This window comes from Sparus aurata, chromosome 14, assembly GCF_900880675.1.
Source record: "Sparus aurata chromosome 14, fSpaAur1.1, whole genome shotgun sequence".
Classification (NCBI taxonomy): domain Eukaryota; kingdom Metazoa; phylum Chordata; class Actinopteri; order Spariformes; family Sparidae; genus Sparus; species Sparus aurata.
Window position 1 is genome coordinate 8867694 of NC_044200.1, and position 490132 is coordinate 9357825.

At 42.0% G+C, this 490132-nt stretch overlaps 13 protein-coding genes, 1 long non-coding RNA gene and 7 other non-coding genes across 39 annotated transcripts; 11 read left to right on the forward strand and 10 right to left on the reverse strand.

The window, feature by feature from the left end:
* Positions 1-5262: 5262 nt before the first annotated feature.
* Positions 5263-128886, forward strand: syn3 (synapsin III). 2 transcript variants are annotated; one of them, XM_030439203.1, is made up of 14 exons: positions 5263-5424; positions 20491-20975; positions 31172-31229; positions 45275-45366; positions 60909-61065; positions 62875-62964; positions 107209-107271; positions 112228-112370; positions 114245-114319; positions 114496-114598; positions 120918-121049; positions 122068-122086; positions 122191-122347; positions 123242-128886. In XM_030439203.1, the coding sequence occupies exons 2-14, from the start codon at positions 20551-20553 to the stop codon at positions 123363-123365; spliced, it is 1638 nt and encodes a 545-aa protein (XP_030295063.1). In that variant the 5' UTR covers positions 5263-5424; positions 20491-20550; the 3' UTR covers positions 123366-128886. The 2 variants fall into 2 exon arrangements, with proteins under 2 accessions (XP_030295063.1, XP_030295064.1); XM_030439204.1 differs by lacking the exon at positions 122068-122086 and having other exon boundaries at positions 123242-123378.
* LOC115595100 (metalloproteinase inhibitor 3) lies at positions 63052-82502 on the reverse strand. Its single transcript, XM_030439205.1, has 5 exons — positions 82010-82502; positions 72992-73074; positions 70800-70911; positions 68191-68312; positions 63052-65985 (listed from the first exon to the last, which is right to left on the reverse strand). The coding sequence occupies exons 1-5, from the start codon at positions 82485-82487 to the stop codon at positions 65788-65790; spliced, it is 993 nt and encodes a 330-aa protein (XP_030295065.1). The 5' UTR covers positions 82488-82502; the 3' UTR covers positions 63052-65787.
* An 11784-nt stretch (positions 128887-140670) lies between the features above and the next one.
* Positions 140671-187321, reverse strand: rerg (RAS-like, estrogen-regulated, growth inhibitor). 2 transcript variants are annotated; one of them, XM_030440814.1, is made up of 6 exons: positions 186982-187321; positions 183150-183249; positions 177998-178154; positions 152247-152303; positions 144485-144558; positions 140671-142048 (listed from the first exon to the last, which is right to left on the reverse strand). In XM_030440814.1, exons 3-6 carry the CDS (start codon positions 178056-178058, stop codon positions 141638-141640), a joined length of 603 nt encoding a protein of 200 aa, XP_030296674.1. In that variant the 5' UTR covers positions 178059-178154; positions 183150-183249; positions 186982-187321; the 3' UTR covers positions 140671-141637. The 2 variants fall into 2 exon arrangements, with proteins under 2 accessions (XP_030296674.1, XP_030296673.1); XM_030440813.1 differs by lacking the exon at positions 183150-183249.
* Positions 187322-188868: 1547 nt separating this feature from the next.
* On the forward strand, positions 188869-188940 carry trnaq-uug (transfer RNA glutamine (anticodon UUG)). The gene has a single exon. It is a non-coding gene; the product is annotated as a tRNA-Gln (tRNA).
* Positions 188941-190408: 1468 nt separating this feature from the next.
* Positions 190409-190480, reverse strand: trnaq-uug (transfer RNA glutamine (anticodon UUG)). The gene has a single exon. It is a non-coding gene; the product is annotated as a tRNA-Gln (tRNA).
* A 3485-nt stretch (positions 190481-193965) lies between these two features.
* LOC115595218 (uncharacterized) lies at positions 193966-202449 on the reverse strand. Of its 5 annotated transcripts, none has more exons than XR_003986662.1 (6): positions 198839-202449; positions 198009-198482; positions 196665-196734; positions 196038-196212; positions 194881-195046; positions 193966-194778 (listed from the first exon to the last, which is right to left on the reverse strand). XR_003986662.1 is itself a non-coding variant. In XM_030439410.1 (6 exons), the coding sequence occupies exons 1-5, from the start codon at positions 198842-198844 to the stop codon at positions 194887-194889; spliced, it is 885 nt and encodes a 294-aa protein (XP_030295270.1). In that variant the 5' UTR covers positions 198845-202436; the 3' UTR covers positions 193966-194778; positions 194881-194886. The 5 variants fall into 5 exon arrangements, 3 of the variants coding, with proteins under 3 accessions (XP_030295270.1, XP_030295269.1, XP_030295267.1); XR_003986661.1 differs by adding an exon at positions 197069-197117 and having other exon boundaries at positions 198009-202449; XM_030439410.1 differs by having other exon boundaries at positions 198839-202436.
* Positions 202450-203201: 752 nt separating this feature from the next.
* trnaq-cug (transfer RNA glutamine (anticodon CUG)) lies at positions 203202-203273 on the forward strand. Its single transcript has one exon. It is a non-coding gene; the product is annotated as a tRNA-Gln (tRNA).
* Positions 203274-204599: 1326 nt separating this feature from the next.
* On the forward strand, positions 204600-204682 carry trnal-cag (transfer RNA leucine (anticodon CAG)). Its single transcript has one exon. It is a non-coding gene; the product is annotated as a tRNA-Leu (tRNA).
* Positions 204683-207180: 2498 nt separating this feature from the next.
* On the forward strand, positions 207181-279681 carry LOC115595931 (proton myo-inositol cotransporter). 2 transcript variants are annotated; one of them, XM_030440779.1, is made up of 11 exons: positions 207181-207249; positions 210245-211209; positions 222413-222572; positions 224041-224243; positions 251605-251713; positions 270728-270891; positions 270985-271105; positions 273840-273965; positions 274129-274247; positions 275288-275440; positions 276329-279681. In XM_030440779.1, exons 2-11 carry the CDS (start codon positions 210630-210632, stop codon positions 276553-276555), a joined length of 1962 nt encoding a protein of 653 aa, XP_030296639.1. In that variant the 5' UTR covers positions 207181-207249; positions 210245-210629; the 3' UTR covers positions 276556-279681. The 2 variants fall into 2 exon arrangements, with proteins under 2 accessions (XP_030296639.1, XP_030296640.1); XM_030440780.1 differs by lacking the exon at positions 207181-207249 and having other exon boundaries at positions 210233-211209.
* On the forward strand, positions 207440-207511 carry trnaq-cug (transfer RNA glutamine (anticodon CUG)). The gene has a single exon. It is a non-coding gene; the product is annotated as a tRNA-Gln (tRNA).
* Position 279682: 1 nt separating the features above from the next.
* redic1 (regulator of DNA class I crossover intermediates 1) lies at positions 279683-284989 on the reverse strand. 4 transcript variants are annotated; one of them, XM_030440777.1, is made up of 16 exons: positions 284564-284961; positions 284411-284450; positions 284156-284303; positions 283695-283827; positions 283407-283464; positions 283174-283288; positions 282919-283025; positions 282662-282789; positions 282412-282575; positions 282266-282338; positions 282121-282154; positions 281812-281839; positions 281619-281713; positions 280347-280832; positions 280177-280223; positions 279683-280058 (listed from the first exon to the last, which is right to left on the reverse strand). In XM_030440777.1, the coding sequence occupies exons 1-16, from the start codon at positions 284584-284586 to the stop codon at positions 279884-279886; spliced, it is 1854 nt and encodes a 617-aa protein (XP_030296637.1). In that variant the 5' UTR covers positions 284587-284961; the 3' UTR covers positions 279683-279883. The 4 variants fall into 4 exon arrangements, with proteins under 4 accessions (XP_030296637.1, XP_030296638.1, XP_030296636.1 ...); XM_030440778.1 differs by having other exon boundaries at positions 279683-280049; positions 284564-284960; XM_030440776.1 differs by having other exon boundaries at positions 279683-280049; positions 280177-280832; positions 284564-284989.
* Positions 284990-285052: 63 nt separating this feature from the next.
* abcd2 (ATP-binding cassette, sub-family D (ALD), member 2) lies at positions 285053-304925 on the forward strand. Its single transcript, XM_030440774.1, has 10 exons — positions 285053-286351; positions 287272-287452; positions 288037-288158; positions 292793-292952; positions 293585-293679; positions 295739-295884; positions 297277-297422; positions 298468-298552; positions 299180-299305; positions 299470-304925. The coding sequence occupies exons 1-10, from the start codon at positions 285407-285409 to the stop codon at positions 299672-299674; spliced, it is 2211 nt and encodes a 736-aa protein (XP_030296634.1). The 5' UTR covers positions 285053-285406; the 3' UTR covers positions 299675-304925.
* A 1824-nt stretch (positions 304926-306749) lies between these two features.
* On the forward strand, positions 306750-346237 carry LOC115595535 (kinesin-like protein KIF21A). 4 transcript variants are annotated; one of them, XM_030440146.1, is made up of 37 exons: positions 306750-307288; positions 323587-323809; positions 325485-325667; positions 326171-326320; positions 326810-326944; positions 327077-327241; positions 327653-327768; positions 328398-328593; positions 328701-328890; positions 330062-330125; positions 330340-330543; positions 331206-331256; positions 331929-331992; positions 332993-333101; positions 333200-333388; positions 333474-333673; positions 333765-333872; positions 334138-334206; positions 334303-334448; positions 334532-334676; positions 334912-335106; positions 335805-335906; positions 336395-336560; positions 336849-336869; positions 338271-338328; positions 339290-339344; positions 339559-339773; positions 339940-340113; positions 340311-340343; positions 340444-340580; positions 340672-340756; positions 340867-340956; positions 341688-341846; positions 341940-342057; positions 342150-342320; positions 342442-342638; positions 342786-346237. In XM_030440146.1, exons 1-37 carry the CDS (start codon positions 307242-307244, stop codon positions 342841-342843), a joined length of 4788 nt encoding a protein of 1595 aa, XP_030296006.1. In that variant the 5' UTR covers positions 306750-307241; the 3' UTR covers positions 342844-346237. The 4 variants fall into 4 exon arrangements, with proteins under 4 accessions (XP_030296006.1, XP_030296005.1, XP_030296007.1 ...); XM_030440145.1 differs by having other exon boundaries at positions 306751-307288; positions 342439-342638; XM_030440147.1 differs by lacking the exon at positions 336849-336869 and having other exon boundaries at positions 306752-307288; positions 342439-342638.
* On the reverse strand, positions 315892-315964 carry trnar-acg (transfer RNA arginine (anticodon ACG)). Its single transcript has one exon. It is a non-coding gene; the product is annotated as a tRNA-Arg (tRNA).
* trnar-acg (transfer RNA arginine (anticodon ACG)) lies at positions 316886-316958 on the reverse strand. Its single transcript has one exon. It is a non-coding gene; the product is annotated as a tRNA-Arg (tRNA).
* An 8117-nt stretch (positions 346238-354354) lies between the features above and the next one.
* LOC115595517 (copine-8) lies at positions 354355-454255 on the forward strand. 2 transcript variants are annotated; one of them, XM_030440110.1, is made up of 20 exons: positions 354721-354888; positions 380102-380142; positions 382698-382744; positions 384091-384194; positions 390038-390077; positions 394200-394276; positions 412419-412482; positions 413131-413234; positions 413831-413935; positions 419548-419589; positions 422321-422396; positions 424935-424988; positions 425213-425274; positions 437776-437822; positions 438988-439169; positions 440679-440806; positions 444046-444148; positions 445740-445797; positions 446533-446606; positions 450872-454255. In XM_030440110.1, the coding sequence occupies exons 1-20, from the start codon at positions 354791-354793 to the stop codon at positions 451058-451060; spliced, it is 1695 nt and encodes a 564-aa protein (XP_030295970.1). In that variant the 5' UTR covers positions 354721-354790; the 3' UTR covers positions 451061-454255. The 2 variants fall into 2 exon arrangements, with proteins under 2 accessions (XP_030295969.1, XP_030295970.1); XM_030440109.1 differs by lacking the exons at positions 412419-412482; positions 413131-413234; positions 413831-413935; ... (9 more) ...; positions 446533-446606; positions 450872-454255 and adding an exon at positions 409432-409573 and having other exon boundaries at positions 354355-354888.
* A 6460-nt stretch (positions 454256-460715) lies between these two features.
* On the reverse strand, positions 460716-466061 carry LOC115595649 (uncharacterized). The gene is made up of 2 exons (XR_003986741.1): positions 465930-466061; positions 460716-461986 (listed from the first exon to the last, which is right to left on the reverse strand). It is a non-coding gene; the product is annotated as an uncharacterized LOC115595649 (long non-coding RNA).
* A 7097-nt stretch (positions 466062-473158) lies between these two features.
* Positions 473159-477624, reverse strand: alg10 (ALG10 alpha-1,2-mannosyltransferase). The gene is made up of 3 exons (XM_030439850.1): positions 477261-477624; positions 476189-476386; positions 473159-476105 (listed from the first exon to the last, which is right to left on the reverse strand). Exons 1-3 carry the CDS (start codon positions 477423-477425, stop codon positions 475044-475046), a joined length of 1425 nt encoding a protein of 474 aa, XP_030295710.1. The 5' UTR covers positions 477426-477624; the 3' UTR covers positions 473159-475043.
* Positions 477625-477793: 169 nt separating this feature from the next.
* On the forward strand, positions 477794-480402 carry tprkb (Tp53rk binding protein). Of its 2 annotated transcripts, XR_003986695.1 has the most exons (5): positions 477794-478047; positions 478210-478332; positions 479067-479243; positions 479545-479743; positions 479782-480402. XR_003986695.1 is itself a non-coding variant. In XM_030439857.1 (4 exons), the coding sequence occupies exons 1-4, from the start codon at positions 477907-477909 to the stop codon at positions 479629-479631; spliced, it is 528 nt and encodes a 175-aa protein (XP_030295717.1). In that variant the 5' UTR covers positions 477794-477906; the 3' UTR covers positions 479632-480398. The 2 variants fall into 2 exon arrangements, 1 of the variants encoding a protein (XP_030295717.1); XM_030439857.1 differs by having other exon boundaries at positions 479545-480398.
* Positions 479844-485208, reverse strand: LOC115595413 (L-threonine dehydratase catabolic TdcB-like). Of its 4 annotated transcripts, none has more exons than XM_030439856.1 (7): positions 485077-485208; positions 481751-481928; positions 481488-481669; positions 481280-481410; positions 480997-481145; positions 480815-480904; positions 479844-480668 (listed from the first exon to the last, which is right to left on the reverse strand). In XM_030439856.1, exons 2-7 carry the CDS (start codon positions 481926-481928, stop codon positions 480427-480429), a joined length of 972 nt encoding a protein of 323 aa, XP_030295716.1. In that variant the 5' UTR covers positions 485077-485208; the 3' UTR covers positions 479844-480426. The 4 variants fall into 4 exon arrangements, with proteins under 4 accessions (XP_030295716.1, XP_030295713.1, XP_030295714.1 ...); XM_030439853.1 differs by lacking the exon at positions 485077-485208 and adding an exon at positions 484701-484831; XM_030439854.1 differs by lacking the exon at positions 485077-485208 and adding an exon at positions 484642-484755.
* On the forward strand, positions 484771-488932 carry trmu (tRNA 5-methylaminomethyl-2-thiouridylate methyltransferase). Its single transcript, XM_030439852.1, has 11 exons — positions 484771-484979; positions 485166-485331; positions 485416-485522; positions 485655-485777; positions 485900-486072; positions 486209-486262; positions 486389-486455; positions 486677-486777; positions 487028-487172; positions 487284-487366; positions 487471-488932. The coding sequence occupies exons 1-11, from the start codon at positions 484898-484900 to the stop codon at positions 487618-487620; spliced, it is 1251 nt and encodes a 416-aa protein (XP_030295712.1). The 5' UTR covers positions 484771-484897; the 3' UTR covers positions 487621-488932.
* The last annotated feature ends 1200 nt before the right edge of the window (positions 488933-490132 follow it).

Here is a 490132-nt window from a genome sequence, read left to right on the forward strand (position 1 = left end):
AGCAGCCGCCTCCTGTTGTGTTTCCTGACAAACTGCAGCATGAATGTGAATGTGTTTGCATTTTAAGATGAGATTTGACTCTACTCACACTCCCTTTTTGTTATTAAGTCACTTCACACGCAAAACATTCCATTGATTTACACAAAGGGGGGCACTGATTCTCACGAGATCTGTGACTACTTATGTTGCGCCATCTCCGATGTTGGGACTTGTAATGATTTACAACACGAATACGAAGACATGAATTTGTTCGGAAGGATAAGACATTGCTCCATCTTGTGTTGAGATGTATACATACAACCTACTCTAGACGAAACCATGGGAATTCCTTGTGGAATGTGACTACAGTAGCATGGAAAATAGCCACATGGGACTGATTTAATGGCAGGGAATACGGTACGAGGGTTATTTACGGCGGCTCTGACCAAGACTCTGACTCCATGGACAAGGCACGTTTAAGGCGGGTCGGTGTCGGGTTCTGAACCCGGCAAGAAAACCACCTGTGTACTGTGTTCCCTGTTGTCAAACTGACCTTATTAGGTGTTTGTACTTCATGCAATCAAGTATCCTTTCAAAATAAGTGTGTTGTTGTTTGAGATTTATTACTGGTCACCTAATATGACACAAGAACCGGTGGATTCTTGGTCAGGCTGTGTCCTCGAGCAAGGATCTTAAGTCCCAAACCGCTTCAGTGCTCAGCGGCCGGCACATCAGGCTAATTTACTGAGCAGCTTCCAGGTGTGGATGTGTAACTGTTTGAATGTGCTCAGGGTCGCTCGCAGTGAAACCCTCCTGGATTAAACGAGAACAATTACTTCCCGTTGATGTAGCTGTGCAGGGGAAAAAAAAACCCCAGCCCTGATGGTACAGTAGATTACCAAAAGACAATTCCCAGGGAGAAAATGGATTGGGTTGTCACTACTGCTGCATCCATTTCCCTACCCTCGCGCTTCATTATGCGCATGCTGCCCATTAAGACGGAGCTGTCCTATGGGAGATGCAGCTGTGCTCTGTAGGATGCAACAGCCCACTCTGTGACAGTAATCCACTGACATTAACCAGCCTGGCAGCCACTTCCTGTTTGATGTGTGCCAGGGGTGGCTGCTGTGTCCTGCCTTGGTTCTTGTTTCCTGGTAGACTGAACAGATCCACCAGATCCGCTCAGCGAGGGGAGGGGGGGGCTTCCAGTTCTTAGCATATTGGAAAAAATTCTGGTTTTCCTTCGTTGCAAGGGGCTCATGAATTAAATATGACCCTTCTCCCTTTGTTTGTGCTCACCCCTCTTGGTGTTCGTGGCGTTTATGTTTCTGCTGAGTCACGGTGGTTTAGCTCCAACTGTTGGAGGAATGCTATAGTGGCAGAACCCCGGGGCGGGTGGAAGTGAGTCAGAGATTTATTTTGGCTGATAGCAGAAGTTTTTGTTGAGTTTTCTGAAAATGTTTCACTTGAATAACGGCTGCAATCAGCAGATCTGCTGCACAGTGTGCGCAGCCTCGATGGATCAGTACTGCGCCTGGTGATCAGCTAATTATCAAAGGTGTGGTAAATCTGCCCCGGCCTGTCCTCAAAGGTGCCCCATGCAGCATGTCAACCTCACTTTTTACACGAATTTTCCATCGGGGTTACAGGATGGGAATGCGCTGAACAGCTTAGCGAAACAGGAGGAGTTACTTGTAATTACTTGTGTATGGCTGTATTAGGGAATTAGCCTGTTGATGTTGTTTTGGCCTGTCCAGGAGTAGCATTGTCAGTCAGGCCACCACTACGGTTCAGACCGAAATATCTCAACCTGGAGCCTATAGATCTGAAAAAAAGGAAGCTGATGCAGAGGTTTCTTAAACCTGCATTCTTTCTAATGGCCAGCAGGGGGCAATTTCACTGGTTTCAAAAAGAAATCCGATTGCATGTGATCGTATGAGCAAATAGCTCTACCTCTCGCTCAATTCCTTACCTCAGTAAACAGGTTCCTGATGAGTTGATGGTCTCAACCACTGGTTTCGAGTCTTCTTCAGTACTGGATGGTGTTTATTCTGGCCATTATGGCCCCCCTCAAGTTACAAATTGACAAGACAGATGTGTCAGTGCTTTGCTACCGTGCTCAAGTTCAAGCAAATGTCAAATGAAGCATGCTAACAAACTAAATTAATGGAGGTGAAGATGGGAAACTTTTTTAACCTAAACATCAGCATGTCAGCATTGTCATTGTGAGCACACTATACTCTAAAGTTCTGCGTGTCTTGTATACTGCCTGGGAGGGTAAATGAGTCATCAGGGTGCCTTTCCTTGTGTTGCTTTTGCACTTTTTCGTGTTTTTTTTATTTTTAGTGCAGTCTTTTAAAGATCCTACTATGACTTCTACTATTATATATTGTACCTCTTGTGATAAAATATGCCATTTAAGTAAAAGCATCCTGTCTTGAGTTCCCTGAATCAGCACAGGAAACGACTAGGATAATGGGAAATATGGCCTTAATGTAATATGGCTAAATATGAGCTGTAACCTCATCTTAGTTTCTATTTTGGAGGCAGCTGCTCCATCCAGATGTGTCTTGCCATGAAGGGATAACAACATTTGTACTGCACTTTTGGGTGCAGCCTGTTCTTCTGTTCATATCTCTCTTTTTTTTTTAACACGAAGCCTGAACTCAAACCATGCAGCTACTATGGTTGCCTCTGCTTCATATATTTGCCCATGAATATCCAACTTAATGCTGATGAAGGTGTATACTGTTGGGTTACATTTAATTTCGGAATTAATTAGTCGCCGTCACGGCATCTGTGAATGTGCCGCTTGCCTCCATAGGGCTGGAAGCTGGACCACAGCTTTTCATTACAGTGTAATTAGCTCCGACACAGTCCTGGGATTTGTTCATTCAGTCACACAGTTATCCACAAATTAATTAAAGTTTTCTTAATCCAGCTTTGTGCTTATGATCCTGTTGTCCAATGCATTGGCTGGAGACTGCAGTGTCATAATTAGGCTTTGCGTGTTTTCATTATTATTCAGACATAAGACACCGACTGAACTCCTGAAATGAAACATATCATACATTTTATTTATTTTTTTTTTTCATATAAATGACCCAAATGATCTGCACCTTTACGATATCAGAGTAGTGTTTTTTCGGGCACCAACTCTCAGCAAACAGATAGGAACAACTCAGCGTCTGCGGACTAAAAGAGATTAATGGTGTTGTTATTACATCAGTGACAGCTGTGGGTTGACATGTTCCCCCTCGCGCCAGAGTGCCATCATCAAATATTTATCCCCGCTGTTATGATACATATATCTCAATCATAAAACCTTCCCGCAATGTTTTGTTCGTTAATTATTTTGTCATAAAAGTAGCTGTGGATCATGGTGGAAGGCGAGGACCAAAGGGATACTCAGATGCCATTTGAAGTCACTTGGGGGTCAATGTGGCAGAATTAATCGCAAACCATTTCTTTTTAACAGACATGGAGCAACATTAGCTTTTTAGAATTAAGCTGAAGAACATAGGTCCATTCTCTTTTTAGCTCTTGTTTGGTTTCCAACTACTCCAGACAGAAACATCTGGTTCTTCAGTAGCTAAATGCCCCATTATGTTCACCAGCTAGTTGCTAACTAGCTGTTTGGCCAAACAGTGTTTGATTTAGAGCCTTTTATCTACAAGCAACCTGATATTTTCTCATTTTTTTATTTAATTATGAGAATTGTATGTTTTTTCCACCTGTTCCAAATTTGTATAAGATACAAAAGAAATATACCTAAGACAAAGGAATGGGTAACAGGTAATTGTTTTCCAGTGGTAAAATTAAAGTCGTGGGATCATTATTGTGGCAATTTGCTAATCTTTTTTTAAATAAAAGGTACAATATGTATACATTTTAGTTGAAAACATTCAAAATTATAAATATGACACATAATAGTTTTGACATTATGACATCTCGGGCTGTGGAGATACATTAGCTGAAGTTAGCATGCCAACCAGCTAGCACCGACCTGTCCAAAGCTCCCTTGCTATTAGGGCTGGGTATCACCAGGTACCTCGTGATACGATACTATCTTGATATTTTGTCCACGATAATGATAATATCATGATACAGCGATTCTGCGATAATCGATAAATTGCAAGAAATTTCATCCACGATACATCACGATATCTGTGTCACTGAAGAAATTCTGAATTTATTGACTGCACTGAATCCATTTCACAGGAATTACAAAACATTGTCAATCAATTTCACATGAATGACAGCCAAGTAAAGTGTATACTGCACAGTGGCTCTTCTTAACACACACACTGACCGCAACTTAAATATGATTAAATATCGATATTTGGCACCAGTGGATCAATGATGTACCTCAAGACGAAATATTTCGATATATCGTAGTATCGATATTTTGGTACACCCCCACTTCCTATCGGCCTGAAAACCAACATTTCCCCGCTGCTCTGAGCTCACAGTCAGCACCGCTAGCTGTACTGCTAACTGAGCTGAATAGCTAATGGCGGCTAAACTTAGCAGCAGTTAGCTGTTACTCTTGTGATTTGCTGCCCTCGGTTTGTTTTGAGTCTGAGTTCGGCACTTTTACATAAATAATGAAACAGCATTATAAAAGGCGACACGGTGAACGTGTTAGCAAACAGTTCCCAAACAGGAAGACCAACGTTGACATTCATCTTGTGTCGTTTATTGGCCGCCAGATGACTGTTCAATATTCAACTTTGGTCAAGTCATAAGGGAAACAGCTGGCTCATTAGCTGCTCAATGCTTCGTTATATTCACCAGCTAGTTGCTATTATCTGTCAGTTGTGTAGTGCTGGGGGGGGGGTAGCAGGGTCTCATGGATTTGCATTTTAGTTGTGTCGCATACTAATCTAAATGACTAAAATTGCATCATTTATAAGAATAATTGCCAAAAACATTCTTGAAATATACTGTATATTTTAAACACACATGCATGTGAGATAATTATATATAATCTATATATATATATATATATATATATATAAATATATATATATATATATATATAAATATATATATATATATATATATATATATATATAATCTCAAATTTCAGATTATTGTGATGTTTTACTCTTTTTTTCTGCTTCACATGCTTCCTCAATTTCCCTCACGGCCAATGAGATTCATGGACAGACTGCAGTAATGAATTCGCTACACCCCTCACGTTCCCGGCATGCATTGTGGAAAAAGAGAGAGAGAGAGAGAGAGAGAGAGAGAGAGAGAGAGAGAGAGGGGTGGGGGGCTTGGCTGGGAGGCTGAGGAGGACCGTGGACCTGAGCAGCAGAAGAAGAAGAAGAGGAGGAGGAAGAAGAAGAAGAAGAAGCAGCATCATCACAAGAAGAAGAAAAAGAAGAAGAAGAGAAAGAGTCATCTTCCGACACTTGCTCATCACTGACAGCCGCTCAGGTAAATGAATGTGCGCATTTTCTTCTCCCCCAGCATCATTCCCACGTTTTGTCTCCAGCATTTGCCTCCGTGTGTGGGTTTCCTGCTGCCGGCTGTGCTCATTGGACAAATCAGCTGCTTAACACAACGAGGCGAATCTTTTTCCGGGTTTTTTTTTTTTTTTTTCGTGATTATTGCATCCCGGATAAGACGAGGGTTTGAACTGTGAGCGCAGTCAGTGTTTGTGTATTGGTTTTCTCTGTGTGTGTGGCTGATGTGAATGGTTTGACAGCTCGGTATTGTACGTTACTCCAGTGGGCTTGTGCAGGGATTCCCTCAGCCATGTCTCTGCAGCCTCCAGTCCAGTCACTCCTCCGCTCAGCGTTTCAGCAGGGGAGGGAGGAGGTGGTGTTGGTGGGGGGGTGGGGGCGGGGTCCATTTCATGATTGTGACGGGGGGTGGGGGGTATGTGATCATAAAGTCAGTTTACTCGCATTATAAGGTGTGTGTGTTTCCCATTTAGAAATGGGAGTGATGCACAAAAGCCCCTTTAGCCTTCATTAAGCTAATATTATGTCTCTGGACTCTTGAGTGCTTTGCCTGTGAGATCATTTCCAGTTTATATGATTTCCCCTATTTTACAAATTGCCCCCAAACAGAACAACTCATTTTGAATATTTTACATATATAAGATGTGTTCTGTGTATTTAATGGCGCCACCACATGCTGTGAAGATTAAAGTGACAAATTATCACTTTTCAAATGGATATTAGCCACGTTAGTTGACATTTGCCTGTTTCAACACCTAGCTTACTGAGAGAAACATTATTCATTTGGAGTCATGTTTCTGCCCACCTGGCAAATGTGAACACAACATTTTGAACATGCTCAGAACTCTCTTTTGCTATTCAGCAAGAAAGAAAGTTCCATAGAAAAATATCTGGCTATTTAACTTCTAAATGCGCCATTATGTTTGCTAGCTACTTGCTGACTTTGTCTGTTGCTCGCTGCTTTTAGAGCTTTTCCCGCCAAAAAATGCAACCGTGGCTGCCGAAAGCAAAACACTGCGAGAGGTGAATGTGAACGCAAAAGATTAAACTTGCAGCTTGGAACCTCTGAGCAGTCTCCATTTTTTTATGCTAATGTTAGCCACTGTTGCTCTCTGTTAGCGGAGCGGAGAGAGGCAGTGAAATGGAGCTATCGAGAACGTGCATCCTGTTCATCCTGTAGGACTGTTATGGAAAATCCGGCCCGACTCCCTGACAAGGAAATACATAGTCCTGTAGCGTAAAAGGTGGACTATGTAGGAATTGGCATCCTGTTGAATTCATACTCTAAACAAATAGAGGGCAGTATTGCTGCAAATTGTAGCTGCTGTTAGCCTAGCTAGCAGTTTAGAGCGGGAGCTTGGATCACCGAGTAAGTGTTGGTGTTTCCATTGCTAGCACAGGATATTTGGAGCAGGACGGGCTGAAGCTCACTGATTAACATGGTATTTTCAGTATATATCTTTGCAACACAATACATAGTCTATGTATTAAAATTGCATCTTTCATCTAACCCTAACCCTAACAATCGTCTACAGGCTACCGAGAAAGATGGGGACAGTCTAATTTTTCACGTCATCCACTCACGTATGTCAAATACATTTTTTCTAAAGTTGCTATAGCATTCTACAGAGTTCAGGACAGCTGCAGAGTCAAGTGATAATCTCCCTGGATGTGTCACTATGAGCTATTTCTTCAAATATGCTAGGCCTTCAAGTCATTGTTCGACCCATTGTAAACGTAGCGATACTGATTGCAGCCACTTATTTTTACAAGATGGTTGTAAAATTGCCACTTAAAGGTCCAGTGTGTTGGCTCTTAGGGTTGAGGTTGCAGAATGCAACCAACACTAAACCCTTTGCCACATCCTTCCCTGCGGTTATGACGCTAAAAACATGGCGGTGCAACATGGCGGACTCAGTGGAAAAGGACCTGCTCCCACTTAAGATATAAAGGCTCGTCTTATGGTAATAAAACACAACTATTCTTAATTACAATTAACTATACACCAATGAAATCATGATTTTTACTTTTATATTCAGTTTCTGCAAGTAGAGCAACCTAAATCCCACACATTGAAATCCAGTCACCTCTCTGTTAGTGATGGGGTCCTACTTGAAAGTTTACACAGAGTTAGGACAGTTTTTGCTTTTTCATTTTAGAGCCTGCCATTTATCTTTGTTTCTCTGTGCTCTCCTTACTGGATTTAAAGTGAATAGGCTCAGTTGAACAAAGATGATATCTCATTTTTGTTTCACCAACCGAATTTAGTAATATTGGAATCAGAATAGCATGGTTTTGGGGTTCAGCTGAAGTTCCTGAGTGCCTTTTTCAACTCTGACTCTGATTGTTATATATTCATTCATGCCCATTTATGGTCATAGAGAGAAACTTAAACACATGAAACATGGACTTCAATTGTTGTGCACAAACATAGATATTCATTCTATTATCAATTTTTGCTCAAAAATGACCATACCTCCGTATTAAATGGATGCATGTTACCTCTCAGCTCTGAATATTGATGATAATGACGGCATACTGTCAAACAAACACTATGAAATATTTATCAGGCAATCAGGAGGCAGACACAAGTGTTCCCTCCATAACCAGTTATCTGTTTTGTCTCCCAACAGATGCTCCCCAGCATGAAAGGCTGCCTGCAGCCACTAATGATCCCCTCTTTTTTTCTGGTGAAATGATAAATTGCTAAATAACAGTGACCTTTCCGTCCTTAATTAGCCGGCTCGCTGCACCAGACTTTCACTGAGAGGAGTGTCTAGTTTGTTATGGGGAGGGGAGACTCGGATGCAGAAACAGCTGTAGTTATGTCGGGGCTGGTTTGTTTTGAATGGAGCTTTCAATCAATATGCTGCTGATGCTGTTTATATGGAAATGATTCATCAGCTGTCTGTTAGTCATAACTCTGACATGAATGGATGATGTATTGTGTAAAGGAGGGCAATAGTTTTGTTTTGACTTGCTTGAACGCCAACATTGCGTCGTTCAGTTGCTATTTTTCTGGTTTGCGGCGCTTCAGTCCAGTGAAATGTCTGGTTATTTGGCCGGAACAATGAATAACGCTCAGGTGTTTCCTGAGCTGAGACGAGTCGCTCTTGACCCGAAGGTTTCTTGACTTTCGTTTTCGAGTAAACCTAATCTAATCTAGAGAGCAAGAGAAAAGAAAGGCCAGAGTTTGGTTCTCCCTCCTCCCTCCCCGCCTCATCGTCTGTGTGTGGATATTAATGTGGTGTCTGCAGTGAGAAGGGCGGTGAGGTCACTGCGTGGTGACTCGGCTGTGACTCCTCGCCTCACCAGCTCGGTGTCGCTTGCTGCAGACTTTCTCACAGTGAGCTGCGACTGCGGTGTCGCTGAGAGCATCCTGTCACCGCGGTCGTCACAGTTCACAGTTCGGGGGTGACTTTCTCATTCCTGGTGTGTTCTCGGGCAAAGTGCTGAAAGCGGCGAGAGTCTCAGTTTAAGCTCCATTGTTTTTGTAAGTTGATCTGTGTGTGGCCAAGTATTGCAATCAAACTTACTTTACGTCCCCGCCATCCTCTTAATGTCTCGTCTGGCTGCACTTTTCTTGTTTGAAAAGCCCTGTGAAGTAGGGTTTTAAAATAGATGCATTGCTGAAAACATTTCACAGCATGTTTTCGGGCACTGAAATCAACAGCTTAAGTCTAATAGTGTCTCCCAAGCTGGCATTTTACAGGTTTCATGATGGCTGATTAAAACAAGCAGCAGGCCACCACCCACACCAACCCGGCGCCATCTTTGCTGTAGACGTCTCGTCACAGCAGCGGCGACAACACGCGTAAAGGTCAAGACTTGGCTTTGAATCGAAACCAGTAATAACGATTACAAGGTATTGTTCTGTGAGTGCAGTCCACCTCTGAGTAAGATGTGTTTCTCGCTGATTGCATTTGTGGTGAAACCGTTTGGAGAACTGATGCAGAAAAACTCCCTTTCACATTTTCCTTGTTTTATTGTAATGTTTCCCATACCTCCCTGACCAGTTGTGGTGTATTTAAAAATCCTTTCGGTGTGTGTGTGTTATCCAAGCCTGTGTTTAGGTAGCCGGTCTGGCTGCATGTGCACGTTATTCCTGTGAAATTGTAGGCCCACCTTGCGTTTGTAGAGACAAACACCTCCCAAGCAGCACTGTAAAAGTGAGATATATTCACCAGAATATTTTGGCATTTAATTGAAACCATCAAACTTTAATGTCCTAAAGCTCATTGTACCTGATGCTAGCATTAGCAGGATAGCTTACATTACCGTATTTTCCAGACTATAAGTCGCACTTTTTTTCATAGTTTGGCAGGTCCTGCGACTTAATTTAGCATATGTAGCCTCCCAGGTATGTTCTTTATGCTATTGTGTAGCTGAATAACTGTTAATGTGTTACGTTGATATTCCGGACACCTATTAAGCCTGTTGTTCTCTGTGCTATTGTGTAGTTGAATAACTTGCCTTTCCAGATTAAATGTCTGTTCTTGATCTTGGACTTTGTGAAATAAATTTCTAAATATATGCGACTTTTTTATGTTTTTTTCCTTTTCATGATGCATTTTTTGGCTGATGCGACTTGTACTCCGGAGCGACTTATAGAAAATACCTTTCTTGGCTTTAGGTCACTCAGCTGATTGAAGAACACTCCTTACCAAGTGTAAAACGTTACTCGTGTACAGCTGGAAATACAGAGTGTATAGAATAATTTTGCTTCTGAATTAAGGGTGAATTCCAACCAAACCAGAGCTGGTGGTAGTTGGAACGGTGGAAAGACTAGCCAAGATGGGGTCGGTGTGTTGTTGCTGTCGCGTTCCAATGACGTATGTTTTCCAATCAGCTGCAAGGTAAAATTGTTGCGTTTTTCAATGGAGTCTGGTGGCTTTCGGGGGAGCAATATAAAGAGCCGAAGTCACACCCCCTTTTGGAGGACCCCATTGGACCTTGTGTTGGAAAAAAATATGTATGGTAATGAATGGAGAGAGACAAATCATTTTTCGATCTGTTTGAATTGTGGCGTGAACTAAATGGAGATAATTTTCAAGAAAATTGCAGTTTATCATTAAACTAATAAAATGTAAAACTGTAACTGAAACCTTGTAGATCCCGTATATTAGCAGCTCACAAAACTGACAAACTCAGATAAGTCCAAAATAAATATCATTGATTATGAACACGTAATGTTGACTATCAGGTATTTTTTCTAGAGAAATCCCACAGATGGGTTGCTCTATAGAGGAAATAAATAGAAAAAATGACCTAAACACAGTGTGTCACGATCTCTTCCATTTAATGGCACGTGTTGAATATAACTTGGTACACATGTTTAACAAAATGCACACCAGCCTACACTGTACTCGCTGTCCTTTATTTATTTAAGCAGGAGCCTTAATGTTGAGATAAGTAATATATGATGACATGGTGTTGGAACAAAGCTTTTTTTAATGGGATGTTTAGCCTCTTCGTGCACTCCTAGTAGCAACACTAAGGAGGTGGCAGAGTGCTAGACACACCACGATGAGTCATGATGTTACCACCACTGTGCCCTGCAAAGTAAGAGCAGAGTGTTACCGAGTTTGCCTCCTGCACCACATGCACTGTGGGATTATAAGTAAAATAAGGACCGGGTTGCTAAGCGACTGCAGAAACACTGTAGCTAATCTGATGCTGTAAAGCAGACCGTTTTATTGCAAAGTGCAATGAACGTATAGGAATTTGTAGAATGCAGATGCTGGCACCCACTGGAGATGAACAGCAGGAGCGAGGGACAGTGCATAACATCCAACTATCAGCAACATGCACAGCTCTACATGCAGTGTAACAGGAAAGGATTTAACTGGTTTATGCATTCGTGTCAGTGTGTGTCCTGTAAGCCTACAACAGAAATACCAGCGAATAGGAATCCAGGTGGACAAGATACAAAAACTGTACACTAAATATTAAAGATTTGGTTCATATTAATATTTGGAAAAATACTGTAACTTTACAGGAAGTCAGTGCTAAACTAACCAGAAAGTCTAGTATTAGCCAAGTCAAACTCAGAGATTAAAGCACAGTGGTGCCTCGAGCTAAATGCTAACATCAGCAAGCTCACATGTTCACAATGACACAGTATTTACATGCCGATGTTAAGCAGTTTACCGCGTTCCCCATCTTAGTTTAGTGTATTAGCATGCTAACAAGCTAAAGATGATAAAAATGATTTTTTGCCAGTTGGTTGTCAAACACCCTACTATTGGACAACGTTGAAATGAATAGTCAATCAGTCAGTTATTACAGTTCATCCTCAGGGGAGCATAAACCAAATCTCCTAGCATTTCATGGCATATTTTTACCCCAAATCCCCAAATGTCAAATTGGTGAAAAGGTCAGGTAAAATGAGAGGAAAAACCATTAAAAAAAGTCCTCCTGTTGACTATGAATATGCAAAATTTCATTGCTGTCCTTTTCAGTAGTGATCCAGAGGTAGTTAACAGTTGAGACATTTCTTGGAAAAGTGGTCAACTGACAGTCTGACATCATCACCATCCCTGGAGCTGCAACCATGGCCCAAAAACTGTGAAGAAAGTACAGAAAACGTGAGCTTACTCCTGACCACAGCGCAAAAGGAGAAAAACATAATCATTCAGCTTAGATGCATATTTACAAAAATAAGCTCATAGACCGTCAAGGAGGCCTAAACATTACTTAAAGCAATGCAATGAAAGTAATGTCATTAGTTGATTTAAAATCTCGGTAGGCGGATGAATAATTGGCATAATCTCAGATGCTGTGAAGGTGTATCATAGCGAAGTTACAGGAAGGCAAAAGGAAAGACACAACCCAAGGCAGGCGAAACGCAAACACTGTGAAGATTTCATCATTCTCAGAGCCTGCAGCGGGGACGGAGTTACTAAAGAGGCCATGGAAAAAAACAATTTTAGAAAAGGGTCTGAAGAGTGTAGACAGGCGCTGTAAGCCTGTGGCAGTCTACCTGTTAGTTTGTGTTGAGTTATTTTCCGTGGGGATGTTGTTGAGTGAAAAGTGAGATGGTTGTGGAGCGTTTATAGTCAAAGCAAATGGTATAGCAAAAGTAGCTTTCGAGGGGCCTCCACAGCCTGATGGTGCTGCTTAAGGGAGGGATCTGAAGTTATATGTAAGGGCATCATCCCCAGGGGACTACGAATGTTTGTGTCAAATGAAGGGAATCACCAGTTAACCAGCCTGACATCGGTATCGGCCGATATTCACCTCGTTGACTGGCATTAGCTTATAGGCAAGAAGGCTTTCACTGGTCAGCTGTTGTTTTATAAAGAGGATTTCTTTGTTTCCTTGACACTCAAGGGGAATACATTACAACCAATCAAAAATGTAAAAAAAATGATCTAATTTATTGGCCAAATTGTTTTAAACATCAGTATTGGCCTAGAATTCCAATATCGGTGCGTTCCTCATCAAACGTCATTCCAATCTGGTTAAGATATGTCACTCTGGACCTTTTAATTGTTGGACAGACAGATGGACCAACACCCGTGACAGCAGCTCTGACCTGGAGGATTTAACTGTAGCGTGTCGAGAAAGTGATGACCTGTCATGAGCATCCATCGAGTGGAGGGTCCCGCGTGTTCATTACAGTCCCCCAGAATGCCTCAGGGCAGGTTAAACGCCACCTTCCAGCCCACAGTGCGGTCCCTCCGCTCCCCCACCTCTCTTTAAATTAATTCTCCTCACTTCGGCTCCAGACCCTCGGCTCTAACCGGTTACACCCCCGGCCCCCCCAGCTCAGACTGTCATGAATAATAAAGGCCATGTTTGAGTGCTCGTGGTGACACACTGCACAGCAGACACACACTGATCCCTTTAAGCTCATTACAGTTCACCAGTGGTGGACAATCACTGTGTGTGTTATTGTCTCCATGTGGGGTGTGAGGAGGGTTCTTGTAGGAGCCTGGCCAAGGAAGCTGAAGCCAATTATCGTTTTTAGATTAACACAGAAAGGTCATTAAATACTAAACACATGACTGTAAATGGTGTGGAAATGTGTGAGAAAAGGGTTTTTAAAGGGTTTTAGTGAGTAAAATCTCTATTATTCTGTCATAGATTTGAGGTGCTGCTACATTTCAGAGTGTTTTCCGTCTGTGTACCGCCTTCATTTTGCTTTTAATTCAAGTTCCAAGTTGTTTTTGTCTTATATTTGTCATATTGTCACAATGGTAACAGTGTGGCAGTCGTTGGCAAAGAAATTCACGTTCCGAGGCCTCCAGCAATACTCATATATTGTGGGAAATAAAGAAAAATGAAATAAAGAAGGCAGTTCAAGACACTTGACATAAAATAGTGCCTGGTTACACATTTGGGATTGATTTATCATTCATATGAGATTGAGCTACAAAAATGTGTATATATCTAGTTGATTGAAAAAATAATAATTCGCCAACTATTTTATCACATCATCATTTCTGCCATTTGTGGACAAAATGTCAAACATCCGCTTGTTCCAGCTTCATGAATTTGAGAATTTGCTGCATTTTTTTGGTCATTTATCGTAAAAAGGAAAAAAAAAATCTGTGGACTGTTGGTTGGGCAATAAGACAACCTGGTGATGTCAATTTTGGCCCTGGGAAAAATCAGATTTATTGGAAGACTGGTGTACAGTAGAGATCAAATAAATAAACTGCAATGTAGGGCAGGTGTTGGGCATTGATATACTACGTCATGGTTTAACAGCTCGTATGCAGTAGTAAAACAAACAATTAGGCACACTGCGATGTGTGCAAAGCGATATTAACATTCATTAAAGTTGCGTAGAGGTAAAGAGTACAGTAACGAGCTTGAGACTTGAGCAGATTTACCGCCTGCAGGATGAAGCGGTCCCTGAGCCGGGTGGTGCGGGAACACCTGCCAGACGACAGCAGTTGGAACAGTTTGTGCCGCTGGGTGTGGAGGTTCTGCACGGATGGCAGCTCGGCCCCGGTGATGCGTCGGGAAGTTTTCACCGCCCTATGTAGAGCCCTGCAACTGAGGGCGGTGCACCTGCCATATCAGGCAGTGATGCAGCCACTCAGGATACTGTCAATGATGCACCTGTAGGAGCGGCAGAGTGTCTCGGGCTTTCCATTTCGAGCCTGCTCTGTTTGAAGGAAGGAAGAATGTGTCAGAAAATGGCGACTGTTATTTGTTTACTGTCACAAAAGACTTAAGAAAGGAGAATATCATTTGGAGCTAATCACTTTTCGGTACATTGTAAACGACTGATCGATTTAAAGTAGCGATAACAACCCATGCATTGACATCGTGCATTTTGTCTTTTATATTTTCATCATTTTGATCATTGTGACTTTCTAAAGGTTAAGGGATGCCTTCCTGTCTTTTGTTTTGTCCAATCAAAAGTCCAAAACCCAACGACACTCAGCTCACTGTGACATAAGACAAAGAAAATCAGCTGGATCTGCTCCGTTTAATTTAATTAGTTGTCGAAACAGTTTTCTGTCAAATCAATCAACAATTAACTGACAAATGCTTTAAACTTTAATGGGGCTTAATATAACAAAATGCGACAATTTACATGTATTAATCACTTTTTTATTGGCCATATGTGAGCGGATTGTAACGTGACATGAAAAATGAGACCCTCCCCGTCTCTGTCTGCTGCATGCACAGGCCTGTGGACGATCTGTTGGAGTCGTTTAACGCTGCTTGACCGTGGATTTCTTTGTGAGGGACTTTTTCACAGCAGTCCAAACGATGTGACTTTATTGTCATTCTTGAGTGCCTCGTCTCGCTGCCTCCCTCCGCTCCGCTAACAAAAGGCAACAGTAGGGAACATTAGTTTATACTTGGAGTCCGCTAACCATCGGCTTCCTTCGGCTTTAACCTGAACATACACTGAACGATACCTGTTACGGGCTAAGCAAGCCACATGAAAAGAACTGAGTGACCGAGCAAGCCTCAACAAAGACACAATGGACCTAACTAATGACACAACGTAGAGCTATACAGTGACAGGACAAACAACTGAACAGACAGAAGGGTTGAACAAAACATGATAACTTATTCATTAGATAGACATTTAGCGTAATACTCACTGTTATATATATATATAAATATAAACCAAACAACTCTAATTGAAATGTACTAATTACATGGATTTAAATGCAACGTATAAATTACAGATCTTAAAGGATAAATTCACCCGAAAATGAAAATTCTGTTATTACCTTCTCACCCCCAAGTCTGATAGTCCACAAAACATTTCTGGAGCTTCACAGCAAAACAGCATTCTCTTAACAACTGAAGTAGATGGGGACTTGTTTTAAACCATATGTCCGGAAGTTCTCAGATCCCAAATTGATTTGAAAAGACCTGTTTTAAAGCCGTAATGATCAGTTTAGCAGCTGAAGCTAAAATTGTGCGCACAGTGTTTGGGGATGCACAAGCTTGACCATGCATCGAGGGTGTAGGTCTCCATCTGCTTCAGTTGTTTAGGAGAATGCTACAGCGCTGTTTTGCCGATGACCAAACTTCACCCAATTTTCCACCTATTTTTGGGTGAACTTATCCTGTAACACTTGACGATACAACATGCACTAAATGTGCCCATGTTCTCTCGAAATCATGCATGTCAAACATTGATGCAAATAAACCGAAAGTGCTGGTTGTCAGATCATACGAGCATTGCCCGAGTGCCTTTTTTCTTCACATGGTCCACATCTACCACAGCTCCTTGTAAGAATCCAGACAGCAGTGCCACAGTGGTCATCCCCCACTGTGTACCTTCAATATTCCACACCTCCAAAAATAGACACACATGGTCTACATTTTTTACGCAAGCTGTGAGAGGCTGAAACTTTAGGATTACGCAGAAACGCATCTTTCCTCGGGGAGCAATCCCTCGATGTACCTCACACCACTCATCTCATCGCCAGTGTAATCTGGCGCGTTCGCTTTTATTAAAACCGTGTATTAGTCACGATTGCAAAATTTCAAACACTTAAGGTAGCAAACAGGGAGACGGAATAACATGACTGCACGTCCTGATCTAATTAGTCAACAGTTCTAACAGGCTCTGGGTGAGCAAATTCACAGAACAGCCAGGATATGTGATAGATTTGACAGTTTCACAGTCAGGATGCGAAACGCGGAACAACTTGAGAGCAGCCCGAAGGAAGCGCATCTCCGTCTACGACAAGATTTTTAAATATAGAATAAGTAACGCAGACAACACACACCGTGCAGCAGCGGGGGTCCCACAGTCTGCTGTGGTATTATCCTGCTCCTCTCCATCATTACAGAGCAAAGCCTGTGATTACCGCTGGGCGCCACTGTCCTGCTTGACGGCTTCTCTAATATTTCCCCCATGTGCTGCTTGCTGTACCATTCATCAGCCACATCCTCTCTAAGATCCTAAATATGTGGATGACCCAACGGTGTTATTTTTGTGTGTCTCTTTCTATCACTCTTTCTCAAGAAGCTCTCATCAGCCGCGTTTGCCACCAGGTCAGCAGTAACAGAGCAGTGGGATCCCGTGGTTTTCCTCCCAGTGTGGATACATGACGCAGAGAACTGAGAGGCGAAGCCCTTTAAGGATTTAATGGCATCAGATGTGCTCCGGCACAGAGAGAAAGCAGCTTATAGGGTGTTGAGAAAGCGGGGACTGTGCCAGCGGTGTAAAGATAGTGATTTCCAGCAGACGGCTCCTTATCTGTCCAATGAGATCATGTCGTTACAAAGAGGGCTGAGCCGGCAGTCAGCGGCCCTGTGACTGTAATTGCCCCTGCTCGATGTTTGCGTATATTCTGCCTGTTTTCTAGCAATTTTCTGTAATTTGACTTAAGCCCTGCTAGTTTGCTCTTTAAGTGCTTTGTTGTGGTTGACGCATAAGCATGATTCCCAGGGGGAAGCCGCTCCGCTCTGTGATAGGATGGGCTGCTCACCCGCTGGAAGGCATGTTACATCTCCCAGCCTCGTGTTATTCCTCTTGACAACAAGCATCTGCTGTGCTGAAATGCCCCTGGGCAAAATAGCCCAAACTCGAGCATTAACAGTTTTTTTGGGGATAATATTCTTTGTTTTTGTCATCAACAAGTCCATGTAATGATCCTAAATAACAATGAATTGATCCCACTAACAAGTACTGCCTGTGTAGCAAGGCTGATATCATCTTCTGCTTTGACACAGAGCTCCACTGGTGTCCAGAAATTATTAAAACACATTCAGGAGCCAATCTGTGCACTGTGTGAGATATTCCATTATTATCGTTAACATGTACTGTACACTGTTAGTGACGACACACTCAGTAGAGCACCAAATGTTCGTTAATGCACCATATGCCGACAGAATAGGCCCTGATAAATGCATTAATCATTGCTGTTTTAGGGATGTTTGCTAAAACCTACAGTGCCCAGCTGTATAAGGAAATTACTTTTTTTCATAAAATACAGCTATATATTGGTACAGTTTTAAATAAAGCTGCAGAGATTAGTCAAGACAGTCCATATTAGCGATCAGCTGGCAAACAATGTGGAGTTTTTAGCAGGAGTTGGTGGAAACCAAGACAGAGCACAATGTCACAGAGTCAATATTTGACTTAGATTTGCAAAAAGCATGATTGCAAATGATGCTAATGTTGTCTCACTTTATTTAGAATATGGATCAACGTTTTTTTTTTTTTTTTTTTCTCCAGAGCTGATCCCGATTATTAGTAACCGAGTAAACTGATAACTGTAATCGGAGTGGATATACAGTACACTTGCAGTAAAATTAAAAATCTTAGTGTCAAAATTAGGAGGTAGAAAATAGAAACAAAATAAAAATGTAATTACAGTCACTTTGAAGACTCGGATTATTCAGTGTTGACTGGCTCTTACTTGTGACGTGTAACTAATCAGACAGTGTTGTGGGCGGGGCATAGAGTGAGAGCACAGAGCGGTGACCACAGACAGAGAGGGGACGCTGCATCAGAGCAAAAGCAGTGCCGATTTAAATACATTTATTTTATCTGAACACAAAAATCCCCAACACTGATGTTCGGAAAGATGCTGTACATCGATTCTAATATTTTGTCCACCCTCGCTGATGTTTACTATGGGGTCTCTCAAGGGCGGCAGGAGAAAAGGGAATTCCCCCTGTGGCTATCGCAGTACCGCGTTTGGATAAAGAATCGTTATGACACTGCTGCTACAACAGTTTGATGGTGCTTCGGTCTCTGTAGAGCTCGGAGGTCGGGGCTCACACATCTGAGCGCCTCGTCTGCAGATGCTCAGGCAGAAGCTACAACTTTCGCTCTCTAGAAGACTTCCTGATGGGGATTTGTTTGACTACATTAACTTGTCAAGATGAAACATTTGCCCCACATCCTTTTCCTCCTGCCGCGGGGCTTGTTAGACCCTTCCCCCCCCCTTTTAACTACGAGAACACCGCCGCAAACACCGGGCACATCCGCCTGAGACGTGACGCCTCACTAACAAATGCACTTTCATCTCATCCGAGCTCCATTTGCTATGAGAGCGGCCTAATTTTAATCAGGTTTAAGGGTTTCTTCCCCCCTCTGCTGAGGATGCTTGCTTCGTTGCAGTTTGATAGCTAATCTGTTTGAATGTCTTTTCTCTGCCACGCTGGGTTCCATGTGTTATGTAACCGATTCCTTTCTCCCGGGGAGCTCGATCTGCTTCACAAAGAAATGAGCGGTGAATCACTGCTCCCAACTTTGCATCATCACTGCTGTGTCACTGAATTATTTGCCAGCGGTTTCTGTCCCACCGTGCACGGGTAACTTAATCCTATGCAAATCAGGTTTAGCGGATTCATACCCTCGCTGTAGCACCTTTTAATGCAAGCTGTCAATATAACAGCATAGCAGCTTTTGTGGGGCATGAAAGTTTAGAATTCTCTGGGTGTTTGCTTATTAGTGTGAAGCTCAGAACGCAGGAAAACGTGATTGTTTAACAATTTCCATCTCAACGACATTTTTCTAAGATCCTGAAAAATACTGCAGCTCACTGAGCGCTCGTAATGGATTTCTGTGGTTGCTTATGCTATGCTCAGATTATTCCACTCACTTGAGAATCTGTCACAAACAGAGTATTGAGAGATCCATGCATTAATTCGATGTTGGGTCATTAAAGGGACAGAAAAACTGGAGCTGGAAAAAGCTGTGTGGTGCGACTGCAAACAAGGTTGATAAGAGCTGTGAGAGTGGACCAAAAGTCACAGGGCTGAAAATCACAGCAACGAGCTGAAAGAGGCTAAAACGCTCCACAGGCAGTGTTTCCCACACATATGTTTCACTCAGGTTAGGGTTAGGTCTTATCATTTTGTATGCTACTATTATTTGTTTTTTTTTTATCCGTCTGAGAGATAAAACCACATCTGATTAACGAGTGTACTTTTATTGTCCATTTTCAGATTAACTGGAATATTTGAAAAAATATTAATAAAGAAAAATCACCAAACAGTGATTTGGCAGCACCTGTGCAGTAACTCTGAGGACCCCCCACTTCGAAGACCCGTATCAAAATGTATCTAATATTAAATGTAGTGAATCAACTTAAGTCATTTACATGCAACAAATGTACTTAAGCATCAACAGTATAAGTAAAAGTAAAGAATACATGTATTTAAATGTATGTTTACTATATACGATGATTCGACAGATTTTCTGACTGGCCTATGAGATTTGTTATATAGCCTTTGTCTTGTTATCAGTGTTTTATTTAAATCCAGTTACTGATAAAATAAATGTTTTAAAATGTTGCCGCTTTGCTTTGATCCTGCACGTAATAGGAAAAATAACTAGTAACTAAAATTAATAAATAGATGAAGTAGAATATAAAAAGTACAAGATTTGCCTCCAAAATGGAGTGGAGTGGAAGCACAAGTACCTCAAAATTGTATCAGGTAAAGTTCTTGAGTAAATGTATTTAGTTACATTGCATCAATGATAAAAATGATGATGCATGCAGCAGTAAGGTGACTTTTGTTATCATTAAAATAAGCATTGTAAGTCTGGTTGTGAACAGGTCTGTTCTCCCTTCCTCTGCCTCCCTTGCAGGATTTCAGGCATCTGTCCCCCTCACCTCCTCTGGCCTGACTGACCCACCAGCCCACCACCATGAACTACCTCCGCCGGCGCCTGTCAGACAGCAGCTTCGTGGCCAACCTCCCCAACGGCTACATGATGGATCTGCAGAGGCCGACCCCTCCAGGTTCATCCACCTCCTCTCCTGCCTCCCCGGCCACAGAGAGGCGGCAGCCCCCGAGCATCCCGATTCCGACCCAGGGCTCAGGCCCTGGCCCGGCCGCCGGCCCGACTCCTGGCCCGACTCCAGCCCCGACTTCAGGCGCAGGGAGCTTCCTCAGCTCCTTCTCCAGCGTGGTGAAGAGCGCCCAGATGGCCCAGAACGTCGCTGCCGCTGCACACGCCAAGGCGGCCGCGGCAGCTGCCGAGGGGGCCTCAACAGGAAGCAGTCAGCCACCTAAACCTGTCGTACGCAAGCCCAAGATCCTGCTGGTCATCGATGATCAACACACAGACTGGTGAGTGCAAGTTACAAAAACATGTATCTTCACATTTTGCCGCATGTCTTCTCGGGTCTTTCAAATTCCAATTTTACTTTTTGAGCATTGAAGTGACTGATTTGTCTCAAAAAAAGTTCTCAGTCCAGCAGATAACGAAATGAACTGTGAATTATTTGCTTTCCACTGTCTCAGTGCCGAAATTGTTCCAGTTCATTTAGAGTTTAGCTCCCTTGACAAATCCACAGTGAATCATGAAAACCAATGAGCATCTTAGCTCAGTTGCTATCTTTACTGACTGGAAGTAACAACGCTTCAGTTCTGCTACATGAAGCGGAGTATTATCTGGAGAATTCGAGATGACAGCTCGACCTTTGTTTAAGTATGTTTAAACTGCGTAAGCGAACACTTCTTAACATGCCTTATCCCTCGGCTTTGCTCCAGCTCAACCTGTGCGGAATCTTAATTGCATGCAGGAGTAGTCAGTGTGTTGTGTGTTTTTTAATTTCAAGTCATAGAATGAGTAGTTTGTGAGGGACATCAGGTAGTTTACATGCTGTGAGTTTGATCAGGAGATTGATAACCCTGTTGTGTGTGTGTGTGTGTGTGTGTGGAGCTTGAGACAGGCGGCTGTCAGCTTAACATAAAGATATGGAAGCATGGAAAGAAAAGCCTGTTAACACTTTAAAAGATCACTGGGTAACACATTCTCTATTTAAGCCAAACACAAACAGAAACTCACATTTTTGTGGGGAGTGAGGCGCTTATATATCCCTGATGAAATGCTGCATTCACCTAAACACAAGTGTTAGAGGTGGCAGGTTGTTGTTCATCGTGTAGTTTACAGCCAAGCGGCAACCTCCAGGGAAAAAACTGAGTGAATACCTACAGACCTCCATATTTAAAAAGCCATAATTTACAAAAGAAATAAGCATGTTTCAAGCCTGTTACGAAAAAATGGTTTTGAGCTCGATGGCTAATTTCTCTGTTTATGACAACTGTGTAAGGGATGAATGTCGATATAGATCCCCTGCTTAAATCATCAATCAAGTTCATGTTACGCATACATTAAGCTAGGGTTGGTTAATTATACTGGATGCATTTCAATCAATAATTCAAATGCTCTGGAAAAAAAAAAAAAAAAAATCCACTGACTGTGGCTGTTGCAGGTCGCTAATGAGACAAAGTTTTCTATCAACGTTTTAACTTGAGAGTGGCACACATGAGCGGCAGAAACTGTTGAATGTAGCAAACTAGCCGCTAACGCGTCTCCCTGTGGCCCGGCGAGAGCTACGAGGAAGTCGTGTCGCATAGCCTGGAAGTGTGCGCTCGTGTGTCTTAAGAGGAGTGCCTCTGGAACGAATCACCGAAAAAGAGAAGAGCAGGTGGGATTCTTTCGGTTTAAATTCTTCTCAAAATTTAGCTCCCTCCTCCTTTTTGTTTCTACTATCTTGTCAGCCCCAGCTTTAAGGGCATGGGCACTTTGATTGACAGCTTGCCACCAGGCTTCATTCAGACTGCTTAGCTCTGACACGTTCCAGCTTCTTTTGGCCATTTATTGATGAGCCAGGAGTTGTTTGGAGCCGGGCACTGCCAAGAAGAGGTTCAAAATTAAACCTGTGGGTGATATCACAGAGACTAGGTCCATGTTTTATAGGGTAAATCCCCCTACGACCTTGAATAGCTGTTTTTTTTACTTTTCTGTTAATGTATTCTTTAACTTTCGATGGAGCCAGACTGGCTGTTAGCCTTGTTTTCAGCCTTTCTGCTTAGTTTAGCTAACCACCTCCGTGCTCCAGCTCCATGCCCGTGGTATCCATCTTCTCCTGCAGAAAGCATGTTGGTTAATTTCCAACATAATTTGGGGGTAAATAATCAGTGTCAGTAAGCTAGTAGCATTTAAAATCTCCTGGCATTTTAAGAAAAAATTGTGGCTTAGGTGGGAAAAGTATGTTCTTCGCCAACCTTTTACCTTAAATCAAAAACATTCCTCCACTTCAGTTTTGAAAGGAGTGAGACATGTTATTGTCTCTTACGTCCTTGGCGCATGCAGGATGATACCATGTCTTTCTGCGTGGGAATAAAAATAGTCATGGTAACAAGAGGAAGGTCCTTTGCTCCGGAGATGACAGACAAACAAATTACCTTTAATAAGGAGAGATGGGTTCATCTTTCAGCGGCGGCACATACGTGCACGTCAGCGGCCGTCCTCTGCTGCAAAGCGTGGAGGAATCGATTACCAGAGCTGCAGTCAAGAACGCGCAGCAGCCAGTTCATCATGTTTGTCTGACTGAATCAATAAGACACTCTTCCATTTCATAGACTGTTATTCTGCTGCCCCGAAATCCGCTCGTAAATCAGCCCCAGTGAAGCCGTTATTAGCTATTTTCAGCCCTTTGAATTCATCTACACAATTAGCTGGGATCATTATGTGCCAAAGCCTGTATCTGAGGCTCGGCGGGGAAAATCACGGCGGGGTCCAAAAAATGATCACTAAATTAAAGCGCCCCGCTGACAGCCCTGTCAAAAGCACCGGGATTGAGCTCAATATTCCGAGAAGGCGGGCGGCCTCTTTTTTTTTTCTTTAATCCGGCTGGTTTAAATCCCAAAAGGGCCCGCTCCTCTTCACACCCCGGTGTTTCTGAAATGAGTCGTCAGAGGATCATCCGCCCTCTGAGGGGTCCAGGCTCAGTCTGACTCTCTGAGGGACCACGCTCACTCTTGAGAGGACAGCAGGGGATTCTGTTCACCTAAACAAGCTCAGTTACTTCATTATAACTTATGACTTTATTGTCATCTCAAAGGCTAACGTTTGTGGTACCAAACCTGTAATGTGCTTTATATTTTCTTGTCATCCTGTAGTATCTAGGAGAATTACTTTTTTTTCCTTTTAATGTGGATGCACAGTTGTAGATGTGCGACATCCCAGCATGCACTTGGTCGATTTTACGTCTCAGCCATCAGAGACATAACCCTCTGTTTTTCATCTAAGACAGGATTCTAGAAAACACCCGCCTCCCCACTCTGTTTATAGTCATTACATATTTCTTTCTTTCCAGTACTTGTTTACAACCTACAGAACACTCGACAGGAATATAGAGGTGTTATTCACGCGTGATCGTTGCTTTTGCGCTGAATAGATTTCATATACTCCGTTTGTTCAGCTTCGTTGTCCTTGTTTCTTAGCTGTAATGTCTGCAGCGCATTGACAGCAATGAACACACATCTGTACACATACTTAGTCAGTAAACAGCTGATTCTTAAAGCCTACAAACCTTCTAAACGGATGATATGAATGTAGATTTTTCTGAATGCAAATCAAATGACAGGTGACAGATTTTTTCAATAGATGTGACCACTGAGTGACCAAATTCACAGGAGCTTTAAAAACCTGCGATTAAAGGAACAATACACATGAAATCATCCTTGCAGCATGTATTTTTTCTGCCTTTATTGAACAGTAGATGTATAATTGTATAATTTAGTGCCTTACTCCAAGAAAGCTATATTATATGTTAGTATCTATACACATTTTTTTTTTTTAATTTCTTTGATTCATAACGCAGCCTGTTACTTTCCGGCCACCGTGCGGCACTGTGATTTAACTCCCTCCTGCTCCACAGTGGAACGCTCGTCAGTTCCCCCCCCCCCTTGCTATGATATTTCTTTTTGGAGTGAAGGGCTTTGGCCAGCAGAGGGTGATGTGTGATAGCCTCTGAGGTTCATATCAAACACTCTGCCTCTGCTGCTGGAACAGTCAACGCTGTAAACAAAAGCAGCTCTACAGTCGATCTCACACCAGGCTGATACAAGGTTTCCCTTTGTAACGAGGCCCCCCCGGGGAGTTGGAGAGACAGGTGAATGCCAGTTTCCTTCTAATAACAATGTGAAGTTAGTCACTGTAGTTTGACTCACACACCAACAGGATCAGTAGCGGCGTCAGTGGCTCAGCTAATGCAGTTGAGGTACTTCAACCTCCTCTGAGTCATGATCCAGTCAAATCTGAACACACTTGACACGAGACACATACTTGTGGACACGTTCTGTAATCGTAATCACGTATAGATATCCATTCATCTTGTTATAAGTAATAGAATCTTCTTTTTCAGTAGAGAACTTGCCCGGCACGATGTAAACAAATATATACGGGCAAAGTTGTCTCAATTTTGCCTTCCAGCATCTCCACAAGTGGAAAGATGAGCGAGCAGCAATCATCACAGCTGACTGTGTCGATGAGGCAAACACTCTCTAGAAACATGCTACGTCACCGACAACATTAGAGGAAACTCGCCGTCTCTTTACTGCCGCACAGAGAACAGGTTTGGTTTGAGTAAACGGAGGAACACGTCAAACACTTAAAGTAAATGTCTCCTTGCAGCAGCGTAAAAGAAGCCTGTTTGTTCTGCCTTATCCCCCAGATCTGCTCCTCTCTGCGCTGGATTGTATCCAAAGTATCCACTGATAAATAATAACTGTGACTGTGTGCTGTTCAAATATAAGAGAGCAACGGCTCTGAAGTCAGAATTCTTCATTTCTGCGCTCCTTTTCAGAAAGCGACTCTAAATCGGAAGACCTTTCTCTGGGTTTTCGTTAGAGGCTTACAGTAGACATGTCATCGAGTGTCGGAGGCCACTTCAGAAGCAGCAGCTCAACAGTTAAACCACGACCCCCCCCCCCCCCCCCCCCCGAGACAAGTACACCTCGTAAAAGCAACCAAATATTTGCCCGCTGCTTTGGCAACGTGTCGGTGTCACGGTGTTGGCTTTTTCTGTCACACTGTTTGCTTTAAGGACAATTGGGAAACCTGTTTTTAGCGTCCTGTTGTTGATTTGTACAACACGAGGAAACAGGAATAATGTGTGCCGCCTTGCTCTCGAAATCTCTGTGCTGTCAAGATAAAACGCTACGACCACACCGGCCAGATTTCTAATTTACTCCGACGGCCCCGCGGCGATTCCAGATGTAATCTTGTTTTTATTTTTCAAGGCACCATGTGGTGTTCCTCGAGTCTCCCGGCAGCCTCCCTCTAAATATATGCGTTTTGATTTTCATGCATTTCCACAAAATCGGCGCCGATCTTATCCCAGACGTGGTCACTGGTTTAACTGGGGGCCAGCAGAACTGTTTTATCTGGAGGAGGAACTGAGACAGACGGCGGATTAACGAACTGGTTCTGGTTCTATTATGATTGTCGGTCTGCAGGTTGGTTTGTTGTTTCTTGGCCAAAGATGAATTGTCGCTGTATGAATAAACTATGGCTGTTTCCAGTGCCTTGGAAAACAAAATTAGTTTGGGTGCTGTGATGCAGGACACGTTACTCGTCAGATACTCGCGCAGTCTTTTTGAACCGTCCTGACTTGAAGGTACCACAGTGGAAGGCCAGGGGTGTCCGTCCATCCATCGCTCCCTGCCTCGGGGGTTGAATTTCCTCTTGGGCATTCCAGCGGAGAGGCTGAGGTCTCTGAGGAAACGCTGCTCCGTCCTGACAGGCTTGGCCTCCAGCAATGACTGATGCACAATAGCAGTACACAACACCGAGGCAAAGTCTCCGAGAGCATCACCGCCACCACCGACAATCCCTCCTTTTCTTTCCCCCGTGCCCCTCTCCCTCTCTCTCTCTCCATCTCTCTCTCTCTCAGGCTGACACGTAAGACATTTTGCCAAGAAGCTGTCGGTCTGTTTGCACTGTGCTCTGAACGATATGAGCATCTGATTGCTCAATTGAGCCCACTCTGGAGAAACTGTTTACCGCTTCGTGTACGTAGCAGGGTACTATGAGATCCTCTTTTTTTTTTTTTTTTTTCCTTTCGCTCGGAGCAATATGACAAGGGTTTTTTAAATTCATCACTTGTCTGAAGAGAAAGCAGGGAGCCCACACACCGCCGAACATCTCGGAGAGTGAAAAGAAGCAAAACATGTTCTCGGGGCTTTTGTCAGTTGATGCTGTACTGTTTGAAAAAGTGCTTACAAGTTAAAGGCAGTAATGTACCTCGCCCCATTATCTCTAGTCTGACATCCCAGACATTCATTGCACTGCTGCAACGTTGACCTGAAAGGTAGATGCAGATGTTGCGTTGTTCCAGGAGTTAAACGTTTCCTAATTGACTACATGCAAAAACAATAACCTATCGCTGAAAACTTACACTCGCCCTGTATTATGGCCCTTGCCATTTCTGACTCCATCGTCGAGGTAGGGAGAGCATAGAAGGTCAAGCGCCGTTATCCATACACATTGTTACAAGCTGGAACTTTTCAACAGACCAGGTGGGTATGAAGGCGTCAGTATGCACAAAAATGGAGAATCTAACAGAGACTGGAAACCCCTTTCTGGTGTCAGAGTGGAAGCAGCAATTGGATGTGTGACATGCAACACAGGTCCCTGGCTGGAACTGAACCACAGAATTGTGGTTATGAACCCTGGTAAACCCGCTGCACACCACCTGCCCAGCACCAGACACTTGACAGACACAGGTTGTGGTTGGATTCTTACTCGTACCAGATGATTTAGCAGCTAAAGAGAAAAATATCTTCCTCCGGAGTTGGTAGACCCAAAAAAACGGAGCACAGGACTTAAATTTGCCAGGTCGATACGAATAATATTGATGCTCAGCGATCTTGACGGACTGTAACTACACTTCTGGTCATATTATGATGGACTTTATCTGGGAACCGCGTGTCCTTCGCCGGGGAAAACATGAGCTAAACCAACACACAGGGAATTTGATCTTCATGTAAAAATATGTGTCCAGCATCGAGAATCTCCATTGTAAACACAGCAGTATTAGCTCAACATCAAGTTTAGCGGAGTGAGTACAAATAGAAGCGGGGATAACCGTACAAACACCCTGGAGGGGCGATCGGTTTTATCCGTGCACATGACTCATACGCTTCCTATTAGTGGTACACAAAAGAAGGAACATATTCTCATGGTAAAAAAAGGAATTCGGCTCCACGGTGTTTATATAGTGGGCGTGTGCACGACTGGGAGTAGGAAAGCCCAGACCTCTTTTGACGGGCTGAATGTTTACGTTTGAACGTGTATAAAGCGGCCGTTCAAACCAAAGAGCCCAGTAAATCCAATTGATCACTTGGAGTGACGACGTGTTTTGCAATACCTTGAAACACATACCAGTCATTTTTAGACGCTGAGCCCTGAGGTCCTCGCTCGTGCTCCGTGATGGTGGTGGTCCGAGGGTGACGGGGGGGCAGCGCCTGTCTAGTATGTAGGTCAGTCACGCTGAAGATTCACGGCTTCCAAAATTACAGAGAATGAGACGGCGAGGGACCCGAAACTTTCAAGTCCAACAGCTGGGAGACGTTAAGAACAAGATCCCCCCTCGGTCTCAGTGGCCATAATGAACGTTAACGAACGGACCCAGAAGGACAGATGTAGGGAGATGAAAAACAAGAGGCGGACATGGAGAAGACAAGTGGCGGAGGCCCTGTTGGTGAGAGGCTCTGAGTAGGCCGAGTGGCACGCTAAATCCCCAACAGCCTGTCCCAGTAACTGGAGGCCTCCAGCATGTAGCCTAGATCCTCGGCTACGCACAGTTCAGGCCTGAGGCCCTCGACAGATTGTTAGCTGTCCCACGCCTGCGAGGGGTGAGAGTTCAACGCTGAGACCCAAAGAGCAGTGGGACACAGCATGGCTTTAAATAACACAATGGATGAAAATGTGCGTGAGAGGATCAGCAATCCACAAGCTGATAGGGCTCTGCATTTCTTTGTCAAACACATTAAGCAAATAAGAGAGAGTAGGTTTGTTTAGTTGTCGTGCTTCTTCAACTAAAGACATAATTTCTCAGAAAAGCTGGCAGTTTCAGCGCAGCTTGCACTGTTAGAAGTGAGATTTGTGCTGTGGGCCGCTACCTGACCACAAGAAACCAATCTGGTTCGGCAAAAAAAGCTGAATACTGATTTCATAACTTCATAAATGATTCCTGCAGTAGTGACCGTAATCACTTTGCGAGGCAGCTGGTTTTGCAAAATCGCCTGAGCGTGTGATCGGGAAAAATCATCTTTGCCAGGTTTCAAACAAGTCGATCACAGTGGTTAAACCAGTCAGCAGCCTGTGAGGAACTACTGGCAGTTACCGGCGTGGGAGGCTTCTCTCGACCTCGGCAAGAGTTTTGGTGACCACCTGCCTCCGCTGCTCTGCTATTGTTGGTTGAAGCTAGTCTACGGTAGACGGTGATGGATGGTTTGTCCAGTCACCTGCTTAGTTCTTTTTAACTAAGCAGGTGACTTCCTAAATGTGTCATCTTTCTCAGTATCTCGCACAACAACAGGATAGCCATTTTGCTCTGATTTCACAAGTCCTCATCACCCTCTTGGATACTCTATCTGCATGCTCCGTGTTCTCATCAGCTAGTCAACATGAGGGAAAAAGCCAAAGCTGTGAGAGTTTGGAAAAGTTTGAGAGATTCTTTTGGTTGAAGTAGGGCGACATTGTCAACACAAAATGGTGTGTTGCGCCACAAAAGTTGGGAACACCTGCTGTCAAGCAATTTAGTTTGGCCTGGATCCCACAAAGGCCACAATTGCAGGCTGAATGTGTCATAATGAGCTGGAAAGGACGGTGCGGTTTAGAGGAGTGCTCAAACAACTTTTTACCTTTGGAATGGTTTTTGGGAGCATCCCATAACCCGCTGTGCACCTGTCCATTGTATGTTGTGTGTAAAGTCGGGACTCTCCACTGTTCATACTTTTTGCCATAGCAAACTAGACATGTTCATATTAAGGTACATAGAGTGGTGCTGCTTGGTAGAAAAAACAGCTGTGTAACACCATCTCTGGATTGAGGTTAAGTCATCCATAATTGGGCTTGAAGACGACATATTTGTAACAGAAATCCTGTACTGCAAACCAGAATACATCTGAAGGCAAAATGCGCTACTGAGATGTATCATGGGAAATGTAGGATCTAATGTATTTGGAAGTAGCCTCACAAAGAACAAAAGTCTGGATATCTCTGCATCTGAAGTTCGATTGTTTGTCAAGAGATATGTTAAACAGTTAAATAGAGTATCTATTTAACTGTTAAAACATCAGAGAAGAAGAAGTGTGTATAACAGAGGATTGTGTCTGGATGACATTACGAGCATTTGAAGTTTAATTGTGCAACATGGTTGTAATGAACCAAATGTGAACACGAACCACGTCAACCTTCCACAGTGGTTTTCTGTATACAAACTCCGGCTCTAAATAGCACTGATTCACATACCTCTACATCAGTCAAAACACAGCAGGTCTGATGGTAAGGGAGATAAATCTTTTCAGCTTCCAACAGCAAAAAAAAAAAAAAAAAAAAAGCCAGTGCATCAGTGCTGGATGATTCCTGTATATGAGTAGAGAAGTGCTTATAGAGTGACCGTGTGCAGTGTATTGTGTGTTTGGGCTGACCACAGATATGTTGAAACGTCGCATCTTTTTATATTCAGTTTCCAATCTTACACCGTGCTCATGTTATGGTTAGGTTGACTCACTTAAATCAGGTAGGGTTAGGAAAAGAATGCCAGGAAGTCGCTGTTTCATCAAAATAAACTTGATATAATACACAGGAAAAAACATACATGTTTTACTCCACGGCTTGCAGGACTGTACCTTACATCTCTGGTGACTGGACTGCCTCAGCTTAGCATGTGCTAAGCTACACCTTGACCACAAACTGCAGCCACACACACACACACACACTCACACACACACACACACACTCTCACACACTCACACACACACACACTCACACACACAAACACACACACACACAGACAAGGATTACCCTTCCATCAGCGTGCTCTCTTTATTAAAAGCACTGTAGTTCACTAGTTACTCTTTGCCAAGAGATTCTGTTTACTTGAAGCTCCACAAGGTCAGCTTCTGTAATTATGGAAAATATGAGTCATTATTTTGCCCGCTCACAAGGTATTTTGGAAGGTCTGTTGAAATTTCAGCTCTCCTTTGATCAAATAAACAAAGGATATTTTAAGGTTGTTTTGACTGTTGGGAGCCGGTACTGTTGGTGCGGCCGGGTTGTTGAAGTACACATGAAATAAAGACCGAATCAATCCTCGCTGTACGGTAACTTATACAATTTGATTGGTCTCCGTTGTAGCGATGTCATATCTGGAGGTTATGAATTACATAAAAGGCTCTAACTGTATATAAAAAAGCAAACTTCTTGTCAGTTCCCTGACAGCTTGTCTTGTGTTTCTTTGCAGGGCGAAGTATTTTCGAGGGAAGAAGCTGAATGGAGAGTATGAGATCCGGGTGGAGCAGGTATGGTGGATTCAGCATCACTTCTGCCTACTTAAATACATCATGAGATGTATCATACTCTTACTCAGACTCATGGGAATTTAAATATTGCCATTCCCTCAAACTTTACTTTGAAGGAATAAAGAAACCATTCTAGTAAAGTATCATGAATATACATTTAGAAAAATAGGCTCATTGACTTTCTATCCAAGATTTAGATGAGAAGTTTGATTTTACCACTCATGTCTGTTGACTGAGCATGTTGGTCATAGTCTGGAGACGATTAGCTTAGCTTAGTATAAAGACTGAGAGAAGGGGAAAAAGGCTAGCTAGCTTAACCGAGGGTTTGAAAATCTGCCCACTAGCATTGCTAAAGTTCACTTCTTAAAGCTATTTCCCCTTGTTTTCAATCTTAATGATAAACCTGTCAAAGCTAATCACTTTCTTGCTCCAGCTCCAGACGGATATGTTTCAATCTTCTCATTTAACTCTTAGGAAGTTGCCAAAGAAGCAGATATTACCAAATGTTGAACTAATCTCATAAAACCACCTAACGCCTAACATTAGATTAAGTATGCACAGAAATATGCATATGAGTCTAGACATACAGTATTTACAGTGCGTAGATAACATCTAATTTACCTCAAATAACTTCTGCGATACATCTGCAACCCATTGTTGAGACCGGAGCTGTCTTTGAAATGGAGTGGTGAGTTTTTATGAGAGAAGGAAAAAGGCGACCACAAAAAGCTGGACCGGTGATTTTATAGCCTGTTTGCTCAGCGCTCTACTGTTGTGGTCACATCCTCTTTCTGGGGCGGGGTGGGGTTGGAATAAGAGTCCAGATTTTTCTATGGAATGTATATTCGCATTGATTTAAAACAGTAATTTAATAATAGTACATTTTTGCCGTTACAGATATTGAACCCCAATAAAAATGTGGCGCCGTTAATTAGGCCCCTTCAGTGCATAGTAAAAGGGGACCACACGACCAAAGCTCAGCTACAGCTCCAGCTGACCTACTTAGATCTTGTTGGACCCTCCACTCTTTCCCAGAAGCCCTCCGCATCGACGATAACAAGTCAGTCGCTAATTGCCTTCAGCAGCCAGACTCTTCATAGGCTCTTGCTGCACCTCGCTGAGAGCCTTAGGACGATGGAAACCCAATCTCTGTGTGAAAAGTTAGCGACACGCTGAGATGAACCCTTTTAGGGGACGACAATAAAAGTAGAGAGACGAACTGCACTTTCTCCCTTACACTTCAATCGCACTTCCTCCTTGGATTTACATAGCAAACATCTCAGCAAACACTGACTTTTTATCAACGGTCTGCAGAAACACTGAAACAAACTTGTTCAAAACTATCCAAGTTTACCCACTGTAGTGAATATCTTCCTCTCAGGGCTGTTTTGGTACTTTTTTAAACAAAAAATGATCATATATGCTAATTTTCATCTTATTTAGATGGACATCGACCTTAAAACATATATGTCTCATGCCATCTTTCGTATTCATGCTGTTAGAGCTCTGTGAATCTGTGCTCACAAGCCCAAAACTAATGGAACTCCTCTCTGGCTTACTTGCTGCCATATAAGGTACCATCTTCAGACTCCAGCACGGACTCACCGCAGCATGTGATGCTGCAGTGGGGAGGCATGATGCCAAACTGTAAGAAAAAAGAAAGAGAGCGCCACTCCCGGCTTTGATTTTTTTTAGATGTAATATCAGTCATTAAGGCTGCCCTGCCACCTGTACCTTCCCCAGACGCTGCCCCACAGCACATTTGTGATCCCATAGTTGTGGATCATTCCCTCTCATTTACATGACCTGCTTTGAAGTCACATTTGGCAGGCGCCCGAGGTCCTGTGTCCAGCGGGTAACTCTTTTTATCCACTAAACAGATGCTCATGAGACTGCCAGTGGTGGTTCTTCGTGCTCCTGGGTGTCTAATAAATAACAGACTTGAAGCCACTGCTCTTTTGCTAAATGATAAAACATGCTCTGTAGTAGTTCTTGTTGCTCTGAGTGCCAAAACACACCAAGTGATCCTCTCAGTCAGATTAATATAGCGGTGAAACTTCTTTTTCCAAATGAAAACACAGCGAGAAATGTAAGGAGATTGTCTCACTTGACACGTAACGTCGGAGCCAAATACAAAAAGTTCTCTGTTGCTTCACGTGAAGAGAGCTGGGAGTTGTATATTAACTTTTTCAATCTCCCTCTCACTCTCAGTTAATCCCTTGTGGTTTAAAGGGGGAGTTAATGTGGAGTTCAATTAGGTCAGTGCTCATATATCATGAGCCTGTGACTCACTTAAACCACGAGAGCCACAAAAACAACACTAAGGTAAAAACCAAATTACTATCATACAGTTTTCTCTCTAGTATGAACCTCTTCTTCTTCTTCTTCTTCTTCTTCTTCTTCTTCTTCTTCTTCTTCTTCTTCTTCTTCATCTTCTTCTTCATCTTCTTCTTCTTCTTCTTCTTTTTAACCACAATGTCTTAATCTGAGGTCAGGGAATGTCATGATATACCACATGATTTACCCATTTTCATGTAAATTTAAATGCTTCTGTGATCAGTGATCCATCACTTATAAATGGAAGCTTATCCATTAGCTGTTTCCTGCGGGACAGAAAGAAAAGTGTTTTGCAGTGTTGGGAACCAGTTAGGTTAGCCGATAGCAGGGAGTGTACGGGCTGACAGGCAAACAACAGGAGTCCTAGCTCAGTAAGGACACATGGTTTAACCAAATCGTAACCATACTGGCGATATATTTATTTATGTTGTGTTAATAATGCACATATGATTATGTTGCGTAAATAATCTGATGCCTTTTAAGCCATTTCCATTTTGTTCCATTCTCACTTTTACATAGTAGGTACCTGTAATGGACATTATCATTGGCTGCCACCAGCCGTAAAACAGATGATGGACTAACTAGCTAGCTCGTGAAGAGACTCAGTCTAATGTGCGGGTAGACACCGCAATAATATTGTTATACAGTGTTCTTTGGGCCATGATTGTTTAGTGAAAATCGGATAAGGTGACAAGTGTAACTGCGATTAGTCCAAATATGTGCAAAGAGGCGGAGCTTCTTAGAGCTGAAGCAAGCGGAATGAAGCCTGGTTGCTATGCTAGCTGCCAGCCGTCACTCAAAGCACCCATGTGCTTAAAGCAAGTTCACTGAAGCGAGCAAGGGTGTATGTTATTGCTTGAGTATTCAGCTTTTTATTTATAAGATGAGAACTCAGATCATTTTTTCTGTCAAAAGTTACATCTCACTCTAAAGTTGACCTGAGTTTTTGACCCACTTATTTTCTGAATAGATGTTTCCTTGGGGAGTTTTATCTCGCAGTAGGTCACAAGAGATAATTCAGCCCACTGTCTCAACCGCTGATTTGTTATCTAGACACATATGCTCGCCACTTTGCACTTGAACCCAGAGATTATGTGCGTTCATTGAAAGTCGTGGTGCGTTCCAGAGATCTTCGGAGATTAGGGGTTTGGGTACTGCCTATTGTACGGAGACTTTTGTAGTCCTTTTTAAAGTACATGTGTGTAGCGGGTAGTGCAGGTCGGCTAGTGATCGGAAGGTCGCTGTTTCAAATCCCAGCCCTCGGCCGAGCTGAGCTGAGCTGAGCTGCATGTCAAAGTGTCCTTGAGCAAGATACTGAACCCCAAATTGCTCCTGATGTGCAGTTGGCACCTTGAGGGCCCTGCGATGAGCTGGCGACTTGTCCAGGGTGTACCCTGCCCTCGCCCGGAGACAGCTGGGATTGGCTCCAGCAACAACCCCCATGACCCCATAAAAGGAATAACGCGGTTACAGACAATGGATGGATATTGTGAAAAATGTCCAATTGGACGATCAACTGCTGCTACCAAAGTTAATCACAGCGATGATGACACCCGACAGAAGGCAAGCCTAACAGACTGCCTGTTTGCTACCCACAAGCCTTGCGAAAGTCATAAACACGGCAATTTACACAATTGGACAAATTAGGTAGTTAAATTTGAAGGGCTCTGTTGTTTGTGAAAGAACAAGGGGAGGTTCTTCAGCCTGGCCGGACCGTGTGTGGTTTGGGTCGGGCAGGGCAACATCTGCTCAGCAGGCATATGACCTCAGTGCTGTCCACGCTCCTTTCTGCTGCAGTCATGGCAGCTCACAGGCAGTTGGCTGTATGTTATCCGTACTCTTTTTTGGCTGGTATTTGCACATGACATGGGGCATCTGGGTAGAACTTGCTCAAGACAGATGATTTGGATTGGTACTTGCTGCAGACATCTGACCGACCCAGCTGCCCCCACGCCTTCTGTTGCCCTGTGGCATTTAGCATCTGTCTTGGATTTCAACATTTAGTGCCTCAATGGATTATTTCACTGCTGTACAAGGTGGTAGTGATTAGCAGCAAATGCCTCTCTGTGGTGCACATGAATGGTCCACTGTACTTCAGACCTCTCAATTGCATCAGTATGTGATTCAACCGAGCTTATCGAGAGGTTACTTAAATTCAGAGGCAGTCAACATAGTCTGCCCTCCAACTGCAAATCAAATCACTACAGTCTTCTCTCATAGAATTAGTACACAAGACTAAGCTAACAAACTACTTGATTAGGTTTAGGAAAAGATGATGGTGTGTGTTTAAATAAGTAAGCTTGAGTAAGATCAAAACGAAACGTTAGGTTAACGACATTTAAAGTATGTCACTTCAAATAAAAGCAGCGACTTTTGGCTTTGTAGGAATTAAAACCTGGATACAGTGTTAGAGATGGCACCCTGTTGATTCCTACAAAATCTGCTGTGTGGCGCATGAAGACAAAAAAGCTCGACTTCGCGGGTATAAAAAATACCCAGATCCTCAATGTTGTGGGGCTCACTGAGTGTGTGAACAACAGTCTTCTGCCGACAGATAAATCCAGTCTTGTACCCAGCAAACTTGAAGAAAGGTCAAATGGTTTAATTGCACAGCTCTTCTTGACTTTCTAAATGGACCAAATGGCTCAAATTATGACAGTCAAACGAGTCATTACGTGGGGGTTGTGATATTCAAAAAAATTTACCCACTTTTTTACAGCTGCTTTTTTCACAATTTAAACTACTTAAAAAAGTAATGTTGGCAAGAACCACAAAAATACGCACATGAACGGTAGGGGCAGTATATTGCCCATATGGAGGTGTGACAGGATCAGGGGGCAGTAAGCATGTCAGCAGTGCCAGGGACAACAATGGTGGAAAGTTTTGAAGACAAGCTAAGCTGTGCCTTCTAGTATGTGAGCAACTTAGTTCAAGATTGCCAAGTGAATGCGTTGTTAAAAAGCAAGTCTATCTCTGCCCTAATACCCTGTTGCCTGATTTCGTCCTCTGCTAAACCATGTCCATACAACATTCTCTATAGGTTTTGGCTGCTCAAGGTCTTCATCATTGAAACCGAAGAGGTGAAGCAATAAAAGAGGCACTTTGTGTCACAGCAAAAAACATCTATTTTCAGATATAAAGGAAACCACACAATAAGAGGCGGCATCTGGGTGTTCTGATTTTATCAGCAGTCCGCTCACTCGGGACCAGAGAAAAAAAAAAACCAAAACAACTAGAACGAGGTCAGTGTTAAAAGGAATATAATAGTCATTTATAAAGAAGACAAATGAAAGTTCAGTGAGGTTAATTATGCCTTAGATCAGCATAAACAGTCCATTTTCATCTATTGGCTGCTTGAAATACCTGCTCCTATAATTATAAAGCATAATACATTTAATTAAAACTTCAGTTATACCTTGGGTAATGTATACTTTGTTCTTACTATTGAATCTTTTATCAGAGATTTTTTGTAATGTTTTCTACAATTTATGTGTACACGATCTCTTCCATACACTGGGATCTTTCTAATTTTAAATAAAAATAAAAATTGCTTTCATCTCTTACAGTTCAAATGATGCCTCCTCATTCACCAATTATTTAAACCACTTTAATGGATTAGACATTGACTGACATCTTAGCTGCTTCTCATTCTATGGCTGACATTTCAAGTGCTCTCAGTATCTTTGTGTTAATTGTCATTTGAACGGAATTCTCGCTCTTTAGCTGACGGATGAGCTCCCGAATTTGACATTTCAGCTGTTGCCACTTCACATTTAACATTGCACACACGTCAGCTGTCTCCAGTGCTTAAACTGTTATTACAAGTGCTTTCACCGTTTACAGTTCAACTGACACTTTTATTTGTAATTCTTGTAATGACCGTTCAACTTACACTTCACCTGGTGATTTCAGTGATTACGTTAAAATTTCAGTGGTTTTAATGGCTCAGATGTGGACTGGAACCTCAGCTGCTATTTATAAGATAAGAAGTCATAATTATGAGATAAAAAGTTAAACATTTAACTTATGATTATGACTTACCATCAAGTTTTTATCAATTTCTTTTCGTTAACTGGAAGAAATGGGCTTCAGTATGTTTACCTTTAGCTCGTCATCCACCATTAAGTTCCAGTTTTGGCCCTCTAAGGGATAAAGTGTGGACACCCATTATTTAAGTATTTAAACTTAAACTGACCTTCAGCTCAAGCTACAATTTTTTACGTTCACAGCACAAGTAAGCACTTCAATTTTCCTCCTAACATTTATCCTTTAATTTATTGTGTTGCCCAGAAAGAGTCTTCAGCTTCAGTGGTCCCTCTCAGTTGTTTGTGCCAAAGGACAAAAGGTCCTGTTTACAGTTTGACTCATGACCAAACAAAAGGCACCTTAACCACCTGAACCTCAGTGACACGGGTTAGTCCGAATCTAAAAATACCCACCAAGATTCCGGATGAGCGACTGTCAAATGGTGTTTACTGTACTGTCCGCAGGTTCACATGGCTTGGCAGTCAGGGACTGAGTGCGTGTAGCAATGCAGGGATAAAAGAGGCTTGCCTGTAAATTTCTTTGGCTAAGCTAAACCGGTGCCATGCTCCCCAGTACCTTTTGTAAAATACGAGTATTATTAATACAAGGCCGAGATTGTGTTGATTTAAGTTCCATTTTCATTTAAATCAAAATGCTCCTGTGATCAGTGATCCAGCACTTATCAATGGAAGCTTATCCATTAGCTGTTTCCTGTGGGAGAGAAAGAAAAGTGTTTTGTAGTTTAGGGAACCAGTTAGGTTAGCCGATAGCAGTGAGTGAATCTGGCTGACAGGCAAACAACAGAAGACCTAGCTCAGTATGGAGACATGGTTTAACCAAATCGCAACCATACTGTCCTCTGTAATTCGGTTTCCTCTAACAGGTTGGCTGAAACTGTTCTTGAGATGAGAAGAATCAGCTCTGGGAGCAGTTGTCCCATGCATCACTTCCTGTTTTCCTTTCCCAGGGCAAGAGCTGCTTCTAGACAAGTGTCTGAATGTATTACCATGATGGTAACCATGGCGCTGTGAAAAGGCCTCCTGTCCTGGCTTCTGGGCCTGTGCCCCACACCAGCCACTCCATCCATTACTGCCCAATGACAGAGGTTGTTAACACTCCTCTTGCCCAGAACCGGCCAATCAGAGGTGCCGTGGAATGCTCGGCCTTTGCCAAAATGTTGCCCGCTCTCTTGATTTATCTGGTCGCAGCAAAAGTCAACGTATGCCCCAGTGTTTGGGATGGGATGTGTTTGGGAGATGCAGCGATGACGGAGGATGTGTAGTTGTGTTAAAGTGTGCATTCGGGTGTCATGCCTTTTAAGAGTCTTTTCTAGAAAGGCATGTTGCTGCTGAGCGCACAGATGTTTCTTTCAGAAGTGGGGATCAGTAGAGAAGAGCTGAGAAAAGGAAGGGAGCCAAGTGCATGTCCTTGAGGCACATAGAGTATGAGTGGCGCCTCGCTGTCCCCTAAATAAGATTACGGCATTTACTCGCCCCCTGCTCTTCCTCTGAGAGTGCAACACAATAAATAAAAGAGGCGGGTGTTTTTTTTTTTCTCTTGGCAAAAAAAAAAAACCCAGTATCGAAACGCTGGCACATTCTTTTCCAAACAACTCACTCCCCCATAAAGAGTTTACATAGGCCACAGCGCTGGATGAGAGGGAAATTTATCTCTGAGAGAATATTGCTGATAATATTTCCTTTTCATGTAGATGAAAGCCCATGTAAAGAAGGCTTAAAGTCTCAAATGATGATCACAGTAGGAGAATGTGTAGATGGCAATTGACTTAACATGCTATGTAAATTGGCAGGAGCTGGGTTGAGTGCCGGGTCAGCCGGAGGATTTGCTTCCATCCCCATAAATGTTGCCATTTCCGAAGGCTGATCTATATAAGACGTGTGGCACTGCCTGTCCCATAAAGCAGAGCAGCTTGCTGCAGGTTTGTGTTGTTGTGAGACTATCACAGCATCAGCTGTCTGACATTCAAACAGCTGCTTTTTATTGTGTTAGCTATGTTTCCAGTGTAGTTCTAAATTGCTGCCTTTTAAGACTGTTTTAAGACAGGGAAAACAAGCTCCAATAGCTCGACAAGTTCATATGCTAACATGTTTGTAGACAGTTGACAGGGAGCAACATTAGCATTTAAATGCGGTTTTGTTTCCACTGAGATGACAAATGCAAATCTAATATCCACTCAGCTTTATGCTCTGTTTTTGGTGTCCACCGCTGACATATACAAAGATGGACGCACGTCTCCACCTTCTCCAACTTTACAATAACAGAGCCAAAATACGCTGCCATCTTGCCCTGGTGAAAACTCATGGAGTCAGAGTCTGTGCAGCAGTTATCAGGCAGTGAAGCCGGGGTATTGAGTTCAGCCCATACACCCAACCAACTCAATCGGGAGTATGGCTCAACTGTCAATCATCACGTTTCACCCCCTTTTTACAGCATCAAAATAACTAATTTAAACCAAACTTATTAGAAAAACAGTTCTTATGTGATAGGAATGACCTCAGATGGCAGACACCATATTTGTCCAAACCATGCTTTTCCCATCTGGAGGGTCAGGATTTATGACTTGCACTGCGGCCAGCCACAGGGGAGGGTTTGTGATGGTTTGGCTTCACTTTTGGGGAGCTGTCGTGGCGCCCATCTTTATATACAGTCAGTGGTCTCTACCAGCTCCAGAGGCAAATATCTGGCTCTTAAGCTGCAAAATGCTCTGTTATTTTCACAAGCTAGTTGCTCACTTTGGCTGTCCGTCATTTGGTGCCCGCTGGTGCAGGGCAGGTAGTCTGCTGATGCTGGAAATCAGGCTAGGGAGACCGGACCAGTAAAGACTGAACCAAAACAGTAAAACTGCTGGCTGTAAAACCAAACCATGAGCTGAAAGAGCAGAGTGATGATCCTCTCTTGTTACCTCACTACTAGTGACGCCTCTCACATTACTCTTGTAATAAAGAAACATTGATTAGAGCAAGCTTGAGGTTTGATATTGAGCTTCTTACAATCAATCAGAGGAGATCTTATTCAAAGTTCTTGAGTCTTAAATGCTTCATGCAAATGATAGAAATGTAAAGCAGTAACATGCTGCACAATCAAGCTGTTACTTATTTATTTATGTAGCCAGGCCAGAAGATCATCCATCGACCCTCCAGCCACAAACCGACTTCTTTCATTATCTGACTCCCATGCGGAAAAGCCATGTGCTGTACATGTGCAGGCTACACTCCAAAATGCAATACATCCTCTGTAGAAGGAATCTGCGCACTTGGTGTTGGTGAGGAATATTTGACTTGCATCAATTATTCCCATATAGCCAAAATAAACTACACATCTTAATAGAATCACTTCCTAATACTAAAAAGCTATATAGATTAAAATGTGCTATAGAGGTGTATTAATATGGTAATGAGATCTTTAGATGTAGTCTGTTGAATATGATGAAGTTGATGCATTTACAATAAACTTGAGCTCTACAGCCAAAAGCAGTGTTGACACACAATGTGATTGTGTTTTCTCTGTGTTCTCACTGGCACCATGCTGTGGCCTCAGTTTGTCACATCTATGGATGTCATTTCCAATTGATTTGTTTTTCCTTTGAGTAACATTTCATTGTTAATCACAGCCGTCCTTTTATGCAGTGTTAAGAGGGAGTGAAGGATTGAATCTGGTCCATTGCTGACTCAGGTTCAGAGTACTCAGACGGATGAAATGCAGCCATGTTCTCTTTGTAGCGGTGTGTTTGGTAGTTGACCACGTCATGTCAAATTCAATTTTTGTCTTTCCACAGAGAGTCAGCAGGCTGCTTGTTTGGAGCGCATTAAATCCCCTGCATCAGTGTCACTCCTCATACTTGGAAGTGATGTGAAGACTAACAAATGGCAGCGATTCATGTCTGAGGTCAACTGGCAGCTGTTTAGTGTCCCTCCGGGGCTTTCTGTACCTGGAGTTTACGATGATGCGGCCTTGAGGCTGGACCCTGTCAGGAAACATGGGATATATGTGATACTGTGATACAACAGGACAGTTGGACTGACTGAAAACACGTCTATATGGATGTATATATATATCTATATGTGTATAGATATATATATAAATATATAGAGAGAGATAGAGAGATAGATAGATAGATATACATTATAACTTATCCATCCAAACATCCAACTAATATTATTGATGGATAATTCATACTGTGACTGAACATGGTCTTAAAATATTCTGATTCATTGCATGTCCTTTAATTTATTCGCCGAGGCTACATTTACAGTAGGTTACAGGTTAGCATCTCTATTGGCTATCTGATGCATCTGTAGGCTAGTTCACTATTTTTCTCATTCTCTTAGCTTATTACAGTTCTCACCTTTCCACCTCCTTGCCTGATCATCCTCTGCCTTTCTTGCTGCAACAAATGATTACTTGGACTGATGCAGCCTCTTACCACTAAGTTGCATCTTTCCTGTGATCCATTCAATTGCCGTTCTCAAAATAGACCTGCAATCACGTCGCGACCGCGTGTACTTTCGGTTTTAATGAAACGAAACTTAAGGAAAAAAATACCGAGGACATGACCGGTGTCCTCCATGGTGGCTACGGCCCTGCCAGCTCGCGCGTTAACTTACAGGGCTGAACAGACCATTTGACTGGAACTACTTAGTAGGTGTCCATATATCAGGGATTAATGGACACCCTGCAGCCAATCAGAATAGAGTATTCCCCCAGACCATGGTATAAATATATATATATATGGTTCTCAGAGGAGTCTGACTCTGAAATATTGTGAGGTGAGTTGTTACAGTTGTCGCCTCTTTTAGATTGTTGGTACTGTGTTTCATTTCTTTATTCACATCCGTTAAAACCATGTACAACATACTCTTTTAAATCTGTAATAATCTTATGTGAAATGGGACACCCTAGGAAGCTTAAAAAGCTTATTAAGAGGGGCCCAGGCTCAAAGTAAATACAGATACGATTAAACATAACATAAAAGGCCCCCCCTCCCCCCCAAAGAAAAAAATTTAAAAAACAAAATAAAATAATGATTATACTAATAATAATAATAATAATAACAATAACAATAATAATAATAATAATAATAATAATAATAATAATAATAATAAAATACATATTCATGTAAATCATAGTCAGAATCATTACGCAGGGTATCCTTCCAATGCGGTTACTTATGATTGACAAGTCACCCCCATGCCTTACTACCATCAGGATATCATCCGCAGCTCCACCTTCACGTTCAAAAATGGTCCCTTCTGGTTCAAAAAGACCAACAATGTCAAACTTGAGGCTTCACAGTTGTTGACCTAAAACCAATGGGTGACGCCTAAAGGTGGGTTTATTGTGTTAGCATGCTACCAATTGCTAATTTGCACTAAACACAAATTACATTCCCATCAATAAAGAGGCTGATGGGTATATCATGAGTTTTGCAGGTATTTGTTGATAAAAACAAGGTCAATTTGATTACAAGTACAAGTGTCTTCTGATGCACCTGTAACCAAAACCCTCTGCATAATGTTTCCGCTGCTGCTTGGCTTCTCTTTAAAGGTCCCATATCATAAAAAACACGTTTTCTCTGGTCTCTACATATATAAGCTGGTCCTCCCTGAGCCTGCCAACTCCCAGAATGAGGAAAACAAGCGAGTCCTGCATGGTCTCTGCAGCCCACCCACTGGTAAAACGGAGCTCCTACAGGCTGTTTAGATTCTGCTCCTTTCGTTACGTAACGAAAGCAGTCATTATCATAGGCCGACCTCCTCTGCGCGGTGATAGGAGATATCTGAGAGGGGGGCGTTCATCCCTGAGGTGAAGTTCGATGTGTCCAGCGGAGAGACAGCAGTGTTTCGCAACGTTGTTGCTCAGAGCTAGACACGCAATTGCTCTGTTGTTGGTTGTATAAATCAACATAAGTGCCTATATTCTGTCCGAGCTACAGAACAACAGAAGAGACCGTGGTTGTGTTTCATTTTTAACGACAACATGCCGGCTGCGGTTCGTGTTAGCTTGTATGTGTGTGCTAACCACTTACATCGGACTGCTTCAGTAACGATGGTCAGTACAAACTGGCTTTGCCTCGACACTGACCCTCGTTAAAGAATCAGTCTCAACCATACCGGACCCAGCAACTGCACCCGAGCCACCGATAAGTGTCGCCGCGGTTTGATAGTAACGTTAGTTGCCGACGAGTATGATGAAGTCATCTGGAAATTGGCTAACAAGTTAGCTCCACTTTGGTCCGCTATGCAATGGCGTTTGAAGCGGGTTTGATGTTAATAATATTATGATGGAGCTTGGTTGTCACAGTAGAAAGTCTGGAAACATGTGCAGACTGGAGACAGAGACGATGCGAACAGTGTATAATAGTTTGGAGACTGTGTTGGAGAAAAACACAGCTTTCGCTAGCTGTTAGCCATTAGCTACATGGTAACGTTAGTAACTGTAACAACACATACAAACAAACTAACATTATTTAGACACACTACCCATTCTGAAACGTCCTGCTGCAGCCACAGAGTCTGTACTACTTCAGGAGCCTCTCCTTCTGGGTCAAACTGGCCCGTGAGCCATAGTGTTGCATCCACCGTAAACATTAGCACATGCTACCGTTAGCATAAGGGGCTTCCTCTCCCTGAGAGTGACGTAGCAGGCAAGGCTCCCCAAATAGGCGTTGACAGACTGAGCTCATTAGCATTTAAAGGTGCAGGCACAGAAACAGATTGCTGTGAACAGACCTCAGCAGAGCGACTTTTAGACAGCTGGAGTTCAGGACCATGGATGTGTTTGGGGCAATGCATATTGAATATAGAGTTGTTGGACCTCTGACAGCTGTGTGAAATTGATGAAAAACAGTATAATATGGGACCTTTAAACTATATTTTGAGCTAAAGTAACTGTATTCTGACAATGTGGATTCCAACACAAGACATTAGAATGAGTGGAATTTAAATGCACTTATTTCTCACACTGAAATCTTTTAATAAGATGTTTTTTGTCATCATTAACGTGACAGTAACAGTTCAGGCCAGGAGCACATCAATAGATATCTTGACTGTGGTGACAGTCATTAGCAGGAAAATTGAATTGTCCTTCTGGTTCTTGTCCTTCTAGAAAGTCCATTCCCAGAAGTCTGCTTTCGCCCCTCCTTTTCGAGTATTTTTGGGAGTTTGACTGAGTCATTAGGTAGCCGGGCTACAGCCTTTCACAAGACTCTCACTGTCCTGGAGGCCACAGACTGGGGATAACTCAATTTGGCTTCTCTCACCAACTCTGTCTGTCTCTGTGACTCTTGTCTTTTTCTCCCTGCTGTGCCAGTGCAGAAATGTAAAATGAAGTCAAGCTGAAAAAATCTATTGTCCGTCCTGTCTCGGTAGTCAGAGATACTTTTCTTGTCTTTGTTTTTTTTTTTTTCTTTTTTTATAGGAAAGATGTTAAATAAAAGAACATCTGCATCTGCAGCTCAATCAAATGACTTTCATGAGTCCAGGGCATGAAAACAAGAGAACATTTTTTACTTTCACTTTACAAAATGAATATATTCATGTCAGAAAAGACCTTTTGTTCATCCGAGCTCTGAGTCAGGGAGTCAATAACTGAGGACAAACTTGACCTTATTCTGTATGTTGTTGTGGAATGCACCATCTGACGTCGGGTTGTGCTTTTTGCAGGCGGAGTTCTCGGAGATCAACCTGGCTTCCTACGTGAACACGGGGTGTATGGTGGACATGCAGGTCAACAAAGGTGGCACCAGAGTGGTCAGGTAAGATGCTCGAGGGGGGGAAAGGAGCTCGAGCCCCTTTGACGCATTTGCCCACGCAATCTGTAATCTGCCTCAGTGAGCCTGCACAAAGACTCCTGTTCTTTTCTCTCGGTGGCACTGAGCATGACTGTGTATATATAACATTGCTTGCACTCAGAGAAATCAAGGCTGTAACGTGATTATGCCATGGGAAGACAAAACAAAGAGACTTCTTACCCTACTTCAACCTTGGTGGGAAATTTGTGTGACATTGTTATAAAAAAGATGGATTCAAAATGTTTCATCTTGTCAACTCGTGATTATACGCAAGTCCTCCCTGTCACCGTAATGTTATTCCTTATTGCAAAATGCATGTTGTGCAGGAGCCTGATGTCTGTTGGTGCTCGGACAATACCGATAATTCCTGTCATGCCATTGGTTGCATTTTCAGCTCTTGGAGCTAGTTGGAAACTAGTTAAGCTCGTCTCTGCACACGTATTTCTGATCAATGTGTAGAAAGGAGATTACCTTTGAGTCATATAGCCTTTCATTACAGCTGTTGTGGGCTGGCAATGCTGACAGCTACTCGCACCATATACATCAGCTTCATGCCTATAATCACAGCAAAAAATAAACAGAAAACACATGAGTCATTTTTATGCTATTCTTGGCTAGCTGCTGAGCACTTGGGTCATTTGGGTGCATCTGAAGTACAAAAAAAAACCCTATTCATCGTGCAGTGGCAGAGGTGGCCTCTGGCCAGTGAGCGGCTCCTGTAGCAGCGGCAGTTAGACAAGTAAGCTGGGTATGTAAATAGACTGCTCTGTTATGTGAAGTCGGCACTCCAGGCGATCACTAACAATCAGCTGATCTCGGAAGCAAAGATGACTTCATGCGCCTGCTCAGCTGACATATGAATACCATCAGAGCTTTAAAGAAAAAGTGAGTGTGATTATATTGTATTATAAAAGGGTTAGTTAATAGTGATTATCAACTCTGACTCTGCAGTTCTAATCAGCTGAACATAACGTTTAGCTTCTTTTAGCCCATTGTTTTGGTTTTGTAGCCCAAACTGTTTTGGTTCAGTTTCATCACTCTTATCAGCATCATCTACAGACTCAGCAGCAGCTGTTTTCAGCAAAAACAACTTAAAACCTGCCTGCACACTATCTGCCCAGCACCAAAGCAAAAACAAACAAAGTTAGCGACTCACTGGTGAACATAGTGGAACGTTTAAAGCTAGATTTTTACCCTCAGGAGTTGTTGGAGACAAAAACCAAGCTAAAGGAGAGCAAACACTGCAGTTAGTTCAGGTGGACAGAAACATGAGTCTGAGAAATATGCTAACATTAGCATTAGCATGCTCCTATATGCTGGACATGTGAATAAGCAAAAGCGAACAAATTCGCAATATATAGTTAGAAGGCGATGATATGTCAGTGTTGTGTTTACAGCTGCAGTAAAATCTGGTCAGTATTCAGAGCAGGCTCGGGATCCACAGAACAACAGAGTAAATAACAGTTCAAAGCAACCGTTCAGCCTATCAAAATTCAGAAATCAAAACAATCTGAGCAAGTCAACAATATCAAGCAGGCACGACGCTCCGCTACACAAAACAAAATTGCATCGCACAGACGAGGTCGTAAAGACGTGCCTGGTCAAATCGAGGTGTAACCCCGCTGCTCTTCCTACTGTGACAAATCTAATGTCTACTGAGAATAAAGCATACTTTTTGGGCATTTTAGCAGACGCTTTGTCCAAAGCATTTTCCTTTAAGCACATAATTTAAGTCAATGTTTTTTTTTGGTTGGTTTGATTTTATAGATTTGACTAAATCAGATAATTGACCTCCAGTTATCCTCTAACATTATAGGGGGCTCTACATTTAAGATACAAAATGTGCTTAAAGGGGCACTGTGTAGTTTTGGAGAAGAAATTCAAACTCAGAATTTTAATGTTTACAATATTAATGAGGTAATTATACAAACTGAGACATATTTATCTTTTCCATAAACTGAATAAACAAGCTGTATTTAGAGGAAGATAAGGTCCCCAGAACACTGTTTGAAGCTAGAAAGGTGGCAGGGTCCGCCTCATATAAACAACATATTAAGAGTATGAAATTGTGTTGTCCTTTAAGGTCAGTTTGTTTGTTTAGTATCAGTCCCTGTAGATCTTTCTCTTCTGATTACACATTCTTCCCCAAAGCTTCACGGTGCACCCTCAACCCACAGACAATTTCTCAGCTGTCTTTATTCTTTTATCTGGTTGTTTTATTTCCCTCCTGCTTCCTCCCCTCTCCTTGACACCCAACATTGCATCACCTGTCATTGCTAATCCACAAACCCCTCGACCGTCCTCTGCTTCTTATTCTCCAGGCCTCTCCAGGTTTCTGCATCCTCATTGCTCCATTGCATCAGCTAACCGAGTGAGTGCCACCAGCGCTCTCTCTCTCTAGCCTTCTCTGGGAATAATCAGCCAGCCTGTGTTTTGGACTTGACTTTTTGCAAAATAACTTTCTTATCTTAACTTCTTTGAAAGTGGCGTTAGTAATGTAAATGGCCTCTGCGCACAGAGGAGTGTTAAATCAAGCGAGGATAATCGCAGCAACGAGGCTGATGCTACAATGCAACCTGTTGTCGGAGTGGACACGGAGGTTATTGTGTGGGTTGAATATGTTTAGGTGATATTGATGTAATGACAGAGTAGCAAAATAGGCAGCAGATGGTCTGGCTGCTGCTGCGTTCACACAACACTGTTATTCACTGCCAAACTGCTGTGGTTTGGCTCGTTGTTTATGACTCTGAACTAGACTACAAATAGTATAATGGTTCTTTCTGGCTGGCGGTCTGATTAGTTGATGACTAATAAAGCACGGTGGTTTTCGAAACACGATCCTGTAACTGCAAAGTTCAAACCCGCGGGGGTTGATATCTTTCATTGAGGGAGACACTGAAAGTTTGTGTGGATCAGAGATCAGCCAAAAAAAACGTCAATGAAAGCTACATATTTCTTTGATTGCAGTGTGTTTCATTCTCAGCCAGAGGAGTGAATGTGGAGATGCATCAACAGATGCACACGGCAGATGAAACAAGTTTCCCAAACACAGAAAAAAATGCACTCTGATGTCAGAACAGCCAGCGGGTAAGCCATCACTGTTATTCAAGAAGCAAGTTGTAGTTAGCCACGGCAAGTCCAGAGCAAACCCAACTCAAAACAGAAAACGGTACAAGTGCTGTAAAGCCACATTCGGCCAACGAGGAAGATGAATAAGAGAAAATGGAAGGAACGCTAACTAAAACATCTGAAAGACTAGAGCACTCGTCGCTCCAAAGTCTTAAAGATACGATATGTAGGAATTCTGAATTAAAGTGTCGAACGACGTCATTGTTATGTATTTTGTTAAGTTGTTTACAAGTTTACTCAAGCTAACGGTGCTTTTCACGAGGACGCTGCTTCCGGGATAGGGAAGTCGGCGAACAAGACTAAACTCAGGGTGAAAAAAATGTTAAAACATTACATGTAACATCTTTAAATATTTGTGCCCGGGTCATGTCAGATCAGCAGTGGCGGTCATTTAATAGTGTGTTCGCCACCAGCAAAAACGATTTAAATCGTGCACATTTAAGGGCGGTAATATTGACTTAATATACTTTAATACGTGTACGGTTATTGTCATTAGTGAAAAACCAAGTGGCTGCAATTCGATGTTGATAAGTGAGCTACTGTAACGTTAAGAGCTAGGGTTAACGTCAAGCTAGCAAGCCTTTTACCTCAGAGCACAGCTGATGTGGGCTAGCTAGCTTGCACATTGATTATTTAACGTTGAAATAGTAAAAATTAATCAGGTTGCAGGTAGAGACAGCCGTATGAAGTGAGGTGTATCCAAAATTAGTTTTATTTCGTCCTCATCATCTCCATAAAAACCACAGACTGTTTGTGTAAAGCATTATTGCCCCACACAAAAGAAAGCCTGAGGCCGTGTCCACAGAGGTATTGTAGGTATTCTAGTATTGTATCCACGTTTAAAATTCTGGATGCTTCAGGCCCCCTGCTTTTCCATGTGTTGTTGTGCTCACAACGCTCTGACCTTTGACCTCTGCCCTCCATCCACAGACGTGCCCTGCTGTCCACACCTCTGCTCCGCTGGCTCCATGCAGCAGCACGCTCTCTCACAGCTCTGTGGTTTCAGGGTTGTTTACGCCGTTACGTTTCTCTCACTTCTGTCATGTTTGCTATGCAAAAATATCCATCCAGTGTACGGTTGAATGTATTCAATGGACCGGAAACCATCAGCGTTACGTGATAAGCTCTCTTAACTGAGGGAACGGGTCGTATAAATCGTGCGCGAATCAGGTTCTTGTTTCTCTTGTTTTGCACACTGATGAATGTCGAGAAATAGCGATGAGGTCGTGAAAAAAAATTTAGATTTCACACTGTGTGCTGGTTTCAGCAGTAGGTGTGAGTTTAATGACACCAGGGGCCGGACGTCTCGTTGACGCACAACAAACACGCGTATACTATTTCCTAAAGAAAAAACGGCTATTCAGAAAGTCGGAATGTGCGTTAACACCGTCTGAAGAGACTGACGAATGAGGGTGCAGGTTTGTCTTTTTATTCTGCAAGTCTACGCCTCAACAACATTTTATTACACTGCGCTACTTAGCGTGAAAGATAGCAGTTTAAAGTGGATTGGTAATGTGCGAGCGCCCTCTAATGGACAGAACGGAGACGTTGGCTTTACATAAGCCTATACAGTTTATAGGTGCATAGTGAGTATTGATAATAGGTTAAATTTGAGCATTAAAAGGGCCCTCAAGCTTCTGTGTTGGACTGGACTTCTGTGGGGTTTTTTTTTTACGTTAACGTCATTTCTAAGCTAACGTCAGCTACTGTTTCTCTCTGTTGGGGGAGTGTAGAGAGGCACAGGGACGTATAAAGTCACATCATTTTAGCTGTTGCAGAGAATCCGATCCGAGTCCAACATTATACAACTTATACAAATCGTCCACAGGCTTGAATAGACACCTGAGAAAGACGGAGGAGGTCTTATATTTCAGATTACGTTACAATCCGCTCACATGTGGCAGATATAAAAGTGATTAGGACTCTAAATCACTAGAAAGTGTTGCACAGAGCCCCTTTAAAAATGACAGAGAAAGACTGACAGGACCAAGTCTCACAATGAGATCCCTGAGTATGCACTATGTGTGTATGTCGGTCATCAGTTTTGCCGCATTGTTTTGATGGATGTGTATTTTGGCTTCATGCTACCATCATACTTTTGCTCTCATGACAAATTCGTCTCGGCGAGCAGCAAATGGCCTGAATGCCGGTTTCGGCTCCCAGGCCGTAAAAAAGTCGAGCTTACATGCAACCCGCACTCCCACGATGCGCGACGTGCAACGTGGCACGCACTGCGCGGCCCTACAGTACAGCACAGTGACACGCCACAAGGTACAGTAGTTGCGGCGTGTCGTTCCCTGCATGCACTGCTGTAGTCAGCCCTTTGGCTTTCCCGCTCTCTGCTGCCAAAACCTCTGGCGAGCTGCTCGGCTCCAAGTGGGAACGCTGGTCTGGCTGCAAGACGGATCGCAGCAGCCAAAGAATGATAAGCCACAGAGGGACGTTTCTCTCCTCCACCGTCCTTACAGGGCTAATAAAACCCCTTGATTAATTAGTGGTAATTAACGTCGGAGAGTGTGTGTGTGTGTGTGTGTTGGTGATTGAGGAGTTTATTACGCTTGTTTTACTGTTGCACTTGCTGGAAGCAGTTCTTGGGTCGCAGCATCAGCTAGATGGCCTAAAATGTGGATGTAAAAGTAAATGTGAGGTTTTAAACCGTTGGGAGTTCGGTATAATAAACTTCAGAATACAATGAAAACACATTAATTGCCCTTTGAGGGTCTAATTAACACTAGCAGCTCACATTATGTCACCCATGAGGACTCTGATACGTCTACTTCTGCTGAATTTCAAAGAAACAACCTTCATTCAAGCCAGGGAAGTTTTTTTTTGTTGTTTCTTTATACACATCAGAGTTTGCATTATTATGCTGCATTATGCTTTAACACACTCATTAGCCCTCTGGTATAACATAATTTTCCAAGGATGTAGATTTTTTTTTAAAAAAAGGTAAAACTATGGATACAGATAACAGGCAATCTTTCATCACCTCATTTGCTAGCAGTGTTGGTGCGCGCCGTTGTGATGCCACCACGGCAGGGACGATTAGCCAGCACATTTTGACAATAATGGCTGGAGATATGCTCCAATAAAAGAAAAGGTTTCCCCAAAAATGAAAATTCAGAATTTTCTTATCACCTCCATGCCCAAGAAAACATTTCTGGAGCTTCACGGCTAAAACAGCGTTGAAGCATTCCCCTGAACAACTGAAGCAGATGGGGACTCGTTTCAAAACATAGAAACAAAAATACATAAAGAGATCCCAAATTAAATTGTAAAGATGTTTTTTTACACTTTCGACATTCAGTCAATCTTGAGATTTTAGAAGAGTGTAGTTCAAGAGAGTGTGAATGAAGTGTTTTCAAATAGATTTAGCTGTCACTTTCTCCAAAAATCAAGGTCGAACTAATTTGAAATGACACCCAATTAACATTACTGCTAGCTTAATTGACCGAGATCAATAGGGCTGTAGGTCAAGCTGACGCTAAAGTTTCCGAGCACCATCTGCCCGCTGGATCACAAGGCAAACTACAACCAACGGGCCTAATGCTCTTACAGACTGTACATTTCAAACAGCCCGGGGATGAACTCTTCACCCCACGTTCTAACGAATGTTCGGATGTCTAATAAAAAAAAAAGTGACAGCAGTCAGTTTGGCTTATGCTCACTGAAAGCCGCCGCGGCAGGACGTCCTTTATTAATCGGCACCAGGAGTCAGATTTGGCAAAGACGACCAGAGGTAATGGAATCACATTCACCTCTTATTAGTGTTGATGTTATTACGCGCAACTTTCAGTCTCACCTGTCACCAATTCAATTCAGTTATTTCTGTAAATATCTGACAAATATTTGACATTAGCTGACTGGATTTGAGAAAGTTCTCCGGGGTTGTCTCAACAGTAGGCGGAAGGACACGCTCAGATGGGCATTTTTTTTTTTCTTTCTGCCGTGTGTGGCTCCCGACCTTCCCATGGCCCAACAGCCTTGTCACATTCCTCGCCATTGTCGGCCCCACAGATGGAGGGAGGGAGGCAGCGGGATTACATTAGCAGATCCTTGTCTGATTTCTTTTCTTTTTTTTTTTTCCCCCCCCCCTCCCCTTCTATTTAATTTTCTGTCCCGAAAGCTACCGGGACTCAACCAGACAGGGCCACCCCCTCCTTCAAATCCCCTCCTCTCCGCCTTTGGTTACCTCAGGTGACGATTTACTGCCGAGACCACACAGAGATGATTCACACACACACACACACACACACAAACACACACAAGAACAATTCTTAAGCCCCTCTTCACTTGACCCCTGTGAAAACCCATTTTAATCAGTGAAGGGACTGTCTGCTTGGAGGCAGCCTCAACACCTAATACCTCAGACAGGTTCATCTTGTTACCGAGCAAATAAATCCCGCTCGCAGACACGCTGGGTTCAGACATGGCTTTAAGAGGCCTGAGGGCGGTTTCCTTTAGGAGCTCGCTGACTGTAATGAAAGCATACAGCGGCTGTGAGGCCCACTCCACCGCTGCTGCTTTTGTAATATAGCCATGAATACAAATGGCCCTGCTAATTCACTCAAACTCCTAACAACACTCATTTCCCCTCCTGCCAGAGGTCATTTGGTGCTCTATCGCTCTCGCAGCTCCTTTCCTCATTACATCTGCCTCCTGTGGGACTCTCCCCCAAATCCTCAACACAATCACTATTAAACAACTAAACATTCTCTAATTTGTTTTGCTAGTAGACATGCTGGTGTTACACCCTCTCCTGTTTGGACTTCAGAGGTGTAATTCAAATGAATCTAATCTGGTCTTTGTTGTTTTAGTTGCTGGCGTGCGTCTTTTGTTTTCTACGTGACCTTTGCCGCGTTCACTTTGGTGTGGAGATGAGTCCCGGAGCGCGAGAGAACTTGGGAGCGATCCAGAGCTTTGGCAGCCCTGACCGGGCCACCGCCCCGGGGTCTGAGCCACTGCCAGGTCGCTCTGGTGCCACCGGGCCTGGAGCCACAGCCGCAACCACAGGGAGTCCTCCAGTCAGGCCAGGGGACCGCAGCTTGATGCTGCAGGCAGTCAGTGTACACAGGAAGAATGGAGGGTTCTCCAGGGTTCTTTGGGCACTGTTGGTGCAGTTCTAGATAAAAAAGCTTAATCTAGAAATAGTCTGATTTGTTTGAGTAAAACTTCATGAATTTCATATCTGGACTCAAACATTTCAATTTGTTTCCTACAGTGAGCCAACTGACTCTCAATCCACCAATTAAGATAAACAAAAATGTTGGTTTTTCGCACGATTTGACAAGGTGGACAGAGGCGGGTGTGGAAAACCCCTCTCCAGTTGTTTCTGATTGATGATGTTTATCATTTGATAAAAGCGTACAAAGTTTTCGTTAGCAGAGCGCCAGTGTAAGCAATACAGTAAACCCCAGAGCTAACATCTTTGTTTAAAGTATGACGAGGCTTCACATTTTGATACATAAAATAGGAGTGCGCCGCTACACTGCTGCCAACAGGCAATGCTTCTCAGCTGTAAACGATCAACTTAATTGCTTTGGATTAGCAACAGCTTTTATTCTGTTTAAATTGCACAGGTCAAGATTCAAGTTCATTAATACAGCAGGTTTGTTGGCCAAAAAGACAAAGCGAGGTTGCGACAGAGAAGAAAGTGAGAGAGATAACTCATTTCAATAGTTTTTGGTAATATTGCCTACTTTATAGAGTTAGATGATAAGTGTGATACCCCTCTCATGCACTTGTGTTGATCTAGAGCCAGAAGTTGATTAAGACTAGGATTGCACTTGTAGAACGTGGAAACAGCTAGTATGTTTTTGTCCAATATTGAAAAAAACCAAACGTCCAACTAGCAAACGTTAAGCTTACTCACAACTTGTATCTTGTTTGTTTAATCCGTACACAAACAGAAATTTGATATAGACATTTAGAGACATTTGGAGAGAGTTATGTGGTGTATCTAGTTCTTGAGAAACCATATCTTATCTATCAGCAAAGATGGTTTCACCAATCAGCCCGCCTTGTATTCACATCACTTGAATTGCTTAAAGTAGCTACTTTTGGGATGTTGAATTCACAAAATGCCAGTATTTTCCGCTCGTTGCTCATTACTATTGTTTAAGGGAGACCTGTTGTGTTTTTTTGTTTTGTTTTTTTCCCATTCCTTGAATATATATAGGTTCTTGTACATTGAGAGTTAAAAAGCCCTAAGTCCACGCCAATGGGAGCTCCTCTCTCCCTCAGAAAACACTGCTCCTGAAGTGGCTGAAATGCCACGTCAGTAGTTCTACCTTTAATGTTGTGACTGTGTGCATCACACTACATCACCATGTCACACATTAGCATAATTTATGCCTAAATTCACGGTAGAAGTGAAGCTAACGTGGAGACAAAAGAGCTAAGATATAGCATTTCAGAAAGCGGGAAATATGTCTGCACTAAATTTGATTATCTGAATGTGGCATTGTTATGTACAGCGGGTCTGTTAAGTTGCTGCACCTGGCTTAGCATAAAAAATGGTGGGAAAGGTGAAACCCTAAGTTGCCGTTTTTTACATGACTATACTGTAAAATGTTCATTTGGGGTTACTGGACAATTATTTGCCCAGTAACACCACTTGCAAGTTTCCACTTGCTTCCAGTCTGTATGCTATGCTAGCAACTCACCTCCCAGCCACAGCTCCATACTTGACTCTCAGGAATGAGATTGGCAGCGAGCACCTCATACCCCAAAGAGAGACAGAAGAAATAAGTGTAATTGACAAAATCTGGAACTTTTCTTTTTTTACACCATCTGTTTTGTTAAGTGTACACAACAATTGTGTAGCACTGTGGAGAGGGTTTTATTCTGTGGTGTCTCTTTCGTAACAGGAAAGCAGATTTTTCTCTCCAAGGTGCATTTCCCTCCGATGACGGAGAGCCTGTTCAGCACAATGCACCATTGTGAACAAGTACTGCGCCGATCCTCGGTATGTACTGTTTGACATTTGTGGCATTCCCGCCGAGTTCTACCCCGATTATCCTTATCACTGAGAGACAGGCTGATGGGAGGAAGATAAGGCCCTCACCAGCCTTTGAGCCAGGCACAGGGCCGTTATGAAGACAAACGTTCACTGCAATTCAGACATCCCTGTGGAGCCTATTAGAAGGTCAGAGATTCTGTATGATAAATAGATCTGGAGAACAAAATGGCAGCATATTTTCTTAGGTTTGAATAGTTTTCTGCTCTCGAAATGCTGATGAAAACATCCTGTTGGCATTGTTGGACAATATATTATATAATTGTCAGGCTACCCAACAGATTTAAAGGTTGATGGTGTTTGTTATGTCTATTATTGGTGGTTTGAGCATTGCCTGCTTTTTTACTATCACTCTTCATCACTGGCAAAACATTTTCTGACTATAAGATGACATCTGATCTTGTGTTTTTGGTCATCTGTTCAATTTGATTATCATTTCGCAACCTGGATTAAACCACAGAATGATAATTGTTTTCCCATTAAGATACTCATATTAACGAATAATGGAGGATTTAATGATAAATCATAAAAAGGTGTTCAGGATGATTTGATGAGTCTCACAGACTGAGGAAAGAAGCTGCCCTGTAGTCTGGTGGTACAGCAGCAGATACTTCTGTATCTCTTGTCAGATGGCAGCAGAGAGAACAAACTGTGGCTTAGGTGGGTTTCGTCTTGTAGTACCCTTTGGATTTGGACATCTCACTTCACCAATATCACTGATGCTTGGTAAATGTGTACCAATGATGTTGTACGCTCTGTTTTGGTCTCCACCTACCCCTGAGGGAAGCATCAGGCTTTTTAGCGGCTAAATGCTCCACCACCAGTTCACCAGCTAGTCACTAACTTTGTCTGTTAGTGCTGGGCAGGTACCATAAATTGGGTTTATCAGAGCTTTTTCACTGCAAACAAGTGGCTAATGTGCCCAGAAATGATGCTGGTGAGAGCTGTGAGATTTTAAAAGTGCAGTCCTTAAAAACGAAACAATGAACTGAAAGATGCTAAAACATGCTGTTGAGTAGAGGGAAACTGAAGAGTCTCCATGGGCTCATCACTGCGAGGGACCACTCTTACATATAATCAAGTACCAAAATAAAAGTGGAATGGTAAGCTTGTAGAAGCTTTACGTATTTTAATGTTTCCAAGGCTACAATTCCTTCTACACAACCATGATTCACATGTGTATAAAGCACAGCTGTCTATATTAACAGATTTTTTTAGACAAATCAAAAAGTCATCAAATTATATCAAATTGTAGGATAAAGTGTATCGGTTGATTGTATGTCTAGAAAAAAGTGAATTTCAGCATCAAGTAAGGCATACATATGTGACTGTTCTGAGGCAGTTTGGTCTACATGATGTTATCCTTTCCATGGGTTTATTTGACTTAACTTCAATGATGGCATTTAATATTTTCTCCAGCACTTCTGTACCTATTGTGCTCAATTTTCCATTCAAGTGTTGAGTGGGCTCATGATTCCACGCGGATCCATTCCCTCCTCATGTCCTAATCTATAACCCTGCCATCCCCTATCAGTGCCTGTTATGAGCCTTTATTGCACCGCTGATAACCCATTCAAAGGGCGCATTAGCATATCGTCCGTGAAGTGATGACTGTAGGGCCCGAGCGATTTGGATCGTAAAGCCTAGATGTGCCGCTTTAGTGTAATCCACGACCCGCAGGGAGCCCTGCTTCTGCACAACGAGTCCGAGCGAAGAGACGGAAAAACAAAGTTAATGGGTGACAAACCTCAGTAAAGCTCCGCTGCTATAGGGCACTGGCTCCATTAGCCGTAGCCCGGTGAAAGCCATCCCGCTGAGCTGAATGTCTTCGGCATCTGGCCTTTGTGTGGTAATGAGGTAGCACAAAGGTAAATTCTATCTGGTATTATGCAGGCACGCTGTCCGACAGTGGAAGTGGTAAGTAGTAAACAGATCATAACAGATAAAAACATGGGACAAAAGGTTGTCCGTACTAATGTACATCTGCATTGTGAATATATCATGTACGTGTTAGAGTATCGAGTGTTGCGAGGCTGTGGATGCATTAAAGATTGATCATCAATCCCTAAAAATGAATGAATCCATTTAATTTTTCAGTCATCAAGAGTGAAGCTATTTCTAAACATGCTTGCCTGTGTCTGACCTACAGTAATCTGGTGAGCATGACACCACAACTGAAGGTTAGAGAGGTAAATTTTTTGCAGCTGTGTTAATGCATAGAACTTGCTTATGGACTGAGTTGTTGATTAATCAATCCACTGTGAGGAAATCAATCTGCAAAAATGATCAAATGTAATCTACCCTTAAGCTTCCTGGGGATGTCGCTGGAGAGGTTACATCTGGTGCGACACAGAGCTTGCGTAAGTAACAAAGTATCACAATAACTTACGCTAACCGGGTAACTTTCAAGGCTTTAGAAGCGTTAGCTAAGCAGGATAAGCCATTATGGTGTTAGTAGTATTCACTTGTCAAAGCTGCCTCATCATCTTGAATTAATGATACGTCGTACCAATCGCCCCGAGAACAAGGATAAGCATCCCTGTTACCATGGAACATAGAGATAGCAGATACCAGTTATGTGACTGGTGGAGCCATAATTTGCACCCAAATTTTGCGCGAGGTATCAGGCTGCTAGGAATATGGTGGATTGGAACCTTGCACATGGGCATGAGTGGTCAGCACGAGTTAAAGATGGAATACGTTTGTCCTTGTTCGTGAATCCTAGAGAACACATTTCATAACAAATTAGAGAAGCGATGTTTGACAGGAAATGAACACGAGAAGGCTGTTTTATGCAAGTTATGTAAAAGCCTTTCAGGAAATTGCGTGACTGAAAACAGGGTAATGTCTGCACACTTTTAGAAGTTGAATGGAGACAACCTGGGACCTGGCCCGACTTGGACCATGTTGTGATTATGTGGTTAGTGTCTTTAAACTCAAATCCATCCACCAGAATGCCTAGGCAACAATTTTCATAATTCATTAATAGTTTAAGTCATCTTTAAGGCAAAATGCTCCAATTCCATCATCCCCAGATTCTCGAATGAGAACACCTGCAGGTTTTCTTCATCTTCTATAATAGTCAATTTTGTTTAAGGCTCATCAGACAGGTGCACTTTAAATCATCGTCTCGCCTCATGCAGCGTTCAACTTACCGTTTACACTTTTAAGCGGCCTGTTGTCCTTCCTTAGCTCTGGGTGTTTGCTAGGATCAGCACGATACACAAAAATCGGCTTGTGTTTACCACAAACTTGTGTTTCACATGAACTGTTGAATCTGGTTTCGGTTCTGGAGCCTCAATAAACAGCTCCATCCAGTATAAATAGCGAGAGCCTTTGGTCTGCTGCCACTGCGGCTGAGTGCAGCAGCAGGGAGGAACAGCTGTAGTCGCTCTGTCGCCGAAGACCAGATCACTCCTCAGTCGTCCTGCCAGTCCTGTCTTACATAAGCAGCACTTGAGGACCCAGGGCCTTTTTTTGAGGGCCTGTCTTTAATTTCATCCTCTGACCTGCAGCCAATGACCTTCTCTGTGTGTGTATGTGCAAGTGTGCGTATGTATTTTCATTGTGCATGTTCATGTATTTGCGAGAAGACAGAGGTAATCACTCAGGAGTTTTGTGAAGCTGCTGGTCACATGAATGGCAACTAGAATGGCGCTCAGCATAGAGCGCACGTCTCTGCCAAGGCCCAGCAGTCCCCCCTTTTGTACTCACTTACAGATATCAGCCATCTGAATATGCCTTTTTCATGAATTCCCTGAGATAAGGAAAATATTAGAAACACGCTCTATACCTAAAAGGTGCACTACGTAGTTTAGCGGAAGAGATGTTAATCAGAAGAGAAAGGTCTTCGTTGTCTGATTGTTTTTAAAAAGCTTGCAGTTGTCACCATTTCTGATTGGTAGCGTACTCGCAGCGTTTTATTTATGCACCAGTTTCTCTGCAGCCACCAGCCAGGTTGGGTTTTGTTCAATATGCTTCAACATGTCAACATGGAATTCCAGAAGAAAGCATACAACAGATAGACTGATGACCTTCCCAGTCCTTGAAGAGTACATCCAAACTAAAAGTGGTGGTTACTGTTCATAGGAATGTGGCTCAGCTATGTTAGTGATAGACAACACTTACTAACATGAACGTTTTTAAGTGCAGGAATCTGAGGCATGCCGCACAAAGCCTGAATCAAATCTGGAAGCATTGATAGATAAAACATGGCTGCAGTCAAAGTGAATTTCCTTTGTTACTGTGAAATGTGGGCTGCTTGAAATGAGGCCTCCAGGTGCTTGATGGGTTGCTTGGCCCTGCTCCCAGAACAGTTTGTAAAGGAAGGATTAGGCTGTGTTAATTGGATAGATGGTCCAAAAAGATTAGGTGCTCCGAGGAGCATTTCTTCACCCCTTCAGCCCGACGCAGCCGCTGAATAATGGAGCCCTTGACTGTAAACACAAGGCCCAGATACAGTGTGTTAATGTGCTGACAGTGCTGAGGGCCCCGGAGGAGCCGGCGGGTAGAGAGCGCAGTCAGGTCAGAGGTCACAAATGAAAGAGGGATTCTTTGAGAAAAGTTTTTCTGACATTTATCGATTTGAAATGTTCCTGTCAGCATGAAAATTGCTTTGTAAACGATGTTCAGAACATTTTGATACATGTAAAGTACCTCATCACCTGTCATAAAGCATACCGTCACATAAATGTCAGCTCTTCATGATGACTGACAGATGTTCGGATGGTTGACAGACCATTTGAGTGGAAGCAGAAGGCGAGACTATGGGTACTTTAATTTCATGGACGATCTTGTGATTTTAAAAGATTTACAGATGTCAGGAAATTCGACAAAAGACTAAAGCTTGGGAAAATGAGTGGCTAATCTTGGATGATTAATATTCCTCACCCTTTTTCCGTCCAACATGAACTCGCCACAACTTGATTAGCCTTGGTCTCGAAGTGACAGATTCCCCCACAAAGTCTACAGCCAACATTAGCAACATTAGCATGCTACATGCCCTCTAAAAAAGGGAATCATGCTGATGTTATTTTTCCATGATTTCCATTTAAGTTTAGCATGTTAGCATGCTAACAATTGCTGAATAGACCTGAAAACCTTTTAGCTGACTGGAATGTTGTTAGTTTTGCAGGTATTTGGTCGTTAATTAATGCCAAATTCTGACCTGATAACGGCACTAGATGAAAAGTCAGGGGTCATGAAAGTTTTTAAAAGTTGTCCTGAGGGCGGCAAGAATGTCGGTGCCAAATTTCCCACCAATCTGTCCAATACTTCAGTCTCGACCAAACCAATCGGGTCTGCCGGACATCATCATTCTATCTGTTGATTTTGATTTCCATTTTCTGTCCTTCTCCAGGTCCTTCAAGCCAGACTTCGTTCTGATCCGCCAGCACGCCTACAGCATGGTCCCCGGTGAGGACTTCCGGAACCTCGTGATCGGCCTTCACTTCGGTGCTGTCGCGAGCATCAACTCTCTCTTCTCCATCTACAACTTCTGCAGCAAGCCTTGGGTGGTAAGCAGTCTTTTACTGCTCTGTTTGCTCCACTTTAACCCACACAAAGGCGTCGTGAGTCCCTCCCTCGGCGGCTGATTTATTTGGGCTATTAAAGGGAGCTGTAACACCTGTCTCTGGAGTCGGCGGAGCGAGTGGCCTCCACCACCACAACCACCACACATTATTACTCACTCTGTACTCAGAGAAAACACGATACAAGGCTGCAGTGGAAAGGGTGTGAAGGCTTGGCTCTGCATAGCTTCATAATTGCAGTCTTGTCAGCTACAATAAGTTAAAAGGAGCAAAGTGTGTACAACAGAAGACGAAGCATAGACTTCCATAATTTACTTTCTTCATGTTGCAGCTCATTCATCACACCTTCACAGCTCTGTTATCTGTTGATACTGCAAAGCATAGGCCTAACATAAGCTTGATCGTGTGATCAATCAGTGTGACTTAAAAAATTATTCACTTTGCCCAAACCACGCAAGTCTGTACACAAAAGACACAAAGCTCTCTGGCTATCTTGACCATTAAAGAGGTCTTATTATGCTTATTTCCAGGTGAACATATCTTAACGGGCAGCATGTAGCCAGTGAGACCATGAGAGTATGGCGGGTCATGCCAAGCAAGGAAGTGTTAGCCATTGTGCTAACTGTGTTACCACACAGCACCGATGTCACTATGATAACTGTGCAGGCAGGTGTGTTATTCATTGTGACGGTCGTGCAGATTGGCGACCGTATCTGCAGCAACGTTTATACTGTATCGTCGATACAAGTCGATTTTAAAAATTTTTGCATCCCAGAATAAACTCGAATCAGCGGATGAAGAATAGGGTCATCAAATCCGGAGCCCCTGTACCATCGTTACATTGTGATTGTCCCCTCAGAGTTGTTGGCGTTTATGACAATCTGAGAGAGGGTTTGTTGCCGCTCCGTGTCCCGTTTATCTTTTTCTAATCACAGCCACTCAGTAAGGTGAACCCAGGATGGTCGGATACATTAGTGGCAGCGGTGTTTATTTGTGAACATCGTCATATGCCAATTTGGAAGAAATCCACCCTGCTGCAGAGTACAAATCCAATAAAAACAGTCAGGCTCATGTCTAGAAAATGGTAGGAATCAGTACATTAGTGCATTTCTTAATCAAGTTGATGAGGCTTAAACATTTCAATGGTCTGTGGTGATGTATTCTGCATTGGTGTTTGTATTAGAGATCGATATACTTGTATGACTCTGAACAGTAAATGTCAGAGAGAGCGTTTCTTTTGCCGAGCCTCCATTCCTACAATCACACGGGGAAATAACTCCCGTTATAAAAGAGGCAGAGAAGCATTTCTGCACCCACTGTAGCAGAAAAATTGCCCAGAATACTGTGCAGCTACAATGTCAAGCTAAGCTCACTGTTATGTTAACCCACAGCTGGACGCAACAAGTTCAACACGATTAACTTAAGTAGGCGAGGCATGTGAGAGGAAGCAGGTCCACCAGAAAAGGAACATTACAACACCTCGACATTAAATAACTCCTGAAATGCAAAGCTCCTGCGGCTCTGAAAATAACTTTTTTTTTTTCCCTTCTAGGGCAATGGGTGTTCAGACTCCCACAGTCAAGAGTTGGGTCTGACTGTACCAGGCCACATTTTTATAAGAACCTGAAAGGGCAAGGCAGCTCCATGCCGACTCAATCCCATATTGAATTCTAGATTAGTTATCATGCAACTTGCCCTCTGGTTTTGGACACAGGTGTAACTTCTCTCTAGCCTCTCCCGTCCTCTGCTGCTTAAATAACGATGTCTGACCGTCACGCTTGTTTCTGCTTGCAGTTTTCTCAGATGATTAAACTCTACCACTCCCTCGGTCCTGAGAAGTTCCCCCTGAACGAGCAAACTTTCTATGCCAACCACACGCAGATGGTGAGTGTTCCGCCTTCATTTACACAACACTAAAAAACACACACACACACACACACACACACACAAATAATCACAGACTTCTTGTGGCCAGTTTTTCATTAAATCTTTATTATAAAAATATAAAACACAGAAATTAAGTCAAACATTTCTATAACCCCTACAAGGAAACATCCCCCCCCCCCACACACACACACTTCAGGAATCAGTGTTTTTACACACAGACTGTACACAGCTTCCTTGATTGGGTTTTTTTTCTTTCTTTTTTTAAGGATCAGATTTGACCAAGTGTTTCTGTGTTAAGCAGAATATTTACACAAACATGAAACCACAGAAATAGTGACACAGAAACGCCACGGCCGGATAAAGAGCCTCGTCATCACATATAAATACAAGAAAGGATGATGTTTTGTACACCGACGTGGATTTGTTTGCTCTACACAACGTGTTTTCCCTCAAAGGTCGCTAGTTATTAACTTTTCTTGCAACGTCTTACATGAAAAGTACACCTAGTCGTGACTCTCTGTGTTGCATACTGAAGCCAAAGAATCGTTATCAAGAGGAGGCTGATGACTATTCAGAAGTTCACTTAAAAAAAGCCAAACTTTAGTTAATAAAGGTGGATCAAGAGATGTTTTGTTGGAATTACTTGTGTTGCAGAATTAAAGGGTAGATGAACATCACTTGAACCAGATAATTTAATCGTAATTTAGATCAGCTTTTCAGGCCAATATTGCCATTTTACCGAGTATCAGATTCAAGCCATCGCTGTCTTCCTCCTCTGATATGATCAGACTGTAGCGGAAAGTTCTAGTGTCTAAGTGCTGTTTACACGCGAAGGAAGCTCACGGAAAACAGCACTTTGGAATGGAGATGAATGGATTTAAAGATACTGTTTGACATTTTGTCCAGTGAGCTGATTTGCTTTCTTGCTGATATTTAGACAAGAAGTTTTCTCGACCGCTCTCACGCCTGCCCGTTTTAATATGAAGCTACAGTCGCAAGATGGTTACATTTAACTCGACGCGCCAGATGGTTTGTTACACCGAACCATCTGGAAAGCAGCCGCTAGAAACTGTTTGGAAAAGGGCACTCACTTTCAAAAAAAAAATAAAAAATTACTTGGCAGGTGATTGGACGAACCATCTGTCCATCAACCTTTATCATGGGCCAAATCAGATCAGCAGTAGGAGAATTGTTGACCCTTACTGATGTCAGACTCAAGAAGAAAACTTAGTTTCTACAGAGAAAAGCCTTCAGTAGCGTTCTATGCTCTTCTTTCAATTAAATAAACCTCAAAGGACACTGATTGGTTAAACCACTGTGTGTTCTGATGCAGGCTGTCGCTTCTCATTTAGCGTCCGTGACAAAAGCGGCGCGCAAGAAAGCAAATGAGGATATTCTACAAAAAATGTCAAACAACTCTGAAGTGCTGCCTGCGTGTAATGTTAGTGATGAAGGGGCCGTTACTCCCTATGAGGCAAATCTGTGTCTGTAACTGGAATGGACTGAAGGTACAGCACTGGGAAGAATATAAGAAAAAAAAACAGGTGAAGGGAACAGGTGGAGAAGAACCGATTTAGTGACAATATGTTACTTTATATATATAATGTCCATTTGAAATAGTTAAATACAAAAAGATTGAATATACACTTACAAAATATCTCATTTTCTGAAACCTCTGCTTATACTTGACTTTCATTGGATTGGTGGAGAGTACCAGTCGGGGGGGAGAGGGACTAGGATCACGCTAACAACAAAGTACCATTCCATTGGAGACGCTGGTCCTTCATTCTGGACGGTTGCACAGGCTGTGATGGTTGTCACAATGTAGTTCTGACCTGTTTTTGTATTTTTTTCTTCTTTTTTTCTTCTTTTTTTTTTGCAGATATACCACATGGTTACAGAGTAATCCAATAAACATATAAATAAATGTATTACAGAGGTTTCAGCTGAGTTGATAGTTCATTTCTTTAGCTTATGTTATATACAGCAAAAAATAAAATATCACCATCTCTGCAAGAAGTGAGCTCTTCCCTGCGTTGGCACTGTAACACACTTCTTTTTTTTTCGTTTCTTTTTTTTTTTTTCAGCGTATCTGATACTCGTCGGTGCTCAACAGAAAGGGCATTTTTGTTTGTGATATAACTGCAAAATGAGTTACATTGCAAACGTTCCGGTAAGCAGAGATACTACCATCCATAAAGACACATGTTACAGTCAGAACTGAACATAATCGATGTATACTTCACTGTAAAACAATACCATTTTCTAAACGTTTTTTTTTTCCCGGAGCCGAAATGACAGGTACAACTTTCAGAGAGCATACCTCACACTGGCTCTCAATCTGTATGGTTGGAAAGATTCTTAGCTCTGCTCTGTATCGCTAATTAATGCCAATGACAATTATTGATACTTCTTGGGGAATAGTTCTTCAATTTTGAGGAACACAAAAAAATGTGATGATCGAGGTTTTACATTTCTTGTTGGTCAGTCTTTGTCACCTTTTTAACCGGACTGAACCCTGGAGAGACAGCTGGTTGCAAGGACTGTTTGATTTTGCGGTATGGGGAAATGGTAATACAGTTCAACAGGGCGATCTGCAAAACAAAAAAAGGTATTGTTTTCTATCAGAAGTGCTACGAAACAGGCACTGTAATGGATTTGATATTTTCTCTTTTTTGTTTGTTGCCCATTTAAAGAGGCAGCTGTCACCCAGGCCGGTGAGCTTTAAGAGTCCTGTAATACTCTAGAAGTGATCGGGATGGGACGGAGTCGAGGAGGCGGCAGGGGATTTCAGGCAGGGTTGCTCTGGGGGGGGGGAGTTCAGGGGTCGGTGGTGTTGATGGTGGTTTTGTCGCGTGCGGTCATGCCCCGGTACCAGCTGCAGTACCCCTCCTTCTGCTGGATGCAGGCGTAGTGCCGGGACTGGTAGCCGGGATAGCCGAAGTGGGACAGCATGTCCGTCCATAGGCACTCATTCTTTGAGGTCACGAAGCAGGGCAGGTAGTGGCAGGGCTTAATCTACAGAGACAGAAGCGAAACTAAAGATGTAGCCATGAAGCAAGAAACATAACTGCATACTAGCAACTAGTGTAGACTCACTGTGTTTTTCAGGTAAATAGTAGTTCAGTCAATGGCAAGGTAAACTTTGATGTTTTCTTAGCAAGAGTTCAATAAGAAGACTGACACCACTCTCATGCCTGCATGACAAATATGAAGCTCGAGCCAGAGTATCATATTGGAAACAAGGGGAAACAGGGTCTTTACAGTTAACAGGGTTCCAAAATCGTTTAAAGTACCTTTAAACTTTACAAGTTTAATTTTGGTGGATGAGCATGTTATGTCTTCTGGTAGTTGGCTTTTTTAAACTTTGAATCGAGCCAAGCTAGCCATTTGCCTAGCTTACAGTGTTTAAGCTAAAGCTAATATCCTCTGCCTCTAGCTTCAACCTTAGCATGAGAGTTGTATCAGTATCTTCACCTGAACTATGACAAGAAAGCAAATATGTAAATATAAAATATAATATAAATATTTTTCCCAAAATAAAAGACATTCTTTTAATGTTTCTTACCAGCGTATTATGTTTTCTTAAGGAAGCTAACCGTGATCAGCAGCAGCATGAAACTTCAACAACAGTGAGTCTACAGTCTAGAAGTCTGTGCAAAGGCCAAAGTAGAGTCAGCTTAATGAGCCATTAACATCTGAAAATGTTCACAATTCTACAAGAGAAATAAGCATGGATAATCAAAAGACAGGAAGTCAGTGTACGATTTGGTTGAAATATAAAGGGGTGAACATGCGGTTTGTGAAGCATCCAGAACATCTCGTCTGTGCTCTACAGCCTTTCAGCTTTTGCTCGCAGTCACTTACTGCAGCAGATGCATAGTTGAGGTGTGTAAAGGCAGCTTTTGAGAAGATAACGAAAGTGCGAAACCAATAAGCGTACCCTGGCATTCGTACGCTTTGTGCTGTGGGATGCTAAATCAACGTCAGCCATCTTCCTGAAGCGGTGATGTTTTTGTAGTTCCCTAATGATTCAGTTGGATTTCATTGAGCCTCCTCCGTGCGTCACACCTCCAGGTGCTCGCACAATAAAGCAGCTTCACAGATGAATATACAGCGTGAATTGACAGGAAGATTCGCACAACTGCTCCGAGGTGATGAACGGAAAAGCGGTGTCAAGTGACAGCGAAACTCAGTCATCAGCCGCACTTATCTGAATCTGAATGAGCCGGCAAATTCAATCAGCGAGTTAGAGGGCGTGTTCCCCATTTTGGGTGTTTTTGTTAGTCAAGCCTGGAGAGTTTGTCCTCCACGGTTCAGAGATGTTCGACATAACTTCCTGGTTTGAGTGGTTTTAATGATGTGTGGGGAATAATTTTCCACCCGGTACGCCACGCTTCCTGCTTTCCAGTGCAGTAAATCATCATTTGGGGAGAAATGTGGAGGACGGCGTAAGTAAGTTTAAAAAGTGCGACGATGTTTACGCCTGCCTGTGCTTACGGACTCTTAGCCAGGAGTCTCAGCTGATCGATGGCCTTCTCCGGATGCCTCTGGGCTGCTGCCATGTACGCACTGAGCACAGTTTACAACGCTGGCCCGCACTGGGAACAAATACGTCTCTCTGCTAATCCACTTATACTGATAGGGGCCGATGGTGTAAGCAGATGTCCAGGACACTGCTGTACAGTAGGACGTTTACGAGGCGGGTCAACAGCTGCACAGCAGCAGGCTACATGTTTGAGTCACATAAAACTGGGAATGAGGAGATGAACTGATTCCAAGACTGTTATTAAATAACTCCCAATAGTGGTCGTAAAACTTGTTTTCTCTCTATTTCTGTCCGTGCTGAACATCCATGCTGTGTAATAGTGGGACCGAAGCTTATAATTCAGGCTCTCTATCAACAGTGCTGTACAAGAGCTATGTAACCATGAAGGTCACTTTAAGTAAATTATTTTTGCTCTGTTGAACAGTAGCATTAATGAGCCTGAATTGGTCTGACCTTTCACATAGCCTACAAAGGCACCTCTTTCCTCCTATAATCATTAATAAGCACTCTAGACTTTACAAAAGCAGTCAACCGGTTGCAGTTATATTATAGTAAGTGAAATAAAGGAGCTGTAAGATCTAGCTCCTTCTTCTCTTGATCCTCCTCCTCCTCCCTCCTCCTCTCCCCTCATCTTCCTTGTTCTTGCCAGGCAGAGGTTGCTGGTTTCCACTCACCCTGCAGTTGCAGCCCAGCTGGTAGCGATGGTTGATGCCTTTCTTCTGGGCCAATGAGAGGCGCTCCCACCGCTCGTTGAAGTTGCACAGCCCCGTGTAGACCTTGTCGTCATACACTCGACCTGAGGAAGGAATGAATGGAGGGGACTGGTTAACGCTTTGAGTCACCAGTTGAATCTTTACCTCAATTTCCTTTATTTTGTGGAAGTGTGCGATTCCACTTTTATTCAACACCTGAGTCCAGCTTATCAGGTGTTGTGGATAGAACTCTCATTTGCAGACGCAAGTGGAGAAAGATGTGGAACAACTGATTGACGGGTGCTGTTTTGAAAGGTGCAGCTATGATACCGTTTTTGCAGTTTGCTAAATGCTAATGACGATGCCAACGCGCACATGTTTAGCAGGTGAAATGTTTACCATGTTCACCATGTTATCTTAACGTGTTGGCATGCTGACGTTTGCCAAATAGTGCTAAACACACAGCGCAGTTGAGGCTGATGGGAATGTTATGTTGGTCTGAAAGAAAAGTTAAGGGATCACCAAAGTTATTCTAAATTATCCTAAGGGGGAAATTAAAGGGGAAATGAGGAAAAGTGCAGACCATCTATCAAATAGTCAAGAAATGCCACTCAGAACCTTAAATCTCAGTCTGCTCTTGGCGCTAGAGGTAATGTCAGGGGATCACCGACATTATTAGTATTCATCATTTGGGAACGCGTAAACATATGTGCAAAATTTCATGGTGATCTTTCCAAAAGTTGTCATGATATTACCAGTCTGGACCAGGTGCAACGAAGCTAGTAACTTTAAATCTGATTGGCGGTCACTTAATCAAAGTTGGCATCATGCAGTAGTTCACTTTGGGGAAATTGTTTTGTTCTGGAGCCATGAGGCAGCGAATGCTTTACGTCTAATTTCTAAATTCCCCCCCTGCGTAACTTAGGATAACACAAACAAACCGCTCAAGCAATCCAACTTGTTTATGTATGGTAAGACAATCTCATACAGTAATCGCATATTAAACCAGCACCCCTATTTCTGAATATCCAAAGGTCAGCAGACATCTATTTTTAGCGCCGGACCGTTTGCGGCTTAAGGACTCCTGAGACAGGTGCACCGCGGCGGCCTGCGAGCGCTCGGGAACATCATGATTTGTCACCATCTGTCTCCTTTGCCGTGTTGTCACCACGCTGGAACTTGACAGCTCACAAATATGTGCTTCTTCAACTCCCCTGAGCCTCCCGCTCTCCCCGCATCCCTGCACTGGGATTACTGGAGTCACTCTCGGGCTTATTACATAGTGTTGAGTGTGTGACATGCTCCTAAAATACTAATCAGGGCCGGAGCACTCGGGGCTCGATCAAAGGAGAGCCGAGCAGCTCGTCTCACATGCCCTGGTGCCTTTTAAATTGCGCGTAACAAAGTCTTCATCATATGCACGACTTATTATAGACGCCTTGAGAGAAGCGAAAGACGTCGGTGATGTCACTCGCGCCCAGGATGGGTAAACATAGCCATCGCTGCCTAGCAACGCCGGCTCATTCACTTGCACTGTGGGGTGTAGTTACAGTATTTACAGGTCGGGACTTAGCTATTTACGCCAAGCACAGCAGGGTCCAAAGTAAACTGCACCTCTGTTTGGAAATAGGAAGTCATAAAAGGCTTCTGCTGGAAAACGCCAGTCGCTTCCTGCTAGCTGTTAATTACAAGTTGCGAGGGGGAGAAGACGGCCTTCTGCTGTTTCTGGCCTGAGAATATGAGGGAAATGAGTGCAAGAATGTAAAAAGAGAGAAAAAAAGTGACCCTGCTTTGCCTGCTTGCACAGTGGCAAATGACAGGTTATAAATAGGGGGAAAGTTTGTGTCACAGGACAAATGAAGAAGTCCTTGGAGAGGAGAGGGCTGAGGGAGTTCGTTGGGCCAAACAAACTCGCACCGCCGCTAGCAAAACTCTGAGGAGGCCTGAGAGAAGGAGCGAGTGTTTATTGGCAGCAGTAACACGACTGAAATGTTTTCAGCATCTCTCCGGCTGAGACGGATTCAGTTTGGAGGTTTGCGCCGTGTCACAAACTTGGCAAATAAGTTCAATGAGAACTGAAAGAAAGATCTGAAATACTGGAACATTTTTTTGCAAACAGAATATCTTAGCATCTGCTGCTTTGATTTCGAGCATGCTGTTTTTAATCTGACTTTACTCCCTCATATGGTTCAAGCACCAAAAACATTGGATTCCACCCTATCGCAATGCAACAAACATTTTTAGTAACACCCTCCAAATATCATTTTCATAATTATGTTTTCATTAGTGTAAAAGCACCTTAAACTAAACATTTTTCAAGTCCACTATGTCTACTGTAGCCATGATGAGACAAACCAAAAACAGGCTCTAGTGAGGGCCACATTTGTTTGTTTTTTTTGGCAAGTAGTTGAGAGTGAGGCGAGGGGTGTTCAGTTGGTCTGTAATCTCACCGCTAGATCTTTTTTGTTTTGATAGCCAAGTAGTACTTTTTGAGACTAGTAAATAGACCTCAACAGGAAAAAAACTTATTGGACTGTCCCCTTCAATAAAAATCCAGCTGCATACTGACCATAGTCAGACAGTGAGCTTACCTGTGATCAGGTACTGGTACTTGTTGATGTCGAACTTAACGCCGCACAAACTCTCTGAGGCATCTGTGTAGATGTGCTGCACGTGCTGGACTTTCTCGAATCCTTTGTACATCTGCAAGACATGAATTTGTTCAATTGCAAGTTAAAAACCAGAATTTAAAATGTACAATATTGTGCACCCCTCACACTGGCACTACACCCCTGACTCCACCTCCACCCAGAAATAAATCTGGAATGAAAACCCCACGCCAGCTTTATCAGATGACATTCCTTAAAGAATGCCTCACGGGAGAGGGAGTATTAGGCTGTGCCCTTAACTCAATCATAGATAACATAATTACGTTGTGTAATGTGCCTCGACTTTGATGCCGTTTTGGCAAGGTCACTGCTAAACCCTGGAACCCAGCTCCTTCTATTCAGCTCAGGTATGCGGAGCTAACAGTCAGTGTTTGCCCTGAGAACTGTTGGGATCTTTTTCAGTGTAATTTATTTGTCTGGGAACAACAGGAAATCCCTGTTTATACGTGTCGCTCCCAGAAAAAGCAGAACAAACTGTTACTTAAGCCCGAAACTGTGGAGGTTTGGAAAAAGCCAAAGGCATTTGTCTCATAGGATTTGTTGAAACTTGGAGAGAATTGTACACTATTATAGCCCACAAGGAAAACCACTGTTTGCAGTATAAACCAGCAGACTGTAATACAAATAAATAACCCAAGAGGTGCAAAGGTCACATCTAATTCCTGAGGATAATCCTTACAGTGATGATTGGTGTGCTTCAGTATCAAGAGGCCACTTAATGCTTTTGTACAAACTGGGATTGTACTGATGCAGCGCATGACTCTGTTGAAATGTTTACACTCTGAGTGAGGAGTTTGGTTGAGCTGTAATGCCTGTAAGCTCGCTAATCCTCCGGCCTGGCTCCTGTCTGAGCAGCAGGCCGATGTCAGCATCTGTCAGAAATATGCAGGGTTATGTAAGAATACAGAGGAAGTGAAGAACAGGCTTTCAGGCTAAGTATCCCAAACTGCTTTTCAGCTATCACACAGCAGCTGAGGGGGCGGAGAGACAGCCTTGTAACTGAAGGGGTTCCTGCCACATCTAGCGGATGACATTTTATGTGCCAGCGCTTTTAAATGCGAGATCAAAGAGCATTCTTAAATGGTAGAATAATAGGTCTGTTCTTATTTCATGGTGATAACACTCTTACTGCAATGGCCCTGTGGTGACAATAAGAATGGGTTATATAAAGAGAAGAAGAGTTAGTCACATGGTTTCATTGAGCACTGAGCAGGCCCACAACATAACCTATTAAATACATGTGAGGGGCAAAATTAAAAATAAATGATCATAATGTTAAAGTCAGATAAGGACATTGACACCAAAGCCAATTATTTAAAATAGTCTTAGTTAAGCATTATGCTGTTTTAGCTGACATCCAATAGACAAACACATTTAGTCCTACAATAATAATGATAGTGTGTTTCTTGAACAGGTTTGATTAATGAAAAACAGACATCCCATTTATCTGTCTTGATCCTTAACAGAGCCCAGCATAAAAGAACATGGCATCCCAAATGGCTAATTGGCTGTGAATATGATGCATGTGCTTCATCGTTCCTTACCAACATTACAGTGAAAGGAATAGTTCAACATTATGTGAAATGCATTACCTTACCTCCTTGTCCCAACCAACAGCCATGGGACAATTAGCTAAGCTAAAGAAGCAGGGGGAAATGGCTAGCCTGGCTCTGTCCAAAGATGAACAAAATGCACCTGATTGTTTAATCCATGCACAGAAATGTGCTGAGGACACAGTGTGTTGTTTATGAGATAGTGTGCCAATTGCAAATGACTAGCTTTAGAGGTGTTGATAGGCTAGCTGTTTCCCAGCACTTCCAGTCTGCTGTTAAACTAAGCCGTGTAAGCTGAATATGAAGCTAGAGCCAGTAGTGTTAGCTTAGCTTAGCCCACCATAAAAACTAAACGCAGGGGCAAACAGCTAGCTGTGTTGTGTCCAAGTCAAAAAACAGTTAAGTTGCATCCTGTTTGTTGTATGTTAAGCCAGGCTAACTGTACTTGCACTAGCGCTTCATACTCAGCTCAGTTTGCCAATGTATCTACTATTCCTTTAAAGTTGAGAGAGATTCAGTGTCTTGCTCAGCAGCTCGTCAGCAGAGGATCAACGCTCTCACCTTCATTTGCTTGACAGTGTAGCGCATCGTTCCAAACGGGCCATCTCTCAGGAGCTTCTTGCCGACCACTTTAGCTCGAATCACTGTGAAGAGAGGAGACAGACTGGTGAATGATCAGAGGAGACTGTCACATTCCTCTAACATATATAACTTTGAGCCTTCCACTCCAATCCATTAAAATAACACACTGCCCCGGCCGGTAGGAGGCATTAGCAAACCCATTAGAAATACCATTTCGGGACGAGGTTGGCACCACAGTTAATCCGTTTATCCGATTTTCTGCATTGCTGCTGTGTGCCAAGGGAGGCCAATGGGAAAAAACACTACTGGGACTTCTGAGTTTGATACAGGAATTAGAGGGAAAGAGGCCTCGTCCATATATCAAGGCTTCATTCTCACTGCTGGTGTTGTATCTGAAATGGAACTTTGCAGGAAAACCTGACTCTAATTATTTTTTTGCTGGTTTAAAAACACCAGAAGAGAGTCCTGTGAGGGGAAACAGCGTAGTGACTCTCCTCTGTTGAAACAGGTTTCCTTCTATATTGGGATCAGGGCTTGAAAAAGATCTAATCTGTGTGCAAGACCCTCACGTAAACGTCTGAGAGGTGAAAACGCTCAGCGGCGACCTTGATTTGTTTGCTTTCACTCATGTCGGAGTAAGGGGGCTTATTGTGGAAGGCAAACGGGGCGGGGGCGTAGAAATGAGCGATAACATAAGCCGATGAATAGAGTTTATCCAGAGCTGCGGGCCCTGCATAAGCAGTCAATCGTCTGTGAAGTTCACCTGCTGCCCACAGCCGACCGGCCGCAGACACAACTAACACTGGCTATGTTTGTTATCTTCTCCCGGTGGAATTTCCTTGACACATTCTTTTGGGGCGCACATTCCCCAGAAAAGGAAAAAAACGAGAAGCCTTTCATTCTTTTTCGGATAGAGAAGCAAATTAGGCATGTGGCATCTTCTATTCGGCCTGTATTGCTTTAGCTGTGCCACTTCCAGGCAAATGGAAATGGACATAAAAATAAAACTCAAACAGGAAGCAGTTACAGCACGGCCACCCAAAAGTGGTGACCGCACATTTATTTTGGACATGAGGACCCCAACTTGAACCAAGCGTTTATTTGAATAACCCTAAAACAAACTTATTTTGAGCCAGTAAGACCAAATTAAAGGAACACGGCTGGTTCTTTTACAGGCTGTGCTTAGGTGCTTTGCGGTAATGCTAACCTTAGCTTGCTAACATGCATATATTGAGAATACGAATATTCTGATGTTTAGTAAGCAATGTTTAACATGTTCATTGTCTTAGTTTAGCATGCAAACATTAGCTAAGTTACATTGCACACAAAGTAAAGCTGAGGCTAAGTATTGGGCAAAGGACACATTTTGAGCTGAAAATGCTTGATGAAAAGTCAGGAGATCAAAATCAGAAACATTAATCCTCTGGAGACCACGAATGTCTGTATAAAACATTATTGACCTATGGAGTAGGTGTTGATATGTTCTGCTGAAAAACAAAATTGTCAACCTCATGGTGGCACTAGGCATCAACAAAGTCCGGAGGGTTCATCCTCAGGGCACCACAAGTATCTGTTCAAACTGTTATTAAAATAAATCCAATAGTTGTTGAGAGACAAACTTGGCCCATAATCCTATTGGCTGAAGTTGCGTACTCCACAAAATGTCTTGAGCTTCAGAGGAAAACAATGTTGCAGTATTCTCCAAAACAACTGAAGTAGAGGGGGAATTTAAAATGTAAAAAATACTAATGAAAACAAAATGTAAATCCAAAACTGATTTGTAAGTTTTCGATTTACACCCTTTTTAAAGCCAAAATCTTGACTAAAAGCTTTAAGAGCACACCTCGTCTGAAGTGGGCTACTGGTGACTTGGACTATGCTGGACAAGCTGTATGGAGCCATGCTATGGGAGAACCAGCCCCCCTATCTACTTGAGTCGTTTACGAGAATGCTGCTGTTCCGTTTTGCTGCGAAGCTCCAGAAACGTTTTATCGGCTACAAAGTTTTATCTGACTTTCCATCAGCAGGAGGGTGATTATATAATGACTGAATTTTCACATTCCCAAAACATGCAGCACCACAGAGCTGCAAAATGGAAAAAAAATCTTTTAAAGTGCATGTGAGGACACACTCTGCCATCATTGTGTCACAATAAATCACACAACCGAGTCAAATTAATGTAACTTCAGACCTTTTGGTATTAATGTGCAAACCCCCTGCCTGCCTTCCGCCGTTTGACCTTTCACGACAACTTGCTGCAGAGCATTTGATCCATTAATCTGTCAACTCTTTCTGATATGAACTAAAGAGCGCCATTGCCTGATGGGCCTCTGCTAAATGTACCCAAACGATGTTTGACAGACGTATGCCGCTGCGATTACAGAGGAACCGGGGCACAATTACAGAGGAATGTGCGGATACACGAGGATACTTTTGCCTCTGTTAAATACACTGCTGCTGTTATTTTAAGTGTCACCCCAAAACCTAGTTTCCTACTCCGGCCTGACCTCAAAACCAACCCCCAGGAGAGACAAATGTTCGCGTTTGAAGGGGCCACAGGTCAGCTGATTTCACTGAAGTACATCCAGATAGGACCCCTCTTGTTAGACGGCAGCCACTAATTGGCCGGTGATGGTGCCATCGCCCAGAGGAATGTGTGGAGGGCCTCAGCTGCTGCGGAGACAGAGGATTTGTGTCATTCCCCTGCAGTGACCCCTTGACCTCCTCTACATTTTGGCAGTTATATTTATGTACAAACACAGGGCCGCCTTCTCGCGTCAAAAAGGCTGTGTTACGAGTGTTTATCTAACCCAGTTTCATAAAGGTGATCTCACAGAATCCATGGAGGAACTGTGTAGATAAAAGTCTTGTTTCTCTCCACCTTTCTCTTCTACTCCACCTTGTGAATGCCTGTTTTTATGTACGTACTGTACGTCTAAATGCTTAATCCAGCGATCATTTTCTAGATTAATTGACTAACCGTTTTTTGTCTTTAAAATGTCAGTCAAAAACGCTTGTTTCAATTGCTGCTTTTGTCCACCCAACAGTCTCAAACCTTAAGATTCTTCATGTGCCATCATTGATGACAAAGATTGTAATCCTAATCCTTACATTTAAGAGCCTGGAACCACCAAATGACTGATCTTTCTCGCTTGACAAACGACTGAAATGATAAAATAGATTATCTAAATAGTTTAAATTTGTACATTAATTTGCACGACTAGGTTAATATGGTGATTACAGCAGGACATCGGGCAGTTCAAGTGCTTATAGTTGTAACCGCATTTGTCGTCATGATTCCTAAAGATCCTAAAATTTAAACTTGAATACTGTTTGCGTTGGTAAACACAATGCAACTGCAGCCATTGTGCACAGTTTTCAGTTCTGACATGCTGTCAACCTCCATAGTGGGCGCCTCATACTGTACAACCCACTCCAGTTGGTACAAGGCTTTATTTTAGAAAGTTAATAACCCTGTAGTTAATATAGTTTGGTTGAATAACCAGCGTTTCTGTCCTTCTTACTTTGCTAAACATGAGGAATTACAGGGCAAGCGCTGTGACGCACAAGTATTCATCTTCTGCAGAGGATCTGACACACATTTTCAAGAGTGGGAGGCTTTTCGTGATAGGAGAGGTAACCAGGGTCTGACAGAGAAACAAGAAGTAGAATCCATTTTTTCGTTCAGTATCTCTCGCCTAAAGCAGGGGATTACACAAGCACGAATGCAAATGCTCAATCTTAAGGTGAGCATGTAATCTAGTTAAACATTTATTTCAGCCTACGTACAATGTGGCAAACTGCAGGCATGACAAGAATAAGGTTACTCATTTATGTGTGCGAGTGCGTGAGGGAGAGAAAAGAAAGCAAGGCGCAGGGCGAGTGACGCTGGTTTGAGTATGCAGAAAGTGGTCCAAGTTTATGGAGGTGAGTGGGAGGAAGAGGAATTCTCAGGACGACACACTACCACGCTCAAAAATAAACACTGAAACTGACACGCTGGAGCAGAAAGCCTGGAACGTCCACTCACTGGTTGGCAAAATGCTCAGACAGCATGCGAAGCAGGGACGGAGTTTTAAATCACTGCCTACGGTGGTCTGTTCATGTCACAACAGGGATGGTTTTAAGTCCAGCGATAATAATTTCACAGATTCTTCAAATTGACCTCATTTACCTTACACTTGGTCTAATTCATGCAACGTGCAACAAAAACATTCTCAGCAAATGTAATAATAATGTCACTTGGGCTACACACTACTTGAAAAGAGAGACACAACCTACACTTGTCAGCCAGCCTGGAGTTATCTGTGTTATTGTTGGAGCCTACTTTTCATATCTCCCTCTTTATCTTTGTCATTGACTTGCTTGCCGTGTGCCTCTCTCATAGGCTGCCTCTCACGTTCTCTTTCAGACCTTTTGGTCCAATGATTACATAACTGTTGGTCAAATGTCAACATTAAATTACATTTCTGTTTGTAGTTTGATCTCCTCTTGGATTGAATAGTGTGACTTTACTATTTTCCGCAGTAACCTGCCACCATAGCTAAAGGGAAATTGTATTACAAGGTCGATAGGGGTGGAATAACTCTATGCTGCCTTTAAAGTATAGCTGATTTATAGCTGAAGCTGATTGAACCATTGATTTGTGGTGCAATGGCCCATGTATCGTCACGTGTAGTGTGTGCTGGGCTGATGCCCATTGCCCCCTGTGCTGGCCTCCTGTTTTAAAAACACCAAGCCCTTGATGGACTGTGTGGTCAACAGAGAAGGGAGGGACGCACTGGAGATTTGATATGCCCGGCTCAGTGGATGAACATCCCAAGCTTGTACGGAATCCAGGACCTCTGACATCTCATCGTATTTTAACTCACTTTTGGGAAAACTGTGGATATCTGATCCAAGCTTATATAATGCCTCTCAAAGCAGGACTCCTGGCTTCGCTCAGGTTATCATCCGTCACCTGTTGACCTGCAGGATGGGGGGGTGGGTTGGGATGACTGACAGAGGGAGTAGTGATTTAACTAAATGCTACATAATTCATTGGTAGAAGGAGGAGGATGTAGTGGTACCAGGAGAGAGCTGTCACAAAGCCCAAGGCTGTGTATCACTTTTAAACCTGCTACGCTGCACTTGTTTGACAGACCTCCTCTGTGCGCAACAAAATACCCGCAGCAGGATGGGATCCGTTTCTCTCAATGGCCCGGTCCTAAACTGAGCACACACACGATGCTAATCCTCAGCAACTGACCTGGTTCATGGCGCAAGCATGTAAAGGTTTTCTCCTGTCACCCAGAGCGCTTGGGAACCCGTCGTTGCGAAGCGATATTAAATCTCAGGGTCAAAGTTTACCACCGGGCCTCTAATCTTGCTCTCGGAGGGCTTTGGAAAAACAAGCGCTGCTCATTTCCCCTTGTGAATAGGCTGCTTTAACCCGGCTGCCTAATAGCAGCCAACTAGGTCTCTGCACAAGAAAGCAGCCAGGTCATCGCCTGGTGCCCAGGTATGTTAGCAGGGGAACCTGACAGGCTGTCTCGTCCAAAGACACTTCCCACTTGTAGGTCTCTGAATGCAAACCCCAAACCTGACACTTTATCAGCAAGTACTCAAAAGGCTGCCAAGAAAGTGATACCACCATCAAAATGAAGGGGAAAGCCAGACACTAATACAGTTTGAAACTACTACTTGGAGCTACTTCATGCTCTCCAATATTTCAATTTAAAACTTGTCAAATAAAGTAAGACAGCCTCCAATAACCCAATTTCCAAACCTAGCCTAATTGTGATTCATCCAGTGGAGTGCCTGTGGGTGATTATGGGTCAGGGCCAAGAAAACAAGAGCAAAACGCTTTGAACTCAAGTACGGGTCTTAAATTGGGAAGATTCAGGCCTGTCGCCTTTGATGTCGACGGTGAGAATTACAGGGTTTCTCCCTCGCCACATTAGCATTTCAACCCCATGCTTTTTTTTTGTTTTTGTTTTTTGTTTTCCACGTCTCAGCGTTTCAACTCGGCTCGGTGACACAAGCAGAACTTGAACAGAAAGGTTTTAGTTTGAGGTCATCGAAATTGGCAATAAATGAAAGACCGAACCAGAACAGGAGGATCACGCTGTGGCATTTGATGATGTGTTCCGCTCACATCCACGTTGTACCTTTTTAAACTGATGCAATGTAGTGCTGAACATGATGTTTGCTCTGACACTAGCCTGGGGATGAAACCCGTACTTTAAGCCAAAACTGGAAGAATTACTAAATATTCAGAGGCTGGATCACTTCAAACCATCCAGGCTTCCTACACACATCGTGAACGAATCTCAGTAAAGGAAGTCCAGGAAAAAGTAAAAGTTTGACTGAACATGTAAGTAAATTTGACCCAGATTAATGACTGTTACTAGCGCTGACCCTTGTGATCTACATCCAAACGATGATTCAGGAGGGTTTCCCTTAGAGGACCGAAGTTTAAGAGGAACTGTGGGCATTCAAAGCACACCTCGAGGTAAGCCGGGACCTTGGAAACAGGATTTGTGGGGCTCACGACTGATCAGTGCGCCCATTGAAGTCAGTCCCACATTCTACACCAGCAAATCTCAGCGGGTGCCAACACCGTGAGCTATCTGAAGGACTGCAAAAGGCATCGCATAAGTGTTTGTTGAAGCTGCATGTTCACTCACTCCAACCAGGTCACTTGGCTGAAGACGCTCCCACAGACCTTGTGATCAGGGGTTACCCGAGAGCAAGAGACTGACTGACCATTTTGGATCCAGTGTGTTAAAATATCAGGCTAGTAGGCCAAACCTGCACCTCCTCTCCCACAAGACTCTGCAGAGGATTCACCAAAGCATCATTGTGAGTTCCCGCCCACGTCGGAACTATAAGAAGAGACCTTCGCCTACAAAAAAATGCTGGTTGTGTGCTGAAAATCCAAGCAGAAGCCTCATGTTTTGCAGGAGTGTTTTTGTAAAAGGAAAGCCATGCAGTGCAGCGATGCATTGAGTTAATAGGACACCGCTAATGAAACTGCATTTTAACAGCATGTTATGTCCTGTGTAATGTGAGGTGTTTCTTGTTGCAGTGGGATCATTCAGAACCACAGGAGATCAGTTCAGGCAGTTTTCTCTGATGGGAGGATTGATAGGGGAAATAACTATTATTATTGGCTATAAAGGATTTTTATATTTTCACATTTTCAGACAGAATGAGGTTATAATTGAAAAGAGTAGTTGACTAGTTTGGAGAAAATGACTTTTTTGTTTCTCGCTGAGAGTTAGATGAGATGACTGATACCACTCTCATCATTGTATGTTGACTTTAAAGCTACAGCTAGCAGCTGGTTAGCTTAGCTTAGCATACAGGCTGGGAACGGGGAAACCGCTAGCCTTGCTAGTTAACATTATCTCACCGTCACTCAAAAGCTCAAGAGTTATCATGTTACATCATCTTTATTTCATTTCTACAAATACCAGTGTAAAAGCTAAATTATATTAGCCTAGCTTACATCTTGCTAAGCTAAGCAGTACCTAATGGACGTGAGTGTTGCATACATTTTCCCCTCACAATTAAAGCAGTTATGCATATCTCCTAAAATCTCAAACTACCCCTTTACTGACAAAATAAAAGAATTACAAAAAACCCCAAAAAACAATAAAATGTAATTTTGGTGCATTTGAAATGTTAAAAAAAGTTTGTTTTGGTTTATTGTGATGCTAAAGCATCATTAAGAGATTTCTAATTTGTCATTATCAGCCTCTACTGGCGACTGGTTGTAAGTTCAACATCATAAAAAGTTACATCTGTGTGTGCGTGTGTGCGTGTGTGTAGGGGCGTCTGCTGTAGAAACTAGGACTTCCCTCTCAACGTGTTTGCAGACGCTAGGCGATAGGGTAAACACATGGTCTATACACATGGCTGCAATTCTGTGTGTGTGTGCTCAGTTTAAACTGAGAGATTATTGTTTGATTGTGTGTCACGGTTTCAGAGAGCCTCATGGTGGTTTTTGGGTCAAATAATATTGAAGCAAAATTATCAACTGCCCTAAAAAAAAAAGCCCTCAGCATCTGCCTTTGTGAGTGTGATCGTACATGTGTGGCAGGTTATCAGTCCAAAAAAAATCATCCTCGCAAGAAATCGGCTGCCCTCCTGTCCCATCTCAAACATTTCACCCCCCCCCCATATCGACCCAACAACACGCTCCCCTCTCTCCCCGCAGGGCCAGATCAGATAATCCCAGAGCGTTTAACCAGTGTTATCCAAAAACAGAGGCCAGGTTGGACCAGCGTTCCAGGCTAAGTCAGATCCTAAGTTCATATTATCCTGGGGAGTCAGAGAAAGCATAACCAGGCGGTAAAACAAGCTATGCAAGCCCTTCTCCGTCCAGTTGTTTGTGGAGCAGAGGCCGGACATATATCTTACTTACAGCCAGGTGGATGCCTGACAAGGAAATACCAGAGTGTGCACATAAACAAGCTGGATTTGAAACATCAGAAGTGACTGTGGGTCAGTTTGTTAACCACACACACACACGCACGCACACACACACACATTACTTTCTTGAGTAGATGGAGGGAATATGATAACGGAAAAATCAAGTTTGGGATGAAAACCAAATAAATGTTAGTGGATCTCTGCCTGAGTTTGGCATCTTCTGTTTATGTCTATCAACTAACCAAAGCCAGAAGTTGTTATATTTCAGCCTAACAGTGGAAACAGGACCTGACTCTGAGAAGTTACATGGTGGAGAGAGCCTTAATGTGATGTTCTGGTGTTGACACTTGACTGAAAGCATAGAAATTTGATGAAAAATGACCCCATACATCTCAACTCCAACTTGTGTATCTGCTGGAAGAATGCACGCTGTGAACTGACTGCAGATCAGTTCTCCCTCGTGTATCTACTCTTATCCCAACGTGCTCTCAGAGAAATAATGATAATAAAATAGAAAATAAAGAAATAAAACACAATCGTTTATGGCAGTAAATCGGTCGATGCGAGCCGTGCACATACCTATGTCGGAGTTGCAGAAGGCGTCTTGCGGGTGCGTCAGAGCGCACGAGCAGCCCTCCGTCAGCTGGTGAAGGTGCAGGCTGCTGAAGACAAACAGCAGGCTGATCAGGTGCTGGTACACTGACTGCATTTCTCCAAACTTTTTTTTTTTCCCCCCGCTCCTCTCTGCTGCTGCTGCTGCTGATGGAATAAAGTGTAGTATGGAGTCCGTGTGGATCCGCTGCGCGCACCGGCTGCTGTAGCGCTGGAGTGAACGGCTGCGGGGTAAATGTCCAAGTCTCTGCTGTGTGTCTGTCTGTCTGTCTGTCTCTGGCTCGTCGTCGCTGGTGCTTCTCTTCTCGCCTCGCTGGAGCGTTTCTCCCCTGATCCCGGAGAGGCGCGCACAGCCGTACATATAGCGCGCCGGAGAGACGGTCACGCCCCTCTCCACCTCTGCAGCTCGCGGGAGGGGCGGCCAATCAGCGGCCGGTGATGCCATTAGGACTCACAGACGCGATGACATACTGGAACTTTAGTCTTATTTTCCCAGACTGACAAGAAAAAAAAAAAAAAAAGCTGGTCGAGGTACATCATGTTTTCAGAGATGTACAGACATATCAAAGTATGATGTTTATGCATACTTGGACTTCACCAGACGCAGGGAGAGTGAAAGATGTGAGAATAGTTGGAAGATGCTGAGAGGAAAAAGACAAAGCTTTACTGGACTGTAATGTTTCCCATGCTGCAGTATAACTAACATAAAAACATGTGATTATCCAATATAAAGAATACACTTTACAGTACGCAGACTTATATTAAAATGGACATTAAACCAGTATAAATATATAAATAGCCACACACAGGTTCACATGATCTTCAGTTTCTCCATAGATAGATAGATAGATAGATAGATAGATAGATAGATAGATAGATGTCATAAAGATTACATAAAAACTACTGCACAGATCTCCACAAAATTTGCATGGAGGATGCGGATTAGGTTTGATGGAGTTAAAGGTGACTGTTGGCGGAGGTATGCAGTCTACCGAACGTCTCAACGTTTTGAATATATCAATCATTTTCATTACCAAGTAAATACAGTATTTTCTTGATTGATTGTTTGGCCCATAAAATGGTGGAAAGTTGTGACAGACTCGAACTTGACTCGAAAAATTGATCGATTATCAAAATATCTGCGCTTTCATTTTCTGATCATCAACTAATTAGCCAGCTGACTCTTCCTGTCATCACCTCTAAAAGGTTTTCAAACCTGGTAACACACTCAGCCTCCTTAATATAAACAAGATAATACAGAAGATGTGCATGGTTTGCTTTTTCTTTTCTTTTCTTTTTCTGTTGAAGCACTTTCCTCGTGCTCACTTCTCCTGTGTCTCACTTAGTCATCCCGCCCACCCACTGGCGCCCACTTAATTAGTAATACCAACAAAGTAGTGAATACAGGATGCAGCCAGTTTCCTTCAGTCTGCAGCAGCCACGGAGGAATCCAGGTGACAGTTTATCTCCAAGCAGTAGCTGTGAGGGCGAACCAAGGCTCTGGTTGTCTTTTGATTTCTCTTGTCGGTGCAACCTGTGGCTGCGCCCAGGCACGACCCACAGCCCTCATTTAGTCCGATTGTGTTCCGACTTCACTCAGGTTACTCGCAGGGCACGATGACTCAAATTAGCCAATTAAGCCCCTCTCTCTCTCTCCTGCATTCATGGACCTGAGTGGAGCTGCGTTATCGCCGCAGAGGCTTATCGGCGGAGACTGGGGGAGCTATGTTAAGGGTTGACGCTACACACAGTTATATAACCGAGCCAGAAATAATCAGGTCGGGGAACTCTGACCCTTTATGTGCCTTCATTAACAGTTATCTCAGTTTAAAGAACCTTGTGTGGCCAGATAGTGACTTTATTTCATGCTCAGCGTGGCCTCGATGCGCTTGTTCCTCAAATATCCGTCTTAAAGGTAACTTTCATTTAAAAAAAAAAGAAAAAAAGAAGTTGGAAAAGGTGACTGTAGCCGTGCATCGGTGACCTTATGAGACTATTTTGTCCTTGCTCAGCGGATAAAACAATTAAAGACAAAACGGGATAGATTTAGACGATAGCAAAACACAGGAATTGTCGTGAATGGTTTCACAGTTTCAACTCACCTTTCACCCATGACTCAGAAGCTGCATCAAGAGTTTGTTATTCATTATGTGTTTGTACTTTCACTATTACCCGGGAAGTGTTTGTTCAGCGGTCCGTTCAGGTAATGGTACATCAACACATTTCTGGTTTGGCCCATCAGAAAGGGAAAAAAACAGGACATTTACCATCTGTGGAAATTTAACATCATGTTTAATCACGGTCTCATCTGCAGGGTCCAGAGCAGGTTGGATGACTCCAACGGCTCCAGCACACATTAGAGGAAACGTGTCAGCTGCGTTGCTGTTGTTAACCATTGATAATGAGCCAGTCGGGTATTATTTCAGCCTCCAACCTGAGGTCTGAACCAACAGATTTGTGACATTCCTTAGTTATACACTGTGTTGGCATGTGTGACAGGTGGACGCACATTTTGCACGCCCAAATAAGGTGATGGAAACAGAAAAGCTCAGATTCACAAGAAGTCATCGGGAAACTGGGAAAAGGAGGCATTCACTTGTGCAATATTACATACTGCGTGACTTCACTCATAGATCTAGAGATATAACAGCTCTGCATTCCTAAAATCTCAGAGATAACAGCTTTAATCAGGCCATGTCCTGATAAAGGATAATGTCGATGAATCAGAAGTTAAATAAAAGTAAACTCTTAAAGGCTTTTTGAATTAAGGAAATGCATTTATTGTTAAAGCCAGTAGCTAGTAAGCTTGGCTTAGCATAAAGACTGAAAACAAGGAAACAGCTAGCCTAGCTCCGTCCAAAGGTCACAAAATCCACCTACCAACACCTCAAAAGCTAGTATAGCAGTGTGATTACTTTTCATTCACATACAACGTGAATTTCAGTAGTAACATCACAATTATCCACTTCAGTAACTTTTTGTTATGTTGATCATTAGCTTGTTCGTTGTTGACCAGGAGTGTAATGGAGGTTTGATATCAGTTGTGTTTCCGTGTGTTCAGAGGAGAGATCAGTTTTTTGTCAGTCTATCAAACGAGGAGAATTGTGACTCCAAAGTTGTCTTATTTACATGTAGTGTGTTCTTAGCTGGCGTGTCAACATTAGCAACAATTAAGTTCACATTTAGGAATCACCTGTTTTTGGTTTCTTAGGAGTGAGGGCCGTGTGAACAGGACTTCTGGAGCATTGTTCACCAGAGGCTAGTGTAATGCTAGCGCTTGATTATTCAATACCATCCAAAACCTTTTAGACAATACCTCTTTGCAAAACTATGCTTTTACTTTCTCATTGTTGTTTGTGCTGTGTGGCGTTACATGTGAGTTGTCCTCATGCTGAAAACGTGACTTGTCGCTTACGTGACATCACTGAGACGCAAGAAGAAAGCAAAAATATATATTATTACTGAGGAAAATGACAAAAATAATAGTAACGCACAGTGACTTGAATAAGTAACTTTAATCTGATTACTGGTTTGGAAATATTAACGCGTTAGATTACTTGTTACTGAAAAAAATGGTCAGATTAGAGTGGTTACTAAGTTACTAAGTAACATGTTACCGGCATCACTGATTGTGTAGCTTAGGTGCAACATGGAGCTTGAAGTTGTAAAGAAAAAAAGAAAACCAGGAGAATTAACTTTGAGCAAGTTTGGAGGAAAGTCGGAGGTATGGAACCATTTTAAACAAGTAGTGGGCAGTGACAACATAATGTGACGGCTTTGTCGAGTGCATTAAGTGCGGCGCTTGTTGCATTATTCATTAAGATAATTCTAAACAGATTTCTGTAGTTCAAACAACTCAGAATTGTAGTTGAGAACGTCAGTTATAACAGCTGACGTGTTAAAAAATTGTTGGGTTTAAATCGGGCTCGGGCTCATAATTACAGTCAATGTGTCAGGTCGGGTGGGCTCGGTCGGGTTGGGCTTGATTTTTGGGGCCCGATCTAAGCTCTACCGCAGAAGAAGTGACATGAGTGTGCTGGATTTGAAACTGTCCTGAGGCACTTTCAACAGAGCTGATGACGAGTAACGAAAGTGACGCGCCATCCCAAACAAAACCACGCTGACACAAGTGCGGTATCAATCTGCTCATGTTACTCTCAGCTGCAAACGTGAACTGTGTGTTTTTCCCAAGGATTCGCACACTTCATTGAACAGATTTTGCTTACTGTAAGTCTTTGCTGACAGGTTTCTTTCAATGAATCATATCTAGTATCAATGATACCTTCTAAAACTCACCACCTTAAGCTGCAAATCTCAGTACCCATTCCATAATATTGAAGAGAAATGGCTTTTGTCTTGAGCTGCTGGTTTTCACAGATAGTTAACTACCCTACAGGGGAAAATTCTTCACATTATGGAGCAATCTGTACATTCACAACAGGAGAGGATAGGCCACAAGCCAGTGAAGCAATATGTGTTTCATTGCGAGATGTGCTTTTGGATGCTGTATCACATCATTTTGCTCCGTGACTCCATGTTTAGTCCTTGGAGTCCACTGTAGGCACGCCGGTGATGAAAAATGAGAAAGAGCTATAAATGAACCTGAACTCGCGCCACCTTCTTCCAGCTTGTCTGTTAATACTCTCTCTAATCTGAACAGAAAGCAACAAGTCCAACCTGGTCCTCTGGTTTCTGTCTCCAGCCTTTCCTGAAAACGTAGAAAGATGCAAAACCGAAGTTTTACGTCAGGTCGATGGAAAGTGGCTTCAAAATAAAGGCAAACTGAAGTGCAACACATCATCACAAAATAGTTCTTGGAATGCAGCAGAGTATCATAGTGATTTATTGTGTGTAAGAGTATATGAGTGTGAATTTTCCTTTAAGAGTGAACAGTTGAGTAGGGACTGCTGCTCACCATATGTGTGTGGGATCAATGTGTCGTCTTGGCTCGCAGCTGTCCTCAAAGACCACAATAAGATAAATGAAGCCCTCTCTTATGTCTCAGCCAAACAAAAAGGTTGTTATGTTTGAATACTGTAGCTATATCAATAAAATCGTTGGCAACTTAAATGCATTTCCGCTTGCTCTACTTTAACTTTACAGTCAGAAATGGGACAAGATGAAGGAGTGTCCAGAATGTTCTGGTTATGTGTCTGTCTCACAGCTTGGAGCTTTGATTTGATCTACACAACAAAAAAAAATAAAGAAAACTACTCAGGACCCCCTGGAAATGATGCTGCCAAACTAGGCCAACATACTGTAAGCATAACGCAGAGCAAAGTGCATTTCATCTGAAAAAGTCCAATTATAGTAAATGGCTGGTTTTGAGGCCGGCTGGCTGCCGGGGGGGATCAGACAACAGCATTGTGTACCGGAGGTCTTAAAGGCCTGCGTGGTTCTGGCTTGACAAAAGAGGACAGAGCGGTGACTCAGAGGAAATACCTTTTATCCGACTGATGAGCCGCTAAAGAGACACAGGAAGAGGCGAAACTTTCACAAGATAGCACCGCCGGGAGCAACGGTCAGCGAGGGACAGCGTCCAGCCCTGACTCACTGGGCCCTGTTGCACAGTCCACATGCCATTTCAGTTAAGTGGGACAGACAGGACGACCCCCGCTCTGCGGCTCTGTGCTGGGAGGACGACGGGTAGTGGAAGTCGTGTCACAGGAGAAAAAAACAGTAATTGGATGTTTCCGAGTTTGTGAAGCGTTGGCCTCAGTCCTCGGGTCATGAGGACGATTTGGGATCTTGTGGTTTGAGGATGGATCTATCTCCAACTTCTTGGGTGGCTGATTTGACAGAGAGGAAGCACGTGCAGTCCACTCAAAGGAGTACTGACTATGGCGATTAATGTCTGACAGTGTGCATAGTGATTATGGGATTTTCACAGAGTTCAGAATCAGGTTGAATCTTACGTAATTAAAGTGTTTTATCACCGTTATCAGTGTATGAAGCTTCCATGCTGATATGTGTATAAAAGAACAAGTAAGACTAAAAATGAAGCCAGTTTCTCATGATCTGAAAGTATTGTTTGGCCTGAATTTCATATAGAAAAAGTTGAATGTAAAGCAACATCAATTACCTTTTTGTTCAGTTATTTGCTTTTTTGGCCTCTTGGGGGCAGCGCAACAAGCTTTAAACACACATACTTATGTAACAACATTAGCATTGATTTAGCATTTTAAGTCAAATAGTTATTCTCGCTGTAGCTTGTGTTTTGGCCTCCACCAACTCCTGAGTGAAAAATCTGGCTTTTTAGCTGCAAAATGCTCCACTTTGTCGCCAGCTAGTTGCTAACTTGGCTGCCTACTGTCAAGTGCTGTGAGAATTGTGTGTACTGTTTTTTTTCTGAGCTGTCTGATGCTGTAATTAAATCTGCAAAGTTTAACTATGATTCTGCATTTGCCTTTTAAGGTTCACTGAGACAGATTAATAAGAAATGAAAGGCATTTTTCAGGTTCCTTTAATAAGCATAATTGTGTCGTCATGTATTTATACAGCCAACAGCAGTGGCACTGGCCTCAGTGCTGTGATTTCAGAAAATGCGGCATTCAACTCAGTTTGACCCACCAACTTAAATTTAAAACGAAAGTATAGGTGGTGCAAGACTAGGATCTTGCTTCCCAATTCATCAGTGTCTAGTAGAGGGAAATACGAGACTGTTAACTTCAGAGGTCTCCTCTCTTAACATCTTTAGTAAAGTAGATGAACCACAAAACACCCAATTAAGACAAAATTCATCTGATAGCCGTAGTTATCACAGTTGCTTTCATCTGATCAATGGAGGCTGAATTGTTGGAAATGAGCTCAAAGCTCAGTATTCGAGAGCAGGCACTACAGTGAGATAGTGGTCGTTTGAGTGGCGTTCTCATCTCCACCATCCCAGTTGAATGGGAAGCTATATTGCTGCCCGATGGCGGCTTGGTAAGTGGCTCAATCGTCCATTCTTCTGAGCATTTCAACAGATGCTCACCAGTTTTCAGCTCCAGCACGTCTGTCATCTGATGTGGAGTTAAGACATCAGAGACGGAAACACAAACATGGCCCTGACCCGTGATCCCGCTCACAATGGGACTCCCCCCCTGCAATAAGATATGATGAACGGTCAGTAACTTCCTACTCAGGCGGGCCAGATGCAACCGCAGCGCTCGCTGCTCAGACGCAGGGTCCCCCGTTGTACTCCAGTGTACATATTTGGTGTGTGCGTGGTCAGGAAACCCCACAAAATGACTATGTTGTATCACAGCAAGAGACACCAGGCCTGACCATAAACACGGACATATGACAGCATGGAAATAGCTTTGAGGAATTCCTTAAGGTTGAGGGAATGCCTAAAACTGAGTCTGATGCTGAGTGCACGAAAAACAAAATGGCTGTGAACTTTTAGGGTTAGGGTTAAACAGAAAAATATGAAACAAATAATTTATTTTACCGTTACAAGTGACAATGTGGAAGTGTTTTAGCTTTGACTCGCAAATAAGTGCTATCAGCTGGATTCTGTGGAATAAAGCTAAATTTTTTACTGCAATATGTATCAACCATGTAATTTTGAGGACTTAAACGCAGTACTATTCAAAATGTATAGATTGCAATGCCTGTAATTGCTAATGAGCAGTGTGACTAGTAGTGAGAAAAACATAAAAATCACCCGATTCTGCTCCTCCTCTTAGCTCTACTGAGCTTTTTATCTCATCTTTCAGCTCATTGTTTTGGTTGATTTAACTGTTTTGGTACACTATCAGTCGTCTCATCAACCCCTTTCTCTGGCAGCTGATTTTTTCCGTTTGTTTGAAACTATACTTGTCAAGTGGACAAAAATATGACACTGAATGAATGCTAACATAGTCCTGTGTTGTGTTAGCATGTTACATTGCCTCCAGTTAGAGGTTAGAGAGCCACTACTGAGAAAATGTCACTATTTTGCTTTTAGACGTGTTCAAACTGTTAAAAGCTGTCACTATGAATACTGTGTTGTGACACCACAGTGCTAGCTAGCCACACCCAATTGTAAACCCACTGTGATGTCACCTGTTGGTTTGTAAACCAACGTTACGCATTATGGCCAGTCCAATCTTTATTTTGCTGTGACCATATTTGGACAGGAGGATGTAGCTGGGGAGGATATGCATTTTGTATCTGATGGACATGTCATGGTAGCAAGCAACAATTCACACCCCAAAGCCAGCTTTATCGTCTATTTTACTTTATGCTGACCATAATTTACTAAATGAACATCATACTAAATTGGACAAGATTTGAAGCTAGCAACTGGAAACATAAACCCATTAGAAATATGTTTACTGAGGTAAAAAATTAAGTGAATATTTGCATGATTTTCCCATAAGCTTACATACAGTCAGCCTTCTGTTTTGTGACTACTGGAGAAGCCCCCTGCCGGCTGTGAGAAAGAATTAAGCTTAAGGCACTTACACATTGTAGTAACGTTTCAGACCCAGGAGTTGCATCCCATATTTCATACAGTTAGTAGCTGGATCCTTCCAGCTAGCACAAGAAGCCTGCTTCGTTAGATGCAAACTAACTTTGTGTCGGACAAACCTGGGCTTGAGAAAGTACGCCATGAGCAGAGACACCAAAGGGAGTCAACATTTACATTGCTGCCGGCAAGGTTTGATTGACAGCTGATCACAAGCAATGCAGTATGAGCTTCGGGCTCTTAGAAAAAAGTAAAACTGAGACTGAAAGTAAAACTTGTGTCTCGGATAACCACTTAGACTGTTTTGAGAAAGGAGTGCAAACCAAGAAGATTGTTTAGACATACTGCTCCTCTATAAACCAGTCTGTTATTCCTTCCTGGTTTCGTACCGTGCCCCTATTAATTTGCCTCGAGTAGAGTTCATTTGGAAAGCACCCTAATTCATACCAGTGTTTCCTCTGCTGTGAAGGCTGTAAAAATTCAGTGTTTCCCAGAAAATTAGGCAGCAGAGGAAAGGTGTGTGTGTGGGAGGAGGAGAGGGAGAGTTAATTTAGGGAAGACGGATCGAGAGAGAACCAGTGAGTCATCAGCAGGTCGGAGGTCAAGGGTGTCAGCAGGGTCCACGGGGTGCTGACGTCACACGATGGGAGTGAGGAGGGACTCGGGGCAGGGTTAAATTTAGAATTCACATCACATTGTCAGAGCGGCCTGTCAAGCTTTTCCACTTGACCAAGCCATATGTGCGCTTTCATTTCGAAACCATTAAAGATGTTATCTACCCGCAATGCTCAACAGGATGCTGAGGGGATAAATGAGTTACCGTTTTGGGAATGAGTCATCTGACCTTTGCTTGAAGAAGAGCTATTATTTTAAGAATGGTATTATTTCAGTATCTCTGTGGGAAGGGGGGAAAATGCCAAAGGGATGAGTGTTTATTGTGCAACAGTTTAACAAAAGCCAAAAGTGTCCTGGGAGACGTGCAGATTATCACTTGATCTAAGCAATATTTGTAAGCCATATTCTATTCAAGCTCATACATTACATACATTCAATCAGCAGTAGGTTACGATCGCAGACGAGACACTATGCTCAACCAGTCTTCTTGAGCTGCATTATTGTCATCTACTTTGGTCATTTCCTCTAAAGCTACACTCACTACATATTTCATATCAACAATTGGTCAAATGACCATGTTTAACGTTAAAGGTGTCACAAATCGTAGATATTGTAGTTACTCCTCAGTTCTAAGGAGTTTTGGTGTCTTTTGGTTTTTACTGGTTTGGTTCGGTCATTGTATAAGAAACTTTTCTGTAAAAACAGACAAAGTTAGCAATTAGTTGGTGAACATAATGTTGGTCAGAAATACGACTCCAAATGTACCCTGATGTTTACCGGATGTAAAATAGGCAGTAGCATGTTAGCCGTAGCAGCTTTATGGTGTGATTATTGGATGAAAAGCAGAGTTAGGTGTTTACAGCTTGTACTGCCGCCCCCTGGGAGGCTGAAAAACAATTTTTGATTCCGTTTGTGAAATGGAAGAATGTCCACTTGGGATCCTTCTTTATTTGAATAATTCGAAGGCCTGCGAGGATTTATGTTCTTTTTGCTTTTAGAGTATTACAAGAAAAACAAAGGCAAACTCAAGGAAAACACAAAAAAGTATTCTTTATGTTTGCCTTTCCTATCCTTTTGATTATTTTCTGACCTGTTAGATTTATCTTGGGATCCTTTTGGGGGGATCTTGACCCCTCAGGTTAGAAAATTACTGTTTCAGATCAGCATTTCTGATAGATGAATATCTTAACATGACATCATCACAGATCTGCATTGGTTCACATGAAGAATAAAAATAGAATGCACCAATCTCATGGAGGGATCCCACTCCCCGACTTAACCAATATTTGTTTGTAGCTATGATAAACTGTTGTTGGGAGTTTTCCCCCTGCTTAAAAGCTCTTCTTTAAGATGGCTCATTGTTTCCATGTGTTGGTGATGAACCTTCCCCTAACTGAGACCAGAGGGCGTGGGCTTTGTTGACCGTAGGCTACCATGATTTTGCTGGACAAACCGCAGCGTGAGGTAAGTCATCCCACATTTATTTTTACGGCTGGAATCCCCCAATAAGCAGACGGGAGACTCTACACAAATATTTAAGGAACAGCGCGGAGGCCCAGTCACATGACGCAATTATTTGTCTTACTGTAAAGAAGTTCATAATGCTGTTTATGTAGCTTGCAACAACAGTGTCTCTGTTAAACTGAGGAGGGACCTCCCCACCTCTCCCCTTTATCCAAGTCGCTTATTTGTTTCACCCGAAAGTTCATTCAATTAGAAATCAAATGGTCGAACCAATGCAAAAGGCCCCAAAAATGTCATTTATCTTGAAATCTCACAATCTGTTGTCTGTTTGGCATAATGTCGTGGTTACATGATGTCAGCACTCTTGTAGCGCAGTGGTTCCCAGCACGAGGGTGTGGACCCGCAGAATGAGTCTCACAATGAATCTGAGAAATTGCGCAACACAAACTTCCTTACTTGCGCATTGCTGAATGGCTTAATTCTGTATAGTTCAGGCCTCGGTGTCAAATGTGCACATTTAAAGAAACAATTTTAGTAAAAAAAAAAAAAAATGGGAAAAATAATTATTTCATTTAATCCTTTCCAATTCACAGTCATCAAACCTAAGATAAGAATAGCTGCTCTTGGGTTTAATAACATCTTTAGGACCTGGCTGTTTTAGCCACACTCATTCTAGTTATTTTAGTTAGCCACAAGTCTTTTTTTTACTGCCAGAATATTTAACATAAACACAGTGTTGCTAACTTGGCAACTTTGTCGCTAGACATGACACGACTGAGAGTGAGTTACTGTGGTTATAGGGATGCTCCATGTTTCTGTTGCTAAAAAACCTTCTCATGATTCCCAATCATTTATTTCTGTTTTGATATTTATACTGCACTGACCAGAGAAGAACTGCAATTTCATTGTATACTTGATGTGCAATGACAATAAAGTTTCTATTCTATTCTATTCCAATACCAGGTTTAGAGGGTTGAAATGTCTATGCAAAATCATAAATGTAATTGTACTTTAATAATATAATTTTACGTTTTTGGTTAAAATTGTACAGGGTTGCCAACCCAAGCAAATCCCACTGCATATAAGCCTGAAAGTTACTTCTTAATGAAGAAAGTAATTATATATGTTAAGTAGGCTCTCTGTTTCTCTAGGAAAACAATCGATCACAAGGCTGTTTCCAGAGTTTAGGGTTGTACAGTTTAAATTGACACACATATGACTCACCAAAATCAAGTTTTCATCAGGAGGCACAGACACAAAACCTCTCTGGATTTCTTGGTTCAAGACAATTCTTTCAGTATATGAACATTTCTAGCACACGTTGCCAAATTGATTTTTTTGCAATAGTATAGGTTCACAGAAATAAACACTCACAAATTGCTATGGATTTTAATCAGTCTTGTTTTTTGAAGAACTTTCCCCTAATTTCCAAATTATGCCACGCGTATCCTGTTCAGCGTAGTGCATTTAGTCCACGAGGACACCTCGGCACATATTTACAAGCGACCCTGCAAACATTGATGGCACTTCATCCAATTATTGCACCTCAGCAACTTGACGCATTTAAGCAAAACTCTGTGATTGTGTGTGTCTTTTTGCCATCCTGGTATTAGTTATCCAAAAATGGATGCCTTCAGCCAAACATTGATTTTCACCATGTGTATGTAAATCCAAATGGGGATTAAAAATTGCTGAAATGTTTCTCTTCTTGAAATACATTCAGAAGACTGTACAGCCTGATTGCTTTCTATTTTTGTTAACAAAGTGTATGACAGTCCTTGCCTTCACATTGCTGTTATGTATTACAGAGCAGCACCTATCCCTGCTGCTTGCACAGCTGCTGTAAATACAGTCTAGGTCTGCCACATCCAGCTGTTCTAAAACATCTTCCTCCTTGATGTCTCTGCTCTCTCCTCTCTTTGTGCCGTGACTTAATTGAAAACAGTGGCAGTGCTGACATTTGGGCTGCGCTCTGGTATGCTCTCTCCCGATACCCGCCTTTCCTTCCTCCGCTGTCAAAAAGTTGCTGACGCTCATGTGTCCTTTCAATTCACTGTGTCTTATCAGCGACAGAGAGCAGGAAACAGTTCTTAATATGTCCTAAATTTGTGTTATGACATTTGAGCAAATGTGTCATTTTTATCTGTGTGAGCCATGCCTTTTTGAGGCATGAAATCTAGAGCGTATCTTCTGTGTTCAACCTGTCGCACTTTTTCTGGTTTAATGTGCGTTGTCCTCTAAACCCAGGAGGTTTGAAAGCCTGACGCTGTGCCCTCCTACTCCCCAAACTACTTTATGTCTAAAAAATGATTGACCATAATACTTTGGGAGATGTGAAAAGGAAGTTTGATGTTGCTCTGGAGTCAGTTAGCTTCTGGCTACATATTAAATCCCATTTCTTCGGCCTACACTGTTTTCATTTAAGCTAATTGGCACCATTTAAAAGTGAGCTTTTAGTGAAGCTATAAGCAGTTCCTGTTTGTTGTGTACCCATGGATGTACAGACAGCTATCCCTGTGTTACTTAAAATGGATGATTCTCAGTTGATTTCCATGACATTACTTGACTGAATAGGTTGATTGGCAGTAAGTCCCAAAAGGGAACCAGTGACAGGCAGCATAACTTGTCGACACTACTTGGTTAGATTAAGGGGGGAAAAGTATATTGTTTACATAAAAGATACTTCCCTTAGCAAAAAGTAGTATACTTGAAGTTCATTTTATTAAGTATGCTTGAGTATAAGTATAGCAAGTATACTATGTACTTGTAGCGTACTAGAAAGTATACTAATTTAATACTTCTTCGGACTTAATTGGAACATTTTAAGTTTATAAAAGTATACTTTAAGTATACTTTATAAGGTCATTTTAAGTTTACAGAAGCACACTTTTAAGTATACAACAAGTACACTCATGTATATACTACTAGTGTACTAAGTATATACTTCTAGTCCACATTTTAGTTTATTAACATGTAAGTTTATAACAGGGGTAATACCTCAATGCAAATGTGAAAAACATTTTTATTCTGTTATAACTATAACTATAATGTAAGCACAAGTCAATGACTTCACCTTAATCTGCATTTAGATCAAGACATACTAAGTATTAGTACTTGTAATTTGACAAGTTCTAGCCAGAAATTTGCCATTTATTACCACACATACTGATAGCTTAACAGACGGGAAGTCTCTCCCAGAAAACACCCCTTCACTCACGGTGCCAACATTTTTATCATCTTTGTTAACTTGACACAATTTAACCACAGAACAAGGATGAGAATTAACCCACAACCGTCTTACACATCATCTTATTCACAACCACATTCACGAACCATAATTACACCAACAACAACAGAATACCCAAGAGTCTTTGCGCCACAGTCCACAAAGGGCTTTCCAGTATACTAAAGTATAAGTATAAGCTTTAGTATTAAAGTATAAGTGTAAGTCTAAGTATTAATGTACTTAGTCTTAGACTATTCTTTATACTTTTCAGTATAAGCCAAGTATACTTCACTATACTTTTCTTAAGTATATAAAATATAGTATATAAAAAGTACACTTCAAGTATACTGCCTCAGTTTTAGTATAAAATAAGTATACTTGTTGTACACTTGAATAAACTACTTTTTGCTAAGGGTTGGCATACCAAAGCTCCACCTTTCCTTTGCCACTGTCAAACTCACAATTCACCCCCGGTATGTCTCCTCCCAGCTGTTTGATAACATCTTCTCAAAAAGCTCAGCCATTTTCAAAACACTTTCTTCTTGTCCTGTGGTCGTCTCTCGCTTGAACTGTAGTCTACCCACTGCCTCACAGCCACCGGAGGTCCTGTCGCCTTGGTCCGTACCTGAAAGCTTTCAGAAAACATTCAGAAAAACGGACAAAATGAACGCAGAGTGCTTTGTCTGATGGCAATTAATGTCCTCCGGGAGTGTGAGTTGCACTGAATCTGACAAGAGAAGGAGAACAGGCATTTTTACCTCTAATTGTGACAGCGGGGTCTGAAGTACCATCCATTCTCATAACTCACGGTGTCTTTGCCTCACATGACTTCTCTCCCTCCACAACCTCCCTTAAACGCCTCACAGCTAAAGACCTGCTGTAGACATATAAACACCATTTAAATATCCGTGGCCGTGGTTTTAGCATTCAAAATGTATGAGCTCTGAAGAGAAAGGATGGTTTGAACCAGTGAGTCTAGATCACATGGTCCACAGGTGTCGGAGTTTATGAGTTCACTGTTGAAACATTCGAAACCTTTAACTTCCCACTCTGCCCTTTGCTGCCTTTGAGAATAACTTGACGCTAACTTTGTGGGTTCTTAATTCATGCTTTGGCGAGCTGTAATTTTCTCGACAATGTTGCATGAAACTGTGGCAAACCACCGAGTAAAGCCCAATGTAACGGTAGTTAAAGCACTCCGTCCGCGCCATCAACTCCAGACGCCAACATCTGCTCTGTATCCTGAGTGTTACAATGAAGCCGCATATTTAGACATCCAGCTTCCCTCGTTTAATGTATTTGTCGATGGAAACAGGATATCGGAGTGGGATGTGGTGCTGGAAGGGAATTATTCAAGGAAAGACTGGACGGACGCTTTCTCGGTAAACAGGTGGTGACAGAGGAGCGACTGGGTTGTTGTGCGGCAGCTGGGCAGCTTTCATGCCATGAAGGCACCGCCAGTGATGTGTGACCCCGACCTCTGACCTCTGTGTAAGTGAATATGTGTGTACAGAAATCGGCTGGAGAAAAGAAAAAGTATCGCAAAAAATAAACTTGACCTTCTTAAGCTTGTTTTGGGGACGCTTTTTACGCACAGACTCAGGTTTGGACCCATGATTGTTTTCGCCAGCATCGCTGAGCTGAGGCCATTGAGTGAATGATTCCATTCAGGCCGTGGATCATGGGACAGGGGAGCCAAACTGCGCACAGTCACCTCATTTCTGCTCAGCCTTTTCCGAGACCTAATACTTCAGGAGCTCCTGGAAAATGGGAAAGAAACATCACTTTTCCTCTTAGACTGAGAGGAATGTGGCACAGCGTTGATGGTTTTTGCAGGACTGGCTCGGCCCGCGGCCCGTCTGTCCTTTTTTCTTCTGAAGCAGGAATGTAGGTTAGTGAATTGATTAGTGCTAATAAGGCCTGTCCAGGTCCTTATTACAGCACGACCGCAGAGAAGCTGGACTGAAATAGCTCTGCTCTGGTAACAGTCTGGACATGTACTTAACACTGACTTTCAAACAAATCTGTGTTTATTCTAAAATGAATGGACTGGACTCAAGAAGTGTTCTGTCATTAAATGCTATTGGTTAACCATCTGCAATATTTACCACCTGGGAGATCGCTGAGATATTACGACGAGCTCTCAGAGTGCGGTTTTCGATAGAATAATCATGAAGACAGCATAAAGGGGAGGTTTATTTGTACATTTACAGGAAAAGTGATGGTGTAGATTTCGGAAATGACACACGTGGCCACATAGCTACACCACTCGCTAAGGCAAAGCTGATGTGTGCTTCCTCGAAAATGTTACTACACAGTGGGCATACGACGGCTATGGAGATACCACACGAGGACAAGAACTCTGATTGGTCTGCTTGTGCTTCCTGTGTTTTCTCCTTTTCATGTTGAAGAAAATGTACAAAGGAATTTGTAGTAGGAATTAGACAACATAAACATACCGACTAGACGGCAGTAGACTCCTTTTTACAGTTAGCCATTGACTGGGTCCATCCAGGCCAATAAATTGACTGATTCGTCTGGCATCGCGACATGAAACTGTGGCTTCTCGTCTTAAAAAAGTAGACAATCCGGTAAGCGCCGCCGGCAGAAAAAGAAAAAGACGAACGCTGTTGTCAAGAATTATTAAACTGCGCGCCGGAACCAATGAGGAGCAATGACGACCGCTATAGACAAGATAGATGCTGCTATCATCGCCGTCTGTGTCATTCAATATCTCCAGACATCAGGGGTTGTTTCTACTTCACTTCGCATCAGTGTTGAATTAATATGAAGTTGGATCTCTGATGATCTGTTAGGGAAAGACAAAACCTGATTTCCCACAGAAATGGGTCGGAGTGGAGGCGTTTTCAGACTGAGGATGGACACAGAGTTGAAAGAGTTGACAGTCCAATCTGATATCAGGCACAGTACAATGCTATCATGTTCGCCCTCTTTGTGTTGGCATGTGTGTGTGTGTGTGAGTGTGTGTGTGTTAGTAACACTTGCTAGTTAGCACTTAACACAAAGTACGGCTGTGGCTGATGTTATAATTAATAATCTGATGATGTTTGGTCTTAAACCAAATTACTGCTGATATAAAGTGTTTTGTCCAGATGTTGGCTCTAAATGAAAAGTCTAAGGATCTCCAAAGTGATTGAACTGTATGACTGTCATGCAATCGGTCCAATAGTTGCAAAGATATGTCACTGAAAACAACAAATATCAGCCTTCGGGTAGTATTCCAGGCAAAGTCAGTGAGTTTTTTCCTCTGGGAAACATGAATGTCTGCACAGTATTTCATTGCAATCCATGTAAAAACTGTTGACATATTTCACTTTGATCCAGAGTGACCAGACCACTGACCAACGCTGCGATCCACACTACTGCCCTGGCTGCACAATAATAACGACTTAATTATTGCACGGGAAAAACAAGCAGCCCTGTCTGGGCACAGCATCAAAAACCGACCTAATATCTTATATTTATGCAGTATATTAAAGTTCTTGGTAGTGTGCGCTGATATTTGTTGACTTTGATTTAATGAGTAGACACTGCCAGCATTTTTTAAACACTCTCGACCTGAATGAAACCTCCAGAGTGAGGCAGGAAGTCGTGGAAACCAAAAATCTACAGTATTCACGTTCTTGACTTTTGGAGTCACCTTTAATGATGTTACAGGTGTTGATTTGATGATTCGACGCTGACTCAGCTTGTGATAGAAAACATACACTTCCCAACACAGATGGAGCGTTATTCCAGAAATTGCTGCCGTTTTATTTTCCCTGAAAGCAAAGGCCCATTAGTCAGTGTTAATCACATGAGAGTGACTTCTGTGTGGCTTGAGTAAAGTTGTAGCCGTCTTTGGTAAAGACAGCTTCATTCTTTACTGTGCAGTTTTTCTTCCCAGCGTGCTGTAATGATAAAGCAGGTGGCTTGACCACCAGAAGACACCACCAGCCATCTCCGTCACTTCTCCATCAGCACCTCAGGGTGTCTGCTCTGGAAACTTCCTTCCCCAGAAAAATAAGTTGTGTTTTCCAGACAGCTGTCTCCCTCATGGAAGTACACCAGGACGGACCCTAATGGAAGCCAGATGAGCTTAAATTCCACAACAATTATTACCATGCCCCATTAGACGGTCTTTACTGTATGCGCTTTAACATTTGCATTTTTGGGCAGATGTTTGCCCAAGGGGGGGGGGGGGGTTACCATGACAACTTGTAAATGCCTGTTATGGGAGTGTATCCAGGAACTACTGTATGTGTTATGCTCATGTCACTCTTTGTTTGGGAACATGTGTAAAATGTGTTTTGAAGGGTAACTGTCCAAGCACTTCAGCCCGCTACTGTTTGACTGACGAAACTCATTTCAGTTTTTCTCACACACAAATTCAGGCTCAAAACTCATCTGTTCTCCATGCTGAGCTGGAGTGCCCATCGTCAAAATATAAAGTAAATAAGTAAGGATATTTGTTGTAATAAATCTTATATTCCAAAGCCCACCCATCTACTTTGTATTGGATCAAAGTGAGGGTTAAACTCTCGTTCAAAGAGAACTGAATCCACTCCTGTCAGGTGTATGAATTCAGCCGGTAACTTAGCTGGGTCTTGCATGATAAACATTATTGCTCCCTTGAGGCTCACTTAATCCGCAGGCAGGAGTTTGATGTGGGCAGGCTGTCTTTGGTCCCGCTGCGGTCGGACTCTTGAAAAGGATTCTGGGTCAGGGTCCCCTGCTCATGCGTCTGCCCAAACCATCGCGCCTCATGTCTTCTCCTTGATGTGGCAGGTCTGATTGGCCATAATAAAAATTAAGAGATCATAAATGCAGGATGGATGCACCATGTGTTTTGTTGGATAATGCATGCGCCCCCAAAGAACAGTTCAGCTCCTCCTGCCTACAGTAGCTGGAGCACCGCACTGCTCTCTACACACTTTCATCGGATAAGGTGTGTGTGAGAGACCCATTTTTGCCTGTGTTTACTTGAGAGGAGTGGAGTTTTACAGTATTCTACTTTACTTTATCAAATAATTTGGAAATGTATATCGTTCTAAGGTCTTTAATCTGAAGGGAGTGATAGGGTTGCTGATTAAATGTCAAATATGCCCTATTTGTGACAGTCGACTACATCCAAGTCACTAACAGGCTATAGTCATTCAATGTAGCAGAGGAAGTTATGGTCGGCTGCAATTCCTACCAGTTAGAAATTAAAGGTCACGGAGGCATGAATCAAAATCACTGTTTTTCTTTCCCATACATCTCGCTCCGTGTCTCACTGATACACCAGTATCAAGCCCAATAATGTCAAAAGATGCCTCTTTGTAAGTATAGTGAATGGTATTCTAGAGTTTGCAACTTCCTGGAAACTCGTTAAAAATGTTGATGACTCACCGTGCACTCGGAGTTAATAGTGCAGTTAATGTTAATAGTTTGTCCAAAAAAGGCTTTCTTTATTCATTCTATTTTATGATGCTGCCATTGATATACAAAAAGAGGAATGCTTTGCACTTTCTCTCAGCTCTGCTTAGCGTTTTAGAGTTTTTCAGCTCTTCGTTTTGGTTTTACAGCCTACAACTTCATTATTTTTGGTCACTTTTGTCACTCGTTTCCAGAGCCAGCAGGCGACTGTAATAAACCCAACATGCTACCTCCCTATCACCAAACAGAAGGGTTGAGTTTGCTGAACTTGCTGGTAAACATACTGGAGCATTTAGCAGCTGATAATACGATATTTCCCTCAGTAGTTGGTGGAGACCAAATCCAAGCTAAAAGGAGACTAAATATTGAGCTATCATTTACCAGGTGACCAAAAACGTGACTAAGATGTGATTCTATATGAATGTTAAAGATTCTCCGAGTCTGCTGGACATGTAAGTAGGTAATTGTTTGCTAACGTGTTTGCTATGATAAGGCTATAGTGTGATAACATCCACAGCTGTGGTCATAGTTTGTCCTGCTGGTCCCAAACAACCAGAAAAAAAATCAATAAATGCTGCATTAAAGCCACAATTATCTTAACCTTAATCTTATCTGATGTTGTTTGCGATAACGGCTTTGAAAGACACTTAAAAAAATCCCAAAGCTAAGTGTTCCCCTTATTCTTTGCTTTGGCAGATAAATAGCTCCATATCTCCGTTGGAGTATTAGCTTTATCTTGGATACATTTACAAACCTATTATTAAAAGATGTCAAACATTTTCACCGAGTTCATAATATCACAGATCTGAGTTAGACTTAGCTGTGGTTTGACCTTGGAAACAGTTGACTTTTGAGCATATCACATGCTCTTTCAACAGAAGTATTACAAATGTCCAAATTTGAAATGTTTCTGAATACTTTGAGGTTTTGCCTTATCTGCCATGAAAAATGTATGATACGACTATAAGGTCCAAAAAAAGGCCATAAAAGGAAATGTTAAGTTAGCCAGTAGGGATGTTTCGCGTTGTGATTGATTCCAATACATGAAGAGGTGAAAGAAATGCACTCTGGAGCCTACAGTTAAGTCAATTATGGATGCGGTCCTTCTATCAAGGTCCCCGTATGTTCAACATGTGAAAAGCGGGATCTGGAAACTTCCAGTCCAGCACGGATGAAAGTTTTTTGGATCGGAATGTCACGCCGAGGTGTTTTTTAACTTAGGGCAGCATGAATCACCTCCGACACCGACCTGAGCGACAAACTTGTGTGACTTACTCACAACAAGCTTTGCATATACAGTCAGAGGGATGGGGATGTGTGTGGGAGTGGATGGGCTTCCCTTAAGTATTTCCATCGCACGCCAGGCCTGGTCGTCTGGCACATTTACTGTAAATGAAGAGAGCGTGTGTGTTATGAAATGAAGCCTAGACTGGTGAAATCACCCACCATATAATTAGCTTTTTTAGCATGTGACTTCTTAACATCTCTACCACGCCGGATGCCTTTTACAGATTTTCTGCTGGGAACAAAAGGCCGAGTGGCGCGCATGCAGCTCGGATGAAACAGAAAGCCGGAGTTTGAAACCAAAATTTCCACATCTTAGAGCCCACTCGCGCTAATGGCCACTTAAGGCTTTTTTAAGTACGGAAACTAGTTTTGTTGAACAATCTTGTAAAGAATATCAATCACTGTAAAGTAAAAGACACGTCCCGTAAAATGGCCTCCCTTATGTCTGAGGGAAAGGTTCCAGCCACGGTTCACACCACTGACACACAACGTTTTCTGACTCTGCTCTATTTTATAGCTGGGGGCTTCAACAGAGAAATATACAGAGAAGAGGAGGGGAAAGTTTTTCAATTGTAGACTCCAAATAGGCATTACTCAATGTTTCACGAAGAATACAAAAATCCTTATTTATAAGAATAAATCAAAATGGATAAGACCGAGGCAAGACTCATGAAATAGGGGTCCAAAGTGTGATTTAACAATATTACATGAAACAAATTATGTTTAAAAATATGATGATGAAACTCCAACATGCCAGACAGACTTTGCAGAGAGGTCACCTGATGTGATTGGGCGCCCTCCGCAGTTTCTGAGAGCAACTGATCTGTAAATTCAGATCACAGTAAGTTAGTCCGATGTGATGTAGGTGCTAACTAGAAACAATTTTGTCATGTCATGCCATCGTCCGTAACCGCTTATCCCTTTCCATGGGGTCGCGGGGTGTTGATGCTGGAGCCAGTCCCAGCCTCGTCTCAGGGCGAGGGGGCAGGGTACTCCCTGGACAAGTCGCCAGCTCATCGCAGGGCCCTCACTGATGAGCAAGTATCTCGCTCAAGGACACTTCGACATGCAGCTCAGCCCAGCCCGGAGCCGGGATTTGAACCAGCCACCTTCCGATCACTAGTCGACCTGCTCTACCCGCTGAGCTATGGCCGCCCCTAGAAACAATTTTATGTATTAAAAAACTTTTATCTTGAAGTAAACATGTACGAGACAATGTGATCCTACCCGCTCACTGAAGTTATATGTTTTTAAGTGTTACAGCAAGTGATGGGGCATTTTATAATTTAAAATGCATGTAATTGGTCTGTGAGTTTCCTTGGTTGCTAGTGCCGTAAAGGCTAGAAAAGCTGATAGCTATCAATAATTTACTGGTTATAGGTCTGGTCCGGATAGGATTGTGTCCAGGTCCAGACCCCAACCACATTACACTTAGTGGTGACCTCGGTTGAGAGGTTGGACAAGGGATGCATTTTGCTAATTTTAGTACTGAGGGTGATGATGTCGCCCCTCTACCTACTGTTTACACTGGCTGTGCCGCTTTCTGGTGTGATCAGACTTTAAACAGTGAATATTCAGACTGTGAAACTGCCGGAGTGAATCAAGACAATCTGGCTCATATGGCGTCCAGATGTCAGGGATTACTTTATGGCTACATACCAATGCATATGTTTTTGATCCGCGGCAGTCTTATGCATATGTTCTGTTCCCCCGACACTGTAATACCAGTGACCGTGCATTTCTGTGGTCTGCAGACCATCAGAAAACAACAGTGAGCGCACGTCTCCGTCAGACACTCAAGTTTCATCAGGGGCGGAGGATGTGGTCGTCTCTCCCCAACATGTTCCGCGTCTGCCGTCATTGCCATACTGATGGGAATGACTGGAAGGAACATGTGCAGACAGACAGAGTGGGTGGCTACTGCCCCGTCCACCCAAAACACTCCTCTCCAGCAGACAGACATCTGCATTGTGCTGCTGGTGTGCTCTTCTCAGATACGTGCCAAATCTCAGTCATCTTGTCGTCATGTGACGCACTCACTAAACAGCAGTACTGACTGGACTCATAAAGCCAAAAGACACCCATATGTTAAGATTTCATTTTGTTGTAACCCGTTAAACGCATTTCATTCCTCCATATGATAAGGTTTAAACAAGTTTATACTCTTGTCATGAAATCTTTGTCTCTGCTGCTTCAATTTTGATATGTTTTTTTATATGGAAATATGCTGAGGCTTTTTATTCAGAGACTTCGTGACTAGATTCTCGTGCTCAATTTGACTGAGGATGCAAACCGACTGCCTGCCGATACACAGTGTTGCCCATCCATAGCGTTCACTTCACAACAAGGCTGTTGTTCGAATCATCTGCCCCCTCATGTGGCTACAACTGGCTAATGTTAAGGTTGCTAATTCTCATCAAACCCAACTCAACAAATCCTGATGCACAGGGATGGTGGCCGACCCATCCTACAATCCCAAAGCATCAGTATTTGATGATTTGATGAAGTTTGGACCTGAAAACATTTTTTTTATTATTAGTTCATGATCATAATGTTGTTTTTAAGGGAAAAAATTGACTTTTATTCTGCACCTTTTTACAAGCTCTGTAGATTCATTATTATTTACAAAAATGTGTCTACATAAAAATGGTATCAATAAGACTTTTAAAGGGTAAGCCTACCCATTTTGCACCGTAAGTATGTTTTTAGGTCTTGGGGAGTACGACTGCATGTGTGAAAAAAAGAGAGAACGTTTTTTGTGGCTCCAGAGGAAGATGCATGTATTTTGAAGTATTCCCTCCAGTAAATTGTAGGAGTGCAGTGCTAGACTAGTGAACTGCCGAAACTACAAATATCTCAATAAAGGTCTTGTTTGTATTAGTTGTCAGACTTGAATCAAAGTTAGAAGGAGCTGTATTCTTACAATTGGCGTTTCCTACACTTTGGTAAATGCCTCATACATACAGTTCATCAGTTGAAATTTGATTACCAAGTGGACTTGTCCTACCTCCCCTTCAGTAATCTGGCACTTGTGAAGTGATAATGGAGACAATTAGAGTACACTTTATCTTGGCAGCGTGTTAGCCAGGCCTGTACTGTCAAAGCCTGTCAACGTAAGCAGCGCTCACGCCCTCAAGCAGCTTGATGTCTGTTCAAGGCTCTGCACAAAACAAGCTGACAGCAACATTAGGATGTGCAGCTGTTTAGGCGTTCCCTTCCTCCTTGCAGGTCTGAGCTTATGTCTCCACGCACGATCTGGCCTCATGCCTCCGGCCCGAACATCCTCTGTTACTGTATTTATTTAATTGTGGGTTTGAGCTGTAGGTGCCTGCAGAGATAATCGCTTAAACTTTGGGTTTTGGATTCTTAATCCACATGCCTTTTTTGTGAAAATGCAACATGCGTGAGAAGATTCTGGATTTTGGACGACACTGAAGGGTAACTGGCTTTTAGCAAGCATCACATCTGTCTAAAAGTGTAGCCATGTTTGGATGGTTTTGCATTGAGGTGCATGTGCAGTGTTTCTCTTTAAACATCAATAAAAGATAACCAAAGTACAGTTTAGCTCCCTTTACATAAACTGGCATTGCTGCCTCAGAGCTATTAGGGGAAAGTGCTTTTGAAACTGGAAAAGTCCCTTCCAGATTACATCCCATTTACAATCATATCAGTGGATTTATCAAGGGGCGTTTAAACCACAGGGAGGTTTGAAGTAATCTGTTGATGTTTCACCCACTTCAGTTCTACAAACTATGAGAAATAGCGTGTTTGAGGCTCGCCTGGTTTGTCCAAACCCATCCCAGTGAGCTGTGGTCGTCCACCCAGCTTCCCAGAACCTCACTCCGTTTTGTGCAATAGACCAACATTCTTCCGACTCCACATTACGCTTCCTAAACTGGGCAGCTTTATGTTCAGCAGGATGTCATGAGAGCCAGTGTATTTCTTTACAAGGCCACGGTTCTGGACACTTCATGTACACATCCAGATCTGTTGCAAAAGGAAATAGTTTCCCGCTCTCGGTAGTGTCTCAGTGTGGTGTTTACCACATGTCTGTCTCGCTGTATATTTAGAGCACCAAGTACAGTTCTGAATGTCCCTACTTAGTGGGACATCATTTTCCAAACAGTTGACACCAGCAATCCCTGGGCTTCAAACTTTTATTCTGCAGGTTATAATCTTGAGGTTAAAGCAGACTGGAAGCACATTTTAATCCATTTTTTTTTCCTGATATTAACATTTTATTTAAAGCTGCAATAATTAATGTTGGCATATTAAAAGTGTCAAAAAGTGTAACTGGTGCCAGCCCACAGAGATCACCCAACTCTGCATTCCCACCACACATGGAGCATTTCAGCCTCCTTCAGCTTATTGTTTTGATTGTTTAGCTTGCTTTTTTGATTCAGTCACAGCTCTATTTGACTTTTAAAAATATTTTTAATTTTTTTACAAACAGTAGATTGCTTTCAGAGCTATACACACACATACTGTCGACCACATGTACACTAACATAACAAATATTAAGCATTCAGAAATTGGCCTCTTTAAAGCCAGATATTTACCGAAAAGAAACCAGAGGCTAAAAGAAGCACTGAAGAAAAAGAATTGACCTACAACCCTGTTGGTGGCCAAGAAAGCAAATACAAACCTCATTATGCCCACCCAGCTTTTGAAAGACTGAGGTAAATATACCAGCTTACAATCTGATGTTGTTTCTGTCCACAGGTTACATCTCCTTCCTACCCTGTGGTGGTCAAGATGGGGCACGCTCACGCTGGTATGGGAAAGGTGAGTTTTTGAAATATACAGTACATACAAAAACACACACACACTTCGATTTGCTCTTATATCTTTGTTGCAACCAAAAGTTTGAACCCTGGACTTAAGAAATGAACCCTTAACTTTGAAGCCACCCCTTATACCTTGCATAGAACCACATGACATTTGTTTTTGTCCTTTGCCCATGTTAGAAATTCAACTTTGAATCCGGAGGTTTCATTTTGAAGGACTCGTTTTTACCTAATTACATTTCTTGGTGAGATTTGGATGGGAAAATATACCTCTTTCATGTCTGTATAAAAAATGTTATATGTGTTAGGCTACAGCCGGGACATTGTTATCTTTTAACCCAAACTGGAAACAAGTGGGGACAGCTTGTTTGGCTCTGTACAATGGTAGCAAAAATAAATTCATTAATCAATAATTGGTAAGCTCAAGAAGAGACAGATATAAATGTCTTACTATTTGATTTATTCTATTTATTCTATTTAATCTTGGAAGACGTAAGACTTTAAAAGTCCAAACTTATCATCAAAGGCATGGGGCTAGAACAGAGACTTTTAAGTTTTGGCATCAAAATCAACTTGGCATTGAAAATAAAACCTCAACTGAAAAGGGAAACGTTAGCATCGGAACACTTTGTATTCATGTAAAGGTTGTATTGTCACTGAAAATAGTGCCACACACATGTTCTTGTATTCTGACCATGACAATCTTCTGATTTCTTCTTCATGTCTGCACTTCTTCAATGATAGTCTGATTTGGAGAGGGGGTGAGGGAAGGGCAAAGCGAGCACAATTTACATATGATATGCACGTCACTGCTTTGGACTACAGGTCCAACCAAAAGCCTCTGACATGACCACACACCTAGCTTACGGCAGCTGTTTCAGACAAGGTTGGGTTTTAAATTGTTTACAATGTTTGTAGTGACTGGTAAAACCCTGAGGAAAGAGTCTGTGTCAAACTTGCAACAATTGCCTTTTGCAGACAAGCACGCAAGTTCAGATTTTGAGCAACTAACATTTCAGGTTCACTCTCAGAATTGTCTGGTTCCAGTCATGCAGCTCAAACATGTGATATTATCACCACAGCTTTGACTGGTCTGAGGTTCAGACAGGAGGCAACAGATTGGAAACCTAGCCCCAAGTCTGTTCTAGTTTGTACACACCAGTGTTGTCTCTCCATGATCTTTGAAGTCATCCATGAAGGCCAAATCACATTTAAAATCGGGGCTGTAAAATAAATACTGTGTTCCTGCTTTACTATCGCTATATTGTTACAGTGGCAGCAGAGCACACAGACAAACACACCACTGATATGGTCTGAGTGCACTCCACAAGTTTCACTTTTGATGCAGACTTTGAGATCTTTGTACAGATATAACTGTAGACTGATGTCTGTCATCTGTGTTGATGACATACTGTCAATGAAAAAGTGTTTCTTTGAAAACAGACTCAGCTTTGTTTATTTGAAGACATGGAGTTCGAAAATGTATGTAACATACTCTCTCTCTCTCCCGCCAGTAGCAGTATTTGGATTCACAGGGGGAGACACTTCCTATATGTCTTGTGCCCTCGTCTGTCTGGATGGGCTTGGTTTCCTGTTCGGGAACCAGACATGCTATAGAATTTCCCATAAGGCTGGAGGGGAACTTGGCAGGCCCTTGTAGAGCAGGACCTTGTTTAACCCCTCAGACATGCGAACAGGAACATGTGGGATTTTGGTCATTGCTGTTTTGTTTGCTTTTGACAGAAACCTTAAATGCTTCTGGAAGGGGATACCATATTTACCCATTATTGATATCAACCACCACTTAAAAATCCTACATGAGCTCTTAAGTCTAAATTAATGGCACATTCTGCGTAATTTTGTGTAATTACCGTTATTACTTTAAACATAATTGAGAGAACTGTCAAACACTCCTTGGTATTTTCCCTTGTAAGACAGAGGATTGTCTTGGAAGGAAATCTGTAGAATGTTTTTAAAGCACAACACAGGAAGAGACTGCTGTTCTTTCAAAGCAAAGTTAAGTTTATTGGTCTGGTATGACAAGTGTAAGTGCACATAATCAACACTGCTGTATAAATGGCATTCCTGAGTAGGTTCAGTAACTTCATCTTTTCTCAACTGGTTTGCTGTTACACTTCACATCACTTTACCACTAAATGTGGTATTCCATCTCCTCCCTACCATTCCTTTGACATAACAACATCAATCGGTTGCCAGTTTGTTTTAGCTAACATTGCTAATGCTAACTAAATAACATCGCAAATGTTAACGTTGCTTACACTAAGGTCGTAACGATAACGTCACTAATGCTTACTTCACTAACGTTAACGTTGCTAACTCTAGCTAGCTAACATTTGTTCAGTGCATTATGCTGGGTGCATTCTGAACAAATCAGCCATTTTTTTTTTTTTCCCACAAACTGGCAACTACCAAGATGCTTGGCGCTGACAAAACACGGATACCACTTGATACCACCAGCATTATGCTTTTGTTATATACCATAATGAAATCTTGCAATGTTTAAAGAATTTAAAAAGAAATTGTACATCCATCCCTATCCATTCAGTAGTTTTGGTGTAATCCTGCTGACAAACTAACCAGCCAACAAATGGATGTGGGTGAAACCATAACCTTCTTTCTTTACGGAATCCTACACATTGCTCCTTTTAAATATGGCTACTCATTTAGCATTTTGACAAATATAATTGGTATTTCAGTAGCAAAGTGGAGCTTTAATCCCAATTTTCCCATTTCCTGCTTTTATACCAGTCAGGCTTTGTATTTGAGCTGGTCTGTTATTTAGTCTGGACATTTCACCATCATGACATTAGTTGCTCCACCAGACGCCATTCTTCATCTCTATGCCAGTTTTTCACCTTCTCCGGCTTACCGTTTTTACTTTCTGTTTGCATCATTACCGTTTGCTTAGTTTCTCAGAGGAATTGCGTAATACTCTGGATGCATTTGCATGCTTACAGCTCAGAGCTGGACATGCCACTGGCTATCAGGTTCTGCCTCTGGTGCCATGATGTGAACGGTGGGTCACTTCCCCTCATTCACTTGAATATGTTGCTTCAACCTTTTGCCCACTTGCCTCAATGCTTCAGTCACTCTGTTAGCAGCATTTAAAATAAATGTGTAACATAGTGAATGATATATGGACCAGCAACTGGTAGAAGGATTCAAAGATAAATCCCTTGTTTCTGTCTCTGCTCCCTTTTATTTAAGGTTCTCCAATATGGAATCCCAAATTGTGTGTTGTATTACTGCTGTACTCTTGGCTTCAACTTCAAGATTAAAGTAAAATAGTTCTCTGACATGAACTTTATTGGCTTCAAGAATGATAAGATATACTTGCTTATCTGCTTTCTGGCCTCATTTGAGAAACAAATGGATTTATTTGCAGTAGAACAGCTTTTGATGTGGGTTCCAACAAGCATTTTAAGTTTTATTGGCCATCAAAGTAACAACATTGTTTATTGGACCGCATTAACCATCAAAGTTTTCCATTCTTCTTCTAAACATTTGAATCTACTTTTACTGTTTCTGTGCCATTCTAACTCTCATTGACTTTATTAGTTTTCCCACTACTGCCTCTGTTGTTAATTTTTTGGTGAGGGTTGCATCATTTTTAAAAGCTCCCTGGGATTTCTTTGTTCCACCCGGACAATTTGTATTTCTTTTTCAGTGTTTTTTTTAGGATTTGTTTGTGTGTGAAAGTGCAGTTAACCCTTATCCTAACCCCTATTAACACAACATTAATCCTAAAACCTCACATAGTGTTGATGTGTCTTTTCCACACAATACTCCATATTGATCACTATGACGTCAATATACTTGACTACAGTGGTTTTTAAATCATCCACTCTGTTGTTACGTATATGTTGATCTAGAACTAAAGTAGTACAACTTTTTTGTTCCCCATGTTAAAAAAAATCAGACATTGTGTCATGGAACTTCCATGAAGCTACCCTATGATATTGACATAATCTGAGGCAGAACTAGTGTACCCTACGTGTTGAGAAATGTTATGACGCCTAGTTTAAAACATCAGTCTGCAATCACATATCCGTACGACTTTATGGTGAGTTGATGACTTTTACACCCACTAAGATCACTTAATCCTACACTTACACCCATCTTCAGAAGAGTAAGACCGTGTGATGAGTTGAGACCCCTGAGGAACAACCAGGGCTTCCTGGATTCTCTATCTGGTTTGTGGTTTTTCACCCACTGTGTAGAACTGTGATGATATCAGTGAGAGGGGCGGTGATGAGTGAGTGGAAGCTCTGGACTGAATCATTTTGCATCTCAGACACTGAGCTCTGTCAGTTTGCCGTACATCTTAGCCGCCGATTAATGGGTTCGGTTGCCAAGCCCCCCCGTTTCCCATGACCTGAGAGAATACCCCTCATGTATATTACACAAGTTAAATAAGACTTAGAAAAAGAGAACCACCTTCAGTAACATCATCCACAGAGAATCCAAAGATGAAGACATCTGATTAAGGCAGTTTTAATACCAGGGAATTGTGGCGAAGAGGTCAATGAGAGCTTTTGTATCCAAAATACAGTGTAGACAGAAAGAAAGGAGGGCCTTGCAGACAACCACTGAGGGGCAACTAGTTGTTTTCTTTCTATTTTACAATGTCACACCTCATCGTTACCTCATTATCAAAAAATTATAGTGAAAACTGAGTTTTATGTAAGAGCCATGTTCTGTGTTGACGGGTTCCCATTGCGTCATTTCCCTCCGTCTGTAGTCTAATCGCTGTAGACTGAGGTGTGGTGACGTGGTTCAAAGCCGCCCCTGGCAATGTTTCCACCCAGGGACCCTTCATTATCCCGCCTGTGTACAAGTGTGAAATTCCTGTGGGACTCTAAGCGGCCACTGCCAGCTTTGACGGCGCGCTTTTTAATTAGCAGCTCACTAACGAGTGGCGTCTCTCCCGCAGATCAAAGTTGAAAACCAACAGGACTTCCAGGACATCACCAGCGTGGTGGCTCTGGCTGGGACCTACGCCACCACCGAGCCCTTCGTCCAGTCCAAGTACGACATCCGCATCCAGAAGATCGGCAACAACTACAAGGCTTACATGTAAGATGTCTCGCGTCACCAACATCATACATTTGACAGCAGGGGGCCAACAAGTGCAAATAGCGTAATGTGTAGACTTCAGTCAATACATTTAACGGCTAACACCATTACAGATGGACTGAAGCTGCCTGTAAAGGGATTATATTGGACCAGTTCCTTCAGTTTTGACCACTTTCACATCAGAAATCAATTTTCTATAGTTGAAAGTAGTTTCAAACTGCATTTTAAACTATCATTAGACAGTACATAGTAAGTAGTTTCCGGAACTATGGAGACACAGGAACTAAACATGAACTATTCTGTACATTTATGTTTGCATCTTCCATATTAGTACCATCGAGACCATACTAGGCCGGCGTTTCAGGTGTGATTTTCACACATCAAGCGATCAGAAAGTACAACCCACAGAGCAGGGACTTTATTGGTACCAGAAATCTTGACTGCTAAATAAAGTTGCTCGGTGAACTGATCAAAGACAAATGGCTTTAAAGATCGTCTAGAGGGCTGCAGACAAAAATGAGCAGAAACTCTCAGTCGTGCTGTGTGATTAGCTCTATTAAATCTTATTAGCTCTTATAGCTCCATAATCCAAACATACTGCAGGCCTCTGCTGCCTATTGACCGCTAACAGCTAACTCATTCTTCTGCTGACTTTAACATATTTTTTCGTACACATTTCAGCATTATCATGGAAAAAACAGGGCGCGTGTCCCCCTATTGAGTGAGTTTACTGCTTCCTTTTGGATTTCAGAGGTGCAATATGTAATGCACAGCATATCAAATCACTAACTGCTGCTATCCATTTCTATTTCTTACTTTTTTATTGTATTGTTTATTCTTGTACTATTATTATTGTTTATTACAATACCACTGTCCTTTGGCTGCTGTGATGAAGAAATGTCCCAGTTTGCGGGACAAATATAGGAAATTCTGATTCTGGTTCTGATAACTGTAGCTAGTTAGCTTAGTTAACCATGTAGCTAGTGGTCCGGACAGTTGGTGTTTACACAACTGGCGTAGGAGCTTTGGACTTGGACGGCTAGCTTTTTAGCATGCTAATTTCATTTGATATCTCCAGCAACATGAAACAGCCAGCGAAAGTAAATATATAGAAAGCATGAGAAGACGTGCTTCATTGTCATCAGTGCTCGGTTCGCTCATTTTAATCGATAGTTACACATACATACAAAAATCCTGGAGGCATCCTGTCTGTTCATCCCAAACACATTTTCTCATTCTTTCATCACAGAAGATATGTCACATAATCAGAAGTGAATGCTCTGCAAAGCAGACGCATTGGCACATTGAAGATATACTTAACAAGTAATAAGTGTTCATTTATGAAATCACCCCCAAGAAATGATTGAATATTAATCATATACTCTATTAAACTTTTCTCTAAGTGCTTCATAGATAAAACAAAATTAGGAATTGCCATTCTGGACTCCAGGCAGTTTACAGCAACAGTATCTGCGCTTTCACAAAGTCACAGTCCCATTCCTCCCTCAAACCCACACACCCTTCCGGAAGCAAGAGACCTCGTTCTGTAAATTCATCCGAGCGTATAGCAACAAAGAGTGTGAGTCAACACTCTCAGACTGTAATCTCAACACACTAACCAATAACCTTATCTCATCTTGTTTTCCTGCCGGGCTCACCACAAAATCACGTCTTTAAATCGCCCTGACACCAACATACAGTAATGTAGGTGTGGATGGAAACCATTATCGCTGATGAATCGATGGTAGCTTCTCCCATTAGCTTTTCTATTAGGCAAGACTTGTGAGTGACTAAATATTGCTGGGGCGTCTAAAACAGCCATCTTCTTAACCGGAGGCTGGTTGATTCATTTGTGTTTTTTCTGTGTTTTTCAGGAGAACGTCCATCTCCGGGAACTGGAAAGCTAACACAGGCTCGGCCATGTTGGAACAGATTGCGATGACTGACAGGTGAGCTGAATCAGAGATACACTGGAATCGTGACCTGTTGAAATAATTGACTTCCTTTTGTGTATTTCAGACCTTCAAAGAAAAATCTGTCTTTTTACTAAACCTCACATATATTTCCTCCTCTACTGGGTCTTTAATTGTTGGTTTTATCAGTTTTTGGTGTCACTGTGTTCCAGATATCGGATGTGGGTGGACTCCTGCTCGGAGATGTTTGGTGGCCTCGATATCTGTGCAGTGAAGGCCGTCCATGGAAAGGACGGCAACGACTATATCATCGAGGTCAGTTTGTTTTCCAAATAACCTCCGGCTTCAGTCTGAGATAAAGCGCTTGTGTGATGTGAAAGTTCATCAAAAATGTAGATTTTTACAAAGACCTCATCTTTTGAGTAACAGGTGGTTCCTCCTTCCCAGCATTTGCTTCAGTCTTGGCAATCTAGTCTTGCTCGACCCACACTAGTCATCTGAAGAGCAGTTTTTTTGCAGGATCACATGGTTAAACACCGAATCCAGTGTGAACTTTCCCTTGGATGCAGTCGCCATTCCCTGCTGATAAAACCTTTCATATCACGAGGAGAAAGCCAACAGGGAGGGGTGCAGCCAGACTTGATGGTACGTGATCATCAGAGCCTTGAAAGAATGATTAGTCTCTAGACCAAACACAGGCAGGAGAAGGAAAACAACATCAGGAGTCAGCGGTTGACTCACTGGGTCTACCAACACAGCCTGTTTATTTAAAGTCCTCTGGTGAAGTATGGCATTCCACGTGCAGTTTAAAGTTTTCAGAGAGATAAAATGGCTGTAGCATGGCCTGACACGACCGATGCAGTGGAGCTTTTCTTCCAAAGTGACATCACGTTTTTCGAGTTCCATTCTCCAATGTGGAAGATTCTAGTATTCGAGAGCTGCAGCCCTAACAGATTGTCACAGAGTGCAGCTCAGTCCGCATTACTCTGACCAAAGAGAGTAGTAACCCAGCCTGACACGAACTGGACAGGCACTATTGTAACCTGAAGCACTGAGTGTGTGTGTGTGACCGTGTCATGCAGCTATTACCATGGTTACAGACATGTACAGTGTAGATGATCGTGAAAAGGCGTTGCTCTACACGCATGGACACAAACTTACAATCGATGTGACAAAACCTGGACATCATTTCTAAACTTTTGTTAAAACTCGGCCCGGCCCGTCGGATCCGGACAGGTGCACGTTGGGTATCGATGCTCCAGCCACACGCACGACTCCAAATGAAGGCTTACGTTGCCTTGTCTCTGCTCAATGTTTAAATAGCCTTTCTCTAACAGGTTCGCGAACAAGGTGTTAATGTCACTTTTGTGTTTACAGCTCGCGAGACATGATATGTCCAGATATATTTAACCTTAGCTTCTCCTCTCGGCCCCGCCCTCTCTGGTTATGAAGGCATTGTTCCTCAGAGAGAAAAGCAACCATTTTTCCGCAGTTGTCATTTCCCTTTCTACCCCCATACGAGCTGAAAATAGACCAGAATGCGATTCAGCAACTAGACAGTCGAGATGTAAGTAAAGGTCACGACTCGCCTTCTCTCAGATGGAAGACATCTCAGTCTGCTATCAGTGTTGTTGTCACTTTCTCCTCTGGTGCATGAAAAAAAAGTGAAAATGCTCAGACAGGTTTAGTCATGTTGTTCGGGCGGGGAGGGGGGGGTCAGCTCTAAAACAGGATGCCAGTAGCTGAAGTGGAAGCAGACGAGGCAGGTTGAGAGAATAGTAAAGGGGTGAATTGTAACACTGCCTTTGAAAAGTCACCACGCAGGAATGACTGCTAATACGCTGTGTGAGAGGATGACATGCAGGGGGAATTTTCCTCTGAGGATTGTGCCCAGGAGAGGAACAAGAGAGAAATAGCTGTATCATTTGTAATCAGTTGTGTTTTCAGAACAGTCTCCTATGCCTTCAAATCAGAGGAAACAGGCCTGTCCGGGACGTCTGATGTGCCCATATTTATTTTGAGACCATGTCATCATGCCTTTCTCTATCTGTACGCCGGGTGAGGTCAGCAGTGAGAAAAATAAGCTGTTTTTTTCAATCTTAACTATCTCAGGAAATATCTACCCGCTCCCCAGAGATATGTAGAGGCCGGACTGTTTGGTGGTCACAGAAACTGGTGACACAGTCGAGTAGCAATGTTCTCTGATAAGGACCAACACTTCTCCTCCCCGTCTGCTCTGTGGAGCTGTCTCTCTCTCTCTCTCTCTCACCCGTCAGCGAGATGGGATTTAATTAACCGCGACAGGGATGAGCTGTCGCTCCATCACAGTGGGAATCTGTTTTTTGTTCCAGACAAAGACATCAGCCCCGACACCTCTCCCTAATGGAAAGTAATGAGCTGCTCAAAGGCACTTCATTAACAGCTCACCACAGCTGGCATTAAACTCCAGAGTGTCCCGAGAAAGGGCGATGCTGCGACGCGAGGTGACAGAAGGTGACAGGAGGTGACACGGCATATCCCACAGCATCGTGGCACAGCTCAGCCCAGATGTGTGTCAAATTACACGGCATGCTTGCGACGGGACCTCGCCACCTCGGAGACGCGAGCGCCGAATGGCACCGGCGCTCGTATCCGTGATGTTTTTGCCACATTTTTGTACAGAGGGAGGAAGTGAGGATGTGTCGTCCATCTTTATATACCTGTGCGTGAATGATGAACACCCATACAAGACAGGACACTTAACGATATTGATCACACGATAGCAGATGACACAATAGCATTTTGACACTTTGCAGAAAGAAAAATAGCAGGCTTTTGATGACGTGTCACATGAAAAATTGCATTTCTTGGCCTTCATTTGGCTCGTGATATAAACAGAAAGTGACAACATGGAAAAGGCATTGTTTTATATTTCGTGTGTGGTTTAAAAATGTGACTTCCCACTCCAGACAAATGATGCAAACGAAACAACGAACACATGACACGACACGATTTGACTCAATACCATTACTGACATTCAGTCATGACACAGCGTATCATGACTCAGTGACGTGACTTAAGAAACAGTATTTGATACAGACAGAGATAGAGAGAAACAGAAATGAGATCCAGTGAATAGAGTTCAAAGACACAGCCCGCTGAGTCAGATAAATTCAGATAAACTATCCGTGGCCTTTTGTTATCTCCGTCAAATCAAAAAAATCGTTAATCACGCAAGAGGGAGGGACACAAACCAGAAATGTTTTCTCGGTAGAGAACATTGCACTGCGCCCATCCCTGTGCCGCGACTGCACCACAATTCTGAATGAGCACATTTCGCATGTCGTGCTCCGTGAACTTTCCTGTGCAAGCCGGATATATTGTCCAGACGGAACACTGTGCAGCTCAATAAAAGTGCAGAATAACACCTCTATGTTCCAGTGCTGAAAAGGCCAGTGGCAGCTCCAGTCTTCTGCTAGATGACTCTGTATCCTAATAAATCAGCAGGGTGGATCCCAGCTCTGCTTGCCACCGCACGCCGTTTGAAGTGGGGCCCGGTGGTCGCTTGCCAGGCCTCTGCTCAGTCCCCTGCGGTAATGACTCAACTGGCCAAAAACACCGTGCCACGCCCCACCTCGCCGCCAAGCCCTGGCCAAGAAGCTGCGCACACAGAAAAGGAAGGGCTTTAAAGGGTTCTCTGGTATGGATCGTGGTTCTGGGGTAGAACCCAAATGGTTCGATCTGATGCTTCTCTGAAAAACAAAACTCTGTCACATAAAAAAAACACGGTTTGCGTGTTTTTCTGGATTCATTTCATTCAAAAAATGCATGGGAAAGTCGGGTCCCATTTAAGATTTAAAATTTTACTCTGTGGTTTGACGTGTTTCCACATGAAACATGAGGATGTAACATTAGGAAGGGCTTAACTACAGGGACCTGATCGAGGGGGGCTGGGCTGGGTCTGACCGAAATCTATGTGGTGTTTTATTTGATGGGACGTTCATATATTTCAGCAGATTCTATGAAAAACGTTTACATAGCAAGAAGAGAGGGATTTTCACATCGTGTGTGTAACTAGATAGAATATCAGGTGGAATTTCACCTGACGCCAGCCGAGCTTTCCGTTCTCCCACAGCACATGTGAAATTCACAATGACTTGGGCAGATTTTACTATAAAATTAAGCCATTATCGAGACAATGGGTGTCCAGACACAGTTAGACAAAAGCAGCTTGCTACTAGCTATTTAGCTACCAACTGATTCTGCCAACTAAGATACTAACTCCTGTTATTAGCTAAAGGCTAAGGCTGACAGAATACTGAATCCTATTTTCAAGCAGTACGTTTTCACGTTCAAGCAGGCAAGAGGAAAGTCCTTGAAGATGAGGACCGGCTATAGTTAGCCAGACGTGCTAACATTAGCAGCTTACATCAGATAAGGACAACTCTTGATGCAGACAGCCACTCTTGCCACAGCTCCAACAGGTTGGAAATTCAGTGTTGCTGTGTGTAGATATGGTTGCTAAGCTATGACTGGACAATTGCTGTTTGGAGGCGGAATTTCGCAAACTATAGTTTGTGCATTATACTTTAGTAGATGTTGTGTACAATTGGTTTTAGAGTTTTAAGACTATTAATGAAACAAAGCATCTGTGGTGCCAATAGGGAGGATTTGAAATCAAAGGGTTCCTTTTAAACGTTCCAACAGGAATTCTCTCACTCAGGCTGTCTGAAACATGCTCAAGTACCTCTTTTCTCCACGTCTCTGTCCGTCTCTTGCTCACTGAGGAGGACAAGGGCACAGTAGCACGGTAGATTACAGCGCCAGAAACAGGTTGCGATGAACACGAGGGAAACGGGCGTGAAGATTTGTCATAAATGAGGGGAAAACACAGGATCATTTTGTGGAAGGAAACCAGGAGAGGGCAGTGAAAAATGGGAACCTCCTAGAAAAATCAGAAGGGTTGGCCAGTTTGCCTTTGGCTGGCAGTGAGCAGCTGTTTCAACAGTCCATTCTTACAGACTAAAACATTGATGAAGTGAAATAAAGAATGACACATTAGTCAATCAAATATATAACTGTTAGCGTTGCGCTGGTAGTGTACGTTCTGCATGGTTGTGTAGATGCCCATGTTATAGATATATGGATAGGCTTCTTCTAACAGTCTCACATTAGCAACAACAGGTCTCTGGGGCTGTATAGTCTTCAGCAGTGGTGTCTTCTGCCATCATAGGTGGTGTGATTTCATCAGAGGAAACACCACACTACATGATTTGTATGTAATTATGTTTCTTAACCAGCTCTGCCCCCCGAGGGACAAAAGTATTTAGAATTTAATTGACTTGATGCCACTAATCTAATAAAATCACCTCCGGCCAGAGGACCGGGAGGCCCCGGCGGTGAGACGAGCTGATGCAGCCGGTGTTTGTTTGGAGCGGGATCCCTGCCTGCTCTCTGCAGCACGTGGTCTGCCTCTGCTTGGCGCACACTGCGTACAAGAGGATGAGCACATGCATGCCCGCCGCTTGTGTTTACAGCCTGTGGCCGGGGCGCGGTGCGGCAGCCTCATCCACGCCACGCCAGGCATCTGCATCCAAGCCGGCAGTGCCAGCAGCCGCCCTCCTCCGCTCCTGTTTGTTTTGGTCCTTTTTCGGGGAGGAGGAGGGCGGCGGCGGGTCTTCCGAGCCCCATGTGCTCCGCGGTTCCGCTGCACACGTGTACGTGCATGTGAGCCCAGGCGGTGGGAAAGTTGTTTTTCTTTTTTCTTTCTTTTTTTTTCTTTTTCTTCTTCTTCGAGGTTAATTATTTGTGTACAGCAGTGGATGTGGTCTGTGCCCTTCCAAGTCATGCCCGGGGCAACATAATATTTATAAAACAGGAGCAGTCACGTTTTATCTGCTGCTGTTTGCTGGAAATTGTCTAAGTTTGGCTCATGTTTGCCCGTCTGAGGGTGGCACAGGAAAATAGCAGTTAGTTTGAAAGATGAGATTTTGTGTTTTCCAAAATATACCCATTCAGTTTATCTACCGTGGGCCAGGAGCTCTCAACGTTTTCATCTCCCGAGCCCCTTAAAATGAAGCAATTCATCATCTCAGACTGCTCAAAAGTGTCTCTTGCTACTTTGGTTTGTGTGGTTTAAGGGGGGGCTGAGGGGCTTACCATTTTATTTATTTAATGAGGATTTTTAAAAAAAAAGCAACATTCAAGATCTATTACACACTGTTTTGTCCATTTGGCGCCCTTCTGCAGGGTCTCAGTGCTCTTATTAAAAACTGCTGAACTACACAGAGGATGTAGAGAGGAGACCCAGGACAGGGGGCCTTCTGAGGAGTGTGAGTGCATGGGAACAAGAAGAAAAGTCAGTGTCATGCTCAGTGCATCCGGCAATAAATGATCTTTAAGGCCAGCAGAGTTGTTTATATATAGAGCTTGTATTGTCTGAGATCTCTGTAAAATGACTCATCATCGCTGGCACAAACCCCACAGGGTCCATCATCCCTGACATCATGTGGGGGCCGACTGTGTCTAACCTCTCACGGTAAGAGGTGTGATGCTGCCATCTAGCGGAGGAGCTTTACAGTTTCAACTCCCTGCGCTTTCTTTCAAAGCAACCACTCAGGAAGCTGATTGGCTCGGTATTTTCCCGCCTGTGCAGGTGATGGACAGCTCCATGCCGCTGATCGGCGAGCACGTGGAGGAGGATAAACAGCTGATCACAGAGCTGGTCATCAACAAGATGGCCCAAGTGCTGCTGGGAGTCTCCACACCCCAGCCTTCCTCCGTCAAGGTACGTCACCGCATCATATCTGCTTTATCCTTGATGCTCCACTTAAACCCTGCACTGCTCTCTGCTTATTCTCCCATTGTGCTTTATACGTCTTACTTTCTGTTTTATTTATGGTTTGAATAACTTTTATTCGTCATGTAGTGTCTGCACGTTTTGTTGTAAAGCACTTTGTATGCTTGTTTTGCAAAAAGCCGTACAAATCGACACCATCATTAGTATTAGCAGTAGTGCTGTGGTCAATACTATTACTGTACCAATAGTGTAACTATAATAATCCTAATACTGATGCTAATACTTGTATCATTAGTAGCTAATATAGTAAAATGACCACCATTCGTGTACTACTATAAAAGCCACCGCATCACTACCATTATTAACATCAGTGATGTTACTACTGTTACTTTTACTTTGCCTGTAACCACCAATATTACTGGACCTGTTTGCAGTATGTCATAACGCATAAAGTCTCGGCTGTCGACCACCTCAGCTAGACACTAGTACTCAAACTCCCATACGTGCATCCATACGGCCCTCCCCACACTTGTGAATGTTTTTTTTTTAAATCTCACCACTCTGAAAGAACAGTTAGATCCTCCCCATTACCAGGACCGGATTAAATAGATAAAAAAAGAAATGATGATTGAAAAATATAATTGAACAGCTGAACTAATTAAATCACATCTGAGCGGCCGCTCGTACTTTGCCATGACCATCACTTCAAATGCTCTAATTGAAACGACGACAGTGTGGAGCCTTATGTGAGGCAGACCGACGACAGGAACGAGCAGGTTTGTTTGTCTCACTGGAGAGAGAAGACTCGAGTTGTAATGTGATTGAAGTCCATATCATGTTTTATCGTTTGTTTCATGGTGATTTCAGTACCGCAGTCTCTAGTCATATGTTCAGCATTTTTGCCGGATAGATGAATGAACCTGGAGCTGTGTTTTGTTTGGTGCTTGGAGTCTATGAGGGATGAGCACTGTCACTCAATAATGACTCTGTGTCTCCTCATCCACAGACTACACAGCCCAGACGAGGTAGGAGACACTTTTTTGTCTTTTCATTACTGCAGCAGAGAGCAGCAGTGTCGTGGTGCAGTGAAATAACTAACCTACGTGTTTTCGGTGTGTACCTCCTGCAGGTGGACAGCGCTCTGCCTCCGCCTCTCCCTCCCAGTCGGCCCAGGGTTCACCCCAGCGAGCCCGATCGGCCACCACCTCTCCCAGCCAGGCCTTCCAGCCTGGTCCCATCCCTGCCGCCACCGGGCCCGGATCTCAGAAACAGTCACCACAGCTGAAGTAAGTCGCTGGCGTCTGGCTAATAGCACACCAATATGATCAATGATACTGTGAGTATATGATTAATGAGCCAAATAGTTACTTTGAATGTGTCTTTTTCAAACATTAAGTGTTTACTCATGACTTTGGTTTGGTTCATGAGCTTTTAAGTCATAATGTAGAAGCAGCATGGACGCAGCAAAGGAGCAGTGTTGTGTTTTATTGCTCAGAGCCTTTAATCAAAATGTTGACAGCTGTTAGGAGTCTGAAGCGTTATATATTCCAAAGTGATTTTGTCCCCAACTTTTTGCGACACCAGTTCCCTGATTTACCTGACATGTTAAGAGGGTTAATGCTAACAAGTAACTTTTTTGTCGAAAGAAAATTAAGAATTTTATGTGAGCAAAAAAATGACATGTAACAGATGATTTAATAAATCAACCACTGATTAGATGATAGTGAAGTCAGCAAGTCGTGTATCTAAAATTTTTCAACGTTCTGAGTCTTTGTACCACCTTAAGGAGGCAATCATGTACATTTTCCCTAGTTGGGAACTCATTTTTCCAAATTTTACGACATCACATGAATGCACCATACAATTTGTAGTGTAGAAGTGTCATAATGTACTAAATAAAGCAATAGAACATGCTAGAATTATGTTTTTCTTCACTCCCAAACACAGTGCAGCTGCGTCTCTGTTGGAAGACCGAGCGGATCAAAGTTTGAAGTTACACCGAAATTTACTTCCTTTTCAATTTTAGGTGAAACAGAGCGAGAAACATCCACTTTTGGTTGAAAACTGACCCGCAACCTTGGCATCTGGTTGAAGGTCACTTTTGTAATGATGGGGTTTTCCTCGCACCTGAACTCTTTTCTTCTCTCGCTAATTAAATGACTGTTCTCTCTACTGCACAGCAAATCCCAGTCGCTGACCAACACCTTCACGGAGACGTTACGAGGAAATGTGACCGACGACGAGGCCAAGGCCGAGACCATCCGCAGCCTCCGACAGTCCTTCGCCAGCCTCTTCTCTGACTAAAACCCGCCCCCCCAGAAGCCCCCTTCCCTGTCAGTTGTCAGGTTCGATAAAAAAGAAAAGAAAAGAGAAAAAAAAAATACAAAATCCTGACTGGTTAATCTGTTATGGGCTCTCGTTCCTTCCGAGAGCCTCAGCTTCCTGTTCCTTCTCTTTCCTTCTCACTGTTTGTGAAGTTTAACACCCGGTGCAACCCGCTGTCGTCGGATCTGCGATTCATTTATCACTAAAAAAGGCCAAAAGTTACATGAAGGTGTCGACTGGAGGCATCCGATTTTAGACATCATCACATAGTTTTCTTTATAAGAGATCTTCAGAGCTGAAGGGTGTCAGTGCAGGCATAGCATCAAACTAGATCCCATTCAAATTTCTATTCATTTTACTTGTCCTAATGATATGTTCTGTTTCGTCTGTGCCTGATTAAGACATGGCTCAGTATACAGTAAGTATCACTCCAGCCATAATTTTGTCCATCCCTACATGCTACTGCAACTGTCTCCTTATACCCATAACCCTTTGTGTTTTTATAGAAACAGCACTGCAGCAATCATGTCACAGGACTGGGACATTTTCAGGCGTTTTGATGGTGTAATTTAGCGTCTTTAAAGTTGAATCAAAGTTGAAAAGTATCAATAAAAGATGTGAATGCACCCTGGAATTTAGATCAGCGGTCAGCTGATGGCAGTTTTGCCTTTTCTAGTGGTAAATGATGACAGCTCACACTGCTTGGTATATAGTTGTAACTCCGCATACTGTTTGTTCAACCAGTGAAACTGTGCATTATTGGGTCATGTCCGATTTGTTTATATATATTTATATATGTATTTATTGATTTATTTATTTAAATTACTTTAAATTACTTTAATTGACTCGCAGCTTCCAAGCGGTTTGCAGACGTCTACGGCAATATTCTTTCATGAGATATAAACTGAATCCTCACGGTTCACCAGCGATTTTCAAGCATCTTGCCAGCAGCCACATTTCTCAGACATCCTCGTGCTGTAGACACATATTGGCTTACATAGTGACTCCTCTAACTAACATTACCAAAGTGCTTTTCAATAAAACGTCCCCCCTGCACTGGGTCAAGAAAAAGAAAAACAATCACACAGCGAACCAAACTTTGAGCTTGTGATTTCGCAAGGTGCAAACGCTGTACTGGCTTACAGCCATCGTCTTCCATCACAGGCCAGATCCTCCCCTGCAGTTTCCTCTTTTTCTTAATGTTTTGTGCTTTGTGAATTGCACTGTGTTGTGTGTGTTTTTTTTCCCTGTGGGGGATTTGTATCATAACTACAACTGCTGTGTGTTTAATGGCGAACAGTGAGGATGTAACATTTTGAGACTTCTAATGTGCTTAAATATACACTGAACAGGTTAAGTCATACACCATCTCACATCTTTATTTCCCTTCATCATCTGCAGTCAGTGTCGGCTTGGATTGTAGATAAATCATCGACAAAATTATTTTAGTTTTTGGGTAAAATGTTGTATATGCAACATCTGCAGTGGTAGCAAGGCAGACGTCTTCTTCCAGTTCACCCTGCTTTGGAGCTGCATGTTAATGTATAGTGATTGTGTTACGTGGAGTCCAATCAGTACTGTATTTTCTAACAGAAAACCAACACAAGCTCGTGATGATAAGTATTCTGTATCCCTTGATGGGATGTGTCAGGTTAAATGACTAAAAACAGTGACAAAGATCCATTTTAACTGATGTAAATATTCATATGTTTGACGGAAACCCGACTGTGTGCTGTCATTTTCATTCAAGCTAGCGTTTTTTTTGGAATTATTTGATTGTTAAGTGTGCAAACTGAATGCTGTCTCAATTTTCCCTATAATCAGCAGCAACTACAACCTTTACGGGAAACATTCTAATATTCTTCTATTCAAACCAAATTATTCGGATCTTACAATAGTCAATAATTAGCATGGTTATTTTTTCCCCATAGTAATTACCGGGTGCGACCCCTCTGCAACAGTTTGTTGGATCAAGCTTGCAGAAGGGAACAGTATATTTGGCTTTCCATGCAGAGAACAATCACAACTAATAACCTATAAATTGCTCCTTTTGCAGTAAATTACCAAGCTGTCTTGTATTTGGCTCCATAATTATCCGTGCCACAAACTTCATTAGCTTAGATAGCTGTGTTTTTTTCCCCTTCTATTTCATTAAGGGGACAACAAAGAAAATTATTAAACATATTCCATCCTATTTTTTAATAGTACAACAAACAGAAATATAAATGTGGCTGTAGTGTTTTTACAAATAAGACATTTGATTATCTGTGGGCAGTATGCAGTATTTTGAATGGACCTGTCATGATCCCAAAGTTTTTATTGTTCTTTTGATGATAATAATGAAAATAATAATAATAGTAATAATTATTATAATAATACTAATACCTATTTTAAGATAAAAATCTAATCAAATGCATGAAGATGTATAACATTTATGGTGGTGTGTGTGGGTGTGTATGTGTGTGTAAAGCTGTAAATTTGCCATTATGAAAAATAATGATACCACGAAAAAAAAACTGCCCATTTTTGCAATAATTCTTTTAATAATAAGTTTGACGCCGTTGTGGTTTAAAACTTGCTCTTATCATTAACAGAGTCTCACCGTCAGAAACACGAGAAGCTGATGTTGTTTGTTCATGGCGCTAAAAAAAATGGCCAACGTGCGTTTGCTTGACAAAATATACACTAAAGTGCTCATAACCATCAACCATATTAAGCGGTGATGGGGATTGTAGTTTTACTTTTACAAACAGTTGCTCTGGAGATAAAATGATCTCAGTGGTTGCATCTGTCCTCAGTGGGTGGAGCCTATTGCTTGATGGCTATATAGCTACATGAAATTGTGCTAAAAAAAAAAAAAAAAAAGGGGAGGCTAAAGCTAGCAGATCCCAGGCTCAGAGGCAGCATTCTCACAAGTCCCCGGTATGCTAGTTAGCCAGACATGCTAATGTTGGCTGCTTATGTAGGTGAATCGATGGTATAGTTTTGATTGAGGCATTCAGGGGAGAGGTTTGCTGATTGGTAAACATTAGGAAATCTGTGCTAGTGTTATCTTTTCTTCCTTTGTTGCACTTAAGTTTAACAAAGTTCAACGCCTTGTTTTTTCGCTCCAAACGGTCATTGTTGGCAAAAGTTCTGCCCCTGAAGACTGTTTGTAAAAGTAAAACTGATCTGCAGTCAGCTTCATCCTCGATTAAACGCTGTGTCTTGTCATTTAGCACTTTCGCAAGCCTCTCATCGCCTTTAGCACTGTGTCAAAATGGACCAAATTAGCATTCCATTGCGAGACCGCTCGAAGGTTTTAAATCATATTGCTTTTGTCTTTATTGTAAATATGCCTACCACTTAGTATGTAATACTGCAGTGTGATAAGCCATAACCAAACCATGAGGATTTACTATCCCTTATGTGCCACGCAATAATGGCTGTGACGTCGCGGATAAACTGACATGTAAACGTAAATCACTGTGTCTGTTAACTTCGAAAGACATAAAGGCGCCTGTCCTGCCCGGCAGAGGCACACAGCAGTAACTGATTTCAAGTTAAAAATCGAGAGAAACCATACCACGCAGCTTAATTATGTGTTATACTTCTATCAGGATGAAAGATAAACTTTGATGTCACTTTGCTCAGTTTAATTCCAGTTTAGGTGAAATCCAGTTGATGTCATACATATACCCATCCATACAGTTCAAATAATAATTTATGAACAGTTGGTCATAAGTTGGTCACCAGCGTAAATTTACCTTTTTTCTTTTAGTTTCGGGCCAGATAAAGTCTCTCACTCAGCTGCTTCAGCTAAATACGCCTCCTATTTTCGATTTGTCTCAATTCAGACTGAACTGCAAAGTTTACTACCTCAAGTTCAGCAGTGCTCTGCAGAAACTGACTATAGAATGGTAGTACTGGAGAAGATTTTGTGAAATGAGTCAGTGTTTCAGGCCACAATGAAGAGTATATTTATGCAAAGAAGGGAGAGGAAATTGCCTCTCATTCGGAAGGGATTAGTTTGATACATGGATTGTAGCAAAACAACAATGTAGCGTCGGTGACATCAACTGGGGAGCGTCTCGATTTCTTTCACACACAGCGGGATGAAGTACTCCCCAAACTCCTTCTTTAAACAGCCTCTGATAAATTCAAAGGATTTGCAGAAACATATATTGCCAGAATGTATTCTGGTGAGTTGGTTTAATTCTTAATATCCCCGTAATGGAACTATAATGCATATTACTTAACATTTAGACTTTCGGGGGATTTGGTTTGTAAATGAATAATATGTACAAAATGTTTACATTGCAACCATTGCAGCCTGTGTCGTGGTTGCCAGCTGAGGTGATCTATGCATGATTCCAAAGCTTTTTGTACTCATTAGTCATTTACATACTGAATTAATTAAACATAGGGCCCATGTTTAAAAATACTACAATTTCCTTTCAGCTCAGTTTGATTAACAAACTTAATTTATTGATGTTTCTTTTTCTTTTTAACAAATTGATGGTTGTCGTTTGTACCTTTAGTGCTGTACCAGTGAGGTAAACACATAAACAGACAGGGGGGCCAATTGGGGCCCATAGCTCATTTTTTTATTCCCTGAGGCCTTCGAGTAAGTTGATCCGGCCCTGGTCCTTATTTTTCTTTCTTTCTTTTTCTGTACCAGCCTGCAGATTTAATTCGAGGAACAAATCTGAAAGAATTGTTCGTATCAGGAAGATATTAAAGCTTACAGAAAGGTGTATTTGAAGGACTTTTGCTTGATTGAAAGCGAAAACGTCAGATCATACTATAAAAAGCCTCTCGTTGATGTCACGGATGCTGCCTCCATGGTCCTCAACAGTGTGTGCAGGGCTTGTGCTCATTTCACAAAATCTTGTCAGACGTAGTCGCCTCACATCCATCGTTTATTTCATCAGGGGTTCAGTTAAACATGGCGTATAATTTGGAGAAAAAGGCAATACTCTGCCATGTTCGTCGTCTCTTCTTCTCTCAGTTACGGTTGAGTCACAGGTTTAACTTTAGGTGTGTCGAACTGACACATAGCCTAACACTGGATTGAATATGCAGTCGCAGAGACTTGCCGTTGAGTCCAGCTAATACTTAAAGGAAAAAAATCAAGTTCACTTTAAGTGTGCCGTTTGTAAAATGAGAGATTTAATGTCAATGCACGGGTTTATTTGCCAACCTCTGAGTCCACTGTGTCCCTTCCTCTCTGCTGAATGGTGGACGGTATCGTGTGGTATTTTAAGTGTAATTAACGTTCCGTATTTTGGTGTAAGTGTGGCATGAAAAAAACCGACCCCTCTCGTGTGCCTCAGGTGTGTAAAATTTGGTCGTCACGTGATCTTTAATGTCTGGCTGCATATTTGTGAGAAGTGCGATGCATCTCATGTGTTTCTGTAATTAACTGGTATCAAGATTATTTTTTGCTCTCTGTACTTTTTGTTCTTTTTGTCTGAAAAATTCCAGATTTCTGTTATTAAAGGTAACAACTTTTATTATACCTGTGGTCGTGCATTCCAGTTTCTATCAGTCATCATCGGGGCTCCACATGAGGGGGTTTGAATGTTCTTTCTCCATTTATGGTCACTGTAGCAGAAGTCCTGGCTCTTACTGTACTTTTAAAAAGTCCTCTTTGGAACACGCAACTCTCAGAATATGCGGTGATAATCCCGAAATCCCTTCATCTTGGATTACTAAGGTTTTTTTTATTCCCTTTTGGCACCGCGATCGGGGTGTTAAAAGTTGACTGGCAGCGCGAGGCCGCAAGCGAGGGGAAACCTGCCGGAGTCCAGCGCTTGCCTTTCATCTGCTGCCCACTTCACGTCGAGCCCCTCAGATTAATTGTGTTAGGCACTTATGTTACGGAGGTAATATGAAACACATTCAGTCATGAATATGTCACTGCACACACATTATTGCTTTTTCAAACAATGGCATCATCACGCAGATATTTTTCTGAGACGGCTTCATGTCTGAGTGCTCCCGTCAAACGGAGAATGAGTACAGTTATTACCAAAAAGTTAGCACCACTTTAAGGAAAAGGGTATTCGCAGAGATTTATATTTTACAGCTGTCAGTATCTTTACCGTGTGTTATTGTTGAATCATTTTCTGAATAAACGGAATTTTTGTGCACTTGGGAGCAACGACAAAAGGTACGTCCAGCAGATAACAGAGTTGTGTTTCCTGCCCCCTGCTGGACTGTCCAATATTTCCTCTCTTCATAGCTTTGGTTTGGTCTCCACCAACTTCTGAAATATCTGGCGCTTTAGCTTAAATGTTCCTCTATGTTCACTAGCTGGTCACTAACTTTGTCTCTTTGCCATTTGGCACTGGACGGGTACAGAAGTCTGCTCACCAAAACAGTTAAGCTGGGAGCCATAGAGCCAAAACAGTGAGCTGAAAGACACTAAAATGCTTCAAAGAGATGATAAGAACTGCTCCGCCTGGTGATAATTCACTATAAGTTTACCACTTTGAACAACACCGGTCACATAACACACAGTCATTCAATCAATTTCAATTTCAAATTCAATTTTCTTTATGACAGAAATAGTGTGAAATCTTCAAACAGCTGAAGACCACCATTGTAAATTAGGAAGTAGAGAAGTTAAGTGGTATTGGAATATTGATCAAACATTAGTATTGGCCAGAAATGTTGGAGTTCGGTAATAGTATGCTATTTTCAACCAACTCGTTCTTTGTACCCATGTAGTGCTAAGTAACGTCTGTGTGCACACAAACACACCAGCCTGTTGTCATCTCTCATGAACACTTCGAACTCACATTCACATTGTTGAGTTGTTCCTTATCTGTTATAAAGCCTGGTATGCAGAAAAACATTGGCGCGGGACTCAACCTCTGTGGTGTGCGGGCTAGGAAATAACATCCAGAGTAGCTGGTGAGACAGATCGTGATCGCTGCAGGGTGTCGTTCGGAATAAACGTAAATGTGACTGCACAGAGTCGTTATTTTCCAAGAACCATTTCATTTCCCCATTTTTCATGCAGCCGTGTGGCTCTGTAATGGAAATAATACAGAAAAGTAATGAAATCTCTAACACTGCATCACAAGAAAAGACATTGTACTCTACAGAAAAGAAGGAAATCTGATTGTCCTAAATGCTTAATACAGTATCCCACCTCTGATAGATGAAGCGCGTCACTACAAAAGGTGCACTTGCATTTAATCAACTTGCACATAAGCAGACGTGCTGCTAATTTTAAGACAAATCCAGCCAAAACCTCCCTTAAAGGTGCAATATGTAAGAGTTCTGGTTGAAAATATCAAAGACTTAACTCAAAGAATGAGTTCAGCTAAATGGAGGTTTGGAGAATGCTGCAGCACCGTTTACCAGAAATGTGGGCAGCAAGACTTCCATCGTCGTGAGGCAGAGTGGATAGTGACCGGATCTTTAGAATGTGAAGAAATAGCAGTTTTGATCTTATGCATGCTTACCAGCTAGCCAGCTAGCAGTGTAAACACAAACAATAGCTTCGCGGCTAACTGAGATAACTAGATAACGACAGCTACAGTTAGCAGCAGTTAGCAGTTCTTCTGGTAATATACTGATTTTTGACAGGTGGCCAATTCTTACATATTGTACCTTTTTTGAATAATGAACAGTGTTTGGGGTAACACATTGCAAAAGTAACGCAGTACAGCAGTAATAATATTTGGGTAAAATATTACTAGAGTGATGTTGTGTAATGCGTTATAATCTGCGTTACCGTCCGAAGTGAAGCGCTTACTGTTGTTTAAAGAATCCATCCACCCTGTGCTCGAACATATTGATATATGCTCTGTGTGTGTTTAATATAGTTGAGCCTATAAATTCTTTAAGTCTCTGTGTGACTGAAATGTAGACCTTATGATGAAGCCTGATCCTCCCAGCGCACTTACAATTTACATTCTTGAAAATCATATGCCCATGCAGTCCTTGTTCTGTGGACTAAAATAAAAAAATATATATATAAAAAAAAAATATTTGTGTCATTCATTGGCTACATTATAGAAGGTATATCTCAAAATATATCAGACTGTAAAGATCCAGGTTGTTTATTGTTCTATATCGGTTACTTCGGTATTTTGTTTAAAGTTACCATTAGTTTAATAAGTAATGTATTACTCTATGCAGACAGGAATACTGTAACGTAATATATGACTTTCAAATGGAGATAACTAGTAATATGTAATATATATCATTTAGAAAGGAACTTGCCCAACACTGATAATCCACATATACGTCTTGATTCATCTCTTCAGAGGATTGTGTGCAAACAAAAGTAAAGATCACGTCCGGTGGAGTTGTAAGCCGTCACAGTGAACCTCATGTTAAGTGGCTTTAACTCTAAACAAGTCAGTGAATTAAAGCCTGATATCATTTGCTGTCCTCACAGCTGCTCTCAGTCTCTTCAAGAATAATAGAGTGAGGACACGTTCACGATAAAGGAGCGTTTTGTTAAGTCTACAAAAGACTGCAGACCACCCTCGCTCCAATCAAAAGCACTGGAGGTACCAGATGGTTCAGGGATAAAACATTAAAAGCATTAGACAGCATTACATTACGCTCCTCCTGGAAATGATCTTCAGCTGCCATGCTCAGTAAGAATGTTTGATCTTAATCGACTTTAAAGATATTACGGTTTGCTAATGTTCTTCTAAACCTCAGATTAGTCGACCTCTGATCTCCGGTGCCCCGCACCCTGAAACGTCCTCACAGTTTGTCCCGTGCTTCACATTTTTCCCCAATCTGAGACACGTGTTGCATACCAGACCACTGGCAGCCTGATGCTAATCTGCTGCCAGTGGGATTTTCGTGCGTGCTTAAGGTGGAACGTCGAATCTCTCATCTGCCGCAGGTCTCTGCCTGCCTGCGGCCGCCACGCCTGTGAGCACACCTGCTCACCGATAGCCCGTCGCCACAACACTGCTTTTACTGTAAGTATTTGGAAATATTCTCATGAATTCTGTGACCTTTTTTTTTTTTTTTTTTTAACAAACAAGCTGTATTTGGATAGAAATCACAAGTGTAGAGCAGAAGGGGTGAAGAATAGATCCAGAAGGGGGCGTTGTCCTCCTAAACAAACCCATCTTCCCTCATATCCATCCTCATTCTCTCTCTCTCTCGACTGTGGACATTTAATCAGTTGTATTCTTGAGGCAGAAATGTGTCTGCACACTCTTCGATTAAATGAAAAGGACGCCTTTAGCCGTACTAAAGCTGGTTTGTTACATCGGGTAGTTTTCCCGTGAAAGTAATTTACCGGCACAAAGAAAACAGGTTCATAAGACTAAAGTGTCTTTAAAGAAACTTGTATTCCATTTTCCTTCAACTATTCCAGTCACACTGTTTACCTTCACACTGCCTATATGTGACACAGTTTGTGTCACTCTTACACGACAGTTAAGAGAATAGCTGTGTCTCCACAAGACCAGCGCCCGTCCTCCTCAGTGTGTCTGACAGAAGGCGTACGTCTCCATCAAACACTCCTGGTAAATCCACTGTTTATTGTTAGCAGCTAGCTGGTGAAGCAAGTCAAACGTCCAGTCGAGTTAAAGGCCCAGATATGTTCTCCAGCGCTGGCCGGGAATGATCCAGGGCGGACAGAGACAACATGTTTGCTCATTGCATAAAAAGTCAGTTTCACAAGGCAACAAAACAACGTGTCATGTTTCTCAGGACAATAATTGATGAGATATGCTATGCTACGACAGGCAGCCATGCAACGCCGTTCCTAAATAATCATCAGCGTGAACAAATGTCCACTTTAACAGCAGTTCTGCGTGCGGTCTGTCCGACTGGGGGTTGCGCCCCCAGCTGTCCAAGATGGCAGACGTACTCATGCATGCACTACTCAGATTGAGCAGCTAGTCATATTGGGTAGTGGCCCGAATGAACAGGTAAATGTGAACAGGAAGTTGACTGTTGATCTGTGTGAAACCAAAAAATCTGCAGCAACTCTGAAGGTTGCGCTTAAGACGGAGGGAGGTACAAAGCTGCCACCTGATGGTCTGAGGTCATTGCACCAACAACTCCACTGATTGTGTGTAGTGTAGTACTACAGGAGTTTCAGAGGAGCAGCCTGGGAACCCGACGGTCTTTTGTACTCTATAAAAAGCATTCGCCGTTGTTTGGAAATGTCCCAGTTCCCTCTGATGACGGTGAATCTCATTCTCTCCTGAGCACTGATGTTTCAGCCCCGCCGCTGCAGGTGGAAGCGTGTAACTATCCAGCCCGCAGGAAAGAGAGCATTGATTTTAAAGGCTGGAGTGGCGCCTCTATATTTAACCTCCCCTCTGTTTTATTCGGCTCAATTTATATGTCAGGCCCTGAAGGTCTCAGCATGCATCACAGCCTTCATCACATCATTTTAACCACTGTGGGTGGGTTTGTGTGTCTGTACCTGTAAGTGCACTTTATGAGAGCGCTTGCGATTGCGTGCGTGCTTGTGTGTGTGAGTGTGTGTTTGTGTGTGTGTGTAAGAAACCCTTGATCCCCCTCTCAGACCTTCCCACAGTACAACAAACGTCCTGGTCACCATAGTGAGTGTCTTTAAAAACAAGGGAAAGGCCTTGGTTGTCATGGCAACTGCAATGCTTCATCGAGCACAGGATGAAGAGAGAAACGGAGAGGTGGAAGTCCTCTACTTCGGTCTCCACAGTTTATTTCACTTATACTGCTGACATATTTCAGTGTTTGTGGGCACACATGGAGAGTTTCAGAGATCCAAGGATGAAGAGACACGTGGACGGGAGGCGCCGGGGAGAGACCGACCCACGACGCGATCGTCGGACATCCCGCTCCACCTCTTGTCTCAAGTTAAACTCCCGTCTGATGCCTTTGCTGTGATGTGGCAACAGGTCGGGAGGAAGTGGGATTTCTGAAATGCAAAAACAAATATTTTCTCGCATGCTCTTTGTATTCAGACGGATATAGTTTTAGGTTTTCATGAAGCAACGTTTGCACACAATGGTGGGCAATGCAAATGGATTCTAGGTGGCCAAAGAATCACAAAAACATGTCTGCTTGGAAGCAGTTCCTCGGTTGGTGAGGATTAAAGCATCTCGGATGGAAACTCTCCATTCCATTCATGTCCATGCCGCTGAGCCGACGGCGGGTGTCTCAAAGATAGATATCCCCAAAGATAGATAAAATGTCCGCACGTAAATCCAAAACTATCTGCATGGCGCGATGCCATCGTGAGTAAATTACGCAGCACACTGAGAGCGCTGAATGTAGATTTAAGGGGAGATTCTCCGCATGGTATGTTTATCATGAGAAATAGCTTATAACATATGGTAAAACTGCCGCTTCTCCCACTATAAATATGACTGGCATGTACGGTATGAGCTGCGGGTTATATTTCAGTCCATACATGGTTTGTATGCTGCACTACACATGACTTTATTAGAGATACATTTCAGCCGGTCCTCATCAGGAAAACCACCATATATGTTGACAGTGAATGCAGCTTCTTATGACCCATATGGCAATTCTTGTTAGGTGGCGACCTCCAGTGGTCGTAGAAATGATTACAGCAGCAAAGGAGGAAGTAAGGTTTAGAATATAGTTTTGCCAAACCATAGAAGAATGAGTTATTTAAATGTTCCAATATAGTGAAATTACGACTCATACATGTAATGCCTTCAGTTTTGCACATGATTCACCCATGTCCGTAACAGAACTACAGAAGCAACTTTAACCTAAACCATGATGTTTTCCTGAACCTAACCAAGTGGTTTTATTGCCTGAGCGAAAACAAAGGTTGGGTTGCTTTTTGGAAATCATAGTGTACGTCGTTTAGGGAGTAACTGGTAATTGACATTGAGTCATTCAGGGATTAGGATGTGTTGGGCAAAGTCCATTGAAGACATCGTTCAATAACTTTTTTTAACAAAACTACCAGTGAAAGAATTTGGGCTCCTTGAAGGAAAGGTTCCATTTATAAAACAGGCTTTACTGCTCTCATGCCGAGTTAGATGAGGTCCATTAGATATGAAGCTATAGCCAGGAGATGGTTAGCTTAGCATAAATATTGGGAGCTGCTGGCTTTATATTAATACATTGTTCCTACATGGCGATTATCTGCAAGAAAGCAAATGAGTGTGCCTTCCAAAAAAGTCAAGGTATTTGTTTAAAATCAAAACACTTTTCCCATTTGGGAGCAGGAATGCGCTTTTCAAATTTCATTTAATTTTTTCATGGGTCTCCTGTTTCCAATTTGTTTTCTTATAATATAAAGTGACTACTAAGTGTTTATGAAACAGTCTTGTGATTCCTCTGATGAATTCTAAATGATCTGTAACAGCAAACAAGACCGTCTGCGAGAAGACTGCTATTTTTATTTGAGTTATTTCGTATGCCTGTGCTCGGGTCTGATCACACGTCACATTTGTATACTGACAGATATGCAAATAAACACCTAACCCTAACCCTTAAAAAATGCTTTTTGATAAGTAGATAATCAATTGACATTTACATGGGTTCAGACTGAGCTTTTATTTCATGTACATTTCTTTTTACCCTGTAATTAGCGACACATCTAATTGTTTTGTGCCACGGGGCAAAATTACATCAGTCATGACCATTAAAAAGCACCACATCTTAATTTTAAGGCAATTTCTAGATCGACGGAGCTTTCATGATTTATTATGCTTTTGTTGGTGAATATGACAGTTACTGGGAAGAGACAGTGTGAAGCTGACGTAACGCCAACACTTCCACAGACGACTGGATGATGCAGAACATGTAAAAGTCACCGTATGATAAACCTGAGGCGGTGATGTTTTTTTTCTCCCCAAAAAAGCGGATGTACTGTATGGCACTTTGGAAATAAACTCTTGGAAGTTGAACTTAAACAGCCTGTCAGTGTATCTCCAGCCCACTCGGGGAAGAAGTATGTGTTGTTTGTAGGGGATTGGGCTGAAGAGGGGAGAAGAGCTGTGGAGGGTCGGCCTGTTTACAGAGGGAACGTTACCCCTCTCTGTAGGCCTTTCATTTCCTCTGCTATGAAGCTCTGATGCGCTCCTCCTCTGTTTTTCCCCCGCTCGGCCTTAAAATGGAAAAATTTCATTAAGTGTCTCGAGGACTCATCTGCTTCCAAACGAGATAATAAAAAATAAACATGTGAACATCCAAAATTCACTTATTGACTGGCTTATCTCGGTTTGCTGGCTATTAATTATCTGCTGCCGCGTCTTAATCTCCGTCATTCATCCTGTCAGCTCTCCTATGGTTATTTTTGTGTACGAGTGCACCAAAATCACTGTAGAGCTCATTTTCCCCATGATTGCATATCAAAACAGGATGTATGGGGATATCGGCCTCTGTGAGGATATGGGAATTATTTTCCGCTCTGGAGACGTGTGTTTCCCTCCGGAGATGTTCGCCGCCTCACCGGAGAGATGGTACGTGCTTTCCTCTCTGGGCACAATGCGAAAGTCTATGAATGCGTCCGCCATTTCGGTCCAAGGACAGCCGAACAACGCAAAGCTGCATCTGAAAAAACTTGTCGCGCTGGCAATTCAAACTGGCAGGGACACGGGCCGTGGTTTGGAGGAAAAAAAAAAAAGGGAAAATGCTCGACATAAACGTTTTTTTTTTTTTTTTTGTGGCATATTTTTTTCTCGTGCGCCGTTTCCAAGCTCACAACTGAACCCTGAAGCTCGATTTTCAGGCCGGCAAGAACATGAAGTCCTCGAAACGCTCGAGGAAAATAAACTGGAAGAGTGAAAGACGGCACATCCAAAACACTCAACAAATCAGCCGATGGAGATCACGTGACCGGAGCGACTACTAAATGGACCTTGAGATGAGATTGGCGGTTGTTCTCGCCCACTGAGAGGGAAACAGTCCTGGATGGTTTCCCTCACAGTGGATGAGCTGAAAGCGTTCTTAGAATATCATCCAAGGTTTCTTCTTCTTTGCTAATCGAGTTTGAACATTCCGGCCACGTGTCTGAACAACAGCGCTACACAGGAAGCTAAATCTCATCCGGTGTGGAAACATTTCTCCACAGGCCGGGCGCGAACTTTCACCAGGCGTTGGACTCTCGTCGCGGAGATCTTCGTCTCCTTCTCTGGTCGAGAAGTGTTTTCGTCCTTCCTTCTGTTTCCACTGTTGCTCCCACCATTTGGTCTCTGACTGCCCCCTCCTCCTCCCGGCTACCTCGTATCGATGTCGGGGATGAGAGCAGTGTGAAGTCAGACCCGCGGCAAGCGGCAGTCACGCGTCTCGGTGCCCGTCAGCGCCTGCGTCACCTCTACGCAGAAGCGGAGACCCTGCTGGAGATGAGACGTGTGTGTGATCAATCCTCTGTGCTTCCCCATGTCACCCCCCCACAGTGATTTCCTTATTTATCCCCACTAGATAGATAGCTTCATTTAACCCATCGCAGATGGTCCCGAAGCCACCGTTACCCAGACACAGAATTTGGTGATGAAGTCACAAAACATGGATGTGGGTGTGAAGGAAATGGACAAAACGTGATTAGGTGCCCTCTACAGTGCCCATCCAGTGGACAGAACCCTTTCTGTTCCGGTGCCCTTTTTAATCTTTCCACTTTCCACTGCTGTTTTTGTGTCAAACTAACCAGATTTTGTGTCTTTTTATCAGGTCGATGGAGATCAATAGGTCGGCCCACGGTGTCTTTAACTTCCAATCCTACTTCGTGCCGACGTTCAGAGCATCGACAGCACGACAGGAAATGAAGAGGACCTAACCCCTACTTTCTGGGGCGTCTTAAACACATTCCTTTTCAATTTTAGCAGGACAGTGTGACCACTGGAGGCCACACACACACTCATAGAGCTAATATTGTATTAACTTTTTTTTTTTTAATTACTATTATTATGGATCAAATGACTTTTGTAATGTGAAAGGGTTTGCTTGTAGCGGTGACTCCAGCTGGCTCTGCACTTTTCTCATGTTCCAGCGTCTTTTGAACACTGTCACACCTCACTCATCAGTCTCATTCCTGAGTGCTGTTTTCAGCTGAAATGTTCCAGTATAAACCCCCCTATTCACTGCCTGGCTAGTTAACATCGAGCTGTCCAACACAGTGGAGCATCTGGCAGCTGGGGAGCCAGATGTTTCTCTTAGGAATCGGTAGCGAGCTCGAAACGGACGCGTGTCCAACAGGTGACCGGAAAAATGACGCCAAATGAACGCTCGTGTTCCATTTTCCAAACTTAATCAAGGACAAAAACAGAATAGTCTGGGAATGCAGTGATCACATTATGTCAAGTACAGAAAAACGCTTTCAGAGATATTTTTTCCTATTGCTCTGAAGAAGCGACGTGCGCGTCACTGGGTGCCTGTGTGAGACTTCTGGCCGCCCGGGGCGTCAAATCTGCAGGATGAGCCTTTGGTCCGAGAGTCAAAGCCCCAGTGGGATTCAGAGCTGCTGGAGGCTGACGGGAGCTGAGCGACCTGCTGTCAGACGTGAAAAATAAGACAAATTCCTCACTCATCTTTACGTTGTGTGTGACACATTTGACACACACACTCTCACCCCCTGATGACCTTCACGAATCCAAAGTTTTTCTCCGTGTAGTTTGTAACCAACAAGGAGTGCACTCAGAATTCATATTGAGGTGATGAGAAAGCTCTGGAATAGTCCTTTACAGTTACCGACCAGTCAGGATGAGGAGGAGCACTGTGGCTCCTTCCCCTGGTTATTATGGGATTTTTGCCTCTAGTAATTATCTGCCAGATAGCTGGGCCACTCCTTTCTGCTTCACCCGGACTAAAGAAAGCCGTTCTTGTTTTTGTGTCCCCTCCCTGAGTCAGCGGGCTATTTGCAGTAACAGGGAGTATTCGGTGGGACGTTTCCTCTTTTTAATACAGCGTCACAGTTGGTAACACGTTTGATTTTCTTGGCTATCAAGGTGAAAAGTATGCCAAGGCGGTAGAGACGAACATTTGAAGTGAGGTGTGCCGGACTGCTGTAATAGTGAGCTGCAGAAGAATACACCCAGCATTGTACCACAGCACTGAGTGTAACATGATAAAGAAAGAAACCACTTCTCTGAGGTGTGTGTGTGTGTGTGTGTGTGTGTGTGTGTGTGTGAGAGAGAGAGAGAGAGAGAGAGAGCAAATATCTGTATGTGTATAGATCACATTTGAATCGGTGTACATATGGTAGGAGTACAGTATGTACAGTATATTTTGTCGTATTACATAAAAAGAATGATTAATAGAAGTTAGAAATCGTTTAGCTCTACTACATTCGCTTAGTAATTAGTCATTTGAAAGTGTTTGACAGCTCTTCTTAATATAGTAGTATGTGATAAGTTTCCTTAGTTACCCAGCATTAGAACTTCAGAGGTAAGGTAAGGTTGGGAAACAGGTTATTTAATATTTGTATAATAATCCGCCCACGCTGAAGTTGGGTATATTGCTCAGCCGAAGAATGATTTTCACTTTTCATTTTCGCTCCCCATGCTTTTATTTTGGAAGTCTCCTCGAAAATGTTTACACGCCTTAATGTTCCAAAACACTATCTTTCCCGTGCTGTCCATTGCCGCACCACCTCTATTCATCCTAGGCCTGAACACTCTCGTTTTGGTCCCTGTCTCTTTAAGGCCCTCCTCCCCAAAAAAAGCTCAGTCTGCTCTGATTGGTCAGCTCTCACAGGCCTGAGCAGGCACCGCCCACTGTGTTTCTGCATCAGTTTTTGCATCCCTGGTCATGCTTTGGGGGCGTGGCTTAGGGCGGGAACTTGATAGTTGTGACATCACAGCCTTACAGGGGCCCTGATGGCTGGTTAAAGGCAGTTTCTGAATACATTCTGACACTTTCATAGTATTTATATAGCAGCTAGACGGTCTTTATAATGACGTGGGTGTCTCAATCTGCAGTATGGGCCCTTTAACTACCCCATGTCAACAAGTCATGGAGTACCCGAAGTGTTCTTTTTACTGTCAGCTTCTAGCCTTGTGTTGCCTGCCTTCTCATTAAAGCTGAAAAAGGCTGTAAAACCTGACAGAATATTTTACAGTCTTCTTTTATTGTTGGTGCAATTTTTGTATGATGTGCAAAATGGAGGTTGCTGAGATTTAAACTGACACAATACGCTGCCGATGAAAGCCACATGAACCCCTGCCTGCAAATGAGCTTCGCAAGCACGATCTTAAACTGCACGGAGACAATCTCCAGATGGCCGGAGTGTCCGCCACTATGTAAATCTGACATTTGATGGTCCGCCTGAGGGCGTCCATGTCCATCACAATGGTTATTATTCAAACCCTGCACCAAACATATTGACTCATTAAGAGAAAACTGTCGGGATATATCTTGGTTTTTAATTACAAGTGCACAGCTGGTCACATACATAAAGAAAAAAAAAACATTACATTTCAACAAATGCAGTATCTTCTACTGTAGATGCCTTTGGGATCTGTACCGTATCATACACACTGTAGTATACTGTTCTCAAATTACAGCCATGAGGAACATGCCCGCACTGTGACATGTCAGGATGGACCTTTTGGTGTAGGTGTAGAGAAAATGGGCCAAAAATATTCACTTCTACTCTTTGAAATGTTCTGAACCTGTGCTTTGGTTCCCATGAGGGGGAGATCTTGAAGAAAACATCCTGGACTAACACTACAGAACATTTAATGTCAACAGAACACCGTGGACTCCATTACAGGGCTCGTTTGACGGACAGCCGTTGACGACTGTGGAGATTTTCCTTGGGTAGCGATGTGAGAAGTACAGTGTGTTATCTTTGATCTAATAGTAGCTCTCTGATCTTATTTTTCTCTGACCACCGCTGGCAGAACAGTTACACAACACAATATCCCCCTACAGACAGAGAGGAACGGAGAGGAAACTACGATTCTTCGCGTTCGACATCAATAAATTGCTCGGATTCTTCGCATGCTAAACAGGACAGCTTGCATGCATCGTTGTCAGACTGCCATCTGGCTTATTTATTAAATCAAAGCGAGTTAGGGGAGAGGATAAGCGAGAACCTCACCAGTTTAATGATTCATCATCTCACCAGTGTCCAGGATTATTTTTGATCGAATGTTTGGGTGAGAAATCCTCCTTTAAGGCTCCCATGCTGAAGTGACAACATCGTGAACCTCTCCCAGAGCGTCCTTTTTAATGGAAAATGACCAGAGAATAAGTAAAGAGTACGTTCCACACTACATCTGTCACATTTCGTCCATTTCAGAGCCGACAATTTACATGAGAAAAATTACATTTCCTGTGTCATCCGGCGGTGGCGCGGCTCTTCCCTAGCTGCTGATCTTGGTCAGCATCTTGTTGATGGCCTGTTTGACGTGCGTGGTGGAGCTGCGGCGTCGGGCCTTGCCCTGCACGGCCTTGCGGCGCCTCACCTCGCGGCACAGCTCGTGGAAGGCCTCGGCGACGGCGCCGCCCTCGTTGGCGCACGCCGAACATTCGTAGAAAGCGCACGCCATTTCGGCCGCCAGGCGCTCCCCTTCCTCTGTGCCGACCTGCCGGATGTGGTCCAGATCGGACTTGTTGCCCACGAGGACGAGGGGCACGTTTTTGGGCTTCTTCACCTCCTCTAGGAGGCTTCGGAGCGGCCCCACCTCCTCAAAGCTTCCCCGGTCTGTGATGTCGTACACGATGACGAATCCGTCGCCCCAGCGCATGTGGCCCTCCTTCTGCTGGACGTCCTCCTGAGGTGGAGACACAAAATTTGGTGATGAAGTCACAAAACGTGGATGTGGGTGTGAAGGAAATGGACAAAACGTGATTAAGTGCCCTCTACAGTGCCCATCCAGTGGACAGAACCCTTTCTGTTCCGGTGCCCTTTTTAATCTTTCCACTTTCCACTGCTGTTTTTGTGTCAAACTAACCAGATCTTGACCACATTATTGCTGCTGTATAAAAGAAAATGCATTTATTCAGTTAGAACAGTAAAGAATCGACTCGTAGTTTTGTTGATCTACAGTTACTACCGAGCATTGACCCAGTACCAATCTCAACATCCAGCTGCATCAGAACTTATTATGTTCTGTGTTGGCCGTTTGCAGTATATACAGCACATCTAGTTTCTTTATGAAGAGGCATTTGTGTCTCCGGACTCTTTGTCTCTGCTCTCTCCCACACCTTCTTCAACCAGCCATTTAATCCTGCAGCCATCTGAGGAAAGTAAACACTCAAGCATGTGCCCCTAATTCGATCATGCCGAAGCAGAAACAGTCTGCTCAGTCAAGAAAGGACATAACTGGTCGTGTGGCAGACTTTAAATCTCAACCTGTCTGCAGGGAGGCACACAGATCCTCATCTCATAGTTATTGATAGAGGGAGGCTTAAAAAAAAAGCCAGAAAGTTAGACGTTTGTTTACCTGGCCAACTTTTGAACCTGGGATTTATGAGCCACGGAGACGACTCCACCTCCACAAATCACGATAGCGTCGGCACAATGATTCGGTGGAGTCGGAATCAGGAGGGGCCGTGTCTGCACGGACCTCATCCTGATGCCAGCTGAAAATAGACTACAAAGTAATGAGAGAGACATGACTTGGCTCAAGTGTCGCTGGGGAAATCAGCCGCCGGCAGAACACCTACGCAGCACTGCAGCGTATTTATCTTCAGCCAGAGGTCTTACGCAAGCTCTCCCTCATGACCAGGACCCTGCAAAGCTCCTGTCAGATTGCAAATAATCAGCAGAAAGTGCCATTCAGTTGGTACTGTATGTACTCCCGCTAAAGAGGGTCTTTCCAAAATAACTGTCAGATACCTCCTGGAAAAGGCAGCGAGGTGATACGTGAGCATTCAGTTTCAACTGCCATAAAAAGTGGATTCAGCTCTTTAACTGTAAATGCTGAAGTCTATCAAACGCGCAGTGTGTCATTTCTGCTGCTATGAAAACAAAATACACGAGTAGGGCGGGATCATGGGAATTGTTGTTTTCATTGTTTAACAACCATCGTTGCTCATGAAAACTGCCATCGTGGTTACGACGAGGAGATGTTTCGAAGATGTATCCACGTTACTTGTTCACCAACACCCTTCCTGAGTTACAGCGACCAAACAAAATACAGTGTCAGCTTGAGTAAAAGGACACATTTCTCTGGGTTTGAACATTGGTATTCTTTTTACTGGGATCAACTGAATACTTTTAAATCTTACACATAAATATAAATTATTAGAAATAAGCACACGAGGTGTTGTTATAGGTGTTTTTTGCTCTTGGTTTTGTAAACACTTCCCATGTTTGATGTGATGATCCCGACTTCTTTGGGATGCACCAAACGTTTGGTGGAAAAACTATTCAATAAGAAATTACTCCACTGATTTAGCATTTCATCGTGACTCTGTTGGCCAGTTTAAGAAAGGACGCAGCAGACATCACCTTCTTTTATTTTACACTTTTATTTTCCTCAAGGGCGCCTACGTTACCCACAATGCAGGAGATTGGGGTTTTAAAGGCTAATGTGGGTTATTTTCATTTTCAGGTTGCAGTCTACAGCCGTAACTGACGATGAGTCAAGTGACAACCCATGTCAGAAAAACAGACACCTGTCACACTAGATTCTCCTCACTGGAATTAAGCAGAGCTACAGGCAAATGATCAAACTCAGTTTTTCACGTAACCACACAGTGCATCAGGCAAATAAATGTGCCACAACTTTGCACACAAGTTGCCATTTGAAAAGTCTTTATCTGTAATACATTGTGTGGAAATATGAAGATTTGCGAAAAGTAATTTCACACACAGAGGACGGTCACTCTGAGTGTTACTCAGCTGGCGTGTTTTGAGGCTCTGGTGGGAGCGTTCTGTTTCCTGAGTCAGAATCAGCTGACTCAGACGGTCTGCATTACAAACCAGCGGGCATAGAGTTTGAATCACAGGCATTTAGCAGACAGGGGTCCCCTCTAACTGTTCTGTGAGCTCATTTTAATTCACCCCATCACATTTCTCTGGAGGCACCGGATTTAAGCATCAGTTATGTTTGCAGACACTTCAGTTTGTTCATACACTTACAGTCCTCTAATGGTAGAAATGAAACCCCTTGTCAAATGAAGGAGGTGAGTTGAAGACAGTGGTAAGGAGCTCGGATCTTTATGTTTCTGTTTGAGTCCTCAAATGAAAACGTTTGTCTCACCTGCCCTGCAGTGTCCAGAATCTCCATGGTGACAACCTCATCGTCAATGTTGGCTTGATGGCGGTATGTTGATTCTGTGCGACACAAAAGACAAGAGTTCATTCGTTTCTTTAAAAAAAAATTCTTTGCACGAATGAAGCGTCTCATCGCTTCACTCGCAGTTTCTTTACTATTGACCAGAGGAGAAGGATAAAAATATGTCTTTGTTCTCTGACGGGCAAAGCCTTTGTGTTAGCTAATAGCTACGGGCCCTGATGTCAAGGAATAAAACTATTTATTGCACATGGAGTTGTATCTAACTCTGCTCTTTGAGGCGGCACTTTGGAAGGATACAGAGATTGTTGTAAGTATTTATGAACATTAAATCTCTGCAAGTCGACAATAAAAGAAATTGACTAAAAGTCGAAAGTAGCTGGTAATGGTGTTTCATCATCTTCAAGTACCACATAAGAGAAGGCTGATGACATCGAGATAAACACAGCAATCTTAACTTCACAAAAAGGTTTCTAAGCTCCTTTAAGTGATTTTTTGCCATTATCTAAATGTAAATGCGCTTCACGGGAGAGGGAAATACGTTTTCGGACTGAGCTCGGACATAGCGAGCAATTAAACTCCTTGAATGATCAGCTGTTTCCACTCCAAGGAAAGTAGAAGATGAAGAAGCAGTTTTCTTTTTTCCTACAGCTGACAAACAACTGTTTTTTTTCCCCACTTCATGACCTTTACTTTTTCTGCTCTTCGTCTTGTTTATTACAGTCATGCATACTACAGCCTTCAACTTTTGATGAAACTACGCTTTGTGTTTTGTTAATTCACGACAAACCAGCTGATGGAAATGTGCCTTCATTCAGCACAATTTCCAAAGTTAACTTAAAGTTTGTTTAATGCGCTGTAAAATGTAAAAAGTTGACATTCCTTTTTTTTTTTTTTTTAAGTCAGCAAACAGACTACCTCAGAATTACCAAATAAGTCAACCCAAAAGTCACTTTGTCAGGCTTTACAGTGCAGACTGATGGAAACAGCTTGTAGGGCTTCAATGTAAGACAGTAGGATCCATTAATGTGATTGGATATTACTAATCAGCTGGTAGATTATACATCAATAAACTGAGCAGCTAAAGTAAGTATGACTTGTTTAAATTCACAGTTATTGGGGCACCCCAGTAGTTCTGTTGACGGGGCATGTGCAACATGTACCGAGGCTGTGTCCTCGCCACAATGATCCAGGTCTGCATATCAGCATCCGCACTCTCTTTCTGTCATCCTGTTTCCTGTCACTTTTACTATTAAATAAACCATGAAAGGACAAAAAAATGATTTCCAAAAGTTCAGTTTGTTCACAATAAATAAACAATGAGAATCAAATTTGTGACCACGCTGCAATTTTCTAGACCTTTCTAGGTCGGCTGCACCGCCGCCTTGTCCATTAAGTACTGCTGCCTGGTTTGATACAGTGACCTGTCAAAGAAGCATTTTCAAAAACAAGGAGACATGCTGGCTTCTCCTTGGCTCAGACAGGCGTTTTTAAAAAGGACATCATGTTTCACTTTTCCTGACTTCCTTTTCCATTCGATCATCACCTACCAGCGCTTCAGGTTATTTCAGCAGGTTTTTGGACCAGGAAGGATCTGCCTTTGTGATGGCTGACTCCCGCACTGACCTAAGCCTCACCTCTAGCTAGTCTGAAAAGCTTCTAATTCCTGGCACAGGAACACAGGTGTGAACTGTGACCGTGACCTTTCATTCCACCGGCACAGGAGTTATCTGCCTGAATTGCCCCCCCCCCCTTGTAAAAACCCCATCTGTGTAAACACCTTGCAGAGAGCACTGAAGCCTCTGAAACCCTCCTTGTAGAGAGAGATCCTGCTGGATTTTGCAGTTATCTCAACCAAAGAGCTTCAGCCAGCGCTGGCTCAAAGCTTTTTGGCTTTGTGACTATAGCCATACAATTTCTCTGAGGTAGTGACTCATGCCTTGTCTACTCGAAAATGTCTTGATGCATCGTTCTCTCATGAAGGTGGGACATAAGAAAGCTTAGTAAGTCAAGAAATCAATATTTCAAAAGAATCACCAGACACCAGAATTTCTACATCCCTTTTACCTTTCTCTGCCCAGCATATATTTAAAAATTCATGCTGAGGGGGTTTTACACATTGTATGCAGAGTGAAATTATCAGGATTAACTATTAATACTAATCCTACTTCTACTTCTTTATGACTCTATAACAAAATAGAGCTTTGAGGGTAACATTGCCTCCATAGATCTGGACGTCTATGATTTTAGCGTTTTTATCTAACCGGGAACTGATTCTGTTTCGAGACAAAGTAAACTTATTAGCAAGCTAACTATCGTAAAGTGAGACGACATCTTTGTTTTGTTGACACATATATAGATAGGGTTGGTCAATTATTCCAGAAGCATCTTTTGTTATATTTGTATAACACTCAAACAGCAATCAATAAATCAAATGCTCTGACAAATAAATCCAATTACTATGGCTGGCGCTACAGGCTAGGCAGACAGCTATTAGTGAGCCGGTGGCACAAGAATGGCAAAGAAGTGCAGCCCATATGTGGAGGGCCATGGCAGCCACAACAGCCTCTCTTAGCGGCTCACGTTAGCACAAAGCAAACAGCCCTTGAGCCAAAGAAAAGAGCCATGGCAGCCACAACAGCCTCCCTTAGCGGCTAACGTTAGCACAAAGGAAACAGCCCTTGAGCCAAAGAAAAGAGCCATGGCAGCCTCAATAGCCTCCCTTAGTGGCTAACGTTAGCACAAAGCAAACAGGCCTTGAGCCAAAGAACATAACCACGGCAGCCACAACAGCCTCGTTCAGCAACTTAAGTTGGCACAAAGCACACAACCCCTGATCCAAGCTAACCCAGCTAGCACAAAGCACACATCTATAGCAGTAAAACTGTCACACCTTTTTAGCCTTTTTGGAACGAGGTACATTTATGATGGCTCTCTTGCTTGTGTTTACATGATTGTGGTAATCTGGCATTCGACCAAGTTGTTTGTCGTTAGATTAAAGATGCGAAGAGAGCTCTATGAATTTAGCAAACTAGCCACTCACACATCTTCCTGCTGGCCAATGAAATATCACACTTGGCTTTTGCAATATTTATGTTATAAGGCCACCATCAAAACACAAAGTTTTAAGTTTAAATCTTCAAAATGAGCATGTGTGATCAAACTAAATGGGCTAATGACAAACTCTGCATTCATCTGAAAACTTTGACTTACTTTTTATTAAAATTGTACGACTGGTACCAGCTGTGTGCAAATAGCTTAGTGAGAAGTTCAAAAACTCAACCCACAAACAATGACGCTAAAGACCTGTCAGAAAGATGTTCAGATTGTCACTGACAAGAGCTTGTTGCTCCTTGTCTCTCCAAATCCACCCAGCTGTGTCCCAGGTGCGCTCGGCTGTCCGGGGGGATATACTGCGTCCTGTGACGTAAAAGAAATGTCACAGAGAGCCAGAGGCAGAAGTCAACCTGTGATTTATAGCAGCTTGGCTGGAGGCATGAGGAGCATCTGTGGGGGGGGACCAGAGTCTCACACAGCAGCCCTTGGGACAGCCTATTTCAGGAGTCATCACTCTGTCAGCTGCAAACAGCAGCCGATCAGTCCACGTCCACCCCTCTGTGTATTAGTTGCTAAATGCACTGACGGGGGGCAGGGCCGGGATGATTTAAAGAGCCCCACCATCCCATCTAAAAGTCTTGGAGGGAAACAAAAGCAGTAATTTTCGTGGCAGCGAGCAATTCATCCCTCATAATTCAAACCCCCTCAGTGCCTGAAGGCTGCTTTGGCGGAAAGTAGACAGAGAAAGTGTCACGCCTAGCAGAACTCAATACATGCAGCCCTACACCGCCCTTGCAACCAGAAGAAAACTGTTAACAGCGCTTATTTTTTCCAAAACATTCATACCAGAAACTCCCTCTGCGCTATGTAGCACAATATCAAGCACAGTTGCTATTGTGATGCCAGTAGAAGCAGCTCAGAGTTGAAAGGAAATGAGATGCTGTGCTGAATGGTGCAGGGACGGAAAAAGTAATAATGTCATATTGAGGCTATCTACATTGTGAGCAGCTGCTGTGCCTCACGGAGCTGGAACCGGTCACATCTCGTGATTGTGCGCACACGGGCAGCATCCGCCAGTACCGGCCCGAAACACGCACGTAGAAAGTCGGCAGATGATTTAGTACCGTGTAACCGTGACTCATCCATTGTCATGTCTTTTTTGCATCATTCATCATGATGCAGGAACACAGCATGATGCCACGGTTTGGTGATTCACGCCAAATGGGTTAGACTTCAGAGAGTGCAACAAACAAGTTGAATCACAGCGTTTACCACATCGTCTCCCTTTTTCTGCTGACGGCATCAGTGAAGTGAACCACAGGTGTCTGATGGCTGTGTTCTCATGTGGACGAGCTCCCGTCACTGGAGCCACGACATTTCAATTTAGTCTCTGAGGCGCCTGTTAATTCTACCCTCTGTAACCTGACAAACTGCATCGTGGAAGTCCAGGCTCCGAACCAGCTCCCTCGAATTGAGCTGTGACAAACCAGAAATCATCGTCATGGGTCCCTCTCCAAAACTCTCGGTCTACAACCGAAGCATCATCTTCCAACGAACCCTCTGCTTCCGTCAACATGTCAAGCACATCACCACAACAGCCTTCTTTTCCACCTCAAAAACATCGCCCGTCTCCGTCCATCTGTCTTCTTGTTAGTGGTAAACTCTCATCCACAGATTCATTACTTTCAGACTGGAGTGACCTCTCTGGTACATCCTCCAGAATCCTCAAGAAACTCAAACATCTGTTTTGGTTTTTTTTTTTATTTCTGTCTGTCTGGCCACTCACTGTTTTCTATTTAAGAAAAGATCCAAATCCAAGTACGTCACCAATCAGCAAGTGGTTGTGCACAGTGCATTCTGGTTGTTGTTGGTTTTCTACCATTTGAGCAAAATGGAATGCTACTCCCCCTTTTCTCAGTTTTCCATTTACCAATTTGAAAAATATTTGTTTCTTTCAGCTGCATAGACAGCCCAAATTTATGGAAAGACCCTCTTTCTAAAGGTAAAATAATACTTTAAGTACTCTAACACACAATCTAGATGTAACAGGTGTTTTTAATGAAAGCAGTGTTTCTCACAAATAGACTTTACTTGTCCCAAATCATTAAGGTGTGTTTAAAGAACAGTTCTGGCCATGTCAATGACTGCAGGTCAGGTTTTTTGAGTTGAATGGAAGTTTTAAAAGTTAACTTTACTTTTAAAATGTAAGAAAAAGATTTCCTCAAAGTAAAGCAGACTATCACATTTAAATTTGAATTACATTAAACATTATTTGTAAAATTTACTTCCTCGATTTTGAATGACTGTCAGATTTTCTATATATCCACCTTGCTTTTTTTGTGAAGCAGCAGCAGCAGCAGCGTCCATGTTCTTCATTGTTCTTCATTGTTTTCCTTCAGCAATCCAGGAGGAACTTCACCTTTACTTGAGCAAGCTGATGTGCTTGTGTATGCTTGTCATAGGCAGTGTACAAAACACATCTGCTCAGGCACACGCAGGACAAGCTGGAGCAATGGTGTGCAAAGCACAGCTGGAAATGTGCAGACCAGCTAAATCTGGCATGTACTTTTGTCGAAATGAAATTCTGCATATCCATGCACTCAAAGGACTACACTTCCCTGCAGGGCCTGGGGACACCAGCGATTCCTCATGGTAGAAAAGAACATCTGAGCTCTTTTATGACCCTGGTCAAAGTAAATAGGCAGATACTCGATGGAGATGAACGGCGAGCCGTAGACGCTGGAAGGCATAATGAGATAGATGAAGTGCCGCCCACGTTCGGGCAATAATCCTCTGTTTCTAAGACCAACGCACTGCACACACACCACCCACCTGTGTGATGTGCCCATAATAGGGTCATAATAACTTGCCAACCACTTCACGGGTAATTTCAGCCGGGCAGCCTGATTGGTCACAGACACCATCCAACAGCACCGTTATTCCCATTATGCACCTCAAGCTGTGCTTTGTTGGTTGTGATGCTGACTCTTGTGGTAACCAAAGAGGCCGTTATTGCTCTTTTTCGGCTTTCTGCTTCTTTTTTTAAGCTAAATCAAGTAATACTTGAGGTTTGTCCTGCACACGTGTTGAATGAAGCTGGTACACACGATAACAATGTGCTACAAAGCTGTCCAGGGTGTAAGTGTTCTGCTAATAGCAGGTCTTGCCCTTATATATTCATCTATGCCAAACCAAAACAAGCAATTCAATACCCGGGATAAAAGAAAATGTTGCCGCCCTCGCAGCTACAAGTAGGACAACAATCTCCCAGTGATGTGGAAAAAGAGGACATAATGACTTTATGATCATGAAGAGGTGATTTATTAAAAAGAATAGGTGGTGGTCTATATGTTGCCAGTGATTGCACTCTGCTGAGCTGCTGCGCCTCATATCACCAAATATAAGACATGGTGAGAGAGAGAAAGCACTATGTGGGCAATCTAGATGCACTGATCAGCCGTGTACAGCCAGGAAATGAAAAGCACTATATCGAGAAGAAGTGATGTCTTTACGCCTCATAATTACAGTGCAGGGAATTGGCCAATTCTGTGGTATGCACCGATGATGGCAGGGGAACAAAGTCTTATGCTTTCATTCTGGTTGCATCACATTGACTTCTGTTTTGAAGGGACCAAAGGTCGTGAATTCACTGCACGAATAAAGGCTTAATTTCTCATTAGTAAGATTGATCTTTTCGTTGCAATAAAATGTTCTGCTAGGAAGCTTTTGTGTCCTGAGAATGATGTGGACTCCACTTGACTCACCTACACAAACACATTTGCAGAAGGGGGGGGGGGGGGGTACTTGGTCTGGTCACATGTGTATACTAAGTATTAAGCCTATATGCTAGCCTGTGGTTAGCTTACCTTTGCATGAAACTTGAAGCAAGGGAAAACAGCTTGCCTGGTGCTATCCAGTGGTTAAAGAAAAAAAAAAGCCTCCATTTAAAGGCTCAAGAATCTTAATCTTTGCTTTACGAATGTGTAATAAACTTAAATGTGAAGCTTGATGAGGAATTGTGTGCTTAAACATTAGCACCAAAGCAGGGACTTTACGCTGCCTGTAAATTCCTGAGTTCCATGTCAATCACGTGACGATCAGCATCAGCAGCTGAGGTTTAGTGGTGGCATCGAGGGACGGAACCGGATGTTCGGCGCCTCAACAGGAGGTTAGCTTAGCTGATTTAGCATCTGTTATGAGAACTGGAGAGTGTAATTCATAAAGAACAAAGTTTGGCACTGAATGCTTTTATCAATAAAAAAGATGTTTTCACTCTGTCACGAACAAACCATCTGTGTGAAGGTCATATTGATAGCATTTTACGTAGATAAATGATCATTTGAAAAAAACTTTATCTTCAGAGCTTGTAGAAAGGTGCAGAATAATAATGATGATCTATTTTCCTAAAAAACATTATTATGTTTTTACGTTGCATAAGCTTCATGTAGTGTACGGGAACAAAAGTGGTATCTATCCTCTTGTCTCACTCTTGGCAAACAATTATTTCCCAAAATGTCAAACCAAAACTTCGCCTTTGACAAGGCTCTGAAAATGTTGCCCCGAAAAATGAATAATTGTGGTAGCAGTAGTGCAGTAGTTATAGAAAAGGAGGCAGTAGTGATGGTAATACCTGTAGTCATTCTGACAGTAGGAATCAAAACAGATATCTTACCAAGTGTTGGGTCGTACTCCCAGATGAAGCGTCTGGTCAGAAATCTCACCACCAAAGCTGAAGAGGACAACAGAAAAACAACACATTCAGAATCTGAGAACAGCACCAGAACAACCGAGCATGTTAGACGTCATAGTTCAAAGAATATACTGAACAGAATTTATTTAGAGATCCGGGCTTTTGTTCCACGGCATATTATTTGTGCCTTGAGTCAGTACATGAAGAGTGAAACTGAAGTGCACAGCCGTCAGTTAATAATGCTGCTGACTGTATCAGCCTGCAGGCCTGATATTCACCTCCACTGGCAACATGTCTACTTCAACAGCTCATCATCTGTGGATAACCATCAAGAGACCAAAAGAACCCAACCACCTTAGTACACTTCTCATCTAAATGCTAATAAAGACTTTGAACAGCCTTCAGGATGAAACATCTGCTCCTGCAGTTCATCATTAGCCGCTTCTATTATATGGGATAGTGAGTCCGCTCTTTACAGCTGTAGCCTTCATCACAACCAAAAGAAAGGAAAAACAAACATCCCCAGCAGGCCAGTGACTCACTCTCTTAATGGTTTACCATCAACAAGTAATCTGCTGCACGGAAATGTTGATCTCCATCATTCAGGCAGAATTAGGAGGCCATTACCTGTTTATCACGCAGAGCTACAAGCCAAACAGTCTGTGTGCTGGCTGTCAGAGTAAAAGCCCCTGAGAACACCAATTTGAAATGTGATGCAGGGGGTTTTTGAGGAAGGGCTGGAAACTTCAAAAATCCATTCGCCGATCATAGTGCGACACAAATCTGTGCTCGTACTTGGCTGTCTTTCCCGGCAGCTCTCAGCCTGTTTCATCCAGGCGCCAAGATCCAATCGTCTTTCTCATTCACTTTATCAGCAGGGCCACGCAAACCCTTCTCTGCTGCTTATTAAAATATTATCGCCCGCTGGTACTTCACATCTGAGCCCTACAGTGTCATCCAATTAAGACACTGAGCGTTTTGCTCCCCTTCACCCCCCGGGAAAGTCACTGCAGGGGGAGCGTGTCTCAGTTCTGCAGCCGTTTATCTGAACACTGCAGCCTTTTCTCCCTTTAGTCGGGTTAATGGGAACACACGATGGCACTGAGACTTAGAAGTCCTTCCAAAAGGATCAGGGAACAACCCTAATATTGAAACAGATGCAGCTATTTATTCATGTGTCTCCACATGTTGTAAATGTGAAGGGACAGCTCCACATTTGGGGAAATAAATGATTTCTTGCAAACGTGAGATGAGGATATTGACGCCGCTCCGGTGTCGTTGGAGCTAAATCTTGGAGGAAATTAGCTTAGCTTAGCATAAAGAATGAAAGTCAAGGGAAACGGCTAGCCTGGCTCTGCTGAAATTTAAAAAACTAGTGCATTGCCCGTAGGAAGCATGTATTCCTATAGAAAAGTGGGAGGTTAAGTAGCTTTTTCATGGATGGCCAAATGAGGCTGTGTTTGAAGGTGGGACGTCAGGGATATAATTGGCTGTTTTTGACTACTTTTGATTATACCATTATATGTCACCTTAAAAACTATTTACCTTGCCTTACTTGGTGTAATTATTTTTAGCAAAACCTCACATGTGTGACTGTACAGTTATTTTTTCATTTTAAGGTACTATATTAACACTATGGACCTAAAATCACAAAATAACATAAAATCAGAGTAGAAAAAGTTTGTTTTTTTACTGTGAAAACCACAAATACGTTTAATGAACCAATTGCATTAGTTATAATGCAAATATAAATTGTTGTTTACTAAACTGGTGCATAAGTTTTTGAAATTTACAAAGTTATGTGTAACTTTTTACATTTAAATGCAGGCAATGCCTCAGGCTCCTCAGCTCATTCCTGCCTGTTCCACATTCAGCCGTCTCCTCCTTGGTTTGCCTCACAACACGACTCCACTACTCACTAAACACACCACACCAAATACGACATAACACACTAACTATACACTCCAAACACGCTATATGTCACAAATCTCTCAACTCTCAAAACTCGCTATCTCTGTCGCCGTCTCCAACACATCACTGCTGCTGTCAATCATCCGCCGATGTCCCTCCCACATCTTCCTGTTCCTCAACAACCAAACGTGCTGCTTGGACACTTTTGTGACAAAAGCACATTTTTACTGTTTCTTCTTGCACCAGACATAAAGCAAACGTAACGGCAATGTTCGCGAAAAAGCGTGTTGGACATTATTTACCCTAAATCCAGTTTTGGACGTGCCGGTGCGCCCGCTCCGTCAACTCGGGAGGTGGGCCATGTGGGTCGGTTAGCGGCTAGCTTGTAGCTACACACAAACATCCACAGATTCCGATCCCACTTTGTTGACCGCACGTCTCCGGATCTCCTCAGACCCGAACAGACTCGGTCTGGACTTGTTTAATCTCATTACAATCCACAACAGTCAGTTTAGATGAACAGTACAGAATGGGACCGAACCGCCGGCAAAATCCAGGTCCAGCTCGCGCCGCTGCAGGTATAAATCCGCTTGTGACAAAAGCACATTTTTACTGTTTCTTCCTGCACCAGACATAAAGCAAACGTAACGGCAATGTTCGCGAAAAAGCGTGTTGGACATTATTTACCCTAAATCCGGTTTTGGACGTGCCAGTGCGTCCGCTCCGTCGACTCGGGCGGTGGGCCGTGTAGCTAGCGGCTGCTACACGGCTAGCGCTAGCTACACATGAACATCCACAGATTCCGATCCCACTTTGTTGTCCGCGCGTCTCCGGATCTCCTCAGACCCGAACAGACTTGGACTTGTTTAATCTCATTAATCCACAACAGTCAGTTTAGATGCACAGAACGGAACGGAACCGCCGACAAAATCCCGGTCCAGCTCGCGCCGCTGCAGGTATAAATCCGCTTGTTTTTTAAGGTATGTCGTGGGCTTGAGCTCTGCAGTGATTGGCTCTGGTGCGCACGTGGCCACGGTGTGCAGTGGTTGGCTCTGGTGCGCACGTGACTGTGGTGGCTCCGGTGGACAATGCTTGCAGAATTTGTAAAGCATTTATGAAATAATTTATTCACGCTATCATTGCAGTCCAAGCAAATGCTTAGTTGCACACCACTGAACCACGCAGCAGCCATGTTGAAAGTCTCGGGTCAGTCTGATCCTGATCCGCAGAGATATTTGAGGAACACACACACACACACACACACAGACAGACAGACAGACAGACAGACAGAGATTTCTTGCTTTTATAGAGAGATATGGCTATCGTCGTTATATTGTTTTTTCTCTACATAATGACAAAACAGGCTGAAACATACTGAAACAGCTGAGATGTTGGTAGGCAGATTTCCCCATATTTCCAAGGCTTATGCTAAGCTAGGCTAACTGCCTCTTTGGCTTTAGCTGCATAGATAGAGCACAGTGATATTCATATTATTTCACTCTCCAAATACATTTCTATGTCCGTGATCTGAAAAGAACACAGGTCTATCTAAAGTTTGCTGTCATTAGCCACTAAAGATTGTCTTGATTCAACAAGTTTGTCAGTAACGTTGCCTGAGAACATCGTGAATAAAAGGTATTTTCTGCATTTTAAGTGACATTGTTTAAATATGGGGTTAACGGACACACCCCTACACCTTTCCATGTGCAGATTTCGGAAAGGTGTAGAGGTAGGATGTTCCACCACCTGACGAGCATTTCTAAAGAATACTGGCCCTTTAAGCTACTGGTCCTAAAAGACCAAGTAAGGCTGCAGCAGCAAAAACTGCCCCAAATAAGGAAACCGTTGAATTTCTCATGAATTCAACATTAAATTTGTAAGAGGAAGAATTTGACACAGTCTCACTTCAACTTCCCAAAAGGCAAATGGGACACTGCGCCATCTGTAGACCTGAAGACTGCAAACAGAAGACTTCAACTGCTCTTTTTCTCCTCCTCTCCGTCGCGTTTTTGCCCTCACTTTTCAAACCTTAATTGAATAAAACACATTTTCCAGATATTTGCGGACCAGTGAGGGGAAACACTCTCTTTGCCTTTTATTAATTGCTTGCCAACAAAAAAACCAATAAGCCACGGCTTACTCTCGGCCGGCTTCACCGCGGGAGCTGTCATGTGCCTGAGTGACTCCCAATGGGCCTGAGCGGTCCACTTGAGTCCAGGCGCGTATCTGTGTCCCTGTGTCATCTTAGCGAGCCGCAGCCGTAGCAGAGACACTATGAGGAAACAGCTCTGCCTTTGAACCAGGAGAAAGAATAAAAAAAAAAACACATCCGTCTCGGGCCAGGCCTGTTTTCCGCTCATAATTGGCCACGACAAGGAGAGGAGAAAAAAAAACAACCTGATATGTTGGCCAGAGTGTCGCTGGCACGTCTCATTATGCTCCTAAAGGACTCAGGTCCAGCCTCAGGGCAGTGTTTGATGATGACTGAGCGCCTGCTGCTCAAATGCTTCAATTTGTCGTAAGATTCAAACATTTATTTGAATTTGCATCACTTTCTCTGTTTATCAGCACAAACCCGGCGAACAGATTCAATACAGCGTGTTCAGAGAGGGAGGTGCGGGTCGTTTGGTGTTGCCGCTCTATGAAAATGGCCTGCTGTAACCCTGTTTTGTTGATTCTGCTCCTCAGTAAATCACACATGCCTTTCAAACCCCTTAACACACTTAACGTGTTTTCAGGCAAAGGACGAGTCTGTCACGCAGCTTTCAATTACTCCCGGACTGCAGTTAAAAGCGGAGCGGCGGCTTATCATTTGTCATGCCGTTGGAGAAGGCAGACTGATGCGCGTGTCTCTTCTCCGGGGCCCATTCGCCGCTCCCGTCCTGCCTTGAATTTCCCACTGAGGTTATTTAGTGGCCTGGATTCCAGGTAGACAGAGCGACCAATGGGGTGTGAAGTCCGTTCCTCATTAGAGGTAACTGTATCTGCTGCTTTTCACTGCCACTCGAAGTAATGTACACACGGAAGAGAGGGGCCTTTGTTAATGTGCGTCAATATGGACATTGTGGCCCAGATTCACTAAAGGTTTGCTGAGGGAATAATGCGCGCCGTATCGCCCGAGCTGACCACACCACAAAGGCGGCCGATTCACTGGCTGTGTGCAGTGAGAGGAAAACTGATAACAGCGCTGGCTTAAAAAAAAACAACACAGTCTCACAGTCATGCATATTGCTGCTGTAGAAAACTCAAAGTTCAGTTTGTGATGTTGTCCTTTTATCAATTTAAACGGCCTCTGTGGAACTTCTGCGTTGTGCCGGATAACCACTGTTAAGTGCGCTGCTTAGCAAATTTTTCACCTCACGTTACAATCCACTCATGTGTAGATGACTAATTTGTCCTATAATTGGATTTGCATACATTGCTTGATGGTTAAGAACAAACCCAATGCCAAAGTCACTGAATCACAAAAGCTTCACTGAGCACCCTGCACAACTGTCTCTCTATAGTGCAAATGTCTCATTTGGATAGTTTGGCCTGGTACACAATGCCAATATTGTCAAAAGCTACATTATAAAGCGCACATGTAGAATATTTTTTGCAGCTACACAAAACTGCACTTTTGTGGCCACTTGGGTGCAACAAGCACACAACATTAACATAAAATCATGTTGTAGAGTTGTTATAGTGAACATGTTAGCACGCAGTTGCCTACGAACGCATCGGGCAAGTATGGAGAAACATTAGCATTTATGTGGAGTCATGCTTTCTGGCAACCCGCTGAATGTAAGTCTCAAATTGACTCTCCTGCTTTGGTCTCCACCACCTCCTCTGGGAAATATCTGTCTAAATGTTTCGTTCACCAGCGTGTCTCTCACATTGTCTGTCTGCCACTTGGCTCTAGGCAGGTAGTGTAGAATGGGTTCATCAGAGCTTTATAGCTCAAAACCTGAGGCTGATGAGAAGATTGTTCGGCTAAAACTAAAACAATGTGCTGAAAGAAGCTAAAAGTTTTATATTTGTACATATGTAGGGCATTTAGCAGACGCTTTTGTCCAAAGCAACTTACAGTAATTCATACAATCATAAACTGATTGCGGTGGCTGCCAACTTTCCGTTTGTAAAAGGAGAGATGTCTCGTTTCTCTTCTTTGTAAAGTTGTAGTCTCCCCCTTGCCCTCAAGTCCCCTTCCATGTGATTGTAAGTTTGACATGCTCGGTAGCATCTCGAACATTTTCAGATTTGGATGCGCCACGGCACCCCTGCATCTTTGCGGATACACTTCAGTGTTTAGGGAGCAGGTGTCAGTAGAGTATCGTCAAGGGGGCTGAGGAGAGACACTTCGACAAGCTGTACTGACAGGTCTCCTGTGACAACATGCACAAAGAATAGATTCACCTTGTCGTTATGACCAGTGGCGACATGGGCATAGCACGCTGGAGGAATGATGACATTATGGCGTCTTTCTGACAGAAAACATAATTTTTGTCGCGTGTTAAGGTTAAAGCTGAGGAGGAGCCTCGTGTGACTCCCCCAACGCGGCGGTGTTGTCTCCGATGCATTCAGCCTGCTACTTACGGCTATTTGAAAATTCCCCTGCCATGTTAACTGAAGCTGTCGCCCTGGAATATCTGGTATCTGGCCTGCTGACAAAATCAATAACCTGTCCCTGGAGATGGGCTTTTGTGTTTCTCACGTTCTCCAGTTAGAAGCTGTCTTTTCACAACTTCCCAACAAATACTGCAGATGACTAGAATAAATCGATCCGAGCAACGCCTTGTAGCGGAATGGCCACAGCGCACAACTTCGACTCCAGCTGGACGACCTCTGTCGTGCCCCTCTCTCTCCCGCCATTTCCTGTCTGCCCCTTTGCCTTACTCTGTCCAATAAAGGGAAGAAATGTCTTTAAAGAATGAAGAATGAATCTGACTTTCTAAAATTTCTCCGGCCCAGACTCTGATGCCAATCTGAGCGGATGGATGGAGGAGTTCAGGGTTTTTAGATTTATGTCAAACACATCAACCACAGGAGGTGTTTGCCAAAAGCCGCTTTTGTCCAAAGTGACCTAATCACATTAGCAGCAGAATGTTGGACTAATTGCAAACAAAGCAAGAGCAATTAGTGGTGCCCATGGCCCTGTTCTGAGCCGGCGCCGTGTTGCTCATTGAACAGTCTCTATTGATTCCCCACGGCCATCAGACGGACACCCACGGCTCTTTAGTTCCCTTCGGCCAAAAAAACACCTCTTTGCTGACGAGTGGAGCTCTCTCAGTGCTGTGCAGCTGCAGTCAAGTTTTGTAACTATTGTGTTCATGTCATGTCCACTCATGTCACATGGGCCAGCTGTGCAGATGAGACTGGACAGGAGAAGGTTAGACAGGGTCTGAGTGAAAAATCAGACAGCGGCAAGCGAGCAAAAGCATTTAATTGGGAAAAATACAGTTGATCTTTTCTGCCATACAAAAGCAAAACACAGTGGCAAAATATACGCTGTGTCAAAAACAAAAAGGACAGCGTTTTCAATTTGTAGTAATTATAAACCCAAACTAAGCTGGAGAGCTAGCTACATCCTACATCCAGCCTTTGCAAAAAAACAACATTTACATATAGATTATTTTAAGTTTTTATAAGTAATTGGAAAATACCAATTCTGATGAACTAACATGCCGATTTGTTTTAAAATTCCGGATGAATAAATTAAACCCAAGCTCCAGTCATGAAGCAGAATGTAACCTCAGCTAAACTCCTGCTAAAGCTAACATAGCTAGTTAGCAGATCTCAGTAGCTGCTACGTCAGTTTTTAACTTTGATTTGGTGTGGCAATAAGCCTTCTTTAAAGGTATGCTATGGAATAGTAGTTCAAAACATTCAAAATTAACTAAAAATGATCAACATGGAAGAAAAACAGTTTTGGTGGTAAGTCAAAGGCCTCAAGTTATAGTGTTGAAGAGGTTGTTGGCATGGAAGTTGGCATGATAACTAGCTAGCCCCAGGCCTGAAAAACCTATTTTTCTCTCAGCAATTCAAAGCTCCTGTGCAAGCAGTGTAAACACCAATGCTCCTCTGGTAGTCTGGCTAGCTGCACGGCTAACTGAGCTAACAAGCTAACAGTAGCTACAGTCATGAGTTATTAAAAAGAGTCAGCAGCAGTAGCAGCAGCTACTCTGGGTATATGCTGCCCCTGATGTTTGGAGTATGAATTCAAGGTAGCCAATTCTTACTGATTGCATCTTTAAACTCATATATATATCTAAGCAAAAATGTAAATATTAATTTAAATATAAAGACTAATTGTAGTTTAACAAACAGACAACTAGCAAATACACAGATACATAAGAAGACATTCTGTTTGTCTAGCCTCAACTATTATTAAGATATTGTTTTAGATTATGTTGTATAATAATAAACCTAAAAGGGCACAAATTAAGACAAACTGCATCAATAATAGGCACTTATCACAAACTGGGTCGTTTGAAAGTAAAATGAGTTCATTTCAAAATGAACAGGTAAAACATTCAAAATACTGCTATACTTAATACTTAAAATATGTTTTGTCTTTCTGTTAACGTTATTTGTTATCAGCTGCGAGCTGATCTCGAACTGGGCTGACTTTAAATGAATCAGAGGTCAAATGAAAGGCTCAAAAAAACACTACAGGCGAAAATAATTGGTGAGAGAAGTGCTGCTGTAATTGCTGCTCCCTGCCTTTTTTAGGGCAGTATTGACAAAAGACGGCATTTATTATGCAGCATACATGCATTCGATGCTCGCTCCATATTTGTTATCATATATTATTAATGTATCACTGAACGTTCCCTGACTTCATGATGAACTTCAACTCTATTAGGCTCATGAGAGCTCAGAATTATTAGGAATGCAAGAGATTTTAATAATTCATCACCGACATAAAAATCTCCTGGAAGACCTGATGAAAATAATCAGGAAAGATCCACTTCAGCGGGCCCTACGCAGAATTCAACCTTCTCTCCCATTTAGACCGACTGTGGTTTTGGCTCGTGCTGATTGATGTCATCAGACTTTGTTGTAACTCTGGCAGGAAAACACTGTTGTTCTCGTGTTTTAATGCGAATAGAGGAGAGGTGAATCATTAGCCAGACGGGCTGTTTCTGGGGTTTTTATTGCCTCTTTGACGCAGACACTCACCGGCCTGCTGCTGTGTTGGCGGAGGGGAAGCTTCAACTCACACACAAAGGACTGAGACCTTGAAATACGACGTTAACGGGAATCTTCCGCCATTACACCTATCATGCGCGCTGCAAAACAAAGTTGACATTCTTCTTCCGATAATATCAAGAAGTGCGACACTGCAAGACTCATTCCTAGTTTATGAAATACTATTTTTGTAGCAGGCCCTCATCACCCTAATCAATTTCCTCCACCCACTTATTACCGGAGATGTTGAGAGCAGGCTGCAAGCTTGCACCACTTTGAGCAGTGATTATTGATCTGTGATTTCCTGCTGGTCCACTCAGCTGTTAAAAGGGGAAACTGAGAAAATTAAGCCGACATTTCAGCCCTGTGGCTTTGCGGAGACGCTAAGCGTTAACCCTGAACATCAGCAGGGCTTAAAGTAACTCGCCTCCGCTGAGGGATAAGATGAGAATCAACGTGATGCGAGGGAATTAATAGACAAAAGGAAAGAAAAAAAGTCGAAGGAGTGCAGAAACTTCAAGGGAAAAGGATGAAAAATGGGACTGCTGTTTGCTGCTTTCCAGAGTTCACAAAGATTTATTTGACTTTTTAATAAAGTGGCAGACACAGAGCTGATTTAAAGTGCTCAGATGAGTCTGTTTTTACATTTTTCGCGGGTTATATCTTGCAAGATGAAGCAGACGGAAACTTGCTTCTCTTCTGTGCCGGTTCTTCACAGCAGAGAGGAGTGACAGCCCTGATGACAGAAACAGGCAAACAAATAAGCTACAAAAACACCCAAACCACTTCCTGAACAGGGGGTCAGGCCACTGTTCCCAGTCTCACAACCTTTCCCAGAGTTCCTTTTCACCACCAGTCTCTCTCTGGGGCACGTCTGCATCCCAAACCACTGACAGCAAGCCCCTTAAAAATATGTAACGGCAGTCGCAAAACTGTATTTCTTACTATAATGAAATGCGCGTGTCTGTCAAAAACGGACTTCTGGGAGTTCCTGCAGTGCCAGGGGAAATATTCAATCTCTGCCTCCTGCCAAGTATAAATGAGATCAAGTCAGACATCTTATCATCTCAGCCCCGTTCCAGATCAGATTACAGCTCGACAATCAGGCTCCTTGCATATTTATTCTAGGACTGAACCAATGCCCTATAAGAAAGGGATGTGGGAAGCCAGGAGTGAGCGGAGTAACAATAACACACAAGGCAACAGTAAACATGTCATCTCCCGTGAGTGATGGCCTCACCATCTGGGCCAATTGGGAACAAATATTTCACTTTGTGCTAGGGGGGCGTCAGGGAAATTCAGTGGTTTTGAGACCAAAAGTGGTTTTGAACAGTGAGATAAAGCAGACAAAGCAGTTCTGGCAAAAAAATAAATAAACATTTAACAAACCTTTGAATTGACCCCTTGGGTAGCGGACCATTTTTAGGAGCAGCATGTCATCATAGCTTAGCAATGGTAGCATTAGCAGAATTTTTCTTTTTTTTTTTTTTTTTGGGGGGCCATTCGAAAATCAAATCTCGACGGTAACGGGCTGGCTTCATGGAACACGTAACGTATGCGGACCATTTCACGAGCATATTATGAGCCTACACCGTTAGCAGTTAGCAGTCCTGTACAAGACTAGTAGCCTGCACATAGTATTTCCCCGGTGTGTGTAGAGTCTTGGATTTAAGGTAACATTAGCGGTTCTGATGCGCTGCGCTTCGGTAAACCCCAGCCAGTGCTACTCGAGATAGCATTATGTTTGCCGTCAGCATCAGGTAGTCGCCTACCTAAACTCCCTTTCTCTTGTAACATTAAAAGCCATAACATACTGTTTGAAAGTGTTAATGTACATTATTACATCATACTTGGACTACAATACCAGAACATGTATTCTTCATGCATAATCGGCTGGTGAGACTTTTAGCCTGGGACCTGCAGCCTTGGCCTAGCCTAACATCTTGCATGTAGCCATCAAGTGCATACTCAAGAATGGACTTAAGAGGGAGGTGGTCAAATGAGCCATCAGCTATTGTACTTTGTTGTGATTCTACAGCTCAGCTTCCAACCGATCGCACGTGATGTGAGTAATGGGCAACCTTGACGAACAATAACTTCTCTCGAGATATGAAACCAGCAACGCTTGAAGAAATCTCATGATGCCTCTCGTTCTCCAGATCAGCTCACAGCTGGCCAATTACCAGCCGCATGACTCATCATCGCTTCTCTTCTCCAATGCGCCTAAACTCATTAGTTACCGAGGTCTGCAGATTTCTGGTTATCATACACCATTTAAATTAATGGGACTGCTCCTCTGAGAATACCATCCATGCGTTTCATTTCCAGCCGAGCTATGGGGTAATTAATAAGTAGGCCTATTTATATAAACCATATGTAAATTACATGAGCAGCGAAGGGTTTTGTGTGAGCCATTTTCGAATCCCGCACTCGCTACACCTGAGCTGTGGTATGATGTCAACATAATGGATTGGCAGATTCCTTTCTGTGACTCTCCGGTGTCGCCCAGGAGAACACCAGCAGTGAAAATGAACACCTCTCTCTAAACATCAGTGTGCGCTGCCTTTATTCTGTGACTGGCACGCGGCCTGCCGTTTTAAATCTGTTGTGCAGTGAACACGTTCCCTGTGTCACAAGATGGCATTCTGGCAGCATGATGGGTTTCGCAGCCTGAAGCCAAGTTCTCATAATAAATCAAACCAGAATTAAACCATCAGGCGCAGTGTTTTACTCTCCTGAGCCACCCAATTGTTTCCTCTATAAATCTCTAATGCAGAAGGGATTTGCTGCAATCACGAGAGGTGTAATTATGTCGGTGGCGTTGTTAAGACAAAGAAAGATTATCTTTGCATCGTGCTGACAGATTGGTAGACATTTAACAGAGCCCTGTTATAGGAATTCAGACTGCCCTCTACATTAACAATGCATCTATAATTATAAAGACACCCAGCTCTGCAATTCCTCTCGGCTCTACGGAGTGTTTTAGCATCTTTCAGCTCATTGTTTTGGCTTTACAAACAATAACTTGACTGTTTCGGTTTATTCTTATTGCTCTGATAAATCTTCTAGAGAAGTCGGCTCTTTCAGGCAATGAACATTATGTATATTGGAGCGTTGTACAATTCCTGCAGAAGAGTTATTTTCTAACTAGTCGGTGGAGAAAAACGGAACGCTATAAAAGAGAAATGGACTTGAGACGCGACCAGAGACATGATTCAAAATGAGTGCTTGAAGAACAGGAAGTGGAGAGATGACAGGAAACAAGGGGAGGGAGAGGTGCAACAAATGCCCCTTGGCCCGGACCCCGAGTCGAGGTTAGCGGCCTGCATCTTTAAAGAGGAACTCTCTGATTTAGACGCACGTGTGATAAAAGGTGCATAAAGCGGTGTCAATTGAGTCAGCGTTTTTGGCTGAAGTGTGAAATGAAAATATCAGTATAACAAAAACATTTTCAATACCACAGGGAAAAACTGATACAACATTGCCTGATAGCTCTGAGGAGGGTTATCCTAGCTTCGAGAATTACAAATGGCTGTTAAGCAGACAACAGAACAGCACACAATGAATCGAGACGAAATGTGTGAAATAAAAAAAGGACCATTTCTCTGGTTCTGCTGCTGCAAATTCTTGTTTCTCAACTGTCCATCGTCCACGGAGACACATCACATCTGATCAACATGCCAATGAGTGGTCCTCCCACAACAGAGCTTACTACAATTCATCTTATCAAAAATCGTTTTCAACATTGAGGATTTCACTTCATTTGAATTAGATGGCCTACTGTCTTCGGAGTCTGGTACCGTAGGTCCTCACATTTATTTAATAACTAGGCTGAGGTTCACTGAGAAGTGACTCCACAAATGGAATTATTTCTGTCTTCAGCGCGGCTCCATCTCTGGGAAATGGCCACAGGGGAAGGAATAGATAACATAATGTTTGACATATTATGGAAAAAAAGATTTCATTCTCAAGTAACTTAATTACAGTGATGCATTCTTACGCCGAGGGATGTAAGGAATTGGCATTTTTCAGGCGATTTGTACTTTTTTGAGTTTGAGTTTTAAAACCAATATGAGACGATGAGCTGGAAAAATAACAAATGAATATGATCACAAGAGGTAGGCCAGATTACTACAATAGAAGTATCTCAAATTCAAACACTGAAAATGTTGCTTTTCATACTAAAGAAAATGGACAAATCCACAAAAATCTGAGTTCTTGAAATATTTGTTTTTGTCTTGAAACATCTCAAAATATTTTCAATGCAAATAAAATGCATTTTGCGTGTTCTGCATTTGCAGTGAGGTCAACTCAAATCATTTCCTCACAAAAACAGTAAGTCAGTACCAGTAACAGTGATTCCCATACGTTAAAGCCTGACCACAGATGTAATAAAGTAACCTCTGGCAATGTAACTCATTTGAATACACGTTGTTGTCAAATGTGATCCAGGCTGGCGCACAGGTGGTCGAGTGGTTACAGCGCATGCAATAAACGCAGCCGACCCCGGTTCGATTCCAGCCGGAGGTCCTTTGCTGCATGTCACATCCCCCTCTCTCCCATATTTCCTATCTGTCTACTGCTTAATAAAGGTGTCTATGCCAAAAAATCTTTAAAAAAAAAAAAATGTGATCCAGGCTGATAATAGGTACTCATTTTTGGTAATCTGATTACATTATCCCAATTACAAGTAATCCATTACTACCCAACCCTGATGAACAACATATGTCATACATAGACAAACTGCATGTAATTCGATGACCAATAAAATCACAGCTGAGGTTAACCATGAGAGCTGTGACAGATTGTAGTGGAGCTTGATAAATTCTGATAACTGTCACGCTACAAGATCTTGCATGGCTGATTCACTTACTCCACGCTCAAAGTTTCATTCGTCCACCCTCTGAGAAGCATTAATCTTACTTATGTAATACTTCAACTTTTCAGCTGCCCTGTGCTTGAATACACTTTGCCTCCGTTCTATGAAGATGGATGCCCTCTTTGTGTGAACACAACAAGTCGCGGTATGTATCAAGTTCGGTTTGACTGACAGCGAAGGTCGCACCAACTCCCCTCCGCTCCACTTTGGACGAGCTCCACCAGCGCACAATGGCAGGGAGAGAGAGAGAGGCAGCCATTCTCCTCAGGGCCTTGTGGCTCTGTAAAATGGGACACCGGAGAGGCTTTGATTTCACGTCTCCCAAGATGCGAAAGGACAGGAAGCTCACAGTTGTGGGGTTAGAAACAGGGAAGGGCGTGAGGACTCTAACACCACATTCATGGCCTTAAATGTAGTCCCTAACAATAGCACCGCAGCGCTATTCATCAAGAGCCGTGTGTGAGGCAAGATGAGGGCGGCCACACCTTATAGGGCGATCTGAACTGTGATTACACACAGAAAGGTGAAGCACTGAGTACAAAGAGGAGCTGGGAAAAAGAGAAGCACCCATTTTCACCATGAAGACTGGGTATGGACCTGGGTATTATAGCTTTCACACAATGGTCTTGTCAACGGTGAAGCTACCATAAGGAAACTTACGCGTCATCACCATGGACATTCTGTCAGCTTTTTCCACTCTTACACTTTGAGGAAAATATTGTAAACTTTTCTGCTGATTGTACTCTTTCCACGACATCTGGACGCCGCAGTTAAAATATGATCAGAGAGCCCAGAACAAACTAAACCCAGATTGGATGGTGAAAACTGAAAAAATAAAATAAAATTAAAATACATTTTCAACTAATAACCTCACCATGAAACTTCTCCAGCTCATGTAAAGGCAATTATTATTTTTTGTGTTTTACAAGTTCTCTGAATTGTTATGTTTAAATATGCAAATCGGGGCGATGGAATTAAATATGTACTCATTTGCATCCATTGCATCCAAGAACATAAGTCTGGCCGAAAAATAAACACCTATATATGCATTTTGGACATTTTCTCTCCATTAGCCTAAAACATTTTATGGAAGCAATATATCCATTTAAGTTTAATATTATATTATATTATAATAATATATATTATATATTATATATTAAAACCTTTGGTGTCTCCTCTTAAAGACAGATAATGGTACAGTTAAGGTGTACCGTTTAAAATGTGATCTATCTGAGGCTGATTTCAACCTAGGAGACACAATGGGGAGTCAGAGCCTTTATATTACTGTTCTGTGATCTGCTATCACTATGGTTAATATTTAGATTTGGGCACAAAACTACTGGTTATGGTTTGTTATAGGCTAGTTATATAAACATTATTTTTATTATTAAGTTAGGAAAAGATTGTGGTCATGGCTAAAAGGAAAAACAATTAACAGGAAGAAAATCAGTGGTCTACCATGTGAAATACACACATCCCTAACCCTAACCCTCAAACTGTTTAAACCTTCCACAAGGGGTTAACAGAGTTCCACATCGGAAAATATAGTGTGGTTTTTGGCACTGCCGTCTCAAATTGAAGTCAGTCAATTGAACGAGATCTTTGGTTAGATGCCTGAAGAAAGTTGCGCAGTTTGCACAAGCTTAAGAGATGTTCAAGTTTTGATGTCATGCGGCTGCGGTGTAGGTAGTTCAGCCTAACGTTAGCTGATTACCTCTGGCGATTCCATTCACGCTTCAAAAATCAAGAACGTGGTGAAGATTATCTCAACAACACTTGTAAGTATCATAAAGTTGTCTTTACCACCTCTGCAAGAATCTAATATGCATTTGGAAAAACTCGTTTTGGCTGAGGGGAACCAGCACGGCGCTAACTTCTGGGCTAGATTAGCCCGCAGTAGCTTCACCGAAGGCCCAAGAGTAGATACAGTCACATGTCTAGCATCCGCTTAATGCACAATTAAAGAATGCTTCATGAGTGCTACTGTCCTTTCTTGTGTGGGGACTGATCCTGGATTTAGCTAGTTTTTATGTGGGCATTAAAGTCAGTCACGTAGGTTGTGACGATGTACCTCTACTCGGTGATACCAAAAGGTTGCTTGAGGGAAATCAGACAACTCTCCAATGTCATCAGAACCATGAAGCTTTAAATGAACAGGAAAGTGTTACATAAGAGATCTACAGAGAAGGTGGGAGGGAACGGTGTTAAATAAATGAGATACCGCTGAAAGTGGCCCTGAATATTAAACATTGAGCTGAACCCTGTCTGATAGCACGCATTCAAAAGAATAAAACGTAATGGATCTATGATGAAAATTCAAAAAGCGTTGCTAATCTCCACAGAGAAAGTTGTTAAAAGCAGGAAGGGAAATAACCAGCAATGACTCACACGCTGGCCAAGGACAGAGAGTATACAGGTGGAGAGCGGACAATATGTGGAGGTGGAGGAGAGACAGAGGCACGCTCTAAAAATAATTCAACAGTACAAATAGGCACGACCACTACAGGAAACCCACCTTCCTGTGACACAGTCATTTCCTTTGATAGGTCCGCCAAATGTTTGTGTGTGTCCACACAGGCAGGCTGATTAATTTCCAGATATTTATACCGACTCAAGGCGCCGAACACTGGCTACCAGGGACACCGCAACAGAGAGCCATCCTTTCTATAGCCTAACCTGTGCATGCAGTGCGAAGGAGTGACTAGGGGAATAGAAATGGAGAGAGGTTTCAATACCGAAATTGGCAGAGAGCTCAAGCAGATAAACTGAATGGAAGGGAGGACAAAAGGAAGCTCTGGGCAGCAGATAATGCATTCAAGAGAGGAGAAAAGGAGGATGATGGAGAAAGACGAGCAGATCGCAGCATGCCAGGAGGAGTTCAGGTTCTCTGTCAGCAGGAAGCTGTAAGGACTGACTGCCTGCCTGCTGCCCAAAGAATGCTTCTCAGTATGACTATGTACTGTATGTTGTAGGTGAAATTAAAAAAAAATGCACAAAGGCATTTGTTCACGTATGACATCTGTCTCTCAAAATATAAATATTCATGCACTAAAACAAGACTAACTGTCTTCACACAGCACGCTAGGTGAAATTTAGATGGGCCGTGATTGCATTTAAGCTGAGTGGAAAGACAACGGGGGACCTGAAAGTGTTTTCAACACACCAGATGAAAATGTTTTAACGTTCTCGCCTAAGGCTCGAAAGGAAAAAAGATTTAGACTGGGGGGAAAAAAACAACAGGAAACAAAGTTTCTGATTTCTGAGTTCAATTGGCTCAGTTGGCTTGAAAACTCACGTCTGCACATCTGGTACATTGCATTTGCTGTTATTGGTGGGTGAGCAGAGATTACACAAATGGTCTGATAGTTAAATTTGCACACATTTTGCAAAGTGAAAACCTCCCCTGCTTTCAGTCTGAACTCACCTGTGTTCACATTGATACCAACTTTCTTCGAGCAGTTACAGAATTGACCTCAATTTCTTATTTAGACAGGTTGAATATAAATCGGCAGCTTTACCTAACCTGTCTCAGCTGCCTCAGGACCTGCAACCACCCGATGAGTTCTCATTTAAGCGCTCATTTTCAAGACCAGACGAATGTGCTTAAGAAGCCGCCCGCCTTTTGACCTGTAATGAGCGCATTACCGTAAGAAAGATCACGGAGACATGACCCAGCTGATGAACTGATACAGCTGAGCTGCATTAAAGCATTCAGAGCATTCAGTACTCATACAGCTGTATTTATCAGGATCCAAACAATTTCCTCTTAATCGAATTCGTTGTTTTCTGTGATTGGTTTACATAACCTGATCAAAAGGGAAGGACACTGGCAGCTTCATCATCCATTTGTCCCCACTGGCTTCTGCTCAAAGACTCCCTGTGGCTACATGGAAACGTAATCCAAGGTTAAAAGAAACCATACCTGAAGCTGACGTCCTCGACGTGTCTTTCCTGTGCCAGTTTCCTGTCTTACTGTACGGGCAGCTTGGATAAAACTGTGAATACATGTGTGAGGAACGAACGCCTCGCAACTTCTTGGGTGTCGCTTCAGCAGTTTTTCTGTCTTTTGCTAATCCAATCCTGAAAAAATACCTCACCAAAGCATTCTTCTTTTTTTATATCTGTCCGAAACACACATCCCACAAAACAACCCTGAAATTCCTTCTTATTTATTTTTTTTGTCTCGCTGTACTGTTGCCAAGGCCTGCTTGTCTTTTCACCCGAACGGGAGCAAGATGCCACAACTGGCCATTAAAAGAAGAAAAAAATAAATGCCTTAAAGTCTTACGTAACACATTCAAGTACATAAAAGTTACTTCGCATTCTGTACAGCAGACGCACATCGTTGGAACATTCACATCGCTCCGGGTGCTCTGAAAGCCACTTACGAGCCTTTTCATATCTCTTATCTAAAAAGACTAAAATCTGCCTTTGACACGCTGATTAGAGCACTTGTGCCACTGCATAATGCATTCAGTGAGTCATACCTTGTGGCGGCTCAGCGGGTCCGGCGCACACAATGCAATCACGGGTGACAAGCAGCCAGCCAGCCTCGCAGCTGTTGGCTCTCTCTGCTGTCAAAGGCCAAAGATGTGCCTGGAAACCAAAGCGGCAGGATAAGCGACTGCCCTGTGCCGCTGCATCCTGTTAATCGCTCGGCGCAGTGTAGAGCGAGGAGCTATGCACAGAAAGCCCTGATGGATGTTGTTTAATGACTTTTCAGGACTTTCATTTCCTCCAGCAGCGCATCGCAGGAAGTTGATTTTGGAAGCGCCGCGTTCGCTGCAACAGTCATTTGAGCGTAAAAGGGCGGTCGTGCCATCCTTCATCGGGAAGCCTATTTCAAAGTCATTAACGTGCTCAAAATGGAATATTATCAAAACCCTTTGGGACATGCTGTTATCTTGTACATTGTCTTTCAGCTCAGAATTCATCACTATCTAACCTATGAAAGTGATTGAAAGTCTTTGCATTTTTAGGCCGCCATCAAGAAAAGAGACGAGAGGTATTCGCACGCCGGCAGTAGTAGATACAGACAGGAGGATGCCATATCCACTGCCCTGTACTCGGTCTCCTCAGACCTTGACAACAAGGACAGCTGCGACAGGATGCAGTTTCTTGACTTCAGCTCAGAATACAACACAATCTCAATGCGAAACTGTTTGCTATACCTCCACATACTGCAGGCTCCTCAGGCAGAAAAATCTTTACACAAATATTCTAAAGCATTTCCATAACAATAAATCTCTGGTTCTTTATTCAATACAGCAGTGACTTATCAACGGGAAAAATGGAAATAAATTGTGCAAAGGTGACATGAAAGTAAAGTGTCTCCCCTTGCAGCAAAGCACTAGACAGAGCAGACACGAAGAGAAGCTTTAACGTGATGAACAGGACTGGAAGGCAGATGGAGCCTGTGCTTCTGTCACTTGCTGCTGTCGTGGTGAAGGAACGTGATCTTGACTTTATTTTGGATCACTTTAATTAAATTTCAGGAAGACATAAGCTGACACAGTTTGTTTGACAAGTTACGAGTGAGAAGCGGAGTGCAGAGGAACCACAGTAATAGTCAACAGCTAAGACGAAAGCTATAAAAAGAGACGAAAACATTGGCCGTCGGTCCGTCCAGCCCTGTGTTTGTTTTTGTCGCTGCGTCTGGCCCGGCTGCCCTCTGTATGACTGTTTACATCATGCTCCAGACCCACATATCATCGGGCTGATTCCCTCCCCGGCGCTGGAGGTGGAGAACAGTAGTATTTCTGAGGCAGACACCGCTGGCTCGCACCTTTGTTATTGTTCTGCTTTCTGGCCGTCAGACGAGCTGAGGAGAAGAGGGGAGGCGGAATGTTTTGAGGAGCGACAAGATGTTTTACGAGCCGGCGCTTCACACCCCATAAAGTTAATTTCCCAAAAGGCCACGCGGCCGTCTTTCGAAGCACACTATTCGCCGTATGTGAATGTGTAGGTGTGCCGGTGTTCTTAGTCGTAAACCGGCAGATTTTACCAGAATTATTTGATGATAGGTAGTCACTCATACGTTTTTATTAGTAATTTTTAACTTGTACTTTTTAAAATTATATCCGAAAAGAGAAAGAAAGGTCACCACTACATTTTGGGACCAGCTTTTGAGGATGTAAGCTTTGTTTAAAGCTCATACATTCCTTTGGGATTGTAACTTTAAAGGTACACAGTGCAGTTTTTGACCACTAGTGGCGCTATAGAGCAATGTTTTTATGAGTGGGTCCTAGTATTGCGCATTCATGATGGAATACACCTTCCCTTGTTCACCGCTGGTTTCATGTTGTTCCACTGATCATTAGCTAGTGGCAGCAACACACATGAAACGCAGCAACGCACCAACAAAGAAGACAAAGAATGCAAGCAAAGAACGCTATGAATATTCCAAATGTCAGCCATTTGCAAGACCTCCGGGGAACACTCGATGCGTTTTGGTGAACATTACACAGCTTTGTTTAACAGAAAATTCAGGGTACTTAAACACCTGGTCAACATTGAGCAACATTAGCATTAAATCGGAGTCGTGTCCAAAGTCCAGTTCTCGGTCTGTTTTTAGCTCTGTTTTGGTCTCAACCAACTCCAAAACAGTTAAGTTATGGGCTGTCAAACCCCCAAATTATCAGCTCATAGTTGAGGCTAAAACGAGCAGAGGCGACTGCAGAGTTGGCCAATAATTCTCTCCAGGTTTGTCATTGCGCACCATTATTCTCATTCCACATATTCCTTTGATCCGGTGCTAAAACAAAATTATACATCAGTTCATTCGTCAGCTTTGAATTTCAACGCCAGCAGCTTTAATGACAGCACATCTACAGTATTCCTATCAGGTTTCGTAATGTTTACATGGACGTGCAAACTTTTCCATTTCTGGACAAACAACTGCGGTATTAAAACTGATCTTTCCGCAAGAATAACATTAGAAAAACTCGGGTAATAAAACAGCCAGAACACTCATCATTATTGTAAACTTTCAAACACTCAAAGGTGCTGTAAACAACAGAGGGAAGCAGCAGCTCCAAGCTCTTACACAGATTCTGCATCTTTACAGTGCAGCATAACTATTACATTATTATAGATACAGTCATGGAACATAGTAAATACTCAACCTTGCCACTGAGTATTTTAGTTTATGGGATCAACCCATCGTGTGTGTTTGTGCGTTTAGCAGGGACCAAGTTGGGGGTACAGTAATTGGACAAATGTATCTTATTTCCTAACCCCAGTTTCCCTCCGCTGAGTCAATAAACCAAAGTGCCAGAACAGCCACACTTAAGTTAATACACTCTGCTCTTCATTAGGGCCGGATCGCTCTGCAGGAGTCCAGGTCAGACGGGGCATAAAACCCCAACAACTCCAAGACACCCAGCGGGTCCGCTCCTGCTTGTTGGGAACACGTTTTTTTTTTTTTCCACCTAGCAGGGGAACAAACAGCTTCTGGATGTGGAGGATCGCGAAAGCACAAATGAAGGAGCATCGCACGAACACTAAAGTGCTGCTGTCCAAAGTCAAGATGGAAAAAGTGATGGGTGAGGATGAGATTTTTTTTTTTTCTTCCTGAAACTAACCATGTGTGATGGAGACAGATGTGGGCAAGAGGACACTAAAAGAGCACAGAGAGATAGCACTGTGGCTCTGTCGAATGATCCGACACTTTAGCCAAGAGTGAAATAACTCATAATCACAGACAGCAATTAACAGTTCATACACTTTTGATACTAATCACACGCCTTCCCCAAAACAAGCCCACTTGTACATAATGTTATGGTGACTAAGGAAGACAATGCACCATAGCAGATCAAAAATGAACAGAACATTTTATCGAGATGGTGGATATTTTAGCACCGATGTGGTGGAGAAATAAAAACTAAATATCAATATATTGAACAAGTAGAAATCATGAGGGTAAACAATGATTTGCCAAACTGCTACAAATATCTTTACACATAAATGTTGATAGTGTTGGCCATTTTATTAATTGGCCTGTTCATAAAATAGTCTGAGTAAATTTGATGTACCCCCTAATAAGCAGCTACGCAGTGTATACCTGTATGTCTGAGGCTTTTATTGTGAAAAGTACAAGTGAGGAGTCGTCTCTTTGAGGTGCAGTGAGTGGAATAAAAGTTTGCCGTCTCGTTTCCAAATACAGACCCTTATAGTATTATTTTGTTTGCTTCATAAGCATAGACGCAATTATTACCCTCAAATACACTATTACTTGGGAACAGTAAATTGTATGTTTTGGTTACTTTCTGTAACCCATTCAACATATGAACTAATGGCAGACTGATTATCGATATGGCTGATTATCGGGGACGATATCCAGTATTTTTGTCTTTTTCTGTCTGTCTGGCAATAAAACAACATTAAAGAATTGCTCTGACGCGCATCATTTCTCTGTTAGTGGTCACCACTCTGTTTTCCTAAGCATCCACAACAGTATCTGATGTCGCTTCTAATAGTTGATCAGCACCGAATCATCCGAATTTGCAAAGTAACTAGTAACTAGAGTAATCAAATAAATGGAGTAAAGTGAAAGTATTGAGTAGCTGAAAATGGAAACAATGAAGCAAAGTACCTCAAAATTATTGTTTGTAAAAAAAAAAAACCATACTTGAGTAAATAGTAGTTACAATCCATCACTGATTATTCTGTAACTGTATATCGTATATATTGGATATTACTGGTTATCCGTCCCCTGGATTACTAATAATGGATATCAGTATCATCCCTGAAAAAACGTATCAGTCAACCCTGATTTGATCCCTGCACAAACCATATTTGCATATTTGTACTTCCTCCATCTTCCTAAACAACACAAGATTGTCTTCAAACTGTTTTTTAGTATAACCAGTGGTGCAAAGCCACAAGATTTATATTTACAGTAAAAGAAGACAGACAAAAGCAGAACAATCTCAGACTTAGAAGCTAAAAGTAGCATTTTTTATGTGATGAGATTATAACCAGTGTTGTTGATTTACGTCATGCCATCTGACCGCCTGATTTCATCAACTAATCCTCTTAGCACTGTCTAGGTCTGTTAGATAAAATGTAATTAGATTTTATTTATCACAATAAAACACTTTAACACCTCCCGCTTTAAGAGGGTCAGAGTTCAAAAATATAGAAATAGCAGGAATTAAATATCTTGCTCAAGGACACTTGAGTTCTGCATGAAGCCCGGTCTCTGAATGTTTAGATGCAAGGAATATAACCTCTTTAGCTTGAATGGACGAACAGTAAAAACAGATTCATGGACTGCCAGACAGTGATCACTCCAACACACCACACGGTTCAAAGCAGCTTGTAAAATCTGTCAAACGTCATTGCTGAATTGTTCTTCTGCGTCAGATTGTGCTTGAAGTGGGAGTTATGGCCCGAGTCCCCAATGTTTTCGCCCATTGAGGAGAAAGCTGATTAATTAGCATGTGTGGGTTTTTCCACTGAAGGGCTATGTTTAGATGAGAACCGCTCATTGTTGAAAGGATGACCGGGTCTACATGTAGCTTCAGATGTGACAACAGTGACGACAATCCTGCTGTGTGTCTGGTTCTTGCCTGGTGTCCACGTGACAATCAAACGTCCACGTGTAAAGGGAGGCAGCTAGTGTTGAAGAGATTTCCTTCAGGCAGTAAATGACTAGTTTATCACGAGAATTAGACCACGAGAAGGCTGAAAACTAAAATATGGACATTCTCAATTGACTTCTGTCTATCCCCAGACATTAGGTCAGGAAATTTGACAGAACTTTCTGGAACTAAAGATGCCTCCTTGTATTTTGTTAATAAGCAAATGATATCCATTTTAGTGCGTGTCTCTTTAAATGGGCACTATGTAGTTTTGATGAAGCAATGTAAAGCCAGAATCTTAACATTTACATTACTAATGAGGTTATAACACAAACTCAAATATTCATTTTTTTCCCCAATGGGATAAACAAGCTGTTCTTAGAGGACAATAAGGTACACTGTTTGAAGTTGGTGGCAGGGTCCGCAAAATATAAACAAAGTGAAACAGTATGAAATTGTGCTGTCCTTTAAGGTCAGTGTGTTTAGTCAGTATATTCAGTCATTAAAAATTAGTCGATAAAATTTCTTCCCCACAACTACATACTGCACCTTTAACATTTCTTCAAACCACTGCTGAGTTACAGGCGAGAAGGCCGGCAAGCCAGTGACCACAGTCCAAGACTGGGTTCCAACATTTGTAAGCGTGACACCAACAGATATGTTCAAGAAGACCTCGGGACAATTTCAAGCCGTGCTCCCGATGACGAAAAGCTGATGTTTTGGACATCACGTCAGGACTTTTCCAGCTGTGTAACATGTTTTCCTAACCCTAACCGAGTGGTACTAGTGCCTAAACAAAACTGGACCACAAGCACAGTTGTTGTTATAACATTAAATAGAAAACTGAACACAAAAGAACATAAAGACATTTCAAGTTTCAACATATCTGTGGTTTGCAGAAACATACATTGCCAACATTTATTGGCTGAATCGTCCACGTATTCAGTGCTGAGGTAACAGGGGAGGCTGTACCAGCTCATGACCTGTATTTATACCTGCAAAGTATCATGCAATACGGTTTACTTTCAACTGGTTATCTGTTCTTTGCCAAAAATCCTCAGCACTGATTGCTTTAGTGGTTCTGCTGCTGCGGAAAAACATCTTCTTTGCAATTGCTCAAATTCAATAACGATTATTAAGATGCTATCTTTAAAGGAAAATCCGAAGTGACATACAATAACGCCCGAAGCCTGGGCAATAATCTTATTTCTAGTAATTTCGATGGAGAACATGAGGTCAGCAGCCACAGAGCAGGACGTTACAGTAAAAACTAGGGGAGGGAAAGAAGAAATGACGGCAGTGGTAAAAGATCAGTGGAGATGATTATCAAGATGATTGACAGGTTCTGGAGAAACAAACTTGACTGAGCGGGGAGGAGATGCGCGGGGCTAACAGCGCGCTTCTTACTTCAAGGAAAGAAGCTGCCGACTGGAGGTTCAAGGTCGGATTCAGACGAGCATGTCAGACACCGTCAGCCTCACAGCCGTGTTTTACAACCGCACTCCTTTCAGCTGAGGGTTACAACCTCCTCGGTCGTTATACTTTCCAGTACAGTACTTGAGCTGACCTCCTCAGGCATTTTAATGGCCTCCTTCGACATGGAAGCATCTTATCCAACAGCTGATTGCGACGCAGAAGCGCTTGCGTCTTGATTTGCAGCCGACAGGAAACATATGGTCTGCGTTACTGCGTCGGCTACCGGAGAAAAACATACAAGGGCGCCGGCTGAGGCCAAGCCGCTGCAGCTTATAGAGGAATGCTGAAACCAAGCGATAATGACTCAACTGAGCTATCTGTGGGAGTGGAGGTATTTAAGCCAGACCAAAAAACAACCTCCTGCTGTAGTGTTGACTGCGCAAACAAAGCGAGAGCGGGGAAGAAATTACTGCAAGTGTAAAAATACTGACAGGACGGTGGCGGCAGCGTTAAATGAGGCGGAAAGAGGTCCATGAGACCTGCAGACACCGTGCTACAATGTGGGCTGGAAATGGAAACGAGCAGAAATCCGATGAATCAGCTTGTTTTCCAACTTACTTTAAGGTTTCCTGTTTTTGTTTTTGAGAGACAGAAACTGAATTTAAGTGACAGTAACCACAATATCTGAAGACTTTATCAAGCCATTGAGTGAAGCCGCTGTAAGAACTTGACTGTGATGGATACACACACACACACACACACACACAGTTTACCTGACTTGCCCACCCCCGCTCTGCCGAAGACGGCCAGCTTCACCTCCGGGCTCTTGGCCATGACAGCAGCTGCGGCAAAAGGCGAAGATCAGCGAACCAATCAGCGAGCTCCGAGGTCAGCCATCCATCCTCACGTCCACGCAGGAGGAAGCAGCGTCTGAGGAGAAAGTTTATTTGTTACATAATTACCGTTACTGGTACATTCATTCTAAATTCTGTATTTCCTTTCAGTGCTGTCTCCCGAGGTATTTCTACCTCTTGCTCAGCAAAGGACACATGAGTCACACAGTGACTTCTCAGCACGCCGTAGGAGTTAAATAAGCAGATATGTCAGTGAATTGTTGTACATTCAGTCAGGACAGAGGAACCCCAGCTCCTGGAAAATAAGTCTACAAATGAGTTTTCCAGTTCAGCAGGAGGCATGATTCTGGCCTGGCTCTGTTCACTGGCTACATATATTTCTAAGAGAAGGAAGTGCTGTGGACTCGCAGGACTTTGACATTTCAGCCCCTAAAATAACATGACCTGAAGGGAAGGCCGTTTTAAAGTTTTGTGCTGCCGTCTGTATTGAGGCTTTTATATGTTGACATTAATGTGGGACCGAGTAACCTTTCTTTGCGAAGAAAAAAATACCACTTCAAGAAAGATCCACTTAATTTTCTTTAAAAAAAAAGGCGCCCACACTGTGTTTCAACTGTGCTGCACTTTGAAATGCAAGCTGCGTTTCCATCAAAGTGTTTTTTATGTGCGTTTTGAAGTATCGCATTAGAGAAGGTTAATGGAAACGGCAAAATAAAATTAAAATACACAAATGCTCACTTGAGGTGATTTTTGACTTGTTTTTTTTAAGTGTAGTTAATGTGCTTAATGTGCCAGACAGGTGTGGTGCCAGCTGTATAGAAGTCAATGGGAGATGCATGGAGAAACACACTAAAACCCAATATATGTACATCGTATGACTTCTGATGAAGACACGCCTCCAGAAAATGACAGACAAAACTCCAGACAGTAGAGTGAACCGCTGATTTTCCTCCCAAATGATTGGCAGGGCTAATTTTATTGTTGCCAAATGAGGCTGGCCTGTATATATATTGCCGATGAGATGCGAACAGGAACTCTTCCCGAACGACGTGGAGGGACAAACAAAGCAGTTTTTACCTTACTCTCTAAGTGTGTTTAGTGTGTTTGTCCCCACATCTCCCATAGACTTCAATACATCTGGCACCATAGTCTGGCACCAAATCCAATTAAGTGACATACCCATCCGTTTTTTTTTTTACGTTCCTTGGTTGTCTGCCATCTTTTATACATTGCCCTATTAAAATGCTGGGTAAAATTCTTGCTGAGTGACCACGTTGTATCCGTGTCTAACTAATACATGCATAAAAACAACTGGTTTTGTTTCCAGTTTGCAACCTTCTCCTGTAGTCTTTATTACATTTAGAAAAGTTTGATTTCAGTCCTCTTGGCAGTTAGACGGTAACACAACCAAATACAGGCGGTATCCTCGCTGCCGGCTGCAGATTTAATCGGCTGCCTGTTCGTCCACAGCAGAGAAGACACCGAAAAATAACAACTCCCCTGTTTTAAAACACGTAAAATGAGCAGTACAGCAGACGGCCTGTTTTCGGGGAGTTGTTGACCTCCTAAGTGGTGGAGTTTTTGGTGCAGTTGTGTGAGAGATGTGAAAGAAAGATGGTGCGGAGGGACAGAGAGAGAGCGGCGGAGCGTGGAGTAAAGCACAAACAGAGCTAAAGTCAGCGGTTCGAAAGGAAAAACACGACTGCAGCCCATTAAAACAACCAAGCACAGGTCTGTTTGATGAGAAAACAACCCGCGTCGAAGTTATCTCAAAAGGGTAATTGATTCTAAACTCGCGCCCCACACACACTCTTGTTTTTCTCCCGGCCGCTCTTCCAACTTTTCTGCCAAAAAGCAAACAGACAACAGCGAGAATTTAATTGAAATCTTTGGCTTAATGATTCCAGATGAATCCTGGGAGACGCCGGCTCAAGGAGGGTCCACGTCCGATTAGCAGCAGCGCTGACTGAGATAATGCGACAATAAACACGGCAGGCCGAGGCGCATGTTTTTGGTTGAACTCGTCCAGTGGAGCCAGCAGCCTCATAGGGTGAACGTTTGGAGCTGGTCATGGTTGTGAACCATTTCGAGCACAAATGTGTTAAATTCTGTGTGAGCACTTTGCCAACAGAAGTCTTGAAACTTTTTCTTCAACTACAAATGTGAACATATACAGAAGTTTTGCCTTTGAGTTTTTTGCTAAGTGCAAAAAACTCTCACAGCTACGTAAAATATAAATATAAAGCTATGTCCAACAGACAGTTATCTGATTTAAGCATACTGACAGGATAAAAAGTTGGACTTTCTCAACTTCGGATAGAGCCAGGCCAGCTGTTTCCCACCGCCATCTCTGATGCTTCAATCCATTGCAAGTTGTAAGTTGATATTACCAAGTCAGTATTCCAATTTTAAAGCGTCCCAGTACATTTGCTTGCAAAAACATGGACGCCCGCAGCAAACGGATGTTTGTATGGCATGGAAATAAACTTATCAAGCACCTGTTTCTGATTTCGAATGACCGTTCCATTTCAGTTTTCCATGTCAGGGGTTGTTTTTGGGGTTTTTTTTAAATGTTTTTTTGAGTTCAGTCTTTTTGAGTGCAGCGGAACAACAATTCTTGTTTGCTTCATTTGTTATTTTCATCGGCTGTATGTGTCCCGGACTCAACTTCCTGGTGGCGCCGCGGGTTGTCAAGCCGCCTCAATGTGACAGCAATGATTTATGGGGACTTGCATTCTGATTGGCGTTAGAGGTAGCACCCTGAATGTCGCAGAGTCTGTGGAATCACTTATTTTGAAAGGATGCACAGATGAACTTCGCTGTGCCACCTTCTGCAGTGACGGTCCACCTTGGGGCACGCTACAAGACACTTAATGAAGAGAAGAGGGATAAATGCCAACTGCTACAGAAACGTCTTCAGTGTATCAGGTAGCATTTAATGGTCTCCAGTGTCAAAGGTGGCACTTGCTGTAAACGTAACATCACAGAGTAAAATACTCGCCTGTGGGTTGAGTAAAGACTTCGGACTTGCCTAAAAAAACTTAAAAGCCAACCCTGATTAAATGTTAATTAGCATGACAGGCAGGACGAATGCTGTTTACCTGTTTTCTACTGGCTCAAACTGTTTCTTGAATACGTAATAGATATTAACGCATCTTTCAGATTCCCCTCGTCAAACAACTCCGCAGCAAAGAAATGTCTGATATAATCAAGGGCTCCGAAACAATATCAGGCTATCAAAACTTACAGTACTGCCAAAATGGTTTAATGTATTGCGTTACACACAATGATGAAACACTCAGTGATGTCAGTGATCAACGGTGACAGAAAACTGGCGGTTGTGTGGGCCGACCTACAGAGTAGCCCCCTGAAACATGTCAGCCATGTTTGCGAGATGATCCGTCATCAGCGGCTGTTAATGAAAATCTAACCGTGCGCTCATCCATCTGTTAATGGCTGAAAGGAGATATGGCAAGGAAAATTGGTGAGGACTGGAAACAGATGTTCGGTACCCCCCTGTCTGGATAAATAAAAGCAGAAAAATGTGTTTGCGTGTGTGTGTCAGTGCCAAAAAACATGTTTGCCAGCTTCACTCTGGTTGAAGTTATGAAGTGGCAAACTTCCAGCGCTTTCCTTCCTTTGCTACAGCAGCACACACACACACACACACACACACACAGTTTTAGGCTAACCTTTTCCCTTTTGTGCCAACGCACACGTGTCCATATATGGTGTGGCTGTGTTGCCGCTTGGTGTGGCTCAAAGTGGAGGTCGATCGTCCATCTCTGTCTCTCTCTCAGCAAGGGTCATCATGGCAGCCGTCAGCGTCTTTAAATATTTTCTTTATAATCATTATTAATGTGGACTCCGCCGACCAGACAGCCCAGTTAAAACAGTGGGTGATATTGTAGTCATGTTGCAATGGTAATAACTGTAACATTTTGTTCCCGTCTACCTAGTCTGAGGTGTTTTGAGTATTTATGAGATGGTTTGATAGTGTTTTACCACCTGTAGTGAAATAACTGTCAATCTGGGGGCGTAGGACACAACTAAAGCAAGCGTTTTGAAGCCTTTTCCTCCCCCCAAGAAAGAAACAGAGACTAGGTATTTGCGTTCAATTGACAAAACCCCCCAGCTTACGTAAAAAAATACTGAACTATAATGTGCTTTGCCTCATCACCATGTATCCTGCATACAGCTATTCAAAAAGGGAGTATTCACTTAGAAAACAAATGCAAGCGCTATCCAGATGAACATCTGTACCACAGGAGGCGGTGGTGCTCACACTGCTTTTGTCCACAGGGGGCGCCAGAATCCACAAACCTAAACTTCCTTGTAGGTGCTTTAACTTATTCCTTTTTTTAGCCTCAGTCTAGTAGTTTTAGTGCCTAAACCTTACCGAACATTAACCATCGTATTGTTATATTATAAACTGAACTATTTTTTGATTGTGATTTATGACTCTTTTATACTGTATGTGTCATTCTATAGGCAAGATAAAAGCAAGCATTTTTCGTCGATCGCATAACAATATATGAGGGTGTTTTTGTACCTTTTGTATCACACCCCCTGTTTCCCGCCTTTATGCTAGGCTAAGCTACCCGGCTGCTGGTTGCGGCTGCTTGTTCTTTTTGTATGCAAACTTGAAAGTGGTATGAATATTATCATCTCACTTATGGCATGAAAGCGAATATGCATTTTTCCCAAAAATGTTGAACCATCCTTTCACAAAAAAACATCCAAGAGTCTGCTAACTGATCGTCGAACTGTGGGTGCCCACTTCTTCTCCCTGCGGAGGAAGCTTTCCCGGTGTACCTGCTGCTCAGATTCCGCCTTCAAAGTACAATACACCTTAACCAATGACAGCAAATACTGATAAGAAATGAACAAGAACGCCTGCTAACTGTCAAGATATACCCGATGTAATTTTAAAAAAAATATCTATACACCACAATCAAACTATAACTATAAAAATGCACGTCCATGCAATTTTCTGCATTAGTCAAGCTTTCAGCAGCTTGTGTGCGCAGGGAGAAATGTTGCAGATGCCTGAATCTCTTTTCATGTTTACCTTTAATATCAGCTGGTCCACGCAAAGTGTTTGCACAGAGCCGCAAGGGTATGCCACAACAGCAGTGTAAGAGAGAGATGGAGTTTGAGGCTGACTCACCCTATAGGACAGAAAGGCATTATTGGAATATGTTGAGTGGAAAGTAAACAGAATATGAATAATATAGCATTAGTTCCCAAACGCCTTGTACGGCTGCCTTGTTTTCTCATTTATTAACCACATGTCCTTGCTTCCTATCTGTTTTCTACCTCGCACATATTGCCGTACCGCACACACACACACACACACACACACACACACACTCTCCACTGCAGTGTTCCCCTCGCTCGCCCACGCAGCCGCAGGGAAACACCAGAGAGAGAGAGAGGGAGGAAGAAGAGGAGCGCGCAGCAGTGTCTCCCCGTCGACACGGTCGCTCTTCTCCACATTTCACCATTTATGGCCTCCACCCACTCCATCCACCATCCTGACTCTCTCTCTCTCTCATGCACACACCTCAGTCATGTAATGAAGTCACAGGACGAATAGCTCCAGTCAGGCTGAAGCGGCTGATTAACTCATCACATCTGGAACTTTGTGCTTGAGGACGGAGTTCGACCGGCTGCAAGACCCCGAGACAGTTGAGACACGAGAACACCGTGAACATGAATAAATAAACTTTCCACATTGCCCCAGTATCAGCCACACAAAACTACACCGTGCTAGGTATATTGTGAGGGGAAGAAAACGTTAAAGATGCATGAAAAAGTGACGGGTCGTGTATTTATATGGGCAGTTTGACATTTTGGTAAACAATGATCATCATCGCCTTCATCTCGTCTGCATCCAGCGCAGAGATAGACACGCCGCGACGGGTTTCACCAAGCTGAGCACAAGGACTGGAATGAGGGAGAAACTGTTGGCGTGGCTCTGTCCAACAGCAAAAAAACAAACACCTCCAGACAGCAACTCCAATGCACGGACTTACGTGCTGTTTCTTGTCTCGACACGTAACTGCTTCTAAAAAAAACACGATCAAACTGATATTGATCTCAGCTGACTCTAGAGCTACAACTTGGCTCACGACCAGCTAGCCGCTAACGGTGTCTGTCTGCTGTCCGGTAGTGTGGAGCGGGGGTTTTTTGAGTTTTTTTCCTGAAAACAGCTGCGTTGTGTGGCTGGAAAACAAGTTGAGAGTCATGAGACTGAATCGACACAGTCAGGTTTTAGGCTGTAGAACCAAAACAAAGAACTGAAAGATGCTAAAACGCTCAGTGGAGCTGTGGATCACGTGATAACTCTCTGTTGGTTCTTCACCAGAGAGGCCAAAAATGCATACGCCCTAATATGAAAATATCAATTTCAGCAGCTTCAAGGTCTTCAACGAGTTCTCCGGTGAAAGGAGAGATTCAAGTGCAATGCTTCATTTTTTTTTGCCACACAGGCTGCCTGTCTCTCTTTATCTCTCTCTCTCTGCACATTATTAACTATTATCATGAGTCAGACGATTCAAAACGAGTAGCCTGATCCGCAAGAAAGAATTTGATATGCGTGCACGCCCGCTCATTTTGCCACGAAAACACATATACAAAACAACGTACACACTACGTTGGCGCGAGATGAATCAGAGCTAACGTGTACAGTGTGACAAAAAGAAGCAAAAGACAAACGTATGGAGAAAAAGACAGGAGAAAAACAAGTTTCAACTGTGTCAAGTAGTAGTTAACTTGTTATATGACACCTAAAGTAACAGTACTTTTGGGAGTGAAGCCAAAAAAATAATGAATTATCCTGATAACTCCAGTGTTTCTTGAAATACATGAGACTGACAGTCATTTTTCCAGATCACTGACACAAATGAACCCTAATGCCCTCTACGTAGAATCCTCTGCAGCCCTCGGCTCTCTAAGGGACCCCATCCAAACTGTCAAACTGGGCACGTGTATGTTTTTTTCCGCCGTGTGCCCAGCTGGCTTTTGTGTCATTTCTTACCCTGAGAAACATATCTGGGTAGTGGTGCTGCGGTGCAGGGAGATTACAGACCTCTGAGCTCCAAACCATGGGAGGAGACCTGCTGCACCACAGGCTATAGAAAGACTGCAAACCGCAGGCCTGTCATCAAAATACATCTAGTCAGCTGGTGCACTGCCTCTGGAGGGAAAACCAGTGAAACCAGTGGGAAAAACACTACTAAGCTGACCTACTGAAACAGAACAGAGGAGGTCTCGGTAACAAAAAAAATAAAAAAGTTAAACTACCTGGCCTTGAAGAAAAAAATAGGAAAGTTTAAAAATCATTTCTGGGTAAAAGTGTGGGCTAGATCTGACTTGAATTGCGTTTCCAGGAGCTGTTAAATGAAACGTTCGTAATTTACAGCGGAAAAAAATATATTTTCCCTTTCTCTTTAGCTGGAAACACTGCTGGTGTTTTTGTCCAGAGGTGACATGTCTCTGTCAGACAGCCCTCATGACTGATAGACTCTGGACCAGTTTGGCCCTGTTTGATCAGATTTTTTTTTTTTTTTTTTCGAGGGGTTGTGTCTTCCTCTACTGTCTAAGGGAACAAAACAAGCTCTTAAATGACTCATCCGAGGTGAGAGAAGTATTCAACCACTGGCAATAGACAGGTTTTTTTTTTTTTTTTTTGCTTCACGGTATCACCATGAAGGAAAAAGGGTGTCTGCACATTGTAATGGCTGTAAAGTAATGACGCCATCAGTTTCGCTGTGGAATATTGTCCATCACCGGGCACATCTCCTGGCACCATTTCTATCTGCTTTCATGTTTCCCTTTATAGACTAAGGAATGAATATACCCGTGTTTTGTCCTGTGTTGTTGGTAGTCGCTAATGGGAAATAACCTGTCTCTGCAGCAGTGGTGCAAACAATAAAACCCCTCGGAAACACTCGGGAGGTTTGTTTTTTTTATACCATGTATTTAAATGTCAACAGTATTTCAATGCTGTTTAGTTTATCTATGAAACGGCATCATATTTTTTAAGATCTTGTATTAAGCAGCACTTAATGGCAAGAACAACTACCACAGAATTGTACACTTGATTAGATGTACTTTATCACCAATGTGAGTCATTAGCATTGCACTTAATTGGGACCAATAGACTAAATGCACTTCATCTCGACGCGTGCATCAGCTGAGGGTTAAAAGTTTCTCGGCTCTTTTGCTTCTGTTGCCGATTTCACGTCCAAGGAACTGACATCCAACCCATCTTCATTCGAGCGTGTCCGGGGGCCACTGGGAGTCTCCTTGACCCCCTTGGCAGGCACCCATGTAGGATGTGCTGCTGACCGACCCCAGATCCCTTTGAGATGTCTGCTATTATGCAACACTTGGAGCTGCTCGTGAATGCCAATTACGTCCTCGAATCCAACAGGGGGAGGATGGAGGGAGATCAGGCGGCAGAGTGAGATGCAACTGGAGATGCACCGCTGTGACTGCATAGCAGAGAACTCTGTGAGTGTGCTTTAACTATCTTATTTCCCATTTGACTGACTTTTTTTTTTTTTTTTTTTTTTTAAATGTGCTGTTCATCTTACAAAAAAGCTGCAGCATGTGACATTTGATTGAACAGCAGAGCAAGACCACGTCCATTCAAAGTCACATGAAAACCAAAAACACACACGGGAACCTGGTTTTATACATGATGAGAGACTGCTCCGCCTCAGAGGACACTGTCTGTACATGACCTTCCTCGAAGGTTTCACTCTGTTCGTTAAATACCAGACCTGCCTGCAGCCTGACCACAGGTTTGATCACCCCCACACCTCCGTGTTGCGGTGCTGTCTCCGGAGGGGGACGCACCTCGCATGAAAACAAACACCGGCGGCAACACTCACCAGCGACGGCTCAAGGCAGGAATAACCCTCCCGGTGATGAAACGCCAAAAACAAAAGAAAAAAAAAATCAGGGAGAGGATAGATGATTAAAAAGGAGCTAAAGTTGTCAGGTCCGCTGATCAGAAAACGATGTGTCTGACCTTCCCTGGCGCAGATGCCGGGACGGACGAATGGAGGGATGGTGTGGACAGATCCAGTCCGGACAGACCCGAGCAGCAGCTCTGACCGAGATGAATGAATCCCTGAAGCGGAGGGTCAGTGGAAATATACGGAGCGGAGCAGCTGGAGTTCCCGACACTCTGCTGCCTCTGACCGGACTGCTGCCGCTGCTGCATGCCGCTGCACCTCCGCACTGAAGGGCCCGCAGCGACCCCTGGCGGCAGGAAGAGGCAACGCAGGGCCCGAGTTCAGAGGAAATCCGCCCTTTTTAACATCACAATGCACGTTCAAATCTGACACAGTGATTTTTTTTTTTTTTTTTTCAAGAATGAGGCTACGAAGATGTCACCATTTAATTCAATAACACTTTAAAAGTATAATCCTGATTTAGAAAACTACATTTAAAACTACTTAAATCCTGTGTGCTCCATCTATGGATATTTTTGTCAATATGATGTAATTTTATTTTTTTTTTTAACCTAAAATCCTGTTTTCTTTTTAGGGGTATCAGCTCTTTCCCTCTATGAGACGTGATCCTGGATAGCGTTCCTTTAAACGAAGGCTTAACTGCAGTAATGAAATGGCACCAGCTCCTTCAGTACCTCTACGCTCAAATTTACCAAGCTCACACTTTTGTCACTCTCCAGCACAGTCAGAAACCAGTCAGTGGGTTGAGACAGTGGAGATTAAGGCATCAGCACCGTAACCCACGTCACTGATTTATGCTAATCAGACCGAGTGGGAGTTCCCATTTTAAAAACCTGGGAAAGAACCAGAGGGAGCGTGACAGCTGCTCAGTGGCACATGTAGCCAAAAAAAACAAGTGTGACTTCCCACGACAAAACTGCTGTTTAAATGCGTTTTAACAAACTGAACTCACCCAGTCGGGATGATGGAAACGGGGCAATTGTTATACCAGGTGTGATCTGACATACTCGGAGCTGTCCACTTGTGATTGGATCGCCAGGTGTAAACAGGGCCTTTAGGTTTGCCCTGCTTGTGTGAGGATCTAAGGCTCATTTGCATCAAGCAAAGTTCAGTTCACTTCCTTACACATGAGAACGGTTGTTTTTTTGAGTTTCAGTTTCCAAAAGTTGTTTTTCATTCCGTGCCATCCTTGTTACTCCTCTGCAGAGGTACTAATGCTGGAATCCATCGGAAACCCAGGCAAGATCCACCAAGCCTGGCTTCTCCAGCGCAAACACAGACGACATCACAGCAGATTAGCACCGCACATCGTGAACAATTACCCTTTATCTTTTCATCACGTTTCACTTTGTCATTTAAATCAGATTTAATCTGTTAAATCACAAAAGAGTGTTGCAATGGACGTTAACAATGGCTCCATTCCATTAAGGCTCCCAGAAAGCCCCCAAGTCCCCCCCCCCCCAGTCTCCCCTTTTGTTTCCTGACTGCTGGAAAAGTCAAAGGTACTCTACATTTAAGAGTACTGTCCCTAGGTAAAATGACAAAAACGATATAACGTGTGGGTACAATTACCACGACCACATACCAGTTCAAAGTGTACTATACCAAAGTTGCTTCCTCTTCGACATAATGGGTCACTGGAGCTGACTAGAGGCTGTCTGGGAGGGAACACCTTTACCTACTAAAGAAGCTTTTCATGCACCCGCCTCCTCCGCCTGTTGTCCTCACTGATTGTATGCTATCCATTATATGGTCAGTGTAACCTACATAATGATATCATGTGAGACTTCCCTATGTAACGGTTCCATGGTGTAATGGTTAGCACTCTGGACTTTGAATCCAGTGATCCGAGTTCAAATCTCGGTGGAACCTGCTTTAGGACCAGTGATTCATGAAAGACCTTACAATGATAAAATAGAATGCTGATAGTCTTACATTATAGCCTATTAGAAGCCAGAGTGGGAGGTTTAATTGTAAATTTATCAACGGTTAGGGTATGTGCTGCGCCAAAGCAAGAACCTGTTTAGTGTGTCTGTATATTGGTTAAAGCTGCATAAATCAATTTCGAGCCACTAGAGGGCACAAGAACTCCAAAACACAGTGACAAACATTCAGCTCCTGCTTTAAACATTGTTAATAAACCAAGCAGGTAACACAGTTCTACAACAGACAGCATTTCTTTAACAAGCTTCAAATCAGGTTCCACAGAGACTGGATTTCAGATCACTGGATTTGCTGTTTTACCTGTCTTTTGCCTTTTTTTTTGTGGTAGCAATACATCCAGCTATACTGACCAGACGGCCTTTGTCAGGCAAAACGATCCTAGAATTTGGAAATGCAAGTTAATGCCAGGTATGAACAGGGTCTTAGAGTTTTTCCTGCTGTTGTGAGGATCTTTGGTGTGGTAGAGGATCCTGGTGCTCGGGCTGTGACAAGGAAATGCCTCTTCGCTGGAACTGACTAGAGCCTGTTAGCCTCAGTTGTGCCTGACCTGCAGTGCTGGCTGAAGTTCTTTAGACATAAGCATGGCTGGAGGCAGTGCAGTGTCCTGGAGCAGCACATGCAGCTCCCGCCGCCTCCGCCTGTTGTGCTGTTGGATGATGAGTTCTGGTTCACTTCTACCAGCATAGTCTCTTTTCCCTGCATCATCAGGGAGCTGCCAACAACACACTGGCTGATCTTATGATAATACCTCAGAGTACGGACTACCTGGACAACCTCGAACCAAAACCAGATGTAATGGTGGTGGCACCGGGAGTCGGAGAGGCTATGCTATATGTCTTATGTTGAGCCGATGTCATGTTTGATCAAGTTCTGTGCAGGTTTCACGGTGCAATGGTTAGCACTCTGGACTTCGGTGGAACCTGCGTCAGATCCTGATTATTTGTCTCTGTATAAATCTGCCATAGTGTTGTGACATACCTGTCACTGTATCCTGGGCTTTGTGATGTCCAAGATTAATGTGATTTGTTTGAAGGAACAGGCAAAGAACATTTTTTTTTTATTTTTCCCCATGCGCAACCAGGCCTCTTTTCAACGTCCCAAAAACATAAGTCTTGTTATGCGAACTATTTTGTGATTCTTTCTGTTCAAAAATGAATATGTTGGTTAAAGCTGCATTAATGGATTTTTGGCCACCAGGGGGCGGAAGAATAAAAAACAAAAAGACTTTCCTTCAGGATTAATAAAGTACGAGCTTAGCAAAGAGCCACGCTGCTGCTTGAAACATAGTTAATACATCTAACAGCTGAAACTGTTCTCCAAGACTGGAATGACAGACAGCATTAAGACAACTGTTGACAGTGTGAGAACAATTTCATCACCATTCTTGATTTAAATTAGGTTCCACCGAGATTTGAACTCGGATCACTGGATTCAAAGTCCAGAGTGCTAACCATTACACCATGGAACCTGTACTGGAATGGATGAATAAACAGTAAAAGTAAACACATGGTCAACTGATAGGCTGTATACACTATACCACAGACTGCTAAAATTAAGTCATGAAGATACCAAGGCTGGCGACTGGATGAAGCAATCCAAGGATGAAAAGGCACCAATGTTTCCGTAACAACACATTTTTACACCACTCGTTGTTACAGTCAGTAAATGTGTGTTTGTTTTTGTAACTTTATTACCCGTTTTAACTGATGCTGTAAAGACGCTGGTTACAGTGCTGCTGACCTGACGCCAGTTGGACTGACTGATTAAAATATACACTTACGAAAATATTTGATCAACCAGGGCTGTCGATATTTTTTCTTAGATTTAATACTTATTTCATGTCATACACACGATACCGAGAGACTGTCATAAAGGTGAGTCGATTTTAAGACTTCGTTTGTGTCTAACGTGACACCAGCCATGGTTCTGAATTATTTACGGATATCTGACTCGTCACAAAAGTCTAGCCAGTCCAACTCTGCCAGTGGGTGAGCTACCTTGGAACATACATCCATTTCAGTTTTCATAGTTTATCAGTTTATGGTGTGGGGGGATGACTCTCTGTCCGTATTTAAAACATCACTGGTATTGAGCTGTTATTGTATTTAGGTAGGTTCGTAGTTGGTTTGCTTTTGCAGCACCCCCCATCATCAGCTGACAGAAGTGACAAAGTAATACTTTGTTTCACTGATCGCAGCTTTGGATAAGTGTCATTTAAAGTCAGTTTATTCATTCAGTTTATTCAGACGTGAACACAAAGAGAGTTTGTTTATTTAGTTTGTTTGTTAAGAGGAAAATCCGCCAATGAATTCAAAATGTGAAGATATACTCTTTGAAATAACGTATAAAGAAAAAATGCCATCGAGTTATTGTAAACAGCAACAACCATGGTCATTGTCGCCATAGCAACAGCAAGAAGAACATCAAAGCAGGAAATCAAAGCCATGGTGATGTCATCCATTCTAGAGTGTTGAAAGTCTATAGATAGATAGATAGATAGATAGATAGATAGAATTACTTTAATGATCCCAGACTGGGAAATTATTTTGTTACAGCAGTATTGGGTCCGCAAATAAAACACTTTGTACATAACATATAGTGTATATATACAGTGCACAGTGTGCTATAAACAATAAACAATAATAATATATACAACAAAACAAAATATGCAAAATATACTATAACAATAATAATATATACAACAAAACAGTAGAGAGACCAGAGTTCTCTGTCAGGCAGAGGTGAGAGAGTTGTTGTATAAAGTGATGGATTGTGGCAGGAAAGACTTCCTGTATCTATTGCTACGACAGCGAAGCTGAAGCAGCCTTCTGGAGAAGGTGGTCCGCTGTCTGACCAGTGTGAGTTGGAGAGGGTGGAGAGGATTATTCATGATGGATAACAGTTTTTTCAGTGTCCTCCTCTCCACCACAGCCTCCAGAGTGTCCTGTTTGCAGCAGAGCCAGCCTTCCTGATCAGTTTGTTGAGTCTGTTGGTGTTGCTAGCTCCGATGCTGCTTCCCCAACAAACCACAGCAAAGAAAAGTACACTGGCCACCACAGACTGATAAAAGATCTCCAACATCTTGCTGCACACGTTGAATGATCTCAGCTTCCTCAGGAAGTAAAGTCTGCTCATCCCCTTCTTGTAAACAGCTTCAGTGTTAGATCTCCAGTCCAGTCTGTGGTTGATGGTAACACCCAGGTACTTGTAATCCTCCACCGCCTCCCCATCCTTTCCCAGAATGCGCAGTGGTTGGAAAGCCATCTTCCTCTTCTTCCTGAAATCTATCACCATCTCTCTGGTCTTGCTGATGTTCAGCCGCAGGTGATTCTGTCCAGTCCACTCCACAAAGTTGTCTACCAGTGCCCTGTACTCCTCCTCCTGTCCCTCACTTATACACCCAACAACAGCCGAGTCGTCAGAAAACTTCTGCAGGTGACACGACCCGGTGTTGTACTGAAAGTCAGTGGTGTATAAGGTGAACAGGAAAGGAGACAGTACAGTCCCGTGGAGCTCCTGTATCACTAACAACCGCATCAGACAGAACACTGCCCATACGGACAAACTGTGGCCTGCCTGGTAGTCAGGTAGTCAGTAATCCAGGAGATCATTGTGTCGTGGATCATATGAGTTCCTTATTACATCAAACGGCTATGATGAAATAAGATTGTGTGGAAGGCATTCAGCCAGAGCTCCAACCTCGTCACCCGCAGCTGTAAACACAAGGACGACCAGCCCCACCACCGTCCTCGCTGCCTCAAAGGCTTCCAGCACAAAGTGGAGTATTCTATTAAAGTATTCTCTACATTAATCATTCAAAATATATTCCAACATTCTTTCAGCCTGGAACTATACCACCCACTTACATATACGTAATAGTTGTGTATATTTTTTACCTGTCTTTGATCAGCTTTGTTGTCCTTTTCCTGAGCTGTATGTCTATTTCTATCTTGTTCTTTGAACCTCATGAAACACTGAAAGCACCAAAAAAATAAATAAATAAGTCTGATTTCCTGTATGTGTTCACATACTTGTCCAAATAAAGCATGTTTAGATTCTAAAAAACATTCTCAAAGAACAAAGATGAATACAAAAATAACACGTTCATTTATATTTACATTGTTATCACGAATAAAAAAAAATCTGCTATGTAGTGGAGGGTACTAGAAATGTTGCCCCCCCTTCCACCCTCAGTGCTGGGTACGGCCATGCCACAGTTGGCTTATGGGTTTAAGTTGCTGGTGTCCATTCGACCTAAAACATAAAAGATGTGTATTATAACACTATAAACATAGCAGTTACTTATATAACTATATAACCAAACTTGATTTATTTCAGAGCCTGTATCCGACTTTCTCACTTTTACAAAGAATAATTGCTTCTACTTTTTTTTCGTTAGTCATATTTTACACCACTGCTTGTACTTCTACTTCTACATTTGTATCCTATTTGTCACTTCTGCTTATTTTCAAAAACATACACTGTAACAAAATTGCCTTAAAATTTACAGTAACTTACTGGCAACAATTAGCCAGCAAGTTACTGTGAATTCTTTTTACAGTAAAGGTACAGTAATTCCATTCACAGTATTTTATATATTCACTGTAAAATAAAAAACAATTAAACACTGTGATTTCAGTTGTTTTTACAATATTGTTTTATTTAACTGTAGAAAAAATATCAATTAAATACTGTGATTTCAACTCTTTTTACAGTGCTGGTTAATTTACTGTAAAAAGAAAACAGTTAAGCACTGTTTTTGTGTGGTATTGTATATGGCAATACAGTATTATTAACAGTAGGTAAAAGTTAATCACTGTTAATTCAGTTTCTCACTGTACAATTTAAATACTGTATCACTATGATTTAATATAAGCCATCATTACTAGAATTACCCATATTCTAAAATATTTCAATTAACTGCAGAAAACAAGAAAATTGTTAACACAATTATTTATTTAAGACATTTGGTGAACAGGAATATGATGAAACAGGTTATCAAACATTTTATGATGTGACAATGCAATTTTAACGGTTTGGTTAAGTTCAGGCACAAAAAAACTTTTGGCTCAGGGATTTAGGTTTGGGCTACAATAAGTACCCTGTTAAAAGGTTAGGCAAGCATCATGTTTGGGTTAAAAATGAATGATTTGTTAAGGTTAGAAATCCTTCACAGTAGAACAATGGAACATGAACACAGTCTCCCGTGTTAAATGCGCAGTATGAACATTTCTGCCACTGTCAATCAAAAAAAAAAACAAGGACTTAAGTAGCGGGCAACCACCAATGCCAATGAAAAGTGCACAGCTCAATAAAATACATAACAAAGGTCCTGTTTTTAGACACTTAAATCAGAAAATGCACATGTTATATCTTTAAAGTCTGTTTTCTTTGAGTAATTGTACCATTTTAATGTAAATGTATCAGATTTTACTAGATGATGAAACAGGTTATCAAACTTTTCAGACTAAGTACCAGTACCAAACCAATTTTCCAAGTACTACTTCAGATACCAACAATATAACAATTATTTTCTTTTAATTTTTCAATCATACACAATAAATCAAAAACAAAAATGCCAGTCTGGCCCACAAGCTCAAAATATTAACAGACACGCTTCACAATCTTGCACGTCCAGCTGGGAGCAGGCACCGGAGAAGACCTTGGACTAGGTGAAGGGATTACTGGGAACGCCTCGGGATCCCCCAGTCAGAGCTGGTCAATGTGGCCCGGAAAAGAGAAGTTTGGGGCCTCCTGCTGAAGCTGCTAACCCCAACAACCCAATAACAGATAAGCGGATGAGGATGGGTGGATCTTTAAATAAACCATCTTGAACTTTCAATGCAAAAGCTATTATCAGAACCTCACCTGCAACTAGTCAGTTAGCCAACTGAACTCAGTGAAGTCCCTGATGAAGGAGATTACATGCGGGTTCATGTATGAAGTCTTCCGCTTCACCACTCTCCCAGTCTTCCGGCTCGTCTGCTCCTTGGCACTGCACTTGGTGGAGTCAGGATTGATCCTGACTAAAAACCTATGAAAAGAGTACAGGAGATAGGGGGTGGGACAATATGTACATGTTAACAAATAACTGGTTAGCAAATCACAACTGGACATAAACCACTCTCCTTTGGTAACCGTTTGCAGAAATCTGCTATGCAACGTTAATTTTGACAGCCGTTTTAATTTTAGTCTTAGTCGTACACATATGCCAATACAGGTAGACTGAGACGGAGATAAAAATGCTAACATTTAGTGCTCATGCATGCATGCTACCGCAACCGGTGTGAGCTTGTATATCAGCTATGTTCATTGTGCATATCCAGTGTATGACACAGTATAAATGACGCTGTAGGCGTGGTGGCACAGTATGTGCTTCCTACACCAGATGCACACATTCTCAACCCAGCAAGTCATTGTTTGCCAGTCTTTTTTGGCACGAGGAAGTATGTTGAATAGAACCCCCTGGAGTGCGACAGCCTCTATAGCGCCCTTGTCCAGGAGGTAGTAGAATAATTTGATTAGTGAGAAATCAAGCTACACGGCTGCACCCAAACTGGGTTATGTGATCTACTAGTCATTTGATTGCTGCGAAGGCGTGGCCTGATGAACTTAATGGGCCACGTCATATTTGTACTAAAATAGTTAAAATCCACCCTCAGAAGTTATCATGCAAGAGATGCAAATTAAGCACAGATTAAGGAGAAAAAACATCTGTTGATTGAATTGTTTGTTTTTTCAGGGCAAATCCTATTCCCCAACCATCTACGCATTGCATCCACTCAATTTCTCCAAAGGCTTTTACGTAAAAAGGAATATAGTGTATACATGCCCTTAGCCCAACAGCCCTTCTGTTCTCTAATAAAAGCATCCAAGTTTTAAGGAGGCCTCAACCTACGCTATTTAGATTCTCAAGACCAATAACATTTTAAAGGAAGAAGGTGATTTTGAACAGCTTTTCAATTGTCAAATTGGTTTTACATTTTAATCTATCTTTCAATCAAGCTATTTAAGATAATAAATACCTCTGAACAAACTCCAGTGTTGTGCTGGCTTCCACCTGATACTCCAGGTTGAATACATAGCAACAGGCGAGAGCTGCCAAGGCAGTGGTGAAGTCAGCCAGGCGAGCAGCAGGTGGGATTACGACCCTCCCCTCGATCGACAGCATCCATTTGTTTGCAGTCAGGATTGTCTCTCCTTAGTAAAGAGTCATTACAAAAATTATATGTCATAGCATTCTATAAATGATTTGTGCCACATATATCTGCACTCTGAATGTGGCTTAACCCAGAGGTGGGTGTGATTTAGGAAAAATGTCGCTAAAGGCATCTGAAACGTCTAGCGACAAAGTTGCTAAATTGGCAACACTGGTCTGCACTTCACCAGAGACGCTCAGCCAATGGAATAAACACATGCAGGATTAAGAGGTATGAAGTAAAATGCATGAACTACAGTTTTTGTATTCCACATAACTTTCTTCAGTTTTAAAAGTGACTGCTGTCCCTGTATTACAAGTTGGAAATCTTGACTGGTGCAGAGGCAGTGAATCACATGACACAAACTGCATTCACTAGCGTTTCCAGACTAGACTTTCTTTGCTTGTGCCCTCTATGTGCAAAGGATTTGTTAACACTGAATGTGAAACTTACCAAGCATGATGATCCTTGGAGTGATGGGGAGAGACAGCTGGGCCTCTGCATCTGCGGGTGTGGTAGTCACCTATGAATGCCAGCAGAGATAAGAGTTACTTGAAATAAACTAGACGTTATCTCTAGGAAAGAAAAAGCTTTCTGAAATTTGTTGATAAAGAAGCAATGTGCCATATTTTTTGTTGCTCCAATGGTTTGTGCATGTTTACACCCTTTGGAAATAAAAAAAAATAACTGCACCATGTGTGTTATAGTGTGAGGTGAGGTATATCAATGAAAAAGTACTCAATCACCAATAACATAAAGGTGCCCTCAAAAAAATATACCTGACCTGAAACCCATTGCGTCAACTATCAACAAAAAAACTCCAAACACCTAGGAAGACAGGATTGCCAGACGCAAACCTGCATTTACTTGAACCCAAGTGCAAGATGCCATCGGAGGCTTGCCAACCTGCAATACAATTTGGGGGGTGTAAAATGTATCACTCTAATCAGGGGAAATGATTTTGCTGCAATAAATGTGACAATTAAAGGGATAGTTCGGGTTTTTTGAAGTTGGGTCATATAAAATACACATCTATAGTCAATCTGTTTCCTACCGTAATCACCGATCAGCGCAGCCTCAGTTTGGAGTAGAGTAGTAGAGAGCCGCTCCAGCCCAGACGCTCAGCTTTGTACTGCAGTGAACGGGGTTCAGCAAAAAAGCGAAATTAACCACCTAAAACGAGGCTCACGTAATTTTTTTTTACACCAGTTCAAGTGTACGTTGTATAGGTAAAATTCACACCGCTTTACATCACTGTCAGACCGTGCTTTCTTTTGGCACTACATTTTCTCAACCACAGAACCTTCGTATCACTACGCATTAGCGTAACTGGGCAACAGCTGATCTGCGAGCGGCGGCTGGACGAGAGGTTTACTTTCGATAAAAACGAAACTTAACTCTCCATATCCTTCCGCATTAGCGCTCATGTGTAGGGATACGGGGGGTCTGCGGTTGAGAAAATGTAGTGCCAAAAGAAAGCGCGGTCTGACAGCAAGGAAAGCGGTGTGAATTTTACCTATACAACGTACACTTGACCTGATATAGATTTTTTTAGGTGAGCCTTGTTTTAGGTGGTTAATTTCGCTTTTTTGCTGAACCCCGTTCACTGCAGTACAAAGCTGAACGTCTGGGCTGGAGCGGCTCTCTACTTCTCCAAACTGAGGCTGCGCTGATCGGTGATTACGGTAGGAAACAGATCGACTATAGATATGTACTTTATATGACCCCACTTCAAAAAACCCTAACTATCCCTTTAATTGTTGAAAAGTAAAAGATTTAAGAAATTAAGGAGCTTACATCAGCAAGGAGAAAAGGTGACTCCTCTTGCTCTTCGAAGTGTGCCACGATCACAAGTATTGCTGCTAGGCCATGAGTTCCTTCTTGGTCCATCTTTAGGGCTTCCTTCAGAACAGCTCTTACTTGCTTTCTCCACCTTGTAATCTGACTACTGAAGAAATCTAGGAGTCTTTTACCCTTTTTGTCCAAATCTTCGTTCAGTCTTGTGTATAGTTCAACATCGGTCAGAGTGGCGAAGTGTGACAATAAAAACTTCTGTGAAAAGAGAAATGGCCACTCCCTACCCACGTCCACAATGCTTGGGGAAGGGTTTGCTTTGATGTATTCCGGCTGTTTGGCATAAGTGATTGCCATGAGGTCTTCTACCGTTCCTCTCTCAGCGCCCTTGAGTCCCTCTCGGCTGAATATATCCAACATCTCAAGCTTCTTTTCCTCTAATGATGCTGACGTTTCCCCATCTGGATAGTCCTCTGGCTGCCAACGGACACACCCATAACTGTCGACTCTTACACATGTAGCTACTGCTCGCTGGTCATCACCACCATCCTCATCATCTCTCTGGGTGCGCTTGGGCTTCCTCAGACGGGAAAGAGTGTTGCCTCGATTCAAATATTCTACTCTGGTCTTGAGCTGATTTATAACACTGAAATACCCACATCCAATTAGCTGCCCCACTTCATTTTTGTCTAAAAAGCTATTTGGATGTTTTTGAGTGATAGCTATTGCCACTACCACGCACTCTCTGCGAGTAGGGTTCAAGGAATGCTCTCTCATCGCATCAACGGTGACTCTAATCAAGTGTCTGCGGTCGTCCGGAGCTGGCCTCTCACCAGCATGTACTGCTCTTCTAAGAGTGGGCCTCACTTTGTTCCATGGCACCTAAAAACTGAGTGATATGGGGCATGTGCTGGAAGAGGCAACTGGCAGTGGCTCAGGCGATGAAGGGCTCTGCTGGGGATTGGCAGGTACCTGCATTACACACATATGAGTGAAAGCACAGAATAGGTTGTGACCAGTTTTATACCACAAAATAATGTCCTCCAGATTTTCTATATAACCCCATATTCTGGAGGTAGTTACTTTTGATTAATCTGTAAATCATTATATGGAAAAGACTTACCTTCTCTGGCATTAAAGTCACAAATGAATAAGCAAAAAAAACAAACAAAATTGCAGGAAAACAGTTTAATATGCTCTGACATTATGAAGTCATAAATCTGTGATGAAAAACTGTCATCTTAATAAGCTGAAATCAGATCATTTAAACGTGTTTTTCTTTACAAAATGATGATTGAATGATTAATTTAATTATTAATCGTTGCAGCTCAACTAATATGTTAATTAAAGCAACTGTAATCTCACCTCCTTTCAAGGAATGAAGAATCTTTCTGAACTGAACTGGTGTGAGCAGGTGTTTGATGTCATCTTCTTGAATGAACTGCAGATGATCTGGGCCTTCATCACCTACTTTGGTCACCAACTCATTGACCAAAGTTTCAAGTTTTGCTTCATCTAACTGTGGTACCACGGTCTGTATTGCCTTCTCAATGGAGTCCATTACTCAGTGCCTTTGAAAGTGACAGAGGGTGTTTTCTGGGCGGAGACCCTTGAGACTGACAGCTCTCTGAATGCCAGTCTCGTACAGTTGGTCATCAAATTTACTTGTTTGGCCCATTTGCAGAGTTGGTGGAAATAAGCTACCAGCATGTAAATATGCTTGTAGCAACTGGTGTCTTTCTGCTAAGGTACTGCAGAGGTTTTTAAAGTTACGCAGTTTCATTGCACACTGCTTAAACTATGAGTGCTTGCTTTCGAAATGCAATGTCCACAACCTAATGAGGGGACCAAACTGAAGAATGAGTTCTGGGTAATGGACAAGATAGTGGTGTTTAGGTTTTAGTGTCTTTTCTGGGAATGTGGCAGTTCTTAGCTGGATGTATTCCTCAATGAGAATCTTCAGGTATGCTACTTGGTTGGTATGGATCTTGGGAGCACATATCAAATCCACAATTTCTCTGAGCTTTAAACACAACTGCCACACCTCGTCATCAAGTGGATCTTTGATTCTGTCTCCAACCAGAATGGGAAAGAGACCTAAGAGGCACCAGTTTTGAGCAGCATGCCCTCCCAGCTTCTCCCCATCAGTTTTGACCTCACATGGCTTGTTATTTGCATCACTGCCTAGGTATGTGAACTGTGATATAGTCCGATTCAGTTGACCATAGGTAAAATGTTTGCCTACCGTCACCAAGTGCTTAATGTACATAGCAAGATCAATTGAAACAACCCCTTCAAACAGGTCATGGCCAAGGCATGGAGGGAGTCCTGGCTGGCAAACATGATAATATTTCAACTGATTGAAAACTGAGTCAAACTTTATTCCTCTGGTCATTTCCTGGTTTAGGGCTATCGTTGCCACACTGTTTTTGTAACTCTCTATGATTTGGTGGGATCTGTTTGAAAAGACTCTCTGTCTATGACACAGTAACGGCAAAAATGTGTGCTTTTACTGAAGTTTTCAGTAATCCCGCCAATACTGTGTGACCCCAGATTATCTCCAGTAATGGCAATCACAGAGCCTTTTACCTTCTCCTCATCACCACATTCAATTCCATTTTCCTCCATTTGTTTTAAGTCACTGACTAAAGTGGAGAACAATTTTTGTTGTCCAAAAAATTGGAAATTCTCCTCTCTGCACAACAGAACAAGTTGCATTGGATCAATGGAAGACCTGTTGTGTGGCGATATCTCTGCAAGTGTCATGTACATAGTCGGTATTTTGTGTTTTTTTCTGCCTAAGCCCAGTGGGTTCGCAACTTCAAATGAATCCTGATAGAAGATGACAGACAATCTTTAAAGTTTCTACCGTCTCTCACAACTTCCAGAACATCAGGAGTTGTTTCTGTGTCAGCTTTAGCTCGGGCATACTGCTCTTTAACAGAGTTTTGAGTGAGGAGGGATTTTATTGTATTCTTGATGGGCACATACTGATAGAACCTCTCTTTGCCTTTAGCATCAATGCCCAAATAAGTCTTAACTTGCTCAACATAGCTAAATCTGCTCTTAAAGAAGGTTTTACGGGTTTGATCTGTTCTAAACACTCCTTCGTTGCACATTTTCAGAAGGTTATCTTTTGAAAGATCATCAAGGAGGCTCTTAATATCCCTTTCAGGCACATTCAAGTTTGTTAACCCTTTGTGCATCCTAGACAAAAGATGAGTCAAGCCAGTGTTGTGCACCTCTTGTATTTCCTCTATTAAGGTCTGAATTGTACTGGCTGGTAACAACATTTTAGCCTGCATTCTGAGATAAAACATGGCCAAATTGTTCATAAAATCATCTGTGTCCACTTCATCATTTGTGTGATTATTACCATCGTCAAAGATTGTCTCAAAAGTGTGACCTATGTCAAGGTCTGCTGACGTATTCATGCAGGCACTTGTGACGTTAGTAGCACTGGTAGAAGTTTGGCTACATGGAGAACTGGAGATCTTTTTGTGTTTCCGGTTCAAGTGTGAGGCAAAGGATGAACGGACACGAAAATATTTTGAACAGTTAGTATAGGGGCATGACACTTTTTTGCCATCTTTAATATGCCAATGAAGATGTTCACGTAAGGTTGAAAAATTTGCTGACACAAAGCTACAACCTTCAACAGTGCAAGCCAAATCAACTCCATCAATTTGCCTTACAAGTCCTGGTTTAGCAGTCTTCTTGTGAAAGCAGTACATATGGCTTTGCACTGAGCCACGTGTCACAAAAGTGGCAAAGCATTCTGCTACACCACATGGAAATCTAAAGTTAGCTAGATTTCTGTGTATCCTCAAATGACGAACAAATGCAGGAATTGAAGCTGTGGTGAAATTACAACAATTGCATAAGTAATTCATTTTGATGCCAAGCTAACTGGTAGCTAACTCCCAGCTGGAAACCTGTGGTTCACCACAGCCTGACATTGGAGTCACAGAGTGAAAACATTTATTTTCGCTCTTTTGCACTAAGTGATGGTTACTTACCGATTTTAACTCCCAACAAGTATTTAGTGGTGGATACCCGATTCCAGGATGGACACTGGACCAGACGAAGAGTGAAAAAACATACTCTCCTGGCGCAGCCAAACTCCACAATGAAAACGACAGGCACAACTCTCCAAGTGCTGTGTTCGCAGTTTTTCCTGTTTGCGATGACTTGACTGGCCCATTCAAAGCGTGACCGTTGAACTCTCCTGATCCTCAACAGTCACCGCCCACTTTTCCGAACGGCTCCGGTTCCGAAAGTGAATTTGCCATTCATTCACTCCATTGACGTTTTATAAAATCCTTTTAAGCCTGGAACCAAGCCAATACACTACGAGATGAATCGTGACCATAAACATTTAATTTGGCGCAAATTTTTTTTTTGAAAAACTGAGAAAAAAGCAAAGGTACAAGACTGTGTACATAATTATCTTAAGAGTAAAGGAACTACTCATCCCATAAACCACTGCGAATGTAACAGCGACGTGTCTGATTGGTTGCCATGGAAATGTTTATCGAACACGTAAATTTCATGTTCGGGTGAACCATTTCGACACTCTTCTCCTCATCTCTAAAAAAACGCAGTAGGTCAGAAAGTGAAATCATGATAGCTCTAGATACATTTATGAAGCCCATTTCCGCCTGTGAAAGAAAAAAAAAGATAAAACTTAGGTTGATAAAAAATAATAGTAAAAATAATAGTTCTGAAAATAAACATAGAAAATAAAAAACAAGAAATTAGAGAAATTCAATTTCCATTTTTTTGTTTTGCTCCGTGTGTGTGCGTGTGTGTGTGGGTGTGTGTGTGTGTGTGTGAGATAGATAAAAATGGAAAATTAAGTACTTTACTTTACTATCTACAATACTGTACTGGCTATTGTGATATTTTTTACAATACTGCTGTGACTACTGTGTTTTCTACAGTAATACTAAGACTACTGTGATTTTGTCATGTAGACAATGTTTTATTGTAAAATTTACAACATTCTACTGTAAAACCATACACAGTACTGTTACTGTGTTTAATACAGTACATAACTACAATTACAGTGTAAGAAAGCAAAGCATGTGTTGGATCTATGGTTACATGCTGTCTATATTAGTACGTCACCAAATAAGTAATCACAGCGTTCTGAAATGACGTCAGTTTTCGCAGACGTGTGACTGGTGTTGATGTGGTTCTATGGTGTAATGGTTAGCACTCTGGACTCTGAATCCAGCGATCCGAGTTCAAATCTCGGTAGGACCTGATTTTGTGCTGTTCAACTCCAACATACACCAGCGTGATTTCACTCTCCCGAAGTGTTAACTAAGTACGATGAGCTTGCTTAGTCATTTTAACTGCTTTGTTTCCATACTATCGCCTGAAAGAAGCCACATTTCCTGCGAAACGAGTGTGTGTCTACTGCAAAAAAACACGATATATCCCAAAATAACATCGTCGTGGGATTAATTTGAGTGATCGCAGGCTGATCCAATGAGGTTTCATACACCGAATCAGTCAGGATGGCCGAGCGGTCTAAGGCGCTGCGTTCAAGCTGTTTACAGCAATATTTGCAATATCCAAAATGAAAAACTATTCCAGATATCCAGAATGTAATTTTGAATACCCAAAAATACATTGTGGCTAGTAAAAATGTCATTATGGACATCCACAATATATATACAGATGTCCACAATTGAATTTTTACTAGGCATAATACGAATTGTGGATATCCGTAATGACATTTTGACTAGTCACAATGTATTTTTGGATATTTAAAATTACATAGTTATTCATTTTGGATATCTGAAATGAAAATTATGACTAGCAACAATTGGATTGAAGATATCTGAAATGGCAGTTTTTCCTAGTAAGAATTCAATTGCAGATATCCAGAATGTAATTGTGGATATCTGAAATTGAAAGCCCAATACACATGAATGGCAAAAGCGATGTCATTTGTCCTATGAAGAATGTCATTGTGGATAGCTGAAATGACAATTGTGGATAGGAAGAATGCCATTGTGGATATCTGAAATGTTCTTTTTGACTAAGAAGAATTGAATTACAGATATCTGCAATACATATCCAGTCTAGCTATTAAATGTTAAAACGGCCACTTATACTTTTTATTTTTATTTATATCTTAAATTCAGTTTTGACTAGTACAATCAAAGTTGTAGATATCTTAAAATAACATTTCTACTAGTAAGAACGTTATTGTGGATATCTTTAATTACCATTCTGACTAGTAAGAATACAATTTTGACTAGGAGAAATGCTATTATGACTATCTAAAATCCAATTACAGATAGGAGTGTGGTTCGATTAAATATTAAAACAGCTTTATCCATGGTGTAATGGTTAGCACTCTGGACTCTGTAGGACCTGGTTTTGGATTCTTTCTTTACAACAACATATTGTAGCAGATTAAACAATAAAATGGAATCATAATCGCAACCAGAAGCATATCATTATAGTACTACAATAACATGGTAGGATATATTCCATATACCTTTGTTATCTTAAAGATCGCCGTAATATCGCTTTCTTACTAATATAGCATTCAAGGCAAGTACTGTATTGCTATCAGTCAGGATGGCCGAGCGGTCTAAGGCGCTGCGTTCAGGTCGCAGTCTCCTCTGGAGGCGTGGGTTCGAATCCCACTTCTGACAGTAACTTTTTCCGTTATGGAAGGACCTTGTTCTGCCATGCAGTCAGGAGGCACACCAGCTGCTACCAACGCAACTGCATTCATTGTGCCTGGGAATGTCTCAGACATAAAACCTGAAAACCATTTAGTTAATGAACACATACTCAGAAAATCTTCCAGAGGGCGGAAGAGACCAGTTCGTGTACGGAAGACTTTTTACTGTGAGTTTGTCTTCAATTAATGAAAATGTTTGTTGTGCCTTAAGAAGATGGTTTACATGTTCATTAAATCATGTACGTAGTAATGTAACTCTGCAAAGATTGTTATAGTTGATAATCATTTGAATAAAGTAATTATGTTTTATATCTTTTCTGTAACTGTTATCAATAACATTGTTTAATATATTGAATATACCTTTAATATTGTTTTTATTTTTATCTAATGCATTGCCATACTATTCCTTCCCACTAATTATTGTGGGTGCTCATAAGACAAGCTGTATTGGGCCGGTTCGTTTGAGGTGAGTTCTTTAACAGAAGCAGTCAGGATGGCCGAGCGGTCTAAGGCAGAATACAATATACTGTATACAGTGAATATACTCACACCATCTGATAGAGGGCATACCACTTCTTTTTCCTGGGAGCTGGCCTGTTTCCTTCATCTGCAGGCCAGACGCCAGTGCTGGCAAACTTCCTCAGGCGGGTCATCCACTCGGAGTCCGCCATCGCCTTGTGGGACTTGGAAGATGTTGCCTTTGGTCACATAAATGCATGAAAGTTTTTTTTAAATGAATCAAAAAACAACGTGAATACTGGAACATGAACGCTAGACCATGACAACCAAAGCCAACTAGGCTCTGATTGCATCTGTGTTTGTAACTTAGCTGTAGAATTAACCTGATTTATATTATAAATATGTATTCTTATAGTATGTTGCGGGAAATATAATGAATTAGAAAGTGATTGCCTTTACAGTTTGAATAATCTTATTAAAACAGAATGAAGTTTTAACGAGTCAGCTTCTCAGAAGTGTTAAAAATCGCACGACACTGTGAGTTCAGGATACCACTAACGTTAGGACCCCCCACCCCCACCCTCACAGTGAACTTTCCTTGACAAACAATGTTTGACTTTGATTGTGTAACACTAAATGGACACAGTTAAAGTATATCTCCAGCGATGAAAACGAGCGTTTATCACATGTAAAACTCTAGAATGAGTCTTGTGAATTGGCTTAAGAGGCAAATTCAAGCTAGCAAAGCTAACATTCATAGGTAACATGAATGTCAGCAGACGCGACAAAAAGCAAAATATCAGTCATATAATTAAACACAACAGATGAAATAACTTTTCTATGTAAAGTTTTAATGTATACAGCAGTGTGATAAATGTGTTAATACTCGCCATTTCACTTGTTGTCCGACTTCTGTTGTCACTCCGCTTCGAAAGCGACGAAGGTTACCGCAAATCCTCTCGGCTTCGCTCGGATTTCGCTCGGCTCCGTCCAACATTTCTCCGTCGTGATTGGTCAAATGTTGGAGGTGGGCGAAGGCGATTGGTGGGCGAATGTATGAGCCACGATGGACGGTCGCTCCGGCGGCTGGAGGCGTCGGTTCGAATCCCACTTCTGACAGCAAAACGTTTCCCTACGACTTGGTGCAAAGGCGCATCAGCTGCAAGCTGTGAAGTTTTATTCATGATGCTTGGCAATCCTTCAGACGTAAAACCTCCCATAACAAGCTATTTAGCAGTCATGTACACAGAAATTCAACCAGCGGCTGAACAAACGAGTACGTTAGTATTTTTACCGTGAGTGTTTTGTTATGTACATGTGTACTGCGCAATAGCAATAACATAATAATTGGAAAAAAAACCGATACATGTATGATTGGTAGAAGGAACCTCAGAGGCTTAGTTGCTCCACCAGATGGAGCTCTTGAGCCGAGAGTGTTTTCTCATTAGTTGAAGAGAGAATGTATTCTAACTGTAAAGTCCAAAAGTTTTCAAATGTACAGAGTAAGGAAAAGTTAGAAAACGTGTCATATATCACCTCCATTTAAAAACATATAAGGTACTTTACTAGCGTTGAACACACGTGAAAAAATGGATAAGAAGCCTCTTTCCTTTGAGAGGGAAGCAATATGTAAGGAGGAATAATTGCCGAAGTGTAATTAAGAGTTGATCAGAATAATAATAATAGTTAATAGTAGGTCATTGAAAAGAATAATGTCTTCTTCTTGTTTCTTCTTCGTGTCGTTTTCTTTCCTCTCTCTGAAACACAAATGGCAGACAAGGGAGGCTACAGTTAATAATCAACTCCAGCACCCAGAAGAGCTGTTCATCTGTCAGGTTGAACTCGTGAGAAAATAGATACAAATGTATAGCCTACTTGTGTTTTTTAAAAGGAGGGGGCTCACAATCGTCTGATCAGCACTCCCTATTTCTTAGAGACAAATGGCAGCCGAGGGAGAAAACGGTAGACAAACAAACTTGAGGCAAATTTCAAAGCGGCCCCGTTCCAGCAGACACAAACGAGCCGCGCTGCGTTCACAAACCAGGAAGGCAGCAACCACAAGGGACAACTGAAACGGTGCGTAGACTGCGGGGAAATCACCTAACTCTCTGGAGTCACCGATCCGAGTTTGTATTTTTTTTTTTCAACCGCTTTGAGCGGCGTAAAAAGCGCACAAGAAGCATGCTGTTTATATCAATATAGACATGAGGCATGGCGATGTGATATTTTGTAATGTGACGCACACAGATCTGACGATGAACACGGCGGTTCTATGGTGTAATGGTTAGCACTCTGGACTCTGAATCCAGCGATCCGAGTTCAAATCTCGGTAGGACCTGGTTTTGGATTCCTTCTTAACAGCAACATATTGTAGCAGATTGTCAGTGCTTGAACAATAAAATGGAATCATTATCGACAACCAGAAGCGTATCATTAAAGAACTACAATAACGTGGTAGGATATATTCCATATACCTTTTTTTTTTATCTTAAAGATCGCTGTAATATCGCTTTCCTACTAATTCTTGTAGAAATGACTGTGACTGTACAACACGTTCTCATTCCCAACGACGTGTTGGACTGTACGTATGGGAGCTAAAAGATTCGAGGCGAGTACCGTATTGCTATCAGTCAGGATGGCCGAGCGGTCCAAGCCGCTGGCGTGGGTTCGAATCCCACTTCTGACAGTAACTTTTTCCATTATGGAAGGACCTTGTTCTGCAATGTAGTCTGGAGGCACACCAGCTGCTAACAATGTAGCTTCATTCATTGTGCCTGGGAATGTCTCAGACTTAAAACCTGAAAACCATTTAGTTAATGAACACGTACTCGGAAGAGACCAGTTCGTGTACGGAAGACTTTTTTACTGTGAGTTTGTCTTCAATGAATGAAAATGTTTGTTGTGCCTTAAGAAGATGGTTTATATGCTCAATAATTTTATATACTATTTTAATCCCAAATTGGGAAATTCTTTTTTTTCACCCACATTACACACAGGTGCGCACACACAAATACACACATGCAGTGTAGAGGAGATGAGTGAAGGGGCTGCCACACATGCCACGGCGCCCAACAAGCAGTGTTAGGGGTCGGTACCTTTAGCTCAAGGGCACCTCAGCAATGCCCAGGATGTGAACCAGCATTGTTGTTCTTTTTTGGTCCGGGTAGGATTTGAATAGGCGACCTTCAAGTCCCAAAGCCAAGTCCAAGCCAACTGTTTTGGTGAAAGCGCAGCAACACTGCTGAGAAACCAGCCAGGCAAAATAAATGTTTTCTCCTCAGCATAAAATGTGCTCACCAAATTAATGAAAGATAATCACTAATCTGGAGGCACAGGGTTAATTTTCCCGAGAAGTGACATCATAGGTTTTAGACCATGAAACCATATGCACTACTGTGTGCTGGAACCGCGTCCCATTATTGCCCTGCCGCTCTAATGGGCTCAATCATGAGCCATTAGCAGGCTGAACTCATTCTCCATTTCGTGTGACACCACTGTCCACATATTGATCCTACTCCACACATGAATGAATTTAGAATCACGTCAGCCCCCCCCCCCCAGGCTGCAACCATGCAGCACGCACACTCGGATGACTTTTTCTGGGTTTTATGCTTGATCAATAAGAAAGAAAGCAGATAATGATTATGGATCAATGCGTGGAGATCATGAACATGAGAACACGAGAGAAGGTTTTCAAGGAAGACATTTTTGATCAGTCTTCAGATTCAAACAGAGAGTTTGGTGTTAGGATTGAGTTTAGATGAGAGCAGATATTCAGACGTTTGAGCATTGTTAAGACTTTTTTCAAGCTGCTTTGAACTAGATTTAACGATGCAAAACCTATTAGAAACACGTTATATTACCCTGCTACTGCTTAAAGTAATACATTGCTGTAATGCAATACTTTTGCAGCCCCAACACTGAGTATGATACAGAATAAATTATGTAAACAACTAGAGTAATGTCTGTCAGGCTATTTCGGCTTAACTCCTTTAAGGTCACCCACTGAACCTCCAGCATACAAAAAGACAGTGGACATTATTTGAAATTTAAAAATGACTGATATATACTATGTCTATTCAGTTCTTTTGATATCACCCACATGTTTAGAATTGCTATCGAGCACAACAAATGTAGACCTCCAGTACGACCATCAGGGGGCGTGACGTCCCCTTACTTCGTGTGTGCATTGTCTCAACAAATTGTTTTACAGCAGGGCCACCCAAACTTTGGCACACAGGCCAATAATATAAAAATAACAATAATAATAATAATAACAATAATAATAATAATAATAAAAACCCCAGTATAAATCACTGTTCATGGTTAAAGAAAAAAAAAGAAAAAAAAAAAGAAGTTAGATCTTTTGGATAATTTATTCGTAATCTTCGCAAGGCAGGAATTTATCACCCTGTGATAAAAATACCCCTTGAAAGGCCCTCTTCCGGACCAGTGCTTGGCTTGACCACTCTTGGCTACTGTAGAAACATGGCGATGCAAAACGGTCGACCCCTTGTGTAGGTAAACTGCTCAATCTCAAAAACGTGATCATTAGTTTCAGGTGATGATACGATCATAATTCTTTTTGTCAATTAGCACCAATAGATCCTCCTAACACACTGGACCTCTGAATAATAATTTAATAGCTTTAAGATAAGTGTTGCTTGTGGCACATGGCCTACCATTAAGTTTTGGGGGCCCGCAAAGGAAAAAGTTTGTTTGTTTACTCTACAGGAACCTGGGCGTGTAATAGCAGAGCCAGTCCTGCAGGGGGCAGCCACTTCCTGTGATGCCACAGGCAACCTGTTGTACTGTAACAGGTGAAACAAGCCTAATTGAAGTGTGTTTCATTATTAAGTATCTGTTTATACAGACACACTGTAGTCTCAGATGAGGGTTTTATGAACCTACATTTACAAGGATGTAATCATTAATGCTTTAACAAGACTTTGTTACGAACTTTGATTTGACATGAACCCAAACACAGAAATCTTTATGCGACATTATCAGCGGACAGTAAGCGCGGGCTCATGAAATGTCAACAGTGATTTTTATTGATCTTCTTCCTCAGTGTTCCCAGTGAGCTGTGGCAGACTAAATCCTCACTCCAGCGTCGCCTTTCCCAAACAATTGCGTCATGCCGACGCTGGTGGTGACGAGCCGCCCCACTACACTCCTCCTACCTCACCTTTCCTCCCCACTCTCCTCCAACTCTCCCATCAGGACCACAGGGATGTGAGACGCTGACGCGCACCAGGCTGGAGAACAACTTCACCCAGCGGCCAGGCAGCGTGCTGTTTCTTCTGGGAGAGGTTGTGGACGCTCACCGCGGCTCCAAGCTGAGGGAGGGGGGGTCACTGAGTTGAGTGTGTGAGAGTGTGTTTTTTGTTTTCTTTCTGTTTATTTATTTTTTTTAAATACAACTCAGCAGCCCTGTCCTGTGCTGTGTTTGCCATATGTCGCGAAAGCAGGTCGACCATGACTACAACCTCCGTAGTATGAGCAACCTGATGGGCGAGCGGTGGAAGAAAGTGAACGACGGAGGAGAGCGGAGTCTCATCAAGGCTCCCTCCAGCGCCAGCATCAGCAGCCAGGGCGCCTCCGCCTCCACCGCCGCCGCCTCCTCCAGCGCCGGTGCCCCAGCAGCGCCCCCCTCCTCCACGGGGGACCTGGAGAGGGCTGCCCGCAAGCAGTTTCAGCAGGATGTCACGCCCGGTTTCGTCTACGTCCTGGCCGCCTTCTCCGCCCTGGGGGGCTTCCTGTTCGGCTACGACACCGGGGTGATCTCCGGGGCGATGCTCCTGCTGAAGAGGGAGCTGGACCTGAGCGCCCTGTGGCAGGAGGTGCTCATATCAAGTACTGTGGCCGCGGCCGCCCTGTCCGCCCTGCTGGGCGGCTTCCTCAACGGGCTCTTCGGGCGCAGGGTGTGCATACTGCTGGCCAGCTTCTTCTTCACCGTCGGCGGGATCGTGCTGAGCACCGCCCCGGGCAAGGAGGTGCTCCTGACGGGGAGGCTCATCGTCGGAGTGGGGCTTGGTAAGACGTGTTCACCATGCCCTCTGTCCCTCCTGTCTGACATCCAGCTACACACTTGTTTGAGCGTTTCACTCACTTTATTTCAGCTTTAAATGCACTTTAAACTCTTTAGATAAGGTTTTTTAATCTTCCTGAAAGCAAAACAAAAATCAGAGGCAATCACACATAGAGCTATCGAATCGATTAGTTTTAAGACTTTGAAGAGCTCCAGAGCCACAGGAGACACTATCCTACAGTTCCTACAGACTGGATACAACTACATCACATCACAGCTGCAAAGATTCATTTATTAGTGTTTAACTTTTAAGTTAGCCAACTGGCCCGCTAGTTTGATCCTCCATCGATCAATCAGGTTTTGATTACATTTTTTTAAAAGGTGTATTATATAAAAATCGTAGTGTAAGAAAAAAGTGAACCTAAATCATCATCAGCAAATGAAGGACCAACAGTTTTGATGTTGTGATGCCCTCAGTCTGAACCGTTAGATGCACAGCTAACTGAGCTAACTGAGCTAACTAGCTAACGGCAGCCACAGTTTGCAGCTTTTAGCTTCAGTAACTCTGGTGATGTGCTGCCCCCTGTTTGTTTCAAGAATAAATTCAACAGGTGGCCAACTCTGACCAGTTTTACCTTCAAAAAAGAATATCAGAAAATATTTAATTCCAGCTTTTAAAGCATATTTTCTGGTTTCCTTACTCCTGATGACGGTAAACTCAATATTTGAGAACTGAATATTTAAAAAATCAGAAGCTCTCCAGCTACAAGAACATTTTTCAAAAATATAAATATATGGAGTAGCTCGGTCTCCTTTGCAATCTGAAGTATTCTTTTCGCATTTTCCAAGAGCACCCGACACAATTTTAAATCTAAACTACATTGCGTAGTGCAGCCAGGCATCTCATGTCTCAGTAAACTATTTGGATTGTGGAAGAAACAAGACATTTGCGGACGTCGGAGGTGGGCTTTAGGAAAGAGTGCTTAAAGTAACATCATCGTCGAAAATCCGATCCAAGTTTTCACGCCATGATACAATCCGCTCACATATGACTAGTACAAAAGTGATACAAGTTAATGCTGGTATAAGCTTGTTGTAAGTAACTTCCTGTCTGTTTTGCAGTTAGGTTCCCATCCCTCCTTTTTACGTCACCGCATGAACACGTTATCTGTCCTGATTGGATAAAGCGGGCAGGGAGGCCAGGAAATTTCTTTTCTCTTTTACTGCATGAGCAGGAGAGGCACGGGTTTATGACCAAACACTCTATGACAGTGATTAATATTGGAATAAAGAGCTATTTGATGCGTATTTTAAAAAATAGATAGTTACAGAGGCTTTTATTGCTAGGAATTGTTACACAGAGCCCCTTTGAACGCTTCAGGTCCAACGTCAACCCGCAGTGTCAGCATTTGATGAATGGGAATCAACAATCAGCTATATTTCTCGAGGATCACATAAAAAAGTGACATATTCCTGCTTTAAAGCTGTCACAGAGGTGAAGACAAAGTGAACCTTAACTGGAAGCCAGTCAAATAATCTGCCCCCAGCGGCAGCACTGATGTTAAGGTGATGCTTTATTGATTTCTGCGTTAACATTTTCCCTGCACTTGGTCTTTCCATCACAGAGGTCAGAGGTCAGAATCAGCTTAAGTGCATCTTGAGGTCTTAAAGACCCCTAGAGACACACACACACCCACACACACACACACACAAACCAAGTGTCTTTGGTTTTCTCCCCCTCTCTGCCTCAGGCCTCACATTTGCAATTAGTCACAGCTTCTAATTACACGGCGCGGCCCTCTGCTTGTTCGGGCTGCACGCCACTGGCTGCGAGACAACTCGCTGTCTTTGCTATTATCATCATTAGGATGATTATTACATTCGGTCGGGCACCATCGAGTGATGAGGGGGAACTCTTAAGAAGAGGCGGATGTCGTCACAGCGCGCCCCGAGAGGAAGCCGAGATGAGCCCGCAAAGCACAGAGGGGACCTCTCGGAGTCAATAAGGTCGCCCTCACTGATGTCAGAGTCGCATTTATCTGATTGGCTGGCCTGTCCCTGCTCTCTAACCCCCTTTTCCACATTCCCTTTCTACCACTTCCTTCCCCTACGTGTATATTTTTCATGCTCTGCTTCCTTTTCACATGCAATGCGCCTTTTGATCACAAGTCAATGTGCCCCAAATTATTAATAGTGGCTGCCGTTACTCATGAGTCACATCCTCTGTGGAGAGGGCTGTTTAAACACGGCTTTCCAGGCTGAGCGCTGATGGCACCCGCCTCCTTTGAGAGCACTAAGCCCCCCCCCCCTTTATGGCGATACACGGAGGAATCACAGACCATTATCACTCCTTAGTCAACCACTGGGACGGGAGAGGAGGCTTAATTCTTCAATAAACATCTCTGACCGCAGCGAAGAGCTCTGTGTTAAATCTTCTCCGAGACAAATCCCTTTATTTGCCGTCAGACCCCTTTAGTGCAGTTTCTTCAGATAAATGGCTGTAATTAGTTTTTTCTTTGTGTGATGTAGAAATCAACCTCGGCATGATTAACATGTAATTATCTAGGAATGTGCATCATGAATGTTTCTTGGCTGATTTTCCACGAGATGGGGAGGTGTGAGGGCATCGCTGCTGGATGAATGGCTGGTAGAGGCAGGCGATAATGATGTAAGGAAAACACCAGGACTGCTAATTGCATGGTGGATTTTTACTCTTAGCTTTCAAAGAGATCAAACGTAAGAAAGCTGTGACGTGACAGTGAAGTTTGTTACCGTTTTTAGGAGCTCCTCTCTCTTTTCCTACCCGGGATCAGGTGATTGACAGGAAGCGCAGACATAAAAAAACAGAACAAAAACAAAAAAACGCTCTTTGGCTCAATGTTGACGGAAAAACTAAATTAAAGCTTCATGTTTCCTGTGATGGATTATAGAGCAGTCTGCGGAAAACGCTGGCCTAGATTTGACAAGGCTTGTGAAGGGTCACTTACAAAATCTTGCATTTAGCTTTTCCTGATGCTAAAAACAGCAGCGAAGGCTAGCTGTTTAAAGACGACTATTATGGCTGTACCCTTTTCTCTCATTTCACCTTGTATTGTGATTAACTGTATTCTCTGCGAAAATCAATTAGAGTAATTACGGGGAATTTGACAAAAGCAAGCTTGACTCCTGGAATAGAGAGGGTTCAGTTAGTCACAACAAATTACTGCAATTTTTTTTTTTAGCATGAATATAACCTATAATGGGACGCGTCGCTTTGAGTCGTCATCATAGTAAATTAGACCGGTGGTGCTGTCTAATTATACCACTTTTCTAAAAGCTAAATACACAAAAGTGAACGTAAAAGAATCTGTCCCATGTTTCATTCTGCTCAGCCGCCACGAAACTTTAATCAGGACCAGTCTGCTTGTCTACTTGGGAGAGCTGCTCAGCATGTGAAACTGTTGAATAATGTCTGTTGTGGCTGTATAAAGAAAAATACATTAATGTCATCGGCATTATCTTGGGCTTTGAAGAGGACAATATCGCATCAAAAAGCCTGTGTTACAAACTGTGGGATAAGAGTCAAGCTAAGATAAGATGCGTTGTGGGATTTTATGGGTCCACCTGTTGCATGCCAACATTTAATAATTACCCAAAGCAGTGCTGGACAAAAATATACTTGCTACAGAAGAAAAACAGTTACGGTGGAGAGCAGCGTAAGGAGTGAAGCTGCTCTGTAGTCTGTTGGTATACTGTATCTGGATACTCCTGTATCTTTTGCCAGACGGCAGCAGGGTGAACAGTTCTTAGTTTCCTCAATGTGAATATTTTCTGGTTTCTGTACTCCCCTATGTCAGAAGACTGAATATCTTTCCGTTGTGGACCAAACAGGACATTTGAAGATGTCTTTTACGCCATATTTCTCTATTTTCTGACGTTTTATAGACCAAACAACTAATCAATCAATTGAAAAAATGATCACCAGATGAAAATAATTGTTAGTTGAAGCCCTAGCCATCTTTGTGGGGTTAGATACCTGTTGCTGGTGGAAATAAACAGACATTTTTTCCTACTGCTAAGTTTCCCGAAATCAGTCACTTTGAATATTTTGATTTTTAAAATGGAAAGTCATCAACCACCAATAATTAAAATTTGTGCGGAAAAAATATGAATAATACTTGAAATGTGGAAATTATAAAGAATAGTAGGTCAGCAAATAATACGTTTTCCCAAATGAACATGTGAAACAAAGATTAAAAATGCAGCGGCTTCACAAACACAGGCTCTGATTGTTAATGGGAACTAATCACTCGGTCATCTCAGCTCTTACATTATAGGTATCCCCCTCCCCCCTCTGCCGTCACAATCTTTTCCCATACAGTCTTCATTAAACAAAATGTGCTCGAGCTGGCCTCAGAGAGATAATGAAACACATTCTGGCATCCCAATTAACCCATGGAGACGCTAATATGGCAACATTTTTCATACCGTGCAATTATTCCGACCGCGCCTGTCACCTGCACACTCGCATTAACATGACCACCGGTTCTCAGGAAAAGACTTTGCATGTCTGAACTGAACTCGCCAGAAAGGTCATCGTGGCCGTTTGTCGATCCGGGAAAGGCCAGGCCCTGCCAATCCCTACCTCCGTTTATTTCTACACAGAAGCCTCCGGTTCGCCTGCTCCCGGCCGGTTATTGCTGATCTGACCTTTGCCTCGTCACATGGACTGCTATGCGATACGAGGCCATTGTTAGTCCGAGCAAACAGACCAGACTGTCAGGACTGACAAGGAATTATTCCTCAACTTGGAAATTACAATGAAATTAAGAGGTTTTCTTGCTGCACTGGATATTTGCAGGAAGATGTCCTAATCTCCCTGTCGGGCGTGTCTTATTTACATTTCAAACATTTAAAAGTGTCCTTGTCTTGAAACAAAGTAAGCTTACTAGCTGAGGAAGCTAAGCTAAGAAAACGCAAATAACAAAGGCAAAACTGAAAGAAAAACACAAAAAAGCAACACCACCGCTCGCTGATGTGACAGAGAGTCTCGGTTTCACCTGACTGAGCTGGTTTTACAATGCTAGAGGGTTTAGTGGGTTAGGGTTAGGGTTAGGTCAGTGGCCATCAGTGATCTATAATGGCATCGCCCAACCCTCTGGTGGTCGGGCACTCCTTGTTCTTTCATTATCCTGATGAATGTATGTCCAGTACTGACTCACGCACACAATATTCACAGAACATTCTGAGAATTTTTTATGGTATTTATTTCACTGAAAAGATGTGGTTTGAAACAACACTATGAGAGCGAGAGAGAGTAAAACTGAACCAAGCTGCAGGCTGTAAACCCAAAACAGAGCCCTAAAAGGCTTGAGAGTCGGATGAATTTTCTCGGTGATTTCATCACTGGGAGCAACTCCATTCACATACAACCCGGCATGTGATCAATTGTTAATATAGAAATATTGAATGTTGGGGTAGTGGGAGTCTTCTGCTGGGACTCATACATTAAATACAGCATTCTCGAGGGCAGCTGAACTATGACTGTTGTCACTGTTTGCTGTTTCCATCTTCAATCTATGTGACACCTTTCCCTGCAGATCTCAGTGGCGCCTCAAGAGTCTCCCCTCTAAAATGTTGTTTTTTTTGTGCGCTCTCGTAGCCGACAGTCAGATTCAACGGCTCAAAAAGGGAACCATCAAAATGTTTTCGGTAAAATAAATCTGCCCTGATGCCTTCAGCCTCAGTTAGTCATGATCCGTTTCCTCACACACAGACACGCGAATGCACGAACGCGCACACAGACGCCCTTCTGAGTGTTTGTATAATCGTGTGTTCTGGCTAAATCATCCAGCGGTGAGGAAATGTCGAATTTTATTTTGTCCTCGGAAACAGTAGATGAATGGACTGCGCAAAAAAAAGTGCATTTAATTACATTGTGATAACGTTTAATTACTACCCGGAGGCTTGATAATTAATTGGTTGGTTTATGTAATTAAGTCACATTTCTCCTCCTAATTAGGTGGAAGCTGTGTGTACACTTAATGAGGAGTTTGTTTTTTCTTTTTGTGCGCATTATTGTTGTAACGCGGCAATCACATCACTAAAATGTCATGTTTTCAGAAAGTTTGCTGTTTTTGGCTTGACATTTGTGCGTTTTGATTTAATTACGAGGCGCCACAGCGTCGACTGGTAACGCTGTCAGTGTGCGAGTCTCTGCTTGTGTGTCGTCAAGGCAAAAAGCGCTCCTGGAGACGGCTTTAGTGGCGGGGAACCGCCGGATATTCACACTCACGTTTAAAATATGGAAACATCGAATGAATATAAGATAACTTAATTGTATGAAAATGACCTTTTCGCCTATTTTTAGTGATTGTCATAATGTGAAGAAATGATGTATAAGATTTGTGTGTGCGCTGCCTTTATAGCTTTGGGTATTCAGCATTTAGGTTTTTATGTCTGCATGTGGACAGATTTTGATGGCGTGGAGGATACAGTCACGGAAGTACAGTTGTGTAGTTGAGATCAAAATGATGATGATGGATGTTGTCCGATGAAGGGGGCAAGAACTAGAGAGGCAGGAAGTAGGAAAGGGGCTGTTTACTCCCCTGGCCCAAATTTTGTTTTGTTTCAAGTTGAGGATCGCTGTAACTCAGTTCCAATCGTCTGTCCACTCTATTGTAGGCTGGTATTGCTTTCAGATGGCGAAACAACCAACCAAGATGCAGTCATGAAACTCTCATAGGTGTGTAGTTGAGATCAAAATGAAGGCAGAGTTCGAGACATGTACCATCGTACCATTGCACATAGTCTTACTTGTGCCAAGGATAAGATGACTCCCAAAGGCCCCCAGCTGAATTCTAAAGGGTCAGAGGCCCTTTTTTTGTCCTCTTCATGACTCAGGACGCGAGATAAATGACCTGGTGTGATCACACTGCAAGATGATCATGAAATCAGTGATGCAATGCTTTTATGAGAACATGAGGTAATGGAATTGTAAAGTTTCATGGTATATTACGCTTTCGCTTGCCTTTAAACAAACAAATCTGTCTTGGCTACGTCCAATATAAAATTAGGCACACTTAACTGAATTTAATTAACGAAGGGGACAACTTGTCCTGCTTTTTTTTTTACGCTGAATGTAATCGCCACTCACAGCACTTACCCATTTGGAAGTAAACAACAGCTTTATCTGGGGGACTTTTCTCTTTTCCTCACTGCATTTTCAATCCTCTAATTAGCTTCCTCCATCAAAACCAGCTCCCTTCGTGCCAGTCCTGCCAGTCCCTGCGCCGAAACACAGTGACGGAGGGTCTAGGGAAGTATCTCCCTCGTACTCTGATCGAGCGAGTCAGGCCCGAGCTTTGTACTACGTGCCTAGAGGCTGCCTTCACAAGTCCAGACAGATCCTTTGTTCAAGTGTGCTGCGCCCGCTTTGAGGCTGAGACTGACCAGACGATGACTTTAGATAGTGTGTGCGTGTGCGCGTGTGTTGAAGGAAGTACTGAGAGCTGTCCCTTGTGCTGAAAGGAGAGCTCATTAACGAGAGAGAGAACACACTGCGGCTGTGTTTGCGAAGGATTCATATTCAAGCAGGAGGTTAAAATCGGGGCCGTGGTGGAGGTGAGGCTGTTTCAGTTCAAGTGAGAACTTCAGAGGGACACGAATTCTTCAGATACGCATATCAAAATAATGTCACTTGATCAAGATACGTCCTGTATGCAATGGTGCTTCGGATACGTCACAAGAGCTACTCAATTAAAACCCGGTTTGTGTGTCTACGCTCTCACCGCCAAGCAGGTGTTTCTTATGCAAATTCAGACAGAAGCACACAGAAAGTTCAACATTGCACCTTTAGGTTTGTCTTGTCACAATTGTCAGCATTAGATGCCATGACAACATTTTAGACAATTTAGGTCTTTTTTCTATAGTTGTTATCACTCTGAGTATGGGAGATGTGAGTAATGCGTGCAGCAAAACATTTAGATTAATCATTTCAGAAACTTCCCTTTGTTACCCAAGGAAAACAGACAGGCATCGCAGCAGATAAGGATCTTCAGGACTTTATCTGTGATCATTTCCATGCAGTTTTTCTGTCTGTGCGTGCATCTGCATAATGAAGATGCAAACCTTCAGTGCCGACACGCGCAGACGCTGTCAGATAGAAAGAGTTAAAAAAAACTGATTTCATGGCTTTTGGTGTTTGCGGCTCCGTGTACCTTTAATCCTGACATTTAAACGTCATACTTATTCTAAGGCAGTATATGCCTTACCTGAGGAGCTTGCTTAGTTGCCAAGATGGTCAGATAATAACAGTTGTACCAACTACCTGTTATTCACCCCCCAAAAAGGGGAACAACAGGTATTTACAGAAATGAAGGACTACGCTTCCAGAGTAGGCCAGAGCAGCTGCAGGGTTAATACCTCGCTGCCATGCAGAAGCACACAACCCCACAAACATTCGACATATGTCAGAACGTTGAGGTTGCCAAGGGTTGGCACAGCTTTGTGGACCAATGTGCAGCAAATGGTTCGTAGATTAGTGAACCGAACTCTGGTTAAGTCTAACGATCCCTCCCACAAGTTTTTATGTCATGAGTCATGAAAGGGGACCTGGCAAAATGGTTCGAGTGTGTGTGTGCTAGCCCCGATACCACGCCCGCTTTTTGCAACTTGCCGTGAACAGTCAACCAACATTTTGGCTCATGACCAACCTTTCCACAAAACCTCGGGCAAGTCTATTCGTTTGAAAGTTATGCATCTATTTGTGATATGCCCCTCCCATTGCCACGCTCCCTTTTGGTCAAATGGCATAAACACAGACACACACACACACACACACATCTTCACACACACAAACTCGACCTCTATTTCATCCTCCTAGTACCAACAGACCGACCAACAGAGTCACCTATAGAGATACTGGTCAAAGAAAAAAAAGAGAACATGTAGATGGAGGCTGAAGTTGAACTTTGGTAAGATTGTCATCGACACACTGACCATGTCTTGCTTTAGTAAAAAGGTCAGCTTTTTCCAGTGTCTCTCTTTCAGCACCATCCCTCTGAAGCCTATGAATGGATTTCGATCAAATTGGCCCGAGCAGACAGACCCCATGCCAAAGAGCAGTTGATTAGATTTGGGCAGTGATCTGGATCTTCGGATTTCCGGCATCAGATGATAATCCCTTTCTAAGCCATAACTAAGATAAAGACTTGTCTCTAACTCCTCGGGGTATGTTTGCACGGTCAAGAAATCAATTTGTATCAAAACGTCAGCAGAGACGGGCCTGATGTCTCTGGGTGTAACAGCCGGCTGAAGAACCGAACAGCCTAGTGACAGTCTGTAAGTGCCTCGACTGCGCTCCTTAAACGCTGAGCGGGAGGCCGGGCTGAGACTTGAGCACAGGACTTCGAACCATAAATGTTAACTTTTTTCCCGTAGTAGCTACAGAAGTGTGTTGTGATGTCGTTCTGCTCCTCCGAGAAATCTAGCAGTCCTTTGAAATGTTGATGATCGTTGTTTCCTTTCCCAGAGCACCCCGCTCTGCTCTGTGTAGTTTCTTGTAAAAAAAAGAAGAAAATCCTCCCTGTTATTGATTTTCCTTCCCCAGAGTTGCCACAGTGTGGTGCCCGCTCGGAGATAGCGCGGCTGCCTTTCCCGGCAAGTGGTTGCCATAGCAACAGGTAGCCATAGCGGCCATCGAGGGCAGGGTGGTGGCCGTCGGGAGGGGTGGGGGGTGGGGTAGGGGTAGAGAGAAAGCAGTGGTGGACTATTAATAGAGCTTATCAGGAGCCAGCTGCAGAAAGCTGCAGTCTAATGGCACCTCGTCAGATACATCATGGACACACACACACACACACACACACAGAGTTCTGTGTATATGTGACTACTGAGGTGTGCATGTGACTGTGTGTGTGTTATTTTGAAAAATGTATACAGTGGCTGTGGGTGCGTGAATGGATGTTTTTTTCAGATCAGAGTAGTGCAGAGTCCATTACTGAGATGGACTACAGTATTTGGTTGTGTCTCCTGAGTTCACCCACATCCACATGACGTCAGTGTTACCATTGTTGACGTCAGGGTCGAATGTCACAATCATTTGAAATGAGTAGTTTGTCACTGACAACAGCAATGATTGAAATAATTGTCTGTTGTTTTGAAACTCACTCATTTCGTAAAACAAACTTTGAAATTCAGATTTTAAAGCTCCAATGTAGAATTGATTTCTTTTGAAATTCTTCTCTGACAACATGATAAGTTTTGCCAGGTGAATTCGATTGTAATGATATATTTTCAAACTGCACATTTTCTAAAAAAAATCCTAAAACCCTAAGTCTGAGACTTTTAGCTCTGTTTTGGTCTCCACCAACTCCCGGAGAAAATATCTGGCTCTCAGGCAGCCAAACGCTCAACTAGAGGCTAACTGTGAGTCATTTGGAGCTGGGCAGGCAGTATACAGTCAGTTTGTCAGAGGTTTTTTTTCCTTGAAAATAGTTGGCTGCTTGCCGAACAGTAAAGTTGTACGGCGTAAAATCAAAACTATGAGCCAAAAGATGCTAAAACACTAAGAGCTTAGTGGAACTTAAGAGTCAGTTGGTAACTGTTTGAAGTAAGTTGTTTGAATTATGAAAAATGCCTAATTTAAAAGGTTTATATTGTATGTTACAATACATGTTTAGCTCTCCTGGAGTCCAGACTGATGTACCGCTAATGTAACTACCAGCAAAACCATTGACATTAGCACCATTTTCTGTTGTATTTAGTGCTAATTAACAAATGCTAGCATGCTAACACACTAAGAAGATCGACATCGTAACTATTGTACGTCAGCGTGTCAGCATTGTCATCGAGCATTAACGGCTGATGTTCCTTGCACTTCACAGAGCTGATGGTGTAGCTGTATCAGTAAATATTAAATTGTTGTGACGGACATTTTGTGAAATTTAAGAATGAGATTTTGGGGACAAATTTGGGTAATTTGTTATACTTTAGTTCAGGTTTAGGTCAGTTAATGTTTGTGTAAGGTTTTGGTCATAGTTTAGCTTTAAAAAAAACAAAACATCTATGGTTGATCATATGCTGTGTGCCAAATACTGCCAACTCGCTCTCTTAAAAACCTGCAATTTCCTTTGAGAACGAGCAACATCTGCTGTAGGCTTAAGTGCCATTTCCTGAGCAGCGCCTCCCGCTAACCGTCTCCTCTCCCTCTCTCTCCCTCCCGCTGCGCAGGTATCGCCTCTATGACAGTTCCGGTGTACATCGCCGAGGCCTCTCCGCCCCACCTCAGGGGGCAGCTGGTGACGGTTAACACCCTCTTCATCACCGCCGGACAGTTCACTGCCAGCCTCATCGACGGCGCCTTCAGCTACTTGCAGCGCGATGGCTGGAGGTCAGGCACAGAGACACACACACACACACACAGAGGATGCGTTCAGTTAGAATTCAGACAAATAAAGCAAAAACGGCATGATTCATGTCTGCATAAATACACTGTCAAGCTGAAGGAAGGCCTATCTGCCCATGTGATGATAGATGATCATATAGTCAAATATGATATTAGCATCTTTTCTTTAGGTTCTTGTATCAAAAAGTCGGACTGGCTCAGACCGTCACTCCAAATGTCAGCTCATGCAGAGGTCAGCCCATAACGTTTGCTGGGAGCAGCCGTCCTGTACGTTTGAAACATACATTATGCCTCTTTCTCTGTCCTTCTGTTCTTTTATCTGTCTCCATCTTTTCTCTCCTTCGCTTCTGTTTGCATCCTTTTCCTGCCGTCACACTGAACGCAGGTTCACAGTCCCCAGAGTGTTGGGATGTCGAGCTGTGAAGCACTGCAGATTAAATCAGCCGTTTTGCAGGGATTTTCTCCAACCACGGTTCCGATGGAGATGGCGGAGATAGTTTAGAAGCAGCTTGATTGGTGTGATTCATACGTGATAATGGATTTTCCGGAGAGACTGTATGAATGTTGCCTGATTGACGTCTTTGCCTGTGCAGCAGAAGCATGGATTTTTTTTGAAGTTGTATGAAACAATGAACTGCTGTGTCACCTCTTCCTCTACCTCTCAAGAAAACCGTCTCCAATATTTCATCATCATCACAGTCTCTTCCTCGCTCTCTCTCCTCTCTTGTGCCTTTTTATTCTTTGCCTTCCTACCACACAGCTCTTTCACAAGACTGTGCTGAACCCTGATTGTGTGCATGAGTTGACACAAAGAGAAGAGAAAGCTATTTTTCTCTCAGTATGATAGCATAGCGTTGGTTTCATTCTTTTTTTTTTTTAGCTGTCAAATGCAGAAGTTAAACAAAATGTGTGTTTGTGTGAGCAATAATTACTTTTTTCCCACAAATTAAGAGAAAAACTCTGTGTTAACCATATTAACACTGGGTGCCCCCTTGTTTGAGATAACGCTGTGAAAGTGCCCTCCTGACCGCCCCGTTGGTAGATTAAACGTGATAAAGTGCCCTCTGGGTTTTCCTTCCAGTGGACAAAGCGTGGTGAAGTGCCCTTTTCTATAGATATAGCACAACTTTCTGAGCGTTGGTGCCCCCCCTCATGTATGTGGTGCCCTTTGTATTTTTTTTTCGCCCCTGCCCTCAAACACCCTGTGCTCACCACTGCTTATTAGTATAAGTAATGAGGTTATTTGAAGCTAAAGAATGTGAATAAATCCATGACTTTTTCCCTAAATAAACATACATTTAATGCAGGGGCAACCTTACTGCAGACTATTTCTGTATGTTGAATGAATTCACCCTCAGCCCACAAAAAACTGAACAAAAAAACTGAACAAACACCACCTAGTTATGTAGTTCTATAATTAGATTCCTCACTCCTTCCCTCCCGCTGTCTCCAGGTACATGTTGGGCCTGTCGGTAGTTCCCGCTGTGCTCCAGTTCGTCGGATTCCTGTTCCTGCCGGAGAGCCCCCGCTGGTTAATCCAGCGCGGGCTGACCCAGAAGGCCCGTCGCGTTCTCAGTCAAATCCGAGGCAACCAGAACATCGACGAGGAGTACGACAGCATCAAGAACAGCCTCGACGAGGAGGAGGGCGGAGGAGGTAAGGCGGGGGATTGTGGCAAGAGAGCAGTTTTAAACCAACTTGTTCCTTAAATTTATGTCTAACAACTGTACTAACAGTGGCAGAGATATCTATTAAGGATATTTGTTCGGTGTCAATACCCACAAAGTAGTTTGGTGAGATGGTTTATGAGAAAACACCGTATGGTATTTTGAATACTTGAATGTCAGACCTGCGACATTTGAAATCCTGAAAGCAAGGGGCAATTATTGAAGGATTTTTGCAGCCTGATACTGAAAATGTCGTCAAATTTCAATTATCTGTTGGTCTTAACAGCTACAGAACGGAACAAGACATGTCACATTCACCCGTTCGCACGCATGATGGCACGGCGTCATGGCCGAGGAAGGTGCCAACGATATTTCAATGCTTAGTCATTCACAACGCACTCGCACACCGGTGGAACAGCCATCGAAGGAATTTGGGGTTCACTTTCTTGCCCAAGGGTTTGGAGCCAGATGGTCCGGGGATTAAACCACCAGCCCTCCAAGAAAATATAAACCAAGTTGTTGGTTGTCTAAATTAAAAGCGCACAGTGTGCACGCTCAGCCTAGAGAGAGGTGGGAGTCAGGGGAAGATTGCAAACATGTTTTAGAAGAGACGGCTAATGCTTGGGCTCACATTATTAACACCTCACAGCTGACGGAGTCACGACCGCCTCGAGGGCAGCAGCCTCCCTTTCAGTCTTTTTGATGTCCATCTCTTGGAGACTGATTAGACAGTTCATGCTCCCCCCGCTGCCTGATTCCTATTGAAACAACAATAAGTCCATCAGTAGCTCTGTGCTTTCCCTCAGCTTCAAGGGCCATGATGGTGACCTGCCAGTCAAACGGCACAAGGATCCTTTCTCTTCATTTTCTGGTGATATGGTTCCCACATGGAGCTGTTTTGTCCGTCTCAGGATGACTCTGCAGTTCTTTTGTTCACTCAGAAAATAACCTGCCGCCTCCAGAAACATTCGGCGCATCATTTTCCTGCATGACGGTGAATGTTTCCCCGTGCAGGCAGGTGTTAGGGGCTTTGTTGAATCCTGTAAATCTTTTCAGTTTTGACTCACGGGGGGTTAGGGGTAACCCTTCCTCACGCTGAAGTTGCTTTGACCAACGTGGCTCCAGCTTTCAGCGCTACTCGTAGAAAGGCAACCAAAAAGAAGGCGGAGAAGGTAAATGTGGCAAGTAAATAGAAGACACTACTTCATGGTCAATTACTGTGTGAGCTGACCTTTGCTTGACCACACGGAGGCTGTTGTTTGTTATGAGGCTCCGCCAGCAGACAGTATTGAACGAGGTTGGCAGGCGGACGGCTGACTGAGCTTTACGAGCTAATATCATGGCTTCATAACATCGCTTTTGACAATTATGAAATGCTCTCTTCTTCAAAGGTGCACTCCGGTCCGATCCGGCAGCTCGTTACCTTTCCCTCTAATCTCTTTTCAGTCCTCGCTCAAACCAGTCAAAGACGGCATTCCGTCAAAGATGCGAGCACACATGCACACCCTCGTATTCATCCACATTTTATCATGCTCTTTATGCGCCATCTGCTTGTGCTCGCGCGCGTGTGTGTGTGTGAGCGAGAGAGCAAAAGCGAAGTTCGGTTAAATCCACAAAAGAGAGACATTATGCACATGCACACACGCGCCGAGCATATGGTGTCGTAATCACCGCAGTGATGTGAATTTGAATCCAATCCCCAAATCTGCCTTCGTGCTGCTCCCACACCTTGCAACATCTGTTTCTCTCAGGAACCATGGAACGTTAACCCAATCGGTAGAAGAAATGTTGGCAATGTACGTTTCTGGCAAATGTTGAAACTTTACATTTTCTTTATGTTGCAACAATAAGTTTTTTTCAACATTGTGCCTATGCTCTGGTAAGGTTTAGGCATAAAAAAACACTTGGTTAGGGTTAGGAAAAAAGTGCTAAAAGGAGTATGGCGACCGACATGGTGAGAAATATTCGGAGGTGAGTTTTTTTTTTTTGGTCTTTCCAATACCTGAAACACAGGAGCACAAATTTAAGGGACAGAAATTAATTGATTGATCGATCAGTTTTGGTGTTAGCTGCAAATGTTAGCATATGCATGTAGTCGGTACAAGTTACAAGATTAATGCATTTGTCAGTTTTTACAATGCTAGGGTTTCAAAAAACAAACAAACTAGGTACTAGTAGCAACCTAATCAAATGTTATTTGTAATGTATATGTATTGTATTTATTGTTTGCATTTAAGCTTGATGTCAAATTGAGCATTATTCAATCTTGTTTTGGATTAATATAATATTGGTCCTCACCTTAAAAGCTTTCATCGTTTTTAAAATAAAAAGTATTTCTAAGTTAAGCAGCCAGACAGGCTATGTGTGAATGAACCCTCTGCTACAGATGTTTTCCTCACTTATGTGTGGCTATCCAGCATGTTGCTTCTGTGTCTCCTACATGGATCATCAAAGGGTTAAGGATGGTCACTTTCTGCCTCTAGGACCTGTTTGCTTCAGCCTCTGTCTTTAAGCACAATATCACCAATGCATGGAGTCATCACAAAACAAAAAGTAGTTTTAGTCACAGCAAGCAGACCTTGTTTTCTGAAGCAGAGTCATGACTTAGATGAAGTTGGATGGTGTTTCTAAAAAAAAATGTGAATATATTCCAAATATTCTTATTTCATAACGTCGTATAAATTCTGAAAGTGCTGATTGGCAGTGACTTCCATGCCTGCGGAGCGTAAACACCGAGTGCGACGCTTGCTCGCTGGTGTTTTTTTTGTTTGTGTAACTTTTCTGTGCAGGGCTTATTGTTAGTCTGAGCCGGTGTGCAATCAGCAGAGAGAGCCGGGAGAGTGACGGCGGGGACGAGAGTGGAGATAGGAGAGTTGATTAACAGGCAGGAGAGGACAATTGGGCAAAAGACTGGAAGAACAGTGAACAGAGGAAGAGGAGGATGAGGAAACAGGAGCGGGAGGAGAGGAGAGTAAATTGGATTCATCCTGCGGCTAATCAACCTTGACAACAGAGAACGCCGTGTCTCTGGTCGGAGTGGCATCGCAGATCCCCCGGGTCCAAGTGGCCTGCGGTGACGAGAAGCACACATTATAAGAACGCACGGCACATAAAAAAAACACAAGAACAAACAGCGGAGTGTCCCTTTTGTCGGACTCAGTATGTGTCCCACTCTTTCCCTTTCATTTGACAGTAACTTGTCCCTGCAGTCATCATCAGTTACTGTGCGAGAGCAGAAGCACAGCAGGACGGTTCCTCACACTGCCGGCTTGTTATATAGTAGCCAGTGGTTAGCACTTTGATACGGCGTGTGGTTTGAGGACTGGAGTCCGTATACAGATTCTAGGAATGTTGTTGTTTTGCTTGAGTTTGTTGTAGAGTTTGTCTTCTCTATGAAAAATGGAAAAATGAAAAATTCTCTAGGCATGTCGCCATTATGCTGCATACAGTGCATCTGTCATTGGGTTTTGGTCGGGATGCTGATGGAGGATTGAATATCCCAGGGTGCTATAATCGAAAACTTACCAAATGAGTTCCACATTGACAGCCGCTTTCTACTGAACTGACCGCCAAGCCACTCCACACTAAACCCTCACACTTGGCCGGCTGTTTCTGTCAATGAAATGTCTTGCGCACCCTGCAGCCATGTTGCCACACGTTAATGCTGCTTGATCTTCGAGAGTCACGCGATGCAGAGTTAAGGACTGACTGCTCGATAAATAGGGCAAGATTCATGGGACGTTTCCCCACCTCTTTTTTTAGAATGGCTGATTTTGTCCCCAACACTTTTTGGGAATATGAGAAAATAGTACATAGAACATAATGTGACGGTGACTTGCAGTGCCTACGGAACTACTTGTTAAAGACGTTTCTACTATCTCCTTCCTTTTGCCTCCGCTGTTAATTAGGCTACTGCACTTCAAAACAATGTTTAGCTTTCTACTGCACTTTTCTAGGCTTGAGTCACGATTGGTTGAACCTGACTCATCAATAGTAAACTCTTTTTTCCTCTAATGTTAAAAATCTCTCTTATTACATTGCCTAAACTACCCTGCATGTGTTGAAGCTTGTTTAATGTCCCCACCACTTGGTGACACAAAGTGACGCCCTTGCTATCTCGACGATCTCAAGCCAAATCCAAATCAACATGTGCAACATGTGTTACCCCTCATGAGACCCATTATCTGGTTTCAAGAGGGTCCTGACAAATTCTTCTATTTTACCAAATATTGGATAGTATGTACATTGAAACAAGCACAGAAACACGGAGGGAAACATTTGACAAAAAAGAAAGACAATAAGTCATCAGAACCAGAATCAGAATTCCTTTATTGGTCCTGCAAACAGGGAAATTTCTGTGTCACAGCAGCCAAAGGACAGGTCAATTTAGCAAAAAATAGTAAAAAATAAATGATATGATAGAAAGGTAAGAAATACAAATAGTCTTGTATATATAGAAATAGACTTGTATATACAAGCTATATCATTGCTATTAACAAAATGATTACAAAAGTCAACAGTGAGCTGTAGCTCAGTGGTTAGAGCTGAGGACTAGTGACCGGAAGGTCGCTGGTTCGAATCCCTGGCTCCCCGGGGTGGGACCTTGAGCAAGATGCTGAACCCCAACAACAACAGCTCCCGATGTGCAAGCTGTCTATGAGCTGACTCAGCCTGAGCTTTATTATCTAATACCGCTTTTCCACCAAAATTCGCTTTTTTTTAACCATTCCAACTTCTCTTGTAAATAACACCTGAAGGTATAATAATTGATTTGGTATTAAATCAGCACAGATATTGTATTATTTCAGCACAATCCAGAATGGGTAGCAACAATTTGATGGCAAATCTTTATCCATGACATTAAAAGCAAAGCTATGTTTGGAATGCCCAGAGCGGGATTTACTTTCAATAACTTCACATAGCCTGTCGAGGTTTGAAGAATCCTCAAATCAATAATAATATCACAGTATTTTATTGAAACGAGTTGCGACATTAATGCATCTGACCGAAAGGGTTTTTTGAGGATTTGCTGTCTGAAATATACGTTTTCTTTTGATTAAGGAGCAGCTTGTTGGAATGAAAGCAGCTCCAAACAGAATAAAAAACATACTGAAGTGGAGGCTGACCTTGAATCATCAGACAAAGATGTTTTAATCTCTCTTCAGCTTTTTATTTTGAGTTAAATCAAGCAGGAAAGCTTCAGCAAGGTCTTCCAGCTATGAGCTTTTTTGAAACTTAAATTAACGGATACAACTTCGTGAGAAATCGGGCAGAGAGGGCAGACGCTACATGACACAACATGATACGACCTTTAGTAATGTACCTCCACTTTCCAGCAGAACAGGATTTGCTCATGTCTGCCCTCGTCCTCTCTTCCAAAATCAACTTAGTCCTCTTCTTGTTTTGCTCTCGTAGCGCATCACGTGTTCGAGCGCTCCGTCTCAAAACCCGTCGTGGCACTGTTGGGTGAAACACAGCTCGGTGTTTGGTGTTGAAGAATCTTTTAATGTGCGAGCACCATCTGTGCCACATCATTTGGCGCCTGCACCGCGAGTACGCTTGCAATTTACATGCTCTTTTTATAACCTACGACCTAGAGACAAGCTGTCGCCTAGCAACCAGACAGACAGACAGTATGATGGAGAAAAATAAAAAAAAAAACACACTCTTAGAGGTTCAAAACGGTTTATTTGGTTGCCGAGTCTCCTGATTAGCTCGGTCATGGTCAGCTGACATCAGCATACGCTCGATTGAGCCAGGAGCAGATTGAGGTCAGAGCAGCAGAGGCTGGATGCTGTAGCTGTGTCTGAGTAGTGCAAAAATGTCCTTTTACCTTTTATTCCCGCGATGGAAAACGAGGTCAAGGAAAGATGTGGTAAAATACAGAAGTCAGAAGAAGTAAAGAAAACAGTCACTAAGCAGGGTAATGTTGTAGGCAAAGGACACTCACTGAGCCAAAGAACAAGTGCGGCAGACTCAGAGACCAGCTAACTCGGTTATGTTAGCGAAAGGCACGCTCTCACAGCATTAAGCCTTTTTACATAAGGTGAAGATGGTGTAACTGACAGTCAGATTTATTTTAGATGTGGTTAAGGACGATCCTTGTCTCTTTATTTCCAGATAACCATCAATCTCGGAAGTCAATCCCTGAAAAAAACAAAATTACAGAGTGTAACCGTTGTATATGAGACAGAAAAATCTTTTACAATTTGAATTGGAGGATAAAAATTAGGCGTCGTATCAAAAGTCCGGTGTCTAATGAGCCCAGATGCAATGACAGACTGTCATTCAGCAGCCTAACCCCGTAGCACAAAGCACACACCCACAGCAGTGAGCAGTAACTGCCACACACACGGTGGCCGTCTCAGGCTGAGGTACGTTCCTGGCGGCGATTTTCCTTGTGTTTATATGATTGTGGCATGTAACAGAGGTGTTTATTTTTGAATTTATTAGACTCATATCTGCAGAAGTGGCTGTGGAGGGAGGCCTGAAGGAAGGGCGTGGGGGGATACCTGCTCAGCCTCAGATGGTTTGTAAGATGGCGTTTTACATCAAGTTGAATGTGAGTGATGGATCTCTCTACGTGTATTGCGCAGCTGTTTATGTTCAACATTACTGTAATCGACACAGTTTAAAGAGTAGCAGGCGTTCTGTCTTTTTTCTCTTTATTGCCCTTTAGAGTACTCATTAGGTCTGCTGTTCCACTGCAGCTGAGGAATATACCGGTAAAAAAAGAAAAAAAGAAAACATGGTTCGGTCCTCAAACCCCATAATTAACCTATTTTTCCCTGAAAGATCTGGTCCTTTGGTTCGAAATACTCCACTGTGATTGTCCCTTGGCCCTTCTAACTCGCGGTCAGTGACACCCCGCGAAGATGTAGTTGTTTACCTCTAGGCTTGTAGCGTGTGTGTGCGTGTGGTTGTGCATGCGCGTGTGTGCTTTCTCACCTGGAAAAACAAAGGCGTACCGTGCCCCTTCGCTGACATTTCGGTTACCATGGAAACAACACTTCTCACTTCCCTTTTCCTCTCACCTCGGATGTAACAGCGATTATAGTGTGTATAACTGTCCTGTCCTCCCTCTTTTTTTCTTATGCGCACACACACGCACACACACACACACACACGCTTGTGTCAAAACACATCACAAATCTCCAAAGGTGTAAAAAGGCTCAGTGGTCAAAAAGCTGATAATGACTGCAGGATTATTATAGAAAGAACAGCAGCACACACAGCCATCACCGTGGAGCTATCATCACCTCCTGTCAAAGTCGAGTCAGTGTCCTATTTAAAGGAGCACTTGAGATAACAATCCACTTGACAGGAGATTAATCTGTAAATACAATGCAAAGGTCCTCTAATGTTGCTTCCCCTTCTTCTTGAAATTGATTAACAATGCCAAGTATTCAGCCCAACCAACTGATTCATAGTGTGATGTGGAAAGTCTCTAAAATTTAGCTAATCTCAATGTTGTTGCTTATTTAAGTATGTGGGCTTCATTGATTTGTCGATTTAGAAGGAACAATTCAAATTCCTTGCAGACTTGTTGGCGAGATCATTGCAGTTTGTTCTGCTCTACCTGTGCTGTGTGAGGCGTTCTGCCAGAGTATGGGGTACCAGTGGGTTTTGGACTCCACCGGGATTTGTCCCTTGTCTGTTGTTTGTGATTTTCCTGGGAAGGATCTTAAGACCCAGCCGCAGTGTGGGGAGTTTTTCAGTTTGGGAACCCCCAGAATTGCATCTCTGATTTTCGCAGGTGACGTGGTTCTGTTGGCTTCATTGCTCTGTGACCTCCAAAATGCACTGGGGCACTGCCACCATGATCCGATAAACGAAAAGATAATGGATGGCTGGATGGATGGATCATCTGAGTTCCTTGCCAAGATGGTTATTTTCAACAGGAGATACTGTATTTATGACTGGCTTGTTGTACTTCTGGTACTTAAACATCAGGCTAATATGGAGGGAAGGCTATAGAAACTCTTCATCTTTCGAGATGAGACCAGAGATGTGATAATGGTGTGTTTGTCACCTCCAAGTCAGTGAACTCTGATTAAAAGGAAGAGAGGTGAAGAAATGCCATTGACAAAGAGAGAGTGAAGTGGAAAGCGGAGGTGTTGGGGCAGCAATTATGATGGAGAAGCAATACTGTGGCAATATTGCAGGCCAATTCTGTCAGCCTGTATATTGCCATTCCTCATGAAGAACTTCATCGTGAACTGTATTGAGCACATCGATTTCTTGAGAAGGCCTGTTAATAACAATTTTTGTTCCAAGCGGCACTGGGCAGTCTCAGATGCTACCTTACAAAAACAAAGGTCATGAACGGACGCTGAGCAATGGAGGCAGTATCAAGCAATAGATCTACATGACATTTCTTTTAAGACAGTCAGGGTTAAAGCAAAAGCCAAAAGAAGTCCAAATAAACCTACATTTTATTTCACTTTGGTGAGAAAATTGTTGGTGGCTGCAATCTGTTTTCTATGTCAAACAAATGGTTCCTTTCAAAGTGATAGACCACCCTCTTCTGAGTGTGAGACACCCTCTTTGGACTCCCAAGGTCGCTGAGAAAATTGAGTTTCTAGCTTCCTCATGGCTGTGGTCAGCTGGTGGTAATAGTGGCAACCAGTTCTGTCAGGCAAAATATATTATATATAATAAAATAATATAAAATAATTCTCTTCCCTTCTATTGCATAGATCAGCTCTTTTCTGTTCTATCCCATCATGTTTCTGCCCACTTGTAAAGTATAAGACCAGGATTTCTTTTCGTTTTAACTCCGTTTTTGTCTTCACCACCTCAAGAGAAAGTTGTATGTGGCTCTTTAGCTGCTTAATGGTTCGCTTTGTTCACCAGGTAATCACTTCTGTGTCTGTCTGTCACGTCAAGTTGACACTAAAATACTTTTGACATGTGACATGACAGCATGTTACAAGGGACAGGCGTGCTGATCCTTCATCATAAGGGTTTGGTTAGGATAAGGCACCCAAATTACCGTATTGACCCGAATATAGGACGACCCTGATTACTGATATTAAGATGACTCCTCTTTTCAAGACTAATCTTCAGAAAAAGACTCTGATTACCAAAATTCGTTTCTCAATAACAAACTCACATACCCTCCTGTCAGTCTTTTGGAAGCGGCCACTTTGAGGACCACGATAAGCTTTTCTCTTACTGTTAGCGTTTTCAGACGGTCTTTTTGGACCCGCCATCTTCGGACGTTACACTCCGTAACTCCATAGTTCTTGGCTGGCTGACAGTTGTTTGGCGCCTCCGCTGTATTGATCTCATTATCTTAAAATTAGCATCATAGCTCCGCCTCAGATGTCTGTTAACTTGCCCCACTTTTGATCCACTTTGCTCCGTAAAATCACTGCGTCTCTCCATTTTTCATCTCCTGTCACTTCTTCTCCGCTGTGATTGACAGATAACCCCAGCCATAGTGTCAGTGACGTCTCAACATTCAGCGTGTGTCAACGGTTAGACCCCGATTATAAGACGACCCCACTTTTTCACTTAATTGTCATCGAAAAAAACCTTGTCCTATATTCGGGTCAATACGGTACTTAGGTTAGGTTTTGGAAAATATTGGTGTTTGGATGAAAATAAGAAAGTAACTTCACTTATAATCATAACTTGAGTGACATTATGTAGGTGACTTAAGTAAATACGTTGCTAACTTGAAACAACTCACCGTTGACCCCCTCCGTATGTCATTTGTTACACCACAGCACCTGACTTCCCCTGCTGCAGCCAAGTAACATAAATATGGGTCATAATACATTTATTCACAGTCATCCCATTTATCTGATGAGGATGAGCTGGACAATTCTCTATGAACTTATAAAAATGATGTGAAAACATGAAAATAGTTTTGGGGTGCTGAATGCCTCCAGAAAAAAAGTTGCCTCTATTCTGCTCTTCCATGAACAAGGCAGTTTTGGTTTAAAAAGAAGAGTTGAAAGAAATCGCTCATGGCCAGGTGCTTCTGACATTAGTTTAGCACATTGCAATCACTGCATTGCATAACGCATTCTTGGTAGGCAAACAAGCACAGAGAGTAACCGCGATTAATTGGTTTTATTGTTTTAAAAGTAAATACGGCTTCATTTGATAGTGTTAAAAGCAGATCATGTTCAGGCTGATTTAAAATAGCAACCCTGTAACATTACATGCTCAATCGCCACATCAGTCGCGTAAGGCAAAAAATAAGTGTTATGTAGAGCCTGTTTTATATTTATTTGTTCATATCGGTTTGAAGACGACTGTTTTTCCCTGTATTTATTCGTGGTACAAAGCCAATCTCTTTAACCTGCTGTTCTGTTTGGCTCATGCCTATTTTCAACCATCTGTTTCCAGGTAATTGAATGGTACACTGTGTGAGCGATCAACAAAAAGCATGCTGCATTTATGTTCCCGTGGTGCACCTCTAAATTATTAATTTTATGCCATTATAATCGCCACTTACTCACATGAACACACGGGCGCAAATAGGCGGCAGACACACCTGATAGATGTCTGAGGGAGTTTTCTGCCTCCAATCGCGGTTCTCCTGCTGGTGATTAATAATGCAGGGTATTTGAAGATTTCATGAAACGCCGCTGTTGCTTTGGGTCTGTTTAAATCCACAAGGGAATCATTATGTAACCAGGGCTTCATACTGAGGGAAAAACAGTGTTTGGAGTCACCAAGCAATAGCCTCTCAAATGACAGCATTACCTGTGCGTTCAGAAAATCAGGTTTATAGCCTTCCTTTTTTTCTGGTCAAAATGCATCACCGTCGCTGTCATTTAACGATTTGAAACCCTTTATTTGCTAAATCCAAAGTGGTGTCAAAGTAGCTCAGCCAAGCATCACTATGTTCTGACGTGATCTGGGTTCACTGCTCCAGTTGCAAATAAAACTTAATTGAATCTAAACATGCTAGAGGCAATGTCTTCTCTACTAATCTACTTTTCAATAAATATGCTTTCTGCTCCAGTGCTTTTCATTCCTACTCCGTCTCCCACCTCTCGTGCTTGTGCGTTAACAAACCCAAAAAAAAAGGGCAGCCTGGCAAATATGTCCTCAAGGGTAATGCGAACAAATATTTGGATTGCAAGACAATTTGAAATGACACACTTCTGCCCTTGTTGTCATCCGTTTCGAGCAACAATGAGCTGATGGTGGGATTTTCAGGGTGGAGGGGGCAGCGAAATCAAACCAAAGTCCCTGTTGGGAAATTATTCTGGAGGCTGCATTAGCAGAGGATGCAAAGCAGGGCAAGCTGCTTCTCATGAAAGCAAACAGAGGAGATTAGGGAATTATCTTTGTCTTTGCTTCAGTAATTGGCTCCTTTCGAGGCCTGCCGAAGTCCAAAAGACAAAAGTATGAATGTAACTCCTGCTTCGCGCCGTCTAATACGTTTTGCTAATCAGAAGTTATCTGTAGGTGTTCACAGTGTTCATTACTACTTGTTGAAAAATCTATACTCTGGATACACGCTGAGGACAGGGGGGTTGCTTCTTTATTTCCTGCAGAAGAGGATAGATCGGAGTAAACACACACATTTGAAAGTCAATAGTCTGAAATAAGTTGCTTATTATACATACAGAATGGATACCTCTGGTGCAATATGTTTAATAGATACAAAAACAAAGCCAAATTCAAAATAATTTAAGCTTGAAGTCTTGGCAGTATTGTGGGAAATATGCCTCATAATTTTCTTGCAAGGAGTTTGATGAGAGGATCAATACAGTAGCACTCTTACATTTGCTGAGCCAGGTGCAGGTTATCTTAAATTAGCATAAAGGGACTACAACTTGAGTAACAAAATATCTTTTAGATTCCAGTGTTGAGGATGAGTTCAGGAGCCTTACAGCCTGAGGAAAGAAGCTGCTCTGTAGTCTGGTGGTAACGGAGTGGATACTGCTGTATCTGTTGCCAGATAGCAGCAGTGTGAACAGATTGTGTCTGGGTAAGTTTTGTCTTTGAGTATCCTTTGGGTTCTGTGCCGACATCTCACTTCACCGATGTCGCTGAATCAATTTAACCTTCTAAGTTTGTTAAGAAGTAGAGCCTTTCCTGGAAATTTTGGTAACTAACTAGTCTTTCTCTATCCTGCGATAGTATTCTAAGTATTCTTTTAACAGTAAGAATTTAAGGCTATATAACAACATAGAACAGAATAATCAGTGGAATCAAAACAAGGGTAAACTCACAGAAATACAATTATTTATATTGACCAAAGGTTAAGCCATGTTTTAAAATTTTGCACAGTGAATTGCCAGATCACCAGTAACATTTGTGTCAGCATAATCTTCAAGATAATCAATACCCTACATCGAAAAAACAATTGATCTGAGTAGGCTTCGGCCAACCAGCATAGAGGCTTCATAATGCTTCACATGAAGTGCTTATTACAAGCAGTGTCCAAAAGCCTCATCCCCCCCCCACACACACACACTCACACACTCACTCCTTTCAGATATTAGAGGGTCTAAATCTAACAATTCTTCTTACTTTCTATACCAATCCCACAAGAGCATCCATTTCCTGCAGCTGTTAGCCAGGACAGGATGAATGCCTCTGAGGACAGACTGTACGGATGTGAATGATATTATACGCATTTCTCAGCTGAAAATGTGGCTATCCAGAACCCTTCAGATATACAAGAGACCCTACACTTCAGACAGGAAGTTGGATCGTATTTGTGAACTACCTTTAATTCGCTCCTCTATATATAGTCAGAACATGGATTTTAACACATTTCCACTGCTCGTAGGGCAGAATAAGTTAAGGGGTTTGACTCGTCTGCATCTGAAACTTTGTGTGGGTTTGCAGCGTACTGCAATTTTTTCGGCCTAGAGAAATCATTACTCTTGTCAGCTCACAATTGAGGAACAACAAAAGGAGATTTTTATGGCACCACTGGAGCTGTTTACTTATTCGAATCGCGGCGAGCGATTTGATTGAAATGAGGGATATTCTAACATGCAGCAGTGTTCCTCCAAGGATGCTACTCCGCGGTCCCACTCTCCATATATAATGACGGCAGTGGACCTGTGACTCATCCAGAGATGCGTTATTCGATTAAGATACGCTTGTTGAATTGATATGTTTTGGGTACAGAGGAGCCAGTGTGCCCTGAGTGATATTAACAAGCACAGTAATGGTTATGAGTCAAATGTTCCATCCTTAATTGAGGGTTTATTAGGCCAGTAAATTATGTTTGAGAAAATGAATATCCAAATAGGCTTTAAACGTAGAAATTAGAAATTCTGGAGATATAGGTAATCGTGCTTATTGAATGCTGTTTGCCGCAAGCCTCTCTGACTCACTCTCTCTTATTTCTGTGTGTGTGTGTGTGTGTGTGTGTGTGTGTGTGTGTGTGTGTGTGTGTGCGCGCCCCTGAGGAGGACCCTTGTCATTTGCATTAGGGCAGGTGTGCAGCTGGGAAGTCATGAATCTCAATATGTCTGTAGATTGATTACTGGCTGACTTCAAAATGGCTCTAGAGATTTTATTACTGGCCAATGGGAAGGGGTAGATGGATGAGGGTGTGTGTGTCTGTGTGTTTGTGTTTGTGTGTCTCCCAGTGGTTTGTGAATGCAGCTGTGAAAGCTGGAGCCTCCCATGAGGCCACATTTGCAGCAAAAATGGAGCATGTATTAATTTCAACTGGTTCATTTCACCTGCATAGAACAAACCTGATAAAACCAAGTCATCAGAAAAGATTTCCTCAGTGTTTTATGGAAGCTCAACATTGTCGTTACCTAACAACACGCATTCTCCTTTACCTGAAGCATAAATGCACCATGGGAAAACTAATTCGGTAACTTAAGCTTAATCTTCTTCTTCCAGAGATGCCTTTATGAGGACATTTGCTGTATGTGAGTTATTAACCAATCTTCATGTACGATGATTGTTCTTCAGAGGGCTTTTCGGGTTCACTTTAGAACTTAGAGTTTAGACTTTTTTAATTTAAAACGTTCAAAAACTGTTTTAACAGAGTCTGAAGAAACAACAGTGTAGATGTTATGTCAAATATGTTGATGTACTGTGTTGCAAAGATGTCTACTGAAGTTAGCATGCTAACCATTTAGCCCCGCCCCATCCTGTCCCTTATTAACCACTTTGTACCAAAAGAAGCGAAAGACTGATAGCCCTCACAGTATCAGCACGGAGATTGCTACTTAGTTTAATAAATAAACAAAATAAACCCACAAAATGTCAAGAAAGTAGATGTTTTTACACTTTTTCTATGACTAAACAGGAAAATGCAACTGTACACCCTCTGAATTCAAGCTTCTCTCTTTGGCTGAATTAAGACGAGCTTAACTGCCTCGTTAACTCATCGTAAACCACACTTCATTCAAGCTCGATTAAAATGTGAAAACATTCCATACTGTAAGAAAATGTTCCATACTGATGCCCGACTCTCTCTTGTTCCGTTGCCACTTCTTAGTCCTGGTCGGAGCTGCTGTAAATCACCTCCATACTTTATCCCGTTTTCAAACTGGAATCTCTTGCTTCCGGAGGCTGTCTCTTTTTTCCAGATTGGTGTCCAAATGTGTTCACCCGAAGTCGTTGACCGTAGGTACTCCTCACTACATCAGAGGTTGCAGTGCAGGCAGACTCCCGTCAGCTAATAGGCCCATTTAGCTCCATGGCAAACTGAGATACTTCTGACAACAGCTAGTCACTATAGCCAAAGGAAGCTACAGCAATAGGGATAGTGGTAAGCAGTTATGCTGCCCCCTGGAACTTTGGAGGTCCCTTTGAACTCTGGCTATTTCTTACAAATTACACCTGTACCATTATATGTTACATTGTATTACTTGCCAAAATTCAGCTGCAAGGTGGCCACGCGCTTGGTCCATGGCAGGGCGGGTCTGCCTTTCAGCTGGGAAACATTAGGTGCATAAAGAAGGATAACATCAGAGACTTCCCCAAGCCACAGTGTGCTTCATAAAAAATTTAATATGGAAACTCTGCAAAGAAACATTTTTCCCTCTGATTCACTGTCTGTCTTTGTATGCGTCTAATAGTTGTTCACTGTTTCCATCACAGCAGCGCAGTCTGCTGATCACCTTCAGGAGACAAATCACTTCAAGATCTCTCTGTCTCTTCAGCACACATTTGTGTCCTGCCTCCACGTTTTTCAATGCATCGGGCCTTCTCAAATCACTAAGCCAGCACTTTACAGGTACGATAAGGAGTTTCAAAGAAGTGTTTCTATCCGCCTGCATCTCGCTGTTACTGGCTCATATCTCTCCCCTGGAACTAACTTTTCTGACGTTTCTCCTTGAATGTTTTTTTTATCCTCCTCATCTGTTTCTGTTTGCGACTTTGTCTTTCACGCAGATTATTGAGTGGATCAATCAGACATCGATTTGTTTACCCCATCTTCTTTGAGAGGCTTTGTTTTGAGAAAATCTGTCTCGGCACGTCACCGAACCTGCTGCCTCTCTCCGCCGTGTAGTACAATTGTTCAGTACACGACTTACCTGATCCCACTCAGTTTGTCTCAAGGCTGCCAAAACAATAGGTGTGAGTGACTCATGGAGAGAGGAGACAGCGTTCAGAAAGGATTTTTGATAACAACAGATGTGAGAAGTTCTGTGCCACCAAACTCTGATCACCCCCCGGTAACATTTTCAGAGACTGTGAAATCTGTAATAGGCTCAGAGTCATTGAAGAGTACGTCTAGAACAGCCCTCATATCAAAGTTTTACTCTGACAACTTTTTTGAGAGTGACATCGTCTACGTCTGCGTTGCCTCTAGTTATCATGGATGCTTGTTAAGAGATTCCCCATTGCTGTGCTATTTACAGTGTGCGTTGGTGCAGTAACAGACGGAGTGACTCCATCTGTTGATGTGTTTGATGTTAAACAGCATATGAAGATGTTGTGGCAGTTAAAACACCAGCAGGTTAGATATGGATAAAAGCAGGCTGGCTGCTGTTTCCAATGACAACAGATCCCTTTTCCCCCCTTTGGGTCTCCGCTTACCTCATCTTAAGTCGCAGCTTTGTGACAGAAGCTAATTTCCTCTCCCTTCCTTTTTCTCTTTTCCTCTCATTTCCTGCCCCCTGCTTTTCCTTCCCATTTATTTCCTTTCCTTTCCTTTATTTTCTTTTCAATTCCTTTCCTCTTTTCCTTTCCTTCATTTCCTGTCCCCTGCGTTTCCTATCCAGTCCCCTACACTTCCCTTCCTTTCCTTTCCTTTTTCTTTCCTTGCTTTTCTCTCCATCTACTATTCTCTTTCTCACTTTCATTCCCCCTCATTTCCTTTTATTTCCTTCCCTTTGTTTTCTGTCATTACTTCCATTTTCTCTCCTCTCCAGTCCCCTTTATTAATTTCCTCACCTTCCCTATCCATCTCTTCATCTCCTTTCCTTCCCTTTCCTTTCCTTTCCATTTATTTTCCTTTCCTTCTCTTTCTTTCTTTCCTTTTTTCCGTTTCTCTCCTTTTATTCTCTTTTTCCTCCTCTCCCCTCGTGTCCTCCCCTCTTTCCTCTCTAAATGTCTACATTTCTGACCAATTAAACGGACTCCGCAGAAGAAGCTGATCACATTCGGATCACACATCACGCCGGGCAGAAAAACACGAAGGTCATCCCCGCACCTTTTGAAATGCAGAACACACTCAGCTCCCCTGCAGCTCAACAGACTCTTTTACCAATGAGTCTCATAGAAGCGCTGATGTCGCCAATCACTCCACTTGTGCGAGTCGTGTTTGGTATCACTCGTCTTCTTCCACAGATTGGCGCGCAGATTGGACTCGCTGTCTGCATTCAAAATATGTGCCATCTGTTTGGTGATTGACTCTTGACTTGAGTGGAATGCGACTGAGCAATCATATCCTCCTTTGTAGAACTGACTCTAAGAAAGCATCGCCAGTATTATCATTTAGGTTACACTCGATTCGGGTTCTGTTATATTTCGTTTTATTCACTTGTACCCAGCTTCATTTACATAAAACCTCAGCGTGTAAATAACTCAGTGGATGTACAGTTCTCTTGAGGACAGTCAGTAGTCAGTATGATATGTAGAAGACCAGAAGGATGGCAGCTGAAATCAGAAAACTTCATCACAACGTACATTAATAATCCTAAAAGTTAGGTGCCAAGTCCAACCGGATGCAAATCACTGAGGATACTGACCTGAAATCAGCTTTGCTGTGTCATAAATTCGATAAAAAAATAAAAAAAAACATTTTTGTCAATATTCCAGTAGCCATTATCTCCAGAGACGAGCTCCCACAAGCAGTACAAAATGTGGTTATTGCTGAAGTTTGTGAAAATGTGCAGACACTAGCAAGCTTAAACGATAAGCTGAAATCCAAAGTCCAAAAACAAAAACAAAAAAGCAGAAAGCAAGAAACAAAAGACCGGCCAAGTCCAAAAAAAAAAACTAAGAGAAATTGAGGACAAACCAGAAGCCACAGAAAGCAAAACAAGGACACACACGGGGACCGGGGAACAGGCACAGGAACACTGGGTGGAAAACAAGTAAACCAACAAAGAGTGAGGGGGAAACAGGCTTATATACACAGGAATGATTAGCAGATGAATCACAGGTGTTCACAGAAAAAGGGCGGAAAAATAGACAAAGACAGGAAGGTGGGGGATGAGGATTTAACTACACATAAGTAGGAAATAACCAGGACAGTTGTGGCTTTACCATGGGCCACCTCCCTTCTTACTCCCAAAGGAATGTATGAAAATGTTGAAATTTTATCTTCATTTTAAAGACAGCGAGAAAAAATGTCCTGGATCCATCCCTTCATCTGTATCAGCACCAAAAGTCAATGGGGGCTATTCTGGGCCGAGAACATCCTCCATCCAAGTTTATTTGGGAATCCGCTCAGTAGTTTTTGTGTAATCCTGCTGACAAACCAACCAACCAACAAATGCACATTCATGGTCCACATTAGTGAGTCAGTATAACAAATGTTAAGTTATGAGGGATGAAATGGTGATCTGCATGCTGGAATCAAATCATAATGTAGGGTAAAGTAGTATGGAGGATAACTGCCATCACTTGATGTTGTTGTTTTCTGTTCCTGGCAATAAGATGGTGAACAGATTCCAGCAGACAGGCTGCAGAGTCCTGGCAGCCAGTGAGTGTACTAAACTGCTAGGATCCTGAATGCTAGGATAGTAGGGTGCATGTAAAAATCTAACATTTCTGCAGTCCTGTATGCATAGAAAGGGTACAGAAAGTCTTGTTCCCGATCTGTCAGGCATCATTTGATATTTTGAGAAAAATGCTTGAAAATCTACTGAATGCTCTCGTCTCGCTCAGCGGGTTCAAACTGCGTCCATGAGCTGTGCTTTTTGTTAAGAGACTGTGCAGTTATCGAAAAGATGATGAACAACTGTTTGTTTTGTTTTTTTTAGCTTGAGTCACTGCCTTCTTAAAACATGTGTCAGCAGTCTTAAAACCAGCTCTGATGAGTGTGCGTGGGTCACCGCGTCGCAGAACAAGCGGCAAGGAAAAAAAGCAACAGTGACAAATACGGAACAAAAGAGCGTCTTTTCTCCACTCCTCTGCTCCGCGGTAGGTTTTAAGCAGCTTATTAATAATTGAGCGTGGAGAGTTGTGCAATGGCGGATCCATCATGATCCCCCCCCCACCCCACGCCTGTCACAAACCCTGCACGGGTAGATGGATACCGAAGCGCCCTTTTTCACACTCGCGACCACAGTATATTTTCGGGGGCTGGCTGCATTATTTCACCATTTAGAAATGTGATAATGAATTTCGGCTGCGCGGAAGTTGGCTCGGGCTGGAGGAGAAAATCCCCACGTGGTAGATAAGACGGGAAGTGTGAAGAACAAGAGGAATGCAGTGTTTGAATGTGTAATCTGTGTGCATATTTAGCTCGAAGGCGCAATGGTGCATCCCTCGTGTGTCATAGATCTATTAAAAAATGCATATCACAGTGTGTGTTGTGTGTGTGTGTGTGTGTGTGTGTGTGTGTGTGTGTGTGTGTGTGTCCAGAGAAACGTTCCAACTCTACTGCAGAACAACAAGATTTGAAATGGAAATAGTGTGTACATATTTTTCCATTTCTGTGTGTGTACTTATGTCCTTAAGGCCATCAAAATGCTTTATTCTGTCTCACACACACACACATCTTCGTCTTCTTCCTCACGTCCCTCGGGGCCGGACTACCCACCAGTTTTGGGTCAAACTGGCAACAGCAGCTTATACTTGCATAACGCTCAGTTTGTCTAAACATGCGCGGAGGAGCACCCGTTAGGCGGAGCTTAGCGACCGAACGCTCGTCTGACTTCTCATCCCTGAGCCTCCTTCTGCGGTGTAACTTTACATCTGATGACAGTGTCATTAAAGTGTGTCGGCGGGGGAAATCTGTGTCGCCGCTGAATAATACAGCTCTCGGTAGGAAAATCAGACGGAGTTTAAATATGAATGCGCCTCCATGTCGTGTCCTGATCTCAACTTCAGGTAGCGCCCTGTGCCTGCTGCTATGATCTGATTCTGGGTTACATAAGCAGGCGGTGGCCTCTCAACACTTCTCAGACCGAGATGGAGAATCTTTCACTTATTCCCTTTTCCATTTCTTTCCCTGTCTTTGCGTGACCCTCTTTCTTCAGCCACGCGGCTACAGAGATGGACAGACATGACACAACAGACTGGCAGAAAAACCTGAGAGGCATCCTCCTGCGCTCTATTGATCGATTCTCTTGATGTGATTAGTTTCAGACTGAAGAGATTTTTTGTTGTTTTTTTGACGCTCAAAAACCCTGCCAGCTTCAGGAGAGGCGCCCACTTGCCTTGATTGAAATTCTTCTTCTCTCTTTGCTATTCCACCGGGGCCTCGCTTCACTGCTATCTGTGATACATTTTAAATTTTAATTAATACGCTTGACTCGGTTTGACACCGCACCTGAGCCCAGCGACGCGAGGAATCACATCTCCATTACCTGCTCGAAAAATGTGTTTCGTACTTGATGACGCACTTGTCTCGGGGTGGGGATGTTGAAAACGAGCACCCTCTTTTAGCTCAGCTTGCAGCGGCCACCACTTATTGGTTTTAAGACGGACACAATGTGACGAGATGGAGGTAGAAGTGGAAGAGGAAGCTATCATTTGTCCCTGAACGACGACAAAGCCCTTGTGACATCATCGGAGGTGGTTGGACACGCTCCGATCTGAAGAGGTCTTCAACATGACGTCAAAACATTTATTTCTTCACATGTTGTTGATATTTTCAGTCAAGTGTGAAAGATTTCGACTCAATTTCTTACATATTGCAACCTTTAAAGGGGCTAACCGATGAAAATATTTCATAAAATCTGACAGGAAGTACTTCCTTAGCTTTAACATCAATGCGTCACTACTGTACAACTTCTGTCTTTCTTTGATTTTGAGTGGATGTTGGGAATGTGTTTGTGTTTATTAATATTTTTTTTGCTGGAGCTGTATGTGTGGTCAAACCTGAAGCAGCAACTAAAAAGGGACTCTTAAAGGGATTGAACACATCAAAATCTGGTCACACGGACGCTATTGTGTCTCCAGTGGGAGCTCTGTGAAATGTGATAAAGCGATGTCTCTTGAGGCAGCGTCGGTTGTGGCTGGAGACTAAAAGTTTGGTTGTGGATTTAAAAAGACGTGGGTTCAGCAGACTTTTGTAGCCCACTGCTCAGCTTTCCTTGAGCCTAGTAGATTGAGGCTACATTAGCAGCTACATTAGCAGCTATCAGCCGTTAAGTTGCATTATTGGTAATGTAGGCTCCCGGTTATAAAAAGGAAGATAAGCATTAAAAAAAAGAAAGAAAGATGAAATCTGGTTCTGATACATCAATTTGGATTCTTTTTAAAAACTTAAAGCGAAACTCTCGCCAAAAAGCAACCAAGGCTTTATTTGGGATTGAATACGAGTCAAACCTTCGTGTGAAAGCATAATTACGACGAAAGAGGCACTTTTAAGATTTACCGTAGTTTCGGTTTTGGGCACGTTAATTTTGAACGGGAGTGCATGGGGCAAGACATGCTAGCATCAAAATCGCTATTTTTAGAGCACTAAGAAGGCTCGACACAACATGAAACTTTGCTCGTAGCATCACTAAGGTCTCTACTCATGAACAAGAGCATTGAAAACATTGTTTGTGTACACAGAGTTTATGAAAAAGAAGGTTTTTGAACTACTCACGTTAGCTGCTGCACCTCCTGCGCGTCGCCGTCATGGAAGGCAAAAAGTGTCGATCCCCGAGTGCCACCTGACAGGCACGCTTGAGGAGCGGTTCACCATTACTCTCCTGCAATGTTCTCAATGCTTTTGTTCATGAGAAGAGAACCTAGTGATGCTATGAGCAAAGTTTCATGTTGTGTCGAGCCTTTTTAGTGTTCTAAAAATGGCGATTTTGATGCTAGCATGTCTTGCCCCATGCACTCCCGTTCAAAATTAACGTGCCCAAAACCGAAACTACGGTAAATCTTAAAAGTGCCTCTTTCGTCGTAATTATGCTTTCACACGAAGGTTTGACTCATATTCAATCCCAAATAAAGCCTTGGTTGCTTTTTGGCAAGAGTTTCGCTTTAACAAGTATCTTGAAATTAAAATAATAAAACACGTGTAGACCACAGAAGCTTTTTGGAAGATTTACCAAGTGGGGAAAGGACAAATTCAGAATAAACGTACAGATATGAGATTGTAGAGACAAGCTCTCAATGCTTACCATTTTGATAATATACAATAATGTCAGAGTAGTATAAGCTCCAGTGCCACCATTGTGTAGTTATCTTTCTATCCATCCATCCATCCGCCTGTCTGGTGCTCAGCTCCTGGCAACCGCTCGCCCCTCGCTCTGTGCCCTTAGATAAACACAGCTGCTCCCACTGCATCTGCAGACAGGACTCTCGGCTCCTGATAAGATATGATCAGCTCCACTTAAAATGCTGTTTCTCCCTAATGCTGCAGGTCCAGAGCGATTGTCAATTACCCAGGAGAGCGCCAGGAAACATGCCCGCTCTTCAAAAACGTGACATTACTTTAAGATTTTGAATCTCCCAGGATTTATTTCCCCCCCAGCCAGCATCCGATTCGAAGGCTCCCAATCTTCTGGAAATCACAGACTGTTTATGAAAAGCTTGAGGACAAAGGTTCACGGTACCGTAATCTCGCTGCGCAGTAAATTAAAAAAAAAAAAAGGTCGGATAATGAAAGCTAAATCTACAGCCTGCAGTCTGTAAAAATGATTAACATGAGGTACAGTAGGGGGGCAGTGTGAACAAGGATATGCTCTGGTAACAGTTTAATTAACACAGTGTGACTGTAATCAAATTCCTTGTCAACTGTTTTTGTGTCAACGATCTTTTAAGGAATTCAGGCTACAACTGAGAAGAGCTTTCAGTCTGATTAACTGAGTCGCTGTGGATTCGTACCTTTTTTTCTTATCTAAATCGAAATGTGGTGTTAGATGTCCCAGAAGAAGCAAAAATGAATCACGATGATAGAAATGATTTTGGCGAAATGATATAACAAAAAAAAAGGTTATTTACCCAGATTAAAGGAATGGTTCGCAATTATGGAAATCATTTTTTTTTTCCAAGTCAGGGTTTCAGGTCAGCCAGGAGACATTAGCTTAGCTTAGCTTAGCCTTTAGACTGAAACAGGGGAAACAGGGTTTTGGTGGAAAAGTAAAGAAGCTTTTAGGAGAAATTCAGCTGTATTACAGGGTGGCTATTTATTTAACAAGGGGCATTTTGGAAACAGCAGTTTCTTTGTAATTTAGTAAAACGGGCAGACCTAATTTCTCTTCCCTATTAGTCCTGACCTTCTGTGCTGATCTTCGCTGTGTGGGGTGCGAGGTGCCGTGATCCCGCTGTGACGAGGAAGTGGAGGAGAGGTGGGGGAGGAGAGAAGAGGGGGAAGTATGTCGAAGGAATAATTAGAGGGGGAGATGGGGGGCTGAGGTAGGAGTGCTGCAGACTGCAGAGTGGTTGCTTCGGTCCTTGATTGCAACCCTGCTCGGTTGCACGTGGGAAGCTCCATTTTAGCCACTGAACTTCCCGAAGGATTGGATGGATAGAAAGAGCTATCCTTTTACGCGCCGAGATATCTTCATAATTCCTCCCGTGCTTCCATCAACCGCCTCACTGCTCCTCTTTGTTTCCTTGATTGGCCATTGTTCAAGCACCAGCCTCTCCCCCATTGATACTCTCGACCGTGTGTCGGCCTTTTGGATAGAAATACATTTCGCTGATTTGCAGGGGACTTACGAATCAATATCAGTGATCATGCGTCCCGTGGATGGATGCCTGCCAATGTTCCCTGGAAAGCGAGCTGCCATCTGACTCCCTCCTCTCCTCCTTATTTTCTCGCCTCGCTGTATGCTTCATTAGGCTGACTGTGGCACGTGTTTGAAGCGCCGATAAAAAGAAAAAAAACATCGTACGGGGCTAGCAATGCTAAACGGGCTCTCTAATTGGCCGTCGGGGGTTGTTGTTGTGAGGGGAAGTTGGGGTGTTTCCTGAAAGCAGGTAGCCGAGGAAGGAGAGCTAATTGCCGATTCCTTTAGTGACTATCAAAGAGGAGAAGAAGACGGAACTCGGCCTTGTTAAAAAAAAAAGAAAAGAAAAGAAATGCATCCCAGGCTTTCCCTCACACGTACAGTCACACGGTACGATGGTCTGAGAGTGAGGCTTTTAGTATTTTCTGGATTGCATGCTGACGAGAAACGAAAGGGGATCCGAGCAGGTGGCGATGGTGGAGAATGATCACAGAGCTCGTGTGGATAGATTGACATAAGAAAAGAGAGTCAGGCCTTTGTAGTGAGCTTCGTGTGTGGGTGTGTGTTTTTGTGTGTGTGTGTGCATTGTGCTCTCTACGTCGGGGTTTTGTGCATTTAACAGCCACATTCATCTCTCATAAGAACTGGCGTATCGTTGCCGTGCAATTTTTTGCACATCCAGCCTTGATTTAACGATGGCATGTTGTGCTTTTTCACGCTTTTCCTTTTCTTCAGTGTTTTATACAAAGGTTCTCGTGCACGGAAAACCATCTTGAAATTTGAAAAGGTCAAAGTACGCACAAACGAAGGGGCCTTTCTCCCGCAAGAAACACTGCTCCTTAAACGCCTCGTCAGAAGTCCTGTCTTAAAGGCGCAATATGTAATGATTGGACCACCTGTTGAATTAAAAGCAATAGGGGAGCTAGCTAACTGCTGCTAACTGTAGCTACAGTTAGCTAGTTTGCTAGCCGTCCAGCTAGCAGTCAGACTTGGAGTTCGCTGGGTGGTATCACTGGACAGACTGAGGAAACTACTGTGTCTGTTTTGAGCATTAAAGCCTGTAAAGCTATTCTTTTAGTAACCACGGATAAAATGACAAACCGTAAATCAGCATAACATCTCTCCTTAAAAGTTTCTATGGAATTGGTCAAATGTTGGGTTAGTGGTACTGCAGCATAGATTGAATAAAATACAGAAACACACGAGGTAAAAGTAAAGTTGAAGAGGTCCGACGTGGAATTGCGATGTACAATTACTGCAGAGCGGTGAGGCTAAATCACTGTGCTCGTGGCTTGCTGGTAGCACTCCGACTTGTGTTTCACCGGCCATCCTTCTTTTTCAGTATCTCGTCTGATTAAATTACAGCTGGGTGGTGTTCAACTGGGAAAATCAAGCTTCTGTGTGTGTGAGAGAGCATTTATGAGCAGTACTTTCAGAGATAAAAACGAAACACGTGCTGCATTGTTAATCAAAAAAAAAAAAAAAAGATATTGTGTCTGTATGAGTGATGACATTTGAATGCGATTGTGCGTGTTCGGCCGAATGAAGTTAGCCGTTCAGGGCAGCCATCGGGTCTCCACTCTCTTGATAGTAGACTTCAACCCATGAATCCTGATTTCCCTGTCGGCTAATCAGATAACAGTCCTCTCCTCTGGTCTCGAGGGATCAACCAATCACACTCCACCAGGTTAGCGCAATGGCAATGGCTCAGCCCATAAACGCATCACTTCCTCTTCCCTGTCCGAGGTTTAGAGCTCTGCTTCACATCAAACCTTTACTCTGAGAACTGAAACAGTAATATACAGGAGCTTATTGAGGAACCACTTTTGACAAAAAAAAAAAAAAAAGTACTCATATGAACTTGCATGAACGTTTTATTTTTTTTAAATCTTTATAAATTGAAGGGGAGGTTCGCCCAGGGCGTCATGCAAGCTAGGATCGCAAGTGGGTACGTAGCCTATGTTCTGTAAAAATTTTAACTCATCTGTGGGTAGTTTTCATTATAGTTATGGATCTTGGTGTGGCCCGGCTCTTTAGACCAAGTTTGATATGGTTCTGAGGACCAATCTAGCATGGCTGTGATATAAAGTGTGATATAAAGTTGCAACTTCCCAAACAAATACATATCACAATATCAGACAGGATGCAACATTGTGTGAACGTCACCAGCAATCAATCTAACCGCAGAATGATAAACAGCATCTAAGGCCTTAAGAGTAGAGTCAGAGGCACACCTATAAATCACATCACCAAAATCCATAACTGAAAGAAAAACAGCTTCAGCAGTCCTTTACCTTGAGCCTCAGGGCACCTCCCCAGCTACCAGTCCTTACTCTGTTTTGACAGGTCTGTGCTGGACTTGAACCAGCCACTTCCACTTCCAAAAAGTTGTTGATGTGGGGTTGTACTCATCAGAAGTATAAATAAATATAGTCTGCGTTAGATATTACTCTCTAGTCTCATAAATTGAGGATAATTGTGCCATATTTTGTTAAAATTGCAGCCGACGCTAGAGTCGTCTATTTGACTGCTTCAGAGTGTGTTGTGAAAATTGCCTTTCATCTTATTAAAAGGACAAGAAGTGGCTTTCACACGGAAAATGTGGACGAACAGGTGAAAGAATGGAAAGGAATGAAAAGATAATAACATCGCTGTAAGAATTTCCGACCATCAAAACAAGGCTTAAGTGGGTTTATGTGTCAGCAGGAGCCTCCTTTACAGAGTCTGCTCTGCTTGTCAAACAGCTAAAGGAGATGTTCACTGGCCCAGAGTCCTCCCACACACAGCTGCTCCCAAATAATCAGCCTGCACGTGTGTGTGTGTGTGTGTGTGTGTGTGTGTCTGTGTTTGTGTGTGTGTGATTTCATATGTGCAGACTCATGAATCCTTGTTTATGATGAGTTTGTACGTGCCTGTGTTTGTCCTTTCATAGCACACTGTCGTACGTGTTACCTGTGGTTTTGTGCGTGTGTTCAGGCTTGTTTATCTGATCTTTTGGCACCCTGTGTGTGTGTGTATGTGTGTGTGTGTGTGTGTGTGTGTGTGTGTGTGTGTGTGTGTGTGTGTGTGTGTGTGCGTGTGTGTGAGTGTGTGTGTCTCCCTCTTTATCCGACAGCTCCATGCCTATCCGGCCGCTCTCTCATCCTATTAAGACTTCTCCTCCCAAGGGATCTGCTTGTCCGTGTGCTGGAGATCACAGTCTGGCTCTGCTGCTGAGCCAAGTAGGACTCAGCGAAGGCCAAAGCCAGCCGTCAAATATTTGTATCATCAAAAGCTGAGATATCCACCATCTGAAAGTAAAACAAAATGCAGCGACTGCGCATCAGATCCTCTCTCGAGAGAGGTTTTTCAGCACCTTAGAGAGGTCAGAGGTCGAAAGAGCGGGGTAGCTTCCCTTGAGCAAACAAAGTCTCCTGTGTGAAGAAATATAAGTAGGGAAGGTGGTTGCTGTCACATTGGCTTGAACCTATTCCTTCTAATGTGGGGACCGTGTGACTTGTTATGCAAACTTCATGAACGAAACATAAGCAAATCATGAATATGGGAATTCTTCAGCTGACGGAAGTGACAAAAAAGTCATCAAATAGTGATAAATAATGAAAAAAACATTCCCCTTTCACTCGAATGTGGTTTTAAACACGAAAATGCTCACCACAATGAGAAGATCGATACCGGTATCATGTCTGTATGCTCAGTATTGAGGTACTGCCATTAGCTGGTTAGCTTAGCTTAGCACAAAGACTGCAAATGGGGAAAACAGCTAGCCGGGCTTTGTCCCTAAGGTAACTTTATCCGTCTACCAACACCTGTAAAGCTCGCTGATCAACACGTCAGATCCTTTTGCGGGAAGATATCCATTTCATGCATTTTCAGAGTCGTAAACAGCCTCATGAGTACTGTAAAGATATCGTGCCAACTTTGCCTCCCGTTGGTCTCCGTCGTGGAATGCTTTGTTGCGCCAATCTCCGTTAATCATTTACATCAGTCAGAGGTCTTGTTCTTATTTTGGAACAAAACTCTATTAATGCCTGTGTGATTTTCCCAGTGAAGTCATGTGGAGTATGAAATTAATTTCTGCTGTGCCTTGGCTTGTGTCTCCAGATGGCCCTGTGATCTGGCGGATGCTGACCTACCCCCCGACTCGACGGGCCCTCCTGGTGGGCTGCGGTCTTCAGATGTTCCAGCAGGTTTCAGGGATGAACACGGTCATGTGAGTTCAACCAATCTATTATGATTTGACTCTTGCTGAGGTTCAGATGAAGATTGTTGTCCGGGCACCAAGATGTCAGGGCTCGGACCTCCTCTCTGTGGGCTGTCTCATTGTCGCTGGGGATCAGGCCGGTGACCGCCTTGTCGTCAGAAAAACTTGATGGAGCTTTGCAGGTTCTGCCTGTATGTTAGACCAGCTGAATGACTGGTCAGGTGCAATGCATGCTGATCAATTAACTGATAGATTTACCCAGAGCCCTACGGACCATATCTTTACAGCGATGGCAGATCACAGAGCCTCCCAATAGAATCTCTAGCTCTTTTAAAAGGTAGGGCTCTCTATCCAGTAATTTATATTGCCCACTATGAACTATCTGAAGTCTCTGTGAATCACGTGACAACAAAGCTTTTTGGACTTCTGTTGTCAGGACTTTTCTGTAATCTGGGGCTTTGAATGTACCTGAGAAAGAAATAATCAGTGACAAAAGTCAGTGTAGTTGGACAGAACGTTACATTCTCTGACCCGTACAAGGCAGCTGGATCCGTGAGATCAAGTGAGAATCCATCCCGCCAAGCCTCAAGCTTTGCACTTGTGTCTTAACCACAGTGGTTCCGACCAATCAGCATCCTACGAGGAACTACTGGCAGCTGCGAGTGCTGTTCAGGTCTGACAATGGCGAGAGAAGCAACCGATTGTTTGAAAGCAGCAGTGGTGTTTAGTATAGGAGCCAGAGAGCTTTGCAGAAGAGCAAATAACACCACTGAACGCTATTCACAGTGGAAAAGAAGTTTCTCTCTTGAGTTTGAGGACACCCACCTGCTACACCATATGGTTTTGTTGATTTGACTGGTCAAAGAGTGATGGTTTGTTCAGTATTTTATTTTGACAGTGTGTGCACTTTGCCTCTTGAGGTTGTGTGACTTTGTCATTTATTCGTACCATTGATCCAACTGCACAGTCTGCCCTGTTACTGGACTATATCACGGTCGAAAAAGAAAGTCACAGTGTGTTTTTATCTCTTTGGCCCTCAGAGTTAATCCAAACAATGATGATACATAACACTCAGGCAGCTGTCCATTTTAAACACAAGAGCGATCCAGACAGATGTATTTGGTTGAGCAGCAACATATGAAATCACGAAACATTTCTTTCATCTTACATAACACATCGTACACCGGGGAGCCGTCGCCTCATCGCATTACTGCCCACTTGCCTGTGAAGGGACGGATCACCTCTCCTCTTTTATTCTTTTTTATCTCTCCATCCGAAGAGATTGTGTCATCTGTCTCTGTCTCACCTCCCCTTTGAGATGAACTATATTACAAGCTCTGTAAACAATCTGTGGATGTGTGCTGTTGCTTAGCAACCCTCGGAGGTGAGAGCAATAGGACAAGCGTGCGCCCTTACGACTGTGTTTGTGTGTGTGTGTTTGCACGCATGTGTGAATTTGATGCACAAAATGTGACACTATGGACTTTGGAGTCTGCACATGTGCACCTGTGTGTGTGTGTGTGTGTGTGTTTGTGTGTGTGTGTGTGACTTGTGCACTCTCATGGATATGTGTGTGTGACTGAAGGCATGGATATCACATATGCGTGCTTGCATGTTGAGATTCAGGTGTGGTTAGCAGTGGCATCTGTCACACATCTCTTGAAAATACTGTTTGTGTGCCTCTCACTGAATATCTGTCAACTGACTGCCTGCCTCCCCTGCTGCATCTTCATCTTCACCTCCTGCTAACAGACTGAACACCAGTGGGGACCAACTAAATCTATCACAGCTCTGTCCGCATCCTCCTTTCTGTCTCTCTGACTTGTGTATCTGCCAGTTTATCTGTGCTAACAGTGGCCCATTTTCACCGAGCATTGTGTTATGTTTACACCTGCCACATTAAAATGTGTCTGTGGGTCCACAAATTGAAAACTGATTGCCCTTTCATTCGCAAAAAATATCCGCTGTGGCTTCCTTTGGTGATAATTACATCCTTCAGAACTGACATTAAAGGCCTCATCCTGCTGACAATCAATTTTTGACAATACTGTCTCAGTTTGACTTGTTTGCTCTTTGTCTGCTTGGCGCCATTTCCTGCTTGGAAGACGTTCAAATTGACTCATGTCGGCAAGGTGAACCAGATACATCAAAGTAATGTTAAAGAGGCTGCACACCTACACAGCCGTTAACACATATTTGGATAATTAGCTCTCTAGTCAGGTTGAAGGTGAGTAATTATGATACCTTTTTTTAACAGATGCAGCAAAAATGATTGGAAAGTAAGGAAAACTTAAGTCAAGAATAGTCTTTCCCTGCCCACACCTTGGACCATGAACCATGGAACTGTCGCACCCTGGGAACATGGGACCCTAGGAGAGCGGAAATGTAGAGCAGCTAACATACAGTAGATCGTAGGAACATTGGACCCTGCGAATTTAGGAGCCTGGGAGCATAAGATCCGGGGAATATGCCACCGTTGGAATGTAAGACACTGGGAACATAGGACTTTTGGAACTTAGGGCCATGGAAACATAGCACCCAGTGAACATACAACTGTGGGAAAATAGGGCCCTAGGAACAAAGGACCTTGGGAACATACCTCCTTTGGGCAATAGGACCCTGGGAACATCGATAGGCTCCGAGTTCAGAGTCTTTCGACTATCAGCTCATCCAAGCTATGTCAATGCCAAATGTATCTGAGGGTAGACGTCCCCTTTTCTGTGTTATCATGTTTGGTTCAGGAAAGGAGGCAATGCAAAACATATAATTCAGTTATTAATATGGCCACCATGGCCACCACAATGCGTTTTTTCGATGGCTCCATATCTGAAAATGTTCAGGGCACCAAACTGAACAACAGTTTCAAGTTTCATGCTTTTATGAAAAAGTGACCAAAAAAAATTATATATGTATCACCTGGACCATAGGTTAAAATAAGACTGTCTCTCTGTCTTCAGGACAGCATTTGAGCATTATTTTCCCCTTGTAGAGAAAAAAAAACATCACATCATGGTCGCAACGTAGGGAGCCAGAATCTTTAGCAGAGTGCAGAAAGCAGAGACTTGGCACATGCGATTGATGGAGACTTTCCTTCCAGATAATCTTATAACCAATACAGGCTGAGAGCAGCACACAGACAACAGAACAACAAGAAAGGAACAGCAGGAACACCAGGACATCGAGGTGCAGCTGTGCTGGACAGGAGGATTGTTATAGCTTGTAGTAATTATAAGCCGTTTTTATTATATCATTTATTAAAAATGGAGAAAATAAGAAAATATATCACAATTTAGGATTAAATGGAGAAACTGAGTTGGGTCCAAAAGTGTTTTTTGACCGTATATCAAGTAAAAAACGTCAAGAATTTGGGAAATTGAGAGTACATGGTCAACCTACGGGAGAAATGAATAACTAAATGTTGAACTCATCTTATCAGCTGATAGCCAGATTGTTTTTCTCGGTCTTTGTTCTGGTCAACATGGTGATCTGTGTCTTTCCTGTATTTTTTAGCCAATCTAGAGAGTTTGCTGCTTCTTTCCTGGCATTGATGTCACTCATCCTGTGCGCTTCTTACCTCTGTGTACTTTGCCAGCCTGTCTGTTTACCACCCATCTTTTTTGTTCCCATGCGAAGCTGCCAGGCTTGCCCTATTAGCCGCTGAGATATAAAAGGGGTCTGGGGAGCCAGTAAATCAGCCGGGCTTAGAGACAAGCTCCACTCTCCCTGTCCCCAGCTGCTTTCCCTGATTAAACCACCGGGCTGGCACAGAGAGAGAAGGAAAAGGGCAGCGAGAGGAGCTGGCAGACTGTTTAAATGAAAAAAAGGAAAGAAAATGCAAATCATCGAGAGCAGCACATATTGTCCGTCACTCGGCTCTGACAGTCCGTTCTCTCAAGTCTGGAACTCGACAGGAGCTAATTCATGGAGTTCACAGATTTATTTTTTTTTCTCGTCAAATATGCTCATACAAAGGGTTTGAGTTACATTAGCACATTGTGCCACTTGAAGTCCTCCTTCCAGCGAGCCTCGAAGGAAAAGTCTCCGACCAGCACTGAGCGTCTCCGGTCGTCGGCAGGGGAATAAAGGCAACGGATCGGCCGAAGGTGGAATCTAACAACCAGCTCAACCAATCGTTTAGTTAGCTAACACGTTTCCCACAGATCTGCCCTTTTGGATCTGACTCACTTGCAGACTCTGAGAAATGTTTGTATATCTGAATCCCAGTCTGTCAAATGCCACAGATAATGGAGATGACTCCAAATATGTCACTTTGATCTCAGTAGCAATTTGTTCAGTCTGACATTATTCAGTCAAAACAGCAGAAGGCCAGACTCTGAATCTAGCCAGTGATGGATTATGAGAACCAGATACTGTATAGATAGATGATGTCCTGTTTGTTTCAAGTCGTTCATCCAACAAATACATCAAAACACTTGAAACTTTCAGATTCCCTACCCGTACCCCTGCTTGTGTGTAAGAAGTGCCAGAAATAGGTTGTGATAACTGACAGGGGAAATATGTGTGAAAATCTGTAATTAATTGGGGAGAAATACAAGAGAATTATGACCCTGGGAGGAAGCCAAGAGAGGATGGGGTTGGAAAGTATTACGATATCTACTCTATCGTTATTTAGGAGGTCTTATTATGCAAATTTTTAGGTTCATACTTTTATTTGGAGGTCCTAGTTGAATATTACATATTTAAATTTGATTTTTTTTTTTTTTATCACATTATTTCATTAAAACATTATTTTTCTCATATGGTGCATTGTTGCATCTCCGTTTTGACCACATAGCAACACATCTCGCTTCTGTTCAATCGTCAGTGAGAATTGCACATTTGCATTACTTCACAGGCAGGATGTAGCCAATCAAAGGCAGAGTAGGGCGTGTCATGCTGAGCAAGGTAGTGTGATCTAAAATAACGCTGCTACAGTAGTAGCAACTGTATGTCTACTGACAGATTGGAGTGTAAATATTTTATAATAAATATATATAAATATATATTCATATAAAGCCTATTACACAGTGACGCACATAAGTTACGGAAGTAAAGGTTCGACTCCAAACCAGGCGTTTCAGTGAGTGCAGGAACAGTGTTTTCTGTGGGAGAGAGTGGCATGGACTTTGGGCTTTTTCACTTTGCAGACCTTTTACATGCACAAAAATAACACAGTAAAGGAATGGCAAAAATTCCCAAATCAAAATATGACCTCTTTAAAGCATAAAACAACATGTTATACAATTCTGGTGTAATTGATTGAAAATGTGTTTTCTCATGAAGAATTTGGCCTGGATCAAAAGTTCAGGGAACTCATTCTTTCCCCGTTCGGTCAGACATTTTTTAATTGGGTGGCTCAGGTGCATAGAAACAGAGAGGGGGCGCAGAGAGGCTGACAGACTGTCAGGAGATGAAATAAATGTGACAGAGAGGCTGAGAGAGCAGGGATGTCATGGAGCCAGCCCACTTTCATTGGAATGGTGTGAATCCAGTGGTCGCACATCATACAGACAACCCCCCCCCCCCCCGAGATCATTCCTTTTCCTTTACTCACACTCTATGTGACTAACATACGGCTCATACGGAAGCTGAAGTTCTGCCAAACACGAGTGTCATCAGTTCAATTTAATTTTTTAATTTTTTGATTAACAGCGAAATTCCCTCAAAGATGCTGGTTGGATGATCAGTGCTTTTTCAGCTGAATACCCACTTGCAGATTGCACTTGGTGCAGGTCCATGTGACAAACTGCACGCTAATTAGTTCCCTCAGTGGCGGCAGTGCGCTGTCTTTTCACACGCATTTGTACAGAAAACACTCAGCTGAATATATTCCGTACAACACACAGTCGCTGACTGTTCCAGGTTATATATATCTCTATATATCTTCATGTGCGTTACAAACACTGTCTCCTTTGGGCATCATTACTTTTGATAGACCTGCAGTATATTACTTAGTAAACTAAGAACAGCTCCCACTTAGTAAACACATTCAAGCCATAATACAAATAGCATCACTCAATATTGTTATGTAAGCAATCCCTGCATCCAATCAAGAGTTGTGTGATGGTATCATTAGACATAACAGTTTTCTCTCAAGAGAGTTGTTGTTGTGAGCAGTAGAATAACCATGAAAATACCCAACAAAAACTGAATGAAGGTCACAGAAATGCAAACAATTTAAACATGTAGCCTACACAACCACAGTAGGGGGACAAAAATCGAGAAATTACGAAATAGACAAAATCCGAGCAACTCAACAACATTAGGCAGGAGTGACGCTCTGCTTCTGACACATGCATATGCGGAAACTTTGTTAATTTATGCTGCACAAAAATGTAATTTCTTAAATGTTCAATGTTAATGTCGTGATAACGCCACACTGGTGAGGCTCAGGCACAAAAACCATGGTAGTTCCAGTAGGTAGGTCAAATCTGGGAAATAATATGCTGCGTGACAGGTATATGAGTGCAGTACGTGCTCTCGGTCACACACATAGGACTGTTTTTCCTGGCAGGTTGATTTGAACTCATGTGTCAGGCACACTCTCTCTGGACTCCTGGTTGTTATATGAATAACCTCTCAGCCCTCACACACACACTCACACACACACACACACACACACACACACACACACACACCGCAGCCCTGTCAGGGACGGCTGTGTGATGAGAGATGTGTTTGTCAATAATACATCTCTCTGGAACCAAAGACGTGTCAGGTGTTGTGTCTGGTCGGCTTGCCTTTCTACCCTCCCTGAACGCCTCCCCGCCTGACTGTCTGCTGATGGATGAAGGGGCTGGACAGCTATACTGATGATTATAGATAAATAAATGGGTGATTGCACTGCTGGATTTTTATTTTTCTTCTTCTCTGTCCACCTTTCGCTCTCCGTTGTTCAGACGTAAATGCAGAAAAAAATGTGGTACAGCAGTGGGTCAAATTAGATACATTCCCCACTGGATCATTTTGGTTCAATTAGCCACATAATCTAGCATGTAAAGGTCACTGTGGGCTGGTGGCAACTGCTGTGTGTGTGTGTGTGTGTGTGTGTGTGAGTGTGTGGGAGCACGCTTGCGTCTCGTAAGGGCGAGTCTGCGGACTGTGTTGACAAAGCGGCGGGGGGAAAGAAGATGGAGAGAGACGGATCGAGCAGGGGAGGGGGAAGAAAAAAGAGAGAGATAAAGGAGGAAAGAAGAAGAAGAGGACAGAGAGAGATGACATTGATGATGATGAGGTGGAGGAAGGCGTGGACGGGGATGGAAGGCCGCTGACAGGCAGAGGGAGGGGAAGATGGATTTATAAATGGAGACGGAAAAAAGGGGACGAGAAATATTGAGTACAGCGGAGCAGTGGGAGAAAAACCCTGTATTATTTCATTAGTTTTTCTGTCCCTTTGATATATTTTGTGAGAAGCACTTTGAATGGGTTCGTGCTCCCGAGTTCAGGGTTTGCAAGAAGTAGTATCAGTAGGTTACAGCTAAGAAGACAGTCCCATGACAAACAAAAAATGTCTTCAAAATGACAAAAAATAGCAGCCGGCTTCAGATGCAAAAATAGGATTAGTTACTTATACATCCGAAAGATGACAAAGTATGAAAATCAGCAAAAAAAGTTTTTGCATATTTCCTTTTATTTACTTCAGTCAGCTTTATGTCTGTTCTTGTGTAGCTGCTGTTCATGGTTTGAAATCGCATCGCATCCATATCTGATTAATGATTTAATATAAAATATTCGTTCACTGAAATAAAGATCGTCTCTGGTTCAAAATGACATTGACTGCGAAACAGTGACAGGTCATATGCCTCCAACTGAGCCGAGTTCTGCCGATAACAGTAGTTTGTAATGTGTCGACAGACCTCGAAAAAGAAAAAAAGTTAAGCTTTTATTGAACCAGCAAAGGGAAATTCGGTGAAAGTAGCAACAGAGCTGCTGCCAAAGGTTGCCGTACCCTCAGCATCCTGTAGTAAGAAACAGTTATAGATCAGAAAATTACCCAAATTAGAAAAGTGACATTTACTGGCTGTGTTTCCATGTTAGTGATAAGATGCTACAAGGTAAGTGCTATGGGTCGTTAGTTTTGACTTAATTGGTCATTTGTCAGCGTCTTCCAAAACTACATATGTCACTGTTCCCAAAACAACATGACTGTTGCAGCGTAGCAGCGACACACGATACAATCTTTGTTGTACGGCCGCAGTTTGGTTAGGTTTAGGCACTAAAACTACTTGGTTAGGTTTGCGTTAAAATCCCTTAATTACACTAACGCCTGGAGAGCAGTTGGCATTGACATTGTATACTACCCAGAAGAAATTAATAATCAAAGTATTTTCCATTTTCTTTACCTTTGTAAAAGCACAAAAAGCCAAGGGAAGGCAACAAATCCTCACCTTTCCTATGTAAGAACCATGAAATATATGGTTATTTTGTTTAAGACTCAAACAATTGAGTGATGGAAATAGTTTGAATTTTCATTCAATTGGTCGAACAATTATTTCAGCTCTAATTTTATATACTTGAGGGGAGTTGAATTAAAGTTAACCTGCAATATTTCCCTCTGAATTATAATGGAGAAGAAGTGTAAAGTAACATGAAATTTAACAAAAGATACTTGAATTTGTACTTAAATACACTATAAACTAAGTGGACTTGAGTAAAAGCACTTAGTAACTTTACACCACTGTCTAGGAAATGTGGTACGTTATTAATTCAATTCTGTAATTTAGAATCAACCAAAACGGGGGAAACAAAAAAAAAAAATCCACAGATGGTTGGTGTTATATAGTACGCATCTATGATATGATATGATGAGTGTTTGATGTCGTCAGTGGGCAGTTCGATGTATTGTTGGTGACACAGGCCAGTTGGCTCTCACAGATGGTCACAGACAAATGTCATGTTGGAAATGTCACTAGACGCCAGTTTTTACATGGTCACTCTGCTGGCAAGCCTACAAGGAGCTGGCACAGCCAACTGTGTGTGTGTGTGTGTGTGTGTGTGTGTGTGTGTGTGTGTGTGTGTGTGTGTGTGTGTGTGAGTGTATTGTGCACATTGTGGGAGAATTGCCCAAATCAGCCTTGTTTTTTTAATGCGTTCCCGTGTGTGCTTGTATGTTTTCAAGCGTTCAAAAGCAGCTTAATCATGCCAACCTCCTCCACTGTCTCCGACAGGGTCGCATCAAGATCCTCTTTTAATGAGAAATATTCTAATTATCCCTCTAATCAAAAGCACACCGAAACACATTACGCTTGTACACCCCTCACTGTTGCGCAAACGTCTCATTTGCTTAATGCACAGTAAGATGTCATTTGTGTGGCATGTTGATTCTGTAGATGGAGCGGCGTTTACAATGTGCAAAATACATGTTTAGCTAAATGCAGATTATACACGAAGTCATACAGAGAAAAAGCCATAGAAACAGAGTAAATTGATCAACAAAGTGACCAGGCTGAGAGAGTCACCCTGAGCTAGTTTGTATTCACCCATACAAGTGTTTTCACTTGTGTTTCCTGAGTAGACCTCCTCTCAGGACTGTGGGTGTCTGTGCCTACTGTGCTTCATTGACACCTCCCTCTGTCTCTTGTTCGTTTTGTTAAAGGCATGTCAACTCGCACCTTTATCATTAGTATAAGTCCACGAGTTTAGTACCGTACAGGATTTTAGTGAGGACAGTGAAAGCACCTGTGCCCATGTGCATTGCCCAGCGATTCAACAGCTAACAGCGAAGTTAGCCCACTGTTTGCGAATTTACAGTAAGTAGAATCTATTTAGTCTACAGTGCTAAAATCCCACATTGAAAACTACACTTAGATAAGTAGTTTGCTTGTGATTTGGAACAATGAAAATCAACCGATGTCTTGTGATTATCACCACGCACAAAACACACCAGAAAGTGGCACAATGAGATTTTTCTGCACATCTTTTTCGACATAGTTAATTAAATGGGCTCGGGCGCTAAACTGCCAACTCTGTCGCTACATTGAATGTTGGCAATCACAAAGGCGGGAAAACCGACAAAGGGAGGAAGTAGAAAGAGAGACAAGACACAGGAGGATAGAGCTTCAAAATAAAAACAGGAAATAACTAAACCACAAACTATAGCAGCAGATTATTCCGGAAGGTTCAGCAAAAAAAATGGATTGTGCAACACTGCTAAGATACGTACGTTTATTTCATTTCAGATAGTCCGGCTCTCTGTCTCCTCAAAACTTAATACACTGCTATTGGTCTACAGCACCTGACTTAACTTTTCAAAACTTTTCAAATATCCATTGTGTGTGAGACTCTGCAGAGCTTTGTCCAGCACTTGTTAGTAGGGAGCGCAGCAAACCAAGTGAAACCACAAGCAGTTAAAAACAGGTCCAGTTATTTACAGCGGTGAATGTGCTGTTTGATGCTGCTGCTGCATTACCCTTGCTTCGTGTTTAGCGGTGATGTAAACCACTGCTCATTTTGTCACGTCTTGGGGGTCAGGCAGGCAAAACAAACTGTGTTTTCATTCTGTGATGATGACAGACATCTGCAGATGCTACACTTTGCACTCTGTGTGTGTGTGTGTGTTTGTGTGTAGTCGTGGATCAGAACATCCGATCCATCTGCGGCGTACCTATTTGGGCAAAGCGCTTTTGTTCCAGGGCATAAATGTGACGCAGCTCTGTGTTCGTATGCATTCATTTGAAAAATAGGCCAGTTCCCACGAGACTCTCCATCTCCCTCCACCTCCCTGTGTGTCTCTCTCTCTTGCTGCCTCTCCAGCCACGTCCCGTCCTGTCTGTCCATTTATCATTCGCTTCTTCACGCCTACACCCCCCCCCTTCTTTATTTTCTCCAACCATTCATTCTTCTTCTCATCGCCTCTCAGTCATTTTCTCACTTACTTATTTCCTGCTTTCCCTCTCTTCCTTACTCTGTGTCTCGGCCACTCGCTCGCATGCAAACACTAGCTTGTTCATTTACACCCACTCACTCACTACTTGCCTGCTCACACACTTCTTTCACACACACACGCACACTCTCTCCCACTGTAGCCTTACAGTGATTCTTCCGTCTGTCTCCAGCTCCTATAAATCCATAGTATTAAGTTACATTATTAGATCAGCACTCCGTCAATAAGTAGCACTCTGTTAGAGCGTTTCCTTCTTATAGACAAAGGAAACCTCCCCGGTCAGTCATTTCACACCCTCACGCACACTCACACACACACACACACACACACACACACACACACACACACACACACACACACACACACACACACACACACAGGTGTGTCATCAGTCACTGTTAACCACTCCAGCAGCATCATGACCTTCTCTGTCAGTCAGGCCAGTATCCTTTGTTAACTCTGGAATACAAAGTACACAAAAACACCAAGTATCATCCCAATGATTTATGACATGTGTTTTAGCCTATCAGCGTTGTTTGGTGTCACAGCTCCACAGTTAAGGAGCGGGTTAGAAAAAGATCACGATCAAAAAGTTTGCCGGCATGATTCAAAATGACTTTGACTCAAACTGTGGTCTCCGGTGTCAAAACAGTTTTGAACAAGTCCACCATTCTGGACTTGCAAACTTAAGGGGCGTTCAGACCAAACGCGATAGACGCGAATACAATCGCTTCAGACGCTTAATTCGCGCCGCGCCAGACGCTCCATTCGCGCCGCGTGATCATTTTGGACTATTCGCGTCATTCGCGTCATTCGCTTCATTCGCGTCATTCGCGCTTGCCCGCTTGCCCGCTCATTTTTGAACCGGTATTTCTCAACCCGCTGTCTTTCCACGTCTATCATGGCTGATATCACCACCGTTGCTGTACTGTGCCTGCTGTACAAGTCCCAGAAACGCCGGAAAACCACCCGCCGTCGTGTCTGGGTTCATGAAGTCCTCCGAAGACACACAGAGCTGGGGGAATTTCACTGTCTCCTCCAGGAGCTCCGTCTGGATGACGACCGGTTCCAGCGGTAGCTCAGGCTGACTGGAGCCCAGTTCGAGGACCTGTTAGCTCGGGTCGGTGCCAGGATCTCCCGCCTGGACACCAACTACAGGCGCTGCATCTCAGCTGTGGAGCGCCTGTCCATCTGTCTGAGGTGAGCTACAACTAGCTTCTCCTCCACCGTTGCCCTGAGCAACCGTAAACAACCGTACGTGATGGAAGTGACGTCGTCGGCTTGAACTCGTCGCTGATTGGAAGTCGCGGCGCGATACAGCTTGAAAAGTTGGATATTTTCAACTTTATTCGCGCCGCGCCAGACGCTTCATTCGCGCCGCGCCAGACGCTCCAGACGCTTCAGACGCTCCAGACGCTTCATTCGCGCCGCGCCAGACGCTCCATTCGCGCCGCCGTCGCCTGAATCGCGTGTAATCACGGCATTTACATTGATTTTCAATGTAGAGTAGCCGCTCCATTCGCGTCTATCGCGTTCGGTCTGAACGCCCCTTTAACACTCTCTGTATGTTTTATATTAAAAACCCTCCAGGCTTGTATTGTGAAAAACTTAATGACAATGAACAGAGCGACTTGAAATGTCGCTTCTGTGATCGTGATCGTTGTATTGAGTTGAAGAAAAAAATACAATGTGTCACAGTTGGCATGATGGACTGTAGTGCTGCTGTCATAGAGCTCAACAGTGAGGTTCCGGAAGTGAAAATGCCATTCATATTCTGCATATAGATTTTGATTATTGGCCATAATGTCGTAACCATCCAAAGTAGACTTACCACGAGCTATCAGATTGTCAAACGATGATATATGATCCTGTAGAAGCCACAGGTCTGTATGATATCAATCTCGTTTTGAGAAAAACATGTTTTATTCGCGATGTCATGGATAAGTACTACACTACCCACAATCCTATAGTGCAACAGCGACATCTCTGATTGGTGGAGCTCGCTGTTACCATGGAAATGTTTACCAAACCCGCAAATTTCATGTTAGCTAGTTACTGCTAACACTGAACTCTACGATCGTTTACCACAGAGCGACCATGATTTCACTTTCTGACCTACTGCGTTCATTTAGTGAAGAGGAGAAGAGTTTATTAAGGATTCAGCCGAACATGAAATTTGCGGGTTCGGTAAACATTTACATGGTAACAGCGAGCTCCACCAATCAGAGACGTCGCTGTTACATTCACAGTGGTTTATGGGATGAGTAGTTGCTTTACTCTTCAGATAATTATGTACACAGTCTTGTACCTTTGCTTTTTTCTCCATTTTCCAACATTTTGTTTGCGCCGAATTAAATGTTTTATGGTCACGATTCATCTGCTAGCTGATTGGCTTGGTTCCAGGCCTAAAACTCTTTATATAAGGATTTTATGAAACGTCAATGGAGTAAAATGAATGGCAAATTCACTTCCGGAACCGGAGCCGTTAAAAAAGTGGGCGGTCACTGTTGAGCTCTATTCATGGGCTCTCATTATTACCGAGTCACACCCAGTGGTAAAGTTCTGCTGTGCATTGTAATCACAGTTTTTTTTTTTTTTTTATTACTGACAACAGAGATAACCAATCAGGTGCCAGTAAACCATTGCAGAAGAGGACAAAAAATGTTGGGGGGGGGAATTACACACAAGTCACATGCTCATTAGGCTTCATCAACATTGGTATGATATTCATGTTTTTATCCATACAATGACCATACACTGTGTTGATGAAGTGCCGCTAAGCTGTGTTCTTCAGTTAGAGGAGGCTCTGGAATGGCTTATGATGCAGCAGACACCAACATCAAAACTTACAGGATACTTTCAAAAGTGGTTTTCAGACGTGGAAAGTATGGGTAATGTTGTGGCTAATGGGCGACGCAATATGAAAAAGCCACCAGCGTGGTCCTTTAAGACCTCATGTTGAGCGCTCCCAAGAGTCAGCCGCCTCCGAGACGATCCTGTAATGTGTCAGTAAATGTCAGCCGTGAGTCAGCGGATCCTTTCACCGCCACCCATGTGAAACGGGCAAAGGACAGCAGCGAGTGATCGAATGTAAGAAGGAGAGAGAGTCGAGGGAAAACACGTCTAATACCTACACTGTAACAAATCTGTGTGAAGTAGAGACGGAAAGACACTGACAGGCTTGCCAACCACCTCAAAACCAAAAGTACTTGCCTGGAGTCTGGTTGCATTGATTTGATCTGTCTCTCTTTCAGATGGTGGTAGGTATAAATGACATCCTGACAAGTTGGTGACATGCGAAACAAGAGCTAGAATGGATACATTAAAGTGCCTGTGAACCATATTAGTGCAATTCTATTTTCTCCACCCGCGTGCTCCCCGCGGCCGTCATTATCTCGGTCCCTCCTTCTGCTCCTCTCCTCTCGCATCTGTCTTTCCTCCCTCGGCCGACGTCGGTGTTGTCACTTCACCTCTAGCGCGCTGAACGAGAGGTCTGGAATGCGAGCGTGACAGGAGCGGGGCGGATCCGTGTTTCCGTTTTTAGAGCGGGGTCGGGGCCAGATCACACCTTTCCCTGTGTTTGCTTCGCACCGACGCTCGGCGGGGCCTCTTATGTAAAACACAGTGGGTGTGTTAGTGTGTGTCTGCGGTGAGGAGAGAGATGGCATCTCCGTTGTTCAGTGTGTGTGTGTGTGTGTGTGTTTGTATGTGTGTAAGAAAACAAGTATGAAATTCATCCTCTCTAATATGTGTTGTTTTTTTTTTCATCAGCACAGGTAAAAGATGATTACCCTGGAGTTCTCAATAATCAGACAAAATGACTTCAGTGCCCTCTGATGATCACGGGGTTATTACCAGAGATCTGTGGCGCAGACCTTTTAACATGCTATTACTGACTGCTGTGTGAAAACTGCGATTGAAGGCTTATTCTTCTTACTGCGAATGGCTCCTGATAATGGTTGCTCCCATGAACTGAAAAATGTGGGGGGTTGGATGTGCGGTTGTAACCAAGTGAGATACAGGCTTTATGTGGGGCGTCACAACACGAACGGACATTTGTTTGTCCGTGTGAAAATGCCGACCCAACCAATAAATCTTGTTTTTTCCCTCGACCGTTCTTTTAACTTTCCCTGGCATATCGTCCACTCAAGCGAAGCAAAGAAAATAAAGATTTCCTGACTATCAATCATCGCTAGAGCTCATTTAAAGAAATAAATAATATTAGAAATGTCAAATACTTCAGGTAATAATTCAGGTAATCCTCAGAATTAAGGCACCGAATGGCAGCATTTTTCCATTTTCACCATCATTACAAGGCAGAGACCGTTCACCACAGCTCCCTGAGGACCAGATCCAGCCCTGCCTGACCTGTGACCCCTCAGACACCCTCTTATTAAGAACCAGCTCCCAGCGTGAACAGAATTGTCACTGTGTAATAAAAGATATTACCTTCCTCCTCAGCTCACGGATGAGTCGGGGAAGACGGAAATATGCACGATGAGGGGCTGCTTTAGTTTGAGTATCAAAGACCGCTCTGTGTCTTAGAGAGTCAAAATGAATGCGAGAATAATGATATATATTTTAGGGCCGCTTATCAGACATCTGGAACTACCTCGGAGGTCTGTTTTCATGCAGGACCTGCTTGACTGCCTGGGAGTGTTTCTTGTCACTTTGTGATTTGTGTTAATAGATGACAGGTAGTGGGTGTTTCAGACTGAGAGGTGTCACTTTCTATCAGGCATGACAGCTTGAACCTGTCCCATTCAGGCTGGAAGCACTGCAGGAAAACACTTCAAGATCATGAATATTATCAAAAGCACCAAAAATAAAGTGGAACGAATACATATTTTTCCTCTTAACTGTAGAACTGTGTATTGTTTTGATGTGACTTGTCAAATTTTGCATGCATCTGTTGAACTGTTGTCTGATTTCTCTTGAATATGATGAACTATAAGGCAAAAAAAAAAAACGTTTGAAAAAATCAACAGTATTGTCTCTAGCTGGGTTATTCAAGACAATCCGTAGACATGTGACGGTTTGATCATTTCCTGTTTTATTTTGTTGATCATGTCTTTTGAGTGTCACGTTTTCCTCCACTTCCTGTCTTTGTCTGTTTTCCCGCTCCTTTTTTCCTGCTTACCTGTTTTCCATCAAAGTTAATCATTCCTGTGTATTTAAGCCCGTGTTACCCCTGCGTCTCCTGTTATCCTGTGCCCTGTTCCCCCGGTCATCGCATACGACGTGTCCTTCGCTGAGCTGTAAAGTTAGCTAGCTTAGTTAGCTTAGTTTGCTAGCCTCTTTTCATCTCCATGAGTAAAGGCACACTTTGTCTCAAAAGGCCTGTGGAGTCTCTTGCTTATCTTGATTATCGGCTGTTAAGTCTTTCAAATTGACTTTTGCAGCGCTTTGAGCCCCGCAAGCCGAGTGCAATGCATTATATTCAGGAGAGGTCAGACAGCTCTATGGCTACCTCACACCAAAATGATTTAGATGGATAAATACCACTACATGTTCCGTATATAGTTCGTTTTGGGGGTGAACTGTCCCTTTATAATGTAACTTTTGTCATATTTCCACGTATTAAAAAGAAGTTGTCTCATTAAGTGGACATTTTTGGCAGGAAAAAAAACAACAAATACTGAGCCAAACAGTTCTGTGTGTACCCATTCTAACGGCGGGGAACATTTCCACGAGACTACTGAGCAGCAGCGCTTCTTCATCCGCTGATTTGTTCGCCTCCAACTCTCTTTCCCTCGACGCTGCGCGACGGCGAGCAGAAAAACTCGCTCACCTGTAACCGAAAATAGCAGCACTTTTCACAGGAGGATTCGGCAGAGTATACGGCGAGGGTGCAGAGGGCGAATAATGACAGCAATCAGAAATTAGCCGGGCTCAAGTTCAACGCCTTGAGTGTCTGCTGGAGGCACGTTGAGTCTGAGCTTCCTTTTTTCTGAGAAAGCTTTTAACACGAGATACACTTCTTGGCAAAGTGGTTTGGAAAAATGATCGCTTTGTTTGAGCAGGCTGTTATTCACAGTAGTTTTAAGTCAGGACATACTGCGTGTGTGTGTGTGTGTGAGAGAGAGAGCGCTGTAATCAGTAAAATGCAGGGGCTGGAGATGGAACACAGCGGGCTGCACTGCTGAGAACAGAAATGGTGTTTTTGCTCCCGCTGCTGCTCCAAAACCAACCCATTTCTCTTGTGTGCCTTTTGAGCCTGCGTGCATGTATTTGTGTCTTCGCTCGGCACACACATTTACCGGTCCATATCTGAACTCCACAGATGGCTAAAAAAAAAAAAAAAGGCCATCTGTAACTTTCAGCGCAGGTCAAGCTTTCAGAACCAGAGTCACCGCGTCTCGTTCCCTTTTTTTTTCGTTCGGACCGGCTGGAAACGACGGCAGAAAAGTAAAGAGTTATTATGCAAATCCCTCGATTGAACGCCTTTGTTTTGTTTTGTTTTCTTTCGCGGAAGAGGGAGAGCAAGAGAGGGATGATGATAATTCTTTTGAAGAGATGAAAAGCAGAATGCTAATTCTGGGTTGCCTATAGAGACACGGAGAGGCAGACAATGCTGGAGACGGTTTTTACTTTGGCTCCTTCTTTAATGAGTATCACCTTCTTTGTGTTTGCGCTGCGCTCTCTGAGGGGTTCAGACAGCCTGCGCGCTTGTACACACACCTCCGTGGGCTGAGAATATGCGTTTCCTGCCTCATTCAGGAATATCATTCCCGTAACGACACCATGCATTGAGTCCCCGCAGGCGTGCGCGTCTGTGCGGCCATCCCATGTGCTCTTGTCCACGTCTCCATCACAGCGAATCATAATCGAAGCGGGAGACAGACCCCATGCAGGTGTGTGCATTGTTGACCGCAGGCCTGTTTTAGAGCATTGTTGATGATGATTGGAGGTAATCTGCCCACGTGGAGCAACACGGTGCCAGGGTTGCGAGTATAATTATACCCTGTGAGAACAGACAGACGGGGGGAGGGCAGCGAAAGGCACCGGTTGACAGGCTATTTATAGTCGATCGTTAATTGTCTCCGGGTGAGTGGCTGGTGCTCAAGTAGAGAGGCAGTGATTGGTTGACGAGTTGTTGGCACTCAAGAAGAGAGGCTTGGGTTGGTTTGTTGACTTTGTCTGGACTGATTATCTCATACATGTTTTGAGACCTGTGGTGTGACTAAAAACGTGTGTATATATATTAAGGGCAATTCTGGGTTATTACAACTCGGATCTTGTTGCTGTAGTTCACATTTCTCTGCGCGATGAAAGATTATTACTGTTTCTGGTGAATCAACTTTTAATTTCAACTCGTGCTTCAAAGCTTTAGCGTGAGATATTTTGAGACATGCGACAAACTTTTTTTTTTTTAACAGCGAGTGTGGCGAGAAGATCCAATACAATCAAATCAAATCAATTTTATTTATATAGCCCAAAATCACAAACACATTGCCTCAGTGGGCTTTACAATCTGTACAGTGAACAACATCTTCTGTCCTTAGACCCTTTTTCCATTGATGGAAAAAAACCCTTTTACCAGGATAGAAAAAAAAAAAAATGGAAGAAACATGACGCATTGGAAGAAATCCAATGCCTCACCGTCTGTCTGCGAAGCTGTGGCCAGAAGCCAGTTAGCTTAGCTTAGCATGAAGACTGGTAACAGGAAAAAGTGAAGTGCAAAATAAACAACAGGCTGCTTTACTCGCTGCCTGATAAATATGTTGGTTGATCGATTAATATCAACAGATGTCTTGGTATCGACACATAAGCTGTCCAGTATGTTCGTATATTGTGTCAGGGCGCTGATGTCATTTTGGAAAATGAAGTTTATTGTTAAACTGTCCAGTTTCCTACATCCATAACATTCCTGTTTTTATCACAAGTTTGATCACCACATTTAAGGGATCATTAAACAAACAAAATTCTTTACAAGTCCCCTGCGTATAAGAAGATCACATGGTATATCGATATTAGACATTTCTTTGTTATCTTTGGAGAGAGCCCTGCTGGCTGTTTCTACGTTTTCTGTAATCAAAGTTATCCTTTGGATTTTGTGATGTTGATCAATCACCTGGCGTATGAGTGGATGATTTGGCTGCTGGAACTGATTCTTTTCTTTTTGTCTCCGTGTCCAACAGGTACTACAGCGCCACCATCCTGCAAATGTCGGGAGTGCGGGACGACCGGCTGGCCATCTGGCTGGCTGGACTCACCACCCTCACTAACTTCCTGTTTACCCTGCTGGGGGTGTGGCTGGTGGAGAGGGTGGGGCGCAGGAAGCTCACCTTGGGCAGTATCATAGGTAAGCAAGTCCAACTGTCCCCTTCAGGCGGTGATGTCCACAGATACTAATAGTCGTTTTTTCATGTTGCGTGTGACATGTTTTTTTCGACAGGTACGAGTTTGAGTCTGGGCGTGTTGGCCATCGGTTTTCTGATGTCGGCCCAGCACAGCCCTCCTGTCACCTTTCACCCGCTGGACCCATCTATGGCCAACTCCACCTGCTCCAAATACCAGTAAGCACAAACCTCTAGGGTTCAGTTGTGGTTACAAGGTAACAACTTTTATGATCTCCCTTAATTTACAGCCATAAGAAAAAAATAACCAGCAGTTGCAGCTAAGTTTTGCTGACATTGTGGTCCAAATAAGAGCTGTTAAAAACTGACTGAGGACCTGAAATGTATTGGTTTAGAAGGATTCAACATTCAGAGGCTCTTCTGAGGCTTGAGCTGCTCACATGTAACATGTTTATTCAATAATTAGATTAGTTTGAGAAGTGTCGAGAATGCTGCAACGAAGTTTTGCCGTGACTTAATGTTTGAGTGAACTGATCCTTTTAGCACCCCAAAGGAAGACTTGAGGAGGGGGGATTTAAAGAGTACTCTCCGAGCTCTTCACCGGGTGCTGATATTAAGTGCCATTATTCACATTTTGTTCGCATTATGCACATGTACGGATGAGAATGCAAAGCAAGACCAAGACCGCTGTTCAACGTGGAACACTCCTGCTCTCTGTAAAAGCACTCAGTACTTTGTCGGGATGCGAGTCCAGCGTGCAGGAGAGCACTCTCAGCGGTGGAGAGCTTCAGAGGGTAAAAACCCTCTGAGAGGAGATTTGTGTTGGAGTTATTGCAGGTTTTCACACCTGCATTAGTAAAAAATGCATGTGTGAAAGGGTATTTCTCAGCACTCAGACTTGAATTTAAGATTAGTTTCAGCTTATATATGCAGAGTCTGGCCGAAGTCACACTGCACTGTGCGACATCCTTCAAGTTTCCTCTGACTTATTTATTAAAAACCAAATGAAACAGCGGGTTATTGTGGAAAACAATTCTCTGTAAATGCTTTCCAAACATTGCTCTTCGACTTTTCTCCCAAATATTAAGCTTAAACTAGAACGCACTTCGTTGTCGCCACTGGCAACAAAAGGCAAACACACAAACACACAGATGGAGGACCTGGGTGTGTTCTCATGTGAGCCGGGGATCAGTTGCCTCTGTGTTCCAATTTACTCTCACTTACACGGACACAAGATGAAACTCGTGTGTAACGACGCTCTTTCATCATAACAACAAACAGCGCCTTAATGGACCCGCTGTCCGGCAGCCACGCACTGCAACACACAACGGAACGGAACAACACGAACGCGGTGGTAATTTGCAGAGATGAGTGCTTTCACCACACTGCAGCGGCTTCATTGAGTTCACTTTACTGCATCTGAGCGCGCACACCCACTGGCTGACCACGGCCACGACAGAGGAGCACCGGAGCCACCGCAGGCGTCTCACGCTCATTACGGACGAGACGTCCCATTGAGGATGCACCCTTGAGGCGTCTCCAGTTCGATCTGACTGTAGGTTACGTGCCTGGGCGATCATACAATCTCTTGGATATGTTGTTTGACAAATACCGTTGCTCTTCCGGTTGATAATCATCATCCTGGTGTGGCACGTATGTAGTTTACAGTGACTGACCCCCAAAGTTGTACAAAAGCAGGGTTCTTATTTCTTGCAGGCGACCATTGATTTGGCCCGATGAAACGTCAACTGCTGCTAGCAGTTTTTATTATTTTGCCATAGCTAGCGAAGTAACTAAACTAATGTTTCAGTAGTTGGTAGAAAACATCTTTTTAATGCTTTCAACTGACCTGTAAGCGATGAGCTGGTAAAATGAGTCTAAACAGGGCGCTATGTAACAATTCGTAGCAATTTACACATATGAATCACTTTTTTATTGGCCGTATGTGAGCCGATTATAACGTGATGTAAAGAAAAGTGACATTCCCTGTCACATTTTTTTTACGTCATGTAAAATGAAACTGGCAGCGTGTGTTGCATAAAGGTTTCTGCAGGTAAATCAACGGGCTGATGCTGTCTTTCTAATGGCCCTTTTTCTTTTAGTGTCGAACAGCGTTTGTCCAATTGACTGGTGACATATTGATATTACATTTGAAATAAATGATTTACATTTGGCCACATGGCTAAAATCAAAGAACCATGACAGCCTAGCATAGTCATGATTTGGGTGAATCCTGACATGTAGTAATGAATCAGATGTTCTTTACTCATATACAACTACAAAATTAATAGATAGATAGACTCTTCATGTTGTCATTTCAATCTCCAAGCCGATGCACGTCTCTCCTCACCTCCCCACAGTATTTACATGTGCTTCCCACTGACACTAATACCTGGTTTTATTTGAGCCCATCCGACCTCAGCGTGTAATTAGAGCAAGGTGCCCTGCACTCAGGGAGTCTGCACGCTGCAAAAATAGACCTTCTGAAACAAAGCACCCATTTCGTGCACTCCCAAGCGGGCACCACAACAACGAAATCGAATTTGTCTCCAAGTCAGCGCTTCGAAACCCTCTTACGTGTGATCGGCTAATCACATAACCGACTGTGGCACATGATGAGATGTACTTTTAATAAACAAAGACATTACAGAGGGATAGGATAGGACAGGACGAAGACGCGATGATGAAGAATAATTTTGATGAATCAGTTCCTGTATGAGGGGAATGGTCCATACATTAATTTGATTTGGGTAATGAGGCAAGTCTCAATTAGAGCCTTAATTGGAGGGGGTGGACTGCTGTTTTCTGTCGTAGTGCCATCGTGCGACTGAAGCAGACGACCGCAGCACCAACTCGACACTGCACAAAATGAGTCGTCGGTACTCACACAAAAGAAAACCTTGATTGATAGAGCTCAGTAACATTATAGCTAATGTCGCCATTTGACTTTCAGACTGTGCGAGCCGTGCATGCTGGACCCTGGATGTGGTTTCTGTTACCGTGAGAACGCCTCGTCGCTCCTCGCCTCCTCCTGTGTGCCTGTCAATAAGGCCTCCACCGAGCACGCAGCGTGGGGCAGGTGAGTGTCAGGATGCGTGCGAGTGTGGGGGGGGGGGGGGGCCATTGAACATATGCTTAGAATATATATTCACAGTTTGATCAGATCCAACGGCCTAATGTGAAATGACACGTTTCAGGTTGAATTGGGAGCAAAGCTTAACGAGTGTGCCTCCCTCCTCCAGGTGCTCCAACTCCAGCCTGATGAGAGATCAGACCTACTGGGCCTACAACTACTGTCCCACCTCCTTCTCCTGGCTGGTCTTACTGGGTCTGGTGCTCTACCTGGCTGCTTTCGCTCCAGGTAGGAGATCAAACCTGGGTTGTTTTTTCTTCTGTCTGAGATTCACTATACTGTATATGATTCAATTCTTCTGTTTGGTTGCAGTCTCACTGTTTTCGCTTTTTTTTTTTCCTTAAGCCATGCCAGGAGCCTCTAAATGATGTTAGGTCACCTGAAATCAGGTTTCATTCACATTGCTATATTGAATGTCACACCAATTATTGTGTTGTGTTCGTGTAACTCACTTATAGCCACAAAATGTGTGTGTGGGGGGGGGGCTCAGGCTCACCACACAGTCCATTAAGGAAGCTGTTGTTCTGGAGCTTTCAGCCATCTCACATCTTTCTCAGCAGATGTAGATTTTTCAATCTTGGTTAGCACCATAAGGAGATGGAAGTGTCCGTCTTGTCCTGAGAGATGGCAGTACTTAATAGACTTCTTACAGAAAATTGGAGAGTTGAACAACAACTTGATCTACAACGGGAGAACTCATTTACTGAGGAAAGCGCCAAAACAGTTGCTGAATGAAAGCCACCTGTGATATTGCCCCTATTATGACTAATGACCTTGTCTTCCTTAATGTTGTTTTAATGTTAAAATAATGCATCGCAACCAAGTCTCCTCTTTTTCCACCAAATTAGCTTCGGTTCTTGAAACAGTTCCATTCAACATCCTTGGAACCTTGGTGCTAGCTAGCGAACTTTACAATCTGATATGACTGTGGTGGTGTTTTTCCTGGAACATCACAATTCAAGTTGCTCCAGGGATCGTCACTTCAACTGACCAATCACATTCTTTCAATATTACAGCTTTGCTACTCTGAAAAAGGTCGGAAAAGGGGCTGTTTTATGCTAACGCATGTTTTCCTAAACCGAACCAAACATTGTTGTTGCCTAAATATAACAACAATCTGACACGTCCAGTTTTGTTCACATTTCAGGTCGAGGAAAATCTACTACTTTTTGGTTTCGGCACTTCAATGTGTAAGAGTAACCCAAGTTTGACCGTGCCTCTCCATTGAGCCTTGTCTTCCTTTAGACTTGTCTTCGTTTTTCTCTCAGGGATGGGTCCCATGCCCTGGACCATCAACTCGGAGATCTACCCTCTGTGGGCGAGGAGCACCGGGAACGCCTGTGCAGCCGGAGTCAACTGGACCTTCAACTTCCTGGTGTCCCTCACCTTCCTCCACCTGGCTCAGTACTTCACCTACTATGGTCAGTTTCTGCACTGGAATTTTTTTTTAACAAACCAACTACCTTCAGAGCTTTTGTTTTCTACGTTTCTGGAGACAAAGTAGGGAAAGTCCATTAAGTTTGTCTTTTTGTTGTAAAATGTGTAACATGCAGCCATCCATACCTTACGTCAACAGCAGCAAGGAGGTAGAGCTGACTTACGACTCCAACCTGCGCGCCCCCCCCCCCCCCCCAACAGTAGTCTATACCTCCTCAGTCAATGTGTCTCAACAGCAGGTTTCTCCCTCAGACAGGAAGGACGTGACCTTTCGTGGGAGCTGGCGATCGATCCATCAGGGCTGGTTGTGGGAGCTTCCTGAGATACAGCGGGTTAAAGATCGATGTGAATTGTTCATCCGACTTATAACAATAATTCTCCAGGAGCGGAAAAATATATTAAGGTCGCCATGGAAACAGTAATGGTATTTCGCATAATGCACGCCCTGTTGTAGCTTCAAAATATCATTCTGCTCTGACAAGGAGAAAATAGAGATCACAGTGGCATGGAAATCTCATTAAACTCCTGTCACTGTGTTGCTGTATCAATGGTGTTGGTTCTGGGTGCATTAGTGTTGCCTTCCTCTGTTCGACGATGGAATGTTAATTCTGCTTTAAAGTTATCGTGTGGCAGCCAGCAGTCTGAATGCAAAATGTTCATTTGTTCACACACACACATCTTTGGAGAAGTCCGTGGGCAGCCGCTATAAGCTGCCCTCAAGATCTGCTGTCACCACCAGTGTTTCTTTTTCCGTCGATGAATGAGAGGAAGCAGTTATTTACGAAAAGTGACAAAGCTCTCGAAGAGCTGCACAGTGTGTTTGTGGGTGGCTGTCCTTGGTGACAGTGTTCCTTTTGTTTCGCCCCTCCCAGGAGCATTTTTCCTGTACTCCAGCCTGGCATTGCTTGGTTTCTTCTTCTGCTACGGCTGCCTGCCGGAGACCAAAGGCCGGCGTCTGGAGGAGATCGAAGCATTGTTTGAAAACCAGCTCTGCTCCTGCGGTGCCTCTGATTCGGACGAGGGTCGGCAGGTCGAATACATCCGAGTCAAAGGTTCAAACTACCATCTATCGGACAACGACGCATCCGACGTGGACTAGGGAGAGTTTGAGTGGCATGATTGTTGAGACACGCATTGGTTGGGTCTGTGATATTTTCTTTTTTCTGTGTGAGCTGAGGAGCCACTGGTAACCCTCACTATGAGGTTGAGAATCAGTTCAAAAAGCCTTTTGCTTGTATCAGTAATGTGAGTGAGTTCTCTTTCAATTCAGCCAGTTCAGGAATCCAAAAATCAAAGACGATGCTTTCACAGTTAGCACGAGTATGTTTCTTATTCTCTGAATTGAGGGTTAACTGACGACAGATCTGGAGTTAAACCCCAAAATATCTGATTAATGAAAGGCTAAAACACACATAACAGACGGACGTTCAGTATCTTTTGTCATGGACACTTGGACAGGAAACATGACTGTTGAAAAGACAATGTATGTGCAAAATATAAGGGACACTCCCTCTCTCACAAAGTACTTTACGAGAGGGGCTGTAGCTCAGTATCAGTTAAAGTCCCTAATATTTTCTACATTTTCGAACAAAATTTCATTTATGGTTTATATACGTTGTACATACAGTATAAAAAGTCAAACACGACACAGCCACCCTACAGCATACATTTCTTTAGAGAACCCCATCTTAAGGTACAGTAAATGTGGTCTCAGGTTTGTGCGTTCACCAAACTTTCGTTGACATGACAGCAGTTGTAAGTTATTGTTGATCTGTAGTACCATTATGCCTTTCTATATGGAACACATCTCAGTTAAATGTTGTTTAAGCTTGTAGCGTAGCACAATAATGTCAGTTCCTCATCTGATGGCAGTCTTAGGTTGTGGTTGTTCCGAGATAACTTTTTTTTTCAATGAAAAGCAAACACCAGAGATGTACAGTATATTGTTCAAGTTTAGAAAACTTGTATTGTCAGTTGGTGCCTAAACAAAACTCTAGTAGCACTGAGAGGAATCGTTTTTTTGTTGACATGGTTCATTTTGTATTCATTAATTTATTTAGATATTTTTTTTACGTCAGCTTTGCAACAAATGACTAATTGCTTTGGCATAGTTTGTTATTTTTTTCCAATTCTGTTGCTTACCAGCCTCCAAAAAACTCAAATCTTTTCTCTCTCCATGTACTATGGAGAGTACAATCTTGCATCACGTCCCCACTGGGTTGCTTGATCCTACACTATGGACCGTGTTATAAACCTACTTATGTCATGAACTAAGGGTGTTATTGTTGGGTTTTAAATGTGTATTGTCCAGCAAAGAAAGTCTAAGACTGAAACCATGACTTTATGATTGAGACTTCAAATGTATTTCATCCTATCCTTAGCATCATAATATTAGTGCCTGTGTATTGTGAAGATGCCTAATGGCTGTTTTTCAGTCCACCACCCCGACGTGGATTATATTATTATTACATATATGTTATGTTATTTTTTAATTTATATGTACATATTTGTATTTCACCTGTGATGGAATATAATTTTGTTTTGCTATCATTTCATGTATTTTAATTTCCGTCTTCCTCCATAGCCTTATGTACAAATAGCAGAGCATATCATTTATGTGGTTCTTGTGACAAAAGTCGAGGAGTAGACTTTAGCGTAATTTGCCAATGTTGTTTTGTAAAATTGTAAAACTGTGTGAGGTTACACCTTGTTAGTCAAACACACATAGGTTTCTGTGTAGCAAAAACTGTTAAAAGGTAGACTACCTAGTAACTTTGTGTAACTAAACAAAACATGTAAATGAGGCACTAGCGCTCTGCGCTGTTACCCTGTCCAATGACTAGGTTTCTCATAGCAGACCATGTAAAGTCAAGGACTGTCTCTAAATTTTGGGCCACAGGTCTTAACCCATTATAATTAATGAAACATACCTCTTTTTAAAAAACGTTTTCAAACAAGAAGCTGGTCATTAGATGTCGTGGCACAATGAAAGGACATTTTAACTGACCCCTAAAAGTTGAATGAAGTATACATAAGTATTTAGATATTTTTGGCATTGTCAAGGTGTCACATTTACATATAGATGCCTATAGAAATGGTTAATCAGTATAATTATTGCCACACTACTCTCATAAATGGCAAGACAGTAATAAAGTGCCATATACACGGCCATAAAAATGAACATTTCTAACATAAATCTTGATTTCCCAAACGCAGCAGTAAAAGGACCATTTTCAGCCAATTGTTAACAAATCATATTTTCTAACAGGTGATCTTTTCCCAAAGCATGTTATACCTTTTTAGACAGATTTATTTACCTTGCGAGAAGTCAAAAGTCTTCATTCACATCAATATGCAATGAAAACAAACTTACAGTCCAACTTTGATTAAAACAAAACAGTAACACGTTTGAAATAATTCAGTACAAGAAAAGATATCTCATGGTATGCTTTTGAAAGTGATCAACAACATTGTAACGCATGTATGATTTTGAATTATGGGCCTAAAACGTGCAAAATCTGTATCCGTGTATGATACTTGAGGCAAATAATGTAAATCCAACAGTATATATCATTTTTGGAAACCTGTTTTCTGCAATTAGGGAATTGTAGTGAGGGAAAAAGGTTATACCTTGTTCTTCAATTTACTAAAATGGGCTCGTTAACCTTTTCATCCAAATGGAGACTAGTTTAGAGCAGGAGGAGAAGAGCTTGACTATAATTCAAAACGTTGAGGTGTTGTTCAATGTTAGATTTTCATTTAGTCCAGGATGAGCAGTTTTAAAACCACACAAACTAGTTTTGTACTGAAAGTATTACTACAGGTAAAAAAAAAGAACCACACCCGTGAAGCTCCATAACACAGATTGAAACACGTGTTGACCAACTATTTAACGTGATTGTTTCAGGCTGCACCTCGTCGACGATCATGTGCCGTTAACGTCCACTTGTGTTGACGCTATCCTCTACCCTAGTGGGGGACGTTTACTGTGTACTTACGGTGACTATGGTTGCAATTTTTTTCAGTGTGAACCAACTACATGTGTTTCTACAGTTTATGAGGAACTACAAAAGTACAAATAAAAAAAAAAACTATACTATATTTGATTAATGTTCAAGCTGTAAATGTTTTGCTAGAGTTTATATTGTATAAAAAATGAATATCTTCATGAAATCTTAAACACTTGAATATGTATATGGCGAAAGAAATAAACTTACGAGTCAGAGCAATGCTTTGGGGCTTTATTTCTTTGTGTCTCTATCATCACAGTATGAACAAACACTATGCATATTGCATATTTTTTATGTTTTTAACCCAAGTATCAAATAACGTTTTCAATTTAAAAAACCATGCACAGAACAGGCATGTTTTTATTCCCTGCTGCCTTCATCCGTCACCCTTCCATCCCTCCCTTCCTCTTACCATCCCTACTTCTCCCTCTGTTTGAGCAGGAGCAAAATGTTAGCTATTTCCTGAAGTGTCGCGGCCTCTTCTGAGTGTCTGCTAACTTCGGTGGCAGCTAAGACCTCTTCCCTCACTTCGCTGGAGGGGTCTTTCATCAGACAGCCATTTTCTTCTTGCCCTCTCTCATTTCTGCACGCTCTCATCAGAAACAAGAGCAGAAGACAAGGCTATTAAACAAAATGTTGAATTTAAAATACGGAAATGTGAAGCTCAAGTTTATACAGACAATGTTTCACTTTCACTTTTATTTTTATACCTCTGCTTGGTCTTGCTCAGAGCATCTTGAAAGGGGTTTATGGGTCTCTGCAGGATAAATTTTCTGTCACTGTTGTCAGCAGTAAATGTGTTTATAAAGCTGCTGCCTGATAGGGAATCAGCCCTGGATTTCTTCTTGTTCCAGGGCGTGTACTTCCCTCTGCTACTCACCTCGCCTGGTGAAGGTGTGTGTGTATCTGACTCTGCGGCAGTGTCGGTCTGCCTCCCTGTGGCTGTATGCTGCACTGACACATCAACAGGTGGCAGGCACAAGTTAGACCCAGTGACTTTGGTTGCAGTGTCTCCAACAAAGCTGTACTGAGTAGATGCATCACATGTCTCAGCTGTGGGGTTGTCAGCAGTTTGAGTTCCCGCATCTCGAGTTTCAGTGGGTGTTTTCTTGCATTTGCACAACTGTGAGCTCAGAGTCTCAGCCAGAGCCTGATGAGAGTTCAACTGAGCTACGTGGCTTCCCATTTGTTGGTTATTACTTCCTGAAATCTGGGGTTTTAGGACTGGGGTGAGAAGCTTGGGCTGAGTGTGACTTTGATTTGGATTCTCCTGCAAGCTCCGGTTTGGGTTTGGCTTATCTACACTACAGGCTTGGTCCACATATGAAGAGGCAGCCTGGTGGCTTGGCTGACAGTATTCTTCTTCCTAACATACAGTCAGAAAAGGGAAATATTATTTGTGCTGGATTTTACAAAAAAAAATGAACCGAAGTGATGTATCTGGACATCAAACAATACCTAAACCCTAGCTTACCCAAGGTCACATGATGAAAGCTATTTATCCAGTGGTAACTATTTCTGACAGGTGCTGATTAGAGGATTATCTGTCTAGTAGTTCTGTACTTGTGTGTATTCTATAATGATCAGTTATGATGTGTGATTTAAAATCTGGGCAAATTTTTTTTTTTTTTTTAATAAGTAAATGCAGAAAGAGTTTGAAAAATTAACTTAAGTGATGGAAAAGTGATCACTTTCTACTGATTGTCTGATTTTTATTTGCATTGGTTGCCTATTAGTTTTAGAACTGATTGTAAGATTTTATTGTAGCACTGAATGGCCGAAGACCAGCCTATGCCATAGACATGACTTGCTTACTTGTGTCATTCAGATCCTCTTCCTTCATTAAATGTGGTCCTTAACTCTCCAACAGTCTGCCTGTTGCAGATATCCACCTCTGTGGACTTTGGTTAAAGGCCTGGCTTTAAGTCTTAATTATTGATTTTGTAACCTTTTTTTTAATCCATTGTCTTTATTCTATTTTATTGACTTTTATTTATTTCTGACATCATATTGTTGCAATTTTTAGGCCTTTAATTTTTCTTTATGTTTGTATGAAAGGCACTTTATAAATAAAGTGAAGTATTTCTTAGGTGATTCTGCGGTCACAGTACAACATCATGATGGACAAAACTCCTGGGTTTAACTAACTTACATCATTTGAATCTGAACTGAGGTAACCTCCGCTACAAGAGTAACTTGGCGAGCAGTTGCAGCCATTCATCGGGCCATTGTTGTGTTCAAGAAATGCTGTGGGATTGAAAAAAACAGCCATTCAGTTTATTGTCTATTCACCAGCATATACACAATACATGAGTGGTTTAATTGGAGATGCTTAAGACACTTACAAAAGTTTGTGTCAGTGCAGTTGGAGAGCTGTGAATAAAACAGATTTAACATGTAAGACTGCAACTACCCACATCAAAAGTGCACCATACACACCCTGATACATATAAAATCTGTCATCTATCGAGATAAAATAACATTTTAGGACTGTTGATAATGATTGGATAGGGGGTTAAATTTTTTTAATCATCTCCTCTGCAAAGATTTTTCTTTACTTTCCATTAATAAGTTAGTTCCAGACAGTTACAAGCTCTACCACTTGGTGGCAATAACAAGCCTTAAACGAACACACTCACATGAGGATCACTTACCTCCACTCTCATGCACTGTGAGTCCGGGACAGTTCTGGCAACATAGAAAGTAAATTTAGTATAAAAAAGTCTACATTATATAATATGATAACAATGATAACATGATAACATCTTGTTTGGTGATATTATCTGCATAATAACCTACTGTGGTGTTGAGGATTTTACTGGTGTTTCATCTTTGAGATGTATCTTTGATGCCACTCTCCCAAATGGAGAAGCTGAAATCAAATGTAATGTTAACCTGAGGAAGTAAATCATTGTGAATGTACAGAAGTTTCAAGTCGTATTCACCTGCTTCACTTTCTTCAGTGCTGAAGCCCCTAAAGACATCCCCCTCAATCTGCGACTCAGTTTCTGATTGGTTGAAAGTGAAGTCCAACATTTGCTCCCTGTCCTCTGGTTGGTCGAGAGAGAAGGTGACCTCCTGTCTTGCATGGTTCCTATTGTCTGTGTTACTGTGATAACACATATGGTTTAAGTGTTTACAAAAGGAGGATTCAAGGATAGAAAACAATCCATTAAATACTAGTGTTGTTCTCACTCTGGCTCTGAACTTCCAAACAGGACATTGGCTGCTGTGGGTGTCTCAAGTTGGTAGAGGGTTGTGTTAGATCCATAAGACCAGGGGACACTGTCTGTCATACCTCTGGGCTGGGAGAAAGGCTGAAACTAGCAAAAAACAGATAAAGTGTACAGTAGCATCCCATTTGGGAATATACTTTCGCTATGTCTCTTTCTTTAATGTTATCATATTAATGGGAGAAATTCCATAAAATAAATAAATACATGTTTCACTACCTTGGTCTGCTCCAGCCCTGAGGTGTCCCAGGGTCGAGGGGAGCAGTGAGGAGGTAGTTGTGTCCGCATCTGGCTTCTCTGTTGCGGATTCAGCTGGGGGAACATTCCTAAGGGAACAAGTTTGTATTGACCTAAATTGATTGATTGAATTGATTGTATAATGATATGTAATATACTCATGGAGTAAAAATGCAAAGTTAACCATGGTGTGATTTGATCAATCAGTCTGTCCTATGAAATACTTTGATACACCACCTTGTCCTGAGGAAGCTGATGACGTGGAGGAGAAGGGGCTGAGGGGGTCAGTTATGGGTGGCAGGTAGTCAGATGCACTGTTGTCTGAGAAAGCTGACTCCAGCACTGGTGACAGCTAACGGGCAAAAATGTAAGGGACTTTTCGAGCCTGAGGGTCCTATCATGTAGTCATGTTGAGCAAAGATGAGACTTGCTTTTAAAAATACATGATGAGTAGCTGCAAAATGACTGACCTGTCGACACCTGAACCCTCGTGGAATGACATGCTTGTTCTTTCCTGTTGCTTGGACGCTAGACATTTAAACAGAATATACACAATGAACACTCCCTGAAATAGGTGTTACTATTACTGCTGACTTACTTCATAAAGCCAGAACCCAGTGGTTGGACCTTAAATTCCCAAGCCACAGGTTAGACTTTGATACCACATTACGGAGTCACTTTAGTATTTACCAGTTACAGAATTGGATTAATATTGAATGTGATTGTAGATGCATAGACAGATCAAACTCCAGCTCTACCTGTACTGAGGTTGGCTCTCAACAAAATCCAGCTGTGACGGAGAGCAGGGGCTCATTGGGAGTACCAGGGGCGCATTTCTCTTGTACTGAGATCTTCCTTTACAGCTACCAAGGACCGCGACTTTAGGAGGATCTGAAAAACAACACACACATGGTTTACTGAAATCATTTGCCATACTCAGGGATGAACAAACACAGCATGTTGATATTTGCAAAATAGTGTTATTTCATCTGTTAGTATTTAGAAAAGGCTTATTTTCATGTACAGTACTTTCCGAGTCGGATTAATTGCTCAGCATGAAAACATGATTATTATTTTTACCAACTTTAAGACATTTAATTGACCTACTGTGAAGAAGCAGGTGGAGATATAATAATTCAATATTTCCCTTTGAGCGTCTGTGTTTGGTTGTTTCTCTTTACTGGGAATATATCTGCTTGAACTAGCTGTTATTTCTCACCTTTATTTTCTTTCTTAGCAGCAATCTGGTTGACTATGAACAAGGTCACCAGGTCCATACTACTAGAACTGGTGCTTCCAGGAGTCGTTGGCAGAGTAAGTCCCATTTTCCTCAATCTCTGTTGCATTTTCCTCCTCTCGAAATACTCCTAGGGGAAGAAAAAAAACACCAAAATATTAAGCTGAACGTATGCAAATAATACTGTAGCTATTACTTGTCTCGTTAGGTCATGGAATTTGTATTTAGACGTCTAACCTTCTGCTTTTTGGCGTCGTTTTTCATTACTAACCGGTTCCTGCAACAAGAGTCGTCACAACGTTACAAGTTAACTGGCTAAGCTAACGTTTAAAAAGCTAATGTTAGTATTAGCACGTTGGCTGTTTACCAAAACAATCTTCCCTCTCTTACCTTGAACCCCCCGTCCAATTCATCTTCAGTGGCTGTAACTACCAGCAAAGTAACTAACACTTAACTACCGTGAGTGTGCCAACAGCAAAGCTATGGATAACGTGAGTATTAAATGTCACTAGTAGCTAGCCTTGTGTTTTTGCTAGGTATCTACCTAACGTTAACTGTTAAAACTGTTCTAACACGTAAACATACGCGAGAAGCAACCACTATCCTCTCACGAGCCACTCATAACTGCTTATAACCGTATATAAATGTGTTTTAACCACTTCTATAAACGCTCTATGTAGTTATTATTGATTACAGCTAACTATGTTCATGGATACAAAATTATTACGTGACATATTTTTGGCGAAACTTTAATTACAAGGGCACCATAAACTGCAGTTGGATGGATGTGCGCGTTCACCACGCAGCCAATCACCTCTTGCCGGGGGGCGCGACCAATGAAAAAAGCCACTGCAACAGCGTAGGGCGGAAATCAGTTGCGTCAAGTTAGCGGAAAGCGGAAGCGTACACAACAAGTCAGGAAGTTCGGCGAATTAACTTCAAAAAATAAAACCACAAACTGGGCGGTGCGGTTCATTTGTCCTTTGAGTGTGAGGGGAAGTTGACCGTAAGTTTTTATTTTGACAACTGTAACCGGAAGTAGGGCCATAACGGTTTGTTTGGCTTGACGCCTGGTACAGAAAAGAGCAGGATGTAGCGGTACATGTATCGGGCTCGCCTCACATCAATCCAGCCATCAGAAGTCCTTCGCTCTTTTTATATCGACGCGGTGAGTCGGGTTTGGGGGATGGGTGTTGTAAGGATTGTCAGCAGAGTCGACTAACGTTTGAAAAAATGTCCAACATCCTCGATGCGGCGTCCAGAGTGAAATGGGACCGGACGGCTGCGGCGAAGCGAGCCGTGTTTCTTGCGGCGGCTGCTTACGGTGTCAAAACCCTGTACCCCATCATCTGCAAGCAGCTCTGCAAAAACAAAGATCCCAGGAATAATGGCCGGGTTTCGAAGGCGGAGAACGGCTCCACTTGTTTGGCAAAGACACAGGTAGATGTGGCTGTTCATCGGAAAACGTCGCCAGGGGTAAATGCAGAATTTTTTAAGCAGATCCTCGAACTTGCTAAAATCCTCTTCCCCAGGCTCGTGTCCAAAGAGCTCGGTTTGCTCTCCTTGCACTCGGTGGCGCTGATATCCCGGACGTTTCTCTCTATATACGTGGCCAGCTTGGACGGTAAGATTGTCAAAACGATCGTGGAGAAGAAACCCAAGAGCTTCATTATCCAGCTGGTCAAATGGCTCCTCATTGCCATCCCGGCCACGTTCGTCAACAGCGCCATCCGGTACCTGGAGTGCAAACTGGCCCTGGCCTTCCGCACCCGGCTGGTGAACCATGCCTACCGGACCTACTTCACCGATCAGACCTATTACAAAGTCAGCAACATGGACGGGAGGCTCGCCAACCCGGACCAGTCTCTCACCGAGGACGTCATGATGTTTTCCCAGTCGGTGGCCCACCTCTATTCTAACCTCACCAAGCCGATACTGGATGTGATGCTGACCTCCTACACGCTGATTCAGACCGCCAGGTCCAGAGGGGCCAACGCCTCCGGGCCGACCCTGCTGGCCGGGCTCGTGGTCTTTGCCACGGCGAAGGTCCTGCGTGCCTGCTCGCCCAAATTTGGCAAGCTGGTGGCCGAGGAGGCGCACAGGAAAGGCTACCTGCGCTACGTGCACTCCAGGATTATTGCGAACGCGGAGGAGATAGCTTTCTACAGGGGACACAAGGTATGTACTGATCATATGTTGTGGCAGACATGCAGCAGTGTTAGATACATTAATGTGGCGGTTATTCAGTTATGATCTGTGTAGAGTACAACCACAGAAGTAAATCCATATTCCACATTAGTAGATCATTAATAGACAACGTGTTTTTCTCAGTATTACATATAGTGTAATTCTCCATTTCTGCAGGTAAACTCCAACAACATGAGGCATCTTGATTATGATCATTAAGCACAAATAATAACAAAGTTAGTAAAGTGTCATTAAATGTGTACATCTGAGTGATACCTGCACATGAATAGGGCTGCAACAATTATTTAGATAGTAGATTAAATGTGCAATATGTGAGAAATGGTCACCTGTTGATTTCATACTCAAAACAAACAGGGGCAGCAAATCACCATGGTAACCGCTAACTGCAGTAACCACAGCTGCCTTTAGCTAGTTAGCTTAGTTATCAGTGCAGCTAGCGATTAGGAGCGTAGCACCCCAGGGGGGTGTGGATGGGGATGGGATGAGGCTAGCTGGTTAGCTTGTTAACTTAAGTAGATAACTCTGCAACACTACACGTCTTGAAGTTAAAACGGAACTTTCTTCACATTCTGTCAGTGATTTTGGTTCATTTTTGAAACCTTGAAACTGAAAGTATCGCACCTTTAATCTGTTAAAATGTCAAAAAAGCTTCCTTTGTCCAAACAACAGTCCAACACCCAAAGACTTTCCATTTACTGAGACAAAGAAACGCAAAACATTTTTAAAGAATACCGAAACAATTAATAGATTATCAAAATAGTTGGTGACTACTCTTCTTCCAAATTACTTATCAATTAATCGACCAATCGTTGCTGCGTCAGGCACGAACACGCAAGTTCGTGACGACAGGGATGTCAGTCAATAACAGGTGTATGTGCTGTCCATTGCAGGTGGAGATGCGGCAGCTGCAGAAGTGCTACAGGGCCCTTGCGGACCAGATGAACCTGATCCTGTCCAAGCGTCTCTGGTACATCATGATCGAGCAGTTCCTCATGAAGTACGTGTGGAGCAGCAGCGGGCTGGTCATGGTCGCTGTGCCGATCATCACGGCGACCGGCTTCGCTGACAACGGTAAGGAGGCCTCGAGGTGCCCCGAACCTTTTATTTCCCAAATCTCCCAATTCGACACGTCTGAGGCTATGAGCATTCTTTAACAGTGTTTTAAGTGTGATTGACAGTGTCTTGTGCGGTGTAAACCTCTTTTTAAGCACCACTGTAATAGTTTTGTGCTTCACTCGTACGTTTCACAATACACAAGAGGATCATTAGCATCTCCAAACCAGCAGCTACACCTTCCTCCTCCAGCAGGAGCTGATTAGCACGTGTGAAAGCAGTAGCTGCCTCCCACACATCCCTGCTGACATTTCAGTTGCATCCAAAATAAAAGCTGTGACTGAGTCCCTTTGTTTGCTGCCGGCCACCACCAGCGTGCTAATGCTCCATTGTCGGTGCTTTTATTTAAATAACTCATTTCCATGCTGTTCTAATGCTCGCAGGTACAAGTGTGTGGATGCGCCGTGAGGAGGCTCACGGGATGTAGATCTTCAGGCAGATGACAGAGGGCAGAGATGGAAAGCTGCCTTGTTTGAAATAACATGTGCGTAGTATCACAGTTTCTTATGTCCTGCTCTGTCGCCTCCCTTTCGCTCCTCTAGAAACGGCAGACGGGCAGACGCACGTGATGGTGAGCGAGAGGACGGAGGCTTTCACCACTGCCCGGAACCTTTTGGCCTCAGGAGCCGACGCCATCGAGAGGATCATGTCCTCCTACAAAGAGGTGAGGCACCACATGCCGAAGTAATTGAACCACTTCCTGATTAGCAGCAACTGAAAATACGACGGAGGGCTACAATCTGGGGTCACATGAGGCCACATTTCGAGGTGCAGCAACATATTTGATAACCCATTAGCCATAATTAGCCCGCAATCTTTCATCTAGTTTGTCATCAGATTCGATTTGATCGGTCAGGCTACAGTTTCAGATGGCCCGATGATTTATGAACAGCCGCGTCATCTCATTGGCCCAGGGTGTTTGAAGGGCAAGTGGTCCAACAGATGGGCAGGCGGGATGGATGAGCGCACAGATTGGCCGTACACGACGCTACATCAGCCTCTCTTTACTTCTACGCCCCTGTGAGGCTCACCGCGCACGCACCAGACTTTATTCTGAGTCCCGAAGAAAGAAATTCACTGAATGAAAGGCCTTGTTCACCGAGGGCCAAATCCCTGATCTCTCGTTGCATTTTAATCCCCCAAAAAATAGCAAGACCCATTCATGCATTCTCTCACTCGGGCTGCATTTTGAGGTCCATAAGAGGATTTGGCTGCAGCACTTTTGTGGCGAAGCCGGGCTGCAGTACAAGCCGGTTCGTACTCGTCTGCTTTCGGTCATACGCGCACCGGCGTTGTGTACTTTTTTTTTTTTCTCAGCGCTTGTGGCCTCCTCGGTATTTCAGCAAAGGTTGGGTGCACTTCCAGAGCATGCTTGTGCTGATTAGGGAGGAATTGAAACTCTTCTGAAAGTGCAAGCGGGCTGTTGTCTGCCTCTTTAAGCGTGAATCACCTCTTCTCAACAAACTTCCCACTGTACACCGCTTGCACTCACGCCAGAGTGCAGACACTCAGGGCCAGACACACACAGCTCCGGTTTTTACGATCACACAGAAAGCTCCGAGCGAATTGGTTTTTTTTTACTTCCGAATCTGTGACAGAACAGACTGTGCTTCTGACTGGCGCGTCGTAGCACGGCTGCAGCTAAAAACACTTCCCCGGAGGACATGAGTTTTGGCCCCGTGTTGTGTAAAAGTGTTGTTTAACGTGCCGCAGCAAGCCGCTGCATGCAAGGCCGAGAGATGTGCAAGTGTGTGTGCAACTTAACAGGCACATTCCTCAGGCACTATGCCCTGCTCACACCCCCCCCAAACACTCTGCCTGGTTAATGTGACAGTGTACAGTACAATGTGAGTGGTCAGATGGCCCCATGACATGTCCCGGCTCGTGTCAGTTTGTTACTCATCTTGTAGACTCTGTTTTGTTTGTTCCCTTTTGTTCTCGTCCTCTCTGCTCTCTTCAGGAACTTTGCTGGTCTGCTGGGGTTGTTGTTGTCTGCTTAGCTGCAACGATTAGTCAATTGTTCAATCAGTCAGTCGGAAGGAAGAATCAAAAGTCATCTTTCTAATAAGAAATGTCAAACATTTGCTGGTTCCAACGTCTTAAATGTCGGGATCTGCTTATTGTCTTCGCCATTTATGACCCTAAAGTAGACATTTTTGGGTCTTGGACTGATGTTTGGATATAAGCAGGAATTTGAGGACGTTTTTGACTCTTGGAGATTGTGATGAGGATATTTCACAATATAACACAATTTTAAACAACAGATTAATCATGAAAATAGGCAGCAGATTATTCAATGATGAAAATAATAGTTAGTTGCAGCCCTTGCTTTTTGCTTACACCTTTAAAGAGGCACTATGTAGTTTTTGAGAAGAAACACAAACTCAGAAATATTTATCTGTTCTGTAACTGAATAACTGTTAGAAGCTAACAGTTGAAAGCTAGAAAGGTGGCGGGGTCCGCCACATATAAACAAAGTCAGACGGTATGAAGTTGTGTTGCCTTTTATGATCAGTGTGTCTATTCAGTGTATTCAGTCATAACAAAAACAGAGAGTTTGTTTATTTAGTTTGTTGAAGCATAAGAGTCAATTAAGATACTTATCATTTGAATCAGATTTCTTCCCCAAAACTACGTAGTGCACCTTAAAAACTTGTCTATGAAACACCCAAATGTTTACTGTCCAAGCAACTCTCACTCAGAGTGCGTCTGAAATCCAATATTCATCAAGTAGAATTTCCTCGTCATTGTTATTGTTTGGCTGCAAAAGGCTGCGCGTGACTCTCGTGCCGCGAAACACATTTAAGAGAACAATGCGGAAAGAAGCGAGGTGCGGCTGTGTTTTTTAAAAAAGTCACACACAGACCAAGACTTCAAGACTGAATTTGAAAATGGCACTATCCATAGCAGTTTTACCAGAGCAGAGCTCTTAATTTGTAAATCATTCACTCACTGCAGTAATTGTCGGATTGTACGATGGTGATTTGACACACAGCTGGGTGAAAGTTGGCCTCAGATCTCATCTCATGGAAAAATCTCAAATCATGGAAAGAAAAACTGAACACAGAAACCTTTTATAGGCATTAATTCCTCAAGATTGAATCTGCTGCCACTCTCATGTCAGTGTAGGTCAGCCAGCAGTGAGTCCTGCTGGTGTTGTGTTTGTATGTGCGTGTGTGTGTGTGTCCAGAGCTCCTTCCCTCGGGGCTTAGCCTAGCTGTGAATAATCCTCCATCTGTTGATCTTTGAGCCGGCACTTCTGCATCTCTTTCTCACTTTCTCTCTCTCTCTCTCTCAAACACTTTTTAGACAAATTGGGGAGGACCATTATCGTGGCTCTACTCATATACTCTGTGTGCAGAAACCACAGCAGGATACACATGCTTAGACCTTGAATGTTGCACCTTTTTTTTTTTAAGGCACTTGTGAAAATTTTTTAACATTTTACTCACAGAACACAGTCAGTCCTCCAACCGGTTTCTTTCGTCTTTTAGCGAGTCACATCTCTGAAGCCCCACATGATGTCCATGAATTCTCAGAATCTGTGTTTGTTGTTTAATACAATCAAGCTGTGTCAACAGCCTGCATTGTCTCGCTGCAGGGTGCAGCACCGAAGCCAAAGCAACAGGGGGATTTCTCTCTTGATTTTGTCCTCGTTTGTCCTTGAGTCTCAGACTGTTTGAAAGCAGAACACCCTCTGGTTGCTTAAAGATATTTCTAATGCATTTTGGGTTAAGTTCATCTTCTAAATTTAGCAGTTTTTTTTCTCATATTTTTATATATATTCCGTCCGGCTGTTTGTTCAGTCTTGGTCCACATTATTTTTAAAATAGTTCCTTTTTTTTCCCATCTCTCAAAGATAATCACACATTATGTACAGCAGCTTTTCAGATCTGCGTGTGGGTGTGAATGTGTGCGCTCACTCGACACGCTGTAAACATGGCCCCATCCAAGAGTTTACTCTAGGTTGTGAAAAGTAAAGAGAGAAATTCAGTCCAAACGGCATACCGACGACAGCAGCCAGTGCGTGACTCTGGTGTAAATTACATATTTGCATAAACACTGTTACACTTTGTTATACACACAACACATGCTAATGTAATGGCGCCAACCTCTTTTTTTTTATGTAGTTCATTATTTTAACTATCTGCTATTTTTATTGAACAGTTTCAACAATAAATTCTAAGATTTAGCTATTTATCATTTTAGCTATCTACAGTATTTTAACCATTTATTTTAACTTTTATTTTTAGTTATCTGCTTTAAGCATGTCTTTTACTTTTAGCTTAATAGTCCAACCAATTATCCCTGTCTTTTAGCTAATTATGTGAATTGTTTACATTTACAGCCAACTATTTTTCAGTACTTAAAGCTAACTATTGAAATGTATTCATTGCTTACAGGTAGTTTTTTGTCAACCGTACGTCCATTACTGTTAGCTAAGTATTTAGAACATTGTCTTATAGGTTACTATTTAGGCTGTCCAGTTAGCATGATCAATTTCAACAATTTATCAATAACGTTTAGTTTACTGTTCCAACCGTTTTCTTTTAGCTAACTATTTCAACCATTTATCCATTACTTTAAGCTAACTATTCAGAGTAGTTTTCCGTGTCTTTTAGCTAATTAGTTACGCTGTTAACATTCAGAGAACTATTTCAACCATTTTTTGATAGGCCTACCTTAGGCTAACTAAATTTATGTATCCATTACTTTTAGATAGATATTTAAAACATTGTCTTTTAGCAAAGTATTTCAGCTACTTTGAGCTAGCCTTATCTATTACTACAATTTATCAATTACTTTTAGCTAACTATTCCAAACATATGTCTCTTTTTTTATTAGCTTTATCTGTTTAAAACATGTATTCATTACTTTTAGTTAACAATTTCAGCTGTTTACTTTTAGGTAACTATTTCCATGTGTCCATTAGCTTCAGGTTATTATTACAACCATTTGTCCATTACTTTTAGCTATTTCAGTAGCTGAAAAATTGCTTTAGCTAACCAATGGTTTAAGTTAACTTAACTTAACAGCTAACTGTTCAGACCTCTCTGCCGGCTTGCTAGCTACTATTCACATACTCTCAACAAGTGAGAGAACTAGTCATCAAGTGTCACACACACACACACACACACACACACACACACACACACACACACACACACACAGGGAGTTGTATTAGCAAGTGGCCATGGCAGTGATCTTTGCCTTAATCTTATCCATTTCGCGGTCACGCTAACATTCCTCTTACGTTACTCAACAATGACCTTTGACCCCTGTATGTCGTCGTGACAGGTCACAGAGCTGGCAGGCTACACCGCACGGGTCCACAACATGTTCGTGGTGTTTGAGGACGTCCAGAAGGGTGTTTACAAGCGCTCCTCTCTATCATCGGAGGGGGCTGAGAAGAAGAGCAAGCCTGAGATGCACATAGATGGACCTCTGGAGATAAAGGGTGGGTTTCTTGTTCTGTGCACACACTCACACCTCCCTCTGTATGGAAATAAACTGAAAAAAAAAGAAAAACAGGTAGACAGCAACCTAATTGGCCAGTTGCAAACTACACCTTTCCTTGGTTACTGTTGCTACATTGGGCAAGCGTTTACCACTTCTGCTATTTGGGAAAAGCTCTGGGCTTTGGTTGGTTAGTCCCAATACATTGTGTGCACTGAAATAACACAGAATAAACGGAAAACATCAGTCCTGAGTCAAAGGATAAAGTCAACGTAAGTAACGTTTCAAAGCAGCTACATCTTTAGCGCGAGAATACACTCTGAGATCCCCAACATGATATTAAAAGCATTCAGCAGTATCGAGGTAAAAGGTCAGAATCATTGCATACATGTCCTTTTGACCCCAGAGTCAATCTCCTGCTACAGAGCGCTGTTAAGCTGTGAGATGAGTAAAGTGATAAAGAGGGATTTTTTTATTTTTTATTTTAACCCCACAATTACTTCTATGTAGGTATTATCCCATTTATATCCATACTTAATGGCTTCAGTCTAATCCTCCAGTCCTGCTCTTACTCACTGTCATTCATTTTTTCTGATCATTTTTCTCTTTTGCCTTCACTCTTTTGTCTTTCAGGTGAAGTGATAGACGTGGACAATGGCATTGTGTGTGAGAATGTACCAATTATTACGCCGAATGGGGACGTCGTGGTGTCCTGCCTGAACTTTAAGGTGAGACAGCTCTACTATAACCTCTTTGAATTTTCTGTATTCTGTCATTTTACGTCTATTGTGTAACCCGTCTTTGCTAGCTACAGTAGACTAACATACAAAAGCATCAGAATTGTCCTTTAATCTCTATTCCAGCATTGAACTCTACTTCTATTACCCATTACCCACAGCTTACATATCTGAGGTGCTCCGTTTCAGATGTTCTCCGAACTTCACCGTAAGACTCCCTGAGGTTTTTTTGGTCCGTGCGGTGTTAATTAGCATTTTGATGAATCCTCTGTGGTCTCATTAGGAAACAGAGACTCCCTTTGGGTGTCAGTGGTGTGTTGCTCTCCTAGGGCGTTTGAGCCGGAGAGGATGTTAGGGCGTGCCAGACTACAGATCAATGCTCACAAAAGATTAAAAAGTCACTTTTCGAACATTTGAGATGCCGTTAGGACGCTAACACCCCGTCCTATTTGTTTGCAGCGCCTCTTTCTTTCTGAGGGTCAGCTCCACGGATAACATTTTTCCGTCCACATTTTGATCCAAGTGGCACTGTGCGCGTACTGTGTTTGTTTTCCTCGAAACTCCAGAGAGGCTGGCGGTCTGCTGATCCCAGGGTCGTGTTCTTTTGTCTATGGATAACTGAGTTAGCTTGAGCTTGCCTTGATGATAATTTGACCCGAGCCTGGATTTTTACTTCAGTTCCTCGAAGCCGGCTTTTAGCTGATTTAAAAATTGTTGTCATAGAAACATGCCTTTGAACTTGAACATGCAGGAGTACGCATATTCACAGAGGCACCACTCGAAAAACGTCAGTATATGAGATTTAGAAATACTGCGTTGATCCCTGAGGGGGAAATTGTGGACATTACATTTGCTCCTTCTGGAATAGAGATATCACACTATAGAGAGAATATGAGAACACATACGTAGAAAAAGATGATTAGAAATGAAAGTAAGAATTGAATATGTAAAGTGAGAAGACATTAAACAATTTTAAAGAAAATATGCGCATTAAAACTATATACATATAGACAGATATAATGACATGTGCCTCGCACTACCCCATAACTACAGTGTAGATACTATTAAATAGCAATGAAATAGGTATTCATTCAACATCATGTTAGGATGGTTTAAATAAGCCAGACTACCAGGTAGCCACCCTTCAATGAAAGATCAAAACCTTCCTGACTCTTTTTTTTCTTTTTTTTGAAGAACGCGTTTCCTCTAGGAGTTTTGCTTTCAAACAGTGCTAGCAGTTCACACTTACAGACCTTAATCGGGACTACATCAAGCTCCGGTTTGAGGTCAATACAAGCTGCTGACATGGCTGGAAGAGCAGGAAAATTCTGTTGACAGTGTGTGTATGCCTTCAAGGTTAAGGTTATATGCAAATGTCACACTCTCCGGCTCTGCTCAGGCTATAAGAGCACAGGATCATTGTTGAGATACTGTCATAGTTTGACACCTGGCTTGATGTAACTCTGATAAGAAATTATAGGTGAATTATAGTTAAGGTAATATGCAATGGATGCTCAAAAGTTCTGGGTATTGAGTAATTTATTGAAATACGGGGTTTATATCACACTGTGTTTTTTCCAGATCTTTCATGGTGGGTCATTTTTTTTAAAGCTACATTCAGAACCAAACTACTTTTTCTCCTTGTTCATCTTTATTGCCTCTGTACTGTCAGATACATAAAGTCAATACATGCCGTGCTGCTGCTGCTGCTCTGTTACCCTGTTAGCTGCGGGCAAACTCGAAGCACTTAGTGATACATCCAAACAGTTTGATCGGGCTGTCGCTCGGAGCGCTTTGATTCCAGAGACAGAGGACAAACACCTCAAATGAAGTGTATTCTGCTCAAAAGCGAGGAGTCTCTGTGGAGGGATGTTGGCTTTGTAGATCTCCTGTGTTTAATGCTGTGTTGTCTTATGCCGTCTATCAAAAGCTTATAACACCCACTGACGCTTCCCCGTCTCTCCAGGGCTTTATATCTTAGTGATGTTTCATAATTATACAGAGGACTGACTCAGCGTCGAGGGATTAACAAATTCTCGTTTCATTTCAGGTAGAAGAGAGCATGCACCTATTAATCACGGGGCCTAACGGCTGTGGGAAGAGCTCTCTGTTCAGGATCCTCAGCGGTTTGTGGCCTGTGTACGGCGGCCGGCTACACAAACCCTCTCCTCAACATATGTTCTACATCCCTCAGAGGTACACACAGACACAGCCCTTCACACATATTCCCACAGAAGTGAGTTTTACAGAGGCAAATGTAGAGTTTGATCATTGTACCGGTGAACCCTAACGGTAATGTAATCCAATTGTAACAGGACCTGTGTGTGTGTGTGTTCAGCCACACACACAAGAGAAACCAGAGCTCTGGCCGCAGTGAAATATTTACCACCCAGACAGGGCTTGGAATACTTTGAACTACAATCACTTCTTTATTATACTTCCCTTGTTATCGCGGCCATTTGAGAATCATTAGTGCGACTGAGCGTGGATACTAAAATCAGCCATGCGTTTTCACGCTGATCAAGTGATCCGTGATAACTCACCGTTCAGTGATTGAAGATAACCGCTGACCTTTAAAGAATAAAACACCACCTGCTATTTTCTGGGCCTGTAGACTGACAATCATTTTTAAAATAAGGAAGTCTTTTAAAGCTATGTGTTCGAACTGTTTTATTTTTTCAATTTTCATGGGGGAAAATGCTCCAGGGTCGTTCTTCTCTTCTTTTTTTTTTTTACTGCAAGTGGCCACTGGGCAAGATTTATAGCAAGGCTGAGTCTGAGGCAGGTCTCAATAGCAGATTTATGCTACAGAGATGCCCCTGCCTACAAATTATATTCTCCAGATTTAAAGGAACATGCTTGTTCGGTACAAACCCCTACAAAAATGTTAACATTTAAGAAAAAATTTAATGTTCACTCAAATTCAGTCATGTTCAGTCAAAATGAAATGCAAAAAATGTATATTTCCACTAAATTCATGACGCATATTACAATCATACGAACAGGCCGTAGTTTCAGTTATATTAGATAAATGTACAAAAAATTAAATATTTAAGCACTTCATACGTTAATCAAGAGAACCATTTACAGATTAATCAGTGTTGCATGGTGCATTGAAGACATGCGACTGGTTGTGGTGTCAACCAAGGTGCTTTTAACTTTAGACAGGTAAGATAGCCAACTGATCTTCCCAAAAAAGGTGGCAGCAGGACTCTAGCCCTCAAAGTGAGTTGAAGCCACTCTTATCCAAACCATCAAATGTAATCTTACCCAGAGCTGCTTAAAAGCCGCAGACTCAGCTGACTCCCTCCTGCAGAGCGGTAAATATTTTATACATCGGATGAGACTGGCACCTGGCAGCTGTAACAGAATCCAATACACTAAAAGAAACAACAGCAGCTCAATGGGTGTCTTTCTCAAGCACTTGTTCTTTAAGTGTGTCAGAGAAGTGCTCCTTTGTACACACACACACCCTCTTCGCCGGGGCTTTCTTTCCCTTAATATTCCGGAGAACTTGAGGAATTGACGGGTTAATAAAGGAACGCTCAGTGGATAAGGTGTGTGTGTCTGTGTGTGTGTTTCCTCCAGGCCATACATGTCCATGGGTACACTGCGGGACCAGGTGATCTACCCAGACTCGGTGGAGGACATGGCTGCGAGAGGCCTCAGCGACAAGGACCTGGACGCCATCTTGGACATAGTCAACCTCAACCACATAATCACCAGGGAGGGAGGTAGGGGAGTTGCAAAGCTGTGCGTGACAACCGTCAACTCGACGAACAGTTCAGAAATAACCATCGACTAGATAACTTGACAAAACTAATGAAAATAATTCTTAGCTAAGACCAAATAACCATTCGACAAATGGATGATTAGATATACTGTACCATAACTAGACAAAACTATGAAAATAATGATTAACTTATGTGTTGTCAAGCTGCAGAAAATCAAAAGCCATTAGCCAAAATAAGCAGCAGCTACACAAAATAACTCGAAAGCATTAGACAAAATAACCACTAGCCATGAAATGAGTCCATCAAATTGAGTACCTGCAAATAAAGTCATTACCAAATCGGTAATCTTATCGCGTTTAAGGTCTCTACATTTTCACCTTCAAAATCGTCACCATGGTGCAGTGTTGCTGGTGTTTCGAGATCAAACAGATTATGTATATCTACTGGCCAGAAGCTTGATCTTGTGCACCCTGGTATTACTTGTATTGCCTAAACTTGCGTCTGTGGCTAATTGGCAGCCACCCTCCTCTCATTGCCAGATAAACAGACTATTGTTGTGAGCCGACTGCCGTACAAAGCTGAGAGCTGCAAGAGGGTTTAATGTATGAATGGCTGCACTGTGAAGATGTTGAGAAACATCTTGATCATGGGTGTGTGCACACATGCAATGAAACGGCAAAGGACTTTGCTGTTAATTTAAGAAAATGTGACCTTTGCTACGCAGTGCAGCTCTGCTGGTTGAACCTTCTAGCAATTATGTATCTGCCTTTCCTTTGTAATGGCTGGAACAGTCTGTTTATCTTTTAATTATTCATTGCATTGTCCAAAATGTATTTTTGATGAACTCTTTATGTTAAGGCCTAATGTATTCCAGTGTCTCTACGTCAATAAAATAGGTCCATGCACTTGCTTATGCTCTCCACTCTACGCTACTCTCCACACTATTTACTCTCAGTGTCTACAATCCCCAAATACCTCTGTCTTTACATATCATTTTGGTATCAAGTGTTTTCAAGCTCATGTGAAGTCTTCTTGTGGTTCTCAGGCTGGGATGCTGAGCTGGACTGGAAGGACGTGCTGTCAGGGGGGGAGAAGCAGAGGATGGGCATGGCTCGCATGTTCTACCACAAGTGAGGAGAAACGGCATTGTTGTTGTCTGTCATTAGACTGTGGCCGGTTTAACTTCATACACTCAACATATGGCACGAGAGTGTAAGCTGCCAACTGTACTTCTGACAGGAACCGTAAGCCTTTTTTAGCCATGCTAGCGGCTAGAGAGGGCAATGTCAGTTGGTCAGTCTAGCACTTTGGTCCAGACTGAATTGTCTTAACAACTACCTAATGGCACCATCTTCAGGTCAAGTTGACCAATGTTCAATGTTGCATGACATCTACATCAGCCTCGGTTGTATTCAGTGTTTAGTGCTAATTAGCAAATGTTAGCATGCTAACACATTAAACTGAGATGGTGAAGATGGTAAACACGACACCTAACTGCTGAGCTAACCAAGCTAACTAGTAAGCGGCAGCCACCATGCAGGAATTAGCAGTTACATTGTGATTTGCCGCCCCCTATTTGTTGTTTATTGTACTCTTAGGAAGTAATATAAGCATTGTTCGTGTTTTATCCAGGATAAGAACAGGTGATTTTCTATATTAGCACTCGGAAATGATCTCCCAACATAACAAATCTCACCCTTTACCCACTGTATGAAATGCTGTTAATGAAAACCACTTTCACCTTCTGTGTCTGTCAGGCCTAAATATGCTCTGTTGGATGAGTGCACCAGCGCTGTGAGCATTGATGTGGAGGGAAAGATTTTCCAGACTGCTAAGGATGCCGGCATCTCTCTGCTCTCCATCACACACAGACCCTCCCTGTGGTAGGAAAATTGTCCAGTCTATTCAATAAAAGAGATGCATAACTTGATATATCACTCTGGAGAGTAGTAGTGGAGAATGTACTCACTTCTCAGATCCACTATAAAGCCGTAAATTCATTGCACGCAGCAAATTAAGTGTGCTTTCATTCGCTCTCCGCCTCCAGGAAGTACCACACCCACCTGCTGCAGTTCGACGGGGAGGGAGGCTGGCGCTTCGAGCAGCTGGACACTGCGACGCGCCTCACACTCACCGAGGAGAAGCAGCGGCTGGAGGCCCAGCTGGCCGGCATTCCCGAGATGCAGCATCGCCTCAACGAGCTCTGCAAGATCCTGGGAGACGACTCTGTCCTCAAAACGGCCGAGGAGTGAGAGAGAAAGAGGGAGGGAAAGCGGGGGGAGGGAGCAGGGAAGGGGCCCAGAGGGGGAGAGCGACAAGGGTGAAAGGGGAGAGAAAAGGCGGGGGGAGGAGGAGTTGAGAGCGTGAAAGAAATAAAAGAGATCCGTAGGGGGTTTGTGAGTATTTTTTTTTTTAGGCTTAGATTTTTTTTTAGATTCAAAGTAGGAGAGCTCTTAATGCCAGTTAGTTTCTCCCTTCTCCTCCTTTCTCCTTCGTCTTTGCCCCGCAAGAGGGGGAGAGCGAAGTGGATCCCGCAAGTGTTATCCCCCCCGTTGTGTTACGCACATCGACCGCATAGATTTTTTAGGCGTTTTGCTTTTTTAGCGCACATCATTTTCAAGGTCCATTCGCCGCGGGTTCAAAGTGGCAAAAGTGGTAAATCCAAATTTGAACTGAGACGGTGAATTTTTGTTTGTTTCGTTTTGTAGCACTTTACTCTGCTTTTAGAGGGCTGTTTCTGTTTGTCGTGATAGCTCACAGTGAAATACGGTGACACCTGCATCTTAGCTGGAAAACTTTTTAATATAGAACCACTAAATGATAATGTCCAAAGCAGTATTCCACGCCCAGTGTGCTGGGTTGTGCAGGATCCACGTTTGTTATAATTTATCAGTAGATTTTTAGTTTTTACTGAACTTAATGAGACCTCTTCGTTTTGAGAGGTCAAAAGAGACTATTTTTCAAAATGTCACAGTATGCCTTTGTTTGAGTTTGTGTGTCTAGCCGCAGTACAATCCCTCTCCTTATACCTCATCGTTAGCGCTTGTTAGGTTGTCGCACACCCGTGAACCGCCGATATCGCTCAGTTGCAGGCAAAAAGAAAAAGAGACGATCTGGGGTCTATTATCGGAGCCATTAGTGACGCGGGTCTGACTCCAAAACATAGGTTTCTGGTTTATTGAACAAATACAATGAGCTAAAGAGGCCCTCTTCGAGAGCGAGCTGACCCCGGTAGTCTGCGCTGGCTACGAACAGTCACACATGTGCTACAACAGGTAGCCAGTCAGACTGTGTAAGTGTTGGATGTATGTACACGCACAGGACAGCTGTTGAAGCGCTCCCCTGTGTTGACACAAAACACACTCATGTCGCGCTCTGTGGGTCCTTTTGAGCCTGATCTGGAGTCACATTCGAGCTAATACGTGATGCTGATTTAGCCAAAAGAGACTTCATATAAAGTTGGTGATGACACAAAAAAAAAAACTTTGCTATGACTTTGGAAGCTGATTATCTTTTAATGTTTGGTTATATTCCTATTATTATTATGTTTTAATTAGGCTTGAGCGAGTACACCGTTGCAACGAGTATCAGATAATGTCATCTGAGTAAATTGTGGCAGTATCCATACTCGTGATGGATGAAACTCTTATTGGGTGCTGTAAATAGTGTCTTTTAATTAAAACATTGATCTGAAGCTCAGTTCAGAGGCTGTTCTGTAAATAGTTTTCTAATAGTTAAAGGTAGAGATACTTACGATCTAACCACATATCAATTTCAGGCTTAAACAGACTGAGCGTGCATACCTCCACCATGGCCCAACAGGCCCCTTTAATTTGATCAAACCTAATATCAAATAAAACATATTTAAAGGAAGGTAGTAAGGAAGTAAAAGGAGACCTATTATGTTTTTTTTCTTTCCTCCAGTGTGTTAAAAAGGTATTGTGCAGGTTAAAGAAAATGTAAAAGGTCTGCGCCCACAGAAGCGCCTCTCTCCCACGGACAGCACTGCACCTTAAACGCCTCATCAGCAGTCCCACCTGTAATTCGGTGACGTTGTGACATCACACTACGTCACCGTGTCACACACTTGCACGATTAAAGTCTCGCGGCTCGTTTGGCACATAGAAATTGATTGGGCGCGGGTGCTCTGATGTTGTTAGTGGTGCTCGATCAGGCTTGTGTGAAGAGACAGGAGCTTCCTAGATGGGTCCCTTTATCTGGATCAGCATCAAAATGTTAATGGGGTCTATTCTGGGCACACACCCAACCTCCAGGTTCTGTAGAAATTTGTATTCAGTATCAGTATTTTTTGTGTAATCCTGCTGACAAACTTCTGATTGCCCCTCCCACCTGTGGTATAAGCACCACGAGTTTCTAGTTGAAGCCCCGCCCATTACAATATGGATAAATGAGCTGGTTGAACAGTTACAGATAATGATGTACTCGCTCATCCCTAGCTATTACATATGAGCCCTTAATGTGGTTATGCTTATGGTATATTACAGAATAGGGCTAATATACAGTAGTACAACGGTGAGAGGTCGGGCTCATTCATAGATCGCTGGAAGGGATTTCAATTTTTGGCTCAAGGACACTTCAGCACGTCGTATGCCTCTTGACTAACAGCTGGCATGCATCTTGGCTATATGCAGGAACAGAATGAGTTCTCATGTAGCCTCCATGTTTGTTTACCAGCAACTCATCGGAAGTTGTGATACTGTGAAATTAGTGATTATTATTGAAACGGTCGTAAGCGCTGTGTTCTCCTGTGGTGGCTTTGAGCTGTGGTCGTGGCTGCTTTTACAGTTTGTTCCTTTTCGTGGTTCGGCCCCGTGTGTTTACAGTGGTGCAACAGGAGAGGGGAATCCGGGTGGAGAAGCTATGGTTGTTGGTTCCATTCAGTTTCTAGTCTTTCAGATTCCACCATCGGCACGTAGACTCATATTTTTGCCGTTTCTCACATTCAATCGGTCCTAAAGCTCACTAAGCAATACAAATTATCACTGCATTTGAGATGCAAAAAAAGGACGCAGCAACTTTTCCGTTTCCGTTTTTTGTCTTTAGCTCACCCATAGTTCAATAGTTGCTCTGTAAATTGAAAAATGTAAACAGAGAAGTGTGTAAGCACTCTGCGTGTTTTTTCTATGAGTGGTCCAGCCTCCATCACAAACAGGAGAATCACTGGACTACTGTATGCTATTCTCACACTGTGCTGCATACAGGACTCGACCCACGTCACTACCAAGCTTGAGTGACTGGTACAGTGTAATATCAGGTTGCGTCACTGGTTAGAATACCACAATATTTCATTAAGCCTCTGCTTTGTTAACACACCGCAACGTCTTGTGTTGCAGAGGATGGACAATCAGTCACATCAGCAGCAGATTTCAGAATTCAAACTACGCACCGGCATGTTGTTACCTGCAAAGAAATAAGTGAGTGGGTGCTGGTTTAAGGTACACATCTGCACCCGCGTCATCTGATTTGTTATCGAACGTTACGATGTAAATTGTTGAGTATGTTTGTCAAATCCCTCAGGCCTTTTGTCAGACCAAGCTGGGCCTGCATCCAGGATGTCTAAAAGTGCATCTCCATTCAGAGTTCGAACCTTTGCAACCTCCCCTTCATGCTTTTAGTGTACAGGACTTAAGACCATTTGGATGCAGCCCTCCTCTTCTCAGGATGACGGCTGCTAGGTTACAGAAGGACAAAACCAAGATTTCTTTTTTTTTTTACCCCCCAAAAGAATGTGACTGGAGAAGAAAATCTAATTAAGGAATTGAAATGCCATTCCTTTAATGTGTAAAGGAATAATAATGTAATGTAATCTGTGCTGCACAAAAATAATTACGCTTTCATTCGGTACGCGAGAGAGCATTAAAGGCATTAGTGCAGGACTTGAAAAACCAGCATGGCAGGCCTTTTTTGAGCAGCATTTTCTGACCTGAAATAAGTCGTGTGTGCCATCGGTCAGATTCTGTTGACAGGAGGCCAGACGGGCCGCTGAATGACACAGAGTCTGCCAAGTGACACTGGAACATGAGGTCAGCTCTAGAGCGGACAGTGCCGGTAATTCATAGGCATGAGCATAGCTTCTTTAATTAAGAAAGATTTAGAAGTATTGTTTGCTCACTAAAGAGGATGGGATGAAAAATGATGAGGTGCCATTGTTGTAGGAGTGGAATTTTGTCCTCCAGTCGCACTATAAAACAGCCTAACTGAGACAAAACTCCTTTTTTAAACCTTTTTTAACACTTGCTCCCCAGTGAGTCTTGGGTCAGAGCAGCATTTGTCGGTGCTGGTTACCCACTGCTCTCATAACAGGTTTCTGGCCAGAGCAGGCACCTGTTTCAAAGGTCCCATATTATGCAAATTTCTAGGTTCTTGGACGGCTAAAAATGTATATTAATAGGCCACTTTTGGCTAACAAGTTCCCTACCTCACCATAAAAGGATATGCTAACGGTTAGCTTGTTTTTGCTTCCCCTGAGTATCCACGAATAATTATCGCAGATTTAACGTAATTACACTTTTTTTTTCCTATTTATTGTTTCTTTGAGTTAACTTGATCTTGGATTTATTCCAGGGGGAAAACATCTACATTGTCGTTTCTTTTAATATGGCACCTCATCATTTCTCAGCCCTTCAGTCAATCCGTTAAAATAGCTTACTTACCAATGAGGTTAGGCCTTTAGCGGCCTACTAGCTACACTGTATGACCTTGCTTTATACTGTAATGACATCCTTACTAACAAAACTTTGATACGGAAAGTTTCGCACTCTATCATCCCTTTTGTAAGTAAGAGATTGAATGTATCCATTATGTATGATAAAGCATCTCTGAAGGTTACGAAGGCAATGAATACATGTGGTCAGGTCATGACGGTTTCCCTTTTGTTTGATAATTGATCATTTTATAATTGTGTTAATAGTGCATGTAACGTTTGGATTTACTGTATGTGTGTGTGAGCTGGGATAATGAGCAAGGATCATGTTTTAAATTTTCAACTTGAATTGTCATGTTCATCAAGCGGTGTAGGACAGTCAAATCTATATTTATGACAGTTTCAGTGACTGAATGATACGGGAAAGAAATGTGGATGATCATGAGCGCAGTAAATCTCTGGTTTCTAACTTATTCAGGTTATCTTTGAGGTATTATTTGACTGTCCTGTGCCTCCGAATCAACATGCAGCGATTCTCCCTCGAAGCTGGGGATTACTACACTTTGTACTTACTCCATCAGCTCCGTTTGCAATCAAAACACCCGTACATAGAACTGTGCATTTTATATTTTGAATTCCTGGAGCAGTAACCCCAGACTCCCTTTACTGAAATCCCATTGTGCATGTGTAGGAGTCTGTATTCTTTAACCTTAGAACCAAGAGAGGTACATCTGCATAAAGGTCATCTGTTACAAAAATCATGTGCTGACGTCACTTTACGTTGGAAGATGAAGATGTATTTTCTTGTAAATAAAAAAAAAATACATTGCAACCTTGAAGAATGGGCCGTGTTGTGTTTTGTTCTTCTCGATCCTTTTCTGGAACAGAATTCGCACCATTTCAGGTTTCAGTACCTTTAAATAACTGTTGGAAGTGTTTGGGTTAGCTACAGATTTTTTGACACATTTCTATTTCCTGACTTTTAGGAATCCATGTCATGGTATTTATAGCCCTGGTAGGTGGTTCATGAAAATAAACCCGTCTCAGCAAGCCAAAGGTCAATGCCACCTCCTCACTATGAGCGATATTTAGACTTGCTGTGTCAGGCCCAGTCCCAGAAAACAATATGATTCAGTCTTAACATTTGATTCATATGGTTGCCATATGTTGTTTTTTTTCCACAGTCTGGCACTCTACTGTTTAGTGTTCTTAGCAGGTTTTCAATATTTTGTGTGTTAAAATATGAAAAAAACTTAGATTAGATTAAGATTGACCCGTCTTGTGTCTTTTCCTAGTAATAAAAATGTCTCTTAATTTACTGCAATAACAATACACAATGGAAAGAGTAGTATGGAGCATGCTGTGCACAAGCAGTAGTGTAGACTTGAGGCTCAGTGAGTGAGTTTGTGCAGCCATCTGCTGGTGAAATCAAGAGACATCCCTTCAATCGCCTCAACAGTGCAATAAAATGAGGTGACCACAAGATGGTAGCATGGCCAAGTAGCCATGTTCATTTGTTGCTATTCCTGATATTTGCACCTTCAGTGTGTCATCTCAATCTTAAACACAGAGGTCCACTCAAATTACACACAAACAGAAAGCAGCTGGGCTCATTGTGATGGATTTTATTCATGATTTTACAATGCTTTTATGACTCCAGATCTAGTTTGTGGTCAAAGATACATCTATACTTGGTTGTCAGCAGGCTAGTGGAGTTTGACTGGGACTTTCTAAAGGCATGTTTGACGTTACAGTAAAATGCAGAGCTGGGGAATGTCACAAAAAAGTCTGAAGACACGTAGGGCCATTGTAACATGTTAGCAAATTATCCAAATGCCATGAAAGTCAAGTTAAAGTTTGTAGTGTGGAGTATAATATTTGCCTGTAGTGGTGCTGAAGTATAAAGAAGCAGAAGATTATAATAAGTAAAGTACAAGTACTTTAAAATTGTGCTTAAAGCGAGTGATTTTTTTATCAATATAAGTCTTGAGTAACTCTGTATTATATACAGTGTTTGGTCAGTAAACCATGTCTCTCCTGCATCTGCACACGCAGTTAAATAGAAAATAAATAATCTGGTATCCCAGCCCACTTCATCCAATCAGGACAGAGAACTCCGAAAAGAGGCGGTCCTTGTCTGTTTGACAACACTTGAGCAGGCACTTCCTGTCTAGGACAATGGCCGAACAGGGAAAGCTACCTGCGCTCTATATACTACCCCGGTGACGACTTATACCACCAAACATGTCGAGCGAAGAAAAACGCTAGAAGAAAAGAAAGAGGCAAAGAGAGCCACCTCGAAAAACAAAGGAGGAAGTCGTATGAGTTTGGTGACGCAGAGAGGAGGGAGGGGACGCTAACTATAAAACAGACAGGAAGTTAGCTAGCTAAAAACGAAGGAAGCGCTAACAGGTGCTTTAAAACCAGTAATTGAGTACCTTAGATAATTTCCATTAATGGTATATTATATATAGCCTAGTTGATATATTTAATATATAATATTGTATTTTTGTTCATTACAAAGACGTTTTTTAAAAAACTATCAAACGTTGTGTTGTTGGTGAAAAAATGTATGTAAAAACTAAAATTAGCTTACTGCAGAATTTTGCTAGGACATGGTGCAAGGTTTATTATTATGATACTATTACTATGAACCTGCTGTGGTTAAACTAGATTATTATTATCTCCATGTATCCTGTGACTGGAGTTGCCCCCTACATGTCAGGATTGGTCCAGCTCAGGAGGAGGAGTTTAGCTTCGTCCTCCGCCTGGAGAACCACACGCCGACTGGATCATTGCTCCTCCACACACACACACACACACACACACACGCCCTCTGCCCGGTTGAGGAGGCTGGGACGATGCCCCTGGAGAGGTGACCACCGCCGGGATCCCGAGACACATGGTCCCCCGGACTATGGAGAACAAATGAATCAGATCACACCTCATCAAATATGGCTCCATTGATTTCCAAGCGGGCGAGGAGGAGGAGGTGAGAGCGGCGGCGGCGGCGGTGGGAGCTCAAGATAGAAGCGCCTTCCTGGGAGGGAGGGGGCCAGCCCAGGCGGCGCTCTCTTGTCTTGTAAGAGGATCAAGAAAAAAGGGAAATCGAGCTATTTTTAAGCGGACTGCGTGGACTACCGGCCGGTGACAACATGAGTGGCGGCGGGCCGGATGAGAGCTCGGTGCGCGTCGCCCTGAGGTAAGGATGCAGACCCTCCTCTCCAAAGATGCTCTTGTGTCACACCTGCTACAAGCACGCACATGTTATTCCTGCCTTTATTCCCTCCATCGTTCGCCATGTATTTATCCCACCTACCTCTATAAATAGCCACTCCAATTCTTCCCTTCAAAACAACACCCCTGCTCCTTCTCTACAAATGCTTTTATTTTGGAGATTTCTATTGCAACATGCATGCTCTCTTCGTGCCAGGAGCTGCAAGTACAGACCACAATGGCCCATGATCGCATGAGCTTCTTTTGTTAATACCTGCACTGCATGTACATGCTGTGTAGTGGATTTATGAATGGAGAGATCTCAGCTCTGAGGGATTAGGCCAAGGAAAAGCCTGTAACTGTGTCTCCTGTAGGCAGAACAACAAACAGTCTGGCGTTTTATTTAGAAAGGGTGCAGAGCTGCGTTGTCTGCATTTGATCCATTTGTTTTTAGGCATTTGAAATGTTGCATCTGTTGTCTGTTGAGTTTGCTGTATCATGCTGATCTGACCTTTGTCCCCTGGGCCAATCCAATATGTCACCTACATGGCAGACAAGCCCAGATAGTCAGCGTCTGCTCAGTGGTTACATCAGCGTTTCTCAGATGTGATTCCAGTGTGTGTGTGGGGCAGTGCGGCTGAACAAAAAAGACACCCAGACAATAACACACAGATCAATACAGATATCAATAGAGCAACATGAAAGGGCGGCAGCTAAAGTCAGGGGCAGGTGCTTTTCTGTGTGTGTGCGTGTGTGTGCGTGTGTGTGTTCGAAAGACAATCCGAACCGTCATGTGAACTGGATCAGTGGAAGACGGAGGACAAAAGCTGTAGCTCATCTCATGTTTCTCTTCCCTCGCTGCCTCGCTTGTTATTGTGCTCTCAGACTTTGACCCAGAACTCTGTTTACCGAGCCAACTCAGTTTACTAGCCTGTCATAGATAATAAATAATCTCGCAGAATGCACCTTCTTGCACTTTCGTTATGTAGTCATTAATAAGATTTCATTCATCGCGTGAGATTACATTCGTCTGGCTTCCTTAAAGGTGCAACATGCAACAGTTTTAGTTTAAAACAGCTGCCAACAGCAAACAAACAGTCACGTAAAGGTATCAACACGATGTTTTGATAGTATAATGTGTATGTATTTTGCTTCACAGATACAGTATCTACTGAAGTTAGCATGCCAGGCAGCTAGCCCAATCCCATACCAGTTCAAAGCTCCTGTGCTAGCAGTGTAAATACTAACACTCCCCTGGTGCGCTGAGCTCCTAGTCAGGACCACTAGATGCACAGCTAACCAAGCTAACTATAGAACAGCAGCTTTACTTTGCGGCAGTTAGCGGTTGCTCTGGTGATATTCTGCTGCCTGCTTGTTTGGAAGTATGAATTTGACAGGTGGCCAATTCTTACACATCGTACTTTTAGTAAATTCAATATAAATATATATTCAATATAAATTCGATTCAGTTGCTGACTTAAATCACTGTAGAAGAGTTTTAAGAAGTTTTAAGCTTTGTTACACACAATGATAGTACAAGGGTAAGGCTAGAGAAAGGAGTATGTGTTTGTCTCTGAATGGAAACTACCTGCTATTGTATCTTCTTAGAAAGCTCAGGCTTCATTAATTATTTGGAGAGCTCTGTCGTCTTGTTTGCTAGTTGAGTTTCCACCTTTGATCCTTTTGATGGTCAGTCGACTATTCATAGGTTTATTCTTTCATTCATTCATACATTTGTCTTTCTTTCTTTCTTTCTTTCTTTCTTTCTTTCTTCTATCCACTTGATCATGTAATGGGAGCTTTTGAACTTGTCAGTGATTGTGTACGAACCTCTCAGTCATGTGAAGATTATGTTCCTCCATAATGAAAGGACTGTGAGCAATTTGCTTTTCGGCTTCAGATGAAGAGAAAGATGAGGATTTTGTCAATGTGATGCCACAAAACTAGTATACATTTAGAGCTGCACGATTAATCGAAATAGTGGCGAAATTGCAATATCCAAATATCAAGGTGGTGCAATTTTAGGAAAGATCTAAAATCTCAAGTCAGTGTTGATTGTAGAAGAGTCAGCAGTCCAGAGCCTCCTCCAAGCGCAGCTGTGGTACTTGAAAATGCTTTGTCACTAATCTCTGTTTCTATTACACACACGCGCGCCCACACGCACACACACACACACACACACACATCCTGTCTTCCCGTCACTGAAACTATCCTGACCTTACCTGCAAGCTCCCAGAGCTTGTTAGCCTTCCTGTTACACATAATAGTTGCATTATCTGTCTCACATACAAATTCAAATTTAAGTGTGCTTCATTTGCATGAATGGTATAGACATTTTCACAGCAGACATAAAGACTTTTTGAAGTAAAAATAAAAGCCAGGTGGTGATAGGGCTTATTTCCATACATAAATGTCCTAGGAGGCCACATCAGGGTGGCAGCATACAATACCTTAAACCTAGAACTGGTAATACTATGACATGTCAATATCTGCTGTTAAAAAGGCATATTGGAGAAACAAAAACATAAAAGTAATTAAAAAAACATAACAAACATTCACTTTTGATATATTTAAACTGATTGATAATCCATAACAGTGAAAAGTCTAATGGAGGAGCTGCAATAATCACTAGTCTTAAATGAACAATCGATCAAACAACTATGAGCAGTATGACAGGTGTCGCTGACGGGCGCAGGTAATTATCGGCTGATACTGCAGTCCCTCTGAGGTAGACTTAGCTTTCTTAGCGCCTTTCAGCTCTTTGTTTTGGTTAACTCTCACCACTCCAATCAGTCATTTACAGCCGCTGTAAGCAGCTGATAAACCCGTGATACACTCACCTCCCAGCACCAAACAACAGACAGAGTTAGCCACTAGCTGGTGAACATAGTGGAGCATTTAGTAGTAATCAGCCAGATATTTCCCTCAGGAGTTAGAGACCAAAAACAGATACTTAATGAGAATAAATATTGGACTAAAATGTATTAGGTAACAAGAAACACAAGAGCAACATCTTAGCCATAACAGCCTGATATTACGTCCATGTGTTTACAGCTTGCTCTGCCGTAATCATCAGATATTTGTGGAGTTTTTTTTTTCTTTTTTTTCACGAAACACGAAATTGAGACTCATGAGTGCTAATGTTTCACGTCAGGTTTATAAAACACATTAAACTAATGCTTTCTTAACACGGTCGAGCAGTCGCATGCCTTACATCGAAAGTTAAAACAACATGACGGGATGCATGTTGGCTACAAAAACAACTGTAACATTAGACACCATTTGAATTTACAGTAAAAACAAAGTTAAAAGAAATACAAACTGTTCAAACCAAAATCAATACAGTGTATCAAGGTGTCACAGCTCATATTATGGGGGTTGACACACCCTCCCGCACCAGATAACTTGATTTTACTATTGTTTAATAAAGTACGTCTCAGCAGATCATATCGAGACGACGGAGATGTATTCGTGTGAGAAAATGTGTCATCACCAGCTGAAAGTGTAATTGTTTTTCCCTTAGCAATCACTGGAAGTCAAACTTTTCATCTAGTCTTATATCACTGACTTCATCCCTTTAAACGGCAAACCACACCCTCAAGTTGTCTTCAGCTCCATTAATCACCGTGGCAACACTCTAATTATTTTTAGGCTTTAAGGTTTACAACATCTAAAAGGCTTTGACTGTCAGCCTCTCCCCAGCCTGTAATAGTTTAGTTAGCTATGTGTGTGTGTGTGTGTTTGCAGTAATGAGCTAACGGGTTGCCAACCAGTACCTGCCCCAGCCTGCGAGGCTATTGCTGTCTGTTAGCACGTTTCCTAATCCCCCATACCAACAGGTCCAGAGTGATGAAACACTCCTGTATCATGTCTTATTTTTTTAGGTCTGAGGCAGAACAAGAAAGAAAGGGGTCTGGAGCGTGAACAGAGAGAAGGTGTTTCGGGGAGTTTTTTTTGTTTTTGTCATTTTGATTTATTAACGGAAAGATGATGTAATTTAAAGGTCTATTTGCTCTTTAGAAGTGTTACATGTCTCTTGATGGATCGTCAGTAAGATTCAGTAAACATTAGATGTGTGTGCTGTGCTGCCTTCTCTGGTTTTGAAGCGTTTCTGTTCACGCCTGACAGCAGACAGATGGGTCACATCAGTAGCACATTGTTGGACGATTCAGTAAACACACACATACACTCTTTGCAGGGTTATCCCCTGTGTAAATGTGTTTGTGTGTTCCAGATATCCCTCCTTATGTAACAGCCCATCTGCGTGTCTGTTGGTATATGTTTATCTCGATCCATATTCCATGAGAAATCACTTTAAGAAGTTAACGATTTATCCGTGAAGTAACTCATGGTACAGACTTTGCCTGAAGGAGCCATTCAAGTGACTCATTATGTCAATATCCTTGAAGTGCAGCTTTAATAATTCAGAGTGTACATCCAAAATTAGCCAAACAGCGAGGGATCGAGTTACATGCTGTCAAATTCAGCTCTTCTTGTTTAATAAGATGAGTAACAGTACAGTGAAATGGAAAGGTAATCTTTAAATGTTAACATCAAGCTAACGGGCTTATCACTAGTGGTATAAAGTTGATTAGAGGATTGTGTCTTTCCAGTTGTTGTTTTCAGGTTATCCGGCAAATTAAGTAGCTGAGGTAACTATACCCTGAATTGAAATACAAATAGACATTTTTAAAATATATGTTATTTCACAACGATCATTCTTTCAGCATCTTTTTTGATATCCAGAGAGTCTTAGGACTGGTACATACATATATAGAACGTTTTTTTTCTCAGGCTATTACCATTACAGTATGGCAACCATCTTAAAATTGTCACATTTACTGTTCATTTCTTATAATCCTAATCATAATCGTCAAAGATGTGGTGTAACCTTGGATTTTTTTGAAGGTCACAATATCCAAAATCCATCTGAAATACAAAAACAAAGAACAAGTAAATGTTTAAGAATGCTATTACATGCAAAACGCATTGCAAAATGAATTGGCAAAAGGCAAACTAGACCTAGTCAGCCCCCGACCATCTCCACTCCTTTACTCATATCCAGATTGTCTAACTACTGTTGGCTCCTCTCTAGTGTCTGTCAGACACACGTCCCACCCACTTGACCTTTCCAGATTAATTTTGAGGGCAAAGGCTGTGCGCCTGCTGCCAAATGCTACAAAAACATTGTGGGTGCACGTGTGTGTGTGTGTGTGTGTGTGTGTGTGTGTGTGTGCGCGCGCGCGCATGCAAAAACCTGTGTCCATCCAAGCATATTCATGATAAATATTCATGAACCAACTCAACTGAACTGAAACACAAAGCAAAGCATGCTGCAAGCCATCCGCCAGCTGCTGTCATGTGATATTGTGGTTACTAAGATATTCAATAACTTTTGTCTAACTAGGACAGGCAGAGGTTAATTCAGTATGGATTTTTTTTTAATAATGAAAGATTGAATTAGATTAAAACCCTGCTTTTTCCATTTACTTCCTTCTATGAATTCATGTTTGACATGTTTTTGCTATCCTATCCTTATTTGCCCTCTTTTTTCGCTGTATTAGGCATTTCATCTAATGTCCCATGTGTGTCATGAGTGGACCAAATTGTCCTTGTCCAAAAGGAACATTTCCATTACATTGGTATCAGTAGTAGAGGCCAGTGGTGTGTGTGTGTGTGTGTGTGTGTGTGTGTGTGTGTGTGTGTGTGTGTGTGTGTGTGTGTGTGTTTGCGCGTTATCCTTACACGCCCTGGCTCTGGTTGCCAGTCAGAGTAACAGCCAGCATCCTCTGCCACCGTCAACTCTCCGTCCTTCCTGCCCAGCCACCTTTGACCCAGGAAGCATTCAGGACTGTGATCAGTGAGCCAGTCAGAATTGGCAGCAGCTTGTTTTAGCTGTCACTATGGCAACCTTGGGTTCCTTTCAAGGCTCATGGGGTGTGCTGCGACGGCCTTGTGAATGGACGGGTCAGTCAGCCATCTAAACAACAACACAGGGAAAGAGAGTTGGGGGAAATCTGAAATGCAGAGTAAGCATTCCCCGCTTTTATCCATTTTTTTCTGCCGACATTCCCAAATGCCCTCTGTGACATCATTGTCTGTTTGCTTTCACACCGAACTCTGAGAGAAAAGACAGATTTGCGGTCCTTGTCATATGTCTTTATCGCTTCCTGTGAACTGGTTTTCTCAGCAACAAGGGAATGACTAGGATGTATCCCTTTTAGATAATGGAAAGAAATATACAGTATGTTGAAGGTCCAATATGTAAGAACTGGCCGCCTTGAATTCGTATTCCCAACAAATAGGAGCAGCACATCACCGGAATACCTGCTTACTGCTGCTGACTATAGTCTGTTTAAACATCCATGACTGTAGCTGCGTGTTAGTTCAGTTAGCCGTGCAGCTAGCCAGACAACCAGGTCAGTGTTAGTGTCTACACTGTTAGCACAGCAATTTAGACTGCTGGTGGAAGAAGGGTTTCATACTAGTTTGTTAACATGCTGACATCAGTAGATATCTCTTCAACACAATAAATAGATGCTTTGATATAGCATCAAAGCTGTTATTTCACTTTCTGTTTATTATTTTTCATATTTGGTATGTTATATTTGAATGTTTTTAACTAAAAATCTTCTTGCTTTATTCTTGTACTATATTGTAGCCTGCAACTAACATTATTATTTTGACTATCAATTACTTTGCCAATTATTTTCACCATCAATCATTAAATTGTTTAGTCTATAAGACGTCAAACATTGCATATTTTGCCAAACCAACACTCCAAAACCCAAGGACTCTTAATTTTCTATAATAAATTACAAAGAAGATAAGATAAAATACTTACTTTTCAGAAGCTGGAACTAGCAAATGTTTGACATTTTGCATGACAAATCTTCAACTCAGAGTATATCAATCATTTAGAGGAATCATTAATTATTATAGCATTCTGTTTCCTGACTCATGGTGCTTTAAGATGATGCTAAAATGATACAAGATACAGCCCATTCATTAATATTGACATTCATTGGATCAGAGTAGTAGACACATCATTTGTCAGTTAAAGTGCTCAGGTAGATAATGCTGCATCATTCACTTTTACAGAATTACCTCTTGGACGCAACCTCTCTGTCCTGCAAGCATTAAACAGTCTTCATTATAACAAGAAATCTTGCAAATGTGAATTTGTGTGCCTTAAAAAGGCAGAGGTTAGCAAGCATTCAGCCTCTTGCAGGTTAAAGACCTGTTTGAGCCAGCTGCTTACAGAGATACACTGAAGAGAGTGATACAATGAATTGACTCTTGATGTCAAGACCAGCTGCCAAACAAAGGAAAGAGTGTTTCGGAAAACCCAGTCCTGCTGAGCTATAGTGAGTTAAAACACTCATCGTGGATCGGTCATTATTCACTGTCCACAAGCTTTACTTCCTCTCTTTTTATTTACATCCTTCCATCATTATGTTGGCTCCCCATTCATCCTCTTGCTCTGGGCGGCCATTAGACCGTGGCCACATTATACAAGCCGGTCCAGACACACAAATAGAGAGACAAGTGCACCTGCTGGCTGTTGCATCGTAAAAGAACTGATCTGTGAGTGTTTGTGCATGATGTTGTATAAGAAGTCATGATAGTGCCCATGAGGGCATTCTTGAAGTGAACACACACACATGCACACCGTTAAAAGGATTGGAATGAATGCAGTGGTACGATCAAGTTTCCATAGATTCCTGACGAATAGAGAGAAGCTTTTCACTATTTACACTTCAACAGAGATCGTTGACTAAAAGCAGGATTGGGGCTGTAATAACTGTCTGTGTGTGTGTGTCTGTTTGTGTGTCTGTGTGTGTGTGTGTGTCACTGAAATGTGAGTGCTTGCAGTTCTCATGTCTCAGCAACAATGGTCGAGTAGAACATGTCTTTGTGGGTCCTCACAAGTCACCAAAATAATGGTAGACCTCCACAACAAGATGAAGACAAGAATTCACACACATGCTTGTGTGTGTGTGTGTGTGTGGTGCAGAGTGTTCCTTCATTAACCTCTGTTGGATAGCATCACTGTCATCAGTCCACACTTAAGGCCCCTCAGAGGACTACGGTCCACTCTTATCACCATCAAAACACTCGCAGACATTCTTCAGCTGCTTAGTCTCAGTTGTTATTGAAGCTTTTCATTCGACCTGTCCATTGCACAGTAAAAGCACTCATACAGACCACACGGCTGGTTGTACTCTCACTTTTGACTCTTGCATTAGAAACTGAGAGCTCATTTCCATGTGAACACAAAGACAAGAGGCATCTAGCAAAGAACGTGTAGATGAAGAGGTGTGCTGGAGATAGATTTTGCAGCTTTTGACTGTGCAAAGGTGTGTTCAGACAGAAAGCAATTTTTGTCATGCGTATTCGACCCCTAGATTTGTGCAGTCTTATTCGTCTGTAACTGTACAAACAATATACCATGTATATAAAACTTTGCTTCTGTCATCGGTCTGCGTCTGTTAGTGTTCAGCTCAGCCTTTGACTATTGTCAAAAGGACTTTGATACATAGAAGAGGAGTATTGGAGAACAGGATTGATTTGGTTTACAAAAACTTTCGAGCTAGCCAGGAGTCGAACCTAGAATCTTCTGATCCGTAGTCAGACGCGTTATCCATTGCGCCACTAGCCCTGAGTGCTTAATGGGGGGGCTGGGGGGGGTCGCTGTTTGATCAGCATGGCCTGCAGTCAACCATCTTCTTGTTTTTTTTGACACGTGCTGAGAATGCTGGGCAGATGACGGGTCAGAAAACATGGGGCCTTACACAGCAAAATTATTTTGCGCCTTGCACTTTCCAACTATGTTAACTGAAGCATAGGGTGGAGCATGTTAGCAAACAGCACAAAAGGAGTTCCGCGGTGCCGTGCCCCAGATTCAAACCAGGGGTGCTGCGGCCACAACGCAGAGTACTAACCACTATATGATCACAGCTCCTCAGTCAGTGAATAATGTGTAACAAAAAACGGTCAAGTTCTACAGGAATTCTGTCTTACACTGCTGGGTTTGTTCTTCAGGGACATATTTTGTTTTTCAAAGAAGCAAGTGACGCTTCATGTGAGGCTTCATGATGGCTGCAACTGACTGACCCGGAGGATTCAGAGAGCTTTTAAGTACACGTTAAAAGGCCATTTACCTATTATTTAGCCTCTTTTCAGTTGTAAATATGACACACAGTATGGAGAGAGGAGTATGAGCACCAGAAACAAGTGATTCACAAGTAAAAGTTTCATCGAGCTACATGTCAGACACTTTATCCATTGCACCATTAGCCCTACAAACTGAGATCTTCTTGAACAGTTACTGTAGCTGCATGGCATGAAGTCAACTTCTGTCTTTACGTTTGCGGACAAGTGGGGGAGAATGCTATTCAAATGACTGGTAGAGTCGGAAAACAAGAAGCCTTGTTGCTTTATCAAATGTGCCACTGTTGTTTCTGCTGAAACTGAAAGTGATCAGATCCCGCTGAGTACATCTTGAAAGGCCATTGACCTATGTCACTCTATGCAGTTTTAAATGAAGGGGGAACAGAGGATTCACAGGCTAAAGGGTAGTCGAGCTAGCCAGGAGTCGAACCTAGAATCTTCTGATCCGTAGTCAGACGCGTTATCCATTGCGCCACTAGCCCTGTGAATGTAGGTCTGTTTGAACAGCCAGATTCTCACAGCATGGCCTGCAGTCAGCCACGGTGTTGATTTTATAGATACGTGCTGAGAATGCTGGTCAGGTGGACGATAGGAATACATGTGGCCTGACGCAGAAAAATTATTTTAAGTCTTGCAGTTTCAAATGATGTAAATTGAAGCAAAGTGTGGAACATGTGAAGACACAACAAAAAAGTAGTTAGGTTTATCAATAATGATGTGCCCTTGATTCAACCAGGGGTTACTGCGGCCGGAACGCAGAGTACTAACCACTCCATGATCACGGTCCCTTGGTTGCTTTGTTTTCATGGTTAATATCGATTAACAAACCTGTCCGACCATATGGTCGTTTACTGCTCCACACCTAATGCTTCTTGAGTAGTGCAGGATTTAAAAAGTATGGGTCTGCTGTGGATGATGCGGTCAGGTGATGAGTCAGTTTGCTGGTAGCAGAGATGTGGAGAAAAGAGTCTTGTTGTCTCCTGCCTTGTGGGCTCAGACGTTCTTTTTTGACTCTGCTGAATCACGCCGTGCTGCCTGTGCCCGCTGTACAGTGTGTGGAGCAAACAGAAGCACACTTAACCAAAAACAAATCACTGAGGATTAGATTAGCTACATAGAAAGGAAACATTGGGCTTTGTTGTCGTCGTTGTCGGTAATGACGCAGAGTGATCGGCTGCATCTCTAGGCAGTGATTCGATTGGCTGATTGTCAGGAGGACTGATGTCAGCATGTGATTTGATTGGCCGTGTTTCAGGAAGGATGAGATCAGCAGCAAGGTGTTGATGGACTGACTCATCAGCTTTTCTTTTACCAGCATCTTTTCATTTCTTGTTTCCTCTCATCCTCCTTACGTCATTCGTTGGGTCAGCAGAAGGGTAATGAAAAATCTGAAATAGGTTTTGTTTCTTTCAAATGCCATGACAGAATGCAAGAAGTTTCAGCCATCATGTGACAAAGAGTAAACTCCTAAGCTGGTTGAGATTTTTAACTTTCATCAGTGTAGCTGCTTTCTCAAGTTTCAAAGATGTTTTAGAATCGTTTTAATATCCAAATAACAATGAAGCATCCAAAATTAACAGAAAGACATATGACATTTGTTTTAGGTGTGTGTGTGTGTGTGTGTGTGTGTGTGTGTGTGTGTGTGTGTGTGTGCGAGCGTGCGCACTTTTGTGCATGAGGAGCCCAAGTTTCTCAGGCTGTCGCTGTAATCGCAGTAATGAGACCGAGAGAAGGAGCCTAACTGGACTTGTCACATGGGAGAGGCTGACAAAGCCCTCCCGTGAGTGTCTCTGTCTGTAATGTAATGTATGTGTGTGTGTGTGTGTGTGTGTGTGTGTGTGTGTGTGTATGTGTCTATGTGTGTTTGAATAGGTGTATTTTATATGGACTTGACTTTATGTGTTTTTGTGTGTTCAGTGAACTGTGTGTCATCACTCCAAACTCCTCTCGTCAGTCAATGCCAGCCAAACGTTTCTCTCCATATCGTGAATTTTAACTTTTACATCTTGAATATTACAAAACTGGTGCTGTGGGTGGGAGCAGGGGCTCATAAAATGCACAGTGGGTACCGGGATTTAGCGCTATCCAGATTTAAAAAGATCATTACAGCCCAAAAGCAAGACAAGACGAGTCAACATTTGACCAGTTTGTCAGTTGTTACTGAGAAACTTGTAGGATGAATGTAATACTAGCTAAACAGAAAAACAACATGTCTTTCCTGCGATTTGGAGAGGATGGGAGACTAACACATGCATTGCAGAAGCCTGAAGTGATGTCAGATAGGAAGGAACGGGTGGGAGCAGGATTAAGAAAACAGTTCCAGAATGACAGATAAGTATCCAGTACTTTTGGGTAAATATGCTTCAAGAGTTGATATCAGGTTGGAGCCTGACTCTTAGCTTAGCATTGAGACTGGAGTAAAGGGTGAGCTAGCCAGCTAGCCTCTCTCAGGACAGGGGGCCCTGAGGACCAGGATTGAAGGACACTCGCTTAATCTACACCACAGTGTAAATTACAATTTGCTGTAGTAAACTGGGTTTCTTGGATGATAATAGCCTCCTGAGGTCCTAGGAACTGCCTGTCTGCTCCTACTGAGTGGACAGCCATTTCAAGCATCAATCCTCAAATCCAACTCTTGGCAATACAGTGAATAATATGCCAATATGCTGAACTATTCCTTTAAGTATCCTTTATATGTTAGAATGTAACATGGTTATGAATACCCCTAAATTCTCCATGTAAATGTATCCCTCTAATCCTCTCCACTCTGAAACTTCTCACCGGCTGAAACTGTCACAGCACATAAATGTGTTTAAAGGTTTTTACTCTGCCTTGGGGGCCCCTGATCTGTGGGTATGTGTGTGTGTGTGTGTGTGTGTGTGTGTGTGTGTGGAGGGAAGTGTTCTTGACACTGTAAAACTTTAACAAAACAAATCTGTTTTTTAAAAATACAAATTTTAAGACGGACTAAAATCACAAACCAAGTTGCTGCACAATATACCTAGACTGTGTTTAGCAAGCAACTCCCTAAAATAGTAAGATTGTACAAGAGTCTGAAAGTGTTGAGGCATGCTTCTCTGTGTGCGTGCCTGCGTATGGGCGCGTGATCGTGCACATTTACGAAGTGGTGGAGTTAAATTTCCTGGAGAAACCGCCTGTGAGCCTGTGTGTGTCACTCTAGAAGCTGGATTAGCGCTGTAAGTCTCCGCAGTGCTGAAGGGCAGCCCTTATTCATCCAGGAGAACAGGGTGTTTTGGGTTGAACCACAGAGTGAAGCCTGCCAGATCATAATCACAGCCAAAGTCAGTCACACTAATAACACACCAGCAGGACGTGCTTCACACCTAACCTATCCCTCACCTGTTTATGGTTAGCTGAGGTGCGTGATGCCAGAGCTTGTGTTTTGAGTACACAGACATCCAAAGAAAATCTTAGATAATGCTCCATTGTGCCACAGTGCTTAAACAGCATCAATGTAAGGCCAGGACATACTTGAACTTTATCTATTTAAGATCTGTTACAGACCATCAGAAATCTAATGATGCACAGCACAGATTAAACCAGCTGACTGGAGGCAGAGGTTTTGCAGGTGCAAGGTGCAAGGTATCGAGTACAGAGTGCATATTTGTCATTCCAAGGTACAAAGTGTTTTTACAATGAATTTCTATATAGAAGTCAGCCATTTGGTTCCAGTAATTTTAGCGCACGTAAATCAATCGAGAGTTAAGTTCTGCGATATTGGTGTTCAGTGCCAATGCAGAGGAAAACTAGCATGTCTAGATGTTCAAGAGCACGTCGGAGTCTCTAGACTGTTTTTGTCCTTCGACCGACAATTAATGTCAGCATCGTGTAACCATGACCACTGACTGTATATGACCATAACCAAGTGTTTTAGTTTGCTCAACTTAACCGTATCTTAAAGGGGTTCTGTGGAACTGTCTGTCCACAGTCCACCAGCATTTAAACCCAAAATGAAACAAACAGCCTTGTATCGGCAAGCAAATGAGGCGGGCATAGTCAAATTTTTCAACTGGTATTTGAAGCATTTATGGAGCATTTATGTATTACTTCTGCTGTTAACTACCGCCAAGGAAAGCGATTCTATTCCTCTATTTTTCAAGAATTTTTCACTGGTCAATAAAAAAAGCACATGTATATTGCTAAATATGTTTATGTAAAGCCGTTATAACCATGAAAATAGTTCAACGTTTTTTGCGGGAATTAAAGAAAACAAGTTGCCACAACTAATTTGACAATGGTACGTTTTAAAAGTGTTAAAATCAGTCCTCTTCTAGTACCTTGAAGAGAAGAGAAATTAGCGAGTAAAAAAACAGCAGTTTCCAAAGGCTGAACCACTCCGGTGTGATGGTCTTGTTATGTGAAAGACCATCATTACGCAGACAGATAATAGGTCTGTTTGACTGGATAGACTGTGGCAGTCTCCACCGATTGTCATCAGTGTTTTTGTCTGGGCTGTAACCATTATGTCTCCTCTCTTTCTCCTTTTTTTTCTCCTCTTTCTTCATCTTTATCTCAAACATTTTCTCAGACATTCGTTTCCCTCTTTAGACCAAACCCTCCCCAGGGCCTTCTGTGTATGGAGGACCCCGGGGATGTCGTAGAACCACACAAACCCACATTGCATCAGACTGTGGAGACGAAAACAATCAGAAAGACTGGGCATGTATTCTGAATGGGGCTACAGTACTGCGGGGCCTGTTCTCTTCTTCTATAGACTGAGCGACCGTTGGACGTATTTCATTCAACTTTACTGAATTTTATTTTTGAACGTAATGTCTCACGTTGAAGTCCATATTACGTTACACTTCTTTTATGTTGCCGAAAATGAACAATAACCCAGTGACTTAATGCCCCTGCTGTAAGCAGCAGTGAGTGCTTCCATTGTTACACTGGATTACAGTAATGGCTCGCTGTCAAGTTTTGGGAAGGTGGCCAACAGGATTATGCAGTCACTCCTGTAAAGCCATAAACCATCCTACCGTTAAATCACAGTCTCCCCAGATGACCCGAACACTTACTGTGACAGGTACATCAGTTTAACCCCCAACAGCATTGATAATGTAAATTTTTTTGCTTAATGCTTAGCTAATTTATCTTTTTACATCAGCAATTGTTAAGTTCACTCGCTCGTTATGATGAACCAACTCACTGCTCTCATCGCTATCATCCAGATAGAGCTGCTCTGGGCTCTAATAAGTCCTCCAAAAATCAAGTATCTGTCACGCTCTGTTAAAAATACTAGGATAGTAGATTTTATCACTGCCTGCTGCCTATAATTTTGCTAATATGACATTGGATATTTCAGTTGATTGCCCCCTTGCATTTCACAAAACATTGTTCAAGTATTGTTATGATAATAATTGCAGTGAACGGCAGCATGACAAAGAATTAAGAAGTCCTGATGCCAACGCTGGATACTTTAAACACAATAAGTCAGCACAAAGCAAAATGATCTGACAGAAAAACGTGTTAACATAACATACAGTATATCAGTGTATTAATCAAGCAATCCCGCTGTCCATAAGACAGAGCCAGCAGTAATGTTGCTCTACAGGTGTTCAGTTTCTGCAGGTAGGACGGAGTTTCTCCTCGAGCCCTGGTTCCTCCCTGGCTCCGTCCTCTTTTCTCATCAGAGCTGTAATCCCAGACAGAGTCTGCTAAATAGCTGGGATCTGATGTCACACACGCACGCACGCACGCACGCACGCACACACACACACACACACACACACACACACTGACTGCCCTTTCAGGCCATTCAAAACTTCTACAGACTCGACTTGCTGTGATGAATGTGAGTGCAGCCTCACACACAGAGTGGACACACAAGTGTTACACACAGAATGCAAACTGTATGCAAAGTGCCACATACTTACACACACACTCTCTCACACGCAGTCAGAGTTAAAGCCTGCCAGCAGAGAGCAACAATAGCAGCCATTTATAATGATACTGTTGTGAGATTCTCAGGTGTCCTGCTTATTATTTCCTTCTGTGTAATTCATTTTTTTTTTTTCTTTTTTAGCTCAGTTTGACAGGAGCCTTGACTAAATTAATTCACTGCCTACAAAAGGTATTGCAGCAGGATGTTTCCAAAACAGTATTTCAGGATTAACCGCTGCCAAATATAACCTTCAGTACTTTTCAGTCAAGGCTGTGAGTAATTCTGATATTTTAATGCTCCCAATATGTCCAAATATTTCCTTGGTCCGCCTCCAATAGCTCCACTTCCTCTTCAGGTGGACAGTGAATTCAGTGATGAGAGGCAGAGGTGCATCATGGGAGGAAATGATGTAATAACAGTGTGTTTATTTGTGCTAAAGCAAACAGAGCAATTCCTTAATGAAATCCAGGGTGGGACTGTTTACTCAGAGCTCCCTTTGCTCACTCTCTCGGCTGAACACTGAGGGCACTGTACTGCGTATGATCCCTGCTGGAGTGTGGGCTGGCAGTGCATGGTCCTCAACACAAACACCCCCCCCCCCCCACCCCACACACACACACACACACACACACACACACACACACACACACACACACACTGCACAGTAGCAGTACTAATCTGCTTGCAGCTCAGTGAAAATATTACCTGCCCTCAGCTCAGATGAAATCAATCATGGTTTTCAAACATGAGACAAATTCTCGCTCAGGCTTTAGATGCATGCACAGACAACTCTGCTACGCCTCTGTCCTACACACAATCATATTTTTTAAAAAAAAAACAACCTTTTTAGCTTCAGGCATCAGTGCATTAAGGAAAAGTGTTTTGAATAATGCTTAGGGTAATTTCTAATTATTACCTTTCAAGCGAGGTTTACCTTTTCAGTGCACTGGTGTCATTTTAGATCATTTTATATTGAATACATTTTATTGTTCAACGAAAACATCCTGCCTCCATTACTTATCTTTGTCACAAGTGTTTTGAGAGCCACTTTTGACGGATCATTGCAAATAGTATGGGTATATATTGGCTGACATCGGCATCAGCCCCAAAACTGAGAATCGGTCAGGCTCTAATTTTTTTTCCCAATGGAAATCTAGGCTGATAATAGACAAATCTCATTGTCTTTTTGTCTTTCTGTCTACCAGGATCCGTCCTCAGCTGGCCAAAGAGAAGATCGAGGGCTGTCACATCTGTACGTTTGTGATGCCCGGGGAGCCTCAGGTGGTCCTGGGCAAAGACAAGGCCTTCACCTACGACCATGTCTTTGACATGGACACCCAGCAGGAAACCATCTACAACCACTGCACTGAGAAGCTTATCGAAGGCTGCTTCGAGGGCTACAATGCCACAATCTTTGCATACGGACAGGTCGGTCTCATCTTCTTTTCTCATCTTCTTTTTAGCATGGTACACAAAAAGTCTCACATTCACATTCACATTTGTGGACTTTCCATCGCTCAAGGGGATGGAGCTGATTGCAGCGTCCCAAGATTTATGGTGGCATGTGATATGACATAAAGCTCATTTCATATAATCAGACGAGTAATACGGGAGTGAACAGGCCTCACAGCTGCTGCACCGGCTCTGGCAGTACACTATCAGCTGACGTGTTCCAACCTGCCCTCACCACCACAGCTTTATATTGGCTCTGATAGATTAGCCTAGAGAAGCAGAGATACAGAGGGAGTTTATTACCAAATCAGAGCAGAGTGCGAGCAGATTGTTTCACCTCATACCGGAGCAGGGAACTAAACTGCACAGTCAATACACCACAGAGAGACATTATACAGATGAAACGCTAACCTGTCCTCCTCTGTTTCTGACTACTAGTCATTTTGAATGCAGGTTTAAAATCAGGTTGAATTCCAACGTGTGCGGATCATCAAGTCATAAAATTAAACTACTTTTTATAGTGGAGTGCTGAGGATGTCACTGAGGAGCCAGAGAACAGATGCTGCTCTGTTGTCTGATACAGTATGGCACTAAAGTAAAGTTTAATCATATTACAGTTATTAAGTTAACAGCCAAAAATATACATTACCTCATCAGCATGCTTCCTGCTAAAAAAAAAACAGTATTAGAATCCTTGCATCTTTCTTTCACTCACTTTTAAAACAAATGCTCACGCTAACCAGAGCAAAGGCGGTGGCACTCATGCCAGTTTTGTCCACAGGGGGCACCAGAATCAACACAAGCTAAAGGTTCACAAGCTGCTATATTTGACACATCATAAAATGCTTGTGAATGTGAAGCAAGGTTTTGTTTGTTTCTTCCTTACTCTCTTCAACTGCATCGCAGAGACAGAACTTTCAGTATTTCCACAAATGTCACATTAAAACAGAATGTAAGACATTCACACGACATCCTGTACATAGAGCATGTAACTCCTGCTTTGATCGCACCTCTTTTGCATGTAGATTTATTCTGGATATGCCGACACTTCTCTCACATAGGCGTATAAAACTCCTGACACTCTCGAGTTGAACAGCAGCCGTTAAACTTTCCCTCCTCTTAATCTTTCCCTCCGTTCCTCTTCTCCCTGTCCATTATTCTCTCCTCACATTGTTCCTGCGGCCCTTGTGTTGCTGTCAAAGAGCCTTTCACAGGGCGCAGCGGAGGCCACACATAGAAACCTGACACACACACACGTGCATTCACAAACAAAGTGTATGTGAATGTGCAGTTAATAACAACACAGGTGTGGTCTCTTAGTAAAAAAACAGACAGACACTACGCACTCCCTCATCTATCACCACACACACTCGTGTCAGGGTCTTTTTTAGGGGAGAGGGGTGACGCGTGAATTTGAGCTCAATGTTGCATTCCTCCCCTTGTCACCGTGGCGACCACCCCAGCCCCTCTGACCCCCTCTATGTTAGAGAAACTCCTCAGAGCTGCACCCCAACCTCTGAGACGCAAAGAGTGTTGGAGGCTTACATATATGATGAAATATACAGAAAAACACCACACTACACCAAGTGCACACAGAAATAGACCTTTAATTTCATTTCGGTAAAGTGACTGATGACTCTGTCTTCTCCAGACGGGTTCGGGGAAGACCTACACCATGGGAACCGGCTTCGACGTCAACATCGGAGAGGAAGAGCTCGGTATCATTCCCCGCGCCGTCAACCACCTGTTCAGGGGGATTGAGGAGCGCATACAGGCTGCCACCGAGCAGGGCAAACCTGTTCCTGAGTTTAAGATCAACGCACAGTTCCTGGAGGTGCACAAACACACACACACACACACACACACACACACACACACACACAGACACACAGAGGAAGGCAAAAATGTAACTATGTCTCAGGATTTTTACCTCAAATAAAGATGCATTTATCAGCTCTCAGACTTAGCTCAAGACCTTGGACGTCCAGTTCACTGAAGGTCCATCAGTTAGATTAAGCTACAGCGTTCAGACAGCAAGGGGTCAAAGGTCGACCGGGGTGCAGTGATTTTAAGTTGTCAAAGCATTCAGATGACCCTAAAGCCATTAAACTGTCATTAGTCCATCTCTGCTGTCAGCTCCCGGATTTATTTTCAACTGCCAACCGCTGCCAACAGTCTGTTAACAGCTGGTGAGGAAGCAGCTGAGGGGAGCAGATGAGGCTGGGAAGTGATAATTATACTGACTTTTGATCACGCAGTGAAAACAATATTGATAATCTGACTTTTTTTCCCTGTCTTTCTGTCTTTCCGTTTTCATTGATTTGATACACTCTCCAGCTGTATAACGAGGAGGTGTTGGACTTGTTCGATTCGACACGAGACATCGAGGCCAGAAAGCAGCGGTCCAACATCAAAATTCATGAAGACGCCAACGGAGGCATCTACACCGTCGGGGTGACCACTCGCACCGTCAACTCTGCAGCTGAGGTCAGCTTCAGCACCCCAAAGAAAACGCTCAAAACCAGCTTTTTTTTTCTCACATCACTACCATCTTTGTCCAGTGGGCATACTTACCATGTACTCTGTGGAGGAATTAGTCCTCATGAAAGCTGATCATAGCAAGGTTAATAATCAGAGTGACACTGCAACACTGATTTTAACATTTGAGGAAGAAAATAGAAAACATGTCACCTTTGCTTGCAAAAAACAAAACAATGGTTTCTCTATATGTAACTTTCCGTAACAATATCATCTTAATGAACTTCTGGTGTGAGTCTGACCTCCGCCCAAAGATGTCTGCGATGTTTGAATAAACCCTTTGTGTTGTCTTTTTTTCCTCCCTCCGTCTCACGAGATTCAAGATAAAATTTCCGATTTAATTGTCATTATGAAAAAATGCATAATTAAGTTATAGTTTTAGTCCCTTTTGGCGTCTCACAAAAAAACAAAAGTTTCCTTTGATCTCTCCTCTAACAGATGATACAGTGTCTGAAGCTGGGCGCCTTGTCTCGTACCACCGCCAGCACCCAGATGAACGTCCAGAGTTCGCGCTCCCACGCCATCTTCACCATCCACCTGTGCCAAGTTCGAGTCTGCTCTGCAGATAACGACGTGCGTACTCCAACACACAGCAGGGGCTCTCTGCTGCCACTGAACATGTTCCAGTCAAATATTCAAACTGAAGCACTTGTTAAAAAGTGTAATCCTATGTATTTATTCTGCGTTCTGCCCTTTCTCTTCCAGGATAATACGACAGACAACCGTCTAACGAACAACTCTGAGATTAATGAGTTTGAGACGCTGACAGCCAAGTTTCACTTTGTAGACCTGGCTGGCTCCGAGAGACTGAAGAGAACTGGAGCTACAGGAGACAGAGCTAAAGAGGGCATCTCCATCAACTGTGGGCTGGTGAGAAAACTCGGAGCATGTCTGATTCTGCGGTGGACATTTCATATTACATAGTGCTGTGCAGTCACAGGTCAAAGTCATGTATCATATGGATTTATTTGATAGATCATGTTTAAGAGTGAATGAGTGAATCTTCAATTTACTCCTTAAACGCTCATATCAACACTGGGATTTTGTGGAGCAAGAGAGCCCCCAGGTGGCCAGAACATGAACCACACACTTGATTTCTTTCTCTAAAAGTACCGTTATCTGTAGCTTCCCTTGAGTACAAATAAAAGTAGTTTTTTTCCAGCGTAAGATATATTTGCTCTTTCTGCAAGATCTGAAATTGCTTTGACCCTAAAGATATCCAATCACATCACAAGCTTGTCTTTCTGAAATAAATCTCCTCTGCTGTCTTTCTTTCCGTAGCTCGCTTTGGGAAACGTCATCAGCGCTCTGGGAGACAGGAGCAAGCGCTCCACCCACGTGCCTTACCGAGACTCCAAACTGACCCGGCTGTTACAAGACTCACTGGGTGGCAACAGGTTTGTGCCACATGAAAGTATCAGTGCTGCTGCGAGTGTTAAATATACCTCACCAATTCAAAAAACTGTTTACTTGCACTTACTCAGAAAGGTATGAACGGTTTTTGTAATTTCTCTTTTTATCCACCTAATATCCTCCCACAACACAGCTGAGATTATGATTCCACCTGCATTGTTTTGTTGTCGTAGTGGTTGGCTCGTACAGATCCGGTGAGTTGGTTAAGCAGTCACAGGTGGATCCAACATTAACTATAAATCTGGTCATTTTATTGTAGTTAGGCATCTTACACCAATAATGCAGTAGTCCTTAAGCTAGGCCCGTTTAAAGGTGCAATATGTAATAATTTTTGTTTAAAACTTTTAAAAAGTGATATCAATGGAATGTATTGTGTTACAGATGTATATACTGCTGCCCTCAATTTGTTTTGGAGGCACTTTAAACAGACTGCCAAATCTCACATGTTGTAAGGTTCTCCTACGTTTGCATGCAAACTAGCACAAAGTGAAAAGTGGTTTAAAGAAGCTATGAAAGGCATTTAGAAGCTTAGAAAACCAAACTTTCCTGAATGTGCCTTAAATGTTTCCATCATAACCCACTGATCAACATTCTTCATTTGTCTGTTCCTCAGTCAAACAATGATGATCGCCTGTATCAGCCCGTCAGACCGGGACTTCATGGAGACCTTGAACACTCTGAAGTATGCCAACAGAGCCCGGAACATTAAGAACAAGGTGGTGGTGAACCAGGACAGAGCCAGCCAGCAGATCAGCGCCCTGAGGACGGAGATAGCACGACTGCAGATGGAGCTGATGGAGTACAAGACGGTAAGAAGGCAGAAGTGAAGGGTGGAGGCTGGAAGAGATGAAATTAAAGACAAAATTGCGAGTAGAACACGCATTTGAGGATATTAATTGACCTGTGTGACGCCCAGGGGAAACGTATGGTGGGAGAAGATGGCATGGAGGGCATCAATGACCTGGTCCATGAGAACTCCATGCTGCAGACGGAGAACAACAACCTGAGGGTGAGAGTGAAGGCCATGCAGGAGACCATCGATGCCCAGAGAACCAGACTCACACATTACCTCAGTAACCAGGCCAACCAGGCCCTGGCTAAAGCAGGTGAGCACACACAAACACACTAAATAGACAACTTAACTTAACAAAAAACTGTTATTTTTTTCATTCTGGTGATGAACGAAGTAAAATTGTGATGCATTGCATCTTTAAGAATAATAATGAATTTTCTGCAAATTAAGCAAAGTCAATTATACATATATTTATATGTATGTATTTACTGTATACTGGGGGTTGGCTGAGTTTTAGCCTGGCTGATTATCAGTTCCAATATTCAGAATTTTGAATTTTGTTTGATATAATTCACTACTGTGGCTGTAATACAATATGCAACCTGCAAAGTAACAAGTCATTTAAGTGCGTAGTATAAAGTACTACATTTTGTCTCCTGTAGTGGACTGAAAGTATAAAGTAGCTGAAAATAGAAATACTCAAGTAAAGTACAAAATTGTAATTAAGTACAGCAACTGAGTAAAGTACTCAGTTACATTCCATCAATGATTTAATGCTATAGTCGAGCCGAAGTAGAACAATCCCGCGGCTACTGTTACTTATTACTTGATAATGTAGGTAGCTGCTTGGATGAAGCTAAGTGCTCTGGCACATACAGTGTATTTCTTGCTATCAATTAGCCTACTGGATGGCCTAACCTTATCATTTTTAGAAGTAGCATATGATTATTTTTCATGTTGTTTTAATGAAGGTAAAAACAGTCGATTTCCATTTGGTTTGCTGTAGGCTATTAGCAGGAGTCTGTAGCTATAATAGCTGCTATGACTAAGACCTGCTTTAAGCTAAATGCTAAAGTCACTGACATTGGCTGACACAGCATGCTAGCATGCTCACATTATGAATTAGCAGGTTTGTTTACATGGTTCCCCATATTAGTATACAGTGTTGGTGTGCTAATATTTGCTAATAAGCATGAAACACAAAGTCCTGATGAGAACATGATTAGTTTTTCAGGTTTTTAGATATAAAAAGTTTTTGTGAAATTCAAATGTTGACCTGCTTTTGATGGTGCAAAATGAATAGTGAGCTGGTTGACCAAAGTAGCCTATATTTCTGAAAACAGTGGTAGGGAGTAGGTTTAGGGGAGTTGTATTGTTTGCAACAAAAGAACAAATTACATTTAAAAATCTTCATCTTCTCCATCATTGCTCCTAACAAGTCAACATGAATCATACTGAAGCTAAAGTCTTGCCTCTGATCCTAGGTGAAGGCAACGAAGAGATCGCAAACATGATTCAGAACTACATCAAAGAAATCGAGGAGCTCAGGTACGGAGTGACAGTATTTTTTTTCTTATTTAAATGCTTTAGTATTGTTTAATAAGCAGTCATACTAACCGTAGAAATAAATGTCAGGAAATCAAACCTAAAATGTGTATTGCGGTTATTTTCCATTGAGATAAATCTCTGTTGAAAGTTGTATAGAAATCGAAAACACTTGTTTATCATGTGTGACAGTAACACTTTCCCCTTGCTCTTGCAGAGCTAAACTCCTTGAAAGCGAGGCTGTGAGTGAGAACCTCAGGAAAACTTTGTCCCGGGCCTCTACGCGCTCCTCGCTGTATGGCGGGCCAAGCTCCTTCTCCTCCGCCCTCCTCGCTCCTGAGAAGGAGGCGAGCGACGTCATCGAGATGGCCAAGAAAGACCTGCAGAAGCTCAAGAAGAAGGAAAAGAAGAAGAAGAAGAGGTAGAGTGTGGGATCTGTCATTCTTTTCCTTATTTATTTATTCACATTATTTTTAAGAAAGGGTGGCGCTGAATCTTGTGTGCTCCATTGGAGGTGAGTTAGACGAGACAAACATTGTTAAGAAACTGAGAAGGGAGTCTGTTCTCGTGGTGAGGGTGTGTTTCATGGTGTGTTGTGGGTAATTATCTCCTGGCTCCCTGCATTAGCAGTTTGCACCCTGATGTTTCTTTAATGGAATGATGGCAGGATAGAGACAAGATGATAATGACAGCTATTAATGTTGTTCTGCCGTGCTGCAGGACACTATTTATCCTTTTTTTTTTTTTTTTTCAAGAGCGTTTCTGTTTGTGCACTTCTTTCATTTCTTTTGCGTGCGCGGGGGCCAGCTTGAGATCTGCACATAGGAAGTGAGGAAATTCAATCTGTGACCTCACAAATTAAGCAAAATCTGTCTGTGTCATCTGCATCTCCACAATCAGGATTCATGGTTTGTGAGAGTCTCCGCACTCACCTGATCTCTCTTGCTGCTTTCTTTCTCCCGCCTTGCGATATTCCCTCACCTGCCCCCCCTCCGACTTCTGCGGGCCTGTCTGCCTCCCTCTCTTCCTCCTCCTCACCTCCACACCTCACCATCCTCACCCCATGCTACTCTCTCTCCGAAGACTAAGGCGATATGAGGAGAATCACCACCACACGCCTGTCGAGCACGCCAGGTTTGCTACATCCCACCTAGGAGCGGGTCGAATCTGAAACTGGCTCAATTGCCCGTGGTGCAAAAATGCCACCATGTGATTGACAGGGTTTCAGTTGATCGTTGACCTGGGTCCGAACCTAAATCTTCCCTCTCTTGAGTTCCTGAAGTTACTAATCTCTAACTTCTTCTGCACCCGCAGGTGGTTTACACTCCTGGAGGGAAAGCAGATATTTTAACCAGCTCTTACCTCTTCCACTTAACCCTTTGTTTTGTTGCTTTTTTCCTGCTCACTACACACAGAAAGATGTTGATCAGATCTCATCATGAGCAGCGTCTGAACTTTACAAAAGTTGATAGAGTACAAATAAAAAGAATGATGCTCTGTGGAATTTGGTCAACAAGTCGTGTGTAGAAGCCCTCCCGACGAAATGAGTTTGTAATGTGGATGGTGGATTGTGATCAGTCTATCGTTCTGTCTTTCCCAGTGTGCCCCCTCATGCATTCACAGTGAAATCACCCATTAATCAACACTGATTCCCCATCTGCTCCTGATCTGATCAAGTGTATAATCGTTTGCATGTGCACCTCACCCGTCATTGCTGCTATTTGAAATGCAGTCAGCCCCAAATCTGACCTTCTTTGAGGACTGTGTGTTGGTTGGTGGGTGGCTGACAGTCTTTTCCTCTTTCAGCGTCATCAAAGAGGAGCTGCCGGACAACGAGCAGGAGCGAGGAGGCAACGACGAGGTAGAGATGGTAGGTGGAGAATCACTTAAGCCACATTTCCACCGCAGGGATAAGGAACCTTTGGAGGAACTCGGTGGTCTTCCACCGCAGGGACTGGGGTCTAAATTACACTCCAGGTACTAGGTTTGTTCTTAGCATTTATTTCAGCCGCCTCAAAAAATATACATTCTGCCTGAAGTGATCTGTTCCTCAAATCCTGCCCTGGATAGACTGAGTGAGGTGTAAAAAAAAACCTTAACTTCATACATCAGAGGACTAATTTGCCTGATCCCCATGGTAGAATTGCAGGTAATAATGTAGTGAAGGAACCTCTTACTTCCCTCAAAAGTTGTTCCTGGGAATAAGAGTTTTGTTTACTTTGGGTGGAAACTAATAGGGTCCATCCTGATCTTGATTTGGAGTGGGAAATCAACTGAAACGCAGCTGTCAATGTCGATCAACGAAATCAAAAGCAGAATTGGCGATTCTTCCAATAATTATTTTTCTGTCCACCCACGCCTACTTGCGCACGTCCCCCAACACTTCAAAGACGACTTAACGAGTCGTCTGTAGCCTGCAGCTGCACTTCAAGACCTCTGTGCACAGTGACAATCAACTGACTGGTACCACAGTTAACAATGACAGTGTCTGAGATTTTGGGGTCATTTTCTTTTTTCTTCATTGATTTGTTTGGGAAGAGGTTTTACTCGGGACAGATTTCAGAAAACACGCTTTATAACAAACTGAATTTGTGTCTTTTTTTGTTATATTGTTCAACATGTAAATACAGTTGTCAGGGCTTAAAACCAATGATCTGTTGATTTTTACAAATCCAGATAGTCTAACAATAACAGAGCCGTCAGTACTGCAAACATTTTTTTAAATCAAACTGAGTGACGTTCAAACTCATCAAACCATAGTTGCAGGACTGTGACAGCTTTTGTGGACACGTGGCTTAAATTGTGTTTTTACATTACTGATTCAAAACATTTTTATTGCCTTCTTCATGTGTGTCCTTGTATGTTGTCAGGAGGCCAGTGACCACGAAGAGGGCGAGGACGCTGATGAGGAGGACGACTCTGAAGAGGCAGGAGATGAGACCTCGGAAGAGTCTGAGACTGAAGAACTGGATGAGAAAGGTAGCAAGACAAGCTTATGTACAGCCTGTTTCCTTAAGTCATAATTGGCAATAAAATGGAAGAAGCATGGGGACCTGACGATACTTTTGGTGTGGCAGAAAACGTCCAGGCCGACCTGGCCAACATCACCTGTGAGATCGCCATCAAGCAGAAGCTGATAGACGAGCTGGAGAACAGCCAGCGGCGCCTGCACACTCTCAGGCAGCAGTATGAGCAGAAGCTGATGATGCTGCAGAACAAGATCAAAGACACACAGCTGGAGAGGGACAGGGTGCTGCACAATATGGGTAAGTGACACGTCGACAGATGTAACATGAACTTGAAAGTTTGAACGAAGGGTCTCTCTTTCATCGTTTTCTTGTTCATCTCCAGGCTCAGTGGAGACGGGTACCGAAGAGAAGGCCAAGAAGATCAAGGTAGAGTACGAGAGGAAGCTGAGCTCCATGAACAAAGAGCTGCAGAAGCTCCAGTCGGCTCAGAAGGAGCACGCCCGCCTGCTGAAGAACCAGTCGCAGTACGAGAAGCAGCTCAAGAAACTGCAGCTGGATGTGACCGAGATGAAGAAGACCAAGGTAAGCTTTTTTTTTTCTTTCTCTTTCATACTTATCACTTGTCTTGTTGCAGTGCTGATTTTCTCCTGCTGTATTGCATCTTGACCACCAGGTGTCGCTGATGCGTCAGATGAAGGATCAGCAGGAGAGAAACCGAGCTGCAGAGTGCAGGAGGAACAGAGAGATCGCCTCTCTGAAGAAAGACCAGCGCCGAGCGGAGGTGAGAGGGATGGAAACATTCACACAGAGCTGGTCATTACCTTATTTTCCTGTTTGTTTTTACATAATTTTTTTTCATAGTACTTTTTACACATAAGCAATATAAAAAATCAAGATTTTAGTTGTTTTTTGTGTTTCAAAGGTAAAAAATCCTTCTTTTCTAAATATTTATTTATTTATTTATTTATTGGTTGCTTCTTGTCTTAAACATCAACCACCCTTCACACCCCCACTAAGGTTGACATGATATTCATTTCTTCTCATAGCATCAACTGAAGCAGATGGAGGCCCAGAAACGACAACAGGAGCTGGTTCTTCGCAGGAAAAATGAAGAGGTGAGACACACAAAGTCACACTGGCATCACAACAACATCCGCTTGTGTTTCACCGAAACTTGGAAAATGAACGCTCTCTTTCATGACCTGTGTCAGGTGACAGCTCTCAGGCGGCAGGTGAGGCCCGTGTCCGGGAAGGTGAGCAGGAAGGTGAGCCTACCTGAACCTCTCCAGGAACCGTCACATCGAGCCACCCCAGCGAGGATGCACACCTATGGAGTGGCCTCATCTAATGGAGCCAGGTATGGAATCTGAGTGTGTGTTAAGGTGATTGTCACACAGTTGTGTTTTAACAATTCTAAAAGAGCCATGTCTTGTTCCTCAGGAGTTCCCCAGTGAGGATGGGAAGTGCCTACCTCAGCAGGACAGCCAGGGCCAAGTGGCAGTCGCTGGAGAGACGTGTCAGTGACATCATCATGCAGAGGATGACCATCTCGAACATGGAGTCGGATATGAACAGACTGCTGAAGGTACACGCACCATGTCTCAAGATTCAAAATGGCGGTGGGGAAAACTAAGCAAGAAGAGAAAAAACTGTGTTTTTCTGGTACTAAATAAATGGAAAATAACTTTTTCCTGTGAAAACTTTTTGGTATAAACCTTTGTACCCACCCTTTCTATCGCAGTAAATATCATGAACTTCATACGATACTTCCTTCTGTTCTCCTCTTGACTCCATCTCTCTGTACTCTCCAACTGCTATAGCAACGGGAGGAGCTGACCAGACGGAGGGAGCGGGTGTCCAGAAAGAGAGAAAAGATGGCAGTGGAGGGTGCAGACGCCGACCGCTCCCTGGCCTCCCTGAACGAGGAGCTGGAGTCTTTGAGCGCCAACATCGACTACATCAACGACAGCATCGCAGACTGCCAGGCCAACATCATGCAGATGGAGGAGGCCAAGGTCAGGGGGTGGAGAATCCCAGAAACCCATGAGTTTTGTTGAAAGAAAAGTTGGGATTTTTACCCTGGCAACAATGCCAAAGTTGGAGTTTTCAAAGTTATTCATAAGTTGTGGCACGTTGACTGCATAAACATAGTTAATAACATTACACAGTGCTTTTTCATGCTACCTCATTACCTAGTATATGCTTGTACTGGATTGTAGCCCTCGGGCAAACAATAGGGAAATATTTGCACAGCTTAGCACCACTGACAGCTTTTTGGACCCCACTTAAGCATTAGGCACTTATTTTCAAGAATAACACAGTCTTATAAAAGAACAATCACTGGCAGCCTTGATGATGCACACTGAACAACTATTCATAAATCTAATTTTACATAAATCCATTAGCTAGCTACAGAACGTCTTGCGGGATACTGGTTGCAAATGTTTAATAACGACTCATCTCTGTTTAAGACCTAGTTTGTGTTGAGTTTAAGAAGGTGATTTTGGGCACATTTTGTTACCTTTGGACAGATCCAGGCTAGCTGTTTCCTCTCTCTGTGCTAACCTGACCTTATTGGTTGCTAGTTGTAGCCCTATATTTACAAAAATATGTAAGAGTGTAGTATCCTTGTACACTACAGTCAAACACTTTGCCCTACCTCTTAGTGTCTTGTAATGTGTCTTTCTGAATGTGTTCTTGTTCTTGGCTACAGGAGGAAGGAGACACGGTGGATGTGACGGCTGTGATCAGCTCCTGTAATTTATCAGAGGCCCGCTTCCTGCTGGACCACTTCATGAACATGGCTATCAATAAGGTACCAACCGCCCTTGCTGACCTAGTGCTACTTCGGTCCTAATGTTGTTAGTGTGTCCTTGTTTGCTTTCACGTAGTGACAACACGTAAGGACAGGTTTCTGTATTCGTCTGGAAGCAACTTATTTAGCCTGTATGAATCTGATTGCATTGTGATTGCTGGTTTGTTGCTGTTTGTTGCTGTGGCAACTTGTGTGCGGTATGCTCATCGTGATCTAGCTTTCGTAGCCGTGGCTCTATAATAAGAGTGAATTCAATGAGACTTTAAATGGAGTGACTTGATTGAATTAAGTTTCAATTAGATTAGATGAGATTAGATTTGATGAAACCAAATTGGCCCAGCGAGGAAATACTTTCAACCCGGCAGCAAAGAACAAACACAGAGGCGGAGATCATTACAACAACATTAAACAGCTAATGTTAAAGACACGGAGCCGTCATGAGGTTTGTTTCTCCAATGATAATCTGTCTGCTGTGTGGTCATTGTCAGGGTCTGCAGGCATCTCAGAAGGACTCCCAGCTGAAGGTGATGGAGGGCAGGTTGAAGCAGACGGAGATCAACAGCGCCACCCAGAACCAGCTGCTGTTCCACATGCTGAAGGAGAAGGCGGAGATCAACCCGGAGCTGGACGCTCTGCTGGGCAGCGCTCTGCAAGGTGGGAAAACGCCAACAGATCACCTGAACATGTCCAGCACATTCACCTTTTTAATCAGCATTTCTTTTCACAATATGGCTACATTTTATTTTGAAGGCCTCACTATTCTTTGAATTGATCATTTGTCATGGAAATATTGTTTGAAGACAAAACGTCTGTTTTTCATTGAATTCTCTATCATACAAAAAAAAAGGCCCTTTGAAATAAAAAAAATAGCCATCTTCTCATCTTTGGGTTTGATTTTTGATTTGGTTGTTTTCTTTGTTTGTTGTGTTGGTGTTAACTCAGAGTTAGGTTACCTGTCACCAGGTGAGTACGAGATGCATAGCGATGTGACTGTTTGAAAGAGCGTGACACATGTGCACTACAAGACAAATATGTAATTAAACTAAAAGATCCAATCCTTGTTCTGTTTTCTTGTATTGTAGTTGATATTCCCAAGGTCACTCTCTGACCATTGTATTCCTTTTTATATGCATATGCTTTAAAGGGACAGTTCACCCCCATATCCAAAATACATTATTTTATCTCTTACCTGTGTAGCTGTTTATCTCTGTAAGTCGTTTTGGGCAGACTTTTTCTAGCTGTCAGCTGATGACTCTGTAACTCTCACCAAAACAATCTTTATGGATAAATAGCACTGCAGGTGAGAGGGGATGTATTTTTAATTTTGGTTTAACTCTCCCTTTAAATGTGCTAAACTAGAGTAAGAATTCTTGTAGTGTGCATCAACTTTCAGACCTCCTTTAAAAAAACTAACCCAGTTGCAGTAACTCTGCCACGCCGTGCATGTTGTGTTCAGTTACCCCACCTGCTAGCAAAGTCCCACTGGCTCAGGTTGTTGTCACTAAAACTAAACAGCAGAATGAATCCACGCTGCAGCAGGAATCGAAGCCAAAGTCTCGTGTGCACAGCAGTTTGTGTCCCAGTGTCTTTGTGTTCTTCTCTCATGCTTCCTCCATTCTTCCTGTACACAGGAGACATTACAAAAAAAACCACGTTGTAGCTTTTCAGTCGCCACTAATGAGATCTGTGTGTTCCCCTTCATCTAAAACTAAACCTGGTGCCCCCTGACCTTGTTATGACCTGCTGAAGCTGTAATCGTTGTTGGGCTGTAATGTTTAGCTTTCTGTATGGATGTGAAAATATTATTTGTTAGCATGTATTTCACCATTAAAGGTCCCATATTATGCTCATTTTATTTTGATAGTCTATTACAAAAATGCACATTATTATCCTCATACTTAAATCCTGCAGTATTACTGTTCACCCTGTGTCTAAATGCTCTATTGAAGCGCCTGTCTCTTTAAGGCCCTTCTCCTCAATAGCCAAGTCTGCTTTAATTGGACTGCTCTCACAGGCCTGAGCAGGCACCGCCCACCATGTTTCTACATCAGCTCTGACTGTGTTTTTATAACCACAGCTGTGCTGGGGGCGTGGCTAAGGGCGGTGAATGTATAGTTGTGACATCACAACTTTATGGAAGTCCTGATAGCTTGTGTAAAGGCACAGTTTCTGATGACGGGCTTTGAGCTTTTCTGCAATGATTGAGCATTTTGATACATTCAAAGTATTTACACAGCACATCGACTTGCTTTATGATAACAGAAACATGTTCTACAGTATGGGACCTTTAAGGAAAGAAACAGACATTGGTTTGCAATCAAAGTAAGAAATTCTGTCTTCTATTATGATTGTTTTATTGCACAGAGAATGGAGATGACAGCAGTAGTGACGAGTCCACCCCCAGTCCAGCCACAGAGGGCAGGTAAGGCTAAACACACCTTTTAAACTTTTTCACATTAAATAAAATAGTCAGCTTGTGTCTTCACGTGTCATGTTTACAATAAATAGGCCTTCTTCATGTCAAACTGGGATTAACACAGGTGGGACTGATAACATTGATTATGACTGAAGTCTATTTAGGTGTGTCACTTAGTGTCATACATGCTAGCACACCGGGACACTTGGAACGAGTCATCGTTAGTGTTATTAATTACACTAAAACTTTAGTTTTAATACAGCACATCCAAAGCACACAGGTACACCTAATTCTGGCTGATTAGATGTTGAGGTTTGTCAGAGCTGGGGGTTTTTTCATGGTATCAAACTACATCTACTAATACATATGATAAAGTTGCACCTTGTCTAGTCAGAACTAATTAAAAATAAAAAACAGGAGGGAGATGTCAATCAAACAGTCTGTGCACTCCCACACAGTCTTGTGTAGAGGTCTGATCAAGCTACATCAGCGTGGGTGGACCAATGGCATGTCGGGCCTTTAGAGAGCTCACACTTCTATTTAAGCTTATCGCATAATATTAGCAGTCTTGTGGGCGTCAGCATAGCTTAGACCCAGACTATTCAAAAAATATAACAGAATTAATAGAATACGTTTATTAGCAACATTTCATATGAGTCTCCTACTCACCTGGCTCGTGAAATAAAATGAATAAATAAATAAATACAAATATCAAATAATTGCAATGTCATTCACCGTGGAAAATTAGAGGCAGCGCCACATGTTCTGATTTTATAAGTTGTGCATTTGATAACGACCACAACTAATGCCGTCAACCACAGCTATACTTTGGGTTCAGTGCTAATTGCCGAATGTTAGCATGCTTACTAAGATGATAAACAAAGTATATATATATATTACCTGCTTAGCATTAGCATGTTAGCATGTGTTGGGTGTAACTAACAGATCACCTCTGACTTTGTTTCAGCACACTGGCGTCAGATCTGATGAAGTTGTGTGGTGAAACCAAACAAAGAAGCAAGGTACTGTGCACTACACATGCTGATACACGTATTGTATACAGGCTAATTATATACAAATCCATGATGCAACCTATTTGCTGTCCTGTTTTGCTTTCTAAAAGTACAACTTTGCTCCCCTCCGTAGTAGTTGTTCATAGGACTTGTAATAATGACTAACTGGTCCATTAACTTGTGAGTCAGCTGAGTATTGAGCCATACTATTTTGGTGCCTCAGGCTCGCAGGCGGACCACCACCCAGATGGAGCTGCTGTACGCCAGCAGTGGGGATCTGTCCTGTGAATCCCCCACCGGAGACTTCTCGGCCCCTCTGCTGCCTCTCTCGGAGCGTCTGGAAGCGCCGACGGACATGCAGGGTCACGCGCTTGGTCATACCCCTGACCGCGAGCAAACTGTTTCCCCATCTGCACTGTCTGCGCGGCCAGCTGCCATGTAAGAGTTTAAGGCATCGTTTCTCAGTGGGAGACAAATATCTCAAGACATTTCTCTGCATTTGAAATGTTGATTATTTACATTGGTGGGCGGATGATCCATCCCAAGTGTTGATATGACTAAATATGACCTCTGTTATTCTTTTTGTTGTTTGTTTCGTCTGTAGTTCTGGATCCAGGTCACCTACGGGGACTGAGAGGAGGCAACTGGAGCGCTCGCCCCTCAGCCGGAGAAGGGTGCAAGAGAAAGGATCCACGGTGACGCACATCCCAGCTCCAATACACACATCTCCGCATAACACGACGGAGGCTAAAACTAAAGGCAGCGACTACAAATCCCTGTAAGTGAGAGGAACCATCAGATCTAATGTTTACATGTTTGTCTCGTCTTCAAGTCCTTTCAACTGAGAGTTAAATAATAATGTATCTTATTACTTATTGTGCAAATTGACTTTTTCTCTTTCTGTAAGCACACAGAAAAAAAAATCTTTATATTTTAATGGACTTCCCTCGCATGTCACTTTGCTTGCTTACTCAGGTTGGAGGAGTCTCCTGTACTTGAAGGCCATAGGTAATGTTCATGACCTCATTTATCTCTAAACTCCCTTCTTCTATTTTAAAATCCAAACTTATGCATATCTTGCTGTGATTACGTCACATGTGTATTACAGAGGTGTGATCAACCCCGTGACGGCCCCGAAGAACAGCCGCGGGGCCAAACTTCAGTGTGTCTACGTCGCGGAGGGCCACACCAAACCCGTTCTCTGTGTAGATGCGACAGATGATCTGCTCTTCACAGGATCCAAAGGTCAAAAATGCCAAAAATAATGAACAGCTTCCTTTGAAAAAAGTGTTTTTGTCTGTTCTCTAACATGTGCTTCTCATGCTGTTATTTGCAGACCGTACATGTAAAGTCTGGAACTTGGTGACGGGTCAGGAGATCATGTCTCTGGCAGATCATCCCAGCAGCGTTGTCTCTGTCAGGTGCTAATATAAAAACAATTGTACAAGTTAAATAGTTACAGGTACGGAAGTGCTTTTTATGAAAGCTAAATTCTGCCTATTTTCCTTGTTTTTTGTTGTTTCATTTTCAGGTACACTTCTAGTCTCGTCTTCACTGTTTCCACTGCTTACATCAAAGTCTGGGACATACGAGACTCTGCCAAGTGTATCCGCACGCTCACGTAAGTAACACCATTTCTTCTTCCAACATCTTCACAGTCGTCCCATATTATGCTCATTTTCAGTCTCATGTTTTATTAAGGGTGTCAAAAAGAAAAGGTTTTCATGCTCTAATGTTTAAATTTTTTTTTTTTAGTATTTATTCTTCTTCTCATACTGTCCATTGCAGCAGCACCTTCTGATTTCAGGCTGTGTGCATTCCTTCGTGGAGTGAGCATTTTGACATTTTCACAGTATTTATATAGCGCCTAGAGCGTTCAAGTCACAACACTGTTGTTCGAAATCATCTGCCCCCTCAAGTGGTTGCCAGATTGTTGCACTGATGTTGCTAACGCTAGCTAGCCAATGTAAAGGCAGTACAGTATGCCATTTTTTAAGTTTTTCCCACAAAGTGACCCCTACCAAGACTCTTGATGGCTGACAAAACAGAGACACCACGTGATACCAACAGTGTTATGCTATTGACTCACACATATTGTCAGATACTGGAACAAAAAAACAGAGGTCTTACACAGAGATAAACAAACCAATCATTTCGGATGCAACAAAACATTTTTTGATTGTTAATTCATAATCATTATAAGGTTTCTAAAGGAAAAAGATACATGCGTCTTTCTACAAGCTCTGTAGATGCTTTGTTAATAAAACATTATTTGTCTAAATTCAAATGTTTTGAATATGACCTTAAAGTATAATACTCCTAATGAGGATTTTGTTTTTTTGCGGGTGTCAGGTCATCAGGCCAGGTGGGCTCTGGGGACGTCTGCTCCTCTGCCAGAAGTTTATCCATCCCACCAGGAGAGAGTCAGATCAACCAGATCTCTCTCAACCCGTCCGGCTCCTTCCTCTACGCTGCTGCCGGCAATGCAGTGCGCATGTGGGACCTCCGCAAGTAAGTTTAAACGCAGATTACCGTTTTTATTTGTACAAGATTTGGAACATATTTAATCTCCCTTCTTTTCCTTTCCCTCACTCCTTCCTCCAGGTTTGTGTCCACTGGGAAGCTGACGGGCCATTTGGGACCTGTCATGTGCCTCACTGTGGACAAATTAGGCAGTGGACAGGATGTTGTCCTCACTGGCTCCAAAGACCATCATATTAAAGTAAGACAGACAGATACACACACACAAACACACACAAAACTGTAACTATATTCCCATTCCTGCATGTGTGCAATAAACTGTTTGGTTTCCAGATGTATGAGGTGGCAGAAGGTGCTCAGGGTAGCCTCAGCTCCAGCCACACGTTCGATCCCACTCATCAGGACAGCGTGGAGTCTCTGGCCGTGCACAGAGATGTTCTCTACAGTGGCTCCAGGGATTACTACATCAAGAAGTGGGACTTGGCTAGTAAACAACTGCTGCAGGTACGACGATACCATGACAGCATAGTTTACATTCATTCATTTTTCCCTGTTTTCAGTTCATTTCAGCTGAATAAATCTGTCAGAAACTACAGTAAAATCTGGCTGTTGTTTCCTCTAGCAGTCTGCCAGTGCTCAGGCAGACTGGGTTAGCGCTCTGGGCGTGGTGCCAGGCTCCCCGGTACTGCTCAGCGGATGCAGAGGAGGGCTGCTGCGCCTCTGGCACGTTGACTCACTTGCGCCCCTCGGCGAGGTCCGGGGGCACGACAGTCCCATCAACGGCCTGGCCACCAACGGCAGCCAACTGTTCACCGCCTCAGAGTGAGTCACAAAACAAGCTCATGTGAATTCTTTTGCTTTTAATCATAGTCTGTAGTGATGTGATCCTGTCAAAGGTACTGGATCTGAAGCCAGGATTTGGTGTGCTGCTTTTGTTGAACTTTTTCCTGTGTGTGTTTTTTTTGTCAGTGACCGCACAGTGAAGGTTTGGGAAGCCAAAGGACCTCTGGAGGAAGGAGTTCACTGACGCCCCCTTCCTCGTAATCACTATAAGACCTGAAATCAAGGACCGTCTTCTGGCTGTTACCCAATCAAAAAGAAGCATTTGTGAAGCACCTACATCACCCATTGCACGATGAAGTGTTTGAAAGGCTGATATTTTAGGTCAAGATGAATCACAGTGGAGCCTCTCAAGTCTCCAGAAGAGCTCCAAGGAGTACAGACCTGTTGTGATGGACAGGACTTCTCATAAACAGCTAAAGAAAACGATAAAATAAAAGTACAACTGTGGAGTTACGGTTCAGAATGAATCGATCAGGAGTCTCTGCTGTGCTTTCTACATTCCTCTCCTCAGCTGAGCGCTAAACAACATAAATACCTTCTATGCACATAGTGAATTTTGCTGGAGCAAAACAAAATGCTTAAATGCTTTGCCTCCTCGCACCAACTGTGTCACAAGACGAGACATGGAGATCTCCTGCTCACCAGCAATAACTGTGAGTCTGTCCTGCGTGTTCACATGATGTGTTTTTTCTCTGATCTCCAGGTCATTATGGGTATGTGTGTTTGTGTGTGTTCTCTGTAACCAAGGACTGAAAGGCTATTGAAACTGTGTATGGTCTTATGTTTAAGCTGTTACTGCCAAGCCCACTACTGGAACACGAGAGGCCTGTCTATGACAGGAAACTTACACATTTTTCTTCAATTTTCTGCATTTCTTCTGGTATTTCATTCAGTGTTGAAAGTGCACTATGTAAGAATTGGCCACCCCTTAAAATCTTAAAAGGGGGCAGCATATCACCAGAGTAATTGCTATATGCTGCTACTTTCTAGCAGTTCGCACTTGGAGCTTGGAAACCAGGAGGCTGTAAGTGTTTACAATGCTAGCACAGGAACTTTGGAGCTGGACGGGGCTAGCTGGTTAGCATGCTAATTTCAGTAGATATCTCTGTAACATAATACGTTGACATCATAACTTCCAAACTGGTATTTATTTACATTTGATCAATTTAGTTATTTTTTTGAATATTTTTTTCAATTCTAACATAGAGCCCCTTTAAGTTAGGTCATGAGTCCGTATCATGGCTGAACAACAATATTTCATACTGAAGTTTAAAGACTAATTAGTCACGCAGTGGAAAAGATCAAATGCAGAAGCTAGCCACACACAACATTTTTCCTTTAGTTTTTTTTGCCCATTTAACTAGTCCAGTGAATCAGTCTATCCTTTACAATGGTGTTAACAATGGATAAATCTATGATTTAAAGCCAGTTTTCCCCACATCAACTCATGTAAATTCCTCTCCTTTCAGAGGCTAAGAAGGCAGTTACTGCTAGCAGAACTAGCTTAAGTGTGTTACTTTATTTTTCGAGTGTGATCAAATTAAGCCACTGCCTCATTTAAAATTGTAGCAATTGAGTTTTTTATACTACATAATGTGTGTATAACAAACTCAATTGCTACGATTTTAAATTCAGTAACATGGTAGAGAGACATTGGTGGATTAGCTTTTACCAGCTAGCCTTGACTAGCTAGCATGCGGTCACCACAGTTTAATTTTTGCTGCTCAAATTTGATAATGTAGATCTTTGAAAGCTCTGTGGTAGAATCACTTTGTAGATGGTGAAACGGATGTCAAAAAGTCAGTGAGGGCAGAAGGAATTTTTTCTGAGCTTAACTAAAAAAAAAAACATTAGGTACCCTACAGCCATATTTTGCTGGGCATATAGGCATTTTTGTTTCACACCAGGCAGAAGAGGCTAGCTGTTACATCCTGGTTAAAAGGTGTTTTGACGTTTCCTCAAACAGCTTCAGTATTTCAGCCAATGTGTTGTCACCAGTCCCTAATAGCAGCTTGATATCTTGTGTCAGTATCCTCTAGCTGATACACCAACAGTGTCCAAGTATTTCTAGCCTTAAGTGGTGTTTTAGTTTCCCAGCTGAATGGTTTTACTTTCCTGTCAGCTTCCCTCTGGCTCTTCTGACCTGCATCTCTCATCCTCTCATGTGTAGGACTTTGCTTCTATAAATAAAGAGGTTACCCTACGACTATTTAAAAGCTGAAGTACCACTCCGGCAACAAGTGCTTTTTTCGGGGACTTTCGCTTGACTCGTGTGGCTGTACAGATGTGAACCGTTCACGTTGATGAAACCAAGCACCTTTTAATTCCTAAATCATGGGATACGACACATGTATTCTGTGAGAGCAGTTGTTCCTGAGAGTTGTGCTTATGTGTGTGTTTTTTTCCCATCCAGATGTTGTCAAAATTCCATTCTCCATGTACAGTGCTGTTCACCTCTGCTGTCTTAGTGTCTGTGAACTGCACACACGCTGCGGTACCCATATCAAACAGCATTCAGTCTTTAAAGGGGCACTATGTGATTCTGGGGTGAGAATTTATATATTTACAATATTAATGAGATCATAATACAAACTCAGATATATTCATATTTTCCATAACTGAATAAAAAAGTTGTTCTTAGAGGGAAATAAGGTCCCCAGAAAAGAAGCAAGGAAGGTGGCAGGGTCCGCCAAATATAAACAAAGTAAAACAGTATGAACTTGTGTTGTCCTTTAAGGTCGGTTGGTTTATTCAGTTTATTAATTCAGGAACACAAAGAGAGTTTCTTCATGTGTTTAGGCATACACAAACCAGTCAAGGAAGATCTTTCTCTTCTGGTTAAAATTTCTTCCCCAAAACTACAAAGTGCTCCTTTTGAAATATGAAACAAAAATGCTATTTATTTATTTTTTGGATTTTTGACGTTTGCTGTCGTGTCTTCCTTATCAATCAGAAATTTGAATTGATTCCCATCACATGCCTCCATAGATGATGGACTGCACAGAATATCTGGGATGGATTTTTCCATAGTCAGAGGGGTATTATCAGTGCCTGTAATAAGTCCTACGAGTAGTGACTGTGGAATCACTACCCCAAGGTATATCATGAATCCTGAAAATGTATCGGAGAAAACGCTTGCTTCCTGTTTGGTCGATGGAGGTAGCAATGCAGTAGTCAGTGGGACTCCAGCAATTGCACTGAAAAATCCAAACTTTATCAGTTTTCTCCCTTTTGTGTCTCAGTCAAGTGAAATACACAGAACTGAAACAGACAGGAACTGTTTTTTTTGGTCCCATTGACTTGCACTTGAATTGCTAAATGAATAATCCCACAAAAGAAACAATGTGAGCTCTAAGGATCCCGTATTGATAATAAATCAGATATGCTGCTTGAAAATCGTAATTATCCTTTCTAACTGTAGATGTGTCTTATTTTGAAATCCGACTGTAAATCTGCTCTTGTGTAAATACGACTGTTGTTTTTTTTTCCTCCTGCTGATTCTCTTTTTTGTGCAGAATTCCGAGTGATTTGGAATATCCGATGCGGTGTGAAAATAAACTTTAAAGTAAGAAGAAAAATTGTTGTTATTTTTGATTATTTTTTTCGAATCGTGTATTAATGTGTTACGACCACATGGTGGTGGTACTGTATAATGACAGGTGGCGTACTCGATAAGTCATAATAATGGGTTTCTGATCATATAAGATGGTTAATGAAATCAGTTACATTTTGCAATTTTAATTCTTCTTATTCTCATTATTTGTGTTTGGAGCTTGTGTCCCCGAGATACTTGTTTTTATAAATAGGGGGACAAGGGATTAAAAAAATCATAACGCAGCCTTGCTATACATTACTGTATATGATACATTATACCTCACAAAATCATTACATAATCTCTGGATCCTATCTGCCCTCACTAAATCATCATTTATCTGCAGCTGGTTTAATTACTACTTCAGGCGGTAATTTCGCATTTGACGATTTAGAGAGCAGGAGAGAGGTGAAAAAGGCGAAGGAACTCCCCCTGAAGACACAAATTAATGTGAACAGCGATGGAGGGATCAATATTTAATGTTCAGCTACGCCGAGAGCGGCAGAGTGTTAATTAGGCTCGCAGGAGCAGAGCATCGACCTGTGGTCGCCTCCGCTGCCTCATGTTCAGCGTTAAACTTCTGTTGTACTTCATATACTGTCCTAATGAGTGCTTTCAGAAGACAACGCACACCCCCACAGTGCCCCTTTCAGTTTGATGGACAACTTGTCCTCATCGCATACAGGCATGTAATTGTAACACAAGACAACACACACTGGCCGCATGTCGTGCTTAATGGTAAACTATTAGATGACCGATAATTGTCTCACCTGCCTGTTTGGTGAATCTCCATCGTTTAAAGGTCTACATGTGGTCCCGCCATCGTCTACACATGACCTTTAACCTCACAAGAATCCTTTGGCCTACTTTTGGGGAAATACAGTTATTTGTGCACAACTGTCTTGAGAAAGCTGAGAAGATGAGTACCACTCTCATTTTTGTATGCTAAATGACGCAAAGTTGGCTTAGCATTGTGACAGGAAGTGAGCTATGGTTGCGGCTATGTTCCAGGGCCACAATCTGATTGGTTCAACACCGGTGGCTACTTTTTTCTGTTTCCTCTGACAAACGCAGGATATTTAAGAACGGTGGTAAACATGAAGAAAAACATGGCTTTAGTTAAAAAAAAATCTTTGATCCACATTGACAGGGCGACCATTTTCCTTTGACATCCTGCTCAGGGTGGTAAGCTCAAATGCTGGGTCAATGCTATGCTGCCGTCCGGTTGCAAATTGTATAAACGTAGAGAATCTGACAAATTGTTATCATGTCACTTCCCAATTGATCAGCTACTTAAACATGACGTTAACGAAAATATGTAGGGACATCGAGTCATATTTCAAGCTAAAGCAAGACATTTGATGAGCCTAGCTAACGTTAGCATGCAACCACTTCAGACGTTGCCGTTTGATTACATCCAGTGCGTTTCACTTTCAGGTTTAAACAAATGTGTCCAAGATGTGTGTTGATGTTTGAGAATTGATTTATGTTTGGTAGAGAGTGGTTGAATGCTAATGTTAGCTATTGTCTAATGGAAGCTGGCAGGATTATCATATATGTTGTTTTATGCTGGCCGATGTGCCTCTTCACCTGCTGATCAGTCAGGAAGCGACGAAATGACAGTCAAATGCACACACTGATGGGCACCACTTCACCTTAGAATGAGTATTTTTTTTCTTCACTTTAAAGTAAAGTACATTTTGCTGATGAAACTTTCATACTGTCACAAGTTTTTTTCACAGTATAGTATTGATACTTTTATTAAAAAAGCGCAATTTGGAAAAATCTTGGTTAAAAACATTGAAGAAATTGTCTAAAATGATTAGCAGAATGTGAATAAATAACAGTTTTGATGTCACGACGTCTGTGTCATATGTTGCAGAGATATCGACTGATGTTAGCATGCTAACCGGGTAGCAACAGCCCATTCCTGTGCTAGCGCATTATACACCAGCACTTCTCTGGTGCAGCGAGCTCCTGGTCTGGACCGCTGGCTGCGCGTCTAATCAAGCTAACTTGCTAACGGCAGCTACAGTTATTCAGGTTGCAGGCCTGCTTGTTTTGATGATGAAATCCTCCAACTCTTTCATATTTCACCCTCAAGTAAAAGATCTGAATACTTCCTCCACCGCTGACGACAGTGAGACCTTGTAGAAGCCTACGAGTCTGCCTTCTTTGACAGGAAAGGTTAGTGAGTCACACATATCTTCATAAGGAAATATGTTCTTGAAAACACCTGCAGCTCCGCCGGATGGTTACTCTTTGCGGGAATTGTCTTACAGTTCCTATATTCCTGGCAGACTAGTGTACAGGCCAGAAGATCAAGTTCCACCAGAAATCAATAATGACTTCTCGCACGCAGGGCGTGGCCGAGAGCTCCACTTTCAGTTTTTAATTGTGGCGATGAGTTAGGATAATGCATCCTCCCCTAATGTGCTCAGTGAACACACTGATTGGCCCGTGTGTGAGCGGGGCCCCACCGGATGCTTTGGTTTCACTGTTAAATCCGTCCGTATAATGTGATTTGTACAGCTGCAGGTGCTTTGTATTTACAGAGGGATTCAAATCAATGCAAGTTTATTTCTGTGTGAAACGGCCTCGGATGGGATTCAGCCCTGTGTGCGGGTGTCCATGCCCAGGCTCCCTTTTTAGTGTTTGTGCTGAGAATTTATGTAAAACTGGCAAGAGAGAGAGAGACAGGCATAAGAGATAGATAATGATGCACTCCACATTTTGGAATGATTGTTTGGCGATTAGTTGGTGCAGTTCGCTGCGTGTTTCACGTTTTCTGGGGTTTTTTTTTACCTTTGGATGAAAACATGAAATATATATGGGCATCGCGAGCGGCAAGAACAGTTTTTCTGACATTCAACGGCCAATTTGCATTTCATCTGTGTGACAGCCACATGGAAACAAAAGGTGGAATAGGTGGGGGAAGATGTAGCCGAGATAGAAGCAGAAACAGAGGGGGGGTGGTGAGACGTAGGGAGGCAGACATGTGGTAGTTAAGGACGTTTATCTGAGCAGCAATGAGGCTCAGGAGGACAGGGTCAATATTCACCACCCGAGCTTCTATCTGCGAGCGTCCGCAGATTGAATCCTCCGGCTAAAAATACCAGCGCTGCTGCTTTATGACCAGAACTGATGAGCCGTGATAGTGCTGCTCGCTCTCTTAATGCGCCTACAGAAATCACCCTTGTCCCCTCTCGACGGATCTCGGTTATCAAGCAAAACAGATTGGGAGGGACAACACTTATTTATTTATTTCTTTTTTTTTTTTTAATGCGCCCGCAAAAGCGTTTTAGCATGAAATTAGAGGGCAGTGCCGTTTGAAGAGATGACATCTGTGTTTCATTTACTGAATCAGCGTGAGTTTTGTGAGCAGCGTGAAGAGGTGGAGGTGCAGATTATTAAAAAAGAAAAAGAAAAAAGGACGCAGGAGAACTTGAAGGCTCAAACATAGGAGCAATGACGGGCGGGAGGGGTAAAGCTGACAGCAGCGGCGGGTCAAGTAGGTGCTCTTGTATACATTGTGCAGGAAGAGGCTCTCTCTCCATGTAAGTGCAGGTCAGTATCAATTGTGCTGTGTCAGTGGCTATTAAATCCAGAGAGCTCTCCAGTTGAACCCTGTGTGGTGGAGAGTAAATGAGCACATTAGAAATCATAACTACTGGGAAATTAAGCTGGAGGAGGTCGATGGAAGGCTGTTTCTGCATTTTAACTCACTGTCAAAATTTCTATTCCAAGTCGGACCTAGTTCATTCTTTAAAAGTGCACTTTTGGGGAAGAAACCAAAGAAACTTTGGGGAAAACTGACCTTAAAGGACACCACAGTCTTATACTGTTTTACTTTGTTTATATGCGGCGGGCCCTGCCAACTTTCCAGCTTCAAACAATGTTCTGGTGACCTTAATTTCCTCTGAGATCAGCTTGTTTATTCAGTAAGGAAAGAAAAAAAACATTTCCATGTTTGTTGTGTTACCTCATTAATATGGTTATGGTAACATGGCAAATTCTCCAAAACGACATAGTGCTCCTTTAATGGGTCTATCTTGTAGCTAGGTCTGGGAAAATCCCATAACTCACATGACAGGGGATTTTCCGACACACTGTATTAGTGCGCAGATGTAGGGATAGCAATTTAGATCCTAACAGGTTGGCTAATCTGCCAAAAAAAAGAAAAAAAAGATGGAAAGATGGAGTGTGTTCACCTAGCTCTCCAGCATTATGTCATTCTGATTCTGATCCTGATCCTGCCTGTTCGGGTGTTGACCTGCCTTCTTGGACTTTGGACTTTCCCTTTTGCCTGCTCCTACTGGATTTGTTTGCTACGCTGATTGACCACCTGGTTTGACCTCCGCTTCTTATTAAACACTGTTTCTGCACCTGAACTGTTTTCTGTGTCGTGCTATTAGGTTCTTGCCTGCCATTTCGTGAAACCTGACATGGACCTTTAACTTTTTGAACCGCTGCCGAAGACCATGCGATACGACCGAAAGCTTTGAAACAGCTATTAAATGGCCGTTTTGGTGTGATTGTTCTCACAATTAAAAAAAAAAAAACATCTTTTGAAACCCATGTAATTGTGTGCCTGGATCTCCATGTCCAGATCTTAGACATGTTATCAAGTGTTAGATGTAAAGAAGTAAGTGCAGTGCCCCATCAGATCTCACATGAAATTAATTACATAACGTAAAATGTAGTCGGCAAACACATTATGAACATACAAACATGGCAGTGGTGAATGTACCGTGTGTGGGTGGTCTTCTAATATAGATGCATGAGATTGCTATCATGGCTCAACAGTTCATTCCTAACAAACGGCTCCATGTTTTATGCATGTTCGGAGATTCAGGAGCCAAATTAAGATGAGTGGGCGTCAACATTCCTTACAGAGAGTCTTCTTGGAGCTGACAAACATATTACAGAAGTACTTCAAGCGTGAAATAAAGGGAATTTCAATTTGGTGTGGAATGAAATCGAGGGGTAGAAGCTGTCAACACTTCAATGCAGCACACACGGTGTTACAGGGCATCACAAAAGGAACAAAATTAATGAGAGACGATCCGATAATTAATGAATCTTGAATGAGTAACTCCTGGATAACTGTGATTAGAGGATGATGTAGCAGATAGTGATGAGTTACAACAGAGCAGACTGGGAGATAATGCATTATTAATCCATTAGACAATGAGGAGTTCATCAATATCCATGAATGGGCTTTCTGACCGCTGTCTCCATGAGTCGCTCCCGTGACTGAGAATGATTATGTATCAACTGCCTATATTTGTAGTGGTGCAGCTTTTCAAGACTTTACGGCTCGAGCAGCTCGGGGAAAACGCACAAACCAAACTGCGTGCGTTGTAAATCCACTCGTGCGGCACTGCACGGCATCACATCGAGCAAGGTCGTTCATGGCTCTGGATTACGGTTTTATATTGGTTCTACTGGTGCGCCATGATTTATGTGTGCCCAGCTGTACATTTTAATTGAGTAGCACTTCATGTAGATGATTGTAAATGGGAATTTTCCTTCATTTACATCATGTACAACAACATGTGATATCCTCAGTTGTTTAAAAAAAAAAAAATCTAATCAAAAAGGTTTTTGTCGAAAAGTACAAAGACAACTGAGCATGCGATCAATAAAGGACTCTCACATGTTCATTCTCCCCCGTGTGATTTCTTTTTTACCGTTAGCAACTAAGCTAACAAAGCTAAAGTTTTGGAACAAGCCCATTGTCTGAGAGACTTCTCCCTATTTCTGTACTTTTCATAATCATGACGCAGTGAGGGTCTACTTAGCAATTGCTCAAAGAGATTTACACGCTGATACTAATACCACAACTGTACAACACGTTCCTTAGATTTGATTATCGAACAGCAGCTTTTTTCCGGCATCCGAGCACCAGGGGGCGCTGCAGGGAACACTTAAGGCAGCGCTGCAGTATTTGGTGCTTCTGTCAGGCGGTGGTAATGATGTGATCTTGGGTCAAACAAAAGGCTCAGTGTGTGTGCATTAATTTTTCACCCCTGTGTGTGTGCGCCTGAACCTGTCCAGCTATCCCGCCCGTGTGGTCGTTGATCGGTGGCATGATGTTTGCCCAAAGGTGCCCTAATGGTTTTTTAGCCACCGTGCCACACATCCAGCCAAGGGCGTGTTGGCGTGTCTGTGTGTGTGTGTGTAAGAAAGCTATATTTAGAGATGTGGTTTGCCAGTAAACACACTGAGTAATACAGAGATGCGTCATTTTTAAGATCCTATGACTCTTATTATCTAAACATAATGCACACTCACACACTCACACACACTCTCTCTCTCTCTCTCTCTCTCTCTCTCTCTCTCTCTCTCTCTCTCTCTCACACACACACACACACACACACACACACACACTTTTGCTGCACATAGCAAAACTGAGCAGGCGCTTTCACCAGCAGGTCACCTGGGAGTGCTTGTGAGGACGAGTTTGTTCTGCTGTACCCTTGCGCACTTCGACTAGCAGTATCAGCCATTTCTTTTGACGGCGCACACATGCTTTTTGACAAACACACACACACACACCCAGAGCGAAAACTTTTTTATTGACTATGTCTCTTTTGGAAACACACACACACATAAACACACACACACACACTCGATGTCCTCATAATGCGACTCTCCTCCTTATCCCTTCACATTCATCATGCTGTCATTCTACTCTCTGCCAGCGGAGGGTCTCCCTTTCAGTTAATTAAATCAGAAGCTTATCCTCAGAAGCGCGGAGAGAGAAAGAGAAGGGAGAGGGAGGAAATAGAGAGTGAGACTCATTAGTGTATCTACATAAACACTAATAATGATTGAACTAATAATCTCCTCACAGATGATCCCCACTCGAAGCACACGCACACATAAACTGGATTACAATCGGTGGGCGAAATGGACAACCACTCTGTTTTTTGGGGTAAATTCTGGAGGGACTCTGTCATAATTGTACCGTATGATCTTATAGGAGCCCTCCATTGAGTTAGTGTTGCAATTCCATGAGACAGATCAGCAACAAAATAGTAAAAATTAAAGAAGCAGAGGGGGAGATTGGCGTTGTCGTCATAGAATTTAAACTTTGATACAATACCTTGAAAAATATAGATATTGGCCAGCGGTGCGTTTAAGTGCAGCTTTTTGGACGAGACACAGGCGACGAAACAATCAGCCTTTGTCGGAAGCTACTTTTTTGGTGGCAGTTTGGTGTGTCAGACCCATAAATGAGCCTGGGTCGACGTTGTCGCTAACTCTGTGGATAACCCCCTCCACTTGAACCAGCAGGTTGCGGACGACACAAGGCTTGGACCGGGTCCTGAGGAGCTGCAGCATTTATTCACCAATAAAGCGCTTATATTGTAAACACACTTCACTGCACACACACAGTGTCCTCGCTACTTCTATACCATTTTAGTTTGGAAAAACATCGTATTGCAAGGTCGCTGACGGAAGCCCTGATGTATGTGTGTCAGCTAGCTTACATGTGTTGAGAACAACCAGTCAAGGTATCCTTACTTTTAGTTGTACTATGTTATGACTGTAAAACACATTTCCCATAATGCAAATCAACAGCGTCTTGCCTGATAACATCTTCCAAACTCAAAAACAATTATTATTATTATTATCATTATAATAACACAACAATAAAGTGTATTTATATAATATTTTTCAAAACAAGGTTACAAAGTGCATCACAGACAAGGAAAAGAAAGAAAAAAACAACAGATAAGGTCAGTTAAAGGTAAGCAGAAAATAATGAATAAAAAAAACAAGGATTATTAAACGTTGTTGAATAAAGTAAAGTTGAAAAATAAAACATGGGGACTTTTTCAACTTACATACTTATTCATACAAAAAAAAGAGGAAGGCTTCAAGAAATTACCCAAATGATGTCACCAGGGGCCCAACAGTGAACTTCTGCCCACCGGACCCCAAGAACAGGCTGATCCGGCTATGCGAGAAGCAGGGAGGGCTGTTTCATGCCAGAGCAGCACACATTGAATTGAACTGAACTAAACTGAATTGGACTGATGTGAATGTGAGTATTGAGGGCAGGGGGGGACCACACACACACACACACACACATACAGGAAACTTCTATTTTCCTGATTGTCACCGCTTCCATGCCAGTGAATCTGAAGCACTGGATTTTTAAGCAGAAGTCAGCTGAGCCGCACTGAATTGAGAGAGTGAGAGGAAGGAGAAGAGGGAAGGAGACGGCAGGGAGGCACGGAGAGAGAGAGAGGGGGGGAAGGAAGGGACAGGGAGAGGGAGAAATACTCACACACTCACACGGTCAGAGGAGGAGAGAGTGAGAGGAGTGACATCACATCTCCCAGCCTCTCTCTCCCTCTCCGCGGCACCTTTGCTCCACTTCTCGCCGAGGAGGCGCGCGTACGTACGGGTTCCTCTCTGTCATCCTTCGCCGCTGATAAGAAGGGAAAAAAACAGACGAAGGGGGCTGGACCAGCGAACAGGAGGGGTTACAAGGCACGAAGGCAAAAAAAAAACCCCTGACAGGATGAACAACAGTTTTGTAAACATGGCGTCGATAGGCGAGTTCGACCCGCTCAACGCGTCCATCCCGGCCACGAAAGTTGAAATCACAGTGTCCTGCAGGTAGGTGCCTTTTTTTTTTTTTTTTGGTAGTCGAACAGGGTTACGGGAAAAAAACACCGCGCTGTGAAGGCAGCTGGAACTCACCTGTCTGAAGCTCTAACTCCGTCCAAGTTTCTGTTTAGTTTCATGAAAGCACCGAGGAGACGTGAAAATGTGCCATTAATACTGCCTCACCTGTTAGCAGCGCTAGCTTAATGAGACAGGTGTGTTGTCAGTTGGTCACTTTTACTGCACTTCTTTCACTTCTTTCACGGTGACAGCACATACACTGGTGTAATACAGCACACCCGTGTGTAGTAGTAAGCTTATGCGAACACTACGTTCGTATTATAAAGGTAAAAAAAAAAACTTATGTCCGCTCAAACTTACTTTTAAATCGCGTTGCTTCACGTTTATTAAAGGGTTTTAAGCTAGCACGTTTGAGCCGAAACTACGAGGAAGAAGTGTGTTTTATGGCTGTTTCAAACACAACGTCGGACATGTAGTCCCACTTTAGGACCCATTATGTAGTTAAAATATAATGCTACCATTGGAAATACAGACAGCGTGATAAGGGTTGAACTGATTATTTGATCTTAACGACAGAAGTTGGATGCGCGCCACGAGAATGCTAATGAGTCATTCCTCATTTTCCCCCATAACGTTACTGTATCTGTGTTTGCTGTCGTCGCTGTTGCTTGTCGGCCACCTCTCGAGAGAAAAGGCATCATTTTTGCCTCATCAACGCACATAAAAGCTGTTTAAAATCATGATGTCCAGCTGTGGTGTGTGCGGCGGTTATCTGACGTGATGGGAACAGACAGAGGAAGCATGGTTGCAGGGCTGGTGTGTGTTTAACCCTCCCTGAATGAGGGCTTTCTCCCCTCATTCAGGGAGGGCTTTCTTCCTCTTTCCGGGAGGGATTTTCCTCTCTGCCACATAAGCTGGTTGAGAAATGCAGAGAATGTGGTTTATATCTGCCAGACGGGTGACCCACGGTCGGCTACGAGGCTGTATGCTTCACAGGTCAGCCACATGTTCCCAGGAAGCCCCCTCACCCTGTCAGGGAATCCAATTAAATGTGTCAGCTCCATCAAATGAAGTAGGTCACGTGTTCAGTGGTGTCTTTTTGCCATGGAGAGGTTGCTTGATACACATGTAAAAGGGTTAGGATGGAGGAAACAATGTACACAAAGGGAAAAGCTTTTGAATTTGACATTGACTGTATATTATAGTCATGCCACTCGAGCTGCATTATCATTGTGAAGCGGATTGCAGTGTTTTTATTGCCAGTTGTGACGGCCAAAGCAAACAGTTGGCTCTATCTTGTGACCAGCAACATCTTAAAAAGGAACCCCCCCCCCAAAAAAATAAATAAATAAATAAATAAATAAAATAAATGAAAATGTACATATACAAATAAAACCAACATTACCCAAAGCTATATGTGTCCGGAGGCCTGGCCAAAATAAGCATAAGGATGGGGGAAGTCTGGGACGTATGAGCCTCTCTATACTAAAAGACAACATAAGTACCCTAACAAACAAAGCTAGGAAAGCAGGACTACATGACCCCCACCCTCGAAAGTAAACAAAACACCAACTGAGGACAAAGACAGAGACATGCAGAACTGCTTGGTCAGTGGAAGGGAACTCCTTTGTCTCCAACCTCCCTTAAATGTGTGACAGATGAGGAGCACCTGAGAGAATGGGGGGGAACAGAGGAGGAGAAAACACAGAACCCCCTTCTGTGTTTTCTCCTCCTCTGTTTCAACTGTTTTGCTGTGGCCGTCACAACTGGCAATAAGAAACACTGCAATCTGCTTTACAATGATAATGCAGCTCGAGTGGCATGACTATAACATACAGTCAATGTTAAATTCAACAGCTTTTACCTTTGTGTACATTGTTTCCTCCATCCTAACCCTTTTACATGTGTATCAAGCAACCTCTTCATGGCAAAAAGACACCACTGAACAGCACGTAACACCAATCATATCTCTGTAGATCTCTATGTAATAAATGATGTTAAAGTGCCCATAAGGATTCAGTGTATTCATGTTAATGTTCACAGGAGACCGTGCATTTAGCCTGTGTGTCTGATGTTGTATAAATAGGTCTTGGCTTGCTTGTAAAAAGTGAATACTTACCAGATCTAGAAAAACTTGTTCACTCTCCGACTCGGAGAGATACGCCGTTGATTCTAATGAAACTGAAACTGGAAATCTATTTGCATATGTCGCTGAAGAATCTTTCGATCTTTTTCTTGGCATTGTTGTGGTTTTGATTATTTCTTTATTTCCTCGAACATGATGTCTCAAACATTGCTGTTCAGAATGTGATGAAAGTTGATGAGTTGAGACATTTTGAGACATTGTGTGGTCATGAAATTTAACAGCTAATATTAAGCGTCATTAATTCATGGTAGATTTATAGGGAATTAAACTGTAATTAATAGTTTTATCACTATACCAACAAATATATGCTTTATAAACAATTAAGTGATTGCACAGGTTTATAAACTTCAGCTTATAAAGCATTTCATTATTTTGTTAACAGTGAAAGAATTATCAACTAAAGTATTAATAACTATACACTTACCAATTATTAATGTAGGCTATAAAAAAGATTTACCTTGACTTTAAACATGCAATATTAATACATCTGTCATTTCAATTCCCAGGAGCTGGTTAAACAATCAGGCCCTAAATCAAATGTCTTATTTTAATTTATTTAACTGCTTGATAAAAAAAGTAGATTGTGGCTTGATGTTGCTTTTAAAAAATCAAGCTCTACAACTTGAATTTAATGCTACACTACTAATCTGAGAGGAGTGGACAGAGACAGTTTCCCACCCTGCCTCAGCCCCTCAGATACTGTAGTTACTGTATCTCCACAAGCTTTTAGTCCCATCTCCTTAGTAACAGAGAGATCATGTTGTCGTGTAGCTGAATATATGCACACGTTAGGCAGACTTTGCTAATGTCTGAGTCACCCAGCTCCTCAGCCCCCAGGGGGGTATTGTTTCGGTGGCCAGCTCCAACCCGAGATAGAGCATGAATGCCATCGTTACGGTCAGGTACACGTGTGTTCACGCGCTTACAGGTTTTTCTGAGGTTTAAGCATATATGTTAGTGTGTGTGTTAGTGCATATGCCATTGTTTTTATTAGTGGACAAAAAGGGCAGTGTACAATATCACCATGGTTACTTTTATTAAAGTTTCCCTCTGTGTGTGTAGGGGGGTGTTAGAGTGAGAAATTTCACTGAGGAGGCAATGTCTTAATAAGAGAGAGCAATCAGAATGAGTGGTCGCTTCATCAGACAGTTGGGATCATGATATGAGTAATAATGTGGCTTCAATGATAGTCAGTCACTGACATTCAACATTAATCTAGGATGAAAGAGAAAAAAAGGTTTACATCATGACAGATCATTTGGTTGAGTCTAGGGCTGCATCTATTGATTATTTTTATTACTGAACAATTTTAACCATGAATCAATTCCTCTTTTATTCTACAACAGTTTTTTCCAATCCTGCCCTGCATATTTAGTGGTTTATCTTCGCACACCTGATTCAAATTACCAGCTTATCATCAAGCTCTGCTCAAGCCTGAGAATGATCCAATCATTTGAATCAGGTGTGTTGGAGCAGGGGGACATATCTTATCTGAAACACTCAAGGCAGGGGGCCCCGAGGACCAGGATTGAAAAGCAATGGTCTATAAAGTATTTGAAAAAATGAGAAAAAAGTTATCAATTAATTTCTGTAAACCTCTGATTTCTTCCAATTTTGTAGTTGTCATATGTACGATATTGACATTTCAACAATACATGTCAGCCAGTGACCACAGTTCATTTCAACATGTCACACCAGTGGATGATTTTAAGAAGACCCCTGGACAATTTCCAGCCATGTTCGTGGTTACAAAAAACAAATATTTTTGATGAGTAGTCGAACAGCTCATCTACGTTTGTGGCATCAAAACCGGGTGTTTTTTGTGCCTAACCCTACCCAGACCATAAGCACAGCGTTGTCACAACATAAAATTGTTGTTGCAACATAAAGAAATGTAAAGTCCTAACACATACCATACATGGGTTGCAGAAATGTACATCGGCAACATTTATCTTGACCATTAGGTCGACGCCTCACAATTTTCAAGGGCCCAAAGTGACGTTTTGAAATAGATTCTTTTCTCCATTCAAAAGATTTCAACAGATTTTATATTAACGATCATAAATGAAAATGATAAGCATGCATGTTTGACATTTTGCCTGAAAAACAATTGAAACCTTTAGTTGATTATCAAAAAAATTTTTTCAACTGAGTAATTTATCCATTGACAAGAAGTTGAGTCCAAAGTCTTATGATTGAGTTCACCTGACAGAAAGTAGTCTGCAAAATCTGCAATGTCGAGAATTAATTCTAATGCAGATCAGCATTCTTTTTTTTAAAGATTTTTTGTGGCATAGACACCTTTATTAGCAGTAGACAGAGAGGAAACATGGGAGAAAGAGGGGGAGGTGACATGCAGCAAAGGACCTCCGGCCGGAATCGAACCGGGGTCGGCTGCGTTTTATGGCATGCGCTCTAACCACTCGACCACCTGCGCGCCAGATCAGCATTCTTAAAAGACGTTAAGTGTACATTCTGCTTTTTAGATGTTGTAACCTTTTTCTGGAAAAACTGCAACAGGCAGTTTGCCGCAAAGTGACATAATCAGCCTGTGTTCACGTTCAATTCAATATTAACACTTAATTAGCATTCTCAAGATATTAAATGGCCTTTTACAATGGATCCTGAGAAGATAAGAAAACAGGAAAAGAAAAAGAGACCTGAGGACCTCCAACTCTCATTCAGAGAAGCTGTAATAGTGAGTGGGGACATTGCTGTTGCAGAAATATTGACAAATCCTAGTAGCCTACGTCTCCATCTAATTCAGATAATGCTCTGATGCTATGGGGCTATGAAGTAAGCGCTTGGCTCAGACTCAGTGGGCAGCTGCAGACATTTTGCTGATCGATGGGAGAGCCTAAAGAATCAGCTGGGATCAATACATTACCAGGTCTACCCCACTGAGCTGTACAAAAGCACACATGCATAAAAGTATGTTCACACATACTGTATAGTTGTACATATATGAATGACCGTACACACGGACCATTCTTCACCCACGCTCCAACAGTCACAGAAGAATAAATTACTCCCTGATGCACTTTAGTGTTTCCAGGGGACTCTGCTGTGAATGGCCTTAAGCCCAAATATTCTATTATGGCCATCGATCAGGCCAGTACACAGGTGGCTACCTGTTTTTTCACAGTCAAACACACACACATACACACAGAAAATAAGTATTTCTCATTTTTGTCATATAAGTGATATGCTTGGAGCAAAGTTGAAGAAGATGAAGTGTGTGGTGAGGGAGCTGAGCTGGTGCTTTCTTGTTATTGTTCCCGGTGTAGATATATGCACTGGTGCTGCAATGTAATCAGTGTTTGCTTGGGGTTTTTTGCTATTATGTCTGGATGTCATTGTGTTTTGGTAATAGCCTAAATTTATCTTTAGTACAGAGTTTCAAAAAGTGTACACGTTTTGACATGTGAACATGATAAATCAGATGTTTGGATCGTATGTAAAAGATAACTTTTGCCAATGTTGGATTGTATTGAGGCAAGGTCTTTGTGCAGCCTCTTAAAAGGGTTGTTGATGTTAGGTCAGAGATGAGAGGGGAACCCAGAAGCGGACAGACAACCGGGGCAGGTGCAAATGTACTTTATTTGTCAGGCACTGCAGGTAGGAAAAGGCTAGGTGACTTGAGTCCCGGGGGGAAGAGCGCTCAGAGGAGCGCAGCGCCGGGGGCAGGCTTGTGGGCGCGCGGAGGTCCGGCGCGGATCTGTCGGCTCGGAGGAGCGTAGGTTTGGTGGCAGCTTGTAGGTGAGTGGCGGTGCCGCGTTGGCTGTGGCCCTTCGGCGGGGGGCTGGGCTGGCGAGGAGAAACAGAGGTGCAGGAGATCTGGGCGCCGGAGCGGGGTCGTTCGCAGCGCAGGAGGGCACTGGAGACAGGAGAAGGCAATATGAGAAATACTGGCGAAAGTAATTAAGCACAAGAGATTTCTTAGCAAAGAACGATAGCGATTGAGCCATATACCGCGTGGTGATCACGTAATCAACTGGCAGCGGGCAGCGTGTGGATCCTGGTCTTGAAGCCAGCGCTGATGATTAACCTGCTGCAGATGCGTGCGTGTACACTCCCTCCTGAGACCGCCGACTCCGCCCGGCCTCCAGCGCACCTCTGTAAACAGAAATAAGCACAAGACACCCAGCCACAGCAACATAGATCGTAACAGTTGAAAACGTCTTTGTGATATCTTTATATCTCTTAAAGTGAGGCAGCAAAGACTCATATTAAATAATAGAACAGGTATTATCAATACTTGGTGTGATATAGAGAGTAGGCTGAAATATATGTATCCAGGGGGATTTGTAAGTGCTCCATGTTAGACAATCTGCTGCTGTATACTGTGTTATCCTGCTAATGCTTCATTCAAAAGGGGTTTGTGTGTAATGTTAGTGGTGGATTGCTTCATTTCAGATTGTTTCTTTTAGGGCTGCAAGTAACTATTAATCAATCTGCTGATTATTTATGATTATTTAGTCTATTTTATGCCAAACAATTGTGGAAAAAACAAAGCTCATCACAATTTCCCAAAGTCACATCTTTGAGGTGTTACTTTTGTCTAACCAACAGTCCAAAACCAAAAGACTGCAGAATCCTTATATTTAAGAAGGTGGAACCAGCACATTTTAAACATTTACTGTCGCTTGAAAAGTGAGTGAAACATTTTATTATCAAAATACTTGTGTACTAATGTTCTTTCAATCGACTAATCGATCAATCGACTTATTATTGCAGCTTTAGTTTTGTCAGTCTGTGGTCTCTTGCAAGTCATTTTGCAACCAGCATGAAAGAAACGACATAAGTGAAATTTACAGAGAAACCAGCTCACAGGCTCAGAAGAATGACCCTAAAAGAATTTAAGGTACTCGCTTTTGAGAGAAAGTGAAACCATTTTTTTTCCCAAAATGTCTTTCAGACCGCTTGACACATCTTTCCCTGTCTGTCTTTTGGACTCTGTCCCTCTCTCTTTGCGTAAGCCATCCATCCCAGCACTGTCAGCAAACATCCAAACTGTTGACAGTAATAACTCTCAGGTTCTCTCCTCTTCTGTCTACTATTTTTCTTCTGTCAGGCGATGGGAAGGATTATAGAAAATATTTCCTTCCTGTATCCATTGTTGCCACAACATATTAGTTGTGGTGTAAAGGAAAATGAGAGAGACAGGTGGTTAGTTGTGGTTAGGGCTGGCTTGGTACTACATGTGTGAATTCCTACAACCTGCAGGTAAATATGAGTACATGGTTGCATCTGGGTGAAAGTAAAGTCATATTGTTTCCCCGTTTTTGTTTGCTTAGAAATAAAAAAAAACTTACATACAATAGGTCTCAGTAAGTCTTAATCATCCAAAATACTTCATGTCAGTAAGTCCTTGTGTATACAAATTGTTCCTGACTGATTTCAGTGGGAAAAGAGGCCAAATTTGAAAACGAGGTCATATTTGTGGAGGCCTGAAGGCTGGGACACGCCACTGCTGTGATCCTAATGGATTCACTCAAAAAATGTGTCATCGCATCAGCTTCAAGCCACAAGTAGTCCTGCGGCTTTAGGTATTTCTTGTCATGCTAAATCTGAGTTAAAATACCCATTACATAATAGCAGTTAAGCTAATGTCTTGTGACAACTTAATGATTTTCTTAATTGATTGTGTGCTGTTGTATGATGTAGACTTCCTGTGAGTACACAAGATGCTAAAGGACACACTCTACAGGCTCAAGTGCCCTGGAATCTTAAGAGGGGGTCAGTGTTGAATCATGTATCTATTATTCAAGCCCCGCCTCGGGAAACCACAGGTGAGAGTTTATTCATCAGTGGACCAATCCAAACTCTCACACAGGAGCTAGATCACTACAGAGTCAAATGGAGAACATACAGCACAGTTTTAGAGTCAGTGGCTTGGTAATGAAAGGCTTGACACCGTATTCATGTTGCTGCTTATACTCTTTCTCTTGGTGCAAAACCTGGCCTTTGTCGAGTTTTGATTGGGCTCATTTGGGAGCATGGTTGTCGGTGTGTTTCCAGGGAGAAACAAAAGAAACATCTTATTCCTTCAGTCATCCCTCCATTCCTTCCAGTGCACTCCTGCTGCTTTAATGCTGAGCGCAGCATGACCACAGGCACACGAACAAACCTTTTTATATTGATTTAACATTTGCATTAATCTCCGACTACCAGCTGTATTACTACTCCCAAATCCATATTAATAAGCCTGGTGGATTATTCATGTCATTGAGATGAAAAGGAAATGACTTCAGCTGGATTCAAAACTGGTCATTTAAGGTGAAACTGTGAGTAATGTAGGAAAAATACTGGAAGCAATGAGGTAAATAATGTTTTGGCTCCTGCTACCCTTGCTGCCTACTTATTCTGCCTTTCAGTCACTTCTCTGGCCTGACTTGCTAATTTCTACCCTGAGTTTGTCTCTGTCAGTCAGTCATGCTGCCTCCACAACCGGTCCTTTACAGTAAGAACTTTGCATGGCTATGTGTATCTGTTGTGTTTGTATTTCTGTGGTTATAGTCCTGTGTGAGTATTTGTTGATGTAAACGCCCCATAGACCATTTAAACTAAGAGTTACCACCTGTTCCACATAAGCTCTTTGTGCTATTTCTAAATAGTTTTGTTTGCCAAAGGAAAATATTTAGAGGATATTCACACCTTTCTAAAAGCGCAGTTGTTTTTTGTTTTATCAACACAAACAACAAAACACAAAGTCACCCTGAGCCAATATTCCATGTAGGTTGGAAACATCATTGATTTTAAGATTGTTATGCTGCCAAAAGCCAGTATTTTTGTGGCTTCTTTGAATGTGAATAATTTACCACAAATCAATGTACTCCTTCCATCTTGGAAATGATTCTTTAGCAGTATGTAGCCTAAATACTAAGATATTAATATCGAGAATAGAAAATTGTAATGGCAGCTTTTTAAACAGAAAGTCTGTCAATCAAAACAGTGAAAACAAAAGATGTAGTTTGATGACAAAGTGAAGTGGCAATGGATCAGAGGGGTTTTATCTGCAGTGTTAAAGAGTCACTGCCAATGCTAGTGAAAATTTATCTGACGTGACTGATGTATTGTCAGACACATTTAGGATTATCTAGCTGCTCAATTCAAAGTATATTTAAAGGCTGTAGTTGTTTTTAAACATTTTAATTTCAGAAACATATCATATTATATCTTTAAAGCCTTACTACGTCATTGATGCACTCCACAATCTTGAAAAGACTTACCTGTGTTCAGCTGAAGAATAGATACATTTCCAACTGACATGTTATTGAGCAGTTTTTCAATTTAGTTGTAGGTTTAACAAATAGCCGTTCTATTGTTTCTAATACCTTTTATGTATGTGTTTCACAGGAGTACATAAGATTTGTGCTGCAGAGAGGTGAATATTGAATAAGGACTGAATTATCAGCATGCATTGTGATCAATGTGTCATTGTAATATTGATATCAAAAGTAATATTACACCACCATGAGCACTGAGATATAGCTGCCGGATACAAATAGATTTAATCTACAACCGGCACAGACCTGCAGTGTGAGGGGATGGGCTGTTCTCTCAGGCAGAGGTCTAGACCTCTTAGACATAAATCTTGTGTTTTGATGAATAACAAATACAAGTTGTATAAGGTGAGGCTATTGTTTAGGCCCCTGGCTTGTGATTGGTTAAAATAGACAGCAGTCAAAACATTCTAAACTCCAATTTGTAATATTTTCATCAGTCAGTCCAAAATCTCAAAAAGTCTTTGCACAAGTAAAAAAAGAAACATTGATTTTTCCTATTGACTACCATGCATCTAAGTTTCCACGTTGGCTTTGGAGCAAAGGTCATGTCTATATCGTTGAAGAAAGTAAGAGAGAGCTCAAATAACATCTGGGGGGGGGGGGGGAAGACTGCCAGTATGAAAACAGTGATTTGGTTGAATGTCACCATGAGAAGAAGATAGAGGGAAGACACTCCAGGTTATTGGGCCACAGCCAAGAAAAAGATGAAAAGTAGGTTGGGTAAATGTAGGTTGTGAAAGGCTGGATCTTACAAAAACAGATACAGACTTTGAACCGTTGAGACAAACAGAAAAAAGGTTGACATTTCAGATTTTATTTGGGCTCAAGAACACAGGTGTAATTATGAATGCATCTCTTTTTGAAAAACAATCCCTCAGAAAGGATTATAAATATGAGGGACTTTAGATTAGGTGTTTCATCACTGACTGCATGAGGCAAGAAAGGAGCCAGTTGAGATGGTTCTGACATCTGATCAGGATATATCCTGTGAGTCCTACCTTGGAGATTTTCTGGTCATGTCCTACATATAGGAGACCCTGAAGCTGCTTGAGATCCAGTCTGGCTTGTCTGTAAAATGTGCATGATGTCTTCAAATTACTTCTTTTGTCCAACCGACAGTCCAGCACCCAAACTCTTTGTTTCTGCTTGTAAAAGTGACAAAGAAAAGCAGCAAATCCCTACATTTAAGAGGCTAAAAGAAGCAAATGTTTGGTATTTTTGCTTGAAAATATACTCAGACTATTAATCAGTCATCAAAGAAGATTTGCATAAATTGCATCGATTAATTAACCAGTTCTATATCATCTAGAACAGCAAGTCCTTGCTAAACGGAATACCTTTCTTTCCACATTCTGCCATTCAAGCTGTGACTCTTAGATTGTATCAAGTGCCCACTGTGGATGTCATTGACGTGGATTGTATTGATTCACATTTCAAAACTCTTATGTTGCATTTTTCTTTGAAGCAACTAAAGAAAAGCAGCTTTTTATTTTAAAGTGTTAGGGGTGAACCACTTACTCTGTATCCCCACCCTTTTCCACCACGAGTCATACACGACCCGCTATCTATTTTCAGGTCGCTCACTCCCACTCTGTGTATGGGAAGTGATTGCGTTGACCTTTTTGGCCCCATAGAGCTCACATAATGGTTCCCTTATTGAAGAAGCCACTGACAACCGTCACTTTGAAGGAAAGACAGGATCGCCTGCTGCGTGCCGGTTCAATGCCAGCCAAAAGCACAAAAGGATGTGTGCACGAGTGTGCGCGGTGAGGACGGCCGCTAACTTTTTCTGTCTGTTTACATGTGGTTCTGAGCAGCAGGGAGCACAAGTGATTTTGGATAAGAGCACAGTGGTGGTGGCAATCAGTGAGACAAAGCTGTATTGAAGAAAGCCTTTCTGAGCTGCCATGAATTGATGCTATTGTCTTGTCTGTCTTACACTTACTGTTTCTGAGTGAGGGCTGCTCTCAGAGTCTGTTTATGCAAGAGTTTTTGTGAAGCCACAGATTGAAATCTGGTTTGGGCTTTCTCTAGTCCGGTCAGTAAAGATTTATGCACTCAGAGGAAATTGCCGACTTGGAGGGAATTACTATCGACCCCCTTCCTGCTGTTATTCTCTCGCTGCGGGTGGCTTTCTACATAAGTCACCAGACAGTATGCGCACAGTGTCACAACATGTGTGTGTTTAATTGCATGTTACTGCGCACACATTGCAAGAAGGCACACACGCCAACCACACACTGATACAAAGCCTCCGCTCCATACATCAAACTGTACTGCTGCAGCAAGAAAATGGATTGATAAAGATCTGACAGAGAGGAAGAGCTATTGGCAAAGGTCAAGGTATACAATACATAAACACACACATACACACGCACAAATCAGTTGTGTACCACTTTAATACTACATGCAGAAGTAATAAGTGGAAGGGTAATCGGTGGACATGCTGACCTTACTCTCAAGGTTAGACAGCTGTGGTGTTATTTTAAAATGCAGGTGATATTGCACAGACCCAAGGACACGGACTCACACACGTGCACACATGCGCACACACACACACACACACACACACACAGAAACACAAACACATCCACATTGAAAATGTGCAAAAATGTTCAATATTTTGTATTTATTTAGATTATCTATTGGACTTCTTGTAGTTCCTATCATTTTATCCAGTACCACTTACCAGTTACTTCTTTTTGATACCTTATCTAAAAAAGGGCAACTCAAGTGGGGTCACCAAATAAGGTAAAGTTAGCAGGAAAACCTGAACACAAACCTGACTGAAGCAATGTTTATATGAATAATATCCAAGCTATTATAACAAAAACATTAGTAATTTAGCCTGACCGGAAGTTATTGACAGTAAAGGCTTTTCCTCTTGGGAAGAAGAGGATACTGGTGTCTATGAAGCCACTGGTCTTACTAACCTGGTGCAGCAGTTTTCTCACTGCCTTATTCTGTTGCTCTTATCCCCAATTCTTCCTGATATCATCCTCCCACAATTTATGCATATACTTTAACAGATATGCAATAATGTTTTCAGATAGACAGTAAGTTTGTATTTTTGCCCTACTTGAAGGACAACGTGTTTTCAATTAACAGCCTGAAACAATAGCCATTTTTAGACAGGGCACCAAGCCGCCAATTTGCCCGTCCTTTTGGCGGCTCGGTCCGCGGTTTTAGACAGAGGCCGGCAAATTGGGGGTCTGTTTTGGTCCGCCGATTTGCTGCCTCGGAGGGAACACTTATTTCCGCCTCGCCTCCTATCTAAAAACAAGGCGGCAATGTGCCGGCCTCTGCGTGAGGTGGGCGGAGGTGTCGATGACCTGCACTGTTGTGCGACCCACAGCCGGGGAGTTTTAAAACCAAGAAACAGCTGATCACAGCAGCCAATCCATCATTTCATCCGCGGACATTAAGATGAGCAACTGGACAGCCGCTGAGATCTAGAAGATGCTAGCATCTCCTCGGTCTCTGTTGCTGTTTGGTTGTGTTAGCTTGTTGTTGTGTTGGCAGGCTAAGAACAGTCGCTGCTTTCAAATTAAAAGCTCTCCACTAAGAACCCAGTTCTAAACTCCAATGGGGTGCAATCTAAAGCTCTTGTTTTGAAGTCAAATTCGTTGTCACTGTTCACAGCCCAACTTCGAGCTTCATGTCACATCACATGTTTACGCCTACCTCAGAGGCGGCTTTTGGAAAAGGAGGAATATTACACCTCCGTTTTTAGAAAGACAGGCCGGCACATTGCTGTCCTTACCTTGGAGCAAATGTGCCGCCTTTTCTAAAAAGGGCTAATGTCTGTAGTTAACACATTTACAGATTTTCATGTTCTGCTCTATGGCATAAAATACATTAGTGGCTAAATGTGACTACAGAGGTTTTTGGCACCATTTTTTCTTGTTTGCTATAGAGCTTATTTTTAGCAGTAAACCAAAATCAAAATCCCATAGTTGTTTTGTCGAGAGAGCCAGGGTAAAGCTAACTTTCAGTTTATCATACTAAGATAAATCATCCCTCCTGCTCTCTGCTGTATTTAGTTACGTCCAAATGTTTTGGTAGCATCTTGGCACACAAAAGGTACTGTTTAACTGGAGAATTGTCCATACTACGTGGTAATGGGTATAAAGATATTGGGCACTGGTACCAACATCTCATTTTCAAGATTTGGTCAGTCAGAAGTATGTAAGTAGCAGAAATCCTCTAGGGTATCTTCAGAATATTCCTGTAGGATAAATGAACAGTGAGAACTGTTGACCTCTGGGTCAAACAGGCGTTAAAAGCTCTGCTCAATGAGCCGTCTGAGAACGGGACAAAGTCCTAATAGCAAATGAATTCATCAATAACTACCAAGATGTACAGCACAAAGCCTGAGGGAGCAATTTAGCTGAAGGACTGCATATGGGCTGCCACATAATACACACAGTATGTGCTCACATGAATTTAACAGCATTTCAACACTCATGCATGCACACACACTCTCAGATATTTGTGATGCTGAGCCCCCCGTCAGTCAGCTGATGACATTTTCAGCGCGAGTGACACACACACACACACACAAAATCACATTGATACTGACATTTTATTTTACACTCTGATGTAGATTGCCTCCTGTGGAACATAAAACCACGATAAAAAGAATCAGAAAATCTCCTCTAAATTCCATCAGCTCAATTAGATTTTTTCTGACATTTCGGGTGTGCTATCTGGATAGAATCTGGGCATATCTGATAAGGATTTTCCTCTTCTGCTCCAACAAAACAAAGACGCAACGTTGCTCACAGAGCTCTCAGAATGTCGGCGCAACGCAGATTTCGAATATTTGACAAGTGAGATTACTCGACATACAGTAAATCACCCTCACAGCCCTATTTATAGGCAGAGAGCGACAGGGACAGAGGGGAGAGAGAGAGAAACTGGCTGGCCTAATGAAGTCATCTCCATCCCGGTCACATAGCACAGAGGCTGTTTGAATTCCTCTAGGGATGCTGCCTCCTGCTCTGTCTGTTCCCCCTCTCTCTTGTAGGAGCCCCTGGCCTCAGACTGCACATTCAAGCATGTCTCTCCATTTCTCCCACATACGCAAATACACACTTGGCGTCCTGGTGATGTCCACAGCACTTACCTCGCGTAGAAAAAGAGAGATGTGGAAGTTAATACTGGGGGGTGGGGGAGAGTATTAGACAAACCTCCGTCTTCCTACCTTCCTCATCAAAATAGTAACGCAAGCATGCGCACATGCTCACACACTCACACTGTCTGACATTCTGTAACACTGTGATTATTACAGACAGACATGAAGACACTATCACAAACCACCACACCAGCGCAACAACTTTTTACACACACTTGCACACAATTTGGCCGATTGACAAAAAGCATGCGGCCACATCTAATATGTGTGTGTTGACATTGACATTGCAGTATAAGAAGACTGCATGTATGAGCATGAATTATAAAAACATACGATACATCTTTATGTCCTTATCTCACCTTCTGTTCTGTATGGCCAAAGCACACACACATTTTTCTGTATTGAGCGGTTACAAAGGCAAGTGATGTGTTGACGGAGGAAACTATTGGCCAGTCGGACTAAACTGCAATGAAAGCAGTGACAAAGGCAATTAAGGTAAAATGCCACAAGCAGAGATGTGTTGCTGTGTGTGTTGTCCATGACTGATGTGTATTTTCCTGCACATGTCTGTGTGTAAATGGATAGCGGCGTGGCACATTTCAGTGTGTGTGTGTGCTATGATGTTCTCTTGGCTCTCCCAGCCCTTGTCAAGAAGAATTAGGGCAGCCCTTGTAAAGAAGCAGAGAGAAAATACAAGCTGCTGATGCTCCCCTTCACTCTGTGTGTGTGTGTGAGTGTGTAAAAGTGTGTGTGTGTGTGTGTGTGTGTGACAGAGAGAGAGAGCGAGTTTGGGGGGGATTGTACAAGCATGTGCTTTTCTTCATGCTCCGTAACAAATGGTCATTACCAGCACAATGGATAGATCAGTAAACATGCAAAAGGAAAGAAATGATGAGAGGAAGAACACAGAAGAAAGGAAAAATGGATGCAGGTACCTGTAGCACTGTGCTCAGCGACCTGTTGAGAGCATCTGAGCATGCCCAGTAGTTTCCTCTCGCTCCACATGTTTCCGAGAATATTCCTGGTCTGTTGCTAAGCACGGCTACACACACACTCAGCGAAGAGTCCTGCAGTGGCGCATGTGATTCAGAGAAGTGCATGAAAGGCCAAGAGAATAGGACCTCTATTTGAATTTTAATGCATGTTTAACAACCCAACAGGAAAACACCTGAACTGAAGCCAGACTATTTGAAAATGTAACATAAATAAGCAAATGGTGCCAAGAATTTTCATCATTTACTTTCAAGATATCATCTTGACATTTAAGTGACGAGAGGAAAACATCACCAGTCCTATAGTAGATTTGGCCTATCCAGTCCCTGCATTATGCATGAAGTGTGTTAGACCTGTGGAAGAAGCGCTTAAAGCCCCGTTTAACAGTGTTTTTGGCATTAATGTTTAATGAGAGGATTCCCAGTGAGGTGAAAGGGTTGCTTGTACTGCCCGGCCCCCTCAGCGTCAACACTCCAGTGTGCAGCTTTTAGCTGCTTTAAGCTCGCTGTGGTTTTGTGGATCGGCAGATCTGTACCTTAGAGGGGGAAATGAGCATCTAATAGTTTCCTCATCTTTGGCTCATGGCAAAGGATTCTCCCTTAAGAGTAATTAAGGGCAAAAGCAAGCCTTTTTGATCTGATAAAGTGGAAGGTAGGGTTTAGTAATGATAAGTGTTGGCTATAAGGTCTTACTCTGTATGATTGAATGACAGGCTGGAGTGTACATTGACAATGCATCCTGAAATGACAACAGTCATTTTCAACACACGGAGTGATCTGAACAAGGACACAATGAGTCATAGATGAGAAGTAACAAAACATTCTTGCGTTGTTGTTAATGTAAACGCCTGTTGAAAGGATTATTTAAGGTGAGCTTTTTAAGGTGAACTTGTTGCTAGATTTACTAGCCCAATGTGGCATTTTACTTGCCCTTGGCAATCAGGCAATCCTTTCTTATGGTCCCTGTACCAACAGTATACATCAAGATTTAGTTCAAACATTCACATTTCAACATAACAATTCTCACTGACCGGTGACTTTTTTCTTTCTTTCTTTTCGACTTCTAATCTGCGTATTGGATCCACATTCAAGGGATAGCAGTGTTTGAAAAGAAGTATGTTTTGGTGGTGGTGTTACTTTAGATTCACTAAAATGTTATTAAATTGTAATTCACTAACATAACACTGAATAACTACAGCATTTTCTTTAAGGATCTTTCTCAGGGTGTCATTCCTTCTTCTTTCTTTTGCTTGTGTTTACAGTCACACATCGACTCTAATTTCAGATTAGTCACCACAACAAAAAATAGCCTCTTTGTTTTCCACCAAGCGTTATCTTTAGCTCTGCTTGTTTATTGGTGTGTGGGTTCTTTATCTTGTTTGTTGAGTAGACGTATCTGAGGTTGATTACATGTGGAATACTGGACCCAAATATGTCATGAAGCAATTTTGCTTGGACTGTCTTTTGTTTGTGTGTGAAGTGGTGGACATCCGTGTTAGCTGAACTGGAAAATCATTGGACCGTACACAGGTCGCTCCATGTGGTTCTCTGCCCCTATCTACATGTGTGTAACTGAATCTAGTTCAGGACTATTCAGGTCACGGTCAAACAGAGAGAGAGAGAGAGAGACAGACGCATAGGAAGAGCGAAAGAGAGAGGTGGGAAAGAGGAAGTCAGACAGAAGACAGAGGAAGGAAGGAAGGAATTAATGCTCTGGGCTCTCACTGAGAAAACCCCTCTTCCCCTGAGAAGAGGACAGGAGAGGAGACAGGAGAGGAGACCAGAGGACTTGGAAAGAAAGAGTAGAAAAATAATATAGAGGAGCAATGATGTAATAGGAGTGTAGAACCATAGAAGGTGTGTGAAAAGCTCAAGTGTGGACAGAAGAGGTTGGAGGAAGCAGAGGTGAAGCAGAAAAATGTGAAGAATAGATAGCACAGCATGTATCAAGCTGGAGAGCAGCAGGTTCAGGGAAAAAAACTGTCGGAGCGGCTCAATGGTTTGGAAAGCACCAGAAATACCAAACCAGAGTGAAAGATATCTGTGTCACAAGAAGTATCAGATTGGATAAAACAGGGACATTAGGATAAATGTCAGATAGCATAGATCAGGAGTGACACACTAATATAAGAACAAGTCAGGTGAGCTGAATTTGAATCTCAGGAAGGACAACTGTATAGTCATTAACAGGGATTTGTTTAGAGATGCGGCAGAAAATATTGACACAGAAATATCTTGTATTACTTCCTCTTGTGATACATTATTGATACAATGGCTTTTTTTTCTTCTTTTTTTTTGAACATGCAGGCGCTCTAAACAGATTCTCCTGCCAATTTTACTTCATGAAGTGAAAGTCACTACTTCATGACTCCTCGTGGTGTTAAATTCAGTAAGGCATTAGCCTATCCTGGCTAGCTTTACTTTTAGCTCATCCATCTTCTTCCCAAACCGCTTGTCATGTGTTTATTCATAGTAGCTTTCCATGTCAAAATGCACTGAACTAGCCCATTGAATCGCTGATTGGCAGCATATCTCCTCCAAGCGGCACACACACTTTCCCTTTGGCTAGCAGCCTTGTGATCTTTGACTGCGAGCCACTCCTCGGACATAGCTGCAGGGTGCTTGTTCTCAGTGTGGTACAGCATAGTGTTAAGTGCTACTTCTAAAAAGTAGCATCACACATTTTAACTTATAGTTGACTTTGTTGCCCTTTTGGAGGAAAAGATCCCACACTAAACTTCTTTTAACATGTTTTATTTTTATTTATTTATTTTTACATCAGACTGCCTCTAGCAAAGAGGTTTGCAGACAGTAGCTATACTCACACTGCCCCTTCGGGTGCGGGAATCACGCACCGATTCTCCGCTTTGTTCACTGCGTGAAAGTTTCAGATGGGGAGAGTGGGGAAAGTTTTGCTGCAGCTCAGATGACCCTCCGGAGGTAGTATCAGATTATAAATCAGATATTTATATGCATTCAAATGTATAGTTACAGTATACAGGCTATAGGCCTAGTTCATTTCAGGTAACTCAATGCAGCTGCTTCAACTCTTTGTCTGCCACAGGTGTAACAAGGTAATTCCGAGGCGTTATGAAAAATTAAAAAACTGCTGCACACATTTTGTTTTATCGTACCTTTCTTCTCTCACTCTCACATTTTTTAAAATGAAATACAGCATAATTTGACTTCTGTTGGCTTCAAACAATCAGTCAGAAAATCACTCTATAGTGAAATTCCTGACAATTCAGAGACATGTGATAGGTCAAGAGCTCACAAGCCAAGAGATGTGAACCTTTATGTACATAGGATGAGTTATAGAAGGAAACACTTTGTGAAAAGCCTGAGGGTCTGGAAAGAAATTAAATGAATGGTGACACTGAAAATTAGATGATGATGATGATGATGATGATGATGATGATGTCTTCACTCAGTGTATGAGAACTTCAATAGTAAGTCATTATATTAGCAGCAGCAGCAGCAATGACTACAACAATAAATCTAACTCAGTTTGGCCTGAGTCAGAGCCACTACATGCTATCCCTCAATGTTCTGTAGCTTTCAAACCCCCAAGTCTTTCACACTCTCCCTCTCAACTTTTCTTCCTGGCCGTTGTAAAGCCTGGACTCAAAACTGAGTCCTTAACGACAGTGATACAGCCATACACACAAAAGCTTCCGTTTGCTGCTCTCACACAGTTTGAGACGCCTTATTAGAACGCCTGCTTCTCTTCCTCAACAGCTATTTCCCTCAAAATGTGTACTGTTTCTTTCAATCAAATCTCTCAACCCTCTCCTTTGCGATGTAGTTCCCGTTTTCTATTCTACCTTTCTCTTTTCTTTCCCTCCCTTGCCTCTGTTACTCTTTCACACCTCTTATCTCCTTTTTTCGCTTTTTAAGCGGACTACAAACGCAGAGTAGTTGTATTCATTATTTTTGAAAATAGTAGGAGATGAAAGGGAAATGGGGGAAAGAGAAGGGGATAAACGGAAGAGGAGATATGAATGGGAAAAGAGGAAAATAGATCAAAATAAAAAAAATATATAAGTGCCATATCGGACGAGCAGAGAGGGAGATGGGGAAAGAGGTGGAAAGGTGAGTGCCACTAATATCGCAGCACTGATGGAATTCCTCGCTTGTTGAGTCGGGAGGAAAAATAACATTCAGCTGTCAGTCATGTCAGTCAAGTGCCCCCCAACTGGCTGTCAGTAGTTGCCATGGTTACCATCCCCACACTGGCATTGTTATATGGTTCCCCCCCGTAGAGCAAATGCACAGAGGTGTGTCTCCAGCTTGTGTGTGTTTCTCTCTGACCCCACATCAAAGCTCCACGAGGCACTTCACATGGTTAGTAGTAGAGTTGTCGTATTGGGTGAAGATGCTGCCACACATGCCTCTCCTGTCTGTCTTTTCACCCTGTTTGTCTTTCTTATTTATTTTTTTCCTTTTTGTATGAATTTTCTCAGAAGAGAAAGCACATAAGCATGAAGAAAGGTGTGTGTGTCTGTGTGTTTTCCACCTGTCTGGTGTCAGATTTCCGTTCTTGTTGCTGTGATTGACAGCTGTCAGAGGTGATGTGGCAGTGAACTGTACCGGCCACCCTCAGGGAGGAGAAAGCAGGGCTTGACACCAGCCTAGATGCTTTGATCAGATCTGAGATCAGCAGTGTCATATCCTGCCATGACAGTGTGTCAGTGATGCAAGCGGTGTATTGTGTTTGTTTATGTGTGTATGTTTTATATCTTTAGAGCTGAGGTTGATATATTTGCCTTTAACTTAGTGTACCCAAGATCAGTATCCATGGCATTTTGAAGGACTTTTCCCCAGTTCATGAAATTATGTAAAAACAACTTAAAGACAAAACTGTTTCCTTACCTTTACCGGACTGGTTTAGTTGCTTTTTGTCACTGTTGATGCCAATTTATATGATAGCTGCAATGATTAATCAGTGTGAGTAATTTTTTTAAGAAGAAAAGTCAAAAATGTGTGATCACAGCTTATTAAATGTGAATATTTTCAGTTTTTTTCACTCCTCCACAACACCAAACTAAATATATTTTGGTTGTGGAAAAAAGGAAGACATTTGAGAATGTCATCTTAGGCTTTGGGATACATTGATTGACATTGTTCACTATTTTCCAACATTTTATGGGCCAGACACCTAACCTATTAATTGAAAAATAGACAGAGTAATTGATAATGGCAATAATAATTACCTGCAACCCCTGTTTTGAATGTTTAAGTATTTTATTTATGTTAAGAAGTAGGAACATTTCTCAACCCATGAAAACACCAGCCTCAGTTCACCTACATAATTATGAATGACCACATTTGGACATAAATGGTTTTCAGTGGATAGTGATGCACTGTATTGAATCCAAAGACGATCCGGTTCAATTGCTTTGGTGATACCAGAACTGTATCTTAATGATAGACCTCACATTTATAGTTAAATGTGTGGCATCTACAGTGGTTTACCATCTATCAGTAGTAACAAGAGGATAAACTCACACAGCTGCAAATCCAATTGAACCAATATTGTAAAACATGTATTTTGTGGGACAGAAAATATATACTTCAGCGACATTTTGCGACTGGTTCAGTGGATAATTCCTTATTTCTTGTGACTGCAAAACATCTGTATATTTACTGCAGACAGACCCTATAGAGGACACTGGAAAGGTGGAGGAAATCTTTTTTAAATCAGGAGACATCGAAATTCAGAAAATGTCAGATCAAAAAAACGAGTGTACTTGAAGTTACCTCAGCCTACATTGTTATCGTCTGTGAACCGGTCTTATCATTTCACATCACAAACATATGACGTCTCTTTCCATCACAAGCTCATGTGAACAGTGAATGTGGGCACTGCTTCTAGGTAAAAGGCAGGTGTATATGTGACATTATAATCATCTAAATGGGGGTGCGTTGCGTCATGCATGGTGTCTGTTCTTTTGCAGTAATTGCTTTAAAAGCTGTATAGATGAATGTTTAAAACCGTGCCATGTGATGTGTCCTTTGACAGAGAGACAATGTTATACATCTGAAGTAACAGCAAAGGATCGTCATGGTGTATTTATTTGTGAACAGTTCCCTTTAATCCCACATTTCTTAAATCTTTGTTTCAGTCACCACAAGGATCATCAATACAGTTCATTTAGGTAACTTTTGGAGTGGGCTTTAATGGAGGCGGAAGAGCGAAAGAGGAGAACGATTCAATTAAGTGATTAAACTGCAAGTGCATTAGAGAGAGAGAAGATGCACTAAGTGTTTTTAGTCTGAATGAACATGCACGCGCGAGCCAGCAGAAATGCCAAAAGATTTTCTCCTTTTTCATGTGGAAGCACGATGAGAAAAGAGGCAGCAGCCCCTCATACCAAAGCCAGAAGCCTCTAGCAGATATATTGAAGAAATCAATACATTAAGAGATGAATGAGTACTAACTGTGGAATTCAGTTCCTCGTCTTCTTAGCTGATTAGTTGACTGATGAATTCAGAGTTTTCCCTTCAGACATCTGTTCTACTGTCCAAATGACACGTCACTAGCATGGCATTATAAGGATTTTCGGAAACTCTGCTAAAAATACAACCACTATTTTAGTGTGGTACCTTTATTCCCGCAGACCTCTGTGTGACTCGGATGGCAGCTTTTAGCTTTCCGCTGCCTGCCTCTGGATGAAAAGAGGGAAGCAGCGAGAGAAAGAGAGAGCCATGACTCATTCACATTATCCTCTGAAGTGGAAATCCTGAAAATGTGTCTTACTCACACAAACACACACTCACACACACACATGCAGGGGGAGCCCAGGAGCCCATTTGGAGTGCCACCATGTGTGATATGCTTTGAGCGGCAGCCAGTCATCGAGTGTGGAGCTTCAAATTCTTTCTAAGAAGGAGAAAGTGTGTTTTAACCAATGTCCCTAACTGTAACCCCAACTCTGTGTGGAAGAATGTTAGATGGGGAAAAAGGTTTGTTAATTTCCCTAACCCCCCTGACGCTGACAACAGACAGACTGGAAAAATTACATAGGGAGTCTTTCCACAAGTGAAAGGGACAGTTCAACATTGAAGAGCCTCATGTAAAATACATGCATCATGGGAATTCTCACAGCTGATCTACAAAGTGGGTCATTTATTCTTGTTTATACAGTGGTAATGGAGAGTATTTGCATCATTTCCTCTCATGTTGCTTCCTTACTACATCAGAGCACTTTATTATGTAAAGGCAGGTGATATTTCATACTCTCTACATACCCACATATTTCTGTCCTCTCTGCTCCCTCAAGCCAATTTGTTCCTTCTGAAGATGTAAATCTTAAAAAAAAAACGCATGTGCCAAATACATCAGCAACCAATCAACCTGTCTGCCCTTTTCCCAAATGTTACAAAAACATTACTACAGAAATATGGAGGAAGCAAACCTGGCTAGCGTTGGAAATATGACATTAGACTAACTGCTTTTGATGTAAAAAGTTAATAAACCGTTCTTAGTTAGCTTGTGTTTTGCTTAAATTAGCTCACCTAAGATGCCACAAATAACTATTTCAGTCTTAAAAGTTTTGTAAAAGTAATTGAAAATCATGAAGCCATGTGTCGTCATATGGCACAGTTGAGATTAGTGATTTGATATAAATGTACGATTTAGTCTGCAGGCAAGCAGGAATCGCTGCCTGGATACCAGAGGTCTTTCTTTGTTTTAAGAAAAACTACAAAGAGAGAAACAGAGAAAATGCCAAAGGTGGTGTTGACGAATTCACACTAGAAAAAAAGAGCCATGTGCACATATGGACACAGCTGAAAGTGGGCTGAAACAATAAAACAGCTAAAGTTCAAGAAGCTGTTACTGAAAACCATCTTGCAGCCTGGATACTCTCCAGCCAGTGATGATTTCAGAGCTTTGTCTGAAAGCCTTTCAAAGTCTCTCCCAATCCCTGGGCTTGAAAGGGTGACAGGAAGCATTACCCACATTTTGATGCCTTGACTGCAACCAGGCGTCAGGACTCGTTAAACAGACGAACAAAGGTGGACTGGAGAGAGAATACATTCATTCTTATCAAGTCCTTTGCATGCTAGACTCTCCCTAGACCATTAGGTGCCACCACCACCACCATCATCATCATCATCATCACCACTGTCATTCATCTCATTATTCATAAATCAGAATTAATGACAAGGTCTCTTTTCATTTTCGGCCATTTCTTCTTTTTTGGGGAGCATAAATTATGCATTAATGTCCATCTTGGTTGAATAGTTCACTGAGACTGAGGCCTGCCCATTGTATCACTCAAGATCAAGAGAATGTGATCTTTGGCCTAGTGTTTTCCAAGCATGAAATAAGGGGTGATACAATCTCTCACCCAAGAGTCTGAATATAAGAAGAAATCAATTAATGCTTTGTTCCGTGGCCTGAAGACAGTGTGGTTTGCGGCAGGGGTGGAAATCTGTTGGAACTTCAAGATTCGATTCTGATTCAGAGGGCTAAAATCATTGATACATCTTGATTCATCTTTAACTTTTTTGTTTGTCTACATGATTTATTTTTTAGGAACGTACAGCTCGCTCTTGCAAAAAGTGTTACTGCCGATCATAAAGTTGGGAAGGGAGTTTAAAATTTTCAATTATACAAAAAAGAAACACAATGCCTCTAAGAACAGATTTTTGGGGGAAATACTTGCAAGCTGTTTGTGAACCTTCTTGTTAGGGTTCCACCTGTTTGCATGTGACAAGGGAGGACTTTCTGTGCTATTCAATATTAAATGTCTTTAGGTTTCAGTGCTGTTGAGCCCATGTGGGACGTGTTACTCAGTTTGTCTTGTCAGGTTTACCTGAAACCAACTGGATAGTAGCTCATGTTCTTTCAAGACCTACTCTTCCCAAATGACTTAAGAAACGAACAAAACCAACAATGTACAAGTCCATCTCAGAGTGCTTTCCCCCTGTGCTTACCCTGTCTGTTTTAGCCCAAGGTGCATTTATTCCTATTGAATAAGTAAATCTTTAAAAATTGGTAATTAATACATTACTTATTAGAAAATGTCTCCATATTTTCCTTAAACAGTTGGGCACTGTAGTTCTTAGCAAATGTGACTAAATCAGGAGTAAATAGTCCAACTGCTGGGGACTACTTACTGATGTGGATAAATACACATTTGGTTAGTATTTAAGCAGCAGGATTGTGTATTTGAGTTTGACTAAAAATAAACTCCAGTGCCCATGTTTGTCACAATCAACACGTCACCCAGTGCAACAGTGTAGCTCGCACTGATGTGTTTTTAATAGGCTAGTTTTGTGACAACACCGGAGAGAATAAGATATATCAGGCTTTCGCCACAATGGCAAATTTGGTGAACTTAAGATGAAAGTTGTGTAATCTTATTTCTTCTTATTTTATAATTTTACATAAATTATGACACCAGCAGTGCACAAGGCTCAGTGTCATGTGATAAATCCTATATTTGTGATATTCTGTGGTATTTTCACAGCTTACTTAGATAAGAGTTTCACAGGAATAGTGTATATGGAGCGTGATGGTAACGTTCCAGCTCATGGCCAACAGAGTACATAAATAGTCTGTGTTGTCAAATGTTTTTTCCTCTCTCCAAGGGAACTGTTTCTGATTACTTTTCCCTTTGTGTCTCCTCAGAAACCTGCTGGACAGGGACACCTTCTCCAAATCAGACCCAAGTAAGATCCACAACCTTTCTGTTTGTCTGTCACCAACATATGGGTGTCTGTCTGGGCATGATTGATTACAGAGCTTGAAAAAGATCTTGGCTCTGTCTTTTTTGAGCCTCATAAAGTAATGGAAGGATATTTGAAAAAGTTGTATGTATATAGCCCAAGATAGAAGGGCATAAGGCAAAATGAAGGAGATAAATGTATAAAAAGTAAAGTACAAATAAGATAAAAAAGCAGAATATAAGGTGAACAAATGGAGCATGTGGGTGTGAGAAATCAATTAGGGACTGAAGGAAGGTCTTGTCTTTTGCTGTATGCAGTCGTGAGTCACTCTTCACGTGTAAGTGTTTTTTTCACTAAATGTGGGAGCTGGGCTCGAGGCAGGTCTGACTAATGCACGAGGCCAATGAAGAAGCTTCTCCCTATAGATTCTCAGAACGGGTTGTAGCTCTCCTCTAGGTTGTCATCAACATTTTCAATATGCTTTCCTTAGCTGTGGTGATTTCTCTTGCATTACTGTGGTATTCCTGTTATTATAACATTGCAATTTACCCTTTATCGGATGGATAAAAAAAAGAAAGAAAGAACACTGCTTCATTACCTGGCTAATGCCAGTGCTTTACAGGCTACTATTAGCAACCTGTGCTCCTAGCCTGCTAGTCTACTGACTTGTGGGAATATGCCATCAAATGGGGGGTGCAACACTCGAATATGTAAAAAAAAAACGATTGTAATGCACAAATCAGCATTAACAACGTTCTCTAGCTAATTAACAACTAAGACATCAGCAAAAATTGGCAGTTGTTTTATGCTTGTTTTATAAAGAAAATAACCATAACACATTAAAGCGAGAGAGAGTTCTTATAAGCTTTGGTTAGAAGTATGCCTCTGAAAAATCTCTTTTTGGCGGGCCATGTAGCCCTAGCATCCCCCACACCTGACTCCCAGCAAATTCAGTATACCCTCCTAATAGGCACAAGTCATCACTTGAGACTCTACCTGGACTTATCATAAGGACTTGTGACTTGATTTCTGATGACTTAAGTTTAGTTATTTAGTGATGGGGAGGAAAAGGAAAATAGGAGGATTAGTTTAATTTGTCATTTATGTTCATTCATTTATGACACTAAATATCAATTATAATACAAAATCAAATAATTCTTATACTTTTAAACAGGTACGAAAATAATTGTCCATTAATATCATTATTTGAAAGGTACTAATGGCTTGTCTTTTCTCTTTATAAAGACCTGGAGTACCTTGACTTGAGAGTCGAGTTACATATCTGTATGTGAGCCTGTGTGTTAGGGATTGTGGGCTGTGCATATTTGTATTGTTATCAAAGAAGATATTTTTCATCTTGAGGTGTGTGTGAATTTTTGATTATGATATCAGGTTGACTTTTGGTGCTATATAATGACTTAACCAATACACGCACGCATGCTCGCACACAAACTGTCTTTACCAAACATAGCATGTCAGCACATTTACAGTAGCATGGGATAAAATTGACTCAAGGTGAGGATGATGGCAGTGATGAACACGATGACGAGGATGACAGTGATTAGAATGATGCGGTGGGGGGCGGGGGAGAGGAGGAGGAGGAGGAGGAGGAGGAGGAGGAGGAGGAGGAGGAGGAGCTCTGTGGTCTTTACCCACACTCATCTCTTGTGCTGAGTAGCACTTGTGATTATGCTGAGCACAGTGTATTCAGTCTCCTGATATGAACCAGCCTGACAGGGCTGAAGAATGGGTGATGATGTTAAAAACAATATAAAATACTGGAAACATAAAAATAGCTTGGATCTGTCACTCACTGGCAAAAAAATACCACTGAAATGTAAAGAGCAGTGATAAAAAAGGGAAAATATAGCTTTCTTGTGCAAGTGGAAAAATTACATAAAGTCCTTCAAACCTAAGCTCCGCGACAGTCAAGAAACTTTTCTCTTCTGTTATTGGTTCCCCAAAATATCACCATTTTTAGACTGCAAAGAATGTCTGTGTGGGGGTGTGCATATTATATCCTTATAAATCCTTCAGTATCTTTTTTTTTAAAGAACATCAAAGGCCTCCTTAAATGAAGTGTTTGATGAGTGAGCTCAGTAATTTGCCTCTTAGTGAGTTGTCTTGTTTCAGTAAATTGCTTAATGGCCTAAATATCTTTCACCATCTGAAGATGGACAGGAATATATTGTATATGTTAAGGCTTCATGAATAAAAGTATATGGTGCTTGATGTTTTTTTTTTCTAATTTGTGCATTTATGATTCATTAGTCATATTCTGATGGATCTCATACAGCAAATACCATGGCATTTACGTTTGTTTTTTCTTTCTTTATTTGCTCACAGAGTAATATTTGTCTATCCTTCCCTTCGTTAGCCCAGTCACCAGTGCAGCAATCTGATTATAAAGAAAATGCCCATTGTGTAGTGGCCTTGTAGTTGGTGAGAACGTTTTGAGGAAAATGCCTTAGCAACTACAAAGGATCTTAGCATTGCTTTTAGCAGGTTAAAGATTATTTAAGTTTATGTGATCATGTAATGTGTCTTTGTTTTTACAGTTTGTGTTCTCTACACACAAGGCATGGGCAACAAGGAGTGGAGAGAGGTGAGTGTGTATCAAATAAGATGCAGTCAAGCTGCATTATAAATAAGAATATTTACAAAACTGCAAAATGCCAGTGGCAAAATCCCAATCACAGCCGCTGCAATATTTTGATAAAGGTGTGTGACAAAACATCATTGTAGTCAGGGCTGTAATCACCAGTTTCATCCTGATATGATGACATCACAAAGTCTGCCATATAATTTCCATTCAATTCAATGCAGGGGCCTGCGAGATGATATCATCTGTCCATTTAACACAATCAGTAACTGAAAAAGCTGTACCACTTTAATTTCTGATTTTTGCAATGAAAGAAAACACACAACTGTAATCATTGTAACCAGTTAAGTAAAGTAGAGTTTACATTAAATTTATTTCACTAACACAAAAAACTTGGCTTAACAATAACAACTTTTAATAGCTCCATACCTTAATAATAACTATCAGTCAGACAAAACAATTGTCACTATTATAAGGTGTCTCCTATGGAATTTTACAAAGCATAACTAGCCAAGCAGCCAGCAGACTTTTCCTCTACTCATAGCTAAACATATTACACGTATTATTTAAACTAGTTCTTACTCACCACTGGTTTCAGTCACTGCATCAATCAACAGAACATCAGTGGCCACTTCATGTTGCGTCAGCAGCATCATCAATCTTCATCCAAAATGTAGGGTTAAAGTACAGCTGAAGCTGGTTATTGGTCATAAATCAGCTTCAGTTTACAACATACATCAATAAATCTGACTCCCACTCTAATTCTGATAATAAACCCTACTTTGTGCTCGTAGACTAACCAGTACTAATGACTTGTTTATGAGCGTGTGTGACTGCACTGGGATCACCTGTGTGTTTCACAACAATAAATATTCATGAATGTAAATGAGGTTCAGATCTTGCAGGCTCAATCATTGGCAGATATTCATAGTTGTGAGTAGCCCATCATTCGCATGCATTATTAATAAGCCAAGTTAAATGCCAAACCGGGGGCCTACTTGACCCCCATTGACTTGATACTTCAGCTGCTCTGCATTCATTAAAGCTATACGCTGATGTGTCTCCTGATGTGAAAGGCCTGCGGCTAATTAGTTATTCACATGAGTCGCTGCAATTTTACAAAGTGCCTGTAAAAACTGTGATTTGAGTAAGGTCATTGCTTTAAGGTGTGGTGCTGCAGAAATAATAATTTTACATCAACTATGAAGTCTTTAAAGATTATTAAGATTTGGTTCATCACATTCCTTTTCTGTACATCATTTAGAAAATCAGAAATATTTTGGAGCAAAGTTTGTGTAACTTATCCAAATGGTATTCTTATCCATCTTTTATCTCACTGTTTTGTCCAGTTTGGAAGAACAGAGGTGATTGACAATACGCTAAACCCAGACTTTGTGCGGAAATTCATTTTGGACTACTTCTTCGAGGAGCGACAGAACCTCAGATTTGACCTGTAAGTAATACCTACACCTGTGTGTGAGTGTGTATGTGTCTGTCATTGTGGTAAAAATGATAATGGTAATATTTATTGAGATTAATGCTTTGGGCACCAGACATTGTAAATGCCAACTGATACTTGTAGTTTTGGACTTGATATTTGGTTCTCTCACTGTTAGAAGCCTCTTCTTGAAAGCATCTATTTTAAATCATTAACTCATAAAATGCTAACTGCACTACCATTAGACCTTTGAAAGGCTCCAGATCTCACATGCCAAATGAGGAATTATTTATTTTTAAAATAATTTTATTCCAGAGCTACAAAAATGTTTGTTTATCTCAGATGATTTCTCTTAACTGTACATTTGGCATAGAACACAGTTTTCTAGTAATCTCTCTTTCTCACAGTTAACTTACACTAAGAGAAGTAGTAGATTGCACAGTGAATGTGCCATTTGATTTTAATTAATTGCATCTAATATTGGCTTATTATAAAACAAATGCTGGAAGAAGGACTACATTTCAAACAAACATGCACTGAAACAGTGTAAAATTGTCCAGATTTAGAACAATATTACCTTTAACTGCATTATTTAGTATTTCAATGTGGATTTGTGCTACATATTCATCTTCAAGTCTTTTTTCTCATAGTTCTTTTTTTACCTTGACACTGCCAGAGAGTGATTTATTGCACAGAAGTGAATTTAACTGGGGCAGCTTTATTTGTCTAGTTGCATTTGTGTGCTCCATATATTGGCTGATAAAACTGTATTGGTATACATATGTTGGTCCAGCATTATGTTTACCGCTAATATTTGGCACCTTTGTACAACATGCCACCCACCTCCACATCAATATCCACATCCATTCATCCACATAGCTACAAAAAAATAAGTAATGAAACACTTCATTACCTAAATTGTAAATTGTGCACTATGAGAGCATATTTTTAAAAAGCTTACCTGCCCTACCCCTCTCTTTATAAGGTCTTAAAAATACACATTGGTATCGGTGCAGGCTTTAATTTGTGAAAGAAATGGCTATTGGTATGAGCTGCAGAAAAGATAAATCAATGTATCCCAGTTGTTTGTCCCCAATTTGAAAAGACTCAGGATTGACTATCTTACTACTGATATCATCAATAACTCTCGGTGTCATTAACCACTCAGTGTAAGGCTTATTTAGTAAGATTGGAACTCTGAATACTTGTGAGTACTGTGAGTACTCATATTGGTTTGTTGTGATCTTCGTGTCTCACACTTGATTGCTGTGCATAGAAGCAAAGGATGCTATCTGTAGGATATGACAGTGGGTCGTTAGATTCATTAAGAAGACAGACTGCCTGTAGGTGAGGGGATTCTATTTCTCATTTTGCTCTCAGATTGCATTACAGAGGGGATTTTAGTGGCTTTATTTTATTAAATGGAGACTAATTATATTATAATCTATGAACCAGGGCGCCATACCGACAACCCAACTGGGAGCAGAAAGTTAGACTCTTTGAAGAGGAGTTAGTGTTTCTGCATATATTGTGTGCATTTGCCTGCGAGAGGTAGAGAGAGAGAGAGAGCAAGCCAGAGACAGCGTGATTGATGTGCGTATTTGTGTGGGTGGAGGTATGTCTATATTTGTGCATCAGGGTTTCTGTGTCCTTTTTTTCCCCAGCTGTGAGGCAAGGCAGGATTTTTATATAGCACCATTCAGACAGGAGGCAATTCGAGGTGCTTTACATTGCACATAAATACCTTTTAAAAAAAAGACATTTAAAAAGGCATCTAAAATACAATGAAAACAAATGTGACAAATGAATAGTCAAGAATGTAAAAACAAGAATTTAAACTAAGCACTGTATCTGTTTTAATTGAAAGCTGCTTTATGACCTACTGCTGTCATCTTATTGCATACACATTTTCTGTTATGTGCTGCAAAAGTCTTAATCTTCTCTTTGTGGACCGTGGGCAAGTATGGGGAATTACAGGAAGTGGACATGCCGCCATGTGACATTTTCCTAATGTTTTACTAATGTAACTGGTTGTTAATTATTAAATGCAGTTCTTGGTGGATTATTAAAGCTAGCAAGTACATTAACATTAATATATTACACAGTCTTTCATGACTTAAAATGTTGTGAATGGTCTTTTTTTTTTCTCCTCTATTTATCCATTGGCTATACCGGTTATTGTCGTAGCCAATGTCTTATACAAAAAAACGGAATAACAAGAACACCATCCACTTGAGGTACATTAACCAGTAACTGCATTCTGTATTTTTTTATTTGTCTATAGACCTGCCATTGGCCAACAACCTCCAAACAAGCAAACTGCACACTGAAAATAGAACATTACTCTACCCCTAACCTGGCTGCTAACAGTACAATACTAAACAAGCCAGCAGCTGTTACCTTGTCTTTGTGGAGACATTTTAATACCTGGGCTCACCACCCACGCACAAATGTGGGAAGTTCCCAAAGCCAATATGTAGCATCCTGGGCTTTAGTGCAACCCAAGACAAATGTGATTTCTTTAAAGAAATACAAACAAGGTAAGGCAGACCCTTCTCCAGTGCTGGCATCCACAGTGATCCACCTTTGTTACCACTCATGTGCCTCAAGTCTTTAAAAAAAATTGAAGGAAGGACAATGTGGTGAATTTGGCTTGTTTATTTGGCTGGATTTCCTCATTGAGGTCATGTGTCAGTGGATGATTGTTTGCTGTTCCGTTTGGTACAGATAGTAACCCTGTCCATCCACACGTGTGCTGGTGATTCAGTGTCTCAGCTGGTCGCTCTATCACAATACATACTCATCTCACAAGAGAAGTGTCACTGCTTCACGTGGACACTAACAAACAACAAAACCGATGTGTGTATGCCTTGTGTCTGCATTCTCACATACTGTGTGTGACAATGTTTTGTGCTTGTGCATGACGTGTTTCTGGCCATGTGTGCGGTTTAGTGACCGTAACCATAACAACCGGGGTTCCAGGGGACGGTGGGTGTGATATAGGAGCGGACAGATTTTCCTCAGGGAAAGAGAAGCATTTAACCTTTCATATCTACTCTGCCTGCTCCACTTGTGTGCTGCACCATGTTATGACCCAGGATTCATTATCACATATAATTGGACTGGTATCAACCTGTTACATTATTTTTCTGAAATGTACCAATATAGAACATTTCAGTTTGTTTTGTTGTTGCCTTGTGTATGAATGTATGAGTGCATGCCTCTGTGCTTGCTGTCTTTTGAGTGGTTTTCTGAATGGAACTGAGAATCTGTGGAACAAAACAGTACGCTGGCTTTTTGTGAGTCTCTTTTGTATGTGCTAGTGTCATTCAGGCTTTGCAACCCTATTATACAACACATTCCTGTCCTTTTGTCTGTGAATGTGTTTGCATGTGTGTGTGTTTTGGTCGAACTTGCTGCCCCTCTCATCTCTGACAGCCATAGATAGCTGGGCGCTGCCGGCCTGCAGAGGGTAACACACAGTCTGCGACGATGGCAGATGAAAGAATGTTTCCTCCCTCAGGCACATCAAGATGGGATCTGTATGAAAAAACTGTAACAGTGCAAAGGTTATGAAACTGGTACAGTAAGTCCACTGAAAATGAATTACGAGACCAAACCATGTGTAATAACCGGCTCTGCAAGTTCATATCTTCATTTATAGAGAGTGGGGATTTAAGAACAGTATCAATTTGTTATCAGTATAACAACTTGTAAAACTATTACTGCTCTTACTAATAATTCTTTGCTCTACAAGTTCCCAAGAGGATGAATCCTATCTTTTGTGATCACTTCATTTTCCCTGGTGCACCACAATGAGCTGAAGGTTTTAACATTTTATACGTTAGGCCTGGGCAATATAAAAGACTTCAGAGACAGCTTCTCAAACTTAAGCTGTTGTTTTGTTTCAGCTCAATTTCAGCCGTGTCCCTAGCTGTACATTGCTCGTCTTTTCTTGTGTGAAATCGTCAACACCACCTTTGGCATTTTCTCTCCGTCTCACTCTCGTGTTTTTTCTCAAAACAAAGAAACACCTCAGATATCCACTTTGCCCATCCTGGCCCAACCTGTCTCTCAGCTGTAAACTGCAGTATCACTTACATCCCATCTCTCATCTCAATTGTATCACATGAAGGCCTTTTGCATGATGATTTTCTATCACTTTTGAGGAAGTTGAAGCAGTTATTTTTAGCATTTGGCTGACGTTGCATGTCCCGTGTCAGTTAAGTGTTTGGGATTGTTCCTATTACCCAACGACACATATGCCAGGTGTACTGTAGACTCAAATTACCCATAGGTGCATTCATGTCTGTTTGCCTATTGTGTTGTCTGTCCTCAGCAACAAAAACCCTGCTGGAAACCAAAATCCAGTTTATTCATACTCATGTTTACATGCCTAAGGCACAGCCTAGCTGCTGACAGACTGACTGACTAATGAAGATGTTTCCTGAGAGGGCTGGGCAATATATCGATATTATTTCAATATCACATTTTACTTTATCATTACTTTCCATTCAGGCTTCCATTCAGGCTCATCTTTGCGTTTTGTACTAATCAGCAAAATATTAGCATGCTAAGACGCTAGAATAAGATATTGAACATCTTCCTGCTAAAATTGTCATTGTGAGCAAGTTAGCATGATCATCTGAGTTTTTAGGTGTGCTCAAGTAAAGCCTGACAGAGGGGTCCAAAGGAGCAACAGAGCCAAATACAAGTCTATCAAGGTCAATGTCTTTCTTTTTTCAGTTTGTTAGTTCATGATTTTGCACTCCGCATTACAATATACATTGAATAATATATAGACAATTAGTATCTTGACTAGAGAGTTGATGTTGACACTGGGGGATTAGTTTGATTTGACTGTCCGATTGTATGCTAAACCAAGCGAAAAGAGAAAAATAAAGGATTTAGAGAAAAATGTAAATAAAATAGTGCTTCCCTCTGAGTAAGTGCGGACCCTTTGTTGATAGTGAAGCCTTTCTCTTGTAGAGGACTGTCTGTACGGTTTGTCCAGTTAGATGGTAGAGACGCAGAGAAAAAACTGTGATGATAAGATCGTATTTAGTCATTTTGCACACTCAGTCATGCCTTCTGATTCAGATTAATTTAAGATACTAATTAGTGTGCGACACATGGGTGCACACACACACGCTCTCACACACAGGCACATGCAGGATGTACATTATCCTAAACTGTTCTGTAAAGTCACTGAAAAGCCCCTCATTTCTCACTCAGAATATCATCCAGCAAAGGGCAATCCATTCTAAGTGAGGGTTGAAATGACCTGAGCTGTGAAATGACCTCAAATTGCAGAGTGAACGGCCTGTCTGATTGCTTCTCATTCTTTAGAGTAGCCTTCGCCCTGGAGGGTCCATTTCTGGAAAATTTTGTATTGCTTTAAGTGTTGCCTGTATGACAAGCCACCAGGTGAAATGGAGGAATAAAAAGTGTGTAAAGATATTTTAACACATGATAAAACACCATGATAGCATGCTGAAACTCACACTAATGAGAAAAAATAAACAAGAATAGACAATTATTTACTTATTTACTCAGTAGCACAATATTTCTTGCTTTCTCCTTGTCTCTTTTTCATGTGCACACACATATATACTCTCACAATCTTTTGTATGTCTGCCAATTAGCCCAGTTAGTGTCACTTTAATGGAGGATGCCTGTAAACCTGTGATGCTGGGTAGTACTAGTGAAATACCCGAAGCCTCTGGTGAGATCATCTGCGACAAGCTGCTTGCTGATTTACTCTGTCTGTAATCCCTGTCGTGTTCCCAGCTGAGCTCCTGTCACCCTCCATCGCTTCCTAATGCATTGACTGTCGCTCTCTTTTCCTTTTTCCATAGGTATGATGTCGACTCGAAGAGTGCCAACCTGTCAAAACACGTGAGTACCAAAACCAATCTTGGTAAAGTGTGTTTTTGTGAAGGCATGTACATTTGCATTTCTCTCTCTTTTTTTGCACTCTTTCGCTGATTTTCATTCTGTGGGTTGGAATAAGTGTTTGTGCGAGCATGATTGCTGTCCTTGGTATTATTAGCCTAATTTCCGGCCACAAAACGGTAATTTGGCCATTACAATGAGTGTGTTTGTCATCTAATGTAATAGGACTGACGGCTCATAGCTGATTTAGAATTTAAATAAACATTGATTTACCCCGTTCACCCTGCTTTTTTGAAGTGATAGCAGTGATTAGCATAACGATAATTAGGAACAACAATGCACTACACACTTGGTCTTTTTCTGTAACCAGTAATATCTGTGTCCTGCCTACTGCATCATGGGGATTGCAGTTCAAATGGTCTCATGCACCTCATTTGGAAAGAAGAACATCGATACCACTCTCTTGGAGCCAGCAGGTGGTTAGCATAGCTTAGCATTTTAGCAAGACTAAAACAGGGTGAGCAGCTATCCTGCTTCTGTACAATGATAATCAAATCTGTCTACCAGCTCCTCTAATGCTCACTGATTAATAATTAATTAATTGATAAGTTTCCAGGCAACCAACGAAATCTCCTTGTGTAGCTTTTACACTTTGGTACAGATTCAATTAGAGATACGATATGTTAATTAGTGCGCTAGAGTTTTTGACCGTCCGACAGTCCGTCTAATTGTTAACCCTGTTTCCAGTCTTTATGCTAAGCTGGGTTAGCTTGCTGCAGGAGGCAGACATATATTCAGTTCAGATTTGAAGGTATCAGTCTTCTCATCTAAATCTGAAAGACACTAATATATGTACTTCCCAAAATGTCCAATTTTGTATCTATTATTGTGCAACAATGGAGGAACCATCTTAATTTCATCCATTCACTGTCTGTTATCTTGTGTACACATGCCTGTTTTCAGAAAATCGGCTTTCCAGTGATATCTGAGACATGTTTGACCAGGTGTTTGCTTTGGTGATGGCCAATGCTTACCTGGACTTTAGCTGTTGAATGCAAAGATATAACAGCAGCAATAAAATTGACGGAAGGCAAAAAAAAACCTGTAAACTAGAACTATTTGTTCCAGTCTACCTGAGCAGTGCTGCAAACAGACACTGTTTTTTTGCTCCAAGGCAACATTCTCCATCCTTTAGCTCTTATCGGTGTTTACTATTCCTGTGTCCAGCCCAACCGGTCTGCCCACATATCTTATGACATAGACACACACTGTCACATGACTGTATGTCATTTGGAGAAATGGAGGGAGGTGGGGATTATTGGAATGATGAGAAATTTGGGATCACAGGCTTTCTAGCATGTTTCAACTCAAATGTCTGTATTTGTCTTCAAATGCATAAAGTGCTATTAAAAACAATATAATGAAATACTTAATATTGCAAATGCTTTCTTTATAGCACAGAACTGAACAATGAATTGCAATGATAGAACTGCACTCAGACATGCTTTTGCATGTGCGCGTGTGATTTCGCGATAATAAAATTATAGCAGTTCCACTTACCGTCCCCACAGCTGCAGTTCAGCCACTTTAACAGCCAACTTCAATACAGTTGTCCATCTCCCTTCTTCCGTCTCATCTTTTGCCCGTTTTCTTTTTTCTTTGCAAAGTAGCTCTCCGAAGACGTTTGTTTTCCACTAATATCAGCTAGCTTGATTTTTTAGGGTATACCGGTCCGTGACTGAAACAGGTACGTGTCAAGCGCGCCAAGAGGAAGAGACGGATGTTGTTAAAAGAGAATCCGTTTTTCAAAATAAAACAACTCTCCAAGTATGATCATCAATATAACGGAAATAAAATAAGGTATTTATTCTTTCTCTGTGGCCCGGTACCAAATGAACCATGGACCGGTACCGGTCCGCGGCCCGGTGGTTGGGGACCACTACTTTAAAGCACTGCTCGAAGCATATAATCATTTTTTAAAACTGATTTAAGAGCCAGAGATAGGTTTCACTATGGTAAAGCATTTTTTTTCAGCATTTAGTTGTGTGTTTAGGTGCTAGGAAGAAGGTCTGGTTTTAGAGGCCTAAAACCAAAAGCCTGTTGGTGCTCCTACATGTGACTTTTTACTGGAAGGAAATTGAAGAAAGTTGCTTTGCTTTGAATTCAAGTCACATGTGGGTATTGTTTGTAAAAAAAAAAAATGTGCGATAGATCTTTTTTGCTGCCCCTCTATGTGACAGATGACATCAGTTTTATTACATTTGTAGGTCATAAATCAATATGACTGCTCGCAATGCTGCAAGGCTTTATTATGGTTACTGTCGTCTATCTACCTCCAACAATAGTTCATGCTGAGCTGTAGTTTTAGGAGTTGCTGTTTTAAGACACTGAATAAAAGCCAACAAATGCACTGCTGCCATTTATTTGTCAACTGTATGAAGCTAAGTGTGGATAAATTGAATATTACTGTGAGAAATGCTCTAGTCAAATTTAGTCCCTCTTATTTTCCCCTCAGGATTTCTCTCTGCTGTTATGATGCACTATTGTCTCTTTGGATGAAATCAATTCCTCTTGTGATTTCTTCCTTTCTGTTTCTTGTCTCATACTGGCATTCCATCACCTTTTCTTTTTTTTTCTCAACTTGTACACTTGTGCTCTCAATTTCTCTCTATCTGGATCTGTCCGTTTGCCGTTTCCCTTCCTCGCTCTGTCTTTCTTCCCCCTCGCCTCACTTTATTATAATCAATAAGCCCATACAAGAAGAGACAGGCATGTTGGCTTAGAGGCAGCATACTCGCCTCGATCCAGGTCTCACGGGGGAAAGGCAGAGAGCCAATCCATTAGACGGTGTTTTAACATGGGAGCTGTAGGCTGCAGGCACACCTGGGAACCAAGTGTGGAATACACAGGGACTGGTCGAGAATCCTTTTATTATTTCTATCTCTGTATGCAGACAGATAGAAAGCCAGGCAGACTGAACATATTTCAAAAATACATTGCTAATCAAAGGCATTTATTTGAAATAGGTTGAAATGCTACTGTGGTAGAACACTCATGGTAGACACATGGTGTGTATCGTCCCCTTAACATTGTTATCAATAATTTGTTTTATATCTATCTGCTCACACTCCCCCTAAACTACTCCTCCACTGCAGCCTCAGCCTTATCTATCAAACAGTCGATTTTCCTGTAATTAATAAATGGAGCCATGCCCACACAACTGTCTCTTTTCATATTAAACCTTTTTTTTTAATCCATGCTGTTATATATTTAGCCATAAGCAGCACAGAGCAGCTTCTGAGATGGACCTCATGCTGGAAACAGCGACAGTTGCTAGGTGATTTGTGACTTTACTGCACAACCTCTAGATCAAAGAAATGGAAAAATATCATAAAAAGCACACGTAACAACAAAGTTTATAAAAGTATTATTTTAGCATTGCTGTTTGTGGCAGAGGCTAATCAATGGAGCAAAGAGAAGCCATTATTTTAATGCTGCTTGGGGCTGCTCCAGTTGGATATTAAAGACAGAGTTCAATAATGACAAACAGTCTCACCAGTGTGCCCCCTGGTGAAAGAGTGCATGTTTCTGTAATAGCTTCAATACAATTTATGTAAAAGCTTATTTTTTATTCCAAGCAGCGAGCTGATTGTCAATATAAGACAACAGACAAAGCAATAACATACAACAGAAATGAATCAAAAATTCATTTTGTCGTGCAATACAATTTTGTTTTCAGGACTGGCAGTATTTTGTGTGTGTTTGCAGACTTCTTTCCAATCTCGCTGCCTTTCTGTCAGTCTCAGATGTAAAGTTTTATTATCCGCTGGTGATTTAATTTAACGGGAACGTGGCGAGGGAGCAGAGTGGGGCAGGTGTGAGGGCTGGTGGGAGGAAGGCTTAATGTGCCTGCCAATATGATATGTCAATGGGGAACACTGAGGTATTTGAAATGGTTTGGCCCCTGTAGGGTTGTGCTCTGTAGAGATCAGGGACGAGGCACATTTTTGTTTGTTCAGTGGGGTTTTACCAGTTATGTTGCATGTGTTTCTTTTTTGTCTGTAGAAGTCTTAATAACAAAAAATGAATGATTTTTTAAAAACCCTCCTTCTCTTGACATTGCAGGATTTTCTGGGCCAGGCTTACTGTACTCTCGGAGAGGTGGTTGGATCATTGGGCAGTCGCTCGGAAAAACCTCTCGGGTGAGTAGGACTGCCCATAGCTGAGAGTGTGTCGATATTTCAGTGATTATCTGAACCAATGTTGATTGATGATCATAGCAGATGAAATCAAATAACTGTCAGGGCTGTCTGGGATGTTTTCCCTCCAGAATATGCAGGTAGGATTCAGACTTTTCCTTTGGGAGTCACTGTGTGTGAGCTTGTTTTACACCTGCAGTTGTTTCACAATTTTAAAGACTGTTCTCTGTATCGACGATGACTTCTTCTTTTATAAGAACTCTCTCCCACTTGTGCCTGAAAAATTGTCCCTGAGGGAAATGTCTCTCCCTCAGGATCATCCTTTGAGCAGTCAGTACTCTTTGCACAAGTTAGTCAAGTTGTCCACTGGTGCACTCTTGAAAGAAGGGTGGAAAGTGGGTTAAGTGATCAGCATTTTTCTACACAGGAAAAATATATATACATATGTATATACAGGACATTACATAAGTGGTTGATCTGGTTGGTCTGTTGGTCTGACTAGTTTAGCATAAATACTTGAAGCAGAAGCAGCACATAACTCACCTTAAAATCACAAACTGTCACTATTACATTTGCGTTTTTGTACGGATAAAACAATTAATAAGTACATTATCTTATTATTTGGACAAAGCCGGCCTAGCTGTTTTTTTTCTCATTCTAGCTCTTGGCTAAGCTAAGCAATCACCTGCTGGTTGTGGCTTCTTATTTATTTTAAATACAGAAAAGTGGAATATAAAAGAGATCATTTCAAAATTCTTTTTCTTTTCATTCAAATTATCTCTTTGTTGCTAACAAACAATTTGTATACAATACACATAATAACTCCTTTACTCCTGAGAAGTTTGGTAAATCTCACCATCTCATCAAGTCTGTCTCTCAACATCTTTGAGACTGGTACTGTAAATCCACCTGGTGTGTACAGTGAACCCATCTGTACAGTAAATGAATAACCACAGATATGTTAACAACCAGTGTGAAAGCCAGAATATCCATAAATAAAACACTGAAAACTTGTAAGCCAGCTACACTAGAGTTACCGGTCAGTGGATGAAAATATATGAGGTGTTAGACACAGAGCTTTAGAACAGAGACATGTGCACAGAAGAACACCTGCTGTTTGGTAATTGGGATGACTCAAAAAGAATCAGGGGTGCATCACTGACTTTTGTTCAGGAACAGTGCATGCCTCATTTTTTAATGAACATACACAGACACAAACACTCCCACACACCCAGGGGAATACATACACATATAAACACACAGGCTCGTCAGGCTCAGTCGTGTTCATCAGGCTTGTTAGGCAGCCTGTGCTCTACAGTAACACATATAGATTTCCATACCTCCATCTCTTGTGTATTTGTGCACGTGTTTCCTTGCACATATGTTCATGATCCTAATTATATTTTCACATGTCTTTGTTGTTGTTATTGTACAAGTTCTGTGTTCTCTGTGTACTGCAATTTGCAATATTATCGTGGTGGAGGTGGGGTTCAGGTTTTTCTTGCGATACATGATAATATTTTATTTAGTTTTATTAGGATTTCATGTTGATCAGTAGTGTAACTAGTATTAATAGATAAAGGACTGACTGCTTAAAATGCTGTTAATTTCTTTACTTCTCCCTTTAAAACATCACATAAAACACTTAAAATAATATTAAATAGGAACTTTTAAACTAGATATATAGTAAAAGTGTCATACTGTATGTTAAGTGCAGCTGTCAGTGGACCCCTTCCCTCTAAACTCCAGAGGTTTAGCCAGGAAAGAAATTTCACTGTAATAAATTCAATATTTTTTAATATTTATTATTTATTTGATATTGTTTAAAATAGCACTTACTGCAGCAATTATCGTGATATTAAGTGATATGTAGTATCTGGCCAAGCGTAGCGCCTTTTTTCCACGTAGGAAAGTTCATTAATTCCTGTGGAAACCTCTGATGTATTTGTGAAACTCCATGTTCTGTTTCGTTTTTTCATGGTATGGAATATGGCTCAAGTTTGTATAATAAAATTTACTTAGACTGAGAGTATTCAGTCATAATAAAGAGACATGAAAGCACATTTAATAGATGTACTACACACCCACACCCAATACACACACACTGCTGGTCACGTAGGACCCATGCATTACAGGATACTGTACTTGTCATTGCAACAGATACCAAACAGACCTTATGCACAGGGAGTTAGCATAAAACCAGTTTAGCTGACTGATTGATGAGTCTAGTACAACTTACACATTTTTCATTTACTACATTGGTAACATGATAGCTCTGTAACATAAAGAGTGTTTGTCACAAAACTGGCAACATACCTTGCAGAATAACCCAAGCAATTATTTGGCCCATTGCGTTATTGGTCCTATTTGTGTCTCGATAATGCTTTATTCATGTGCATTTACAAACATAAAAAATCTGTGTTTATAGTGTCATTTCTGCCTCTGTGTTGAACACAAAAGGCAGGGCTCCAGACTAACTTTTTTACTAGGAGTACAGTTGCCCCTAACTGAAAATGTCAGGAGCACAATCAAAAAAGCAAGTCGAGTTGGTCTTCATATTTGGTAAATGGTAATTCTTCCTGGGCAATGAAAAAATGTTGTGTTCAGCACATGTTGCATGTGTTGACTGCAAAATTTGCAGTTCATGGAATTCGTCTCTCTGAGATACCTTAACCAGTCAAATTCACGCAGCCATTCTTCATGACCATTCTTTGTTTGCCACACTTGTTCACTTCAGTCTTGGACTCATCCTCTGAGTTAGGATTTGGCTCTGGCACACTACTAGGCTTATCGGGGAGAAAGATTCCACCAGATACGTGTCTGCTGCGTTACAGCTCCAATCCGGTTTTGCTCTGCTGTCCAGCAACCCCCACTGGTTGCAGTTTGAGTCAGACATGGCGCAGTACTGTCGACAACTGGCATCGCAAGACTGAGGAGTTCCCGCAATAATCACATAATCACTCGCGACCGCAGTTATTGGTATTTGTCATAAAAACAACAATAGGAAGTGTTCCCGACCGAAAGATTAGCAAAAGAGCTTGTGTTTGTCTCTTTTTTGAGATTTGTGTGCTGGCGTCAACACGGAGTGTTTTATTTTGAAAAGTAACCAGATGTCATATTGTTGTTTCGGTGCGTGACTTCCTGTCTGCTCTGTGCTAAATTAAGCTGAATTGCAGCGTCTTGCTCCCCGGCATCCGCCAGAAATGAAAGTCCTGCGTATTTGTGCCGGAGGGCTCCGGACTGCCGGAGGTGGGACAGAGCAGATGTGCAGCACAGCGGACCTTTTGGAAGTTAACACATAGACTACAGTGAAACCTATCAACTCCTCTGGTGTGGCGTAGCCATAAAGCAGCGGACACGTATCTGGTGAAATCACGTGGTAGAGTTCGTTTCGCCATTGTTCACTGAAAGTGAAACTTTCTCCTTCCGCGCTCGGAACAACTTTAGGGCCCTCCCCCTCCACACATTTGTCACTTACAGTGCCATTCCCCATTCCATGCCCCTCTCACACACATTGGCCTGCCACCTGTGATTCTAGATTCTTTGATTCGCCCCTTCCACGTACCAGTGTAAAAATAAAAAAATAAAAACACTAGCAAATTCACTGGTCGCACATGCTAAATTTTACATTTAGTCGTACTGTCTCAAATTTTTGTTGCAAACTGCGACCATTTGGTCGCAGTCTGGAGCCCTGAAAGGCATACGTACTGACACATGACGATAATTAATCCTTGAGTTTTTTACTCTTTATCCTTCTAAAATAGACAGAATTTAATCTATAACATAACATGTGTCTCATGTCAAGTTATATATGCGGTCGAATCTGCCTGTAGTTATTAATATTTATGTAACAATGAATGAATTTAATATTTTTTATAACTCTTATGGCTCAAAAGTATTTTATTCATCAGTTCTTCGTCCATAGGGAGTAAATACATTTACATTAACTACATAACCACCAAGTGAGACTTTCATCTTTAATTTGTCATTGCTGATGTGTTGGAGAGCTAAGATCGGTGATAGATGCATTAGATAATTTGTCACCATGTTACAGTCAACATATAGTCTCTCTCTGGTGCTGATAGTGTGACATTCAGTATTTTAAATGTTCTACTTAGAAGCAGTAATAAGGTTGTGTGGTTAATATTTTTAATTGAAAAAGAATTTAAAAATTACCAGAGCATTTTGAATTGATCAAAGCCTTATCCAGACACAGTCTTTAATATAGATATCCACTCTGACAGGGAGCTGTTTCCATTTTAAAGAAAAGACATTGCTTTGCCTCCTTTTTAGTGACATTTAGCACTTTTCGCACCACATTGCTGTAGTGCTGTTGGCCCACATCTTCCTGCCACAGCAGTTCCATACTGACACTCTACAGATATTTTACAAAACCCTGCGTTAGAGTAAAGCTGTGATGCAGGGCACATAGCTGTTCTGTGTAAACATAAGAATACATTTTCTGAGAATAGTGTTAGCCTGCATTGTGCAGCTGTATTGAAATCTTATTAATATTAACAGATATGAAAGTACTTTAATCAAGATTAGTTTAAAAAAAAATCAATCATTAGGAGCACTGATTAGAATACATCTTCATCAACCTTTATCCACGATGCTGCTCTTTTGGCCCCCTCAGTTTCACTTGTTTTCTCCTGGCTGGAGTCACTTGGCTTCATGTCAACTGTGTCTTTTAATCCAATTTGCTTGTTCATTGAAAACCTTGATGAGCCTTGAGATCTCAAATGGTGGGGGGGGGGGGGGCAAAAATAACAGCCAAACTGGCATCCCTTCACTAAACGCTTTCAGCAACCTGGCAACCTGGGTGTGTGTGTGTGTGTGTGTTTAATTTTTTTTTGTGTGTGTGTGTGTGCGCTCCACTATTCCTCTTTGTTTCAGAGCAGCGCTGTCATCCACTTGAGCAGAAATCGCCATGGTGATTGCAGTGGCCAGTTTCCCACTCGGAGGGGGGGGGGGGCACCTGTCTTTCCTTGTACAGTGTGTGTGTGTGTGTGTGTGTGTGTGTGTGTGTGTGTGTGTGTGTGTGTGTGTGTGTGTGTGTGTGTGGTGATATGTGCACCATGGAGTCTTCAAAGTGCAAAACGATGTTGTCTACCCTGAAGCGCTACTCAAGAAACCCCTCCCACCCCTCCACTTTTCATCTCTCACACACATACACACCAATGCTGCAAATATACTTGTGGTTGATTGGTAATGGTCACACTGACTGCAAAACTATCATTTCTTCTCCTCTAATGCTACTTATATGAATATAAGTCACGTTGTGCTCCAGTCTTGACTGGACTCAGTTTGTTTATCTTCTTATGTTATTGTATTGTATGTCAGCTCCTTTCAAACTGCCTCATGTTGCTGTACTTTTCCCTGAAGGTATCAGAATTCAGTAAGTAGACAACAGCAAGACTGATGATGCAACTGTATTGTGTAGTAGTTAAAGCATAGCCTTGATGAATTCTCAGGGTTATTCATCAAATTTATATTATACAGTACAGGAGTTTTCAAACAGTTATTTTACAAGTTTGTTTTAGACTTGTAAAGGGTTTTGCTTCATGTTATGCACAACAGTAGATTACATTAATATTTATTGATTTATACATCTATATCTTGATTTTTTAATGTGATTTATTTTTATGGTATGGAGATACATATAAACTTTGAAAATAATCAGATTTAATAACCTGGTTGTTTCTAAACATTTCACCTATTCCAATGTGTCTTTGTCCTGTTTGAAAATGTCTACAAAAGCACTGAATTGTTTACCATCTTGTTAAACTACTTCAGCCCTGATCCCCTTAATATTTCACCTTCTCTTGAGTGAGTGTAGACATTGTCACTAACTATACTGTGTTTGCTTATTATCACGTCCAAAGTACCTCTGGTGCATTAAATGTAGAGGACAGTATTCCTGAAGATGATGAAGATCTTCCATTTTAACGGACTTATTGTTATGAAGTAACAGTGAACTGATGTTGTGATGATGTAATGGCCGTAAAACAATGACACCATTGGCGTTCACATCGATTCCCTATAAGCCTCTAACAGCTTGCACCATGAAATCCTGTCTACCACAAGGCACATAATCTCCCTGGAAAATTAAGGCTGCCTGGCAATCCAGTCATGCTGAAAGCAATGCTCAATTTCTATCTGCTTTCTTGTCCCCTTTTTAGGCTAAAAGATGGAAAATCATTCCTTTTCCCTGTGTTGTTGGAAGTTGCCACTCTGAGGAAAACTGAAACAGTCCAGTTGCTGGCGCTAACTTAGAGATGACCTGGGAATGAGATTCCTTCTCCTCTCCTCCTTTCTTGATGTCTCATATATTATATAATTTCTATAACAAGGAGAAAAGGTTATGTGAAGAATTGCTGAAAATAGAATCTGTACCTTCAGAGTTCAGGAAAGTACAGACTGGTAAAAGAGCATGGGAGTTGTTAATTGTCAGGTGAAGACATTCACTCTTGTTACTATGTACATATATATATATATATATATATATATATATATATATATATATATATATATATATATATATATCACAAAAGATTCATATAGATAATATATATATATAAATATATATCACAAAAGGGTCATATAGATAATATATATATATATATATATATATATATATAAATATATATCACAAAAGGGTCATATAGATAATATCTAGATCCTGAAGAGAGGAGAATGACAAAGAAGTCATGAGCGATTTGGTGCAGAAATAGAAATGCTGTCAACTTTTATTAAGAGCAAAGGTAGAGAGGCCACAGCAGCTGCAGTTGTTGTCTTGCTGAGGCTGTGTGTGTGTGTTCGCGCGCGCGCGCGCGTGTGTGTGTGTGTGTGTGTGTGTGTGTGTGCGCGCGTATGTGTGTATGTTAGACTTCATCAGACACACACCTGCAGCCTGATGCGACAGGGGGGATCTTTAACAATTTTAATGAGTGGTAATTACAGCTAATTACATTGTTCAATCAAACTCCAGTGGGCATTCAGGAGTGTGTGTGTGTCAGTGTGTGTGTGAGAGGAAAAGATTGAGAACAACATGAAGCCAAACGATGAGAAGTACAGTATGCTGTGATGCATGGCTCTTATGTGGCCAGTATTGTGTGCAAGAATGACATTTTGATTTCAGAGGTGGGGGGACACAAGTATTTTTAATAAAACTCCAACTCTTTCAGTTCACTATGTTTTCTAGTAGTTCTTCTAGTTTTTTATTGCTGCTTTTAAGTTTACTGTTCCCTTTTTTTTGGTTTGAATGGTTGTGAAGCATGTAGCAAAACATTATCACCCAATTCTGTGTTTCACCTTGTTAATCAACTTCACTCCAACTCAGTACCACCAATTTTACACTTATTTTTGGAATATATGGTAAACAGACCTCATTTTATAGAGGAAAAAACTTAAGTTTCACAATTCTCATGACTTTGGATGTATAAAATCACATTTGTAATCCGAGGTTTTATTGTATTTTTACCTAAATATTTCATTGTTAGTGCTTTTTTTTAACAGTTGCAGACTTTCAACATAAAAATAATACATGAAAATAAGCATATATCTTTGGCATTAAACATAAGCTTTTTTAAAATCTTTGCATTGTTGAGGCTCTACAGTTATGATAATAATAATAATAATAATAATAATAATAATAATAATAATAATAATAATAATAATAACAATAATAATAACAACAATAACAATAATAATACATTTTATTTATCAGCACTTTCAATAAAACTCAAAGACACTTGACAAGATTATTGAGAGCTTTGTAATTGATGAGGAGGATCTTGAAGTGGATATGCTGCTTTATTGGGAGCCAGTGAAGGTGTTGCAGGATGGGTGTAACGCATTTCTTTGAGTACTATAAATTACCAAATAATAGCCAGGTTTCAATTAACCACAGGGTCCCCTTTAAGTCTAATTTATTTATTTTTTTCAATCAAGGAAGAAGACGTGTCCACTGACACTGCACGTTTTTCTTCTTCGCCTTTTTCATGTGTTGTGCTGCTTTCTGTCAGTATCACACTGATGATCGCCATGGCTCAGGTGCAGCAAAAAAATAAAAAGTACGACTTGAAATTTGAAATTTCTGTCGTAAAATATGCAGAGGAAAACTCGGGAGAAGCAGCCGCTAAAGATTTCTCTGTCGACCCCAAGAGAGTGAGAGACTGGTGAAAAAATCAAACTGAGCTTCAGCGTCTGTCCGAGGAGGACAGCAACAGGGCCAAGCTGCCTGCTGGAGGGAGGAAGAAGGCTAGCGAGGAGCCTGAGATAAACATGCGGGGATGGGTTATTGGCAAACGGGCACGCCACGAGAGAGTGTCCCGCAAAATGATCAGGGCGATTGAGAAACAAATGTACGCCACCGTGAGTGACAGCATAGATGAGGAGTTTGCAACGAGTGCTGGTTGGCTGAATCATTTCCTCCGCCGCAACAACTTCACTGGCAGAAGACGCACAACTATTGAATTAAACGCCTGGTCCCAAATAAACGCCTGGTCTGTTAAGTGATTGAAACAATAAACGCCCCGGCTATTATTTGGTAATTTACATCCTGGCTGTGCCTAATTACCAAACACACATACACACGCATGCACATACGCACATGGACACCGATTCAAACGTTAATGTAAATGAAACCTCTGATATTACAATCTTTCTAGCTGACGTGACCCAGACAGACCAGACGCCCAATTTACAGTGGCAGATTAATGAGGACTCCTAGGCAACTAGCAGACCAGTGTGCAAGTGAGATGGAGTGACAGCGGGGACGGCCAATCACACAATAAACGGCAGAGCCAATGGAGGAGCTTGTGGGCGGGTCTAAACTCAGGGAAACGGGCTTCAGCTTGTGTGGCCGTTTTCCGCTTGGTCCTAGTGCTTGACGCATCTCTGTTTACCACAGCGTAACATTGTTTTTGGACGGTAAAAACCGCAGGGGACCAAAACGGCCTTTCGAAAAAGTGCAGGGGACATGTCCCCTGTGTTCCCCCCAAAATGACGTCCATGATTGTGTGTGTATGGGTGTGGATGTGTAGTACATCTATTAAATGTGTTTCCATGTCTCCATGTCTTGACTGCACTCTCAGTCCAACTGGTCTTTTGTCGCTCTTTTCCTTAGATTTATGTTTGACCTCCAACCTCCTGCATTAAATTCCATGCAATAACCCAGAATTTCACTATCGAAAGTTAATCCATTCTTAAAATTGCTGCCATCCGGGAAACCCATTATAGAATTTACATTTAAGGTCATAGCTGACAATGCCCTGACTTAATTACATTCCATTGTTATATCACCACGGTCCTAATAAGCACAAACAAAAAACAAGTGTTAAAATGACCCAGGAGTTACGTGGTGGACTTTTTCTTTGCCGAGCTGCTTAAATGGTGAAATATGTATTTATCACAGCATGCGGTTATTAAGTCAAATAGTTATTATGAAGTCTCATCATTAATTTGACTACCTGCCTCGCCTTGTCTGAAGTACATTTTACAATAGTGATCCATGAGTCCAGTGTGCTCCATGTTGTGGTTAATAAACCCCTTGAGGGCTGCTTTTGACTTTTTAAGTAAAAAAAAATGCATGAACATGTTGCTCTGACTCATTGTTTGGTTAAATTTGCATGAGAGCGTTCAGGTTTAGTGAGCACCTCCTGAGACTATTTGCAGTGAATTAGCATTTTATTACTGATAACATTTCAGGTGAAATACTGATGCTGGTTTCATTTCCAGGGCCTATCGACTCTCCAGTGAGGCGGCTTGTAATGGGGGGGACCTGTTCTCTTTTTTCTCTGATTCTCTGTCTTTTCACACACTCACCATCTTCTTTTTTTAGACTGTGCCTCTTTTTTTCCCTGCAAACAGATCTTTCAGCGTTCATTTTAATTGTGTAACAGGCTCCAAAAGAAGCCTTGGTGAACTGGAAGAGCCTAGTGGGCTACAATTTAAGATACAAGTGCACCAAGAAGTCAGACACAAAGGCTGATAGCTGTGAATGCAAGTCTGATTGTAAGGATTTGTAAAGGGAGGACAAAGAAACTCTCTGTCTGCCTCTGGTGTGACATGGATTTTGATGTCAGTGTTTCTTTTGTGAAGGAAGATTATGGTTATGAGTTTCTTCTTGGAGGAGAGAATGTGTGATTGTGTATGCATGTCGGGGCATGACCAAGAGTAGATGGATTCTCATGCTTTTATAATTATAATTTCTTTCTTATTCAGGTATTTTTCACTTGATAAGGAATATAATGAAGTGACATGTGTGTTTGTGTTTGTGTCTGTGTGTGTGTGTGTGCATGAGCCGTGCATGCATGTGTGTCACACGGCAGCCCAGAAGTGGCCCAGACTTAATTACCCGTCTCTCGCCAGACGCTGATTGCAAATTCATGTGTCTTGATTAGAGGATTCACAGTGTTTCCTTTCACACACACACACACACACACACACACATATGCAGGGACAGTCAGTAATGTTCCTGAGGCACTTCTCAACTTTGGAGTGCTTTTCTCTGTCACAAATAAACTCAAAAAAGGAAAGTAATTTGCCCAAGAGTGATAACATTTTCAGAAGTTTTTGTTCAAAACACAAATTAAGTTCATCCACATCATGGCCATTTCTACAAATATGACAGTTAAGGCCACAATTTTCTGACTTTTTTCACGCCTGGCATGATGTTTTCTTTCTCTGGAGTGATAAATAGTATTACCATGTGCGTTATTTTTCTCTTCTGATGGGAAGAACTCATTTTCCCAAGAGGCAGTTTGAAAATCTTCAGTTTAAAAAGCAGTTTTATGTGGCAAGATTTTTTGTCAGGATCTGAGATTTAAGTTAGTCCCTTGCCACATATATCTGTGTGCATGGATGTAAGGCAAAACTGTGGTATGCATTATTCATCCAGTAACTACCAATCCTGTCAGCAACCACCCGCGTATCATTCTAAGGCAGATCTCTCAGCTGGAATAATGACCGCCGCGCTCTGAAAAATAGAGGAGAGCTTTTGAGGAAATAGCAAGCGGAGGAATCCCATTTAACATCCCAACGTGGGGACCCCTGCTTAGTGGGGTTGTCATGCCGACAGATTCTGAGGAAGTGTTGCAGTGCGATGACATGATTGAGACTAAAGGGCGAGGGACATAGGGAACAAGACACTTAAGGACAGTTTAATAATTTGGGCACCTGAAAAGTTGTCATCATTGCTGTCAAATCTAGATCTCCCTTCGATATTCGTTTGATGGCAACGGAACCTCCCTAAAGTGTTGTAGCTTATCCCCATGCTGGGTGCGGTATCCTCATGTAAAACAGTTGAGAATATTCAGCTGAATGTGTTCAGCTTTCAGCAGTAAGATTGTAGCAGTCCAATTGTTTGAGACTTGCTATCTTTCTTTCTTTGGGGCCGATTTTCCAAAATCCTTCAAGACCGATTGCAGGTAATTCAGATCACCTGTGCGCAGGGTGGAGAGACTGACTCCTGATTGAGGAGTGGAAGCAGCTTGGGGCATGTCCCTCCCAGCCAATCATGGTGTGATGACACCCTTTTTGTGAAGACTTAAAAGAGGTGGGGAATGGCACACAGGTGCCTCCCACCCTCACTTTGAACCTGTTCCTGACCCATTGAGAACTTCCTTCCCCTTAGATTGCCAGCCAGAAAATCTGGTGTGCTTAGGCCCTATTTTTGTTTTCTTGGCTGCCCACATCTTTCTAGTGAGGAATCTGTGTTTATTTGGGAACCTCTTAAAACCCAAGCCCTTATACACCTTCAGTTTGACATTTTATTTCCCTTGGGCTTGTAGAAACACATTAGCTTATTATACTTGGAAGAGGCATTTGTTTATTGGTGTAATGTCCAAGTAGCAGACATTGGGCATTTCCCCTAGATTTACATGTATTTTGTTTGTATTTTTATGTAGGTTGGGCTGGCCTGTAAACATTTTACTGCCAGTACTGCTGCAAGATAAAATAAATCTTTGAGTTTGTATTAATAATTCATTAATATTGTAAAAATTAAAATTCTGACTTTGAATTTCTTTAAGTATTTATTTAAAATGCACTTTATCACATAATATTTATGTGATTATTGTAACTAATGCATTCATTTGTGGGTAGAATTTTACTTATGTAATTGGTGATGGTAAAATACATAATGCTATACTGTATAAGCTGATCACTTGTAAAATCCTAAGACATTAAGTACTGTCAAAACTGTTAAATGGTCAGTTTTGAGTTAACAGTAAGATATTTCCTTTTGAAAGGGAAGTATAAAGTGGAGTAAAATAATTGGTCTTAATCAGTCTTAATTGTAAGCTGGAACTTCACTGATATTTGATATCCTCTAATGAAGGTTGATGAGATATATAGTTGATGTCGCTGCTACGCTAACAACCTACGCAGCTCATTATTTTTAATTGGCTCTACCTTTTTGTGTTCACTTTGTACTTGTTGACTTGCATCATGCTGTGTTGCAACTATTTACTGCCCATAATGTTTAAATGCCATAACTATGGATCAGAGCCGACAGAGTCAAAGCAAGAGAGCTTATGAAGTGGTCCTCACTAAGAGAATGATGTTGGAAAATTTGTAGAAATTAAATGAAGTGGATAGAGAGCCAAGTACAACAATCAAAATGGTATTTGTCTGTGAAAAAAGGGCATTTTTATGGAGTTCAAAAAACTCTTCTTTTTTTTTTTTTAATCACCATGTGGTCACTTGATCCTAGCCAGGTAAAGTGCATAACAAATAAAGTCTTCCTTATTTTCTAACACCCTTACTGACCTTTTTGCACCATCTCATTCTTAATTAGTCTCAAGAAGTCTTTCCGTAATGCACAGAAATCCTTTGGGCCCCACCCCCCTGTGCTGTCTGGGTGTTGATAGAAATGAGAAAAAGAGAGAAATCTCCCATCTTCGGAAGGTGCTGTTTTAGCTGATCTTCCCATTCCATTTTCTTCAGAGAAAAGTGAATTGCTTTTGCAAGTAAAAAAGTAATGGAAAAAAAGCTCTCAGCTCTTCAATGCAAAGCATCGATCCCAGGATCTATTTCATTTTGATAACTTTGCCATTTCGAAAGTGCTTCCTCCCCTGTTCTGTATGCTGGAGTAAAAAAGACCTGAATTGCAATTACACAGAGGTCCTCGACCCCAATTCTGGGCTGTCTAAATGACTGCCTGAGTCGATTTCTGCCAGGTGGCTTCTGAGAGCGGAGCTCATCAGGTGACAGGCCCCTTTGTGAGATTGCAAGACCTGTCAAAAAGTCTTCCTCCCACGCATGGATAGCTTCTTCTAACTACTTATTCTGGTTTAAGGATTGTAATGGCAGTAGATACACCGCTGTATCTGTAAACATGTGATGGAGTATTGATTATTATTTAAAATGCACTTTTGAACCACAATAGAACTGCACAGGAAAAGTTTTATGATATTTCTTAGTGGAAATTTCAGTATTCTTAATGATGCAGAACAAAATAAATGGGAGTTTGTGCATTGTGCAACATTTCACATGTAGAAAAGTCAGGTTTATAAATACTTTAACATTAGATTCATTTTTAGAACTTAAATGGCACTCAGGAGAGCGCCTGCCTCCACCAAGGCCCAGCAGTCCCCTTTAATGCAATCAAGGCTAATCCAACACCAAACTTGATATCCCTGTATCAGTCTAGGCTTTTGACCAACCAAACTCTTGGACACTGTTCGCATCGTCTGTCTCCAGTCTGCACGTTTCCAGACTTCATACTGTGACAACCAAGCTCCCTCGTAATATTTTTAACATTAGGCTCGTTTCAAATTTCACTGCATAGCAAACCGAAGCGGAGCTAACTAGTTAGCCAATTACCAGCTGACTTCATCATACTCGTAGGCAACTGTAAATACTATTAAAACGTGGCGTGGTCTGGTATGGTTGGGACTGATCCTTTTACGATGGTCAATGTTGCGGTAAATCCAGCTTTGTACTGACCCTCGTTACTGAAGCAGTCTGATGTGAAGTGGTTAGCATACACATACAAGCTAACACAAACTGCAGCCGGCACGTTGTCATTAAAAATAAAACGCAACTACTGTCTCTTCTGTTCTTCTGTAGCTGGGACAGAATATAGGCACTGATGTTTTTTACAACCAACAACAGAGCAATTTGCGTGTCTCACTCTGAGCAACAACATTGCGAAACACTGCTATCTTACTGCTGGAAACACCGAACTTCACCTCTGGGATGGACTACCCCCTCTCGGATATCTCCTATCACCGCGCAGAGGAGGCCGGCCTATGAAAATGACTCCTTTTGTTACGTAACGACAGGAGCTGAATCTGAACAGCCTGTAGGAGCTCGGTTTTACCGGTGAGTGGGCTGCAGAGACTATGCAGGAATCATTTGCTTTCCTCATTCTGGGAGTTGGCAGGCTCAGGGAGGACCAGCTTATGTAGAGACCAGAGAAAAAGTGTTTTTCATATTATGGGACCTTTTTTAAATCGCTAGAAGTAAAAAGCTGGTGTTATAAACAGACTGCATTGTTTTTACATGACTTGAATGTCACCGCATCTATTGTCTTACTACACAATTACTGTATATACTGGGGTGACCGTGGCTCAGTTGGTGGAGCGTGTCGGCCTATGTTCAGAGGGTCGGCGGTTCGATCCCCGCCCCTGCCAATTGGGTCATGGTTGTTGTGTCCTTGGGCAAGACACTTCACCCACCTTGCCTCGTGTGAATGTGTATGACTACTGTATGTTTGTGGTGGTTGTCGGGGCTGTTGGCACTGAATGTGCAGCCACGCTCCCGTCAGTCTGCCCCAGGGCAGCTGTGGCTACTATCGTAGTTCACCACCACCAGTATGACTGTGTGTGTGAATGAATGTAACCTGTAACCCTGTGAGGCGCTTTGAGTACCTAGAAAAAGCGCCATTCCAATCCATTATTATATACATTGATAAGTCTACAAGTTGTCAAGTTATAGATAGAATAGTTGGCAACTAACGTCTACCTGTAAAGATGGACTAATGCATTAATGAGTAAATGAGTCTCCCTGTTCAGCATGATGACAACTGACAACTTTTGTAGTCTCTTTTGATCACTCATCAGTGGCTTCTATTTTGAAGACATGTTAGTGCTTTTTGATTCAATTTGATATCTCAATACTGTCTTTGGTAACCACAGACCTTATTGTAGGCATTCAACTGAAAATCCATTCACAAGACCGGTCGACTTTTAGAAGAGGGAACCAGAAGTGCAAAAATGCTAACAGATTCCCTGGTGTTGGGCTCACCACTTTATTGAGAGGTACACAACTCAACAGAACATATGACAGAGGTCCAGTCATTTTTAAACAGTATAATTCAGAAATGTTTGATATTATATCTTTAAGTAAAAGTTGTTGTTTTGTGGAGCAAATTAGCATTTTTATTATTAAATACTTTCACAACATTAGTATGAATCAAATTTTTACCAAACCTATTCATCTGAAAACTGAAATTTCTGAATTATCTTGTGCAGTTCCACAAACAATGGTAATGAATAGTCCATTAAACAAGATGAGTAGAAAATATGAGATTACAGCTATGTATTTTTGTCTTTGCAGCATCAGCATGAGATCGACAGGTTAAAGAGGGGAGGATGAACTTCAGAGGCTATCTAGTACCCCTTTGTCTACTTCCTAACAGACTAAAAGGATTTGCAGTTTTAGACAGTAAAATTAGTCAGGTCTGAGCATGTGTGGGGGTGGATGTGTGTTTGTATGGGAGGAGGAGGTGTTGTACATGATGTCATTGAGTTTACCTTCAAGACTGTGATGTTCATTCAAAGTGCTGACACACAGGCTCCCACACACATGCATTGCCTACAGTATCCCCAACCGGCACCACCGCTGCAACGACCTGCTTAAATAGAGAAACACACCCTCATAAACACACCACCATGGTCACCTTGGGCACACTCAAGCACATCATGCACACTTGCCCTTACCAACAACATAAAGGTCCACTCACACACAGTCATACACACACCCACTGACAAACACTTTGGCACAAACATGAACACCTCATACTTAACAGTGTTCCTTTTGTATCTTGGAAATGTTTTGAGGCAGCGTGAATTAGTAAAACTTTCCATGAGGATTGTCCCTGACCTGTGTTTTGTGTCATGTTTGAGGAAACACAAATATGCCACAAAAACAGGCGACAGTAGAAAGCAGAAGATCATAGACCTCTTCAGAATATATTCAGAAGATTTCCTGAACTTGTGTTAAAAAGACTTGATAAGCAACATTATGAATAAGACATTTTTTTTTTTTTCCTGGAGCTCACAGAAGTAGCTAAGGAGTGATACATCTCACTTCTTTCTCATCTCTGTTGAGAGTTGCACATGTGCAATACTAATCAGGCAGTTGTCAAGGCTAGTTTAGTGAGACAGTGACAAAATTATTACATTTTTATACTTCGACTTTAGTCTCTCTATCAAACTCAACACTTGCTGTACGATGTTCGAGCACTACTTGAAATGACGTGGATGGAAAAGTTCAACAGTCCATCATCCTTAACTTCATCTGACATCTTTCCATTGGCGTTATCGCAGAAAATAAATTCTGTGGCAAACCACACATTTTGTTAAGCAAGATAATCTACTAATGGACACAAGTTATACGCTTTTTATCAAGCCTAAATGCTGTCACCTAAAGTATAACACTAATGTTAGGCTAGAAAAGAATGCACTATGAGAGGCATGACTTCAACATCACCACCACCACCAAGTCAGAAAAGTTTGCAGTAAAAGTCAGTGAGTAGATGATTTTCCAATTACTTTTAATATCCCCAGTCTCATTAAGCCACTTGTCAGCAACTGTGTTTTTAAAGATGTGTCAAAGCTTCAAAATCCACTTGTAAATTACATACTGACATATATTATGTCATAAAACAAGACGCGAAAAACTCTCTTAAGCTTGTGTTAACCATAGACCTTATTTCAGGCACCTAACCAAAACCCCATTTAAAAAAAAAAAAAAAAAATAAAACTCTTGTCTTTAAGATGAGAGATCAGAAGACTTCCTGCTGACTGACTTGTTTGTTGATGTGGGCCATATAGAAACGTAGAGACACGAATATTAAACCGAGATTATTTCATTAAAAAAGATAAATGAATAAATAATGTAGCACTCAATGTGCTCTTGTGTTCAAGGGTAAATTCTCTCTACTGATTTATTGGATCTAAAATCTGAGGTCCTTAACACTGAACCTGATCCACAACTATTGTGGATTTTATTGTAAATCCAAGTGGTTCAGCAGCTGGAACCATATATGGATTGGCAAGCTTGATGTCTCTCCAGAAACTGCAGAGAAATTGAAATACATTGATTGTGTACTGCAACATTTAAACAGCTAAACTGATGACATAATGAACTGAATATGGTGGCAAAAATGGTCCCAGTCACAGCTTATTTCACCAGTTAAACTGTTTATCTGTTTAACATGTTGTATCATTACACTCTTTTGAAAGACCATTATAAGATAAATAATGTGAATGATAAAAGACCAATAATTCAAAGTTGGGACCATTCCTTGTATAGTATTATTTATTTTATCCTTTTTTAGTAATGATATTTTGCACATAATTACATTTAAAAATCCCCCCCAGTGTGTAATCAACCAAAATTACTGAAAAATGTCACAAGACTGATTGTGTTGGTTTCTTGGGAAAGAATCTTACTTTTACAGATTCTTGATATCCTGTGGCCAACACAAACACATCACCAGTAAGGAGCATCACTGAGTAAACAAACAAAGCAATGGCATAGTAATAAAACACATATGCAAATATGAGATTGAAACTAGTTTCAGATGAATTTTCCCACATGCGGGGTCAAATCCTGCTGTGGGAATCTCGCCATCCAGCCTGGAATCTCTGAGGGGATGATGTATTGAAGTATTCTTGCTAAATCCTCTACTGGTGAACACACTGCTGATATTGAGATAATAATTCTGGTTAGGAGGTATGAGCTCTCTTTGGATAGTTCCACAAAGCTGACTTGACCTTTGGGCTTGAGTGCAGAGAATAGCAGAGACTTATGAGGAAGGAAACATTTAGAGTAAACAATGTGGCCAAGCCAAATACACTATCCACGTGATTGTGATCTCCTAACCCTTCGTTTTGTGTCATGTGTATAGAGGCATCCAAGGGAAGAAATGCGGGACCATAATTGTGAAAGCGGAGGAACTGAACAACTGCAGGGTGAGGATGGGTGTACACTTCCGAAAAGTTTTTTTCCTTTTTCTGTTCTGTTTCTCCATCTCTTTTCTGTTTTTCTGTTTCTTTCTTGAGTTATCAGTCACACATGCTTTCTTCTCTTTTGAGGTGTGTTTACATACATGGAAAGAAGTTCAAATGGAGGTAGAGGCAAAAGCCCCTTCGACCTTTGTTGAATATTTCATCGAACTTCAGAGCACAATAAAATACCAGCTAAAGTACTTATTTACTTGAAAATGGCTGTAAAGAAGCTGTTGATCCCGCTTTTCCAGTTTGAACATAAGGATCTTAGACTTGTGGAATAGCAGGGCATGGATTCTAGAGCAGGGCAGGTATGGAGCCTAAACACCCGTCAAAATAAGTAAAAATTGAGTCACAAATTTAACTGAATTCATTAATAAATAATAATGTCAGTGAAGTAATAGAATAGACAGAAGAAATATTAAACTTTAATAGTAAAGCTTTTATTTTGCTTTCTTTCTCTCAGTCACTTGGTAAAAAAGCTTTTCATGTTTTTTACTTAACCTGCAATCAGTTGATAACATGAAGTAAAACTTGGAATCAATTTTTTTCCTGTATTTGTGTGTCACTAACTTTAATTTTTCTCTGTTTTGCATCATTTTTGATGACTAGGAATCAGTAATGATGCAGTTCTGTGGCAACAAGTTAGACAAAAAGGACTTCTTCGGTAAATCCGACCCATTCCTGGTCTTCTACAGGAGCAATGAGGATGGCACGTGAGTTCCCCCTCCCCTAATCTTCCCCCCTTAGATGTTTGGTTTAATCCTTCCCTGCATCCAGAGGAAATTGGTTTCATTGATTTGCCTCGGATCAAAAGCCATGCTGCCTCTTTAAGCATGTGTGTGAGTAACATGGGGAAGTGTTACGCGCAAGCAGTGTGCATGACTGAGTGCGTGTAAGAGTGTTCATGAGTGTTCGATCCAGCTCCATGGGCTCTTTTTTTCCACCCTGCAGTGTGTGACAAGTCAGATAAGACCTTGTGCTCTGAGGGCAGGAGATACCAAGTCCACCTGCTAGCCAAGAGACTAATGAAATTTCCTCTTTGCAGTTTGTGTGTATTTTTGTGTGTGTGCGTATGTGTGTGAGGGCAGTAGTCTAGCCTCCATAACGCCACAGTTTTACTCTCATTTAGCTGAGAGTTGGTGGAAATGTAATTTTTAATAGCATCTTCTATTTTATCCCCTATCAAATGTGTATTTCTCCACTACATACTCCTTAAATCCCTTTTTTTCTCCATTCCCTTTTTCTATTTCGCCCTCTCTCCCCTCAAACCTTTTTTTCCTCTCTTCTCTTGTTTTCCTTTCCTCTGCAGGTTTACCATCTGCCACAAGACAGAGGTGGTGAAGAATACGTTGAACCCAGTGTGGCAGGCCTTTAAGATCCCCGTTCGGGCTCTTTGCAATGGTGATTATGACAGGTAAGTCTGATTCCCTTGTGAATGTTTGTGAGATGTTCCCAATTTCCCTGACATTTTAACTAGGTTTGAATTTAGACCAGTCGACTTGCATAAAAGTAAGATAACACTCACAAAACAATAATAACTGAGCACAATTTAATCTATAAAGTAAAAAAAAATCCCCAAATATTTTGGTAGATTTTTTTTAACCTCTTATAATGTAAATATGCGATTTAAATGTGTTGATATAATGATAACAATAAGTTTGAACCTTAAATAAGTGAGGATTGAAACTTTCATAATGTAATGCAAGGCAATTTGAGCAACCCCGTGGATATTGATGAATGTTCCTGCTGTGTGTAATGATCTCACACAGCGCCAGGAGGTTTGTCTCTTTGGTGCTTGCAAGTATTATATGTAAGTGTTAATTAAGCTCAAAGCCTTTGTTCCAACAAACTTCAAAACTTAATTTTAAACTGCTAAAGCCATACTTTACTGAGTAAACCTTGCAAGAAATTAGAATTTTTAGGATGAGAAACGCAAATGTGCCATTAAAGGATGTACTTGATATCACTGACAGCTTGTATGCTTAATAATGTCTGTTTAGGCTGACAGGGATATGAATAATGAGCTTAGACACTGTGTTATTCCAAACATACTCACACATGCAGCCTTTTGTTTACACTGCACTTACCAAGCACTCTATTTTGTAAGACACTATGGAAAATAGCCTACAATACAATACAAAGAAATATGTATGAATGTGAGGGCAAATATAATTGGACAGAAAGAAGAAATTACTTTTAATATTTCCTGGAAAACAAAGTGTGGATGTAAGATTTTGCGATTTTGTTATCCCTTTAAAAAAATCGGAGGATTTTTTAAATTAAGTCATTACTTTTATATGTTGGTGTGATTTCTTCTCTTACACAACAGCATAGTTATTCCACTTCTGAATTTATGGCTACGGACTGCTTTAATCCTCTCACCATGTGACATTAAACTCAGTTCTATTTCTCTGCCTTTATTTGATACCACAACAATAAGTTTAGTATTTGTATAGTTTTGATTGTATGCAGAATTTTGCATTTTCAGCTGGAGACAAATTAGAAGGTTAAAGTGCTTCTCTATCACGTCAATGATGTGTTTGTGTCCATCTCCTGAGTCGATAAAAGTTGTGTTGTGAAAAGGCACAAAGATGCAGACAAAAGGGTTTCCTTTAGTGTAGTTAGCAGACAGCTGTATTGATCTGAAGTTTGGTCCAATAAGCTAATTAGGGGAGTTGGGTCACACCACGCCTTATCAAGGGGGGACTCAGTGGACTGCACATACAGTACACACATACAAACACACACACGCACTGAGTCGCTCTCACCAGCCTGGGAGAAGAGATAAGGAGGAGCTCAAGCTGGCAAACAAAAGAGGACTGTGTCTGTCTGCTGATAGGTGCTTCGAAGAGAACACACACACACACACACACACACACACACACACACACACACACACACACACACACACACACACACACACACACACACACACAGGGAACAGAAGATTAACGAGTGAAGTCATTGTCAATATCCTGTCACATCATCAAAGCTCAGACGTTGACGGGATGTTTCCTACTTAGATGTGTCAGAACACTGATTTAATAAGAAACACACCCATAAAAACACACATATACACACATTCATGCAGCCAGCTCCTCACATAGCGCTTTCTCTTAAGAAAGTGTTACGCCAGGAGACACATTCATCCGCAGAGTGCCCCATCACCATCAGAATGCCTCCTTCCCACTCTTTAGCTTATTGCCTTCATTCCTCTAATGTGCATCTGGCTCTCTAAGTAGCTCTTAGGCTCATTAATGATGGTTTGTGTTTCCACCTCTGTTCATATTGAAATATGAGGAGGGTGGAAAAGTGCAGTTTTGGCTATGCGGATGAATTAGATGCCTCTTGGTCTAGAAAGCTTTCTAAACTCCAAAGCAATTACAGTAAGTTAAGAGGAAAGTCTGGCTGGTTATATATACTAGTGCAGTGCCCGTAAGAAAAGTGTATTCCTATAAAAAAGTGGGAGGTTAAGTAGCTTTTTCATGGATGGCCAAATGAGGCTGTGTTTGAAGGTGGGGCGTCAGGGATATTTAGGTTTGTTGTGAAATCCGATAGTCCAGGGTATAATTGGCCGTTTTTGACTATTTTTGATTTTGCCATTATATTTCACCTTAAAAACTATTTACTTGGTGTCATTATTTTCAGCACAACCTCACATGTGTGACTGTACAGTTATTTTTTAATTTTGACATACTGTATTAACACAATGGACCTAAAATCAGTAGAAAAAGTTAGATTTTTTTACTGTGAAAACCACAAATATGTTTAACAAACCATTTTTTTTTACTTTACTAAATTGTTGTTTGCTAAATATGTGCATACATTATAAAAATTTACAAAGTTATATGTAACTATTTACATTTAAATGCAGGCAATGCTCATTCATCAGTCTTCTCATTGTTTTGAGTCATTAAACAAAAAAAACGACTCCACTACACACTAAACACACTACACCAAACACTACATAACACACTAACTATACACTCCAAACAAGCTAAATGTCAGCCCGTTTTTACCGTTTCTTCCTGCACCAGACACAAAGGAAACGTGACGGCAATGTTCGAAAAAGCGTGGCGGACATTATTTACCCTAAGTCCAGTTTTGGACGAGCCGGTGCGTCCGGCCCGTCGCCTCGGGAGGTGGGCCGTGTGGGTGGGCGAGCGGCTAGCAGCTAGCTGCACACAAACATCCACAGATTCGGATTCCACTTTGTTGTCCGCACGTCTCCGGATCTCCTCAGACCCGAACAGACTCAGTCCAGACTCTTTTAGTCTCATTAATCCACAACAGTCAGTTTAGATGCACAGAACGGGACCGAACCGTCGGCAAAATCCCGGTCCAGCTCGCACCGCTGCAGGTATAAATCCGCCTGTTTCTTAAAGGAGTCATCACCCGGAAATCGCAATTTCTCTCATTAAATCATGCATATTGGTGTTGGACCTCTGTTGAAACTTGCCTGAAAAGCTGGAGTTTGAAAGTGTCTTATTTTTTTCGCTTTGGCTCTTTTTCCAAACAGAAATAGAGCACAGTGGTGCGCTTTCCTAAAGCACGAGATTTTGACTCTGCTCCTGTGGTGACGTTACCACAGGAGGCTACTTGCATTTAAACATCAGCTCACAGCCGTCCTCAGCCAGAGTGAGCACGCCGAATCTGCTTATTTCTCTGTCATTTTCACGCCATACATCGTCACCGCCAGCATTAAAACTCAGGTCTTACATGTAAAACACGAGTGTGAAAAGTAAGACGGAAAAAAAAATGATTTTACCATTCAGAGGCATCCTGCTGTAAACGTCTCTTCCACCGTCTCTGCCTCTTCACTCTCCCGTTCGGTTTCCGACTCTGAATTCCGTAAGGTTCATCATTTAGTGTGTGCGCCATGACAGGGGGCTGTTTATGTTTTGGAGTCCGTGTGTGCATGCAGGCTCGTCCCCCATTCCGGCTTTGTCCTTCCTGCGGCCAATCAACGCGCGCCTCATTACATATTAATACAATGCACATCCGGACCAGTCAAAACCTCATGCATAATCTCGCGTGAGAAAGTCGCGGTATGAAAAAGTGTCAGAACAAGCTCTATGTTTGATTTTTTTTTTTTTTAAATGTTCTAATAAGTTTTGAGAATTGATCCAAAGCGATCCAAGAGGGACTGGATATGTAAAAAACCAGGTGATGACTCCTTCCAGGTGGGGGGTGGCGGTGGGCTCTGCAGTGATTGGCTCTGGTGCGCACGTGGCTATGGTATGCAGTGATTGGCTCTGGTGCTCACGTGACTGTGGTGGCTCTGGTGGACAATGCTCGCGGAATTCATAAAGCATTTATGAAATAATTTGTTAACAGTATCATTGCAGTCCAAACAAATGCGACGTTGCACACCCTTGAACCAAGCAGCAGCTATGTTGAAACTCTCAGGTCAGTCTGATCCTGATCCGCAGAGATATTTGAGGCACAGATACATACACACACAGACAGACAGACAGAGATTCCCTGCTTTTATAGAGAGATATATGTAATACTTAACATACACTATGTCCAGATTTGATCCATCTCTGTTTCCCACTGCCAAAAAGACACATTTAATTCAAGTACTACATTATGTTATTACCCTGATCCTATGTATTATGCCTCTGTTGATAGTTGTGGCCAGAGGTGTAATATTTTCGGGTTCTCGTGAACCCAATATCTTAAACATCTGGAGTGAATTTCTTAAAATTTGGCACAAACTTGAACTCAAGGATGAACTTCAAGACACAAAAACACACTTTTGGCCATAACTCAGGACTGCGTACAAAAATAATTAATTTCACATAAATGTTTTTTGTTTTGTTTTCTTCTGCTTTTTTCCGTGAGGGTCGCAGGGATGTTACCGCTTTTATCCCCCTTTTTCAAGGGGTCGCGGGGGTTACTGGGGACAATTCCAGTTAACTCTATGGGCGAAGGCCAGGGTACACCCTGGATGAGTCGCCAGCTCATCGCAGGACCCTTACTGATGGCAAAGGCTTCCACACAAGGTGCCAACTGCACATCAGCAGCAATTTTGGGGTTCAGTATCTTGCTCAAAGATACTTTGACGTGTAGCTCAGTTCCACCCCAGAACCACCTCGAATCAGTGACCTTCCGATCACTGGTCCACCAGCTCTACCCAGTGAGTTACAGCCGACATTTTATATCAAAAAGGTCAAAAGTCAACTTCACTGAAACATAATGTTCTTCATAAAATTCCTGAAAAGTCCTCCCCACATATATTTTGAGTCTGGACTGACATGGATCTAACCGGTACACCGAGGCATAAACCGCAAGGTGATAATTCTCGTTCTATCAGTTTTGTGTTGTTTCCATACCATCTTTCTTTACCTTGCTTGCTTCCTCCTCTCTCTCCAGCAGAGTGACTTTTGCTCTGTGTATTTTAATTCGGTCTCTGTGCTATTATCTCTGAGCCTCACCCTTCTCATTCTCTACATATCGCTCTCCCGCTTTTGTCAGAGAGAAATGACCCTTCCGTAGAAGACATTGGTAGATAGAGTGATAGCGCAGCATGTCTGCCTTTTGCAGACTATTCAGTTATTTTTTTTTCCATTTCCTTGCAAGCTATAATGGGATTGAGAAATAGATGTATTTGGAGATGAGGAGAATGCATTACCGCAGGCAAATACAGTGACAGACAGTGTGTTGGAATAAAGATAAGCTGCAGAATGGATCTCCTTCTCCTAATGGCTCCATGACAACAACGTAAAAAGAAGTGTTAGACATAACGTCTCTGTATAATTTCACAAGTAAAGAAGAAAGCCTTGCCACACTTTGAATATTAATATATAAAATCAGTTTAGTTGAGTTTAGGAGACAACTTTTTTTTAAATTGTAAATGTTCAGCAACACCTCCTATCAGTTTTCAGATTTGTTGACACAGACACATCATTATGATACCTCAAGGAACAAAAGAAAAACTGATTGCGAATCAGGTGAAACAGTAAATAGACTCTTAATTCAGATAAAGAAATCAAATCTTTTTTTTTGTGCCTCTCCCAACAGAACGATCAAGGTGGAGGTGTATGACTGGGACAGAGATGGCAGGTAAGTCCTCTCATTCATATGCCTGCTTATATTTTTATTATTGTAAATAAATTGTAAAACAACCCTGTAATTTACAGCCTGAAAACATAATTGTAATGTTCTCCCAGCTCTGACAAATTCTGGCGATCCAGTCTTGTCTTTGTTTGACTTGAACATTTTCATTGGGTTCCTCATCCCTTATGCTTGTGAAGGACTGGAGATTGCAACTTCCATACCTAGTCTTGATACTATCACCTGCTACCAATTCACCTGTGTTTACTTGTAATGTCGATCCTTTTTTCGTGTTGCTGTCATCAACTTCATGTACTTGCAAAAATTTATGAAGTTGATGAGGTGAAACATTAAATATATTGCCTTTGTACTGTTTTTAATTGAGTATATCTCAGATGGATAACCAAATTCACATTCTGTTTGAATTGTGTTTTTAAGAGTGTCCCAACTGTTTATTAAATGGGGATTGCAAATTAGTAGGGCTGTAATCAACCAAAGAAATCCTTGGTCGACCAAAGCGGCGGCGACTGCTCTTGGTAGCCTTCCGTTTAATCAATTAAAAATAAACATAAAGACAAGTAGTCTATTTGCTTTAGATTAAATCGTTTTTGACCCTATTATTTTGCACTGAAATTAATTTATTAAAATGAATTAATTAAATAACACACTCGAGTCTGTCTCTGACAGCGTTTTGCATCACGTGTATCTGCGCAATATCATAGCCCATGATTTCCGAAAATATACTATGTCAACTAGTGATATCAAGAACTGTTGAGGAATATTTAGGCAATAGTTTTTGTCATGTTATAATAATTGACAGACTATAATTTCGCTCTGTGCGTGTCAGAGCGAGACTGAACACAGGAGCTCAGCTCTGTGGCTGAGACACGAACTATTAACCTAAAACTTTTACTCTTAAACACAAAAGGCAAGTCCACTTTAAGAAAAAATAATTGTTCATATACTAAAAACGGACGGAGCAACCTAATGCAGACAAGTTAGCTTACTGTTCTTCAATCTGTTTGTCTGTGGTGGGTTGCGCTAATCCAAAATAGTGAAAACAAGGGGGGTGTTCTTAAGACACACTGTTATCTGTGAAACAGGGGTGCTCTGAAAACAGCCCCAATAGCACTTGGTACTTTCCTCCTGATAAAGTCAAATATGCCATATGCAGGACACACAGCATTGGGATGGAGACGACCAGCTGCGTGTTAACGCACTGCCATAGCAGCATGTAATTTACACGCCAAAAATCGACCAATCAGAATTTTGGTCGTGCCAGAACGTATCGACCAATAAATCGACCAGTCGACTAGGAGATTACAGCCCTACAAATTAGAAGCACTGTTTCGATGTAGGGCAGTTGCCAATGCAGAGGGCTCCAACAGAAGAAGTCAGTGTCATCGGGCAAGAACTTGGCTACATTGGCCAATTAAATATATATAAGCACACATTTATGGCAGATTACTTTGTAACACGAATACCGTATTTCTACTGTTTACCTCATGATTGTCTACAATTCCCCAGTGATTAATTCTGTAATATATTTTTATTTCGAACATGTAAAATCAAAAGAAAACAAACAATAAAATAAAAGCTTAAAGCATAGTAAACCTCTACAACAAATTCAATAAAGAAATTCAGTCATTTAGTAAGGAACAATCTGTACACAAAACACAACTATTTTTTTTTTAACATTTGTTATAAACATCTGTGCAGTATTAGGCATTTGATAAGTCTTTCGACTTGACCTTTTACTCCAGCTTGACCTCCTGGATCATATTTTCATTGTCTTGATAACTGCAGCAACTCCCTTTGCATTTTTTCATAGTAGCAGGGCTGTTTTTAGTCTGAACATCCACATAGTTTAACAAACAAAAAGGTTATTAAAGCAAAACAACACAAGTCAGATGACAGACTGGTTTGTAGACAGCGAAAGTTTTAGTTCTTAGAACCTCTTCTGTTTACTAAGGCAATCTTTAAACTGTTCCTGAGCTTGGTTATAATATTGTGAGGACAGCAGGTTGTTGATCTGATAATCTCAGTTCTTGTAAACACTGATAAATGAGCAGCAATGCATTTCATTATTACTTCTTATCATGATTACGTTAACATTCAGCACATGACAGCTTCTTGTGTACGCCTTATCTTATTCAAGCCATACATAATTAACACTAGTCTATGTTTCCAGTAGGTAAGGAAGCTGGGTGCAAGATCGTCACAGATTGACTGCTTAATGATGGTCTGGATACTGGCTGCTGACAGTCAGACAGAAAGAAAAAGGAGTGACATTTGTCAAGCTGTAGTTAAAACGGGAGTTATTCCTCTATTCTTATATACTTTGCAATCTATTCAGCGTGGCTCTCAATCTGACAGGGAACACAGTGACATTTTGGTGTCATGTGTTTTAATGGGACTGAGAAATTCTAACAATATTTAACAAGCTGTTTGGCTGAACTGAGTTTTGTTTTTTCTTAACTACTGTCTATACTTGAAATTAAAATCTGAAATTGCCGGGTGTCTTCTTTTCTCACATTTCATTCTCAGTAACAACAAACCTCTGTCATTGCTTACACTTTCAATAACCAGTTGTCTTTTGTGGAACATGAAGCTCTCCAGTTTGCTTTGAAAACTCACACATTGACAATAAGTAATAAAATGGACTGTATCCTCAAACACAACCTTTTTTCAGTATATTCTCTTTGTTCTTGTTCTGTGTCTTCCTCACTTTGCTCTGTAGTCATGACTTTATTGGAGAGTTCAGCACCAGCTACAGAGAACTGTCCAGAGGGCAGAGCCAGTTCAACGTCTACGAGGTGAGTTTGTGTGTATCTGTGCGTGAGCTTGCATGTACATGTGCATCACTGTGATCAGCCACAATGGATAATGGTTAAGTTAATTAATACCAATTCCTTATTAATTCAGTTGAAAACCTAATTTGGTCAGCATTAATTCAAAATATATTTGCTGTTGCAAATTAGTTGTATATAAACATAATACTAGGGGACAAAGATAACAGAAGACACTTAAGAATCAGATTTTTAGCATCCAGAGCAGACTCTAAACTAAATATGAAAACAACCTAGATATGCCAAAAACAGAGTTGAACAAGGCCTCTGTTTATACCAATAGGATCTTAAAATCCACTGAATAGATGAGGTTTTGAATATATATATATATATATATATATATATATATATATATATATATATATATATATATATATATATATATATATATATATATATATATATATATATATATATATATATATATATATATATATATATATATATACAATTTTCAAACCAGCATGGCACAGAGACTGTTTATCCCACTGTGCATCATTTCCCTCCTTCACTTTCTCTGTCATGTGCGCACACACACACACACACACACACACACACACACGAACCAACAATTATGATGGATCGCTGGCTTATCTTCACCCAGGAAGAGTCAACACTTCTTGATTAACAGGGTACCACATAGCGAGGAGAGCACACAGGGGACTGTCATTTTAAACAGCTGCTGTTTGCCTAATAGCACTCAGATGTGCACACGCACAAAGGTGCACACGCAGGCACGTAGAGGAGTATATGAGGAACAGCAGACAGGTAGAAACGCAGACACACACAGAGTCATTTTGTGATTTCTAGCCTGTTCCTTGACTCTGGATGTCCCTCAACTTAAAGCTGACAGTTAGAGAGAGGATGGCTTTGCATTGTTGAAGACACTCAATATGTGTGTGTATGTGTGTGTTGTTGAAACCATGTTTCAATCACCTCACCTCCAGAGGCAAACGTGTCCTTGTGTGTACCAATTGCAATGTGAACCAAGGAGAAATGCATAAATCCACACATTTGTATGTTGTTTCCCTGAGGTCCTCTCTCCATTTAACCTTGGCCCAGTTTAATCAGACCATAAAGCTCTGACTTAAAAGCTCTGATGCAGTGTTTGGGATTCAGGAGGTGTTTCATGACTGTGTCTGGCTGGCCCCCACATCACAGGAGCAATTGTATTTTTGAATACTCTCTGGTCGCAACATGATAGACTAAATGAATAGAAGCTGAAAAAGTATATTTTCTAATCTGTTCACCAAATCAACTCAAGCAGTAAGTAAAGCTGGTTTAGATGCATTAGATTCTTAATTTATCCAAACAAGGTTGGCTTTACGCTCACTTTGTGTCCTGTTACATATTCATAAGGTCTCACCACGCAGGTCATAAGCCACCTCTGGATTTAGCTGCTACTCAGGATGAATTGTACTTTAAGTGCATTGCTCAAAGGCATATTTATAGTGGTTGCTGGTTTAGGGAGGGAAGTATTTGAGGATGGAGAGTGAGAAGGAGGTGTACAAACTATACTGTATATGACTTCAGTTACCCCCCCCCCCCCCCCCCCCACACACACACACACACATAGATAGATAGATAGATAGATAGATAGATAGATAGATAGATAGATAGATAGATAGATAGATAGATAGATAGATAGATAGATAGATAGATAGATAGATAGATAGATAGATAGATAGATAGATAGATAGATAGATAGATAGATAGATAGATAGATAGATAGATGGATGGATGGGCGTTAATCAAGTGTTCAACTTTGTAGCAACTAATCTACTGTACATTCTTGGTATATTATTACTAGAGTGTGAAAAGAATGTAATAATAAAACAAAAAAGTACTAAATTAGGTTTGATTGATTGATTGATTGATTGATTGATTGATGTATTTTTTTGGGTCACTTTCTTCAGCATTGTTAAACCAAACAGTATATGGCCCATATTAGTAGGATATATACCAATCTGTTGTCTTTCAAACACTGTTTAACCAGTGATGTTAAATTAAGTGCCGTAGGTCTGAAACTTTGCTTTCTGTAATTAATAAGAGGAATCAGAAAGCATACAAATTAAAGTGATTACTTAAATGTGAAGGAGTTACCACAGACTCAGTCTGCAGTTCCCCTCAACTTTTTCGGAGCATCCTATTGTCTTTCAGCCAATTGTTTCGTTTTACAGTCTGCAACTGTTATGTTTTGGTTCATTTGCATTGCTATCAGCTGATCACGAAGTAAACACAAGGTTAGATGTTAGCTAACATTGCTAAACATTATGAAGCATTTTGTTGCTGAAGTGGCAGTTTGTTTGCTAAGAAGTTCTTCATATTAACTAAAAAGGTGACACTGTATTTTGTGTTTTCAGTATCTTGCCACAAGTGGCCAGAAAAGCAGCTTTTGTCTTGTCTTAAAAGAATTTGAGTGGTGACATTTCTGAACTCAAATGATGAATAAATGAATGACTGAATAGATGTTGACATCACAAGAAAGGACCTTTTCTTTTTTAGGTGGTAAATCCAAAGAAGAAAGGGAAGAAGAAAAAATACCTCAACTCTGGAACGGTGAGAAAATATCCTGAATGGCCCAGATTTTAAATGCATTTCTGTACAACTGTAGATACAACTGGGTACCTGTTTCATACCGCTTAGTGCTTCATTTTGTAATCCAACACATCGTGGTATTTATTGTGTCAGAGAGAATTATAAACTGTATTTGTACCATCGTAGACAACACTTGAAAGTCATTATCATTGACACAAAGCTGATTGTGTCCCTATCTCTAACAGGTAACGCTGCTGTCATTCCTGGTGGACATTGAAGTCACCTTCCTGGACTACATCAAAGGAGGGTAAGTCAATGACCAAACATTCATTGAACACACACTGAGAGATGGGGGTTGTTGTCCTTTAATGAGAAGTGGCATGCTGAGTGTGCCCGCTCCCTGTCTCGATAACGACCCCATCATGACTCCGTGTCTGTAATATGCCAAAGATAATGATCCCTGAGTGTGAGTGAATCACATGGAAAAGTGTACATTTGCATTTGAGAGAAGGACAGTGAAAGGTGGAGAGAGAGAGACTGGCAGGTGGACCGACCTGAAGTCAACTACACATCGACTCTGAGGTGTGTGTGTGTGTGTGTGTGTGTGTGTGTGTGTGTGTGTGTGTGTGTGTGTGTGTGTGTGTGTGTGTGTGTGTGTGTGTGTGTGTGTGTGTGTGTGTGTGTGTGTGCGCGCCCGTGTGTCTAATCTTGTATTGTGTTTCAGCTCTCGACTATGCCTTGTGCTCGTATGTGTGCTTGTGCACGCATGTTGCTCAGGAGGGTTGACTGTGTGCAACCAGGCATGGTGTGAATCCTCGCCTACACACTCTGCCTTCATTAGACTCACAGAGGGGGAGACTGTCAAGGGAGAGAAAGGAGTGTGTGTGTGTGTGTGTGTGTGTGTGTGTGTGTGTGTGTGTGTGTGTGTGTGTGTGTGTGTGTGTGTGTGTGCGCGTGCGTGCACTGGTGTGTGTGTGTGTGTGTGGGTGCAACTTTGGGGGAAAAAGCTCAATTTTAGTCCTCCTTTCCTGCTGCCCTTGTAGCTATGTTTTCTAATTGTCAAGAAAAGTCAGCTGGCATTCAAAGGATTTTTTTTTTTAAAGTGAAGATTTTGCCTGATTTTGAGAGTGGAAAAAATCCATAACTGCTGTGAAAGTACAAGCCTGTTTCCTCTGTGACAAACTCATGAGCAAACAACACAATCTATTTTCTGACCTGCTTTTTCTTTTTGTTGCTGTTGCTTATTTCTGGAGGATTTCAAAAGAAGTCACACACAGCTCAGAGCAGAATGGTAACAAGCTGGCCAAAAAATGCTTCAGCCAATGAGAGGATTATACAGGAAGCCAACACTTGAAACGCTAGACTCTCCTCTCCTTGCAACACAAATGATTAAAAGGCCTGTTTCTTTAAAATGTTTGCCTTTAACTATGATAAAATAAACTGGATGACAAGTTTCGCAGATACATCTAAATCTCCATTCCCTCTCAAGATAATTAGCTTGGCAGAGCCAGACCAAAGTGCCAATAAGAATTAGTCTGGAACTTCTCAGAGGGCGTTGTCAATGGGCACAGACCAAAATGCCTCTCAGAGCTATTGGATAGACCTACAACCAGTCAGAGCAAGAAATGTGTGACATAGTGCTGAACGACAGGAAAATGGAAACAGACTTAATGTCCACGATGAGCCGTAATGGTGTGGTATCAGCATGTCTGTGAACATACATACAAACAGTACATCCTGACATATTTAAGTGTCCAACTGACAAAAAGTTTTGTAATTGGTCCAGTATCTGCACAACTTTGGCTGCAATTGCTGCAACGTCATCTTGAGGGCAACTGTGCCAGTATGTCCATTAAAAGCTGTTTTGCCACTGAAAGACTTATTTTTGTAAGTGTCTGGCAATAATATGAGAAGAATCTCTCCTGAGATAGACCTCTTTGTTGAAGAAAAATACATTATTTTTGCTAACCAGAAAAGGCTGTTACATCACCCTCCAAAGCCACAGACTTCATTGATAAAAAAACCTCTTGGTTATTTTTTTCACTGTTCCAACATTCACCATCACCATCATCTGGTTTGATTGAAAAAAAAAAAGACTAGTGAAATTATTCTGGGGTTTGTGATTTTCTCTGATGCCAGACCTCCCTTTTGCAGCTATCTTGGTTGTTTTTTATATGAAACCCAACCCATATTAGATAAATGTTTGTGAATGGCCTGACAAGAACTAAGCTGAATAGGAAGTCAGTATGAACAGAAGGGGTATAGAAATACATTAAACATGAGCTTGCACATTCCTCCAGTTTCCAGCCTACAATAAAATGCCTTTAATCAAATATTTGAAATTTAAATTATTTTAAAACTTTCTGCTTTTTGACATGATTCATCAAATACCGTTTTGGCCTTTACTTGCTGAAAAGCAGCCATAATCAGTATTTTTTACACTAACAGTGGATCAAACAGTATGACTACTACTGTATCTGTTAGTGAGGAACTTCCAGAGAATTATCAACGGATTTTGTATTTCCCCGTAGCACTGCAGCTCATGCTCACTGCGCTCATGGTATCAATTTTAGCCATAGCAGGTGTTGGTAAAAAATAGTCCATTACAAAACATCAGAGAAAGTTAATGACTTACTGCTCAAAGCTTGCTCCTTTATGGCTATGGAGTCGTAAAGGAGCTCAATGAGAGTTCTCATTTCAGTGTCGTTGTAGTCTTTTTTGGTCTCAAACATTTCTCATTTGTTTCTCCTAAAATTACTTTGGAGCAATAGGTGAGACTTGAGACTTTACCGCTTAAACCTTGCTCCTTTCCAGCACTGGGGAGGCATTCTGAAACTTCATTGAGAGCTTGATGAGATCTCCTTTGAAACTAACAGGGAGCCCAAGTTGAGATTTTCTGCACCTGTTTCTCAGGAGAAACAATTGAGAAACAGGAGAAATCAGCCACAGCCTCACTTTGGTCTCACATAGATCTCATAGTTGTCTAGGAGAAATGAATGAGACACTACTGAGATCTCTTTTCCAATTTTCGTTTCCTCTGGGTAGGGCCTCCGTCTACAAGACCCCCAATTTCTCCTTATCAGTTCGAAGGCTTCTCTGCTAAAGCTCAACCTACACCTGTTATCAAACACACACACACACACACACACACACACACACACACACACACACACACACACACACACACACACACACACACACAGGAATATGAAACAAAATGTGACAGTATAATGTACATACAGTATATGTGACTGTACAGTACAGTTATGTTAAGGCTATTATTTCTGTATTCATTTACCTCTAATTGTATTTGAAGACATGTGGTAACCTTGAATATTAAGTCACAAAACTGCATTCTGACACAGCAAACATTAAAGTAATATAAAGCTTTTGGGGGCTCCAAAGGAAGCTGCATGTAAGCTGATAAATTGCCTCCAGTGATTGTGGGTAATTAGGCACCAGGTATTGAAGGGGAAGAAGAATGTGTGCAATAAAAAAGACAATATCTCGGTTTCTGGTATTCTACAGTGTTATAGAAGTGCTGGCTTTTCAAAACCTGATGCCTGCATTAGCCAGAATCCAAATTGTCCACTGTGTAACATCACACATAAAACTGTAAACACACTTTAATATGTAAAATTAGTTAAGTTATCATACTGGAAAGAAATAACGTGAAAAGACTGAGAAAAAGTTGTCACAAGAATGTTCAGTAAATATGCAAATAGTTTGAATCGTCACTACAATAAAGCCTCAGGCACACCCTCAAGCATATTGCCTAAATATTATTGTTTTTGTTTTTAAACTACGAGGGATGTTTGTGCTCCCCAGGTTGTTTTTTTTAATCCACAGCCTTTTGTAGCTCTCATTCATAAGTCAGTGAAATAAATAGCTTTGTGACTAAAAACACCGATCAATATGTTATTGATTCATAGGGCATTAGGTATGCATGTTATGTATGCAGGTTTATGTATTTGTTCGAGCTCCTGTATGTGTTTAAACAGATGGAAATTAAGCAAAACACAACTTGACAGCAAGACTTTCATGTTTGTACATTAGGGGTGTGCCAAAATATCGATACTACGACATATCGCGATATTTCCTCTTGAGGTATGTTATCGATACACTGGTGCCAAATATCGATATTAAAAAATGTAAAAAAAAAAAGATAACATTTTTTTTTTTTTTTGGCCCACCACCACCACCCTTTTCGGAGGACAGCTTTATCTTTATTCAAACATAGGTATACAACCAAATAAAATGTAAAAAATGGTTTAAGTAGCTCTGAAACCCACACATATAGATATTTAATGATAGTTGTAGTCAGTGTGTGTGTGTGTGTGTGTGTGTGTGTGTTAAGAAGAGACACTGTGCAATATACTCTTTGTTTACTTGGCTGTCATTCATGTGAAATTGATTGACAATGTTTTGTCATTCCTGTGAAATGGATTCAGTGCAGTCAATAAATTCTGAATTTCTTCAGTGACACAGATATCGTGATGTATCGCGGATGAAATTTCTTGCAATATATCGATTATCGCAGAATCGCTGTATCGTGATATTATCGTTATCGTGGGCAAAATATCGTGAGGTACCTGGTGATACCCAGCCCTATTGTATATTGATGCATGTTATGGTGCCGAATGACAGCATGTGTAAGAGCTGGCTTTGAAATGCAATGTGTGTATCTTCACCACATGTTCTGGCATATGTTTCCTCACTCTGTCGTTAGCTGCTAATGGTGAATTCCCGTCTTTGAGTCCCCTTGCACATACAGACCCAGTTCTCAGAGAGCACTTTGAAACTCTCAGGAAGAGGCTGTTCTTTTTTTTTCTTTTTTTTTTGCCAGTGCTTTGGGAGTGTGAGCCGGGTGCTGTAACACGCGTGTGTGGCTAAATGAAGTGCCAAGTGCTGTCTCACTGTTTGAAACCTAAATGGACTGTAATGGTTCAGTTGCACTCACTCCAATTGTATAATGGGCAGACTGTGTACTTGTTCACCAACACATTGATGTATGCACTCACACACAAAAAATGCAAACACACACTCTCTTAGCTAACTTTCTCATTTCCCTGAAATCCCTTGTTGAAGTGTCTACATAGGTGTTTTGTCAGTTTGCCAGTCAGCTAGTTCCATTTACTGGTATGATTTCCTCTCAGCTCTCCTCTCCTCGTCTCTCCTCCCTACTGCATCTCTTATCTGCTGATTGACAGCTCTTTTTGCAGCTTCAACCCAATCAGCTAATTGTTCCTTTGGACCTAATGAGGAACATGATACACTGGCAGCATTAGCATAAATGAGTGATTTGAGAAGCCAGAGCATCGCTGCTCTTATTCTTTTCACTGTCTGTGATAATGCACTAGTACCACCCATGGACTTCAACAAAGAGGCCCCTATTCATGAGCAGGAGGGTAAAAATGAGGAATTGCAGGCTATATCTTTCATTTTGAATTGCGTCTTTGAAGGCAGTCCTGTCACTCAGAGTGACAGATATTGTTTCCTCTTGTTTTGGTTTTTGAATTGAGTATTGGAACCAGAATAGAAGCAGGAGGGAAGTCTGCTTGTATTGAAATCATTCTGAGAGGTTATCATTAGATAGAGGAGCACACACAAAGATTTGTGAAAAAAAAAAAAAAAAAAAAAAAAAAAAAAGAATGAAATCTTTGAAAGGAACGCAGGCATTTTACTTTGTGTGGTATATTTGCCAGTATAAATGTATAGGCTTTTTTTTTCCGTAATCCAGGTATGAGCTGTTCATCTCTCTTTTGCTCTCCTCTTCTTTCCTTCAGGCAGATGGATACTGTCCAACCAGCAACATCTGTTTGCATATCATCAGGAGAGGTCACATCGCACAACCTCTGCTGCTGTTTTTAGGCCACTTAGTGCACTCATGCATGTTTCCCTCTGGTACTTAAATATAAGAGGAAAGGAGACTTCTGGTGTACACTGAAACACTTCCTGTCTTAAATAGAACACTTTTACCTTAAAACAAACACTTCCTTTACAGGGTACACAGCCCATTGAGACTGGCTGTCAGGACAATAATGTAGGTTTTCAGTGATTTCCCTTCATGCTGATATACTTGTCAAAACAGAAAATGATTTGACTACTGGTCCGAAATCTTTTGGTCAAAGTATGGTTCTTCTTGACTTTCCGACAGAAATTTGAAAGTTAAATAATAGTTGTGACTATTGACTTCATAACTGCCAGAATGTATAGGTTACTTGAGAACTTTGTGAAAGTTGTGTTAAAAGTCAGTGCGTTTACATGACGCTCAAGAAAAACGAATAACTGTGTTAGTCCGACAATGATCGGATCTTTAAGATGCATGTATACACCTTAGTCTGACTAAAACCGGACCGGATCGAATTTCTCATAGTCGAATTAAAGCACCCAGATTATTCGATTGATAGTCGCATTACTACTGCATGTATACGTTCCATCAGATCGGATCGGATTTTGCGTTCTGCGCAGGCGCGAGATTTTTTCCCTGGGGCCTTGAGCCGGAAGTAGACGGATGGTGGCGGCGTCTTTCCTCCAAAATCACCGCAAGAAAGAGCGCCATTGTGCATCTAGTTTGTGTAATTATCATGTACACCATATACGAAATGTACAAAGATGTAGCTTCGTCTCGCTCTCCGTACGCCATCTTTCTTGAATGCCGAGGCAGCTGGTGACGTAATGAGGTCAGCCGGAGGTAGCCCTGTTACCACTAGTTGAAATGGGTACAGCGCCACCTAGCGTACCGGGGTATGACATGCTCCGGCCAATAATCCGATTTTCTCACCGGCATGTATACTCGGATAATTGCAGTTGTCTGGTTGAGTAGCATAGTCGAACTATGGCTGTAATCCGACTAAGCTGTGCATGTAAACGCACTGAGTGAAATATTTTTAGGGGTGGGAATCTCTTATCTCCTGTCAAACATAAACAACTCGCACATGTGTGTATGCATGTACAGCAGAGAACCAACAGGCACTTTCTGTAGTGCTCTGCAGCAGGCAAACTGAATGTTGCAGCGGACAAACTGAATGTTGCAGCGGACAAACTGAATGTTGTAGCGGACGAACTGAATGTTGCAGCGGACGAACTGAATGTTGCAGCGGGCGAACTAATTTCAGTTTTAAAATTCCAATTATTATCTTATCTGCATCGAGACATAATCATTCTAGAGAGAATCGCGATGCATGGAAGAATCGTAATTTATTCCCACCCCTGAATATTTTACGAGAGTGAAATGTGGCTTGCCAGCTTTTAGATTTGCCACAGTATTGTGGATTTTAATTGACCAATAATGGACATTTACTGTTAATTTTACTGTGAAAAGTTCTAACCTTGGCTACTCGGAGCAGTTGCTTAAACTATAAAGAATAGTTAGAAAAGATATTTCAGAAAGTGGCTAGTCACCGAAAATGTAACATGTTTCAGGAGATTTTAAGTGTAATTCATCACCCTCTTCTTTCTGCTGATCGCCAGGGATTTAAATTCTCACTTTGCTGCCGTGATTTAGAGGTGGATGTGGTAACAACGAACAACATTTCTGACCACACCTACCAGCGATGCTAGTTAAGATCAGGAGTAAAACAAGAAAGATAATAAACAGAGGAAGATTACATCTCACATCAAGATAGTGACACAGAATAGAAATATGGCAGAGACAATCATTAGAGTTAGAGTCTAGACATGAGATGCTTTGAAGATTTAGGAGAGACACCAGCATCCAGCCTGTTCTGTCTGCAGGAAAGCTGATTTAAATGTAGTGAGCAGCCTCCTCATCAGTCCAACTCCCGCTGCGTGATATTTTGTCACATTGGTTCCTTGCTGAGTCACTGTTGGCTTTAACAGCAGGGGAAGATCAGTGAGTGACAGAAAACCAGCTGGTAAAGGGGCATCCCCCTGTCACCCCAAACACATTATTATATACAGTACATATGTAACACATAGGCTTACACACACTATTCACTACTGGGCAGCCATGTTGTTTTATCACAGTCCTACGAGATACAGTATGTGCTGTCTATCCACCTCACCCTTGATTGTCAAGCAGAGATTAGCAAAACAGATGAGAACACCAGATTTAAAGACAGGTATCTATGGTTTCATCGTCATTTTCAGTCAGACAAAACAATGGTCTTTAGTGGTGCTTGTATGCAGACTTCAAAGTATGTTTGATTGCCTATTCACTAAATTAAATATTGCTGAGCCAACTGCATAGTACAACTTGCCAAGAGATGGATTGCAGCCATTTGGGGGGGGGGGGGGGGGGGGTGTTGCGATTGAAGCAGAAAAACATCATGGCACAGGGTCTGAGATGTTTTCCTTTACCTTCAGGACACAGAATGATAAGATTTGGTCTTTAAGGCAGGCTAAGCTCACATCAACCATGTGATGCTGTGGTTTAGGGCAATGCCTCTGAAAATTCCTTATCATTCCCTCCAGAACATTCTGTTGCCTTTCTGGTTTGAACCTGTTCTGCAGCGATGATTTGTTGCAGATCTCATTTTGCTGCTGAGGTTATTTTGTGTCTGCATGTCCTATAAAACATTCAAGTGTGATGTCATGCATTTATCTAGTCTGTGCCAGAGGCCTAAGTTGCACCCTTCTTCACCCCTGTCTTATCTGTTTTAGCATTCCTTCATTGTTCCCAAGGTGTTTGGCATGGGTGTGTGAGCTTGCATCACACTGAATTTTTCCACCTGACTGCCACACAAAGAAATGCAGGTCCTTATCTTAATGTTTTGATTGGATTAGATTTGATTTAATTGTAGCACTACTAGTTGGTTCGCAGTGGTTTTTCAGATTAACAACCAAACATATGCACACGTACAAAAATGCAATATTACACATATAGTATAAAATACCAGACATCTATATAAACTAATGTTTGTTTGTGCACAGATGCAATACAGCACAGAGCAACACACAGAACTTACTAATGATAGAATGACTATGCAGCTTAATGGATGTTAGTTTTTTGTCCAGTATAAAAGCGGTTTAAGACTAATTTTAGCAAGATTGTGTATGACGACTGTTTATCAATTTTTGATTGTTGTGTTCAGGTTGTTAAAAGAAATCTATGATCCAGGATATAACACTAAAACCAAACTGATGACTGAACCTCTCTTAACTTTTATAACTGTTTTTTATCCACTTTTGTTTCCTGTTTGATTTCATTTTACATTTTACTTTTCAGTTCACCTTTTTAAATAATATTTCTACTTACTTTTGAATTCTAAATTTCCGATAATATATTTTTATATTTAGGGTAATAGAAGCTACAGCAGTTGATATAATTTTTCATTGACTCTATTATTAACTATTCAAGCAATTTGAGTGTACATATATATTATGTAATATGTCTCAAGACAAGACTGCAGTGAGGCAGCAGATTTAAAAAAACAGATTGGCCAGTTGGATGGCATCCAGAAACGTACATCACCAGGGAAAACTACAAGAGCCAAGAAACTGTCTCACTCAAGTTCTTGTATGATTAATGCAGAGGACAGAGTCGACCTTTTGGAGAATGTCCTGGGTTCTGATCTGGATATTAATCTTCTCTACGTTTGGAGTCAAACTGACGGTGTCAAACGTGAGGGGTGATATTCACTTTGTAAAGCAAGAACCTCTGACATCGACTTTTGAAGGTTTCTTGCTAATGACGATGGCTTTTTTAAAGCCTCAGCGCAAAGTACCACAGTCGAACTTCAGAGAATTGATGATCAATACAAGTCACTCAGCCATTCAAACCCACTTTTGAAGAGTATTCATTTAATGTTCTCTCTTTTGGACCACTGTATGTTGTTGCCAATTCCTGCTTTTTTTCATAATTTATTTATTTATCGTCCGCCCCCCAGTTCACCTCATTTCCTCAGATGTCCCTTCAATCTCATACAATAGGAGTTCTTCTCCCAAACTTTGTGTGTGTGCGTGACAGAGAGCGATTGGGTGGGGGAGAAAGAGGACATGCATAATTTAGGCTGCTGGGCTGAATCTTGTTTGTGCCAGCATGGGGAACTGGACCAGAATTCACTCAGATCTCCTCGCTATGCTCTCTTGTCCTTGCAGCTGTCCCCTAGAAAATCTAAATTACTGGACTTTTTGTAGTGTTTTCACAACCACTAACAAGGTGATTTTTAACAACAAAGTGATTTTGAACGATGGCTGTCTTAATCAACGGGATGACATTTTTAAGATGAAGGTCATTTTACCGCGCCAAAGTAAACAAAAAATAAGGTTACTGAAGCTCAGTTTAACAGCAACATTGCAAGACTCCAAGATCTATTTTGTACGTCAGCTGCTACGGCAAGTGTAAAGATCAGAACACTGGCTTGTAGCTTTAGCTTTAGCTTTTCCTGGCAGAAAAATTATGTCATACATTAAGGGGACTTATTCCACTAAGGTGTCAGTAAACACAACACATAAGCCCACTGATAACTGTGCTGTACGGTACAAGCATAACGGGCTGCCAGTCAACAACAATAACCGAAAAACAGCAGAGAGGCACTCCCAGTGAGACTGTCACAGGGACATACTAAATGTGCTTTCAGTGACAGTGTCTTTCCAGCAGAGACTCTGACAGGAGCTTCTCAAGCTACGTGGCTCTGAATACCAGCTCTGCTGTCCATTCCACTACTAACTGGTGGTCACTTGGTATGCACACAGCCACGAGGCCAGGCTTCCCACAGTCGTTGCTCCTTGCTTGGCATTTGCTTTGATAGAGGGTTCTGGAAAAAAATGTGGGTATAGTTACACTTCAAGTTCAATTTGTCAAGCGGCTACTCTACCTACATTGATATGCTAACATGAGAGGACAGCTCAAAAATGTGAACTGATGGTAAAATGTCCTCTGTCCCTGCCCCTCTGTCCCCTCTGGTTGGCAAAGTGCCTGCACTACACAGGGCTGCAGAGGTGACAAATATGATGTGCCATTGGCTGTTTGACTATCGGAATACAGATGTGTGTAAGGTAGACAGTGTGTGTTTATGTGTGGCAGAGGGTGAGGATTGGTGTGAAAGAGCTGTGACAGGCTGACAGAGTGCTTAACCACATCCTGTTCCTGCAGGTTAACAAGAGATGTTGTGATGTTGAGAGACATGCCACTTTCTCTTGCAGGGTGCTGTGGTTTGTTGTTTGTCTTTTTTCATCTCACGTTGATAAGGCTTCTTTTTCATCAGCTCTATCTTTGATATGAATGACATGAATAATGTGTTTGGAGGTCTTATCATTATAGAGAACCACTTGATCCTTACCTACAAACTGCAAGCTAAACATGGGGAATGATCACAATGTGGAATATACAAAGACACAAACCGCATTTTCTAGCCTACTTTCCCCATTTTCTTGAATAGGGATCAACATCAACTACGTTTTTTTTTAGGGCTGATACTGATAGCGATTAGTAATCAAATAGACTGATCAGCGTTTGGAACTGATACACATTTTCCCTCATCCAATTAAACATCTCAACATATACAGGTACTACCAGACGAAATTGGCACAAAATTTGGCACAGACATTAATTGTTCCCAGATGATAAATCCTAATGACTTTGATGATCCCCTGACTTCTCATTTAGTGCCAGCATGAGGTTAACATTTTGGGTTCTATGTGAAATGCCACAGCAGCTCCTCCATAGATTACTATGGAATTACGTTGACACACATTTATGTTCCCCTGACTTTCCATCTACCACTTTCATGAGGTCAACATTTTTATATGTCTAGTTCAACAATCATTTATGACTAAATACCAGCAAAACCATTTCCATCTGCCTTAGTTGTGCTTTTTGCTCTGACGTGTAGGCTTTTTTTTAACAATCCTGTTTGTGACATAGCTGTAATCACTTTTCATGCCTATGGATTGCAATTTCTGCATACATAGTATCAGCACAAATGATGTCTTGGCCAGGGTGCACCAGGGACCAGAAGAGAAAGTAAACAATTTGGAATATGTAATCATGCTGATGTAGACGTGATTAAGGCCAGGCAACACGCAATCTGTGGAATTATTATCCATGGTTAATGGGACAAACAAAGCTAAACACACATCTTGGCAGTGTGTCGCTACTGCACATTGTTCATTAAGCTCACGGCAAGTTCACCACAGGCTTAGATGCAAATACTGAAAACTGCACAAACTGTGATACACATACATAATCAGCAGGAAAATCACTTACGTCAAGTCTAGACTTTGCTTAGAGATAAGAACATTTCCACGTCAACCCATAATCTTCTGCTCAAGTCATAGTAAAGGTCAAGATTTATCTTAATTCCATTTTATAATGCAACTTTTGGTGAAAAATCAAATAGTCCATGTTTTATTTCAGTCTAACTTAGCATTTTTTTTTTTATTTCACTTCCTGTCTACCGATATGCCAGTGGATGCACCTTGTAAATGGCAGCCATCACAGTTAAATATAGTTGAATTTTGGGAGCAGAGTCAGGGTGCCACATGCTATTTTCACATGTGCAGTTGTTAAGCAGACTGTAGCTGTGTTCTCCATTAAAATACAACAACCTTCCTCTGAGCAATGCCATGTTTGCTTGTTTGGTGTGAAAGCTCTGAAACTTGCTGTCTCTTCATCACTGTCACGGCTAAAGGGCAAGAGGAACTCTGTTGGCACTCTCAAACATTGATCACTTTAACCCGAGTGTGTGGGTGTGTGTGTGTGTGTGTGTGTGTGTGTGTGTGTGTGTGTGTGTGTGTGTGTGTGTGTGTATTTGTGTGTGTTAGAGAGAGGGAGGGAGACAGATAAACAGTAAGAAGAACAATTATTGAGTAATGAATAATCTTTCTGCTTTTGTCTTTTCAGGACCCAGATTAACTTCACCGTGGCCATTGACTTCACAGCTTCTAATGGTGAGCCTCCCAGTAAACAAACACACATACACACACACACACACACACACACACACACACACACACACACACACACACACACACACACACACACAAACATTTTGAATGTGCGCACAATTCCTTGGGAGCATTTATTCAAATATATGCAGATGGGGAATCAAGTGTTTCCTAATAGCCCTCTCCATCACACCTGGCAGCTAAAGCTGAGTGCAGTAACGTGCTATGATAGCTGTGATTAAGGACCGTGTTATCCACCTACCCTTGAGCTGGGTCTTAGCAGAACAGGCAGCAGCAGTAATAACGGCAAATTCAATGTGTTGGTGTCTGAGGTTGAGGTGTACTTGATCTTGTCTGGCTCTCACTAAGATCTCAACTGAGAATGATGGCTAGTAGAGTTCTACAGTTTATTATAAAGTAGCTTGAATAGCAATAAGGAAAGTCGTGTAGAAGGAGACAAAAAACGTTTCACATCAATAACCCATTAATGTAATTATCACCAATTTAGTTCTATCACTGACAGAACAGAACCACTAGAGAATTATTTGTTGGTTGTTTATTGAATCACTGGCTGCTGTATTCAGGCAATGAAGAACGAGTATTGGAAAAACATCACTTTGAGGTTCAAGTGGCTTTTCAGATAGGGATGGTGGTTCCCTTAAAGCACCATTCAGCCCACACACAGTCTCTGACAGCTCATGTTTTTTACAAAACAGACAGGTAATTATTACCTGTGTGGGTTTCTTTTTTTCTGTCAGTAAAAGGTATCTACAGAAATACATTCTGCATTTTTAAATTTCACAATTTCAGATGTAATTATTTTATGATTTCAAAGTGTGATTGAACATGTTGAACAAATTATGATGTGAGAATCAGTTTCATTTTTGGCAAAGATGGGATCAGTGGGAAACTACTTACATTTCCAAAACCATTGTAAAAAGGGCACACATTTTGGTTTTTATAATACATTATTAAGACATTTAGATTATTATTACTGTACTTATTTTGAAAAACTGCATTTATAAAATGTAGTTTGAGCAGTAAAAAACTACTTTTCAAGAATGACTGACTCATCACCTTGATGCTGTGCCCACATCACCTCTTCCATTGTCCAAGCATAATATCATTCCCACATCCTCTGACTGTGTGTTCCCTTTGTCACAAACAGGTAACCCAGCCCAGCCCACCTCACTCCACTACATGAGTCCGTACCAGCTGAATGCCTACGCCATGGCCTTGAAGGCAGTAGGAGAAATCATCCAGGACTACGACAGCGATAAGATGTTTCCCGCACTGGGGTTCGGAGCCAAGCTGCCACCTGATGGTCGGATCTCCCACGAGTTTGCCTTGGTATGAAACTGAAGGCGCTGGGGTTGAAAACGAGGGAGTAAGACGTGTAGCTGTTCCCTGTATGAGGTTTTTAAAAAGCCAATCGCTAAACGGAAACGCTCACAAATCAAACACAGGGGTTTTGCGCCCGAAACATCATTCTTCTGAACAGTTTGTTTATTATTTATTTACTTACTTACTTACTTACTTACTTACTTACTTACTTACTTACTTACTTACTTACTTGCTTGCTTGCTTGCTTGCTTGCTTGCTTATTTTTTCATGTTCTCATGGAGAACTGACAAACTAAAAAATGTGACATTATGTCCCTAAAGATACTTCTTATGCAACAAAAGAGGGGGCAGAATTTAAGAGCGATTTACACCAACGCTTGCCAATAACACAATAACAGAGAATCAGTTTCTCTACTAACAAGCACCTTAAGGGACTCCAGTAGACTGATGCTCTAAGTCATGTTGCATTTATATAATAATGTTAACTTTACCTCAGAGTAGCTGGATAAAACAAGTGGGAGTGAAAATGATAAGAAAATAACAGTGTATGCAGTAGGGGTGTAACAGTTCTGAAACTGATCCATGATAAACTTTCACATTTTCAAGTGGGAGTCCCGTCTTTCACTTTTAACCTGACTCCCATTGAAAAAAGAGAATTGAGATAAAAAAGGCATTTTCCTCTCCACTCCCCTCTTGTCTCTAAAACTTGAGTATAGCTGGACTGTATACAGCTATTTGCTTCTGCGCTATATATGGTGGATTCAGGGGTTGCAAGTGAAAAACAAATATTGTGTCGCGTTCTATTCACTTCCCACTTTTCAAAGACGTTTGGCTGCACTTAATCGATATCTAGACTGGTCTTCCCAAGAGCTTTTTTATAATTTATATGATGTTAAATTAATGAGGTTAAGCAAACTCGTAGTGTTATTTACTGCTCTTTATATTCCAATTTTTTGTTAATTTGATAAAATCAAAATTTTCTCTTATTTCTGATGTGTCGATGCAGCCCATGCAAGGTGCCAACTGCACATCAGTATATGAATGCCATCAGTGTATGAATGTGTGTGTGAACGTGGCAAGTGTTTTGAGTGGTCAGTAGACTGGAAAAGCGCAATAGAAATGCAAGTCCATTTACCATTTACCATTTTATTCAGTGGATTTTGAGAATCATTCCACCCCCAGCACCCACTGATGAAGATGATTGAATTTGTTTGCAAGGCTGAGCATACACTAAGTGTATCCCCCTGCTGTGTTTCCTCAGCTTAGGGGGGCAAACGACCTGACATAACCCAAGTGACCCAAGAATACATGTTAGTGGGAGTCAAGGGCTTTTAGTTTAATTTGTATCACTTTCTTTTAGATTATTTTTCATTGCTGTTTTCAAGGTGAAACACTTGAATATGTAAATCATCCTTAAGCTTGTTTGTCCTCAGTGTATCTGAAATGAATCATGCAGATGAATGAGTCTCTTCTCTTCTCTTCTCTTCTCTTCTCTTCTCTTCTCTTCTCAATCTAGAATGGGAACCCTCAGAACCCATACTGTGCGGGTATTGACGGTGTGATGGAAGCCTATTACCAGAGTCTGAAGTCAGTTCAGCTTTACGGACCCACCAACTTCTCCCCCGTCATCAACCATGTGGCCAGGTAACACAAATATATGTCAGTTAATGTCACATTGTGACCAACTTTTCCTACTCTACCAGTTGTTGGGTTTTTAGGTTTACTTTTTCCACAGGCTTATTTTCAGGTATTCAATTATCATCATACCACTTGCACAATGTTTTACAGTTACAACACTGCTTATATAAGGAACTTCAGATCATTCGATTATGCGTGAAAGAACACCAAGTACATTTCACTCTGTAATTGACACCTCTCAGGTTTTCTTTAATAAGCTTCGTGCAGCGGGTGTTGCCAGGTAGCTAACAAGAGCTGGAGAAAGAAACTGAGGACTTAAACAGACAAAGTAGCTGACTGCATGTTTGTTTGTGCCTCTGTGTAGATTAGAACATGATTTATGCTGTCATGCGGACATGTGATCCAGACAAAGTTCTGAAATAAAAAAAGAGACATTTAGGAACTAATCATGCATGTGTGTAATTAAAGAGATGTACTCAAGTGAAGTCTCTCATCAGGTTACTTCACATATTTAGAAGGTAATTTACTGAATCTTAATTGGGTGGTTACACATGAAGAGGCAAAGGCTCTCTGAAGAGAAGCAGTAATACAGAGGCAGCGGTTTACTTTCATTTATCCTGTAATGTCATAGTAACAGTAACTCCTTTTACTCCTGTACTGTTTCCTGCCTTATGTGTTAATTCCAACAAACCGCCTTAATGATTCCTCACTCCTCTATAACATGTATTTTTAATTGCACAAATGAGTCACACATTTCTGAAAGTACATCAAAATCTTGATATTCTCTTTATTTGCAGATGAAGCTGGAAGGCATTTAGCTTAATTTTGAACAAACTAGGGTAAACAGCTCTCACCAACTTCAAAAAGCTCACTAATTAACATGCTGTACTGTATCTGGTTTGTTTGCTCTAAATACAAAGAGTACTTAGAGTGGCTGGCTGGCTTATGAAGCTACAGTCAGAAGACTTTAGTTTTGCATAAAGATTGGATATGGTGAAAAAGATGGCTCTATTAAAAAGCTAACGATGTAAGCATACTGTACCAGCAGCTAAAGCTCTAAAGCTCATCAATTAACACGTTTTATACCATGGTCTGGAGAAATACTTGATTCTGATTGGCTGCAGGGTGTCCATTAACCCCTGATATATGGACACCTACTAAGTAGTTCCAGTCAAATTGACTGTTCACCGCTGTAAATCAATGTGCTAGCTGGTGTATCAAATCTGAATATTTTATTTCCAGCACTGAGTGCAGTCTGTCAGTCCTTCAGTGTCTTATCCTCTGAACACCACAGGGTGGCGACTGTAACACACAAGCTTCAGAAAGTTCACTTCCCCTCTAAATTTACTGATACGCGAATAATCTCACATCCCATTCGCTGTTCAGCTCTCTGCTTCAGGCTGCGGCCACAGTAACGTTACACACGGCCTGTCATTTGTTCGTGAACATCTTGCTATTGATTTCGGGACAATGACATGACTGGTTAGCTAGCTAATCGTGTTAGCTAGCACACTGTCAAATTACATTTACTGTTTGTCAACCGTATGCAATGTTATTGACTTTGAATCTTGCTAGCATAGCGTTAGCTTTCTGGCTCATGGCATAAGAATCTTACGGGAGATTAATGACTGTTCCAGGTATTAGTCAAACCCTCAGGCGTTACCAGGGAAACTAAGTTATGGCTTGTGAAAAACTTTATATTTTGATTGTAAAACGCATGAAAATGTAAATTAATAGTCCGAATTTCTTTTCTTTGGCAAGTGACCATGGTATAAGCGGGATAATGCCCTTCGAGGTGTCCATAAACAGAAGTTAATGGACGACGCGGAGGCCTAAGAACCGTCCGACGCGCATCATTATCCCTTACATATCTTGTTTATAGACACCGCACAAAAAGTGTTGTTTAGAGTGTTAGTGCGCCTTAAGACTTTAGTATGGATTCAATAAAGGAAATATTTTAATAAGTGAGCTGCTTATTAGTTTGGCTTCAGGTTGGGATAATATTTTTTTTATTACCTTTGCATTGAGCCAGGCTAGCTGTTTTCTCCTGTTTCCAGTCTTTCTAGCTAATCTTACATTGTCCTGACAGTAGATTATTATTCAGCATACAAAAATGAATAAATCTGGGAAGTCCTCCATGGAAACTCCATGGAAACTACTGATTGGTTCAGCAGCTGTGTGTTAGGCCACAAACGCATAGCTTGAAGCCTGGCAAGATGGATTTGTGAAATCATATGATCATGTGATCCACAAATCCAACTGCTTTGTAAGGTAATGAAAGATGTGTTTTCTGTTCTGTTCTCTGCACACAAAAAATAACTTGAATATAAAGTAGCAAAATGCTACACAGCAAAGAACTTAGCCAGACTGCATCTCATTAATATAATTTTTCCTAAAGAATTTGATGAGCATTGACTTATCAGCACGCATTCTGCTCTCTTCCACCTGAAATAGTTGAGTAGTTTGAAATAACATTTCAAAACTAGGCATTTTAAGATACGTGTAGTGTTTTGCTGCAACTGTACTGCCAACTTCAGTCCCTGCTAACAGTGTGTTACCAAGTACAAGCTGTTGTCGTCACCCTCCTCCCTCATCTGTAATCCCACCTCCACCTCCTCTCAATATTTCAATAACAACTCCCTTTTTCTCCTCTGTGTCTTACTTCACTCCCACATGCAGCTTATTAAGTGTTTACTTAATTTCTCCTCCCCTGCTCTTCCTCTCTACTTCTGTTTAGTTGTTGCCCTACGTCTGCATTTTTCTCTACCTGCTGAGGGACACTTAAATACCAGCTATCTCTAGTGGGGAGGAGGCAGTCATACTCATAGATTTAACCTCCCAGTGCAGAAAGGTGAAGCCGAAGCGAACGAAATAATCTCTGTGTGTAAATATCAGTAGCAGTCGGTTCAAGACTCACAGGGGAGTGAAAGGTCACACTCAACATGGCAGGATAAATTCAAAGCCTGTATTGAGCCGAGGATCTATAGGGTTGACACAAAGATAGATGTGCTTGACAGATTGAGATCCTCCAGAGTGGGAGGTAAGTGACATTTATTTAGTGAGGAAAATAATTTTCAGAACTATTTTGATGTACTCTATTTAATTTGGAAACATGCTAAATACTTTTATTAAAATCACACAGAACGATGTTTGATCTGCTCATGTATTGAATCATCATAGTAAACAAAGGGGGATGGCAGCACAGAAATAACTACAAAGATGGTTTTGTGTGTTTTTGTGTGTAGGTATGCAGCTTCAGTGAAGGATGGCTCCCAGTACTTTGTGCTCCTCATCATCACAGATGGTGTCATCTCCGACATGGCCCAGGCCAAGGAGTCTATCGTCAATGTAAGGGTGACACCTGACAGTACACTGAGGTTGATGCATCTGACACAATTTGTACAAGAAAGTTCACTGACCTGGAGTGATAAAGAAATCAGCTTTAAGCATGTGGCATGACCATTACAACCCTTAAGACATAGACTCAGACCTACAGCCTTGAATCCCAAGTTGCATTTGAGTCTTTATCTGCACCAAAACTTCTAAAAAAAAAAAAATCATTTTGCACCTCATAAACAAGTAATGAAGTAGCCAAAAAGTCCAAAAAAAAAAAACGGTGAACATGCAATTCAACCCAAACTAATACATTTAAATTTAGAAGCAGATTTATATAAAAGATGCAGTGGGATACAACGTGCCTCACAAAAGATGAAAAATAACACATTTGCATTGTCGCAATTGTTAACAACAAAGGAGACGAATGAATGAAGAGAGGCCTTCTGCCATAAAGACAGCTGCTAATAGATGTGGAATTGTCTGTATGAATTGGTTGTTAGGGAAGGTATTTTACTGTTTATTTCCTTCATTTTAGAAATCAAAAAATAACTTCCATACAGCAGTTATGCTGTAGTGTGCAGTATTTCATAACGCATTGTTACTTGAGTCTTTGAATGAGAGCTGGAAAACAGCTGTGCGGCTGTGAGTTGGATCGCTGTCACCTTGTGGATGTTTTGACAATGGAGTCACTTCATAGAGAAAACGCACAGTGTTTCTCTTACAAAACTGGTGCTTTAATTGACCAGATCTTTGCAATAAAAAAGTCTAATGTAAACATGAGGGTCGTTGATTGAAATATTTGGGACTGACAAATATTTTACTCATCTCTTGATATCCGTCCTTCTTTGTATTGCCAACAGAAATACGGCATGACTAGGGAGCCTTTACTACTGTTATATTTCTTTTAGTGTTTGCTGTTGCCGGCCTGCCTTTTGACAGCCTGTAATTCAGCCTCCATCCTTCCTCTCCATCACTGTCAGGTCATGGCATGTTCCAGAGGGAAGCCAGAGTGTCTGGTGTAGAATACAAACAAAGTGAACAGTGCAACCATATTTGCGAAGGCAGTGATCCATCTGAGTTCTTTGAAAGCAGAGATGGAAAGAAAAGGAGGCGACACGGTAGAAGGAAGTGGCGGTAAAAACATAAAGAAGATCTTTACCAAAGGGAGCAAAAATAAATGAGATGTTTTGATAAGATCATCTATTGCTTTGCAGCCTGAGGTCAACCCATTACAATACAATGAAGACACACACTCTGATATGCGCTCTGTGACACTTATACACACAGAAACACATGTCATTTGCAAGCTGTCAGTGAGCTCAGGCCGTGTTGTTGATTCCCTCATCTCTAATATTATTCACTGCGATGTCTCAACCCACACAGCGCTTCAGGAGGTACTGCAGAGACGCACACGAATGTTTACACTTACTGTACGTACTATACATAATGGGAAGACACGAACGTTACACTTGATGCTTTGTTTACCGCTCATGAAGACAGGCTTGATATGTTAACCTGTAGCTCATCTTCATTCTATTAAATTCACACACCACTTTTTACAGTTTTGTGGATCAAGTATCATTTTTGCTCTCCTCTCCTGCAGGCCTCCTGCCTGCCAATGTCAATCATCATTGTGGGGGTCGGGCCTGCAGAATTTGATGGTAAGTCACCAAGAACTTGACAACTTGTGAGTAATATTTATGTGTAGGGGAACTTTCCACTCGGGCTGTCTGATGTGAAGAAAATCTCACATCCCGATGTACATCATTTCATATTTAGATAACAAGACACATCATGACATAGCGTGTGTTCTATAAATTAAAATAATAAATAGTATATATAAAGTTAACACACACAAAGGCTTATTACATTTTGAATGATTTACTTGACACACTTGTTTTTCTCCTTTTATTTTGAACCTTTGTGTCCATTTCAATGATGCCTGTATTTAGCAGAATTGGCAGGTATGCTTTTCCTGTCTGTCAGACTCTTCATACCCAAACCATTTCTATAGAATATAAGTTACCACTCTTTCAGGTATGAGCCCCTGGTTTTGTCTTGATTAGTTGGAGTCCTTCTCCAGTTAGAAAATATCCTGGTCTGTGTCACGTTCACTCTCCTTCATTCCTCTCCACGCCTCCTTCCATGTCGAAGAAGGCAAAGCATCGTCCAAATGACAAAACGCATTGCTGTAAACAGTGTGATTTGCACTTGTGAAATAAAGGATAGTGGATGATATGAAATGATTACACAATATATGTTGTCATAACGCACAGCCCCCGTTTCTGCTCTACAGAATCACAGAAACATGAGCTGTATTTAAGAGATGCTGCTCGTTGACAACAGTGAGAAATAATGCTCATGTGTATATTGTGTTTTCTCTGTGCTCTCCTCAGCCATGGTTGAGTTAGACGGTGACGAAGTCAGAATCTCATCCAGAGGAAGATATGCTGAGAGGGATATTGTTCAGGTACACACTCCTTTCTTTCTCTAAAACCATTCCCCTGTTTTCACTGTAATGACAAATAAAACCACTTCCATGATTCCAAAAAGGCTTTGCCACTTGGCCATGTAGATTTTTATAGTCAATTTTGTTCAGATTGTTATCCATCATGATGTAGTTGACACCACCAGGGCAAATACTAGCTGCTTGGCTCCTATTAACCCCTCGGTGTGGTCTCTCTGTGATGTAAATTAAACTGCCCTAATCTGATCCATGGAAATTTAACTAAACACGTTCATTTCGGAATACGCAACTTAGAAGCATTAAACTGAGATAATAAAGGTCTTCAAACTAAATTAATATATGGTTTCATAACATGGCCGTTGATGCTTTATTGAGGCATATTCTTAATAAAATTACCGTTAAATCAGAACATGTTGACACACAATAAGCTTGGATCTTTTGAGGCCCTTGGAGGTCCAGAGCTCCTGGTCTAAATAGTAATAAAAATACTGCTGGACACGTTTATCTAGGTGGCTTTCGTTAACCTAAAAATAATAAGAAACATATGTGATTTTCTTCAAGGTAACGGTGCGATTCATTTTTTGGTCACCTGTTGCTTTAACTTCTGATAGCGGAAGTTAAGTTGGTGGACGTGACAACAAACAACATAACAAAATATAATGATTGAATAAGCCACCTCGTCTGTGAACCTGTTTTCTGACAGATTTTAATCATTGCTCACACAACAACTCCTCCGATCCCACACTACTTCATGATGTTTTCAGATGACCTCTTTTGTTTTCATTGTTTTGATTGAGCGTCCCCTAGTGGCAGAATTGACATACTTTGCATATAATTATCCAAAAATATCAGAACTAAATCAGTAAATTATTAACGTTTTCATCTGGAAGATGTTTTCTCCATTAAAATCACAACTTCACCGAGGATTTATTTGGCTGAAGGCGAGTGACTGAAGACACAGCTGAGTCCAGTCCAGGTCGTCCATCTCTGTCCATGCAGTCAGACACCCGGTCACCTCGACCCTGTGATGCAGCACACGACAGGCGGCAAGATGAACCGCGCACACACACACACAGACAGAAACTGGCATGCCCCCCAGCATCTGTTAGGGGTCTGCCAAATCTCTGTTTTTCTCTGCGTCTTTCTTATTAAAGTGGATGAAGCGTCACCTTCAGCTGTAACCCCGGCTTAATGTACGAGTTTAAAAGCCTGCAGGGCAGCGTGGGGTCTGCAGTCACACAGAAGGGCCCTGGGTAGTGCATCATGGACAGAAGTAAAAAATTATGAGACTCTTTGCACTAAGATGCTACAACTGGAATCAGCTGCACATTTGGCAGCTCTGATGTGAAATCTTCAGTGCAGAGTTCGGGATATAAAGTGGAAAAACCAGAATCTAAACTATGATTAGTCGTCCCCACACCCTGTCAATCATCCATTCCATGTATTCATGCATTTGTTTGTGTCTATTGTTTTTTTTATAGTCATTACTTGCTATCCTAATGTCAAGACAACCAAAAGTAATGCAAACATTAAGCATGAGCCGTTTGTTTTTCTCTCCTACGTGACCTTTCTACTGCCGCTATCGCATCTTGCTCCCTCACACCCTCCTTCAGCCCACGTGATGCGAGGGAGGCTAACTCATTAGTTGGTTTTTAACAAGCTGAAGTGCATACACACGCACACACATAGAAAAGACCCACAGATAGTCTAAAACTAAGTTTCACTCGTGGAGCTTTACATTAGCTATGCCTACAGGCTCTCATTATCAGCCAGCTAATAACCCAGAGGGACACGGCGAGGTTTCGTTTTTGCAGTAAGGGTTTCCAGCACAAATTGGCCTCTCATATGATCTGGTGATTGTGGGTGACAACAGCTTATTAAGTAAACGAGATAACCTCGTATCTGTCCACATCTAGTTGAGCAGCACTGAGCAGTCTTGTAATGTAAATGATGAGTCACAGCGGTCAACAACAACAACAGGTGTCCGAGGGTTCTTTAGCCAGACATTTAACAAGTTTTGAGAAAAATGTGACCTCATCGTTTGTTTTGAGGTCTTATTTGTTATATTGTATTTTATTTAATTAATCACAGAAATCAGGGAACTCTGCACCGTAGCCAAAGAGAAGGGCAATGAACACAAGCCGTCACACAGTCAGGCTGTAGAGAGGTAAACAGTTAGTTGGATTATCTAAACCACCTTAATTGGAGGTACACTGTGGTCATATGTCATCGTACGATGCACATATTTATTTGTATATTTTTATATTCAAAATTTCTAAACATATTTTTATATTTAGTAGTCAAGAGGAAGGCAATATGGTCTTAAAATGACATGAATATTTTGAGGCTATGTGTGATAAATACATAGATATATATCTCAATCTTTATACTAAACTCCTCAAAGGCACATCAGAAATACTAAGACTCGGGGCACAGAATCAAATATCACAATATTTTTATTAAATACCTTTATTTAACTGTATTTTCTTATTTCTATTTTCTATCTCTTCTGATATATATAATAACTGATCTTGAATGGGAACAGTAACATGACCCAATTTCGCCCCAGAATCAAAAAAAGTATTTCTGTAACCTTCAGTCATAGATTTTAAATAGACCTTGATAGTTAAATCGAAGACGGCACACAATTCAGTCCAATGAAAATCATCTGAGGCATACAGCAAAAAAATCCTAGCTTCCAGGTCAAGTCTTGGTCATGCTGCCCACATGGCCCAATGAATTCTGCTGGCCGGTTACAGCAGGTCATAGTTGAAGCAGGAAGTCAGTCTGTATACTGTGACACAACATGTTAAATTCCGTCATCATAAAATCAGTTACATCCATGAGGACGGACTCGTTACGAAACACTTCTTTCATTTGCTATTGTGAGAATTAGAAGCGCTGATCGCCTGTTTGAATCTCCACATTTTGAGCGTAACACTGGATCCCAGTAATCCCAGACATTTGTTAAAGCTAACTAGGTCTTGGCATGTAGCTGCTGGCCCTGAGCCCAGCTCCTCTCTCTCTCTGTCTTAAAGCTTGAAGCAGCCCTTAAAGGCACCAGTGAGCTTTAATGTCCAATATTTTTAGTAAGAGCATGACATCACTATTTGCACTTTCTTTCTCTATATCCATATTTGCTGCTTATCTCTGTGACCTCAGGGATCCCATTTTACTTTTAAGGAGAAAGTTTTGACATTCACCAGCTCCTGTTCACCAGACAACCAGACAGTCTCATTTCATCTGAGAAAATGGGGCGAATCTGCAGTGTCTTAATTAGGGTAGAGTCTCTCCTCTGTAGCAGCTCCAATTTGTGATCCAGGCTGGAGAGATGACGGTTTTTTACGAGCATCTTCTGCCTCAAATAGTGAACAAAGCAACTTGAATCAAGGAGGATGAATAACATCACATAATTCAAATTCTTTCTTTCTCATCATTCCCCCCCCCACTTGTTTTGCTCACAGACATTTCACCCTCATCGCTTTGCTCTTAATCATGTTTCTCACCATTGTTCTTCCCACTTACACTCCACCTGCTCCTTTTTCTGAAATATTCCACTCTGTGACTTTCTTCTTTCTGCTTCTGTTTCCTAAACCAACTGTCTCTCCACTCATGGTTTCCCATGAATATTTTCACCTCTCCTACTCCTCTCAATCGACCATTCGCTCGGTCAGTTGTTCCTATTCCTCGCACAGTACACATATAGTTTACAGTGACAACAGTGGCAGATATACAACTCAAAATTCCTCCCTATTTTTGAAACATTGGGTCCTCGGTGTCGGACAGAGCTAGACAAAAGCTGACTCCTCATTCCGACTTTTAATTTTTCTGCTAAAATGACTGTCTAGCAGATTTTATCAGCTGTAGTTAGCGAGCTAATTAAGATAATGCAACATACATGAGTTGATTGACAAGTCCGAAATCGTCTTCAGCTGACTCAATTTAAAAATGATAACACTGTAAAGAGGAACTATAATACACACTTATAGACATAAAATATATTGCCTAATCTCAGGCAAAAAAAACATTGAGTTAATAAAGATAAACACACTTTTTAATCCATTTTCTTTCATTTTTGCTGTTATGTTTTTGGTTTTGGAAAGGTGATAAAAAGCCACCTCCTTTCTTCAACATGTGGAGAAATCTAAAGCTGAACATGCATGCAGTGTAGTTATGGATGCTAATCTATGACTGTACACTTGATTCTTCGCTGATCTTTCTTTTCAAATCTCACTTTAACAGATGTTCTCCACTCTCCTCCCTCTCAGTTTGTCCCATTCAGGGACTACATCGACCGGACAGGGAACCACATCCTGAGCATGGCCCGGCTCGCCAAAGATGTCCTGGCTGAGATCCCCGACCAGTTCCTCTCCTACATGAGGACCCGCGGGATCAAGCCGTCGCCAGCGCCACCTCCCTACACGCCTCCTGGCCAACCCCTCCAAACCCAGATATGAGGAGCCGGGAGGATAAATATTTTGGAGTCAGGGGTTACCTGAACTTTACGCCCAAAATACTTCCATTTCACAAAAGCCGCTCTCTAGGCCTCGTCTTCTTGGATCACGATGGTCATTCTCGTGTTCAGGAAGCTGCATGTCGGGCCAGGAGAGTGTCGCCTTTGAGGACAGGAAAAGCCAATGAGAGTCTGTTTACTTCCACTGTCGAGCATTCCTTTTACTGTCTGGAATTTTTGTTTTTTCGCCTGGGAAACCTGGACAGGCTTTTGAGAGAGTTTTGGAAAAAGGCTGTGAAGAATTGAAGTGCTGACGAAAGGAAGGGAAGGAGAAATGAAGTGCAGCTCTTAGGAAACATGTGAAGAGAATGTCTCCAGACAAAACAAAGGAATCACTTGATCTTAAATGAACCTTTTCTGTAAATAACTGGACTTCTGTAACTTCTTCTTTCTCTCGCTCTCTCTTTCTCTCTCTTTCCAACTCACTCACTGTTTACAGTAAATGCTATCAAGGATTTTTAATGTTGATACTTTTATATACACAGTTTCAATATGAGGCTTGTAATACTCTCTCTCTCGCTCTCGCTCTCTCTCTCCCTCTCTCTCTCTCCCTCTCTCTCTCTCTCTCTCTCTCTCTCTCCTGGCATGCGTGTCAGGTAGCAGCAGTGCAGGTCCTGGTAGCCCTTCTGTACCGTACCGTGCTGTACTGTACTGTACCGTACTGTATTCTGGTGTTTGTATTAACCTTTTTGCATGAGTGTAGCCTCAGTCAAGTGCATGCATATAGTGGCCCTGCACTACCTCTTCTACCCGTCTGTCTGTCTGTCTGTCTGTCTGTCTGTGGGGGATGAGTGTCTGTCTGCCTCTATCTCCATTTGTCTCTTCACCTTGTCTGTCTGCACTGCTCTCAGGCCTGAGATCTGTCTCCCTTCTTTCTGTCTATCTATCTCTCTCCTTTCTTTTGTTCCTCTTTCTCTTCTACTAGCTGTGTTTCCATCCATTTTATGGCAAGTTATAAAGACAAGCTGAACAGAAAATGCATCATTTTTATGCTCATCAGATGAGGGATGGCTTTAATTTCAGAACATAATCGGCTCTATAAATGATTCCTGTTCACTGTATAACAGTAATATTTTATAAAAAAATATTTTTTTTTTCTTTTCATCTAGAACTATCATTGGATCAAAAATAAAGTATTTGCCCAGTCCTTTGATTTATGACCAAAAACTAATGACATTCCCTTTAGCCTCTGCTGTACTTAGCAAATATGAGCATTTTAACTCGCTAAAATATGATGGTGAACATGGTAAACATACCTGCTAAACATCAGCACTAGTATTGTGTTAGCATTTAGCTTAGCACAGTCTCATCTAGCCGCTAGCATGGCTGTGAATGTTGTGTTTACTCTCATAGGAGATGTGAAGTCAGTGTTAATTAGCGAGTGTTAGCATGCTAACGGCATAAAGATGGTGAACATGGTAGACATTATTCCTGCTAAACATACGCTTGTTAACGTTGTTATTGTGACCTTGGTAGCATGCTGACATTAGCATCTAGCTCAGTACAGCTTCGTACAAATGTAAGCGTGGCTGTGAACTCTTAGTCTTTTGTTTTGTCCAAAAGTAGCAGTTAAATTATTGTTAATTAGCCAATGTTAGCATGCGGAAACACAGTTAACCAAGATCGTGAACATGTAAACATTATAGATGCTTAACACCAGCATGTTCACATTTTGTTGTACGTATTCTGAGTAGATTAGCCTGCTGACATCAACATTTAAGCTCAGTATAGCCTCATACAGCTGCTCGCATGGTTGTAGAATGTAGGCTGTAGCCAACACTAGTAAACATTTAAGAACAAGTATTGTACTTTCTTACATTATAAATTCCAGTTTGTTTGCTTGAGCGAAGTAGATGAAGATTCAAATCGTGCAATTTCTGTTTTCCAACGTTTTATGTTTTTTGCGTTGTATTTCTTTGACTTGTGAATGGAAGCATAGCTACTCTGTCTCTCTCTGTCTCTGTTCTCCTCCAAACTGCCTTGGCAATAGGATGCCCACATGCCCAGGGGTTTCGTCTCATCGTGTCGTCTTAACACCACATCCCTGCCCCACGTGTAAAGCGACAGCAGCTGCTCTCAAACAAAATACTGTTTGAGCAAAAAGAGCCCAGTGGTCAAAAATGCAGAGAAAAACACACTTTCCCTATGTTGGCTTTCTGTTCAGTTTAATTTTTCTTATTTTGGTGTGTACTTTTATTGCACCTTTAGCTTTGATATAGCTTTTTATATGTTCGTTTTTACGATATGTATTTACATGTGCCAATCATGTGGAAAAGGGATGATCGGTGTGATTCTTGTCATGTCAATATCGAGCGATCATTTCTAAATGAAGTCTAATGAAGAATGAGAGTTCTGTTTTTGTCACGAATGTGGAAGGTTTGATCAGTGTCGTATCGACAAAGTGTGTTTCAGTGATGAGTGAAAATATGTGGCGAGTTTGCGTGTTGTATGAAACAGCTACATCTTTTAAAACAACTATAGATTAAGTCTTTGAAAATTCTTTCCTACAATGGGGATGCACCAACTAGTTTGTTCAGTACCCATAATGTCAAAGGATATGTAAGCATGGCACTAATATTAAAGCTTACATTATATTTGTTTATCAACACTCAGAAGTCTTAAAGCATTGACAAGCATTTAGGTAAAACTTAATAACAACCATCATCGAGAAACTGATAATTTATAGTTAATTCAACTTAATTTAATAGTTATTTAACAGTTAACAAACAATGAAATGCTTTATAAACCATCTATTAAGCAATTGTAAAAGTGTATGAACATCAGTGGCAACTTTACAAGAAACAATGGCTTAATAAATGGTTTATAAAGTGAACAGTAAAATAACTGTTAAAAAAGTTTATTAATGATGGTTATTATAATGTGTTGCCAACATTTGTCTGAAGCTGACATGATGTTTTCAGATGTTACAGCCCATTTTTATACATCTAACTACCAAGTTAAACCAGACAGTGTCAGTTAGTTAATACACAGCCCATGTTGTAGTAATCAACTGTTTAACACACAATTTAACAACAATGGAAGTGTTAATAATCATATATTACAGACTTTTAATGTATGTCAAATATGTATCAGTCTTTCTATTTTCAAAGGTTCATTTTCCACATTTAAACATAACAGATATAATTAATATTTTATTTGGCCTCAATTATTAAAAAGCTCATGACCAGCACATCATCCCCTACCTGATGTTTTATAGAATGGAGACTTTTCTATTAACTCACTTTGTTTTATCAACCCGGCACCATTTACACACATACTATGTTCGACCACGCAGATTGCTGCTGTAATGTCTCCACATACTGCATCATTTTGGCCATTTTCCGTCGATGCCATGTCCCTTATCGGTCAGCTCATTAGAGTCTCTCCGAGTATTCAGCGTTGTTTTGACAGTGCCAGACACTTGTGTCATTATGTTGTTGCGCTACTCTGCTACAGGCTTTCACCACATTACATTATCAGCAAATGGCCGGTAGTAGCGCAGTGTGACTGTGTGAGTGTCAAGGTGTGATTTGCTTGTTTTTTCAACATGTGAAAGTTTTTTATTCTCATTGTTTTATTGGCTTTTATTTCCTTTTTCAATGCACAAATGCTCGTAAAAGAAATGTACGGCTAAAAGGTCAGTAGAGTACAGTGACCAATTATTATTTTTAACTGACATTTTATATTTTTGAAGTTTAGTTGTTTAACATTCCCAACTTCAACTTTTCCTTTCTCGCAATCCTTACATCCTGTATTGCGACTGAGGCACAGTGCTGATACGGCTGGACTAACTGTTAGGCGAGCCGGTGCAGTCACACTCCTGCAGCCACCCGCTGTGTTCAAAGCGTAGCTGGACTCGTCATTAGGACTGCAGGTCAAACTATGGAGCTCATTACTGCCTCAGCAGATATGTTATGAAACTCACATCCTCCAAACTGCCAGCGATCCAACACTGCGGGGGTCAGGGCTGGTTTATTATAGCTTTTGCTGATTGAAAAGGCACAGTGGGGATGTTTTTGCGAGGTGAGCCTTTCTGCTCGGAGTGGGAAGTGTTTGACATTCATATTTGGTGACATTTTCAGGGGAATCCCTGCAAATTTCTGTATATTAAGATAAAAACAAGGGGCGGCGGTAGCTCAGTGGGTAGAGCTGGTGGACCAGTGATCGGAAGGCCACTGGTTCGAATCTCCGGCTCCCCTGGGGTGGGACTGAGCTACATGCCGAAGTATCCTTGAGCAAGATACTGAACCCCAGAATTGCTCCTGATGCGCAGTTGGCACCCTGTGGGGCAGCCACTGAAATCAGTAAGGGTCCTGCAATGAGCTGGCGACTCATTCAGGGTGCACCCTGGCCTACGCCCATGAGTAGAACTGGATTTGGCCCCAGTAAGCCCCGCAACCCCTCAGGGGGATAAAAAGCGGCAACATCCCGCAACCCTCGCGGAATAAGCGGAAGAGAAACGAACGAACGAACGAACGAAGATAAAAACAAGTCCGGTACTACTGGATGGCTAGGGGATAAAGTTAAAGGAAAAATATGGCTTATTACAACTTGAATTTCATCTTTTCTTGCTCCGATAGCATTGTACAGGTTAAAGTTATCACTAAATTACTGTTAAAATGAAGTTTTACAGTAGTACGAGTAGAGGAGAATCAAATTGACTCATAGTGTCAGTTACACAGCAATATCTGTCTAACCTTAGCTAACACTAGCCACTGTAAGCTGCTGGTTGCACTAGAACAAGTGAAGATATAGTGGCAGACCTGAGTATATCAAGAAGAGACATCCATGACTTTATGTTTTCTCCTGGACAGATTTTAGCCCAGGATGCTGTTGTAATGCTTATACGGTGCCATATACAAACAGCCCATACAGCATGCCCGTATCATGCCATTTGAATGGCTTACTACCTCCTGTTTCCATTTCAGCGTGGGAAAATGCATCACTACCTACATACTCATTTCACCAAATTAACAGTAACATTGTACATTACACCTGGAATAATATGGTTGTATTGAGGTAAGGTTTGATATTAATTAGTTAAGTTAATAAAGTAATACTATGTAATTACCAGATCAATAACCAGGTAATAACTTGGTATCAGCAGAGGGTATAGCTGCGTTGTATTAGACGAATATTTTGCATTTGGCTTTCCTGATTCATTATTCATGAAACTACTAGGACTTGTTGACGAGTAACAAGTCACAGCATTTATCGTATAGTTTGTACAGTGTTATGATGTACCAGTTACCAATTTTGACTTCCAAGAAATTGTATGTGGTTTTTGAAGGTATTACACTGATGGTAGCCAATTTTATTGTGTTAACTTCAACCTGTATTACCTCACTATTATCAGGATATCACCGCATTTGTGCCAGCATATTACCATTTCTTATTGGCAGGTTAGCATATTGTTGCCAAAATATTGCTTTACTGCCGCTAAATAGTTTCCCCCATTTTGTTCCCCAATGTGTTTCCCTGTTATAACACTTTGTTTTAGCCCCTTAGAGTCTAATATTGCACCCATTGCATACCCATTGCTAATACTACCTATTACCTAGTTATTACTTCAGTAATTATGTAGTTTTACGCTTTATATTCATCAAACTGTCACACCGTTATCACCAAGTTGTTGCCCAGCTGTCATGTAAAAATGCTACCGAAACATTAAGTTGCCAATCCGTAGTTTTTAAAAAATGTTAAAAGGGGAATTTAACCCACAAAGGAGAGAGTTGGGTTTCAAATATTAATATAAAATATTTTAGTGACATGAATTCAGACCTATTAAATTTAAATTTGTTTTTGTTTTTTTGGCCTGCCTTAGCTTCCATACACTCACACAAACATGGACACATTATCGCCACAGTCATTTGTGCCAGTTATCTTCTGTTAGTCTGCCTTGGGTGGATGGATTTTATCATCATTATTATTATTATTATTGTTATTATTATTTAACTTAACATACATTGTCCATCATGTTGCAACAGCACACTAACCTCGCCAAGTTCCGTAAAAGTGTGAGTTGAGTGAGTGTATGTGTGTGTACATGCATGTGTTTGATATAAATATATTTTGGGTGTGCATTCGTGCGTGTGTGTGTGTGTGTGTGTGTGCGCGTGTGCCCGCGTGGCACCTTTATACAAGTGGTTTAATAGACCATGTGAGGTGTTAAGACACATAAGATCTTTGTTTACTAAAGCTATCCAAATAATATATTGTATGCTCGTCATATCTTCTTAACAACGTGCACTATGTTTGCATGTACAGTTTTACAAAGGATGCACCAGTTCCTTTTGTTGAAAAACTGAGTGTTTTGAAATATAAAAAAAAATCTATATGAAAAATCTTAACTGTACAAAAATGGCCTTAAATCTTTCACTCGATTTTCTTGGAATTGTGCGATGCCTTCTTCAGAAAAATGAATTGTTTAAAAAGGAATTGATCGTTTCTCTATTTTGTGTCAGTGTTTCTATTGCTTTCTAGTGGATTTTCCTTTGCACAAGTTCAATTATGGAAGAAAAAAAAAATGATTATCTTGTACTTTTTTGAAACCGTAATTAATCAGAGAAAGCATGGCTGAAGTACTGATTGTCTGATAATACATATAATAGATGACTATTTCTGTATCGAACTATGGATTTTTAAATAAATATTCATATTAAACACAAAAGTTGTTGGGGCGTGTTCTGTTCCTCCATGTTGTCATCTTATTAGGGGTGATATGTGGGTTTTCCCCTCCTGACAGGATAATAAAAGTACTTGAAAGTCTTCCCACACCAAGAAACGCACAGTGCACATGGCCACAGTAACACTATGTGACTTTTGTTTTTACTTTTCAAAGGTGTCACTGGAGCATCTGTCTGTCCTCTGAACCAGTCTGAGTCTCAGGGTACCTCTGAATCTGTCCTCCGCCTGCAGAGGGTGGCAGCTCCCCCCTGCATTAATTGGCACATGTTTAAAGAGGCATTAAGTGCGACTGTCATTCCCTTGTCACACGAAAACACCCAAAATTTCTTCTTTTCTATATGCCGGGGGTTTGTGTGTGTAGGGGGGGTTGATAGGCTTCTTCATCGACACTCAATATCTCAGCCAGTACTCTGACAGGTGCTGGTGAGATTCTTGAGTCACCATCCAGCTTGTTTTCGTCAGCGTTTCAGTCTCACTCCTGCCACTCAGACTGACAGCAGGTGTACAAAGTTTTGCTGCAGTAGTGAATGAATTCCCACTGCTACAATGAGAGGTTGGTAAAGTTCATAAAAGTAAAATTTTATTTAGGGGATTCATTTCGGAACTCAAACTCAAAAATTAACACAAATTATCAAAAGAATGTAGATGAGTAGCAGTTTCGACATTGTGATGTGCTGTATATGTCTTGTGTTGCAGAGATTTCTCCTGAAGTTAGCATGCTAACCAGCTAGCCCTGGCCCGTCCAAAACTCCTGTGCAACACCCCCCGGTCCCCAAACTCCCACCGCTTGGCTAACTAAGCTAATTAAGTAACAGTCGGTGGTTATTCTGTTCATATGCTGCCCCCTATTTGCTTTGAGTTTGATTTTTATTATTTTTCTTAAAAATTGCTTTTTTAAATACAGTAAGAGATTAATAGAAGCTGGAGCAGGGTTTTCAGCTCAACTTATCTTAGCGTTAAAACCAGCGGGGAAATAGCTAGCTAGGCTCCTGCGTAAGTTATAAAATACACCAGCAGCTAATAAAGCTAATTTTCCAAATTTACTTTTTTTTTTTTTCGTGGTGAGAAGCTTCAAAGCACTGGCCCTCTTAGACGCCCCTTTGGTAGATAGAACATGCTAAAGTGCCCTCTAGGGTGCCATACAGTGGTAAAAAAAAAACACAAACCAGAAAAAAAACACTATGAAATGCCCTCTCTTCACTGTAAATATATCATGACTTTCTGCATGCTACTAAATACTGGATTATTTTCCCCTCAGTGAACCTCCAAAAAGCACTTTTGGTTATTTGGAACATCGAACCTTTGGTTGAACCTGTCACAACAATGGTCTTTGTGATTTTGTTGGCAGGTGGTTTAAAGGAATCAAAGTTGCAGCTTTGATGCCAATTGCATTAAATCACTTCTTAAGTTAAGTTAAAGCTTTCATTAAAAAGTTAAAGGGAAGTTAAATTTTAAGAAACTTCAATTATCAGCTGCTTGTCACAGGAGCTGCATCTTTATTGTGTTGTTCCTGTTCTCTGCCATCGAGGTCAGCAAACACGTGGCCAGCCCACACTCACACGCCTCTGACTCTATAGAAAGACGACAATTACTTCCACTCTCTAATTAGCACTATATGTGTACGTGTAAGTTGCTGTTTACATGGTAACATCATAAGTCTAATTGGCAAATAGTGTTTTTTTTTTTTCCCCCACAAACTTTTACCTCGCTGTTTCTGGCTTGAAAAAAAAAACTGATGACAAGCTGTCGCTGTCACGTTTGGTAAACAACACGGGGAACCAGAAAGTCAGCAACATATGGATTTGTTTCCAATTATCTTATCACGTGGAGCAACATGGAGGGAGGTGACAGAGAAATGTCAAAGTAACAATCAGACTTATCAACAAATTATCAAATTCTACACAGCTTATCACCTTTTAAGCCAAAGAAGAACAAAAACCACAAAAAAACGGTGGAAAACAAGGAGTGGACTTTTTCCAGATTGTAAGCTTGAACATGAACACATCGTTGACATTTCAGAATGGACGGCTCGTCTTAAAACAGAGTAAGACATCTGCATTGAACATGTTGATAATAAAGATGGCTGACGCTGACATGGACAGATGTAATTGAGCATGCACTCAGTGTCGGTCTGCCCCCCCCCCCCCCCGATCAATCACCATCAACCCTCTCGTGTTTATTAGATAAATGTCAGCTGCTGCCACATCCATTTTTCCCTTCATAAATTTGGACGGCGGGTGAAATTGGCTGATGAATTTGTCTTATTACGCGTCAATGTTTGTGTATGTGTGCCAGACAAGTTGTTGTCACGCTTCTGCCGGCCAAAAATCACGTCGGAAACTGTGGATCGGCGGCCAGAAGTGAGGTGGAATTAGAGCTTAAATGAAGTTTGATCATTTAGGTATAAAATTGGACAGCAGTGGAGGAAGGATCCCGTATCAGCAAAGATTAAATCACAGTTTATTATTTCTTGCCAGACAGGAGGATTCTCGTCTCAGCATGTTGACTGTGTGAAAATGTCTTTTTTCGACGGCACTCAGCTTTCAAAGGTTCAAGCGTTTTTTAAAAGATCAGCAAAGGCAGTATTCATTTAGTCCACCCTTTCTCACCTTGAGGTTGGTTTGGTCATCTTTTATGAGCCACTTAGAAGTTTTAAAATGTAATATTCAAACGTCACATCTCAGAGGACGTCTGGAACTCTACTGTAGGCTTCGTGAGACAGAGCGCCGTTGCTTTGTACTGAATATTTCATGCAGGATGCGACTGTGGAGTCGGGTCGTCATGGAAATTCACCTCAGCTGGTCCGGTCGGACGCTTCTAATCGCTGAACCGTCCATGCGTGAATCACTAAATCAGGAAAGTGATATTTTTGTTTGTTTCTCAGAAAAATAAAGTGAAAAATCAGGCCAATACATTTTTTTCTGCATTTTATTTTGAAAGGTTACGTACATGTCTACTACATGAAGTGATAACAGTGAAATCCTTTTATTCTCATGAAACTGGACAGATATAAACAGTTCTTTAAACCTAATGACATTTAATGATTTAATGATATATTTCTTGACCTTTGACACTTTTTATGACTCTTAATATTACAGTTTACTGTTAAGACTATTCCAGTGTAAATTATTTGTAATTTTTGTCTTTCCTTCATTGTGTTACAGGTTTTTGTGCATAATAAAAGATTTTAGTTAAAAAAGTCCCTAACAGGAGCTCCTCTCTCCCACAGAAAACACTACCCCTCAAACGCCTCATCCGTCGTCCCGCCTTTCATCCCGTGACTTCTTGACATCACGCTACGTCACCATGTCACACATTTGCGTCACTTAAGGCAATTTTTATGATGGAAGTGAAGCTGTAAGCTGAAGAACAGGACAGAGCCGAATGAAGACACGGTGAGCGGTGCCAGCTCAGCCGTGCGCGAGCTGACCAATCAGAGATGAGGGGGTCTTAAAGTGACAGGAGCTCAAACAGAGCGTTTCAGGCAGAGGCAGGGAATACACTGCTGCTGCACTGGACAGTGTGAGATACCTGATGTGTTTTTTGAGTATAAGAGCATAAAAACATATTCTAGTTGTACCCCAAAATATATTAACCTGAAAATTAAGACACAATATGTCTCCTTAAAATGAAACATAACACCTCATTTAGTAATTTCTTTCCAACTGTCTGGTTTTCTGAGAATAAGAGGATTTAACGGTTATTCCAGAGGCACTTGTGCATCTCCTCTGCCCTCTGCCATTTTGGATCTATGATGCCATATGTCAAAATGACACCAGACACAAAGATAAATTGATGTTTGAATTGTAGACAAGGCTTTGGGGGCCACCAGCTGGTCATCAGGACGTGGTACTCCAGCTCAGTCATGCAGCACGTACGTGTTTTGATTTTGGTTTATAGTGGTTTCTTTCTCTCTCTCTCTCTCTCTCTCTCTCTCTCTCTCTCTCTCTTTGTTGGGTTTCAGAACTGTGAGTCTTCCAGCTGAAACTTCTGCGCTTCACCCTTTTTGGACCCTTCCTCGAGGCAAGTGGAGACGAGGGGGGAGGAAGTCCCAGCTCATTTACATTTCATGACAGGTTTTTCAAACCGTCTCCTGGTTCCTAGCAGCTTCTCCGCATTGACTGCGATGTGAAGACAGAAGGTCAGCGGCACGAGAGGAAGTCTTTTGTCTATCTTGGATATCCTGGTGCAGACACACAATCATAAAAAAACAAATATAGACTTTAAATGTCAAAACGTAGGACCAGTTGCAGAGATGTGCGAAGCGGTGAAATATAGCGTTGAGCTGGGCCTTGAGGACCAAAATCATAACTTTTTCTGACATTTCAAAAGTATCGAACCACACACCTTGACGTTTTTGAAGGGTTAGGGTTTGACATAAAAAAAAATTATATTTCACTTGGAGGTTCATACCCTGTTATTTCGTTGCATTTGTTATTTTAAATTATCACGACAAAAATAAGATTCAAATACAAATTAATTATGAATTTACAAGAGTTTTGGACTCAGCCAAAAAAAAGTCCAACAACTGCTAAAGAAACAGTCCCCTCATTTGCAAAATGAAGCAGAAGTGTATATAGAAAAGTACAAAGTAATGCAGGCACAACTACATGTGTGGAAACAAATACAATTAATAAATTAAATGGGAATACAATAATTAGTTAATCCAATACAAAGGTCATTAAATATGGAGGCAAATTAAAGCATAAATGCCTTTTAACACACAATTTCTAAATTAATTCATGCCTACATTTAATTTTCAATTGTATTTTTTGGTGCACTTAATAGCATACCAATGTATTTATTGAGCCATTAATATATTTTTCTATAAACAGATTTTAATCAGGCATTTTAAAGGCCAATTTCCCTTTTCTATCTACATTTCCATTCACCCGCTGCTTTCCCTTTCCCTATTAGTTATTCGATTTGCTTCGTCATTTAGCTTCTCCATTTAGCCTCGTCCCTGACACTTTTGGTCCTTGAGTTGGTGAAATGAGGTATAAGAAATGCAAACTAGCCGATGTAACACGCATTTTACAGACGCGTCTTTCTTTCACAACGTTGGCTTAGGGGAAAAAGTTTTTTTTGGCAGCAGTGCATCACGTGACGATGCAATCACACGGTTTGGCCACTCATTTGTGATTATCTGCTCTCTCTCTCTTCCTTTCACTGCGCTCACCAGTTGGACTCTTGGAGCCATTTTCCAGCCACGTCTACACAGAGAAATATCAACTCCAAGATCACTGCAAAGCCGATTTTAGGTCAAAGATAAAAAAAACTACTTGGAATCGAAGGTATAATTTATAATAAAAGCTATATTTTGTCAAAATAGTTGCATCCCACAGGTGAAATATCAGCCCACACTGATTATACTCAATGTCGTGGTAAATTAAGGCAATGTTTTCTGCCACAGCCATCTCCTGCATTTGCGATATGTAAGATTTAAAATACAGAAGAGAGTCCGGTGAAGGTCTCGGCTTATGCGTCGCATTTCCGGAAATTCAAAGGTGATTTGTGTCTGTCTCTACCAACAGGAGAGCCTCGCGCATGCCTCGGGTTTCTTTAAATAGCTCTATTTTCCCGGCGTCCCCCGAGGCCACGGGAGGAGACGGATGGATTGATTGAGGGGCGAAGAGAGGCAGAGTGAAGGAAAGGTGCTAATATCACTGTCAATCAACGGCAGAGAGGGAGAGGGAGAGGGAGAGCGCATCGTCACACACACACACACACACACTCAAGCAAAACAAGGCTGGAGAAAGACAGCATCACTGAAGGTAAATCCGATTAAAGACCTGTTTTAATGCGTGTTTTCGGCTTTACTTTTTCTATTTTGAAGGAGTATTCGTGTCCAAACAACGCGCAGAAGGCATAAGCGCACAGAACAACAATCCCACGATCCATCCTGTGAGACAAACGAGAACGAGCCCCTCTCCTCCGTAATTGTTTAAATACTCATTCGCCAAATAACTATGTGGTAATCAGTTGATACAAAAGGTCACGTGAGGGGACTTTTCTCCTTTTAAAAAAAGACTTGATGTCTTAATGCCTGAGTAAGTCTAATGAACACTGCGGCGGTGTCTGTCAACCGGGGCTGTAATTATGTTCGCCTGTCACTTCCTGACACAGCCTGTAGCTTAGCAACCTGCCACCGAGACCGAGCTAAAGCTGGAACTCATTTGAATATCCCCCCCCCCCCAACGATATTTACAAAAAAAAATAAAGAAAAAAAGCAGAGAATCTCAGGTGATCGGTGCGATGCTGCTGTGCAGAGTTGCATTTTCCTGAACCTGAAGGTGGCATCGGGACACCGCTGAGAGACCCTCACACAGGTGCACTTCAAACTTTTACAGACAGCGTGCTGGAACTATGAAGGCGGGCAGGTTGCATAATTGCCGCGTGCCTCTAATGAAACAAAACACATGTTTTGGCCGCTCCACCCACTGAACTCCCACCATTCTTATATTAATAGAACCTTTTTTCTCCATGTGCTGTTATTGTTCTTTAAAAGGTGCTAAGCGATGGCACGTATAGCTGGCGCATCGTATAAACACTACGGCACATGTAGCGCTCAGATGAGAGTTCTATTTTTGGTGAAGGCAGAGGTGTGTGCAATGTTCAACTTTATTTTGTTATCCCTCTCCATTGTGTTACTTACACTTTCATTTTCACGCGCCAACGGTCCAGCGCGACGCAACAGACGCTCAGATAACCTCAGCTGTGGTCCCTCGTGTGGGTCACACCTCGAAAAAAAACTTTCCCAAAATGCAACCAAAAATTGTTGGCCTCCTTTAAATGTGCTTTTAATACATGTCCGTGCTTGCCTAGCATCCCCAGACGGACTCTTATTTTAATTGATCGGTCCTGCTTTGAGTGCTGATACCTCATTTGTTATAATTCAGCGTCTTTTTGTTGCGTTTTCTGTTTTATTTTGAAACCATGTTGTTGTGTGTCTCTTCTTGCTTTTTAGTTTCTCCTGCATGTTTTTTCCCTTCATTACCTCACCTGTCCTTTCCCCTCCTCACTCACCTCACCTGTTCCTGATCCCCTTGTTAGTATATAGTCTTTGTTCTCCCTCATGTGCTTGTCAGTTCATTCTGTGATGTTCCCTGTTACGCTGTCTGTCCGTCTTGGTCCGTCGTTCCTCCAGTGTCTCTTCCTGTCCCCAGTTTTGTATTTCATTTGTTTTATTTTTTTTCTATAATAAAGCTTGCTTTTTGTTCCCCATTTCCTGCCTCCTGTGTCTGTGACTGCATTTGGGTCGTCACCTTAATAAAGACTTCAGATCATCATTCCTCTTAGCACTGCACAGTTTGCTTCTCAGCTCCTCTAATCATGTCATTAGTTCAGACATTTCCTATGATAACCATACGTGTTAGTTCCTAATAAAAACACTGTTTACACGTTTAAGAAATAGAGAATTTCAAGAAATGTCTGTTTGCTAAATTGTGTGGGTTTTTTTTTTCTTTTTTTTCCGGCTAATTAGCAAATGCTAGCAACCGTTAACATGGTAAACATTCTCACTCCCCCTCTGTGCCTTTATACAGCCGCAGGAATGAGTTCTAAAACCTTGAAATAATTGGCATGTTTGCACTTCTGGTTCCCTCTACCCAATGTCAATGGACTTTTGGTTTAATGTCTAAAATGAAGTCTGTGGCTACAGCAAGCTAAATATATTTTCATGGTTAGTAATAAAACATAAAGTACACCAGTGAATAGCCTACGTTTGAGTTATGAAGCTTTAGCGTTTCTCAAAAATGGCGGTTGCTAACAAGTGGCTACAGAGTTTGTCAGCGACAACAGACTACGTTACAAAATTAACTCTGGTTAACTGGTTTTCGGTGATCTGTTGCATTGATTGTTGACGTTACGTTAGCTAATGTTACGTTAGCTAACTTGTTTGACATGAGTGTAGGTCGTTTTTACAGACAAAACTGTGAAGTTTGGGGGTAAATATAGCATTACTGGCTAACATTGTAGAAGCTAACACTTAAGCTTAAACATTAACCAATGCTAAACAAGCAATGGCTAATGGTCTGTTTGCCCTCATTTTACTAGATTTACTATTTACCAATGAACCTCTGGTCTCTTTATTGCTGTAATTCTTGATTAATATCTAACAGACACACCTTGAAAATGTTGCTGCTGCAGTTTATCTTCACTTTCAATGTCTCGGTAACGTACAGCAACGTCTGCTTCGCCATCTGTCTCCTGGCCGGCTTCTTCGCTGATTCTTGGTAGAACGTGTGAATTCAGGAAGCAACTGCAGCGTGATTATAACATTCTAGAGAGAAAAAAAAGTTCATCCCCGTAACTTGAGACCTGATTACAGAACGAGTTAATTATGCGGCGATCGTGGGCAAAACAAAGTGCGTTATCTGAAGATTATAAGATAATTACGTTGTGGTCTCACGATAATGGGTGTCTCCGCTTTGGCTTTCGTTAATTCCTGCCTGCTTTGAACATATGAAACCAAGCGACGCCGTTCTTCTTCATTATACTCGGCAAACACCAACAACCACGGGGCGAAGAGACAGACCACCAACTTGGCCACTTAGTTGTCTAATGGTTTTTAATGCGCTTGCTGTGTTTAATCAGCAGACACCCCACACACACACACAAACACACACACACACAGAGAAACTTCGCCTTTATCTCAATTAGCAGTACATATGAGGCCACTTGTTCCCCAGTAACTCGACTTGATGTATTATGCATCGCAGCCCGGCGCTTTTCCGCGCGCCTCTAACCGTGTTTAAGTGTGTTTCCACCTCGGCTGGCGATGCATTATGCAGCGAGACAGGAGGCAGATGCATGGGGTGCCAGCAGCCTCGTTTCCTTGTAAGTTTATGTGTGTGTGTGTGTGTGTGTGTGTGTGTGTGTGTGTGTGTGTGTGTGTGTGTGTGTAAGAAAGAGAAAAAAAAAACAATGGGTCACTGGGGAGTTTGGTAAATTTCTGTTTGTTCGCAGTCCTTCCAGCCACACACACAGGCATCTCAGAGTGTGAGTTTCTCTCTCCGTACAATGCAAAGGTGAATCTGTGTGTGTGTGTGTGTGGGTGTGTGTGTGTGTGTGTCGGGAAGATGGCCGAAGTGCAGCGACGGGGTCGAAAGCGTCGGAGGAGCTGGAGAATCATCCGACAGCCGTGACCTCACGGCCGAACTCCACACACTCACACACACTTTGCCGGGTATATATGTTGATTTTAAGTCAAAGGGTCAAATTACTTGGAAGCTGTTGAAAATATTTGAAAATATGGGTCAGGTCCAAAATGGTTCCTCCAGAAAGTGTTTAGGAGCACATTGTGGGCCATTTGGAGTCGATTGGTACCAATTTGTAGAGAAACGTTTCTGGATCCCATAGTTGGATCTAGGGTTAGGGGCACAAACAGACTTCAAAGCCGATCTGTCTCATTCAACCAGTATCACAAGACATTGTGGCATCAAATTTGAGTCAATGGGTCATATTACCTGGACGCTATTGAAAAAAAAAAAAACAAGTCCCTGTGCAGAGTGAATGGGATGGATCAGAGGTGAAATTTTCCCGAGTGTCATGGCCCAAATTGTTCATTCTTGTTTTTTCTTAAGAACCCATCAACACCAACATGACCGTATTAATATCGTCTACGATCTCTCTGTGACTGTAATGAGCCGTATTTCGTAGGCCTTTACGATGAAGCCTAATGCTACGAGTGCGCGTCAGTTTACAGTTTATTAAAGAGATTTAATGTCTCATCATGTCATTGTAAGCTACATTATAGACGGTATAGGTCCAATGTGTTTCACATGACTAAGCCTACAATCAAAAATATCTATTCCTATCTCATAATATATCAGAGCCTGCTCATTCCTGTGTCCATGGCCATTCATTTTATTTTAAAAGATCTCTATTAGATAGATCTCTATTTAATTGTCCTATATAGGTTAATTTGCCATTTTGTCAAAGGTAACTAAAAAAGTCTGGTCTGGCTATGCTGGACTCTGTGTGAAGAAACACAAAGAATTTCTCCACATTTCTAGCTTTACGGTAGCTTCTCTGTAGTGGACATTATTTACACCAACAAAGACCTTTCCTGAAACCTGAAAAAATGACTGTGTCGCGGGAGAGCTAACGTTGTGACGAAGCCTCGAGATGCTCACGACTTCTTATTAAAGAGAGACATTTCTTGCACGCTTACTCACAGAGCCCCTGAGCTCCCAGTCGAGGAGGCAGAGTGGAAAATGAAAAGGTCTCTGTTGTAACCACCCACTGTCGGGGTGATAATTATTATCAGGAATGGCAAGTGCCTCGCCTTTGAAATAATGTCACCGTCAGTTAATGGCGGCGCACTGCTTGCTCAGCCGCCGACTCCGATAAACTGCGAGCAAACGGAGGAGATGGCTCCGTAACAGATTTTAAGATTTTCTCTGCAGAAGTGCGGCACACACGGTTCGAGGCGTCAGATGAGTTGCTGATGTGCTTTTGTGCAATCATGTCACATATCTTTCCATAAGTCTCCATCACGCAGCATCCGTCTCATTTACATTTGGACGGCACCTGGATTCACTCGGTGCCAGTCAGCTTCGTAGAGAGAACTCAGAAAATCTTTGAACACGGCGAAGCATCGAGCTGTGACCAACATGAAGGAGCAGAGAGTTTACGGTTTGTGCTGCTTACATTTGACCGGATCGAACTTTTCCTACCTACCTCAATCACAAAAATGTCAGACTGTGACTTACGTTGGACAGCAACTACTCTGTAGTCAATAAAGATACTTTACAAACCTTTCGAGATCTGAAGTGAAAAGAATGTAGTACCTCACAAATGAGCGCTGAAATCTATTCACCTTCCTTTTTGGTTGGGTTGTATATCTAAATTTGACGTTCCCAAACATTTCCAGTAATGTTCAATGGCAATCCTACAGGTTTACTCCAGGAAATGATGCGTTTTATTTTGGTCACCATTCGCTACCTCCAGGATAAGGTCAGCTAATGAGACGAAACTTAATGCGGATAACACTTTCAAATGTTGCCTCACCTGGGGACATTTGATCGATTTTTATTAGCAATGGCGGTTGTCAAAGGGGTGTTCACCACCAGCGAGGCGAGCTTGATCCGAGGATCGTTTGTGCTTATTCACGTCGCTTGTGTGAGTGTTCGTTCGAAAACTAAACAGCCAGATTACTTCGCCGTGCATTCGGGGGGTGTGTGTTTAACTTCAGGTCAACTCTCACTAAACTCAGCACTCACCAGAGACTCTGGTTCTCTCTTTTCATTCCCCCTCTCCTCTCTGTACTGTTGATTATGTAGGGAAGTACGGTTTCCCTCAATGACACAACTGACAATGGAGGTCAGCTCCGCGGATCGCTGCTGCAGTCAGGTTGATAAACAGCAGTTGAAGATATCCAGTGTGATTCCGGGTGTTAACTCCTCCAGGAGGTCTGGCTCTACACTCCACTCTCTCCTTGCTGGCAAACTCGTTTGACTGTTTTGTTCTTGGTGTTTGATAGAGAGACCCAAAGCGGCAGATATCACATTTTGTGTGTTTAAAAGATAGGTCAAATGTGCAGTTATCCCAGACCTAAATTGTCCAAATCAAATGCGACAATCACTCTTGTCTGAGAAAAAACTACCAGCTGTGTTAGCAAATCATCGAGTCAGTTTTAATGAATTTATTTTTAGAAGAAAAACCCAACAGGCTAACACTTTGTTGTTTTTCTTTGTTAGAATCGATAATAACAGCGGACCCCGTGAGAGATGCCTCGCGGAAATCAGCGGGGCGTCGTTCAGTGTCAGATCACCTGTATTCACGGTTAACCTGTTATCATCAGACAGCACCTGTTGTCTGTATGTGTGGGCACACGGTGCACAAGAAAGAAACGTGATGTTATATAACTAACATGAACACACAAACACAAAATGTTTTTTTTTGTTTTTTTTAATTAAAGCTTGAACTTGAGCTGCAGATATTATAGTCTGTCGTAATGAGATTCTCACTGTGTTGTCCATGTTTTTCTCTCTCTCTCTCCTCCTCCTCCTCCTCCTCCTCCTCCTCTTCTCCCCCGCCTCCATCCTTTCTCCTCCTAATTATTTTTCTGCTGCCGCAACTTCTTCTATGGCCCCGGTGAGTGATTAAGTAACTCTGATTACATTTTAAAAACAAATCTATCTCGGTGCCTTTCTGTGTTGTCATGTCCTCACCTCTGGCTCCAGAAAAAACAAATGGCTCTCTCTTGAAGCTCCTCTTCAGATTAATTGCTCCGCGCCTCGGATGTTTGCGCGAGCTGAAGCCTGGGAGAAGAAGGGGTGCTTCGGCATTGTGCGGCGCTGTCTGCAGCTGTGTATACATGCAGATACACACCAAGAGACAGCATTAACAAGAGAAAGGTCGTGGACACAGAAAACATAAAAAAAAAAATAATGTAATTCTGCAACGAGCAAATCAGGAACAAACATGCCTTCAAAAGACTTGTAATTAGTGCAGCACATGTTGTATGAAAGCTAATTACTGACAAAACTATAAAGTGCGCACACATCAAATACAAGTTGCTGCAATAATCAGAAATTACAGGGGGGGGGGGGTAATATTTCAGATTTGAGAGCTCTTCCTGTTTGGCTTTATTCAGTCTGAATTATTCGTCTTAGACTTGTTATCGCACTACTGATAATCTTGTAGCGAGCATGTGGTAAAGCTCGGTATACATTTTCATGCAGCCCAAAATTAACATTAACATTCCTGATATTTCTTCCCTTAACTAATACAAATAAAAACCTATTAACATTTGAGTTGAACGCTTACTTTTTCCTCTGTAAAAGCTAACTGTGTTTCCAGTTTGACTTAACCACGAGATTCATCAAATGCACCTCCACCAATTTTAGGCATATGTATGAAAGGCATATTTGAAAAAAAGTAGTATAAAGCCTTTTGTGGTGTCACTCAGCGGCCAGGTTGCATTGTTGGCAATGCAGGCTTCAGGTTTTGAGGAAGGAAGAAGAATACGTGGAACAAAAAATGTGATCGTTACTCATTATGGATAGTTTAAAAACAACTGAGCAAAACAGTATTAAAGGAATGTGATGCTAGACCAGTGGGCTGCTTTCCAAAACCTGCTGCGTACATTACCCACAATGCCACAATGCCACAATTCATACATGCAGTAGTACTCCCCGAGATTGTGTAAAGAACTTCCTTGTCCTCCAGGCCAATCCAGTGTGAGTTTGCTGTCACAGCAAACTTGTAGACATTTGTGAGTGTGTGTGTGTTTTTGATTGGGGGGCATATTTATTTATAAAAGTTGGCGGGAGGGGGGTAAATTGTTTTAAATTGTTTTAATGATGTGGGAATGTGTGTAGTCATAACTTTGTAGTTGAAATGTTGTCCAACTGTGAATTTAGTAAATGTTTGTAATTTATTGTATGTTCCATCTACCTGCCCAGGGACTACAGGTGGAAAATGGCAACTTGCTGCAATGCATCCCTCCTGGTTAAATACAGGGTTAATGTTTTATTGTGCACTCTCCCTGTTCAAACAAAAGAAATGATAATAAAGTGATAATAATAATCCTGTAACTTGAGTGGGGACCCATCATTTCACTGTGTTTTTTTTTTCCCCCCAAAGTGCTGCATCATGAAATAAAACACATCTATTATTGATGGCAGTGCCTTCCTTTTAAGGCTGTAACTTTTCAGAACGCCAGAGCACGTCGGTGAGAACGACTAATTGGTACTTTCATCACTCCCAAAGTGAAAATCAATGAGACAGTGAAAAAAGGGAAAAAGTAGAATCGGGGAGGCTGAGAAAAGCCAGGACACGAATAAATGACATGTTGCAGTCCAGGTGATTCTCGCCCTAAACGCTCTCTTCCAAAGCCAACAGCAGGTTTTTATCTGCAACAGCTCGAAATGTCCAATCAGCGTCTGTGTAATCATCCCAGTTTGATTCTATTAAAGCCTCTCCTGTGGGCCGGCCTCACACTGCTTGACGTTTTTTGGAGCGTAGTGTTAGAAAAAAAGGCTTCAACTTCAAAGTAAAGACGACCGCTGTGAAATTACCACGAGCAGCAGAGCCGTCGATGTCAGATCGCTCTGATCAAATCTGGCTGTTTCTTCTTTTGTTTGTCTTTGTCGGCCTGTAATTTAATTTCACCTGAAAGCGCCGGGCCCCCAGAGCTGAGAGCGGCTGATGATTGGAAACAATATGAAAGGAAAGTGTCTTCAAGGCTTAACGAGGCATTACATCTATCTGCCACTCAGCTGTGAAAGCATCAGTCAGGGCTACAGTGTTGAATTTAGAACCCGTTCTGATTTATTTGCTTCATGTTCAAATACCAACTCTGTTCATAGGAATGTGTAGCTTTGTCTTACAGCGCCGCCTTGTGGATGATCCGTTGACTAAGACAGTTGCACCAAAACTCTGCTCATTGTCTGCAGAACATATACAGCCTAATCCATTTATTTCCTTGCAGACACTGTTTCTATGTACGAAAGGTAACCTGATAAACACCATTAATACACGATGAGTTTATAGTTAATCAGTTGATAATTGTATCACTGTTAGGAAACAGTGAAATTATTTATAAAACACTGTTATGAAGCTGTTGCAAAGTAGCAAATGATGTTCATAGACCTATAGTTAATAAATACATGTCTTAATAAATGTTTTTTTTTAATGCATTTAGTTGTTTTTTAATGGTGAGATGGCTAAAATAACTGTAGACTAAAGTTAACATAACGTTACATAAAAGTTGGATGAAAGCGGATACAACGAGCTCCGCAAGCTGTTGCTGAGGGTTTAAAGCATCGTTAACAATATTCCAACAACACGCTACACATAATAGATTCAATCGATGGAACTTTATTTATATAGCACCTGTCGAACAAAACAGAATGCAGCTTAGAGTGCTTCACAAGCAATTTGAGAGACTCATGTACACCAACTGCAATAAAATTCATATTTAAAAATGACGAAAAGTAAGAAACAAGCCATAAATATACTCTGAGTACTTTCACTTTATTACTTTAGATACATTTCTCCGTCATCGCTTTTGTGCTTTTACTCAAATTGATTCCTGAATGTAAAGCTCTTACTGGTAACAGAGTATGTTAACAGAACAGTATCGACACTTTACTTAAGTAAAATATATGAGTACTTCTTCCATCACTGCCTGCAGAGCAAGTTAAACTAGTACAGCACCCCTGAAAATAAACACTCTGTTGTGATGTGAACACATTAGATCACAATCTGTTGGTGTACGACTGATGTAACTGGTCTGTCCATGCAAATCTCATTCTCTATCATGTGATAAATCATTTTATTATGCTCCTCGTGCTCTTGTTGTACATACTGTATATTTGCACTCAAAACAAACTTGCCGTGAGACTTTATTTCCGCACGAATCATTTTATTCAAAGGTACACGCACGATTGAGACGGCAGAGGAGCAGTAAACAGCTGGACGGACATTGAGTTTGCAACATAAGAGAGACAAAGACACTCTTGCAGACTGATACAAGTGGAAAGGACCTCCTCGTGATGAATAAAGTCTGTATATGTTGAATTGCAGAATCACATGAACCTAAATGAAGTTCTTCAACTCACAGTAAAAAAGCAAACCGATGCGATGGGACCGAGATTAACTTTGTAAATGGACTGTATGCATCTACACACAGACACATCAGGCACAGTCATATAAACAACAGAAAGGGGAAACATACAAGTAGGCAAGATTACATCAATCATCTGTTACAGTGAAAACACAAAGAGCACAAAGCACACTTAATATAAAACAAAGACATTATTTCTGAATCACATCCAGTTGATTTTTATGGCTTTGATCAAAGTAAAAAAAAAAAAAAGAAAATGTATATCTTTAATTTAGTCCCATGATTCTTAAGTTGTCGTTGGTTCAAGTTGTTACAAAAAACATTCCATACCATACAAATTAACTTACAATATGGCTGTCATTTTTGGTCTCTTTAAAATCACATTTACAGCTCATGTCGACAGTTGATTCGCCGACGATCCGTTCATCGGACTGCGCGCAGTATTTACATTTGAAGTAAGAAAACAGCTGGCCGTAGAAAAAAAAAACCCAAACACGAAGCTCTGTCAACCTGCAGAAAGTGTCAGAGTACACAATTATTTTTCCACCCTGGAACAGGAAAAACACCGAAAAAGGTTTATCTACAGTAGAAACAGCTTTTATATACAATCAATTTGAATCAAAACAGACCATTTTAATTCAGACCATTACCAACGATTTACAACAATGACGCCACCACTGTATTGTCTAAGCCAAAAACTGTAAGAATCTTTAGATAAATAATTGTATTTTGTGGGCTGACTCACAGTAACCTTACAGCCCCTTTGTGCTGCTGAACTTAACTCAGAAAACCTTCAACATCAACATCAGGTTTAAAGGTGCAGTGTGTAGGATTCAGAGGGATCTAGGTTAGGTGAGAGGTATTCAGTTGGTTGTGATCTGTAATCTCACCACTAGAAGCCATTTAAAATACTACACACTGGACCTTTAAAAAGGGATTGTTTGCAGAATAAGGCCAGAATTCAAAAGGTAGCTCCAAAAACAAAGGGGGTAGAAAATCACCAGAGTAACAGACACCTCCTGCACTTTGCTAGCCATCCTTGGCTCAAACTAGCTAATGTTAGCTAATAAACTCGTTGCACAGGTAGCCGTGCAGCCAGCTGCCCTAGAGTTTGTCTGAACTGGGTCCTCGGATCATAGGGAGAGTCAGTATGGGTGACAGGGCCCTCGATGAATTATTGATTAATTTCAATCAAACCAGAGGTGATTGTAGAAAAACCAACCATGGCTGTGGTGGTGAGTTTAATTGTGTTTCCAAATGAAATAAGAAGACAATTAAGCTCGTCTTAGTTCAGTAAAAGAGAGAAAGTTCAATTCATATGGTGTAAGGTTCAATTGTATTAAGTATTATGTTTATTTTTTGTTCATTTATTACGCTAACAGCTGGCATGTATCTTCCAGCTCTCCTCTTGCCTGTACAAAGTGGTACTACAAGACAGGATCCAAAAGGGCTAGCTGCTTAGCATGCTAACTTCAGTAGACATCTCTGTAACACAGTACGTGGACGACACGGCGTCCACACTGCGTTTCTTCACATTCTGTTGAAAATCTTAGTTCATTTTCTTCCATCTTATAAATTGCTCTCTCACCGCCACCTGTCACATTAACACCCTGCTTTCAGTCTGGGAACACCTCATATCAGACTCTTCCCTTCTGTCTTTTGTTCACCACATGAACCTCTGTGTGGCTGTGCTGTCCGGCCAGTGGAAGGTCTTGCTGATGAAGATGTAAAGTGTGGCGGCGTTGACCGCCGTGTACAGAAGGAACTCCACAATGAGTCTGGTGAGAGAGGGGAGAGGCATGTGCAGGCGGTACATCAGGTAGGGGACGATGAAGTACCTGAACTCCAGCAGCTTCTGGGGCACGGTGGCAGCCAGGAGGCACGCCAGGAACGCCAAACTCCAGAACAGTGAGCGCGACTTGAAGGAGTCGAGAAAATTCCACCCGGCGAACACGTACGCGGGGACGAGGAGGAAGCGCACCAGCTCGTGCCTCTGGAAGAGCCTTTTCCACACGTAGAAGGGGAAATGACGGTTATCGGCGAGGAGGTACTTGTGGACGAAGGTGAACTTCCACACCAGGAGCAAGGCGACGCAAGTGAGGGAGAGGAAGAACAACGGCTGCTTCTTCAGAGCCTGGAGGAAGCGAAGAACGCGGTGGTAACACAGCGAGACGGGGAGGGAGAAGAAGAGGGCGAAGGAGAAGAAGTAGAAGAGCTGGGGGAAGTTGAGGCAGGCCTCGTGGCTCGTCCTGTCGCCCACCACTATCCCATCATTCAACACTACGAACACCAGGAAACCCACGCCGACCGCTGCGTAAGGCCAGGCCACCAGCAGCACCGCCTTCACGTGACTGGGTGATGCGAGGAACTCCAGCGTGAAGAGCAGCACCTTCTTAGCTCCACTGATTGACAGAGGGACCTGGGACGGAGGGGACTTCTCGTCCCTCTTCTTCGAATGCTCCACCTTCCAGGCCTCGTCCATTTTGGCGGCCACCAACGTGCCCGCGCAGAAGGCCACCCAGATGATGTTGGTCTGGCGGAAGAGCACTGAGCAGACGCCGAGGAACGCGGAGGCCTTGTGGCAGCCGTAGAGCGTCATGAGGTAGGTGAAGAGGATGAAGAAAGTAGATCCGGCATCGGTGTAGTAGAGGAAGTTGAAGAAGTAGAGCACAGGGAAGGTGGACAGAGAGAGCGCTGAGAGGACTCGCCGTGAGGTTGTTCGTGTCTGGAAGAGAGAAAACGTGATGTCAGAGGACAGGAAACTGACAAACCAAATCACGCACAGTCGTCTCCAGCATCTGGAAATACCTTCTCCCTGAGGTGCAGCTTGCAGACGAGCAGATAGAGCAGGTAAAGGTTGCCGCAGTTGAAGAGCAGGTTGATGAAGCGCAGCATGGCCGTGGAGCACACCACCGCGCCTGTCAGGTCAGCGAGCCATACCACGGGCTTGATGACTCCCACGGAGACAAGGTAGAGGCCTGGCAGAGTGGTGATCATTGGCTCCCACTGTGAAAAATCAAAACCATGTTAAAGGGGCACTCAACTAATTTAACACAGAGAGAAGTTTACTTACTCGGTTAGTGCTTATCAGTAGGGTTGGGCAATTGGATGGATATGTCAACTATCAGCTATTGGCCGAATTGTATTTGTTTTTTGTGTGGATTTTCTCATTTTAGTTTAGTTAGTTAGTTTAGTGGTCTGCGTATGGAGAATGATAATGTATTCTGTGTTTATGGAGGAACTTTCCCAAGTCTAATAAATTAACCCTGATGATGTCATGGTGACGTCATCATAGTCTGCATCACAAACATTTGAGTTTGACTTTCAGTCATGGGTGTTTATAAGGTAGGGAGGGTCTAACCAAAATACTGCCAAGGTGCATCATGGGAAATGAAGTAGAACGGAGCTTGCCCCTATAATAGCGAATTAAATTCTGTATATATCTTGGCTTCTGTATATTTTCATTTTTTATCTTTAACAATGACTGTACCAACATTGCTGGCTTCGTGCCATACCTGAAAGGTATATTAAAAATTAAAACATGGTTTGCTTTGAAATAAAACGAAAATAAAATATAAAAACAACGTGAGCAGTAATAGTCACAATATATGTATAAAAGAAAAGAAAGAGTAACTGATATTAATGAGCCTTTAATCTCTTTCCTTGATAAAGCTAGCTGACATGAATACTACAATACTTCTAGGCTCATAAACCTCCACCAAAGCCATTCTATATGTCCGACATCATGGAGATTAAAGGGTCAGCGAGCTGCCACATCATTTTAAATGACAAAAGCTCCGCTGTTAGCTAACCCTAATCCGCTAAACAACAACGGGACGCTCGCTTTCATGGCCACCCCGTCCAACAACTCCCATCTTACCTCGTTGAATTTCCCACTGCAGTACTTCTGAGCTTGTGGGATGTGAAAAACCTCGTCCATGTACGGCTCCCTTTGCTCCCGAGTGACTCTGGAGAAAAGCAGGCAAGATATCAAAAAGTTGGTGCTGCAGAGAGCAGTGAAGATGTAGCCCTCAAATTTCTCCATGTTTGATGATGAAATCCGATGTAAAAGTGGAATCGGTTCAAAGCTAGCCTCGATAATGTCGTGAGAACTGCATAACGGTGAGATCCGCAAATTAAAACCGCCGTAAAATCTCAATTCCGAGTGAAACTGATTGAACTCTGTGCAGTTTCGATAAACGGAAGAGTTTTTAATTTTGACAGCTTGCGGTCCGCTACAGAAACATGCCCGGTACGAAAACTCTTATACCTTTGTAAGTTCCTGGGTTGTACTAAATTGTGTAGCACCATATTTCTATCAAATAGCTATCATCATAATTATACATATGATAATTATTTTAATACTAATGCCTCAAAGCAATTTTATTGCTTTGTTGAAACATTGTCCCCAAAAAGGAACTTCACTCCTGAGCGGTGTCACCGTGTTATGGTTCCCCTTGTGTGGACGTTCACGTGAAGCGCGGTTAAAAGTGATTTCTCAGTTGTTCGTTAAACAATTGTCCAGCATGCATTTAACTCACAAGCTAGAGCTTTTTCCAGACCAAAAAGTGACACAAATGCTTTTCAAGGAGGTGAAAAATGCCGCAGAGTTGAGACAGAGCGCTGTGGAGGGTAAAATAAATGCTGCCTTGATCAACCCGACGATGGTGAGACATTTTAATTCATCTTTAATTCATCTTTAGTGACGTTTATTAGAGTTTATCTACATACGGGACATTCGTGTGTATATCTTTTTAGCTAATGAGTTTTATATCAAATGGGAAGTAAATGGTGTGAAACACGAAGGTCATTTTTGTTTCCTTTTGCAGCTGGTGAATCCTTTCCAAGTGCTGGTCGCTGCCAACAAGGCTGTCCACTTACAGAAAACTGGGAAAATGAAGACAAGAAGTCTATATTCAGAAATCATCTTCAACCTGTCACCTAACAATAATGTAAGTACACTAAATCTCATTTCATTGTCCATGTCTTCATCTGAAATTCTTATTTTTGTTTATGCTGGTATATTTGTTCCTTTCAGCCTTTGGTCTCTTAAGCTAACTGCACTGCAGAAAATTCTGTATCGACCCATTCTTACTACTTAGCTTGTGAACATCGATGACCCTGATGATGTCATAGTGACGACCCAAACCATGGTGGTTTCTTAAACTATACCAGGAAATATAACTCAGTTCATCCCAACCCTCTGCCGCTTAAATTTTCACAGTTCTTTAATAAACTCTATCTAGTAGTCAGCCTCCTAATGTGATAAAAGTAATATAGTGTAACACTGGAGGGGTCCTTTAAATGCTGTTATGAAACACACTGATACTTTACATCTTGTTTGCTGTTTTTAAAGAAACTAGCTCTTGAATATATCAGCGCATAACACATATTTCACGTAAAATGTAGCACACATTCAAAGTGTATCACGTTTTATTTTAACATTTATTGTACTATTACTCATAACTGTATACTATTCCAAGAAAGTTAGGAAAACAAACTTTGGCATAGTTGAAAATAAACAGAAAAAATGATCAGTTATATTAATTGACTTAATAATGGTAAATAACTATTAGACATCCAGAAAAGGGAGTGACAGGAGTACCAGTTAAACAGCCATAATGCACATGCATAAACTCAGAGCAGAAATGCATCGTACATGTATGACCTGTCCTCCCTGATACAGATCTCCGAGGCGTTCAAAAGGTTTGGAATCTCTGACGGCGACACCTCTGTCATGGTGGTCCTGGTTCACAGCGAAGACGAGTCCAAGCTCCTGGCAGACATTACTGCCAGGGTGAGCGGACAGCAGGTTCCAGTCGAAGATGTTTCCTCTCTGTCTGACCAGGCAAAGATCAAAAAGGTTCTTCTTCTCTTTCATTTTAATGGACTCATTCTATATAATTGCATAGACTTGCATGAGCATATGTGTGCGTATTTTGCTACACAACTGATAAAGTGAAATCTAGGACATGTGCGACTATACTGTATGTACTTCATTGCCTGAATGGGTGGCCATAGGCCGTTGATCAAAAAGGACATTTTTAGATGCTCATTGAAAAATGATGAGTGATTCCACAAAAAAATTTCTTCCTTTTTGAAAGACGTAACACCTTTCATGAGCTTGTTTTGTTCATCTTCTGCCCTTTTTGTCTCTGTTTCAGCTGTATAAAGTCACTCCCCTGGAGGAGAAGAGCGGGACTCTGCTTGACGCAGTTGTATGCAGGATGGCCATCAAGGACGTCATGTAGCTACAACAGGGAAAAGGACCAGGACTGGACTTTTCTAAAACAAATGGTTGCCTTTTTTCCACGAAATGTGGAGTTTTCTGCTTTTGTGCTGATGTTATTCCACCATATTGTGAATTCCCAAAACTAGACATTATCTTTTGTGCACTCCAAGCCCAAATCAAAGTTAACTACATAAAAAGTCACATTTTAAGTATGTCAAGTTTATTTTTTCATATATCTTTCCCCTGCTTGAATTTTCTATGCTAATTGACACATGTGGAGAAAGTTTGACAGGCAGTTGGGGAAGTCCTGTCACTTTTATTTTTTGCATCAACATCGAGTTCCTGCAGCAACTTTAAATGCCTCTCAGTCTTTCCTTTGAACCTTTTTGGTGACATTTATTTTTGTCCCTTAACGTTTAAGGCACGCTCTGAGCTTTTTATCAGCAGGGGACAGTGACGTAAAGCTGCTCTCATGCCAGCAGTTGGTGAATAATAATTTCAAAGTGCTTATGGCCAAAAATCAAGGTAGATCTCAAGAGGATTAAAAGCATCCACAAACACTGACGTGAAAGGCGTCAAGCCAAATTTCAGTCAAACCCTGTCAAAAAGCCAAGAATATTAAATGTACTGGTTTTTCTAAAACATTTCAGCTTCGTTTTTCGCCTTTCTATCACCTTTAATGACTTTGTTCATCCAAATCAGAAGACCTGAATGTGTTTTCATCTTCACAGCATGTTAACCAGAGACAAGAGACAACATGTACAATAAAAGACGTATAAGAAAAGTCAAATTATTGTAAAGTAGTGTACATTTTTCAGTCTTGGAAGTTAGCAAGCTCGTCTTTTCCGATGTTCCCCCCGCTGAGGATGCACACCACGTTCTTCTCCTCCAGGTCGGGTATCTTGTTGTTCACAATGGCGGCGAAGGCAGCAGAGCCCGACGGCTCCACCACGAGTCCGGACCTGTAGAGGGTAGACACCGCTGCCTTGATCTCCTCGTCGTTTATAAGGACGATCCCCTCCACGTACCGCTGACACAAGTCGAAAGGCAGTTTGCCTGAGTTGAAAATGAAAGGAGAGCGACAAAGGTCAAATTTTGAATTCTGCCAGAGAAAATAAATCCTCTGACGTTTTACCAGAGAAACGAAACCGCCAAACAAGAGTCTCGAAGCAGTATAGCTGCAGAAACAGCTCGAATCATACCTGCAAAAGGTGGTGCGAGTCCTGAGGCGATGCTCTTTGTGTCCATGCCCACAGGCCTCTTCTCGATGAAACTCCTGTACATGGTGCAGGCTGAGTCCAAACAAAAAACGCACACTCACAACAAGTTCACTGAGCTGATAGGATGTGTGGTGGATCTTCATGTTAAGTTTTGCTAGTTTTACCTCCTTCCGGTTCCACTCCGTAGATTCTGGTCTTATCGCAGCCCGACAGTTTGATGGCAGCAGCTACGCCGGCCAGCAGCCCCCCTCCACCGCAGCACACGACCACCACATCGGGCTCGGGCACCGCCTCCAGCACCTCCATACCTAGACTGAACGCATACAGCTGCTCAGCTTATATAAAGTTAAGCCCTGAATCTGCCTGCTTCTTTTACCTGACATGTTTTCGTTTTGTTTTAAAAAAGAGAATTTTGAAATAATAATCCCCCATCATCCCTCAGTGCACCTGGCGTGTCCTGCTATCAGATCCAAGTCATCGTAGGAGTGCAGGAAGGTCATGTCGTCCTCCTGAACACAGCGGTTCACCACATTCATCAGACAAGTGGTGGGAACACGCTCCACCTCCACCCCAAAACTCTGAGGATAAGAACAACACTTTGATTACCAAATACAGCTCCAGATAAACAGAGCTGAATGCACCTGTGTCCTCTGACCTGTATGAGGATCGATCTGGACACCGGGGCGGTTTCAGGCATCACCACCTTCCCCTTTGTCCCGTAGTGTTTTGAGGCGTATGCAAAAGACTTCCCATAGTTCCCGGCAGACATGGTGACAAAATGTCCGCCCTTTGGTCTCCTGGCAAACTGATTGGCCACTCCTCTGATCTTAAACGACCCTGTCAATTAAAAGTAACACAACGATTAAGCTGGAGAACTGCAAGGTGTGGTCCTGTGGTGTGAAATGAAATGCCTCGTACCCGTTCTCTGCATGTTCTCCAGTTTGATGTGGATGTTGCAGCGGACGTCTAGAGGGAGGGTCGTCTGGCACCAGGGGATCATGGGAGTGTTGATGACAGCAAGGGGGCTGCCTCTCACCGTCTCCCTGGCTTCTCTCAGCAGATCCATGGTGACGGCGTCTGCAGACACCTCACCCATCTGTGTCGGGAACAAGTTTAATATCAGGAACACGTTTGTATTGTGTAGCCACCATTTTAAGCTGGTTAAAAATATACATTTCATACACTAATGCTCTATATCAGAGCTGCTCAAAGTGGAGCCCGGGGGTCAAAGTTGGCTGCTGTAAGGTTTGATCTGGCCCACCAGATGTTTCTAGCAAAGATAAAAATTACAAATATATATGAATCACTGTTTATGCTAACATAACTGAATAAACAAGCTGTAATCAGAGGAAAATAAGGTCCCCAGAACACTGTTTGAAGGTAGAAAGGTGGCAGGGTCCGCCACATATAAACAGTCACTCAATCAATCAAATTTTATTTGTATAGCCCTTTACAATATCCTGACGGTACCCAAAGTGCTTTACATCAAAGCAATAAAATAATACATAAAAACAACACATAAAACACAAGAAAGTGCTACTAGTGCTGCAGGGTGTTAAAGGCCCTCTAAAAGTGCATAAAGTAAAAAACAGGCAAAATAAGTACACCTAAAAGCAGGACTACCTTAGTCAGAGTTAAATGCCAATCTAAAAAAGTGTGTCTTCAGCTTTGATCTAAAAAGGCTGAGGTCAGTAGTGGTGCGAATGTCAGGGGGCAGTCTGTTCCACAGCCTGGGAGCTGTGACAGCAAAAGAACGATCACCCCACTGTTTAAGTCTTGACCTTGGGACCTCTAACAGGAGCTGGCCAGAAGAACGGAGGGCCCTGCCATGATCACGGACAGTTAAAATCTCTGACAGGTAGGAGGGAGCCAGGCCATTAATGGCATAAAAAGCAAACAATAAAAGTTTAAAATCAGTTCTAAAACAAACCGGGAGCCAGTGAGGTGACGACGGCACAGGGGTAATGTGTTCACGCCTGGACGTCGCCTGTTTAAAAATCGGGCAGCAGCGTTCTAAACAAGTTGGGGACGCGAGATTAAAGACTGGCTGAGGCCGACATAAAGTGCATTACAATAGTCCAGTCTTGAACTTATGAAGGCATGGATCGCCTTCTCGAGGTCCTGCCGACTTAAAAAAGGCTTCACTTTGGCCAGGAGACGCAGCTGAAATAAACTTGTGCTGACAACAGACCTAATCTGTTTATCGAATCTGAGCCCACTGTCAAATGTTACCCCAAGATTCTTTACATGTGGTTTAAAAAAGGGTGCCAGAGTCCCAGAGTTTGTTATTAAAACATTTGACATAGATGGCGTGCCAAACAAAATACATTCGGTTTTGCTGTCGTTCAAGTGCAAAAAGTTCAGAGCCAGCCATTGTTTTATATCAGTGATACAGTCCAGTAACTGAGTAAGTGCAGTGTTTTCATTGGGTCTCATGGGCAAATATAACTGTAAATCATCAGCATAAAAATGAAAAGACAGATTGTGTTTTTTTATAATTGATCCCAGAGGTAGCATATACAATGAAAACAGAATAGGGCCAAGAATAGAGCCTTGTGGCACCCCACAAGAGAGGGATGCCTGTGAGGAGCAGAGGTCACCAATCATTACAGAGAAACTCCTATTTGCCAGGTACGACCTAAACCATTGGAGGGCGGTGCCACGGACGCCTGCATACTGCTCTAGGCGAAATACAAGGATTGCATGGTCGACTGTATCGAAAGCCGCTGTGAGGTCCAGCAGTACCAGCACAGCTGGGTTCCCAGCGTCCACGGACAAGGCAATATCATTATGCACCTTTAACAGTGCTGACTCGGTGCTATGCCGGGATCTGAAGCCAGACTGAAATGTATCCAGGACAGAATTAATCTCTAAAAATGTTTGTAATTGAATAAAAACAACTTTTTCCAATACCTTAGAAAGAAAAGGCAAGTGAGAGACAGGCCTAAAATTGGACGGCACAGAGGGGTCAAGATGTGGTTTTTTGAGGAGGGGCCTAACCACAGCGTGTTTGTAAGTGAAACTGTATGAAAATTGTGCTGTCCTTTAAGGTCAGTTTGTTTATTTGGGTTGTTTAAGTATATAAAAAAGTTTTTATCTCTTTGGATTAAAATTTCTTCTCCAAAATTCCATTGTGCACCTTTAAAACACATTTTGCATATATTACAATGTAATATACGGTAATATTTTTTACAATATGAAAAAAGGGCAGAAATTGGCAAATTTGTCAATATATAGAGAATATATCATTCAGTGTATTCTGTTATATGTTGCGAATACATCATTAAATATTTACATACATACGTAAAATTGACTCGGATTTCAAACATAAGCCTGTCAACTCTACATGACAGTGTAATATGTAACTGCAGGGTGGAAATTGTCTTAAAACTTTTTGGTTGACACAAATAATACAAAAAAACCAAAAAAAAAAACCCCAAAAAAACAAAAAAACAAATGTTAATATTCTAGATGGAAAACATAATTCCGCTGCATAAAGGGGTTTTAATGATTATTTAGAGGATTAGGAGCTGCCATGAACGCCACACGTACTGACATTCATCTTGTGTTCAAATAACAAAATCAAATGGCATATAGTTATGAAGTTAGCGAGCAGTTATTTAAAAAATGACAATAAAAAGGCTTCAGCAGGTCTGCTGATACTGGACATGAGGTCAGTCCACGCAGCTCTCACAGATTTAAGAAGAAAAAATCAAAAACGTCGAATTACACAACCTACCTTTAACTAAAGAGTCGTTAAGTTATCCAAAAACAAATGTTCCGCACTTTAGGCGTATTTTCCCACTAACCTTATAATTTGTTTGTTTTCTTCAGTTACTCTAAAGACTGACAGCCCCGTGATGTTTACCGTGTTACATTTTCTGCTCCTCCCAGCAGAATAGTAGTTCCAGCTTGAAACGTGTTTCCAGTCGGACTGTTTATGAAACGGACCACAAACATGGCTGCCCATGCAGGTGGCGATGAAGTACATTCAGTACAGTGAGCGAACTTTTCTTTATCGTATAAGAAAAACAATAACAATAGATAGAACTGTAATTTGAAACCATGGGTTTTATTCGACACGTCGTGTGCGCCATGTCAGGCGGCGTCGACAGCTCCGTCGCAGCGTTGTTGCTGAAGAGAAGAGGTGAGAAAACACAGAAACACACCTGAACTGACCAGACACTGATGAATGTTTAGCTAACGCTACATTAATAAAAGTCAAATACAAATACAGCTATTACCTTTTCCCTCACGCATGTCCCGCTTCTGGTGCTAAATCTGACGGCATAAGCACACCATCGCCTTATTTTTGTGTCTTTTCTGTGTGAAGGTTACAGCGTCACAGGGGTTTTTATGAAGAACTGGGACCTGCTGGATGAGAAAGGGGTGTGTACGACAGAGAGAGACTGTGAGGACGCCTACAGAGTGTGTCAGAGCCTGGACATCCCCTTCCATCAAGTGTCTTATGTCAAAGAATACTGGAACGATGTCTTTAGGTACGTATGGCTGCTGTGCATTAACCATAAATATATATTTTAATTTAAAATGTTTATTTTTTATCTGTCTTTTGCCTCTGTCAGTAACCTACTGAACGAATATGAGAAGGGCCGGACACCAAACCCTGATATACTATGCAACAAGCTCATTAAATTCAACCATTTCCACAAGTATGCTCTCAACACTCTGGGTATGTCATCACGATGTGGCCATACACTCGCATTAACTAATATCCAAGCTGATTAATATAGGTTTAACTGGGACACAATACAGATGTCTTATTAGGTTAGCCTTGTAATTAGTCATTCTGTTGTTGACTAAGGTGCTGATGCCATGGCAACAGGCCACTACGCCAGGACATCACAGGAAGACGAAGAGGTTTTCCAACAGACGCACACAGCTCCGCCTACCACGCTGTTCAGAGATCGATTTGAAATCAGAAATCGTAAGAGTTTGACTCTTTTACTCCCAAATGTGCGACCCTAGCGCATTTCCGTGCTACCTTCTGGAACTAAAGTTGCACCACAAAACTGTCTTACTCATCACTTTTCTCTTCCCTCTGCCCAGCGGTGAGGATGTACAAAGGAGCCGACCTCCTCAAAGACCAGACCTTCTTCCTCAGTCAGATCTCCCAGGATGCCTTGCGGCAAACCATGTTCCCACTGGCCGGACTCACCAAAGACTTTGTCAAAAAGATTGCTGCTGAGGCTGGGTTTCACCACGTGCTGAAGAAGAAAGAGGTAGCGCCACAACCACACACACACACACACACACACACACACACACACACACTCTCTCTCTCTCTACAGAAAGACATTAACTTCATGTTTAAGTGACATCAGGAGAGCAATAGTAAGCTGTGGTAATGTTTTCCAGAGCATGGGCATCTGCTTCATTGGAGAAAGACACTTTGAAGACTTTATTTTGGAGGTAAGAATTCAACCTTGGAGTCTTTGTTCCACATACTTTCTGTCGTTTTCTTTACTTTCCCAGTTTTTATAGCTTTCATTTATTCAGAGATACATATAAACCTATACTGTGCTCTTCTGTTTCCAGTATCTGGAACCTAAACCAGGGAACTTTGTCTCCATTGAGGATGGATCTGTGAGGGGAACACACAAAGGTAAGTCTCTGCTTGGTTCTGATGTTCCTTTATTACATTCTCACACAGACATACTGTAATGGCTCTCGATATGTTATATGTGAGAATTAAAACTAACAAACATTTAAAAAATGTTTGCCTTTTTGTCAACTCCATCCTTATTAGTCTTCCAAACTAATGACACTTCAGACAACTCATGGTGTACTTCCTGTTTCCTTCTCTGCATGTGTCTGTCCATCCAGGCTGGTTCACTCTGACGCTGGGTCAAAGGGCGAGGATCGGAGGGCAGAGAGACGCCTGGTTCGTGGTGGACAAAGACATCAGTACCGGAGACGTGTTTGTGGTGAGAACGTTTGTCTCTGTTGTTAAAGACGAAGCATCTTTCAAATCTTACGTCTTATCTGGAATTATGAATGTCCTCATTTATAGTTTACAGTTGGTAGTGACTTCTTACAAGGCTGCCTCAAATCTCCTGCAGAGAGTATACTCAATAACTTTTAGGACTAACGTTAAATTCCTACTCTTCAGTGTAGTTGTTTGAAACTTGACTTGTTTTTTGCCGTAACTTTATTCCTTACATTCTCTCTGATCAGGCTCCAACTACCAATCACCCGTCTCTTTTCCGTGACACGGCGCGGACCGACCGTTTCCATTGGGTGACAATCGACCCGCCTCCTGAACTCGCCAGGACGCAGATGATGGAGTGTCATTTCCGCTTCATCCATCAGATGCCGCTCAGTGAGTTCATCAGAATTCATCAATGCCTGCATCATGAATGAGAAGAAGTGAAATGCAGCGAGGACGATATTTATTAAAATTAAGAAAATACCACTTTTCTGTGTGTTCCAGTTCCCTGTACGGTGACGCTGAACATGGACGGCTCTGTGTGGATCTCACTCTCCCAGCCAGTCAGAGCTCTGACACCTGGACAGGTAACGGCTAACACACTACAACAACCTATAATTGAACTGCATTGGCCTCTTCTGTTACACATAATGAGTATTTGTATGTCCTTTTCTTCTCGCTCCTCCCCCAGTATGCTGTGCTCTACAAAGGAGACGAGTGTCTGGGTAGTGGGAAGATTATCCAACTGGGGCCCAGTGAATACACACTCCAGCAAGGAAGGGAACGACTGATAGCAGCCGCCCAGCACAAAGAGCAGCAGACGCCTGATCCAACGACCTGAGGCGACGCAGAAACAAGCTGTGTCCGGTACAATAGGTAGAGCACTCTGTTATTGAAAATAAACCGTCTGTTTCCTGATCTAGAGGCCGTATTGGAGGCTGTACACGGTTGATTATTTTTAAACCTCTACGTATCAATAGCACTGATGACACAAGGACAAAGGGGTTTAATTTCAGTGTTGTTTTTATGATCTGTTAGCTGATAAGTTTAACCATCAGCATCCAAACCAAAGTGTGTTTTTAAAGTGGAGACTGGATAATAATTAGATGGTTTATAAAGTAACAGTAACCTCATTTTGTAAAGGTTTTTCTGACTGTTCATTTTTCCCGAACAGTCTTTTATTCTGCTTTTAATGTAAACAGTATACCACTGAATGCTCATGATGACAAAGGTTATTAAGGCAAAAAACGATAATCTGTTTTTAAGAAGGGCTGGATGTCTTTGTTTTGTCATGTCAGAGAACAAATCAAGCCCACCTTTCCTGAAAAAAGTATTCAGCTTTTAAATGTGTCATCATGTTTTTGTTGAGTTTTTGTACTCGTATAGTCAGTCAGTACTCAATGCTATGACCTGTGGTGTGGAACAAAGGCTGGCAGTCTGAGCCCTTTGTTGTTCTTTACTGTAATGGTAGGAAAACTGTCATTGACGCAGGGAGACTGAGGCATACAGTAGGAGGTTCTGTTGGGATTTGATTCCAAGCCAGCAGAGTGAACTGCTCATGTCCACCTGAGATGGGATGACACTAACATTTTACTCTCTTGACTGTGAATGAAAGGGACTCTCATATTCTCTTGTTTTTTTTCAGGATGAAAAAAAGTCTCATTGTTTTTCATGCATTTCAAACATCGTCACAGAAGTTATTTTTTGTTTATGTTTATGCTATGCTCTAAATTAATACTTTTGTACTAAAGAAAAATACCTACCTATGTTATTTTTCAGGTTTGTCCACTAAGGAGAAAATAAGTTCTAAAGCCATTTGATGGTGAACATTGTTGGGGAAACGGTTTCCTTAAAGCATGGCAAGTTAGAGACTGCAACTAAATATGATGCAAAGAAACAAATACAGTGTTATTTGTTATTTTACACATTTTGAGACAGTTTGCCAGTTGGTTCAATTAACAATTAAATTGTTAGACTTGTCATTGCTCAACTGTTTATACTTCCATATATGTTGTTCTAGAAAATCCTATTGGAAAACTTGAAGTGCCTTTTCTTTTAAGAGGGCATTGCTGTCGGTTGTGGAACATGAGTTCTTCCTGATGTACAAACTGTAAATACTTGAACATTTATGAGTGAATAAACCTAAGAAATTATGTGTTGACTTGTTTTTTATTGGCATATAGACTTAAATAGAGTTGAGTAGAGCAAAACATTTACGGTATATCCCTGCAGGGAAGTTTAGCTTTACAGACAGTATACAAACAGACACATACGAATAAATCATGCAAAAGCACAGCACAAGATCCAGATCACATACACTGTTAACAGATCACCGAGGTTATAGTTTGTTTAAAAAGCCAATAGCAGATGGAAGAAGAGACAGTCTGTATCTGTTAGCGCTGCTTTGGGCGAGACTGAACCTCTGCCCTGATTAAACTCAAAGAATGTTGAGGGTCTAAAACAAAAGTCTTTACCCTGAGATGACCCTCACATCATACATATGCTGATATGAAGGGGAACACCAATAATCACCAGGAAAAAATCATAGGGAAAAAAAGGGCAGAGTCAATAAAAGCACTCTGTCTAGAGTCAATTTGTCCATTTTGCATTTGTTGTTCTACAGTCATTGATCCACACGGGGGCGCTATTACACAAGATTAACCTCCAGGATGAACCTGTTACTCACCATTCAACTTTTTTTTTTTTTTTTACAAACACTACACTATTTTAATAAATCCTAATGACTGCGAAATGACCTTTAAGCCTAGTTACACAAATCTAATGTTTGTTTTCCTAGAATAAGTTTTATTTTTAGAAATGTTTTAAAAAAGTTCCCAGTTAGGCATGAGACAGGTTATCTTGTTATCTTGTGTTCTAAAGGAACAAACTGTCTTTGTTTTTGATGACTGAATAAACAAACTGACCTTAAAGGGGCGACACAACCTGTTGTTTACATGTGGCGGACCCTGCCACCTTTCTAGCTTCGTACAGTGTTTTCCTCTAACAACGGCTTGCCTAATCATTAAAGGAAAAAACATATATCGGAGTTTGTATTGTTACTTCATTAATATTGTAAATATTAAAATCCTGAGATTCAATTTCCTCTGCAAAACTACGTAGTGCCCCTTTAAGCTTATTTAGAAAAAGCCACACTTCCTAGTTTTTTTTTGTTTGTTTTTTTTACAGAGACAACATGTAATCCTAAATGATCGCAATGTAATGACCATTCACCAATCTAATCATGAACAGAAGTAATAATCAACTGATAATCTTACCTATAATGCTATAATAAAAGGTATAGCTGGCTGGAAACATTAACTGAAGATGCATTTAGATCAGCTGTCCAGCTTCAT

Excerpts from the sequence above, each read along its gene's own strand:
- syn3 (XM_030439203.1), top strand. The coding sequence starts at position 20,551 with ATGAACTACCTCCGCCGGCGCCTGTCAGACAGCAGCTTCGTGGCCAAC. Across the intron at positions 62,965-107,208 it reads ATGCCAACCACACGCAGATG|GTTACATCTCCTTCCTACCC; the intron begins GTGAGTGTTCCG and ends TTCTGTCCACAG. Across the intron at positions 112,371-114,244 it reads AACAACTACAAGGCTTACAT|GAGAACGTCCATCTCCGGGA; the intron begins GTAAGATGTCTC and ends TGTGTTTTTCAG.
- LOC115595100 (XM_030439205.1), bottom strand. The coding sequence starts at position 82,487 with ATGGCATCACCGGCCGCTGATTGGCCGCCCCTCCCGCGAGCTGCAGAG. Across the intron at positions 70,912-72,991 it reads ACACTGTCAAGCAAATGAAG|ATGTACAAAGGATTCGAGAA; the intron begins GTGAGAGCGTTG and ends CATGTCTTGCAG. Across the intron at positions 65,986-68,190 it reads AGCTGGGCTGCAACTGCAGG|ATTAAGCCCTGCCACTACCT; the intron begins GTGAGTGGAAAC and ends CTGTCTCTGTAG.
- rerg (XM_030440813.1), bottom strand. The coding sequence starts at position 178,058 with ATGGCCAAGAGCCCGGAGGTGAAGCTGGCCGTCTTCGGCAGAGCGGGG. Across the intron at positions 144,559-152,246 it reads GGAGTACGACCCAACACTTG|AATCAACATACCGCCATCAA; the intron begins GTAAGATATCTG and ends TGTGTCGCACAG. Across the intron at positions 142,049-144,484 it reads TTCTGGACACTGCAGGGCAG|GAGGACGTCCAGCAGAAGGA; the intron begins GTGAGACAAACG and ends TCTCCACCTCAG.
- LOC115595218 (XM_030439409.1), bottom strand. The coding sequence starts at position 198,782 with ATGAGAGAGCATTCCTTGAACCCTACTCGCAGAGAGTGCGTGGTAGTG. Across the intron at positions 196,213-196,664 it reads TCCAAGGATCATCATGCTTG|GAGAGACAATCCTGACTGCA; the intron begins GTAAGTTTCACA and ends CTCTTTACTAAG. Across the intron at positions 195,047-196,037 it reads ACACTGGAGTTTGTTCAGAG|GTTTTTAGTCAGGATCAATC; the intron begins GTATTTATTATC and ends CTCTTTTCATAG.
- LOC115595931 (XM_030440779.1), top strand. The coding sequence starts at position 210,630 with ATGTCGCGAAAGCAGGTCGACCATGACTACAACCTCCGTAGTATGAGC. Across the intron at positions 211,210-222,412 it reads CATCGTCGGAGTGGGGCTTG|GTATCGCCTCTATGACAGTT; the intron begins GTAAGACGTGTT and ends CCCGCTGCGCAG. Across the intron at positions 224,244-251,604 it reads CGAGGAGGAGGGCGGAGGAG|ATGGCCCTGTGATCTGGCGG; the intron begins GTAAGGCGGGGG and ends TTGTGTCTCCAG.
- redic1 (XM_030440775.1), bottom strand. The coding sequence starts at position 284,586 with ATGAATTGGACGGGGGGTTCAAG. Across the intron at positions 282,576-282,661 it reads TTTGGAAGTTCAGAGCCAGA|TAACACAGACAATAGGAACC; the intron begins GTGAGAACAACA and ends GTGTTATCACAG. Across the intron at positions 282,155-282,265 it reads GTAAAATCCTCAACACCACA|AACTGTCCCGGACTCACAGT; the intron begins GTAGGTTATTAT and ends CTATGTTGCCAG.
- abcd2 (XM_030440774.1), top strand. The coding sequence starts at position 285,407 with ATGTCCAACATCCTCGATGCGGCGTCCAGAGTGAAATGGGACCGGACG. Across the intron at positions 295,885-297,276 it reads ATGTTCTACATCCCTCAGAG|GCCATACATGTCCATGGGTA; the intron begins GTACACACAGAC and ends TGTTTCCTCCAG. Across the intron at positions 298,553-299,179 it reads GCTCGCATGTTCTACCACAA|GCCTAAATATGCTCTGTTGG; the intron begins GTGAGGAGAAAC and ends TGTGTCTGTCAG.
- LOC115595535 (XM_030440145.1), top strand. The coding sequence starts at position 307,242 with ATGAGTGGCGGCGGGCCGGATGAGAGCTCGGTGCGCGTCGCCCTGAG. Across the intron at positions 330,126-330,339 it reads AAAGAAATCGAGGAGCTCAG|AGCTAAACTCCTTGAAAGCG; the intron begins GTACGGAGTGAC and ends TTGCTCTTGCAG. Across the intron at positions 334,449-334,531 it reads GCCTCATCTAATGGAGCCAG|GAGTTCCCCAGTGAGGATGG; the intron begins GTATGGAATCTG and ends CTTGTTCCTCAG.
- LOC115595517 (XM_030440110.1), top strand. The coding sequence starts at position 354,791 with ATGAACAACAGTTTTGTAAACATGGCGTCGATAGGCGAGTTCGACCCG. Across the intron at positions 413,235-413,830 it reads AGGAGCAATGAGGATGGCAC|GTTTACCATCTGCCACAAGA; the intron begins GTGAGTTCCCCC and ends TTTCCTCTGCAG. Across the intron at positions 437,823-438,987 it reads TGACTTCACAGCTTCTAATG|GTAACCCAGCCCAGCCCACC; the intron begins GTGAGCCTCCCA and ends TGTCACAAACAG.
- alg10 (XM_030439850.1), bottom strand. The coding sequence starts at position 477,425 with ATGGAGAAATTTGAGGGCTACATCTTCACTGCTCTCTGCAGCACCAAC. Across the intron at positions 476,387-477,260 it reads GCAGTGGGAAATTCAACGAG|TGGGAGCCAATGATCACCAC; the intron begins GTAAGATGGGAG and ends GATTTTTCACAG. Across the intron at positions 476,106-476,188 it reads AGCTGCACCTCAGGGAGAAG|ACACGAACAACCTCACGGCG; the intron begins GTATTTCCAGAT and ends TCTCTCTTCCAG.
- tprkb (XM_030439857.1), top strand. The coding sequence starts at position 477,907 with ATGCATTTAACTCACAAGCTAGAGCTTTTTCCAGACCAAAAAGTGACA. Across the intron at positions 478,048-478,209 it reads CCTTGATCAACCCGACGATG|CTGGTGAATCCTTTCCAAGT; the intron begins GTGAGACATTTT and ends TTCCTTTTGCAG. Across the intron at positions 479,244-479,544 it reads ACCAGGCAAAGATCAAAAAG|CTGTATAAAGTCACTCCCCT; the intron begins GTTCTTCTTCTC and ends TCTCTGTTTCAG.
- LOC115595413 (XM_030439853.1), bottom strand. The coding sequence starts at position 484,823 with ATGTACTTCATCGCCACCTGCATGGGCAGCCATGTTTGTGGTCCGTTT. Across the intron at positions 481,146-481,279 it reads CTGATAGCAGGACACGCCAG|TCTAGGTATGGAGGTGCTGG; the intron begins GTGCACTGAGGG and ends GTATGCGTTCAG. Across the intron at positions 480,669-480,814 it reads ACTCGCACCACCTTTTGCAG|GCAAACTGCCTTTCGACTTG; the intron begins GTATGATTCGAG and ends TTTTCAACTCAG.
- trmu (XM_030439852.1), top strand. The coding sequence starts at position 484,898 with ATGGGTTTTATTCGACACGTCGTGTGCGCCATGTCAGGCGGCGTCGAC. Across the intron at positions 485,332-485,415 it reads TACTGGAACGATGTCTTTAG|TAACCTACTGAACGAATATG; the intron begins GTACGTATGGCT and ends TGCCTCTGTCAG. Across the intron at positions 486,073-486,208 it reads ACGTGCTGAAGAAGAAAGAG|AGCATGGGCATCTGCTTCAT; the intron begins GTAGCGCCACAA and ends AATGTTTTCCAG.